Source organism: Microcaecilia unicolor, chromosome 3 (assembly GCF_901765095.1).
Source record: "Microcaecilia unicolor chromosome 3, aMicUni1.1, whole genome shotgun sequence".
NCBI lineage: Eukaryota > Metazoa > Chordata > Amphibia > Gymnophiona > Siphonopidae > Microcaecilia > Microcaecilia unicolor.
Window position 1 is genome coordinate 30,119,617 of NC_044033.1, and position 507,621 is coordinate 30,627,237.

At 43.2% G+C, this 507,621-nt stretch overlaps 2 protein-coding genes across 4 annotated transcripts; both read right to left on the bottom strand.

Moving 5' to 3' along the window:
- Nucleotides 1-172,819: 172,819 nt before the first annotated feature.
- Nucleotides 172,820-173,305, bottom strand: LOC115464228 (60S ribosomal protein L27a-like). The gene has a single exon (XM_030194618.1). The coding sequence runs from the start codon at nt 173,303-173,305 to the stop codon at nt 172,868-172,870; it is 438 nt and encodes a 145-aa protein (XP_030050478.1). The 3' UTR covers nt 172,820-172,867.
- Nucleotides 173,306-203,541: 30,236 nt separating this feature from the next.
- On the bottom strand, nt 203,542-487,368 carry SRBD1 (S1 RNA binding domain 1). 3 transcript variants are annotated; one of them, XM_030195808.1, is made up of 23 exons: nt 487,268-487,368; nt 485,948-486,037; nt 470,769-470,853; nt 466,157-466,349; nt 455,895-456,032; nt 450,841-451,218; nt 447,806-447,972; nt 441,656-441,773; nt 441,429-441,567; nt 435,718-435,814; nt 424,631-424,766; nt 410,866-410,969; nt 403,899-404,006; nt 402,627-402,784; nt 388,772-388,862; nt 385,261-385,368; nt 319,034-319,125; nt 311,881-311,963; nt 244,395-244,501; nt 237,097-237,273; nt 232,220-232,387; nt 209,189-209,373; nt 203,542-203,858 (listed from the first exon to the last, which is right to left on the bottom strand). In XM_030195808.1, the coding sequence occupies exons 3-23, from the start codon at nt 470,840-470,842 to the stop codon at nt 203,569-203,571; spliced, it is 3,111 nt and encodes a 1,036-aa protein (XP_030051668.1). In that variant the 5' UTR covers nt 470,843-470,853; nt 485,948-486,037; nt 487,268-487,368; the 3' UTR covers nt 203,542-203,568. The 3 variants fall into 3 exon arrangements, with proteins under 3 accessions (XP_030051668.1, XP_030051666.1, XP_030051667.1); XM_030195806.1 differs by having other exon boundaries at nt 232,220-232,390; XM_030195807.1 differs by lacking the exon at nt 485,948-486,037 and having other exon boundaries at nt 232,220-232,390.
- Nucleotides 487,369-507,621: the final 20,253 nt, after the last annotated feature.

Here is a 507,621-nt window from a genome sequence, read left to right on the forward strand (position 1 = left end):
CCCCTTCCCTAGTGTGAGCTATTGTGAGCTCCAGCTGGGCCCAGCTACTAGGCTAACAGGGGTAGGGTCCACCGTGGGGCTGAGCCAACAAGATCACTTGTATTTTCTCCACTGACTAACGTACGAGCGATCTTGGAGCTGGCATTATTTGCTGTGATCTGCTTTTTCAGATTGTGTGGTCCTACATATGGTTGTATTTTCATATTGAATTGTAGTATGTTGCATCCGCCTGAATCAGCCTTAATTGGGCGAAACGTGGACCACCTCAGGTTTTTATTTATCAATAAATAAAGGATCTTTTTATTTCAAATTGGACTCGTGATCCACTCATTTTTTGGACAGGTTTTCTGTGGTGGATCTGAAAAGCTTCTTTGATGTTGTGTGTTTGAAGTATATAAATAATTCTTCTCTAGCAGCATAACCAGAGGAAACACATATTCAACAAGGCATACCAATAAGAGCAGCAACTATAAATGTAACACATCGCAACCTTACCTAAAATCAACAATGTTCTCGACTTATATTTACTTGTTTAAATTTCGACTATGCTATTCTGTATGTAACACTAACTGTTATCTATTAATCTACTATCTACCAATAACGACACATTGTAAGCCACATTGAGCCTGCAAAGAGGTGGGAAAATGTGGGATACAAATGCAATAAATAAATAAATAAAATAAATCATGTAAAGGAGCACAACCACGTAAAAGTAAAAAGATAAAACAACACAATTTGAAAACAGCTTGAGCTTCCATTGGCAGCCAGTGTAATTTGCGGAGTAATGGTCTGGAGCTCTTGTATTTAGAGGTTTTATGTAGCAGCCGGGCAGCTGTATTTTGCAATATACCGAACGGCACTACCTGCAACCCACGGAAATGATGTTGCAATAGTCCAAGTGTGACATTATTTATTTATTACATTTGTATCCCACATTTTCCCACCTATTTGTAGGCTCAATGTGGCTTACATAGTACCGGAGAGGCGTTTGCAGACCGGTGTAAACAAATACAAAGTGATATTGTGGTAAGATAAAGCTCACGTGGCACAGCCACATTAGGGAATCGTACAACAGAAGAGTTGTGTTATGTCCGTTACGTACTTTAATTTTGTTGTGTTGCAGAGATCAGGCATTTATGTTGGATCAGTAGAGTATGCCTTTTATCAACATTTGAACTAGTAATCAAGAAGTATCTACCTCAAAACAAGCCCGAATGTACCTCAATTTCCATAAAAGTTTAACTATCCTAGATGTAATTAATTGAGTGGGGTTCAAAAGTTAAGTACTTGTCTAATGTCACTCCCACAATCTTCAGATAAGGTTCCAACCCATATATAGCTCCATCTAGCTCAGAGCTGTCACTATAATTTGCGTTATTAGGGTGAAAAGGCAAGTAAAAAAAAAAAATCAAAATCCAGCATCTTTTAAGGGTAGAGTCTCTTTTACTCTAGAAATAACTCTTCCCTTTTTCTGGTTAGAATTTTGTAAACCCAGTGGCGATCCTAGCCTGCATGACACCCGGGGCGGATCGCCGATACGCCCCCCCCCCCCGGGGGAAATGACACCTCCCCCCCCCCCCCCCGGTGAAATGACACCCCCTTCCCGGGTGCACGTCGCTGGGGGGGGGGGTGCCGCGGCACGCGCCTGTCAGCTGAGTTCGCTAACTTCGCTGCATCTCCCTCTGCCCCAGCCAGAACAGGAAGTAACCTCTTCCGGGGCAGAGGGAGCTGCAGCGAAGTTAGCGAACTCAGCTGACAGGCGTGCACCGCGGCACCCCCCAGCGGCATGCACCCGGGGCGGACCGCCCCCACCGCCCCCCCCCCCTTGGTACGCCACTGTGTAAACCTGACAAATAAAATTCAGAAACATTTTGTACTATGGCAAAAAAAAAAAAATACCAATGTTTTCAAAACAATTTTATGCAGCCGTGTTACTTTGTTTTCTTTTTCAAAGACTATTAACTTTTTAGTTGCAGTAGAAAAAATGCAAATGCGTCTAGCAAGTTGCAACCAGTAAACCAAAGATTAAAACAATAAAAAAATAATATATGAATGAATGAAAGAAGTCTGGTATGATATATTTTCAAGAAGATCAAAGGGTAGTGATTGGTTCTGATGCATTTGCTAAAGAAAGCGCCTCAAACACTCACTGAAGGAAGAAAACTTTTGAAAAAAACAAAACCAAGCTTGTATGCAAATGGCTATGACAAGGTCAGTTCTAAGGAATGCTAGATTGCCATTAGCAAAAGACAGTTTTATTAACGTTAGATTTAGAGGGGCTGATGTAATAATAATTGCTTTCTGTTCTTTAGTACTTCGGAATGATCAGAAATCCTTTGCCTATCCTTGTCTGGGAATTACTGGGCCAAGTTGGATGCTTATGTCCCAGATAAGGCTGCTCTACCTGGTCAACAGTTTTTTTTTCCTCTCCATAGTGTCCTTCCCCTTTTCTATCCTATTTGCATTGTAGCTCTACCCTGATTCCTTTTGTTTCATGCTAGTCATATAAGTTGGTTTTCCTCTCTTCTCCTCTCTTTCACTTTAGATTGTATGCTGCCTAGATGGCTTGCTCTGTTGGTTGAGATGGAAAGTTTCAATAAACATGAAACATAAGTGTTGCCATACTGGGACAGACCGAAGGTCAATCAAGCCCAGTATCCTATTTTCAACAGTGGCCAATCCAGGTCACAAGTACCTGGCAAGATCCCAAAAGAGTATAACAGACTTTATACTATTTGTCCCAGATACAAGCAGTGGATTTTCCCAAGTCTATCTCAATAATGGCTTATGGACTGTTCTTATAGGAAAGTATCCTAACCTTTTTAAAACTCTGCTAAGCTAACTGATTTTACCACGTTCTCTGGCAATGAATTCCAGAGTTCAATTTACATGTTGAGTGAAGAAATATTTTCACTGATTTGTTTTAAATGTACTACTTAGTAACTTCATTGCATGCCCCCCAGTCCTACATAAGTACATCAGTATTGCCATACAGGGACAGACCGAAGGTCATCAAGCCCAGTATCCTGTTTCTAAAAGTGGCCAATCCAGGTCACAAGTACCTGGCAAGATTCCAAAATAGTACAATACATTTTATGATGCTTATTCTAGAAATAAGCAGTGGATTTTCCTCAAGTCCATTTTAATAATGGTCTATGGACTTTTCCTTTAGGAAGCCATCCAAACCTTTTTAAAACCCCGCTAAGCTAACTGCTTTTACTACATTCTCTGGCAATGAATTCCAGAGTTTAATTACACGTTGAGTGAAGAAATATTTTCTCCAATTAGTTTTAAATTTACTACTTTGTAGCTTCATTGCATTCCTTCTAGCTCTAGTATTTTTGGAAAGAGTAAACAAGCGATTCACATCTACCTGTTGTATTCCATTCATTATTTTATAGACCTCTATCATATCTCCCCTCAGCCATCTTTTGTCCAAGCTAAAGAGCCATAGCAGCTTTAGCCTTTCTTCAAAGGGAAGTTGTCCCATCCCCTTTATCATTTTCGTCGCCCTTCTTTGTACCATTTCTAATTCCACCATATCTTTTTTTGAGATACGGTGACCAGAATTGAACACAATATTCAAGGTGCAGTCGCACCATGGAGCGATACAAAGGCATTATAACGTCTTCATTTTTGTTTTCCATTCCTTTCTTAATAATGCCTAACATTCTATTTGCTTTCTTAGCTGCCACAGCACACTGAGCAGAGGGTTTCAATGTATCATTAACGATGACACATAAATCCCTTTCCTGGTTGGTGACTCCTAATGTGGAACCTTGCATTACATAACTATAATCCGGGTTCCTCTTTCCCACATGCATCACTTTGCACTTGCTCACATTAAACGTCATCTGCCATTTAGATGCCCAGTCTCCCAGTCTTCTAACATAGTAACATACATAGTAGATGACGGCAGAAAAAGGCCTGCATGGTCCATCTAGTCTGCCCAAGATAAACTCATATCTTGAATTTGTACCTGTCTTTTTCAGGGCACAGACCGTATAAGTCTGCCCAGCAGTATTTCCCGCCTCCCAACCACCAGTCCCGTCTCCCATCACCGGCTCTGGTACAGACCGTATAAGTCTGCCCTCCCCTATCCTAGCTTCCCAACCACCAACCCCTCTTCCCCCCACCTGCTCCGCCACCCAAGGCCATCTAAGGTCCTCTTGTAATGTTTCACAGTCCTCTTGCGATTTAACAACTTTGTGTCATCCTCAGATTAATTACCTCACTAGTTGCTCCCAGATCTAGTATTTTTGGAAAGAGTAAACAAGTGATTCATGTCTACCTGTTCCACTCCACTCAGTATTTTACAGACCTCTATCGTATCTCCCCTCAGACGTCCCTTCTCCAAGCTGAAAAGCCCTAGCCACTTTAGCCTTTCCTCATAAGGTCATCGACCTATCCCCTTTATCATTTTAATTTCCCTTCTCTGTATCTTTTCTAATTCTACTATATCTTTTTTGAGCTGTGGTGACCTTAATTTCGCACAATATTCAAGGTGTAGTCATACCATAGAGTGATATAATGGCATTATAACATTCTAATGTTTGTTTTCCATTCCTTTCCTAATAATTCCTAATATACTATTTGCTTTCTTAGATGCTGCTGGACATTGAGCAGAGGTTTTCAATGTATCATCAACAATGACACCTAGATCCTTTTTCTGGGCAGTGACTTCTAATGTGGAACCCTGCATCACCTAGCTATAGTTTGTGCATGGATCTCGGGTCCACATCCAAATGCAGGTGCTCAAGTTTGGGCAACCTTTACAGGATCCAGGGGAAAGAGTGTAACATAGTAACATAGTAGATGACGGCAGAAAAAGACCTGCACGGTCCATCCAGTCTGCCCAACAAGATAAACTCATATGTGCTACTTTTTGTGTATACCTTACCTTGATTTGTATCTGTCATTTTCAGGGCACAGACAGTGTAAGTCTGCCCAGCACTATCCCCGCCTCCCAACCACCAGCCCCGCCTCCCACCACAGACTCTGGCACAGACCATATAAGTCTGCCCAGCACTGTCCCCGCCTCCCAACCACCAGTCCCGCCTCCCACCACCGGCTCTGGCACAGACCATATAAGTCTGCCCAGCACTATCCCCGCCTCCCAACCACCAGCCCCGCCTCCCACCACCGGCTCTGGCACAGACCGTATAAGTCTGCCCAGCACTATCCTCGCCTCCCAACCACCAGCCCCGCCTCCCACCACTGGCTCTGGCACAGACCATATAAGTCTGCCCAGCACTGTCCCCGCCTCCCAACCACCAGTCCCGCCTCCCACCACCAGCTCTGGCACAGACCATATAAGTCTGCCCAGCACTATCCTCGCCTCCCAACCACCAGCCCCGCCTCCCACCACTGGCTCTGGCACAGACCATATAAGTCTGCCCAGCACTGTCCCCGCCTCCCAACCACCAGTCCTGCCTCCCACCACCGGCTCTGGCACAGACCATATAAGTCTGCCCAGCACTATCCCCGCCTCCCAACCACGAGCCCCGCCTCCCACCACCGGCTCTGCCACCCAATCTCGGCTAAGCTCCTGAGGATCCATTCCATTCCTTCTGAATCCTCTTTGGTGTGCACAGACCAGACTACTGGATCTAAAGTGTACGTTGTTTTGAATAAGAGTTTGGAAATTCGAGTGGTTAAATCCAAAATCTTATCCATCACATCTGAGTATTACTCATGTTGGTCCAATAGGAGGTACCACAAACCAACCCATAAAACAGGTAACAGAACCAGAACAGAAAAGTGAGAGGTTACATATGGGTGTTAAGGGACCAAGAGAAGAGACTCACTGAGGGTCTTCAATTGCACAAGTCAGTAGAGGCTACAAACAGGTCAGAAAGGTAGGGCCACATGAGAAAAACACGGTCACTCAATGGTAGCTCCAGCCCCGCAAATAGTATTACCACAGCAGCATCTTCAACGCAGTGCCCTCAGTGAAAGCAGTGACCATATCTTATGCTTACCATATCCTTTTTCTTGCTGCTCTGCTCTCTCTCGGTTCTCAGCATTTCCTGGAGGTTTTTCATACTGGAAGTTGCAATACTTCTGCGCAATCATGTGTTAATAGAAACTTATCAGATGGGTATTTTTTTAAATAGTGACTGCATAGCGTCACTCTCTCCTCTGACTCTTCCTATTCAGTACTTCACACCTTCTAAAGCATCTCCTGTTCTAAAATCCCATCATCCTCCATCACTATCCCACAATGCAATTTGTTAGCTAAGTTGTTGAACTAGCATCTGAGCTTAAAAAAAAAAAAGTTAATCCTTGGCCAAAGGCAGCTTTAGCAAGCCTATGCTAGGTAGCACATGGAGAAAAATATATCAGAATATTTCCTGCATGCTCATTAAATCCTAATTTGTATCTGATATTCCTTCATTTACATCAAGGGTCTCAAAATATGGTCCCTCAAAGGCCACAGGCCAATCTCGTTTTCAGGATTTCACAATGAAAATGCAATCTATTTCCATGAAGTATTTCCATGTTAAGTAAATCACATCTCATACATATTAATTGTAGAAATTCTGAAACTCCCAATGGGTCGCAGTCCTTGAAGACTGGATTTGGTTACCCCTGATTTACATGCTCATACATGCTAGTTATAGCATATATGTGCTATTACCTTTAGCAACCAGAACTCATGTATATGTACATAGTTTAAGGCAGCAAAAACATGCTTATTTTATAAGGAGAAGTAGGTGTCTCCTTTTCTATATAAAATACTAAGGGGGTCTTTTACAAAGATGCATTAGCATTTTTAATGTGCACTAAATGCTAGAGATATCCATAGGAATATATGGGCATCTCTAGCATTTAGGGCTAGATTCTATATATGGTACCTAAAAAATCCACATGGAAAATATTTTTGCATAAGTATATTCTATAAATGATGCCTAGATTTAGGCTTGGTATGTATGTATGTATATATATATATATACATATATATATATATATATATATATATATATATATATATATTTTGTTGATATCCCAGTGCCTATTTTATTTATTTAGATTTTGCTCACACCTTTTTCAGTAGTAGCTTAAGGTGAGTTACATTCAGGTACACTGGATATTTCTGTGTTGCAGGAGGGTTCACAATCTAAGTTTGTACCTGAGGCAATGAAGGGTTAAGTGATTTGCACAAGATCACAAGGAGCAGCAGTGGGATTTGAACCGGCCACCTCTGGATCACAACCACTAGGCCACTCCTCCACTCCACACCTAAAACTCTACATGTCCATTTACACCAAAGAAAACATGGCGTGAAACCCAGCACATCGATTTAGGTGCAGAGGGCCATATTCTATAACTATGTATATAAATTTCAGAACACCCATGAAACGCCCACTTTCCTACCCATAAGCACACCAGGTAACAGACCAGTAAGATATGACTATATCGAGAAATCTTTTTCTATAACAAGGTCTGATTGTTTTTTCTGTTGTTTCTTTTTAGGGATATACCTTGAAAAAGCCCTGCTGGCGAAACGCATGTCGGTGTATAGCCCTACTTTTCCAGCTTCAAAAGAACTTATCTAAGCTGTTGTATAACCCTATTTTTCAGCTGATATGAATGCATAATAAGCCAACAAAATGAAGTGTATACCATCTCTTTATGGATATAGAAGTTTCTTATAAAAATTTATAACATTAAAAAATAAAATAAATATACAGTGACTTATGATAAGAAGGGGCTTAGTTTTAGACATTAAGAACATGTAAATGCTTATATTGCAGTCATTGTGGGGGGGGGGGGGGAGGAGGAAGTCATCATAAAGTATAGTAATAGTAGAACTTTTATTGCGCCTTGATTTACCTTGGGAGTCATCAACCTGCAGTATCTCAGTATCGCAGATTCCTGACTCCCTTTCTATATTCATAATGCAGCTTGTGAGCTGCCTCGCATGCAGCAGTATGCCATCGTCCTTGGAGCATTTGGCCACATGTTAAAAGAGCTGTGCATGGTACCCATGAGGTGCCTCTCCCAAGCTAAACCCATTCCAGATGCCCTGTCCCAAATATAGCATCCCCCAATACAAGCCCTCACATCTGAAACTGCCCCCCCCCCCCATCATGAATTATCCTCAAGCTCCCCCTGGAAGTTAACCCCCTCATCAGAAGACCGATAGGTCCTCATTCTCCTGAAGTCACCACCCCCAGGCCAACCTTAAAAAATTCCAGGTCCCTGGTGGGTTCAGGCAGGAGCGATCCCCAGTCACTCCAGTCTAGGGTGGAACTTATTTTTGAAGTTTGTAAAAATGACCTTCATACCCCATAACTTTGTTTGTCTATATGAAGAAACATTTAAGGCAAACCATCAGTTAAATTGGTGAGCAACGTTAATGTTCTGAAGGCATCGAATAGTAATAATCCTTGGCGGAAAATAGAAACTGGGGCGATATGATACAGATGTTTAAATATTTGAAAGGCATAAATTCACAGACATTGTCCAGAGATGGGAAGGAGGTAGAACTGGAGGACATAAATTGAATTTTTAAATTTATAGACCACAATCCCAGTCCAAACTGCGAAATGTAGCATGCAGTTAAATTGTGCTGCCCAGCAAAAGAGGAACAATAGCATAAAAATGGCTAGGAATCTGGTATTCTACATAAAAAGCACAGACATTTGGTACATGATATACAAAATTACATTTCACTATTCAGATTTATTTATTTATTTATTTGATCAACATCCTTACCACTAATGAACAAGCATAACCACTTCAATCTCTATGTCGAATATGGTCTCTCCATAGTCGATGACCTAAAGAATGATACAACCCAATTTCGTACTCAGGAACGTTCATGTATTACTATAATTTATTCTTCCAATTTCTTACTCAGGAACTTTCATGTATTACCATAATTTATTCTTCCTTAACATATATATGCACATGATATATATCTATACCATGATCTGTTCATGTATGTTATGTTACATGTATGTTACCATGTATGTATGCAACTTAACACATTACCATTTGTAATTATGTTACCCGGAAATGGCAACCACCATTACGGCAAATGTAAGCCACATTGAGCCTGCAAATGTGGGATACAAATGCTACAAATAAATAAATTAATTAATAAAATAAATAAATGTATTTATTTGTAGCATTTGTATCCCACATTTTCCCACCTATTTGCAGGCTCAATGTGGCTTACATTATGCCGTGATGGCGATCGCCATTTCCGGGTACAGAATTTCAAATGGTAATACATTTAGTTGTGTACATACATAGTAAAGCCCTCCAAAGGGCTTACATCTGTGTTACTATTTTTTATTACCCAGGTACAGTTGGGTGGGCAGTAGTGTATCAATAGAATTGCTCAAGATGGACTAGGAATGAGGTCTAGAGTAATGTCAAATATCGGTTGCAATTGCACAGAGTCGCTGCTTTCTCACCCAGCAGCCCCTCTTTTTTTTGGTATTACAGATGGCTCCAGGTCATTGAAGACAGGTTGAACTAGCTTGGCTTTTTTTTTTTTCACTCATATCTTATTTCATGTAGAAACTGGTAGACCTTTTTTCTTCTTCTTCTTCTTCCTTGAGGGAAATCAAGACAGGATGTAAGAAATAAAACCCTAGGACTATTTTATGTCCTTTATGGCCGAAAGACATCTGTTCACACTGTTTTATAGTAAACAGCAAGTTAAAGATCTTCATATGTATACAGAAAACAGCCTGTTTCTACAGGTGCTGGGTCATGTAGTGTTTAGTGTATCGCACTAGCATCTCGAAAAACTTCAAATCTATTTTGCAGTTTGGTTACAAGTGAAATCAGATTAGTGGTCTCAAAGTAACACCCACAGTTAGACCAGACGTTTAGATTCTGCTTCGGAAAGGGAAACAATTACATTGCATGTTGAGTAGAGATAAGTACATAAGTACATAAGTACATAAGTAGTGCCATACTGGGAAAGACCAAAGGTCCATCTAGCCCAGCATCCTGTCACCGACAGTGGCCAATCCAGGTCAAGGGCACCTGGCACGCTCCCCAAACGTAAAAACATTCCAGACAAGTTATACCTAAAAATGCGGAATTTTTCCAAGTCCATTTAATAGCGGTCTATGGACTTGTCCTTTAGGAATCTATCTAACCCCTTTTTAAACTCCGTCAAGCTAACCGCCCGTACCACGTTCTCCGGCAACGAATTCCAGAGTCTAATTACACGTTGGGTGAAGAAAAATTTTCTCCGATTCGTTTTAAATTTACCACACTGTAGCTTCAACTCATGCCCTCTAGTCCTAGTATTTTTGGATAGCGTGAACAGTCGCTTCACATCCACCCGATCCATTCCACTCATTATTTTATACACTTCTATCATATCTCCCCTCAGCCGTCTCTTCTCCAAGCTGAAAAGCCCTAGCCTTCTCAGCCTCTCTTCATAGGAAAGTCGTCCCATCCCCACTATCATTTTCGTCGCCCTTCGCTGTACCTTTTCCAATTCTACTATATCTTTTTTGAGATACGGAGACCAGTACTGAACACAATACTCCAGGTGCGGTCGCACCATGGAGCGATACAACGGCATTATAACATCCGCACACCTGGACTCCATACCCTTCCTAATAACACCCAACATTCTATTCGCTTTCCTAGCCGCAGCAGCACACTGAGCAGAAGGTTTCAGCGTATCATCGACGACGACACCCAGATCCCTTTCTTGATCCGTAACTCCTAACGCGGAACCTTGCAAGACGTAGCTATAATTCGGGTTCCTCTTACCCACATGCATCACTTTGCACTTGTCAACATTGAACTTCATCTGCCACTTGCACGCCCATTCTCCCAGTCTCGCAAGGTCCTCCTGTAATCGTTCACATTCCTCCTGCGACTTGACGACCCTGAATAATTTTGTGTCATCGGCGAATTTAATTACCTCACTAGTTATTCCCATCTCTAGGTCATTTATAAATACATTAAAAAGCAACGGACCCAGCACAGACCCCTGCGGGACCCCACTAACTACCCTCCTCCACTGAGAATACTGGCCACGCAATCCTACTCTCTGCTTCCTATCTTTCAACCAGTTCTTAATCCATAATAATACCCTACCTCCGATTCCATGACTCTGCAATTTCTTCAGGAGTCTTTCGTGCGGCACTTTGTCAAACGCCTTCTGAAAATCCAGATATACAATATCAACCGGCTCCCCATTGTCCACATGTTTGCTTACCCCCTCAAAAAAATGCATTAGATTGGTGAGGCAAGACTTCCCTTCACTAAATCCGTGCTGACTTTGTCTCATCAGTCCATGTTTTTGTATATGCTCTGCAATTTTATTCTTAATAATAGCCTCCACCATCTTGCCCGGCACCGACGTCAGACTCACCGGTCTATAATTTCCCGGATCTCCTCTGGAACCCTTCTTAAAAATCGGAGTAACATTGGCTACCCTCCAGTCTTCCGGTACTACACTCGATTTTAGGGACAGATTGCATATTTCTAACAGTAGCTCCGCAAGTTCATTTTTTAGTTCTATTAATACTCTGGGATGAATACCATCAGGTCCCGGTGATTTACTACTCTTCAGCTTGCTGAACTGACCCATTACATCCTCCAAGGTTACAGAGAATTTGTTTAGTTTCTCCGACTCCCCCGCTTCAAATATTCTTTCCGGCACCGGTGTCCCCCCCAAATCCTCCTCAGTGAAGACCGAAGCAAAGAATTCATTTAATTTCTCCGCTACGGCTTTGTCCTCCTTGATCGCCCCTTTAACACCATTTTCGTCCAGCAGCCCAACCGACTCTTTGGCCGGTTTCCTGCTTTTAATGTATCTAAAAAAATTTTTACTATGTATTTTTGCTTCCAACGCTAATTTCTTCTCAAAGTCCTTTTTTGCCCTCCTTATCTCCGCTTTGCATTTGGCTTGGCATTCCTTATGATCTATCCTGTTACTTTCAGTTGGTTCTCTTCTCCACTTTCTGAAGGATTGTTTTTTGGCTCTAATGATTTCCTTTATCTTACTGTTTAGCCACGCCGGCTGACGTTTAGTCTTTTTTCCCTTTTTTCTAATACGTGGAATATATTTGTCCTGAACCTCCAGGATGGTGTTTTTAAACAGCATCCACGCCTGATGCAAGTTTTTTACTCTGCGAGCTGCTCCTTTCAGTCTTTTTTTCACCATTTTTCTCATTTTGTCGTAATCACCTTTTCTATAGTTAAACGCTAGCGTACTTGATTTCCTAGTTTCACTTCCTTCAATGCCAATATCAAAACCGATCATATTATGATCACTGTTATCAAGCGGCCCTCGTATCATTACCCCCTGCACTAGATCATGAGCACCACTAAGGACTAAGTCTAGTATTCTTCCTTCTCTTGTCGGCTCCTGAACTAGCTGTTCCATGAAGCTGTTCTTGATTTCATCAAGAAATCTTATGTCCCTTGCGTGTACAGATGTTACATTAACCCAGTCTATATGCGGGTAATTGAAATCCCCCATTATTATTGTGTTGCCCAGTTTGTTTGCGTCCCTGATTTCCTTTAACATTTCCGCATCCGTCTGTTCGTCCTGGCCAGGCGGACGGTAGTACACTCCTATCACTATCCTTTTCCCCTTTGCACATGGAATTTCAATCCACAGTGATTCCAAGGAGTGTTTTGTTTCCTGCAGAATTTTCAATCTATTTGATTCAAGGCTCTCGTTAATATACAATGCTACCCCTCCACCAATCCGATTCACCCTATCACTACGATATAATTTGTACCCCGGTATGACAGTGTCCCACTGGTTATCCTCCTTCCACCAGGTCTCAAAGATGCCTATTATATCTAATTTTTCATTTAGTGCAATATATTCCAACTCCCCCATCTTATTTCTTAGGCTCCTGGCATTTGCATATAGACATTTCAAACTATGTTTGTTGTTCCTAAGTACATCATGCTTAGTACTTGACAGTATTAATTGGCAATCTTTTGTCTGATTTTTATTGTTATTTAAAGATACCCGATCTACTACAATCTCTTTTGCAACCTCACTATCAGGATACTCTATCTTCCCTGTTATGGTGATATCTTTGAAAGATACCTTATCCCGAACCATGCTCTTTTGAGCGACTGTCGGCCTTCCCCCCATTTCTAGTTTAAAAGCTGCTCTATCTCCTTCTTAAACGCCGATGCCAGCAGCCTGGTCCCACTCTGGTTAAGATGGAGCCCATCCTTTCGGAATAGGCTCCCCCTTCCCCAGAATGTTGCCCAGTTCCTATTATTAGTTTTTAAATATAACATCCATCCAAATGCAGTACAGAATATAGTATAACTTCCATTCCATTAGAAGAACCATATGATAACAAACGTATAACTAGAGTACTGTCAAAGCTCAAAAATTCGAAGTAAGTATACAACAGGTATACAAAAATGGAAGTTGTATTAAGAGCTGGTTAAAGAATAGGAAGCAGAGAGTAGGGTTAAATGGCCATTATTCTCGATGGAGAAGGGTGGTTAGTGGGGTCCCTCAGGGGTCTGTGCTGGGACCGCTGCTTTTTAACATATTTATAAATGACCTCGAGATGGGAGTAACTAGTGAAGTAATTAAATTCGCAGATGACACAAAATTATCCAGGGTCGTCTCGTCCCGGGAGGAGTGTGAAAAATTACAAGAAGACCTCGTGAGACTGGGGGATTGGGCGTCCAAATGGCAGATGAAGTTCAACGTTGACAAGTGCAAAGTGATGCATGTGGGAAGGAGGAACCCGAATTACAGCTATGTAATGCAAGGTTCCGCGTTAGGAGTTATGGACCGAGCAAGGGATCTGGGAGTCATCGTGGATAGGACGTTGAAATCTTCAGCTCAATGTGCTGCGGTGGTTAAGAAGGCGAACAGAATGTTGAGTATTATTAGAAAAGGGATGGAAACCAAGCATGAGGATGTTATAATGCCGTTATATCGCTCCATGGTGCGACCGCACCTGGAGTATTGTGTTCAGTTCTGGTCGCTCATCTCAAAAAAGATATAAAGGGAGAAGGTGCAGAGAAGGGCGACAAAAATGATAAAAGGGATGGGACAACTACCCTATGAGGAGAGGTTAAGACGGCTAGGACTCTTTAGCCTGGAGAGAAGGCGGCTGAGAGGTGATATGATAGATGTTTACAAAATAATGAGCGGGATAGAACGGACAGATGTGAAGCGTTTGTTTACGCTTTCTAACAATAATAGAACCAGGGGACACAAGATGAAATTAGAATGTGGTAAGTTTAAAACAAATCGGAGAAAGTTTTTCTTTACTCAGCACGTAGTTAGACTCTGGAACTCATTGCCGGAGAAGGCAGTGACGGCAGTTGGCCTTGCTGAGTTTAAAGGGGGTCTGGACAGATTTCTGAAGGAAAAGTCCATTGATCATTATTAAATTTGGGGTTTTTTGCCAGGTTCTTGGGGCCTGGATTGGCCGCTGTCGGAGACAGAGTGCTGGGCTTGATGGACCTTTGGTCTTTTCCCAGCGTGGCAGTGCTTATGTGCTTATGTGCCAAATGATAACTTAAAAGGAAAGACTAGGGACAGAGGGGAAAATTAAGAAAGGGAAAGAAAGGGGAAAAAGGGGAATCATAATATTGTGCTCAGATGGCTAACTAGTAGAAGTTGATTCCAAATATTGCTGCAATGTTAACCAAACTTTATGATGAGACATCTGGAAATGACCAATCTTGGCTGTACAATATTTATGAATTTGTAAAACGTTATTCCACCAAAAATGCATATTAAGTTGTGAATTATTCTTCCAGTTGGATAATATATATTTGAGAGTTATTGCTATCAATGTGTCAAAAAGTTTAGAATTATACCCATCCAAGGAGTGATCCAACATTATTGACCCAAATATTATCTTTGAAGGAGTTAGAATTTCAGTGAGATTAAATAGAGAGGAGAGAATTTGCCATAGTTTGGACAAAAATCGGTTAGTATCACAGCATTCAAAGAGTAAATGGAGAAGAGTCCCTTGATGTTCCTTACATGACCAACATAAATTAGCTTTCACAAACCTGTGACCTTCATTTTTTGAGGAGTCCATAAGACTCTATTATGCAGAAAATAGAGAGATTGAAGGAAGGTTGATGAAGCAATGGGTTTGCTTGTTTTAGCCAAAAAAGTATGCAGCAGATAAAAAAGAAACATTTGTTTTGAGGTATAAGAGGGGTGGGGAAGAGGTGGCTGACATTATCCAAAAGAATTGGGACATTATTCAATCTCATGATGTCTTCAAAGATTTAGGATTACAGATAGCTTTCTCCAGGGACCGTAATCTTAAAGAGATACTGTGTCCAGCTGACGTCATTAGGAGATTGCCTCAAGAAAATGGTGAACACAAACAATGTGGGGCATGCTCCTATTGTGCCATGATGGTGGCATGTGTGGAATTTTCTAATCCGGTGGATGGGAAGATATACAAACTTAGACAATTGACGGACTGCAAGTCTGACCACATGATATATGTTCTACGATGTCTGTGCGGAAAACTCTATGTGGGAAAGACTGATAGAAGATTAAATGTACGTTTAAGTGAGCAAAAGTCTTGCATCTCCAATTTGAAATTGAGAGCTCCGTTGGTGTCTCTCTGTAAGGAATTCCAACATAAGTTTGATTCGCTAAAATGTTGGGTGATTGACAGTGTCAAGGATCATATATGTGGCGGAGATCGGAGTAAGAAGTTACTACAAGTGGAACAGCGTTGGATTTATCGCTTACACTCATTGGAACCTAATGGCCTCAATTCTTCGATGCAGTGGGCTGCCTTTTTATGATTCAACTATGCTTGGGACATATTAACGTAAAAACTGTTTTTGATGGACGTCCATGTCATGGATTTGTGGGAGCACCTTTGCCGACCATGACATGTTTTAAGTAGACAAATAGGACGTGACTGCACCAATGTGCAAGCTCTTTGTTACAATGAAGCATGGTTAGATTAGATGACTTACATGCCGATAACTCTGACAATGGGGAACAATATGTATAGGTGTGGTGAACGACCAGCATGTCCGCATTCAGTGTATGAAAGCATGACACAACTAATTTCGATTGGAAGACCAATATGTCAGTAGCTCTGTGATTGAGAATGACGTGGCCGGTTTCTGATTGGATAACTGAGCTCTTTGATTGAAGGACTTCATATGTCTGGATAACTTCAGTCTTTGTTTGGACGATATTTCATTTTTTTCTGACTGGACGACTCTTCATTTTTTCTGATTGTTAATATTATTTGACTCAATTCCCTCTTTAACATATAACACAACCCCCCTCCAATTTGATCATCTCTTTCATTGCAATACAATTTGTACCCTGTCCCATTGATTATCCTCTTTCCACCAAGTCTCTGAGATGCCTATTATATCTACCTCATCATTTAGTGCTATATATTCTAACTCTTCCATCTTATTTTTTAGGCTTCTAGCATTTGTATATAGGCACTTCAAATTGCAGCTTTTCCTTTGATCTACAAGCTGCTTAGACGTTGAAGGGGATAATGTGCATCCTTTAGCCTGCTCTCTCATTGATAAGGAAACCTTCTGGCAACAAATCTATGACAACAACTGGTCAATAGATCCAAAATCAAACCACTTCCTCACAGAATGGGACCACAGATGCAAACTTATTCTGGATGAAATCGCCCCACTACACTCCAAAACTCTACACACAAAGAAAAAACCCTCACCATGGTTCAACGAGGACCTAAAGAAACTAAAGAAACAAACCAGGAAACTAGAAAAAACTTGGAGCAAATCAAAAGACGATCTTACCTTGAATGCGTGGAAACAAACACAAAAGAAATACAAGAATGACATTAAACGAGCCAAAAGAACATACTACACAAAACAAATCACAGCCACCGGAACAGACATAAAAAAACAATACCAAATTATAAAGAATCTTCTCGACACGAATCCAGTAACAACTTCACCCTCAAATTGTCCATCCGCCGACCAGCTGGCCAAATATTTCAACGACAAAATCATTAATCTATGTAACACAATTCCCCAAGATGACACCAACATCGATATTTTCCTTGATGAACTCAACCCCGACTCAGAAGAGATCCCGGCAGACCGCCCCTGGACAAACTTCATCCCCCTCAGCAATGAAGAAATTGCCACAACACTATCCAAACTCTCCAAGTCTCACTGCCACCTGGACCCATGCCCCAGCACGTTTCATTATGGACCTCACCACCCACCTAAATTTCCTAGTTCAACAAGGCTCCTTCCCCTCCGAACATGGCAATATTCTACTCATACCAATACCAAAAAAAACCCAAGAAACCAGCAAAAGACATTACTAACTACCGACCTGTGGCCTCCATCCCTCTTCTAACCAAACTAATGGAAAATAGAGTGACCTTCCAACTCAACGAATTCATACAAAACTTCTCCATACTACATTAGTCATAATCGGGTTTTCGACCTGCACATAGCACAGAAACAGTACTACTCACCCTGATATCCAAGTTCAAGCAGGAAATTTCAATGAGCAACAACATACTTCTTCTGCAGTTCAGCCTATCCAGCGCATTTGACATGGTAAACCACGATATTCTTACAAAACTACTGGACAAACTAGGGCTCGGCGGAAACATCATTAAATGGATAAAAAGTTTCATCACCACCAGATCATATCAAGTCAAATCAACCACATCAGTATCGTCTGCGTGGTCATCAAAATGTGAAGTTCCCCAAGGATCGCCTCTATCCCCGATCCTTTTCAATCTTATGATGATTCCTTTGGCTAAATCCCTATCCAAGTCTGGTCTAAACCCCTTCATCTACAGAGATGATGTCACCATATTCATCCCTTTCTAATCCAACCTTGCAGAAATCTCTGATAAAATAATCACTGGCATGAACAGCTTAGCCTCCTGGGCTAACGCTTTCAAGATGAAAATGAATAAAGAAAAAAACTCAATGTTTAATCCTCTCATTACAACACTCCACTCTACTCCCAACCACCCTAATCACCCCCAACGTTACAATCCCAAAATCCGACAATCTAAAAATTCTAGGAGTAACGTTAGACAACCACCTAACTCTAGAAACTCATGCAAAAGCCATGACGAAGAAGATGTTCAACATGATGTGGGTACTGAAAAGAGTGAAACCATTCCTTCCCCTAAAAACTTTCCGTAATCTGGTACAATCCACAGTACTCACCCACGCTGGCTATTGCAACAGCATCTTCATTGGTTGCAAAGCCCAAATCCTGAAAAACTCCAAACCGCCCAAAACACGGCAGCCAGACTCATTTTTGGTAAATCACAATTCAAAAGCGCAACACCACTCAGTGAAAGACTCCATTGACTCCCTATCAAAATAAACTTCAAAGTCCACACACTGATCCACAAGATCCTCCACGGAGAATCTCCAAGTTACATGACCAATCTGATCAACCTCCCAGCCAGGAACGGGTCCAAATCTTCTCGAACATATCTCAATCTTCACCTTCCCAATTGCAAAGGTCTCAAATACAAAACCTTCTACACAGCCAACTTCTCAGTTATAGGCAGCCAACTCTGGAACGCCATACCAAGATCCATCTGAACAACCAGCGAACACCTACCCTTCCGAAAGCTGTTGAAAACTTACCTCTTCAAACAGGCCTATCCAAACGACCCAACTTAATTTACGAACCTAATCCACGCCACTAACTTTAACCATACCCCAATCCTCCCCCCACATCTTTTCCTCTTGTCCTACTCTATTCAACTGTGTTATCTCTGTGATACTTTGTAATCCATACATTGTAAGCCGCACTGAACCTGCTATCGAGCGGGAAAGAGCGGGGTATAAATGCTACAAATAAATAAATAAATTAGGCACACCTGGCTTACTTTCAGCTTTGTTGAAACCTCTCTTTTTTTTTTTTTTATTTATAATTTTAATTACAATAATCAAGGATCCCCTTGTTCAGAAATACAGGTGGGAATAATATACACAGTGCTTTTTTTGTGCCGGTACGCAACGGTACGGCGTACCGGCACCTTTTTTTTTTTGCTCCCCCCGCCCCGTGACGGACGCAGTGCCAGCCCCCATTTCCGGCCGCTGCTGCTTCTCCTGTTGAGCAGCAGCGGCCGCTACACAAAGAAAAAGATTAAACAAAAACTTCAAACCTGGCTGAAACGCAGCACCCTGGCACTGTAGACAGCCATTAGGCATTGGCTGTTGCCCCGCAGCCGCTCCTCCTCTTGCCTTACGTCACTGCGCTCCTCCGGGGTCTTCCTCCAGGGGCAGTGACGTAGAGGCAAGAGGAGGAGCGGCTGCGGGGCAACAGCCAATGCCTAATGGCTGTCTACAGTGCCAGGGTGCTGCGTTTCAGCCAGGTTTGAAGTTTTTTTTTAATCTTTTTCTTTGTGTAGCGGCCGCTGGGGGCTGGTGCCGCGGGAAACGTGGCAGGGAGAGGGAAACCAACAGAGGGAAGGATTGGGTAGAGAGGGGAAAACAGATGGAAGGATGGGGAGAGAGAGGGAAAAACAGATGGAAGGATGGGGAGAGAGAGAAAGAGGGAAAACAACAGAGGGAAGCATTGGGGAGAAAGAGAAAGAGGGAAAACAACAGAGGGAAGCATTGGGGAGAAAGAGGGAAGGATTGGGGAGAGAGAGAGAGAGAGAGAGGGAAAACAACAGAGGGAAGGATTGGGGGAGAGAGAGAAAGAGAGAGGGAAAACAACAGAGGGAAGGATTGGGGGAGAGAGAGAAAGAGAGAGAGGGAAAACAACAGAGGGAAGGATTGGGGAGAGAGAGGGAAAACAGATGGAAGGATGGGGAGAGAGGGAAAAACAGATGGAAGGATTGGGGAGAGAGGAGAAAAACAGAGGGAAAAACAGATGGAAGGATGGGGAGAGAGAGGGAAAAACAGATGGAAGGATTGGGGAGAGAGGAGAAAAACAGATGGAAGGATTGGGGAGAGAGAGAAAGAGGGAAAACAACAAAGGGAAGGACTGGGGAGAGAGAGAAAGAGGGAAAACAACAGAGGGAAGGATTGGGGAGTGAGAGAAAGAGGGAAAAACAGATGGAAGGATTGGGGAGAAAGAGAAAGAGGGAAAACAACAGAGGGAAGCATTGGGGAGAAAGAGAAAGAGGGAAAACAACAGAGGGAAGCATTGGGGAGAAAGAGGGAAGGATTGGGGAGAGAGAGAGAGGGAAAACAACAGAGGGAAGGATTGGGGGAGAGAGAGAAAGAGAGAGAGGGAAAACAACAGAGGGAAGGATTGGGGAGAGAGAGGGAAAACAGATGGAAGGATGGGGAGAGAGAGGGAAAAACAGATGGAAGGATTGGGGAGAGAGGAGAAAAACAGAGGGAAAAACAGATGGAAGGATGGGGAGAGAGAGGGAAAAACAGATGGAAGGATTGGGGAGAGAGGAGAAAAACAGATGGAAGGATTGGGGAGAGAGAGAAAGAGGGAAAACAACAAAGGGAAGGACTGGGGAGAGAGAGAAAGAGGGAAAACAACAGAGGGAAGGATTGGGGAGTGAGAGAAAGAGGGAAAAACAGATGGAAGGATTGGGGAGAGGGGAAAAACAGATGGAAGGATGGGGAGAGAGAGGGAAAAACACAGATGGAAGGATTGGGGAGAGAGGGAAAAACAGATGGAAGGATGAGGAAAGAGAGGGAAAACAGATGGAAGGATGGGGAGAGAGAGGGAAAACGGAAGGATAGGGAGAAAGAGGGAAGACGCTGGATGGAAGAATGCAGAAAGAAAGAAAGAGGGAAGACGCTGGATGGAAGAATGCAGAAAGAAATAGGGGAGACACTGGAAGGATGGGGAGAGAAAGCAGAGCTGCTGGATGGAAAAGGGGAATAGAGAAAGACTGGAGAATAAGAGGAAGGGGCATGGGGAGAACAAGGGTGAGGAAAAGATGAAAAGCCACAGGTAGATGAAGGAAATTAAAGAATGGATAGTAAGAATGAATTAAATCTGGACAGAGAGAGAGCCTGAAAAATATTGAAGAAAGCAAAGAAAAAGGAGACAAAAATGACAAATGGCACAGAAGAGTTAAGCGAAAACAAAGGAAAGGAGAATCACAGACTGGGACCAATATGGAAAGAAAAACAGTCACCAGACAACAAAGGTAGAAAAAAAATCATTTTATTTTCATTTTAGTGTTTTTAATATGGCCAATTTGAGAATTTACATTGGCTGTCTTATTTTGCACTGGGTATACTACTACTACTACTTAGCAAATCACGTTATTTTTTTCTCCTATAGTACTGTAATATTTTCAATGATGTCTGTTTATATGCGCCATGGCTGGTATAGGGGGTGTGGTTAATGTGGGTGTGGCTAACATAGGGGTGGAGCCATATGTGGTGACCCCGCCCATAATGAGTACCGGCACCTTTTTTTCTACAAAAAAAGCACTGAATATACATAACTCCAAACATACATTATCATACAATTAAGTAACTATGCAATAAACAAAAGAGATAAATCTCTAAATTTAGAGTATAATTATATTCATATTATATTATATAACCTTTCTTAGACCTCAATTATAAATGTAAATGGGGGGGAAAAAAGAATCAGAGAAGTGTATATTAATAAACATAAATTAAAGGTATAGGCTGCACTTATTCCAAGTTATACATTATTTAGCTGTTTCGATTCCACAAACGTTTTAAGTTGTTCCGGTGAAAAGAAAATGTATTTAGTTTGACCTAAATTAACTACACATTTACAGGGATAAGCGAGAAAAAAGGAAGCACCTAAATCTATAGTCTTTTGTTTTAAAGCAAGAAACATCTTCCTTTTTTGTTGAGTTGATTTAGTGACGTCAGGGTATATCCATACTTTGGAGCCACAAAATTGAGCTTTAGAATTCCGGAAGTATAGTCTTAAAATAGTATTATAGTCTTGCTCAAACACCATAGAAACAATCACAGTAGCTCTATTCATTATAACATCTGAAGATTGTTCCAATATATCTGAGATATTTTGTAAGTCAGCAATATCCTTTTCAGGTCCTTGTACTTCTCCTCTAGATTTAGGAATGAAATATATCTTATTTACCGGTGGGGTTGCCTCTTGAGGAATATTCAAAATTTCTAACAGGTATCTATGAAAGGTATCTATTAGAGTTACCCCAGCGATAATAGGAAAATTCAAAAAACGGAGATTAAGGCGCCTGTTGAAATTCTCTATTTGTTCTATTTTCCTTCTTATGTCCATAGAATCTTTGCTAGCCAAATTTTTAAAGGCGTTTAGTGTTTCCACTTCCTTTTGCAAAGATTGTACTTGTGTAGTTAATTCACCTTTAACAGAGTCTACAGTTTTTGTCAGCTCTTCAAATTTAACATTTAGATTGAGCACATCACCTGACGTCTTCTGTAAAGTGGTAGTAATCTGGTCCAACATCACCTTCAACGTTTGTAGAGTCACCTCCGAGTTCACTGTTGTGGAAGACAAACCTTCCTCAGCTCCACGTATCGCCGTTTGCTTGCCTGGGTCCTCACCGGGCGCCCCAACCGACACATCATCAGAGTCGTCGGGGTTTCCCACCAGGGCCGCTCTCGACGCCGGACACGGAGGTATCTGCACTACTGATGGTGGAGACAGGGAGACTTCCTCTCCCAGCGGGGAGTTCGCTTCTCCGAAAACTCCCGCTATGGAATCCTCTCCCCGTTGAAACTTGGAAGCACTGGGGAAAAAGCGCTCTAACGACGGTTGAGCGGGAGAAGAGGCTGAGGTAGGTGGAGGCACTACTCTCAGCAATCCCTTGCGTTTAGTATGAGGCATTTTCCAGACAGGAAAAAAAGGAGAAAAATTACAGCTCAAATTCGCCGAACGCTTTAACAAACAACCAGTGCGGCAGCCATCTTGTTTTTTCCCCGCCGCGGGAGGTTGAAACCTCTCTACTGGGATTCCCTAAATGTCCTGATTCAATAGTATCCTTCAAGGATACTCCACACCAACCCATGTGCTCCTGGGCAACTGTCGGCTCCCCCCCCCCCCCCCCCCCCCCATTCTAGTTCAAAAAGCTGCTCTATCTCCTTTTTAAAAGTTGGCACCAGCAGCCTGGTTCCATCTCGGTTAAGGTAGAGCCCGTCCTTTCAGAACAGACCATTGAGTCCTTAATTATCCACATATGTATTATCCCCCTTCAAAAAAACAGATTGCTAAAGCAAGACTTCCCTCTGCTAAATCCATGTTGGCTCTGGCCCAGTAAGCCATGTTTATCCATAAGTTACATGGAAATACTTTTAAAACAAATAGGCCAAAATATTTTTTAACTCAATGAATAGTTAAGCTCAGTAACTTGTTGCCGGAGGATGTGGTAACAGTAATTAGCATATCTGGGGTTTTAAAAGGTTTGGATAAGTTCCTGGAGGAAAAGTCCATCGTCTGCTATTGAGACAGACACGGGGAAGCCACAGTTTGCCCTGGGATTGGTAGTATGGAAAGCTGCTATTATTTGAGATTCTGTCAGGTACTTGCGACCTGGATTAGCCACTGTTGGAAGCAGAATGCTGGACCATTGGTATATGACCCACTGTACAAATCTACGGTAAGGCGGACAGAACATTTCTGATGAAATAAAGCCAAAAAGGTTAAGGCTCTGCCGCTTGGAGAAGAGAAAATTGAGAAGTGGTTTTTAAAAAAAATCATGAGTTGTGTGCAGCAGGTTAATAGGGAACCGTTATTTACCCTTTCAAATAGTAAGACTAGAGGACACTCCATAAAACTAACTAGTAACAGATGTAAAAACAAATGTAAAAAGGCATTTAGCAGTCGTTTCCTTACACATCGGCTCTCGGCCTACATTCTTTCCAATAGCGTTCGTTAGCAATTCTCTCTCCCTACCACAATTTACCTTGAATCTACACACCACTGTGCATTCAGCTTCCTGGCACCCTCTCTCTGGAATACCAATGCCACTGAACCCGAGGTCAGGCTGTTCTTTTCCTTCTTCCAAATCAATCCTAAAACCATGTCTCTCAGAGAAGGCCTGCAGCTTGCAATAGCAAATTCTTTCTCTCTGCTCTGTCTACCACAGTTGTTACCAATGTTAGGGATGTGCATGGCCAAAAAATGTATGGCTCATTTTCATATTTTTTTTCTGAATGTTTCCCAATTTGGAGGTGTTTTATTTACAGCTCATTTAACACGTTCATTTTTAATATGCACGTTTTGGGCTAGATTCTGTATATGGTGCCTGAAACATCTCCACAGAAAAAAATATGCCCAGGTGTATTCTCTAAAGAACGTCTACAATTTATAGAATAGGCTTAAATTTCCATGCAGTATATAGAATACACTGAGTGCATCTCCACATGACCAAATTTGGTCACGTCCATTTAGGCCATGTTTTACTTGATGTAATTCCCAACACCTAAATTAGGTGCAGAACGAGTGTATTTAATAATAATGCACATAGATTTATGAGACTTATTAGTATCTAAGCGTACCATGTTACAGAATACACTTAGCAGGTTGTGTACGTAAATCTCAATTTATGCCAATTAGTGCTGATAATTGCTTGCTAACATCAAATTAACAGGGCTGATTAGTTAACCAATTAAGTTATGCGCATTGTTATAGAATACACTTCGAATTCCGTACTGAAATTAAGGCTTCATATATAGAATCCTGGAAAGTATGCATATTAAAACTGTCTGAAGTGCACAAATCGATTGTATGTTTATTAATTCATAGGTTTTTTCATAGATAATTGAATTTGCACACACTAAAATGCTGAATGAATGCTAACAAATCATATCCCTAATAAATATAACTTGTCCCCATTTGCCTTCTTGTTCATTCAAACCTCTTAATATTGTAAGTCGCTTTGTTGCTGTATTTGAACAGTGATCTATTAAATGAAATAAATTCAACTAAACTAAACCTAAGCTGTGCAATTGGTCGCTGGTGCCATAGGAGCCAACTTTACAAAATGATTGGGGGTGCCAATTATCCCTCATTGGACATAGTGAAAGAGTTTGCTCAATATCGAGGGTGCTCAAGCACCCAGCGCACCTACAGAACTGGCACCTATGGATGGTAGGTGTGGTTAGCGCGAACAGTATACTTGGGTTTATCAAACAATCGGACAAGTCTATCAATTATTATTAGCCAGGCAAGTATGGGGATTGTCACTTATTACTTCTTCCCATTAACACCAAAATCCAAGCATATTCCATAATAATGTGAGTAACTTAATTGGCTTAACAAGCCATAAGTACATAAGTAAATAAGTACATAAGTAATGCCACACTGGGAAAAGACCAAAGGTCCATCGAGCCCAGCATCCTGTCCACGACAGCGGCCAATCCAGGCCAAGGGCACCTGGCAAGCTTCCCAAACGTACAAACATTCTATACAATCAAGCCATTGTGACATCACTAATGAGGTTGGCTCTTATTGGTGGAATGAGCCACTATGACATCACAATAGGTTAAATCACTGCTCTACGTAATAAAAGTGAGCCAAGTAGAGGACATAAGTAATGCCACACTGGGAAAAGACCAAAGGTCCATCGAGCCCAGCATCCTGTCCACAACAGCGGCCAATCCAGGCCAAGGGCACCTGGCAAGCTTCCCAAACGTACAAACATTCTATACATGTTATTCCTGGAATTGTGGATTTTTCCCAAGTCCATTTAGTAGTGGTTTATGGACTTGTCCTTTAGGAAACCATCTAGCCCCTTTTTAAACTCTGCTAAGCTAACTGCCTTCACCACTTTCTCTAGCAACAGCACTTAACAAGCAATAATGAGCACTAATTGGCAATAATTAGAATTTATGTGCAAAAATCGCTAAGCGTATTCTATAACACAGAGTGCCTAAATTCTAATGTGTGCAGGCAAAAAGAGGCGTGTTTATGGGCGGGATTTACACCACATTTTTGTTGGTGTAAATGGAGGCACGCAGTATTAGGTACTGGGATATTATCGAAGCATATTCTATGTACCACGCCTAAATCTAGGCGCCACTTATAGAATACGCTTAGGTGGAAATATTTTCCATGCAGATTTTTCAGGCACCATATATAGAATCTGGCTCTAAATTCCTAAATTGACCACTGTTGGAGAGGATGCTAGGCTCGATGGACCATTGATGTGACTCCGCATAGCACTTATTATATTCTTACGTTATGTGCTTCAGCACTGAGATGGTAATTTTATAACAGGTTCGCAGGGTAGGTAGGTGCCTTAAGCCTGTTTTATGAAGACACGTGGAGAGGCATTTTCAATAATGACATCTAATTCTGACTTTGAATGTTTTGCTCAAAATGTCTAGAATCCGAATAGTGAATATAGCAATTATCGAAACAGCAAAACATCTATCTTTTTTTTTCAAAAATAGCCACCTACTAGATGTTTTTGTGCTCTGCGCATTTATCTTTTTGGTCCATTTCCAAAAAAAAAAAAATCAGTCCAAATGAAAAATGCATAAAATCAAGCCATTGTGTAGAAGAAGGCAGCATTCTTTGCACACTGGCCAACACTGACATCCCAGCAGAGCAGAGGGGCATCCTAGCCATAAGGGCTATTGTAGTGGTGTATAATTGGATACAGCAGCTGCTCTGGAACATAGAAAACATAGCTAATACCCTAATTGATTTCCTTTGTTACTCCCTTCTTAAAGATAGTGGTCTAATGGAGCTTTTCTCCTTTAATCTGTTCAGAACTCTGCTGCACGTCTCATATTCCGCCTAGACCGATATGCTCATATCACCCCTCTCCCCAAGACACTTCACTGGCTTCCGATCAGGTACCGCATACAGTTCAAGCTTCTCCTTCTTACCTACAAATGCACTCAGTCTGCAGCCCCTCATTACCTCTCTACCCTCATCTCCCCTTACGTTCCCGCCCGTAACCTCCGCTCACAGGACAAATCCCTCCTCTCAGTACCCTTCTCCACCACCGCCAACTCCAGGCTCCGCCCTTTCTGCCTTGCCTCACCCTATGCTTGGAATAAACTTCCTGAGCCCTTGCACCAAGCAAGCTTCCTACCCATCTTCAAATCCTTGCTTAAAGCCCACCTCTTCAATGTTGCCTTCGGCACCTAACCTTTATACCTATTCAGGAAATCTAGACTGCCCCTAATTGACTGCCCCTATTTGACTGACTGTACATTTGTCCTTTAGATTGTAAGCTCCTTGAGCAGGGACTGTCCTTCTATGTTAAACTGTACAGCGCTGCGTAACCCTGGTAGCGCTTTAGAAATGTTAAGTAGTAGTAGTAGTATGGTTATCTATATTGATTTTCTTTGTTTATTTGCTCTTTGAATAGCTTATGTGTTTTTTCTACTTGTGATTTTTGAAATTTCAATAAATATAAAGATGATGGGACCTGTCATTGCTGTGCGTTCTTTGGACTGAAGTTGCTTTCTTGGACAAATTCTTTTTCTCTAGGTTGGGGCCTTCAGGACTGCAGGCCTTTTTACAAACACACTCTTGATCCACTGTTGTGTCTCCAAAGTTGTCTGTTTCAGTGGCGTAGCGGGGGCGGCTGCCACCCGGGGCGGATCGCCGCTGCACCCCCCTCCCGGGTGCAGACCAACACGGCACCCCCCCCCCCCGGCATAGCGCCACCCCGACACGGTCCCCACCTGCCTACGAGCTCCATCCATCTGCAGCGCCCTTGAGGAAATAGGAAGTTACGTCAGAGGGCGGGACACAGTGAGTGAGGGAAGGGATGACGAAGCGATTTCTTCTTTACAACAACGCTGCAGATGGATGGAGCTCGTAGGCAGGTGGGGACTGTGTCAGGGGGGAGGCGCTGCGCCGGGGGGGGGGTGGACGGATGCACCCCCCACCCGTTGACACCCGGGGCGGATCGCCCCCACCGCCCCGCCCTTGCTATGCCACTGGTCTGTTTGCTTGCTACTGCCACAGAGAGCTGGACCAACAGCTCACCATGAGTATGGCTAATTTCAAACCATCTTGGAGTGATTGAAGGATCCAGTAGGGAGGGTACACTTGGCAGCTTAAGGGAATTTCCTTGAAACAACCTGGTAGGTGAAACAAGTCGGATGTATTTCCCTGACCTACTGAAAAAGATGTTAGAAATCTTCATGATAAGATGAGTACTCTTTGTTGTTTTATATAAAGGGGGAAAATCAAGTAAAAGTTATATTTGCTATGAAAAATTCTAGTGGAGATAAGAAATAGGAGTGGAGGAGTGGCCTAGTGGTTAGAGTGGTGGACTTTGATCCTGGGGAACTGGGTTCGATTCCCACTGCAGGCACAGGCAGCTCCTTGTGACTCTGAGCAAGTCACTTAACCCTCCATTGCCCCAGGTACAAATAAGTACCTAAGCCACATTGAGCCTGCCATGAGTGGGAAAGCACGGGGTACAAATAATAAAAAAAATAATGAACAATTAAGGAATATAGGGGACCTGTGATGAGGTGGATGTGTAAAGCTTAAGGGCCATGAAGTATTGAGCCTTTGAGTGACACCACTGAGGAGAGAGAGAAGAATTGATTATATAGAGAGTAATTTCAAACCATTACATACAGGCACTGGTAGTATATATTTTGCTTTGCCATTACCTAGGGCAGTGATTTCCAATAGCTGCCCCTCCCCCCCCCCTCCATTTGCTGCAAGTTTTCCACGCATATAATTTAAATATGCTTATTGTCTATTTATTTATATTCCACCTTTTGTTAAGGTCAAGTACCTAGTAACATTCACAATAAGGCATCAATTCATCACTTCAACACAACACACAAACACAAATATTGCGTAAAATATTTTCCAAATCAACGTCTAGAAGGCTTAAAACAAATTCACATCTGCTATTTAGCTTGAATCTGTGATGAAGTGTTGTGTGATGAAATGTCATGTTATGAACTGGCTCGGTAATGAATGAAGTATCTCAGTGATGAAGTGTCAGGTGGTAAAGTGTCTCAGTGATGAAGTGTCAGGTGATGAAATGTCACCAAACTTCCCCCTTATTCTATCTAAAAACCTTCAGATGCCAATTCATGCACTGATGCTTAACCAAGTAGACTATTACAATTCCCTTTATCAATGTATCCAAACATAGCATTTTTATATAATGATAACTACAGGGCTTTTTTTGAGGGGGTACTTGGGGGGCACTGAGTACCAGCACCTTTTCCATTGTCTGCTAAAATTGACCCATGGTCCCCAAGTTTTAATGAAAGAGCTCAGGCTCTACACACCAATTCTGCCTTGACATAGATTCTGTGACTGGTTGCAGGGGGTCTGGCTATAGTGGGGTGGATCCCTCAGTGATCACCCCACCCCTGAAGGGTGGCCTGGCATTTGAGTACCAGCACCTTTTTTGCTAGAAAGAATGCACTGGATAACTATATGCTCATATTATCCCCTACTTAGAGATCAACATGAGCTGCCTATATTCTGATGCTCATTCATTCATCAAGCCATTCACCAATCAACACTAGCCTTTACTATAAATCTGTGGTTCCCAAACCTGGTCCTGGAGGCACCCCAGCCAGTCAGGTTTTCAGGATATCCGCAATGAATATTCATGAGAGAGATCTGCATGCAGTGCCTCCACTACATGCAAAGCTCTCTCATGAATATTCATTATGGATATCTTGAAAACCTGACCAGTTGGGTTGCCTCCAGGACCAGGTTCGGGAACCACTGCTATAAACCTTCTTACCCTTTACATATCAATATGAACACTCAGATACTTGAAGAACCACTTACCAGCTGTCCCACCTTCCTCTAGACCCAGACTGGCATCAGTCTTGCATTCTGTCTTCTTTTGTCTGGTTCCTTTCCTTTGGAAAACTATCCCTTCTCTTACCTACATTTTAAAATGGGCATCAAAAACTGGCTTTTGGCTTGGCATTTGGGGAGGAAGTATAACTGGAGGACTTCCAACCATATCATACTGAGCGGAGAGCAGGCAATGATGGCCTCCAAACCTGTCACCTGCTGTCTCACCTGTACTCATGCCCATTACTTCCCAGTCTGTGCATATCCTTTTACCACATTAAGGACTGAATTCTGTATATGGCCAATAAAAATTAGCACTAAGCACTAATTCATTACATTCAGGTACACTGGGTATTTTGTTGTCCCTGGAAGGCTCACAATCTAATTTTGTACCTGAGGCAATGGAGGGTTAAGTGATTTGCCCAAGATCTATTCTATTCTATTCTATTCAAGGTATTTGTATCCCACTAATATCAATACAGAATCTAAGCGGGTTACACAAGTTTAAAACTCACATTGAGGATCATGAAGGCCCTGCAGAGTTACTCATTCAGGGGCACTTTTACTAAGCCGCATAAGCATCTACGCGCGCTAAAACGGAGTTACTGCCCAGCTACTACGTAGCTCTTGCAGTACTTTCATTTTTGGCATACATCCGATACGCGCATCTGAAAAATATTGTTTATTTTCGGGCGCATGTAACGGATGCGCGCCAAGTGGCATTTGACACGTGTAGGTCATTACCACCTGGATTCTTTATCGCTAGATCAATGGCTGGCGGTAAGGTCTCAGACCCAAAATGGACGCGAGGCAATTTTGATTTTGACGCACATCCATTTTTGGCAAAAAAAGGCCTTTTTTACAGGCGCGCTAAAAAATTGATCGGCGCACGCACAAAACCCACGCCTACACTACCGCAAGCCATTTTTAAGCGCAGCTTAGTAAAAGGACCTCTAAGTGACTTGCCCAAGATCTATTCTATTCTACTCAAGGTATTTATAACCCTATTAATATCAATACAGAATCTAAGCAGGTTACACAAGTTTAAAACTCACATTGAGGATCATGAAGGCCCTGCAGAGTTACCCATTCAGATACTTACTAAAAAGATAAGTTTTCAGTCCTTTATAAAATAGTTAAGTAACTAGAAAGTACACAAACTTGTACAAGTATAGAATTCCACAATTTACTAGCTTGAACAGAAAAAGAGCATAATCGAAGGAAAACGTCTATCTCCATGGGCGTTTATCTCCGAGACTGGGTCCGTGAAGGGGCGGACCGAACCGTATTTTCGAAAAAAATAGACGTCCATGTTTTGTTCGACAATTTGTGAGCTGGGCGTTTTTGTTTTTCAGTGATAATGGAAAATGAAAGCGCCCAGCTCAAAAACGAATAAATCCAAGGCATTTGTTCGTGGGAGGGGCCAGGATTCGTAGTGCACTAGTCCCCCTCACATGCCAGGACACCAACCGGGCACCCTAGGGGGCACTTTTACAAAAACAAAAAAAAAGGTAAAAGAGCTCCCAGTTGCATAGCACCCTTCCCTTGTGTGTTGAGCCCCCCCCAAATCCCCCTCAAAACCCACTGCCCACAAGTCTACACCATTATTATAGCCCTAAGGGGTGAAGGGGGGCACCTACATGTGGGTACAGTGGGTTTGGGGGGGTTGGATGACTAAGCATTAAGCAGCACAATTGTAACAGGTAGGGGGGGTGGGCCTGGGTCCACCTGCCTGAAGTCCACTGCACCCCCTAACAACTGCTCCAGGGACCTGCATACTGCTGCCAGGGAGGTGGGTATGACATTTGAGGGTGAAAATAAAAAGTTGTGAAACATCATTTTTTGTGGTGGGAGGGGGTTAGTGACCACTGGGGGAGTCAGGGGAGGTCATCCCCGATCCCCTCTGGGGGTAATCTGGTCATTTAGGGTACTTTTTGGGGCCTTATTCGTGAAAAAACAGGGTCCAGGAAAAGTGCCCTAAATTCTAGCTACAAACGCATACTTTTTTTCCATTATCGGCGAAAGGCACCCATCTCTGTTCGGGTGATAACCATGCCCCAGTCCCACCTTCACCATGCCTCCGACACGCCCCCGTCAACTTTGTACGCTTCCGCGATGGAGTGCAGTTGAAAACGTCCAAGTTCGGCTTTCGATTATACTGCGTTATTCGTTTTTGTGAGATAAACGTCCATCTCCCGATTTAGGTCGGAACATGGGCGTTTTTCTCGTTCGATTATAAGCAGGATAGTAACATAGTAGATGACGGCAGAAAAAGACCTGCATGGTCCATCCAGTCTGCCCAACTATAACACTGTCAGGGGAATTTTCGAAAGAGAAGGGTGCCCATCTTCCGACACAAATCGGGAGATGGGCATCCTTCTCTCAGGGTCGCCCAAATCGGCATAATCGAAAGACGATTTTGGGCACCCTCAACTGCTTTCCGTCGCAGGGACGACCAAAGTTCACGGGGGCGTGTCAGCACCGTACGAAAGGCAGGACTGGGGCGTGATTAAGAGATGGGCGTCCTCAGCCGATATTGGAAAAAAGAAGGGCATCCCTGACGAGCATTTGGCTGACTTTACTTGGTTCATTTTTTTCACAACCAAGCCTCAGAAAGGTGTCTGAACTGACCAGATGACCACCAGAGGGAATCGGGGATGGCCTCCCCTTACTCCCCCAGTGGTCACCAACCCTTTCCCACCCCTCAAAAAAAATTTTAAAACATTTTTTGCCAGCCTCTATGCCAGCCTCAAATGTCATACCCAGCTCCATGACAGCAATATGCAGGTCCCTGGAGCAGTTTTTAGTGGGTGCAGTGCACTTCAGGCAGGCGGACCCAGGCCCATCCCCCCCCCCCTACCTGTTACACTTGTGCTGATAAAAGTGAGCCTTTCAAAACCCACCAGAAACCCACTGTACCCACATGTAGGTGCCACCCTTTACCCCTTAGGGCTATGGTAGTGGTGTACAGTTGTGGGGAGTGGGTTTTGGGGGGGTTGGGGGGCTCAGCACACAAGGTAAGGGAGCTATGTACCTGGGAGCAATTTCTGAAGTCCAATGCAGTGCCCCCTAGGGTGCCCAGTTGGTGTCCTGGCATGTGAGGGGGACCAGTGCACTACGAATGCTGGCTCCTCCCACAACCAAAGGGCTTGGATTTGGTCACTTTTGAGATGGGCATCCTCAGTTTCCATTATGGCCGAAAACCGGGGACGACCATCTCTAAGGTGGGCCTAAATGTTCAGATTTGGGCGTCCACGACCGTATTATCGAAACGAAAGATGGACGCCCATCTTGTTTCAGTAATACAAGTTTCCCTGCCCCTTCGCCGGGGCGTCCTTAGAGATGGGTGTCCCCATTCAAAAATGCCCCTCTGTGTGTAAAGTTTAAGAACAACCACAACCTGCCCATGTTCCTCGCATGGCCATGACCACTTTTGAGATCCACATGGTAGAATTTACATGGACTACTTTACAGAATATGCTTAGCAAGCAGTGCGTGTAAATTCTAATTAGTGCCAATAATTCATAAATGACCAGACATCAAAACCTTATCTAAACAAGTTAATATTGAACTCTTTTTATTTGTTTACTTTATTACCTACAGACTTGAAAGCAATCAACGAAGCAACTATCTTTCGAAAATCTCTGAAGACATTCTTCTTCAACAAGGCCTACAATGAGAACCCATAACCTCACTAAGTCACTTCACTCTCTCCTTCTTCTCTCCTCCCTTCCTAATCGCTACACATTACTAACTGTATCTGATATCCTGATATGACAATATTATCAAACCTATGTAAGCCACATTGAGCCTGCAAATAGGTGGGGGAATGTGGGATACAAATGCAATAAATATTAACATTTTTACTGTTGAATCTTCTACATTTACCCTTGATCTTTAATGCCTGAATTGAACTGTATATCTACTCCTTTAACTTGTACTTTAAATGTAATAATATTTTGTATTTCTCATTCCGGAATGGTGATCGTCATTACAGCATAATGTAAGTAACATAGTAACATAGTAGATGACGGCAGAAAAAGACCTGCACGGTTCATCCAGTCTGCCCAAGACAAACTCGTATGTGTATACCTTACCTTGATTTGTACCTGCCTTTTTCAGGGCACAGACCCTACAAGTCTGCCCAGCAGTATTTCCCGCCTCCCAACCACCAGTCCCGCCTCCCATCACTGGCTCTGGTACAGACCGTATAAGTCTGCCCTCCCCTATCCTCGCCTCCCAACCACCACCCCCTCTTCCCCCCAACTGCTCCGCCACCCAATTTCAGCTAAGCTTCTGAGGATCCATTCCTTCTGCACAGGATTCCTCTATGCATATCCCACGCATGTTTGAACTCCGTTACCATTTTCATCTCCACCACCTCCCGCGGGAGGGCATTCCAAGCGTCCACCACCCTCTCTGTGAAAAAATACTTCCTGACATCTTTCCTGAGTCTGCCCCCCTTCAATCTCATTTCATGTCCTCTCGTTCTACCGCCTTCCCATCTCCGGAAAAGATTCGTTTGCGGATTAATACCTTTCAAATATTTGAACGTCTGTATCATATCACCCCTGTTCCTCCTTTCCTCCAGGGTGTGCATGTTCAGGTCACAAGCCTCTCTTCATACGTCTTGGAACGCAAATCCCATACCATCCTCATAAGCCACATTGAGCCTGCAAATGGGTGGGAAAATGTGGGATACAAATGCTACAAATAAATAAATAATTGCTTGCTAACATCCAATTATCGGTTTTGATTGGCTTGTTAACCAATTGAGTTGCGCGTGCAAATCAGAATACACCCAGATTTGTACATATAACTTTAGTCGCACTATATAGAATTTGCAGGCATATGTTAAGTGGCTCTGACGTTTCGGAACAGTTACGCAGTTAACTCCCAAACTTCACTGCATATCTCTTCAGATTATCAGCTTTGCTATATTGTGTATCTTGACTCAGCAATCAAAGGCTGTCTTTTATAACTTTGTATCTAATTCTCAAAAAATTAATACAAATAGTTAAATGATGAGATAGATTGTGACAGTTTAATTAAAGTCAGCTGACTGTTCGGAGAGGAAAAAAAGCTCTGTTCCATAGCTCATCTAATAAAGTATGCATACCTACCTCTTTTGGCCACTGCTTCCTTCACGCACAACTTTTATGTCTGACTCCAAATGTGGCTAGAAAGTTCAAGTATGAGGTCTGAGCTTTTTCTACCAAGAGTTCCTTGAAACTCACCCATGAATATCAAATGAAGCTGAGAGACATAGTATGGGGTGCAGAGGAGATGTTTTTGACACAATAGGGTCAGAGAAGTTTAAGACACCTTCTTTGCTGGCAATTTTGGCAGAAATAAATAAAACAACAATGTGGGAACTGCAAACCTTTCTGACATTCAGCACAATTTAAAAGCAGCAAATTTTAAAATCATGACTTGATGTCAGCTATATGATTTGGGTAGCGTTTGCACAGAATCGGTCTTTTTCTCTGTACTTTTTGAGCAAGTCTTTGAAAGATAAATAACTGTAATATGTCTTCTTGAGCATTGGGTTCTAGTAGCTGTGTTTGTCCTAAAGAAAAAGCAAAGATACTTACCTGTAGCAGATATTCTTTTAGGATGAAAAAAGACTGTCAACGAGCAAGTTTCTTTGAAAAAGGTCTTCTTAAAGACCCACCTCATAGATCAACACATTACGTGTTTTTCAACGTCTGCATCAGCTGTTCTCCGGTGACTGAGCTACAGACCCACTATACGGGTCACCTCACCGCGTACTTTTAAATGTGTTTATCAGATGTTCGCCTATCAACCGAGACTCCTGATGCAGGCCTAACGGCCGAAACACAACGGTTGTGTTGAGTCTTTTTTCATTAACAAACAAGTGTTTTTAACATCTATTTATCCAGGATTTGGTTTACCTTGGTCAAACATCCCACTTTCTCCTATACCTGTATTCTCCCATGGGGCGTTCGAGTTCTCCGCTCGTTTGTGGATTTGTTGGAAGGAGAGGTTCTCCCAGCACTGATGTTTTTTGGAGACCAAATCCCTCAGTGTCCTGGAGCTCTAGCACCATGCGTGGAGGGGAATCAATGCCAATGCTTCCTGGTCTTCACCCAGTGCCTGTCATCTGTGCTCCTCCGTGCTGACGAGGATGATGTTGAATCCTCAAATCACCTCAGGGTTGGGTTCAATGCTGACTGGTCCTAGGGGCCCTGCACACTACACAGTGGTCAGTGTTGAGGCAGGTGGAGACCCACTCAATGCACAACCGAAGTATGGCATGCAGTCAGTGACGATCCTAGGTTGGCTGCCACCTGGGGCGGATCGCCGATGCGCACACCCCCCCCCCCCCCCGGCACATTCCTAGCTGCTGGGAGCAGCCGTGCAGCTCGGCTCCACTGGCTCCCTGCTCCCTCTGCCCCGGAACAGGAAGTAACCTGTTCTGGGGCAGAGGGACCAAGGAACCAGGAAAACCGACAGGCGTGCGGCTGCTCTCTGCACTCCTCCAGTGGCGTGCACCCGGGGCGGACCGCCCCCACCACCCCACCCTTGGTACGCAGGCATTTTTTGTGTGGCCAGTCTAGTAAAACTGCTGACCCCTTGACATCCCAATGGCTTGTTTTTGTGCATTTTTCCCTTGGATATTTTTTGTTTGAAAATGGCTCTTAAAAAAAGATGCCCTGAGCACATACCCCTGGTTCTATATAGCGTGACTGAAATTGTGCATGCAATTTAATTACTTAACAAGCCAATCAATGCCAATAATTGCCACTTAACAAGGAATTATTGACACTAATTGGCATTAATTAGAATTTACGCATACAACTTACTAGGCATATTCTGAAATTTCTAATGTATGCTGCCACAAAGGGAGCATGGCCATGGGTGTAGAATGGGCGGACCATGGATGTTTCAAAAATCTACGCGCAGGATTATAGAATACACCTGCTCCACGCCTAACTTATTTCACCAAATTTTACTTGGCATAAATGGATGCGCCTAGAGTTAGGCGCAGGCATGGCCGCTAGGTGTATAAACCCACTAGGCAAATTCTATAAGCTGTGCCTAAATTTAGGCACGGTTTACAGAATATGCCTAGGCAGAAATATTTTTGGCACTGATTTTTCAGCCGCCATATATAGAATCTAGTCCAAAATGTCTAAAATAGGGTGATTTTAGATCCAAAATGATTTTCTGGTTCAAAAATGACAATGTTTGGCACTGAAGTTTTGGACGTTTTTTTGGAAAATGTCCAACTTATTGAAAATGTCTCCCTAAGTCACATTGCACTAAGTGAATTCCTTCAAAAAGGCGGTAAATAAATCCTAATAAATAAATAACATAGTAACATAGTAGATGACGGCAGAAAAAGACCTGCATGGTCCATCCAGTCTGCCCAAATAATGAAATGAGACCTGTGCTAAAAGTGCGTAAGTTAGTAGTAAAATAACAAACCAATTTAATGTATTTTAATCAATGAATGTTAAGCCGATTTTAACATGTTAAAATATAATTATTAATTAAAACAGATGTGTCAAATAAAACACGTCCAGAAAACAGGAAGAAAGTTTGAAAATGACCCAACAAGGAACCAACCTTTTTTTAGTCACATCCCTACCAACTGTCATACCCAGCACGGATAGCTGCTATCATGTATACAGATAATCTGAATTGGCTTCGGAATCCTAAATTAAGGATGCATTTGATGGAACTATAGGAGGAATTTCAAATGTAATCATCATTTATTTTTGTTACATTTGTACCCCACACTTTCCCACTCATGGCAGGCTCAATGCAGCTTACATATTATGTACAGGTACTTAGTTGTACCTGGGGCTACGGAGGGTTAAGTGACTTGCCCAGAGTCACAAGGAACTCCCTGTGCCTGAAGTGGGACTTGAACGCAGTTCCCCAGGACCAAAGTCCACCACGCTAATTTGAGTACAGTCAAAATAAATTCTGTAAAAAGAAAAATAAACAGTTGCACAGACAAAGTACGCCCTAGGGGGCTAATGCAATTATCTTTGGGGGGGGGGGTGTTATCTGAATATATATAATATTTCTGTTCCTATAATTACAATCTGATTTCCAGATCATTTATAAATATGTTAAATAGCACTGGTCCCAGTACAGTTCCCTGCGGCACTCCACTATTCACCCTCCTCCATTAAGAAAAATGGTCATTTAACCTGACCCTCTGTTTTCTGTCCAAAAACCAGTTCCTACTCCACAGGACGTTGCCTCCTATCCCACGACTTTTTAACTTTCTCTCATGAGGAACTTTATCAAAAGCTTTCTGAAAATCTAGATACACTACATCAACCAGCTCACCTTTATCCACATGTTTATTCACGCTTTCAAAGAAATAAAGCAAATTGGTGAGGCAAAACTTCCCTTAGCTACAAAAAAGTATTTGAGAGTCAGTTATTCTGCTGGTTAAAATAAATAATTAGGAATTCCTCTTTCTTGTTACGATTTTAATCTCCTTCTGAAGGTCTCATTAGCATTGAAAGCATTTGAAATCTTTTCTTATGTCACTGTTCCTATTACTGTGTATCTGAAGTAAATTGTGGTGCAGCTTCCCTGACCCTCATCATCGCCCAGGGCAGCTATCCCATGGACAAACAGTAGTACAAGCATGAGCTTTGGGAAATAAATGATTTCACTGTGGTTAAGGATGCTCATCTCTTATTTAAAAGATGTGAAATTCTCTGCGAAAGAACTTGTTCTAGGGCAAAATAAGAAAAAAAAAGACCAAAGTAGGGGGTCCTTTACTAAGGTGCGCTGAAAAATGGGTTATGGTAGTGTAGGCACGGGTTTCGGGCGCACGCCAATCCATTTTTCAGCACGCCTGTAAAAAAGGCCTTTTTTAAAATTTTTGCCAAAAATGGACGTGCTGCAAAACCATGTCCATTTTGGGTCTGCGACCTTACCGCCAGCCATTGACCTAGTGGTAATGACCTACGTGCATCAAATACCACTCGGCACACGTCCCATAACCGAGTCTGAAAATAAAAATTATTTTTCGTCCGCGCGTATCAGACGCGCACCAGAAATGAAATTACCGCAAGAGCCACGTGGTAGTCGGGCAGTAACTCCATTTTGGTGTGCGTTGGGCGCGCGTAGACGCTTACGCGATTTAGTAAATAATGGTAAGAGAACCAAGCAGCCAAGCTGTTGTTTTGAGAACTTTAGTTAACGTTTCTGCTTTCCACTTTCCCTGGCAGGTGAGGCTGAAATTGTTGAAAACCGGTCTATAACCAAAAAGTGAACTATCTTCAATCATACTGAATTGCACTTGACAGTAATTTCAAGTGAAATGTTGAGAAAGTTGAATAAGGCCTAGAGGTATGATGACAAACATGACTGCAATGTAATATGCACTTATGATTGCAAAGGATATGGTTTTAATTAAAAATAACAAAAACGTAAACATGAAATATCTTGTTTACTTTACCGAGTGTACTTTATGCATTGACCCTTTTCCTTAATAACATGAACATTTGCTCAGATTGTACTTATAGGAACAGAAATATTATATATATTCAGATAACGAAAAAAAAAAAACAAAGATAATTGCATTAGCCCCCTAGGGCATACTTTGTCTCTGCCACTGTTTATTTTTCTTTTCACAGAATTTATTTTGGCTGTACTCAAATTGATGATGATTACATTTGAAATTCCTCCTATAGTTCCATCAAATGCATCCTTAATTTAGGATTCCGAAGCCAATTCAGATTATCTGTATACATGATAGCAGCTATCCGTGCTGGCTACGACAGTTGGTAGGGATGTGACTAAAAAAAGGGTGGTTCCTTGTTGGGTCATTTTCAAACTTTCTTCCTGTTTTCTGGACACCCTTGCACCGTCTGTTTCCCGTCCCACAAGGCGCACTAATCCCCAGCCCTGGCTTAACCCTTGCACCCGTTACCTTCGCTCCTGCTCCCGATCGGCTGAACGCCTATGGAGGAAATCTCGCACCCATACTGACTTCATTCACTACAAATTCATGCTATCCTCCTTCCAGTCCTCCCTATTCCTTGCCAAACAGGACTACTACACTCACTTGACTAACTCCCTCAGCTCTAACCCTCGTCGTCTCTTCGCCACCCTCAACTCCCTCCTCAAAGTGCCCTCCGCTCCCACCCCCCCCCCCCTCACTCTCTCCTCAATCACTAGCTGACTACTTCCGCGACAAGGTCCAGAAGATCAACCTCGAATTCACCACTAAACCTTCTCCTCCTCTTCTTCCTATCACCCACTCCCTCAACCAATCAACCCAGGCCTCCTTCTCCTCCTTTCCTGATATCACTGATACCCAGGAAATCTAGACTGCACAACTTGACATTTCGTTCTTTAGATTGTAAGCTCCTTTGAGCAGGGACCGTCCTTCTTTGTTTATGTTGTACAGCGCTGCGTAACCCTAGTAGCGCTCTAGAAATGTTAAGTAGTAGTAGTATTTGACACATCTGTTTTAATTAAAAAAATATATTTTAACATGTTAAAATCGGCTTAACATTCATTGATTAAAATGCATTAAATTGATTTGTTATTTTACTACTAACTTATGCAATTTTAGCACAGGTCTCATTTCATTATTTATTTATTTATTAGGATTTATTTACCGCCTTTTTTGAAGGAATTCACTTAATGCGATGTGACTTAGAGAGGCATTTTCAATAAGTCATCCTAATCCAATTTTGGACATTTTCCAAAATAATGTCCAAAAATTCAGTGCCAAACATTGTCATTTTTGAACCAGAAAATCATTTTGGATCTACAATCACCCTATTTTAGACATTTTGGACTAGATTCTATATATGGCGGCTGAAAAATCAGTGCCAAAAATATTTCTGCCTAGGCATATTCTGTAAACCGTGCCTAAATTTAGGCACAGTTTATAGAATTTGCCTAGTGGGTTTATACACCTAGCGGCCATGCCTGCACCTAACTCTAGGCGCATCCATTTATGCCAAGTAAAATTTGGTGAAATACCAATGCCTTAGTTAGGCGTGGAGCAGGTGTATTCTATAATCCTGCGCGTAGATTTTTGAAACATCCATGGTCCACCCATTCTACACCCATGGCCATGCTCCCTTTGTGGCAGCATGCATTAGAATTTTCAGAATATGCCTAGTAAGTTGTATGCGTAAATTCTAATTAATGCCAATTAGTGTCAATAATTCCTTGCTAAGTGGCAAATATTGGCATTGATTGGCTTGTTAAGTAATTAAATTGCATGCACAATTTCAGTCACGCTATACAGACCCAGGGGTATATGCTCAGGGCATCTTTTTTTAAGAGCCATTTTCAAACAAAAAACATCCAAGGGAAAAATGCACAAAAACAAGCCATTGGGATGTCAAGGGGTCAGCAGTTTTTCTAGACTGGCCACACAAAAAATGCCTGCAGAGCAGTGGGGCAGATTAGGGGGCACTGTAGTGAACTTCACATATAAGGTCCCAGGTACATAAGGAATTTAAGCCAGATGAAAAAAAACATTAATAAGTCGATATTCTAAGGATTTAGGGGATCCCTTTTATAAAAGTGCGCCAAAACACGGCCTGTGGTAGAGTGGGTGCATGTATTGGATGCGTGCTAGACCATTTCTCCACTGCTTCTGGAGAAAAAGGGAGAATTTTGGGCCGGTAAATGGATGTGTGGCAAAAATAAAACCAGCCCGTGTCTATGGCCTGAGCTCTTAATGCCACCCATTGACTTAGTGGTAAGGGTTCATGCATTACCTGTGCTTTAACCATCCAGCACATACCAACTGCTGACTACCACTGGGAACGCCCCCATGGTAGAAAATAAAAATGTATTTTCTACTGCGGGTTTTTGTCATGCACCAAACTCAGAATTACCATCAGGCTCACGTGCTAGCTGGGCAGTAATGCTGATCTGACACACGCCGCATGCGCATAGGACCTTATGCGCTTTTGTAAAAGGGCCCCTTAGCCAGGTAGGACAGGCTCCCTTTACATGCTAACCCACCACCAGTTAAGTGTGATATATAGCACTTAAATGGATATGTTTTAGCCAGTTCTGCAAACCTGGAATTGCTTAGACATGGGCCGGCATTGAATTTTCGGGTTTAGTGCCAGCAACAGGTATCAAAACACTGAATATTGGGCCCAAAATTAATAATAAGGGAAACAATCCTGCTTATTTTCGAAAGAGAAGGGCGCCCATCTTCCGACACAAGTCGGGATATGGGCGTCCTTCTCCTAAGGTCACCCAAATCGGCATAATCGAAAGCTGATTTTGGGATGACCAAAGTGCAAGGGGGCGTGTCGGCAGTATACCGAAGGCGGGACAGGGGCATGGTTAACAGTTGGGCGTCCTCGGCCAATAATGGAAAAAAGAAGGGCGTCCCTCAAGAGCATTTGGATGACTTTACTTGGTCCATTTTTTTTCACGACCAAGCATCAAAAAGTTTCCCGAACTGACCAGATGACCACCGGAGGGAATCAGGGATGACCTCCCCTTACTCCCCCAGTGGTCACCAACCCCCTTCCACCCAAAAAAATAAAACACATTTTTTCCAGCCTCTATGCCAACCTTCAGCTCCATCATAGCAGTATGCAGGTCCCTGGAGCAGTTTTAGTGGGTGCAGTGCACTTCAAACAGGTGGACCCAGGCCCATCCCCCCCTACCTGTTACACTTGTGGTGGTAAATGGGAGCCCTCCAAAACCCACCTGAAGCCCACTGTACCCACATGTAGGTGCCCCCCTTCATCCCTAAGGGCTATGGTAATGGTGTACAGTTGTGGGTAGTGGGTTTTTTTTTTGGGGGGGGGGTTCAGCACACAAGGTAAGGGAGCTATGTACCTGGGAGCAATTTCTGAAGTCCACTGCAGTGCCCCCTAGGGTGGCCGGTTGGTGTCCTGGCATGTCAGGGGGACCAGTGCACTACAAATGCTGGCTCCTCCCACGACCAAATGCTAAGAAATGGACTTATGGGTGAATTCCATATATCGCACCGAGAAAAACTGCGCTGAAAAAAGTGCTAGTCTGTAAGCTATGCTTCAAGGTAGGCGCAGTTTAAAGAATAGCGCCAATGCCTGGGAATCGCGCCTAACCTTAGGCATTGCCATTTTCACCAGCTGAAACATGATGCAAAATGTATGTGCCATTCTACAACAATGCACGTAAACGTTAGGAATGTCCTTATTCCACTCACGACCCTCCTATATCTGTGCCCCCGTTTTGAACTCACTCATAAAATGTAAGTGCGGACCCCATGCCAACATTTATGCGATTAAATGTCAATGAAGTCCAATTAGTGACAACAATTGCTTGTTAAAAAGTCAATGGCGCTGATTAGCTCATTATTCAATTAAATTGCACACACAACTTTTAGCCACTTTTTTTAGAATTAAGGGTCTAGCGTATTTTAATGCAGGACTCTACCGTACACTAAGACTACTTCTACTGAATCCATAAAACAGATCTTTTTTTTGTTGTTGTTTTGCAGGTCTGATACTAATTTTTTCATTTGCGCCTGGGACTAGCAAAAAAATTAATAAGCGAGTGCTTGCTGCTTCCTATTAATTTATTTATTTAAACATTTGTATCCCACATTTCCCCACCTATTTGCAGGCTCAATGTGGCTTACATAGATCCGTAAATGGTGAATACCAGTTCCGGAGAACAGAAATACTTAGTTAAGGTAGAGGATACAGAGTGAATTTGGTTACAGGAAGGAAAGTTTGTCTTATAATAAGAATTGAAAGGTATTAGGTTAACTTCGTTCGTGAAAGATTAACTTGAACAATTAGGAATATTAAAACTACAAATCAAGATACTTTAGGAAGCACTAAGGGCCTTATTCTATAAAGGTTATGCTCCTAAATTTATGCTCCTAAAGTTACACTCTTAAATTCACGCTCCTAAATCCTTTATATAAAAGAACAGCGCTTAGGGCATAAACCGTGCCTAACTTTAGGTGCCAGCAATTATGCTAAAACCAGGTATAAATGCCCGTTCCTAAATTGGGCGTGGTTCAGCTGACTACTATATTTATGCTCCGAAACACCGCTAGCCACGCCCCTCAAAATGTATACGTGTTAGGATTTATGTGAGATCATTATAGAATACGATCTGCGTGTAAATCTAATTAAGGCCAATTAACACCAGTAATTGGTTGTTAGCAGGCAACTATTGGTGCTGATTAGCTTCTGTAGTCACTGTTTCTAGAATCCAAAGGTAAATGCATCACATCCTATTTTATACCTATGATCCACATGGCACTTAGGGGTCCTTTTACTAATCCGCATAAGTGTCTACGCATGCCCAACGTGCGCCAAAATGGAGTAATTTCATTTTTAGCGTGCGTCTGATAAGCTCATCCAAAAAATAATTTTTATTTTCGGACGCGCGTACTGGGCTCACACCAAGTGGCATTTGACACACGTAGGTCATTACTGCCTGGTTACTGTGTGAGACTTTACCACTAGGTCAATGGCTGGCGGTAAGGTCTCAGACCCAAAATGGATGCGCAGCCATTTTCATTTTGCCGCACATCCATTTTCAGCAAAAACAAAAAGGCCTTTTTTACAGGTGCACTGAAAAATGATTCTGCGCGCGCCCAAAACACGTGCCTACACTACCACAGGCCATTTTTCAGTGCACCTTAGTAAAAGGACCCTCCGCGCATGCTAATGTCCATTTATTTAGATTTTGCTCACAACTTTTTCAGTAGTAGCTCAAGGTGAGTTCTATTCAGGTACACTGGATATTTCTCTGTCCCAGGAGGGCTCACAATCTAAGCTTGTACCTGAGGAAATAGAGGATTAAGTGACTTGCCCAAGATCACAAGGAGCAGCAGTGGGATTTGAACTGGCCACCTCTGGATTGTAAGACCAGTGCTCTAACCACTAGGCCACTAGTCCACTTCACTGAAGACTTCTGCCCAGTGTGTGATGGTTTGGAAAAGAATGCAGAATAACACCAAGAACATTATAGTGCCTCTGTATCGCTCCATGGTGCAACTTCACCTTGACTATTGTGTACAATTCTGGTCGCTGTATCTCAAAAAAGATATAGCAGAATTAGAAAAGGTTCAAAGAAGAGCAACCAAAATGATAAAGGGGATGAAACTCCTCTCCTACGAAGAAAGGCTAAAGAGGTTAGGGCTCTTTAGCATGGAAAAGCGATGGCTGAGGGGGGAGAAGACTGAGGTCTGCAAAATCCTAAGTGGTGTAGAACGGATTAAAGTGAATTGATTTTTAATTTTTTCCAAAAATACAAAGACCAGTGGACACTCAGGGGGTCTTTCGCTAAGCTGTTGTAGCATTTTTAGCTCACACTAGAAATCAGCTGGCAGTAAACACTTTATATTCCATTATATGCCCATTGTATTCCTATGGACGTCTCAGTGTCTACTGCCAGCTGATTTCCACCGCACGCTAAAAATGCTACCGTGGCTTAGTAAAAGAGCCCCTCAATGAAATTACATGGAAATACTTTTAAAGGAAATAGGAGGAAATATTTTTTTTTCACTCAAAGAATAATTAAGCTCAGGAACTCATTGCTGGAAGATGTAGTAACAGCAGTTAGCATATCTGGGTTTAAAAAAGGGTTGGGCAAGTTCCTGGAGGAAAAGTCCACACGAGAAAAACTACACTGGCTCCCACTCAAGGAATGAATCACGTTCAAAATATGCACCCTAGTTCATAAAATCATTCACGGAGACGCACCAGCCTACATGTCAGATCTGATAGACTTACCACACAGGAATGCTAAAAAATCATCCCGTACACTCCTTAATCTTCACTTCCCAAACTGTAAAGGCCTTAAATACAAACTAACGCATGCATCAACCTTTTCCTACCTGAGCACACAATTCTGGAATGCGCTGCCGCGAAACCTAAAAACGACCTATGAACAAGCCAACTTCCAAAGTCTACTGAAGACTCATCTCTTCAACAAGGCATACAATAATGATCAATAAATATGAACTCCTGCACACAGATCCAGAAATGCCCTACAATATTTGCTTGCCAAACCACTAATATTTCTTATTATGATAGCTTGCTAATACACTACCATGTTTTATCATTATCATGTTACCCAAAATCTTTCTGCATTCTCACTATTCATGATGTATTGTAAGCCACATTGAGCCTGCAAAGAGGTGGGAAAATGTGGGATACAAATGCAACAAATAATAATAATAATAGATATGGGGAGGCTACTACTTGCCCCAAGATTGATAGCATGGAATGTTGCTACTCTTTGGGGTTCTGGAATCTTGTTGTTCTTTAGGATTCCAGAATCTTACTATTCTTTGGGGTTCTAAATGGAATGTTGCTTATTTGAGATTCTACATGGAATGTTGCTACTAATTGGGTTTCTGCCAGGTACTTGTGACCTGGATTGGCCACTGTTGGAAACAGGATACTGGGTTAGATGGAACATTGGTCTGACCCAGTATGGCTACTCATGTTTATTTTGTAGAATAGCAGCATACATTTGTATATGTCAGTACATATGTTTATCTTTCCCATTTTAGAAATAAAAACATGCCTTTTCCCAGTGCTGTCACAGAGACTGGTATCCTTGCCGTTAGCTTTTTTTTTTGGGTAGGGGGACAAATACCACTGGGAAATTAGAGGGGTAACTCCCTGTAATCACTCCAGAGAATGCTGCTCAATAGGAGCAGTATGCCAGAACATAAATGTGCTTAGTAGCAGGTGTAACTCCTGATGTCGACCTTTTAGAAGACAGATCTTTAGCCTCCTTCTGAAATGGAGAATAAATGTCTATTGATTTACCATTCCCTTGTCCTGCCCAAAAACACACCCAGACAATGCCCTCTTACCACTGGCACACACTTGGGTTTAAGATTTGCATATCTCAAACTCAAATAGCCCTTCTAAAATGACCGCCAAAACAAACATCAATAATTGAAATTCATAATAATGATTATAATAAGCAATCAATAGATAAATAACAAAGAATAAAAGTTATAATAAATATTAAATAATAAATAATGGGGATCAAAGTCCAAAAATGTAAAACAATTGGTGAAAGTATGAAAACCAACATAGGGGCAATCAAGGGGAAGGGAAGTAGTACGAGAGATAAGAACAAAAACCAACGAAGTAAATAAAAGCTACGTGGTCAGATGTCCACAGTGTATAACGTTAAACCCCAGATTCTATATAGCGCGACCGAAATTGCACGCGCAAATCCAGTCGTATTCAGGATTTATACATGCAATTTAATTACATAACAAGCCAATCAGCACTAATAATTGCCACTTAACAAGCAATTATTGATACTAATTGGCATTAATTCAAATTTACACATACAACTTGCTAGGCGTATTCTGTAAAGTGGTGCGTATAAAATCTAATGTGCGCTGTCCATAAGGGGCGTGGCTATGGGAATGGAATAGGACTGTGGGCATTCCGAAAATCTATATGCATGGTTATAGAACACACCTGCTCTGTTGCACCAGTATTTACAGGATTCTATACACATGCCAGGAGAATTCTATAAACTGCCCCACATGTTAATTTCCCAATTTGCACTGAAGCCCCTTCCAAAATCTATTTTCTAGGTGGGAAGCTCTTCTGTGCTAATAGGTTAGCATATGGCAATGAAGCCACGCTAACCAATTAGCACTGGGTACTCCTACTCTATGACCCCAAGCACAGGGGAACCTTTTACTAAGCTGTGTAAGCATCTACGCGCGTCCAACGCACACCAAAATGTAGCTACTGCCCAGCTACCATGTGGCTCTTGCGGTAATTTCATTTTTGGTGTGTGTTCGATATATGCATCTGAAATTATTTTCAGAAGCGTGTGTCGGATGCGCGCCAAGTGGCATTTGATGCCCATAGTTCATTATCACCTGATTACTGCGTGAGATTTTACTGCTAGGTCAATGGCCGGCAGTAAGGTCTCAGACCCAAAATGGAGGCGTGACAATTTTGATTTTTGCCGCACGCCCCTTCTCAGCAAAAAGTTTAAAAAAGGTCGTTTTTACAGGCACACTGAAAAATGGATTGGCGCACGCCCAAAACCTGCGCCTACACAACCAGAAGCCATTTTTCAGTGCACCTTAGTAAAAGGACCCCTAAGTATTTTTTAGTGCATAGGAAGTGTGCACAGATGGCAAAACTACCATGGGATGCTAATGCTAGAGATACTCATATATTCCTATGGGTGTCTCCAGCATTAGCTCACGCTAATTTTTAGCGTGCACTAAAAACGCTAGCACACCTTAGTAAACAAGACCCATAATAACTGTAACCTCAGATGCATCTGTCGTGGACAGGATGCTGGGCTCGATGGACCCTTGGTCTTTTCCCAGTGTGGCATTACTTAGTACTTACTTATATACTTATTCTATAAGCTGGGCTTAAATTTAGGCAGGGTTTACAGAATAGTTCTTACAACCAGAAATCGTTCATAACTAGGTGTGGCCATTTGCACCAACTGAAACATGGTACAAATGTATACGCCTATATTAGTCGCATATCCCTGTTATTGTATAGCAATGCGTGTTCATTTTAGGAATGCCCACGTTCAGTCCATGACCCTCCCATTTTCACACCCCCTTTTTCAAATCGCATGTAAAATTTAGGTGCAGCAGATCCTGTGCCTAAATTTATATGCATAAGGTTCAAAAAAATTTTATTAGTGCTAATAATTGTTTGTTAAAAAGCCAGTTATTGGTGCTAGTTAGTTTGTTATGGGTCCTTTTACTAGGGTGCGCTGAAAAATGGCCTGCGCTGGTGTATTGGTCGTGCGCAGGTCCATTTTTCAGCACACCTGCAAAAAAGGCACTTTTTTTTTTTACTGAAAATGAACGTGCGGTAAAATGAAAATTGGTGTGCGTTCATTTTGGGCCTCAGACCTTACCGTCACCCATTGACTTACCAGTAAGGTCTCACACATTAACCGGGTGGTAATCATCAGTGCGCATACACTGGCAATTGCTGCCCAGTTAGCGCCACGCGGTAGAAAATAGAAATTATTTTCTGCCGTGCGTTTTGGACATGCGTCAAAATTAGAATGACCGCCTGGGGCACGCAGTAGCTGGTCGGTAGTTCTAATTTGATGTGTGTTGTACATGCGTCGGCGCCTACGCACCTTAGTAAAAGGGCACCTTACTTTTTTTATTATTATTTGTTACATTTCTATCCCACATTTTCCCACCTAATTGCAGGCTCAATGTGGCTTACACGCTACCGTAAAGGCGATCGCCAGTTCCGGTATGAACAAATACAAAGTGATGCAGTGGTAGAATAAAGATCATGTGTTACATACTGTAAAGTGGATCCTCTTTTCTCCGTGGTTGCAGCTCCTCCAAAAACCCCCAAAAAAACAGACTCCCCAAAAAAAAAACCAATGAAGCTTTTTATTACATAGGAGGGGCTTCCCTCCTTCCCTCAGTTGTGGCACCAAAACACAAAACAAAGCGCAGTTATCGTTCGCCTTTCTCAAGCCGGTTAGTTTCCCAGTCCAGGCTTCCACAGCTGCTTCCTCTCCCTCCCTCCTGGGGGAGAGTAGCAGCAAATAATAAAAAAAAGAAAAATACCCTGTTCAGTGTAGCGGGGTTTTCCCCAAAACACAGTTCACTTTTAGCCAAGCTTTACCCCCACTGCTCAGTTTAGCCAGGCTTTCCAAAAAACCACAGTTCAATTCTAGCCAAGCTTTCAAAAACACACTCAGTTTAGCCAGGCTTTCAAAACACAGTTCAGTTTAGCCAGGCTTTCAAAACACTCTTCAGTTTAGCCAGGCTTTCAAAACACAGTTCAGTTCTAGCCAAGCTTTCAAAAACACAGCTCAGTTTAGCCAGGCTTTCAAAACACTCTTCAGTTTAGCCAGGCTTTCAAAAACACAGTTCAGTTCTAGCCAAGCTTTCAACACACAGCGGCTCTGCGCGGGCTCAAAGCCTAGGGTCCCACCCTCTTGGTCAGTCATACTCCTACCTGACCTCCTCCCGCTTGACCCGGCTTGGCCCCGCTACTTCCTTGGCTTTCGCTGAGCCAGAGCAGAAAAGTCCATCGGCTCTTCCAGGGTGTTCTCCGGTTCAGTCAACTCCATAGGGCAAGGCTCACTCTCTGCCTCTCTCTCCTCAGGAGCCCAATCCATATTCTCTTCACCCCGCCCTTCTCCCAGCTGCTCACCCTTTCTTTCATTAAAGTTCTTTGGTGTCTCTTCTTTCTCCACCCCTCTGTTCCACCACCTCTTCCACCAGGTTGAAGAATCAGCCTTATTCCTTCCCCTGCGGCCCTCCTCTGGTGACTCATGGGAATGCACATAGTTTCTCTTATCCCCAAGTTCCCTTTGGGCATGCTGGGAGTTGTAGTTCCTTATTTCTGGTTCTTTCTTGGGGGATGCCTGCCTGTAACGGGGGTATTCTTGCTTAGCCCAGGGTTTCCCTGAGGCATGCGGGGAGTTGTAGTTTCTTGCTCTCCTCTTTTCTTTCTGTTCCCCCGAGCTGCCTATATACTCTTTACAATACACATTAGGGAATCGTAGAGAAGAAGGGTTCATTTGTGTCCAGTACGAGCTTTGGTTTAGTTGTGTTGCAGTTGTTCAAGCATTTAAGTTGGGTCGGTGGGGTATGCCTTTTTAGAACAGGTTGGTTTTTAGTCAATTCCGGAAGTTTAGGTGGTTATGCGTTGTTTTCACGGTCTTCGGTAGTGCGTTCCATCGTTGTGTGCTTATATAGGAGAAGCTGGCTGCATAAATTGATTTGTATTTGAGTCCTTTGCAGCTTGGGTAGTGGAGATTTAGGTATGTTCGTGTTGATCCTGTTGTGTTTCTGGGTGGTAGGTCTATGAGGTCTGTCATGTATCCCGGGGCTTCGCCGTAGATAATTTTATGAACCATAGTGCAGATTTTGAACGTGATTCGTTCTTTGATTGGGAGCCAGTGTAGTTGTTCTCGGAGGGGTCTGGCGCTTTCGAATCGCATTTTTCCAAATACAAGCCTAGCTGCCGTGTTTTGGGCAGTTTGAAGTTTCGTTATGATTTGTTCTTTGCATCCCACATAGATTCCATTGCAGTAGTCTACATGGCTTAGTACCATAGTTTGTATCAGGTTGCGAAATGTTTCCCTCGGGAAGTAAGTTTTCACGCGTTTGAGTTTCCACATTGAGTGGAACATTTTCTTTGTTGTAGATTTCGCTTGGTTCTCTAGCGTGAGGTTTCGGTCGATTGTAACACCGAGAATTTTCAAGCTTGTGCATGCAATTTTTGGTGACTTGACAGAATTAGGGGATAAATGAATATCTTGGTGATTTTTGCTGGTTAATACAAAATAAAAGCAGATCTCAGAATATTATTGTTCAGATTGACAAGCATGTGAGCGCATAAATGAAAAAAAAAAACTAAACAGCTACAGAAAGGAGAACAGGAAGTGGCCAGCGCAGGGCTTGTGGCCCCACAGAGCTTTTCTTTCACAGAGGCACACGGACAGACTATTCCCCGATGACAGCTTTCTGCACTTCCCAATCCTGCACAGGATTTCCTTCTGTCTGAGCGTGTAAGAATCGCTCCGGTAAACACTATGCATATGCCTTCCAGCTGTTGCACTCATTCCACCACCAAAACCCAACGACAAGAAAAGTACTGTTTATTCTCCAAAATCTTTTCATCTCTGGCTGGTGCATTTTCTATGCATGTGCTGAGCAGCGGAAACAGAATATCCTGCAATTTGCTCTTTATTGAACTTTCATCAACATCTTCAAATTTGTACCTGTCAAATCCTTAATCACTTTAGTGCAGTTTTGCCACTGTGAAATTCGGGCAATGAGAACTGAAATCGAACAGAAATGTTCTGTTTTTGAAGACATTCATACTGTCTACTTAATTATCAAGCTGTAACTAATGGCAGTGTCCATCTGTACAAAATGTTTAAAAGTCTATTTATTTTGGCACATTTCAGCAGCTGCAAGTTCACTGTCTCCTCTTTTACACTTTTCGGTTTCTATTATTAAACAGTCTCACATTCTGTCTTAAACAACTGCGCGGATTTCTCAACCTGCGATAAGCAAAATCAGATTTGGGACCGAGCTTAAGACATATCCTATTTCTTACCATAACAATGACATATTTCAAGGCGAAAGTATCCTGTCCTTTCTGCAATTTTCACAGACTATTGTATTTTTTTTAACCACAGCATGGGTTTTCTGAAACATACAAAGAATGTGAGGGGAAAAAAAGGTAGGTGATATTAAAAGAATAGTGTCGCTCAGGAAGTGTTTTGCAAAAATTTTAAGAAACACAGGGGTCCTTATGCATGCCCAATGCCAAATTGGAGTTACCACCCGGTTATTGCGTGGCCCTTGCGGTAATTTTAATTTTGGTACACTTCTGCTACGTGCGTCCGAAAAATATTATTTTCTGTTGCTCAGTAGGTATGTGCGTCAAGTGGCATTTGACGCGCATAGACCATTACCGCCCGGTTACCACGTGAGACCTTACCGCTAGGTCAATGGCTTGTGGTAAGGTCTCAGACCCAAAATGGAAGCGCGGCAATTTTCATTTTGACGGACGTCCATTTTCGGCAAAAATTTTAAATAAGGCATTTTTTGTAGGTGCGTTGAAAAATAATTCTGTGCTCACCCAAACACGGGTCTGCACTAGCACAAGCCATTTTTCAGTGAAGAATAGTAAAAATCACTGTCTTTTGACATTTCTTCTTGATTTGACTGTGAATTAATCACGAGTACATGACATAGAGGGGCATAATCGAACGAAAACGTCTATCTCCATGGGCGTTTATCTCCGAGAACGGGTCCGTGAAGGGGTGGACCGAACCGTATTTTCGCAAAAAATAGACGTTCATGTTTTATTCGACAATTTGTGAGCTGGGCGTTTTTGTTTTTCAGCGATAATGGAAAATGAAAGCGCCCAGCTCAAAAACAAATAAATCCAAGGCATTTGTTCGTGGAAGGGGCCAGGATTTGTAGTGCACTGGTCCCCCTCACATGCCAGGACACCAACCGGGCACCCTAGGGGGCACTTTTACAAAAACAAAAAAAAAAGGTAAAAGAGCTCCCAGGTGCATAGCACCCTTCCCTTGTGTGTTGAGCCCCCCAAATCCCCCTCAAAACCCACCGCCCACAAGTCTACACCATTACTATAGCCCTAAGGGGTGAAGGGGGGCACCTACATGTGGGTACAGTGGGTTTGAGGGGTTGGACGACTAAGCATTAAGCAGCACAATTGTAACAGGTAGGGGGGGATGGGCCTGGGTCCACCTGCCTGAAGTCCACTGCACCCCCTAACAACTGCTCCAGGGACCTGCATACTGCTGCCAGGGAGGTGGGTATGACATTTGAGGGTGAAAATAAAAAGTTGTGAAACATCATTTTTTGTGGTGGGAGGGGGTTAGTGACCACTGGGGGAGTCAGGGGAGGTCATCCCCGATTCCCTCTGGGGGTAATCTGGTCATTTAGGGCACTTTTTGGGGCCTTATTCGTGAAAAAACAGGGTCCAGGAAAAGTGCCCTAAATTCTAGCTACAAACGCATACTTTTTTTCCATTATCGGCGAAAGGCGCCCATCTCACCTCGGCCGATAACCACGCCCCAGTTCCACCTTCGCCACGCCTCCGACACGCCCCCGACAACTTTGTACGCTTCCGCGATGGAGTGCAGTCGAAAACGTCCAAAATCGCCTTTCCATTATACCGATTTATTCGTTTTTGTGAGATAAACGTCTATCTCCCGATTTGGGTCAAAATCTAGGCATTTTTCTCTTTCAATTATAAGGTGGATAGGGGCCCTTACGCACACCCAATGCCAAATTGGAGTTACCGCCCGGTTATCGTGTGGCCCTTGCGGTAATTTTAATTTTGGTACACTTCTGCTACATGCGTCCGAAAAATATTATTTTCTGTTGCTCGGTAGGTATGTGCGTCAAGTGACATTTGACGCGCATAGACCATTACCGCCCAGTTACCACGTGAGACCTTACCGCTAGGTCAATGACTTGTGGTAAGGTCTGAGACCCAAAATGGAAGCGCGGCAATTTTCATTTTGTCGTACGTCCATTTTCGGCAAAAAGTTTTAAAAAGGCTTTTTTTTTTGTAGGTGCACTGAAAAATAATTCTGCGCACACCCAAAACACGCATCTACACTACTGCAGGCCATTTTTCAATGCACCTTAGTACGTCATGCAAGGTTCCACGTTAGGAGTTACGGACCAAGAAAGGGATCTGGGTGTCGTCGTCGATAACACACTGAAACCTTCTGCTCAGTGTGCTGCTGCGGCTAAGAAAGCGAATAGAATGTTGGGTATTATTAGGAAAGGTATGGAAAACAGGTGTGAGGATGTTATAATGCCGTTGTATCGCTCCATGGTGCGACCGCACCTTGAGTATTGTGTTCAATTCTGGTCGCCGCATCTCAAGAAAGATATAGTAGAATTGGAAAAGGTGCAGTGAAGGGCGACTAAAATGATAGCGGGGATGGGACGACTTCCCTATGAAGAAAGACTAAGGAGGCTAGGGCTATACAGCTTGGAGAAGAGACGGCTGAGGGGAGACATGATAGAGGTATATAAAATAATGAGTGGAGTGGAACAGGTGGATGTGAAGCTTCTGTTCACGCTTTCCAAAAATACTAGGACTAGGGGGCATGCGATGAAACTACAGTGTAGTAAATTTAAAACAAATCGGAGAAAATTTTTCTTCACCCAACGTGTAATTAAACTCTGGAATTCGTTGCCGGAGAAAGTGGTGAAGGCGGTTAGCTTAGCAGAGTTTAAAAAGGGGTTGGACGGTTTCCTAAAGGACAAGTCCATAAACCGCTACTAAATGGACTTGGAAAAATCCAAAATTCCAGGAATAACATGTATAGAATGTTTGTACGTTTGGGAAGCTTGCCAGGTGCCCTTGGCCTGGATTGGCCGCTGTCGTGGACAGGATGCTGGGCTCGATGGACCCTTGGTCTTTTCCCAGTATGGCATTACTTATGTACTTATGTACTTATGACCCCATATTTTTAAGGTGATGAATAGTAAAAATCACTGTCTTTTGACATTTCTTCTTGATTTGACCTTGAATTAATCATGAGTACATGACATAGGAACATATCGCCATTCCTTAGGGGTCCTTTTACCAAGCTGCGGTAAAAAGCAGTAGCAGCAGAGGCCATTTTTCCCATGTGCCAGAGACCTTCTTACCTCAGTGGGTAAAAAGTCCCTAAAAAATGGCCATGTGGTAAGATTACTCTTACCGTGTGACCATGTGGTGGGGATCACTTACTGCCACCTATTGAGATCAGTGGCGTAGCCACAGGTGGGCCTGGGTGGGCCAAGGCTCACCCACTTAGGGCTCAGACCCACCCAACAGTAGCACATGTTTAGCGGTAGCTGGTAGGGATCCCAAGCTCTGCCAGCAGAAGACTCCCCCCTGATGGTAATGAAAACGCTACTCTCCATGATACCGGCACCTACACATGCTCAATTTTCAGGGCATGCCTGCTGCAGACTGCCAAGGTGGAAAGAAGCGTTTTCCCACCAGCTGAGATTTTTTTCTGGCTGTAGTGGGGGAGGGGGGGAGAACATTTGGTGCCCACCCACTTTTTGCTTAGGCCCACCCAAAATCTGTTGTCTGGCTACGCCCCTGATTGAGATAGCAGTAAGGGCTCCTGTGGTAGCGCATGGCACATGACCGATTACTGCTAGGTTTGCACCACAGTAAAATTTACAAAAAGTTTTTAATTGTGCTAGAAATGGCATGCAAAGCCACGCTGGGCCAGCAGCAACCCTTTAGTAAAAGAGCCCTTTAATGTTTTCCTTATTTAGAGGAGAATTCATCAAGCAGCATTAGGGACTTAAGTCATGTTATTTGGCCCTTAAAATGACTTAAATGGCCCTAACGCTGCTTGTCAAAAACTACCACAGTCATATTTAAGTCACTGTGGGTTAGGCAGTAATGAGACCCAAAACGTGCAAATATGGGGGGGGGGGGGGGGGGGAGGGAGGGAGAGATAGTTGGATAGGGGGCACGCAATGAAGCTACACAGTAGTTCTTCTCGACGTGGAAACTTTTAAACTGATAAAACATTTTTTTCCAAGAGAAGTATTTTGTCAGCTAATACAGTCAATTGTATTATGTCACCTGGATTACTGCAATGGACTCTACGCAGGATGTAAAGAACAACTTATTAAGAAACTTCAGACCGCCCAAAACACAGCGGCCAGATTAATCTTTGGCAAATCCAAATTTGAAAGTGCTAAACCCCTTCAAGAGAAACTGCATTGGCTTCCTGTCAAGGACCATATCACCTTTAAAGTCTGTTCACTAGTGGAGGAGTGGCCTAGTGGTTAGAGTGGTGGACTTTGGCCCTTGGGAAGTGGGTTCAATTCCCACTGCAGGCAGAGGCAGCTCCTTGTGACTCTGGGCAAGTCACTTAACCCTCCATTGCCCCAGGTACAAATAAGTACCTGTATATAATATGTAAGCCACATTGAACCTGCCATGAGTGGGAAAGCGCAGGGTACAAATAAAATAAAATTCTTTATGGTGAAGTCCCAGGCTATATGACTAAATGAATCACCCTTCCACCCAGGAACACATTAAGATTCTCCCGTTCTTACCTAAAGCTTCATTACCCAAGCTGCAATGGTCTCAAATACAAATCCACATATACCTCATCCTTCTCCTTTATTAGCTCAAAACTATGGAATGCTCTGCCAAAAGCAGGAAATCTCTAAAGACCATCTTATTTGGAAAAGCCTACCCTATGGACTCAGCTTGTGTCTCCACTTCCGGAAACACATCAATTTAATGTCAGTTCTGGGCACATTCACCCTTCCCTCCTTTTCCCCCTGTTTTCCCTATTCCTTTTTTTCTTTCCCTATCCTCTTCACTATTTTTTATGTAGGTTTTATCTTGTATTAGTTTAATTTACCGGATCAGCGCTTGCCTTTGCGCTACGGTGTATGCCACATTGAGCCTGGTGCAGTTGGGAAAATGTGGGGTATAAATGTGATAATAAATAAATAAATAAATTTCAAACAAATCAGAGGAACTTTTTCTTCACTCAATGTGTAATTAAACTCTGGAATTCGTTGCCAGAGAATGTGGTAAAAGCAGTTAGCTTAGCTTGATTTAAAAAAGTTTGGATAGCTTCCTAAAGGAAACATCCATAGACCATTATTAAAATAGACTTGGGGAAAATCCACTGCTTTTTTCTAGAATATCCAGCATAAAATGTATTGAACTTTTTGGGGATCTTGCCAGGTATTTGTGACCTGGATTGGCCACTGTTGGAAACAGGATGCTGGGCTTGATGGACCTTTTGTCTGTACCAATATGGCAACACTTATGTACTTGGGATTCTGAATGGAATCTTGCTACTCTTTGGGGTTCTACATGGAATGTTGCTACACTTTGAAATTCTGCATGGAATCTTGGTATTCTTTAGAATTCTAGAATCTTGCTACTCTTTGGGGTTCTACATGGAATGTTGCTATTCTTTGTTTTTCTGCCAGATACTTGTGCCCTGGATTGGCCACTGTTGGATGCTGGGCTTGATGGACCTTCGGTCGGTCCCAGTATGGCAATACTTATGTATTTATGTTCTTATGTATCACAAGGTGACAAAGCAGTGGAAGTTTTTAGTTTCTAATGTGATAGGGAACCCAGATCTTTGTAGGCACAGGAGTCAAGGAACACACAAAAGAAAAGGGGATGAACAATAGGACAGAGAACGATTAAGTACATAAGTATTGGGAAAAACCAAAGGTCCATCGGTTCAAAACTCTGCGGCCCGTCTCGTCTTCCGCCAGAGTCGCTTTACTCATACTACCCCTCTCCTCAAGTCGCTTCACTGGCTCCCTATCCGTTTTCGCATCCTGTTCAAACTTCTTCTACTAACCTATAAATGTACTCACTCTGCTGCTCCCCAGTATCTCTCCACACTCGTCCTTCCCTACACCCCTTCCCGTGCACTCCGCTCCATGGACAAATCCTTCTTATCTGTTTCCTTCTCCACTACTGCCAACTCCAGACTTCACGCCTTCTGTCTCGCTGCACCCTACGCCTGGAATAAACTTCCTGAGCCCCTACGTCTTGCCCCATCCTTGGCCACCTTTAAATCTAGACTGAAAGCCCACCTCTTTAACATTGCTTTTGACTCGTAACCACTTGTAACCACTCGCCTCCACCTACCCTCCTCTCCTCCTTCCTGTACACAATAATTGATTTGATTTGCTTACTTTATTTTTTGTCTATTAGATTGTAAGCTCTTTGAGCAGGGACTGTCTTTCTTCTATGTTTGTGCAGTGCTGCGTACGCCTTGTAGCACTATAGAAATGCTAAATAGTAGTAGTAGTAGTAGTCCATCGAGCCCAGCAGACATTTGAATTAGACTGCACTGTTTCAGTCAGGCACAACTACGTGGAACAGGGTATTTTGTTATGCTGTTTCTGATGTAAGTGGTATTCCTTGCTGTCTCAGAAAGTTTTAGAAACCTGGTTATTTAAGAAGAGTTATGGACTAAATCTGTACTGAGTGCCAAGATCTCCGTGTTGTAGAGCTATGACTGGATCTTTAGAGTTTAATATTGAATATTTGTTTTATGATATTTTACAATGTAAACTATGTTTGACCCTTGCTATGTTAAGTGGTATATAGAGTCAATAAATCAAATCAAATATAATTGTAAAATGGCAAATGTAACCGTGGCATTAATAGCATTTACGTTTTGTGATTTAACAATCACATTGTTACTCTGGAAAATATAATACTGCATTCAGGGGTCCTTTTCCAAAGGCACAGTAGGGCGACCGCGCAGTTAGCGTATGCCAAATTGGCCCTATCGCTGGGCTAGTGCGGGAACCTGGCGGTAGTTCTGAAGTTGGCACACGCAGTTTCCCACAGTAGAAAATACATTTCTATTTTCTATCGTGACGGGTCGTTCCCAGTGGTAATCGACCGGGGGCGTAGCCAGACACCCAACTTTGGGTGGGCCTGGGACCAAGGTGGGTGGGCAGAAGAATTCTGCCATGTCCCACAAGTGATTTGGTCTCTCCCTCTCCCACCTGCATGCCATATGGTCTCTCAAACATCCCCCCTCCCTCATATACCTTCTAAATAGCAGATTTTCAGCTAATACACATTGCTCATGTTAGCCCCACAGCCTTCCCTCTAATGCAACTTCCTGCACCCACATGTAGGTGCCCCCCTTCATCCCTAAGGGCTATGGTAATGGTGTACAATTGTGGGGAGTGGGTTTTGGGGGGATTTGGGGGGCTCAGCACACAAGGTAAGGGAGGTATGCATCTGGGAGCAATTTTTGAAGTCCACTGCAGTGCCCCCTAGGGTGCCTGGTTGGTGTCCTGGCATGTGAGGGGGACCAGTGCACTGCAAATGCTGGCTCCTCCCACGACCAAATGGCTTGGATTTGGCCGGGTTTGAGATGGCCGGCTTCGGTTTCCATTATGGGCAAAAACCGAGGCCGGCCATCTCAAACCCGGCCATCTCTGACATTTGGGCGGCCCCAACCATATTATTGAAAAAAAATATGGCCGGCCATCTTTTTCGAAAATACAGTTGGCTCCGCCCATTTACGGAGCCGGCCCTGGAGATGGCCGGTCCCGTTCGAAAATGCCCCTCTAAGCTACACTGCAGGCACGCTAGTGTTTTAAGCACATGCAAAAAATTAGCGCACGCTAATGCTAGAGACACCCATATATTCCTATGGGTATCTCTAGCATTAGCGCGTACCAATTATTAGCCTGTGCGTAGATACGTATGTGCATAAGTTAGAAATATCATCAGATAAGAAACAATTCCTGATAAACTTAGGAAATCTGGTGTTGCAAAGGAATTATTTCTGCTTTGAGCAGTTACATTATTTACAGTTAAAAGGGGTAGCCATGGGGACTACAGTGGCACCTACCATCACTTGCCTTTACATGGCAGAGTATGAAAATAGGTATGTGTACTCTTCAACACACAACCAACATATACGCATCTAGCGTTGTTTCATTGATGACATACTCATGATACGGGGGGTAGTAGAACTGAGCTAGACATCTTCTTGTCATATTTAAACAGGTGTGATCCGAACATTCAGTTCACATCTCATATTGATAATAAAAGCATAGATCTTCTGGATGTGCATATAGAATTAGATCGGGGAAGCTTCCAAACATCACTTTATAAAAGGAAGAGCTAACAGAGTGGAAGTGTAGCCTAGTGGTTAGTGCAGTGGACTTTGATCCTGGGGAACTGAGCTCAATTCCCACTACAGCTCCTTGTGAATCTGGACAAGTCACTTAACCCTCCATTGCCCCTGGTACAAAAATAAGTACCTGAATATATGTAAACCGCTTTGGATGTAGTTGCAAAAACCTCAGAAAGGCGGTATATCAAGTCCCACTTCCCTTTCCCTATTTGAGATTCTACATGGAATGTTGCTGTTGCTATTATTTGAGATTCTGGAATGTTGCTACTATTTGAAGTTTCTACATGGAACATTGCTACTATTGGAGATTCTAGATAGAATGTTGCTACTACTGAGATTCTGTTGCTACTATTTGAGATTCTACATGGAATGTTGCTATTCCACTAGCAACATTCTATGTAGAAGCCTGCCCTTGCAGATCAGCAATGCAGCCGTGCAGGCTTCTGTTTCTGTGAGTCTGACGTCCTGCACATACATTGAGGACGTCAGACTCACAGAAACAGAAGCCTTCGCGGCCGTGTTGCTGATCTATAAGGGCAGGCTTCTACATGGAATGCTGTTAGTGGAGGAGCAGCCTAGTGGTTAGTGCAGCAAACTCTGATTCTGTGGATCTGAGTTCAATTCCCACTGCAGCTCCTTGTGACTCTGGGCAAGTCACTTAACCCTCCATTGCCCCTGGTACAAAATAAGTACCTGAATATATGTAAACCGCTTTGAATGTAGTTGCAAAAACCTCAGATAGGCAGTATATCAAGTCCCATTTCCCCTTTATAAATGTAAAGAAGATTTTTAAAAAAGGAGTAGTGTGTGTGTGGGGGGGGGGGGGGGAGATAGGTATGTAAGTGCATCACTAAGGGGGCCTTTTATTAAAGGGTTGCCGTATAGCAACCTGAAACTACAGCCGGCCCAACGCGGGTGCCGGCGGTAGTTCTACCCCCAGAAAATGCCATTTCCAGCGCTAGCAGAAATATTAAAGAATATTTACGCAGGGAGTTACCCAGAGAAAGTAAAGGGAGAGTTCCGCCTGTATACCTTGGTTTTCATTACAGACTTACCCTGGGTGAATGAAAGAAGTAGAGCTTCTACTTGGAGTCAGAGAGAGAACTTCAGATACCTGGACCTTCTAAAGTACCTGTCTGACAGAGATTCAGTAGGAGCTCAGCCATGTTGGTTTCCAGTTCTTCTACTGAAGACAGTCTATCAAGATTTGCAGCTACCAATATGGGAAAAAAAAACCCAAGGTATGTCCTTCTCCAGAAAGTGATAGGTTAAGTGCAAAAATCCCTAGTTTCTGCAGCTTTCCAGTGATTACCTTAGTGGACTGTATTAATTTTAAAAAATTTTGTATGGATTCTAAGAGATATAAATATATTTGCCACCAAAAAAAAATCATTAGTATTGAGCACCCCAGTAAACTGTTTTGGAGCAAACCCATCCTGAGTGAATGCAGGGAGAAGGCGGTTCTTGGTTGCCAGCAGATTTCAACAAGACCTGGGAGTATGAGTTGTTTGATTATCATTACATTTGACCTTTCCTCAATGTTTGATTTAGTTGATCATGATTTTTTATTGTTTAGATTGAGAGAGTTGGGTTTGAATGGAGCTGTGCTTTCTTAGTTTAAAGGCTTTTTGGCTGTACGTAGTGTTTTAATATGAGGGTTCAGAGACCTCAAATCTGACTCCATCTCTAAATAGCACTAGTACTGAGGTAATCAAGAAATTGTGACGTTCTAAAAGGAATTGCCACCAAGAGAGACGTTAGGTCTAAGGAAAAGATACCAGCCTTATGACAAACTGGATTTAGATTACAAGTTATACAATGCAGCGAAAGATAGCCTGATACAGCAAAAGCATTTATACTTACAGCCTCTGATCATAAAGTGAAGTCCACAGAACATCATTTGGGATGAGGAGTTTACTTGCCAAGGTACAAGTCAAATCAGTGGTTGACAACAGGCACGTACAATCAATTAGTTATAGGAATATAATAATCCAGCTGCAAACAGGTGTTAATTAGTTCCTAATCTTTTATAATTTCTCTTACCAATTAAAGGTTTTATAAGGGAAAGCAATTAGGTAATTTGTCAATTCTGCTGGTCACATTGGTTTCCCTTGGAGAGAGAGAGTGCCAACCCTTCTCTCTAACTTAAACCAGGAAATACCCTGATTTTTATAGGTGCCCTCGGGATATGGATAATATGACAATAGATATACCTGATTGGATCTATGCTAATGTCATGGTTACCACTGATTGGCTCATGCTAATGAGTAGCTTTTAGCTTGCTAACATGGTTTTGTCTTTAGCTCGCTAGACCACAAATCTTAAGCAAGACCCTGCATCCAGCTACACCTTTCCTTTCTCACACCATGGCTGACCACAATCCTGCTCACAGGAAAGTCTCCCTCCCCTCTTGGACAGCTAGTTCCCTATTTTCTTTGCACCTGGCATGACTCACTCATTTCTCAACTTGTTTTTCTAACTTACATTAGAGAAAATTCCACTTTGTAACAGATACGGCTTCCATCTTGTGCTGAAATCCTCCATTTTGTTTCCATATCTATTGACCTAACTTTTCCTAATTTATATGGTAAAAAAGCAAAATTGTTTTTCCTGGAGTTGGATACCAGGTGGTGGAGTACCCCAGAGGTCAGCATTATCTCCAACCTTGGTTAATGGGATGCTTCAACCTTTGGGGCAAGAACTTGAGCGGTTGAAAATACCTTTTTATATTTATGCAGACGACATTACTCTATTATTACCGATTGTTAACGATTGGGCTTCTGCATTGAATAGTCTGGAAAACTGTTTCAGACTTATTGATTGTTGGATTATCAATAATCATTTGAAACCAAATCGGGAAAAACAAAATTTCTTTGTTTAAGACCTGGGTGCCTAACCAGCTTATTTTCAAAGGAGATCGCCGGCCATCTTCCGACACAAATCGGGAGATGGCCGGCGATCTCTTGAAGTCGGCCAAATCGGTATAATCGAAAGCCGATTTTGGCCGGCTTGAACTGCTTTTCGTCATGGACCCTCCAAGGGCGGCCCGGCGCCGCAGTCCCCTCCACCTGCCCCCCTCTGTCCACCACCGGGTCGGGCCCCCCTGCATTAAAATCATAGCGCCTCACCTTGACCTCGCTCCATGTGAAAGAAGCGCAGCAGTGGCAGTCTGCAGATCGCCTCCCTTCGGGCCTTCCCTCCCTGTGTCCCGCCCTCTGAAGATCGCCTCCCTTTGGGCCTTTCCTCCCTGTGTCCCGGCCTCGAGGGAAGGCCCGAAGGGAAGCGATCTGCAGACTGCCGCTGCTGTGCTTCTTTCACACGGAGCGAGGTCAAGGTGAGGCGTTATGATTTTAATGCAGGGGGGCCCGACCCGGTGGTGGATGGAGGGGGCAGGTGGAGGGGGGGCAGAGCCGGTGGGGGTGGGGCCCTGGGGGCGGCCTTGCCCCAGGCCCAGCCCAGTCTCTCGTTGGCCCTGGTGGACCACTGATGCATTGTTATAATTTCCAGTTTGATTTTTTCTTTACTTACTAAGCAGATGTTTTCGTAAAAAGTTTAATTTTTGTGTACATTTAGAAATTTATAAATCAAAATTTTAAAAATCAGTTTCAAGATTTTACTCTTAATTTACTCATTTTTGCATGATCTAGTCTTGCCACGGCTTCATAACAACTGCAAGAACATGTCCCAAGTTGAATTTTTCAAGCATCACAGTAGGTACTGCTTAGGTTACCAGAAGGTTTGAAACTGAAATCAACTAGGTTGGGAATTTTTTTCTTTTGCTGGTCCATATTAATGAAAACCTTCATCTTACATTGAAACAACTGATGGATACTGGGGCTTTCTGGAAACATCGCTAAGGCTATTTATTAAAACGTGTATATGATCTGTCATTTTTTTTAATTATTGCTTTATTGCAAATTTCTATTGATTTTTTTATGTTGTAAACTGCTTTAGATACATTTTTTTGGAGAGGCAGCCTATTAATATGGAAAATAAAGTTCTTTTGTGCTATATTTACAAAAAAAAAATGGAATGCATTGATAAATTTGAGCTGATTGAAACCTTAATTATAGAGAAGATGTTAGAAGTACTTATACAAACAAGGGTGGATAAGCCACGCAACTCAATGGCATGTACCCCTCACTAAAATCTTCAAAAATGTGCTGACTGAGCCCCTCACAGTTCTGGCCAACTTGTTTTTGAAGACAAATTAGATTCTAAGGGACTGGAGGAGAGGGAATATAATCCTGCTACATAAAAGTGAGGCCAGGTAGGAGGTAAGCTGCTACAGATCCATTAGTCACTTTCAGCGGTGGGCAAAACAATGGAAACATTATTAAAGAAAAAGAAAGTGCAACACCTTGAAATAGATAGTTTCACACAGGAAATGTCCTGTCAGACAAAACTGATATCATTCCTTTATAGCAAAAACTGCCTATCTAGCCTTCAGTAGGGCCTTTGACACAATTTCATGTTTAAAACCGGTAAACAAGCTGGATGGCATGGGAGAAGGCAGAACGTTGTAAACTGAGCCAGGAACTAGTTAGATAGCAAGGCACAGACCCCCAGATTCTGTAGAGGTTGCCAAAAATTGCATGCACAAATTTAGGCGCGGTTCCGATTTGCACGTGCAAGTTAATTGAATAACAAGCCATTTATTCAATTATACACTACCCAAATTGCAAAGGACTGAAATACAAAACAACTTACGCAGCCGGCTTCTCCTACGTAAGTGCACAACTATGGAATGGGCTCCCAAAAGCTGTGAAAACAATCCACGACTACTTGAACTTCAGGAAATCACTAAAAACCAACCTCTTCAAAAAGGCCTACCCCAACGACCCCACGTAACCCTCTTCACCTACCAACACAGCATGACTATGATCGAACAGGACAACATGCAATCTTCATCCATTCCGACCCTCCACTTATACTTCGTACGATCACTATACAACTTTGTATTCGTTAACCACCGACTGGGCAAACGCCTTTGACAGTACTATGTAAGCTACATTGAGCCTGCAAATAGGTGGGAAAATGTGGGGTACAAATGCAACAAATAAATAAATAAATTGGTGCCAATAATTGGCTTTTAACAAGGAATTATTGGAACTAATTAGATTTAATTGGGTGTTACATGCATAAAGGGCCGCTTTTATAAAGTGGCGGTAAGCCCAACACGGGCTTACCGCTTTCTAAAAAGAAACTACCACCGGGCAGTGTACCCAATTGCCACCAGGTTAGCGTGGGAGCCCTTACCACCACCTCAATGGGTGATAGTAAGGGCCCCCCCCCCCAAAAAAAAAGGCAGAGTGGCAAGTGCTTCACTTGCCGCATGGTCATTTCTTTAAAAAAAAGAAAGATTTCCCTTTTACCTGCTGTGGTAAAAGGGGGCCTCAGCGTGCGTCAAAATCACACACCAATGCCAGCACAGGCCCCCTTTTGCTTGGTAAAAGGGGCCCAAAGTTAGGTGTGGGATCCGTGCCTATTCTTGACGCATGGCCCAAAAAAAGGGGGCACAGAAAGGGAAAGGTCATGGGCGTTTCAGATCAGAACGCGGGTGGCTTTGAGTGACACACATGACTACAAACAACAGTGCTCCATGCGCAAATTTAGGGACTGACATTTGCACCACGTTTTCATTGGTGGAAATGGTTGCGCTTATATTTGTGAGCGACCATAATACTTAAGTGTTATTCTGTAAACCGTGCCAAACTTTAGACACGGCTTATAGAATAATGCTTAAGCATTTTTTTTCGGTGATGATTTTGTTTAGGTACCATTTAATGAATTTACTCCAGAGTGTGGTGAAGGCAAAATGACCATTGTGCAGGGCTGGCCTAACAATTAGGCAACGCTAGGCAATCACTTAGGACAGCAGCTTCTGGGGAGAGAAGCAAAACAATAAACTATACAAACATATATAGAATTGTCAGATGATCGTGATTGTAGAATTTAATTATCAACAACTTGTACAGAGAGCCAATAGGCTAGGGTCTGAAAATTAATCAATTGAGCAAAAGGCTGAGGGTTTGCCTAGGGTGCCTAATATCAGCAGTGGCCAATCCAGGTGACACGTACCTGGCAGAAACCCAAATAGTAGCAACATTCCATGCTACCAATCCCAGGGCAAGCAGCGGATTCCCCTTGTCTGTCACAATAGCAGACTATGGACTTTTCCCTCCAGGAACTTGTCCAACCTTTTTTAAGGTTACTACATCCTCCGGCAAAGAGTTCCACAGCTTAACTATTCATCGAGTGAAAAAATATTTCCTCCTATTTGTTTTTAAAGTATTTCCATGTAACTTCATTGAGCGTCCCCTAGTCTTTATACTTTTTGAAACAGTAAATAATCAATTCACTTCTACTCGTTCTACACCACTCAGGATTTTGTAGACCTCAATCATATCTCCCCTCAGCTGTCTCTTTTCCAAGCTGAACCTCCCTAATCTCTTTAGCCTTTCCTCATATGAGAGGAGTTCCATCCCCTTTATCATTATGGTCACTCTTCTTTGAACCTTTTCTATTTCTGCTGTATCTTTTTTGAGATTTAGCAACCAGAATTGAATGCAATACTCAAGGTGAGGTTGCACCATGGAGCAACACAGAGGCATTATAGTATTCTCAGTCTTATTTACCATCCCTTTCCTAATAATTCCTAGCATCCCATTTGCTTTTTGGCCACTTCCACACGCTGGGCAGAAGATTTCAGCATATTGTCTACAACAACCTTAGATCTTTTCTTGGGTGTTGACCACCAATGTGGTCCCTAACTTCAGGTAACTATGATTCGGATTATTCGTCCCAATGTGCATAACTTTGCATTTGTCCACATTACATTTCATCTGCCATTTGGATGCCCAGTCTTCCAATTTTCTAAGGTCCTCCTGCAATTTTTCACAATCCGCATGTGTTTTGACAACCTTGAATAGTTTTGTGTCATCTGCAAATTTAATCACCTCACTCATCATTCCAATTTCCATATCATTTAGAAATATGTTAAATTTTACCAGTCCCAGTACAGATCCCTGTGGCACTCCACCCTCCTCCACTGAGAGAAATGACCATTTAACCCTACCCTCTGTTTTCTGTCCAATAACCAATTCCTAATCCACACCAGAACCTTGCCTCCTACTACTACTATTTAGCATTTCTATAGCGCTACAAGGCATACGCAGCGCTGCACAAACATAGAAGAAAGACAGTCCCTGCTCAAAGAGCTTACAATCTAATAGACAAAAAATAAAGTAAGCAAATCAAATCAATTAATGTGAACGGGAAGGAAGAGAGGAGAGTAGGTGGAGGCGAGTGGTTACAAGTGGTTACGAGTCAAAAGCAATGTTAAAGAGGTGGGTTTTCAGTCCAGATTTAAAGGTGGCCAAGGATGGGGCAATTAATTTTTAATTTTCTCTCATGAGGAACTTTGTCAAAAGCTTTCTGAAAATCTAGATACAGTACATCAACCAGCTCACCTTTAACACAAATGAAGCACATTGGTGAGACTACCCTTGGCTGAAACCATGCTGACTTTATCTCATTAAACCATGTTTATTTATGTTTTCCATAATTTTATTCTTTATAATAGTTTCCACTATTTTATCCAGCACTGATGTCAGGCTTACCCCAGTCTGTAATTTCTCGGATCACCCCTGGAAACCTTTTTAAAAATTGGCGTCACATTGGCCACCCTCGAATCTTCAGGTACTATGGACGACTGTAACAACAAGTTACGGAGTACTAACAGCAGATCAGCAATTTCATGTTTGAGTTCTTTCAGTACCCTAGGATGCATGCCATCCAGTCCAGGTGATTTACTACTCTTTAATTTGTCAATTTGGCTCAGTACATCTTCCAGGTTCACTGAGGTTTCCTTCAGTTCCTCCGCTTCATCACCCTTGAAAACCATTTCTGTACAGGTAGATCTCTTAAAATCTTCCTCTGCAAAGACTGAAGCAAAGAATTCATTCAGTTTCTCCGCTATGGCCCTGTCCTCCCTGAGCGCCCCTTTTGCTCCTTCGTGATCTAACGGTTCCATGGAGTCCCTCGCAGGCTTTCTACTTCTGATGTTCCTGAAAAAGTTGTTACTGTGAGTTTTTGCCTCTGTGGCAAGTTTCTCTTCATATTGTCTTTTAGCCTTCTTTATCAATGCTTTGCATCTAGCTTGACAGTGTTTATGTTGTTACTTAATTTTCATTTGGGTCCTTTTTCCATTCTTTGAAGGACATTCTTTTGGCTCTAATAGCCTCTTTCACTTCACCTTTTAATCATGCTGGCTGTCGTTTTCTCTTCTTTCCACCTTTGTAAATATGTGGAATGCATCTGGTCTGGGCTTCCAAGATGGTATTTTTAATCAACATCCATGCCTGATTTAATGTTCTAACCTTTGCAGCCATCTTTTTAGCTTCTTTTTAATCATTTTCCTCATTTTATCATAGTCACCCTTTTGAAAATTACATGCTGCTACAGTAGATTTCCTTTGTGGTTTTATTCTAGATAGTAGCTCAAACTTGATCATTTTATGATCACTCTTTCCCAGCTGGCCCAACACCGTTACCTCTCGTACTATGCCCTGCACTCCACCAAGAACTAGATCTAAAATGGCTTCCTCTCTTGTCAGTTCCTAGACCAGTTGCTCCAAGAAGCAGTCATTTATTACATCTAGTAATTTTATCTCCCTGGCACACCCTGAAGTACCATTTATCCAGTCAATATTGAGGTAATTGAAATCACCCATTATTATACTGTTGCCCAGTTTGCCAGCTTTCCTAATTTCTATAAATTTTTCTTCATCTGTCTGTTTGTTCTGTCCTGGCAGATGGTAGTACAAGCCTACAAGAATACTCCTTCCCTTCACACATGGAATTTCTATCCATAATGATTCCACGCTGCTATTTGTTTCATATAGAATATTTATTTTGTTTGGCTCAATTCCCTCTTTAACACATAGTGCAACCCCCTCCCCCCCAATTTGATCTCCTCCATCATTGCAAAATAATTAGTATCCTGTTAACACAATGTCCCATTGATTGTCCTCCTTCCACAAAGTCTCTGTAATGCCTATTTTGCAATAATTTGCCTTTCAGCATGTGCTAACCCCATGCTATTAAATTTTTTAAAACATTTTTGGGAGGGGACACATCATGGGTGAGGAATGAGCATGGATGTGTTATCCAGATAGTTGATTTGCATTAGTGCATACTGATTCGATAACACTGGAGGAGTAGCCTAATAATTAGTGCAGTGGGCTTTGATCCTGGGTTCAATTAGTGCAGTGGGCAACCTGGGTTCAATTCCCACCAGGGGCGTAGTCAGACTTCGGCGGAAGGGGGGTCCAGAGCCCGAGATGAGGGGCACATTTTAGCCTCCTCCCCCCCCCCCCCCCCCGCCATTGCCGACCCCCCCCCCCCTACTGCCACCGCCACCACCACCACCAATAACAACTTTGACTCCCCCTGCCAACAACCCTCTCAACCCTCCCTCCCGCTGCCAACCCTCCCCCGGCGCCTACCTTTGCTGGTGGGGGACCCCAACCCCCGCCAGCCGAGGTCCTCTTCTTCCGGCGCAAGGCTTCGTTCTGTTTCTGAGTCTGACATCCTGCACATACAACATGCAGGATGTCAGCCTCCGAAACTGAACAAAGCTTTGTGCTGGAAGAAGTGGACCTCGGCTGGCGGGGGTTGGGGTCCCCCACTAGCAAAGTTAGGCGACAGCGGGTTGGCGGCGGGAGGAGGGGTCGAGAGGGTCATCATCAGGGGGGTCCAGGGCCAAATCTACTGGGGCCCAGGCCCCCGTGGGCCCACGTATCTACGCCACTGATTCCCACTGCAACCCCTTGTGACCTTGTCACCTAACCCTCCATTGCACCAACTACAAAAACTTAAATTGTGAGCTCTCTAGGGACAGAGAAAGTATCTGTATATAAAGCTAGATTCTATAAATGTTGCAAAAAAAAAAAAAACCCACTTGAGGTATTCTATCAACTGTGCCTAAAGTTCAATGTGGTTTAGTGTGGTCGAGTCTAAAATGTAACAATGTATTTGATCTCTTAATGTAAGTTGCGCTGAACTCAGTCTAGGAATGCTTGCGACTAATAAGAAATAAAGGGGCTATTTTACTAAGCCGCATAGGCGCCTACGCACGCCCAACGCATGTCAATTCAGAGTTACCACCTGACTACCATGTGGCACGTGCGGTAATTTCATTTTTTACGCACATCTGCTACGCGCACCAGAAAATATATTTTATTTCCCAATGCGCAGCAAAAATCAGGCAGCAACTCCAACTTGACCTGCATAGGCGATTACCGCACGGTTAACACGAGAGACCTTACCGCTAAGTCAATGGCTGGAGGTAAGGTCTCAGACCCAAAATGGGCGTGCACCAATTTTTATTTTGCCACATGTCCATTTTCGGATGTGCTGAAAAATGGGTCTGCGCGCATCCATAACATGCGCATACACTACTGTAGCCCACTTTTCAGCGCACCTTAGTAAAAGGACCCAAAAGAAAAGTAAACACTTAAGCAGACAGGTCGTATATAAATTTAGGTGCCACCAATTGCACCAACAATTTAGTGCAAATGCCCGCACCTAAATTTAGGCACGGAGAACCAGCATTCTACAATTACGAGCATAATTCAAAACCAAGCCCCTGATCCACCCCAAAATGCCCATGACCTTCCCATTTGTGCACCCCCTTTTTTGGGCCACACGTACATTTTAGGCACAGATCCCATGCCTAACTTTACACATACAGGTATAGGACTAGATTTCATATGACATGCCTAAAACTTTGGCGCTGAAATGAAATTCGCCTAAGCATGTTCTATAAAGTATGCCTTAATTTATGTGTCCTTTATAGAATAAGGGGAATGGGAATTGATATACTGCCTTTCTGAGGTTTTTGCAACTACATTCAAAGTGGTTTACATATATACAGGTACTTATTTTGTACCAGGGGCAATGGAGGGTTAAGTGCCCAGGATCAAAGTCCACTGCACTAACCACTAGGCTACTCCTCCACTAGCAACATTCCATGTAGAAGCCTGCCCTTGCAGATCAGCAATGCGCTGTGCAGGCTTCTGTTTCTGTGAGTCTGACGTCCTGCACGTGGCTGCGTTGCTGATCTGCAAGGGCAGGCTTCTACATGGAATGTTGCTAGTGGAATAGCAACATTAACATTCCATGTAGAATCTCAAATAGTAGCAACAGAATCTCCAATAGTAGCAACATTCCATCTAGAATCTCCAATAGTAGCAACATTCCATGCAGAATCTCAAATAGGGAAAGGGAAATGGGACTTGATATACTGCCTTTCTGAGGTTTTTGCAACACTCCACTAGTGTTTTTAGCTCAGACTAAAAATCAGCATATAGCGCCAGCTGATTTTTAGCATGAGCTAAATGCGCTAGCGCACCTTAGTAAAAGACCCTCTTAATTTCCACACAGTATATAGAATACACTGAGTGGCCAAGACAGAGCCTAACTCTAGGCATGGTCATTTACACCAAGTAAAACTTGCTGTGAATACCGACGCCTAAGTTAGGTGCAGAGCAGGGGGTATTCTATAACCCTGCAAGTACTTTCTGGGAACATCACCGACCCACCCATTCCACGCCAATAGTCATGCCCCCTTTTCAGCAGCACGCATTATAATTTACATGCACTGCTTTGCGGAATACGCTTAGCAGGTTGTGCGCATAAATTCTAATCATTGCCAATTAGGGCTAATTGCTTGTTAACATCCAATTATCAGTGCTGATTAGCTTGCTAACTAAGTTATGCACATTGTTATGGAATACACTTTGATTTCTCTGCAGAATTCTCAGCACAATATTTTTATTTATTTATTGCATTTGTATCCCACATTTTCCCACCTATTTGCAGGCTCAATGTGGCTTACATAGTATCCGTGATGACGATCGCCAGGTCCAGTGTAGCAGATACAGAGTGACAATGTAGAAGGCTCGTGTAGGATAAACACATCAGGGAATAAGGAGGAAGGGTTGAGTTGTGATCAATTCGACTCTTAGTTTCATTGTGTTATAGAATCAAGGGGATAATCCCCAATTAAATCTAATTAGTTTCAATAACTGCTTGTTAAAAAGCCAATTAATGGCACTAATTGGCTTCCTATTCTATTAAATTGTGCGTGCAAATTGGGGCCGCACCTAAATTTGTGTGCAAACCATTGGCGACCATTATGGAATCATGGGGTAATGCGCTGTATACGTCTAGTAGCGCTAAAGATATGATTATTAGTAGTAGCTAATTCAGGAGCATTTAATGCCTCCTAATTAGAAGGCACAAAGTGTTCCTGCATTAATGTTTTGCAAGTCCTGTGCTCTAATGTAAAAAATGGTGCAAGATCTGCGAAAAAATATATAATTAAAATAGCCTCAATATTGCCACATTAAAAATGGTCTTAGCACACAGGAAAGTCCCGTGTTAGCACATGCTAAGCCCAGATTTTGCCATGGCTTAGTAAAAGGGCCCCATAGATAGATAGATAGATAGATAGATAGATAGATAGATAGATAGATAGATAGATAGATAGATAGATAGATAGATAGATAGATAGATAGATAGATAGATATGAGGTACTATTGACTATTTATTGCTCCCCATTACCTCTCCACTCTCATCTCTCCCTACATTCATTCCTCCCTGTGAACTCCGCTCACTGGACAAATCTCTCTTGTCGTCCCCCTTCTCCTCCACTGCTAACTCCAGACTTCGTTCCTTTCCCCTCGCGGCACCTTATGCCTGGAATAGACTTCCTGAGCCTGTTCGTCTAGCTCCATCTCTACCTGTTTTCAAATCTATGCTGAAAACCCACCTTTTCACCACTGCTTTTGGCTCCTAACCACTACTCAATTGCCCTCCCCTTGTTCCTTCTCACCCTGTACTTCCCTCGCCCTTAATTGTCTGGTCTGTCTGTGTTATTTTTAGATTGTAAGCTCTATTGAGTAGGGACTGTCTCTCTATGTCAGGTGTTCAGCGCTGCGTGCATCTGGTAGCGCTATACAAATGTTAATAATAATAGATAGATAGATAGATAGATAGATAGATAGATAGATAGATAGATAGATATGAGTTACTATTTACTATTTATTTATGCATTATTTATTTTATTTTATTTATTTATTCATACTTGTATCCCACAATTATCCAAAGACGAGTTTCGGATCAATGTGGCTTACATTTATTAGTTGTTCGAGATTACATTGATTCAGTTACATTTACAAGGTTGTATGATGCTGTGTTTTACAGTGGTTGGCAAGATAACTATTAGTGCGTATGGAATAGTCATTGGGGGCCTCTTTTACTGAGCGGCGGTAAGTCCAAAGCGGGCTTACCGCTCGCTAAACAGGAAGTACCGCCGGGCTATGGTACTTCCCACCCCTAGCATGTCGTCATTTCCGGCGCTACAAAAAATATATTTATTTTTGCAGCAATTGAGTGTACCTGGCAGTAAATGGGTAGTGCCGCGCGTGCTGCCCAGTTACCGCCAGGTTAGTGCGGGAGACCTTACCACTACCTCAGTGACAGTAAGGGCTCCCCACGAAACGGCCACGCGGCAAGTGCTTTGTTTACCACACGGCCATTTCCTGCAGGAAAGAGAGACTTCCCTTTTACCTTCTGCGGTAAAAGAGAACCTCAGCGTGCATGAAAAACATGCGCCGATGCCAGCGCAGTCCCTCTTTTGCCGCAGCTTGGGAAAGGGGGCCCTGGGTTTCTTGAGAAGACATGTCTTAGCTCATTTCTTAAATGAAAAGCATTAGCTAGAGGTTGTGTTGTGTATTGTTGTTCCAAAATAATTAAACTTGGTGTAAATACCGACGCCTAAGTTAGGTGCAGAGCAGGGGTTATTCTATAACCCTGCAAGTACTTTTCGGGAACACCACCGACCCACCCATTCCACGCCAAAAGTCATGCCCCCTTTTCAGCAGCATGCATTATAATTTACCTGCACTGCTTTGCGGAATACGCTTAGCGGGTTGTGCGCATAAATTCTGATCATTGCCAATTAGGGCTAATTGCTTGTTAACATCCAATTATCAGTGCTGATTAGCTTGCTAACTAAGTTATGCAAGTTGTTATGGAATACACTTTGATTTCTGTGTAGAATTCTCAGCACAATATTTCTATTTATTTTATTGCATTTGTATCCCACATTTTCCCACCTATTTGCAGGCTCAATGTGGCTTACATAGTACTGTGATGGCGATCGCCAGGTCCAGTGTAGCAGATACAGAGTGACAATGTAGAAGGTTCGTGTAGGATAAACACATCAGGGAATAAGGAGGAAGGGTTGAGTTGTGATGAATTCAACTCTTGAGAAGACATGTCTTAGCTCATTTCTTAAATGAAAAGCATTATCTAGAGGTTGTGTTGTGTATTGCTGTTCCAAAATAATGAGTGCATATTTTACTGATAGAATTTCCTGAAGAGGTAGGTCTTCAGGTCTTTTCTGAACTGGAGGTAGTTCGTGACGCTTCTTATGACTATGGAAATTGAGTTCCACCATTTTGAGCCCAGGTAGCTAAATCCCACCGTGTAGGTGAACTTGTATCGTACATTTTTGCAGTTGGGCAGGTGAAGCAGCAGGTAACCTCTGGTTCCTGGGTTTGCATTTCTTGGTGATAGTTTGATCATGTCTAGCATGTATTCGTCTGTGAACTATTGTTCACTTTGAAGGAAACAACAGTCCTTTTTAAAATGTATTATGCTCAGCACCCAGTTGCCTGCAGAAAGAGTTAGAAAACTCTGTCACAAACCGGTGACATGTGTGTACAATTGAAATCACATTGCATAGTAAATAATATATAGTAATATAGTAACATAGTAGATGACGGCAGAAAAAGACCTGCACGGTCCACCCAGTCTGCCCAACAAGATAAACTCACGTGTCATTTATTGTGTATACCTTACCTTGATTTGTACCTGTCTTTTTCAGGGCACAGACCGTATAAGTCTGCCCAGCACTATCCCCACCTCCCAACCACCAGCCCTGCCTCCACCGCCGGCTAAGCTTCTGGGGATCCCTTCCTTCTGAATAGGATTCCTTTATGCTTATCCCACGCGTGTTTGAATTCCGTTACCGTTTTCATTTCCACCACCTCCCGCGGGAGAGCATTCCAAGCATCCACCACTCTCTCCGTGAAAAAATACTTCCTGACATTTTTCTTGAGTCTGCCCCCCTTCAATCTCACTTCATGTCCTCTCGTTCTACCGCCTTCCCCTCTCCGGAAAAGGTTTGTTTGCGGATTCATACCTTTCAAATATTTGAACGTCTGTATCATATCACCCCTGTTTCTCCTTTCCTCCAGGGTATACATGTTCAGGTCAACAAGTCTCTTCTTACACGTCTTGTAACGCAAATCCCTTACCATTCTTGTAGCTTTTCTTTGCACCCCTTCCATTTTTTTCACATCCTTCACAAGATACGGCCTCCAAAACTGAACACAATACTCCAGGTGGGGTCTCACCAATGTCTTATACAGGGGTATTAAAACCTCTTTTCTTCTGCTGGTCACACCTCTCTCTATACAGCCTAGCAATCTTCTAGCTACGGCCACCGCCTTGTCACACTGTTTCGTCGCCTTCAGGTCCTCAGATACTATCACCCCAAGATCCTTCTCCCCGTCCGTACCTATCAGACTCTTCCCGCCTAACACATACATCTCCCGTGGATTTCTACTCCCTAAATGCATCACTTTGCATTTCTTTGCATTGAATTTTAATTGCTAAACGTTAGACCATTCTTCTAACTTTTGTTATAAAAATAGTTTTAGAACCTTACTTGTTTATCTATAAAGTTTATATTTGCTCTGTATGTAACAGATAGATCGATTGCACATCATAAACATGAGATAGCCTCTCTTCCCCATACTCACAATCTAGTTTACTTGAAAGTTACAATCCATCCATTGTATATCTATCACTACACATCTCCAAATAAAGTTTGTACTATTGGTGTGCCATAGACAACAAAATAAGGAAGGAAATTGCTGTGTGATACATTATTCATGAGGCTGCAGGAACGTTGATGAGGACTGATGATAAAAGTACGAATGGTCCTAGACTCCTGGTTGGATAGCTTCTTATCATGTTAATCTAGACCATTCCCTTCCTGTCTGAATGAGCTGCTAGCTTAGCTCTCATCACTTTCAACCTAGTATCAGTCGGGCATGACAGATAGGAGGAGGTCACAATCTGTTGCTACAGTGCAGCAAGACGGAGCATGAGAAAGCGAAAGAAAAGATAGAGAAAAAATTACACACATCTCTATGTATACCTGTGATTTAGTTTGTTTAATGGTGTATGGTATATTACATCTGATGACTTTTGTGTAAACTGTCTTTATTATGAACTAAACATCCCTTAGAATTTATTTATATCTATTCAGCTATTGACATACTGACCGTCTGCCTTTCTCTCTCTGTGTCAGGTCACATCAGGGCCGATCTTAGGCAGGGGTGACAGGGGCAGTCGCACAGGGCCCATGCCCCAGGGGCCCCATGATGCTCCCTCCCGCTCCCCACCATTGCTGCGATCTGACTCCTTGCCTCCCCTCCGCCGAGCCGCAGGGTGCCCTCCCAGCACATACCCGAAGACACCCTGGTGGTCTAGTGGAATCTTTGGGGCTAGGTGGGATTTGGGGGGGGGGGGGGGCACCGAACTGGTCTGCACAGGGTCCCACAATTGCTAAGAAGACCAGCCCTGAGTCACAGTCAGGATATCCGCTCACCTTAATATATACTTAAACTCAAGACAAAATCTGTTCTGCTAGGAGCACAATCTAGTTTTGCCCATAACCCAGATTTTACAGTGTTTAAAAAGTGTCACACATGACTGTGGTAGAAGCAGACATGGTTAACAGAGGATAAAAGATATTTTATTGGAGAATCAAATATAAAATCAAGACCGGCACAGCTGTGTTTCACCCTAGCAAGGGCTGCTTCAGGGGCAAATCAATACAATTTTAAATTAAACCATAAAAACATATAATCATACATAATTGCCATACAATCATATTAAATCATAATAAATTAAAACTTAAACACAACATATGTGAATAATAAATAATGGTTAAAATAAATAACTTAGAAGACAGTAACTCTAAAACATACAAATTGATTTAGTACAATAAAAAACTTCAAAACCTGTGTGGGGACCAAAGCAAGGTTCATTACATACCCTTGTGGTGTGAATCATTCATTCTACCATAATAAATTAAAACTTAAACATAACATAACAGAGTGGAGGAGTGGCCTAGTGGTTACGGTGGTGGACTTTGGTCCTGAGGAACCGAGTTCGATTCCCACTTCATTCACAGGCAGCTCCTTGTGACTCTGGGCAAGTCACTTAACCCTCCATTGCCCCATGTAAGCCGCATTGAGCCTGCCATGAGTGGGAAAGCGCGGGGTACAAATGTAACAAAAATAAAATAGATACTATTGGAGATTCTACATGGAATGTTGCTACTATTGGAGATCCTACATGGAATGTTGGTATTCCACTAGCAACATTCCATGTAGAAGGCTGCACAGGCTTCTGTTTCTGTTTCACAGAAGCAGAAGCCTGCACGTCCACATTGGTGATCTGCAAGGGCCAACTTCTACATGGAATGTTGCATGGAGGAGTGGCCTAGTGGTTAGGGTGGTGGACTTTGGTCCTGAGGAACTGAGTTCACTTCAGGCACAGGCAGCTCCTTGTGACTCTGGGCAAGTCACTTAACCCTCCATTGCCCCATATAAGCCGCATTGAGCCTGCCATGAGTGAGAAAGCCTGGGGTACAAATGAAAACAAAATAAAAATACCAAGGCAATACTATAATAGTTCAAAAGGAGAACATTTGTAAGTTTGTTACTGAGAGTCAATCACATCCATAGATTCGTTTAAAAACATTAAGAACTCCACAAGAAATTACTGCAGGTGATTGGAAACACCCAGGTCTCCAAACTCCAGGGGTCACTGGCAGCAAAATGCTGTCTGTAAGTGTGGTATCTTTTTTAAAGCGGTGCTAGGTCACATGACTCACACAATGCTTTCCAGCAAAAAGGACCAGGCATAAACCAGAGTTTGTAAATATGGATACTTCTAATAAGGTATCAGCTTGATCTCACCTCTTAATCAAAGAGATGATTTTCTAAATAATTGTTAATTTTTTGGAGGATTCTCAGAGTATAAACTCACCCAGAATGAGACCCGGTAAATAAAATTTACAATCTCTACAGGTGGTTGAGCATCTCAATCACTGAATCTCTCCGTGGTTTTTTTTATAAATGCTAAGTTTTTCTGAATTTTTTTTGAAAAACCCACTTAACTGCTGTTATCACAGCACTACACAGTGAATCACTCAAACAACGTGTCTTAAAATTTAGAATTATATATATCAAACTGATACCTTAATTTTATTTCCCGGGTCTCATTCTGGGTGAGTTTATACTCTGAGAATCCTCCAAAAAATTAACAATTATTTAGAAAATCATCTCTTTGATTAAGAGGTGAGATCAAGCTGATACCTTATTAGAAGTATCCATATTTACAAACTCTGGTTTATGCCTGGTGGTTTATGTATAGTTACTAGAGTAAATTTGGGATCATTTTTTTGTATAATTTGGTCTTCCAGCAAAAAGGAACAGCTGAATATTAACTTTCCATCCATTTCCAGCTTTCTATATAACTGAAATGAAGTGGTAAAATGGAATAAAAGTGAATAAAATAAATGATATGATTTTAAAAACAATTTTAAAAACACCATGCATTCGACTTATGCATTCCACTGACATCTGAGAAGTTCTGAGGGAAAGAGGACATTTCTCTGGTAAGTGAACACTATTTTGCTTTGTGCTTTGGGAACTTGGGGTTTAAAGCAGGAATTGTAGGTTAGAGATAGGCAAAATCAAACATATAAACGGCGAGTGACCGTACTCACTCGCAAATGCGCAGTAGAGACTTCCCTGTCTGTCCCTCCCCCGCGTCAATACGTGATGACAGGAGGGGCGGGACAGAGAGGGAAACTGCGCCGCTGAGGTTGCTACCCCCCCCCCCACTCGGAGTCGCTACCGCCGCCACCCCTCCACCCGGCCCGGGCCCTTTCTTCCCTTCTGAACTTACACATCCATTCGCCGAACGCAGCAACGCACATCAGCTGAGCTGCCCCTTCCTTCTCTGCCTGTGTCCCGCCCTTGCTGACGTTACGTCACAGGAGGGCGGGGCCACAGGCAGAGAAGGAAGGGCCCACGGCAGCTCAGCTGATGTGCCTTGCTGCGTTCGGCAAATGGATGTGTAAGTTCAGAAGCGAAGAGAGGGCCCGGGCCGGGTGGAGGGGTGGCAGCAGCGGCGGCGACTCCGAGGGGGGGGGAGCGGTGGTGACCTTGCAGGGGGGGGGGAAGGAAAACTCCAATACCAGCCCGTTTTTACGGGCTCAACGGCTAGTAAAAATATAAAAAGCAAAATTTATCAACTAATCTCCATAGTCTTTTCCACTTAGTTTTAAAATCTTTGCACCACAGCATTAACAGACACTAGCAGGTACTGCAGGACCTAGTTTAGTATTAAGGAGGGGAATAAAGAGAGAGAGAGAGAGAGCGAGAGAGAGAGAGAGAGAAAAGCAAGCATTATTAACTAGTTGCCATAGAGGGGCATAATCGAATGGGACGCCCAAGTTTTCCTGAGGGCGTCCCCGCAGGACGGCGCTGTGAAGGGGCGGGGAAACCGCTATTATTGAAACAACATGAGCGTCCATCTTTCGTTTCGATAATACGGTCGGGGGCGCTCAAATCTCAACATTTAGGTCAACCTTACAGATGGTCGACCTTAGAGATGGTCATCTCCGGTTTTCAGACATAATGGAAACCGAGGACGCCCATCTCAGAAACGACCAAATCCAAGCCATTTGGTCGTGGGAGGAGCCAGTATTCGTAGTGCACTGGTCCCCCTCACATGCCAGGACACCAACCGGGCACCCTAGGGGGCACTGCAGTGGACTTCACAAATTGCTCCCAGGTGCATAGCTCCCTTACCTTCGGTGCTGAGCCCCCCTCCCCAAAACCCACTCCCCACAACTGTACACCACTACCATAGCCCTAAGGGGTGAAGGGGGCACCTACATGTGGGTGCAGTGGGTTTCGAGTGGGTATTGAAGAGCTCACATTTACCAGCACAAGTGTAACAGGTAGGGGGGATGGGCCTGGGTCAAAAATAAGCCTGATAGGAAATCAAATACATTAGCGTTTAACTTTAAAAAAGGAGACTATGATAAAATGAGAAGAACGGTGAAAAAAAAACTTAGAGGAGCGGCTGCGAGGGTCAAAAATTTACATCAGGCGAGGATGCTGTTCAAAAACACCATCCTGGAAGCCCAGACCAAATATATTCTGCTTATTAAAAAAGGAGGATGGAAGACCAAACAACAGCCGGCATGGTTAAAAAGTGAGGTGAAGGAAGCTATTAGAGCTAAAAGAAAATCCTTGAGAAAATGGAAGAAGGAACCAACTGAAAATAATAAGAAACAGCATAAGGAATGTCAAGTCAAATGCAAAGCGCTGATAAGGAAAGCTAAGAGGGACTTCGAAAAAAAGATTGCATTGGAGGCCAAAACACAGTAAAAAAAATTTAGGTACATTAAAAGCAGGAAGCCGGCAAAAAGATCAATTGGACCGCTAGATGACCGAGGAGCAAAAGGGGCGATCAGGGAAGACAAAACCGTAGCGGAGAGATTAAATTAATTCTTTGCTTCGGTCTTCACCAAGGAAGATTTGGGTGGGATACTGGTGCCAGAAATGGTATTCAAAGCTGATGAGTCGGAGAAACTTAATGAATTCTCTGTAAACCTAGAGGATGTAATGGGGCAGTTCTACAAACTTGAAGAGTAGCAAATCTGGACCGGATGGTAATCATCCCAGAGTACTGATAGAACTAAAAAATGAACTTAGTGTTCACTCTGGTGGATCCTCTTCTACTCCTATCCCTCTGCCTGTCGGCGTACCTCAGGGTTCTGTTCTTGGTCCCCTCCTCTTTTCTATCTACACTTCTTCCCTTGGTTCATTAATTTCATCCCATGGCTTTTCCTACCATCTCTATGCTGATGACTCCCAAATCTACCTTTCTACCCCTGATATCTCACCTTGCATCCAAACCAAAGTTTCAGCGTGCTTGTCTGACATTGCTGTCTGGATGTCTCAACGCCACCTGAAATTAAATATGACCAAAACCGAGCTTCTCATTTTCCCCCCCCCCAACATCCGTAAAATCCGCCCCTTTCTTTCCGAGCACCCTACCAAAACTCTCATCCACACCCTTGTCACCTCTCGTTTAGACTACTGCAATCTGCTTCTTGCTGGCCTCCCACTTAGTCACCTCTTCCCTCTCCAGTCGGTTCAAAACTCTGCTGCCCGTCTTGTCTTCCGCCAGGGTCGCTTTACTCATACTACCCCTCTCCTCAAGTTGCTTCACTGGCTCCCTATCCGTTTTCGCATCCTGTTCAAACTTCTTCTACTAACCTATAAATGTACTCACTCTGCTGCTCCCCAGTATCTCTCCACACTCGTCCTTCCCTACACCCCTTCCCGTGCACTCCGCTCCATGGATAAATCCTTCTTATCTATTCCCTTCTCCACTACTGCCAACTCCAGACTTCGCACCTTCTGTCTCGCTGCACCCTACGCCTGGAATAAACTTCCTGAGCCCCTACGTCTTGCCCCATCCTTGGCCATCTTTAATTCTAGACTGAAAGCCCACCTCTTTAACATTGCTTTTGACTTGTAACCACTCGCCTCCACCTACCCTCCTCTCTTCCTTCCCGTACACATTAATTGATTTATTTTGCTTACTTTATTTTTTGTCTATTAGATTGTAAGCTCTTTGAGCAGGGACTGTCTTTCTTCTATGTTTGTGCAGCGCTGCGTACGCCTTGTAGCGCTATAGAAATGCTAAATAGTAGTAGTAGTAGTAGTAGTAGTAATAAGTACATAAGTATTGCCATACTGGGACAGACCGAAGGTCCATCAAGCCCAGCATCCTGTTTCCAACAGTGGCCAATCCAGGTCATAAATACCTGGCAAGATCCTGAAAAAGTTCAATACATTTTATGCTGCTTATCCTAGAAATAAGCAGTGGATTTTCCCCAAGTCCATTTTAATAATGGTCTATGGACTTTTCCTTTAGGAAGCCATCCAAACATTTTTTAAACCCTGCTAAGCTAACCACCTTTACCACATTCTCTGGCAACGAATTCCAGAGTTTAATTACACGTTGAGTGAAGAAATTTTTTCTCTGATTCATTTAAAACTTTCTACTTTGTAGCGTCATTGAATGCCCCCTAGTCCTAGTATTTTTGGAAAGAGTAAACAGATGCTTCACATCTACCCTTTCCACTCCACTCATAGACCTCTATCATATCTCCCCTCAGCCATCTTTTCTCCAAGCTGAACAGCATAAATTGTTGCGTTCACTTTTGTAGTAGTTCTTTTTTGTAGCATTACCGCATAGCCATTAATAAAAAAAAAAATAATATACTAGGCCATTATGGCTATAGAAAAAAATGGTGTTACTGCAGTAGTTTCCCAAAACTGATCCTGGAGGCAGTGCATGTAAATCTCTCTCATGAATATTCATTGTAGATATACTGAAAACCAGGGGCGTAGCTACGGGTGGGCCTGGACGGGTCCAGGCCCAGCCACTTTTGCTCCAGGCCCACCCAGCCTCTTCTGCCCGCTCTCCCTGTCCGCTTGGTCTGCTGACTTTTACTGCCCTGAAGCGCCGTTCTCCCTCCAGCACCGGCGTTTCCCATAGCCAGCCATCTGCCAGCGAGCGTCGTCAGAGCCTCTTCTCAGGCGCGTCCCGCCTACTCTGCAACTTCCTGCGTCCCACCTTTGCGGAAAACAGAAAGTTGCAGAGTAGGCGGGACGCGCCTGAGAAGAGGCTCCGACGACGCTCGCTGGCAGAAGGCTGGCTCTGGGAATCGCCGGTGCTGGAGGGAGAACGGCGCTTCAGGTCAGTAAAAATGACCAGAACTGACCATGTGCAGGGGGCTGTCTCGGGGGGGGGGGGGGGGTAGCAGGTGGAGAGGAAATGTGGCGGTGGGCAGGGGGTGGTAGCGGGTGGGGAGGAAATGCGAGGCCTGTGCCCACCCAGTCCACCTCCAGGCCCATCTAAAAATTGAACTCTGGCTACACTACTGCTGAAAACCTGACTGGCTGGGATGCCTCCAGGACCTGGTTTGGGATCCACTGCCTTAGTGTCTGGGAAAACCCATGTAAGAGCGTTCTAAGGACACGTTTTCCTCAGCTTTGTAAATGGACCTCTTGATGAATACTATAATTGCAGGGCAACATCTTAAAAAAGCAGCACTGCAATTAGAAGCAAGATCTGAAAAGTGACCTGTTTTAGCATGCTTTTTAGTCAATAGGGCCTGTGGACAGTATTTATTAAAAGAGAGAGAGAGAGAGAAAGAGATTCTAGCCCCAGAATGAAAGAGTTAAGAGCTTTACAAAGCATTACACTTCAGACATATTACGTGACATTGAAGGTGTCAAGGAAAGTTCAGTGTAGCTGTCAAGAAATCCTGCCAAAAATCAAGCTACAACACATTTAATAATATAATGTGTGTGTACAGGACAAGCATGTCTAACAGATCAGATTTTAGACACCAGATAATGTTTGGGGAAGCTAGGAATCTGTTTTTGAAAACACAGCACAGCCCTAAAGAAGTTAAAGAATTCAGACACACTAACAGAGCAGATCACATTACTGACGTCTAAGACTCTTAGAGGAAAAAAAAGCGCTACTATTTTATGTGAAGGAGACTTAAGATTATCTGTTAATGTAGCTTCATTCCCTCTACAACTAAGGGCCCTTATACTAAGCGTCAGTTTTGAACTACCACCTGGCTACCATGTGGCCCGGGTGGTAATTTCATTTTTGACGCGCATCCGCTAAGTGCATTTTATTTTCTGGCGTGCAGCGCTAACCGGGCGGTAATCGGCATTATACGCGCTCTGACAATTACTGCCCGGTTAATGCGTGAGACCTTACCGCTAGGTCAATGGGTGGCAGTAAGGTCTAAGGCCCACAATGGACGCGCACCAATTTTCATTTTTTCGCACGTCCATTTTCAGCCCCCCAAAAAAGTGCCCTTTTTTGCAGGCGCGCTGAAAAATGGACCTGCGCGCACCCAATACGCGCGTCTACACCAGCGCAGGCCATTTTTCAGCGTGCCTAAGTAAAAGGACCCCCTAAATGTTTGCATAATATGATGTGTGCTGCACTGTCTGTAGTGTAGACCAAACAAGTAACCATCTAACTGTGCGATCCTCGGCTATTCACGCTTTCCAAAAATACTAGGACTAGGGGGCATGCGATGAAGCTACAATGTAGTACATTTAAAACGAATCGGAAGAAATTTTTCTTCATTCAACGTGTAATTAAACTCTGGAATTCGTTGCCAGAGAATGTGGTAAAGGCAGTTAGCTTAGCAGAGTTTAAAAAAGGTTTGGACGGCTTCCTAAAGGAAAAGTCCATAGACCGTTATTAAATGAACTTGGGGAAAATCCACTATTTCTGGGATAAGCAGTATAAATGTTTTGTACATTTTTGGGATCTTGCCAGGTATTTGTGACCTGGATTGGCCACTGTTGGAAACAGGATGCTGGGCTTGATGGACCTTTGGTCTGTCCCAGTTTGGGAATATTTATGTACCCATATATCAGGGATGTGCATTCATTAGCTTGCATTCAGGGCCCTGTTTACAAAGGCGCGCTAGTGATTTTATCATGCACTAAAAATTACCATGCACTAACCATATAGGAATATTATGGGCATCTACACAGTTAGTGTGTGTTAATTTTTAGCGTATTACAAGGAACTTAGGGGCCCTTTTACTAAGCCGCGTAGGTGCCTACGTGTGCCCAATGTGGGTCAGTTCGGAGTTACTGCCCAGCTACTGTGTGGCCCTTGCAGTAATTTCATTTTTGACACACGTCCGCTACGTTCACCGGGAAATCATTTTTATTTTCTGGCGCGCGGTAGGAATTGGGCAGTAATCGTCATTCTACGTGCGTAGACGATTTCCGCAATGTTAACGCTTAAGACCTTACCACTAAGTCAATGGCTGGCGGTAAGTCTGAGACCCAAAATGGGCGCGCGCCAGTTTTTATTTTGCCGCACGTCCGTTTTCGGCAAAAATGTTAAAAAGGCCTTTTTTTACAGGCGCTCTGAAGAATGGATCTGCATGCACCCAGAACATGCACCTACACTAGCGCAGCCCATTTTTCAGCGCATCTTATTAAAAGGGCCCCTGATACACTTACAGTTCTTCAGCCATGCAATGCTAATTCTTGCTACCTTTGAGGAATTGGGAGACCAGTAGGATATTCAGATAAACACTGGTGTTTTGGTTCAGGAACTATAGAAGTTTATTTATTTATTTATTTATTTATTTTATTGCATTTGTATCCCACATTTTCCCACCTATTTGCGGGTTCAGTGTGGCTTACAATACATTGTGAATGATGGAAATACATTGTGTTACAGTACAATTATGGGCTACATTATGAGGGACCACAGAAGGCAAAAGTAGAGACTAATAGACGATTCACCACTGGAGACGTGAGTCCAACAGTCTTTATTATATCAGAGATAACGACCCGACACAGGCCGTGTTTCGACGCTAAAAAGCGTCTGCATCAGGGGTCAATAAATACACTACAAATCAAAACATATAACATATAAATAATGCCAATAAAAACATATATGCACATCCATATAGAGATATGAAAATTCAATAGACACTGATTTTCTGATCAGAGGTCAATATGCTCAAATATGCTTAATAACCATTAAAACAGCATACATATATTCAAAAGATTTAAAAAGTTTTTGGCTTCTGCTAATATAAATCAAAAAATATGAAAATATAAATATTATGTGTATTCCAGGTATATATATAATTTTGGACTTATATGCCAGCTAAAATATGATGTATAAATGGTTGTTAGAAAATATGAAATAGGGTAATTAATATTAAATGCATGTGCACTTTTATATATTAGTATCATGCAATGACAATATACTAAAAACAAAACCTCATGCTTACCCAAGTAATGAATGCAAAACGAAGAGTCCTACTTTACATTATGAGGGGTTATGGGAAGACAAAGTCAAGTCAAAACAACATTTGGAGCGTAGAAACTATGGAATGTTACAATGGGGAAAAGATAGGGTGATAGAACAATAGCACGAAAACCTTAAGGTATAGCAATTTTATATGTGGGTGGAGTATTCGGGGTAAGAGAATTTAGAAGAAAGTGTATGGATGCATTTCTGTTAGTGTGTATGGACTTCATGTGTTTTGATCCTTGCAATAAATTTTCTCAAAGAGATAAGTCTTCAATCGTTTGCGGAAGTCGGTTAGTTCGTAGATCGTTTTCAGGTTGCGTGGTAGTGTGTTCCAGAGTTGCGTGCTCATTTAAGAGAAGGTTGATGCGTACAGTACTTTGTATTTTATTCCTTTGCACTTAGGGAAGTGGAGATTGAGGAAAGTTCGGGATGATCTTTTAGCGTTTCTGGGTGGTAGGTCTATTAAATCAGACATATATGCAGGGGCTTCACCGTGGATGTTCTCTTCTCCCAGCTGGTTTTTGGGCTAACAGACTCTGCAATATTTTCAGTTGGTAGCTAAAAAGATGCCTGGTGTTGTGGCACAGATGAGACACAGGTACTCGCTTCTCCTTCGTTCTCTACTATCAGCCCAGAGATAATGAGGTGTATCCCTGATTTCCAGTCTCGCACCATAGCAAAAAAAAAACAAAAAAACAGCATGTCAGAGGTCTGTGTGACACTTCTGAGTTCTGTCTGTAAAAAGAAACAGCTTAATTGTGTTGATTGGATTAGTACAGGGGTAGGCAACTCCGGTTCTCGAGAGCCGCAGGCAGGTCAGGTTTTCAGGATATCCACAATGAATATGCAGGAGATAGATTTGCATACCATGGAGGCAGTGTATGCAAATCAAGTTCATGCATATTCATTGTGGATATCCTGAAAAACCTGACCTGCCTGCGGCTCTCGAGGACCGGAGTTGCCTACCCCTGGGGTACAACACTGCTGTAATATTTCTTCTGTGTCTAAAAGGCTGGAGACATCTTGCTAGAGGGCTTTCCCTATCACATAGGTCAGAGTTCCGGAGGCAGAAGCCAAAGGCCAAAATTCAAAGTTATGAGCTCCCTTATATATGTTCCTAACTTTCCCTCCAAGACTAATTCTCCTCCTATCTTTCCAATTTTCAGCAATTAGGGCTTGGACACTCCCATTTCCTCTGGTTATTGACATAGTCTTGAAGATCACTGAAGTGTACCTTTCTGCATGGCAGATCATCGTCTCTTTTGCACGTTTCATTGGAGGAACTGTGCAAAATCCCACAGATTCCTTCCTACACATGAAAAATGAAAGTTAAGAATGGTTGAAGTCCTTCTTCTCCCCTGGATCCTTTGTGCAGCAGACACTACTGCCCTACCAGTGCAGTAATCCAAAATGGTGTTGGCTTATCCACTCACATCTCCCATATGTTCTGTTTTCAAGGGCACCAAATTTAGGAGTCCTTGTGTGCCTGGGTCTAATGATGCCTGATAAGGAAGAAGCCTTATTTGTGCAGTGTAGTGCATTCCTCATCAGAAATCTAGGGAGAAAAGAAGGAATGTACAGGGGAAGAATGTACATTGGATAATAAGGTATTTGTCAACCCAGATCTAATGAAGACGTATGAGACCTACTGGCAGACATTATACATGCAGTGCTCTGCAAAATATTTCATGCCATACAATGTCTGAAAAATCAAACCTGTTGGGCCAGGTTCCAGGGAAAATCTAGGGCACTGCTTTTCAACCCTGTCCTTGAGGCACACACATCCAGTCAGGTTTTCAGGATATCCGCAATGATTAGCGGATTAAACTCAAAGAAGCAAAGAGGGAAATACAGCTAGTGAAAGCACGAGCGGAAGAAAAAATGGCTACAGATGTAAAGAGAGGTGACAAGACCTTTTTCAGATATATTGGAGAAAGGAGAAGAGATAGGAATGGAATTGCGAGACTGAAAGATAATGAGAATGACTATGTGGAGAGTGATGAAGATAAAGCGAACATGCTAAACAATTATTTCTCTTCGGTGTTCACGGAGGAAAATCCTGGAGAAGGACCGCGGTCGGCTGCCGAGGGAACGTCTGAGAATGGAGTGGATACTTCGCCGTTTACGGAAGAAAGAGTTTATAAACAGCTTGAGAATCTGAAGGTGGACAAAGCTATGGGGCCGGATGAAATACATCCCAGGATACTGAGGGAGCTCAGGCAGGTCCTGGCGGGACCTCTTAAAGATTTATTTAATAGATCTTTAGAGACGGGAGAGATTCCACGGGATTGGAGACGAGCGGATGTGGTCCCTCTTCACAAAAGTGAAGACACGGAAGAAGTGGGAAACTACAGACCGGTGGTTGGGAGGTGGGGATAGTGCTGGGCAGACTTATACGGTCTGTGCCAGAGCTGGTGGTGGGAGGTGGGACTAGTGGTTGGGAGGCGTAGATAGTGCTGGGCAGACTTATACGATCTGTGCCAGAGCTGGTGGTGGGAAGCGTCGCTGGTGGTTGGGAGGCGGGGATAGTGCTGGGCAGACTTATGCGGTCTGTGCCCTGAAGAGGACAGGTACAAATAAAAAGTAGCACATATGAATTTATCTTGTTGGGCAGACTGGATGGACCGTGCAGGTCTTTTTCTGCCGTCATCTACTATGTTACTATCCAGCTTATAATCGAAAGCAATCGGCGGCTATTTCCCGACACAAATCGGGATATGGCCGGCGATTTCGCAAAAGCGGCAAAAAGCATATAATCGAAAGCTACATTTGTGATAGCTTCGCCGCTTTCCCTTCGCCTCGCCGGCGAAAGTTCAAACGGGCATGTTGGCGGCGAAGCAAAGGCGGGACATGGGCAGGCTTGGGCGTGGCTACCAGATGGCCGGCTTTCGCGGATAATGGAAAAATAAAACCCGGCGATAAGCAGTATTTCACCGGGTTTACTTGGTCCTTTTATTTTCACGACCAAGCCTCAAAAAGGTGCCGCAACTGACCAGATGACCACCAGAGGGAATGGGGGATGACCTCCCTTACTCCCCCAGTGGTCGCCAACCCCCTCCCACACTAAAATTATTAAAATACAAACCTTTTTTGCCAGCCTGTATGCCAGCCTCAAATGTCATACCCAGCACCCAGACAGCAGTATGCAGGTCCCTGGAACAGTTGTTGTTGGTTGCAGTGGACTGCAGAAAGGCAGAGCCAGGCCCATCCCCCCCCCCTACCTGTTCCACTTGTGGTGGGTAATGTTGAGCCCTCCCAACCCCCCCAAAACCCACTGTACCCACATGTAGGTGCCCCCCTTCAGCCCTTAGGGCTAGGGTAATGGTGCACACTTGTGGGCAGTGGGTTTTGGGGGGGATTTGGGGGACTCAGCACACAAAAGAAGGGTGCTATGCACCTGGAAGCTAATTTGGTTGTTTATAAAAGATGTTTGAAGTGCCCCCTAGGGTGCCTGGTTGGTGTCCTGGCATGTGAGGGGGACCATTGCACTACAAATGCTGGCTCCTCCCATGGCCAAATGCCTTGGATTTCGCTGGGTTTGAGATCGCCGGCAGTTTTTTCCATTATCGTGGAAAAACAAAACTGGCGATCTCAAACCCGGCGAAATCCAAGGCATTTCGCCGACCCACACCGTATTATCGAAAAAAAAGATGGCCGGCCATCTTTTTTGAAAATACGGTTCCGGCCAGCTGTTGCACCGCCGCCAAAATAGATCGCCGGTGACCTATTTTGCCGGCGACGTTCGATTATTCCCCTCCACGTTACTATGTAAGTCTCATGTCGGTGATAGGAAAAATAATGGAGTCGCTGCTGAAAGAAAGGATAGTTAACTTTCTAGAAGCCGACAGGTTACAGGACCCGAGGCAACATGGCTTTACCAAAGGAAATTCCTGCCAAATGAATTTTATTGACTTCTTTGAATGGGTGGCCAAAGAACTGGATGAAGGACGTGTGCTAGATGAACTTAGACTTCAGCAAAGCCTTTGATATGGTCCCCCACAGAAGACTCATGAATAAGCTGAAAGGGTTGAACTTAGGAGCGAAAGTGGTGAACTGGATAAGAAACTGGTTGACTGACAGCTGGCAGAGGGTGGTGGTAAATGGAATCCGCTCAGAAGAAAGAAAGGTGAACAGTGGAGTTCCTCAGGGGTCGGTGCTGGGGCCTATTCTGTTTAATATATTTGTGGGAGATATTGCTGAAGGGTTGGAAGGAAAGGTGTGCCTTTTTGCGGATGACATGAAAATAGCCAATAGAGTGGATACCCTGGAGGGAGTAGAAACGATGAGAAGGGATCTCCGAACCTTAGAAGAATGGTCAAGGGTCTGGCAGTTAAAATTTAATTACACTGCCACAGGGGAATTTTTACTTTACCCGGAGTACAAATATACTCAATATATAACGCTTTAAAGCACTCCTTGCAAACATATATTCTATTTAACAATTTTTTATTTTATTTTTTATGTGTACTCATACCCAATAATAAACAGTTTATTGCAGAACTCCTTTCATGCGTCCAGCACACGTTCACAATCATTCAAGTTTCCACCTTGCTCCCTTTCAATCATATCATTCAATAGTAAACCAACGTTGTTGTCTGTCAACTGTTACAAATATATTACCTGTCCAGGATCTTAAATGGTCTCATCTGAGACAATTAAACGCATAAAAAGCCTCGCAAGACTCTTTGCATAGTCTCTCAAAGATACAACGTTGACCATATCCTCTGTGCGACAGTGTCCCAAAAGAAGCTGCTACGGCTGCCGAAATGAAGGGAAGTTGGGTGAAAGTACTATAACTTCCTTTCCCCAATAAAATGGCTGTTCATCACCAAACAACGCTGCTTCAGACGGAATGAAGGCTACTGGAATAACCATTCAAGTTCATTCACCATCTCTTCCTTAGCGCTTACTGGTCCTCAATGCGAGACTGCATTTCGATACAACCTTCTTTAGGAGAACCAATCATACACTCTGTGAATAAACATATAACAACTTCTAATGTATTTTACCAAATAAACTTATTATTATCGTTGTTAATCCCTCTTTACATTACTCTGATAATGCCATCTCAAACCCGGCCATCATTGACATTTGGCCGGCCCCAACCATATTATCGAACAAAAGATGGCAGGCCATCTTTTTCGATAATACGGTTCGGGACTGCTTTTTGCGGCGCCGGCCAAATAGATGGCCGGCCATCTATTTGGCCGGCGCCGTTCGATTATGCCCCTCCACGTTACTATGAGGTAGATTTGCATACTAAGGGGCAGTGTGGGCAAATCTGTCACATGCACAATAATTGTGGATTTCCTGAACACCCAAGAGGCTGGGTGAGTCCTGAGGGCTGGCTTGAGAACCACTGTACTAGGGTAGTGAAATAGTTGGTTTGAACAAAAGTGAAAGAAAGTATGAGTTGTAATTTATTAGCTGTACATATTTATTTATTTTTATTTATTTATTTATTTGCATTTGTATCCCACATTTTCCCACCTATTTGCGGGCTCAGTGTGGCTTACAATACATTGTGAATGATGGAATTGCAATTGGTTGCAGTACAATTCTGAGTTACATTGTGAAAAGTTATCGAAAACAAAGTAAATACAGGGTATCATTTGGGGATGGAACAGCGGAGTATGTGGGAGTACAGTTGGTTGCAGTGCGCTTATAGGTTACATTAGGAAGAATTGTAAAAGACAGAGTAATTCGGGATATCATTCGGGAATAGAACAGCGGAATAAAACAGTGGCAAGTTGAAAGGGGGACAAAACAGTATCGGGGGACATGAAGGTCTAATAATTTTATCTGTGGGTGGGGTTTTAGGATTGGTTGGAGTGCGGGAGAGGAGACTTCAAGAGAGAGTGTGTAGGTGCGTATTTATTAAATTGTATGGGTTTCATGTGTTTTGATCCTTGCCGTAGATTTTCTCCAAGAGATAAGTCTTCAGTGATTTGCGGAAGTCGGTCAGTAAAGAAGAGTGGCATTCACCTAATCTGAATGAGAAGAACCTGATTCTTCTAACATGGTTTATTGTTCTGGAGCATAAAAGAAAATCTTCTCAGAAGTTTCAAGAGTTAGATTGCAGCACAAGAAACAGAAATTACAGGAAAGATGATTCTCTCCAAAGTAGAATTCAAGCATCAAATTACATTTTTCTTACTTAAAATTCACCAGAGGCCCCCATATGGTAATTAACACCCCGACACGTTCCATGAAATTCTTCCCTTCCTCAGGGGAATCCAGCAAGAAGCTAATGAAAGACCTCAGAGTGTTAACTACCAGCCTAGAGCCACTGATGCCTGTTAACCGAGACAAATAAATTCTGATCTTTCACTTTTGCATTAAAGAGTTCCTGTCTCCTGATCTCTGTAGGTTGTTGAAGTGTATACCTCATGAAAATGCATGCGTGCTTCCTGCTGTACATTGCCCCATTATCACTTCTAGCAAGCTGGGAGGAGTTTGGGGGGGGGGGGGCAGGGTTGCAAGCATTGATTAATTAGGCCTATCCCAAATTATGAAGTAAGACATCATAGGACTCCAACCAGCTGCAAGCCACTACAGGATTTTGTGTAAATGCTGTGCTGATTATATTATCCCTGGCAACTTTTGCTAGATTGATTGGTTGATTGGTTGGTTGGTTGGTTGGTTGGTTGATTTGACTGACTGATTGATTGATTGATTGATTAGGATTTATTTACTGCCTTTTTGATGGAATTCATTCAAGGTGGTGTACAGTAAGAATAAATCAAACATAAGCAATAGACAATTACAGCAGAAAAATATTCAAATAACAATACAAAGTATGACATACCTACAATGTCAACACAATACATAATAGAACATTTTAATAGACAGCATAGAGTGTAAGCAGAGATGGAACATATCAAACATATAAACGGCGAGTGACCGAACTCACTCGCAAATGCGCAGTAAAGACCCTCTCTGTCCCGCCCCCGCGTCAATATGTGATGACGGGGGCGGGACAGAGAGGGTCTCTACTGCGCAAGGGGAGGGACGAAACCGCCGTCGCTACCGCTTCCCCCCCCCCAGGTGGTCGCCGCCACCACTCCCCCCACCCGGAGTAGCCGCCGCCACCCGGGCAGGCTCTCGCTCCGCTATAGAAACAGCGTCAACGCAGCACACAGCTCAGCCGAGCTGCCGTCGGACTTCCTTCCCTGCCTGTGTCCCGCCCTCACCCACGAGGGCGGGACACAGGCAGAGGAGAAGGACGGCAGCTCATCTGAGCTGTGTGCTGCGTTCCCGCGCTGTTTCAATAGCGAAGCGAGGGCCCGGCCTGGGTGGAGGGGTGCCGGCGACTCCGGGGGGGGGCCGTAGGGGTGACCTCGGAGGGGCAGCAGCGAGCTCGGCGGCGGGGGGGGCTTGCAGCAGCGAGGAGAAGGGGCCTTTCAACCCCCCCCCCCCCCCCCGTCCTATACGAGCCAGTTTTTACGGGCTCAACGGCTAGTAGATAGATAAGATAGAGTAACAGGAGTTAGAGAATAAGGGGAATAACTTAAAGAAAATTGCACATTAAGTCTAAAAGGTGCTTGAATATTAGCTAGGTTAGGAGTCACTCCTTGTGTGTGTGCTACTCTAACATGTGCTAACATGAATTAATGCATTATTTATCACAGGACTCGTTTTATACAATGGGACCTATTTACTAATAACATCCATTAACAACATTAGCGCACCCTGATAGGGTAGCACATTTTAGTGTCTCGACACAAGGGATTTGAAAACTGCTATTAACAATTTCTATAGTGCTACAGAAGCACACAGTGCTACGTCTGTAGTATAGAAATGTGCTCAGTTCGGAATCTCTGAACCAGGGGCGTAGCTAGGTGGGGCCACGGGCGGCATGGTGCCCTGCAGGTTTAGCCCTGGCCCCCCTGCTTTCGCCCCCCCCCCCCCACCGCCGACCCTCCCCCGCCACCGCCGCCCCTCCCCTGTCCCATTCGACCCCCCCCCTCCCGCCGCCAACCCTCGCCCGCCACCATCGTCAGGTCCTTGCCAGCCGAAGTCAGGACGTCAGGACTCGCAGAAACAGAATCCAGATCAGCGACCGCACCAGACTCGGAGACCGGAGCTGAAGGGGACTTTGGCTGGCGGGGGTTGGGGACCCCCGCCAGCAAATGTACCTGGCGGTGGTGGGGTAGGGTTGGCGGCGGCGGGAGGGGGGGTCGAAAGGGACAGGGGAGGGGCGGCGGCGCCAGGGGAGGGGTCAAAAGTAGCAGGGGCGGTGGCGCCGGGGGGGCTAAAATGTGCCTCATCACCTCAGGCTCTGGACCTCCCTGCACGCCGAAGTCTGGCTATGCCCCTGCTCTGAACTGTTTGTAGTACCTTCCTTCTCACTTTAGATGCTGTCTGCAGTGGTAGCTCATTATCTGCAGGCAGCAGTCTGGACTGCAAGGTTAAAAGAAGATATTCACATGCATCAATATTTAAGATATTCACATGCATCAATATTTTTCTGTACAAAGTGAGAGGTGGTTTTTCTTTTTTACCTGGACAAATAAAAGGAACATAATATATTTTGGAGCCTGCAGCCAGAAGATGTTTACAGGTGAAAAGCTATTCAGCGGAACATACACTATAATACTGCATTTCATTTCAGTCCATCTTGGAAGGTGCATTTTGAAAACAGCACCACATCCAGGGATATGTAGAAATAAAAGGTGGCAAACACACTGGACTAAATTAACATTTCTGGAGCTTATTTTTTGAAGGTAAATTTCCTTCTATGTACCAATGTAAAAATGAGATATACATGTCACGATGGTGACTGTTTCCTTGTCTGTGCTCACCTCGCCCTCTGGTGGCCAGAACCAGTGGCTGCGATGGACTGTCTCATGTTCCAGATTTCAGCCTACTCCGGTCCGGATCTTCCGGGCTGCCAGACTTGCTTTTCTTGTTTGTGCCTGAACAGCACCCGTAGCTGCCTTGTGATTCCTGCAGCTGAACTTCAGCAGCTGATGGGCTTTATTAATCACCTGGAAACTTCTGTGTTTGCCTTTGCATCATCTAAGGTCCCTGGTTTGTTGGTGCTTTGTTGCACTTCTGCCTAGTCTGGTTTCTTGTCCGGTTCTAGTTAGTCTGTGTGTAGTTTAGCTTAGGTTTATTGCTTATTTCCTAGTCTTGTTTCTGGTCTGTATTCCTGGTCTAGTCTCTTTTCTGTCTCTGTTCTTGCTTAGTAGCTGCTCTGCAGCTTTCAGTCCTCGCTCTTGTCTGTCAGTGTTTTTCAGTTGCTGCTTGGCAGCTTTCAGTTCCTGTCCTTCAGCTTGTCCATTTCCTGCCTAGTGTAGTATTGTCTGTCTGTAAGGCCTAGGCCAGTTTCCTGCCTTGCTGTCCATGTATATTCCTTTCCCCTTTGACCCTCAGTCCCTGTTCAGCCCTGTTGGTATCCAGTTCCTGCCCTGTCCGGTAAGTCCTGCCAGCCGCCTGCACCCAGGGGCTCAACTCCTGAGGAATGGCGGTCAAGTGCAGGTGAAGTATAGCTGTTTCTGTCAGAGTTCTGTCTTGTCCCTGGTGTGGGGTGGTTTTGTCTGCCACTGCCGCTCCTCGGCAGTGGTCCAAGGGCTCACGAATCTAGTTTCTGCCTTGAAAACCTAACAGTACAGAAGAGAATGACACAATGACAAAGTTTGTCTCCATCCCCCACCACACAAATTCAAACTCCACCCCGTGCCTGCAACAGTACAAAATCTCATTTGTACACAAAGTGAGCAATTGTCTTTTATCGAAAATGATGGAACTAGTGCAGTGAAGTTTGAGTTTGCGGAGCTTCTAGGGATGAGGTGGAGATGGGGACAAGCTTTGTCCCCATGTCATTCTCTAATATAAAGGAAGGAGAACAGAAAGATCTTCAACAAGCCAAAGGTGAGCAGCACAAGGCAGAAGAGGGCAGAAGGGAGAGGGAATGATTTTGGATTTAACTTGTGCCCTTCTTTATTTGTAGCTCAAGGGAAGTTACGTACAGGTAGAGTGGCTATTTCCTGTCCCCTTCAATATAAAGGGCTCTTATACTAAGCCATGACAATATCTGGATTTAGTGCGTAATAACACAGGACTTTCATAAGAACATAAGAATAGCCATATGGGGTCAGACCAATGGTCCACCTAGCCTAGTATTCTGTTCTAGCAGTGGCAAATCTGAGTTACAAGCAGTGGCATAGCCATGGGGGGCCTTGGGGACCTGGGCCCCCCAATTTGATTTTGGGCCACCAAAGTCTGCTGGTTTGGCTGGCGGGGGTCCTCAGGCCCCACCAGCAGAAGCTTTCCTGCAGCGACATTCGCTGTTGCGCTGTCTTCCCTGCTTCCCCCTCCTTCGCATGCGTGCTTGGTTTTCATGAAATTGAGAATGCCTGAGCTTCGTACATGCTGAATTTCACTAAAACCGAGCATGAGCGCAGGGGCGGGAAAGCAGGGCAGACAGCGCGGCAGCGAATATCGCCACAGGGAGGCTTCCGCTGGCAAGGTTTGGGGACCCCCACCAGCCCAGGTATGTGAGGTTTCAGCAGGGGTGGAGAGGAGGGGCAAAATGTGCCCCAACCCACTTTGGGCTCAGCCTCTCCCCCACAAAAAAATAATCAAGGTCTGGCTACGCCTCTGGCAGAAACCCAGTTAGTCACAAAAATATATAGGGAACAACTGTCAATCCTCAATAGGAAATGAGACAGCAAAGGGAGTAAACAAAACTGAACAACAATGGTGAGAAACAAAAAAAAAAGTTATATTACCAAAAAGCCCAAAATAGATTAACAAGGGAAAAACCAGAGAGGAGGTATCATAAAGCAAATCAAATAGGCCATGTGATCTCCTATAGCACTAACTATTCCAGATCTACAGCATATCATACGTATTAAACATTTGCCCCCTATACTGGGTTAGATATTAACATAGTAACATAGTAAATGACGGCAGAAAAAGACCTGCACGGTCCATCCAGTCTGCCCAACAAGACAAACTCATCTGTGCTACTTTTTGTGTATACCCTACTTTGATTTGTACCTGTCCTCTTCAGGGCACAGACCATATAAGTCTGTCCAGCACTATCCCCGCCTCCCAACCACCAGCCCCGCCTCCCACCACCGGCTCTGGCACAGACCATATAAGTCTGCCCAGCACTATCCCCGCCTCCCGCCACCGGCTCTGCCACCCAATCTCGGCTAAGCTCCTTAGGATCCATTCCTTCTGAACAGGATTCCTTTATGATTCTTTTCATTGTTAAATTAATTGTTTGATTTTTAATTTTAATCACTTGTATATATAAATCGGGCAATAAAATAAAAAAAACAGCAACCCCAATACTTAACCAATACTGCAATGGCACAGCGCCGAAGCAGAGCTTCTGACGCCCACTATGAAGAGAGCATGGCGTTTTGGTTGAGATGAACCTGCTTCCGGGGAATTTTAAACTGGTCACTGAGCAAATTGCAAACCGCTACGCTTAGGCGGCAGAGGCAAAAAGATGGCAACAAGTTCCAGAGCTTAACTATTCTTTGAGTGAATAAATATTTCCTCCTATTTGTTTTAAAAGTACAGTGCAATCCGCTTAAGTGCAAGGGTCTGGGACCAAAGAAATGCATGCAGTTAACCGAAGCGTGCACTTAACCGTTGTGACCCAAAGAAGCTTGACATCTGATAAACATATGTACAGTACTGTTTATTATACGTACAGTATACAGTCTCCGTTAACTGACGTTAGGCTTACTTGAAGTAATCAGTGATAGTCCTCTGTACACTATTGTGTCTGTGAGTTCCATAGACTACGTCTGCCAGACGGTAAAAACTGTCATAGCACTGACATCCAGTGGCCTCCAGATAGGCCCGCACAGTGTTGAGACTCACCAGCACTCTTGCAAAAGTGACAGGAGGAGGTTGTTGAATTTCGTCAGCATGTGCCTCGCTGCTCATTTCATCATCTGTTTCATCATCAGCCATTGCCTGCATGTAGACGCATATCTCAACATCAGTGCTGTCTTCAGCTCTTTGTAGATCGTAATCAGCAGTGATGAAACTCCTCTTCAGTAACACTGGCATTGAAAATGTCACGAGGTGCAAACTCGTTCAAGATGGTAGGAAGAACTGAAACAACCCAATTTTCAGCACCAAAGTCATCAGCATCTTGTTTTTTACCATGCTGTTTCCTGAATTTTATGTTGTTCTTCTCCTTCCATCTTTCCAATCATCCAACAGTGGCTTTGAATTCAGTTAGTCCAAGACTTTCAGCTAGCTGGTTAGCTTTCTCCATAAGCAGTGGACCACTGACAGGAAATTGTCTGCTCCTGACTTGAGAAAACCACCGAAGAAGAGCATCTTCTACATCCTCAGCTTTTCCCGCCCGTTTACGTTTCCTGTGTGGATTTGTATTGTTTTGCCAGTCTTCCAGAAGCTGATCTTCAAGATACCTGAAATTTGACTGGGCTTGACACTATATTCTTTAGCAATAGATACTTGATTTTGTTTGTTTTCTAATTTTTTAAAAACTTCTATTTGTTCAGCCAGTGTTAAAGTCTTACAGTTGTGCGATGACAACGATGACTCCAGTGTACACTCTAACAACTTTCTTTTGCTTATTCTGCCTATGGCAGTTAACCAATGAGATTTCAAATTTATTGTCCCTTTGTCACATGCCAATCGGCTTCCATATTCCGTGTGTGTACTTATGCGGAGTCTTCCCTGCAGAGGAGCGGTCTTGAACCATGCATATAAGCGAATCTTGCATTTATCAGTGGTGCGCTAAACCGAAGTTTGTCCCCATAGAAATTGATGGCGCCAAAAATGGGACCGAAGTACGGTATGCAGTTAAACAGAGCATGCACTTATCCGACGTGCACTTAAATGGAGTGCACTGGATTTCCATGTAATTTCATTGTCTCTTGGTCTTTGTACTTTTTGAAAGAGTGCCAAATTGATTCACTTTTACCCATTCTACACCACTCACAATTTTGTAGACCTCAATCATATCCTCCCTCAGCCGTCTCTTTTCCAAGCTGAAGAGACCTAACCTCTTCAGTCTCTCCTTATACAGGAGGAGTTCCATTCCCTTTATCATTTTGGTTGCTATTCTTTGAACCTTTTGTAATTCCGCTATATCTTTTTAGAGATACGGCGACCAAATTGAATGTAATAGTCAAGGTGAGGTTGCACCACGGAGCATTATAATATCCTTGGCCTTATTTTACAAACTTTTCCTAATAATTTCTAGCATCATGTTCACTTTTTTAGCTGCTGCCACACACTGAGTAGAAGATTTCAGCGTATTGACTACAATGACACCCAGATCTTTTTCTTGGGTGCTGACTCCCAAGACGGACCCTAGCATCAGGTAACTGTGATTTGAACTGTTCTTCCCCATGTGCATCACTTTGCATTTGTCCATATTAAATTTCACCTGCCATTTGGATGTCCAGTCTTCCAATTTCCTAAGGTCTTCCTGCAATTTTTCACAATCCGCATGTGTTTTTTTAACAACTTTGAATAGTTTTGTCATCTGCAAATTTAATCACCTCACTCTTCATTCCAATTTCCAGATCATTTATAAATATGTTAAATAGCACTAGTCCAGATCCCTGTGGCATTCCACTGTTCACCCTCCATTGAGAAAAATGGTCATTTAATCCTACCCTCTGTTTTCTGTCCAATAATCAATTCCTAATCCACAAAAGAACATTGCCTCCTATCCCACGACTCTTCAATTTTCTCAGGAGTCTCTCATGAGGAACTTTATCAAAAGCTTTCTGAAAATCTAGATACACTACATCAACCAGCTCACCTTTATCCACATGTTTATTCACGCTTTCAAAGAAATAAAGCAAATTGGTGAGGCTAGACTTCGCTTAGCTGAAACCACGCTGACTCTGTCCCATTAAGCCATATTTATCTATGTGCTTTTTTATTCTTTCTAATAGTTTCCACTATTTTTTTTACCTGACACTGACGTCAGGCTCACCAGTCTGTAATTTCTTGGATCACCCTTGGAACCCTTTTTTAAAAAATCAGCATTACATTGGCCACCCTCCAATCTTCAGGTAATACAGACAATTTTAATAACAAGTTACAGATTACTAACAACAGATCAGCAATTTCATGTTTGAGTTCTTTCAGTACCCTTGGATGCATGCCATCTGGTACAGGTGACTTACTACTCTTTAATTTGTTGATTTGGCTCAGTACGTCTTCCAGGCTCACCGAGATTTCTTTCAGTTCCTCAGCATCATCACCCTTGAAAACCATTTCCAGTACAAGAAGTTTTTACTTCTTCTGTAAAGACCGAAGCAAATAATTCATTTACTTTCTCTGCTATGGCCTTGTCCTCCCTGAGTGCCCCTTTTGTTCTTTTATGATCTAACAGTCCCACAGATTCCCTCTCAGGCTCTCTGCTTCTAATATACCTGAAAAAATGGTTACTGTGAGTTTTTGCCTCTTCATATTCTCTTTTAGCCTTCTTTATCAATGCTTTACATTTAACTTGCCAGTGCTTATGTTGCTTCTTATTTTGTTAATTTGGGTCATTTCTTTTGGCTCTAATAGTCTCTTTCATTTCACCTTTTAACCATGCTGGCTATCATTTACTTTTCTTTCCACCTTTGTAAATAAGTGGAATGCATCTGGTCTGGGCTTCCAAGATGGTATTTTTACTGCAGGGAGCTAAGGGAGAGGTGATAGACTGGAGGGGGTGCTGAGTGAGAGGTGCTGGGCTGGAGAAAGAGGCTGCGGTAGAGGTACTGGACTGCAGGGGAGGCTGAGGGAGAGGTGGACTGCTATGTGCTGTGTGCTATTTATTTTTAGTCTTCATTTGTTATGTGCATAGAAAGGTAACTTGGTTCATTGGGGCCTATTTATTAAAAGAAAAACAACAACAACAACAAAACGAAAGTACTTCAAGTGAAGAACTTGCCCATTGCAATCAAACAGATTTCTTGTTTGAAACTGGTCACTTTGGGCAGCTTTTGAGAAAAACTTTCTTTTCTCCTGTTTTTATAAATAGGCCCCAAGTCTCATTGTTTATTTGTCCTTAGTTTGTAAGAACAATACACCACCTGTCAAAGGTTCAAACAGTTTATATGAGAGTGAAATATAGCAGATCATGCCAACAGTGTCTTGTTCTGTATACCAGTTGCAGTGATCTGTATTTGTTATGTAGGTTACCACATTAGTTAACTCTTTAACAATAAAATGTCCATTTCAAAATCTCTGCTGCTCAGAGCCTTGGGGTACTCAGTTGAAATTTGTTCAACTCAGGGCAGTGGTTCTCAAATGGTTGTGTTGCAAGCCTCCGGGAGGTGTGTCACGTAGGGCAGAACAGCAACTGTGGTGGCATACAGTCACTATCAGTTTTCTTTTTAAAATTTTCTCTCTTAACTCTTCCCTCGACCCCTATGAATGCCTCTGTCTCGCAGCTCCCCCATGACTCTAGTACTTACTACTACTACTACTACTTAGCATTTCTATAGCGCTGCCAGGGTTACGCAGCGCTGTACAAGTTTAGACAAGGGGAAGGACAGTCCCTGCTCAAGAGAGCTTACAATCTAAAGGTAATAAGCTATGTAGTCAGTGTATATATCCTCAGTCCTAACCCCCTCCTTCGAACCTTATTGCTTCTAATGCCATTAGCATGCAGGACTAGCAAAAAAAAAAAATGCAGCAGCATTTACTGCCTTCTATTTAGGAGGCACAAATTGCTCCTGCGTTATCAAGTTACCATGCACTAATCAGAACCTTAAATCTTATCCCAGTTGTGCATGTCATGGTAACATCAAGACTGGATTACTGCAATGCACTAAACAATGGTCTGACTACAAAGGGCCTGCAGCAGCTCCAGTTGATTTGCTCCCCTGCCCCCCCCCCCCCCCCAGCCACCCAGCGATTATCCTCGCTCCCCTGATTACCTCCGTCGAAGTGGCCGCGTCATTGAAAGCCCTGCCCGTCTCTAGCTTTCCCTTCGAGTTCGTTCCCTCAGAGTCCCGCCTTCTGACGTCATTTCCTCTTTCTGCAAGGACGGGACTTTGAGGGAACGAACTCGGAGGGAAGGCTAGAGATGGGCAGGGCTTTCAATAACGCAGCTGCTTCGACGGAGGTAATCAGGGGAGCGAGGAGAATCGCTGGGTATGGGTGGCTGGAGGGGGGCAGGGGAGCGAGGAGAATCGCTGGGTATGGGTGGCTGGAGGGGGGCAGGGGAGCGAGGAGAATCGCTGGGTATGGGTGGCTGGAGGGGGCAGGGGAGAGAGGAGAATCGCTGGGTGGCTGGAGGGGGGGCAAGGGAGAGAGGAGAATCGCTGGGTGGCTGGAGGGGGGCAGGGGAGCGAGGAGAATCGCTGGGCGGCACAGGCAAATGAAGGCAGTGGTGGCAGGTAAATGGGGTAATCATGGCTACGGCACACACACACGTATACACTCTCTCTCTCTCTCTCTCTCTCTCTCTCTGTCTGAACTCACTCTCACACTCTCTGTCTCTTTCAGACAGGCGCACACACACAGACCTTCTCTCTCTCTCTCTCTCTCACACACATACACACACACATACACACACACAAAATATTACAACAATAAGGGACATGGGAAATCACATAAGTGTGCTATAGACATCAACTCACATTACGTTCAACAACTTTTATATTACATTTCAGAAATAAAAAATCTTGCCTGTTTTAATGGGCTTAACGACTTGTTGCTCATGTTTGATTACCGCCCAGTTAACGTCATGCCCTAGAAAATAAAAATTATTTTCTGCCGCGCATTTTGGACATGCGTAGAAATTAGAATTACTGCCAGGGGCACACGGTAGCTGGGTGGTAGTTATAATTTGACGCGCATTGTACGCGCTTAGGCGCCTATGCATCTTAAGGGCCCCTAAGTGCTGTTTAAAATGTTGATTATGTGCATTGCTAAAAAATATGTTTGTATTTCGGTGTGAAATGCTGTGTGCAATATATAGAATCTGGCGGTAGCATATTAGTGCTTACCACAGTTTAGTACAAGGGCCCCTAAGTTTGTATCTGAGATAACGAGGGCTAATTGACTTGCCAAAGATCACAAGGAGTGAAGATGGAGCAAGGACACCATTGTTTATTGAAATGTCTTGAACAGAAAGCCTCAGTAAGCTCCACAGCTCTGAGGGCTGTTATTAGAGGGTGCAAACTAGTGGTGTAGTTACCTGGGGGCCTGGGTCCCCTCAAATTTCCTCTGGGTCCCTGGTTTTGCTGGCGGGGGTCCCCAACCCCTGCCAGCTGAAGCCCTGTCCAGCGCTGGTCTCCGGTGCCACCGCGTTGCCTGCCCTGCTCTTTCTTCCCTCTCACGTCCTGCACGCTCCTTTTAGTGAAATTGAGAGTTTCACTAAAAGGAACATACAGAATTTTCCTAGGAGGATTTCAGCGACTCTTACATTGTATTACATTTTCTATATCAAAACAGTGTTGAATAGTACATACTGGTATGTTATGCACTGTACCGTTATTTGGCATGAAATTCTGTGCGGGCCATAGTTTTTATTTTTTGACAGCCGTAATTGGCTTTTGGACTGCTTAAATAGGACCTGTGGCAGAAAGCTACATAATTGAGTTAGCACAGGAAAAGGTATCTTAGGCAATTTTAAATGACATGAACGGTGAGGTTAGTTAGTCTCCTGTAGAGAGCCAGTGGGATCACCCACAACTACTCCCTTGAGTCTGGTCAAAAGCTTGAAGAGAAAAAAGAAATAGGAATCTATCTCATACATTACCCAGCTTTTACCTTGAAGTCCATTTGCTGATTTTGTAAACACAGGCTGTTTCCATATTGCCCTGACACTGACAGTAGGACCCTAATCCTGCCAGGAAGGAAGGATCGGATTTCAGGCAGCTTCAGGACTCTGCTGCAGTCTATCCACACCTGAAGGGTTTTGGCAAGAAGTTACTGACAGAAAGAAACATTGCAAACAGGGGCCCCGGGGTGAATCAGATGACTGATGCTGCAATTAACTGCTTGGGTGCCAAAGCTTTCTGTTCCAGTAGTTTCAGGATGAATCACACACACAAATATCTTGATGGGCAGATGTCCTTCATCGTGGTGATCACAAAGAGAATTCTGTGATTTTCATCTTCCAATTTATTTTAATTCAAATGACTATATCGGACGATATTTCTAGTGCTGGTAGGAGTGTGTTGTTATACAGAATCTCAGCAAATAAAATTGCATTATATGAAAAGTGATAGTGAAAATTATAAACTGATGCACTAATAATAATAATAATAATAGTAATATACAGGCAGGTATTTGAATTTTGTTAAATTACACATAGAAACAAATTTATTAGGCTCAGTACAGCTATATATTTATTTATTTATTGCATTTGTATCCCACATTCCCCCACCTATTTGCAGGCTCAATGTGGCTTACATAGATTTGTTGACATTATCGTAACAATATATCAGATACAGTTAGTAATGTGTGACGATCAAGGACGAGAAGAGGGAGAAGGAAGGTAGTGATAAGGATAGTTGTATAAGGTGACCTTTCATAATTGAGTGGGTTGGTGAGGTGCCTTAGACTGATTATAGGTGTTCATTGTAGGCCTTGTTGAAGAAGAATGTTTTCAGAGATTTTCGAAAACTAGTTGTTTCGTGGATTGCTTTCAGGTCTGCAGGTAATGCATTCCATAATTGCGTACTCTTGTACGAGACGGTAGTGGCATGCATCAGTTTGTACTTCAGTCCTTTGCAGCTGGGGTAGTGCAGGTTGAGAAATTTGCGAGATGATCTTGTGGCGTTTCTGGGAGGTAGGTCCATGAGGTTTAACATGTATATTGGAGCGTCTGCGTGAATGATTTTGTGTACAATCGTGCAGATCTTGAACGCAATGCGTTCCTTAATTGGGAGCCAGTGAAGTTTCTCTCTTATTGGTTTTGCACTTTCATATTTAGTTTTTCCAAATATGAGTCTGGCAGCAGTATTCTGGGCAGTTTGGAGTTTTTTGATTGTCTGTTCTTTGCATCCAACGTACAGTGCATTGCAATAGTCGAGGTGACTTATTACCATTGACTGTACCTCTACTGATATCTCATTCCAAGTTACAATGTATCCTGTTTGAAAAAAAAAAAATTCACAGTTATTCCAAAACAATCCCCCCCACACCAAAACAATTAGAAAAAATAACCAAGATCATTATGAAAGCTCTTTTCAACACTAATGGAGAAATTACTGCTTTGACTCATTAATAAAGAAGGGCAATGAACACAGGCCATGTTGCCAGAAAGATTTTTTGGTAAAGCTATGAGAAACTTACAAAGAAAGCAAAAGTTGTTATATCCTGAACACATTTTTCTGATATTGTATTGTTATTTTTGTAAGCAGGAGGCTTGATCATCCTGATTTGGCAATGATCAGACATCATTATCTTCCCACTGCAGTCAGGAGACAGGATGTTAAGCCTCCATACTGTACACATTCTCAGCCCCAGCCAAAGCCTAACAGTGGACCTGACCTCATCAAGGGGCAGAGTTCTTGGTGGGTCATGCACTCCACAGACATGCTTTGGAGTCAGCCTCACTGAATGGCAGTGACATGGGCCAATGAGAACTGGAGGCAATGTTGGGCTCCACACTGGCTGATGCCAACCCATGTAAACCTTCAACCCCACCACCAAAAAGTGGGAGAGTGGCCTAGTGATTAGAGCACTGACATCCTGAAGTGGTGGGTTCAAATCCCATTGCTGCGCCTTGTGATCTTGGGCAAGTCACTTAACCCTCCATTGCCTGAAATTAGATGGTGACCTGTCACAATGTAATGTACTGTGACCTACTACTGAAAAAAAATCACTCCTGACTATGCCACTTTCCTCACCTCAAAGCTCTGACTGTGTACTTGGACCTTACTGGAAAAAGTAGAGAAGTGAGCCAACAAGGTTACAGCAGTAACTAAGCAATGTCATTGAGGGTAGTGTTTAAGTCTTGTCGCTAAGATCACTGTCAAACAGAGTCACGGTTAATGAGCAGCAAAACTCTGACAGCACTCCTGTGGTGATTATTATTTATTCGTTGCATTTGTATCCCATATTTTCCCACAGGTGGTGGAGATGAAAACGGTAACGGAATTCAAACATGCGTGGGATATGCATAAAGGAATCCTGTGCAGTAGGAATGGATCCTCAGAAGCTTAGCCAAAATTGGGTGGCGGAGCAGGTGGGGGAAGAGAGGTTGGTGGTTGGGAGGCGAGGATAGTGCTGGGCAGACTTATACGGTCTGTGCCAGAGCCAGTGATGGGAGGCGGGACTGGTGGTTGGGAGGCGGGAAGTACTGCTGGGCAGACTTGTACGGTCTGTGCCCTGAAAAAGGCAGGTACAAATCAAGGTAAGGTATACACATATGAGTTTATCTTGTTGGGCAGACTGGATGGACCATGCAGGTCTTTTTCTGCCGTCATCTACTATGTTACTATGTTACTATGTTCCCACCTATTTGCAGGCTCAATGTGGCTTACAATTTTCCGTCATGGCATTCGCCATTCCAGAGTAAAAAATACAATTGGTATTACATAAAGAACACGGATAACATAATAAAATTAAGCAATCAGGTATAGAGAGAAAACATTCAGAGTATCAGGTAAGTGGTGATGCGTTGCCGTTCCTATTATGGATCATTGTGGTATGCCTTGTTGAAGAGATAAGTCTTCAGTGATTTACGAAAGTTGATTAGATCATAAACTGTTTTCAGGTCAAATGGCAATGCATTCCACAACTGCGTGCTCACGTAGGAAAAGCTGGACGCATGTATTAATCTGTATTTTAGTCCTTTACAGCTGGGGAAGTGAAGATTCAGGAATGTGCGTGCTGATCTTTTAGCATTCCTGGGTGGCAAGTCAATAAGGTCTGACATGCAGGCCGGAGCATCTCCGTGAATGATTTTATGAACCAGAGTGCAGACCTTGAACGTAATACATTCTTTAAGTGTAACTTTTCTCTTAGGGGTTTGGCACTTTCGTATTTTGTTGCATTGACTAGGCTTTTTACTTTCGACACTTGCAGAACGCTGTAAAGCCATACAATTACAATTCACAGGGACTCCTGAAGGAGGCTTTTGCGGCCAAAACACGATTCATGTCGAGTCCGTTGTACTTTGAATAAAGCTTCTGATGTGAACTTTTTTAGTCCATTGGACGTTATTGTTCTGCATCATCCGTGTCACCCCCGCTGTGTTTGCTCATCTGGGTTTATCCGTGTGGAGAACTCATGTTCTTCTGTGGTTGTCGTTCCCAAGAATAACTATAGCATCTATTCCACCTACCATGATGGAAACATCATTACATTACATTACACTGTTTCTTATATTCTGCATCTACCGATAGAAGTTCAGTGCAGATCACAACAAAGAGCAGATAGGCAGCTCCCATGAATTAACATCTATTCAAGCTAATATAATAAAACTAGTAAAACAGGCCCGTTTCTGACACAAATGAAACGGGCGCTAGCAAGGTTTTCCTGGGAGTGTGTATGTTTGAGATAGTATGTGTGAGATTGACTGTGTGTGAGAGAGAGAGAGAGAGTGAATGTGTGAGTGTGTGTGTGTGTGTGTGACAGAGAGAGAGTGAGACTGCTGGGTGCGAGTGTGTCTCCTCTGTCCCCCCTTCAGCCACCCAGCGATTCCCCTCTCTCCCCTGCTCCCTCTCCAGCCACCCAGCGAGTCTCCTCTGTCCCCTGCTCCCCTCCAGCCACCCAGCGAGTCCTCTCTGTCCCCTGCTCCCCCTCCAGCCACCCAGCGAGTCTCCTCAGTCCCCTGCCCCCCTCCAGCCACCCAGTGAGTCTCCTCTCTCCCCCTCCAGCCACCCAGCGATTCTACTTTTTCACTTGCGCCCCTCCAGCCACCCACCGATGCTCTTCTCTCCCCTGCCCCCTCTCCAGCCACTCAGCGAGTCTCCTCTGTCCCCTGCCCCCCTCCAGCCACCCAGCGAGTCCTCTCTCTCCCCTGCCCCCCTCCAGCCACCCAGCGATTGTCCTATCTCCCCTGCCCCCCTCCAGCCACCCAGCGATTCTCCTCTCTCCCCTGCCCCCCTTCCAGCCACCCAGCGTTTCTCCTATCTCCCCTGCCCCCCCTCCAGCCACTCCTCCACTTTAATCAGCATATATTAAATTCCCCCCATGTGCTACAGAAAAGCACCGAGCACATCCTAAATAATAAAACGCACCTCCAACGTTCTGAAACCGTAGTTCCGGAACGTTGCAGGAATGCTTCAAGGCTTGAAGGCTTCACTTTCTCGGCTTCAGAACGTTGGAGGTGCGTTTTATTATATAGGACAATAAATCACAACTAGCACTAATCTGTCAAACTTTCTGTAGTGCTAGCAAAAAAACTGACACATTGACATATGGTGTTTGGGGGGGGGGTGAGGCTGTCTTGGCAGGTGGTGTCATGGACTAGGGCAGGGATGGGTGGATATGCTTGAGTAGGGGATGTAAGAATGCGGCAGGTTGTTGGGCATTAATGTGTATGAGTAGGTTCAGATTGAATGAGTGAAGGTGAGCAGACATGTCTGTGCATAGGGGATGTGAGTGGATGGAGGTGTATGTGATAGGGGTGTGTGGATGGAAGTTTGTGAGATTGGTGGGGGTAGTGATGTAGAAGTATATGGAAGTATGTGTGTGAGTTCGAAATGTGAGTAAGTAGGTAGGTGGGTGCCCGTGGCGAGTGATTGGGTGATGTCTGCCTGCCGTCTGAGTGGGTGAATGAAGGGATATCTGTGTGTGGTATAGCAGTGAATATGTGTGGGATATGTATAGAGGCCGACCAAAACAGCTTTCCGCTGAAACTGAAACTCTACCCAAAACTCATCACCTGGTTTTTCAGCTGAAACCGAAACCGAAAAGTGAAGTTTGGTTGTGTGAATGTGGACCAGTGAGGGCCATTGGGGTTTGTCAGAGCTTGCAGGCTTCATCCCTCTGCTAAACCCACAGTATCCAAGTCAGAATACAATAATGTAAATAATGAAAGATTGTATTTTACCTTTGAGCAAAATAGCTTCCACACACATGGGGGGGGCTGGTCGTTTTCAGCCAAAACAGAGAACATGGCCAAAAATTTAAATATCCGTTTGGCCAAAACCAGGCAGGAAATGGATTTTGGGGTGGTTTCAGTGCCGCAACTGAAACTGAAATTTGGTCGGCCTCTAGATAAGTATGAAAAATGTGTATGGGGGGGGGGGTGAGTGACTGAATGGGGGTATATGTATGGTGAATGTGTCTGCCTGGTTTGTGAGTAGGGTAGGAGGGAATGGGTGGGAACTATCAAGTATGGTAAATCTGAGGGTGAGAAGTTGTGAGTAGGTAGTGGTACATGTCGGATATGCTTGCGTTTGTGTAGAACCATCCTTGCACACTCTACACCCAAACCTACTTGCCTCCCTCTTCCACTACAGTACTCAGCCACGCTTCCCTTCTTGCTCACTAACTTCCAACCGGTTCCCAGCAACTGCAATAATCAGACTGCTAGCTGGCCTGAGTTTCTGCTGAGTGTCTTGGGGGGGGTGAATATTGTCTTAACATCCAAAGGTGGGGGAGTGGGGGGCAAATCCCACTGCTGCTCCTTGTGATTGTGGCTAAGTCACTTAACAGAATTAGATTGTGAGCCCTCCTGGGACAGAGAAATACCCAGTGTACCTGAATGTAACTCACCTTATGAGCAAAATATAATAATAAAAATTCACTCCCAACTATGCCACTTTTCTCATCTCAGAGCTTTGGACCTTACTGGAAAAGGTAGAGAAGTGATCCAACAAGGTTACAGCTGTAACCCTGCTGCACCCTGTCTACCATTTCTGTGTTCCATCAGTGCTATTGTCTTGTCTTCCAGCAGAACCCAGGCTCCTGACCAGCAGCAATAGCAATCTACCTCCAGCGCTGTGATTTATATCGCTCATAGGTCCTGGCCACCTGACTAGCCATGTCACTTTGTGCCACTGACTGATTTCACATATTTGCAGTCTTGCCACTCATATGCACAGGGTAGCATGGCTCCAACAGACATCACCCAAATGCAAACAGTGTCACACGTAGATACAAGTATAGATATTACATATACATCCAACATACATCATGAAGGAACTTAAAGCAAACCATAGCATGAGATGATAAGCTGTACTCCAGGGTATAGAGGACTCCAAATCATGCCCTCTGTTAAAAGAATCAGCCACCTGACTGCTCATTAGCGGTGAGTAATGAGAAATAGCTTGAGGCAGAAGCACAGAAGCACAGATGTCCTGAAATAGTCGCCCAGGCTATGGTGTAATGAGATCATAATGTGTAATAATGCACTAACCCCTTCCCAGGACTCCAATAAAGAGGTTCACAGGCTTGGGGCTTAACGGGGCTGAAGAACTTGCTTAATTTGTGTCTTCAATATTCATGGTAAATGTTTTATTAAGTGTAAACAAAAGAACTCCAGACACATAAAAATACATATTTATTCCTCTCAGATGCCAACATTCCAGTTATAAGGAAGAACTTTCATCAGAGCCCCCACTGAGGTTTATCAGCATTAACATCAGATCACCTTAAAAGACGATGTGAATCAATTAATCGAATATGTTAAAGAGAACTATGCACTTGGAGAGTTTGCTTTTATTATTTTTGTTTTACAGAAAATAGCAGCAGATAAAGATCATATGGAAGAATGGTTAGAGCACCAGTCTTGCCATCCAGAGTTGGCTGGTTCAAATCCCGCTGCTGGCTGTTCCTTGTGATCTTTGGGTAACTCACAACACTCAATTACCTCACGTACAAACTTTGATTGTGAGCCCTCCAGGGACAGGGAAATACCCAGTGTACCTGAATGTAACTCACTGAGCTATCACTGAAAAAGGTGTGAGCAAAACATAATTAAATATGGCCCCATCCATATCATCAGTTATTCCTTCCTCCCTCTAAGAAACCCCACATGCCTCTCCCATGCTTTCTTGAATTCAGATACAGTCCTTGTCCCCACCACTTCCACTGGGAGGCAGTGGCGTACCAAGGAGGGGGGCAGTGGGGGCGGTCCACCCCGGGTGCACGCCGCTGGGGGGGGTGCCGCGCCCTGGTCAGCGTTGTTCATTTCCATGCTCCCTCTGCCCCGGAACAGGAAGTAGCCTGTTCCGGGGCAGAGGGAGCATGGAAACGAACAACGCTGACAGGCGTGCGGCACCCCCCCCCCCCAGCGGCGTGCACCCGGGGGAGGTTCTTTCGCTAGGGTGGGGGTGTCCTTTCGCCGGGGGGGGTCACGCTGCACTGGGGGGGAGGGGCGCTGCACCCAGGGGGCGGGGCGCATCGGCGATCCACCCCGGGTGTCAACCCCTCTAGGAACACCACATCCACCCACCACCCGTTCTGTAAAGACGCATTTCCTTAGATTACTTCTGAGTCTATCTCCTTTTAACGTCATCTCATGCTCTCTCATTCCAGAGCTTCCTTTCAGTTGAAAGAGACCTGCCTCCTGTGCATTCATGCCGCAGAGATATTTAAATGTCTCAATCATATCTACTCTCTCTCATCTTTATGATTGATATGTGCCAATAATTTATTATTCTGCATGGATTGTTATGTAATGTGCGTTCAGGACACATATTTGCAAATATTACTAAGATCTAAATTTCTAGCACAGAATGATTAGCATATTGAGAGCTCTTAAGAAAATTATGATATCATGGTAAAATCTGTCTATAGCAGCCCCCCTCCCCCATGCTGTCTTAGCTACATATATTGTGCCAGATTCAGTAAATGGTACCTGTGGTGTAGCCAAGGGTGGTCCAGGACTCAACTACTTTGGGCTCAGGCCCACCCAAAATTTCTTCTCCCTTAAACTGGCTGGCGGGGATTCCCAAGCCCGGCAGCCGAAGACCTCCTCCCTTACATTTTAGGTGGCCGCCAGCACTGTCAGCTTTCACACATGCACGAAACTGAACATATGTGGAGGATGGTACCTGCCAGCAGCTGCAGCTCGGGGACAGTGTCAACAGTCGCCAGAGATAAGTTTATTCAGCAGGAAGGAGGCCTTCAGCTGACGGGGCTTGGGGATTCCCACCAGCACAGCACAGGCTGCTTCAACTCTCGGCGGCCATTTTGAAACGCCGAGAGCCGGACTCACCAGGACAGGAGGATGCAGGGCAGCTAGCAGCTCCGGGCAGGAAAGAGGGGGCTCTTTCCTGCCCCGAAGAGGTACCTCTAGACCACCAGGGATTGGGATAGCAGAGTAAGGGGAGGGGAGGGGGAGGAGAGATGACAGGGGGGAGGGGAGGGCGTGAAAGGGGCAGGACAGGGGACGAGAAAGGGGCAGCGCCCCCCAGCGAAACAACACCCCCGTGCATCTTTACCTGCTGGGGGGGTGGCGGCGCGCGTCTGTCAGCAACGCTCGTTCCTTGCTCCCTCTGCCCCGTTACAGGAAATAACCCGTTCCGGGGCCAGAGGGAGCAGAGAACGAGAGTTGCCGACAGACGCGCGGCACCCCCCCAGCGGCGTGCACCCGGGGCGGACCGCCCCCCCTTAGTACGCCACTGGATACGGCAAAGGTCTTGGTAAACAGATGAGTCTTAAGGAGTGTTTTAAACCTAAATTAAATTGACTTAAGTTGCTGAAGGGAGGAACGCAATTTGACATGCTGGGGGTAATTTGTTCCAAAGCTCCGGGGCCCTGAACTGAAAAGATAGAATGGCGGATAGTGACCGTGAGCAAGGGCTCTGAAAGAGGGAACAATGAGAGGCCTGGGTGGCAGTAGGGGGGTCAGGAGACTGGACAGAAACAGGGGATCTTCCGAGTTGCGAATCTTAAAAACCAAAAGTAGTATTTTGAAGATAATAATGATGCGGCAGTGGTAACCAGTGCGCTGATTGTAGAAGTGGAATGATGTGATTATATTTCCTGTGTTCGGTAAGATGTTTTATAGCCGTGTTTTGTAGAAGTTGTAAACGATGAACATCTACATAAGTACATAAGTATTGCCACACTGGGACAGACCAAAGGTCCATCAAGCCCAGCATCCTGTTTCCAACAGTGGCCAATCCAGGTCACAAATACCTGGCAAGATCCCGAAAAAGTTCAATACATTTTATGCTGCTTATCCCAGAAATAAGCAGTGGATTTTCCCCAAGTCAATTTAATAATGGTCTATGGACTTTTCCTTTAGGAAGCCGTTCAGACCCTTTTTAAACTCCACTAAGCTAACCTCCTTTACCGCATTCTCTGGCAACGAATTCCAGAGTTTAATTACACTTTGAGTGAAGAAAAATGTTCTCCAATTCATATTAAATTTACTACTTTGTAGCTTCATCGAATGCCCCCTAGTCCTAGTATTTTTGGAAAGAGTAAACAAATGATTCACGTCTACCCGTTCCACTCCACTCATTATTTTATAGACCTCTTTAATGTCTCCCCTCAGCCGTCTTTTCTCCAAGCTGAAGAGCCCCAGACACTTCAGCCTTTCCTCGTAGGGAAGTCATCCCATCCCCTTTATCATTTCTGTCACCCTTCTCTGTACCTTTTCTAATTCCACTGTATCGGTTTTGCGATGCGGTGACCAGAATTGAACCCAATATTCCAGGTGCGGTCACACCACAGACCGATACAAAGGCATTATAACATCCTCACTTTTGTTTTCCATTCCTTTCCTAATAATAACTAACATTCTATTTGCTTTCTTAGCCGCCACTGCGCACTGAGCAGAGGGTTTCAATGTACCATGAACAACGACGCCGAGATCCCTTTCTTGGTCAGTGACTCCTAACGTTGAACCTTGCATTACGTATCTATAGTTCGGGTTCCTCTTTCCCACATTCATCACTTTGCACTTGCTCACATTAAATGTCATCTGCCATTTAAACGCCCAGTCTCCCAGTCTCGTAAGATCCTCTTGTAATTTTTCACAATCCTCTCGCGATGGAACAACTTTGAATAATTTTGTGTCGTTAGCAAATTTAATTACCTCACTAGTTAGTCCCATCTCTAGATCATTTATAAATATGTTAAAAAGCAGCACAGACCCCCGGGGAACCCCACTATCTACCCTTCTTCATTGAGAATACTGACCATTTAACCCTACTCTCTAGGGCTTTCTATCTTTTAACCAGTTTTTAATCCACAATAGAACACTACCTCCTATCCCGTGACTCCAATTTCCTCTGGAGTCTTTCATGAGGTACTTTGTCAAACGCCTTTTGAAAGTCCAAGTTGCTCGCTTTAACATCCTCCTTTAATCTCCAACTATGCTCCACCTCCCCCACTCATCAAAATGGTCACTGTCTTGATCTCATCTTCTCCTCCAACTTTTCACCCTCTAGTTTCCTTGCCTCTGATCTTCCCTCCTCTGATCACCATCTTATAACTTTCACACTTAAATCTCCTCCCTCCCAGTCCCATCCTATCTTATCTAATTTATCTAGGAATCTTCACGATATTGACCCTTCATCTCTATCCTCCCATGTTTCAAACCTCCTCTCTACTGTGGCACCATCCACGTCTGTCAACGAGGCTGTTTCTTCTTACAACAATACTCTATCCTCTGCCTTAGACACTCTTGCACCTTTGATGACCCGCCCTGTAAGGCGTACAAAACCCCAACCTTGGCTGACTTCTAATATCCGCTACCTACGTTCCTGTACCCACTCCGCCGAACGCCTCTGGCGGAAATCTCGGGCCCTTGCTGATTTCTTACATTTTAAGTTCATGCTGACCTCCTTCCAATCTGCTCTTTTACGTGCCAAACAGGATTATTATATCCAACTGGCCAACTCTCTTGGCTCTAATCCTCGACTTCTCTTCACCACATTGAACTCTCTCCTCAAGGTGCCCCCTCCCCCAACTCCCCCTTCATTATCTCCTCAGACCCTTGCTGAATTCTTTCACAACAAGGTTCAAAAGATAAACCTTGCTTTCTCTACCTCACCAGCTCTCCCTCCACTAGTCCGTTCCCCTCTCTCTCCTTCCCCTCATTCCCTTCCCTCCTTTCCTGAAGTTACTATTGAGGAAACTACACTTCTCCTTTCTTCCTCAAAATGTACCACCTGTTCCTCTGATCCCATTCCCACCCACCTTCTTAATGCCATCTCTCCTACTCTTATTCCTTTTATCTGTCACATTCTCAACCTCTCACTTTCCACTGCGACTGTCCCTGCTGCCTTTAAACATGCTGTGGTCACACCTGTCCTTAAGAAGCCTTCACTCGACCCTACTTGTCCCTCTAATTACCGACCCATCTCCCTCCTTCCTTTTCTCTCCAAATTATTTGAGCGTGCTGTTCACCGCCGCTGCCTTGATTTTCTCTCCTCACATCTTATTCTTGACCCACTACAATCTGGTTTTCGCCCTCTCCACTCAACCGAAACTGTGCTTACTAAAGTCTCCAATGACCTATTACTGGCTAAATCCAGACGTCAATATTCCATCCTCATTCTTCTTGATCTTTCCGCTGCTTTTGACACTGTCGATCACAGCATACTTCTCGATACCCTGTCCTCACTTGGATTCCAGGGCTCTGTCCTTTCCTGGTTCTCTTCCTACCTCTCCCTCCGCACCTTTAGTGTTCACTCTGGTGGCTCCTCTTCTACTTATATCCGTCTGCCTGTCGGCGTACCTCAGGGTTCTATTCTTGGTCCCCTCCTCTTTTCTATCTACACTTCTTCCCTTGTCTCATTAATCTCATCCCATGGCTTTTCCTACCATCTCTATGCTGATGACTCCCAAATCTACCTTTCTACCCCTGATATCTCACCTTGCATCCAAACCAAAGTTTCAGCGTGCTTGTCTGACATTGCTGTCTGGATGTCTCAACGCCACCTGAAATTAAATATGACCAAAACCGAGCTTCTCATTTTCCCCCCCAAACCACCTCCCCGCTCCCCCCCGTTTTCTATTTCTGTTGATGGCTCTCTCATTCTCCCTGTCTCCTCAGCTCGAAACCTTGGGGTCATCTTTGACTCTTCTCTCTCCTTCTCTGCTCATATCCAGCAGATTGCCAAGACCTGTCGTTTCTTTCTTTACAACATCCGTAAAATCCGCCCCTTTCTTTCCGAGCATTCTACCAAAACCCTCATCCACACCCTTGTCACCTCTCGTTTAGACTACTGCAATCTGCTTCTTGCTGGCCTCCCACTTAGTCACCTCTCCCCTCTCCAGTCGGTTCAAAACTCTGCTGCCCATCTCGTCTTCCGCCAGGGTCACTTTACTCATACTACCCCTCTCCTCAAGACCCTTCACTGGCTCCCTATCCATTTTCGCATCCTGTTCAAACTTCTTCTACTAACCTATAAATGTACTCACTCTGCTGCTCCCCAGTATCTCTCCACACTCATCTTTCCCTACACCCCTTCCCGTGCACTCCGCTCCATGGATAAATCCTTCTTATCTGTTCCCTTCTCCACTACTGCCAACTCCAGACTTTGCGCCTTCTGTCTCGCTGCACCCTACGCCTGGAATAAACTTCCTGAGCCCCTATGTCTTGCCCCATCCTTGGCCACCTTTAAATCTAGACTGAAAGCCCACCTCTTTAACATTGCTTTTGACTCGTAACCACTTGTAACCACTCGCCTCCACCTACCCTCCTCTCTTCCTTCCCGTTCACATTAATTGATTTGATTTGCTTACTTTATTTTTTTTTTTTGTCTATTAGATTGTAAGCTCTTTGAGCAGGGACTGTCTTTCTTCTATGTTTGTGCAGCGCTGCGTATGCCTTGTAGCGCTATAGAAATGCTAAATAGTAGTAGTAGTAATACACAATATCAAGTGGCTCGCCTTTATCCACGTTTGTTCACCCCTTCCAGTAGCATAACCAGAGTTCAATTTTTAGATGGGCCTAGAGGTGGACTGGGTGGGCACGAGCCTCACATTTCCTCTCCACCCGCTACCCTCCTCCCCCCCCCCCCCCCCCCCACTGAACTGTTTCAAACCCAAGGAATTTGGCAGTGTTATTCCAGATGCCAACAGCCCCCTGCACATGGTCAGTTCTGGTCATTTTACTGCCCTGAAGCTTCTGCCAGCGTGTGTCGTCAGGGCCTCTCCTCAGGCGCGCATACCACCTTTGCGGAAAACAGGAAGTTGCAGAGTAGGCGGGACACGCCTGAGAAGAGGCCCCAACGACGCACGCCGGCAGAAGGCTGGCTATGGGAATCACCGGTGCTGGCTGGCTATGGGAATCACCGGTGCTGGAGGGAGAACGGTGCTTCAGGGCAGTAAAAGTGAGCAGACCAAGCAGACAGAGAGAGCGGGCAGAAGAGGCAGGAAAAGATTGGAGCCTCTCTTGGGAGAGCTACATCACTGGTTGGGTTGGGGCTAGTTAGGGTGGGCGGGCCTGGAGCAAACGTGGCTGGGCCTGGGCCTGTCCAGGCCCGCCCGTGGCTACGCTCCTGACCCCGTCAAAGAAATGCAATAGATTGGTGAGGCATGATTTCCCTTCACTAAATCCACGTTGGCTTTGCCTTTATAAAGGACATTACAGTAATACAAGTGACTTATAATGAGTGAATGGATGAGAGTGGCAATAGCAGGAGGATGAAGTAGTTTCTTTACAGAGCGAATTACTACTACTACAACTACTACTACTACTACTACTAACTAGCATTTCTAAAGCGCTACTAGGGTTACGCAGCGCTGTACAATTTAAACATAGAAGGATGGTCCCTGCTCAAAGAGCTTACAATCTAAAAGACAAGAGAACAATCTAAAGACAAGTGAACAGTTAATCTGATAGGGTGGATAGATTGGGGCATTCTATATTTCTCAAGTGGTTAGGCGCCGAAGGCAGCATTGAAGAGGTGAGTTTTAAGCAGAGATTTGAAGATGGGTAGGGAGGGGGCATGGCGTATGGGTAAAGGAAGATTGTTCCAGGCATAGGGTGAGGCAAGGCAGAATGAGCGGAGCCTGGAGTTGGCAGTGGTGGAGAAGGGTACTGAGAGAAGGGCTTTGTCCTGTGAGCGGAGGTTACGGGCGGGAACATAGGGGGAGATGAGGGTGGAGAGGTAGTGAGGAGCCACAGACTGAGTGCACTTGTAGGTAAGGAGGAGGAGCTTGAATTGTATGCGATATCTGATCGGAAGCCAATGAAGTGATTTGAGGAGAGGGGTGATATGAGTATATCGGTTTTGGCGGAATATAAGACGTGCCGCAGCGTTCTGAACTGATTGAGGGGGGGATAGATGGCTGAGTGGGAGGCCGGTGAGGAGTAAGTTGCATTAATCAAGGCGAGAGGTAATGAGAGCGTGGACGAGAGTTCTGGTGGTGTGCTCAGAGAGGAAAGGGCGAATTTTGCTGATGTTGAAGAGGAAGAAGCGACAGGTCTTGGCAGTCTGTTGGATATGCGCAGAGAAGGAGAGGGAGGAGTCGAAGATGACTCCGAGGTTGCGGGCAGATGGGATGGGGAGGATGAGGGTGTTATCAACAGAGATAGAGAGTGGAGGAAGAGGAGAAGTGGGTTTAGGAGGAAAGACGAGGATTATAGTCACCTCGTCATCATTTCCGCTGTAAAAAATAGAAAAGATACTTACCGTCACCACTGGCTTGTTAACTGATATCACAGACTACAACGTCACTTGAAAGATATCCACACTGTTCTGGCTCCCTGTGCAGTCCTTACAATAACATAGTAAATATTTCAGGGCAAGTTTGGTTATCGATTAGGTAATGCAATTTTGCACAAAATCAATCTTAACAAAGTTTCTTTTGCAGCCTACAAGAAAAAAATGTGTTTTACATTTCTCCAAAATAAATCTGAGGTTTCTACTGTATATATAATGGGATCAATTTTCAGTGCCAGAGGGGCCAGTGTGGTTTTTTTAAATGCTGGCTACAGTGTTTAAAAAAATACAAACATTAAGCATTGCTATACAGGTAGTCAGCAGTGCTGAATGCTCATTGCTGACAGTTATTTATTATTATCATTATTAGCATTTGTATAGCGCTATCAGACGCACACAGCGCTGAACACCTGACACGGAGAGACAGTTCCTGCTCAATAGAGCTTACAATCTAAAAATACAGACAGACAAGACAATTAAGGGCTGAGGGAAGCACTGGGTGAGAAAGGAACAAGGGAGGGCAATTGAGTAGTGGCTAGGAGCCAAAAGCAGTGGTGAAAAGGTGGGCTTTCAGGTGGGTCGTCTCGATTACTGCAACAGCATCTACGGAGGGTGCACATCCACGCTGCTAAAGAAATTGCAAACTGCCCAGAACACAGCAGCCCGACTCATCTTCGGTAAATCGAGATTTGAAAGTTCGAGCCCACTACGTGAGGGGTTGCACTGGCTTCCTGTGAAGGACCATATCGTTTTCAAGATATGTGCATTGGTGCACAAAATCATCTATGGAGACGCTCCTGCTTACATGGACACTCTCATTAACTTGCCACCCAGGAACTCCCGCAAGTCAGCTCGCTCGTATCTCAATCTCCACTACCCAGCTTTCAGTGGCCTAAAGTATAAGACTGTCTATGCTTCCTCTTTTTCTTACCTAAGCACTCAATTCTGTAACGGACTGCCCCAAGAGGTCAAATTCACCCCAGATCACCCGACCTTTAAGAAGCGGCTCAAGACCTTCCTTTTCGGTAGAGCATATGCCGTGAGCCCTCCTGGTGTTACATCCTTCTGAACCACGGCAGCCTTATCGACAACTTGTCACCTTCCCCTCTCTCCCTCTCCCTCCTGCTGTTCCTCTTTCCCTTCTCTGACACTAATTACTGTATTTTGTATTAATGTTGTTTACTAGACTATTGTAAGCCACATTGAGCCTGCCCATGGGTGGGAATAATGTGGGATATAAATGCCATAAATGCCATAAATAAATATATATATATATATATATATATATATATTTGAAAACAGGTAGAGATGGAGCTAGACGTACAGGCTCAGAAAGGATATTGAGCCACCATATGAACTGCCTATGCAGTTTACTTTGAGGCTTGTCCAGAACAGGCCAATGTAAACGCACAGGTTATCTGTGCAGTGGCTGAATATTGTTGCTATATTGATAGTTTATGGCTCGCGCTCTCACTCCGCCTTAACTCCACCCCAGCTCTATAGTGATCATGGCAAAGTAGTTAGACAGATATTGAAGGACCTAGCGAAGCTGGAGCAATGGACTGATATTTGGCAACTAAGGTCTAATGCTAAAAAATGCAGGGTCATGCACTTGGGTCACAAGAATCTGAGGGAACGGTACAGTATAAGGGGTGAAGTGCTTCAGTGTATGAAGGAAGAGTGGGGCTTGGGGGTAATTGTGTCTGATGACCTTAAAGCATCCAAACAGGTAGAAAAAGCGATGGTCAAAGCCAGAGGGATGCTTAGGTCCATAAAAAGAGGGATGATCAGCAGGAAAAAGGAGGTGATAGTGCCATTGTATAAGTCTCTGGTGAGGCCTCATTTGGAGTACTGTGTGAAGTTCTGGAGACCGCACCTACGGAAAGATATAAACAGGATAGAGTCAGTCCAGAGCAGTGGCGTTCCTAGCCTCGACGACACCCGGGGCGGATCGCCGATGTGCCCCCCCCCCCGGGTGCAGCGTGCCCCCCCCGGCGAAGCGCCCCCCCCCCCCGGGTGTATGCCGCTAGGGGGGGTGCCACGGCGCGCGCCTGTCGGCTGCGAGTTCGAATCGCTACGCTAAATTTTCTCGTTCGCTGCAGCTCCCTCCCTCTGCCCCGGAACAGGAAGTAACCTGTTCCAGGGCAGAGGGAGGGAGCTGCAGCGAACGAGAGAATTTAGCGTAGCGATTCGAACTCGCAGCCGATAGGCGCGCGCCGCGGCACCCCCCAGTGGTGTGCACCCACCCCCACCCCCCCTTGGTACGCCACTGGTCCAGAGGGTGGCTACAAAATTAGTAAGCGGTCTTGAACACAAAAAATATAGGGACAGACTTATGAACCTCAACAGGGACAGGGTGGGAACTGTGAAAACTGTGAATGTAGACCAGCTGGAGACAGGTAAAGATGAAGAGGTGGGTGTAGAGGGACTAACAGGAAAGAGAGGTGGGACAGTGCCAATGGGAGTGGGGAGCAGAGAATAACACAAAAACAGAACTTTCGATTGTCATGCATGGGCAAGTGAGGATAGAGGCAGAAGTGATGGGTCATAAGATGGGAGGGAAGTGGAGGATGCAGAGAAGTGTCGGACCATACTGAAGCATGCTTCAGGGCAATTAGCTGCTGTATTCATTTGGATGATCAAAGTAAGAACATTCAGCCAGGTGGACCGCTTTAAGAAACTCATGGTTACGAGTCTGGAAAAACAGGAGAGATGAAGAGGAGCGGGTCTTGTGCCATTGCCATTCAGCATGGCAAACAAATTGAGGAGGCAAAAGCAATGGGAGAGCCAAGAGGAGTGCGAATGATGCATGTGGTGAGATGAGAGGGGAGGGCACTAGATCAAGTGTGTGGGCAAGGGTGGATTAAGAGAAGCCACCTGGATGGCAAATGGGGCATCCTGAGAAGAAAGCGTGTGGTTGGCAAGAGTAGTAGCCAGGGGTAGGATGGCAGAGGTAGGAATGAAACGTGAAGGGACGTAAGAAGAGGCAGAGGTCAAGTCAGGAGCAGGGAAGCTGAATGATATAAGAACATGATCGGTCCAGGGCAGGGAAGGAGAGGTCATGAACATAGGAGAGAGAGTAGGGAAAATCACATACTGAGTGTGACCTGAACTGGAGGTCAAGGAAAGGAAAGCGTCAGACACAGGAGGGCATGGAAGATAAAAATTGCTGAGAAGTAGTAGCAGAGAGAAAAGGGCCGAGCATTCAGCTACAAATGCTGAGAGTTCCTTGAGGGACGTGGTGGAGGGAGGGGTGATAGGGAAGAGCCAGGTGAAATTGAAAGGAGGCAAATGAGAAACACAAACTAATAGCATCCGAAATAGCTAGAGATTTGAAGGAACAGGGAGTGACTATGAAAGCCAATGAGTAAATACAAGCCACACCACCTCCACATCTCGAAGGGTGGGGGTGTACAAAGAGAGGAAGCCGGGGGCAGATTCCAGGAGCATTGCCACGTTACCGGGCCAAAGCCAGATTTCAGTCACGCAAAGTATATCCAAACGGTATTGTGTTATAAGGTCAGAAATGAGATGGCCCTTATGGCAGAGAGATCGAGCATTGAGAAGGCCTAATAAATGTTAACCACTTTGGTTGTACTACAGGAAGGAGGTATATCAAATCTATGACCCTTTACCCTTGAAGATGTGGCCATTAGACCTGCTCAAGAACGAGTGTAAATTTTGTGCTTACAATACATGTGTAATCCGGGACTCTGCCCCAGTGGCGTAGCCAAGGGTGGGCTTGGATGGGCCCAGGCCCACCCACTTTGGGCTCAGGCCCACCTAGTACCAGCATAGCTATAATGTGGCTGGCAGGGATCCCCAAGCCCCACAAGCCGAAAACTCCCAACAACCGTCCCTCCTGCATACCTTGTAAATAGCAGATCTTCGCCTGCAGTGAGCAGTGACTGATGCATACTGCTCGCACCGGCCCCATAGCCTTCGCTCTGATGTATTCTTGCCTAGGCGGAAACAGGAAGTTGCATCAGAGGGAAGGGTATGGAGCCAACATCAGCAGTGTGTATTAGTTGCTGCCCGTTGCCGGTGAAAATCTGCTATTTGAAAGATGTGCAGGAGAGGGAGGATATTTGAGAGACCATATGGCATGCAGGTGAGAGGAGAGACCACATCATCTGTGAGATGAGGCGGGGTTCTTCTGCCCACCCATCTTGGGCCCAGGCCCACCCAAAATTGGGTGTCTGGCTACGCCCCTGCTCTGCCCATTGTCCACCCAAGCTCCGTTCCTGAGCATGTCCATTAAACAAGCATGTACCGGCTTGCACCGCACTTACATTTACGAGTGACCTAATTATTTAAGAGCCCACTTACATGTGTAAATCAGTGTTTTTTTACACATGAGCATGGTTTTCAAAACTACCCTCAGGCACTTCTTCAAGGAGCCAAGGCTCATAATCAGAAGCTGCACCACTTCCCCCCTTCCCCCAACTACTTCTCCCCCACCTTGAAGCCCCCCAGATGATGTTCCCCTTCCTTCCAAGTATGTCTCTCCACCTCAAGACCCTTCCCCCCCTTCGAAAGATATTGTCCCACCCAAAGTCGCCCTAATATCTCCCCCCCTCCTGCCAATGACCTCCTTAGTACATTCAAAGCATCCCCACCCTCCCCTGGGTCATCAGGACCTATCTTTCTTAATCCCTGGTATCTGGTGTGTTCAGGGCAGAAGCAATCTTCAGTTGCTCCTGGAGGAGTAGCCTAATGGTTACTGCAGCGGCCGGAGCACCAGTGAAACTGCAGCTTCCTGTCTATCTGGACGCGTCACTTAACCTTACATTGCCCCATGTACAAAACAATAAGTATCTGTATCTTATATGTAAATTGCTTTGATTGTAACCACAGAAAGGTGGTAAATCAAACACCATCCCCTTTCCCTTTCCAGTGCCGGGTTCAAAATGGTGCCAGCAAACCCTAGTAGCAGTATTTGCCATTTTGAACCTGGTGCTGGAAGAGGCAAAAGCAAAGAAAGACCCTACCTTTTACCCGCTGCAGTAAAAGAGGGCCTTGACGTGCATCAGAAACATGCACCAATGCCAGCGCAGGTCCCCTTTTGCCACACCTTCATAAATGGGTTTCTGCCAGGTACTTGGGACCTGGCTTGGTCACTGTATTGGAAACAGGATACTGGGCTAGATGGACCATCGGTCTGACCCAGTATGGCTACTCTAATGTTCAGGATGCACATCCAGCACAAAAGAGCATAAATGTTTACTGAAAGCAAAGATCTCAACAAGAAGATGGTATCTTGAGGCATCAGGAAGCAAGACAAAGGGCCCCTTTTACTAAGCTGTGTAAGTGTCTACGCGCCCAATGCACGCCAAAATGAACCTACCACCCAACTAACTTGTGCCTTTTGCGGTAATTTCATTTTTGGCGTGCATCCGCTACGGTGTCTGAAAAATATTTTTTATTTTTGGACACGCCTAGCGGACGCACGCTAAGTGGCATCTGAAGCACATAGGTCATTACCGCGCAGATTCTTTACCGCTAGGTCTATGGCTGGTGGTAAGGTCAGACACCCAAAATGGAAGCCCAGCAATTTTGATTTTGCCGCACGTCCAAAAGGCATTTTTGGTTCGTACGCTGAAAAATATTTCTGCATGCACCCAAAACCCGCACCTATACTACCGCAAGCCACTTTTTTTACCGCAGCTTAGTAAAAGGACCCCAAAAACAGGAACCAAAACAAACTGAACAAGTAAATAGGACAGAAGCAGTAGGAAACAAACTCCGAGGTGGGGCAGAAATACCCAAGTCTGCCCTTCACTGGCACCTGCTGGACCAATCAGGAAACAGGAGCAAAGATTTATCAGAAATGCAAGACACAGTTTAGGAATGAGCTGGCTACAGCTGGTCCATCAGAAAACAGAATCGCTCCATCTGAAAGACAGATGCTCTCCAACCCAAGGGTCACCGCTTCAATACTGGGAGGAAAAAACAAAAACTTAACCATCCTAAGGGTCACTGGCTCACGTCCGGTAACTATTTCCTCCATTACTGAAGGGAGTGGGCAATTTAAAGACTGGAAAAAAAACTGACAATTTAGGGGTTTTTTTCTGTTATTTCGGGTTAGAAACAACATGGTTACATTCCCTTTGTTGTTTTCAAACGATTGCACATTCCTAACGATACTAATGGCATTTAGCGGATTTATGAGAAGCAATGGAAATTGAATGATTTAAATACAGGAGTGCAATTTCAGGTGAGTGATTTTGAGCAACATAATACATTTAACTTCTTACTAAGGTGGAACCTTAAGTCAGTCAGGAAAATCGACTAGCTAAGTGTGGGCAATTGTTTTAAGGGACCAGTTCACTCCATCAACACTTAATGCAATCAAAGTTTGTTCTGTTTTGTATTCATACAGAAAATGCTTATGTAGGCTTACAAAGGGCAATTCTAGAACTGAGCATCTGCATTTACACACCTCTTGCCAGTGGCGATCCTAGGTCGGCTGCCACTCGGGGCTGATCGCCGTTGCGCACCCCCCCCCCCCCCCCGGGTGCAGCGGTGTCCGTCCCCCCAGGGGGCAGCACGACACACACCCCGGCACATCAAGCCCCCCCCCCCCCCCCCGGGTGCATTTTTGGTTGCTGGAGGGTGCAGAGAGCAGCCGCGCGCCTGTCGGCTCCACTGGCTCCCTCTGCCCCGGAACAGGAAGTGTAACCTGTTCCGGGGCAGAGGGAGCAGGAAACCAGCGGAGCCGACAGGCACGCGGCTGCTCTCTGCACCCTCCAGCAGCGTGCACCCGGGGCGGACCGCCCCCACCGCCCCGCCCTTGCTACGCCGCTGCCTCTTGCACACATAAATTTACATGAACTGAGGTTGCAGAGGGGTTGACTTTAAGAGTAATGTCAGAAAGCATTTTTTCACGGAAAGGATGGTGGATGCCTGGAATGCCCTACCGCAGGAGGTGCTAGAGACAAAATGGTAAGAAAATTAAAAAATGCATGGGTTAAACACAAAGGTTTCCTATATGGAAAGAGAATGGAAACAAAACAAAACTTAGCAGTGCTTAGACAGTAACTCTAATAAGGCCAGCGCCGGGCAAACTTTCAAAGTCTGTGACCTTAAAATGGCAAGAATATATGTGCTATATTGCAACACACGCTAGGAGTTTATCTCATTGAGCAGACTGGATGGACCATGCACATCTTTATCTTCCGTCATCTACTATGATACTTCCACAGGTAAGTATACACTTATACACATAAGTGATAGCAGGGCACTTAAGCACATGAGTAGCATAGCCCATAAATACAAGGAGACATTAAGGAGGTTTGATTAACAGGAGACAGCCCATTATCTGGCCTGAAACCAATAGGTGGAGCTTATCGCCCTATCAATTACATTGCTTTGAGTGTACCAAGATGGAGGTGGCTGCATTGGGGAGATTAAAACTGAACCGGCTTCAGCCTTGTGACATTACACCGTCTCCTCCTGTTAATCAAACCTCCTTGGGGGGCATACACATGGGCGGAGTTCCCACCTACATGCGTAACTTACAGAATGCTATAAGTTATGTACACTGGTACTTACGGATGGGAAATCCACCTAGGTGGATGAAGAACAAAATCCCACAGAACAAATAAATTGAGAAAGGAAGTGGGAAGTGGACCAATGACTCTAGAGAAGGGGACAGCTGGATCAAGTACGGGAGACTTTATTATACACTCAACACAGATCTGTGCGTGCCCCAGGCACTAATTCCATTTTTTACGCGTGTCTACTACGTGTGGCATAAAATATTTTTTATTTTCTACCGTGTAGTGTTAACCGGGCGGTAATCGGCCGTGTATGAATGCTGACGATTACCACCCGGTTAACAAGTGAGACCTTACCGCTAATCAGTGTTTGGCGGTAAGGTCTCAGGCCCAAAACGGGCACGCGCCAATTTTAATTTTGCTGCACGTCCATTTTCAACCCCCAAAAAATGCCCTTTTTACAAGTGCGCTGAAAAATGGACCTGCGCACGTCCAAAATACACACCTACGGTAGCGCAGCTTAGTAAAAAGACCCCTTAGAGATGGGTACAGTTCTCTGCAGTGTGTACCACCACTCTCCATACAGGATGCGTGCCAGGCAGCCACACAGGATTATGAAATGACCCCCCCCCCCGCCCCCCCCCCAATGAGAATAAGATTTATCTGTGGATGAATTTAGTGTTGATGAAAGCTAGAAATTAAGGATGCACCTGCTGCCAGGCACAGACCAGGCCTCAGCAGGGCATCACACTCCAAACAGCTCAGCCAACACTTCTTAAAGAAACATTTCCACATCCTCCAGCATTTATACTTTTGTCCTGTGTCTTTTCACACCTTTAAGGAAAAAGGGAAAGTGTGGGCAACATTAAATAAATGTTGTTGTAACCGTTGCCTTCAAGCGGCGCATGTATCTTTCAGTGAACTAAAATGAATTTTCTTTCTACCGTCTTATGACTTGACCTTCGAACCCCTTTCTGGAAATACTAGTGACAGGTCATCACTTATAACAGCTATTTTTGCATTAAGAGGCTGACTCATCACTGCAGTATATCAACAGTGCTCTTTCAAGCATTCATTAACCAGATTCTTTCAGATGAAAAACTTGCAAATACTGCTCTAAGACAGCTTCTATTTTTAAAGTATACTTTTTTTTTATTTTTGTTACATTTGTACCCCGCGCTTTCCCACTCATGGCAGGCTCAATGCGGCTTACATGGGGCAATGGAGGGTTAAGTGACTTGCCCAGAGTCACAAGGAGCTGCCTGTGCCTGAAGTGGGAATCGAACTCAGTTCCTCAGGACCAAAGTCTACCACCCTAACCACTAGGCCACTCCTCCACTGTTGCTATTATTTGAGATTCTACATGGAATGTTACTATTCCAAGATTCCATGTAAAAGTCGGCCCTTGCAGATCACCCATGTGGCCGGGCAGGCTTCTGCTTCTGTGAGTCTGACGTCCTGCACATACGTGCAGGACGTCAGACTCACAGAAACAGAAGCCTGCGCAGCCTTCTACATGGAATGTTGCTAGTGGAATAGCAACATTCCATGTTGAATCTCCAATAGTAGCAACATTCCATGTAGAATCTCCAATAGTATCTATTTTATTTTTGTTACATTTGTACCCTGTGCTTTCCCACTCATGGCAGGCTCAATGCGGCTTACATGGGGCAATGGAGGGTTAAGTGACTTGCCCAGAGTCACAAGGAGCTGCCTGTGCCTGAAGTGGGAATTGAACTCAGTTCCTCAGGACCAAAGTCCACCACCCTAACCACTAGGCCACTCCTCTGCTATATGGGCATCTTTGTACATTTCAGAGCCCTTTTACCAGGGGCATAGCCAGACTTAGATGAGAGGGGGGGGGGCAGATCTCAAAGTGAGGGGTGGGCACATTTTGGCCCACCTCCCCTCCGCCGCTTCCACACACCCCTGCCGCCGCTGCACGAAGGTACCTTGGCTGGCAGGGGTCCTCAACCCCCGCCAGCTGAAATGTTGTGGGCGTAAATTCTAATTAATTCCAATTGGTGTCAATAATTGCTTGTTAAGTGGCAATTATCAATGCTGATTGGTTTGATAAGATAATTAAGTTCTGTATGCTAATCAGAATATGGCCTGATTTGCATGTGCAACTCATCTGGGGGTATATGCAGGTACTTTCGTTTTTCCTCGTTGGCTCACAATCTAAGAGGTCCTTTTACTAAGGTATGCCGAAAAATGGCCTGCTGTTGTAGGTGCATGTATTGGATGTGCGCAGGTCCATTTTTCAGTGCTCCTGCAAAAAAGGCCCCTTTTTTTGGCTGAAAACGGACGCGCGGCAAAATAAAAATTGGCGGGCATCCATTTTGGGCCCGAGACCTTACCGCCACCCATTGACTTAGCGGTAAGGTCTCATGCGGTAATCGTCGGCACACGTACACTGCCGATTACCACCCAGTTAGGGCCACATGGTAGAAAATAAAAAATATTTTCGGACATGCGCAAAAAATGCGTAAAAAATGGAATAACCGCCCGGGCCATGCCGTAGCTCCAAACTGATGCATATTGGCCGCACGTAGGCCCCTGTCTGCTTTAGTAAAAAGGCCCCTAAGTGACTTTCCCAGAGAAACAAGGAGCTGCAGTGGGAATCGAACCCAGTTTGTGGTGCTGGCTGTGCAGAGAAGAGAGCAAAGCAGTGAGGGCAAAACGCACTCTTGCCACTGTGAAGGCTGAGCCAATGAGACAGGCTTTGGCACCACTGAGCTTTGGCGCTCTGAGCGGTGACTATCCTAGGTCAGCTAACACCCTGGGCGGATCGCCGATGAGCACCGCCCCCCCCCCCCCGGGGTGCAGCACGACACCCCCCCCCCCCCTCAGCGCATCAAACCCCCCCCCCCCCCCCCCCCCCCCCCGGGTGCATTTTAACTGCTGGGAGCAGCCGCGCGGCTCTCGGCTCCGCTGGCTCCCTGCTCCCTCTGCCCCGGAACAGGAAGTAACCTGTTCCGCGGCAGAGGAAGCAGGGAACCAGTGGAGCCGACAGGCGCGCGGCTGCTCTCTGCACCCCTCCAGCAGCGTGCACCCGGGACGGACCACCCCCACCACCCCTCCCTTGGTACGCCGCTGGCTCTGAGTCAGTGCCTCACTTTGCTCATGCCTTAAGCCTGCCCTGAACACAGCAATATCCCGGAGCAACCAGACTGACTTGGTTTGCAAATTGATATATATCATAGCTGAGTTCTACTTATTGTTATTATTATATATTATTTATTGCATTTGTATCCCACATTTTCCCACCTATTTGCAGGCTCAGTGTGGCTTACAGAGACCTGTTATAGCATTCCAGGGTAAAAGATACAATTGGTGTTACAAGAGATCAAGGATAACAAAAAGAACTAATCAAACAGTTATAGAAAGAAGCTTTTCAGGGAAGGGTGGAGTGGTGAAGTGTTATAATTAAGCTATGGATTCTCGAGGTAGGCTTTGTTGAAAAGATATGTTTTCAGAGATTTGCGAAAGTTGGTTATTTCGTTCGTTGTTTTCAAGCTAGTTGGCAGTGCATTCCACAGCTGCGTGCTCGTGTAGGAAAAGCTTAAGCAAACACTGTGGGATTGCATTGATTGCTATAACATGCATTATAAATGAATATGTGATAAGAAAGGCTACTTAGTACATTAATAACACAGCTTTTTAATAAATGTCCTGAAACCACTTAGAGAGCAAAAAGCCTAACCCATAATGGATATAAAGTTCATGTTTTATTTCTGCCGGAAGGCTTTGTAAACAAATTTGACTGTCTATCATGTGAATGTTTTCTATCACCCAGGAATATGAAGTTTATATTCTGGAGTTATTTCGCCTACTTCTGCTGTTCTGTTTACATCTGATGAAGGTTACCACATACATCCAGGTCTGTTGAAAGACGTCTCGGGTCATGGCACATTGTGTTAATGAAAGACCTGTCCCCTTAAAGCAATCCAGCTGATGTAGTCACACCATCACCAGCGCCGACTTTTGCAGTTTTGAAAAAAAAAAACCCAAACCCAATATAGTTCTACACCTCTATTTAAAAATCATGAGGCAAATTTTGTGAATGCTTTTCTTAATTCTTCCTAGCCTCAACAGTAAATTCTTTACTAGCGTGCTGTAAATGGGTCCTTTCATTACAATTTGTCTTGCACTTATGAGACCATTCTCCTGGGACCAGCACCTCGGCAATATTGACAGAGCCCGCGTAGTCTAACGATCTCAAGATCTCAGTAGAGTATAAGGTCCTAGTAAGGCCTCTCTAACTCTTCTCTAGCGATCTAATATAGTAACATAGTAAATGACAGCAGATAAAGACCTGTACAGTCCATCCAGTCTGCCCGACAAGATAAACTCATTTTACATGGTATGCGATACTTTATTTGTATACCCGAGTTTGATTTGTCCTTGCCTTTCTCAGGGCACAGACCGTAGAAGTCTGTCCAGCACTGTTCTTGTACTAAAAGTTCTGATGCTAACGTCGAAGCCCCTTCAAATTTACACTCCAGCCCATCCATATCTATTCAGTTAAGATCAGGGCGTAGACCATGGAAGTCTGCCCAGCACTGGTTTTGCTTCCCAGTTACCAGCGTTGCCACCCAATCTCTGCTAAGATTCCATAGATCCATTCCTTCTAAACAGGATTCCTTTGTGTTTATCCCACACATGTTTGAATTCCATTACCATTTTCAACTCCCGCAGGAGGGCATTCCACATATCCACCACCCTCTCCGTGAAAAAATATTTCCTGACAGTAGTCCTGGGTCTGCCCCCCTTCAACCTCAATTCATGTAACTCTAGTTCTACCACTTTCCCATCTCTGGAAAAGGTTTGTTTGCGGATTAAGACCTTTGAAATATTGGAATGTCTGTATCATGTCACCCCTGTTTCTCCTTTCCTCCAAGGTATACATGTTCGGGTCAGCAAGTCTCTCCTCGTACGGTTTGCCACTCAAATCCCACATCATTTTTGTAGCTTTTCTTTGCACCGCTTCCAGTCGAATGTGTTCAACAAGAGTGGACCATAGGCTCCCCCAAATTGGGGGCTTTGCTATAGGCTCGAATGTTGTCCACATAAATTTAGGGGTAGATATTCAAAGCGATTTAACCAGCCAGAAACAGCTCCTGGCTGGTTAAATCACTTGTGGGGGGGGGGATATTTAATAAAATATTTTTATACTGATCTGGTAAAATCACTTGTTCAGGGCTAGCCAGTCATATTCAGTGACACTTAAGTGGCTACTGCCGCTGAAAATGTCTGGTTAGCGCCCAACTCAAAACCGGCTCTTTTGGCAACTATTCGGCACTTAACCAGCCAAGGTAATCACATAAATAGAACTGCGTCAAAGTCAGTCCTATCTTTATGCAGTTCACTATGGAACGCATTACCAAGCGCCGTGAAAATAATGCATGACCCATCAAACTTCCGGAAATGATTAAAAACGAACTTGTTCAAAAAGGCATACACTAATGATCCAACTTAAATGCCTGAACTAAGGAGGCTAGGGCTTTTCAGCTTGGAGAAGAGACGGCTGAGGGGAGACATGATAGAGGTATATAAAATAATGAGTGGAGTGGAACAGGTGGATGTGAAGCGTCTGTTCACGCTTTCCAAAAATACTAGGACTAGGGGGCATGCGATGAAACTACAGTGTAGTAAATTTAAAACAAATCTGAGAAAAGTTTTCTTCACCCAATGCGTAATTAAACTCTGGAATTTGTTGCCGGAGAACGTGGTGAAGGCGGTTAGCTTAGCAGAGTTTAAAAGGGGGTTAGACGGTTTCCTAAAGAGCAAATCCATAAACCGCTACTAAATGGACTTGGGAAAAATCCACAATTCCAGGAATAACATGTGTAGAGTGTTTGTACATTTGGGAAGCTTGTCAGGTGCCCTTGGCCTGGATTGGCCGCTGTCGTGGACAGGATGCTGGGCTCGATGGACCCTTGGTCTTTTCCCAGTGTGGCATTACTTATGTACTTATGAACCCTGCAACACAACGAAACTAATGCTCAAACTGGACATAACTTAACTCTTCCTCCTTGATTCCCTAATGTGTCTGTCACACATGATCTTTTACACAATTTATCACTCTGTAATTGTCATACCGGAATTGGCGATCGCCGTCACGGTACTATGTAAGCCACATTGAGCCTGCATATAGGTGGGAAAATGTGGGATACAAATGCAACAAATAAATAAATAAATATTGCTAATTAAGTACTGAATATTGCACTTAACTGGCTATGTTTTTACCGGATCTGTTAACACAGAAATTCAATGCCAGATCCCAGACATGGCCCAGCATTGAATTTCCGTGGATAACCACAGCAGCAGTCAGCAAAATGCTGATCGCAGCCAGCTGAATGTTGGAGTGGAGGAGGTGCCTAATGGTTAGTGTAGTGGGCCTTGATCCTGGTGGCCTGGGTTCAATTCCCACTGCAGCGGGCGTAGCCAGATAGCCAATTTTGGGTGGGCCTGAGCCCAAGGTGGGTAGGCATGGAATTTCCCCTCCCCCAGCCCCTCCATTTTGCTCTTCTTTCCACCCCTCCCTGCCCACAAACCCCAAATATTAAATACTTGAGCTGGTGGGGTCCCTAAACTCTGCCAGCTGAAGATTTCCTCCTACAACTCGAGTAGACAGCAACCAAATGGCAGCCGGCAGCACTTGCAGTGAAAACTGAGCATGTGCAGAAGGGCCGGTCTTAGCGTCAGCTCAAGGCAAGTGCTGCTGGCTGACATTTGGTAGAGCGCTGGCTGCCCAAGGACAGAAAATCTTCAGCTGGCAAGGTTTGGGAATACCCACTAGCCATAGCAAGAGTGTCACAATTTTGGGTGGGCCCAAGTCCAAAGTAGGTGGGCCCTGGCCCACCTGAGGCTATGCCACTGCAGCTCCTTACCTGGCTGATGTGCACCCTGCGTGGTAATTCCATTTTTGATGCACACCCAAAACACGTGGTAGAAAATATTTTCTATTTTCTACCACGCGGAGCTTACCCGGCGAGAATTGGCAGCTTACGCATGCTGGCCGCTTACCGCCCAGTTAGCATGTGAGACCTTACCGCTAAGTCAATGGGAAGCAGTAAGTTCTCAGCCCGAAAATGGACGCGGGCTGATTTTAATTTTGCTGCACATCCATTTTCAGCCACAAAAAATGCCTTTTTTCCAGGCGCGCTGAAAAATTGACCTGCACGCGTACAAAACACCCATTTTTCAGAGCACCTTACTAAAAGGACCCCTTAACCCTCCATTGCCCCAGGTTCGAAAACTTAGACTGTGAGCCATCTAGGAACAGAGAAAGTACCTGTATATAATGTGTGCAGTGCTGCGTACATCTAGTAATGATTAGTAGTAGTAGAATATCAGGCCCTTAACTTTTAAGCTGGTTACTACTACTACTTATCATTTCTATAGCGCTACTAGACATACGCAGCGCTGTACACTTGAACATGAAGAGACAGTCCCTGCTCGACAGAGCTTACAATCTAATTAGGACGACAGACAAACAGGACAAATAAGGGACAAGGACAAAGAGTAGCAAGATTCCGGAATCCCAAAGAGTAGCAAGATTCTGTGCAGAATCCCAAAGAGCAGCAAGGTTCCAGAATCCCAAAGAGTAGCAAGATTCTGGAATCCCAAACACTACTACTACTGATCATTTCTATAGCGCTACTAGACATACACAGCGCTGTACACTTGAACATGAAGAGACAGTCCCTGCTCGACAGAGCTTACAATCTAATTAGGACAGACAAACAGGACAAACAAGAGATAAGGGAATATTAAAGTGAGGATGATAAAATAAGGGTTCTGAACAAAGTGAATAAGGGTTAGGAGTTAAAAGCAGCATCAAAAAGGTGGGCTTTTAGCTTAGATTTGAAGACGGCCAGAGATGGAGCTTGACGTAGCAGCTCAGGAAGTCTATTCCAGGCATAAGGTGCATCAGGATAAAAGGAACGGAGTCTAGAGTTAGCGGTGGAGGAGAAGAGTGCAGATAAGAGAGATTTACCCAGTGAACGGAGTTCCCGGGGAGGAATGTAGGGAGAGATGAGAGTGGAGAGGTACTGAGGAGCTGTAGAGTGAATGCACATAAGTCAATAAGAGGAGTTTGAACTGTATGCAGAAACGGATAGGAAGCCAGTGAAGTGACTTGAGGAGAGGGCTAATATGAGCATAACGACACTGTCAAAAACATTTTTAGATTTTAACCTTAGATTTAGAGAACTTAGGAGTTGAATTGCACGGCACCTCCAAAAATATTAAGGGGCCCTTTTACTAAGCCGCGTGGGCTCCTAAGCACCTAAGCACAGCCAACACGCTTCAATTTGGAATTACCGCCCAGCTACCATGCTAACCGGGTGGTAAAAGGCATTCTATACTTGTAGACTATTACTGCCCGTTAAAGCATGAGACCTTACCGCTAAATCAATGGGTGGTGGTATGGTCTCAGGCCCAAAATGGATGCACTCCAATTTTCATTTTGCCGCACGTCTATTTTCGAGCAAAATTTAAAAAAAAAAGCATTTTTTACAGGTGCAAGCCATTTTTTTAGCACACCTTAGTAAAAGGACCCTTTAGTTTGCTATACCCCACTGCACAACCTAAAATCAACTCAAGAAACTTTTGTTATTCACCCCTTGCCTGCAAAAGATAGGGTTGGTCAGAAGTGAGAATTTTTTTAAAGAATGATGCTACAATGTTGGAATATTCTTCCTGGGAATGTTAGATGGAAGCAGGACTAGTTGCTTAGACTGGAGCAATGGTTAGAGCGGTGAGCTGAATACCAGCCAGTGGCGTACCAAGGGGGGGGGCGGTGGGGGCGGTCCGCCCCGGGTGCACGCCGCTGGGGGGGTGCCGTGGCGCGCGCCTGCTCTGAGTTCGCTGACTTTGCGCGTTCGCTGCAGCTCCCTCTGCCCTGGAACAGGTTACTTCCTGTTCCGGGTCAGAGGGAGCTGCAGCGAACGCGTGAAGTCAGGGAACTCTGAGCAGGCGCGTGCTGCGGCACCCCCCCCCCAGCGGCGTGCACCCGGGGGGGTCCGCGCTGCATCAGGGGGGTGCTGCACCCGGGGGGTACTTGTAAGCCACATGGAGCCTGCAAATAGGTGGGAAAATGTGGGGTACAAATGCAACAAATAATAATAATATGGAAATGCATGTAAAACAGTTCGTTACTATGTTAAAACCAATTCACAACCTGTAGTGTGGCATTATACAGAAACATGATCTCTAGCAGTAGTACCATGAGGCCACCACTAATATCCTGTTATGAGAAATGAATGAATTTATTTTATTTTTAAAGATTTCTGAACACTATCACAACAATAAAAAGAAGTAAATAATAAAGGAAAAAGAGAAACGAATTAAATTCAGTTCCAGCTCATGGGTTTGCTGTGGTTTGTCGTGTCATTTTAATTGACAATGAGGGGCATTTTTAATATGACATCTATATCCGACCTTGGATGTTTGGCTGAAAACGTCCAAAAAGCAAGTAGTGAAAAGGACCATTTTCAAACCAGAAACAAAACATCTATCTTTTTTTCTTTGAAAATGACCGTTTCCTAGACATTTTTCTGCTTAATATATCTACTTTTTTGGACCATTTAAAAAAAAAAAAAAGTTCAAGTGAAAAACGCTCAAAATCAAGCCATTGGGACGTAGGAGGAGCCAGCTTTCCTAGTAGACTAGCCACACAGGCATCCCAGCAGAGCAGTGGGGCACCCTAGGGGGCACAGGCAGCGAACGTGGTTGCGCCGGATACCGACATTGAAGAAAGCTTCAGCTGGCGAGGGCCCGGACGAAATTTGCAGGGGCCCAGGCCCCCGTGGCACCCCATAGCTATGCCCCTGGTGTGCTCTAACAAGCGTCTTCCCCACGTGCTAAAGCCATTTTTACTACAGCTGGGAAACGGATGATTTTCTGTTTTTTGCATTAATGGTCATGTGCTAATTTTTCCATTCAAGTGACGCCATTAAAAATAATTAGGGTGCTTGCTGTTTCACCTTTCAAAATAATTCCTATATCTTTACTGACCCTAAGCAATTATTAGAAGTTGTGGTTTCTAAACAGGAAATGAAGCTTCAGACATAAACCCCACAGTTTCAGATGCATTGTTATGCTGGCTGAGGATTGTTCCTGATTGGTGTCTATTCTGTGAATTATTCTTTTTCGTTTATTTTAAATTCTTAATATCTTGGCTCTGTTATTGCGGACTAAAGATTATAACGTTTTTATGAGATATGATGATATATATTTTTCCTTTTTTTGTTGTTTTCCTTTATTTCCTTAGTTGCACTGTTGTAATGTGATTATGATATTTTGAAAATTGATACAGAACAAGAGGTCAAGTAGACATGAAAACATACTGGCAACATACACACACACACACATATATATATATATATATATATATATATATATATATATATATATATATATATATATATATAAATGAATGGACAGCACAAACAGACGCCATACACTACCTCATGCAATGGGATAAAAGATGCAAATGCATACTAGATGAAATAGCACCCTTAAGAAGAAGATCTTCACGTAAGCATAACTCGATACCATGGTTCAACGATGAACTGAAAAAGCTAAAAACACAATCCAGAAAACTCGAACGAGCAAGGAAAAAAACAAAAGATGAACACACACTCAACACATGGAAACAATCACAAAGAAAGTACAAATACGCTATAAGACAGACCAAAAGATCATACTGTAAAACTAAAATAGGGACAGATTACAAAGACACGAAGAAATTATTATACCAACTCGTGAACGAACTCCTAGACACCAACCTGGTCACTACATCGAATACAGACATCCCATCTGCAGATGAACTTGCTAAGTATGTCAATGAAAAAAATTGTAAACCTACGCAACACGCTACCTCAGCTCAACACTGACATCGAAAACTTCCTTAACGAGTTGGACCCAACCACTGGAGAATACCCAGCTGACCGACTCAAATACAAATCAACTTACGCATCCAGTTTCTCCTGCATAAGCACGCAACTGTGGAACGCATTACCAAAAGCCTTGAAAACTATATACGACCACCCAAATTTCCGGAAAAAAACTAAAAACTAACCTGTTTAAAAAGGCATACCCTACCGATCCAACGTAAATGCCTGATCTCTGCAACACAACAAAACTAAAGTACGTAATAGACATAACACAACTCTTCCATTGTACGATTCCCAAATGTGGCTGTGCCACATGAACTTTATCTTACCACAATATCACTTTGCATTTGTTTACACCGGAGTCTGCAAACACCTCTCCGGTACTATGTAAGCCACATTGAGCCTACAAATAGGTGGGAAAATGTGGAGTACAAATAGTAAACATAGTAGATGACGGCAGAAAAAGACCTGCACGGTCCATCCAGTCTGCCCAAGAAGATAAATTCATATGTGCTACTTTTTTATTTGTACTGTCCTCTTCAGTGCACAGACCGTATAAGTCTGGCCAGCCCTATCCCCGCCTCCCAACCACCAACCCCGCCTCCCACCACCAGCTCTGGCACAGACCCTATATGTCTGCCCAGCACTATCCCCGCCTCCCAACTACCAGTCCCGCCTCCCACCACCAGCTCTGGCACAGACCGTATAAGTCTGCCCAGCACAATCCCTGCCTCCCACCACCGGCTCTGGCACAGACCATATAAGTCTGCCCAGCACTATCCCCACTGCCCAACCACCAGCCCCGGCACAGACTGTATAAGTCTGCCCAGCACTAGTCCCACCTCCCAACCACCAGCCCCAGCACAGACCGTATAAGTCAGCCCAGCAACAAATAAATAAAATAAATGTCTTTGTCATATCTCCCCTATCCCTCCTCTCCTCCAGTGTATACATCTTTGAAATCTGGACTACCCCCCTAAAAATATAAAAAGAAACAAGAGCTAAACAACAAGTCAGAAACTACAGATTACTTTTATCCTGGTAGTATACCTGAGCTTCTTTCTTCCCTTGATGTGTTGTGTTTTTGTGTTGCAGTCTTTCACAGCTTCATTAATGTCTTTAATGCTGAGCCATGGGAAGCACCTGCCTGCAATGCTTGCCAGATTTTTGCAGCTCCTCTCCATTGCTTCATACTTCTATCATTTATAATTAAATATAAAAAGACTTCTGGCAGCTGCCTCATGAACAGCGGAGCAGATAATAGCTTTTGTGTACTCTGAGTACATCAGCCATGTCCTTATGTTCCAGGTGTATCGGGTGCAATTCACCTTTCTGGATCCATTTTTTGAAGCTTTGAAATTGAGTTGTTCCCCCCTCCCCCTGCCAGAGTACATTTTGGGTGCCTATTTATTCTTGCTAATAATGAGGGAGGGGGCGGGTTATCCTAATGAGTGGCAAAGCCATGATCCTAGTTAAGGAGGTCACTCTCCTGTTGAAGAAACAGTGAAGACAGTGCTGGGCAGACTTCTATGGTTTTTGCCCCCAAAATTGTCAGGGAGAGACAGAGATGTGGAGGTTTGTTTTCGAAGTGCATAGACTTACAAAGTTACATAGGTTACTATCAGGCTCGTTCTCAAAAAAGAAAAATGTCTAAAAAGTGGCATAAGTCTGTATTCGGATGCTTTTCTCACCAAAACGTCCAAATCAGCATTTTCGAAACCTATTTTTAGACGTTTTTCTCTGAAGTCCGCCAGAAGTGCATCCAAATCTCAAGGGGGAGTGCCAGGGGCGTATTCAGGGTGGGGCGTTCCTAACACTTAGACATTTTTCATCCATAATGGAACAAGACTCCAAAGTTCCATAGAAACCTATGGAACTTTGGAAGGCTAAGTGCTTTGAAAATATGCCTCAAAGCCATCCAGGACTAAGACGTTTTGAGCTAGACCTGTTTTTATTACGAATAAGGCACAAAAAGGTGCCCTAAATAACCAGATGACCACTGGAGGGAATCAGGAATGACCTCCCCTTATTCCCCCAGTTGCCATTAACCCCCTCCCACCCCCCAAAAATGTGATGAAAAACATTACTTACCAGCCTCTATGCCAGCCTCAGATGTTATACCCAGGTCCATTAGAACAGCATTCATGTCCCTGGAGTAGTCTAGTGTTGGGTTCAGTGCACTGCAGACAGGTGGTCCCAGGCTCCTACCTCCCCCTACCTGTTACACTTGTGGAGGAAACTGTGAGCCCTCCAAAACTCACCAGAAACCTACTGTACCCACATATAGGTGCCCTCTTCACCAGTAAGGGCTATGGTAGTGGTGTACAGTTGGGGGTAGTGGGTTTTGGGTGGGTTTTGGGGGACTCAGAACACAAGGTAAGGGAGCAGTGGTGAGATGTGTACCTGGGAGCATTTTATGAAGTCCACTGCAGTGCCCCCCTAGGGTGCCCTATTGCTGTCCTGGGATGTCAGGGGGACCAGTCTACTAAAAATGCTGGCTCCTGCTACATCCCAATGGCTTGATTTTGTACGTTTTGCACTTGGACTTTTTTTTTTTTTTTTTTTTTTCGAAAATGGACCAAAAATCAAAATGTCCAAATCACAAAACATTGTTCAGGACAGTATTTTCGAAAACAACAGATAGATGTTTTTCTTTTTCGAAAAGGACCTTCTTTCCTGTTTGGATTTTGGACGTATACCAGCGTTTAACCATGACCAAGTAGAACCTGTACAGAGTGTCAGAGCTGTGAAAACAATCCATGACCAACTGAACTTCAGGAAAACACTAAAAACCAACCTCTTCAAAAAGGCCTACCCCAGCGACCCTACGTAAACCTCTTCAACCAGAAACACGGCACTGGACAATACACAATCTTCATCCCTCTGGCCCTCCACATTTACCTCATTCGATTACTATACAACCTTGTATTTGTTATCAACCGACTGGGCAAACGCCTTTGACGGTACTATGTAAGCCACATTGAGCCGGCAAATAGGTGGGAAAATGTGGGGTACAAATGCAACAAATAAATAAAATCGCTGTTTCCACTCATGCTTCTTTCTCATCTCCTCTCTCCCCGTTCCTTCTGCTTTTCCGCACACACAGACAGGCCCATGTTACGTACACCTCCACACTGTGTTATTCAATCCCAGCAAGAAATTCTATGGAGACGCCAAACTAAATACTTGAGATTTCCCCAGATCAGCTTCACATCTCTTTTATTTATTGCATTTTGATGTAATTGTGTTATAGTATATTATGTTTAAATCGACAGCATGTTTCGTATTTGTCTTAAATCACCTTAGGGAAAAGGAGAACACCCCGCTACCCGCCGCTAATCCCCAAATGTGTCTGCTCTTTCCCATACTTTCTGGAGAAAGATTGAAATCTGCTTATCATTAGGCAGACTGTCAACACGATGGCAGTGACTTAAAAAAATGAACTCTTGACTTTGGAAACCATCCTCTGCAGAAACTGATTGTGGAATGTGATTTTATGACAGGGCATCTTGGAAGAAAAAGAACATAAATGCATATGCTTTTTCATAAAGGGGAAATGGGACTTGATATACTGCCTTTCTGAGGTTTTTGCAACTGCTTTCGAAGCGGTTTTCATATATTCAGGTACTTATTTTGTACCAGAGGCAATGGAGGGTTAAGTGACTTGCCCAAAGTCACAAGGAGCTGCAGTGGGAATTGAAATCAGTTCCCCCAGGATCAAAGTCCACTGCACTAACCACTAGGCTACTCCTCCACTAGCAACATTCCATGTAGAAGACTGCCCTTGCAGATCAGCAATGCGGCCGTGCAGGCTTCTGTTTCTGTGAGTCTGACGTCCTGCACATAGATTCCATGTAGAATTTCAAATAGTAGCAACAGAATCTCAATAGTAGCAACATTCCATCTAGAATCTCCAATAATAGCAACATTCCATGTAGAATTTCAATTAGGAAAAGGGAAATGGGACTTGATATATTGTCTTTCTGAGGTTTTTGCAACTACATTCAAAGCGGTTTACATATATAAAGGCACTTATTTTGTACCTGGGGCCAGTGGCGTACCAAGGGGGGGGCGGTGGGGGCGGTTCGCCCTGGGTGCACGCCGCTGGGGGGGGGGGGTGCCACGCGCCTGTCGGCTCTTCGTTTTCATGCTCCCTTTGCCCAGGAACAGGTTACTTCCTGTTCCGGGGCAGAGGAAGCATGAAAATGAAGAGCCAGCAGGCATGCAGCACCCCCCCCCCCAGCGGCGTGCACCCGGGGGAGGGGGGTTCTTTCGCCGGGGGGTTGGGGGTTCTTTCGGCGGGGGGGGGGCGTCACGCTGTTCTGGTGGGGCGCTGCACCCGGGGGGTGGGGCGCATCGGCGATCCGCCCCAGGTGTCAGCCCTCCTAGGAATGCCACTGCCTGGGGCAATGGAGGGTTAAGTGACTTGCCCAGAGTCACAAGGAGCTGCAGTGGGAATTGAACTCAGTTCCCCAGGATCAAAGTCCACTGCAGTAACCACTAGGCTACTCCTCCACTCCAAAAGACAAAATAATAATTATTTTTTTTTAAACTCCATGCAATGCCCATGATCCCCCCCCCCCCCATTCTATAAAAGTCACCAAAATTGTGCATTCAAACTTCGGTGTCCCCCCGATTTGTACGTGCAATTTAATAGAATAAGCAATTATTGGCACTAATAGGATTTAATTGGCACTTAGCCGTGTAAAGTTAGGTGCAGGATCTTTTCCTGTACAAAGCTGAAATCTTTTCACCTCTGGTATGAAGCAAGTGTCAGACCAGTCGAGGAAAACCTTGCAAGTGGTAAGTTATGGATGTTTTTGAAGGCATGAGGATTTTTAGATTTACCAATCAGCAATAACTCCGAAGAGTTAGAAGGTAAAGTTTGCCTATTTGCGGATGATACTAAGATCTGTAACAGAGTGGACACCCCGGAGGGAGTGGAAAACATGAAAAAGGACCTACGGAAGCTAGAAGAATGGTCTACGGTTTGGCAATTAAAATTCAATGCGAAGAAATGCAAAGTGATGCACTTAGGGAGTAGAAATCCACGGGAGACGTATGTGTTAGGCGGGGAGAGTCTGATAGGTACGGATGGGGAGAGGGATCTTGGGGTGATAGTATCTGAGGATTTGAAGGCGACGAAACAGTGTGACAATGCGGTGGCCCTAGCTAGAAGGTTGTTAGGCTGTATAGAGAGAGGTGTGACCAGCCGAAGAAAGGGGGTGTTGATGCCCCTGTACAAGTCGTTGGTGAGGCCCCACCTGGAGTATTGTGTTCAGTTTTGGAGGCCGTATCATGTAAAAAGAATTGAAGCGGTGCAAAGAAAAGCTATGAGAATGGTATGGGATTTGCGTTACAAGACGTATGAGGAGAGACTTGCGGACCTGAACATGTACACTCTGGAGGAAAGAAGAAACAGGGGTGATATGATACAGACGTTCAAATATTTGAAAGGTATTAATCTGCAAACGAACCTTTTCCGGAGATGCGAAGGCAGTAGAACGAGAGGACATGAAATGAGATTGAAGGGGGGCAGACTCAAGAAAAATGTCAGGAAGTATTTTTTCATGGAGAGAGTAGTGGATGCTTGGAATGCCCTCCCGCGGGAGGTGGTGGAAATGAAAACGGTAACGGAATTCAAACATGCGTGGGATAAACATAAAGGAATCCTGCTCAGAAGGAATGGATCCTAAGGAGCTTAGACAAGATTGGGTGGCAAAGCCGGTGGCGGGAGACGGAGATGGTGCTGGGCAGACTTATACGGTCTGTGCCAGAGCCGATGGTGGGAGGTGGGACTGATGGTTTGGAGGCGGGGATAGTGCTGGGCAGACTTATACGGTCTGTGCCAGAACCGGTGGTGGGAGGCGGGGCTGGTGGTTGGGAGGCGGGGATAGTGCTGGGCAGACTTATACGGTCTGTGCCCGGAAAAGGACAGGTACAAATCAAGGTAAGGTATACACAAAAAGTAGCACATGTGAGTTTACCTTGTTGGGCAGGCTGGATGGATCGCGCAGGTCTTTTTTCTGCCGTCATCTACTATGTTACTATGTTACTATGTAACTTACAACTAGTGGAGGAGTGATCTGCAAGGGCCGACTTCTACATGGAATGTTGCTAGTGGAATAGCAACATTCCATGTAGAATCTCAAATAGTAGCAACAGTGGAGGAGTGGCCTAGTGGTTTGGGTGGTGGACTTTGGTCCTGGGGAACTGAGGAACTGAGTTCCATTCCCACTTCAGGCACAGGCAGCTCCTTGTGACTCTGGACAAGTCACTTAACCCTCCATTGCCCCATGTAAGCCGCATTGAGCCTGCCATGAGTGGGAAAGCGCAGGGTACAAATGTAACAAAAAAACAAACAAACCAATGTGACAGGTTCTTTGGATAACTTGAAACCAGGAGCAGATTGCTCCTTACAATTTCCAATTCAGACCCATCTGCATTATAATATTCAGGGTTATAGTTCTTGATAAGGTCATTAAATTGTAAGTTGCAAGAAAGTTATCTACAAGTCTATTCATCTGTTCCTACCAAAGCACTAAGAAATGGAATTCATTACCTAAACACCTTAGATTCCTAGTAGACATTGGGGTTCATTTTTGAAAATGTAACAAAAATAAAATAGATACTATTGGACATTCTAGATGGAATGTTGCTACTATTGGAGATTCTACATGGAATGTTGCTATTCCACTAGCAACATTCCATGTAGAAGGCTGCGCAGGCTTCTGTTTCTGTGAATCTGACATCCTGCACGTACGTGCAGGACGTCAGACTCACAGAAGCAGAAGCCTGCGCGGCCACATTGGTGATCTGTAAGGGCCGACTTCTACATGGAATGTTGGAATAGCAACATTCCATGTAGAATCTCAAATAGTAGCAACAGTGGAGGAGTGGCCTAGAGGTTTGGGTGGTGGACTTTGGTCCTGAGGAACTGAGTTTGATTCCCACTTCAGGCACAGGCAGCTCCTTGTGACTCTGGGCAAGTCACTTAACCCTTCATTGCCCCATGTAAGCCGCATTGAGCCTGCCATGAGTGGGAAAGTGCAGGGTACAAATGTAACAAAAAAAACAAACAAACCAATGTGACAGGTTCTTTGGATAACTTGAAACCAGGAGCAGATTGCTCCTTACAATTTCCAATTCAGACCCATCTGCATTATAATATTCAGGGTTATAGTTCTTGATAAGGTCATTAAATTGTAAGTTGCAAGAAAGTATTTTCGAAAAACTATTTTTCAGACATTTTTCTATGCTGTTCATCTGCCGTGCATCCAAATCTCAAGGGGGCATGTTGGGGCGTGTTAAGGGTGGGATTTGGGCATTCCTAACACTTGGTTTTTCAGACGTAATGGAACAAAAGAAAACTGTTCAGGACTAAATCTAAGATGCTTTGCGCTAGACCTGTGTTTAGAATGAAAAAGGCACAAAAAGGTGCCCTAAATGACCAGATGACCCCTTACTACCCCAGTGGTCACTCACCCCCTCCCACTCACAAAAATGTGATTAAAAACATTACTTACCAGCCTCTATGCAAGCCTCAGATGTTATACTCAGGTCCTTCAGAGCAACGTACAGGTCCCTAGAGTAGTCTAGTGATGGGTGCAGTGCACTCTAGACAGCTGGACCCAAGCCCATACCTCCCCCCTACCTGTTACATTTGTGGTGGAAACTGTGAGCTCTCTCAAACTCACCCAAACCCTACTATACCCACATATAGGTTCCCATTTCACTCATAAGGACTACGGTAGTAGTGTCCAGTTGGGGGCAGTGGGTTATGGGGTGCTCAGCAGACAAGATAAGGGAGCAAAGGTGAGATGTGTACCTGGGAGCATTTATTTGAAGTCCACTGCAGCGCCCCCTAGGGTGCCCCATTGCTCTCCTGGGATGTCTGGGGGACCAGTCTTCAGACATGATCTAACAGAAATCAACAACGAAATTAAGCTCGGTTTAAATACCATGGACTCATGGGCAAACGCTTTTCAATTGAAACTGAATACTGAAGAAACACATTGCCTCATCCTCTCATCTCAACTTAATACTTACAAACCCTCAACCTTAATCACCCCAGAACACACCCTCCCTATCTCAGACAGCCTGAAAATACTCGGCGTTACAATCGACCGCAGCCTCACATTCGAGAGCCAAGTGAATTCCACAATAAAGAAAATGTTCCACTCATTGTGGAAACTTAAGCGTGTAAAACCTTTCTTCCCGAGGGAAATATTTTGCAACCTAATACAATCAATGGTACTAAGCCACGCAGACTACTGCAATGGAATCTATGCTGGATGCAAAGGACAACTCACCAAGAAACTCCAGACCGCTCAAAACTCAGAAGCCAGGCTCATATTTGGCAAATCGCGGTTCGACAGTGCCAAACCCCTCCGAGAAAAGCTGCACTGGCTCCCAATCAAAGAACGGATCAAATCCTGGGCAAAAGACATCCAAAGACGTTTTCAAATAATTCACGGCAGCCCTTTCTTGCTCTCATAAAGAGTTTCAAGGTGCACACCATTTTTAGGCACCTTTTCTAATATTTAACCATCTCTCTGACCTCATGTGCAACTTTCTTTAAAACAGTCACCTTACTTTCTAACTTTTCTTACTCTCTTACCTATTTTTGCTTTACCCTTCACTGTCAATTAAAATATTCTATTATATATTGTGTTGACATTGCAAGTAGTATACTATGCCATACCTTGTATTGTTATTTGAATATTTTCACTGCTGTAATTGCCTATTGCTCATGTTTGATCTATTCTTACTGTACACCGCCTTGAGTGAATTCCTTCAAAAAGGCGATAAATATATCCTAATAAATAAATAATGGTCATGAAGATTTTTACAGTGAAAATTCCCCGAGTGTGGGCTCACTGTTTGTGTTAGCATACTCTAGAAAGATAATGCGTTAACATGTATCCACACTGGCCAGTTCAGTTTATAGTACTTCTGATATTATTTAGCCTGGTATCTACACACAAGTGGTGCCAGCTGCAGATACCCAGGAATACCAGCCAGGGCCGTGCCGATGCGGTAAGCGAGGTAAGCGCCGCAGGAGGGCGCCCACCTCTGGAGGGCGCCGCCGCGGTGCTTACCCTCGCCCCGCGCCGCCGAGGCCTTTAAATCTTTTGGTCGCAGCAGCGTCAGTGAAAGCGCTGCCGAGTGCCAACGTCTCCCTTCCCTTGCACTCGTTGGTTCCCTCAGTGTCCCGCCTTCTTCTGACGTCAGAAGAAGGCGGACACTGAGGGAACCAAGAGCGCAAAGGGAAGGGAGACGTCGGCAGCGCTCTGCTTTCACTGACGCTGCTGCGACCGGAAGTAAAAGATTTAAAGGCCCCAGGGTGCGGAGGGAAGGGCAGAGAGGCATGGATGGGAGGGCAGAGAGGCATCGATGGGAGGGCAGGGCCCAGGGAGAGGACAAATTGCTGGAAGGGGAGGGGAGGGGAGAGAGGATTGCTGGCTATGGATGGAGGAGGGAAGGGCAGAGAGGGACAAGGATGGACATGGGGGCCCAGGGAGAGGACAAATTGCTGGAAATGGAGGGGAGGGGAGGGGAGAGAGGAGGCAAGGATTGCTGGCTATGGATGGAGGAGGGAAAGGCAGAGAGGGACAAGGATGGACATGGGGGCCCAGGGAGAGGACAAATTGCTGGAAATGGAGGGGAGGGGAGAGAGGAGGATTGCTGGCTATGGATGGAGGAGGGAAGGGCAGAGAGGGACAAGAATGGACATGGATGGGAGGGCAGGACCCAGGGAGAGAGGAAAAATTGCTTGAAATGGATATAGAGCAAGAAATGAAGAAGAAAGGAGAAAAGTAAAGAAATAAATGGAAAGGAAGCCCTGGAAATGGAGTTAAGAGGACAGATAGCAGCAGAATCAGATACTGGGCCAGCATGATCGGAAAAAGAAAGTCACCAGACAACAAAGGTAGAAATAATTATTTTATTTTCATTTTAGCGTTTGGAATATGTCCACTTTGAGAATTTACATCTGCTATCTTATTTTGCAATGTATAGCAATTTGTTTCTAAGAATATTGCTGACAATTCCTTTCAGTGTGGCAAGTGGTGAGCGATCATTTTCATGGGGGGGGGGGGGCGTGATCATTTTCACGGGGGGGGGGGGGGCGCCAACTGATAGTCTGCAGGGGGGCGCCAGAGACCCTAGGCACGGCCCTGATACCAGCAGCTGAGGATATGACTGTAAACACTTTCTTGAACTGATTTCCCACATTCCCATAGGTTTGCTTACACTGGCCTAAAATCAGTTCAGGAACAGGGAACCCAGCTTCCCAAGTGTGAATTAGACTCCAAAGTTTCAAGTGTTTGCGTGCAGGACAAGTAGAGGTTAATTTTATAATAGGGCATCCAGTTTAAGAGGGCAAGTGGATACCTAATTAAATTCTGTTTATTAAGGACACATGGAGGGGCATAATTGAACGGGGGCGCCCATCTATAAGGGCGCCCATCTCTAGGGTCGGCCCCAGAAAGAAACGTCCCCGACCGTATAATCGAAACAAGATGGGCGGCCATCTTTCGTTTCAATAATACAGTCGGGGACGGCCAAATCTCAACATTTGGGCCGGCCTTAGAGATGGCCGACATTGGTTTTTGGCGATAATGGAAACTAATGGCAGCCATCTCAAAACTGGCCAAATCCAAGCCATTTGGTCATGGGAGGAGCCAGCATTTGTAGTGCACTGGTCCCCCTCACATGCCAGGACACCAACCGGGCACCCTAGGGGGCACTGCAGTGGACTTCACAAATTGCTCCCAGGTGCATAGCTCCCTTACCTTGTGTGCTGAGCCCCCCAAAACCCACTCCCCACAACTGTACAACACTACCTTAGCCCTTATGGGTGAAGGGGGGCACCTACATGTGGGTACAGTGGGTTTTGGGGGGGGGTTGGAGGGCTCAACATTTACCACAACAAGTGTAAGAGGTAAGGGGGGGATGGGCTTGGGTCTGCCTGCCTGAAGTGCACCGCACCCACTAAAAACTGCTCCAGGGACCTGCATACTGCTGTCATGGAGCTGGGTATGACATTTGAGGCTGGCAAAAAAATGTTTTTTAATTTTTTGGGGGGTGGGAGGGGGTTGGTGACCACTGGGGGAGTAAGGGGAGGTGATCCCCCATTCCCTCCGGTGGTCATCTGGTCAGTTCGGGCACCTTTTCAAGGCTTGGTCGCGAACCAAAAGGGACCAAGTAAAGTCGGCCAAATGCTCATCAGGGCCGCCCTTCTTTTTTCCATTATTGGCCGAGGACAGCCATCTCTTAACCACGCCCTTGTCCCGCCTTTGGTACACTACCGACACGCCCCCTTGAACTTTGGCCGGCCCTACAACGGAAAGCAGTTGAAGCCAGCCAAAATTGGCTTTCGATTATACCGATTTGGCTGGCCTTAGAAGGCCAGCCATCTCCCAATTTGTGTCGGAAGATGGCCGCCCTTCTCCTTCGAAAATGAGCTGGATAGGTGCTTGTGCGTCTTTATAAAAGTAAATAGTACGAAACGCTCTCATTCAATTCTATTAGGTAGGGAGCTTTTGTGGAAACAGGAGTATATTGTAATACACAGGCAATGTCTCTATTTGGATGTTTAAGAGGTTTCTCCTCCAATAACACATCCCAGTGATTATAAAGAGCGCGTTTATATGCATTTTTTATGTGGCTAATAGTCGGCGTCTTATTTAATTAGGAGTTTTGTGCACATTATACTTTGCGATCAAGACTGGTGAAGTTATTAAAAACATTTCCCCCTGAAGCAGGATTGAAACAAGGGATCCCCCTGTCGGGGCATTAAGGATGAGTGGCCACTCGTGAGGATTACAGTTTTGAAGTCAATGTTCGCCTGGATTCCATTTGAGCTGTTTGGCTCTAGGGTTTAAAGCTAAGTGGCTCTTGGTTTTTTTCCTCTTTCGTGTGGTGCACCCATTTTGTATATATATATAAAAAAAAATTATCTATATAGTTTTCCCAGTTCTTTGTACATTCTATGGGTAGGGATCTTTACCACTGTAGAATACCCTCCGTTTTTTTGCCACAGTGTCTTTTCCAGTGACGGTCCTTGCTCTGCTACCACCCGGGGCGGATCGCTGCTGCACACACACCCCCCCCCCCCCGATGCAGTGGCGTCCCCCCAGGTGCAGCACGACACCCCCCCCCCCCCCGCGCATCAACACCCCCCTCCAGCATATCACCCAAACCCCCTCCCCCCGGGGTGCATTCTTACCTACTAGGGAGCAGCCGTGTGGTTGTCGGCTCCGCTGGTCCCCGTGCTCCCTCTGCCCCGGAACAGGAAGTAACCTGTTCCAGGGCAGAGGGAGCAGGGAACCAGTGGAGCTGACAGCTGTGCGGCTGCTTTCTGCACCCCTCCAGTGGTGTGCACCCGGGGCGGACCTCTCCTACCGCCCTGCCCTCGGTACGCCATTGGTCTTTTCTCCTGTTAGGAGCTTTTCACACTGAGGTTGGTTTCGGAGGTTGGTAGTCAATAGAAATCAAACAAAATAAAACATGGAAAAGAAAATAAGATGATACCTTTTTTATTGGACATAACTTAATACATTTCTTGATTAGCTTTCGAAGGTTGCCCTTCTTCCTCAGATCGGAAATAAGCAAATGTGCTAGCTGACAGTGTATATAAGTGAAAACATTCAAGCATTACTATGACAGTAAAATAGATACCATTGGAGATTCTACATGGAATGTTGCTACTATTGGAGATTCTACATGGAATGTTGCTATTCCACTAGCAACATTCCATGTAGAAGGCTGCGCAGGCTTCTGTTTCTGTGAGTCTGACGTCCTGCACGTATGTGCAGGACGTCAGACTCACAGAAGCAGAAGCCTGCGCGGCCACATTGGTGATCTACAAGGGCCGACTTCTACATGGAATGTTGCTAGTGGAATAGCAACATTCCATGTAGAATCTATAGAAATCAAACCAAATAAAACATGGAAAAGAAAATAAGATGATACCTTTTTTATTGGACATAACTTAATACATTTCTTGATTAGCTTTCGAAGGTTGCCCTTCTTCCTCAGATCGGAAATAAACAAATGTGGTAGATGACAGTTTATATAAGTGAAACATCCAAGCATTTCATTGATAGTCTAACAGGGTGGGGGTGGGTAGGAGGTATATTTCCGATCTGAGGAAGAAGGGCAACCTTCAAAATCTAATCAAGAAATGTATTAAGTTATGTCCAATAAAAAAGGTATCATCTTATTTTCTTTTCCATGTTTTATTTTGTTTGATATCTATTGATTACCTTTAAAAGTGGACTAACACGGCTACCACACCTCTCATAACAAAGTGGAAAACGCTTTATAAAGAATGTTATATGTTAATAATGTGAAGGGGAAGGAGGGGTGCATTGATTGGAGTTTATGAAAGGTTTTATGATTGTTATCTTGTTTTGGAATTTTATGGCTGTATGGTCAAAAGTTGAGGTCTATAAAAGTGTGCATTAAATTAAGTATGAGGTTTAGATTTATTCCTCTATCACTTTTAAGAAATATACATCAAAGCATTATACAATATTAAATAAAATTATAATTATAATAATAAACACGGGAAAACTCCATTATTGAAAGGAAAGAAAACATAAAATCTTAAGTCTAAGATCATGCATTATAACGAGTTACAAAAACTATATTAAAAAATACAAGCATTCATCATGTAACTGCTGTAAGCCTACATACGAGGTCATCTGGCTACAACATTTTAAAAAGATAAGGTGAAAAAGTAAGTTTTGGCTTTGGCTCCCCAAGTGAGCTGAAAAAGAAGACTTCTGAAAAATTGTCTGTGAAAGAAACGTACAAAGGTGCTTTCTTTTAAATCACATTTAAGCCATTTGCCTGTCATTCTTCGGTTTCAAATGCTCTGGGCTGAGGGACAGGAAGAAGCCTCAGGTGCAGAGGCAAGGGGAAACAGATTTAGATGGTGCTAAGTTTACTTTATATAACCTGTCAGTCTCACACTGTTTTATCCCATCAGCAAGTTCAGTTGTTGACTGGGCAGCCTGTGTGACCAATGCCACTGGATTTGAGTTTCCTCAGGCGGCTGAGGTTGCAGGGCTGTAGGATTGAATGTCTTTGTTTTTTGTTCTTATAACTATGGAAAATCCTTTACAAGCATGCTTCCTTCAAACATCCAGCATCCAGCAAATCTAACCTGAAGCGTGACTGGTGACCTGAATGCTGCCTTCTAACTATGGCAATGCTCCAGTGGCTGATGTTTTTCAAGCCCGACCGTGTTATTAATTTCACATGTCTAATTTCTCCATGTGTGCTGATACACAACAGTACGTCTGTAAACTTGCTACAGATTTGGCTAACTCCACAATTTAGCTTTACATTGGCAATTATTAATTAGGATACGCAGGGCTCAGTTTGATTTTGGCTAATTCCAAATCTGTTTCTGATCCTGTTATATCAACATGACATCATTTTAAATTTTGCAATCCGCCACCAGGTTTTCCTCTTTAGAATGGAGGCTTCCTACATTCTGTGTAAAAATGTTAACATTTTTCTGTGTACGCTCACTGAAAAATTCAACCCCAATCTCCCTTCTTTTCATATAAGCATTCAAGCAGTGACATGTAAGACTCAAAACATTTAAGCTTTGCACAAGGAGGGATCAATATACTTGGTCGTGTTGGGCAGCCCAAAACCTTTTGTGCTTTTTTTGTCTAGATGTGTTTTATTCTGAATTATAGCTACGTCATGCAAGGTTCCACGTTAGGAGCCACCAACCAACAAAGGGATCTAGGTGTCGTCGTTGATGATACATTGAAATCTTCTGCTCAGTGTGCTGCTGTGCCTAAGAAAGCAAATAAAATGTTAGGTATTACTAGGAAAGGAATGGAAAACAAAAATGAGGACGTTATAATGCCTTTGTATCGCTCCATGGTGCGACGGTACCTCAAATATTGTGTTCAATTCTGGTAGCCGCATCTCAAAAAGATTATAGTGGAATTAGAAAAGGTGGAGAGAAGGGCGACGAAAATGATAAAGGGGGTGGGACGACTTCCCTATGAGGAAAGGCTAAAGTGGCTAAGGCTCTTCAGCTTGGAGAAAAGGCGGCTGAGGGGAGATATGATAGAGGTCTATAAAATAATGAGTGGAGTGGAACAGTAGACGTGAAGAGTCTGTTTACGCTTTCCAAAAATAGTAGGACTAGGGGGCATGCGGTGAAGCTACAAAGTAGTAAATTTAATACGAATCATAGAAAATATTTCTTCACTCAACGTGTAATTAAACTCTGGAATTCATTGCCAGAGAATGTGGTAAAGGCAGTTAGCTTTGCAGAGTTTAAAAAAGGTTTGGGCGGCTTCCTAAAGGAAAGTCCATAGACCATTATTAAATTGGACTTGGGGAAAATCCACTATTTCTGGGATAAGCAGTATAAAATGTTTTGTACTTTTTGGGGATCTTGCCAGGTATTTGTGACCTGGATTGGCCACTGTTGGAAACAGGATGCTGGGCTTGATGGACCTTTGGTCTGTCCCAGTATGGCAATACTTATGTACTTATAGGGGTAATTCTCTATAGCTCACCTAAAGTTGGGTGCCGGGATGATGCCCACTAAGCACAAATTCTAGATCGGCAATTGCACACACAGTTGTCATTATAGAATTCTAGTGCCACAGTTACACACCTGACTTTAGATGTGAGCAATTACACTAGCTAAATGGCTAGTGCAAATGCCTGCATCTAATTGTAGGTAGTTAGGCACATAACTGTAAGAATTCTCTAAGATGTGTTCGCCGGTGCCAGGAACGCCCATGACACAACCATACCCCTACCAAGTTTATGTCCACTTGTAGTTGTGCACTATGGACCCCTTTTGCTAAAAAGGAAGTACTGCCGGGCTACCGCAGCACCCTGGCGGGAGTTCCCACCCCCAGGCTCCAACATATCTGGTACTATTTTTGCTTTCATTGCCGGTGTCACATGAGTATGGGACGCCATTTTGTAAGGTATTGTGATTTGCCAATAGTTACTTGGCCCCCTGAGGAAGCTTACATTGTAGAGTGAAACGGAGAGCCCCGTTGGGCAAGATTGAAAGCTAAGTAACATCAGTATTTTTGATCTTTTGATTTTTTTGTTTATAATGATTGAGTATCACGATTCAGAAGTGGGTTTAAGGATATAGTTTACCCTTTACCCCATATATATCTTCATTGCATACAAGTGGAGTTTTTGTGACCAGTGATAAAAACGGAGTCCAAGTAATGCTGGCGTTTGAGTGCACTGAGCACAGTATCGCCGTGCAGTGACTACTGAGGTCTATTTTTCTCCACTTTAAATTGAAAAAAGAATGGATACCACACTCTATATTAATTGAGTTAGCGTGTTTATGATTACGTTAGTTTAGTTCAGCTCATTATTAACGACATAGTTCAGTCTTTTTTGCTGAAATTTCGTCCAGCACTATCTGTAACTATTTTTGTAGTGCCAGTATGTACCCAATGGTAATTGGGCAGTGCCACCTCTATAGGGTGGTGGTAAGGGCTCCACCCTTGAAATGGCCATGTGGCCATTTTGTGTTGTGCGCTATGAGATTTGGGCACCTGGTGTTATAGAATAGTGCATAGCTAGATACGTGCTGTGATAGGTATAAGTAGTGCCCTGGGGGGGGGGGGGCTCTGGCGTCCTGTTTTCTGGTTAAAGTGGAAATACACAGAAGAAATGGTGTTTCCCCTTTAGGGCTTGGCAGATACAGGACTATCAGGATGAGAGAGGAACATTTCCCTTTTAAGAATAGCAAGGAGAGGGAACCAAAGCCAAGCTATAGGATATGGGAACAGTGTCCTAGAAGGGTGGGGGGCATGCAAGCCTGTGAGCCCAACAGGAAACACTGCCCATGTTTGGAGAGACTGGAGGAGTAGGCCCCTGTCCTAATTGGGAGGGGGAGGAGACAAATGCACCGATAGGTGGAGAATTAAGTAGGAGGGAGGGGTTTAGAAACTAAAAGAGTGGAGGAGTGGCCTAGCGGTTAGGGTGGTGGACTTTGGTTCTGAGGAACTGAGTTTGATTCCCACCTCAGGCACAGGCAGCTCCTTGTGACTCTGGGCAAGTCACTTAACCCTCCATTGCCCCATGTATGCCGCATTGAGCCTGCCATGAGTGGGAAAGCGCAGGGTACAAATGTAACAAAAATAAAATAGATACTATTGGAGATTCTACATGGAATGTTGTTACTATTGGACATTCTACATGGAATGTTGCTACTATTGGCGATTCTACATGGAATGTTGCTATTCCACTAGCAACATTCCATGTAGAAGGCTGCGCAGGCTTCTGTTTCTGGGGCCCCAGGCCCGGTCCAGTCTCTCGGCGGCCCTGAGTGTCAGACTCCTGAAGCAGACGGTTGTTCCGTCGAAATACCACTTGTGTGGTGCTGAATAAAGTTGCTTTTATTGACCACTGGCTGTGAAGATTTCTTGGTCCACCCCTACTTCTTGGATTTCTGCTTGGATGCACAAAGGGACATGCCTTTAGTGGTCAACCCACATACAGGTCTGACCTTTGTAGGGTAACACTATGTCTTGAAGATGATGGCCCAAGAAAGGAGACAGGGTCATAGATTACTAGTGACAAGAACTCAAAAGCCAACGTTCTCAGCAGGGCCTTCAGCAAATCAGGTATATGACATGAAGTACCAGCTCTTTCTAGCAATGTTCCCTCTAAGGAATGGCCTTGTGAATGCAAATTTTTTTTGTGTGAGCAACATGTTAAAAAAAAAAACAATACTTTTTGAGCACCTGTATTAGTAATGCATTTCTGCATATAGCACAAAAAAAACAACACCTATATGAACGGAGCATTACATGAGTATTTATCAAAGTCTTTTATCCTCCTGGACCATGATCAGATTATAATAACCCCAAAGTTAAAGGATGTGGGACTATGGAGCCAGATGTTAGGAATTAAAATTATATAGCACACCAAGCAAATTCCCAAATCACCTTCCCACCCCCTTGCAATTGAGATCAGCACAATCCAGAAACCAGGATACTTTACATTTATAGAACAAATTGAATTATTGTTTGATGCACAATGAAAGAGGACTAAACTCTACAGATATTCTGCTAACCTTGATTTGTGTTTTTATTACATATCTAAAAGATAGTGCTGACTGTGAATTGGTAAAAGATGAAACGGGATGCCTTCCTGTCACTATCGGGCTCATTTTTGAAAGAGAAGGGCGCCCATCTTCCGACACAAATCGGGAGATGGGCGTCCTTCTCGCAAGGCCGCCCAAATCGGCATAATGGAAAGCCGATTTTTTGACACCCTCGACGGCTTTCCATCGCGGGGATGACCAAAGTTCATGGGGGCGTGTCGGCAAGGTAGCGAAGGCGGGACTGGGGCGTGATTAGGAGATGGGCGTCCTCAGTCGATAATGGAAAAAAGAAGGGCGGCCCTGACGAGCACTTGGCCGACTTTACTTGCGACCAAGCCATGAAAAGATGCCCGAACTGAGCAGATGCCTGAACTGAGCAGATCGGGGATGACCTCCCCTTACTCCTCCAGTGGTCACTAACCCCCTCCCACCATAAACAGGTTAAAAATACTTTTTTGCCAGCCTCTATGCCAGCCTCAAATGCCATACTCAGGCCCATCTCAGCAGTGTACAGGTCCATGGAGCAGTTGTAGTGGGTGCAGTGTACTTCAGGCAGGCAGACCTGGGGGGGGGGGGGTTGGGGGGCTCAGCACCCAAGGTAAGGGAGCTATGCACCTGGGAGCAATATGTGAAGTCCACTGCAGTGCCCCCTAGGGTGCCCGGTTGGTGTCCTGGCAGGTGAGGGGGACCAGTGCACTACAAATGCTGGCTCCTTCCACAACCAAATGGCTTGGATTTGGCCGTTTTTGAGATGGACGTCTTTGGTTTCCATTATCGGTGAAAACCAGGGCCGGCCATCTCTAAGGTCGGCCATTTCTAAGGTCCACCTAAATGTCAAGATTTGGGCGTACCCGACCGTATTATCGAAATAAAAGGTGGACGCCCATCTTGTTTCGATAATATGGGTTTCCCCGCCCCTTCGTGGTGCTGTCCTTAGAGATGGGTGCCCCCGTTCGATTATGCCCCTCTAAATGATGTATTAGGGACCTGTTTACTAAAGGCTCCTTTTACTAAGTGGCGGTAAGCTCAACGCGGACTTACTGCTTACTTTACGGGAAGTACTGCCGGTACTTCCCACCCCTAGCGTCATTTTTGGCATGGTAATCAGGCAGTGCCGAGGCTACCTGGTTACCGCCTGGTTAACGCGGTGGCGGTAAGGGCTCCCCCCACCCCCCCTGAAATGGCCCTGCAGGAAGGCGTCACTTCTCTTTTACCATCTGCAGTAAAAAGGGGCCTTGGAATGTGTGTAAAACACACGCCAACACCAGCGCCAGCCCCCTTTTGCCGCAGCTTGGTAAAAGGGGCCCTAAATTTTCTCCTATTTTGTCTATGGGGATAAAAGTTTAGTAAATAAGGCCCTACGTTTATGAGGTGCATATGAGAGGAGATCTATTTGAGAAGTCTGCAAAGCAGAGGCTTGAACTCTCAGTACTCAGCCGCTTGCAGAGTTAAACATCAGTTTATCGTTATTAAAAGAGACTGTTTATTTATTTATTTTGATTTTGCTCACACCTTTTTCAGTAGTAGCTCAAGGTGAGTTGAAGGAACTAGGTCAGCTCTTTACTCTTGTCTGAATGAGGATTGAAAAGATCATGTTGGCAGGAGCACAGATGCAGGGATCGTGCAGCTGAGCATAATTAAAGATAAAAACGTTTTCACGTTTATGAATGTCTACACCTGCCATGCCTTTGCCTGTATTTTAGACAGTGCTGCCTCTGCGTTTTTATATTGTCTTCACGCCCCAACCCGCAAGTGCAGGTGTCCCTCGTGGTTCTAGCACTTCCTTAATACAAGTTCCGCAGGCATGCGCTTATGCCGGAAGCTGACTTTCAAGATGTGTCAGGGGAGGGGAAGACAGGCAGGACAAAAGTGCCACATGCAACATCAAATAGAGAAAACCAAATTCCTCTTACCTACAGGTTTGCTTCTTTCTATGGGGCTCTTGAAGATGGTGTCCCTGGCTAGGGTTACCATATTTTGTCCTCTAAAAAAGAGGACACGTGTCACGCCCCCTGCCCCGCCCCTGCCCCGCCCACACCACATCCCTTTCACATCATCGCCCCGCCCTTTCTCGCTCTCACCCCGCCCCCTGTCACATATTTCCCTCCCCCTGGGTCACATATTCCCCTCCCCTGGGTCACATATTCTCCCCCCCCCCCCCCCGTCACCTTCCCTCCCCTCCCCTTACTTACTATCTACTGCCCTGGTGGTCTAGTGACCTCTTTGGGGCAGGAAAGAGTTCCCCCTCTTTCCTGCTGGAGCGTTGCCCTTGCCCTGCATCCTGTTGCTGTGATGGTCTCGGGATTCAAATTGGCCACCGAGAGTTGAAATCCGGACAAACGGGTGAACTGGCAAAACCCGCCCGGACGCCCAGACATGTCCTCAAAAAGAGGACATGTCCAGGTAAATCCGGACGTATGGTAACCCTATCCCTGGCTAGTAGGCAGAGTGGAGGCTAAAATCAGCAAAGTCCAAATGACCAACATTCTGAGTAGGCCTCTCAGCTACATCAGGTTAATGTCATGACATCTCAGCTCTCAACTGCAAGATGAAAGTGCTGTTATGTAAGAGCTCATAATTCTTATTAGGATAGAATTTGATGGAGTGCATTAAGTGTACCTTTTACTTAGGCATGTCAAATAATGGCCTGCACTGCTGTAGGCGCGTGTATTGGATGCGCGCAGGTCCTTTTTTCAGCGAGCCTGAAAAAGAGACTTTGGGGGGGGGGGGCTGAAAATGGACATGCGGCAAAATAAAAATTGGTGTGCGTCCATTTTGTACCTGAGACCTTACCGCCATCTGTTGACTTAGCAGTAAGGTTTCAAGTGTTAACCGGGCAGTAATCGTCAGTGAGTGTACACTGTCAATTACCGCCAGGTTTAACGTCACGTGGTAGAAAATAGAAATTATTTTCTGCAGCACGATTTGGCCGTGTGACAAAATTTGAATTACCGCCCGGGGCACATGGTAGCCGGGTGGTAAGTTCTAATTTGACGCGCGTTGTACACGCCTTAATTAAAGGGCCCCTAAATTTGCCTTAGCCACATTGCCAAGGTAAATGTACCATACCTTTGAAAACGTAGGCTACCTACTAGTATGCTGACCATTCAACATTCTAGTCATTAAATTGGCAGGGGAGGCAGTATCCATAGTTTTGTTTACTATGAAACCTGACACAACTATCCCACCCACTGAAGTCCAGGACTCACCTAACCCATGGAAGTGTGGCAACCTGTCCAGAACCACCTCCTTCCAGGACTAGAAATGCAACAAAGGGAAAAGAACAATCCACCTGGCTTTGCTTCTTCCCTGGTGTTTGCATGAATTATGGCTGTGCCGCAGGTGTATGCAAGCCACCGTTTAAACGCCAGTCTCCTCCTCCTTCTGATGCTCTTCCAGTCAGGCAAAGGGAAGATTAGGTGGGAAGGCCACGGGATCATGGACTTCATGGAGCAGAGTGGCCTAATGGTTAGTGCAGCGAGCTGAAAACCAAGGGAACTGGCTTTGATTCCCACTGTAACTCTTTGTGACCCTGGGCAAGTCACTTAACCCAAAAGAAAAACTGCACCACAAACCTCTTGAATTACTTCAAACAAAATACGGTGGGTATGAACTTCCAGTTCAAGTATCCAAACATTCCTCTGAACAGCACATGGGGTTTTGAGGTGTATGTTGGCAATTGTCTCCCTTGGCAAAGCCAGTGGGCGAAATGGGTCCCCTTTGGGAGTTAAAAGCTAAGTTGCTTTTTGATGTCTTCAAAAAAAGTTCTTTGAAGTTTATTTGTGACACTTGCGTCTGCCTAATACCCCGTTTCAAAACTCATTATAGTGCACATTGCAGTTAAGTGAAGAAATTTATAAAAAATGAAACATTGCAGGAGGTTTTTTGGCCAATGATGAAGCGACTGCTCACTGAATACTAGAATTATTTCTGTGCATTGTCACTGAGTACTTTGAGCTTTTGAGGTCTTTTCCTTCCTACTATTTTTGATATCGGCTCTGGAGTAAGTACACACAGGAAATCCAATACTTTAGCATTTAACTTTCAAAAAGGAGACTATGATAAAATGAGAAAAATGGTGAAAAAAAAACTTAGAGGAGCAGCTGCAAAGGTCAAAAATTTACATCAGGCATGGATGCTGTTCAAAAATACCATTCTGGAAGCCCATATATTCAAAAAGGAGGAAGGAAGGAAGGAAGGAAGGCCCAACGACAACCAGCATGGTTAAAAAGTGAGGTGAAGGAAGCTATTAGAGATAAAAGAACATCCTTCAAAAAACAGAAGAAGGATCCGACTGAAAATAATAAGAACTAGCATAAAGAATGGCAAGTCAATTGGAAAGCGCTGTTGTGTTGGAGGCAAAAACACATAGATTTCAGCGCCAATTGTTTTTAGGCGCCATATATAGAATGACCTCCCATATATAGAATCTCCTCCAGAATATCTTATTTTATAACACTGCGCGTAAATTTTAGGAACGACCATGATCCGCCCATGCTCCTCCCATGGCCATTCCCACTTTTGAGATCCACACAGTAGAATTTACGTGGAATGCTTTATAGAATACGCTGAGTGGTCCTTTTACTAAGCCGCGTAAGCGCCTACGTGCGCCCAACGTGTGCCAATTCTGAGTTACCGCATGGCCGGGGCGGTAATTTCATTTTTGACGCGTGTCCGATATGAGCATTAGAAAAATATTTTTATTTTCTGGCGCATGGGTGGTAATCAGCATTTAGGCGCGCATTGACTGTTACCACCCGGTTAATGTGTGAGATCTTACTGCTAAGTCAATGGCTGGCGGTAAGGTCTCTGACCCAAAATGGATGCATGCCAATTTTCGTTTTGCCGCACGTCCATTTTCGTCCCCCCCCCCCCCAAAAAAAGGCATTTTTACAGGTGTACTGAAAAATAATCCTGCGTACGGCCAAAACACACGCCTACACTACCGCGGGCCATTTTTCAGCACACCTTAGTAAAAGGACCTCTTAGTGAGTAATGCACATTGCCGATAATTGCTTGTTAACATCCAATTATCGACGTTGATTGGCTTGACCAATTGAGTTGCACGTGCAATCAGAATGGGCCCAGGTTTGCACACTCAACTCTAGTCGCACTATACAGAATTTGCAGGATTGCATGCCAAGCTTGACGTGTTTGCTAGATAGATCCTTTAATAGAATTAAGAATTCATGCTTTAACACTCCCATAGTATCCAACACAATGTAAATAAACAAAAATATTCAAAGACAAATAGGTTTAAATAACTCTAGGTGCATCCATAAACAAGGGCAGCCAGTCGAACGAGTATATTTAAGAAATATCCTTTTAAAACTCTTACTTTTCTCCTACAAAGACTTACAATGAGAAAAAGAGTTGTAATCACAGAGTGAAAATGAATTTATTGCTTCATCACTAGTGGACTCGGTTCAGCAAAATGTTTATGTGAAAAATTTTCAACAGTAATTCACTTGTTATGCTCATGTGTAATTCACTTGTTATGCTCATGTTCTATTCAAATACAGGCATATATCATAATTGGCTCATTCATTTGTAATGTCTACTATGTGTATGCGATTTGACCTTCAAAATTAAAAGGATTAGCCACTGTTAACCTTTCTGCCAGCTAGGCATGTCAGTTTATAAATCTACGGCAGAATCATTTCAATTTGTTTTCAGTAACTCACAGGTCATTGTAAGCTGCTCTGCATCAGTGAAGAGCATTATTTTTGGCATTCCAACTTTTGAAATCAATACGTTCTCACCATCTGTGTGTGCCTTTCTGTCATGCAAAATGTGCTCCAAATTGAACCAATATGCATAAGAAATTGATGGCGGCACTGCATAAATACAGAATCGGTAAACCCTCTAAATCCAATAGGGCCGATATTCAGCCAGCGGGAGGCAGCCTGCATAAGTGCCGCAGTCAGCTTTAACCCTGGATATTCAATGCTGAGCCACTTCTGGTGATCAAACTGAAGCAGAGGTTGGCTTTTAATTTATTTTATTGCATTTTATTTTTCTTTATGTTTTTGTTTTGTTTCTCATTTGTTGCTATTTATCATTACTCATAACTTGGGTCATATTTTTTTATATTTTATATTTTGGTTTTTTTTATGTTTTTATTATTATTATTACATGCAGTATGTACTTTTTGCTATATACATATTGTTGATGTATGATACACATGAGTATGTTTTTTAGAGCATTATTGTGACCCCTGAGGCAGGCGTTTGATTGTGCCGAAACACTGACCATGCCGGGTCCCTATGTCCAAGCAGCAAATAAAGGGGGTCTTTTATTAAAGCTTAGCTCAAGTTATATGCAGCAGGGTCCATAGGAATAAAATGGGCCCTGCTGCAGATAACTCGAGCTAAGCTTTAGTGAAAAACCCCCAAAGCGTCTTATAAGCATTACTTCCTGTGTTGGAGTGTCTATTGGCCAACCTCTACTTCAGTTTGATCGCACTGTCTACGTAGAGGTCCTTCCTGTTTGCTCGGCCCATCTCTGTTGACCAGCGTTGAATATCCGTTTTGTTTTTGGTTGCCGGAAGTTAAGCAGTTAAGCCGATAATCAGTGCTAATCAGTTAAGTTCCTAACAGTTAAAGGTAGGACCGCTATTTATGTCGTCCTATTCATCCGCTTAACCCAGCGCTGAATATCGGTGCTAACTGGCTATATCACACAATATAGCCGCTTAGCCACTATCCTTGGATTCTATATACCACGACCGAATTTATGTGCACAAATCTGGTCATATTCTGGATTTGTGTGTGCAATTTAATTACTTAACAAGCCAATCAGTGTCTGTTTACACTTTCCAAAAATACTAGGAAGCTGCAGTGTGGTAAATTTAAAACGAATCGGAGGAAAGTTTTCTTCACTCAACGCGTAGTTAAACTCTGGAATTCGCTGCCGGAAAAGGTGGTTAAGGCAGTTAACTTAGCGGACTTCAAGAAAGGGTTGGACGGCTTCCTGGAGGAAAAAGCCATAGAATGTTATTGAATGGACGAGGGAATTATACATTATTTCTAGGATGGGTGGGACAAATTGCTTGTTCTTTTGGCCGCTGTCGGTGACAGGGTGCTGGGCTCAATGGACGCTTGGTCTGTCCCAGCATGGCGATGATTATGTACTTATGTAATAATTGCCACTTAACAAGCAATTATTGATACTAATTGGCATTAATTAGAATTTACACGCACAGCTTGCTAGGTGTATTCTGTAAAGAGGTGCGGGTAAATTCTGATGCGTGCTGCCAAAAAGGTGGCGTGCAATGGGCAGACTGTGGACTTTCTGAAAATCTAAGCACAGTGTTACAGTATACACCTGCACCGTGTCTAACTTAGGCAACCGATATTTACTCCAAGGTTTACTTGGCGTAAATGGACGCATCTAGAGTTAGGTGCAGGCACGGCCACTAGGCGCATTCTATAAATTGGCTAGGTTTACTCTATAACCCACATCTAAATCTAGGCACAGTTTACCAGGGGCGTAGCAAGACCTCAACGGGAGGGGCAGAGCCGTCTCCCCACCACCGCCGCTGCCACCACTGCATGATGGTACCTTGGCTGGCAGGGGTCCCCAACTCCCATCAGCTGAAGCATTTGTCCGGCGCTGGTCTCGCATTGCCTGGTCTTTTCTGTTCTCAGTCGCGCCGTGCACGCTCATTTTAATGAAACTGAGACCAGCCCGGGACAAACACAACCCCCCCACCAGCCAAACCAGGGGTCCCAGAGCCAATTTGGGGGGGTCAAGGCCCCCGTGCCCCCCCCCCCCCCCATAGCTACACCACTGTAGTTTACAAAATACTTCTAGATGGAAATATTTTTGGCATTGATTTTTCAGACGCCATATATAGAATCTTGTCCTATGTGCTAATTGTGAATATTCAATGGAGACAACCGGCTATCTCACACTAAATATTAGTGGTTAGCTGTTCCTGGATGGTTAAATAGCACTGAATATCGGGGGGAACATGTTTAGCTTTGGTGTAGAAAACAATGTAAACACCTTCTTATAGAACATTGCAAACATGACAGAGCGTTTAATACTTGAAACATGTTCAGTTATCCTGCCCATCACGTTTAATCATCAATGAGGTGTTCACCCTTCCGATAAGTTTTTTTTTTTTTTTTAACTCTTTCAGGTATACAAAATAATGACAGGGTTGATATTCAAAGTGATTAAATCTGCCAGAAACGGCTCTTGGCTGGTTACATTTCTTGCTCAGAAGCGGATGTACCCGGGTACATCGGACCTTTGTTGGCGGTGTCATTCACAAAGGGATACTTTTTTGCATATATGGTGGACATATCCCAGGGTGGTGTCTTTTTGGCAGGAGGTTATGAAGGCCTTAGTAAAAGCGATGGGATCATCTTTGGTGTGCAGTCCTGTGGTGTGCCTTTTGGGTTTATATAATAAGGAGAGAGATTCTTGTGAGGAGCGGAAATGTTTGCGTTGGAGGTTGTCAGCAGCCAAATGCCTCATAGCAAATCATTGGAAGAGGGCAGACCCTCCAACATTGGGGTACTGGAAATGTAAATTGGGCCAGTTAATATGTATGGAGAGATTAACGGCTTAACGTAGGGAGGGGACACTGAGACATAAGGGGGGTTGGGCTCGACTACAGCAGCAAGTGGCAAGTATGTAGGTTTGCGGAGTGCTATAGGAGGGGGCAGGGTGGGGGTGGGGAGAGTGGGAGTGAGTGTCCTAAAGCGCTAGGGGGTGTTGATTAATTGAGCTGAGGTTTGAGATGGTTAGAGGAATGGGGAAGGGGATGTTGTACGTTAGGAGTACATGGTAGGATTGAGTAGGGGGAACTGTTCATGGGACTAATTTGATCTTATGAGTTTTGTAGTAGTTGACATTAGGTATGAGTTAGTTCCAGGTGTAGTAGCTCAGGATGTAGGAGCTCCTGTGTGAGCAAATGTGAGCAAGTTGTGCTTTTTGAGAAATTGAATGTTGTGGAGTTATTTTCATAAATAAAGAAAAAACAATTCTTGCTCAGGATTATCTGCCGATATGCAGTGGTGCTGAATTGTTTATTACCGCTGAATATCACCACAGACTGCTAAACCCGACACCAGCCGTTTTGTGGGTGGTCTTTGGGCAAAGTCAGCATTTCCGCATTTAAGTGCCAATAGCCAGCAGTTCAACAGGACCACATAAAAGTCACCTATCTGAAAGCGAATAGAATGTTGGGTATTATTAGGAAAGGTATGGAAAACAGGTGTGAGGATGTTATAATGCCATTATATCGCTCCATGGTGCGACCGCACCTTGAGCATTGTGTTCAATTCTGGTCGCCGCATCTCAACAAAGATATAATGAAATTGGAAAAGGTGCAGCGAAGGGTGACTAAAATGATAGCGGGGATGGGACGACTTCCCTATGAAGAAAGACTAAGGAGGCTAGGGCTTTTCAGCTTGGAGAAGAGACGGCTGAGGGGAGACATGAAAGAGGTATATAAAATAATGAGTGGAGTGCAACAGGTGGATGTGAAGCGTCTGTTCACGCTTTCCAAAAATACTAGGACTAGGGGGCATGCGATTAAACTACAGTGTCGTAAATTTAAAACAAATTAGAGAAAATCTTTCTTCACCCAACGCATAATTAAACTCTGGAATTCATTGCCGGAGAACGTGGTGAAGGCGGTTAGCTTGGCAGAGTTTAAAAGGGGTTAGACGATTTCCTAAAGGACAAGTCCATAAACCGCTACTAAATGTACTTGGGAAAAATCCACAATTCCAGGAATAACATGTATAGAATGTTTGTACGTTTGGGAAGCTTGCCAGGTGCCCTTGGCCTGGATTGGCCGCTGTCGTGGACAGGATGCTGGGCTCGATGGACCTTTGGTCTTTTCCCAGTGTGGCATTACTTATGTAGTTATGTACTTATATGCAGTGTCACTTTGCCCAATTAAACCATATTGGTCTATGTGTTCGTTGGGATCTTTTTACTAAGCTGCAGCATAAAGTGCCCTCAGCACACCCTTGTGCGAGTCTTTCCCATGTGTTAAGGCCACTTTTACCACAGCCCTAAAATGGCCAATTTTCTATTTTTTTGTATTAATGGCTGTGTGCTAATGATCCCATTAGTGCGCAGCTATTTTTAAAAGTGACCATGTGAGCACTTACCACCAGCCAAAGAAAAAGCACAACTGTGACAAACGAGAATCCTTAAAGACCCGACATGGGCCATGTTTCGGCATAACAACGCCTGCCTCAGGGGTCCAGAAAAACCGACAGTGTTCACCGCGGCGGTTTTATATGACACGCTAGCAACTTTCTTGGATATGCCCTCTTTGAAAGGAATGATACAGCCTTTTATTTGAATCAGATCGTGGAATTCTGTAGAATTTTTTTCCACCCGTTTTGTCTGTACCTTCGAGAGCATTGTAATTCTGGACCCCTGAGGCAGGAGTTGTTACACCGAAACACGGCCCGTGTTTTTTTTTTTGTTTGTTGTTATATTGGGTCTTTAAGAATAAAGGACTCTCATTTGTCACAGTCTTGAAAGCCCAGTTGTGCATTTTACTTTGGCTACTTAGATTTGCGTACTTTGGAACCAGGGGCATAGCCAGACCTCGCTGGGAGGGGAGGCCAGAGCCCGAGGTGGGGGGGGCACTGCTTAGATGCCCCCCTGCTGACACCCCCTCCCCCCCCGAGCCACCGCCGCCACATTGGATCCCCCTGCCGACGACCCCCTTGAACCCCCCTCCCGCCACCAACCCTCCCCCGACGTCGCCGCCCGCCCCGCCGCCGCATCAGATACCTTGTTTGCTGGCGGGGGTCCCCGAACCCCGCCAGCCAAAGAGAGTCTTCTTCTGAAGTTCTTCAGCGCCGGAGTAGCGCCTTTGTTCTACGAAGTTCCTGGTATGAGCTGTTTCTAACGCCTTACGTCCTGCACGGGACTACGTGCACGGTGCAGGATGTAAGGCATCAGAAACAGCTGATCACACCAGGAACTTCGTTGAACGAAGGCACTACTCTGGCGCTGAAGAAGACTGTCTTCGGCTGGCGGGGTTCAGGGACCCCCACCAGCAAATAAGGTATCTGATGCGGCGGTGAGGTGGGCGGCGACGTCGGGGGAGGGTTGGTGGCGGGAGGGGGGTTCAAGGGGATCTTTGGCAGGGGGGCCAGGGCAAAATCTACAGAGGCCCAGGCCCCCTCAGGCCCCACGTAGCTACGCCACTGTTTGGAACCCTCTCATTTGTCACTTGGAGAACTTACCACCACCCATTTTCTAGGAGATACAAGCTCCTGCAGTATCCCTGTGCTAACTAGTTAGCACGAAATGATGCAGATGCGCTAACTGCTTAGCACAGGAACACCCACTCTCTGCCCATGACACATCCCCTCAAAAAAAATTGAAATGTTTCTTTTAGCATGCAGTTAGCATATGCACTTTTCGGTGTTACTGTAGGATATCTGAGCCCATCCCTGGGCACTCCAATTTTAGCTGCGTTAGGCGTGCGTTAGTGCATAACACAGCTTAGTAAAAGGGCTCCTTTAATATTTATAAAATAGTTTCTACAATTTTGCATGACATTGACATCAGGCTTACCAGTCTATAATTTCCTGGATCACCCCTAGAGCCCCTTTTAATAATTGATGTTACATTGACCACATTCCAATCTCCAGGCACCAAGGATCATTTTAATGACAGGTTACAGATCACTAATAGTAGATCAGATATTTCATGTTTGAGTTCTTTCAGTACCCTGGGGTGTATACCATCTGGTCCTGTTGATCTACTGCTCTGCAACTTGTTGATTTGGCTTCTTACGTCTTCTAGGTTCACTGAGATTTCTTTTGGTTCCTCCGTATTGTCACCCTTAAATACCATTTCTGGCACAGTTAGATCGCTTGCGTCCTCCTCAATAAACACTGAAGCGAAGAATTCATTTAGAAGGGCATTTTTTATATAACGTCTAAATCCGATTTTGAACGTTTTGCGAAAAACATCCAAAAATCCAGCAGTGAACATGGCCATTTTCAAACCAGAAGAACGTCCAACTTTGTGTTTCGAAAATGGCCATTTGCTAGATGTTTTTGTGCTCAGTGCATCTATCTTTTAAGACCATTTTCAGAGGAAAAAGTCCAAGGGAAAAACTCAAAAAAACAAGCCATTGGGATGTATGCGGGGGCCAGCATTCTTAGTAGACTGGCCACACAGACATCCCAACAGAGCAGTGGAGCACTCTAGGAGGCACTGCAGTGGACTTCACATGAAAGGTCCCAGGTACACATCTCACCGTCACCCCCTTACATTGTTTGATGAGCCCTCCAAAACCCACCAAAAACCTACTGTACTCAACTGTACACCACTACAATAGCCCTTATGCCTGCATGTATCACCTATATTTATTTATTGGGATTTATTAACCACCTTTATGAAGAGATTCACCCAAGGTCGTGTCCAGCAGGTGCAGTTTAACTTTAAACTTACAATTTTGTTAACCATAACAATAGCAAAATGACCAAATATAAATATAATAACTGAGGTAAACTTGAAAACAGCAAATTGAAACCTAATAATAGGACCAGGGCTTTTTTTTGAGGGGGTACTTGGGGGTACTGAGTACCAGCATGTTTTCCATAGTCTGCTAAAATTGACCCATGGACCCCAAGTTTTAATGAAAGAGCTCAGGCTCTACACACCAATTCTGCCTTGCCATAGATTCTGTGACTGGTTGCAGGGGGCCTGGCTATTGTGGGGTGGGTCCCTCAGTGATCACCCCACCCCTGAAGGGTGGCCTAGCATTTGAATATTGGCACCTTTTTTGCTAGAAACAATGCACTGAATAGGACTACCATGAAACAGTATCAAGAATATACAGATAAACAGCACTGAAATTCAAATAACAGAGATATAATATGATGTCAGCATAATACTAATGAAACATCTAATAAGTACACATTAGAACAGTTGCAAACAGCAACATTCCAGTGCTGCGTTGTCTTCTTACAATGTAAGTTTTCCAGCATATTATGCTTTGCTAAAGAGCCACACCATTGGTCTCTGAGCACTCCGCGGAGTATTTTCTATTATTCTAGAGTTCTGTAGGTAGGTACAATAGATTTTGGTGGGTTTGGGGTGGTGTCACGGTTGTGCCCCTGTTTCATGCTCTCATTCATCTCGCCACCTGTGGCTGCGATGGACTGTCTGGTTGCTGTTTCCCATGTTCCAGAAGTCATGCCGGTCCGGTCCGGATCTTCCAGCCTTCCAGACTGGCTTGGGATTTTTGGAACTCAGCAGCACCCTTACCCGGTGAACTCCCTTGTATGTGGCCTTTATTAAGCACCTGGGAACTTTCAGACTTTGCCTTGGCAACAGAGGTCTTTAATTGTTTTCTTGTCCTTGTTGGTCTGTTGCGGTTCCTGCCCTGAATGCTTGCTTTGCCTGTCTTTGACCCTGCTTGTGTTCCTGGATTATTCTACTGTCTGCTGCCTGCCCAAGACTCTGCGTGTTTCCTAGTTTATTCTACTGTCTGCTGCATACCCAAGACTCTGCGTGTTTCCCAGTTTGTTCTACTGCTTGCTGCCTGCCCAAGTCCCTGCTTGATCCCTGGTTTACTTTTGATTGCCACCAGCCTACGGACTCTGTGTGGTTCCTGGTTTCCCTGCTGCTTTGCTGCCTGCTGGTAAGACTCTGCTTAATTCATGGACTATTCTCCTGCTGCTGCTTAGTGCTTCTGTTCTAGTCCACCTGCTCCAGTCCAGCCTGCACCTGTCTGTCTGTGGTCTGCCTTGTCTCCTGTTTGGGTGATTTGCCTGCCACTGCTGCTCCTCGGCAGTAGCCCAAGGGCTCACTTTTCCTCACCAACGTGACAGGTGGCTCACACTTTCTACCACAAGTGTACCAGTTAGAGTGGGATATGGGCCTGGGTCCTTTTCTCTACAGTGCAGTGCACTGACAACTAGGCAAGTCCAGTGACCTGCTTGCTTCTCTATTAGAACTGGCCATAACATCTAAAGCTGTCATAGAGGCTGGAATGCACTATTTCACATCTTTGGGGGGGGGGGGAGGGGGTGGAAGGGGGTCCTTGACCACTGGGGGAGTAAGGTGGGGTCATGCCTTAATCCCTACAGTGGTCATTTAGGACACCTTTTTGTGACTTAGGTATGACTGGAACAGGTCTAGCCCAAAATGTCTAACTTTTAGCCCTGGACGTTTTTCTTCCATAATGGAACAAAACAAAAACGGTTTTTGGAACGTCCAAATCTTGCCCCCAACATGACCTCAACATGCCTCCTTGTGACTTAGACACTCTATAGAGAAAAATGTCTCAAATTTGAGTTTTTCTCTTTTGAAAATGAGCCTCTTAGTCTCTCTGCTATGGCCTTATCTTCCCCGGGTGCCCCTTTTATCCCTTTTGTGTTGTTGTCCCCCCCCCCCCCCCCCCTTTGTTTTTCTTTGCTTAATGTGGTTAATTTCTTGTTGCTTGAATTGTTCAAAAAACTATCATCGGTCTATCTGGGCACAATCATCCCAAGTAGAAAGTAAGTATACAATTTTAATAGCTTCCATATACTATGGGCACCCTTCATGACATGTCAGAATATCCCATATTTTCCATCATCTTAAGTTACTAACCTTATCCTGGGTTGCTAGTACATTCCTCAGACTGAGGGTCCTAGACAACTGGAAAATCTTACCATAAGCACTCTTGAGTTAATTTACCTGGTAGTGCTATAAACCCTAGAAGCCCTGACTTTGAAAGCTGGTTGAATGGGGGACCTCTTTACCTATCCTGAGTGATTATCACAGGTCTTTTAAAATGTTAGTGGCACAATATACTATGTTGATGGGCCAGAGCTATGCAAGCAATTTTGGTTTTGGAAGAGCACTCAAAAAAAACATTTCAGGGTTTCAGACGGTCTTAAATATTAAAATGAAAAAGCTAGAATCCTGGAGTTGTTTGTGAATTGAATGCCAGCTGAACTTTATTGGCAGTCTGTAATTTCAAAAACATTTCTGCTGTAATGCTCAGACAGGTAGGCTATTCTGAAATCTAAATGCCAAGTTGATTTTTAAACATTTTGCTGCCTATTTTGGAAATACTATTCATGTTTTAGTTGTCCAGAAACTGGTAATTAATTAGACATCCAATCCTTCTTGAATGTCCAAATTCTGATAAATGGCAAAGGGGCAATGTTTGGGCAGGACCAGGGTTTGACTAGGATAGGACATAATTATTGATGTCCATTTCCCATTGCAGAAGGGAACGGCCTGTCTATGATTCTGGATATTAACATTCAGAGTTAGACCTGCTCCTGGGGATATACAGGGTGCCAAAAAGCATTATGAGCATTATTCAGTCCCCCAGACCCCTAACCCCATACCCTCCCCCAGTACCCAGCAGCAAAGGCATACCCTCAAAAAGGCCCACACCTGAGCCTATGTGACAGCCTCCCCTAGACCCCCCCCCCCCCCCACACACACACACGATACCACTAAAGGTTTCAGTGGCCATTTTGGAGATGTGGTAACCACAAGGTGAGAGTGACTGGTCATTGCTCCACTAGACACCAGGGACACACAGTAAGCCCAGAGATTGGGTTGGGGAGGTGGGGGGGTGGAAGCGCTTGTGGCCTAAGAGCCATTATGGTGGGCCTCATGCCAGGAAGGGTTTGAATCTTGGGGATGCTGTAACATGTTGGGCTTATGCCCACCTATGGGGGCCTCCAAGGGGGGGCAGGGAAGTTGTGTGATGTCAGGGGTTTAGGCTTTCATCCTAGGTGTGTTGTGTTGTGTGATGTTAGAGGTCTAGGGTTTCATGTCAGGGGATTCAACATTTGGGGGCCTCAGATTTCATATGGGGGTTTGGGAATGCTGAAATTAGGGGGGGATGTGATCACGGAGGGAGACCACCAATGCTGTTATCGTAGAACATCAATCTTAGAAAGCTGGTCCCATGTGTATGCGTGGGAGGGGGGGGGTGGATACATTTTTTCCCCTATGTTCCCTCTGGAAGTGGGAGGGCTTGAACATGCAGCCCTGCTGCTCGTTTACAAGAGTCTTTACAGTGGGCAGATCCTCTTGTAAATAGTATGGGAATTCCATAGGTCCTGAGTTTGACATTTGAATTCCCCCACTTCATGTCCTTTCTAAAATGCCGCTCCACGTTATATTTAAACATATTTTTCCCACAGTACAAATTAAACTGTTCGTCATTTTTTTTCCTGTGCCATTTTCCTGGTAGCACATAAAATCCTGCTGACAGACTCTGTTGCAGTTGTGAGTTTAGTCATTTAATCGCATGAATTTTTGTAAAAGGATTCCAATATGGAAAATGTGAAAAGTATTTTTCAAACAGATGTTTTAAAGTTGAACCAGTGGCTGAGCAGCTGGATTGTGTTATAAATACCCCAAAAAAACTATTCTCTGTCAATCAATTATGCCATGGAATCAAGTAAAGCTAACTAGTTCACCCTTCATTTATTCTCTATTCTTGAATTATTGAAAGGAAAGTCTATTAACTTTGGGTTATTTATTTATTATAAACCAAGAAACAAACTTTACAAGTTGTGGGCTCAATAGTCAATGGATTTATGCTCCTAACTTTGGGATCCTTTCACTAAGCTCTGGTAAAAAAAAAGTGGCCTTTTTTTTTCTTTCTTCTGTTACTCAGTCATAATCTGTTATTTGTAAAACTCAGTTTTGGTAATTGTACTTGTTTTTCTGTCTTGAAAATGCTCATTTTATATTTGAAAATTTTTAATAAAAATAATAATTTATTTTTTAATGGCCTTAGGTGCCCTTTTACTAAGCCGCGTAAGCGTCTACTTGCGCCCAACTCGTGAAAAAATGGAGTTACTGTATGTCTAAAGAGAATCCACGTCCGTGGAGAACTCAATAGATCCCACGGGGCAGCAAACAGAAGTAAAAGGAGTGGGAAACGTGAAATGGCAACATAAAGTGGAGGAGTGGCCTAGTGGTTAGGGTGGTGGACTTTGGTCCTGAGGAGCTGAGTTCGATTCCCACTTCAGGCACAGGCAGCTCCTTGTGACTCTGGGCAAGTCACTTAACCCTCCATTGCCCCATGTAAGCTGCATTGAGCCTACCATGAGTGGGAAAGCGCGGGGTACAAATGTAACAAAACAAAGTTGGTCTTAAAAAGACCGACCGTTGTGTTAAAACGTGAGGCACTTGAGTAAGCACAGACGCAATAGTGTTGCCATTTCAAGCCTTCTGTTTTTCAACCTAAATGCAAGATTAGACCATTAATCTTTCCTTAAGACATAAGACTCCTGATGCAGGCCATCAGGCCGAAACACAGCGTTGTGTCGAGTCATTCCTAAGGAAATATTGATAAACTGTGTTGATTTTATCATTAGTTATTTGTTTGGTTCCAGTTATTTGGGCAAGCCTGGTTCACTTTTCCCACTCCTTTTACTTCTGGTTACTGTATGTCTACCACATGGCCCTTGCGGTAATTTCATTTTTGGCGTGCATCCGCTACGTGCGCCCAAAAAAAGTTTTTATTTTCTGGTGAGCGTCAGCCATGTTCACCAAGTGGCATTTGGCGCGCATAGGTCATTACCGCCCGGTTACAGTGTGAGACTTTACCGCTAGGTCAATGGCTGGTGATAGGGTCTCAGACCCAAAATGGACATGCGGCAATTTTCATTTTGCCACACGTCCATTTTCGGCAAAAATTTTAAAAATGCATTTTTTTTGCAGGTGCACTGAAAAATGATTCTGCGCGTGCCCGAAACACGCATCTACACTACCGCAGGCCAGTTTTCAGCGCACCTTAGTAAAACAACCCCTTAGTCCACCCTTACATGGGGTTTTCATGCGCACCAAGGACATTTTTTTTATACAGAAGGAAAAAAATGTCTTTAATTGCACTCAAGAGAATACAATTTATGCCATCAGTACATATGCTCCACCAACACCTTTTATCTTCTCCTCCGCTCTCCTGCTGAAAAATTTGACTTTTACAATCACAGGCTGCTTAGGCAGTTCGCCCTTACCCAGAACTTTATAATAACCCAAGTGTACAGCATCAACGATGGGGGCTGGTCCATTTTTAGCTGCATTGAGGCTTGTCTGCTCACTGACAAGTGTCCACAGTTTATCCAGGTTGATAGTTGGACAGAAGTATTGGTTCTTCTTCAGATGCAAATGCCTCATACCAACGTTTCCAAAGTAACCTGGGTGATATTTGTCAAAGTTTATTCTGTGATGATGCAAACCACCTGCATTTCCACGCCCTCCTGGATGCTTTCTGTGTTTGCTGATCTGGCCATGGCCATGACTAACGTGCCCACGGAGCTTCCTGGTCTTCCTCAGCAGGGGCATAGCCAGACCGACGGGAGGGGAATCCAGAGCCCAAGGTGAGGGGGCACATTTTAGCCCCCTCCGGCGCCGACGACCCCCCCCCCCCCGCCCGCCGCCGCAGCAGCAACCCTCTCGACCCACCCCCTCCCACCGCATACCTTTGTTGGCGGGGGACCCCAACCCCTGCCAGCTGAAGTCCTCTTCTCGGACGCGCGGCATTGCTGACCCCCCTACCGCCGCCGCCACAACCCTCTCGACCCCCCTTCCCACCGCCAAACCTCTCCCGCCGCGTACCTTTGCTGGTGGGGGACCCCAACCCCCCGCCAGCTGAAGTCTTCTTGGCCGTGCGGCGTTGCTTGCTGAATGATCTGATCAAGTTTCTGTGCGTGCGTCTGACGGCCTGTACGGTCCATCCAGTCTGCCCAAAAGATAAATTCATATGTGCTACTTTATATGTATACCTGAATTTGATTTGTATCTGCCATTTTCAGGGCACAGACCATAGAAGTCTGCCCAGCACTAGTCCCCGCTTCCCACCCACTAGCCCCGCCTCCCCCCACAGGCTCTGCCACCCAATCTCCGCTAAGCTTCTGAGGATCCATTCCTTCTGAGCAGGATTCCTTTATGTTTATTCCACTCATTTTTGAATTCCATTACCGTTTTCATCTTCACCACCTCCCGCAGGAGGGCATTCCAAGCATCCACCACTCTCTCTGTGAAAAAAATACTTCCTGACATTTTTCTTGAGTTTGCCCCCCTTCAATCTCATTTCATGTCCTCTAGTTCTACTGCCTTCTCATCTCCGGAACAGGTTCGTTTGCAGATTAATACCTTTCAAATATTTGAACGTCTGTATCATATCACCCCTGTTTCTCCTCTCCTCCAGGCTATACATGTTCAGGTCAGCAAGTCTCTCCTCATATGTCTTGTAACGCAGATCCCATACCTTTTTTGTAGCTTTTCTTTGCACCGCTTCTATTCTTTTTACATCCTTAGCCAGATACAGCCTCCAAAACTGAACACAATACTCCAGGTGGGGCCTCAGATCCTCAGATACTATCGCCCCAAGATCCCTCTCCCCATCCGTACATATCAGACTCTCACTGCCTAACACATACGTCTCCCGTGAATTTCTACTCCCGAAGTGCATCACTTTGCATTTCTTCGCATTGAATTTTAATTGCCAAACCTTAGACCATTCTTCTAGCTTCGCAGATCCTTTTTCATGTTTTCCACTCCCTCCCGGGTGTCCACTCTGTTACAAATCTTAGTATCGTCCGCAAAAAGGCAAACTTTACCATCTAACCCTTCGGCAATGTCACTCACAAATATATTGAACAGAATCGACCCCAGCACCGATCCCTGAGGCACTCCACTGCTCACCTTTCCCTCATCCGAGCGAATTCCATTTACCACCACCCTCTGGCGTCTGTCTGTCAACCAGTTTCTAATCCAGTTCACCACTTCAGGTCCTACATTCAGCCTGTCTAGTTTATTCAAGAGCCTCCTGTGGGGAACCGTGTCAAAGGCTTTGCTGAAATCTAAGTAGATTATGTCTACAGCACATCCATGATTCAGTTCTCCGGTCACCCAGTCAAAGAATTCAATGAGATTCGTTTGGCACAATTTACCTTTGGTAAAAACCATGTTGTCTCGGATCGTGCAACTTATTGGCTTCCAGGAAATTCACTATCCTTTCCTTCAGCATCGCTTCCATTACTTTTCCAATAACCGAAGTGAGGCTTACCGGCCTATAGTTTCCAGCGTCTTCCCTATCACCGCTTTTGTGAAGAAGGACCACATCCGCCATTCTCCACTCCCATGGAACCTCTCCCTTCTCTAAGGATTTATTAAACAAATCTTTAAGAGGACCCGTCAGAACCTCTCTGAGCTCCCTCAATATCCTGGGATGGATCCCATCCGGTCCCATGGCTTTGTCCACCTTTAGATTTTTAAGTTGGTCATACACACTCTCTTCCGTGAATGGTGCTATATCCACTCCATTCTCATATATACTTTTATCAGTCAATCGCAGTCCTTCTCCAGGATTTTCTTCTGTGAAAACAGAACAAATGTATCTGTTTAGCAAATTTGCTTTTTCTTCATTATTTTCTACATAGCGGTTCGCAGCATCTTTCAGTCTCACAATTCCCTTTTTATTTATTTATTTATTTGTAGCATTTATACCCTGCTCTTTCCTGCTCAATAGCAGGTTCAGTGCGGCTTACAAAGTATGGGTACAAAAGTATCATGGAAATAACACCGTTGTATAGAGTGGAACAAGAGGAAGAGAGTTGGGGGGAAGAATTGGGCATGGGTAATATTAGTGGTATGGGTTGTTCATAAATTAAGTTGGGTGTTTGAATAGGCTTGTTTGAAGAGGTAAGGTTTCAGCAGCTTCCAGAAGGGTAGGTGTTCATTGGTTGTTCGGATGGATCTTGGTATGGCGTTCCAGAGTTGGCTGCCTATAACGGAGAAATTGGATGCGTAGTAGGTTTTGTATTTAAGACCTTTGCAATTGGGAAGGTGTAGATTGAGATATGTTCGAGAAGATTTGGATCCGTTTCTGGCTGGAAGGTCAATCAAATTGGTCATGTAGCTTGGAGATTCTCCGTGGAGGATCTTGTGGATCAATGTGTGGGCTTTGAAGTTTATTTGTTCTTTGATAGGGAGCCAGTGAAGTTTTTTACGGAGTGTTGTGTTGCGCATTCAAATTGTGATTTACCAAAAATGAGTCTAGCTGCTGTGTTTTGGGTGGTTTGGAGTTTTTTCAGAACTTGGGTTTTACAACCAATGAAGATGCTATTGCAGTAGTCAGCGTGGGTGAGTACTGTGGATTGTACCAGATTGTGGAAAGTTTTTTGGGGAAGGAATGGTTTTACTGTTTTCAGTACCCACATCATATTGAACATCTTCTTTGTAATGGCTTTTGCATGAGTTTCTAGAGTAAGGTGGCTGTCTAATATTACTCCTAGGATTTTTAGATTGTCGGATATTGGGATTGTGACGTCGGGGGTGATTAGGGTGGTTGGGAGTAGAGTGGAATGTTGTGATGAGAGGATTAAGCATTGAGTTTTTTCTTTATTCATTTTCATCTTGAAAGCGTTAGCCCAGGCGGCTAGGATGTTCATGCCAGTGATTATTTTATCGTTGATTTCTTCGAGGTTGGATTGGAAAGGAATGAATATGGTGACGTCATCTGCATAGATGAAGGGGTTTAGGCCAGATTTGGATAGGGATTTAGCCAAAGGAATCATCATAAGGTTGAAAAGGATCGGAGAAAGAGGCAATCCTTGGGGAACTCCACATTTTGAAGATCCTCCTCCTTTCACTAATATACCTGAAAAACATTTTGTCAACCCTCCTTACCTTTCTAGCCATTTGTTCTTCCGCTTGCACTTTCCCCTAAAAATAAGAAATAACATCACTGGTACAAAATAAGTGCCTGAATATATGTAAACCACTTTGAATATAGTTGCAAAAACCTTCGAAAGGCGATATATCAAGTCCCATTTCCCCCATTTCCCCTTAAAGGTACTGTGAGGGCTTACCTACTTCATTCACCCCTGTCATGTACCCCTAAACTTAACTCCATTTTCTTTACCCTCTGCCGAGTATAGCACCAGCTCTGCTACTACTTTCAGGGACAACCCCTCTGCAAAGATGGCAACGGCGTTCATTTATTCTTATTTAAACCATTGGATGTTATTTCTTATTTTTAGGGGAATGTCCTTAAGACAGCCCTTGGGTGGGCGAAACATGCGTGTCGGACGCTTCTAACCCCCTGAGCCAGATACAATCAATAAAAGATGAGTATTTTGATTTACATTTCAGTTTAAAGCAAAGTGATGGTTATTGCTAAAAATACGTACATTTGAAGAGTAGGTAATCGGGAGAGCCAATGAAGAGGTGGGTACTAGACACATCGCTTCTCGCAGGTATTAGCAATGAGCACCGCTGAGGTTCCTAAAAGTTAATTGAAAGAATAAAAGCGTAAAGTGGAAGCGCTGGAAAAGGCTGTGGTGAAACTGAAGTGTTAGATCTGGAGCTGTTTTGAAATAGTTGGACATTGATACGCAGGCTCCTGAAAATATCATTTACTTAGGATTTGGCCAAGGTAGTGGATCAGAGCAGAGCACATTTTCAAAAACACCTACAGTAAGGTAGCTATCCTGCTTATAATCGAAAGAGAAAAACGCCTATATTGCGACCCAAATCAGGAGATGGGCGTCTTTCTCCCATGGGTGCCCAAATCGGTATAATCGAAAGCCGATTTTGGGCGTTTCCAACTGCAATCCGTCGCAGAAACGGGTAAAGTTGATGGGGGCGTGTCAGAGGCATGGTGACGGCGGAACTGGGGCATGGTTATCGGCCGAGGAGAGATGGGAGTCTTTAGCTGATAATCGAAAAAAAAAAAAAAAGGCGTTTTTACCACGATTTTGGGTCACTTTTTTTGGACCCTTTTTTTCACGAACAAGTCCCAAAAAAGTGCCCCAACTGCCCAGATGACCACTGGAGGGAATTGGGGATGACCTCCCCGGACTCCCCAAGTGGTCACTAACCCCCTCCCACCAAAAAAACCCCACTTTAAAAACTTTTTTTCCAGCCTGTGCCAGCCTCTAATGCCGTACCCACCTCCATGACAGCAGAATGTGTTTGATCCTGTCACAGCCTTTCCCTGGTTCTGATGTGGCTCTCGGGTGAGTGTGACACCTTTTCTGTTATGCGCACTGCAGAGTCACATCAGCAATGCATTGTGGTGGGTGTAGGGTATTGGGCTCTGTGATTCCACTTGCTTGTGGCAAATGCTCACGATGTTGGTAGTTGGTAGGCTCTACTCCCATGGTGCTTTCTCCCCTGCTTACTGGGTCAGAGTGTGCCCTGTTATGTTGCCGGTAGTCCATGAGGTAGTGGCCATTTTTGTAAGCCAGTTTTAGCTCCCTTTCACGTGTTAGCTACGTTACAGAACTTAGTTCTTACCTTGAATGTGACTGAAAGAGGGCATTGTACAGCATTCTGCCAGCTCTGACCTACTGCTCATCTCAGTACCAGGGAGACTCTTTGCTAAAAAAAAAACAAATGCCCAGCTGAAAAACGTCCATTTTTTTTGAAAATATGGTCTGTCCCGCCCCTTCACATACCCGTTCTCGGAGATAGACGCCCATGGAGATGGGCGTTCGTGTTCGATTATGCCCCTCCACGTTTCCAGTATGCCCTATCTTCCTTCTGTGCCAAACAGAATGCATATACAGTGAATGCATTAAGGCATTTCAAGGAAAACATATAACTATCTCCCTAAACAATACCCACAAAAGCTCAATTCTAGTTGAGAATTCAGTCTCTGCCTCAAAGGTGAGGAGGAAGCTTCAAAATTCTGAAATCTAGTTGTTGGTTTTTTTTTTTTTAAATCACATATATATTTTGCATAATTCTATTAAAATATTCACTCTCCTTCCACTGTTAGGTACATATGCCTCCCTGTAGCCCATCTCCATTGTGCTTTAGGAGATTCAGCTTTTTACATTTATTTCTGATTATTAACGAGCAGTACTAGTAAAATAGGCACCCAATGGAAAACCCTGCTCATTCAGCTCTTATGCAACCTTTTACCCTCCAAAGAAAAGTTAAATTATCTCACTGCCAGGTCTGGTTCACTCCAGGGAAGCAGGTCATGAATCTATTCCACAAAGCTCTCTCTTCCTCTTCTCTCACCTGACTTCCCGCTGCCCCAGGACACACTTCTTTCATTTATCTTTCAGACTTCAACAAACCACTACAACTATCAGGAATCAATTCCTTAAATCACTCTTTAATTATTTAGAAGGAAGTGAACCATTTCTCACCATTAAAGCAACTAACCCTGCCCCAAGGAAGAGCATTAAATCATTGTTTAATCCTTATTACTGCCCCGGGCATCTCTTGCTACTGTGGCGGAGCTGAAACTTCATTTAAATATTTATCACTTACATCACTTAAGGGCTGTCAGTTTTAATAACATTTCATCAATAGGACCCACATATTATTCACAGTTTCATAAAAATAACAAGACCTGACTTAGTATTTCAATCATAGATATGGGTTAATTCTTCCGACTGCACTGGGGATTTCATTTGATTAACATTTGTGTATGAAAAGGCTAGTTTCTTGGTGGATAGATATTGGATTAGTTTCCTGAGCAGGATAATACTGTTTGAAATGTGTTTAATAAAAGCGAAAAAATTAAAACAGACTGATGATTTATTTTACAAAATTTGTGAAACAAAAGACTTCAAAAACAGTACAGTTAATAATTGCATTTATTGTATGAAGCCCTTTCACTAAGCCACGTTAAGCGTCTATGCGCGCCCAGGAGGGGGGGGGTCCAGAGCCCGAGGTGAGGGGGCACATTTTAGCCCCCCCCCCCCGGCGCAGCCGACCCACCACCCTGTCATTGCCAACCCCCCCCCAGCCACACCCACCACCAACAACTTTGACCCCTCCCCTGCCGACGACCCTCTCAACCCTCCCCCACCGCCACCTACCTTTGCTGGCGGAGGACCCCTACCCCGCCAGCCGAGGTTCTCTTCTTCCGGTGGAAGGCTTCGTTCTGTTTCTGTGAGTCTGATGTCCTACACGTTGTATGTGCAGGACGTCAGACTCACGTTGTATGTGCAGAAGCTTTGCGCCGGAAGAAGAGGCGACGATGGCGGCAGCGGGGGAAGGGGGGTCGAGAGGGTCATCGGCAAGGGGGTCAGGGCAAAATCTACAGAGGCTCAGGCCCCCGTAGCCCCATGTAGCTACGCCACTGTTGCGCACAATAACGCTTAGCGAGCGATAAAAATGCTAACACGCCTCTAGTGCAGCTTAGTAAACAGGGCCCTAAGGGGTCCTTTTATTAAGGTGCACTGAAAAATGGCCTGCAGTAGTGTAGGTGTGGGTTTCGGGCGTGCGCGGATCCATTTTTCAGCACACCTGAAAAAAAATGCCTTTTAACATTTTTGCCGAAAATGGACATGTGACAAAATAAGAATTGCTGTGCATCCATTTTGGGTCTGAGACCTTACCATCAGCCATTGACTTAGCAGTAAGGTCTCTCGCATTAAACGTGCTGTAATCACCTACATGCATCAAGTCTGGAATAGTCTTCCCGAGCCTGTACGTCTAGCCCCGTCTTTAGCTGTTTTCAAGTCCAAACTCAAAACCTACCTCTTTACCACTGCTTTTGACTCCTAACTCACTTACCCTGTCCTTTATCCTCACCACTTTATTCCCTTACCCTTAATTGTTCTGTCTGTTTACCCATCTTAGCTAGATTGTAAGCTCTTTGAGCAGGGACTGTCTTTTCATGTACTGTGTACAGCGCTGCGTATGCCTTGTAGCGCTATTGAAGTGATAAGTAGTAGTAGTAGTAATGTAGAAGCCTGCCCTTGCAGATCAGCAACGCGGCCGCGCAGGCTTCTGTTTCTGTGAGTCTGACGTCAGACTCACAGAAACAGAAGCCTGCGCGGCTGTGTTGCTGATCTGCAAGGGCAGGCTTCTAGATGGAATGCCGCTAGTGGAGGAGTAGCCTAGTGGTTAGTGCAGTGGAACGTGGGATGTTGTTACTATTTGAGATTCTGGAATGTTGCTATTACTTGAGATTCTACATGGAATGTTGCTACTATTGGAGATGCTGTTGCTACTATTTGAGATTCTACACGGAATGTTGCTATTCCACTAGCAACATTCCATATTCAGATTGTGAGCTCTTAGAGTAGGGACTGTCCTCTATGTATGGTGCACAGCGCTGCATATGCCTTGTGGCGCTATAGAAATGATAAGTAGATAGATAGATAGAAGTTGGAATTACCGCCCGATTTTCACCATGTGCCAGAAAATAAAATATACTTTCGGGCATGCGTAAAAAATGAAATTACCGCACGGGCCCCACAGTGAAGAGTTTTTGGTGAATCTTCAGCTTGAACATTAGTACATCATGATTTTGCATGGACAGAGACTGGTTTTTTTCTTACCACTTATGGATTTGACAGACAATGACTTTTTTTCTTGAGGTATTTGAAGAATCTGGACCAGCCAGCGAGGAGTTTTGTGTTTCGTGAGGGTGTGACGCATTTTTTCTGTAACAAGTGTATTCAAACAAGTGCACTCACAGCAAATGATTTATCATCAGCAAAAAAGAGGTGTTTTTTTTTTAAAATATGGTTATAGGTGCTGTTGGTGCTATGATTTTCATCTAAAAACTACCAAGTTCCGGGTTTGGGGTGATGGGGATGCATTGAGCACCATTGCAACACATTGTATTGTTTTGAAATTAGTTTTTTTTTTTTAATAACTGTATTGAAACTAATAGGATAGCTGGCATTAATCAACAAAATATAGTAATAGGTATAAAGACAGAAAAAGCCCTTTAATTTCATTTTTAGATACATAATACTAGGCTGGATATATCTTAGATGTGCATTTCATTTTCACTATATTATGCATTCATTCTAAGGTTAATACAATTAAAGAAATCCCAGCAGAGACGACAATTTAAATCTGAATGGATGAGTGACAGAACTGGAAATGTGATTATGCACAGTCTGTTTTCTTCATAAAATCTTTGTACAATATTTATCCTTAAAGCTTACATAATTCCTTCTGTGCTTACAAAGACTTCATACATAACAATTCTCTCAGAACAGGATCAGTTATATAAATGTCTATTATACAGTAGTTTCTGTACACTGGTACTGCATAATAATCCAGAAAAGGAGAAAAGTTTTCGTTAAAGTAAAAACACCACCATTTTCCCTAGTAAGGCATATCAAACATATAAACGGCGAGTGACCGTACTTACTCGCAAATGCGCAGTAGAGACTTCCCTGTCTGTCCCGCCCCCGCGTCAATACGTGATGATGGGAGGGGGCGGGACAGAGAGGGAAACTGCGTGAAGGGGAGGGAACCGCTGAGGTCACCACCACTACCCCCCCCCTGAGGTCATTGCCGCTGCCGCCACCCCTCCACCCGCCCGTCTCTTTGCTATTCAACTTACATCTCCGGAGCAGGCAGATCAGCTGAGTTGCCATTGGCCTTCCTTCCCTGCCTGTGTCCCGCCCTCGCCGACGTTACGTCACACGAGGGCGGGACACAGGCAGAGAAGGAAGGCCGATGGGAGCTCAGCTGATCTGTGCCTGCTGCACAGTTGAATAGCGAAGAGACGGGCCGGGTGGAGGGGCGGTGACCCACCAGCCCGTTTTAACGGGCTCAACGGCTAGTCAAACATATAAATGAGACGTGACCAACTCACCTGCAAATGCGCAGTAGAGTCCGAACGTTGAAAGAGCAACTAGAGGCGGGGCGACTCCGCCCTGAACACCCGTCGCGTTCCACTCCCCCTCCCTCTGACCTTTGTACCTTATCGAGAACAACAATATCCGTTTGTACATAGGGTCTATATTTCTTCTGAAAGGGCATGTCTAATGGACACCGCACAAACTGATTGCTGTTTGAAATCTGGGACAATGGCTGCGAATCTTGGTCACATGTTTTTACGCCATGTCCATTTATCCAGCAAGTCTGGAGAGCTGTGAATGCCAGAATTCAGCAGACTCTTGGTTTTCCTCTCTCCCTGCAGCTTTTTTCTTTGATGATTATTCTGCCTCCACTTATAAGCCAAATAAGATAGTGCGTACTCTTTCCCACTATTTGTTCTTATTGGCGAAACAGACTATTTTGTTACAAGGGAGAAACGTTTATGCCTTCTGATATTACACAACAGCAAAACCTGACATATGCTGCCATGGATATGGCATCTTAGAAAACTGGTTGGACTCATCCTGCCGATTGCAGAACCTTTCAAAAATACAGGAAGCCATTTGGCTGGCAATGCCTCATTGTGCTCAAAGTTGGATTTTGAACTGTTGATTATTTGCCCTTCTTACTAGATCACATTATTTATCTTCATTCCACACTTGGATAAGAATTAACCAAGGGGCCCTTTTACTAAGGCATGTAGGTGACTGTCCAGCTTATTTTTGAAAGAGAAAGACGCCCATATTTCGACCCAAATCGGGAGATGGGCGCCTTTCTCTCATGGGCGCCCAAATCGGTATAATTGAAAGCCGATTTTGGGCGCCTCCAACTGCAGTCTGTCGTGGGAACGAACAAAGTTGACGGGGCGTGTCAGAGGCATGGTGAAGGCGGGACTGGGGCGTGTTTATCGGCCGAGGAGAGATGGGCGCGCTCGGCCGATAATGGAAAAAAGAAGGGCGGCAGTAGCGAGAATTTGGGCCGCTTTTTTTGGACCCTATTTTTTCACGAACAAGTCCCCAAAAAGTGCCCCAACTGCCCAGACGACCACCGGAGGGAATCGGGAATGACCTTCTCTGACTCCCCCAGTGGTCACTAACCCCCTCCCACCAAAAAAAAAAGAACTTTAAAAACATTTTTTTTGCCAGCCTGTATGCCAGCCTCAAATGTCATACCCAACTCCATGACAGCAGTATGCAAGTCCCTGGAGCAGTTGTTAGTGGGTGCAGTGGACTTCAGGCAGGTGGACCCAGGCCCATCCCCCGCTACCTTTTATACTTGTGCTGTTAAATGGGAGCCCTCCAAACCACCCCCAAAACCCACTGTACCCACATCTAGGTGCCCCGCTTCACCCATAAGTGCTATGGTAATGGTGTAGACTTGTGGGCAGTGGGTTTGGGGGGGCTCAGCACCCAAGGTAAGGGTAATTTTTTTTTTTTTTTTACTTTTTACAAGCGCCCCCTAGGGTGCCCGGTTGGTGTCCTGGCATGTGAGGGGGACCAGTGCACTACGAATCCTGGCCCCTCCCACAACCAAATGCCTTGGAGTTGTTTGTTTTTGAGCTGGGCGGCTTCGGTTTCCATTATCGCTGAAAACTGATACCGCCCAGCTCAAATCCGCCCAAATCCGATGCAGTTGCCTGGCACCAACCGTATTATCGAAACAAAAGATGGACGCCCATCTTTTTTTGAAAATACGGTCTGTCCCGCCCCTTCATGGACCCATCCTCAGAGATAGTCGCTCATGGAGATGGGCGTCCACGTTCAATTATGCCCCTCCACATGTGTCCAACATGCATAAATTTGGAACTACTGCCCGGCTACCATGTGCCCCGGGCGGTAATTCCATTTTTTACAAGCGTCCAATGCAGGCGGCAGGAAATATTTTTTTATTTTCTATCGTGTGGTGCTAACCAGAAGGTAATTGGCAGTGTATGTGCGCTACAATTACCGTCCAGTTAACGCATGAGACCTTACCGTTAAGTCAATGGGTGGCAGTAAGGTCTCACGCCCAAAATGGATGCATGTCAATTTTTATTTTGCCGCACATCCATTTTCGGCAAAAAAAAAAAAGAGAGGCCTTTTTGGCAGGTGCGCTGAAAAATGGACCTACGCACGTCCAATACATGCGTTTACACCAGTGCAGGCCATTTTCCAGCGCACCTTAGTAAAAGGACACCCAGGTCTGGATTTTGATCTTGGTTTATGGGTTGGGGGAGGGGCAGGGAGGGGTAGGGAAGACTGGTAGAGGGGGAGGAGGGAGCGGGATTGTAAACAAAAATAATCCTGTACAGTGATTGTAAAGTATGCGTGATCATCTTGTATTTCTGGTCTATATTTTTTCATTTTTTGTGCTGCACTTGGTGGCTTCAATAAATAAATATTTACAAAATTGTGATTTGCGTACTCAGAAACTTATGTACTGCCCCTGAATTCATCAAAATTCATGCAACCTTATTTTTATCATTGCACGTATTTCCACTCAGTTCATCATAACATAATGCAATGCAGAACTCTTAATTGACAATTAAAAGTACTTATCTTGACAAAATAACTTCTTAAATTCTTTACAAGTCCACTGCATCTGATCTCCAAAATAGTAATGGTTGCTTTATTTGCTCCAAAAAGAACATTGGCATGATAGAAAAAAGTATATAAAATAAGGTACACATAATATGAAACAAAATGTTTTTATACCAGTCTAGAAATAAACCACATATATACTTTTATTATATAAAACATAAAAATACAAGCAATCCCAATCACACACACTCACCACCAAGTCTGTCATGTAGCGGTCTGGATGCTGAAAAAGCATTTGACCATGTAGACTAGTCCTTTTTGTTTAAAGTATTAAATTGGTATGGCTTTGACTCAAAAATCATAGATATGGTGAAGGTTCTCTATACATTACCCACTACTAGAATACAAATAAATAATATCACATCAGAACCATTTCACCCAATAGAGGAACCAGAAAAAGGCTGTCCCCTCTCTCCACTCCTTTTTAATTTAGCAGTAGAGACACTATTACATGCCATCAGATCTTTCCCTTCTGCTCAGGTCTCACAATGGGTTCTGTTACTGCCAAAAAATCAGCCTATGCTGACAATATCTTGTTACATACTACTCCCTCCTCCATACCTGCCATACTAGAATTATTAACCAATACTCTATACTCAGGTTATAAACTCAATGCTTCCAAATCAGAAATATTACCTCTTAATTGTCCTGAAGCTCAATCTGATATTAGTGAATTTGGTTTTCAATGGTCTCCTTCATCTATAAAATATTTAGGAATACTATTCGGTCCCACAATGGAAGATACAGTATGTTTAAGCTCTGAGATGTTAATAAAAATAATTAAGGATTTGACTAACAAATGGTCTCCACTAAGATTATCATGGTGGGGACGATTGGACACAATAAAAATGAAGATTACCCCAAAGCTTAATTATGCACTTAGCATGATTCTGGTTTTACTCAAGCTCTGTACTGAGAAACTCATTGAAAGAACTTTATCCTCTTCCTTATGGGCTAATAAAAGAAAGAATCAACTATAATATATATGTGCTCGAACGCAGATCGACTAATAATACAAAAACAAAAATTACAGATCTGCAGTCAAAAAAGATTAGACCCTTGCCGCACTTAATAGCAGTGGAAAAAGCCTCAAAGTCCCTTTAAATCTTGAATTGATTCAAAAAGATATAACGGGTCAAATTACCTCTTTCATCATCACTGGCATAAAAAAACCACTGCTTGTGCAAATATTCATTTATGATTAACCGTGATTATGTTATGGTAAACACCTAATTCCACACTTATCTTTAGGGTGGATGCTTGCAGCTTAACTGCGCTGTACTCGTTGCTCTCAATCAATTCAAGATTTAAAGGGACTTTGAGGCTTTTTCCACTGCTATTAAGTGCGGCAAGGGTCTAATCTTTTTTGACTGCAGATCTGTAATTTTTGTTTTTCTAATAAAAGAAAGTCCTACTAATAATCAATATTGGAGCTATAGGCAGTCAAATCAATCAACAATCATATAAATATAGACTCCTACATAGAAATAAATAGCGTCAAATATATGTTTAATTTATAGGGGAAAAGCCTCAATCCCGGCGTAAGCTCCTTGTGTTGTGAAACAACGTAAGGGAGCACCGCCCCATCATCACTGGCTGAAAAAACCCCTATTTAAGTAACCCACTTCTATTCTCCAATTTTAAAGAAATCTCAAATTAATGGTTACTTAGCTCATAGCTTACGCCGGGATTGAGGCTTTTCCCCTATAAATTAAACATATATTTGACGCTATTTATTTCTATGTAGGAGTCTATATTTATATGATTGCTAATAAAAGAAAGCTCCGTGTACGCATGGAGGTGTTAACTTCCCCAGTTTTTTGGCCCATCACTATGCTTTTACCCTTCATCAGTCAGCTACTTGGATTACTTCCTCGAACTACTCTGCTGCTCCTTTATGGTGGATATTCGCAAAATGATCAGACAATCCTCTTTCTTCGTTACCTTTCTCCAAAGTAGATAAAAACCAAACTAACTGTATTCTCCAGTCCACTCAGCATATTTTTTTCAGAAATAGACCAATATGTTACACTTCCTTGGACACACACAAATCATACACCTATATGGAATAACCAAATGTTTCAGATTAATGGTAAAACCATCTACTGGCCATTGTGGCATAAATCGGGCATTGTGACTATTCATCAGTTGATAGAAAATTCTATGATGATACCACCTTCCACCTCATCACGTTTTCCACTGGATGCAACTTAAACATTGCATATCCTCTAAGTTAAATATCTCAACATGATCATCTGATGAACCAAATGGTTGGGCTTTGTGTTACAGTTCTCAAGCTAACGTTAAACTCACCTCCACTTGGTATAAACTTCTACAAGATTGGAAATACACCTCACTTCTTAATACCAAAGAAGCATGGTCAAATGACATTAAACAACAAATTTCCTTAGATCAGTGGAAGAAAATCTGGTCTACTGTACTGAAATCCACAATATCTGCTGCAATCACACAGTCTATATACTTTTTCCTGCACAGAGCTTTTTTGACACCCACTAAACTAGCTCTACTAAGCAAATTTGAGACTATGGAATGCTGGTCTAGCTACCTTGTAGTAGGCACTTTCAAACATCTATTTGATTGTGTGCAACTGAAACACTATTGGAATAATATTTGGAAAACCATATGTCAAATACTTCATATTTCTGATACTCTAAACTACAAAATTCTCCTGCAAGGGGAACAGGACCTCTCTGTCTCTCTAAAGGAAGAACACTCCAAACTAAATACGAAACATGTTGCTATTAAGCTAATTCTACAACACTGGAAAGATTTTTCTAAATTGGAATTTATCCAGTGGTGGAACTCCATATGCCTCATTATGAAATATGAACGAACCACAGCAGAGAAAACCAGATCGCTACGTACTTATAAGACTTGGGCTCCTTTACAGGATTATATAGACTCAACCTAAGGTGTAAAATTCTTAGACACTTATGTTATCATTTGACTGGTACTACATGGGCAATGTGTATCTGCCTTGTTTGTATTTTAGTGACAATCCTCACACATGATTATAGTAACTGTGGTTACAGTTGCTGTACTACTTTGATCATTGTTGATTGGGTCTTGATTTTATTTCTTACTTTTACTTTTCTTCCCCTATATTACAGGCTAATTTCCATGCACGTTTTCCCTTTTTGCACTTTTGGTACTTTCGTAAATGTATGTGTTTTCTTTTCTTTTTCTTGTAACCTTGCAAAAATCAATAAAAAATGTATGGACAAAAACAATTGCATTCAACATTTTTCTGGAGACTCGGGCCACGTCAATGCACTTGAACAGAAATGTATAACTACTGAGCAAAAGATGAATCATTTGGAAACTAAACTGGAAGAGAGCAAAAGTGCTCTTATAAAAGATAAAAGATAATAAGCTGTTGCATTGCAAAATAGATAATATTATAAGGCGTAAAACATTAACATTTATAAGTTTCCTGAAGGTTCCAGCTGAGTCACCTCTTACAACATTTAAGAAATATGAGTGAGATTCTTAAAATTCCAGAGAATTCTTATCCACCGGTAGAATATATTTTGTTCCACCTTTTGTTTGAAAAGAAGTTAATTTGCCTTCAGAAGGTGCCACTGATGTTTCTTTTGATCTTTTGAATCTGACCCAAAGTGATTGAAGGCGATGTGATAGTTACCTAAGCCTGCAACTGTAACTGTGACATTTGTGATAGACCCGGACTGAGATTGGGTCTTAAGACTCTTCTTCTGCCATCATGATTTACTTTTCCTAGGCTGTAAAGTAAGAGCTTTTCCTGATGTGGCTAAGGCGGACACAGAAGCATCACCACCAATTCCTGGCTTTGAGGCCACAAATTCAGCAATTGGGAGCCCTATTTTGGTTAAACTATCCTTGCAAGTGTGTTATTAAATTGAATTCTGTAAAATGCATTTTCTTTCATACTGACCACTTGAAGTCATGCTTTAGATTCCAAGTCACCCTCAATTATGACCCATCCTACTTAAGTATTGTTAACATCTACTCCTTGAATTTATATTTGTTGAAACAATTATCTCTTTCTTTTCCCTATAAAACATGTTTCTTGGTATTTAGCCTTGCTCCCTATTATTGTGGATTATAACGACAGATCTAAATTATAAATGTTTTTATTTTTGTATTATTTGATTACTATTGCCTAGATCTGTCTTGTTTCTGTTATAAAAGTTACAAGACATCCTAACAAATATATAAGATTTGAATATAATGACTGACTCGGTGCTGCCACTTTGATCCACTCATCCAGCCTGGGAAGGCCGCAGCACTTGAGTGGCTACTTGCCTGATGCAATTTTGAAGCCACCATGATGGAAACCTCAGCAGAATGCATCTTACACTGCTCCCCCAGTGCATTTGCTGCCAAACTCAAACCAAAAACTGCTCCTTTTGTGCCACTACCTTTTTTACTTGCCAGAATCACAGCGAAAGCAAGATTACAAGATATCCCACTGAATATGTAAGATTTGAATACGACACCCATATAGCACAGAATACTTTAAATACATGCTGAAAACCCACCTTTTCACCACTGCTTTTGGCTCCTAGCGTCTGCTCAATTGCCCTCCCCTTGTTCCTTCTCACCCAGTACTTCCCTCACCCTTAATTGTCCTGTCTGTATTTTTAGATTGTAAGCTCTATTGAGCAGGGATTGTCTGTCAGGTGTTCAGCGCTGCGTGCGTCTGGTAGCGCTATACAAATGCTAATAATAATAATAATAATACTTCATCATTACTGTCATTATCATCTGAATTAGAAGTAGTGCTAATTCATCCCCTTGCATCTTCATTATCATTGTCATGCTGTCCAGTTACAGAGAAGGTTTTCACAAAGTTAAAATCATTGTCTGTTCTTATTCTTACAATTTTTCGTCTGATGGCAGTGTTTGAATATCTTCAAGAACATCAAATGTGTGCAAACCCTTCAATCTTCTTCAGGGTGTGCAAACCCTTTAATCTTTGCAATTAACATATGGTAACTGCAAATTGTTAACACACTTTAGTAAAGGTGCCACTCCAAGCGCTACATAAAATACTGTACTTCACAAGATTTTCTGTGCATCTTTCTTAAAAGTGAACCCCTTAAAACAGAACAATACAAGTACTTACAATGGACACATGTAGGATAATTCTGTAATAGGGCACCTATTTCAAGCCTATTCTATACTGGTAAGTGCCTACTTTTCTTTATATAATACTAGTGAATGAGCCAAAAATGTGCTTAAATATAAGGTGCAAGCACTTATAGCAGCCTCATAGACTAGGTGTGTGCTAGAACTTGCATAAATTACTTCCATGCATATTTGTGTACTGTGCCCAAACTCTGCCCTTGCTTGTGCAAATCATCAAATCATACTGCGTACTTTTCCCGATAGGACTCTATAAAAGGCCATTCTCGTGCCTTCTTGCTGCCTACAACCAAGTGGCTCTTTATAGAAATTACCCCTATAGGGCTAGATTCTATATACAGTGCCAAAAATGCGCTATTCTATAAGCCACTGTGGAACTGGAAAAGTTAGAGTTAACATTTTGTTAGGAAAAATGTAAGAAATTGTCTTACATGAGTTACTGACAAACGCTAATTTAGCAGATTCCACTTTAAATTGTGAAAAGAAGACCAGTATGTACAAATAGAAGTCATTGTTTACTACAGACCTCTTCATCTATCCTGACAAAGAAAGGCCTTTAGGTAAAAGAGGTTAAAGAAGGTCTGACACTGACCAGTATTTATTATACATGTCTTTTTTTGGAAAAGTAAATCATACTCTATGTTTAACTAAAGAAAACAAGTTAGAAATGTTAGTTTATTATTAAATCTAGTTGAGAAATACTATGTAATAAGCTTTTTCCATTATACTATGCCCTTATACTTTACACTTTTAGCATATTTGCTTAGATTCAGTTCAGCATTCTAAAAAGATGGCTTGCTGATGCTATGGAATTCTGTCTAGACCATCTAAACTTCAGGAAATCACTAAAAACCTACCTGTTCAAAAGGGCATACCCTATTGACCCAACATAGATGCCAACACTCTGCAACACAGCAAACCCAACGATCGTATTGGACACTATTTAACCATCCCTCTCTTTGACCCCATTGTGCCGGAAACAAACGGACCTTATTCGACCACAATATCACCTTGTATTTGTTTCTCTACCGGCCTTGGCAAACGCCTTATGGTACTATAGCCACATTGAGCCTGCAAATAGGTGGGAAAATGTGGGATACAAAAGTAACAAACAAACTTCAGGAGAACTTGGAAAAAGAGAGATTCTTCTCCCAGTCTTCCCTTCTTTTTAACAAGATATATTATGCAGTTCTAATAAAAGACCTGTTTTACTGATCTCTCATAGTACAATATTTTATTTCTCAAAATTTACATACTTTCCACACCACACTTAAAATTAGCTGCAGTTTGTAGAACATTTCTACCTAACTTTAGGCGCAGCCATTTGCACCAGCAGAAATATGGCACAAATGTAGACGCCTGTATTAGGCACTTGCCCCCATTATTCTATAACAATGTGTGTTAATTTTAGGAATGCTCTATTACGACTATGACTCTCCCATTTCCACACCCCTTTTTTCAGATCACAGGTGCATAAGTATATAAGTATTGCCACACTGGGAAAAGACCAAGGGTCCATCGAGCCCAGCATCCTGTCCACGACAGCGGCCAATCCAGGCCAAGGGCATCTGGCAAGCTTCCCAAACGTACAAACATTCTATACATGTTATTCCTGGAATTGTGGATTTTTCCCAAGTCCATTTTGTAGCGGTTTATGGACTTGTCCTTTAGGAAACCGTCCAACCCCTTTTTAAACTCTGCCAAGCTAACCGCCTTCACTACTTTCTCTGGCAATGAATTCCAGAGTTTAATTATACACTGGGTGAAGAAACATTTTCTCCGATTTGTTTTAAATTTACTACACTGTAGTTTCATCGCATGCCCCCCCCGTCGTCCCAGTATTTTTGGAAAGCGTGAACAGACACTTCACATCCACCTGTTCCACTCCACTCATTATTTTATATACCTCTATCATGTCTCCCCTCAGCCGTCTCTTCTCCAAGCTGAATAGCCCTAGCCTCCTTAATCTTTCTTCATAGGGAAGTCGTCCCATCCCTTCTATCATTTTAGTCGCCCTTCTCTGCACCTTTTCCAATTCTACTATATCTTTCTTGAGATGCGGCGACCAGAATTGAACACAATACTCAAGGTGCGGTCGCACCATGGAGCGATACAACGGCATTATAACAATCTCACACCTGTTTTCCATACCTTTCCTAATAATACCCAACATTCTATTCGCCTTCCTAGCCGCAGCAGCACACTGAGCAGAAGGTTTCAGTGTATTATCGACGACGACACTCAGATCCCTTTCTTGGTCCGTAACTCCTAACGTGGAACCTTGCATGAATGCCAATTAAATCTAAATAGCCAATTATTGGTGCTAATTAGTTCATTATTCAATTATGTATGCAAATTGAGCACACACCCAAATTTGGCGCACAATTTTTGGTGACGTTTAAAGAATTAGGGGGATAGAGTTGTGAAAAAAATAGAAGACAGAGTTAACAGGTTAGGTGATAGATACAGGAGAAGAGGCTCTGGGTGTTGGTTTCTCTTAGGGGCAATTTCTCCAAATGGGTTAGTTTTGTGCTCAAATACTATGATAGTACTGAACCATATTCCTAATCCGGAGTATGACTTACTCTATACTCATTTGACATAGTATTTGAATCGTGCCAAAGAGAAATTTTCCTCTGGTGCTCATAAGATGTAATGTATAGACAACCTATCCAGGTCAGCTTGGAAATTCTTTTTAATCAAGCCTTAGTTTCCATATGGGAAAGAACATATGCATCGACCCAAAATGGGTATCATATTGCTCGAGATTTGATAGGCTATTTTGGTCTTTATATGTCATCAGTTACTATGTTATGATGTAAAGTAGCTGGGATGCTACCCTGGCAGTTGGTGCTAAAACCACAAAAAATATAACAAGAATCATATATTGGCACTGATCTTGTGATGACACCCATTCTTAACATTTTACTCAGTTTTTATAACAAGCAAAATGTGACTTGGTATATGTGAAACTTCAGCCCTTTATTTGTGAATGTTTATTGTGTCATGCTTCTGGGAGGTTGTGCAACATTACTCAAATTACAGTCAACCGTGTGATAGGTATTGGCATCCTGCCTGTATTTTTGATTGAGAAATATGATTTATTCACTTAGTAAAATCATTTGCTGCTGAAAGGGATTCTCACTGGAACACATGTAGTGGATACAGTTCAGAGAATCATAACTTCACACAGTGAGAGCAGAGGAGAAGAGATGGCATCTACCCTCCCTTTCTGTAAGAGGATGAATATACCCAAGGTGGCTGACCTGAATCAGGAATGACCATACTGGGTCAGATCAATGATCCATCTAGCCTAGCATCCCATTTCCAACATTGGCCAATCCAGGTGATAAATAACTGGCAGAAACCGAAATAGTAGCAAGATTCTATGCCACAATCCAAGGGCAAGCCGTGACTTCCCCATATCTGTCTCAACAGCAAACTATGGCCTTTTCTTCCAGGAACTTGTCCAGACCTTTTTTTAAGCCAAGATACGCTAACCGCTGTTACCACATCCTCTAGCAACAAATTCCAGAGCTTAACTATTCATTGAGTATTTCCATGTAACTTCCTTAAGTGTCCCCTAGTCTTTGTACTTTTTGAAACAGTAAAAAATCTATTCACTTCTACTCATTCTACACCACTCAGGATTTTATAGACCTTAATCATATCTCCCCTCAGCCATCTCTTTTCCAAGTTGAAAACGTCTAACCTCTTCAGCCTTTCCTCGTACGAGAGGATTTCCATCCCCTTTATCATTTTGGTCACTCTTCTATGAACCTTTTCTAATTCCGCTATATCTTTTTTGAGACATGTTGATCAGATCTACATGCAATACTCAAAGTGAGGTTGAACCACCAGTTCCTAGCATCCTGTTTGCTTTTTTGGCTGCCGCACATTGGACAGAAACTTTACACCTAGATCTTTTTCTTGGGTGCTGACACCAAAGGTGGACCCTAGCATCAGGTAACTATGATTTGGGTTATTCTTCCCAATGTGCATCACTCTGCATTTGTCCATATTAAATGTCATCTTCCATTTGGATGCCCAGTCTTCCAGTTTCCTAAGGTTTAATGTTTAATTGGTAAATTATATATCACTTTTCCTAAGAAGGTGAAAGCGGTCTTGCTGTAACAGTCTGCATGTGTTTTAACAACCTTGAATAGTTTTGTGTCATCTGCAAATTTAATCACCTCACTCCAATTTCCAGATCATTTATAGATATGTTAAATAGCACCAGTCCCAGTATAGATCCCTGTGGCACTCCACTATTCACCCTCCTCCACTGAGAAAAATGGCCATTTAACCCTACCCGCTGTTTCCTGTCCAATAACCAATTCCTAATCCCTAATGCTTGGGAGAGATGGTACTATATCCTTATGCAGTCTTTAATCAACTGAATCACCTTCCATTAACACAGGTTTAAACTGAGCCTCAAAAAAAACCAAATTATCAAAATAAGTGTAAACTTGTCGACAGCATCCAAAAGATTATATTTCCACTGAAATATGCAAATACAATTAAAGTCCAACACTCAAATTGTAAATGGATCTTTTTAAAACAAAGCATAATATTTTAAAATTTTGATGAGAACTTGTTTTGTATATATATATAAAAAAAGTTTGCCTTTATTATCATACATTACACTGTAAACTTTATAGCCTGTAAGTGGATGTGGCACCTTCAACTAAAGAAACTAATTACAAGCCACTTTCAATATTTCTTCTTTTTTTAATTTGTTACCCTATGAGAGACATAATTGAGCTGGAGGGGAAATTTTTCACTCATGCCATGAATTTGCTATATAAATACAAACAAGAAAGAAAGCTAATACAGTAAGGGAATATGGGATTAATTTTAAAATTGTCTGATTAGTGGATTGTTGCCCATCAATAATTGCCTTAGATTTTTCCCAGGGCTCTCTCTTTATTGGAGTCTGGCATCTGCATCTGCCTACAGAGTCCGTCAATCAGTTCTTGCAGCTGGGAGAGTCTGTAGAGACTTCACAATTGTAAACCTGCTGGGGCGGATTGTTAGACAAAGCAATATATGCCAGACATTACAGTCTCTCTTCTGCTCATAACATTTTACTTAGTGCACTTTCTTGCCCAGATTTTTCTTTCAGGTATTTTACAGCTTTTTTTTTTTTTTTTTAAATTGAGCGCTGCTGCCAGACCACTTTTGCAGAAAGAAAAATAAATGTCTGTAATGTTATTGCCGACATACATCACGAGCTTCAACTCCATGACCTGTCTGCGTAAATGAAAATGCATCACACTTTATTTTGTGCTAGATATCTTTCCATGCAAATCATGACATGGTAAGAAATATTTTAAGCAATCATTCTCACAGGTATTTTTTGACTTTCTTTATTAAAAGTTGATTACATGCCTTACTTATCAAACACTGGTGAGCTACAATTAAAAAATAAAACATACATTACTATTGTGCTCATCCTAATATACACACACGCACATATAATCCTGTGATTTATGAACAGTTAAGTTTTTGTTTCTGTTCAAATTGTAGTATACAAAATATGAATCATAAATAAAACTTTACTCCTGTTAATTGGCTCATTTAGGGTGCTTATTACTGCACTGAATGCTAGTGGAGGAAATCAGATGAGGCCACTTTGTGATGTACTAACAGCATTATGTCAATACTGAAGAACTGAAGTGGCACCACAGATATCTTAAACCAGATGAAATGCAAGAAAGTGAACGTATAAGGCAGTAAAGCTGCCATTTGTATTGTTAGTTGAATATTTTGACTGCTGTAATTGCCTAGTGCTCATGCTTGATCTATTCTTCCTGTACACTGCCTTGAGTGAATTCCTTCAAAAAGGCGGTAAATACATCCTAATAAATAAATAAATAAAGTCAATTCATTGAAGGACCGGCAAAGTGAGAGCAGCAGTTAAGGCTGTTTTCCTCCTCCTTCTTTTACCCACCATTCCTATGGAAAGTATGTGTGCGTGTGTTGGGGGGAGGGGTCTGGAATTTCAAAGGATAGGGGAGAAAGAGGGGAAGCGAAGGAACCTAGAAGCGATGGGCAGAGTATCTGATATTGGTGTTCTCCCCTTCTGCCTACACTGGATTACCTGAAGTCCACATCTGAGTCACAACAGGTCCCAGGCATTTTAAATCGGCCAGCCTGTAAATGCAGTGATTTTAACACGTCTGTGATCTGCATATCATTAGTGAAGAGAAAACACATTAAACTCATAGATGTCTCAACAGGGTGGCAAGTACCACCCCCAAAAAGTAGCTTATTATCCCAGTTTCAACCTTTGGATAGGGCCTGGGATAAACCAAACCCTGCCTGATTCCAAGGCACACAGTATTGGTCGTCTTGCTGATCCTTTCCCCACCACACAGCCCCAGACTGCACTAAATGAATGTCATCTCCTGCTGCTGCCGGGCCTATTTTGCATTATGAGCAGAGGGATTCCACAGCTCTTAATGTAAAACTGGCCCCGTAGCAGCTGTAGATGATAAATGCTTATTCTGCTGAACTGGGAGGTGCATGATAGGGAGAGAGATGAATGGTAGAAAGCTCCATTCTGCCTAGAATGGAAGAAAGGCAAGAGAAGGAAAAAATGGGCGGGAACAAAGAGAGGACGGCATGTGAAAGGGACAGGTTGAGGTGTAGGAACTAGCATCTAGACAGAGGAAGGAAATGAGAGGGATGGAAGAGTTTCTAGAGAGTGGGAGAGAGGGCTAAAAGGAGTAAACAGTATCTGGAAGAGTGTGACAGAAGAGAAAAGTGTTGTGTCCTCGAGGCAGAACCGGAATTCGTGAGCCCTTGGGCCACTGTCGAGGAGCGGCAGCGGCAGGCAAGACCTCCCTGGAACTGGATACACAGAAGAGCAGGACTGGAACTCTGGACTGGAGTAGTACTGAGGCAGGCAACTAGAACAGGCAGAACAGGAACAGCTTCACCTGCACTTGGCCACCGTTCCTCCGGAGTTGAGCTCCAGAGTGCGGGTGGCCGGCAGGACTTGAAGATCCAGAGGACCCACCCTGGGTCTGGGATACACGAGGGAGGCTGGGCATGGAACTAGACTAGGACTGAAAGCTGCACGCAGCCACTAAGCCAGAAACACAAGACAGACTAAGGAGACAAGATGTACACAAAGGCTAGGCAGAACGGGGTTCAGGATATACACCCTAGCTAGGCAGAGACAGGATTCAGGATATACACTCAGGATATACACCCTAGCTAGGCAGAGACAGGATTCAGATATACACGCTAGCAAGGCAGAAGCAGGACTCAGGAAATGCAAGCAAGCTTGGCAGAAACAGGACTCAGGGTAAACAAGCAAGCTTGACAGAAACAGGACTCAGGGTATACAAGCAAGCTTGGCAGAAACAGGACTTGGGATATACACATAAGCTGAGCAGAAGCAGGGGTCAGGACCTACATACAAGCTTAGCTGAAGCGGGGTTCAGGATATGCAGACAAGCTTGGCAAAAGCACACAGAGTATTAGGGTTCAGACTATAGTCAGAGACAGGCAGCAGGCAGAGAATATCCGGGTTCAGGCAATAGTCAGAGACAGGCAGCAAGCAGAGAAGAATAAACCAGGAGCTAACTGAGTCTTTGGGCAGGCAGCAAACGGAGGAATTAACCAGGGATAACAGGGTCAGGGCTGAAGCTTCAGACTCCAAACACAGAGAGAAAATGGCGGAAGCTTCAGACTCCAAACACAGAGCAAGGCAACAGAAGGACCAACAGTCCACAGACACAGAGCAGAAGGGCAGAGCCCACACAGAAGGACTAGCAGTCCACAGACACAAATAGCAGATGGGCAAGAGCCCCAGAGAAAGGCTAAGTAGCAGCGCAGCAGTGCACTCACTAACCTGACGACCTTTTGGCATAACACACACACTATGCAAAGGCCCTGAATGCCAGCACAGCACTTCCTTATGAAGGCTCTCACTGATGATGTCACCTACAGCAGGACAGAAGCAGGAAACACACTGCCACCAAAGAGAGGCTTGGAACACATAGGAAGTGAACACACAGGAAGGACAAGCAGGAGCCATCTTGGAAGCTGGAACAGAACCAGCGGGAGCCATCTTAGATGCTGGCTCCTCAGAGAGGCATAGCCCTCACAGGTGAGGTCTAGTGAACCAATCAGCACACAGAGACAGAGACAAGACTAACACAGAAACAGACAGAAGCCAGCATAGGTGCTGACCCCCAGAAATAAGGTAAGTCTGAGGGTGGTCACAACCACAGACGTGACAAAAAGAATAAAGAGAGTGGAGAGAGAAGGTAAACATGTTTCTGGAGGGAAGGAGTGAACAAGGGCATGTCTGCAAGGAGTGGATGCAAATATGAGAGTCTGCAGAAATGGAAGGAGGGAATGAAAAGTGGAGAAGAGAATTATGAAGGATCTGTAGTGGCTAGCATGTAGGGATAAGCATTATGAAAATTTTTGTTTGTAACTTTTTTTTCATTCTAAATGAATGTAACTAATAGTGCTTCAGACAGCGAAAAAAAGCACCTGCCTTGGGGGTCAAATCAATATCCTTTGTATTAATAAAAGAAATCCAAAATAGAGTGTATTGGGTCTATTGAGGGGAGATATGATAGAGGTCTATAAAATAATGAGTGGAGTTGAACGCTGTTCACGCTTTCCAAAAATACTAGGACTAGGGAGCATGCGATGAAGCTACAATGTAGTAAATTTAAAACTAATCAGAGAAACTTTTTCTTCACTCAATGTGTAATTAAGGTCTGGAATTCGTTGCAAAGAATGTGGTAAAGGCAGTTAGCTTAGCGGACTTTAAAAAAGGTTTGGACGGCTTCCTAAAGGAAAAGTCCATAGACCGTTATTAAATGGACTTGGGGGAAACTCCACTATTTCTGGGATAAGCAGTATAAAATGTTTTGTACATTTTGGGGATCTTGCTGGGTATCTGTGATCTGGATTGGCTACTGTTGGAAACAGGATGCTGGACTCGATGGACCTTTGGTCTTTTTCCCAGTAAGGCAATACTTATGTACTTATGTAATTATAGCACCTCTATTGGTATAAATGTAATTTTTGACAGAGATGAAAAGTATAAAGAAATATTTCACATTCAAATTGCATAACTTGCATCTAAATTTCCCAGGTATAATTTATTAAAACCTGAACAAAAATCAGATAAAAAGAAATATATTAACCAAAAAGAATTTCATATTTGACTGGATATGTACTTTCATTTAGCGCCTATCACCCATTGCTCTAGGACTCTTTGGTCCTATGACTACACAGTAGTTTCCTAAATTTTCTCAACATCAGCAATTTCCCATTGTAATCTTGGATTCAAGGTTTGCACAGTTCTTATCAGCAACTACTGGTGTAAAGATGATTCAACAGGTAACACCAATTACTGTATCAGCTATCACCTTTGCATTTGGGAGGTCTGTTACTAAGGCCTGCTAGCGTTTTTAGCGCACGCTAAAAATAGGCGCGCACTAAATGCTAGAGATGCCCATAGGAATACATTGGTGTCTCTCGCATTTAGCGCGTCTATTTGTAGCACGTGCTAAAAACGCTAGCATGCCTTAGTAAAAGGCCCACTTGAATAGTAAACGTTGTCATTTAAATAAATGTCCAAAGTGAAAATAATAACATTTCCTGGGAATCTATAAACAGAAATCAGTGAAAGCAAATTATCTGCTGATCAGTTTTTACAAAAAAAACATTATCCAACAATTAATATTTCTCATTTACGCTTTAAATTATTCTAGTTTCCAAACCTACAAATACGAAACATATCTTGCAAAAAAATCATTTAATTTTGCCTTGCATGAGGAGAAATGGTCTCCACTTGTACCTTACTTTCAAAATGTACCACGCTGTGCCTAATATCATTAGCCACTGTTCTTTAGATGTATGTGGCATTTGCATGCAATGTTTTTTTTTTCTTTTTCCTTTTCTCTTTCCTTCTTATTAGCCTTATACAACCGTTTATGGTTCCTGTTGCATAGTTGTTGCTTATCGCTTGTACTGTATTGAAATCCAATAAAAATATTGAAACACATAAATTATTCTAATTTCTTACAGGTTGATGATATTCAGCAGGACTTACCCAGGTAGAAGCAGGTCCTACTCAGATTATCAGCTGTACTATCCTGAAAATGCTGCGGAAATTCTTTGACTGTCCGGGCACTATCTGGGGACTGCCAGGTGGGTCAGAGATGTAGAAGCAATATTCAGTCCACTAACCAGGTAAACTACCCAGCTAAAGTTAGGACAGCAAAAAGGTCTGAATAGTGCTAATTCCTGGACATTTGCTGGCAGTCAGGCTCTACCTGAATAGTCAGCGTCACCCAGCATCCGACTATACAAGCCCCAGGGCAGTTGGTGTTTAAATACAACGCTGGCAACTGCAGCTGAATATTGGGAGAGGAGGGGGGGGGGGTATACATTTCTTAGTAAACCTAACTTTTGGGACTCCTTTTCCTCATATTGCATACAGAATTTTACAGTAAGTTGAATATTGCTAACTCACAAATGGTTTTCATTAAAAAAAAACAAACTTAAATAAACATAAGACAATGGTTCTTTTATTATGCCTCTAATTATTAAGGGCTCCTTATGGCATCAGAGGTAAGGGCTCCCATGCTAACCTGGCAGTAACTGGGCAGCATGCAGGGTAAGCCCTTAGCCCTGAAAAAAATACAATTATTTTTTTTGAGTACCAGAAATGGCATGCAGCACACACTGGCATTCCCACCAGGCTCCTGCAGGAGGGCTGATTTTCAACGGATTAACAACTGTTGAGCTCTGCCCTACCTCCGCCTTCGCTGTTCTGCCTGCTGGAGTACCTGGTGACCGGTTCCTAGCCCTGATGGGTCAATCTTATCTTCTGTGACTCGGCGAGTCAACACCTAAGAGAGAAACTACACTGGCTCCCGCTCAAGGAACGAATTGAGTTCAAGATCTGCACGACCGTATACAAAATCATTCACGCAGAGGCCCCAATCTACATGCTGAACCTAATAGACTTACCACCCAGAAATGCCAGAAGATCAGCACGTAAGTTCCTCAACTTGAACTTCCCCAGCTGTAAAGGAACCAAATACAAACAGGCATACGCTACTACCTTTGCGTACAAAAGCACACAGCTATGGAACGCACTACCCAAGACCCTGAAAACCACAGACAACTTAACCAACTTTCGCAAATCCTTGAAGACATTTCTCTTCAACAAAGCCTACAAAAATAATCCTCGATGAATCAAACTACAAATCTTTGAAGACATCTCTCTTCAACATAGCACACAAAAACAATCCTTGATGAATCAAACTACAAATCTTTGAAGATATTTCTCTTCAACATAGCCTACAAAAACAATCCTTGATGAATCAAACTACAAAACTTTGAAGACATTTCTCTTCAACAAAGCCTACAAAAATAATCCTCGATGAATCAAACTACAAATCTTTGAAGACATCTCTCTTCAACATAGCCTACAAAAACAATCCTTGATGAATCATACTACTCCGTACATCACCCAAACGCTCTAAAACACTTCGACACGACCTTACCCATTACCTTCTAACTAATTCCTCTTTTACTACAATTCACTACCAACTGTACCCAACTCTATGTAACGATCATACCAATTTCACATCCTGTAAGCCACATTGAGCCTGCAAAAAGGTGGGATAATGTGGGGTACAAATGCAATAAATAAATAAATAAGATCTGATTTTGCCCTCTTTCCTCTCTTCCCTCTCTGTTCTTTTCCCTCCCTGCTGCTCATCTGCTTAATTTTTGTATTTATTCTCCCTTCCCTCTTGCCATCAACTGTCATTGTAATTCTCTTCTTACTTCATTGTGAGCCGCTTTGGGGCTGCGTTCCGTGGCAAAAGGCGGGGTATAAATGATCTAAAAATAAATAAATAAAAATAAATAAATTGCTCCAGTAGCCCTACTGCAGCAAAGTAAAAAGGGCCCTTAAATCTTTTCTACAATCTGTGCCTATGGGTAAGAAAAGCTTAGGCACAAATTCTATATTTGGTGCCTACAAAATCAGTGTTGAAAAAACTGATTTTCACGCATTTAGCGTGATTCTATAAGGGGTATGTTCATAGCAGGCCTAAATGCAGACTCCTACATTTCGGCACAATTCAATACTTACGTGTGTAAATTTTGGGAGCGTCCCCGGAACACCTCAAAATCACCCCTAAACACATCCCCCGTATAGTTACACACGATAGAAGTTAGGCACAGATCCAATGTGTGTGCCTAACTTCTAATTAAGCCCAATTAGAACTGATAATTGGTTACCACCCAATTATCAGCACTGATTACGCGTATAACTTAATTAAATAATGAGTCAAACTGGGCACCCATCCAATTTAACATTCATAACTTTAGGCATCGTATACATTATTAGGGGGTTAGTAAATAAAGTCCTACGAGATCTTCCATGGAATTTTCACATCCTCTCTATGAATAGTATATTTTGTCCCAATGGTAATTCATGCTAAGGCAAGGAGTCAGGAATGAATTCCTATCTATCAATTTACCACTTGAAGAATTTACCATAGCACATCTCCAGTTAATAGGGAAACTATTTGATAAGTTTAAAATATAAGATTGAGGTAAAAAAACAAGTGCAATTTTTTTGGCACAATACTCCAGTTGTATTTAATGTAAATTTATATTACTTATTGAACAAATGTTCATCTATATAAGCTATTTTACACAAACAGTTCATTTCTAAGCTGCTCTCAATTCATGTATCAGAATACACTTTCTTCTTCATTCCTCTCTACATTTTGCAAAACATTTCAAAAACTTTGATTATACAAAATTTAGGGACCCTTTTACTAAAGTGCACTAACAAATTTAGCATGTGCTAATGATTAGCATAAGCTAAATGATAAGACACCCATAGGAATATAATGGGCGTCTTATCATTTAGCGCACGCTACTCATCAGTGAGCGCTAAATCCATTAGTGACCCTTAGTAAAAGGACTCCTTAATGTTGTAAACATTAAAACACTAAATGAAGATCACATTTCCCCTATATTTGTTATACTGCCCGTCTTAAAAGAAAGTCTAATCGGTTTACATAATACTATGTAGGGAGACAAACAACAACAAAATATACACAAAGAGGAATAAAAAAAATGATTGACAAATGAAGAAGAAAAACATAATAAACCAGTTTTGAAATAAACTGTAGAAAAGAGAAACAAGAGAAAGGGGGAAAACATAAAAATCCAGGTCCTAGCACAAAACTATATGCAGTAAAAAGTTTGAAAGAATTATAAAACACGAATGAGTTCCAATGAAATTCGTGATTGTCGAATATCGACATTGAGCACTTTAACTTCTACCCTTTCTCCAGGGCCCAGTCCAAGACTTCTTCGTTTCTTATCTTTGGAAAGCTTTGCTTCTGTTATGTAGCGCATTGGAATTAGCCCTGCTTTGCCCACGCCAATGTCAACAAAAACTCCAAACAGGGTGGCATTTTCTACTTTTCCAGTAAGAATGGTCCCCACTTGTAAATCTTCAAGACATACTATTGTTCTCTTAAAATCAGGTTTGTCAAATTCTGTAACAGAAAAAGGAGATTTCAAATAAATGGCTCTGTTCTTTTACACGGTATATTTGATCTTACATCACAAAGAATTTTATGCACAAAACAAATGTGAAATAAGAATGCATTTAACCATTAGCTGTGAATCAACTTTGGGTTTCCTTTAGAAATTCATCTATAAACATCCGTTCACTGCCCTGGAACATACTGCATATTATACAGTTGTGTGGAAAAATGTAGGTACGCCTGACAAAACTAGAGAATGGCATGGGAATGGGGACCTGCAGTAAATTTGCAGTAGCAGGAAAACATTTGACACATTTACCATGGGTGCGGGAGCAAAACATTTTACCGCCCTGCAGGAACGATAAAAAAAACTTTGCTCCCGCAGTTAAAAACAAACATGGTTACCGCTCCCTCAGGTCTGCCATCTGTGTCTTCCTCCCTTCCCCTGCAGTTGCTCTACCTTATGCAGCCGACAGCGATCTTCATGGGCCTGCTCTGGGGCTTTCCCATTGCCAGATCTTGCCTTCTGATACAACTTCCTGTTTAGCGGTAGGAGGGGGAAAGAAGACAAAGTGCAGGAAGAGAGGCACTGGACTTATGGGAGGGGGGCTGGTGGGATGCTGAACCAAGGGGATGAAGGAAGTGAAATACTGAATACACAGCGATGGAGGAAGACACATTAGTGTGGGGGAGGAAGAGAGGGGAGAAGCTGGACAAAGGGAAGTACACAGAAAGAGAGGAGAGATGATGGGCATGGAGGAGAGAATAGGGACAGGAACACAAAGGGGAGATGCTGCATGTGGATGGTATATGGATACAGAAGGGCAATGCCAGACATGGGAGGGGTTATATGGACAGAGAGTGAAGGTGTTAGATATGGGGGAGAATAAGAACACAGATGACAGATGTTGGATGGGAAGGGGGCTTATGGACACAGAGGAGTGATGATGGACAAAGGTGGAGGGGATGATGAATGTGGTGAGATGGACAAAGGGGAGATGCTGGACAGGGAAGTATAGGGGACACAGAGAAGGGAAAGCTGAACATGGGGAAAGATAGGTACACAGAGATGGAAGATGGATAGTGAGAGTGCAGAAAGAAGAAATGTCAAATGGGAAGGAGACCCTGTTGAGTGAGCTAAGAGAAGACAGAGTGAAACAGAAACAGAGCCTGGGACCAACATGATTTGAAAAATAAAATAACCAGACAACAAAAAGGTAGAAAAAAAATTTGGGGTCCCTTTTACTAAAAAAAAAAAAAGGGGGAGCCTGGGCTGGCATTGGTGTGTGTTTTTCATGCATGCTGAGGCCCCTTTTTACTGCAGCGGATAAAAGGGAACTCACTCTTTCCTGCAGAAAATGGCTGTGCAGCAAGTAAAGCACTTGCCGAGCAGCCATTTGGGGGGGGGGGGGGGAAGCCCTTATTGCCCCTCCTTCGAGCGCTGGATATGACGGCATGCTGGGGGTGGGAACTACCGCTGGCCTGCTGCGGTAGCCTAGCGGTATTTCCTTTCTAGCAAGCAGTAAGCATGCATTGGGCTTACTGCCGCTTTGTAAAAGGGGCCCTAAGTGGGATAATACCAATAGAATTAAAAGGTGGTGCAAATAGTATTTGGACGTCATCTTAGTAACAGTAGGGACTACACAGGATTGAATGGAAGCAATAAACGGGAAAATGAAGTGGTTAAAAAAAGATAGGCACCAGAATAGATTCTTGAGGAACTCCAGAGGTATAAAAAGATACATCACTGACTCCCATAGCAGTACGTGAAGAAAATTTGTTGGCATATTCATAAGAATCCATAGATGAGTGTAGTGAAATTAAAGGGACCCTTTCTGAACCAGTTCTAAGAGACTGATGTACTTACTAGCAAATGAGGAAAAATAGATATGAACCATATTTAAAAGCAGGAAAAAATGTATGAATAGATTTCTATTCTACTTCTTTCAAAACAAATACAAGCACAAATATAGCCCATTCACACATTTGGGCCCTTTTACTAAAAGGGCATTAAGTCTTTACTGAGGAATTCTATAAATGGCGCCTACAGTTAGGCGCTAATTCCACACCCAACTTTCGATGCAGAAACGTATTCTAATGGATGCAGGCGCCGAAACAGGGCTGAAGCAGCAGATCGGTACAGAAATACACTTATGCGATCAGTACCTGTATATACTATGTAAACTGCTTTGAACGTAGTTGCAAAAACCACGGAAAGGTGGTAGATCAAGTCCCATTTCCTTTTCCCTCTTTCATTACGAAAGTTGATCGTATTAATCCAACAATTCTCAATATTTAGAAAATGCATATTATATCCCTCTTTTCTCAATTGCCTCCAGTGTTAGTTTTATAGTTCATGAAAATCAGAATTCAAAAAAAAAATTCCACATTCTTTAGTTAGAAGGTGGAACTGATGATTGAAGGTAGAAGGGGAGAACATATTTGTTTCACGAAGTCTTCATTGATTAAGGATTTTAATATAGTTATAGACTGGCTTTTGTTGTATATTTGGTATTTTCTGTTTTGTTGTTTTATCTTGTGTATCTTGTTGTATGCGTTGTGCTGATTTTGTGAGTGTTTGTTGCAACCTGCTTAGATTGACTGGATAGGTGGGATATAAGTTTGATAAATAAACAAACACAAATTCTAGCAAAGAGCTATATTCACTAAAAGCTACTACCATGTTACTGCACACTAACACATATTAATATGCATTATTTACTGCACGTTCCGTTTTTTTTGCAGTGGGACCTTTTACTAAAAATTTATTTATTTATTACATTTGTACCCCGCACTTTCCCACTCAAAGCGGGTTCAATGCAGCTTACATAGTAATAGGGTTACATAATGTTGTTAGAGAGAATATAAGTTAAGTATATTAGAATGCTGAAAGAGAGGGGGGATGCGGTACGGGATAGGGATAAGGAAATTGATGGGAGATATAATCTTGGTCATTGTCGTTGTTTCTTAGATATGTGTTGGTAGATGGGTTCATAGGGTTAGTTTGGGTAGGGTTGTTTGAACAGATGGGTTTTTAGCGATTTCCGGAAGGGAAGATATTCACTGATTGAACGGATGGGTCTGGGGAGGGCATTCCACAGTTGGCTGCCTAAGAAGGAGAAGTTGGATCCATAATATGTTTTGTACTTGATTCCTTTGCAATTGGGGTAACGTAGGTTGAGGTAAGGTTGGGAAGTTTCAGTCATGTTTCTGGTAGGGAGGTCAAACAGATTAAGCATATAGCCCGGGGATTCACTGTGGATAATCTTGTGGATTAACGTTTGGACCTTGAAGTTGATACGTTCTCGGATAGGGAGCCAGTGACGTTTTTTTATGAAGAGGTGTTGCACATTCAAATTGTGGTTTGCCAAATATGAGTCTTGCTGCTGTATTTTGGGCAGTCTGAAGTTTTTTCAGGATATGGGTCTTGCAGCCTAAAAAGATACTACTATAGTAGTCGGCATGGGTAAGTACCGTGGATTGTACCAAGTTCCAGAAAGTTTTTAAGGGGAGATATGGTCTTACGCGTCTCAGTAAGGCGGGGGAGGCGGGGATAGGGCTGGGGATAGGGCTGGGCAGACTTATACGGTCTGTGCCAGAGCCGGTGGTGGGAAGCGGGACTGGTGGTTGGGAGGCGGGGATAGTGCTGGACAGACTTGTACGGTCTGTGCCAGAGCCGGTGGTTGGGAAGCAGGGCTGGTGGTGGGGAGGTGAGGATAGTGCTGGGCAGACTTATACGGTCTGTGCCTGTGCCAGAGCCGGTGGTTGGGAGGTGGGGCTGGTGATTAGGAGGCGGGGATAGTGCGGGGCAGACTTATACGGTCTGTGCCCTGAAGAGCACAGGTACAAATCAAAGTAGGGTATACACAAAAAGCAGCAAATATGAGTTATCTTGTTGGGCAGACTGGATGGACCGTGCAGGTCTTTTTCTGCCGTCATCTACTATGTTACTATCATGTTGAACATAATGTACATTAATGGCATTAGTGCATGCTAAGATGATAGTGCAATTCAGTAAATCTAGAGTAAGGGCCCTGTTTTCTAAGCAGTGTTATAGGCGTGTTAACGTTTTTAACGCTCGTTAACTATGTACGTGCCTACAACATCCCTAAAGGTGCCTGCATGGTTAGAATGTACACTAAGTGTAGGCACGCTAAAAACACTAATGCACCTTAGTAAACAGGGCCCTAAGTATTTAGGCAGGTACTGTATTTGGCTTCCAAAGGGGTAGCCATGTTAATCTGGTGTAACAGTAATGACAGAAGCTGAGGACAACCTATAAACAGCAATTTATTGAGACATGAGCATTTAAAGTTAAGAAGAGTTGATGTGTGTGTGTGTAAGGAGGAGGGGAGGGGGAGCATTAGATGAAGGTTACAGAATACAGAAAAAGTTTTGAGAAATATGCAATGAAAACAACAGTATAATTGAGTAACTGAGCTGATAACTGTGGACTCTTGTCTTCGAAAGTTCATACTACAATCAACTGGTTAGTCTACAATTCAGATCTTATGCACCTTAACATAAACAAGTGACACCTTGAAATGCTAAAATGAAGTGTAATATGCCCTAGGAAAGCTTCCTAACACACATAATTTTTTCAAATTATTTTTTAAGAAAGTAGGAGCCCCTTTTCCCAAGCTGTGGCAAAAGGGGGCCTACGCTGGCCTCGGTGCGTGTTTTTGACTCGCGCCGAGGCCCCCTTTTACTGCAGTAGATAAAAGGTAGGTCTTTCCTGTTTTATCTTGTGTACCTTGTTGTATGTGTTGTGCTGATTTTGTGAGTGTTTGTTGCAACCTGCTTAGATTGACTGGATAGGCGGCATATAAGTTTGATAAATAAATTAACAAACACATTTTGGGGAGGAGCCTTTACCGCCACTCACTGAGGTGGCAGTAAAGGCTCCCTCACCAACTGGGCAGCACACAGAACTACCCGATTACTGCCGGATATGATGGCGCACTGGGGGTGGGAACTACCGCCGTGGATGCTGCTTTTTAAAAGGGACCCTAATTTTTTTTATATAAAAAGAGGGAGGAAAAGATTTCATGATAGGGGTTTCACAATGGCTTCTTCTGGAGACCTTGCCATACTTGCACTACTGACATGTAAACTGGCTCTGTTCTTTAGAATTAACGCACACAACTTTCTCAGCATATTCTATTAACGCGGTGCGCATAAAGTCTACAAGGTGCAGTCACCCTCTGTCTTTTTTGTATCTTGTCTGTTTCTATCACATATATTTGATCTGAAAGTTACTAAAGCAGATTATTAAAAATGAGCCAGTTCAGGGACGGGACACTGTCGTGCTATCAGTAAGGCCAAAAAAATATTTTTACCTGTTCGAATATCAAAGCCTTCAGGTTGACATAGACCATCAACGATTATCTGCAATGTCTGTACTGTTGTTTTCAGGTCTTGAGCAATTTTGTCTATTCCTTCTGCATGAATAATTCTATTTACACTGTTCTGCATTTCAGGCTTTCCTATGTCGTTTGGACTCCCAACAATAAGCGTCAAAAACCTATTTATAGAAAAGTAATTAGACATTAACAATCACATTTTCTAATTTTAAAATTACACAGATAGGTTTTCCATTTCATAGATATAAGACAGAAATTCAGAGGAAAAATCATTTCACAGAACTGCAGAAAACGTGAAATTCACAATAAAAGTTTTGGGAAAAATGACAGATTTTTTAAAAAAATTTTATTTTGCAAAATTATAATTTAATTTACAAGTAGATACTTGATAAGCAAAACAGACATATATTTTCTGTATTTTAACAGCTGTTAAGGAAAAAGGATAATAAAGAAAAACATTATTAATCTTCTTTAGACCACAAAAATAAGGGAGGACTTAACATATTATTCAGGAGAAAAACTTAGGAATAGGTTCATAAGTGGATATTGCTTTGCACATTTTTACTCAGACTAATTTCTTAGATTCTACAAAACTTCTTAGTTGTTTTGGGTTGAAAAAGATGTATTTAAGACATAGATATTTTATTACACATTTACAAGGATAGTTAAGATAAAATGAAGCACCTAATACAAAAACATCCTTCCTAATAGCAAGAAAAGCTCTTCTTCTATCCTGAGGTTGTCTGGTTACATCCATATACATCAGTGGCGTAGCCACAGGTGGGCTTGGGTGGGCCAGGGCCCACCCATTTATGGCTCAGGCCCACCCAACAGTAGCACATGTTTAGTGGTAACTGGTGGCAATCCCAAGCTCCGCCAGCTGAAGATTTTCCCCTTATGGTAACGAAAACGCTACTCTCCACGACACCTGCGCATGCTCAGTTTTCAGTGCATGCCTGCTGCCAAGGTGGAAAGAAACGTTTTCCCACCAGCTGAGAATTTTTTTTTTTTTTTTGGGGGGGGGGGGGGGGGGGGGGGAGAACACTTGGTGCCCACCCAATTCTTGCCTAAGCCCACCCAAAATCTGTTGTCTGGCTACGCCCCTGATATACATCCAAATCTTTTCACCATAGAATAAAGATTGAGAATTTCTAAAGAATAAGCGTTTAACCGCTTCTAAATCTTGTTCAAATACGAAGGAAACAATTAGAGTCATACGCTCAGAAATTTCCGGCACAGAAAGTTCTAACACATCAGTCACATTCAGATTTTCTGGCTCTTTTCTTTGTATTTGAGTATCCACATCCATTGTTTTCTCTTTTTAAGTGTTTTAATCAACGCTGAGAAAATATCTAGCCACTTGAAGAATATCATTCAATGTCACTTTCACTTATGGTTTTGAGTTTTAAATATTTACAATAGCTGATAAGTTAATAAAAGGAACAACAACAAAACCACATCAGGAATCAGAATTAACAGTTTACATTCACAAAACACACAATAGTAGAGTTTGCCTATGTAACATAGTAACATAGTAGATGACGGCAGAAAAAGACCTGCATGGTCCATCCAGTCTGCCCAAGACAAACTCATATGTGTATACCTTACCTTGAATTTGTACCTGTCCTTTTCAGGGCACAGACCATATAAGTCTGCCCAGCAGTATTTCCCGCCTCCCATCACCGGCTCTGGTACAGACCGTATAAGTCTGCCCTCCCCTATCCTCGCCTCCCAACCACCACCCCCTCTTCCCCCCCAACTGCTCCGCCACCCAATTTCAGCTAAGCTTCTGAGGATCCATTCCTTCTGCACAGGATTCCTCTATGCATATCCCACGCATGTTTGAACTCCGTTACCGTTCTCATCTCCACCACCTCCCGCGGGAGGGCATTCCAAGCGTCCACCACCCTCTCCGTGAAAAAATACTTCCTGACATCTTTCCTGAGTCTGCCCCCCCTTCAATCTCATTTCACATCCTCTCGTTCTACCGCCTTCCCATCTCCGGAAAAGATTCGTTTGCGGATTAATACCTTTCAAATATTTGAAGGTCTGTATCATATCACCCCTGTTCCTCCTTTCCTCCAGGGTGTATGTGTGCATAATCTGAAAATGATTTGCTAAATACATCCCACCAAATGAGCAGAGGTAGTCAGAAAGGACAGTCAGGAGATTTCACCACAGTCTTATTTTTGTTTTTTCTTTGCTAAATATATCCACCAACAAAAAAGCAGACTTTTTACAGCTGGGATCTGCGTTGTTAAAAACACACAGAAATGTTGCTGTCAAGTATCCTTAATACCAACAGAATGACAGTAGGCATACAAAACAGTTTTCATAAGTGTCTGCATGATGATAACTGCATGAAAAATCAATTTATAGATGTTAAATGGGACAATGTGGTCTGCTAATAGAACCACCGTACGCTATTTTATAATTATTTTATAAGCATTTAGGTGGACATTTCCTAAATTGGATAGCTCTGGAGAACAACTATTTAAGGAGCCCTATTACTAAAACATGTAGGTGCCTATCCTGCTTATAATCGAACGAGAAAAACGCCCAAGTTCCGACCTAAATCGGGAGATGGACGTTTATCTCACAAAAACGAATAACACGGTATAACCGAAAGCCAAACTTGGACGTTTTCAACTGCACTTCATCGCGGAAGCGTACAAAGTTGATGGGGGCGTGGTGAAGGCGGGACTGGGACATGGTTATCACCCAAACAGAGATGGGCGCCTTTCGCCGATAATGGAAAAAAAGTATGTGTTTGTAGCTAGAATTTAGGGCACTTTTCCTGGACCCTGTTTTTTCACGAGTAAGGCCCCCAAAAGTGCCCTAAATGACCAGATTACCACCAGAGGGAATCGGGGATGACCTCCCCTGACTCCCCCAGTGGTCACTAACCCCCTCCCACCACAAAAAATTATGTTTCACAACTTTTTATTTTCACCCTCAAATGTCATACCCACCTCCCTGGAAGCAGTATGCAGGTCCCTGGAGCAGTTGTTAGGGGGTGCAGTGGACTTCAGGCAGGTGGACCCAGGCCCATCCCCCCCTACCTGTTACAATTGTGCTGCTTAATGCTTAGTCGTCCAACCCCCCCAAACCCACTGTACCCACATGTAGGTGCCCCCCCTTCACCCCTTAGGGCTATAGTAATGGTGTAGACTTGTAGGCGGTGGGTTTTGAGGGGGATTTGGGGGGCTCAACACACAAGGGAAGGGTGCTATGCACCTGGGAGCTCTTTGACCTTTTTTTTTGTTTTTGTAAAAGTGCCCCCTAGGGTGCCCGGTTGGTGTCCTGGCATGTGAGGGGGACCAGTGCACTACGACTCCTGGCCCCTCCCACGAACAAATGCCTTGGATTTATTCGATTTTGAGCCGGGGGCTTTCATTTTCCATTATTGCTGAAAAGCAAAAACGCCCAGCTCACAAATTGTCGAATAAAACATGGACGTCTATTTTTTTTCGAAAATACAGTTCGGTCCGCCCCTTCACGGACCCGTTCTCGGAGATAAACGCCCATGGAGATAGACGTTTTCGTTCGATTATGCCCCTCCATGTGTGTCAAATTAGAACTACCGCCCAGCTACTGCGTGCCCCGGGCAGTAATTTTAATTTTGACGCGTGTCCAAAACACGTGGCAGAAATTAATTTCTATTTTCTACCACGTGGCACTAACCAGGTGGTAATTGGCAGTGTATGCGTGCTGATGATTACCGCGTGAGACCTTACTGCTAAGTGAATGGGTGGCGGTAAGGTCTCGGGTCCAAAATGGATGCGTGCTGATTTAAATTTTGCTGCACATCCATTTTCGGCAAAAAAAGGGCCTTTTTTGCAGGCGTACAGAAAAATGGACCTATGTGCGTCAAATACACGCGTCTACACCAGCACAGGCCGTTTTTCAGTGCACCTCAGTAAAAGGGCCCCTAATTTCTTCTTGAGTTTAAGAAATGTTGTGATATCATTTATTAGAGCTATAAACAGATGTGATGCATAACTGCATATTAATTTTCAAGGTTTCACATCAATCTACGAGGCCTTTAAAACTAATATACAACAATATATAATTCATAATTTTTTTGTTGTAGGTCCTTTAAAACAGAGAAAGAATGAGGAAGAAAACAAAAACCGCCATCCTAGGAGAATTCAAGTTTAAAGGGCTAGCAGTTAGGATACATTCTTAGCTGTGTAAATTGGAGTTAACTGTGCAGATTAGATGGGCCAACTGGTCCTTTATAGTTCAACACTTATGTTAAAAAAACATCACAACTTTCCATACGTAATGATGGTGTATTTTATAGAAATCTATATAATGGTATGTTGCTTAAAATTCATTACACCTTATATTCCACTGGACACTCTTACATGTAATATATTGAAATATATTCAAATATAACAAGGGCACTAAAAATAACGAATGCCTCAGTTATCAGTTCTATTCTCATGTGGAAAAAGAGGATTGAATATTTCTGCCATCCACAAGACATCTTCCCAGCAAATGTAATGCAAAAACAAATGGTATGTATTATACAATATTCTAGAAAAAAAAACTCTTAATTGCCAGCTCACTTAATAGTCGTTATCTTTAGCATATTTACTGCAACAGGGTATGATTGAACTCCACCTTCACCTAATTTACAGTGATAGGTTTTAACGGGTGATCACTGTTTGAACTTCTGTAGCTTTTTTATTTTTTCACATAAAAGTATGGGGTCTAGACTGTTGTATTACAAATTGTTTGCTCTAACCGAATTAATTAAAATCTCATTTTTTGTTTCTGGTGTCTTTAATCACTTTTTCTCAGAGATGGTCGATTATAGCTTTTAATATAACCCTAAACTATACTACAATAAGGCATATTTTCAAAGCACTTTGGGAGGCTAAGTTCCATATGTTTCTATGGAACTTTGGGAGGCTAAGTGCTTTGAAAATAAGCCTCATAGTAACATAGTAGATGACGGCAGAAAAAGACCTGCACGGTCCATCCAGTCTGCCCAACAAGACAAACATATGTGTAAACCTTACCTTGATTTGTACCTGCCTTATTCAGGGCACAGACCGTACAAGTCTGTGCAGCAGTACTTCCCACCTCCCAACCACCAGTCCCGCCTCCCATCACCGGCTCTGGCACAGACCGTATAAGTCTGCCCTCCACTATCCTCGCCTCCCAATCACCAACCCCTCTTCCACCCACCTGCTCCGCCACCCAATTTCGGCTAAGCTTCTGAGGATCCATTCCTTCTGCACAGGATTCCTTTATGCATATCCCACGCATGTTTGAATTCCGTTACCGTTTTCATCTCCACCACCTCCCGCGGGAGGGCATTCCAAGCATCCACCGCCCTCTCTGTGAAAAAATACTTCTGACATCTTTCCTGAGGCTGCCCCCCTTCAACCTCATTTCATGTCCTCTCGTTCTATCGCCTTCCCATCTTCCCATACTAGAAGCCAGTATTGGCATTAAGGGGCCATTTGTGGCCTGTGCTATTTTCAGCATGTGGGTTTCCCATGCACTGAGGCCACTTTTAGTGTGGCAGTAAAATGGCTGCAATTTCTATTTTCTCCTTAATGACCAGACACTAATTTCCATTAGCGCATGAGCCCTTATCGCCACTTATTTACTAGGTGGTAGTTGCTCCTGCGCTAATTGGGCAGCATGCAGTGATTTACCAGCGCTACCCAATTAGCGTACGGAACACCTGCTCTCCACCTCCAAACATGCCCCCTGCACTAAAAATATAACGCTGGATTGGCGTGCTCCAATCCTAGAACTATTGCGGGATGCCTGAGCACGTCCTGCAGTAGTGCCTTTTTAGCGCATGGTAAGCATGAGTTAGAGGTTACCACCGCATTGTTAAAAGGCCACTATGTGATCTCCAATAGTAACATGTAATATATTTTCCCATCCAAACTAACTCTGAGTTGGTTGAGTTTTTTTATTTTATTTGTTACATTTGTATCCCACATTTTCCTACACATTTGCAGGCTCAATGTGGCTTACATAATACCATGAAGGCATTCGCCAAGTCCGGTATGGGAATAGGACAAAATGTTATAGTGGGATAGGGAAGATAAGATTCAATCAAGTTGGATTTGAGGTAAATGGTTTGTCAATGTTCAATACGATCTTTGATAGTGAAATGTTGCAGGGTTGAGTCACCTAAGTTGGATCATTCAGATATGCATTTCCGAATAGGTGAGTCTTTAATAATTTTCTGAATTTTAGGTGACCATAAGTTGTTTTCACCACTTGTGGCAGTGCGTTCCACAGGCGCGTGCTTATGTAAGAGAAGTTGGACGCATGGGTTGTCTTGTATTTTTGTCCTTTGCAATTAGGGTAGTGGAGATTCAGATAAGACCGTGAGATAAGGCTTGACCATCCAAGCTTTTACAGCCTCAAACAATAGTTTACTTTGGACATATACAAACTGAAAAGCAAAGGTGACAACACAGATCTCTGTGGTACCCACAGATCATTGGATAAGGTTGGGAGATAAAGTCCTCTACTACTAACCATTGAGATAGAAACATAGAACACGATGGCAGAAAAACACCATATGACATATCCAGTATGCTCATACAAACCAACACCCACTGACCTAGCGGTAAGGTCTCACGCACTACCTGCGCGGTAAGAATGCAGCACGCCAACTGTTGTTTACCGCCGGGTAAGCGGCCCGCGGTAGAAAAATATTTTCTACTGTGGGATTTGGTGCGTGCCAATTTCGGAATTACCACTCAGCTCACGCGCTAGCAAGGCGGTAGTGCCAATTTGGCACGTGCTGTACGCGCGTAGGCCCTCCAGCGCTTTTGTAAACGGGCCCCTTAACAAAGCTGCAAGGACTGTTTCTGCACTATGGGATTTTCTAAACTCCTGTTGTTTACAACCCAACCTACCCTCTTTCAAGTGATGAAAGAAATTTTTTGAGAGAAAGGGCAAATTTGAGACTATACTACTACTACTACTTAACATTTCTGAAGCGCTACTAGGGTTACGCAGCGCTGTACAAGAGTTTCAACTATAATTTACTAGATAAATAAAAATAATTATAACTTATTTATATGCCATTCATCCCATGAGTTCTGAAAGGTTTACAGAAAATTTAAAAATTAAGCAAAAAAGAAAAAAACAAAACAATTACAGAATTCAAATTTTTTTTTGAGTATTAACAATACTAACTCAGTTACAAATGTATGATGCTCCCAATGACAGGGCCGTGCCGATGCGGTAAGCGGGGTAAGCGGCGCAGGGGGGCGCCCACCTCTGGAGGGCGCCGCCGCGGTGCTTACTCTCGCCCCGCGAGGCCTTTAAATCTTTTTACCTGGTCGCAGCAGCGTCAGTGAAAGCGCTGCCGACGTCTCCCTTCCCTTGCACTCATTGGTTCTCTCAGTGTCCCGCCTTCTTCTGACGTCAGAAGAAGGCGGACACTGAGGGAACCAAGAGCGCGAAGGGAAGGTAAACGTCGGCAGCGCTCCGCTTTCACTGATGCTGCATAGGCGCCCCGTATAAGAGGCTTGGGGAGGCTAAGCCTCCCCAGCTGTGACCTTTCCCGCCCATGCTGCATTGCCCCCCCCCCCCCCCACCAAACGTAGCCACTTTCCGGGAAAGTCTTTCCCTCCAGGCCCGAGGCCCGCTCATCCAGACCTGCCAAGTCCGGATTCTCCCGCACTCACGAGTCTGGGCCGGCAAAGTGGGAAGAAAGTCTCCTCTTCAGCGCGAGTCGCGCGATAAAACAAAAAAAAAGAAGCAAGAGCGGGGCCGTGGCAGCCTTCAAGCATGGGCTGTCTGCGCTGCAGCCGCTCCTCTCTCTGCCCCTGGAGGAGCAGGAAGGAAGTTAACATCGACTTCCTGCTCTGCTCCGGGGACAGAGAGGAGCGGCTGCAGTGCCGATAGCCCATGCTGAAAGCTGCTACGGTACAGCCCCGCGCTTGTTCCAGCAGCCAACTGTTGCTCCTGGGGGCTCCAAAGCGGTTGAAGCTGCGTGTGGTGTCGGTCCTCCCAGCTGATTCCTGCACTTTGGGTGCGTGTAACGCGTGCTACCTTTTTTTTTTTTTGTCTGGACTCGGGGCGCTGCTGCTGCTGAAGAGGAGAAGCAGCAGCAGTGGCCAACAAATTAATACCGGGTGGAAGGGGGAGCGAGAGGCACTAGGCAGGTATAATGGAGAGAGTGGGAAGATGGGGAGAGAAGGAGGGGACATGGAGAAGGGCTGGAGTCCTGGAGAAAGGGAGAAGCTGCTTAAAATGAGGAGAAAATGGGAGGGGGGGGGGGGGTGAAAGAGGGAAGACACTGGAAGGGAGAGAGAAACTAACAGGAGGAGAAACATTGAAGGATGGGGAGAGAGAGGGGGGCATGATGAATGGAAAAGGGTAGAGAGAGAGACACTGGATGGAAAAGGGGATAGAGAGAGAGACACTGGATGGAAGGATTGGGAGAGAGGGGGTAGATGTTGGATGGCAGGATCGGGAGAGGGGGTAGACGAATGGAAGGACATGGAGAGAAAGAGGGAAGAGGAAGACAGAAGGATGGGGAGATAAAGAGGGAAAACGGATGGAAGGATGAGGAGAGGGGGGATAGACGGGACGGGAGAGAAGAGAAATCACTGGACTGGACATGTAGGGGAGGGCAGGGGAGAGAGGAGAATTGCTAGATATGGAAGGATGGAGGGGTCAGGGGAGAGAGGAGATTTGCTAGATGGATGGATGGAAGAACCGGGGAGAAAGGAGATTTGCTAGATATGGATGGAGGACAGGGGAGGGAGGAGAGTTGCTGGACACGGATGGATGGATGAATGGAGGGGAGGGGAGGGGAGTGAGGAGAAATGCTGAATATGGATGGAGGGGAAACTGCTGAATTTAAGGACTGGATTGAAACGCTTTGAGGGCAGATGCAACTGGAGGAAGGATAGGGACAGGGTGCCACAGATGGTAGACAGAACGCATAAGGACACAGGAGGATGGTGGACATGGTGAGTGAAAGAATATCAAATGGAAAGAAGACACCATAAAACAGACGACACTGGGACCAAAGCGAATAGAAAAACTAAATGCTCAGAAAACAAAGGTAGAAAAAAGTATTTTATTCAGAATGTATTAATTGGAATATGTCAGCTTTTGGAAATGTGCATCTGTGATATTTTGCACGTATGTTTCAATTTCTCTAGTATTGCTGCATGCCAAGTCTGACTTCTTGAGGTAATTTTCCAATTCATAATTTTGCCTTCATATCTTTTGATTTCTAGTTCCTTTTGTCATATCTGTTGTCATGTGTTTTTCATGTGTGATCAAGGTGCAGTATTCTGCTAGCGTGTATTATTTGCAGCCCTTTTGGTTTTGGTTTTTTCACTAGGTGGTGTATTGGTGTTTTAGAGCCTGGTGTAATTACAGTGCTGCTTTTCCACGCATAAGATTGTAGCTCGTCCTGTCCTTGGAATTAGTGCTGTTATGATTTGGTAAGTTTCTGAGTGTGTTTTTGCACAAGTTTGTGTATAGTGTTTTGCAGTGGAAAGATTGTGTATTGGCCGTACTAAGGTGACATCAACACTTTAAATTCATTTTAGTTTGTCATAACATCAGACATAGTTTTATAATATTTTGGAGGATCTGATGTTGAATTGTTAAAGGTATTAATTGTGACTATTTTACTTTTATTTATTTTTCCTGTGTGTTGTCGGACAGTTATGGATGTAAGCCCCGCCCCCTGGTACCACCCATAACCCCGCCCCCTTTAGCCTCCCCAAACAGTTGGGCCACCGACCGCCTATGCTGATGCTGCTGCGACCTCTTCGTTGCCGTCGCGTCGTCCCACCCCCCACTTCACGCGATTTGCGAACCGCGCTGCCGCTTAGCACTGCTTTAAAAAAAATTTACACGTCAGCAGGAACAGGCTGCTTCAGCCAATCCCAGGAGCCTTCCTTCAGCCCTCAGGGGCGGAACACCCTGAAGGAAGGCCCCTGGGATTGGCTGAAGCAGCCTGTTCCTGCTGACGTGTAATTTTTTTTTTTTTAAGCAGTGCTAAGAAGCGGTTCGCGAATCGCATGAAGGGAGAAGACAATTTGCTGGAAATGGAAGGGAGGGGAGAGAGAGGAGGATTGCTGGCTATGGATGGAGGAGGGAAGGGCAGAGAGGGACAAGGATGGACATGGGGGCCCAGGGAGAGGACAATTTGCTGGAAATGGAGGGGAGAGAGGAGGATTGCTGGCTATGGATGGAGGAGGGAAGGGCAGAGAGGGACAAGAATGGACATGGATGGGAGGGCAGGACCCAGGGAGAGAGGAGAAATGGATATAGAGCAAGAAATGAAGAAGAAAGGAGAAAAGTAAAGAAATAAATGGAAAGGAAGCCCTGGAAATGGAGTTAAGAGGACAGATAGCAGCAGACTCAGATACTGGCCAGCATGATCGGAAAAAGAAAGTCACCAGACAACAAAGGTAGAAAAAAATCATTTTATTTTCATTTTAGCGTTTGGAATAGGTCTACTTTGAGAATTTACATCTGCTATCTTATTTTGCAATGTATAGCAATTTGTTTCTAAGAATATTGCTGACAATTCCTGTCAGTGTAGCAAGTGGTGAGCGATCATTTTCACCGGGGGGGGGGGGGGGGGGCGTGATCATTTTCACCGGGGGGGGGGGGGGGGCGCCAACTGATAGTCTGCAGGGGGGCGCCAGAGACCCTAGGCACGGCCCTGCCCAACGACAACAAATATTTCAACTTATTTCTAAAAGACCCCCTGTGTCTCACAGTAGGGGCTTTCCCAACCCAGATGACGAGAGAGCTACTGTTATAGTGTTGATGGATGGACAATGGCACATTAGAACACCACAAGTGACAAGCAACAGCTGTCTATATTTTGACTGACATGGCAGATGCAGCATGACAATCCCTGTGAAACAAGCTTCCTGATTCAATGTTCTAAATGACAGAGCTCGTGTTCGCTAAGCAGACCCTAAATGAACTATCATTCACACATGTACATTCACAAGTCACAAATGAAAATGTGGAGACAATGACCACAGCATATCACTTGGACTAGTTACTTTCAAAAAGAGTGGTATTTACTCTGAATCAACAACAGTATGTAGATTATACTGAAGCAACAAGGTATTGACATTTAAATTGCTTAATTACCAACTATGTTTTATGGCCATATTTCAATACACATTTTAGAATTACTCTGAATTATTATGAACATTCAGCAGGTATCATACGTTTATCAAAAAAACTTTTTAACATTAATTTTCAAAAACAAAGAAAGGTCATAATGTGAGAACTATAATACAGAGATTATAATAAAAAAAATGTAAAAAATAAAGAACAATTGGAGTTCGGATAATTGGTGTCCTACTGTACTTTAAACATCCTCTACAATGAGTGAACAAGAGATACATTATATATAGCAAATCATTGTAACTTGCAGTATTTTCAGAAACATGTTGAGTAATACCTTGTGACTCTGGGCAAGTCACTTAACCATCCATTGCCCCATGTAAGCCGCATTGAGCCTGCCATGAGTGGGAAAGCGCAGGGTACAAATGTAACAAAAATAAAATAGATACTATTGGAGATTCTACATGGAATGTTGCTACTATTGGACATTCTACATGGAATGTTGCTATTCCACTAGCAACATTCCATGTAGAAGGCTGCGCAGGCTTCTGTTTCTGTGAGTCTCACGTCCTGCACGTACGTGCAGGACGTCAGACTCACAGAAGCAGAAGCCTGCGCGGCTACATTGGTGATCTGCAAGGGTCGACTTCTACATGGAATGTTGGAATAGCAACATTCCATGTAGAATCTCAAATTGTAGCAACAGTGGAGGAGTGGCCTAGTGGTTAGGGCAGTGGACTTTGGTCCTGGGGAACTGAGGAACTGAGTTCAATTCCCACTTCAGGCACAGGCAACTCCTTGTGACTCTGGGCAAATCACTAAACCCTCCATTGCCCCATGTAAGCCGCATTGAGCCTGCCATGAGTGGGAAAGCGCAGGGTACAAATCTAACAAAAATAAAATAGATACTATTGGACATTCTACATGGAATGTTGCTACTATTGGACATTCTACATGGAATGTTGCTATTCCACTAGCAACATTCCATGTAGAAGGCTGCGCAGGCTTCTGTTTCTGTGAGTCTCACGTCCTGCACGTACGTGCAGGACATCAGACTCACAGAAGCAGAAGCCTGCGCGGCCACATTGGTGATCTACAAGGGCCGACTTCTACATGGAATGTTGCTAGTGGAATAGCACAAATAGTAGCAACAGTGGAGGAGTGACCTAGTGGTTAGGGTGGTGGACTTTGGTCCTGGGGAACTGAGGAACTGAGTTCGATTCCCACTTCAGGCACAGGCAGCTCCTTGTGACTCTGGGCAAATCACTTAACCCTCCATTGCCCCATGTAAGCCACATTGAGCCTGCCATGAGTGGGAAAGCGCGGGGTACAAATGTAACAAAAAAAAAAATAAATAAAAGTAAATAAATACCTTTAGCAGCGGAGAAAAATGTACACTCTATTTTTCTAAACTCTAAAATGAATGATTATTTTAGTTTGATGTTAACCCTTTGACGTATAAACATAATTATGCTCAAACTTAAAAGGTAGGTCCAACAGCTTTTTTCTCTGACAATCTAAATTGTTTTTCCCCTCCCCCCCTGGTATTTCTTGAATTGCCTTCCTGAGTTTTGGTCATCTTTTAAATAACGTACAATTACTTCAGGTTCATGTTCTGCAGCCCAGCAAGGCATTCGAGTGGTTTTGAGGCCCTTTTACTAAGACTTAGTATGTACTATTAGCACACACTAAATGCTGCACACCCCATTTTATACCTATGGGCCACATGGCATTTAGCGCATACTCTCAGTCTAGGTAAACATATGCATACTGAGGCTCTATGCATAAAAATTTAGCCACACATTTTCTTTAAAGCCTATTTCAGTGGAAACAGCTATATTCATGGAAACAGCTTTGACAATTACCATCCCTAACTCTGATACAATAAAGCATGTTATATTTTTAGCTTTGGAAGGTCATGTTAGAAGCCTTGTGTGGCATACCCACATGCAAACAGTGGTATTTAAGAGGATCCAAGATGGCGATAAGGAAGGACGTATGAGCAGCAGCTCCTGACTCTCTATAATTAACCGCGAGTGAGAATTTCCTTTACAAACTATGGGGAAGAGAAAGGGTAAAACCAATATACCTGGCTCCACAGGCTTGGTTAAAGCCCTTTCCACCCGACAGACGACGCTGGAGGAGTCGGGACTATTGCCACAGAGAATCCAAATCGGTGCTTCGAGGGGCCCGACGGAGATCTCGGACCTCAGCGTAGAGGGAGTGACTTTTAGTCCCCCTCCAACCGCAACACCCCCGAGACCCGGAGGGGATATGTTGGCTATGGAGAGGCAACCCGCGGGAGCTTCCGGAAGTGTAGCCCCTGCGGTTAGTAGTGGAGACCCCATAGCGACCTCGTCTCCGTTGGAAACATCCTCGCTAACGGGACTGATGCCGCGAGCCTCACTGCCCGAGCGATTTCAGAACGAGCCCTCCGTTTGTATCGGTGAGATTGTAAAACCAGCAATTGTGACAATGGACTCCATTTGGGAGGCGATTCGGGGTCTGAACAGCACGTTACTGCAAGTTGCTGAAAGTCTTCGAGGAGATGTGAGGAAACTTTCTCAGGCCCACTCTGAACTTTCGGGTAAGATTTCTGAACAGACGACTAGGATTGATGTCCTTGAAACCCAGGTAACATCCACTAAAAATTCTATGTTGGCTGTTATTAAAGACAATACTATACAAAGGAAGAAAATTGACTATATAGAGAACCAACTGAGGAGGAACAATCTTCGTTTTTTGAACTTTCCCAAGTCTCCTTTGACTCCAGCCAAAGAAATGTTAAAAAGATATTTTATTGAAGTTCTGGGGTTACCCTCAGAAGCTTTTCCCCCTCTGACTAGGGTAATATATATTTCGGGTGCTGGAGTTTCTAATCTACAACCTCCCCAGACTGATTTAGATTTAACACAATTTTTGGAGAATTCAGTGGAGGTTATCACGGAAAGGACAACGCTGCTAGTGTCTTTTGCATTAGAATTGGACCGAAACAATATATTTAGACTTTTTTTTCGTCATATCTCTACACCTTTTCTTGGTTCAAAAATTCAAGTTTTTCCTGATTTTTCTCGAGAGACACAAAAAAGAAGAAAAGAATTTTTATTATTGAAAGCAAGGGTCCTCCAATTAGGTGGGACCTTTATACTTAAATTTCCTTGTAAATGTTATGTCTCTTTAGAATCCACAAATTATATTTTTTTTGAACCAGGGAAATTATTGGAACTTATAGTTAGTAAAGAGTGATGTGCTGTTAGCCTTGAATTGTACGCATTATCGGCTGCCCCGTTTTGGATTCTTGCCCTTCCCTTTGCAATAGAATGTGATAACAAACTGTTTTAGTTTTGTTAATTTAAGTACCTTGTTCTTGGATCACATTATGTGGACTAATATAATTGACATTTTGCCTGAATTTTTATTTCCAATAGAATGTATGTTTCTTTAATCTCATCTTATGTTTTGTTTTACATAAATGTAAGGAAAATTTAATAAATAAATAAATAAATAAATAAAAAACAGTGGTATTTACATTTGTGGATTGCATACAGGTGGACTAGTGGTTTAAAAATGTTATTTACATGTGGATAGAAACAGGAAGGAATAAAATTAAAGGGGGTGTGTTAAAAAAATTATATATGTATTTACCATTTTCCGATGGGACTTCATGTATAGTTCCAAAAGCTTTCCCACCAGTATTTGTACCTCCTGTGATGTACACAAAAAGTTTTGCAAAGTGTACAGTTTGGCCAGAGCTTGAAACAAGTGATTGAAGGCATAATATTTCTTAAGCTCCTGGTAGAGTTTTGTCTTCAAAACATACATTTGGGGGCTTTGCTGCTTAACAGCCCAGAACACAGCAGCCAGGCTCATCTTCGGAAAACCTAAATACGAAAGGGCAAAACCACTACGAGAGAAACTACATTGGCTTCCACTCAAGGACCGCGTTACTTTTAAAATTTGCACATTAGTCCATAAGATCATTTACGGTGAAGCCCCAGCGTACATGTCTGATTTAATAGACCTACCACCCAGAAACGCCAAAAGATCATCCCGAACTCACCTCAACCTTCACTACCCAACTTGCAAGGGCTTGAAGTACAACACGATACACGCGTCAACCTTTTCCTACAAGAGCACGAAGTCTTGGAATACATTACCGCGCAACCTAAGAATGATTAACGAACAAGCCTCCTTCCGTAAACTACTGAAGACTCACCTGTTTGAACAAACTTACGGAAAGAGCCAAAACACATAGAGACCACACTCACTGTTCACCAATGCAACACACATCCACTTCTGATCCATCATCCCTTTATCCAGTCAATCATACATTTATTCACGGAACTATGTACACTATATGTCTAGGTGTTTAATAATGCCCTTTTTCCCATTGTCTCCTTCTAATGTTTCTATGTTGATGTCCCATTGTTATACTCCCAATGATATTCGAAGGTCTCGCACAACTCTGTTCAATGTAATCCATAACCTGGTCGTAACAAATGTATTTCTATTATTCAAGTCTTATTGTAAGCCACACTGAGCCCGCAAATAGGTGGGAAAATGTGGGATACAAATGCAATAAATAAAAAAAAATAAAAAAATAATAGGCTGTACTTACACATTTAAGTGTCCAGAATATGGCTCTTTTATGTACAATTGCTGGCTCTTATGCTTGGAAGTAGCGAAAATCAGTTTTTCCCAATATAAGCACTGGCAGTTATACATGGAAGCTGCCAAATGATGCTACTTTGCTCTTGCATATGTAAGTCCTTGAAGCTGCTGCTCCTGCTGTATGTGCCAGCAAGCATACATGTAAATTGCTGGCATCCTTATATGTACTACTACTACTTATCACTTCTATAGGCATATGCAGCGCTGTACACCATACATGAAAAGACAGTCCCTGCTCAAACAGCTCACAATCTAAATATGGAATGTTGCTAGTGGAATAGCAGCATTCCATGTAGAATCTTAAATAGTAGCAACAGAATCTCCCATAGTAGCAACATTCCATGTAGAATCTCAAGTAATAGCAACATTCCAGAATCTCAAATAGTAACAACATCCCATGTTCCACTGCACTAACCACTAGGCTACTCCTCCACTAGCAACATTCCATGTAGAAGCCTGCCCTTGCAGATCAGCAATGCGGCCGCTCAGGTTTCTGTTTCTGTGAGTCTGATGTCCTGCACGTATGTGCAGGACGTCAGACTCACAGAAACAGAAGCCTGCGCGGCCGCGTTGCTGATCTGCAAGGGCAGGCTTCTACATTACTACTACTACTTATCACTTCTATAGCGCTACAAGGCATACGCAGCGCTGTACACCATACACGAAAAGACAGTCCCTCCCTGCTCAAGGAGCTCACAATCTAAATAAGACAGGCAAACAGACAGAACAATTAAGAGGCAAGGGAATTAAAGAGGTGGGGTACAGGGCAAGTGAGTAAAGGTTAGGAGTCAAAAGCAGTGTCAAATAGGTGGGCTTTTAGCCTGGACTTGAAAACGGCCAAAGACGGGGCTAGACGTACAGGCTAGGGAAGTCCATTCCAGGTGTGAGGTGCAGCGAGATAAAAGGAACGGAGTCTGGAATTAGCAGTAGAGGAGAAGGGGACAGACAAGAGAGATTTATCTACAGAGCGGAGTATCCGAGGAGGGGGGGGGGGAGGGAGAGACAAGAGTGGAGAGGTACTGGGGAGCGGCAGAGTGAATGCACTTATAGGTCAGTAAGAGAAGTTTGAATTGAATGCGAAAATGGATAGGGAGCCCGTGAAGTAATTTACAAGTGTACAGTGTAATTTACAAGAGGCTTTGTGTTCATTAGATCCTTTTGTAAAATACTAGAGGGCACTGTGAACATCCCAATTCCTACCTTAACATCCGATGCAAATTTGCTTTATAATTTAATTTGCATGCCATCAAACATATTGCAAAAACAAGAATATACCAAACAGAAAATGAAAAGGAAGTACATGAACTCTTTAATCTGCTAGCTGCAATGCAAATAAACTCAAATACAGCTTAAGTAATGAAAATGTACTGCAAATTACTTGACATAATAAATAGGTAACATCTAGTTTATGATGGGAGATTGTGTTTTCTCAAGCGGACAGGCAGAGTCCAATTTCAGTCATGGACTGATGATAGAATTGATCACCTCTTAAGCTTGCTTTTACCAGCTGTCTTAGCAAACATTAGCATTACATATACTCTGCTAGTTACTTTTAAGGGTACAAAATGACCTCCGTGGAAATAAAGTTTGTTCCCAACTTATCAAATCTTAAGACGTACTACAGTAAAACTGCCATGGGATTCATACACTTGGGAATCGAACACGAACATGGTAAGCAGGAACAGACAGAACAAAATAAATGATTTAAGCTGTTTTAAGCAAATATATTCCTCAAGTTAAAAAGCTTGAAAGAACAAATGTCAGCCAGAATGGTTAAACAGTGCTGTGAACAAGTGTACTGAAAGAAAAAAAGGCATACTTTCAAAAATGGAAAAAAAAGAAGACCATAAGCACTTGCAAATTCAATATAAAATATTAATAAGACAAACCAAGAAAGAAGTTGAGGAAAGGTTTGCCAAAGAGGCAATCTAATAATAAAAAAGTGCATCAAAAAAAAGAAGAAACCTGTCAGAGTCAGTTGGGCTATTAAATGAAAAAGCGATAAAACAAAGTACTTACCTGTAGCAGGTGTTCCCTGAAGGCAGCAAGACAGAACTCCTCACATATGGATGACATTATTGATAGACCTCAGCCCATGAGATACATTCCAGGGCTCTCAGATGCTCAAGAGCTTTCCACACCAGTGTAGCATACAAGTGTGATGGTTCCTGGACTGGTACCATCGCACATGGCCACCTCAAGTTTGCACAAAACTAAATAGCTGATAGGATCAAACTCCTTGGTGAGGCATATAGGTTTTTTTTATCGCTGGTATCTTACTCCAGTAAGATTGCATCATATTTTTGCAGGTACTTCGCCAAACTGTTGGAGGGGCTGTGCAGAGCTGGGCTAGGGTTACCATATGGCTCCAGAAAAAGGAGGACGGATTGAGCCAGCCGGGTTTTACTTCCATTGCTTTCCATTGAAAGCAATGGAAGTAAAACCCGGCTGGCTCAATCCGTCCTCCTTTTTCTGGAGCCATATGGTAACCCTAAGCTGGGCACGAAGGGACATATCTGGTGGACCTGTACTAAGGCTCAGGTCTAGTGGAAAGCAGTACAGTTCTGGGTACATGTGTGGCTTGCTCATCCAGTACAACTGCGTTCAGTTGTCTTTTTACTGGGCCAAAAACCTGCAGGTCTAACTCGTATGCAGTCCTTATTGGTTAGGCAGGCTCTTCATGCTGCCCGACTCAATTTAGCAAAGCGCTGGAAGCAACGTACTGTGCCCTCTTTGGTTCAATGGGTTACCACAGTCTGGTATACTCGTGAAATGGAACGTTTAACTGCAGTAAAGAAAAACACTTTGCACAAATGGGAGGAGTTGTGGGCTCCTTTTTTGCAGGCTTATTCTGTGTAAGATGGTGGGGAGTTTGTGTTTATTTATATGCTTATTTCTGTCATTTAGGAGGGGAGATGGGATGATATTGGATTTTCTGTAGGGGGGAGATGGGGGGGGGGGGGCAATACCAGAAATCATCTGGTGGAAAGGAGATCCAGGGAGATTAGAGAAGCTCCTGCTATACTGAAAGTAGTACAGACTGCAATGCTCCCCCGATGAAATGGAGAACTATTAACACCCAGTCGACTTATGTAAAAGTAACGCCAGGCGTAAGCAAGTTCTTTCCCCTGGAAATAACAACTTAACAGGTAAAAACCTCCTGTGTCCCAGCAGCACCCAGGGACAGCTTCCTAGGTTGGAACAGCCAGAAATAGGGCTGAAGCGAACCCGGAGATTCCAAGAAAAATCTTCAGTGACATGGGAGAACTTCAGAATGAAATGCTGCTTTAGATGACCAAAAGCCATTGGTCCGTAAAAATGTTGGCCAACTCCTCAAGGAACCTGGAAAGGTGTCCTGCCATTATGAGATCCATGGAGCGAACTGAGCTCTATCACTGGGAGATGTAGAAGCTCCTGGAAGATCTGGAGTTGGAAGCCTTCCTGACAGGGAGAACAGCGGAGTCCCAGGAGATGGGAGAACCCTGAACATTGAATGTGTCAAGCCTGAAGCACGAGGCCGCCTGACACAAAAGAGAGGGAATTTAAAGGCAGCGAGAGGCTTGGCCTTATCCAACCTCTGATTCTGAGTCTTGCATTCTCCAGGTCCGGCATCAACTGGTCTGGATCCGCTCAGAACAAAAAAAACTAACCCAGTAGGGAGCGTGCCAAACTTGACATGGGCGAAGCCCGAGCTATCTGCTTGGAGAGAGTGTCAAAAAGATGGCGAGGCTGGGTCCTACAACCAGCTGACAGGTCTGTGTATAGGAGCGAACCAGCGTGGCTAAGAGCTAGAGCCGGAAAGAGTAGCAAAAGACATGGGATGCACCATAGAGCACTAAGGAAGACAAGCTGCAGTGGAACATGAACCAGCAGTGGGTCATAAACCAGTAACCACTGGATCTCGAAGCCCACTCCTAGCCAGTTGTATGACCAAAAGCTTTTCTGCAACCCTGAAGGTCTGTAAGAAATGCTAGGTGTATACAAGGTACTCTTGTGCAAGAGAAGCCACATGGCAAAACAGTGCCAGGGTACTATACCAGCAAGCCCATCTGATTGGAGAAAACCAATAAAAAGAATGTAAGCACAGAAGTGGACTACTAGCTGTCCTAGCTGTTAGAAAAAAAATCTGTCTCCACTGCTTGCCCTGAGAAAGGTAGGAGGCCATGTTGCTGCCAACTGGAACCTGGAATGGTCACTATAGGAGACTGGGCCACACAGGCCAAAAACGAACCCGGGATGAAATGTTGAGCTCTTAAAATTCTACAGGATGCCCCCTTCCTGGTAAAAATGAGTTGAGTACCACAGCTGCCAAGAGGCAGCTTAACCAGCCAAGAACCTGAGTCCAGCAGCAGAAGACCAGCCACTCTCAAGAACTATTCCGCTGAACACAGCAGAACCTTAAACATGGAGCCAATCCCCCCAATGAGACCCTGGAACCAAGTACAGACATGACCACTAAGATCAAACTGCAGAAAGCAGACGCTTATATTGGACCACATTCTTCCAACATTGGTTACTCGCATTCATATCAACACATACTCACAGGTTGTTGACCCCTGAGGCAGGCTTACATGCAGAAACACAGCTGTGTCAGGTAGCAAATGTGTTGAACTTGTAACAAAGGTCCTTGAACTTCTAGAAATCTTCGTCTTTTTCCTCACTTTTTGGTTGTTTTCCACAAGTCCGTGAGATTTTTGATTTTCTCCTTCCTTTGTGTTTTCAGATTATATTCACTCAGTCCCAATCACCTGCCCCAGGTCACGGCTCCATCTCTATGCCAACAGGGACACCCCCCCCAGTCAACCATGATGTGCTAAAAAACTTAACACAAGATGCCAGACTCACATTTGGAACAATAATAGAATTTTTAACAGCTAAGAAGCCAGTCAATTGGCCTGTCTGGCAGTATAGGCAAATTTGGCTTGTATGGCAGCAGGTGCAGGATGGGAGATACAAGTCCTTTCAAACCTTAAGGATGAAGTTTGGACTTCCAGAGAATCAGTTCTATCCCTGGATGCAGTTGTAAAATACACTGCATCATTCAAAGTTGGATCTCGGGAATCTAGCTGACCGATGGTGGCTACCCACCTTGTTTGACAAGTTCATGTTATCAAAGGGAGTATTATCGGCTATTTATAAATGTTGTCAGACTCAGACCAAAAATGTTTGTGTGAGTACTCGGAAAGTTTGGGAATTTGAGGTGCAGGGTGTGTTGATGGATCAGCAGTGGCATGTATTTTTATTTGGTTGCATGGTCTACGATCAACAATATCTGAATCCATAACTCAGATGCTTTCTTTTTTCTATACCATCAGTCTTTATGGAGTCCTGTTAAATCTAAGAAATGTAGACGTACTGAAGATGATCTTTGTTGTTCTTGTAAATGAACAACTGGAATTTGTTTCATCTTATTTATGAGCGCCCTAATCTGCAGGCTTTTTGGGAGGATTGCAACTTGAAGCTGATATTACTTTATCACTTAAGTTGGTCACATGGAAGTCTTTGCTTCTACCTAATAGTATGTGTAAGGCTACACGGTGTCTTTTTGATTTTATGATTGTTATAGCTATTTAACTGATTGTAAACCATTGTGAGATTAACGTACATTTGTGGTGGAATTGGGTTAATATGTTCAGAGGATATGAGAGAGTACTTGAGCACAGGTATACAATTACGTGCTGCTAAGAAATGTAGATGGGAACTGTTAGATAGTTATATGTTTAATGAGAGAAGGGTTTGTTGTAAGTTGGTGAAATGTGGACTTTTGAGGTTATGTATGTAACTTAAGACAAGATACCAGCCTGACTCACACACATCATCTCTTTATCAGAAGGCTCCCTCCAATTCTGTTCACGTGTTGTTTGCCCATACCCAAACTACATACATAATGTTGGGCCTACAAGTAAACAATAAAATTCCTTATTTGGTATACACCTCCCCAAAAAGATTTTGCTCGTCCTACTTCATCATCTATCATATCCTTCACCAACTTGACTGCTGAATAGCAGACCTAAGCTAAATGGATAGTGCTGGCATGGTAACCACACAGTGTATATGTTTAGTGCCTGATACCTAAAAATTTTTTAATTTAAGCTCCACTGTTGGCACTTAAATTAACATGATGACTCCACAAGCTCAAAATCAGGTTCTTTGTATTTTACACAGATTGTATTTAGTGAAGAGCCACAGGTTTGGTAATTTCTGAGCAAGTCAATAAACACACAAATTAAAACTTGAAGACAGTATTTTGTTTTTCAAAAAACATTTAGAACCACTCAATAATCAATTAAAGGGCAATTCTGCAAGCTGTATATGCGTAGGTGATGGATTACTAGTACCTATAAGCATCATTGGTACTAATAATTGGCATCTACTTGGGTAAGTGCTAGGCACTATTCTATAAAATACACAGTAAATTTGCTTAGCACATGACTGCAGGGGGACGTACACATGAGTGGAATATGGGAGGGCAATGGGCGTGTCACCATACATGTCCAACTAAGAATGCTATCAGTAGTGCACATTGCATGATGCACCTAGGCGTGCCAACTTATACCAGCCACTGACCTGCTGTAGGTGGGCATACTGAAGGTTTGACGCAACAAGTAGCCTTTATGCTAGTATTATACAGTAGAAGTCCAGAAATCTGGAAAACCCGAGAATCCAGACCCTTCAAATCTTCTTGCTGACCGCCTGAGAATCTGGACTCATCCCTCCCTCCCACACAGTACAGCTTCTCCCTCTCTAACCTGAAGTCCTGAAGTCTTCGCAGTCCAGCGGCAGAATAAACCGGGCCGTTTCCTTCTGACCTGTACCACCCCTTCAAAAGACAGGAAATTGCATCAAAAGGGACGCTGGATTGTGAAGACTTCAGGACTTCGGGATAGAGAAAGAGTGAAAAGGCAGGGCTGGGAGTGGGGGGAAAGAAGCCAGAAAAACCTGCCTGAGAACCCAGAAAATCAAAAAGTCTGGACTGGCTCAATCTCCGAGCAGTCTGGATTTTTGGACTTCTACCATATAACAGCTTAGATGCACCGAAGTGCCATTCTAGAATTGGCACTAAGCATGCCCCATTGTGGTACCTATATCAAGGCCCCAAGTTACAGAATTTCCCCATTAGAGTTTTAACAGGCACAAAATATACATGAAACTTTGATTGTTTTCTATATTAAAAACTAAGTATGAAATCTATTTGTATTCTAACCACCTTGACTGAAGTCTTACCTTTTTGCAATATCATATGACTCCGGGTGGATACAGGTTTGGTCCAAAGGGTTTGGTTGTTGTTTAACATTTGCTGCTGATTTATCCTTTTTCTTGACCTCAACACCTGCTTTAGTTGTAATACCCGTCCTCTGTGCCTGACCTTCTGCTTTCAGTTCACATTGCTGACTGCTGTCAAAAAAATGAAATATATACAGTTCTTGGTAGATGAATGATCCTAACGTGTGTGCCCACACACATAGAAAGTGATCAGTACTGCAAGCTGCTCAATCCAGAAAAAATGTCCGTTAAACAAAGATATATTAGTTGGCTGACTTCGTCTCATAAGAGGATGAGATAATGCCATACACGATTTTCAGAAATTGTATTTAAGTGCAAAGAAACAGCCTGAAAGCTGACCAAAAATAAAACTATTTAAAAGGAACCCAATTAAGTAGCTTGGCAAAAATGGTACCTTTGTAACAATAACACATAATTTAAGATACAAACTACCAAATAAGGTGTCGTCCTCAAGGATAAGGCTGAAATAAGAGACCGTATCAAACCAGAAAACATCCGACTTTACATATTAAAGCTATTATATTTACTGAAATGCCTCATTGTTTTTAATCAAACTTCATTTAGACATAATGAAAACCACTATAGGAATGTTACAAAAAAATAAGGGCATATTTCTCAAACCATACTTACTCTGGGGGTAATTCTATAAAGAAGGTGCCAAAAAAACACACATAAATGGCCAGAATACCGGCATATACGTGTGTATGAGGGCACATAAGTGTATAAATGCCAATATTCTTGCTATGCACTATTCTATAAAATGGTACCTAAATGAAAGGAGTGGCCTAGTGGTTAGAGTGGTGGACTTTGGTCCTGGGGAATTGGGTTCGATTCCCACTGCAGGCACAGGCAGATCCTTGTGACTCTGGGCAAGTCACTTAACCCTTCATTGCCCCAGGTACAAATAAGTACCTGTATATAATATGTAAGCCGCATTGAGCCTGCCATGAGTGGGAAAGCTGGGGTACAAGAGAGAAGGAATCAAAAGCGCACTGGACAGAGCACAGCAGAAAGAAGCCCATTGGTGCAGGAACAGTTTTTATTAAAGGACCTGACACAGGCAGTGTTTCAGCAAAGTGCCTGCATAAAGGGTCAGTGGGTTCATTGTTCCACTATGAGAGAATAACTTCAAACTCAATCAGGTAGAAATAATCATCCAGCATATATACTACGTCATGTCTGGAGATTTTACCTGGTACATGTCAAATCAACGAGCACATATATTGGTACCGCTGGCTTGCTCTGTTCACTCGTTGATTTGACACATGCCAAGTAAAATCTCCAGACGTGTCGTTGTACATATGCTGGGTGATTTTATTTCTATATGATTAAGCTGAACAAATTCTCTTGTGGTGGAACAATGACCTTGCTGACCCCTGACGCAGGTACTTCACTGAAACACTGCCCGTGTCGGGTCCTTTAATAAAAACAGTTCCGACACCAATTCTTGGGGCCCCTTATGCTTCTTTGTGCTGTGCTACCTAAATGCAATGGTGTGTAATTTGAAGGTGGGCGTACATATGAACGGAGTCTGGGCAGAGGATGAGCGAAAACCAAAAGATAACTGAACAAAAAAAAGTCCCACGGGACAAGAAATCATACACAAGGAAGTGGGAACAGAGGAAGGCTAGACAACCTCAGGAACAATATAATTAAAATTTATTACTTAAGGTGGGTGTAATTTTATGGGTAAATATACACGTGTACCGTAATTCATTGTCTACTGTATAGTTATTGTTGTGCAACCATCACCCCCTTCCCTTGTTTTACCTTTTTACTTTTAAAATATGATTGTTGTTTGTTTTAGCATAACTTTTATGTTCAGTTTTACATAGTAACATAGTAGATGACGGCAGAAAAAGACCTGCACGGTCCATCCAGTCTGCCCAAGATAAACTCATGTGTATACCTTACCTTGATTTGTACCTGTCTTTCTCAGGGCACAGACCGTATAAGTCTGCCCAGCAGTTTTTCCTGCCTCCCAACCACCTGTCCTGCCTTCCATCACCGGCTCTGGCACAGACCGTATAAAAAAGTCTGCCCTCCCCTATCCTCGCCTCCCAACCACCAACCCCTCTTCCCCCACCTGCTCTGCCACCCAATTGTAGCTAAGCTTCTGAGGATCCATTCCTTCTGCATAGGATGCCTTTATGCACATCCCACGCATGTTTGAATTCCGTTACTGTTTTCATCGCCACCACCTCCCGCGGGTGGGCATTCCAAGCATCCACCACCCTCTCCGTGAAAAAATACTTCCTGACATCTTTTCTGAGTCTGCCCCCCTTCAATCTCATTTCATGTCCTCTCGTTCTACCGCCTTCCCATCTTCGGAAAAGATTTGTTTGCGGATTAATACCTTTCAAATATTTGAACGTCTGTATCATATTGCCCCTGTTCCTCCTTTCCTCCAGGGTATACATGTTCAGGTCAGCAAAGTACTGTAAACTGATTTGATATGGCTTTTCAAAGGCGGTATATCAAATAAATACAAATACATTAAAAAATGCTAGTATTCTGTCCATTAATATGCACAAGGGGTGCATAAATGTGGGTGCCCAGTTACAGAATTGCTCTCTATGTGTACTGGGATAATTATGTAAAAAGAGCAAGCTAAGAGGTGAGGGGTAGAGATTATAAGTGAAAATTTTGCTTGGACCCTTAAAATATTACTGAAACAAAATGGTATTGAGTTATGGGGCTAATTTTCAAAACAAAAAAAAAAAAATCCAAAAAAATGTTGTAAGGTGGCAGAAGGAAGCTTTTGAGAGAAAAATGTCCAAGTTGCGATTTTCAATACCCCAATTTTCAACTTTTTTGCTTCTCAGTTTGTCCAAATTTTAACAGGGCACGTTTTGGGTGGGACCTGGGCGGCACCAAAAGGTAGACTTTTTCTGCAATAATGGAACAAAATGAAAATATCTAGGGCCAAAATTAAGATGTTTCTGGCTAGACCTTTTTCATTCGCGACTAAGTGGCCAAAAGGTGCCTTAAATGACCAAATTACCACTAGAGGGATTAAGACATAGCCCCCCTTACTCTTCCAGTGGTCACTGACCCCTTCCCAGCCCCTTAAGATGGGACAGTGACAGTATATTCCAGGCTTTATGACAGCTTCAGATATGATGGCCATTCCTATTAGAGCAGCAAGCAGATCCCAGGAGTAGCCTAGAGGTCAGTGCAGTGGACTGTAGAGAAGGGGACCCAGGCCCATACCCCACCCTAACTGGTACACTTGTGGTGGAACGTGCAAGTCCTCCAAAAAACACTAAGTACCTACTATACCTACATATAAGTGACACCTGCAAGCTTGAGAGCTATTGCAGTGGTGTACAGTGAGGTATAGTAGGTATTTTTCTGCTCCTGGAGGCCTCACCATGTTCTTCGCCTACCTCGTCTTCATCGCTCCACTTCCTTTCTCTCATACCTCTTTTATCCCATTTATCCTTGTTCATTTGTCCTACCACATACCTCCTTTGTTGATTCAGATACTACAGATTGCATTCTCTTGTTACTATGTAAGCCGCATTGAGCCTGCGATGAGCGGGAAAGAGCGGGATATAAATATAATAAATAAATAAATAAATAAATATAAGGGGGTTATGGTGAAACGTGTACCTGGAAACTTTTATGTGAAGTCCACTGCAGTGCCCCCCTTGGCTGCCCCACTGCTCTGCTGAGATGTCTGATGGCCCTCAGATATCCCCAATGGCTGGTTTTGGGGTGTTTTTCTCTTGCACGTTTTATTTTCCAAAATGGTCCCAAAAGAAAAATGCACTGAGCACAAAACGTTTAGAAAAAGGCAATTGTTGAACCAAAAAGACAGACATTTTTTTAAGCAAAACATCCAAAATTGGACTTAGACGTTTTATTGAAAATGCCCCTCTACATGTTTCAATTTTGCAGCCAGAGATCCCTGCTGAGAAACCGAACTACCAGAGCTCAGCCCTATTACCAAGGTTCTTTTTTCTAAAGCTATTGTATAATACAGGCTGAAATTTGGGCAGGATTTTTTTAATAGCCACAGAATAATTACAGGAATAAAAGATAGCTATTTTATTTATTTATTGCATTTGTATCCCACATTTTCCCACCTCTTTGCAGGCTCAATGTGGCTTACAATATATCGTGAATAGTGGAAATACATAAGAAATAGACATGTAGTATTACAGAAGGATCTTGGGTTACATGGTGATATTAAAACAACATAGTAGTATAACAAGCAGAAATCATAAGACAATTCTGGGTAAATGTGGAAGAGTTCACATTTGTTGGTCTTTGTGGTATACCTTGTTAAAGAGATGGGTTTTCAGTAGTTTGCGGAAGTTAGTTAGCTCATAGATCGTTTTTAAGTTGCGCAGCAGCGCATTCCAGAATTGTGTGCTTAGGTAGGAAAAGGTTGACGCATGGGTTAGTTTATACTTTAGACCTTTGCAGTTGGGGTAGTGAAGATTAAGGAATGTGCGGGATGATTTTCTAGCAGTCCTGGGTGGCAAGTCTATCAGGTCTGACATGTAGGCTGGGGCGTCTCCGTGAATGATTTTATGAACTAGGGAACGTATTTTGAACGTGATGCGTTCTTTCAGTGGGAGCCAGTGTAGCTTTTCTCGAAGGGGTGTAGCACTTTCATATTTTCTATAAAGTAACAAAAATCTAACTAGAAAGACTGCTAAGTAAGGTTTTTTTTTCTTTTTTAATTATTATTTTAAAGAGCAAGGTTAGCCAAAAAGAGAAAACAAGCTTTTCTAGTATTACATGAGAGAACTGCATGACATTGCATAAGAGTTCCATGAGTTTATTTTGCATATTTATATAAATACCTGCAAAAGTTTCTTATGTATTCCTGGTTAAATCTGATGAAGCCAGCACACTGCTGAAAGGTTTTTGGGCCCAGTCCTTTGACACTCTTTAGCTGGTTTCTGTTTATAAACGGCCCATTCTTCTCTCGCCACTCAATAATATTTTTTGCTCTAGTTGCATTCAGTCCAGCAATGTGTCTTAGGAATAAAAGATAATTTGTTGGAAATCAAGAAAAATACACAACATATATTAGATACAGTAGTGTATACAAATAAATGTTTGAATTAAGCACAAGCCTGAAACGTATGTACAGTAAAACTGTGCTGCATCTCATTTATACCACAAAATCACCAATATCTAATTCAATAAATATTATCCAAAACTTCTTCTTACTTGTTATGAAATTGTGGGAAAGGATCTTTAAACCTGGGATATAGTCCATTAAGTAATTTGATCTTACTGATATGCAACCAAAACTATGTTGATTGGTCCATTTAAGCAAACAATGATTGAATACATTCTTTGAATTTTAACAGGTTTTTTTTTTATTTAACTAAGGCATCTTTAAAAACAATAATAATCCAAAGCAGCATATAACTTCACATTATTTATCACACTGAAGCATGCCACATTGTACGTATTCTCTATAGAAGCATCTCCCGTCGTTCACAACAGTACAGCACACCATATCAGCATGCAAGTTACAGGGCTAGAATTCAGATTTTTGTGAAAATTCAAACATTTGATGATATTCAATTTTATTGAAGCTGCCTGAGAAATAAAAGCAATTAAAGCTGCAGAGTCAAAACACTCTGTGTAGGACTTCTATGAATATTCCTGAGAATCAAAGACCCACATAGGTGTGGTTCTATCTTGCTTTCACCCTTTGCATTAGTCTATCGGCTTTCTCTTTTCAAGATCACTGATAAAAAGAGACTTAGACTTGTCTAAAGTCCAAACAGACAAAGAGGCGTATTTTCAAAGCACTTAGAGTTTACAAAGTTTCATAGTAACCTATGGAACTCTAAGTTTAACTGTTTTGAAAATAAGCCCCACAGTAAAATAAAGGGGTCTTTTACTAAAGCGTGCTCACGTTTTTAGCGCGCACTAAAATTGGGTGCCCGCTAAACATTAGAGATGCCCACTTTTAGCATGCACCCAATTTTAGCACGCGCTAAAAACGTAAGTGTGCCTTAGTAAAAGGGGGTCTCAATAAGCAGGACAAACAAAGCATAACTAAGTTGCAGCAAGGAAGTAAATGCTTCCTTGCTTTCACAGTTAAAGTACTGCATACTTGCAATAATAGGAGGTTGCTCACTTGTAACTCAGAAGACAGCAATTCACCATTCACACCTATAGGTGATACCATCTTGATGTTATAAAAACAGATGTGATATCCAGAGCTTTCTTATTCTTAGAAATCTCTATGAGCAACCGCAGTAGTTCCAACATTCTTGCCAGAGTTGGATTCTAATCTTCATAAAGTCTCAGAAAAATGAGCTGGCCAAACCTGTTGTGACATCTGATATGAATATTCAATGGGCAATAGGAGGTCAACGTGTGAACTGAGCTCCGTGTTACAATTTTGCAAATCTTTTCAATAGAGATTGGCTTTGGGATTTATGTTGAAAGATGGACGTAGTTCTCTTTCGAAAATGAGCCTGTAAGGAAATCTACCATAGCAGCATTTAATTTTTGAAAGGGCAACTAAGATAAAATGAAGAAAATGGTTAAAAAGAAGCTAAAAGGATCAGCCGCAAAGGTTAGGACTTTAAATCAGGCATGGACGTTGTTTAAAAATACCATTTTGGAAGTCTAAACCAGATGTATCCCACGTATTAACAAAGGTGGAAAGAATAAAAAATGACAGCCTGCATGGTTAAAAGATGAAGTGAAAGAGGCTATTAGAGCCAAAAGAACATCCTTCAAAGAATGGAAAAAAAGGATCAGAATGAAGAAAATAAGAAGCAACATAAGCACTGGCAAGCTAGATGCAAAGCATTGATAAAGAATTCTACAACAGAATACGAAGAAAAGCTTGCCGCAGAGACAAAAACTCATAGTAACACCTTTTCAGGTACATCAGAAGCAGAAAGCCTGTGAAGGAATCCATGAGACCGTTGGATCATGAAGGAGTAAAAGAGGCACTCAGGAAGGATAAGGTCATAGCAGAGAAACTGAATGAATTCTTTGCTTTGAACTTTACAGAGAACGATGTAAGAGATGTACCTATACCAGAATGGTTTTCAAAGGTGACGGATGCAGAGGAACTGAAAGAAATCTAAGTGAATCTGGAAGACGTATTGAGTCAAATCAACAAGTTAAAGAGCGATAAATCACCTGGACCAGATGGTATACACTCAGGGTACTGAAAGAACTCAAACATAAAATTGCTAATCAAAACAAATAGGAAGAAATATTTTTTCACTCAAAGAATAGCTAAGCTCTGGAATTCATTGCTGGTAACAGGTCTTAGCGTATCTGGGTTTAAAAAAGTTATGAACAAGTTCCTGGAGGAAAAGTCTACAGTCTGCTATTGAGATAGACATGGGGGAAGTCACTGCCTGTCCTGGGATTGGTAGCATAGTATGTTGCTACTATTTGGGTTTCTGCCATGTACTTGTGACCTGAATTGGCCGCTGCTGAAAGCAGGATATTGGGTTAGATGGACCATTGGTCTAACCCAGTATGCCTATTTTTATGTTCTTACTGATGCTGTTCTGTCCCTTTCCCACTGCCTTGGGGTCTTACATCCAATTCTGGTGCCAGTTGATCCCCTCCTGGTGTTCTGTGGTCTATTAGCCAATGTCACTACTGCTTTGCCCTCCTCCCTCTGCCTTGAGGTCTTCCAGCCATTGTGGGTACCATTTTACCTCTCTTCCATTGCCTTGGTGCACTCTGCCAGTGTTGGTTTTGTTTTCCCCCTCTCCCAGTACCTTGAGGCCTTTATTTCACCGTTTATACTGCTTTACAATGGCTTGGAGCTTTCATTCCACTGTTAATCCCCTCTGCCTTTCTTCTGGTGCTGTTGTGCCTGTTACAGATGCCTCTCTGCCAGTGGCGTAGCCAGACTGCCAATTTTGGGTGGGCCTGAACCCAAAGTGGGTGGGCATAAAATTTTCTCTCTAACCCCCCCCCCCCCCCCCCCCCCAGCAAAATGTAGTCACACTCAGATGCATTTGTCACACAGGGTAAAGTGCTGCTTTTCAGTGCATCAGATTTCAGACAATTTATTTAATAGCCTAATCCTTTTCAGTGAGCTTTCAGAAGCCAAAACCACCTGCCTCAGGTCAGTATAATGCTGTTACGGTATCCTCTCCTGACCTAAGGAAGGAAGTATTGGTCTCTGAAACTTTATTAACACCATATTACTTTATCCTAAATTAAAAATAACATTATTTTCTTTACCTTTGTTGTATGGCCATTTACTTTTTCTCATTGTGTTGCTCCCAGTCTCTAGATTCTGCTTTCCTTCGTTTTCGCTTAACTCTTCTGCCAGGGTTTCCTGGCCATTTGTCATTTTTCTCTCCTTTTTCTTTGCTTTCTTCAATATTTTTCTGCCTCTCTCTGTGTCCAGATTTAATTCATTCTTACTATCCATTCTTTAATTTCCTTCATCTACTTATGGCTTTTCATCTTTTTCTCACCCTTGTTCTCCCCATGCCCCTTCCTCTTATTCTCCAATCTTTCACTACTCCCCCTTTCCATGCAGCAGCTCTCCTCTTTCTCTCCCCATCCTTCCAGTGTCTCCCCTCTCTCTCCCCATCCTTCCAATAGTCTCCCCTCTTTCTTTCTGCATCCTTCCATCCAGTGTCACCTCTTTCTCCCTACCCTTCCATCCAGCGTCTTCCCTCTTTCTCTCCCCATCCTTCCACCCATCTACCCTCTCTCCTGATCCTTCCATCTAATGTCTCTCTCCCTCCTTCTAACCAGTGTCTATCTCTCTACCCTTTTCTGTTTAGTGTCCCTTCTTTCTCCACATCCTGCCAATCTCTCCCCTTTTTCTCTGCATCCTTTCATCCATCTCCCCTCTTTCTCTGCCATCCTCCCATCTGTTTTCCCTCTTTCTCTCCCCATCCTTCCGTTTTCCCTCTTTCTCTGCCATCCTCCCATCTGTATTCCCTCTTTCTCTCCCCATCCTTCTGTTTTCCCTCTTTCTCTGCCATCCTCCCATCTGTTTTCCCTCTTTCTCTCCCCATCGTTCCATTTTCCCTCTTTCTCCCCATCCTGCCATCCATTTTCCCTCTCCCACATTCAGGCCCACCAGCCCCAGCTCCCATTGCCGGCCACTGCTGCTTTTCCTGATGAGCAGCAGGGCCGGCGCTACAAAAAGAAGAAGCGCTCAGCTGACTGAGCTGAGCACCAACGCTAACCCGACGAGAAAAAATGTTTTTTTTAAAAAACGCGGCACTGCACGCAGCCTCGAAGTATTGGCTGCTGGCTCTGCAAGCTCCTTCCGTCTCTTACGTCACTGCCCCTGCTTCGCTACAGGGGCAGTGATGTAAGAGACGGGAGGAGCCTGCAGAGCCAGCAGCCAATGCTTCGAGGCTGCCTGCGGTGCCGCATTTTTTAAAAAACATTTTTTTCTCGTCCTTAGCGACGCGTTGGCGCTCAGCTCAGTCAGCTCAGCTGAGCGCTTCTTCTTTTTGTAGCGCCGGCCCTGCTGCTCATCAGGAAAACCAGCAGTGGCCGGCAATGGGAGCTGGCGCTGGCGCTGGGCGGGCCTGGACTGAAATTGGGTGGGCCCAGGCCCACCCGTAGCTACGCCCCTGTTCTCTGCAAGATTTGAGCACATTTCTTTGAAAATGGATGGAACTCTGTTCTCCCATCCCCCCTCCACTCTTCCAAATTGCTTGCCCTGCTTACTTTATGGAAACAAAATCATTTGCTGTCTGAAAATGAAATGAATCAAATATCTTTCCTGTGCACAAACCTAGTATGTATCTTATGTGCTGATGAACTGTTTGTTTCTTCCCAATTTCTTCTAGTAGAAATGTTTAATCAGTTGAATTATTTCCAACACTTGATACTTTTACAAGCTGCTTATACACACAAGATTTTTTATAAGGATATTACACACCTTTAATTCTCTATGAACTTGATTCGTGCTTTGTAAATCTATCTGGTTCTGATTTACATGAAAATGGCAACACCAAAGAACCATTTTATATATATAGTAAATATAGTAAACATAGTAGATGACGGCAGAAAAAGACCTGCATGGTCCATCCAGTCTGCCCAAGAAGATAAATTCATATGTGCAGATTCCAAGATGGCGCTTTACATACACGCACCTGTGTGAGCTCCTGGAGGACGCTGTGAATTGTAGCCTTTTGTGGCTTCCTCGTTCCGTCGTTCGCGATGGGAAAACGGAGGGGGAAGGTGAGGGAGCTTCCCTCGGTTCCTGGACCTTCGCCGGCTCTGAGGCAAACAACTCTACAGTTCCCCAGGACGCCGCCGGGACCTCTATGTACTTCGACTCCCTCTGCCACTGTCGACGTGACGGCGTCGATAGGGAGCGGAGACGGGGTTTCCCTAAGCCCCGAGAACCGCAGGGAACCTCCACAACCAGGAAGTGAACTACTCGCCGAAGTCCAGACAGTCCAGAAGTGGTGAATTCGGAGCTGCCAGAGGGGAGGACAGAGGCGTTTTTGAGTGGGACCTCGGACTTCACGTTATCAGCCGATTTGGCTTCAAAGGTATTACCTCAAGCTATTGTTAATAGACTTTCCCGAACCGAGACCCCACCACACTCCCTTATGCCAACAGCTGGAATAAGTAAGCCCTCTATTGTGACACTTGAGTCACTGTGGGACATGGTATATAACACTCACTCCTCCATGCAAAGTATGTTAAAAGAAAACTCTCAAGATATAAAAATTCTTTCAGAAGCAGTCCTGACTCAGGCACAGGTGACAGCACAACAGTCCTCCAAGATTGAAAAATTAGACACTAAGATTCAAGAAATGGGGTCTTTGGAATCCGTTTTGGTTAAGGACAATAATTTCTTACACAAACGTTTGGAATTCCTTGAAAATCAGTCTCGGAGACTTAACCTCCGGTTTCTTAATTTCCCCAAGTCTCCTTTAATTTCCTCAATAGAGATGGTGAAAAAATATATGATTGACATTCTGGGAATGGACAAAGACTCATTACCTCCCATAACTCGAGCCCATTATATCTGGAATGTTAAGGGGACAATGGGAGATCCCCCTAGACGAGAAATGGGTGAAGAAATGAATCTTACTTCCTTCCTGGAAAGTTCACTGGATGTGATTACCTATAGGACTACAATGTTAGTCACTTTTGTGCTGGAGCCGGACCGGAATGCTGTATTAAGACTTTCCCTGAGACATTTAGATGATCTGTTTATGGGCTCCAAGATTAGGATTTTTCCTGATCTTTCCAGGCCGACACAAGTGAGACGTAGGGCCTTTTTGGAACTACGTCCCAGAGTTGAAGCCTTGAAAGCCAACTTCGTTTTGCGTTTTCCTTGTATATGTACTGTTATGCTTGAGGGTAAACAATTTCAATTCGTAGATCCTAAACAGCTTAAAGATTTTTTGGATGCTAGAGTAGAAGTGACTGTTACATGCCCTCCTACATTGCAGGCTGGAGTTTGAATCTAGAGGTAGCAATTATATAATATTCAATGTATTCCTTTTTTTATTTTTCCTTTTCTTGGAATCCACTTTTCCCCATTTTTCCTTACTTGTGGACAAAAAAAAAAAAAAGTGTTAATTGCTTCTTTATGTTACTTTTTGTAAGGATTTTACCTTATTTTCTAATGTGAGATGTATTATCACATTATTGTGTGAATCTTTAAAAGATTAATAAAGGTTAAAAAAAAAAAAAAAATTCATATGTGCTACTTTTTTATTTGTACTGTCCTCTTCAGGGCACAGACCGTATAAGTCTGGCCAGCCCTATCCCTGCCTCCCAACCACCAGCTCTGGCACAGACCCTATAAGTCTGCCCAGCACTAGTCCCGCCTCCCAACCACCAGCCCCAGCACAGGCCATATAAGTCTGCCCAGCACTAGCCCCGCCTATTTTGTGTACAGGATGCTTCTATTATAAACACGCACATCCATAATGTTCTTCTCTTTTCACAATGTTTGCTTTATTGAAAGTAAAATATATCACTTGAGTAATATAAAAAAAATAACATTTTATATCAAGAACATCGTAAAAAAAAAAATAGGATAATTTTTATCAGGTAGGTAAAGCCACTGGCTCCAGCTCAACCAACGAGACTAAAGAGAAACTGTGTGTCCCAGACACATGTAATTACTGACAGAGGAAAGTATTTGGCTCACCTTAGTAAAGTTTCTGAGCAGATGTTAATATCTACTCCCACAAAGCTGACACACTCTTCAACCACACTGTCGAGAGTTCCTTTCAGTAATGCCTGTGGCGCATCATGCTGAAATATGAAATAGACTAGGTTACTTAGTTTATGCATCAAATCAGCTTAACTGCAGCAATATTGTTCAAAAAAAAAAAAAAAAACATTGTTATTACCATTTCTAGACATATGGCATTAAGAATATCCAAATTTAAAACGTAAAGGGCCCAATTTACTAAGCTGTGTTATGAAGGCACACATGCAAAAGAGAAAGAAAATGTACAAACCATCAAAAAAATTTTACAAAGAAGCTAACTTTGTTCATAAAATATCAGTGAAACTGGGCCATCAAATCTGTGACCTACACATACATATAACCAAAGAAATTTGTTAGTTATAGGCAATTCTCCACAATCATCATCAGTCCACCACCGCCAACTCCAGACTCCGCCCTTTCTGCCTTGCCTCACCCAATGCCTGGAATAAACTTCCTGCGCCCGTATGCCAAGCCCCCTCCTTACCCATCTTCAAATCTTTACTCAAAGCCCACCTCTTCAATGTTGCTTTCAGCACCTAACCTTTATACCTATTCAGGAAATCTAGACTGCCCAATTTGACTCCCCCTATTTGTCTGTCTGTACATTTGTCCTTTAGAGCAGGGACCGTCTTTCTATGTTAAACTGTAAAGCACTGCGTAACCCTAGTAGCGCTTTAGAAATGTTAAGTAGTAGTAGTAGTAGTCCAGCCAGTGAAAATTCAATAAAATCGAGCAACCCACAATGCATACATAGCTTATTTTATTTTATTTTTGTTACATTTGTACCCCGCGCTTTCCCACTCATGGCAGGCTCAATGCGGCTTACATGGGGCAATGGAGGGTTAGGTGATTTGCCCAGAGTCACAAGGAGCTGCCTGTGCCTGAGGTGGGAATTGAACTCAGTTCCTCAGTTCCCCAGGACCAAAGTCCACCACCCTAACCACTAGGCCACTCCTCCACATATCAACCTAAAAAAAGGGAAAAAAAACATCAAATTGACTTACGAAAATTGAAGATTAAATGCAAAAATTCAATCCTCAACATTCAGCTTTGGATTTTTGCATTTATACTTCACTCTGTAGGTTTACTATCAAATTATTACTCTGAGCCATAGAACATACAAGGGTCCACATGGCTAAATGTTGACACCCACTTTTGAAAAAACAATATTTAATAACTGTGATGATTTGCTAAAGTCCATTACCTGCAAAGGAGAATAAGGAGATCCCAGGAGGAAAGTAAGAAGTGAGGTGCTGGACAGCCAAGCATATTAGAAGAATGAACTAGAACAGCCAAAGAGTACCAGAAGAAAGGTGGCAGAACAGCTAAGGACCGTTAGAAGAAAGATGTCAAAGCAATTGGAAGCGGTAATGGGTGAGATACTCATAGAAGGTGGAGAGTGGAGGAGTGGCCTAGTGGTTAGGGTGGTGGACTTTGGTCCTGGGGAACTGAGGAACTGAGTTCGATTCCCGGCACAGGCAGCTCCTTGTGACTCTGGGCAAGTCACTTAACCCTCCATTGCCCCATGCAAGCCGCATTCAGCCTGCCATGAGTGGGAAAGCGCGGGGTACAAATGTAACAAAAATAAAATAGATACTATTGGAGATTCTACATGGAATGTTGCTACTATTGGACATTCTACATGGAATGTTGCTGTTCCACTAGCAACATTCCATGTAGAAGCCTGCGCGGTCACACTGGTGATCTGCAAGGGCCGACTTCTACATGGAATGTTGCTAGTGGAATAGCAACATAGAATCTCAAATAGTAGCAACAGTGGAGGAGTGGCCTAGTGGTTAGGGTGGTGGACTTTGGTCCTGAGGAACTGAGTTCGATTCCCAGCATAGGCAGCTCCTTGTGACTCTGGGCAAGTCACTTAACCCTCCATTGCCTGCCGCATTGAGCCTGCCATGAGTGGGAAAGCGCGGGGTACAAATGTAACCAAAAAAGTGCAACAAAGAAGGATGAGAACAACGTAAGACAGGACAGAGGACAGAAGTAAGATGAAAGGCAGGGCAAAGTGTGAAAGTTGGTGCAGCAACAAGGAAGGAACTTTTTGCAGATTTTGGTGTCATCCACAAAGAGGCAAACCTTACTAGACAGCCCTTCAGCAATATTGCTTACAAAAAAGTTTAAACGAACCAGCCCAAGAACCAAACCTTGTGGCACACCACAGGTAACATCTCTTTCCTCAGAGTCAGCATCGTTTACCACTATTCTGTCGCCTTCCACTCAAGCAGCTCCTAATCAGTTTAGGGCCCAAACCAACGACACTCAGTTTAACTATCAGTCATCTATGTGGATCTGTGTCACAGGCTATGCTAAGTTCTAAGTACACCACATCTAGAGCTCTCCCTCATCATCCAAAGAAATAAATCAGATTTTGCCTAACAAGAACTGCCTTTAGTGAAACCACGCTGCCTCGGGTTCTGTAATCTATTGGATTCCAGAAACATCACTATTCTCTGTTTTAAAAGATTTTCCATTAATTTACTTATCACAGATGCCAGACTTAGTTCCCAACCTCCTCCTTACTTCAGCTTTTATGGAGAGGAACCAATTGTGCCCTTCTCCAGTCCTCTGGGACCCCGACTGACTCTACAGAAGCATTGAAAATGCCAGCCAGCGGAGCCACCAGAATTCCACGACTGACTCTACAGAAGCATTGAAAATGCCAGCCAGCGGAGCCACCAGAGTTCCCTAAGTCCCTTCAGTACCCTCGGATGCATGCCACTTGGACCCATTGCTTTGTCCACCTTTAGTTTAGCTAGTTCCTCACAAACAGAATCCTCTGAAAATCATTCACACTTGAGACTGGTTTATTTGGCCCCTCCAACCAAAGAGATATTCCACTGGTTCTGAATTTTGTTAAATATGCTTACACTTGCCCTCTTGGTGAGCACATCAAGTAAATCCCCATTTCATATCTACACACAAAGGATATACCATAAATAAGAGGGACTAAAAGAGAGTGGTATTTAATTTGAAGACACTGATGGTGCCGACTTAGATTCTAAGGAGACCACCAGTATAAAGGAGAGTGAGGAGTACGGTACCCACCTGGGAACCAACATAGAGGAAAATCCAAAGAAAGAGCATTGGTTTGATTGAATAAAAGGGCTGTAAATATTTATTTTTGGAGGGTCACTTAATAAAGGTATATATATATATATATATATATATATATACATATGGTCTGTTCTTTCTTAAACCTGGTAATGCAGGTTAATGCAATCCAATAAATATACTTAATTCCTTTTATTCTTGCAATTGCGAATATTATTATCTTAATAGATAATTGGTGGAGAAATTATAAATATTAGTGAGTGCTCTAGCTATCCCCAAGTATAAATTATTCCTTGCTACATTTTAATGATTAAATTAATGTAAGATAATGTGTACTTTTTCAGATACCAATTTTAACAATTTGAAATTCTGGATCTGCTTTTACTATGCTTAAATCTGATTGTGAAGGCACTTAAACATAGTAAACATAGTAGATGACGGCAGAAAAAGACCTGCACGGTCCATCCAGTCTGCCCAAGAAGATAAATTCATATGTGCTACGTTTTTATTTGTACTGTCCTCTTCAGTGCACAGACCGTATAAGTCTGGCCAGCCCTATCCCCGCCTCCCAACCACCAACCCCGCTTCCCATCCACCAGCTCTGGCACAGACCCTATAAGTCTGCCCAGCACTATCCCCGCCTCCCAACTACCAGTCCCGCCTCCCACCACCAGCTCTGGCATAGACCGTAAAAGTCTGCCCAGCACTATCCCCGCCGCCCAACCACCAGCCCTGGCACAGACCGTATAAGTCTGCCCAGCACTAGTCCTGCCTCCCAACCACCAGCCCCAGCACAGACCGTATAAGTCTGCCCAGCACTAGCCCCGCCTCCCAACCACCAGCTCTGCCACCCATTCTAGGCTAAGCTCCTGAGGATCCCTTCCCTTGTACCAAGAGGAAGAAATTACTCTTCAGACCATTAAACTCACAATTCAAAGTTACTTACAGAGCATCAGAGAGTCCTACATAAAAGTTAGGCGCCGGATTCTTCCCAGTCAAATAAATCATAGTAAGTATCTCACCTGCGCCCCAGGAAAAAGATGAAATCTACAACCATTTGATTTAGTATCTTCCTGATCTGGAAATAAGATCAGGAATTTCAGCTTCCTAAGAATGACCTCATACATTCCTCAGGGTTGGTATAGTCTTGTCACAAAACATTCATCGCAATGTCTTTGTTCTAATTGCCTCTGAGGGAAGATTTAGTCATCATTCAACAAATACTAGTAAAATTACCAGTGTCAACATTTAAGAGTCTTTTCTGCATAACAAAGTACATTTCCTTTCTTCACCATGCTGCACTTAGTAGCATCTGAAACAAAATTGTGATTCCTACTTTATTTGTAGTTATGCAAACGATGAAGTAAGAAAATAGTTAGCTACAAGCCTCAATGCCAATAAATGATGCTGCTAATATAAATTTCAGTTACCAAGGCCCCGACCAAATGCGGACGCTAGAGGACATTAGCACCAAACTAGCACCCTCATTTGCTAGTGCTGAATGCTTGGAGGGCTCTTGTGAAGTGAACAAAGACCGCACCAAAGGATAGCTCAGGTAGCATGCTAACCACATTTAAATAAGGTCATTATTGAGTCACCCGATGCTCAAAGAAGAGCGCCCTGAACAAGGGCGCTCCTACTGCTGGGAGCTGGTGTTAGGTAACCTGGAAATCATGATTTATTTATTTACTAGTAAAAAAAGGCCTGTTTCTGACACCAATGAAACGGGCGCTAGCAAGGTTTTCAGCAGAGTGTGTATGTTTGAGAGAGTGTGAGAGAGAGAGAGACAGAGTGAATGTGCGAGTGTGGGTGTGTGTGACATGGTTTTAGGCTGTCTGTGTGAGAGTGTGTGTGTGAGAAAGAATGAGAGTGTGCGGCAGGGCCCCCCCCCCCCCCCCCCCCTCCGTCAAGGTGTTTTGGAAAAGAAGCAGGAGATCCCAAGGGGTCACGTTGTGACGCGAGGGCAGGGCAGACACTCATGGAGAAAAAGCGATCTACACCATGACACATTTAGAATGTTGGGAAACTTGAGGCTTCATTAGAATGTTAGAGGTGCATTTTATATAGAGAGATTTGTAACATTTGTATCCCACATTTTCCCACCTATTTGCAGGCTCAACGTGGCTTACATAGTACCGTTACGGTGTTCGCCTGTTCCGGTATGAAACAAATACAAGATGTGGGCAAGTACAAGGTTTGCTTATGGTATGATATATAAAGCCATCCATGAAAGTGTACACTTCAGTCCTGCAGTTTCTTCCTGTTTCAGCATGGACCTTCCTCTCGCTTGTCTTGTGCCCTGATGTAGACTGCACACAGCTCCCAGTGTACAAGAAGCAAGCACAAATGCCTGTGTCTTACTTCAAATACATATATTATCAAAATCAAATGCCCCTAATAAAGTTACTACTACTACTACTATTTAACATTTCTAAAGCACTACTAGGGTTACCTTTATTTCAATATTTTATATTTACCCAACCACCCCTATTCTATACATTACAGTCTCAGGAACTCAATCTCTCAAACCTTTCACTGCGCCATTCAGCTTCCACACTTGTTCCTTATTAATTGAACATGGTTCATCCTAACTTATTTAACATGCTAACCCGCTCACACAATACACAATACTGGTATGGTCAATTTAACCACCTAGAGCAAAACACCATCCAGGAGCTATACTCCCAGACTTCAAATACAGCCATGGAAGGGGGGGGGGGGGGGGAAGGGGGAGAGTGGTTCTGCAGAAAACGATACTGCTAATGTAGAAGCACGTATAGCTGTACTAATAACTGGCAACCGGGGCACCCCTTCCTCCTCCTCTCCAGCTTTCTGGGCATGTGCTGAAGAGCTGTGCTTAATGCACAACTTTTGAGTGCATGCACCAGGTACCATCCTGCCTCTAACTCCCGAACAACTCCCTAATGCTCAATGCTATGATGAGAGCGCCTATAATTGCATCTCATTAGCATTGAGCATTAGGGAGCTGTTGTTCTGCACTGATCCGGCTGTATTTCTCTGGTGCAGTTCAGTACAGCACCAGAGTTTTGAGCGTCTATCCCCAAGACCATTTTGAAAGGATATTGATTTTATTTAACATGCCTGCTCTCCAGACTGGTTTCTTTGAGTGGGAAAGCACTTAGACTTACAAAGTTCCTTAGTAACCTATGGAACTTTGTAAGTCTAAGGGCCATGTTTACTAAGCCGCGTTACTGTTTTTAGAGCCCACGCTAACCATGTAGGCGCCCTATAGGGATATTGTAGGCACATACACAGTTAACACGCATATATGGTTAACACGTGTTAAAAATGTTAGCGCGCCTTAGTAAACAGGGCCCTAAGTGCTTTGAAAATGAGCCCCACAGTAACATATGTAACTTTGTAAGTCTATGTGCATTGAAAATGCGCCTCTTTATGTCTAATTTCCACAATTACTTCTCTTGAACTACAGTTTCAAAAATTACCTTAACCTTTAAAACATAATGAAAGGGGTAGCAGTTGGTACTTTCTATTATTCAAACTGAGTCCAATATTACAAATTAAACTCTGAACCCCAACACAGGTGGATTCTTTCTAAATGGTCTGGAAAAAGTTCAAATAGGTTTTTACCTTTGCTTAATTCTTAAGGAGGTTCTTCCTGAGATGTACAATATAATATATTTTCAATCTTTAATGTTAAAAGGAATTGAACGAGAATGTATATTATGAGCCGTAACATCCCAAATCTTACAGTGAAAAATAACTTGCATCAATGTAGAATTTTATTTTATTATTATTTTATTATTTATTTTGAAATGATTGTGGTCTTCCAACCAATCCAACTGGAAAAGACAAAATAAAGGACGGCTACCCAAGTCTATGAGAAAACAAAATTCTATATAAATATAAGGACTACTTTCAGAGCCATCCTCATATGTCTCATCTCTGGAAGGATTTCTCACATACCAGGGCTGGATTTCAAGTATTATTCTCCCCTTTGCGGCCTTTCCTTCTGGCAGTTGTTGTATTACGTATTCCACTTTCTCTCTACTGTACTCAGAACTGATCAGAATCTCATAAAACTTTTTGAATTCCTCCTTCCCATCATCCCCTTCTAAAAATGTCACCCCTCTTGTACTGTTTCTTAAGTTGTCAAAACTTGTAGTTTTCCTGCCTTATTCCCTATGTTCCATAAAGGCTCTCTTGGTCAGTCTTAAAAGGTATTCAATTCTCCTCCAATTTCCAGCCAATCCAATTGTTGTTTTTGCCTTCTCTAACTGCTGGTATACCTAGGTGGTTTATAGTTTTGTAGCTGTTACGCGAACATATCGGCATGTCAGGCAACTTTATCCTAATTGCATACACTAGGGCTAAGACTCCAGAACGGTTTAATATCAAAAGTTTCAACTTAGTCAGCAAGGATATCAGGGAGGGTTATCATGATGTTTGCAGACGCTGCCAATGGTGTTCCCAAACCACTAAGGGTGCTCTATGGGTAGATCCTCAGACCAACTATAAAGTGACAGCGAGATCTATAGTGGAGGAGTGGCCTAGTGGTTAGGGTGGTGGACTTTGGTCCTGGGGAACTGAGGAACTGAGTTCGATTCCCACTTCAGGCACAGGCAGTTCCTTGTGACTCTGGGCAAGTCACTTAACCCTCCATTGCTCCAGGTACAAAATAAGTACCTGTATATGTAAGCCGCATTGAGCCTGCCATGAGTGGGAAAGCGCGGGGTACAAATGTAACAAAAATAAAATAGATAGTATTGGAGATTCTACATGGAATGTTGCTACTATTGGACATTCTACATGGAATGTTGCTACTATTGGACATTCTACATGGAATGTTGCTACTATTGGAGATTCTGCATGGAATGTTGCTATTCCACTAGCAACATTCCATGTAGAAGCCTGCACGGCCACATTGGAGATCTGCAAGGGCCGACTTCTACATGGAATGTTGCTAGTGGAATAGCAACATTCCATGTAGAATCTCAAATAGTAGCAACAGTGGAGGAGTGGCCTAGTGGTTAGTGTGGTGGACTTTGGTCCTGAGGAACTGAGTTCAATTCCCACTTCAGGCACAGGCAGCTCCTTGTGACTCTGGGCAAGTCACTTAACCCTCCATTGCCCCAGGTACAAAATAAGTACCTGTATATGTAAGTCGCATTGAGCCTGCCATGAGTGGGAAAGCGCGGGGTACAAATGTAACAAAAATAAAATTGTAATACTGCTAATGTAATATATATAATTCTATGTCCTTGTGACTTGGTTTATGTAGGGCACAGTGGCCATTCTGTTAAACTGTGCCTAAACGAACACAAGTCACATATTTCTACATTGAACTTTCAGGCTCCTTTGGTACACCATTGGACAGATAGGGGACATGCTATGGCAGACAATAGGTGGAGGATAATTGATCAAATTGATGCTGTAGGGTGGGAGGGTGGTAACGGAGAGAGAGCTTTAAATATGAAAGAACAGTGGTGGATTTACACTTTAAAAAACGGTCACAGCCCTCAAGGGCTGAATGCAGAGATTGAATGGGCATCATTAGTCTAGGAAGCTAGTGACTGAAGGAAATAAGTCAACTGAGCTATTTATTTAGGTTTAAAAATCACTGCCGCCATCTTGATCCAGGAGAGAGCTGGAGTTTTGAGGCAGTTCAGCATTTGTAAGTAATGAATTTATGAGGGTTTTGACTTATTTACTGAGAATGAAAGTTTGATATATTATAGCACTATTATAATGGGTTTTTGTGCTTGCAGGGGGGTTCTTGATAAAGCTTACTGGCGAAACACGCGACATGTTGAAGTAGCTTCCCTCGGCCAATCTGGATATTTTTAAGATAAGCTTATGGGTTTTTTGCCCTGTGAAAACCTTTAATGATATTTATAAGAGAATGAAAAATATTAATAGAGAGTACAACAATTATGTTATTTGAAGGACCAATGACGAAGTGAATGTGCCAAGCTTGAGCTATGGGACATTTGAGTTCTGAGTGGCACGGGTGAGATCTTAAGATGAGAAATAGTAGTCTATGTTAATAGTTCTTAGGACGTTATTAATGTCTGCAGTTTGATCTCTGAGATTCCTGTGAATTAAATACTGAGCCGAATATACAGTGATTGAAGAACTGTATTTTCTTGTATACACATAAATTTTTCAGATTTGACTGATGGTATTTCTCAGTGTGGGGTTTGCATTTGTGCATTTTTTTTAAATAGGTACATAAACTTAACCGGAAAATGTGTGTGCGCCTCAGAGCAGGTGTAAAATATGTGTCTGCATGCCCAATAGAATAATTTTAAAAGGGAAATTATATGCACATTTTCTCTTTGTAAAAGTAACATAGTAACATAGTAGATGACGGCAGAAAAAGACCTGCACGGTCCATCCAGTATGCCCAAGAAGATAAATTCATATGTGCTACTTTTTTATTTGTACTGTCCTCGTCAGTGCACAGACCGTATAAGTCTGGCCAGCCCTATCCCCGCCTCCCAACCACCAACCCCGCCTCCCACCACCAGCTCTGGCACAGACCCTATAAGTCTGCCCAGCACTATCCCTGCCTCCCACCACCGGCTCTGGCACAGACCGTATAAGTCTGCCCAGCACTATTCCTGCCTCCCACCACCAGCTCTGGCACAGACCGTATAAGTCTGCCCAGCACTATCCCCGCCTCCCAACCACCAGCTCTGGCACAGACCCTATAAGTCTGCCCAGCACTATCCCTGCCTCCCACCACTGGCTCTGGCACAGACCATATAAGTCTGCCCAGCACTATCCCCACCGCCCAATCATCAGCCCCGGCACAGACCATATAAGTCTGCCCAGCACTAGTCCCGCCTCCCACCACCGGCTCTGGCACAGACCGTATAAGTCTGCCCAGCACTATCCCTGCCTCCCACCACCGGCTCTGGCACAGACCGTATAAGTCTGCCCAGCACTATCCCCGCCGCCCAACCACCAGCCCCGGCACAGACTGTATATGTCTGCCCAGCACTAGCCCCGCCACCCAACCACCAGCTCTGCCACCCATTCTAGGCTAAGCTCCTGAGGATCCCTTCCTTCTGCACAGGATTCCTTTATGTTTATCCCACGCATGTTTGAATTCCGTTACCGTTTTCATCTCCACCACCTCCCGCGGGAGGGCATTCCAAGCATCCACCACCCTCTCCGTGAAAAAATACTTCCTAACATTCTTCTTGAGTCTGCCCCCCTTCAATCTCATTTCATGCCCTCTCGTTCTACCGCCTTCCCATCTCCGGAAAAGGTTTGTTTGCGGATTAATACCTTTCAAATATTTGAACGTCTGTATCATATCACCCCTGTTCTTCCTTTCCTCCAGGGTATACATGTTCAGGTCCGCAAGTCTCTCCTCATACGTCTTGTAACGCAAATCCCATACCATCCTCATAGCTTTTCTTTGCACCGCTTCAATTCTTTTTACATCCTTAGCAAGATACGGCTTCCAAAACTGAACACAATACTCCAGGTGGGGCCTCACCAACGACTTGTACAGGGGCATCAACACCTCTTTTCTTCTGCTGGTCACACCTCTCTCTATACAGCCTAGTAACCTTCTAGCTACGGCCACCGCCTTGTCACACTGTTTCATCGCCTTCAGATCCTCAGATACTATCACCCCAAGATCCCTCTCCCCATCCGTACCTAGCAGACTCTCACCGCCTAACACATACGCCTCTCTTGGATTTCTACTCCCTAAGTGCATCACTTTGCATTTCTTCGCATTGAATTTTAATTGCCAAACCAGCACACATTAGGTGGCCTGTTAGAAAATTATCCTTCCTGTATCTACAGAAGAAAAGCTTAGTATGATGGAGGAGTAGCCTAGTGGTTAGTGCAGTGGACTTTGATCCTGAGGAACTGAGTTCAATTCCCACTACAGCTCCTTGTGACTCTGGGCAAGTCACTTAACCCTCCATTGCCCCTGGTACAAAATAAATACCTGAATATACTGTATGTAAACTGCTTTGAATGTAGTTGCAAAATACCACACAAAGGCGGTATATCAAGTCCCCTTTCCCGTCAAGTTGTGGAATTAAGAGATACAAGCCATTTGCAACAGGGAACAGCAAAGCTATTACAGTACTCTAAAGGGGAGTCTGCACTTCTGTTTGGCCACTGGCCTAAAAAAGGAATATTTTATTATTAAAAAAAAATTTTTTTTTTACTTGCTGTTTCCTGATATTGTCTGGCATCTGCAAGGAGTTTTCTGTGTAAAATTTAGGCTGGAAACTTTACACCAGAATATCTTTATATTTAAAATTTATACATTGCTACTACCAACAATAGCTGATTATTCACAGCAGTTTACAATAATGTCCATATTAAAAACACAATATAAAATCAATTTTAGACTTTTAAAACATGAACAATCATCCCTTAATAATTAGCAGACTACAGCAATAGTCATTGACATATATTCTCCAGTCATTTGAAAATGATATTGTAAGCCCATCTAAATCAATGTTCTTGAATACCCTTGCTTAAACCAGGAGTAGCCAAAAGTTGTGATTTTTTAAAATCTTATCTTTATTTACAATTTAATACTGAATAAAAAAGTATTTTAATGGAAAATAATGCAGTCTTATCTCCAGAAATACTATCACACAAACAGTACAAAAGTACTATAATGGTTAACACTGAGAACAAAGTACTGCAGACAACCTGGAAATGTTTGAAATTTCAAACTGTAGTTTTTAATCTCCTGGACACCTTGGAAAATCCCCTTAATTACATTATGAGAACAAAAGTTTAGGTCTCTGATGTTTGATAAAAGAGCACAACTTAAGGCATTTTCCTTTGAAGATTTTGTGGGTTTAAGAACTTTAGTTATGGTATAAGCTCAAATGACTCATTTTTTGATTTTTTTTTAAATCTACATTATATTATTAATTGCAACATATTGCTGAAATTTTGCCATAGGGAAGATAGTCTGATATGGAAAAAAAATCAAATGCATTATTGATCTTTCACATCTGAACACGTTTTTATGATAAATGCTCATCAATAATCTATGTGCCTGCTGCATGAATGACTATTAAAAAAATATAAACATGTTTTTACATTTTTCAACAACCAAATGGGCATAAAAAAAAACACCTATCATTGGCAGAAAAAGCTATCATAAAATGACAGGCAGACATGGACCCTGCTGTATCATCTCACTGTGCCCACCAGGAACCAATCTAAAATCACACTGCTGACTTTTGCCACCTCGCTGTCCCTGAGGCCTGGGCAAGCTGCCCCACTACTGTCCACCAGATCCAAACTGCCTTCATCTCTTACTAGCCGTTAAGCCCGTAAAAACGGGTGAGATTTCCAGCTACCCTCCTCGCCACCGCTCCCTCCCCTCTCCGTGCCGGGCCCCCTGCACTGACCTGACAGCGCCTCTCACCTCCGTGTGAAAGCGCTGCAGGCAGCAGCACATCGCTGCTGCTGCCTGCAGCGCTTTCACACGGAGGTGAGAGGCGCTGTCAGGTCAGTGCAGGGGGCCCGATGCGGAGGAGGGTGGAGGTTGGTGCGCGCAATGTTCGTTTCCAGGCGGCAGCATCTGACAGTGACTCCGACTCCGTTTCCCTCTCTGTTCCGCCCTCTGACGTCATCACGTCTTGACGCGAGGGCAGGACAGAGAGGGAAGTCTCTACTGCGCATTTGCAGGTGAGTCGGTCACTTGCTGTTTATATGTTTGACTGCCACTCACTGTTGCACAGTGGAAGTGTAACAATCACTTCTGCTGACAAACTAGCCCATCAAAATGCAACTGTCTTGTACATATGGGATTTGATGGCAGTACAGATTTTCAAAATATTTTATACAGTTAGTGCAAATTATATACAGGAGGATGTTGTAAAACTAAACAGGAAGGAGCCCTTTTAATAAGCTGCGCTAAAAAGTGGCTTGCGCTATTTTTAGCACATGGGTTTCCTGTGCGCTGAGGCCACTTTTACTGTAGCTGTAAAATGGATGTAATTATTTTGCATTAATTGCCATGCGCTAATTTCCCAATTAGCACATGAGCCCTTAGCGCCACCTATACTGGAGGCGGTAGGAGCTTCTGCACTAATTGTGCGCTAATTGGTCATCACGCATCAATGCCCATGCACTAACCAATTAGCACAGGACACACCTACTATCCACCTCCAAACACGCACCCACGCTAAAAAAGTAAAATCTAATTTTCAGCGCATGGGAAGCGCGCCAATTGCAAAACTACCACGGAACACCTGAGTGCGTCCCATGTGCCTTTTTAACTTTCAGTAAGCACGCGCTACTGCTTACCACAGCTTAGTAAAAGGACCTCTAAATATTCTCATGAAAAAACTATTATCTGATGGGTTCAGCAAACACTAGTAAGCCCCCTCTGGGGGTAGTGTCAAACACAGTCCTCGGCTGCAGGGTTGCTACACCCCAAACACAACCTTTCAGTTATATTTTACTTGTCAGGTCTGTCTCCAGCCAGACCTTCAGCAGGGTTGCCAGGTGGAAAATTTTTTTCTCGCCCAATCCAGCCCAAAAAACAGCCCAAAACCCGCCCAAACACAAACCCCGCCCCTGACACCCCCACCCCCGCGTCATCACCCCCGCCCCCGCCGTCATCAACCCCGCCCCCACCGTCACCGGCCCTGCCTCCCCCGTCACCGGCCCCGCCTCCCCCGTCACCGGCCCCGCCTCCCCGTCATCGGCCCCGCCTCCGACGTCATCGGCCCGCCCAAAACGTCACTAACCCCGCCCAAAAACATCACTAACCCCGCCCCCCACGGCCGAAAAAAAGGCAAAAAGCCGCCCAAAAAACCGCCCAAACGACCCAAAAGCAGCCCAAAAAACCGCAACCCGCCACGGGCAAAAATTTCCCACGGCGGGTCGCGGAAAACCGCCCAATTGGGCGGTAAAACCGCCCACCTGGCAACACTGACCTTCAGCAAACTTGCAAAGTTCAACTAGTTAGCAGTAAGGGCTTACCTCGGCCTGGTCACAGCACTGTGATGTCTTCACTTAAGGCATAAACCGGAGCCCCTCCTTTTTCTCCTCTGGGCTCTTTCTAACCTCTGCCTTGCCGTTCCCTTTTAAATTCCTCAGTCTCAATTCCACTCCACCCGGCTCACTTCCTCCCATGGCGGGACCTGTGCTTTTAAGGTGGCCCTGGTTAGTTATAGAAGGATCTTTCTTAAGGTGGCCCTGGATATCGGAGGGACTTTCCCTAAAGGAGAGGGGCAGTGTTCTGTAGAACCCGTCACATACCCTATCCGGTTGAGTGCCTGCCAAATTGGGGTCCACCTCCCAGCACAAAAAGTCTGCATTTACATGTTCTCAGCCCACCCGGTGTTGAGCCCCATACTTGAAGGCTGAGGAACCAGCGCCATACACGTGCATTGGAATCTTTATGGAGGGCCATCCACTGCAGGGGTTGATGACCAGTGACCAACAGGAATTCGTGGCGCAGTAGATAATTTTGGAACGTTTTCAGGGCTCACTTGACTGCAACAGCCTCCTTCTCACTCGGGAACAGCTTTCGGTTAACATATGGACTGGGTGCTCTTCACCATCCACTTCCTGGGCAAATATGGTCCCGATTCTTCTGATGCATCCATCTGGACAAGAAAGAGCTGGTTGAAATCAGGGCTAACCAGCACTGGGCTCTGAGCAAATAGCCTTCTTTAGAGTTTGGAAGGCCAGATCCAACTCATCGGTCCATTGTACCTTCTCAGGAGCCTTCTTCTGCAGGAGGCTGGTCAGCAGTTCTGCTTCTCCACAAACCCAGGGATAAACCGGCGGTAATACCCCACGATCCTGAGGAAGGCTCAAATTTGCTTCTTTATTTGCGGAACAGGCACCTGTGTGATTACCTCTACCTTCAGGATCTGGGGTCTCACTTGTCCTCTCCTGAGTGAGTACCCCAGATACTGAACTTCATGTCCTCCCAGGGAGCAAATTTTTGGGGTTTGCCATTAACCCAGCAGTCCGTAGGCTATCCAGTTCAAGGCCCTGAGGTCTAGGATGGGACATGTCCCCTGTTTTCTGGGCACAAGGAAGTACCTGGAATAGAATCCCTTCCTTCTTCCTCTGGTGGAATGGGTTTGACTGCATGGGCCTTTAGAAGAGTGGAGAGTTCCTCTGCAAGTACCTGCTTGTGATGAGAGCTGAAGTGAGATGGTGGGCAATTTGGTGGTGATTTGACGCCAATGCAGGACATAATCATGACTGACTATTTGAAGAACCCACCAGTCGGAGGTTACAAAGGACTACCTTTCCTGGAAAAAATTCAGCCTCCCCCCAACCAGCAGGTCACCTGAGATGGTCACTGTTACTGCAGCTATGCTCTGCTGGAGCCAGTCAAAAGTTCGTCCCCGGTTTTGACTGAGGAGCTGGCTGGGCCTTGGGTGCACGCTGTCGATGAGAATGAGCTCACTGGGGTTCAGTCTGCTGAGGCTGGTGAGAAGGAGCATACTTATGTATCTGAGAGTAGTAGGGACTTGCCGAAAAACCTCCTAGATGAGGAGGAAGGTGCAGAAGATATCCAGCGGGAGAGAAATTAATGGTGTCAGTGTGTATCTTGATGATATATAACTCTTCTAAAATCATCTTGTATATGAGTACAGGTTAAAATTCTTGCCTTAATGACTGAGAAACAACCCCCTACAGGAAATAAGTGAGTTTTACAATGTATAAGAGATATGGCAAGTGTCACACAAAAAGCACCACTCAAATATATTTCTGTGTCTATTATTATTTTGATACAAGCTTCCACTTTCAAAAACTTATACTTAAATTTCATAGCGCGCAATTCCAAAAGGGGCACAGCCATGAGAGGCTCAGGGACTTTCCCAGAAATGAGGCACGATGTTACAGAAGACTTGCACATGTGTGCCTAACTGCAATCAGTTTGGCGTGAGCATTTATAGCAGCCTTTGACAGGCATAAAAGCTCGTGCCCAAAGTTAGGCACAAAATATGCACTAAACTAGTATTATGTAAAGGTTGTTCCGCACAGAGTGCCCTTTACAGAATATTGGGTCAGCACGGATCATTTTGGCACCTATCTTTGGGTGCTGTTTACAGAACCTAGCTCAACGTGCCTAATATAATCAAATGTATATTGTACATACGCTACTGTGTGATGTACAGCGCTGCGTATGCCTTGTAGCATTATAGAAGTGATAAGTAGTAGTAGTAGTATTTGCCCCTGTTTACTAAGCCACAAAGCAATGCCGACACAGCTGTGAATGGGCTGTGTCGGCATTAGCGCGCGGCTTTGCATACAGGGGGTTAGAGTGTTAATTCTGAAACTGAACTGGGTAGACAGTTGAAAAGCAGTGATCTGGTTTAAAAGTTACTCTTTCCCTTTTTTAAATAGTAGCACTATCCTTTTGGCATAGGCTTCATCATCCCCCAAATATTGCCCATTTCCTAACGGATCAAAAGTCCTCTTCCCCATACCCCTCAGCCTCAGTTGACTAAGTAGATAGCAGCACTTTTAGTGAGCTACCAGACTGGCCTGAGTAGGATTTATGTATCTAAGAATGTGGTATCCTAAAAGCCTCACTATAAAGATTAGCCTGATGGGACATTAGTAGTGTGCATGATCCAAGTTCTGAAGCACATTTTAGAAATCTGCATTCTGGACTGAGGGTGCAAGAGAGAAAGGAGGCTGGTACTGAGTCTTCAGGACAATGCAGTCTATAACCAATTACTACTACTACTACTTAGCATTTCTATAGCGCTGCCAGGGTTACGCAGCGCTGTACAAGTTTAAACATGGGGAAGGACAGTCCCTGCTCAAGAGAGCTTACAATCTAAAGGTAAAAACTATGTAGTCAGTGTAGGTATCAGGAATGGGAAGGTGGTTAGGCGTCAAAAGCAAGGGAGAAGAGATGGGCCTTGAGTAAGGACTTGAAAATGGGCAGGGAGGGCGCATGGGCTCAGGAAGTCTGTTCCAGGCATAAGGTGATGCGAGGCAGAAGGGGCGGAATCTGGAGTTAGCGGTGGTGGAGAAGGGTACAGAAAGGAGTGATTTGTCCTGAGAGCGGAGGTTACGGGTGGGAACATACGGGGAGAGGAGGGTAGAGAGGTAATGGGGGGCTGCAAATTGAGTGCACTTGAAGGTCAATAGGAGAAGCTTGAACTGTATACGGAAGCGGATAGGGAGCCAGTGAAGCGACTTGAGGAGAGGAGTGATATGAGAGAATCGGTTCACGCGGTAGATAAGACGTGCAGCGGAGTTTTGGACAAATTTAAGGAGGGATAGGTGGCTAATTATTAGCAAGAGTTGGCTTAAACTTGAATGAAGAGAAAGGGCCTACATATTGTAAATATTTTTGAGGATGGTTTGTAAAAGTTGAAAAGTAAATAAAAAGAGTAAATGAAAAAAAAGATAAGAAGTCACTTTTTTGCCTTAGATAATGGGGCTGTCTTAAACTAGTCACTAATGTTTGATTCTGATAACTTAGGGCCTTTCTACTAAAATGTGCTAATTTGGGGGCTTAACGTGCTACAATGCAGAATTCTAATGCACTACAAGCCCAAATCTAATGCTGCATCAAGAAGGGGCATTCCCAATATTTTTTTTTACTACAGGTCGAGTATTAATATACAGATTAATATGCACTACTTGCTCCAGGTTAACGCGGAAGCACCATTCTATATATGGTGTCTAAAAAAATTGGTGCTGAAATCAGTGCCAACTATTGTATAACTGGTAGCTAGATTTAGGCGTCAATTATAGAATACGCTTAGTTGACATTTCAGTGCCTAAATCTATGCGCATCCTTTTACACCAACGAAAATGTGGTGTAAATCCCAGTGTGTAGATTTATTATTATTTGTTGCATTTGTATCCCACATTTTCCCACCTCTTTGCAGGCTCAATGTGGCTTACAATACATCATGAGTAACAGAAATACATGAAGGCACACAGGGCCGTATTCTATAACTAGGAGCGCAAATTTCAGAATGCCCATGAAACACCCATTTCCCCCGCCCATAACCACGTCAGACTCACAGAAACAGAAACCTGTGCGGCCGCGTTGCTGATCTGCAAGGGCAGGCTTCTACGTGGAATGTTGCTAGTGGAATAGCAACATTAACATTCCATGTAGAATCTCAAATAGGAGCAACAGAATCTCAATAGTAGCAACATTCCATCTAGAATCTCCAATAGTAGCAACATTCCATGCAGAATGTCAAATAGGGAAAAGGAACTGGGACTCGATATACCGCCTTTCTGAGGTTTTTGCAACTACATTCAAAGTGGTTTACATATATTCAGGTACTTATTTTGTACCAGGGACAATGGAGGGTTAAGTGACTTGCCCAGAGTCACAAGGAACTGCAGTGGGAATGGAACCCAGTTCCCCAGGATCAAAGTCTGCTGCACTAACCACTAGGCTACTCCTCCACTGCTTGTTATCAGCACTCATTAGCTTGTTAAGTTAGGCACACTATAAAGAATCTGGGGATTAGCACTTCCTATTTAGGATGTGGTAAATAGTCCCCTGTTAAAACTGTGCTAGCCAGTTTGCGTATGGTAAGTGAAACGTGCTAGCTGTCTAACATTTCCATGCCCACACTTGGCGTATGCCATTCCCTTAATGTGGATGCGTAGTAGCCTGTTTCCGCATGTTAACCTCACATGAACCCCCAGATTCTATATATGATGCCCAAAGTTGGGCTCCGATCCAAGATATACATGCAACTTAATTGACTGGCTGGTTTAGAAACTGGATGAGGAGTTCACAGAGGGTAAAGGTAAATGGATTTCACTCCAAAGAAAGGGGCATCACCAATGGTATGCACAGGATGCTTTCCTTAGTCCAGTTATTTTCATCATTTCCATAAGAGATATTGAAGAAGTACTTTCAGAAGCATTACTTTCTTCAATAGTACAACAGGGCAGACTCCCTGGAAAGTGTGGAAAACACAAGGTGAGGTCTAGTGAAGCTTGAAAAAAGGTCTACAGTTTGACAGCTAAGATTTAATACTGAAAAAATGCAGGCTCATGTATTTGAGCTGCAGAAACCCAAGGAAAAGTAGTACAGTATGGGGGGGGGGGGGGGGGGGGCGGTGAAATTCTATGCACAAAAACAGAACAAGATGATCTCAAGGTGGTCAAACAGATGTATGAGTAAAACCAGAAGGACACTTGGGTACATAGGGAGTGGAAGCGATACTGCATCTGTACAAGTCTTTGGCCAGATCTCATGTAGCATCCTGTATATACTTCTAGAGTCTTCACCTTCAAAAGGAAAGAAACTGGATGGCATCAGTCCAGAAGGTGGCTACTAAAATTGTCAAGAGTCTTCACTGTATAGCATATGGGACATACTTAAAGATCTAAATATCCCAGAGGAGAGATGATTTCAATACCTTCAAGATGTAAATGCATAGGAGGCAGTCTTCTTTAAGCGATGATGAGGTTCGGAATAATGAATCATAAAATAAGGATGAAAAAGGGTAGCTTCTAGAGTAATCTAAGGGAGTATTTCCTTAAAGAAAGGAGAGTAGATACTTGATACAGGCTCCCAGTGAATATAGTGCAGACAAGGACATTATTTAAATTCAAGAAGGCATGAGACAAGTATAGACGATCTCTGAGTGAGATGAAAGAGTTGTAGAGATGAACAGTGTGTGGATGGGAAATAGGATGGGTCATACGGTGATTCAGCCATCCTTCTGTACTGTTTCTGAGATAGTTTGTGTGCAAAGAGCTTCAGGTAGGAACCAGGATCAGCCCTTCCTCAAGTTTGGATTTGTAACAAAGGGCACTATAAAAAGTTTCTTGTAGTTTATAGCTGAGTTTATTTGGTATTTAATATACTGCCTTTCACAATGGATACCAAAATGGTTCACAACAAGAGTAAATGAAAAGTACAATCATCAAAAAAGGAAATAAAAATTGAATATTAAACGGTTACAAGTAACAAAACTACACGGAAACACTTAACTGACAGAAACGTATCCAATGAATAGAAGAAAAGAAAATATACAGAAGAGTACAATAAAGCCACCAAGTATTATTACACAGCAACTAAAGTGTACAAAAGTGTTTTTTTCATTTGTGCGTATGAAGGAAAATGCATAGTACCTGAGCCCCTTGGATAAAGAATAGAGTCTGAAACAGCCACAGTTTGTGCTTAAACCTTTGTTCTGCCCAGGCTCCACCCTTTCTGCCTCGCCTCACCCCATGCTTGGAATAAACTCCCTGAGCCTATACGCCAGGCCCCCTCCCTGCCCATCTTCAAATCCTTGCTCAAAGCCCACCTCTTCAATGTCGCCTTCGGCACCTAACCACTACACCTCTATTCAGGAAACCTTGACTGCCCCAATTTGACATTTCGTCCTTTAGATTGTAAGCTCCTTCGAGCAGGGACTGTCCTTCTTTGTTAAACTGTACAGCGCTGCGTAACCCTAGTAGCGCTCTAGAAATGTTAAGTAGTAGTAGTACTTCTGTTAGGGTCATATCCAGAGCCTTGGAAAGTCACATGTATTTTCCAGTCCCTGGGTTGAATAATAATTGCACAGTATGTAACCATTTTATACCAGATCCTAAATAAATCCTTACTACCAGGCTGCCAACTCTAGCTTACTGTTTTAATTCATGTGCATATTTTAACAAACAATGGTTCTACTTGTTTGTTTTAATGCTACCACGTTCATAGGAGCCAACTTTTCAAAATTATTGGGGGTGCTAAGCCCAATGGAAATGACCCTTCCCTGGACACATACAAGGAATGTTCTCAATATTGGGGGTGCTCAAGCACCCACAGCACCCACAGAGTCGGCTCCAATGACCACGTTTATTTGTTGTGTGCTCTGCTGGATGTCGAATCTCAAAATATGCCAGTTTACTATCCTGGTAGATCCTAAAGATGTTGTGCAATTATCAGCCATTATGGTCTTACTGTGACAAGTGAAAGAAAGAAACTAATCTATTTACCTGTCGTATGTGTTAATGTGCATTGTTAGCAATTAGAACTGCAGTGCATAACATACATAGCACACATTAAAGCAAAGGCTCCATTGTTTGCTACTTTCTAAAGCTGTGGTCATGGATATTGTATAGAGGATAATAAATAAGATAAGCTGGGTTTTTTTCATGCATTCCTGTGCACTACATAGGTCTGCATTTTCACGGTAAGGATATTTTTGTATGCATCGATTCCTAGTAGCCAATGATTTTATCATTATAACTTGAATCATTCATTACCACTGTAAAAGACTTTTTCCATTACCTTATTAGCAATTTTGTATTGTGGATTTCGATCCAGGGTGTGAAAATGACCATCTCCAGTTACAGGAATGAAAAGAGATCCTGTTCAAACACCTATTGTGTTTCCATTTTCCGTGGAAAAAAAAATGGTTTTCAAACATGCAGCTGGTTATTGCTAAAGTAATATTCACTTGGTCCACTTTGATTGACATTTTGAAATGGCAGCTTTTCATGAAAAGCTGTTAAGTTATAGAACTCAGTTATGGTACTAAGACAGACTGACTTTGTTCTACTGTTGGGGTCTGTCCAACTTAAACACAATCCTGCCATCTGAATTTAATATTACTTCTCAATCCAGATAAAAAGCTTTTTTTTTTTTTTTTTTTGCATTTCAGCTTCTGATGTGTTTTTAAATCGTTACCAACCAGAAATTCATCCTTAGAGAACTTTCTTGCTATGCAGTCACTTTAACTGTATTTTGTGGCTTTATCACTATTATATCTATTTAGATAGATGTGTACACGCCATATTGTATTTTCTTACTGTTAAATATTGTTGACAGTCAGTAGGTAAAAAATGTAATCAAAATATTGTAATATACTAAGGGCCCCTTTTACCAAGCTGCGGCAAAAGGGGGCCTGCGCTGGCGTCAGTGCATGTTTTTCACGTGCACCAAGGCCTCTTAACGCAGGAAATGGCCGTGCGGCAAGTAAAACACTTGCTGCACGGCCATTTGAGGGGGTGCCCTTACCTACACCCACTGAGATGGCAGTAAAGTCTCCCGTGCTAACCCAGTGGTAACCGGGCAGCTCGCAGAACTGCTCAGTTACTGCTGGGTACATTCCGGATATGACGGCGCGCTAGGGGTGGGAAGTACCGCCGGGTTGCTGCGGTTACCCGGCGGTACTTCCTGTTTAGCGAGCAGTAAGCCCGCGTTGGGCTTACTGCCACTTAGTAAAATGGGCTCTAAGACAGCTATTTTTCTCAAATAGAGCAGCAGAATCTGTTTTCCTGAAAACATGAAGTTAAGGTGTTTCTGCAGTATTTCCTGTTTCTGTTTTGAATTGTATTTGTACCAATGTTTCATTTCTTGTCTTTATGTTAAGGGATAATACAATATGCTTTGCAAATTCCCTACTTTGTTATTCTAAGCATACAAGGTACCCGGTATAGGTTTCTTATGAAGATAAGCACCTCGTAGTTAAATCCTTAATGGTGTTTATATGTTTTATTTGTAACTTGCTATACCTGTCCTTCACAGTGCATCAAAATATCATATATGTAATCCTGTTAGCAATTTAAGTGAAATCGGAAATACTCGTAAAATTTAACATTTATTTTGGAAATAGAGTTATTTTTAATAATCTAATTACACAATTCTCATGCATATTTTAATTTAACATTTTAGGAATATAGGAAGCAATTATAGAATAGTTATGCATCATTTACATGTAGACGTATGCAGGCACATAATAGTCACAATTTTCAAATGGATGCTACTTATATCGATCTATCTATATAAAATGCCATTCCATGCAGAGATTTCAAAGAGGTGTGTTCTGGGAATGGATTGGGCAGTCCTTTAAACTACACGTTTCCCTATTTGAGAAGGGCAATACACACATATCCATGGCACTTCCACCTGCTTCAAGACACACAGATATAAGCTAACTTGTCATTTAGACCTGGACTTTGGAAGAGAGCTTAATGTTCATTTTACTACCTACTACACAAATCATAATCATAGTAACATAGTAGATGATGGCAGAAAAAGACCTGCACGGTCCATCCAGTCTGTCCAACAAGACAAACTCATATGTGCTAGTTTTTGTGTATATCTTACCTTGATTTGTAACTGTCATTTTCAGGGCACAGACCGTACAAGTCTGCCCAGCACTATCCCCGCCTCCCAACCACCAGCCCCACCTCCCAACCACCGGCTCTGGCACAGACCGTATAAGTCTGGCCAGCACTATCCCCGCCTCCCACCACCGGCTCTGGCACAGACCGTATAAGTCTGGCCAGCACTATCCCCGCCTCCCACCACCAGATCAAAGGGAGGGTGAATCAGGAAATATGAACAATATCAAATATACAGAAGATCCTTCACCTATGAAATCACAAGCATCACAGTGAATCAAATGAATCAAAGCAAACAGCCAACGATGGCCAACGTTTCGCTGGAGCTGCTTCAGGGCTCGTGGACTGCGTTAAGCCCATAGTGGTGTCAGTCGCTTAGAATGGAGCACTAATTAATACAGTCCACACGCCCTGAAGCAGCTCCAGCGAAACGTTGGCCATCGTTGGTCGTGGGCATTGATTAATTTGATCTCTGGCACTAAGAGAAGAGAGCTACATCTAGACTAGAAAGTTAAGTTGAAATAATTTGTTTATTTTATGCTGATCAAGAAGAATGAATAGCTCTAAGGACAGTTTCTAATAGCTCAATGAGGCTTTTTCCTCCTATTTATATTTAGTTTAAGAGATTTCTCTATATTTTCACTATGATCCTTGTGATTTAATAGGTGGAGGATCTTCTATATATTTGATACGGGACATTTTACTACCTAGACAATATCTAGTAAATTCTATGTATGGTGATCAAAATTGCGTGCGCAAATTGGACGTACATCTAAATTTGTGCAGACAATTTAATTGAACAAGCCAATTAGTGCCAATAATTGGCCACTAATTATTGTTGCTGACAATTTGAATTTAAAAACGCATCTTTGTAGTCGGCATTCTATAAAGATGCACATGCAAATTTTTACGTGCAGATCCAAAAAATGGGTGCGGCCAAGGGAGAGGGCATGGGATGATCAAGAGCATTCCCAGAAATTATGCACAGTGTTATAGAATATGGCAGATTTACTTGCGTCTAATTTAAGTGCAAGAATTTACCCCAGGTTTCGGTTGGCGTAAATCCTAGTGCTAAGCGTTATAATTGGCTCCCAACTAGGAGTGCTGTTTATAGACTAGCACTTAGGGGGAGATTCTATATATGGCACCTAAAAAAAGCCTGCGTGGAAAACTTTATGGAAGTGAGGACTTTATGGAAGTGAGGAGTACATTATACGCGAGGCTGGATTCATAATATAAAGTTGGACAATTCTTCAGCCGAGATAAGTACTCTTACCAAGCTTTGGGAAATGTGTTATTTATGTCTCCTTTACAAGTGTTTGTAGAGTACATGGTTAAGCCAGTGTGAATATTGTTTTGTGGAGTTTTTTTTTGAAGACACATGGCTGATACGGTTCCCTCATTATACAAAAGGCGTGTCCTTTGACAACGAGGTGTTTCCGAGGGATCTGATGTCTTTTTTTCTCCACATTTTTTGTTATTATTTTTTCACTTTGGGTTTGTAAATACCCCAGACCTGATGGCCTCTGAGTTAAAAAAAAATTTCATGTATATGTTTCTTGTCATTTCATGTAGTTTTATGTAAAAGGTCATTTCTATTTAACTCCTTTTTTGTAGAGTGCAATGGGTAAATTTGAAATGGCTTGTTTACTCTCTTCAAAAGTACATGAACATAGGGCTATTCAAAGAAGTTGAAGTACATTAAGAACTGAAGAAAATATTTCTTCGCAGAATGTATAATTAAGACCTGGATTTCACTGACAAAAAATGTGCTAAAAGTGGTTAAATAGATTTGGCCAAGTTTCTGGAAGAAAAGTCCAAAAACCATTATTAAAATGGAATTGAGGAAAATCTGTTGCTCTCTCATGCTCAATGATTGAACAATATAAGGATCTTCAATTGGACTAATTAGAGCTATTCAGGAAATGACAAATTTTAATTTTGGATCAACAAAATAAAGAGAAAAAAAATTATATAATTGATATGGAGGTTTTTTTGAGCTGATAACTGAATACAGCTGAGCAGAGAACGCCGTAACATGCAGCTCCTATGAATGCCGTTGAGGTTTCAGCAACAACTGATGCTCTTTTCCTTCCGTTAATAGACAAAAATGCGTTTTGTTCAATAAAGATTCCCTGAACAGACAAGTGCGTTTGGAGTGATCACTATTTATTGATTTTGAGTGGAAACTTTTTTACAGTGATCGTATTCTTCATTTGATATTGGACAGGGGCTCATGCTGGCATTAGCGTGAGGCAATTTTAAAAATTATCACGAGAAAATTTACCACGTGTTTAGGTGGTGGACATGATTAAGAGCTCCCACATTAAGCGACTGCACGGTAATGTAGATACTCAGGAATACCCACCTCTCCGTCCCCGATAAGCTCCCTCAAAACAAAAAAAAGAAAAAATAATAATTACTGCACAGATACCACAACTAATGTGGAATGCTTCAGCCGGTGGTGGGAGGCAGGACTGGTGGTTGGGAGGCGGGGATAGTGCTGGGCAGACTTATACGGTCTGTGTCAGAACCCGTGGTGGGAGGCGGGGCTAGTGGTTGGGAGACGGGGATAGTGCTGGGCAGACTTATACGGTCTGTGCCCTGAAAAGGACAGGTACAAATCAAGGTAAGGTATACACAAAAAGTAGCACATATGAGTTTATCTTGTTGGGCAGACTGGATGGACCATGCAGGTCTTTTTCTGCCGTCATCTACTATGTCCCCAGTTAGGCTATTTACACTTACTTTTCCTCAGATTTGAAAAGAATTTAAATTTATATGTACAAAGTACAAAAGTACAATTTTATTTTAGTAAATATTTTATATATATATATATTTTTTTTTTAATTCAAATAGCAATGATATAATTTAAATAATCACATTTTTCTCTTGGACAGCTTGTGTTTCTCTAGTTTTGACACAGTTCCCTTTATTAAAGAAATTTACCCTCTGCATCAGTGCTGCAGTGTCGGTCAGAAGCAAGTTATAAACGATAGACAGGTAAGACATTTTGGTGATTGTATTAGAAGCGCTATTTGCTTTTTAGACATTTGTTCTGCATCCCAATTTTACAAAGCTGGATATACATGTCTGGAATGAAAAACATACATTGGACAAAGGGGCATGGTCTGAGTTTGTTTTAGGCGGAATTTGGCCGGAACATAAAAATAAACACGTATTCCACATTTCAGAAGGGACATGCACATTTGTGTCCAAAAAGAATGACATCAGGATTCACACCTGCCACCTGAGACATTTAGATTTAAGAAAGGTCCTCATTTTGTGCAGTGCTCCACTGGAGGGATTAGGGAGGTCACCACCGTAATCCCCCAGTGGCTGCTGTCCTCCCTGAATGTTAAACTGGCAAGAGATATTGAAGTCTTTGAGAAAGCTTAGCTACAATAAACATTTATGTTTCTAAAATGGCTAACATAAACATTTATGTTCTACCACATAAATGTGTATGTTGGCATTTCACAATATAAATGTTGATATTTTAGACGTAACTGGTATATAAACGTCCATTTCTCCATGTAGCATTCTATAACCTTAATTCTCCATACAAGAAATGTTAACTTCTGCTTCCTTTCCTATGTCAACAGATCCTACTCTAAAATACTAGCGGAATTTGACACATCCCAACCTGGATATCTTGATTCCAGTTTATACGTCCTTTCTAAAATGCCGCTCTTTATTAAATATTCTTATTTTTTTAAACTACATTCAGCAAGAATAGGTACTTTTCACCATAAGTAATCCCTAGGCATGTGCAAGTAAGTTTACTGTTTTGTTTTTCTTGGGCATTATAGTTTTGTTTTATAGTGTTGAAAATCTCTTTTAAACCTTACAGTTATTTTCAGAAATTCTAACGGCACTGCACAACTAGTACACTAGTATTGCCTTCAGAGGAGTGTTAAGATTTCAGATAATATTACTAGTAGAATGAGCTACATACAAGGTTTAACTCAGAACGTCTAAAGCTATTACACACAGCATTCATCTGCATTCTCTGTTTATTGGAATGAAATATGTAGTCACTTGAAGTCTGCAATATGTATACTGTGTTTTTAATAACTGCAGATTTTACAAGCACATTATTCTTTCCATTAGGATTAAAACCTCACCAAATAGCAATTTGTGAAAGAATTCTAGCAGGGCCTTGAGCCCAGAACTCTGACCTCTGATGAGAAGCTTGGCAGCAGCAAACTCTGGGTCTAGGCAAAAACATCTGGTTTGAGTTAGACTTCCTGAAAAATAGCCCCTGTACTGGGGAAACTGGTATTCACTCAACTTTGTCTATAGGCTTTGACTGGCTTTAGTTTTAACTCTAAAGGTTCTCCTCCCCCACCACCAGAATGCATGTCAATCATTATAGACTACTTGGTGGCCTCTTCAGAGCAAAGCACTCATGTTACCAAACCTCATCTATATTTGCTCATGATTTCTTGTGCGTTTTTTTCATGGAAGTGTAGTCTGTGGTTTGTATCCTTATTTCTGAATGCATGCCAATTCTTCATTATCAAATCCAAAACTGCATTTAGGTTGGTTTAAAAATACACTACTGCTTGAGGAAAAATATATACAACATATTTTTATCACATGTATATATTTCACCATTTGTTTTTACACGAGAAAATTAAAGAAATTAAAATTAGCCTCATTGAAAGATTATAGGGTTGTTTTCTTTTTTTTTTTACTAAAATGCATTAAGTTTTGGGCTTAACGAACTGTAACGCTGAATTTCGACAAGTGACAGGCCCTAAACTAATGCTGCATCAAGAAGGGATGTTCTCACAATTTTATACTGCACAACGTGCGTTAAAATTTCGAATAATGCATACTACCTGCTCCAAGTTAATGCAGGAGCATTTACGATATCCTATTTAGGGGGGCTAAGTTACTCTGTGTTACATAAGTACATAAGTATTGCCATACTGGGAAAGAGCAAAGGTCCATCGAGCCCAGCATCCAGTTTCCAACAGTGGCCAATCCAGGTCACAAATACCTGGCAAGATCCCAAAAATATACAAAACATTTTATACTGCTTATCCCAGAAGTAGTGGATTTTCCCCAAGTTCATTTAATAATGGTCTATGGACTTTTCCTTTAGGAAGCCGTCCAAACCTTTTTTAAACTCCGCTAAGCTACCCGCCTTTACCACATTCTCTGGCAACAAATTCCAGAGTTTAATTACACGCTGAGTGAAGAAAACGTTTTCTCAAGACGAGGAACACGGGGAGGAATACCAGAGGAAACTGAAAGAAGCCAAGAGAGAGGTACGTCTGGCGAAAGCACAAGCGGAAGAACAAATGGCTAGAAAGGTAAGGAGGGGTGACAAAAATTTCTTCAGGTATATTAGTGAAAGGAGAATGACTAAAAAGGGAATTGTGAGACTAAAATATACTGCAAACCGCTATGTAGATAATGATGAAGAAAAGGCAAATTTGCTAAATAGATACTTTTGTTCTGTTTTTACTGAAGAAAATCCGGGAGAAGGACCACGATGTACTGGCAAAAGTTCATTTGAGAATGGAGTGGATATAGCACCGTTCACGGAAGAGAGTGTGTATCAACAGCTAGAAAAACTAAAGGTGGACAAAGCCATGGGACCAGATGGGATCCACCCCAGGATATTGAGGGAGCTCAGACAGGTTCTGGCGGGTCCTCTTAAAGATTTGTTTAATAAATCCTTAGAAATGGGAGAGGTTCCGAGGGATTGGAGAACGGTGGAGGTGGTCCCTCTTCACAAAAGTGGTGATAGGGAAGAAGCTGGAAACTACAGGCCGGTAAGCCTCACTTCGATTATTGGAAAAGTAATGGAAACGATGCTGAAGGAAAGGATAGTGAATTTCCTGGAAGAAAATGAGTTGCAAGATCCGAGACAACATGGTTTTACCAAAGGGAAATCATGCCAAACGAATCTCATTGAATTCTTTGATTGGGTGACCGGAGAATTGAACCGTGGACGTGCTATAGACGTAATCTACTTAGATTTCAGCAAGGCTTTTGACACGGTTCCCCACAGGAGGCTCAAATAAACTGAATGGGCTGAAGATAGGACCCAAAGTGGTGAACTGGATTAGGAAATGGTTGACGGACAGGCGCCAGAGGGTGGTGGTGAATGGAGTTCGCTCGGAGGAGGGAAAGGTGAGTAGTGGAGTGCCTCAGGGATCGGTGCTGGGGCCGATTCTGTTCAATATATTTGTAAGTGACATTGCCGAAGGGTTAGAAGGTAAAGTTTGCGTATTTGCGGATGATACTAAGATTTGTAACACAGTGGACACCCCGGAGGGAGTGGAAAAAATGAAAAAGGATCTGAAAAAGCTAGAAGAATGGTCTAAGGTTTGGCAATTAAAATTCAATGCGAAGAAATGCAAAGTGATGCACTTAGGGAGTAGAAATCCAAGAGAGGCATATGTGTTAGGCGGTGAGAGTCTGCTAGGTACGGATGGGGAGAGGGATCTTGGGGTCATAGTATCTGAGGATCTGAAGGCGATGAAACAGTGTGACAAGGCGGTGGCCGTAGCTAGAAGGTTACTAGGCTGTATAGAGAGAGGTGTGACCAGCAGAAGAAAAGAGGTGTTGATGCCCCTGTACAAGTCGTTGGTGAGGCCCCACCAGGAGTATTGTGTTCAGTTTTGGAGGCTGTATCTTGCTAAGGATGTAAAAAGAATTGAAGCGGTGCAAAGAACAGCTACAAGAATGGTATGGGATTTGCGTTACAAGACGTATGAGGAGAGACTTGCGGACCTGAACATGTATACCCTGGAGGAAAGAAGAAACAGGGGTGATATGATACAGACGTTCAAATATTTGAAAGGTATTAATCCGCAAACAAACCTTTTCCGGAGATGGGAAGGCGGTAGAACGAGAGGGCATGAAATGAGATTGAAGGGGGTAGACTCAAGAAGAATGTCAGGAAGTATTTTTTCACGGAGAGGGTGGTGGATGCTTGGAATGCCCTCCCGCGGGAGGTGGTGCAGATGAAAACGGTAACGGAATTCAAACATGCGTGGGATAAACATAAAGGAATCCTGTGCAGAAGGAAGGGGACCTCAGGAGCTTAGCCTAGAATGGGTGGCAGAGCTGGTGGTTGGGAGGCAGGGCTAGTGCTGGGCAGACTTATACGGTCTGTGCTAGGGCTGGTGGTTGGGAGGCGGGACTAGTGCTGGGCAGACTTATACGTTCTGTGCCGGGGCTGGTGGTTGGGCGGCGGGGATAGTGCTGGGCAGACTTATACGGTTTGTGCCAGAGCCGGTGGTGGGAGGCAGGGATAGTGCTGAGCAGACTTATACGGTTTGTGCCAGAGCTGGTGGTGGGAGGCGGGACTGGTAGTTGGGAGGCGGGGATAGTGCTGGGCAGACTTATACAGTCTGTGTACTGAAGAGGACAGTACAAATAAAAAAGTAGCACATATGAATTTATCTTCTTGGGCAGACTGGATGGACCGTGCAGGTCTTTTTCTGCCGTCATCATCTACTATGTTTTAAATTTACTACATTGTAGCTTCATCGCATGCCCACTAGTCCTAGTATTTTTGGAAAGCGTGAACAGACGCTTCACATCTACCTGTTCAACTCCACTCATTATTTTATAGACCTCTATCGTATCTCCCTTCAGCCACCTTTACTCCAAGCTGAAGAGCCCCAGCCGCTTTAGCCTTTCCTCATAGGGAAATCTTCCCATCCCCTTTATCATTTTTGTCGCACTTCTCTGCACCTGTTCTAATTCCATAATATCTTTTTTGAGATGCGGCGATCAGAATTGAACACAATATTCGAGATGCGGTCGCACCATGGAGCATGCGTGTCAGTCAGTTAGTGCGTGTTAAGTATGGGCTAATTGGCTAACACTTCCATGCCCACTCTGCACCCATGCCAAGCCTCCTGAATATTGGAGACTTGTACGGTCTGTGTCCCATATATGGCAATCCAGTTTAGGACTGGATGGAGAAGGCTTTGACAGCAGCTCCATTAATTGGAACATGAGGATAGTGCCGGGCCAACTTATACGGTATGTGCCCTGCAAATGACAAGATGGATTCGGATAGGTTGGAGTGGGCTTTGACGGCAACTCCAGTAATTAGAACCGAAGAACAGTGCCGGGCAGCCTTCTACCGTCTATGTCCCAGAAATGCCAAAGAAATACAATGATGACATATTTTACATCACATTTGCTGTTGGTTTAATCACTAATTGATAATGAGGAAGACTGTTGGATGCACTGTTCAGGTCTTTATCTGCCATCATTTACTATGCTACTACGTTAGTGAATGAAAATTTCAGAAAAATTAAGCAATGCAATTAAGCAATGAACAGTTTATCATGCGGAAATAGATAAACTACTGCACAGCTCTTTAACGTGGTCATGCGGTAGCCTGTTTCCACACATTGACCCCGAGTTAAAGGTTTAACGCCCTTTAGCAAAAGGGCCCCATAGTTATTGTAAGAACATAGTAACAATTACTATTACTACTACTACTACTATTTAGCATTTCTATAGCGCTACAAGGCATACGCAGCGCTGCACAAACATAGAAGAAAGACAGTCCCTGCTCAAAGAGCTTACAATCTAATAGACAAAAAATAAAGTAAGCAAATCAAATCAATTAATGTGTAAGGGAAGGAAGAGAGGAGGGTAGGTGGAGGCGAGTGGTTACAAGTGGTTACGAGTCAAAAGCAATGTTAAAGAGGTGGGATTTCAGTCTAGATTTAAAGGTGGCCAAGGATGGGGCAAGACGTAGGGGCTCAGGAAGTTTATTCCAGGCATAGGGTGCAGCGAGACAGAAGGCGCGAAGTCTGGAGTTGGCAGTAGTGGAGACGGGAACAGATAAGAAGGATTTATCCATGGAGCGGAGTGCACGGGAAGGGGTGTTGGGAAGGACGAATGTGGAGAAATACTGGGGAGCAGCAGAGTGAGTACATTTATAGGTTAGTAGAAGAAGTTTGAACAGGATACGAAAACGGATAGGGAGCCAGTGAAGCGACTTGAGGAGAGGGGTAGTATGAGTAAAGCGACCCTGGCGGAAGATGAGACGGGCAGCAGAGTTTTGAACCGATTGGAGAGGGGAGAGGTGACTAAGTGGGAGGCCAGCAAGAAGCAGATTGCAGTAGTCTAAACGAGAGGTGATAAGGGTGTGGATGAGGGTTTTGGTAGAGTGCTCGGAAAGAAAGGGGCAGATTTTACGGATGTTGTAAAGAAAGAAACGACAGGTCTTGGCAATCTGCTGGATATGAGCAGAGAAGGAGAGAGAAGAGGCAAAGATGACCCCAAGGTTTCGAGCTGAGGCGACAGGGAGAATGAGAGACCCATCAACAGAAATATAGACCTTTTTAGGTGTTCAATTTTTATTGTAAATTGAGTAAATAGCAAACCAAATAATAACAAACCCTATAGCCATGTGATGATGATTTTAAACAGCCGCAATGAAATGACTAGACATGCTTATGCAGACGCACCATAGCTATTTCCCATAGGGCCCTGCACCAAGTCAGCCAGATTATTTTTAACTACAACCACCATATCCAGATATCTTATTTGTGAAATAAACAAACTGTATTCCACCACAAATGAAAGTCAGTCAGAGTGTTATTTTTCCAATTAGCTAAGAAAAGCTTAAGGCCTACAGCGGGTCCTTTTGGATAAGTCCGATTTGAGCACCACGGACTTCCAAATTAGAATCCACTAAAAAAGTATTTCTTGTGTGTCTAAAATTGAGCGAATGCAATTCTATATCTGGGCCCAAAAACCTTTTAAATTTGGGTAGTACCTCGGAACACAAGACATTGTACCCCCGTTCACTTCTATGCAACCAACAGATGCTATGGGAGTATTTGGCAACTAATACTGGCATATTTGTACAAGGAAGAACAATGCTGAGTCAACAAGTTAGACAAAAATATCCAGATACTTGACTTTATCCAGATACTAGGACTTTTTCCCACTAGGTCTTGGTTAGGTTCCCTTGATCGAATAGAAAAAAACAAGAGAAAATTCTTCAGACACACAAGCAACACAGCAGTGGAAAACAGACCCAACTTGGTTAACTTGGTCAGAGTTCTGGAATGTGAAGCAGCTTTATGACACACAGTGTAAGGAGTTTTTCATTTGAACTGCATTGAATTTGGTGACCCCTGACAAAGGCAAAGCCGAATCTTGGCAAGTTGGGTCCTTTTTCAAATAAAAATCATTTTGCTTAACTCTCGACTGCCATTCATTCCCTGGATCACCTCCACTGCTGTGTTGCTTAGGTTCCCCTGACCATCTGCTTCCCATAGTCTATCTACAGCAGCATACTTTCTCCATTTGGATTTAGAAAAGTTGGGAAGCTGTATTAGGAGGAGATGCATAACAAACATTGAATTTCTCCATTACCCAGTCGTCTGAAAGACTGTCCAAGTCCACACAAGACTTCTTTATGCAGTAGCAAAATTGGAGCCATTGATAATATTGGGTCTTGGGTAGGCTGATTTCTGAATGTAGATCACCAAAATGCCTTAATTTATTGGTTGACACTGGTTGCCCCAGAGACCAATGTTTCTTGATTGCCATATTTTCCAATTTATATTAATGTGTATTTTAAAACTTAATGGAAGACTATTGACAGGAGGAATATCTGATTGGAGTAGGGATTCAAGATTCTGGAAAGCCTGTTGCACGACAGCAATTGAAGTAAATTTCAATCTAGATGAGGAGACAGATATGATAATGTAAGCTGAGACTACCATGGTAAATGAATAAAGCTATTTGCGAGCCATCTATCCAAGCAGAATTATTCAAATGGCCCAGGACCACCAGGCTTCAAAGCTGTGTCCTGATGCTCCCAAGCTGGAGCCTAACAGGACCAGTGCCATTCCCCCACCCCCTGATCAAGCCGTGCCACCCCTAACCTCCCCCCAAAGGGCCCCGCACCATCTTAGTAGATTTACAGACCCTGTACCTGGTGGTTCAGTCACTCCTGCCCTGCTGGTGCGGTCTCTAAAATGGTACACCTAGCAGTAGTCTCACATTACTACCATCAGGGGTGCCATTTTAGAGACAGTGTAGGCAGGGCAGGAGTGACTGGTGATCACTCCTGCTTGAAGGCCACTGGACCACCAGGTACACAGCTGGGAGGACCTTTGAGAGATATGTGATGAAGGTGGGGAGGCTTGATCAGGGGTAGGGGGATGTGATCGTGGAGTGGGGGGCTTGATCAGAGGGTAGGGAAATGGCACTGGTTCCTTTAGGATCCAGCCTGGGAGCATCGAGCTGCGACTTTGAGGTCCAACGCTCCTGGCATGATATTAATAATCTCAACTTCTGTCTGGGGTTATCTTACTATCATTTTATGACTATAATGTGCACACTGCAAGTCACGTTCCAGTTTTTAACATAGTAATAAGCTGCTTTACAAACATATGCATATTTTGCATCTCATTACTATATAACCCACAGAGGGGCATAATCGAAAGTGACGCCCAAGTTTTGTTGAGGACATCCTCGCAAAATATCCCGATGGAGGGGCGGGGAAACCCGTATTATCGAAACAAGATGGGTGTCCATCTTTCGTTTCGATAATAAGGTCGGGGACGCCCAAATCTTGAAATTTAGGTTGTCCTTAGAGATGGTCGTCCTTAGACTTGGTCGTTTCTGATTTTCGGCAATAATGGAAACCAAGGATGCTCATCTCAGAAACGACCAAATGCAAGCCCTTTGGCCATGGGAGGAGCCAGCATTTGTAGTGCACTGGTCCCCCTGACATAGTAACATAGTAGATGACGGCAGAAAAAGAACTGCACAGTCCATCTAGTCTGCCCATGCCAGGACACCAACCGGGCACCCTAGGGGGCCTGCAGTGGACTTCATAAAATGCTCCCAGAAACATAGCTCCCCTACTTTGTGTGCTGAGCCCCCCAAACCCACCCTAAAACCACTACCCACAACTGTACACCACTACCATAGCCCTTACAGGTGAAGGGGGGCACCTAGATGTGGGTACAGTGGGTTTCTGGTAGGTTTTGGAGGGCTCACCATTTCCTCCACAAACATAACAGGTAGGGAGGGGGATGGGCCTGGGTCTGCCTGCCTGAAGTGCATTGCACCCACTAAAACTGTTCCAGGGACCTGCATACTGCTGTGATGGAGCTCAGTATGACATCTGAGGCTGGCAGGGCATATTTTTAAAAATGTTTTTTGAGGGTGGGAGGGGGTTAGTGACCACTGGGGGAGTAAGGGGAGGTTATCCCTGATTCTCTCTGGTGGTCATCTGGTCATTTCGGCCACCTTTTTGTGCCTTGGTCTTAAGAAAAACAGGACCAGGTAAAGTTGTCCAAGTGCTTGTCAGGGACGCCCTTTTTTTCTCATTATGAGTCGAGGACGTCCATGTGTTAGGCACGCCCAAGTCCCACCTTCGCTATGCCTCCGATACGCCTTCAATATGCCCCCTTGAACTTTGGCAGTCCCTGCAACGGAAAGCAGTTGTGGACATTCAAAATCGGCTTTCGATTATACTGATTTGGACGACCCTGTGAGAAGGACGCCCATCTTCCGATTTGTGTCGAAAGATAGGAGTCCTCTTTCGAAAATGAGCCTGACAGTGACCTAATTTCACTGAGGTAGGGCAAGATGGCTGCCTAGAGTCCTTTAAGTCATGCTAAAGGGGAAATAATATTTTCAGGCCCTTACGCAGCTTGATAACTTTCCCCCCTTAGAGCCTTGTTTTTCCACAAAATTTTGGAGAATATCTTTTCTAATTTCTGGTACACATTATTAGGGTAATAATCATCTTTATTGCTTCCAGCCTCTCCCACCAGGAGACATATATAGGGAACCATTTGGCAGTAAGGTCCTTCATAAGCTCAATGCACATATAGATGTTCTTTCCATAGTGTCCTCCGAGATATGAATGAACCATATTCCCAAGTATTTAAAAGAAGCTGCCTGTCACTGAAAAGCAAACCGATTCAAATCCTCTCTGTAAACAAAAAGAGCAATTCTATAACTGGACGTGTGTAAATGTATAGAAGAAAAGCACTTTTGGAGGTAAGTGTGGAGGAGTGGCCTAGCGGTTAGAGCACCGGTCTTGCAATCCAGAGGTGGCCGGTTCAAATCCTAGTATGGCTGGTGTAATTGAGGCTGGGTAAATATTAGGCACACTGATATCAGGTTACACTAGTATTCTATAATGGAATCTGGGTGCCCACACTGGTTTGGGTGTCTAAATGAGGCACCCAGTTTATAGAAAGGCCCCCATTGTGGTTTAGGGTGAGAACTACAAATTTTGCAGTTTTCTTGATACTTTATACAAGTAGTCATCAATTGTTTGAGCAGTTTGGAGCCAATTACTCATGAAGAGATTTCCCCTGGAAGAAGGCACAGTCCATAGAAATGTTAGTGATGGGAATTTGTGACACATGATGTTTGTAATTTGTGCCATTTGAAGATTTTTACAGTGGTTTCAGATAGTTGTGAATAAGCATTACATGAAGATTTTTGCACCTGGTTGGAAAGCTGTGAATAACCTGTAGATTGAGAATTCCGAGGTATAGCATGATCTTGATTAGAGCTGTACCGAACAGCCATTCAGCAGAATACGAATAATGAAAAATATTATTCAGCTGAATACAAATAATGGGCATTGAGCCTGAACATAACAAATAATAAAAGGAGCAATGTGAAATCACGGATCAGGGATTATTTCCATAGGATTTAGCAAAGTTGAGTCCAAGATTATTCATAATCAAATTTAAATCACTATTCAGCTGAATACAAATAATGTATTTGAGGCAATATTCACGGCTGAATTGAATATGAATATTTAGCACAGCCCTAATTTTGATGTTACTCATGGCAGACCCTTGCAGTAGCCTTTGACACTGTCATTGACAATCTTCTGCAATGATGACTTGGGTTGTTCTGGTAGAGGCGATAAAACTGAGGGGGAGGATTCATCTGCCACTGTGACCATAACTGGTTTTAACTCCGCAGTTTCAGTAGTGAAAGTGTCCAGCATAAAAGGACAGTACTGAATAGGAGATGATAGCCCAGAATCCTGCACATGAATGGGCAAAGAAGATGACATCTAATCTGGTTCTGCACTGGAAATAACATTGTACAGAAGGGTCCAGTGTGCTGTGCTTGATGGTGCCAGAGTTATGTCTAAGGAATCTCAGCTGAGATCTATACAACATGGGAGACTTATGGCATTGACTCTTTACATTTGGACACTCTAAGCCACTGCATGAAGAAATAAGGCAACATAAGCAGAGGAGGACCTACTGGAATGTACTGACTCAGTTGATCTTTGTACCAAAGAAGATTTGTACTTTGCTTTCTCTGCAACACACCTATTTTCTGCTTCGCGATGAGCTCAGGGATGATTAAGTCTATTTCCTTGGGCTGAGGGATATATGCCCATGGAGCCTGCATTCCTCCTGCATATGTTCTCATTTCAAACACTGAGATATCTGGCATGGCTGTTGAAGTTATCACTCTTTTTTTCACTGGTTGGACAGTTGGAACCTAGGCTTTGTCTGTAATATGGCCTGCAGTTTTCACAGTGAAATTAAAAAAAAAATGTAATTACACTTTTAAATATGTAACAAAGAAAAAGAAAGAAATGAAATAAAAACTAATATTCAACGACTAACCACTCTGTTTTCTAAGCCGCGCTAGTGGCTGTTGCGTGGCAATGCCGACAAAGCCCATTCAAAGTGAGTTTTGTCGTGTCCATTCAGAAGAGCAGAAAAAAACAAAACTGACGGGGCTAAGGAGACTATTGCCACATTCAGAACTTTATACTAGTTCTGATCCCTGGGAGAGATGTTCTGTCCAGATGATATCCCTTTGTGTGCCTCATTCAGTCTTGCTTGTTGATAAAGAACAAAGGTACCTGCAAAGAAAGAAGTCACCTAACAACAATAGTTGCAGGGTTTTAACTACACCGGAAGGAAATAATTCAGGTACTGATTATAGCAGAAAAAGATAGTTCAGTAAGACTCTGAGAAGAAGAGTATAGCAGACTAAGTAGGAGATGATAAGAAAGCAGACAGCAGTTTTATTTTTTTTGTTACATTTGTACCCCGCGCTTTCCCACTCATGGCAGGCTCAGTGTGGCTTGCATGGGGCAATGTAGAAGTCGACCCACCAATGTGGCCGCGCAGGCTTCTGCTTCTGTGAGTCTGACGTCCTGCACGTACGTGCAGGACGTCAGACTCACAGAAACAGAAGCCTGCGCAGCCTTCTACATGGAATGTTGCTAGTGGAATAGCAACATTCCATGTAGAATGTCCAATAGTAGCAACATTCCATGTAGAATCTTCAATAGTATCTTTTTATTGTTACATTTGCACCCCGCGCTTTCCCACTCATGGCAGGCTCAATGCGGCTTACATGGGGCAATGGAGGGTTAAGTGACTTGCCCAGAGTCACAAGGAGCTGTTTGTGCCTGAAGTGGGAATCGAACTCAGTTCCTCAGTTCCCCAGGACCAAAGTCCATCACCCTAACCACTAGGCCACTCCTAGGAGGAGATATATTTTAGAAATGTGTTGAATATGATTAGAGAAAGAAAAGTGAGACTCCCAAGAAGACTCTATGTTTGTCAGCTAATGAAACCGAGACAATGATGGTACTAGCAACAGAGACAGAAAGAGAGGGAAACCGGTTTAGGAAGAAAATTTTCTTCCTAAACCAAGTTCCATTATGGCCATGATTATATTTATTTCAGATTGCCATACAGCCTTTCATTATAAAATGTCAAGGAGGTTTACATAGAAACTAAATTAAAGAAAGAAAAGACTCCAAGAATCGTGACAGGAAAGCAGAATCAGCCATAGAAGAAGAAAAAAAGAAAGAGGAAATAAAATTAGGATACAGGCATGCTTGCACGGAGCCAGCCAAACATCACCGCAATCCTACACACTAGGGAATGCCAGAGAGATGAAGTGGGTTTTGAGGTTCTCACAAAACTTCTTACGAGAGATCTCTGCTAACAAGTGGAGAACCACAGGATTCCACAAGGAAGAGGATACGATGGAGAAAGACAAGCCATTGATCATTCAATGAACACAGTAGGCAAGGCAGCGTATGATAGATGAGCATAGAGGATAGGTAATAAGAAATACTACAGTGAAAAATGTTGTAAGCCAAAAATAATATTTTAAATTGAACTCAGCAGAAGATCAGCAGTTAGTGACACTGCAATAGTAAAGGAGTGACATGGTTATGTTTGTGAGCCCAGCAAAGAATTTGCTGGGAAGTTCTTGACTGTTTGGAGGCATTTCAGCTCAGTGGTGGTAGCCTCCTCATAATCTACTTCGCAGTAGTCCATGCAACAGGTTAATGCTGTGAATTATAGAACACTAGTAAAAAAGGCCCGTTTCCGTAACAAATGAAACGGGCGCTAGCATGTGGTTTGGGGTTTTATTTTTTTGTTTGTTTTTCCTGTTTGATATTAAGGGATATAAGTGTTTTCAAAAAAGAGCTTTACTATAAAAACATGTTTGTCGGGTTTAGGTAAAAATCCTTACCAGTCACATAGTTTCAAACAACCTTTGGAGAGTGTGTGTTGAGATGGTCTGTGTGAGAGAGAGTGAATGTGCGTTTGTCTGTGTGTCACACAGAGAGACAGAGACTGGTTGCCAGCATGTGTGAGAATGAGAGTATGTGGCAGGGTGCCCCCTCCCTCCCAGTTCCCTGGTCTTTATGTCAGTTGCAGGGATTTCCCCCTCCCCAGGCTTGCAAAGTGTCATGGAGCAGAGTGTGGCTTTGAGGGTGTTTATGGCTGCAGAGATGATATAGAGTATGCATGTATTTTTGTTTACATTCTGTGGTTTTTTGGGGGGAGGGGTGTTTCTGTTAGTTAATGTATGTGTTTGTGGTGCATTGTCTGTGCATGTGTGACAGAGCATGTGTGACAGAGTTAGTTTGTGTATGTGTGCAGGTTGTTGGTGGGGTTTTTTTTTTTTACTTTTGTTTTTGGGGAGGGGGTTGGGGGATGTGCTGTGCTTGCAAGCTGTTTCTTTGTCTGTGGGGTTTGTGTAGGTAGATCTTTGTTTTGGTGAAATGTAAGGGTGTTTGTAGGGGGGGTCAGTGTTTGCAGAGTGCTGGATAGATGTTTCTCTTTTTTTTAAGCTTCTTTGGTGTTGTGCTGAGGCAGCAGTGTTTGTTTAAGTGGGCGGAAGGGAGGTTATTTTTGCGATCGTTTTTTTTTGGCCTTTTAGGGCTCCTGTAGGTTTTCCTTTGAAAAGAAAAGCAGTGTGAAGCGGAGCTGGAGGCATTCTCAGTGGGATGGCTTCACCACCACGAACTTACGAACCCTTATCGTTCTGCTGTGACTTCATTACCTTTGTCCTCAGAACGTTCAGGGTGCGTTTTATTATAGTAGATTGGGCAGCAGCATCCAAATCAAGAGTGTAAAAGAATCAATGAGGTTTGATGGAGAACTGAGAAAAACAAGGCTTATGTTAGGGTGACAAGGCCTACCAGTAATCCAAAATGCAGCAGTCTTGGAAGGATTCAATGCAAGTCAATGTTGATGTACCCAGGTGACTATCTTGTCAAGATATTCCTGCAGTGGCATCAAGTCAGGGTAAGACAGATCAGCAGATGCAAAGATTAAGATGTCATTGGTGTAAAAATAAAAGCTGATGCCTAAATCCTGAATAATGGTAGCAAAGGAGCTGAGAAAAACAAATGAAGAGCAAGAATGCAAAGTACAGGGCCCTGCAATACCCTGTGGGACAGCAATTAGTAAGCAGAAACATAGGAATCAATATGAACGGAGAATGAAAGATTGCACACAAAGTATTCCAACCAATGGAGGACAACAATCATCAAACCAATGGCAGTGAGTTGTGCAATAATAATAATAAATCAACTAAGTCACAGTGGCTGACAGGTCAAGAGAAACCCTTCACTGGTTTAGTTTGGCGGTTGAGACAGATAGTCTAGTTCCGATGTTGGTGTGATGGGAATACCATTAAGACTGAACCTACTGTGAAAATAATAACCATTGCGTTTTGATGGTACATTGAACAGCTCTTGAAGATGCCTATGGCGAAACACAAGCTTTGTGTACAGCTGTATTGAAGGAACACCTTTGAAAGTGATTGAAAATCTCTACCTCTAGGAAGAGGATCTATGGGTCACTATATGGAAAAGAAGACTATTTTTGTCGGTATTGTAGCAATGGACATTTGATTGCTATTGTCCCAAGAACTGGATTACAACAGGATCATCACGGTGATACAGGGTTTTCAGCTTGATGGATAATTGAGAATATTTCAAATATTTTTATGCAGGAAAGGGTACAGTATTCTCTGGACAGTAGCAGTTAAGAGTGAATATATTGATATTAGTGGCCATGGAAGAAATTAAGCATGTATAAATGAGCTTGTAATGAACAACTATAGAGCCACAATAAGCTAACTGTATGACTAATTAATCCAGAGAGCTTTTAATGATATTTGTTAGATTTAATATGGAAGGTTTTGTAGTAAAATTTTGCACATGTTTATAATAAAATGCAAAAACCTATTCTTAGTAGTACATGAAGATTAAAAGCTGGCCATGAGTGTAGAGATACACTAGAAGATAAATCTGTACTATCTGGGGCTGCTGAGGATGAAGACAGGGCTGCTGCAGGGGGAGATGAGTTGGCTGGAGATACTAAGGGTCACACATTTATCACATTTATATCACACATTATGTATATTTAATCTAAGCAGGTCACAGTAAAACATCCATTAAATTAAAGGAATAAACACACAAAGCAATTAAAACTAATGCATACAATTATCATTCAAAATCAATCACAACCGTTCAGACAACACACAGCATACCAGCCCTCTTAAATCTGGTGGCCACAGATATCATCATCAGTGAAAAGCCTGGTAAAATAAATAAGTCTGTAGAGCTGTTTCCTAAAAGAAGATTCGGAGATTAATTGCCTCAGGGACCCTTTTACTAAAGGGTTGCCACGTAGCAACCCGGAACTACCGCCAGCCCAACACGGGAGCCGGCGGTAGTTCCACCCCTAGCGTGTGCCATTTCTGGCACTAGTGGAAATATTGAAAAAAAAATATTTCTGCAGGGATTTACCCAGCGGGAATCAGGCAGCGTCATGCGCTGCCCAGTTACTGCCAGGTTAGCGTGGGTGGCAGTAAGTGCTCTCCCATAAAATGGCCATGCATAAAGTGCAAATGTACCGCACGGCCATTTCATTTTTGGTTATTTTCTCCCGCTGCGATAAAAGGGGTCATGGTGCGTGGCAAAAACGGCCACTGCTGCTAGCGCAGGACCCGTTTTACCGCAGTTTAGTAAAAGGCCCCCTTAGATTGGTCCAAGTAGTTGGACCAACAACAAAAAACATGCGTTAATGGTTCTCCTCCAGATGAACCTGGTGAAAAGAAGGAACCTCCAAACAAACACTTTGCTTGCAATCTTAATGTTCTAGAAGGACACTAAACCTTTAAAGAAGCAGAAATATTCAAAGGCGCATCACCATTATGCAGTGTTTTAAGTACTAACAATAGTATGTTGAATTGAATTCATCAAATAGGTAACCAGTGAAGTTTAATAAATTGAGGGGTAATACGATGTCTTAGCCATTCCTCCAAGCATATGTGCAGCAGAATTTGGAACCACTTGTAAAGCCTGCAATGAAGTTTGAGGCAAACCACAAAAAAGGACAGTTGTTCATAGATAAAAGATTTTTTAATCTCGTCACGTGGGCAAAGTTTTCAGATACTGAGCAAGTGTCTGCAGAAGGAGCAAGCAGAGATGATTTCTTGCCAAGGAAGGATAGATCTGACAAGACTGAAAAAGGTTATGGGGATGATTTGCGGCATTACTAACTAAGGGGTCCTTCACCTAAGGCGTGCTAATGGATTCAGCAAGCAGTAATGATGAGCTTGTGCTAAATGATAAGATGCCCATTATATTCCTATGGGCATCTTATCTGTTAGCGCACCTTAGCAAAAGAACCCCTTAGTTAATAAAATAGAACCTTTTAGCTTGTGTCAATCGGGATTGGTAACCATAGTGACGTTTCCTTCAAGTTGCCAACAAGATTGCAAATTTGTGCCTACTGCTCTCCTTGCTAGTCATTTAAGAAGTGAAAACCCTTGGATGACAAGGCTTTGTATGGGAAGTACAAACTCTGTTAGAAGTCATGGGGATATTTTGTGATCAATGCCATTTGTAAAACAGTATTCCACTGGATACCTTATTCAGAGAATGAAAGAGAATCAAATGCAAGGAGAAGAAAGGAGTCAACGGATGTCAGGTAGGTAGGGTTGATGTAACTGAATGTCCTGACAGAGTAGGAAATGGTAGTTGTGGGAGTATCAATTGAAGGGACAGTCAAAGAGAGAGTGATAAGGTAATGGTCAGACCATGATATTGCTGGGTGGAAAGGTTACCTATGGGAAAAGGTGAGTTGCCTCTAGCCAAGATGACATCTAATGAATGCCCATCTTCGTGAGTCCGAGGGCTAATTTTCATTTATTATTTATTAAATATTAGGATATATTTACAGCCTTTTTGAAGGCATTCAATCAAGGTGGTGTACAATAAGAATAAATCAAACATGAGCAATAGACTATTACAGCAGTAAAAATATTCAAATAACAGTACAAAGTATGGCATAGTATACTACTTACAATGTCAATGCAATATGTAAGAGAACATTTTAATTGACAGTGTAGGGTATAAGCAAAGATAGAACATACAGATAGGTAAGAGAGCTATCCATATAAATAATTCTATTTGGAATAATCCAGCTATCCCTATAAATAAAAAAAAAGTAGTTAACTAGAAACAATGGCAGGATAAAAATACATAGTGGTTGATTCAAATTTTTAAAAATGGTCACCTTAAAAAGTTCAATGAACTACAATATTGTTTTATTTTTTGTTTTTTGCTTCCAGGTCAACAATACTTTACTTGGATTCAACTCCAGCATTCAATTATGCATGCTATGTCACTTGGGAAGACCTAACAGATTAACAGATGAATGGAGCTTTGAGCTGATATCTACCAATAAATAATTAGTGTTTGGACTTGCTTGTTCACATACTTATTAATTACAATTAAGAAAAACACAAAAAAATGTTTTAGTCTTTTGAGACACACATTTGACTGGACCAATGATTGAGTGCTGGAATTAACTTATCCATATATTATTATTTTATTTCCAAATTTATTTAAAATTTGATATACCACCCAGAAGATTTTCTAAGTGGTTTACAATATCTAATTACAAGAGAATTTGAAAAGAACGCCAATATAAAGAGAACAAAAAGGGATAAGCTGATAGTGTGCAAGCTTCTGGCAAAGACCATCCTGAGTCCAGTCCAGAGTCGAGGGACAACTGGGACCAAAAAGAAAAGTATCTGTCTGTAATTAAGTATCGAAGGCATCTTGAATAGAAATATTTTCATTTCTTCTTGAATACTTGCAATAAAGCGCTCTTTGCGAAAAAGCAGAGGAATCTTTATTCCAGAGGCAGGGCCCATAACACTAAATATCCAAGACCAGATAGTATCTAGGCCAATGATACACAAGGATGGAATGACTAGGCAGTTAACCGCTTGAGGAAATATAAGGAATCAGAAGTTGTGATAAGGTGGTGTAACCGTGTAATGGACTTTATGGACTAAGAACAAGATCTAAAAGGTTATTCTGTGATTGATAGGTAGCCAATGTTCTTCTTGTAATAAAGGGGTAATGGGATCATATTTTTCAGATTTAGTTATCAACTGTACGGCCATATTTTACACTATATGTAGTCTGATATCTGACATATGTAGGCCAATATATAGTACATTACAATAATTAAGCTAGCTGATTACAAAGGAGTGGACTAAAACACAAAGGGCTGATATGGAAAATAAGCTTCTTACTGAGTAGATCATCCTTAGGGGCCCTTTTACCAAGCCGCGTAAGCACCTACGCGCGCCCAACACATGCCAATTCCAAGTTATGGCCCTTGCGGTAATTTCATTTTTGGAGTGCGTCCACTATGCGCGCCCAAAAAATACTTTTTATTTTCTGGCACAAGTCAGCTACATGCACCAAGTGGCATTTGGCGCGCATAGACCATTACCACCCGGTTACAGCGTGAGTCTTTACTGCTAGGTCAATGGCTGGCGGTAAGGTCAGACCCAAAATGGACGCGCGGCAATTTTCATTCTGCCGCATGTCCATTTTCGTCAAAAATGTAAAAAAGGCCTTTATGATTCTGCGTGCGCCCAAAACCTGTGCCTACACTACCGCAGGCCATTCTCAGCGCACCTTAGTAAAAGGACTCCTTAGTATATAAAAGCTCCATTCTATTGGACTGGGGATATGGGAACAAAGATCTAGATTTTGATCAAGAATGACCCCCAGGTCTTTCACGGTAGGTTCAAAGTATTGCTATACTGCTACCTCCTATCATAAGGGAAGCAGATACAAAACGCAACAGGAAACCAGTGATGGGTAAATAGAAGCTGAGTTACATGATCAAATGCACATACCCGAAAGAGTAGACATGTTCTGTTTTGTTTAAAGATGTTTGATGTCAATTGATCTGATCCCTGAGTTGGCAAAGTTACAGCAATCTAGATGGCATATCACAATAGTCGAGATCAAAGTATGTTGTGTAGAATTGTCAAAAAGAGTGGAACTGATGTAAGAAATGGAAAGTGGATACAGCAAGGACTAACACCATGCTCTCTCTTCTTTTTGAGCTTCTGCTGAGACCTTATTTTTTTTTTACTAACTTTTGCTTCCAAATTTGGTGGTTCTTGAAAGGTCACTTACAGCAGGCCAATTCTAAAAAATGTCATCTCGATCCATTACTCCCTAATAATTATCGACTAGTCTCTAATCTTCCCTTTCTAAGCTTTTAGAATCTGTTGTATTTGATCAATTGCAAGCCCATATAGAATCAGTTAATGGTCTGCACACACGACAATCAGGGTTCTGGGCAGGTTACAGTATGGAAACAGTCCTTACTGCATTATAAAGTGAACTTCATAGTAAGCTGGACTCGGGTCACATTGCATTTGTAGTATCATTTGATTTGTCGGCTGCGTTTGATCTGGAGGACCATCATTTATTGCTCCAGTGTTTAGCATCTATTGGCATTTCTGGGACAGTCCTCTTCTTTCCTGTGGTGGTCCCCAGGGGCTCTGTTCTTTCTCCTCTTCTCATTAATCTTAAGTCCCTTGGCCTTACTAATTCACACCCTCAGTATTAATTCTTACTTTTATGCAGACAATATCCTTCTTGTACATTACACTAATTCTGAATCCATTGATTTACAACCAATGCAGACTTGACTGCAGGAAGTAGCAATCTGACTTCAAGATCAACGGTGGCTTGCTGAACTTCATCCCTACCCCTTGCTGTTAGTCCTACTGTTTTTGACAGGCCAGTTCCTCCTGTCAACTCTTAAATATTTGGAAGCTGTCCTTGATTCACCGCTTTCTTTTTCTCCATAGATCTCGAATGTACTAAGAACAGGTTTCTATTTTTTGCACAAACTGAGAGCAATTCATAACTTCATTGATGCTGATTCCTTACATTTACTGTTGTATGCATATATTAATTCACATTATGACTGTTGTAATATTGTATAAGTAGGTATCAGAAAATCCAATCTGAAACGCTTGCAAACACTCCAAAACACTGCAATCGAGAGCCTTTCTCGTACAAAACGCCATGATAATGTAACATCCTTGCTTATGCAACTATACTGGCTGCCAGTAGAATTCAGGATCAATTTTAAAATTTTGACCTTAACACAGAAGGGGCCCTGTTTACTAAGCTGCGTTGTAGGCATGCAAACGTTTTAGCACACGCTAATGCTAAAGACATCCATAGGAATATAATGGGTGTCTCTATCATTATGTCTCGTTCTGAGGACTGTGAGCCCTTGGGTCCTGCTGGAGGCAGATGAACCACTGGCCTCCAAAGGGCACCCGGACAACCCTTAACTTCACCCGCGGCGACCACCGTTCACCCGGAGTTGAGCCCCCAGCTGCAGGCAGCCAACGGGACTTCAGGAACCACAGGGGTTGGCGGACTGGCCTGAAGAAAGAGGCAGGAGCAAGCAGAGATGAACAGGCAGTAGTCAGGGCTGGCAGCAAACACGGATAGTCAGGAACAAGCAGTAAAATCCAGAACCAGGAATACAGACAACAGATCCACACGCACTGCAACTTCCCTGGAACAGAGTAGTAGCCGAAGCACAGAAGGACTGAAGGCTGGGCTTTAAATAGAGAAGCAATCAGAGCCAACCATACTCAGCTGTATCCAACATGGCTGCCCCCATAGGAGATCCTCCCAAGACCAAATATGGAGTTCCTTCCTATTCTCGTTACTACAAGATGGCTGCCCCCTCCTGAGCTAGCCAAGATGGCTGCTGTCCTTGCTCCAAGTCGGATGACGGCTGCTGGACTAGGAAAACCGAACCAACCTTTCCTAAGCCTGATCCTCCTCTCTTTCTGAGGAGCCCGTGGCCGGTCTCAGTCGGGGGGGGGGGGGGGGGGAGCGCCGAACAGGTGAGGAACGTGACACGTTAGCGCACGCTAAAAAGTTAGCGCGTCTACACAGCGGCTTAGTTAACAGGGCCCAAGGTTCTTTATGATGGTAAAGCAGATTTAGCATCACATTTAGCGTCATACCAGCACATACCCTTCATTATCTTAATAACAACAGACTGGTTCTGCCCCATCCTGCTAAAGCTAGATGGGAATCAACTAGGACTATAGCACATACTATTTTTTGGCCCCTGCACTCCGGAATTTTCTGCCAAACCATCTTAGGCTTGAAAAGCCTTATACTACATTTCACTCTTTATTAGATACATTTGTTTCAATTAGCATTTTAAAATTACTAAGAACATTGATCAAGATTTTTTTCCTAGTCGAGGGGGCCTGGCTTTGGAGTATAGTGGGTTCAATCAGTGTGAATGGCTCTCTCCTCTATTCTAACAGCATTTTATGAAGTTCTACTTTTAATTTCTTTTAAATATAATTTTATTGTTATCCACTTTGACTTGATTGACAGAAGTGGAGTGGAGGAGTAGCCTAGCCTAGTGGTTAGAGCACTCTCCATTGCTTCAGGCACAAAATTAGATTGTGAGCCCTCCAGGGACATGGACATACCCAGTGTACCTGAATGTAACTCACCTTGAGCTACTACTGAAAAAGGTGTGAGCAAAATCTAAATAAATAAGAACGGGTATATCAAATTGAATAAATGATAAATGCTTAGTATGTCAGCACAAGGCCCCACAGTTACCCATATGAGAAAAGCATTCAACATGTTGTATATATCATTCAATGCAGCAAATGTGAAGAAGGGTGCTATACTGGGGAGATGGGATAGATGAGTGGAGGAGTGGCCCAGTGGTTAGGGTGGTGGACTTTGGTCCTGGGGAACTGAGGAACTGAGTTCGATTCCCGGCACAGGCAGCTCCTTGTGACTCTGGGCAAGTCACTTAACCCTCCATTGCCACATGTAAGCCGCATTGAGCCTGCCATGAGTGGGAAAGCGCGGGGTACAAATGTAACAAAAATAATTAAAAAAAAAATGTTAAAGACAATTCATGTAGGCACCACATCAAACAACACAAGACATATAAATGTGATACCTCTGTAGGAGAGCACTTTTCAGAACCCAAGCACTGAATCAATGACCTTATAATCAGAATACTAAGAGGAACCAAGGAAGGGGGTGGGTGGGAGAGATAAACCAATGTAGGGGGAGGTACAGACAAAGGTTACTAAGTCCAATAGCAGCATGCCATATGATACAGGGCATCAATACTGCATAGCTGAGGCTACAACAGGCAGGTGATAAGTTATAGAATTGGCCTGAGAATAAGGATATACATCGTTTAAAATTATTTTGTTAAAATTGGATTCTTTATTATTCCATTTTTGGTGTGATTTATGTAAAGTTAGGAGAGAGATAATTGAAGGGTGTTGGGTTGATCCCAGGTGCTTATGTTAAAACAGACAGATACTGTTGACTAATTACCAGTGGACATATTCTGCTTTTTCAATAACAGACAGGAAGATATATATATTTTAATATCCTGCAGCAGTTCACAAGCTCAGACATTTGTACAGTTTAAATATAATTTTAGAATTGTCATCTGAATGACAGAAATAAAGAAAACATTAATTTTAAATAATCCTGAATTATATGCAGTTGAGTAAAGTCGAATTTGTTTTGATTTAAGGTCTTCCAAAGTTGAGAGCAACACGCTGAAGAAAAATATTAAACTATCTATAACCCTGTGTCAACATATGATGCTACTGGGAATGGTAACGGAATTAATTTTCCAAGGAAAATTAATTACTTATGACTTACAGTTGTAAAAGCAAACAACGTAACTCTGGATTAGGGCACATTTAATTTCAGTTTAGGGTAGCTATTGAATTTATTTCATATAATTCATTATATGTAATGGAAAACAGAAGAAAGCTGAAATTTTATACAATGAGTGACATAGAAAAAAGTGTATATTTATGTAGCTGATCCAAACACAAAAGTCACAGATATTAATCATCTAACATGATTTTAGTTTCTACACTTTTTGAAACTCTCTATAAGTACTATTACTAAGATACCATCTAAATTTCACCCAACTGCAACACAAAACAGACACCTAGCATGATCTGTATGATGTGATCACAAGGATAACAAGTACAGTATAGCACTTCATTACAAAAGTGCTGAGTCAGCCATTTTGCAGTTGGAAAAAAGGATTAAGCAAATTGCTATTCTTAAGGTTAACAAAAATATTTGCTATTCAAAGCCGTGTAGGAGGCTGAATAGGATGAAAATGGATATTTAAGGCAGCATTTAACCAATCAAAGATGGGCAAAAGCTTTTCTGACCACAAAGAAATTCTGTGGCTCCACAGTAAGAACTGAATCCTGTATAACACCCAAGTTCCAAATCTGCTGAGTCACAGCCAATGAGACAGCATTGACCACTGGAATATTGTAAAATTGCAACAAGATGGAGTTTATTATCCCTAGAAGCTCTCTGTTTTCTTTCTGGGTTTAGTTTTAATCTATGTGCACCTGTCCATTGACTGACTACCAGTAAACCATTACCCAGGCACAAACTGAAAAGACAAATCTGACCGCAGTGCTCCACGCCATGACAACATCATAACTGAACTACTGTAATGACCTGTAGATCGGTCAAAACAAAAATAGTTTGCAGCAGCTCCAACTAATTCAGAATGCTGCAGCATGACTGTTAGTCCTCTTACTAGGATTAAATTTGCCATCTCCAAGTTTACATCGTTCTTTTTATTTATGCTTATATTTGCTCATTTTACTATTATTATACTATTAACAAAACTATAATTTTTATGTTGAGCTGTACCTGCTGAACAATTGTTTGGGTAAATCTCTCTTTGCAAAGTAGGTTAGTAAATCCCAATAAACAAATACATATATTTTCAAGATCTTTTAAAATAATATCTACAACGCCAGTTTTGATAACGGATGATCTCTTCTAAAGGCTTAAAAAATATTACAAAGAATTGGAGATTGAGGTGAACAATGAAGGTAAAATTATGTATAATCATACCTGATAATTTTCTTTCCATTAATCATAGCTGATCAATCCATAGACTGGTGGGTTGTGTCCATCTACCAGCAGGTGGAGATAGAGAGCAAACTTTTGCCTCCCTATATGTGGTCATGTGCTGCCGGAAACTCCTCAGTATGTCGATATCAAAGCTCCATCCGCAGGACTCAGCACTTAGAGAATTACACCCACAAAGGGACACTCTGCCCAGCTCACCACCGCCGAAACGGGGGAGGGGAATTAACCCAGCTCATCCCCACACAAGTGGGGGAGGGGAATCCGTCCAGCTCATCCCCGCGGAGCGGGGGAGGGACACCACACCCGCCGATGCGGGGGGATCTGGCTTATCCTGCAACCGCAACCGCGGGAGGAGCTGACTGACCCTAACACCGCCGAAGCGGGAGGGGTACAAAGCTGCCCTACAGCCGCACGAAGCGGGAGGGAGTGCCGGCAGAATTTTAAGTCTCAATCCAGCCCCGTAAAACGGAGGGGAGAGGAATGCAGCAGCTCACTGTAACACAAACTCGTCTTAACTCTTGAAGAATCCAAGTGAAAAAAAACTTGAACACGAAGTCTTCCTGAAGTAACTGAAGACTAAACTTGAACCTGAAATGCAACCAGAATAAAAACAGTACAGATATCTGGGAGGGGCTATGGATTGATCAGCTATGATTAATGGAAAGAAAATTATCAGGTATGATTATACATAATTTTACCTTCCATATCATCAAGCTGATCAATCCATAGACTGGTGGGATGTACCGAAGCAGTACTCACCCAGGGCGGGACATTGAAATCCCTGACCTTAATACTGAAGCTCCAAACCGGGCCTCCGCCCGTGCAGCCACAGTCAAACGGTAATGCTTGGAGAATGTATGAGCCGAAGCCCAAGTTGCCGCCTTGCATATCTCTTCCAAGGAGACGGATCCGGCCTCTGCCATCGAAGCCGCCTGAGCTCTCGTGGAGTGAGCCTTCAGCTGGAGAGGCGGCACCTTCCCCGCGGTCACATAAGCAGCTGCAATGGCTTCCTTGACCCATCTTGCCACTGTAGGCTTAGCAGCCTGCAGACCCCTACGAGGACCTGCAAACAGGACAAACAGATGATCCGATTTCCGGAAATCATTGGTCACTTCCAAGTATCTGATGATGACTCGTCTCACATCCAGATATTTAAGAGCAGAGTACTCCTCTGGGTAGTCCTCCCTACGAAAGGAAGGGAGACAGAGCTGCTGATTCACATGGAAGCGAGAAACAATCTTGGGCAGAAAGGAAGGCACTGTGCGAATAGTCACTCCTGCCTCAGTGAACTGCAGAAAAGGCTCTCGACATGAGAGCGCCTGGAGCTCGGAAACTCTTCTGGCTGAAGTGATAGCCACCAAAAAGACTGCTTTCAACGTCAGGTCTTTCAGAGATGCCCTCGACAAGGGTTCAAACGGCGGCTTCTGCAATGCTCTTAGCACCAGGTTGAGATTCCACGCAGGCACCACTGAGTGCAGAGGAGGGCGCAGGTGATTAACTCCCTTGAGAAAGCGCACCACATCTGGCTGCGAAGCCAGGGAAGCACCCTTCAGGCGGCCCCTGAAGCAAGCCAGAGCCGCTACCTGGACTTTAAGGTAACTGAGCGACAGGCCTTTCTCCAGACCTTCTTGCAGGAACGCCAACACTGAAGAAATTGAAGCAGTGAAGGGAGAAAGTGAGCCTGCTTCACACCACGCTGCAAAGATACGCCAAACCCTGGCGTAAGCAGTAGAAGTAGAGCGCTTCCTCGCTCTCAGCATAGTGGCGATGACCTTGTCTGAGAAGCCCTTCTTCCTCAGACGCTGCCGCTCAATAGCCAGGCCGTAAGACCAAAGGGGGAGGGATCCTCCATCACCACGGGACCCTGATGTAACAGGCCGTGCTCCACTGGCAGCCGCAGAGGATCGTCGACTGAGAGCCTGATCAAGTCCGCATACCAGGGACGTCTGGGCCAATCCGGACCCACCAGGATTACCCTGCCGGGATGCTTTGCCACCCGGTCTAGCACCCTGCCCAACATGGGCCAGGGCGGGAACACATAGAGGAGCTCTTGTGTCGGCCACTGTTGGAGAAGAGCATCTACTCCCAGGGATCGAGGGTCCCGTCCTCTGCTGAAAAAGCGCGGCACTTGGCAATTGGCCGATGACGCCATCAGATCTAGGCTCGGCTGGCCCCAGCGCTTCGTGATGTCCAAGAACGCCTGAGCAGATAGCTGCCACTCTCCGGGCTCCAAGGTATGGCGACTGAGAAAGTCCGCCTTGACATTCATGACTCCGGCAATGTGGGCCGCTGAAAGCTGCTCCAGGTTCGCTTCCGCCCACTGGCAAAGATTCATAGCCTCCTTGGCTAGAGGGGCGCTCTTGGTACCTCCCTGGCGGTTGACATAGGCCACAGCCGTGGCATTGTCCGACAGGACCCGTACAGGCTTCAACACCAGTACCGGGATGAACTCCAAAAGCGCCAACCGAATGGCTCTGAGTTCCAGGAGGTTGATAGACCACTTTGCCTCTGCAGGAGACCAGAGCCCCTGCGCTGTCCTTCCCAAGCAGTGGGCTCCCCAGCCCGACAACGAGGCGTCCGTCGTGACGACAATCCACTCTGGGGTCACCAGAGGCATTCCCGCAGACAACTTGTCTGTCTGCATCCACCAGCTCAGCGCCTTGCGCACTGCTGGATCCAAGGGAAGGCGCACAGCATAATCCTCCGACATCGGAGTCCAGCGCTGCAGCAGGGAGTGTTGTAGTGGTCTCATATGAGCCCTGGCCCAGGGCACTACTTCCATCGTGGCCGTCATAGAGCCCAACAGCTGCACATAGTCCCAAGCCCGAAGAGGAGAGGCTACTAGGAACTGGTCCACCTGAGCCTGAAGTTTGACAATCCGATTGTCTGGCAGGAACACTCTGCCCACTTGGGTGTCGAATCGAACTCCCAGATACTCCAGGGACTGAGTCGGGCGCAGCTGGCTCTTCTCCCAGTTGATGATCCATCCCAGGGAGCTCAAAAGAGCAACTACCCGGTCCACAGCTTTGCCGCACTCTGCATAAGAGGGGGCTCGGATTAACCAGTCGTCCAGATAAGGATGGACTTGGACTCCTTCCTTTCGCAGGAAGGCCGCTATGACCACCATTACTTTGGAAAAGGTCCGCGGAGCAGTAGCCAACCCGAACGGGAGGGCTCTGAACTGGAAGTGTCGGCCCAGGACTGCAAAACGCAGAAAGCGTTGATGAGGAGGCCAGATGGGAATATGCAAGTATGCTTCCTTGATGTCCAAGGATGCCAGGTACTCCCCTGCCTTCACTGCCGCTATAACAGAGCGGAGAGTCTCCATGCGAAAGTGCCGCACTTTCAAGGCCCGATTGACCCCTTTGAGGTCGAGGATAGGCCAGACAGAACCTCCTTTCTTTGGTACCACAAAGTAAATGGAGTAACGCCCCTTGCCAAGCTGATTTTCTGGCACCGGGACGACCGCACCCAGGCGGATCAGATTGTCCAAAGTCTGCTGCACTGCCACAGCTTTGACCGGAGACTTGCAGGGAGAGAGTACAAACCCGTCTCTTAAGGGTCGGCAGAACTCTAGCTTGTAGCCGTCTCTGATGACTTCCAGCACCCAAGCGTCTGAAGTTATTGTGGTCCACTCGCCCAGAAACGAGGACAGCCGTCCTCCAATCTGCACTGGGGCGTGGACCAAGACCCCGTCATTGGGTACGAGACCCTGGGGGAGGACCGGAGGGAGCACCTCCGGGACGGCGGTCTCTGCGAAAGGAATGCTGCTTGGGGGAGAAATTCCTCTTAAGGAAGAGGGGGCAGAAGAACCCGACCTGCCCGGGCGGTACCGACGGGCTTCCTGAAACCGTCCTCTGGAGGTACCGGGACGAGCACTAGCCCGAGCCCTGACCTCTGGTAACTTCTTGCCCTTAGACGTGCCGAGATCGGTCACGATTTTGTCCAGCTCGACCCCAAAGAGCAGCTTGCCTTTAAAAGGCAATCTAGCCAGGCGGGATTTAGAGGCATGGTCAGCAGACCAATGTTTCAGCCAAAGCCACCGCCGCGCAGAGACTGTCTGAGCCATGCCTTTAGCTGAGGCTCTCAAGACATCATACAGCAAGTCTGCCAAATAGGCTAAGCCCGATTCCAGGGCCGGCCAATCAGCCCTCAAGGAATGATCCGAGGGGGAAGCCCGCTGCACCATAGTCAGGCACGCCCTGGCCACATAGGAGCCGCAAACTGAGGCCTGCAAACTTAAAGCAGCCGCCTCAAAGGACGACCTTAAGGCCGCCTCCAATCTTCTGTCTTGGGCGTCCTTTAGGGCCGTGCCACCTTCCACCGGCAATGCCGTTTTCTTAGTCACCGCAGTGATTAAAGAATCCACGGTAGGCCACAGATAGGCCTCACGTTCACTCACAGCCAAAGGATAGAGGCGGGACATAGCCCTAGCCACTTTAAGGCTCGCTTCCGGGACATCCCATTGAGCCGAAATTAAGGTGTGCATGGCATCATGCACGTGGAAGGTTCTAGGCGGGCGCTTCGTCCCCAGCATAATGGCAGAGCCAACAGGGGCTGAGGGAGAGACGTCCTCCGGAGAGGAAATCTTCAAAGTGTCCATGGCCTGTAACAACAGGTTGGGCAAATCCTCTGGGCGAAAAAGCCGCGCTGCAGAGGGGTCATCCGCTCCATCCGAGCGGGGATCCGTCTCCTCCAAGGAATCCGCAAAGGACCGTTGGGAGACCTCAGACACGCTGCCCTCATCTACATCGGAGGAGACAAATTCCTCCAAGGCCTGGGAATCAACCCGAGGGCGTTTACCTCTGGGAACCTCAACCTCTTTACCAGACGAGGGAGCAGGGGCAGCGTTGTGCATGAGGAAGGCCTGATGCAGCAGCAAAACAAACTCGGGGGAGAAACCCCCTAGACTGTGCACTTCCGCAGCCTGGGCAACAGCCCTAGGCGCACCCTCAACCGGCACTCGCAATAGCGGGGGAGAGACATGCTGCGCATCCAAAATGGCGTCCGGTGCGAAACTCCGCGAAGGAGCCGCGCGGGAAGAACGGCTCTTAACTTTAGCTGCTTCTGTGCCGTCGCCCAAATTAAGGGCGTTCATGGCATTAATGTCTCCAACCTCAAGGGCGGCCCAAGAAGAAGCCGTCCGAGCCGCGTGGCCGGCCAAGATGGCGGAGGCGAGGAGCGGGGGATGGGCGTTTATGGCGGGAAAAACCGCCACGCCGGAGGAAGGACCGGGACATTCATCGGTCACGAAACTGTCACCCAACAAGGGCGAATCAGGCTTTAAGACCCCCGCATCCCCTCTAGAAGCGCTCAAGCGACCCGGGGAGCGACCCTTTGCGCCCTCGCCCTCCGACGCCATATGCCACGAGGAGAAGAATCGGGGAACCCCCTGCCCGCTATAAAAAGGTAAAAATTACCTGCTGTCCGCTCCGAGTTGTAACGACCTGGTGTCCCAGTGAGTAGCTGCAATAGACGCTTAAATAAACGTCGAAATAAACGCCTTTAAGGACGTTCAAAATTTTTTTTTTTTTTTTTTTGTAAACGGAGCCAGCGGGAGGGGGGAGAAAAGGAGGGACCTGGCACCACCAGGTTTGCACTTGCTCAAAAGAGCCCTCAACCCCAGGCACTCAACAAAACCTAAAAATTAGGCTTGGAGGCCTAGCCAGAGCTGCTGCTGTGTGTGACCACCACCTGCTGAGATAGAGAACATACTGAGGAGTTTCCGGCAGCACATGACCACATATAGGGAGGCAAAAGTTTGCTCTCTATCTCCACCTGCTGGTAGATGGACACAACCCACCAGTCTATGGATTGATCAGCTTGATGATATGGAAGTATTCCTTTAGGAACTGCTTCAAACCACATAGCTTATAAGCTTTTTCTTTTCCCTATATATTATTCCTATCCTCTACCGGAAAGAAAAAAATCATTACGACCACAGTCAATATGATTTAAGAGCAAGAAACTTCAAATGCCCACCCAGACTTCTATTTTCACAATTCTTCTTTTACATTCTCTAAAACATTTGCCTCGCCTCAACAATGTAGGAATTAAGGGCCCCTTTTAACAAGCTGCGGCAAAAGGGGGTCGGCGCTGTCATCGGTGCATGTTTTACAAGCACGCCAAGGCATCCTTTTACCGCAGCTGGTAAAAGGGAAGTCTCGCTTTCCTACAGGAAATGGCTGGGCGGCAAGTAAAGCACTTGCCGTGCAGCCATTTCGGGGGGGGGGGGGGGGGGGGCCTTACCGCCACCCACTGAGGTGGCGGTAAGGGCTCCCACGTTAACCCGGCAGTGCACGGCTCTGCCGAAATAAATGTTTGTAGCGCCAGAAATGACAGTGTGCTAGAGGTGGGAAGTACCACCATGCTGCTGCGGTATCCGGCAGTACTTCCTGTATAGCGAGCAGTAAGCCTGTGTTGGACTTACTGCCGCTTAGTAAAAGGAGATCTAATTGACCAAACTCCAGGTCTCATTTACACACACATACATATACTAAACAAACAAAAAAAAAAGGTGCCAATGCATTAGCAAGCTGTTGAATATAGGATACTACTGAAATGGAAGACGTCCATACATACAATATACAATCTTCATTCCATACGTCCTTCACGGTGCCTGACACACACCTACCTCATTTGATCACAATACAACCTTGTATTTGTTATCAACCGACTGGCGAACGCCTTTACGGTACTACGTACGCCACATTGAGCCTGCAAATAGGTGGGAAAATGTGGGGCACAAATGTAACAAATAAGTATATAAATAAATATATGTAAACCAAAACAACAGAGCCACCAGACCTTCTCCGAGATCCTTGACTACCCTCGGATGTATCCCATCAGACCCCATTGCTTTGTCTATTTTTAGTTTAGCTAGCTAATCACACACACAGTCTTCTGAGAATCGGTCCTAGTCTACCATACATCCATCCCCATTAGCATTTGCTTTCTGCGGTCCTACTCCCGGCCTTTCATCCGTGAACACAGAACAGAAATAATTGTTTAGAAGTTCCGCTTTATCCTTATCAGGTTCTACATACTCTTCACCCTTGAGACTCACATTGCTATTTTGGAACTTCCTCCTATCACTTACATATCTAAAAAATGTTATATCCCTCATCTTTGCTTTCCTGACAGCTTTTCCAGCTACTCTTAGCTTTTCCCAAGTATTTTTGTCTGTCTTCCTTTTTCTGAGTCATCTTGTAATTTATGAAGGCTAATCTTTTTTCCATTACCTTTACAGCTACTACGCTTGAGAACCAAAGCGGCCTTATTTTTATTTATTTTTCTAACATAAAGGTTTATTGTTCCCAGTGTGTATCACTTGGCATTTGTCTACATTAAATTTCATCTGCCATTCGGATACTCAGTCTTCCAGTTTTCTAAGGTCTTCTTGAATTTTTGACAGTCCACATGTGTTTTGAGAACTTTAGTTTTGTGTCATCTGCAAATGTAATCACCTCATTTGTTGTTCCAATTTACAGATCATTTATAAATATGTTAAATAGCACCGGTCCCAGTACAGATCCCCATGGCACTCCACTATTCACCCTCCTCCATTGAGAAAAATGGCCACTTAACCCTAGCCTCTGTTTTCTTTCCAATAACCAATTCCTAATCCACAGAAATAGCAAATCAAAAGAAAAAAAGCAGATCAAAAAAGACAAAAAAATAGAACAGGAAGGTAACAGAAGAAGTTACCCCATCCCCTCTATCATTTTCATTGCCTTTCTATGTGCCTTTTCTAATTCCACTATATCTTTTTTGAGATGCAGTGACCAAAACTGCACACAATATTTAAGGTGCAGTCGCACAGTGGAGCGATACAAAGACATTATAATATTCTCAGTTTCAATCTCCATTCCTTTCTTAATAATTCCTTGCATTCTGTTTGCTTTCTTAGCCAGTCCAGCACACTGAGCAAAGGGTTTCAATGCACTTTTAACAACAATACCCAAATCCTTTTCCTGGGCAGTGATTCCTAATGTGGAACCTTGATTCACAGAGCTATAATTTGGGTTCCTCTTCCCTACATGCATCAATTTGCACTTGCTCGTACTAAATATCATCTGACATTTGGATGCCTAATCTCCCACCCTCGCAGTCTCATAGTAAACCGCTTTGATTGTAACCTTAGAAAGGCAGTTTACCAAACCCCATTCCTTTTCCACTATATGGTTCCACCCTGACTGGCATCTCCCCTTCCTATCCACACCCTTGTAGCCCAGAATCTTCTCTCTCTTCTCTGCCCATATTTGTAGCCAGGGTCGTGCCAACACAGTAAGCGCGGTAAGCACCGCAGGGGGGCGCCTGCCTTCAAGGGCGCCACACCGTCAAGTTGTATTTAAAAAAAAAACCTTACTCCTCCGCTCCATCCCCGATTCCCCAGCGCTTTAAATTTACCTCGCTCCGCCTCCAACATCTGCGCAGCATCAGTGAAAGCGCTGCCTGTCTGATGTCTCTCCACCAGCCTTCCCTTCACTCGTTCATTCCTTCTGTGTCCTGCCCTCAAGGAAATGACGTCAGAAGAAGGCGGGACACAAAGGGAACGAACGAGCAAAGGGAAGGCTGATGGAGAGACGTCCGACAGGCAGCGCTTTCACTGACGCTGCGCAGATGTCGGAGCCGGAGGCGGAGAGAGGTAAATTTAAAGCAAGGGGGGGGCGGGGGTGGCGCGCGCGCCAACTGATGGTCTGCAGAGGGGCGCTAACTGATGGTCTGCAGGGGGGCGCCAGAGACCCTAGGCACGGCCCTGTTTGTAGCCCAAAATCTTCCTGTCCTCCCTCCTTCTCTCCTGTAGTCCATTCATCACCCTGTCCCTTCTCTCTCCTTCACCTCTACAGATCAGCACCACCTGCCCCTCTTTTCTCCTCCACCCACGTGGTTCAGAAATTCTGCCACCTCTCTTCCTCCTCCACGCCTATGGTCCTAGCATTTCCTTGTCCCCTCTCCTTTCCCCTCCACCCTTTCCTCGTATGGTGTACCAACTCAATGCCTCCTCTCTCTTCCCTTCTACCCTAATGGTCCAGCAGCTCTGTATCCCCTCTCCCCCTCCACTCATCCCTATATTCGGGCAAATCTCTATCCCCTCTCCCTTCCCCTCCACCCTTGTAGTCCAGCAGCTTGTCTCCTCTCCCTTTCCCTCCACCCTTATTTATTTATTTATTTGTAGCATTTGTATCCCACATTTTCCCACCAATTTGCAGGCTCAATGTGGCTTACATTTGCCGTAATGGCGGTTGCCATTTCCGGGTAACAGAATTACAAATGGTATTGCGTTAAGGTGCAGCCATTCCCTGTCCCCTCTCATACCTCTATGGTCCAGTAGCTCCGTGTCAGCAGCTCTGTGTCCCCTCTCCCTTCCCTTCCACCATTATGGTCCAGCAGCTCCATGTCTCCTCTCCATTCCTTTCCACCCCTATGGTAGAGCAACTACCTGTTCCCTCTTCTTTCTCATTCACCCTTATAGTCCAGCAGCTCCCTGTCCCCTCTCTCTTCCCCTCCACTCCTATGGTTCAGCAACTCTCTGTCCTCTCTACTCCTATAGTCCAGCAGTTCCCTGTCCCTTTTCTCCCTCCTCCACCTCTATGGTCCAGCAGCTCCCTGTTATAGCATAGATATGTGAGTACTTGGAACAAACACTTATTTAATGCATTTTACTTTCAGACTAAAAGACAATAAAGGGGGTGTCAATTTTCTACAGCCACTGTCCAAGCTGTAATACTCCTTTGCCTGATGTCTTGCTTGAAGAAAAATGAAGAATTTTAAAAATAATTTTCAAGTGAGCTATCTTAAGAGTGGAAAAACTTCCTAAAGATGAGTAATGTTTCTTGACTGGAATTATTCCATTGAAAATAGAAACTCATATAAAGGGTCTACAGATTTCAAGAAATTTTTTTAACATAGCAGGACAATCAGAACCAGGATCAGAATTTGGAACTGCTCCTAGCCACTGTCCTCTATATCTGTTTATATTTTGTTAAAATTGCTGGCCTCCATCACCTCTGCTACTAGGCCATTCTAGGCACTACCACCTTCCTCTTTGGATCTCACAAGTCCCATATTTAATCCATCAACCAGGCTTCCCCCCTGTGTTTTATCATGAAGTTTAGTAGTAATTCAGTCAGAACTGTTTGGCAAATATCTAACCACGCCACAACTGCTGATATTAGGAGTGTAATTGCCACTGCTTCAAGTAGTTTAGTCCAGCCTCCTCTGAATTTTGATGCAGCCATATTGCCAATATTAAAGTTTTAACCATGGCCACTCTGTATGGGTTTCCTAGCCTTCTTGCAAATCTGATACAGTCATATTGCCACTTCCTGCACATTCCCCTCTTTGTTCCTCTGAAGTTTAATATCAGCAAGCAAATACTTCACTTCCTTTCCTTGCTTCTTCTGTTATCCCATATGCCCTTATCACTGCACTCTATCGATTCCAAACATATTTAAATTCTGTTATGGTGTAGTTATTGCTACTGTCTCTGGTGGTATGCTATTCCAAGTGTATACCATCCTCTCAGAAAAGATGTATTTTTGAAACCAAGAGGTGTTTTATTATCCATATTTTTTTTTTGTTACATTTGTACCCCGCGCTTTCCCACTCATGGCAGGCTCAATGCGGCTTACATGGGGTAATGAAGGGTTAAGTGACTTGCCCAGAGTCACAAGGAGCTGCCTGTGCCTGAAGTGGGAATCGAACTCAGTTCCTCAGTTCCCCAGGACCAAAGTCCACCACCCTAACCACTAGGCAACTCCTCCCCTGTTGCTACTATTTGAGATTCTACATAGAATGTTGCTATTCCAACATTCCATGTAGAAGTCGGCCCTTGCAGATCACCAATGTGGCCGCGCAGGCTTCTACATGAAATGTTGCTAGTGGAATAGCAACATTCCATGTAGAATCTCCAATAATAGCAACATTCCATGTAGAATATCCAATAGTAGCAACATTCCATGTAGAATCTCCAATAGTATCTATTTTATTTTGGTTACATTTGTACCCTGTGCTTTCCCACTCATGGCAGGGGCAATGGAGGGTTAAGTGACTTGCCCAGAGTCACAAGGAGCTGCCTGTGCCTGAAGTGGGAATCAAACTCAGTTCCTCAGGACCAAAGTCCACCACCCTAACCACTAGGCCACTCCTCCTGCACTTCAACACTGTATCTCTTGGGTCATACAGCTAGAAAGGTAAATGTTATACACCTCCTCATCCTTCATGCTGGGCTATAACTCATACCACCTATGTGTCCCATGGGAACTCTCCGGCCCCACCCACTGCCCCCTCCCCTGATCAACTGCTGAGTCATTGCCCTTCTGAGACTGGGCCACGAACTCACAAATCCTGAGGGACTATTATTTGTTTCTGTTCTGTTTCTGTTGCCTAAGGGGATTGTCTCTAATGCATTCTTCCAAGGTGCTTCCTCCTCCTGCTGATTGCCTGCCCCATTACCTTTGCCACCTCTGCTAGCTTGTCTCACAACATATTGAATGATGCTGTTGTAATGTTTTTGATTTGTATGAACTTGCCTTTGTGCTGTCAAAAATAGATTAAAAACACGCTGTGTGTTTTTAATCTATTTTTTTTTCTTTAAATGTAGGAATTCACCTCCTCAACAGTAATATTTATTTATCATAATCTTGCACGTGAGTTTTCAACACTGCATTATATTCTATCTTTCATAGATGATAGTTAACATTGAAGTCTGTTTACACTAGGTAAGTGAGAACTTGGGATTTAACTGTATGGTTTGCAAACTTTATGGTATGTTTCCTTTGGAAGCTCAGGCACTTCAGGTTCAGCAAACTGGAACAGAGTTATTTATGTTCAAATAAAGGTCTTCTATTAGCAAGTTAAATCTCTCTGACTTTAATAAATTAGAAATAGTTTTTGATAAATTAGTTCTACTCCATACATACTGTGGTAGATATCAAGCACTGCAGGTTTTCTTTTAAACCTAGGATTTCTACTCACTGTTTCTTACATAAACACCCTTTGACCTGAATGGGTTTGAACACACAAGACCTCATGGTGAGCTGCATCTGATCCCATCTTGCTGGGAGTAAAAATGAAGCTGGAAAAGGAATATCAGGCCCATGGCATAACTTGATTTTGTGGGTTTTTTTTTTAAATTAAAGATATAATAAGTTAAGGGTATTTTGTCTTCTTATGGAGTCAGTATGTTTTAAACAGTAATATTTTTCTGGAATGCTTCATAGCCACATACATGTAATAAAATTCCCAAACTGACCAGATGACCACCGGAGGGAATCGGGGATGACCTCCCCTTACTCCCCCAGTGGTCACTAACCCCCTCCCACCCTCAAAATAATTCTTTAAAAATATTTTTTGCCAGCCTCAAATGTCATACTCAGGTCCATCGCAGCAGTATGCAGGTCCCTGGAGCAGTTTTAGTGGGTGCAGTGCACTTCAGGCAGGCGGACCCAAGCCCACCCCCCCCCCCCCACCTGTTACACTTGTGAAGGTAAATGTGAGCCCTCCAAAACCCACTAGAAACCCACTGTACCCACATCTAGGTGCCCCCCTTAACCCATAAGGGCTATGGTAGTGGTATATAATTGTGGGTAGTGGGTTTTGGGGGGGGGGTTGGGGGACTCAGCACACACAGTAAGAGAGCTATGAACCTTGGAGCAATTTATGAAGTCCACTGCAGTGCCCCGACATGTCAGGGGGACCAGTGCACTACGAATGCTGGCTCCTTCCACGACCAAAGGGCTTGGATTTGGTCATTTCTAAGATGGGCGTCCTTGGTTTCTATTATCGCCAAAAATCAGAAATGACCAAGTCTAAGGACAACCATCTCTAAGGTCAACCTAAATTTCCAGATTTCGCCGTCCACGACCGTATAATCAAAACGAAAGATGGACGTCCATCTTGTTTCGATAATATGGGTTTCCCGCCCCTTCACGGGGATGTCCTACGAGGGCGTCCCTTTCGATTATGCCTCTCTTTGTAGGCCCTGCAAGGAGAAATGTAAAGGCGCAACAGAAATCTGTATTGCAGTTCCCCCAGGGATACATTCTCAGTTAAATTGCACGTGGCAATAAGACAGGTCTTCGTCAATTGATTCACCTGGAATTCGATGCCAGAGAATGTGGTAAAAGCAGTTAGCTTATTGGGGTTTAAAAAAAAAGGTCTGGATAGCTTCCAGTCCATAAGCCATTATTAAAATGGACTTGGGGAAAATCCACTGCTTATTTCTAGGATAAGCAGCATAAAATGTATTCTACTGTTCTGGGATCCTGCCAGGTACTTGCGACCTGGATTGGCTAGTGTTGGAAACAGGATACTGGGCTGTCCCAGTATGGCAACACTTATGTACTTATATATGTATCAGATACCCACCTTTGAGCCAGGAGTGCATAATCAATATGAGGAAAGGGGGAGTAGGAGGAGTAGGCTCTTGAACAACACTAGTAGGCGACGTAGATTAGGAACAATCTCTTTATTTAAATATACACTCGACTCAACACAGCCGTGTTTCGGCGCTACAGACGCCTTCTTCAGAAGTGCAATTGAATATGCTGAGCTTTTTTCCTGCATCGGCAGTGGATTACAATTGTAGCAGAAGCCTTGCTTTCATTCTCTTTGAGCTTAATATTCGTATATTTATATATCACAAGACTCCTGAAGAAGGCGTCTGTAGCGCCGAAACACGGCTGTGTTGAGTCGAGTGTATATTTAAATAAAGAGATTGTTCCTAATCTACGTCGCCTACTAGTGTTGTTCAAGAGCCTACTCCTCCTACTCCCCCTTTCCTCAGATTCTACTTTTCGTAGGAATTTGTGTACCTCCACCCTTGTGGTGGTTTGGCTTGCGTGCATAATCAATATCCAGGAGCTTGCCACGCAAATAGTTGCGGTAATATCGTAAAGGGATCAAGAGTTGGGCATCTAAGCCAAGCATAGTATTGTAAGAGTCCCAGCTGTCTTCATTCAAAGAGGCTATAGGTAAGGTCCTAATAGAGTGGTAAAGTTCAGCATAAGCCAAAGAGTCCTGAAAGGATGGATTCTGCTGAAGTCAGCTCCTCTATGGGTTTGAGATGACCTGTAGTGTGCCTTGCCAGCTAACCATTTCTGAAAAATTGGGGAAGTTCCTCCTAAGGGAAAGGCTGTATTTACCTACTATAGGTAATAAAGGTAATACCTCCCTAGAGAAACGATGGAACTTACAGAGTCAACGCCATGCTTTTCTAAGTGGTGTAAGGATAGGTGCAAAGTTAGGTGGGACTCGCACCTTATCAGTGCATGGGCGCATAGAGCCAGTAGCTAAAGTTGTGTGGCTGCAGCAACTGAATCTCTGGGCTTGTGCAAGAAAAATACCGAGTCCCTCTGTACCAATAAGTCAGGTGACAGTTTAATGTTCAAAAGACCCAATCCACCCTGTTTTCGTGGTAATATGAGCTGGGCAGTAGGAGTGCTGGCATGTTTGCCCTGCCACAAATAAAGAGAAAAGGCCCTTGACAAAAACTGCTCATCCTTATAACTTAAAAAGATGGGGAGGGTCTGCAATACATAAACCCATTTTGGTAGTAAAATCATATTGTATAGCACAAACCTGTCTAGCAAGGAATGTGGTAAGGACCTCCAGCTATACAGGGTTTGATAGGTAATAACCCCTCAGGGACCCCATGTTAAGTGATATAGTTTTGACAAGTCTGAACACACATAAAACCCCAGATATTTAAGATGACCCGACGCCCACTGGAGAGGGAAGGCGCCCACACAGCCCTCCTGAAGTGTAGATGTTATAGGCAATGCCATGAATTTTTGAAAATTCTGACAAAAACCAGAAAAATAAACTAAACTCATCCAGAATACTGAGTAAATGGGGCAGGGAGGATTGAGGGTCGGTAAGTGTAAGAAAAAGGTCATCTGCAAAGGCCAGCACTTTAATGCACTGGTCCAGCAACACAAAGCCCGAGACCTCAGGACAAGCTGGATAGTTCGCAACAGGGGTTCTAAATTTAATAACGAGGAAAGGGGACAACCCTGGCGCACTCCCTTACATACTTTAAAAGAAGACGTTCTACCATCATTCACCAACAGCACAGCTATAGGATTCTGGACATTTTAAGCAAAAACGTCCAAAGTCGGACTTAGACGTCATATCAAAGCCCCTCTAAGAGGCATATTTTCAAAGCACTTAGCCTTCCAAAGTTCCATAGGTTTCTATGGAACTTTGGAAGGCTAAGTGCTTTGAAAATATGCCTTAAGTGTCCTAGCTAACCAATGAACTCTAGTGTAATAATTTTACAAGCCAGCAGAATATATGTAGGCACAAAGTTAACAACATTCATTACAAACATGCATTACTTGAAATAACTTAGTTCATACTTCCTTCAGTACACAAAAAGTTACATTCTGTTCTGTAGCTACAAAGCAAACTTGAGTTGTGTGTGTGACATGGATGTTGAGAATGTTTTGAAATAACTGTGCAGTAGTGCTATAAGTTCTTTGTATGAAGGAGTCCTACTTGTCAATGTAAAAGGAATTATGCCAGTACTTTGTCCTTTAATATCTCTACGGCTATGTGGATATGCTCTGGGCATTTCCGTAGAATTTGCATGTGCCTGAAATGCATGTAAGTAAGAGGGAGGAGTGGAGTATAGCTGTGAATCCACACAAAACATGGTTTAAAAAAAGGATAAAAGAGGGTAAAGTGTATTACATAAGTAAATGTAGATTGGGCCAAATCAGACTCTTAAATGTAGATGTGATGAAGGGACAAGTGGCACTTAACCTTTTAAAGGTAAGTTTTGCAGAAGGAATTCTAGCCAATGTTTAAATTGACGAATGTTGTAACAACCCTCCCCCCCCCCCCCCCCCCCCGACAAAAAAAAAACTATTGGAGCCGAATGCTTGTGAAATGCTGCAGAAAATCCTTATGACAACCTCTAGAAGCACTAACCCCCCCTTTTTACAAAGCCACGCCAGCAGCTGCCGTATGGCTACTGCAGCTTTGTAAAGGGGGGAGGGGGTAAAATATGGTTGGTTCTGTAGACTTTTAGAACTAAATAAAATATACATAGGTATTAGATGAATACATACCTGTTGGTGTGCTTGCAGGTGGCACGGAGGTGCTAAATGATGCATCCATAGCGGCCTTTAAACTTAATGCTCTCAAAATAGGTGCCATTTATTTTTTCAGTATTAAAACCCCAGAGGCCAAAAAGATATTGCTTAAACAATCTATTTAAAAAATTCTCAGGAGGTTTAATCACTAGTCTATATGCTTCTTTTCTCACAAAACATATTTATTAAAATAAATGTTCTTAATGTACAACCGCACACCAAAACATTACAGCAACAAGGAAATCAGTTCAGGATTTCTAGATGGAGGTTCAGTATCTCCTATTAGATTACACGAAGAGCTAAATAGTACTGCTGAAATGATGTAAAAACGACAAGGCTCTGAAGATCAGATTACCATTTGTGACGTCACGTTTTTAACAGAATATAAATCTGACTGCAACACTGTTAAAGCTACAGCACCTATAAAATTAGAATTTTAAAAACAAACCCATGTTTGCTCATTTCACCAGAAACATTTAAACTTACAATTTATCTAGTACTCTAATATGAAAGAATGTGTTAGTGTTGGTTTATGTACTGCTGGATTACTTAGATTAAGTCATTTGCATGACCTTACCTGATACATTCCAACTCCAATGTGTTTAGGCTCAATTTTCACAAGCTCGGCTAATGGATCCTGTACGCGTCTTGCTATGGAAACTGAAAAACAGAATCAGAAAACAACTGTGGTTTTATGTGAAAAGCAGTACCATATAATTACTAGTACTAGCATTTTCTCCATTACAAGAACTTAATATCTTTTTCAACTGAAAAGAAAAGCATTTCAAAACCCATTAATGTAAAAAAAAAAAAAAAAAAGATACAAAACCAAGATATTTCAAGTTGTCTTATGCTGATAAATAAATGATGCTGTTTTCCTTCTTTCCATTAATATGTACGATTACATCTATAAACACGTCTAGTATAAATTTCATTTGTTGTAAGCAGCCTTTAAAAAATAAATTCAGGAATATCATTTAATTGTACATGCACTTCAATCTTTTCTCCTCTCTTACTCCTCCTAGGGTCAAATGCAATCGAAGCTCCTGAAGTCAACTGGAGAGTAGAAAGGTAGAGTCTCCTGTGAAACTTGACCTCCCAGAGCCCTCTTCTATCAGCAGTGATCATCAGTTATTGCATCTCTTCAGGAGTTTTAAAAAAAGCTGAATTTATAATCAGGACTGTGGAGTCGGAAACAATTTTGGGTGGAGTCAGAACTGGTAAAATGTACTGATTCCGACTCCAGCTTCAAAATAAAAACGTACGTTATAATGCACAGGATGAGGCAAAAAAAAGGATCCCCCTAGAGTTTGTTGTTGTTTTCTTAGCAACCACTTGGAATTTCAACGTGAAATGTTACAGCTTTATTTATTGTTACGATCTACGTTTATGTGCCAAGTGGAATGAGATTATCTTTAAACACGGCAAAATTACAGACTTTTTAGCGTGACCACTCAATGATTTTCACATGTTCAAAAATGTTTGAACTGTAAACCTATTATTTGAAAAAAAAAAAAAAACACCAGGGTACCAGCTTACTGAGACGTAGACTTTTGTCTGCGGAGCAATGTTGGAGGCCTGTATATTTGAATGAATGCTGACATGTTGTCCCTATAACGCTCCACCCAAGGCAGCAACTCAAGGAAGCGATGCAGATGATCTAGGACAGCCTGCCACAGGGACCGATGAACAAGGCTGTTGTTAAGAACTTCTCAAAGTAACTGAAGGCCTGTGTCAAAGCTGGGGGTGGACACTCTGAGCATCCATAGTGATTGTGAAATTCTGACACATTGTTAATTGCATCGGTTGAATGACATTTTACTGTATTTTAGCTTTAACATTTTACATAGTAACGGTAAAATGTCAGTAACATCAACATAGCTTAAGATATTTAAATGTTGTTTAATAGTAATATGTAATTATGATGACTAAATAAGTTCATAAAATTTCTCAATGAAATTCAAAGCAGTTGCTGAGAAAAGGCAAAACACTCTAGGGTTGGTTTGTTTGCTTTTTGCCCCACCCTATATAGTAGATTTAGCATTTTCTACTTATATATACTTTTTTGTCCTGGATCTAAAATACAGGTAAATATAAGTTATACTTACTTGTACGTTAGATCCAGAACAAAAAATTTAAAGCCTAATATCAGGAGGAGTCAGAGTTGCAACCGAAGATTTTGTAGGCGGAGCTAGCTGGAGTATAGTGCTTTCTGTATGCACTATAAGAATGGGATGGGCAAATTGTGCAATGTTAGATGTTATCTGGATTTTCTAAAACCCCATTCCAGAAGTTATACAAACCCAAGTTCTATCGCTCCTAAGTTCAAGGAGGAAAAGTCCATTGGTAGCATGGAATGGTGCTACTAATTGGGTTCCTGCCAGGTACTTGTGACCTGGAATGGTCACTACTGGAAACAGGATGCTGGGCTAGATGGATCACTGGTCTGACCCAGTATGGCTATTGTTATGTTCTTATAATGACTAGCAAGGAACCAGGCTAATCATTAAAATTAAAGGCTATTTATGTACAAGCAAGTAAAACAACCAAAAGTGCAAAAATTAACAACTAGCTTCTACAAATTATATACAAATGCAAGGTAACTCAGGAAGAAGTATTAAAGACAGACATTCTTACCAGAAAAATAATCAGAATCAATGCATACAAAACCCTGGACTAGGCTCTGAAATCAGGTCTCCTATTATTACCCTTTAGCAATAATAGAGCTGGCCTACAACCTGAACGTAGAGGAGGATAGCAGATGATGTCAGTGCAGGGCACCAGATGAACAGCTGGATTCAGAATAGCTCTGTCAGGTCCCAGCAGTGCAGCAGCAGAGAAGACGGCCGGTAGAAACTTGAAATGATGATGATTCAGGTGTAATGGAAAATAAAATCAGCTAGTTCCTTGATTTCCAGAGCTTCTTCTTTATATAGTTCTGGTGGAAGCCTTATTTTTGAAGATAAGCAAGCTCCTCTCTATGATTTGAACATTTGGACCTCAGAAACCACATTTTATGTCACTGAAGATGCAGTTCTTGGAATTCAGGAAAGACTCTGAACCCAGGCACCGGAGTGGTGGGGTCTAGCTGGTCTCCATACAAGAAGTTCAGGGCACAGTGACTGTGCAGTAATGGTATCAACTAATTAGTCCAGTTGCAGCTGATAAGTAAATTCAAGCTAAACCTCACTCTGCATTGGGCTCTGTTCTTGCAGGATGTTGTCAAGCCAAGCTCTGTATTACAGCTATATAAGCAAGGTGCCTAGACCCCTTACAGCTTAGTGTACCGACTCCACAGCCCTGTTTGTAAATTGGTTTGAAGTCACCAGCCCCAATAGAAGAATCAAAGAAGCCAGAGTTCAAATCCCAATGATCTCCTTGTGATCTTGTGCAGAAAATGACAGTAAAATGACCACAGCCAAAATCTGGAATTATTTTACCATGCTAGGAGCATTTGGACTCAAAGCTGCAGCTCAATGCTTCCGGCTGAGCTTATAGGGGCCATAGTACAGATTCCAACCCCCCCCCCCCCTACCCCCCGATGAAGTCCCAAGCCCCACCTGATCAAAGCACTCATCTGCACGATCAAATCCTCATCCTGGATCCAGTCCGCAGCTCCTGATCCAGAAACCCACCCCAATGAACCCCCAACCTCCAAAAGTCCCCCCCTCCACCCACCTGCAAACCTATGTACCGTGGAGCGGCATAATCAAACGGCGCCGGCGAAATCGATCGCCGGCGATCTATTTTGGCGGCGCCGCAACAGCTGGCCGGAACCGTATTATCGAAAAAGATGGCCGGCCAACTTTTGTTTCAATAATACGGTTGGGGTCAGCCAAATGCCACAGATTGCCGGGTTTGAGATGGCCGACTTTGTTTTTCAGCGATAATGGAAACTGGAACCGGCCATCTCAAACCCGGCCAAATCCAAGGCATTTGGCTGTGGGAGGGGCCAGCATTCGTAGTGCACTGGTACTTCTGGATGTTTAGATCTTGCTGATCAGTTATGTTATGACTTTCTTGTTCAGGAGTGCTGTATTTTGTGATACTGTTTTGAGAAATGTTCAAGAAAGACTTCATACAAATGAAAAAAGTCCCTGCCGTGCATTTTCCCTTGATGGCCGTCCCTGACGTGCACTTCCCTTAATAGCCGTCTTTCTCTCCGAAAGTGCACTTCTCTTAATGGCCGTCTTTATCCCTGAACAGGGAAATCAAAAGTTTTTGCACACTACTTTTTTTGTAGTAACAGTGGGATTTGAACCAGCCACCTCTGCATTACAAGACCAGTGATGTAACCACTTGGCCACAGCTCCACTTACTTGGGTGTCCCTCCCTTTTGATTATACCCCTCCAGGTCTCTCTCAGCCACTCACAGACAGCTCAAAAAGGAGGGACAATCAAGTAAATGGAGCTGTGGCCAAGTGGCTACATCATGGCTCTTGTAATGCAGAGGTGGCTGGTTCAAATCCCACTGTTACTACTAAAAAACCTGTGAGTAAAAACTGTTTTGATTTCCATGTTTGGGGAGAAAGCCGGCCATTAAGAGAAGTGCACTTTCGGAGAGAAAGACGGCTATTAAGGGAAGTGCACGTCAGGGACAGCCATCAAGGGAAAATGAACTGCAGGGACTTTTTTTAATTTGTATGAAGTCTTTCTTGAACATTTCTCAAAACAGTATCACAAAATAGAGCACTCCAGAACAAGTAAGTCATAACATAACTGATCAGCAAGATCCTTTTTTTTTTTTTACGAGCTGGCCGACTAGCTTCCCCTCCTAGGAAGGAAATGTTTTAAAGTTGTTTTTTTTTGGGTGGGAGGGGGTTGGTGACCACTGGAGGAGTATGGGGAGGTCATCCCCGATTCCTTCCGGTGGTCATCTGGTCAGTTTGGGCATCTATTTGAGACTTGGTCATGAAAATAAATAGACCAAGTAAAACCTTCCAAATGCTCATCATCGCCGGTTTTCTTTTTTCCATTATCAGCTGAAGCCGGCCATCTCGTAAGCACGCCCACATCCCGCCTTCACTACCTTGCCGACACGCCCCCTTGAAGTTTAGCCACCTCCGCGACGGAATGCCGGCGAGTGTGTCCAAAAATCGGCTTTCGATTATACCGATTTGGCCGGTTTTAGGAGATGGCCGGCCATCTCCCGATTTGTGTCGGAAGATGGCCGGCTATCACTTTCGAAAATAAGCTGGATGGTGGTCTAGTGGTCTCTGGGCACAAGCAAATCCCAGTGACAAAATGGCACTAGAAGGGCAGGAGTGACTGTGGATTGCTCCTGCTCAGGGACCACTGAACCACCAGGACACACAGGTACAAGCCCTGGGGGCAGGGGAGGCGAGACCTTTAGAGGTTGGGGGCTTGGATTGGGGGGAAAGAGGAAGAAGCAAGGCAGGACACAAGCAGCATTATTCTTTTATGCCAGGATTCAACAACTTGTGATAAATCAAGATGCAGTAAATGCTTGCCTTTTACCACACCTTGTTCACTTCCCCCCTAAATGTTGTTTATGGTTGATGAATTGGGATTTGCCCGAGTCCTTGAAGCTAGCCAAAGTGAGACCATTGTTGAAGAACGATAAATTGAATCCATCTTTGCCAGATAGTTATAGGCCTATTTCTTCTCTTCCATTTCAAAAGTGGAATGGTGAGTTTGCTCTTTTGCTTTGACTGACTGGCAAAGAGCATAACATTTCTTCAATGATAAATAGAAATTCTCTGATTAATGGATTGTACGTGCTCAACCAGAGACTGAAAGAGACAGTTGGGGTGCAGCTGAGAAATGTTCTAATGCAGAACTGTGGTCCTTAACAGTGTCCACAGTCTCTCTTACTTTCCAGTAGATGGAGTACCTGCTAGTCTCATATCAGTATCTTCATTGAGGCTGGGCACCACTCAAGATGCCTGGTGGGAACAGCAGAACTTGAAATTCTGGAAAACATACATCATACACCAAGCATATAAGGCTGTTCCATACATATCTATTTCGGCTAGAACTGCAGCCAATCCAGACTGTAAGTAGGGTACATAGGCTGGACAAGAAATATTGCACCCTTTGGAAAATGGTATAGGTATACTGAACCATATAATGAAGAACGGTAGTCTGATTAATTTCCATAAAATTTGGGACATCTACCACACTTGGCGATCTCCAGATGTGAATGGACCTGCTCGTTCTTTTTGATCCCTTCTTTCCGTTTCAGGACCTTTGGTTGGACTTGTTTTGGCTTTCTTATACTGTAACTTGCTGGACTACCTTTTAGAATTTATGCTCTGGTTTTTTGGGAGGGAGGTGGGGGGTTGTTCTTTGGGGATTTTCAACAGAGGTAGATTTTCGACTAGGCTACAATTGTTTAGCTTTGATCACTCAGATAATGTTACATATTTCTATATTTTGTTTATTAAACAAGTATTCAATACAATAAATCACAAGTATATAACATTCTGCAATCACTGCTACGTTTGCTCTTCTGACTTATAAATTAGTGACTCAGCCATAAATTGAGTCTTAAAAGTCAGTCTACTATTCTCATCTAACTTTTAAATATATAACCTGGGACTTTTTTTCTTTTTAAACTAAAATGTGGTAAAAGTTTGCACATACTATACATTAAAAACAAAAATTAACATGCAGGAAGTGCAAAGCCTGTGTACTGTCTGGGACATTCCCAGCATGTTTCCATACAGTCACGACACAGAAAACTTGTTTACCATGCATCAAGTGTATTCATAATACGAATACACTCAGGGCCAGATTCTGTAAATGGCGTCTAAAATATAGACGCATCGAAAAAATAAGTATTTAGCTCTATTCTGTAAACTGCGCCTAAAGTTAGGTACAATTTACAGAATAGCATATAGGGCTGGGGAACGCACCTACATTTAGGCATGGCCATTTATGCTATTGAAAACCTGGTATAAATACCCGCACCTAAATGTAGATATATTCGCCCGATTAATATAACAACACACATAAATTTGAGGAATGCATCTGACATGCCCACACTCCTCCCATGGCCATACTCCCTTTTTCAGCTACATGTATTCAAATTTGTGCAGGCCTTTTTTTAGAATATGCCTAAAAAGATGCACGTGTAAATTCCAATTATTGCTGATAATTGGTTATCGGCCAATTATCACTGATTGGCTCGTTACCAAATTAAGGTGCATGCATAAATTGGCCGCATGTCCAATTTAACGTGCGCAACTTGCTGCGTGTTATATAGAATCTATATTCCTATAGGGAATCTATATTCCTTTGGGGAAAATCCACTATTTCTGGGATAAGCAGTATAAAATGTTTTGTACATTTTGGGGATCTTGCCGGGTATTTGTGATCTGGATTGGCCACTGTTGGAAACAGGATGCTGGGCTCGATGGACCTTTGGTCTTTCCCAGTATGGCAATACTTATGTACTTATGTGTCTCTAGCGTTTAGCATGTGTTAATTTTTAGCGTGTGCTAAAAACACTAGCGCACCTTGGTAAAAGAACCCCTCACTGCTTAGTGCCCTTTAGTAAAAGGCCCATAATTGTTTTGCGTTGAACAAGACAAAAACTTTGTATTTTATTACAGAATATATTATCAGTGTAAGCAAGCCAAACCTGCTTTCAACATCCAAATGCAGATTTCCATAAACAGTGCATCATTATTGCTACTTATCTTCCAGTGCTACACATATTAAGCTCACTGATTATGTAAAATGAGAGCTGTAAGAAAAAGTCATACCTGCACTTCTCAGATTTGGGTCTAAATCTGGCATCTCCTTGGCAGCCTCTGGACTTACACTATAAATAGAAGCTCCCGCTTCATTGGCAATGCTACAAAACAAAAATTGCCAGTTATAACAGATTTAGAGAATTATGTAAAATACACTTTCATATTTATTAGGAACATCCAACATGCAATCCATCTGAACTTGATATGCAGGCCACAAAAGTTTTTGTTTTCAACCAATTAACCAGCACACATGATTTTGAAGAACTGCAAAGTTATTTGGATACGAGGTCATAATTTCAGAACAGATTAAAAGATTTTGATACATATGACCCATGCTATAACAGCGTAAAATACTCATGAAGTCTTCACACATACAAATTTTTCGTCACGTAGCCTACTGTTGAAAAACTTGAACTCCTCATATATCATACACACACACGGAAGAGACAATAAGATGGATTTTTGTGGTTTTGATGCTATTCTTAAATTCACCTTATTAGACTCATCCCAAATATATATCTATATTTAGGGGGAAGTTATCAAGCTGTGCTAGGGCAATAACCTGTATTATTTGGTGCTTGATGCGACTTAAAGGGCACTAGCACAGGTTGTCTTGTTCTAATGTAGTGATATCTAAATCACTGTGGGCTGCACAGTAATGAGATGCAAAACATGCAAATACATGTAAAGTAGCTCATTATTATGTAAATGCTATAAGGCAACTTGAAGTGAGCTTGTGCAACTTGTGTTACAGCCCTAAACTGACAGCAAACTAACTCCAGCCAAAAGTTATTCATTTACCACGGTAGTCAGCAATCAGCAGGACTGCTATTCTGCAGTATGACAACTCCCATGATAATCAAGGTGTGATAAAAGCTTGATAACTTATCCCTTATAGTAAAAAATATGGGAAGCACAATGGAAATCAAGTACTTTTAACGACATTTAAAATGCAGGTAACCAAACATTACACATAAAATATTCCTAATAGCAAAGTTAAATAATGCATTAAACAATAAGGACCCTGTTTACTTAGGTGAATTAGCATTTTTAACGCACCTACAATTAGCGCACGCGCTGACCGTGTAGACATCTCTAGGGATATTGTAGGCGTGTACACAGCTAATGTGTGTACATGGTTAACGCACCTATAACGCGGCTTAGTAAACAGGGCCCTAAGAGCACTAATAAGCTCTTGGGCAGCAGCGTAACAACCACTGAAATTTAAGAGGTCACTACTGAACTGGCGGTGATGAGCAGTTTTTAAGCCGCTGACCACCGTGAGCAGAACTGAGCCGTACCTGGCTTCCAGTATTGAACATCAGGACATCTCCGGTCACCAGGAAGTTAACTGGGCACTGCCTTCTTAAAGTTAGGACAGCCTTTTTGCTTACTTGGCCAGTTAGCTGGATAAACCCCTCTGAATATTGAACCCTAAATATTTGATGAATAATGACTGGGAACACTGGTGGAATATTTTGTAAGTTTGATAAACAAATATACAAAATATTATGACAATTTTTAATTTTAATACGTTCTGCTTTTTTCTGGACAAAGTCCTCTTCACATGGAGTACAACAAATAATATAACATAAACAATAAAAAAAAATAGAAGGGACTTTTACTAACATATATAGTAACAAAAAATAAATAGTCCAGACGATTTGCTGCTCTTCAGTTTGTCAAACAGACCCATAACATCTTCTAGGTTTACAGAGATTTGTTTCTCTACCCCTCTCTCCACCTGGGATTCTTTCAAATCAATCTCACTATTCACTCTTTTGAAAGCCATGAAAGACATGAACCCCCCTCTTTCTCTGCCACCGACCCATGGCCAGCCCATCTCTTCAAATAGCTTGCACCCCATGTTCTCTCACTATTTCTCCCTATCTTTCAGTCTAGTCTCACTTTGGGTGTCTTCCCCCAACCTTGGAAACCCACCCTGATTGTACCATTGCTGAAAAATCCTACTCTTGATCCAGTTGATCCAGTCTAACTTCCCTTTTCTCTCCAAGGTCCTTGAAAGAATAGTTCTCTCTGAACTCTCGGCATTCGCCAAAGTCACTCTTCTTTATCCCTTTCAGGCTGGCTTCTGAAAGAACCATAGCACCAAGACCATCCTTATCTGCTTTCCACAACACCATCAGAACCTCTTTGGACCGACACCACTCTGTGGTGGTGGTCTGGTCTCCCTTGACTTGTCTTCAGCATTTCACCTTGTCAATCACAATCTATTACTCACCTGTCTCCACTCATTGGTATCTTGGGCACTGTTCCCTCTAAGCTTAGCGGGAGTCCTCCAACTACATTGCTGCCAGTGAGGATTGGTGTTTCAATATTGTGTTTTCAATGGCTGGAGTCCTGTAGAGCTTGACTGTCCCTCATTATTGAAAATGTGATAGTGAAACAGCACCATCCACTGGCAAGACTGTAGATCGAGGACTCCCATTCAGCTTAGGGGGAACAGTGATGTTGGGTATAGTCCTTAGTTGGTGCATGAGCTTCCTCTCTTGAGCACACCTGCCAACTATCACACCAACAGTCTCATTCCACCACATTCCAATTACTTTCTGGCATGCCCCAAGACTCCATCTTTACTTCAATTCGCTTCAACATTTTTCTTGCACCTCTCCTAATAGTAATACAGTACAAAAACTGTATTCCATTCTGACACACTGATAATATCCAATCCCTATGCACCAGTCCCTTATCCCCCCTAGTATCACCCTCTCCTTTATAAAGACTCCCTCAAAATCCTTGGTGTTGTTTTTGTCAACTGACTTACCTCTAAACCACAAACTGACATCTTCCTTCAGTCTTCTTTCTTTGCACTCCATCAAATCTGCTCAGTTAGATCCCTTCTCTCCACTCAGGCTATTCACACTCTCCTCCTCAGTTTAGTAATCACCCATCTTGACTACTGTAATTCTCTTTATACTGGCATTCCTTTATACTCTGAAGCATCTACAGCTCGTTCAATCTACTGCGGTTCATCCATTACACAACTCCAGACCATCTGATCATGTCAACCCCTTCTCCAGGTGGAGCACTGGCTGCCAATGTCCACCTGCGCTAAATTCAAACTCCTCATGTTAGTTTTCAAGGATTGTCTCCCGTCTGTTCCAGACTATATCAACCACTTGCTCACTACGTATACACTTCCTTCCCCCGCACACTCCATTCTACTAACTGGCCAGCTTACACTTCCTCCGCATTCTGTCATCCACCTTGACATCACTCATGCCTCCGTCCTCAGTTATGCAGGTCCCAAGCTCTGGAATTCTCTCCCCCTCCCCCCCATCACGTCTACCTCAAATCATCCTACCCCAGGTTCAAAACTGCCATCAAAACTCACCTGTTTATGCTTATTTTCTCATCTACTCATCATACAGGCTCCCAGCACATAATATAACCCTTTTCTTTTTTTTTTTTAATTAATTTTTATTGTCACCAATGCGATACATAGGCACATCTACAATGTTGCAGGTAGTATCAAAAGCAATTCCATACAGTAGATAGCCTGAACAGCATCCAATAGTAAACAAAGATTTAACAACTTAGGTTTTGTAATGCCATAAACGTGTCGGCTTTTTAAAATACCCCCTATCCATTCATCGCAAACATCCCATTCCCTCACATTCATTCTCACACCAGTCGCTTCAGAAACACACCCTGCCTCCTTCCCTCCCATCCCATCCCCGCCACCTTCCCTCTTTACCCTAACTGCTGTAAACAATCTGTCCACACCTTCGAATATTGCTTGTTTATGGATTTTAGAGATTTGGCATAGATCCGGCTTTCATATTTGCCGACTTCCTGCATCCTGGTCTTCCAGGCTTCAATTGGTACACTCTCAGCGGAGGTCCAAAATTGCAAAATAGTCTTTTTGACTAGCAATAATGTCATATATATGAATCTCCTGTATGGTTGCAATATGCCCTGTGTCTTCTCCATTCACTCTTATATAGATTTTTTGTAAACTGCATCATAATCTTTTAGGCCTTTGCAGTATTGCTACTACTATAAATCATTTCTATAGCGCTACCAGTCGTACGCAGCTATCAAACATATAAACGGCGAGTGACCGATTCACTCGCAAATGCGCAGTAGAGACTTCCCTCTCTGTCCCGCCCCCGCGTCAATACGTGATGACGAGGGCGGGACAGAGAGGGAAACTGCGCCGCCGAAGTTGATACCGCACCCGCCCACCCGAGGTCACCGCTACCGTTACCCCCCCCCCCCCCCCCCCACACACACACACACACACACCCGGCCCGGGCCCTCTCTCCGCTACTAAACTTACACATCCATTCGCCGGAACGCAGCATGCACATCAGCTGAGCTGCCATCGGCCTTCCTTCCCTGCCTGTGTCCCGCCCTCGATGACGTTACGTCACAGGAGGGCGGGACACAGGCAGAGAAGGAAGGGCCGAAGGCAGCTCAGCTGATGTGCATGCTGCGTTCCGGCGAATGGATGTGTAAGTTTAGTAGCGGAGAGAGAGAGGGCCCGGGCCGGGTGGAGGGATGGCGGCGACTCCGGGGGGGGGGGGGGGGGGGGGAACGGTAGCAGTGGCGACCTCGCGGGGAGGGAGGGAGGGGGAAGGAAGGAAGGAAGGAAAACCCCAATACCAGCCCGTTTTTACGGGCTCAACTGCTAGTTTATAAATAAAAAATAAAACTTTACACACATAAGGCAAGCAATTTTAGAAAAGCTAATTTCCTATAAAAAGATAAGAAATGTTTTAAAATAGAAAGATTTATAATCAGTTTCTCTTTAGTACATTGTTTTCTTTATCAGTCGGAAAAGAGTAACTTCCTGTAACATACAAAAATACTCAGACAACTTTTTAAATTGCTATGTATAAATTTTGAATAGAATTAAAACAAAATCAATGGAATCTCCCATGTTATACATAAGGTTATAACTTGCCTACCAACTAAACAGCTGCCAGGAAAAATTAGACATTATGGTAACATTTTGCTTTTTTCAATGATTATTCTGAGTCTTACATGGAGTGGTAACAGTTTAAATGTAACACTAGCACCACTTAGTGGTGTATTGCAATTTTGCTGATAAGAAGGAATTAAAACATTTCAACTAAAGCTCTTTTAAAATGTTACAAATTTTTAAAAAACAACACAATTAGGTAGTACCAATCAATAAAACTAGAAGTATATTTTCTACTAAACGGTTTACAAATTCACTGACATATAACTACATCCTCTTTGATACAACTACACATATACACTTTGAACGTACCAAGCAACATTCCAAAACTTTATCCATTTTATAACACAAAAAAACCCAAAAAGATTAAAATAATATTCATAATTCCTCACCACCACATATTTAAATATTTATTTGTATTCATTTAATCTCTCTCTCTCTCTACAATAGAGTTTATATGCATTCTTACAATTGTGATTGAGACAAGCAAGCTCACAATTCTTTCTGAGCTTCAAAGTTTACCTATCATTATCCAAACAATAGGAGTAGACAAATCACAAAGATACAACAAAGGCATTTAAGAACATAAGAAAAGCCATGCTGAGCCAGAATGCAGTCTAGTGGGCCCAGTAGCCCATCTCCAATAGTACCCAGTCTAAATCACGAGTAACTAGCAGATCCCTAAAAGTAAGTCTATTTCTCATAGCTCATTACAAGGAACGAGCAATGTCTCTCTTACCTGGCTAATAATATTTTTATATAGTATTTTTCTCCATGACTTTCCCCAAACTTCTTTTGAATCCTGCTATGTTAGTTGCCTCGACAACATCTTCTGGTAACAGATTCTACAGCTTAAATATGTCCTGCATGAAAAAAAACTTTCTATGCTTTGTTTTCAATCCATAGGCCATTTGTTTCTTAGAGTGTCCTCTTGTTTTTATGTTGCTTGAATGGTTAAACAATTGTTCCCTATTTAACTGTTCTACCACAATCATGGTTATATCCCCTCTCATTCTTCTCTTTTCCAAGTTGAAAAGCTCTCCCCAGAGAGCTGTTAAATCTCCTTCAACATTTTTGTCCCCCTTCTCAAAAACATTTCTAATTCCACTCTACCTTTTTTGAGATGGATCGAACAGAACAGCTCTCAAGGTGTGGTTGCATCATGGATCAATAGAAAGGCATAAAATAGCCAAACTTTTGTTCTCTATTTCTTTCTGAATAATTCCTAAAATTATAATCCCATTTTGGGCAGCTGTGGTGCATTGGGCAGAAAATTTCAATGTATTATCCACAATAACTCAACGATCTTTTTCTTGGGTAACGACTCCTAACTCAGAACCTAGAATTTTGTACCTGTAGTAAGGATTATTTTACCCTATGTGCATCACTTTGTACTTGTCCACATTAGAATTTCATCTACCATTTAGATGTCCAATCTCTTAGTCTCACAAGATCCTACTGTAAATTCTTGCAATCCTCTGCTGTTTTAACAGCTTTGAATAATTTTGTGTCATCTATAAATTTCATCACCTTAATCGTCACTCCTATTGCCAAATCATTTATGAATCTGTTAAACATTACAGGTCCCAGCACTCCACTGGTAAACCTTTCCATGTGGACAAACCATCATTTAGTCTTTTCTTTCCTGTCTTTTTGCCAGTCTACAATCCAAAAGGGCATAGCCTCCTGTCCTGTGACTCTAATTTCCTAAGGAGTCTCTCATGCTGGAATTTATCAAACATCTTCTGAAGCTTCATATACACTATATCAACCAGATCATCGCTGTTTACATCTGCATCTTACATGGAATGAACCAAGCACAGAAAAGTTCTTGTTTTAGTAATATTCTAAAAACTAATAGTGGTTTCAAAAGCTTCTTAAGATCATCTTTGAAAAGTTATGATGGTCCAATAAAAGGTAACACAACCTGAAATATCTTATGGCTTGTTTTAGTTGATATACTGCCTTTCCTTCAAACAGTAACAAGGCGGTGAACAGTAAATTCAATTGAAACATGAAAAAGAACTCCACTTCTTTAATAGGAAAGGATGCAGAAACAATTGCTAGGAAAGATGCGGAAGGGAGGATATGGGGGGGGGGGGGGGGGCAATAGAAGGCAAAACAAAGGGATGATGAGGGGAAGGATTATGAATTCTAATAAACCTTCAGGTAAATACCGTCTTATTTTACTGTAAATTGTGCAGGCATACAGGACCGCCACTATCAGTATACAAACTAGGTTATCTGTTTAGGGCAGCACAATTCTGGGTTGGCACCAGCGCGGCACAACAGTAGCACTAAAAAAACAATCAGTGCAGCAACAGCCTTTTGAGCACCTGTGCATGCCCATAGCCTGCTGCGTCCCTCTCCCTAATTTGCATCAGAGAGAGTGGGATTCAGAAAGCCTTGAGTGTGAATATTTTATTTATTTATTTGTTGCATTTGTATCCCCATTTTCCCACTTCTTTGCAGGCTCAATGTGGCGTTAACCGATTCCGGTGTGAACAATACAAGTTGCGAGTAATATCAAGGTGATATTATGGTAGAGTGAATATGTGCTCAAAGACTGAGTATTAATTCTTCTTTGGTGTTGTGATCTCTGGTGAAGGCAAGATGGTGATGACAGCAGCAGCAGTGAGAAGAGGAGGCCTGGGAGGGGGAGGGAAAGAAGGGGGAGATGAGGTAGGGGTGGAAAGGAGAGATGCAAGACACAGTGGATAGGGAAGAGAAGGGGAGATGCAGGATACAGCGCCTAAGAAAGAGATAGTAAGATGTGGAGAAGCTGGACTATAGGAAAACTGGGGAAGAGAAAGGGACAGGCTAGGCACAGAACATGGGGGAAGGGAGAGGGCGAGGTGTTGGACATGAAATGGAGGAAGGGAAGAGAGGTGGAGATACTGGACATGGGAGGAAAAGCAAGGAGAAATGGTGGACATTGATTGTGGTGGGGAGATAGAAAGACGAGGAGCTAGAAAGAGGCTGGGGAAGACGAGGGAGAGTTGGGGAATGGGAGGATGGGGGTGAGGGAAATGTAAAGCTGCAGCAGATGCAGTAAAAAAAAAGAAAGAGATGAAGGACTGAATGGTGAGGAGGAATAAAATCTGAGGAGAGAAACAGAAAATAAATGGAAGAAAGCAAAAGATCAAAGTCAGAGATGGAAGGTAGGGAAGGAACAGAATTTCTCAGTCTTCTCCCAAGGGAGAGTATCTTAAAACTCCATAGCACTGAACACAATGTTTCACAAGTACATGACTAAGAAGTATTGATAATAAGAAGCTATGTGAGAAGTGAGTATAGCTTTCTGAAAAACTTTCTCCCAATAGATTCCAATGTCTGAAGATGGCACCAAAAAATGAGTTTTGCCTTTGGCTCCTTTGAGATTAGATTCAACTGCTATGGAATGGTCAGGAAGTTGCTGCTGCTTATGCAGTCTGGGAGCCATTTGGAACCTATACATAGACTCAAACTTGCTAAAGAATGCTACAGAGAAGGGGGTCTCCCACATTCGCATCTACACATCCTTTAGTTTTCTGTGAACGGACACTGTCACAGCTTCCTCGTGCAGATGAGGATTGGAGATGTCCAATATTTTTGCCTGAGTTTTTCCTCCATCTCTAAATGGCATGTCCTCAGCCATTTCCCTCACAAAATCAATGAATGAGAAGTCCTCCAGTCTCGGCCTGCCTCTCAGATATCGCCGCCTGGATGTCCAACCGTCATCTGAAACTGAACATGGCAAAGACTGAGCTCCTTGTCTTCCCACCCAAACCCTCCTCTCCTCTTCCCCCACTCTCTGTCTCTGTTGACAACGCCCTCATCCTCCCCGTCTTGTCAGCCCGCAATCTCGGAGTCATTTTCGACTCCTCCCTCTCCTTCTCTGCCCATATCCAGCAGACAGCTAAGACCTGTCACTTCTTCCTCTATAATATTAGCAAAATCCGCCCATTCCTCTCTGAACAGACCACCTGAACCCTCGTCCACTCACTCGTTACCTCTCGTCTTGACTATTGCAACCTTCTCCTTGCTGGTCTCCCGCTTAGCCACTTATCCCCCCTTCAATCTGTCCAAAATTCCGCTGCACGTCTTATCTACCGCGTGAACCGATACTCTCATATCACCCCTCTCCTCAAGTCGCTTCACTGGCTCCCGATTCGCTACCGTATTCAGTTCAAGCTTCTCCTAATGACCTTCAAATGCTCTCAATCTGCAGCCCCCCATTACCTCTCTACCCTCCTCTCCCCCTATGTCCCCACCCGTAACCTCCGCTCTCAGGACAAATCACTCCTATCTGTACCCTTCTCCACTACTGCTAACTCCAGACTCCGTCCCTTCTGCCTCGCATCACCTTATGCCTGGAACAGACTCCCCGAGCCCATACGCCATGCGCCCTCCCTGCCCATCTTTAAGTCCTTACTCAAAACCCATCTCTTCTCCCTTGCTTTCGGCACCTAACCACCTTCCCCATTCATGATACACTGACTACACTGACTACATAGTTTGTTACCTTTAGATTGTAAGCTCTCTTGAGCAGGGACTGTCCTTCCCCATGTTTTAACTTGTACAGCGCTGCGTAACCCTAGTAGCGCTATAGAAATGCTAAGTAGTAGTAGTAGTAGTAGTAATTTTCTTCTCTGAGGAGGGGGAGAGGTCTGATAAAAAGCCAGTTGAACCATCTTTTAAAAATACATCTGTCTCATAATCAAAGCTCCAGGAGTGCTCAGAGTCAGACTCTGAACAAAGGAGAAGTCTGGGTCCCTGAATTTTGCAGCTTACTGACTTTGGTGTTAGGCCTTGAAAGCGAGTATCAAGACACTGAGGATCTCTCATGCCTTGGTGAAGCTTCCGCCTCCAATGCACTGGAGATGGAACCAGAGGCCCTTTCAGGTTTCAGTATCAATACCCCCCCCCCCCCTTCTTCAGGCACGTCATGCATCTTGAGGGCTAACTGGATGTCTTTACATACTAATAAGCATGTTACCTATTTTTAAAAAATATTTTTAGGAGGTGGCATGTCATGTGCAGAAAATGAGCTCTCCCAAATTATTCAGTTAGCACTTTATGAATAGGAGGCAGTAAATGCTCCCTTGTTAATTCTCTGTAGGTACCGTGCACTTACGGGAACACTAGCACATGAATTGGAATGAACGCAAAAGGAAAAGCCCTGAAAAATGCTGCATTCAGTCTGGATTTAATGCGCCAGAAAATCTCATGTTAACCTGTGTTAAGCCCAGATTTTTCCACAGCTTAGTAAAATGATCCCAATATGTATTTACCAATTTCTAAAACTGAATCCTACTCAAGTATATGTGCTAAGGTTATATCGTACAACAAGAGAGCAAAGTTACTCATCTGCTGCAGGTGTTCTCCCAGGACAACAGGCCAAGTATTCTCATGTGTGGGTGACATCATCCAATGGAGCCCAATGCGGACGTAGCCTAGTGTGTATTAGCTAAAGAAACTTCAAGCAGCATCCAGCCACACATGCACGAGTGCGGGTCCATCAGTCAAATGATATAGCTGAAGAAGAAAACTCCTAAGGCATGTGAGAGGGTATGTGAGAATTCTGGGCCTGTTGTCCTCAAAGAACACCTGCTACAGGTGAGTAACTTTGCTTTCTCGTAGGACAAGCAGGCCAGTTGTATTCTCACATGTGGGCATGCCTAGCTACTAGGCTCACCAAAAACAACAATGCGAGAACAATAGGGATTCAAAATGTTGAGGCCTTGAAGTCAATTAACCTGAAATTATATACAAACTGGTTGTGAAGGAGTAGCTTGCAATAAAACAAAACTGGGCCTATGAGGATGAGTTTGATTCTAGACACCAAACAAATCCTGCAGGACTGCCTAACCAAAGTAGCTGTCACGTCGAGTATTCTGCTCAAGGCAGTAGAGTGATGTGAATGTGTGGACTGAAGACCACGTTGCAGCCTTGTATATCTCCTCAATGGAGGCTGACCTCAAGTAGGTTATGGATGTAGCCATGACGCCGACATGATGAGCCGTGACATGACCCCCAAGAGTTAGCCTATAAATGAAGGATATGCAATTTGCTAGCCAATTGGAAATTGTGTATTTGCCGATGACAACCCCTATCCTATTTGGATCAAAAGAAACAAAAAGCTGGGTGGACTGTCTATGGGCTTTAGTCCTCTCCACATAGAAGATTAAGGCTTGCTTGCAGTCTAAGGTATGCAGTGCGCTTTAATCAGCATGGGCATGAGGTTTGGGGAAGAAAGTTGCCAGAATGATTGACTGATTAAGATGCAACTCTGCCACCACTCTGTTGTGATGAAATTTTGTATAAGGTGGATTCTGAAAGCTGAAGTGACTACCACTAAAAACACAACTTTCCAGGTTAGATACTTCAGATGATAGGAGTCCAGTGTTTCAAAAGGAGTTTCATCAATTGGGTGAGAACAACATTGACATCCCATGACACAGGAAGTTTGAACGGGGGCTTTGTCAACAGCAAACCTCTCGTGAATCAAAAAACAAGAGGCTGAACAGAGATGGGCTTACCCTATATCAGAAGATAAGCACTGATTGCACTGAGGTGTACCCTTACAGAGTTGGTTTTCAGATTCAGAGAGGTGCAGGAGGTATTTGAGCAGATTTTGTGTACAAGTAAGAGGATCTAGGGCCTTGCCCTCATACCAGAGATCGAACCTCTTCCATTTAAAAGAATAACATCTCTTAGTGGAATCTTTCCTAGAAGTGAGCAACATGTTGGAGCCACCCTCAGGCAAATTCAAAGACTGAAATTCTATGCTTTCAACATCCAGGCTGTGAGAGCCAGGGTCTGGAGGATGGGTTGCAGAAGGGACCCTTTGTTCTACGTGATGAAGGTCACCAGCCTTTATGGTTCTTAGTAGGACAACTCCAGAAGTGGTGGGAACCAGATCTGCCTCGGCCAGTTCAGGGTGTTCAGGATCATGGCTCCCCAATTTTGTTTGAGTTTCAGTAAAGTCTTCTCTACGAGAGGTTTGGGAGGATACTTATACAGAAGACCACCACCACCAATGTAGGAGAAAGGCATCTGATGCTAGTCTGCCATGTGACCAGAGCCTGGAACAGAACTGAGGGACTTTATTTATTTATTTAAAACATTTATAACCCTCACAATACGTAGAACGCTTGGCGGTTTACAGTAAGTACAGATGAGTGAGATGAGTGGCAAAAAGTTCCACCAAGGGGGTGCCCAACTCTTAGAAGGTCTTGCAAGCTATGCCCATATGTTGAGAGACCACTCGTGAGGTTGCATCACTCTGCTCAGTCTGTCCACCAAGCTGTTTTCCTTGCCACTCAGGATGTGGCCCATAGGGCCATCCCATGAAGGACAGCCCACCTCCTCCTATCATTTGGAGAAAGTTAAAATAAGACTCTCTTCGTGGATGGTTGGGACGTCTTTTTTCCCAACGCAGAGCATGACCATGCTGTATGGTGTGTAGCACCCAAAGTCAGAGGTTATCAGAGGCCACCTCTGTTGAAAGAGGATGAGTCTCCCTCTGACTGGTAGGTTACTTGGCATGGACAACTGTATGGTGGCAATCCTCTCTAGGAAGGAGTAAAAAAAACTAGGCTGTTGTTTAGACTGAGAGGATGTAATATGTAAAAAAAAAAACAACAACTAAAGACTGTACTATGACCAAAACACATAAATACTAAAAAAAAAAATAAAAAAAAAAAAGACTACATTAAAATATAACTACATATTTCAAAAATAACAACAAATATGTGCTGAATAACGCCATCATAGCCAACACTAAGAGGAGAAGAAATCTCAGTAAAGCAGAGACTGCCTATAAGAAAGGCTTTGATAGTCTCCCATATTCCTGAATAATAAATTGACTGGAAATGTACAAAATAAACCCTGAATTGATCGAATACATTAAGTTCACAATGAAAATATGGCAAACCATACTCCTTCTGAAGTATAAAGATGGACAGTTGTTCTTTCCTAGCGCAGATCCTGTAAAACTCTGTCACTTTTGTTTTGTACAGTGCTTCATTTAATGAGTATTGCTATTAACTAGTATGGCTATGGGTTTAGTCTTAATCCTAACAATGGTAACAATCCAAAGGTTTGTAGATGACTTGGAGCTCTGCAGTTCCAGAGCCCAACAATTAGAGGAACAACTCCATGTAGTGAAAAGCTTCTCAGATCACTTTTGTCCTGGACAAATGTGCTAAGTCAGCTTTCTTAAAGGAAAATTGAGTATAACTGTCAACATCTCCTTTGACCGATGATGTTAAGATAAGGGAACTTGAACAGGAAGTTATATATATATATCTAAGAGTAGAAGAAGGAGCAACAATCAAGGATAATTCACTGGGAGAAAAAAGTTTTACTATTACAGGAGACTAGATTGATACTGAAAAGTGCATTGGCATCACAGAATAAGATAGACGTCACTAAATCAGGTGGTACTTCCCATACAGCTTTAGAACTGTAGACTGGCATCTTAAAGATCTTGAAAAATGGATATACAAACAACTCCTCCATACACGCAAGCTCGTTTATAAGAAAGTGTACAACAAGACTGTACAATCACAAGCCAAAGGAAGAATGGGCCTTATAATAACGCACGTAACCTAATTGACAAGCCAATCAGTGTTGATAACAGCTCAGCAAGCAATAATGAACACTAATTAGCAATAATTAGAATTTATGTGCACAACTCGCTAAGTTTATTCTGTAAAGCAGCGTGCCTAAATTCTAACGCGCGCAGGCAAAATGAGGTATGGTAATGGGCGGGGAAATGGGCGTTTTGTGGGTGGGTTTTGAAATTTAGGCATACAATAAGGCCCTCTGCATCTAAATCTACACGCCGAGATGTATGCCACGTTTTTGTTGGTGTAAATGGAGGTGCGTAGTTTTTGGCGATAGGAAATCAGCTAAGCCTTTTCTGTATACCACACCTAAATCTTGGCACCTCTTATAGAATACACTTAAGTAGAAATGTTTTCCGCGCAGATTTTTTAGGCACCATATATAAAATCTGTCCCTTTGTGTGTACAACTAATTGTAGATTGGATCTTAGCCCATCGACTAAAGTTGAATAGGAAATAAACAAAATTCTTGTGGTTAGGCCTGTTTGATTCATTCAAGCGTCCTCAGCATTTGTGCACTGGAGCAAATATTTTTACTTTGGAATATTGCTTCATGATCTTGAAGGTGGAGGTGGATAGTCTTTTGACCTTTACTCCCCAAGTCAAGTCTTTAATACAGAAATCATTTCATATGTTGAAAAAGTGAAACACTACTTGACTGACTGTACATTTGTCCATTAGATTGTAAGCTCTTTGAGCAGGGACTGTCCTTCTATGTTAAATTGTACAGCGCTGCATAACCCTAGTAGCGCTTTAGAAATGTTAAATAGTAGTAGTAGTAGTAGTTATAGAAATAGATTATACCTATAGTACTACTTTTATAGGTCTCCAGGCTTACTTAACAGCATCATCAGACCCAAATACACAAAAGCATTTGAAATATAAAAGTAAGCATCCAAACTATCTTCTTCATTAAACTTGGACAAGCGTTCCAATGAGTAAAAGGAAGGAATGAAAATACACCAATATACATATGGAAAGAAGCAAAAGAATCTGCAAAAGAAAAGAAGAGGGGGGAAAAAAGACAACTCTTCAAAGAATTAGATCAGCAAACAAGTGGCAAATGCATAACTACAGAGATAAAAAAATAAAGTATTATTCTATGAATCATTTGTTGAGTGATTCACAGTTGTAGCCCAGGAAAACAAGATGACCAGCAGTAGGAAGTGAAGGGTCATAGAACTGGAAGGACCAACCACCTAGTACTGGAGGCCCACAGTGGCCCCCCTGTGGCAAATACTGACTATTCACATTTTACAAGTATAATTCCAGCAGCTGGAAGACCTGACAATTTCAGGGTACCTAGGTTCCCTAAAATAGGTATGAATGGGGTTTGGTAATTTTGCAAATAAACCTGTGGTCCTTTAATTCTACCTATAACTCAATTATTGGGTAGATGGATTCAGATCTGGGAAGAAACCAGCAGCAACAGCGGGCACAGCTCCTTATCTTACATTTTTAAAACTTCAAAAACATTTGGGGGGTGAGGGGGGGCTAATTTTGTGAAACATTTCACAGAAATCCTATGTCCTATTGTTTTGGCCTGTCCACTATATTCCACCCTTTAATTTCAATTCAGAGTGCTGGCCTGTTCTTCTATTTTGATCAAATTTAAGCCATTTGGTATCTATGCTATGGGCTTCTACCACCCATATTAAGATAATATAATATTATTGTTAGTTTGTGAACTAATATATTCTGCTATCATATACTGTAAAATGGGTAGCCTAATACAGCAGAGGTATAAGAACCAGGGGAACCAAGTTCGATTCCCACTGCAGCTCCTTGTGACTCTGGGCAAATCACTTAACTCTCCGTTGCCCCAGGTACAAAATAAGTACCTGTATATAATATGTTAACTGTGTTAATCTGCTCATGAGCCCTTGTGCCTAGGCTTAGGAAGAACCTTGGCCAAGGCCTAGGGTAGGCCAAACAGGTGCTAAGTAATACCATGGCCAAAAGGCCCCACACACTCAGGACAATCAACAAGCACCACCAGAAAAGGGAGATAGACCACACAGGCAGGCCTCACGGCCGATACGGAACCCACTTGTACAGAGTCCAAGCATATGGGCCAAACAGCTGAACTGGAACCGAGTCATACACTAGGAAAGGGAAAAGAACAATGAGAGGTCCCCGAAGGGACTGGAGCTCATGCAACGCACACAGCGCTAGCTAGTGACACAAGGGAAGGGAGAGAGACAAACACTGGCAGATACAGACTACGACCAGAGGGAGAGAATGCAAACAAAGGCTACACAGAAACATAGGTAGCAGAGGGCAAAGCCCACAGGGAAAAAGGGAAAGCCGGGGACAGAATGGGACACTGTAGACATGGACTCTATAAAGAGCGAAGCTCCACAGGAATGGCTAAACAGGGAAACTTAAACAAGCAAACAGGAACAATTACAACGGACAGAGAGGCTACCAACAGAGGCAGGACTTACAGAAGGCAGATACCAAGCTCTGCACAAAAAGGGTTGATACTTAGGAAAGGGGAACTAAACAAACAAATCAGGGACGAGCTCACCACGGACAAAACAACACAAGAGCCAGGCAGAGAACAGACCCAGGTGCAGTGTAGTGAAGCAATCAAGCACATGCTGGTAACAACCAGCACATACAGAAACCATGAGCAACGAGAAGAGCAAACAAACTCCAAAGAATACACACTGTAACACAAACACAGACTGAGTGAGGGAAACAGGAATCAACGCTAGAGCATAATAGATCTGATTTCTGACGTCTACTGCTTCAGACGTCAGCTCAATCCCTGACAGGCCAATCAGAAGCGAGTCCCAGTCATTCCCCTGCCTGTCTCAGCAGAATCATAACAAACTGCTTTGATTGTAATCACAGAAAAGCAGTACATCAAATCCCACCCCCCTTTCCCTATTATGAATTTCTACCTTTCTAAGTATACAGTGCTAATATCTATTATGTTCTCTTTATTGTCAGCAGCTCACACATGATATTTTCCCTTGGACATCAAATTATGCCAAGTATATACCTTTACACGGAATATTTATTTTACTACTTGGAAATCTGGTAACTTAAGTATGGGTCGTTTGCATTCCTTCTTTGTGCTTCAGTAAGTTAAACAGTTCTCTTACTGCATGGTGATGTTTGGGGGCTTTTTACCTGTTGCAGTAAAAAGGGCCCTGATGCCCAGGAAAAACAGCCTCCACCGCTAGCGCAGGGCCCTTTTTCCCCACAGCTTGGTAAAAGGACCCCTTAATGCGAAGAAGCCGATGGGAATTGGATTTGCTAATTGGTAGTGCTGCTTTGTAAAAGGGGCCCACAATGTGGTACTTTTTTTGGCTTTTTATTTATATTTGCAGCTTATGCCCCAATATGAACATTAGCAAGTGGTTCCTGCAAAAAAAGTAATGTAAGAGAACTTACTTTATAAATGATTTAGAGATGGGAGTAACTAGCGAAGTAATTAAATTTGCTGATGACACAAAGTTATTCAAAGTCGTTAACTCGCGACAGAATTGTGAAAAATTACAGAAGGACCTAACGAGACTGGGAGACTGGGCGGCTAAATGGCAGATGACGTTTAATGTGAGCAAGTGCAAGGTGATGCATGTGGGAAAAAAGAACCCGAATTATAGCTACGTCATGCAAGGTTCCACTTTAGGAGTTACGGACCAAGAAAGGGATCTGGGTGTCGTCGTCGATAATACACTGAAACCTTCTGCTCAGTGTGCTGCTGCGGCTCGGAAAGCGAATAGAATGTTGGGTATTATTAGGAAGGTATGGAAAACAGGTGTGAGGATGTTATAATGCCGTTATATCGCTCCATGGTGCGACTGCACCTTGAGTATTGTGTCCAGTTCTGGTCGCTGCATCTCAAGAAAGATATAGCGGAATTGGAAAAGGTGCAGCGAAGGGCAACTAAAATGTTAGTGGGGATGGGACGACTTCCCTATGAAGAAAGACTAAGGAGGCTAGGGCTTTTCAGCTTGGAGAAGAGACGGCTGAGGGGAGACATGATAGAGGTATATAAAATAATGAGTGGAGTGGAACAGGTGGATGTGAAGCGTCTGTTCACGCTTTCCAAAAATACTAGGACTAGGGGGCATGCGATGAAACTACAGTGTAGTAAATTTAAAACAAATCGGAGAAAATTTTTCTTCACCCAACGCGTAATTAAACTCTGGGATTCGTTGCCGGAAAACGTGGTGAAGGCTGTTAGCTTGGCAGAGTTTAAAAAGGGGTTAGACGGCTTCCTAAAAGACAGGTCTATAAACCGCTACTAAATGGACTTGGGAAAAATCCACAAATCCAGGAACAACATGTATAGAATGTTTGTACGTTTGGGAAGCTTGCCAGGTGCCCTTGGCCTGGATTGGCGGCTGTCGTGGACAGGGTGCTGGGCTCGATGGACCCTTGGTCTTTTCCCAGTGTGGCATTACTTATGTACTTCCTCCTATTTACGAGGCACTAAGTGCTCCCACGTTAACTCTGTTAATTAACTAACCCAGTTACTACATGCCTGCTGGATAATGCAGGAATGCCAACTCTCTGCCCATGACATGGTCCCTCCAACAAATATTTCTAAGAATCAATCATGCACGGTTTATAGTGCACTAACAGGTAAAACAGTGCAAAATGACACCGGCTGCACATACTATAGCAGGACATGTTTATCCACTATTACCCTAGCTAAGATAATATTGAAGCAACTTTCTTTAAACTAGTCCCTTATTTTCTTACTCCTGTTACTCTATCTATTTATATGTTCCACCTTTGTTTTGTGTTGATATTGTAATGTAGCATACTATGCCATACTTTGTATTGTTTGAATATTTTTACTGCTGTAATTGTCTATTGCTTATATTTGGCCTATTCTAGCTGTACACCACCTTGAGTGAATTCCTTCAAAAAGGTGGTAAATAAATCCTAATAAATAAATAAATCCAAAATGTATTTATGAGCAGTAACTGCAAAACATTAAAGCATTTTGTAAAATAGTGAACTAAGTTTCTTGCCCTCCACTCGTGTATAGAAATAACACTTCCTTAACATGTTAATGACGGCATTTTAAATTTGTATGCCCATTCATGAATATCTTCCACCACAGTGCAACTGCAAAAACATGCAAACACAAATCAAACAGGATGACTGGGCAAACCGGTTGAGCTTAAAGCTATAAACAAATATCAGCTAATAACAATGAGACAAAAGAAATATCTTAATGCCTTCACATTTATAAACACAAATAGGACAAAGGACCTTTATTTTCAAAAGCTATTTTCCACTACACCACCCCTTACTATGTACCTTTAAAAAAAAAAAAATCATTAACACTCTCTAGTTTAGCACAGGACAAATCAGATGGCGACAGAACTGATTAAGCTCCTTCTTAAACAAAACAGCATTGTCTTTTGTGTTACATCTACTCTCTCCAACCACCATCCAGCTTATAATCGAAAGTAATCGCCGGCTATTTGCTGACACAAATCGGGATATGGCTGGCGATTTCGCAAAAGCGGCGAAAAGCGTATAATCGAAAGCTACATTTGTGATAGCTTCGCCGCTTTCCCTTCGCCTCGCCGGTGAAAGTTCAAAGGGGCGTGTTGGCGGCGAAGCGAAGGCGGGACATGGGCAGGCTTGGGCGTGGCTACCAGATGGTCGGCTTTCGCGGATAATGGAAAAATAAAACCCGGCGATAAGCAGTATTTTGCCGGGTTTACTAGGTCCTTTTATTTTCACGACCAAGCCTCAAAAAGGTGCCCCAACTGACCAGATGATCACCGGAGGGAATGGGGGATGACCTCCCCTTACTCCCCCAGTGGTTGCAGTGGACTGCAGAAAGGCAGAGCCAGGCCCATCCCCCCCCTACCTGTTCCACTTGTGGTGGGTAATGTTGAGCCCTCCCAAACTCCCCAAAACCCACTGTACCCACATGTAGGTGCCCCCTTCAGCCCGTAGGGCTAGGGTAATGGTGCACACTTGTGAGCAGTGGGTTTGAGGGGGGGGGGGGATTTGGGGGACTCAGCACACAAGGGAAGGGTGCTATGCACCTGGAAGCTAATTTGGTTGTTTATAAAAGATGTTTGAAGTGCCCCCTAGGGTGCCCGGTTGGTGTCCTGGCATGTGAGGGGGTCCATTGCACTACAAATGCTGGCTCCTCCCACGGCCAAATGCCTTGGATTTCGCTGGGTTTGAGATCGCTGGCAGTTTTTTCCATATCGCGGAAAAACAAAAGTGGCGATCTCAAACCCGGCGAAATCCAAGGCATTTCGCCGGGCCACACCGTATTATCGAAAAAAAAGATGGCCGGCCATCTTTTTTGAAAATATGGTTCTGGCCAGCTGTTGCGCTGCCGCCAAAATAGATCGCCGGCGACGTACGATTATTCCCCTCCATAGTATCATTGGCTGGACTGCTTAATTTCAGTTATGGTACTTATTTTGATTCCACCTTCATTTATCAATGTTGAACATCATGAACCTACGGAGGCATGATATTTTGTGTCGGTTCATTAACATGGATGGCCCTGATGTATCACAAATCTCCTCCCATCCATATCAAACTGTTTACTGAAACAAAACACAGCAGCCAAATTGTTCTGTGCAAAAATAAGGATCACAGTTTTATTTTCTAACACAGCAATCTATCACCCAGCAATTGAAACATACAGTTGATTTTCTATTATATATATGCTGTCTAATAGCCCACTACACATGCCAAGGGCCATCTCTGCTCAAAAAGGCATACCCTAACCATCCAACTTAAACACCTGAACCCTGCAACGTAACAAAACCAAAGCTCGAACTGGACATAATTTAACCTCCTCCTCATGATTCCCCAATGTGTCTGTCACACATGAACTTTTACTCTACTACTATATCACCTTGTATTTGTTCTACCGAAACTGGTGATCGCCATTAAGGTACTATGTAAGCCACATTGAGCTTGCAAATAGGTGAGAAAATGTGGGATACAAATGTAACAAATAATAATAATAATTAACTCAACTCTTTCCTCTGTTTCATCATCTGGAATTCTCACTTTACCATAGGCTATGAAACCCCGCTCATAACCAAGGTGGTATCTAGGGTTCCCTTACAGTATATGCCCCTGCTAGCTGGGTGGGACCAGCCACACTGCAACCCAAGCCCACTGCTTCCTTTCTTTAGGCATGCCTGGTAGACAGCAGGTTTGGCCTGGCTCTTTCCAGAGATGAAAACGGTAACGGAATTCAAACATGCGTGGGATATGCATAAAGGAATCCTGTGCAGTAGGAATGGATCCTCAGAAGCTTAGCCGAAATTGGGTGGCAGAGCAGGTGGGGGAAGAGGGGTTGGTCGTTGGGAGGCGAGGATAGTGGAGGGCAGACTTATATGGTCTGTGCCAGAGCCGGTGATGGGAGGCGGGACTGGTGGTTGGGAGGCAGGAAATACTGCTGGGCAGACTTGTACGGTCTGTGCCCTGAAAAAGGCAGGTACAAATCAAGGTAAGGTATACACATATGAGTTTATCTTGTTGGGCAGACTGGATGGACCATGCAGGTCTTTTTCTGCCGTCATCTATTATGTTACTATGTTACTATGTTACTATGTAACCCTGTAAGTTCCCCTTTAACTAAGGTACTCTCTCCTCTTCCTCTCTCAAAATTATGACATAACTGCCCATGTAATAAGATCTACACTGGTAAGCCCTTTAAGATAATAAAATCAAGGATTATGAAATACCTATCAGCCATTGAGCCGTTGCTCAAAACAGAAGCTCTGCTGGGGTTACACTGGCAAACAGAGAAGCACTCTTCAGATGATGTCAGGTATTTTGTGATTAAACAAATGTGTACCTCTGTGCAAGGACTGGGGGGGGGGGGGGGGGGGGGGGGGGGGGGGGGGGAGAAAACAGCTTCTTACAAGACAGAACAGGAATATTGATGGTATTCCCTAATGCCAAATGGACTAAATAGTAAGACTGAATGTTTACTAAGGAGGAAGTGTTTACATCGGATATAAATCAGAGCATGTATATTTGTGAAAGGTTCTCTCCTTGATTCTTTGTTAAGTATTAAGAAATATTTTTCTGCTTAAGTAAGTAGTTTTTATTTATGACATTTGTATCACACAATTATCCTAAACAAGTTTGGGTTCAATGTGGCTCACATTAAAAGTAGAACATCTGATAACAAATCCAAGTTACGTTACATTATAAAGACAGAAACCGATCCTCATGAAGCTATGTGGTAGGGTGAAACCTGTGGCCTGGTTGGATTTTGGATCTGCAATCTGCGATGGTGGAAATCCTTCCATGGTGAACTGGACAATACTTTGAAGGGATACATTCCCATGTGGACTTGTATTATTTATGCTCCGTGAGAGGTCTGTATGCATTTTTTCAGATCAACTTATCTTCCCTTTTTTTGATTCAGGTTTTGTCATATTGTAGCAAACAAGGCATCTTTGAGTTAAAAGTTTATTTCAAGCATTTCTTTAAGGACTCTTTAACCTTTATTAGTTGATTGAAGATTAAATATTTTTTAATTTTGGATTTAGCTATTTACTCCTTTTTTAAATTATTTTTCGAAAATATTTTTTCCAGGGGTTTGATCTGATATTTGACATTTATAAACCACCATTCTAGGTTAACTGGGTGAAAACAAGATGCTCTCCCAGCACCAAACCTATTCCTGTGCTCTTCAATACCTCCCAATCTGTATGCTTGAATTTTCCTACTGCAGGGTCAGACAATACAACCCCCCTAGTCTAGCAGGTAGGAGGGGAATCCAGCAAGGCACACCACCAGGGCCCCGATGCTCAGAAGCAAATGCGGGCACCACAGGCCATTAGCGCTGGACTAGCACCTGCATTTACCAGCGCACAATACTCAGCAGCCTTTACTGAAGGAAACAATGAACTCGCCCATGTCTAGCGCATATAGCATGCTAATGTAGTCAGAATGATGTAAATGAGGTAATTTCCTATTTCCCCTCCCTCCTCCGATGCTCAGAGAAGAGTGAACAGGATGAGGGCGCCCTTACCGCTAGAAACACTACGCCAGTTCAGGGCTGGCGTTAGGCTGATCTTCAGAGAGCAAAGCACTTCATACCGGTAATAAACTGCCCTTTCCACTGGTTACACGCTCTTTGTAAGGCTTATCTAGGCATTTCTAGTTCCTGCTTTTTTTTCTTCTTCTTTTTGTATAACTTTATTGCATGTTGTCCATTCTTCACTGCCCATCAGCCGGAAAAGCTGGCAAGCTGCTAAAGATAAAGGATCGGGCAATAAATCCAGAAACTTTGAGGAGTATCAAATATTTGAAAAATTCCCAGTTGTGCAGCAACTGGACAAAAAAGATTTGCTCCTTTTCACTTAGTAGTTGCCAACAGAGAGGCCAGTTTTAAATAATACAAATCTCTTCCCTTTGTAATCAGTACAGAAACCATCTCTTATTATTATTATTACTATTTTTTTTTTTAATTACAGTGTTGGGGGTAACACCATATTTTCAAAACAAGATCTATGCAGATCTCGTAAATCCCAATCCGCCTACCTTCACTTTCCCACGTTCCCCCCCCCCCCCCTTTACTTCACAATCAGGTTCTGGCGACTGGCGAGAAAGAGCTCTTCTGCGCATGCCCGGTGAGAGAGAAGTCTTGTGCGCATGTCCCAAGCACAATCCTCCTCCTTAAATTCCCAATGCTCATCGCTAACGGTGCACCTATATTTACATCCTATTAGTGTTGAGTATTACAAAGTGTGTTTTGTCACACTGTCCCGGTGCTGTTCCGTACAGCGCCAGTTATCAGCATTGGGGCACAGGTGATTGCCAGCTGCTGTACACCCTGGACTTCCTGTCTTTTATGTTTAACTCATTTTTATTAATGCAAACGGGCAATACAGATCTGTACGTCAACTTTCTCTGTGAAAATTTCCATTAACATAACAATCAATGAACCATAATCTTTTCCTTTATCTCCCCCCATCCCCCCCCCACACCTCCCCATCCCTTCCTTTTCTAATTATTCTCATCGCAATATTTCTGTACTTCAGCATTGTTCAGTCGTTTAATGGTTATCTGTTCAAAAGGTGACTTCATGCCACCGAGGTTAAAGTATTTAAGAATGGGCTCCAGCATTGCAACCAGCTCTCTCCTGTTGTTGAAGTAAAAATTTTAATACCTATCCGTTCCATCCGCATCAGGGTAATCATACGCAATCTCCATCCCTGTAGTGTAGGGTATCTGTTTGTAATCCATTTGGCCAGTATACATTGCTTGGCTATTACGACCGTTTTCTTCAAGAAGGTCATCAGTCCTTTCACGTTACGCCTTGGGACCAAATAAAAGTCAAACAACAGGCGGGCATCTAGTTTCCAGCGTACCCTCCACAACACCAATACTTGGTGCACAATGGCCCTCCAAAATTCTTGTATTCCTTTACAATGCCATAGCATGTGGCCCAGTGTCGCTCCATCCGTCCTGCACTTTGGACATGACCCCCATGGGGATATTCCCATGTGAAACGCCCTCCTGGGTGCGACATACATCCTCAGCACAATTTTATATTGTAGTTCTCAAGTGTGTTGTATAGACTGAGAATCTCCAGATGGAGAGGATATGACCTTTAAGCTAATCTACAGTCACCTCTAGGGATAAGTCCTTCCCCCAACACTCTGCCAACCGTTTGTATTGAACCTCAGGGGCCATGTCCTTTATGTGGCGATGATGATATGTTAGGGGAACCTTCCCTTGTGCTCCCAATGAATAGGCAGAGGATAACTCCTCTTGAACATCCTCTGTTAAGTCCGTCCATTGTAGTGATCGGATGTAATGTTGTAGCTGTGTATAATGGAAAAAATCCTTGGAGGGATAGAATATTCTGTTTTCAAGTCTTGAAACAGTCTGAGTTTACCATCTAATGTCAATACCTGCAGGAGATATATAACTTTCTGTCTTTTATAACTGTTCAATTTTTTTTGCTCCTTGATTAAGGAACGCAGGGACATTCGTTTCCTACTACACTGAGTGACTCTCACTGAGAATTTTGCTTCCAACTTGTAAAGAAGAAGCTTGGTGATAATTTTTAACAGACCACTATTGACCCCTGACGCAGGCACTGTGCGCCGAAACACGGCCCGTGTCGGGTCTATTTTGGAATATTGTTTTGACTAATCAAAGGAACTGTGTCCCGTTTCTGAAGACTCTTGGTGCCTTTTGTTGCATTTTGGACCAATAATTTAGAAACAGCATCATCAGTATTCTAGAACATTTTGTCACAATCAGCACAACTTTTCATCTTACATCAGGCTTTGACAAATTTTAATTAAATCTAGGAATCAGCAGAGGAGACCTTTCTTGTTTTTCCTTCCCCACCCCTTCCACAGGTGTTCCCAGTAAAGTTTGGGGTGGGGGGGGGGGGAGTTTGAATCCCCTCCCAAATTAGCAGCAGCTCTTTTGAAAAATGACTTACTAAGGCTCTTGTCCTATTTTGTGTCTGTGGGCAAAGAAACTTTAGTAAATCAGTTCAGTAAGGTGCCTCTGCAAATCACTGACAGAAGTTTCCCATCTCCCAGCATGCTGTCAGCTGTGTGACAGCACCTCCTTAATACAGGAAGCAAAACAGCAATTTTCTCTGTTTCACATTATCACTATATCCAGCAGTTTCTCTTTCTCATAACCCCCCCCCCACACACACACAACCCAGTTTTTCTCTCTTACTTATATCCCCCCCCCAGTCTTCACCCAGTCTTTCTCGCTTTAATACACCCCCCCAGGCTTTATCCAGTCTCACTCTCTCATACCCCCCTCCCTAGGCTTCATCCAAGTCTTTCTCTCTCTCTCTCCTACACCCCTCCCCCCCAGGCGTCACCCAGGCTTTCTCTTCCCCCCCCCCCCCCCCCCCCGTCTTTCTCTCTCATAACCCCACCCCCTGGTTCACCCAATGTTTCTCTCTCTTATACCCTTCTCCAGCTGTCATCCCGTATTTCTCTCTCTCTCTCTCTCTCATACCCTTCTCCCTAACCTTCACCCAGTCTGTCTTCTCTCTGACACTGCCACCTATTCCTCTAACTTGCAGACTGAACTGACAGAGGAAACAACATGCTTCCTATTTCTCTGCTGCAATTCGTCTCTCTGTAACCTTGAGCTGCATGGTATAGGAAGTTCGGGCTGATTGTGGTTTCAAGTCCCACAAAAACCTGAAACAGTGAGACTTCCTGAACTTCCTGCAATGTGTCTCCAGCTTACAGAGAGCTGAATTGCGTCACGGTGCAAAAGTGGGAAATGCACCGTTTGAGGCAGCTCTACAAATAAAATTCAGGGGCATGAAATCCCGGGTACCAACATGCAAATTCTAGGTGCCACGGTGACCTGGTACCTGGGGCTTGTTGAGCCTTTCCTTCTATTGAGCACTCACTAATGTAACAGGATATGACTAACCAGTCAAATAAAATTTTATTTTAATCTACATTTAACTGCATACAGTACCATCAAAGTCCCGCAAATTAATTCTGCCCTTCAAGTTGACAATTTTGTCACTAACAAACATTCTGTTTATAATTAGAGTAAATAATGTAGAACTCAAAGCTCTGCCACCCGATCTCAGGAGCTTAGTCGAGATCGGGTGACAGAGTCGGTGGTGGGAGGCAGGGCTGGTGGTTGGGAGGTGGGGATAGTGCTGGGCAGACTTATACAGTCTGTGCCAGAGCCGGTGGTTGGGAGGCGGGGATAGTGCTGGGCAGACTTATACGGTCTGTGCCCTGAAGAGCATAGGTACAAATCAAAGTAGGGTATACACAAAAAGTAGCACATATGAGTTATCTTGTTGGGCAGACTGGATGGACCGTGCATGTCTTTTTCTGCCGTCATCTACTATGTTACTATGTTACATACCAGATATTCAATGAGAATAACTCTGACAGTAAATCAGCTAAATATGAGAAGACATATTTAATCAATTTCACATCAAAATTACTATATGTGACTTTCTTAAAAGCAGAGATAAACGTATGGAACTGAACATAAGCGATGTACCTAAAAAATTTATCAATGATTATTTAAAGGTACTTTGTAACCTTTATTTTTGAACTGTATCTCTAACTAGGAGCTACAAAGAACCAGCATTACAAAAGTCTTGGATTTGTGTAACTTATAAAATGCTAGACTTAAGTTACATTATTTTTTTACCTCTAATTTACTTGACTTGTAACACACAAAACAAAAATACAGCAATATAAGTGCAAATAAACATGATGCACTTAATTTTGTAATTGACACCTATAGGTGACTACAGAAAAATCTTAATGAATTATGCTTAGGCTTCCCCAGGAAAAAAAAAAAAAGAATATTTTGAAAGTAGCCATTAAATAATATTTGAAGGGTATGTCCAGATCAAGAGACATGAACGTTATTTAAATGGTACCTCTGTTACTTTCTAAAGAAAACTGAAACTTCATTTACTTTAAGAAATGTATCCATATTCACCCTTTAGGTGTTGACTCTAACACTAAACAATGCAGTTTCATGTTTTGAGGGCCTGAGGCACAAAAGCTTACTGTGCTTGCAACATTTGGAGCCAGTCTAAAGCAAACGTTATTAAGCATCTAATGCACAAAGTGGAGGAGTGGCCTAGTGGTTAGGGTGGTGGACTCTGGTCCTGGGGAACTGAGGAACTGAGTTCGATTCCCACGTCAGGCACAGGCAGCTCCTTCTGACTCTGGGCAAGTCACTTAACCCTCCATTGCCCCATGTAAGCCGCATTGAGCCTGCCAGGAGTGGGAAAGTGTGGGGTACAAATGTAACAAAAATAAAATAGATACTATTGGAGGTTCTACATGGAATGTTGCTACTATTGGAGATTCTACATGGAATGTTGCTACTATTGGACATTCTACATGGAATGTTGCTATTCCACTAGCAACATTCCATGTAGAAGGCTGCGCAGGCTTCTGTTTCTGTGAGTCTGACGTCCTGCACGTACGTGCAGGACGTCAGACTCACAAAAGCAGAAGCCTGCGCGGCCACATTTGTGATCTGCAAGGGCCGACTTCTACATGGAATGTTGCTAGTGGAAAGCAACATTCCATGTAGAATCTCAAATAGTAGCAACAGTGGAGGAGTGGCCTAGTGGTTAGGGTGGTGGACTCTGGTCCTGGGGAACTGAGGAACTGAGTTTGATTCCCACTTCAGGCACAGGCAGCTCCTTGTGACTCTGGGCAAGTCACTTAACCCTCCATTGCCCCATGTAAGCCGCATTGAGCCTGCCATGAGTGGGAAAGCGCAGGGTACAAATGTAACAAAAATAAAATAGATACTATTGGAGATTCCACATGGAATGCTGCTACTATTGGACATTCTACATGGAATGTTGCTATTCCACTAGTAACATTCCATGTAGAAGGCTGCGCAGGCTTCTGTTTCTGTGAGTCTGACGTCCTGCACCTACGTGCAGGATGTCAGACTCACAGAAGCAGAAGCCTGCGCGGCCACATTGGTGATCTGCAAGGGTCGACTTCTACATGGAATGTTGCTAGTGGAATAGCAACATTCCATGTAGAATCTCAAATAGTAGCAACAGTGGAGGAGTGGCCTAGTGGTTAGAGCGGTGGACTTTGGTCCTGAGGAACTGAGTTTGATTCTCACTGCAGGCACAGGCAGCTCCTTGTGACTCTGGGCAAGTCACTTAACCCTCTATTGCCCCAGGTACAAAAAAGTATCTGTATATGTAAGCCGCATTGAGCCTGCCATGAGTGGGAAAGCGCGGGGTACAAATGTAACAAACAAACAAAGGGGTTCTATGTGGCTTTAACCATTTGCCATAACTGATAGTAATAATCATATGCAAATGCATTACAATGAGCTCATTAGTATCAAAATGAGCATTCCGTGTGATGCACCTTTAATGAGAAAAATTTTTCAGCAGCTCTGGAGGTGTCGTGTGAGCGCGACTTCTGGGAGGAGCACTCTGCTTGCATTTTTCAATAGCAAAACATACCCGAGAACAGTTTAGAGAGGTGGACAAAGAAGCACACAGCCAATTGGTTGGGGAAAGACCCTATGATGTCAGCTGGGGGGGAGGGGAGCAAAGAAAAAAGCAGACAGCCAATCAGCTGGCGGAAAGCCCCTATGATGTCAGTTGGGGGTTTTCAGCAAGAAGGAGATTCCCAAGTGAAATCATCGGGCAGCCTGAGGAAACGGCAAGTAAGCTGCAGGATGAAGGTGGAGCCAGCATCACAACACTGAAGGGGAAAGGAGGCAGGGGGACAATGGATTCAGAAAGTACTGTAGGGGAAAGGAGAGAGTACAGCAGCAGGATTCCTGGGCATTTGCAGAACATGGACAGTTACTGAGACTGTTCCTCGTATGTGCTAATCACTTTCCTTACAAGGCTTCTTGGTGAATTTACGTGACTCTCATTCACACGCAGTTTTCTTTGAGCATCACTCACTATTTCAAAAGCGGTAACTTCTAATGTGGATTTTAAACACACACATTTTTTAACAGGGACTTTTGAGCATCGGCCCCTGAGTCTTATCAACTAACATATGTTAAATATTGCCTATTTTCTGGATCTATTATCAAGAAAAACTCGAGGGCAGAAGCCTATGCGTCACAATCAAGAAAATCCATTATCCGAAAAGAGCTGGCTTCATTTGTGTCATTCCCCCAGATTCTATATAGCATGACATAAGTTGCACGGGCAAATCTGGTCATATTCTGGATTTGCACGCGCAACTTAATTAGTTAACAAGACAATCAGCATTGATAACTGCCAATTAACAAGTGATTGACACTAATTGGCTTTAATTAGAATTTACACGCACAACTGTCTAAGCAATGTGACATTCTTAAATTCTAAGCTGCATAGTTGAAAACGAGGAATGGGTGGGTCGTGGGCGTTTCTAAAATCTATGCGAGCTGTTACAGAATACACCTGGTCCACAACTAATTTATGTGTCGGCATTTACACCAAGTTTTAATAGGCGTAACTGCCTGCGACTACATTTATTCACGCGGACGGGCGTTCGGCGTATTCTATAAACTGCATAGAAATTTGGTGTATTCTAAAAAGTATGCCTAAACTTAGGCATGACACACAGAATGTAGCCCATTATCCATAAAAGCTTCCAGTACCTAAAAAGCCCATTATCCAGACAAAAACATTATCTAAATATCCATTTTCTAGCGCACTCCACCCCAACATTCCAGATAAAGGGTGCTCAACTGTAGTAGAACTAAAGTTTATTACTATTATCCATGTTATAGAAAAGCCTTTTGGGAACAGACATGAGCCAAATTTATTGTCTTTGTCCAATTCCTAGTTGACATATATCCTCCATAAATTTTGCTGACCTTTGCATCAGTTTAATAAAATGGGCAAAGAACTAAACCAGTGTATAAAAGAAATTCTCTTCTCTGTTATAAAAGGTCCCCAGAATAAAATTTGGTAATACTGGCAGGGCACTGTGAGTTTAACTAATACTGTTCCAGCAGTTTGCAGTACATTCTCTCCAATAAATCTAACGAAGTCAAACATAATGAAAGCAAAATCTTTTCTCACACTTCAGTTCATTTATTTTCTATGCTCTGTTTTTTATTCAAAGTAAGGTATCAGCTTTCACAAATGAAGTGCACTGCACCCACTAAAAACTGCTCCAGGGACCTGCATACTGCTGTCAGGGAGCTGGGAATCACATTTGAGGCTGCAATAGAGGCTGGCAAAAAAATGTTTTTTATTTATTTGTTTTGGGTGGGAGGGAGTTGGTGACCAGTGGGGGAGTAAGGGGGAGGTCATCCCCGATTCCCTCCAGTGGTCATCCGGTCAGTTGGGCCACCTTTTCGATGCTTGGTCAACAAAAAGGGACCAAGTCGGCCAAATGCTCGTCAGGGCCGGCTTTCTTTTTTCCATTATCGGGCGAAGCCAGCCATCTCTTCACGCCCCCATCCCGCCTTCTGTACCCTGCCGACACGCTCCCTTGAAGTTTGGCCAGCTCCGCGACGGACTGCAGTTGAGGCCAGCCAAAATCGGCTTTCGATTATGCCGATTTCACCGGCCTTGAGAGATGGCCGGCCATCTCTCGATTTGTGTCAGAAGATGGCCGGCGACCTCCTTCGAAAATAAGCTGGCTAGCCTCCCAAGTCGCACTTTATTAACGTCCAAATTGAACTATGTGCATTTGATTTCTAAATTAACAGCAATGAAAAGGAATAAACTTGTCTTTTCATCGTATTTGGGATTGTTATGCAAATAGGTTGGACTCCACATTGAAGACATTGGTTTTAATTTCCTTGTATAGTCTGCTTTATATGCTGGGGTTAGGGGAGGGAGTTATGGGGTAGGGGGGCTGGGGAGGGCTTATTCTGTTTTCCCTTCTAGCTACATATTGAAGAATCTTGATATGTCATCAACAGGGATTATGTTGTATTCTATGCTGTGTTATAATCACTGCAGTTGCTGTAATTGAAAACTTTAAATAAATAAATAAAAAGAGAATATCAATAAGGCCTAAAAGATACTTATGGAAGGTGTGTGTTATTTATTGCCATGCTTCATACCACTCATAGATAGCTGTACTTTCTGTTTATCAGGGAAGGAGTTTAATCCCTTTTTTTTCTCTCTCTCTCTGTTTGTTGTTTGTCTTGCTCCGTGCCAGAGTTGGAGTTTAATCCCACTATTCTCCTCTCTCTTTATTTGCTTTATTCATACCATCAGATGAAAGGTGTTATTTTGTAATTCATAGGAATGAAGTTTAATCCCTATTTTACTCTCTTTCTCTTCTCTAGTTGTTGTTGATTTTTGCAGACGTCCTTTGCGATAGTGGAGGTCTTTGTTTATAGATTTAGTAGCATATGGGGTCCGGGAGGGCCTCACGTGACCCTGGTTCTCAACGGCAGGACTCTTATTTGGGGAAGTGGGGGGGGGGGGTGTTGGTAAGATGTGGGCGGTAGGAAGAGGGAGGAGGGTAGAGTAGGAGGTAGGGGTTGGTTTTAGTTTCTGGGTTTCTTTTCCCTTCCTTTTTATTTTTGGGAGTTAGAATGACACAGAAATCCCCCAAACCCAACAGAACCGCTAATTCAGAGATTTTGTTTCTGTTTTTGGGTTTGTTTTTTTTCTTTCTGGTTTTGGTGGGCGTGGTTTCTTAAGTTTTATCTTTCTGGTTTTGGGAGGGGGGGGGGGGGGGTTTGGGTCCTTACTCAGGAAACAGTTTATGGAGGAGGAGAACAAGCCTTGTTTTTTTGTTATCTCATTAGTTTTGCCTTGGGATGGGGATGGCAGTGGGCTGGGAGGTCATACCCACCATTTGGAGTCTCAGAATCTTTTACTTTTTTCTCACATGTATAAGGAATATGGTTAAATGAGTCCCCTTAAACTTTCCTCTTGGAACGTGGGAGGGGTGATTTTCCCCATCAAGTGGCAAAAGATTTTACAGTTTATTAATAGACACAAAATTGTCATTGCAATGTTACAGGAAACTCATCTTTCCTCAGTGGAGCACCAGAAGTTTCAGAAGTGGTCGGTGGGCTCTCCTGTGGAGTCCCTTGCTACTCATAGGAAAGCTGGGGTTCTTATATTGCTTAGGAAGTTTCTTTGGAGGAATGGAGGAGTATCCTAGTGGTTAGTGCAGTGGACTTTGATCTTGGGGAACTGGATCCCACTGCAGTTCCTTGTGACTCTGGGCAAGTCACTTAACTCTCCATTGCCCCAGGCACAAATAAGTACCTGTATATACTATGTAAACCACTTTGAATGTAGTTGCAAAAACCACAGAAAGGCGGTATATCAAATCCCATTCCCTTTCCCAACATTCAAATTCATTCAGTTACTTGGAGCCCAGAGGGTCGATTTGGTCAAAGTATCAGTAAACAATCACCCAATGATATTATGTAATGTATATGAATCCAAGACATATGATAAGCACTTTTTCACTAGTTTGATAAATGTTTTATTGCCTTATGGTATTAATGATGTTATTGCAGGGGGTGATTTTAACTTGGTTTATGACCCAGCCTTGGATCAATCTCTTCCGAGGTGAGACCTGTTCTGCAATACAACAGATCTGGTCGATTCTTGGCACTTGTTTCATGAGGAAGACAGGGACTACACCTCTCTCTCTTGGGTTCACTCTACACAGTCAAGAATCAATTATAGCTTGGTTACCAGGTCCTCGTTTAAACATTTAGCTGTATCTGAGATTGGCCCATAAGGTATTTCTGACCATCAGATGGTTTGGGTCTCTTTAGACCTTAAACCTTTAGGCAGTAAAGAGTTTCATTGGGAATTTTCCATTGAGTTTTATTGGGCCTCATCATTCCGCTCCTTTATTTTGGAGAAATGGAACAATTATAAATTGCATAATGCCACCCATATGACCCAGCCGCTCCTCTTCTGGGCCATGGCTAAAGCTGTGCTCAGAGGGGAAATCATAGCTTATGCTGCCCGTTGCAAAAAAAAAAAAAAAATGAGAGACAAAGAAATCCTACAACTTGAGAAGCAGGTGATCAAAGATAAAATTGCCCTAGGTACTCAGAAGTCCACAGCTGCCAAATCTGCTCTTTTTTTTTTTTTTTGTTACATTTGTACCCTGCGCTTTCCCACTCATGGCAGGCTCTATGCGGCGGGCAATGGAGGGTTAAGTGACTTGCCCAGAGTCACAAGGAGCTGCCTGTGCCTGAAGTGGGAATCAAACTCAGTTCCCCAGGACCAGAGTCCACCACCCTAACCACTAGGCCACTCCTCCACTGTTGCTACTATTTGAGATTCTACATTGTTGCTATTCCAACATTCCATGTAGAAGTGGGCCCTTGCAGATCACCAATGTGGCCGCGCAGGCTTCTGCTTCTGTGAGTCTGCAGGATGTCAGACTCACAGAAACAGAAGCCTGCGCAGCCTTCTACATGGAATGTTGCTAGTGGAATAGCAACATTCCATGTAGAATGTCCAATAGTAGCAACATTCCATGTAGAATCTCCAATAGTATCTATTTTATTTTTGTTACATTTGTACCCTACGCTTTCCCACTCATGGCAGGCTCAATGCGGCTTACATGGGGCAATGGAGGGTTAAGTGACTTGCCCAGAGTCACAAAGGTGCTGCCTGTGCCTGAAGTGGGAATCGAACTCAGTTCCTCAGTTCCCCAGGACCAAAGTCCACCACCCTAACCACTAGGCCACTCCTCCACTTGGCCTCTCAGGTGGCTCTTAATACTTTATTATATCAAAGGGCTGTTCAATCTTTAACCTATTATAAATATCAACTTTATTTACATGGTAGTAAATGTGGTAAATTACTCTCTCATTTAATTAAGACTAGACGGGGGTTCTGTAAGAATCCTGCAGCTGGCTGATGCCACAGGAAGGAACTTCTTCCGATTTGGAAATTAATAATATTTTAAAATGTTTTTACAAACATTTGTATGCTTTGCCAGTTGAGGACACCTTGGACAGTGTTTTATACCCTGATAATATTAAGGCTTAAACAAATTTCTTCTTCCTAGGCAGCGCTACTAAACACTCCCTTTACAGAGGATGAGCTGGCTCTGGCTCTTTGGGACAGTGCGCTTAATAAGGCATCTGGCCCAGAAGGATTCAGGGATGAGTTTTACAAGATTATGCAAGAACATATTGGGCCTTCGCTATTCTTATAGACCAATAACCCTTTTTTAAATTTGAGGCAATGTTTTATTTGCAAAGATCCTGGTGACCCAACTGGCTAAACTCCTTCCTTTCTTAGTGGAGAGCTCTCAGGTAGGGTTTGTCCAGGGCAGAACAGCTACCAAAAACATTTGAATATTTTGGCATTGGATCCTCTTATTAGGGATATTTTGGCAGATTCAGATATTACTGGTATAGGATTTAAAACTTTTAAATTTAAAAATCTCTGCATTTGATTACCTAATAGTACATCTTTCCAACCCCCAATGGTCACTTGCGGCATTCATGGAAGTCTTTGAGGAATATGGCAATTTTGGTAAACTTGCAGAAATCCATGTCATTGGCCTCCTCGGAACAGGTTCAGTGTAGTTGGTGAGATCAGTTCTCCTTGCGCTCGAAGCAACACATTTAGATATTTGGGAATTTGATTAACGATGAAACTCTCGGAGTTATATCATCTTAATATTTCACGTCTGTTGGATTCCACAGTGGAAACCTTATCGGATTGGCAAGGATTGTCAAGCGGGTTGCATGGCTGGATTCATCTTTTTAAGATGGCAGAGTTCCACAGATGGCTACATACTCTTCAGATGCTTCCTATTAAGTTATTAAAGAGGGATGTTCAGAGTCTTCATCAACACCTTTCCCGCTTTTGTTGGGGTGGCAAGAAACCAAAGGTTCCCTTACACATGTTGATGGGTCATTGGTGAGTTGGTGGTTTAGGGTTACCTGATCTCTATAAGTATAATCAAACTTGTCTGACATGACATTTAGGAGATTGTATTTTGGGAATGGAGGATTATACCCCTATTTGGATGGAGTCGGTGCAGTTTTCTCCTTGGCATTATCATTTCTTCTTCCAGGTTTCTGGGAAGATGCTCCCCTCTAATGTGCGGGGTAGCATCTTGTTGATCCCCTTGAGGAAATTATGACTGAACCTAAGTACTGGGGGGTCTCTCCACATGTTTCAGACCTCCTGCCTATTCGGGGGAATGCGGGGAACTTTTGGAGGTGGGAGAGATTGGGGATCATGTGTTTGGAGTACATGCTGTGTCCAAGTGAGGCTTTGCAAACGTTACAGGCTTTGGGGGTGGGGGAGGGTTTCAACTGGCAGATGCTTTTGCTTATCACCTATTGTGACATTATGTTTCTACTTTGGATAGAGCAGCATTAGCCGCCCACCACAGCTTTAAACTCCATTCTCTCCTGGAGTTAAAGGATAGGGTCCACTTATCAATGTCAGTTTTATATAAAACGATTTCCCCTCAGAAGAGAATATAAAACTTTTCCATTAAACGGGGGGAGAATTTGCACAGATCACCTGCTTCTTTGGATTTTCGTAAATTGATTGCTTAAATTTCAAATCTGACAATACAGGCAGGCTTACGGGAATGTCAGTTTTGAGTGAACTATCGGGCATATATTACACAAATCCAATTGTTTAAAATGAGGGGTGTTTGTAAGAAATGTTCCCAGCAGCCTAATTCTTTTTTTCATGCTTTTTGGGAATGCTCTGTGGTTTGTCATTTTTGGTCATAGGTTGCTCATTTCTTAGAACACCTTTTAGGTTTAGCCTTTCTATTTTCCGCTGCAGGTTTTTTGCTGGACAACTGTGAAGTATTTCCATTGCGGGGGGGGGGGGGGGGGGGTGTCACCATTTGCTTATTCATAAGTCAGCCTTATTGAGTAAAAAAATATATCCTGAAAGTTTGGACTGCCTCTGAGTTGCCTTCCTTTTGGGACTGTCGTTTAAACGAAAGAAGCAACTTTTGTCCATTTGGGATCCTTATATTTCCTTACTACCATCTAGGGCTCCGAGTTTCATTTTATATATGTTATAATTCTTGGGTCTGGCCACTTCCGTTCCCTTGTTGTGTGTTTCTTTTGGGGGGGGGGGGGAAGGGGGGAGTGGAGTGCTGAGGGGGGGGGGGGGGGATTTGCTGCATATGTCAAGGTGTAAATGTGTGGGAGAGGGATTAGAAGAACCAAAGCCCTTCTTTACTATATATATTGTTGCAATATGGCTTGCCTCACTTTGAGTTGATCTGTCATATTTTCTTTACGGTTACAGTCATTATTTGTAAAATCAATAAACAATTTAAACATTAAAAAAATAGGGAAGCGTGGTGGGAGGTAGAATGTTGATGGGAAAAGGGAGTAAAAATGAGAATAACTCTCAAGAGAAAATAAGAATGTTTGTAGGCAAAATTGAGAAAAAGATGGATACAGAAAGCAAAGAAGAAATATTGATGTACAGGAAATGAAAGAGAAAATTCAGGAAAAAAGGATTGATTTGGAAATAGAAAGGAAATGGAAAGACAATCAGAAATAGGAAACACAATAAAAGTCATGAATTAAGAAGTAAAATGAAAAAAATAAAATAGGTAAAGAGGGGATGAACAGGGTGGAGAAAAAGAACTCCACGAATGGAAAGGTAAAAAAAAAAAAAAAAAAACAACACACAACCTATTTACATTTATAAAAACAGAGAAAATGACAGCAGATAAATACCATATGGTCTATCCTGTCCGCCTATCCATATCCAATGTACTGCAAAATATAAATATATAACTAAATATCATCTACTATCCCTTCCTCTCCTTATCGTCCCTTGAATTTAAAACTTACTATACAATTCTGAGTCATTATTAAATTATTAAGCAGCAGCGACCATCATACTTTAAAATTCTAGTTTAAAGTATTCCCTAATATTAGAAATAAAGCTGGAATGCATTGCTACTGTACTGCCCTCCTTGGAAATTCCTGTTTCAACCAGCAGATTATGTATCCTCAACCAATGGCAGGCTATACAAGAAAACTGGTATATAATTCTCTCTTTCTCCCCCCTCCCCCCGAGTTAATTTATACAAAATAGCGTGCTTTAACTTCTTTAATCTTTGTAGTTTATGAAACCTTTACTCAATCAACAAAAAAATGTTGTACTACATCAATTTTTGCTACCACATATTTTCTACTTACAGCGTAAATCTAATTAAAATCAATTCTGCTCAGAGGCATCTGTTTCTAAGTCTTGTTTAAATTAATCAAGATAATGTTACTAACATGGATGACTCCGTAAGACTTTAAAACATCCTGTATTCTGCACTGCCAGCTGTTTTGTTGACCACCACACTGACACTATTATGCGGTTAAAAATAATCTTTCTAGCCAGAAATCACTGTATATTAGTTTCTGAACTGCCTGTCACAGTATATACCTGAGCAGCATAAAATACAGAGGCGAATGCTTATACGTTTGTATCATTTACAAAGAGACAAATACACAAATTTTAGAAAATACAATTTAAAAAAAAAATATCACTTTCTTTTAAACTGATCAAAACCCACAACGGATTTAAAACTGCCCTACATGTCTTTCAACACTACAAGAATCAGCTTGTAAAAAGATGCCAACCAGCTGAAACATTTTACAGCCAGTGTTAAAAACCAGGTGATCTAGATCAACCATTTTATTTTAAAAGGTGCTTTGATGTTGGCTATCTTTCATGTACCTCTTTCATGGCACATTAATAAAGAAAACTGAGCTCAAGTAAATCAAGTTCCAAGGTCACATCTAGATTTACACTGCCGTGGTACCTGATGAAATGCAGATTAATACTGCATGAATAGTGAATAAAACTCCACAGTTAACCAAGCAGATTTTACAAGTGGTTCTAAAATTGACTCTGCAACTAAACCCGAGACTTTGTAATCCCCCTTAGCCTTGAAGCCTAATTATCATAATCTGATCCCAAAATGTTAAGACTATTTTCAAAGTGCCCTGAAGTGGAAAAGTAAAAGGACTCAAGCTGGGTGTAACATTAGAAACACAAGAGCAGGACTAGAAAATCATGTTTTGCAAAATCTAGAGAACTGGAAATCTTCCACAGTAAAAAAAAAAAAAAAACATTCAAAAATTATTTACTGTAATGGCTAAATTATAAAATTCCTCAGCTGAATGAACCATTTATAAGCTTTTTTTTCCAATATGAAAGCGTGATCTTGCTATAGCGACCACAAAAATAATTACAGATACCCAAAAAATAAAATGAACTGAAACCAAAGAGAAGATAAACTGAGCAAAAGAACTCCAACAGCATCATTTCATTATATAACTACTAGTGTCAGTATTAAGACAGGCTGGAGTCCAGGGCAACATTGCATCTAATTTTTTCCAGGACATGTGTAGGTGTGCTTGAATGTTGGACATATCATTTTTTTTACACGTGAGCTATGAGATTGGAAAGTTTTAGTCTCTCCACCCCACTCCCTCCCCCCAGGCCCCGAGGCTCGGAAGCAAACGCGGGCGCTAGAGGTCATTAACGCCGGACTCGCACCCTTATTAACTACTGCAGAATGCTCAGAAGGCTCTAGCGCAGGAAACAAGCGTAGCAAGGATTATCTCAAATAGCATGCTAATGTAGTCAAACAGATGTTAATGAGACCATTTCCTATTCTCTCCCAATTAGCAGCACACAAAACAAAGCCGCCTTACTGCTGCTGCTGCAAAACAAAATACGCTGAGGGAGCACTTTTAAGGTCAAAGCATCCTGCTGAGCTTGCCCAACTAAGTGATCTGACACGCTGGGCAATTAAATGGGCTATATTTGGATAAAGTTCTTATTCCAAAGTCCCACATTCAGGTTATTTCTCAGCAGAGATAAAAAGAGCCCAGGGCCCCTTGTTCACATAAAACATTGCTACTTGATTACCCTTTTGAATCAGTACAGAGGAACTGTGAAGACAATTAAGGAATACTCATAGGACACAGAAGATTGCTCTGAGTTCCAAATGGTTGAGGTGGAGAATTAGAACATGAGAATTGCCATACTGGATCAAACCAAAGATCCATCTAGCTCTGTATCCTATTTCCATCAGTGGCCAATCCAGGTCACAGGTACATGGCATAATCATAAAAAGTAGCAAGATTTCATCCTATATATCCCCAGGGATAAGCAGTGGCTTTGACCAGGTTTACCTTAATGGTCAACTTTTTTTCCGGGAATTTGTCCATACCTTCTTTAACTGCTTTTACCACATCCTCTGCCAATGAGTACTGGAGTTTAACCATGTGTTCAGTGAACAAGTATTTCCTCCTATTTGTTTTAACTATGTTACTATGGGGGCTCATTTTCAAAGCATTTAGACTTACAAAGTTCTATAGGTTACTATCGGGCTCATTTTCGAAAGAGAAGGACGTCCATCTTTCGACATAAAATGGAAGATGGACGTCCTTCTCACAGAGACGTCCAAATCGGTATAATCAAAAACCGATTTTGGATGTCTCCTACTGCAGTTCGTTGCAAGGACGTCCAAATTTCAAGGGGGCGTACTGGAGGCATAGCGAAGGCGGGACTTGGATGTGCCTAACACTTGAACATCTTTAACCCATAATCGAAAAAAAACAAGCATGTCCCTGATGAACACTTGGACATTTTCACCCGGACGTGTTTTTATTACAAATAAGGCTCAGCACACAAGGTAAGGGAGCTTTGTTCCTGGAAGCAATTTATGAAGTCCACTGCAGTGCCCCCTAGGGTGCCCGCTTGATGTCCTGGCATGTCAAGGGGACCAGTGCACTACAAATGCTGGCTCCTCCCACGTCCAAATGGCTTGCATTAGGACGTTTCTGACACGGACATCTTTGATTTCAAAAATCGCCGAAAGTCCATGTCTAGGGACGTCCAAATTTAAGGACTTGGACGTCTCTGACAGTATTTTTGAAACGAAAGATGGACGTCCATCTTTTTTTCAAAAATACAGTTTCCCCACCCCTGGATTTGGACGTTTTGCAAAGACGTCCAAATTGCAACTAGGACGTTTCTTTCGAAAATGCCCCTCCACGTAACTTTGCAATTCTAAGTGTTTTGAAAATATGCCTCTATATAACTTCATGGGAAGATACGACAAAGAGCAACACTACAACATGTGTGTGGAAGTATAACACAATGGCAGCAAAGGCAGCAGGAATTATTAACAGCCATTGGCACATTGTGCAAACATTACCGGTATTCAAAGACGTCAGAGTAAGGATGGTATATAGTAGGGGTAGAAATTTAAAGGAGATATTAGCCCCTGTTAAACTGTCTCACTCGCTTCATTTTACTTTATAAGGAGCTTTGAAGTTTAGTAATTTTTCTCTTTTTTGATGGTTTTTCAAGCTTTGCATTGGCTTTATTAGTAAGTTCTTTAACTATATTCTTAGCCAAGCAATTAAAAAAAATCTCTAAACAATTATTTTAAACAAGTCACGCTCGTTAATACAGAAATTGTCAGGTACCAATATTTGCCCATATGCTTCACTAGAACTGAAATGGTCCATGATTTTGGAAAACAGTGATCTATGAGACCATGCTGACAGGAATTTCTTTTTTAGGTTAAAGGATGTTTTTAATTCCTGAAAGACACACCAAGGGTGGACAGCAACCATAAAATATAATCTGTTAGTTTGGTCAAACCTCCTCAATTAACCTCTTCCAAAAACCAAGATTCACTGTATTTTAAATGCTGTTCCAATTCCAGTATCTTATGCTCCCCTCCATTGATCAACAAATCCATACAAGAATCATATTTGCTCGACCTCACAACTGATCTTGCAATAGCCCCACTTACGTAGTATATGATGTTAGTATCAACTGGTGAGGGGTAAACAACCTGATTAAGTTCTTTTGCTATGCTACCGCTAACGTGTCATCTGATGATGTTCCCAAATGCTCTTCATCAATGACAGTCAACATCAGTGAATGAAATACCAGAAAACTTAAGTGATAAAACCTGAATTTTCCGGTTGCAGTCAAGGCTTTAGCATCTGACTGAAGTTGACTCAGAAGAATATAACTGAAGCCGCAATGACTGCAAAGATAGGAAGTGCATTCACAGACAAACATGTGTGCCTAAGGGCTAGAAATGTCTCTTGACTCAGTCCAGGTTTCTTGCACTCTTCCCAGCACTGAAGAAAGCTAGCAAATTCTCAAATTCTTTATTCAGAAACTCCAGCTTCCAATCAAGAGAAGATGTATCAGGATCCATCATGCAGTCACTTATGTTTTCCTTTTGTTCGAGTTTTTACATTCAACACATTCCAAAGTTTTATTATCAGTGAAATAAAGTCCACTGTTTCTCGCCATGGTTTGCCTTCATTTGTGGCATAATAGGGCAAAGTATCACATGTTGATTCACTAAAGACTGTGACTGTTAATTTAACAGAAATCTTTTAAATATTCTTGGGATGTATTATAGAAGGAGTCAGTCTGTAAGTTTTCTTCAGTTACACTGTTTCCTCAAATCGATACAAATCAACAATAGTCTACAAAAGTAAGTACTACTACTACTTATCATTTCTATAGCGCTACAAGGCATAGTCTTCCATTGGCAGGCAAATGAAAATTTTGAGTCCTTGAAAGCTGTTATACAGATTCTTTAGGTCATGCACTGAATCAAATATGAAATAAATTGGTTGGCCAGTTACTGGGTTGATGATGTGAGATTTCAAAGTCCTACTGCACAAGAAGTCGACAAAATGTTTTCAGTTCGTGGATGCATTATCAACCACGATTGCAACCATATTAAATGGTACATTGTGCAACAAATCCATAACTTCTGTATAGCAGTTGAATAGTTTCTCAGCCGTTAATGTGGCCATGGGATACATACCAACGATGCTTTTGAGAACTATTTGATGAAGGCAAATCCTCAACAAAGGGAGGTCTTTAGAAAGACCGTTGTGAAGGTGAGCGTGCTTCGTTGTCTCCTCTGACACAACGCTTGTATAGAATGCTGCAATAAGCTTATTGCAGCATTCTATACAAGCGTTGTGTCAGAGGAGACAACGAAGCACGCTCACCTTCACAACGGTCTTTCTAAAGACCTCCCTTTGTTGAGGATTTGCCTTCATCAAATAGTTCTCAAAAGCATTCGGCATTAAGACTCCTGATGCAGGCCTAACGGCCGAAACACGACGTTGAGTCGAGTCTTTATACCTCAATAAACATCTTTATTATTATATATCCTTTCAGTCTTTGGAATCCTTGGTCGTCCTCCCACTTTTATTTTATTTCTTGTTGTTGTCCGTGGGGCGTCTAGAGTTCTCCGCCTTCTGGCGGATATTTTTTCTCTATACATACCAACAATGTCACTGTAATTCCCAGCAACTGATTTCACCATAAAACTGAGTAACGTAAATGCTACAGATCCATCAGAAGTTAATCCAATTACTACACACCATTGTACTCAACTCTTTTCACCACACTTTATTTTTATATTAATAGTATTTATATCCAACAATTATCCAAAATTAATTGGTTCAATGCGGCTACCAAAATTTTAAAGTATTAACATTTTCATTGGTGTTGTTTATATTGTGTCAGGGAGTTTGGTGTGTTCCGGATTAGAGAGGCTGGCAATTCTTGGTTGCACTATGAAGAATTGTTCTCGGGGAAGAAATTCTTGAACAGGAAGGCCTTGAGATGTTTCCGAAATTCTAGATAGTTTGTCATATGTCTTAGGTTGTTTGGGAGTTCCATCACTTGGTGCTAATGTATGAGATCCTTGAGTGAACTGACTTGTAAACTAGTTTCTGACAGTTTGGAAGGAGGAGAGTTAGGTAATTTTGTGCCTTTAGATCAGAGGTTTTTGGTGGTAGTGTGATTAGGTTGCACATGTATACAAGAACAGTGCCAAGTAGGATTCGGTATGTCAAGCTGCATAGCTTGAACATTATTCATGCTTTGATGGGAAGCCAATGTAATGCTTGCAGTAGTGGACTAGCAGTTTAGAAGAGGGGGTATCTGAAGATCAGCCTGGCTGCTGTACTTTGAGTCATCTGTAACTTTTTTAGTAGTCACTCCTTGCAGCCCGCATAGACTGTGTTGCAGTAGTCAGTATGTGTGATTACCATTGATTGAACTATTAAGCGGAATATGTTTCTCGGGAAGTATCCTCTGATTCTCCTCAGTTTCCACATTGTGAGAAACATTCTGGTTGTGACATTATCTACTTGTTTTTCAAAAGACAGTTTTTGGTCTAGTATCACCCCTAGAACCTTTAGGTGGTCAGAAATGGGGTGTGAAGTGCCCTCTATGGTGATGTTGGGGTATATGGTATTGTTATATGGTGATGTTACTACAAGAAGTTATGTCTTTTCTCGGTTAAAAGCTGAAGCCCAGGACTCCATAGTTTTTAGCTCTTCTTTACTCATGTTTGTAATTTGACTTGTCTTGGCCAAAGGGGATGTATATGGTTACATCATCGGCATAGATGTATGAGTGGAGTTCTTGTTTCGCCAGTAGTTTTGCTAGTGGGATCATCATTATGTTGAATAAGATGGGTGAGATAGGGGACCCTTGTGGGACTTCGCTAATGGATTTCCAGGTTTGTGAGATCATGTTACCCATTTTCACTTGGTAAGTCCTTGATGTCAGAAATCCCTCAAACCATCTGTGAACCACTTCACTAATCCCGATTTCGTCTAGTAGCCTTACAGGCATATTTTCAAAGCACTTTGGGAGGCTAAGTTCCATAGGTTTCTATGGAACTTTGGGAGGCTAAGTGCTTTGAAAATATGCCTGTTAGTAGTATGAGGTGGTCAACTATGTCGAAGGCTGAGGACATGTCTAACTATAGTAGTAAGATCTTTTTGCCCAGGCTTATTTGTCTCCTGAGATTGGCGATTAGGGTTAAGATGGTCTCCATGCTGTACTGTGGCCTGAAGCCAGATTGTGAGTCAAGGAGTATGGAAAATTTGCACAGATATTCTATTAGCTGTTTGGCAACTACTCCTTCCATGACTTTGGCCATGAGAGAGATTGATGCTAATAGTCTATAGTTTTTAACATCTTCTGAGCCATGAGATTGACAACCTAAGATACATTTTAATTCTGCCATCAACTATCAGATCATTGTACTGTCATGCTGATGAGGAAAGAAAGGTGGAGAGGCTGCACTGTGTGTTGGGGGATGTGTGGAAGGAAGAAGGGAGGCACTCTGTACTGCAGGGGGAGGGGGTGCCACCATGGTGTGTGCAACTGCACAAGGTACAGATATAGCTTGCTATGGCTAGGAAACTATGGCCCTGATTATGATATAGCCATTACAACGAGAGGGCCCAAAGCAAACTAGTCAGCCTAATAAGGTACTGATAGCAGGCCTATGCTAGTTAACCTTTCTTTCCAGAGCTCCCTATAGAATTCCTTGGTCCCAGTACAGATCCTTGTGGTATGCCACTATTCACCCTTTTCAACTTAGAAAACTGACCATTTAACCTTACTCTGTTTGCTATCTTTTAACCAGTTCCTAATCCACAACACAACACTGCCTCCTATCCCATGGCTTTTTAACTTCTTCAGGAGTCTCTCATGAGGGACTCTGTCAAAAGCTTTCTGAAAATCTAGAAACACTCTATCAGCTACTTCATCTTAATTCACATGTTTATTGATTTTATCTAAGTGATAGCTTGTATTGCTCCACATCTGATTGTCCCTTTCTTATATACAGTATATTTATAAATATTGCTAGTTGCAGATGTTTTTCAATTTGTATTTATCTTTGACTTCAGAGTCTTGCTTGATTGGAAGTGCCATGATACAAAAGACACACCCACTGCTAGAAGAAGTTGAAGAGGTAGATACACTATTGTAGAAAGAGGTTGTGAGCATTGATTCCACTAGAATTTGAGATCCCATTAAGGTCATCGCATCTTCAAGTGAGCTAAGGGAATGAAGGTAAGCCCTGGCTATGACCTTGAGTGCTGACTGTATATAATGAACATGGGTCATGAGCATTTGGATTCTGTCCTCTGGAAGAAATGTTTTGGTCTGGGTAGTGTCTAAGACAACTCCTATAAAAGAAATGATGTTGGTTTGACAAAGTGTAGCATTCTGAAGGTTGATAAGGAACCCCAGAAACTCTGAAGAAAGGAGTGAGAATGATCAGGCAGCTGAAAAGGTGCCAAAGATGATTTATCAGCTACTATAACCAATACCAGTAACTTAAGAATAAGACATTGTACAGATGACTGCACAATGGTAGGGACATTCTATGCTAAAGAAATATCGGATGGCTCCACAGAAGAGGAACTGATACTGTGCTGATGCTTTTGAACACAGAGGGAGTCCAATCATCTTTCATCAGAAGGAGAATATGTGATGGTCTGCTTGCGCTTAATTAGATCTTTGGCAGAAGCCGATGTAAGAAACTGCTGCTGAGGCAGCTGTAGGTGCTCATGAAGCAACTGCATTGTAGACATGGATATCTCCAGGGGCCCTGCCCTTTGGGTGACTGAACTCTTAGGGCCATCAGGATAAAGGTTTCTCCATGAAAAATTTGCAATTGGTCTGCACAGAAGTAGATGGTTTCTGTGCAGAGGAAGCCTTTTTGTGAGATTTTTCCCAACAGCAACTTCTTTTTGGCACCCAAATGCCCTCTGAGGCACATCTCTTCATGTCCTTGGTGATATCTGAGCACAATGTTTACAGACAAAACCCCAACTTAGGCAACATCACAACAAGAAAAGAATGAAAAACAACATCAGAGAACAAATTACATGGGAAAACCTTGTTTCGCATCTGCTTGGCAGAGTAGAAAAAAACAAAACTGAGGGATCGGGGAAGACCACTATAAGCAAAATGCAAAGGGTAGAGATGGATTTGGCCGGTGTCTAAAACATCATCTGAAGAAATGCCTGAGGATGCCTAGTTCCGGAATCCAAACAAGAAACACAGAGAAGGTAATTCTATAACTATGTGCCTAGAAATAGGCACTCAGAGGGCACCTATTTTACAAAACATACTAGCAATACAGCAAAAATATACACCTATAATTTAAGTGCAAGCACTTATATCAGCCATAGAAACACACAGGTAACTTACAACATTCTATAAGTTACACATGCAAATGACAGTCCTGGCCAGACTCTGCCTATGAGTACACCTACCTATAAAATATGTGCAACGTAAGAGATGCACATATTTACAGAATAGGGCTTAAGTGGAATTTTGGCATTGTGTGCATGTGCATACATGCACGTATATGCCATTATTCTAATGATTCTTGTGTGTACATGCTAGCATGTACTTTATTAACCGCCAGTCATGCGCAGCAAAATAGATAGAAAGTTTACAACCTGGCATTCACCACATTAGCCATAAACACTGCATCAGTAATTAAAGCAAAACTGTGCTTGTAGTTTTGTTTTGATTGTTGCCCAATGAAAAATTACAAGCCGAGATTTTCAACTACTTTCTCTGCGTGTACTATTTGAACACAAAGGGGGTAATTCTGTAAGGAGCCACCTAGTTTTATGGAAAAAGAATGTGCATAAATGCCTGCATTCTAGTCATGTACGTGCATATGTGAACACATACATGCATAAATGAGTAGATTCCAGCTAAGCAGTATTAAGTACGTGCATAGATGCAGTGGCACATATTTATTTCGTTTTCTTTATTGGGATTTATTAATCACCCTTATGAAGAGATTCAACCAAGGCAGTGTACAGTAGGTACAGTTTAACATCAAACTTACAATTCTGTTAACAGCATAACAATAGTGAAATATACAAGTATAAACATACATACAATAAAAGAGAAAATGTGAAAACAGTAAACTGAAACCTAATAAGACTACCATGAAACAGAATCAAAAATATACACATTTAACAGCGCTGAAATTCAAATAAGAGAGATGTAATACGATGCAAGCATAATAGTGATGGAATACTTTGCCAGTGGGCATGTACATCAGAGGAGTTTGGACGAAGCTCACATCTACTTGTGTAGATTATAGAATACTATAATTTATACAAGTTCACGCATACATCTGGGCATGGGCACCTACATCAATTATAGGGCCGGTATACAGGGTCATGCCTGCACTTACGCATGTACTCGGCCGTTATGCTAGTATTCTGTAATGAAAAGTAGGCGCATACTTTTCTTTATAGAACAGGCTTCAAGTAGGAATTTAGGCACCCTTTTGTAGAATTACTCTTCAAATGTTCAAAGTTTTGAATCAAAACTAAACGTGGTGTTCAGTCTTAATGCTGATTCACTAATCTTTGTTCACAGATAATCTAGTATGTTATCTCGTGTCTCCTATCATATTATTTTCTCTTCCTCGCTTACTTAGATCTTCCCAAGCAGCACTACTGATACCTCCTCCTCAGTCTCACTTGCAATAGAGATACAGCATTTCCCTATGTAGATCCATTCCTATGGAACACTCTTGCCCTTTGAATTCCATACCTTAGCATCCAAGGCAAAGTTCAAAAAAGCACTGAAAACGTGGTTTTTCAACCTCCTGGGAGACTCTTCGCCATTGTTCTTTATGTCTTTCTTTGCTTCTCTCCCTCTTTGCTTTCCCCTTCTCCTTCCTCTAATCCCTTTCTTCTACCTTTGACTTCACCTACATATTTATATATGTCTTTAATGGAAGAAGTAACTAACTTGTTATTCTCCCTCACAGACACAAGGATTGACTCGGGCTGCACATACTGCAGCGGGACATGTTTATCCACTCCTAGCCTAACTGAGATAGTATTTAACCATCTCTCTGACCTCATGTGCAACTTTCTTCAAATCAGTCACCTTACTTTCAAATTCTTCCTACTTTCTTACTTATCTATATGTTACAACTTTGCCTTACCCTTCACTACCAATTATAATGTTCTATTACGTATTGTGTTGTCATTGTACATAAGTACATAAGTAGTGCCATACTGGGAAAGACCAAAGGTCCATCTAGCCCAGCATCCTGTCACCGACAGTGGCCAATGCAGGTCAAGGGCACCTGGCACGCTCCCTAAACGTAAAAACATTCCAGACAAGTTATACCTAAAAATGCGGAATTTTTCCAAGTCCATTTAATAGCGGTCTATGGACTTGTCCTTTAGGAATCTATCTAACCCCTTTTTAAACTCCGTCAAGCTAACCGCCCGTACCACGTTCTCCGGCAACGAATTCCAGAGTCTAATTACACGTTGGGTGAAGAAAAATTTTCTCCGATTCGTTTTAAATTTACCACACTGTAGCTTCAACTCATGCCCTCTAGTCCTAGTATTTTTGGATAGCGTGAACAGTCGCTTCACATCCACCCGATCCATTCCACTCATTATTTTATACACTTCTATCATATCTCCCCTCAGTCGTCTCTTCTCCAAGCTGAAAAGCCCTAGCCTTCTCAGCCTCTCTTCATAGGAAAGTCGTCCCATCCCCACTATCATTTTCGTCGCCCTTCGCTGTACCTTTTCCAATTCTACTATATCTTTTTTGAGATACGGAGACCAGTACTGAACACAATACTCCAGTTGCGGTCGCACCATGGAGCGATACAACGGCATTATAACATCCGCACACCTGGACTCCATTGCAAGTAGTATACCATGCCATATTTTGTATTGCTACTTGAATATTTTTACTGCTGTAATTGCCTATTGCTCATGTTTGATCTATTCATACTGTACACCACTTTGAGTGAATTCCTTCAAAAAGCGGTAAATAAATCCTAATAAAATAAATAAATATTTAGGATTGTAAATTGCTGAAACAAGCTTTTTGCAGCTTCAGCAGTACAACAAGAATGTATAATAAATAAATAAATAAATAAAATATACGAGACTATCTGAAATAATACAAGATATTTGTTTTTCTACTTCTTACACAGTAAGGACTGAATTCTATAAATGTACCAAAAAATCTGCGCCGACTTAGGGGTCCTTTCACTAAGCTGTGCCAATGGATTTAGCATGCAGTAATGAATTAGCGTGCGTTAAATGCTAAGAAGCCCATAGGTATACAACAGGCTGTGCAGCATTTAGCATGTGCTAAATTTGTTAGCACAGCTTAGTAAAAGGACCCCTTCGCATTTTACATGTTATATATTTCATGTTAACAAAATAGAAGCTGTCTCTTTGACCAAAAAGTCTCTCTTTGGTACTCTGGCTAGGATTTCACTCCTTTAATGAATGACAAGGCGTGTTCCCCTATTAACAAAATTGAATATCTTTTTGAATTAATTTTCTCATGCCATCATATGAATATTCTATTGCATTTTTACGCTATGGCATTTACATTTTTGCTTTACCGCTTGCAGTGGGATAAGACTTTGAAAAAAAAGAGGCATTTGAGGAAGTCAGTGCACACTTGTCCACTAATTTAGGGGTCCTTTTACTAAGCTGTGGCAAAAAGTGGCCTGCGGTAGTGTGGGCGTGAGCTTTTGGTACACGCCGGGCCAATTTTCACAGCGTCTAGGAAAAAGGGCTTTTTTTTTAATGGACTGGGAAAACAGCCTACGGTAAAATTGAAACCAATGCACCCCTATTTACAGCCTGAGCTCTTAACGCCACCCACTGATCTAGCGGTAAGGGCTCACTGGCTACACGCGTGATGACAGGTTGACGCGCATCAACTGCCAATTAATGCTGAGAACGCCGCGTGCGGTAGGAAACAAAAAACAACAACCGTTTGTCCCAGCGGTATGGGCATGCACCAAATCTGAAATTACTGCCAGGGAGCACGCTAGCCTGGTGGTAGTCTCGTTTTGACGCACGTGGAACACACATAGAGTCTATTGTGCCTTTGTAAAAGGACCCCTTAATTACTTGTTTCTTTATCTTACTCTAGTTATCCTGAAACACAGTTAAGTCTTTAATCCAAGCTATGCTTTTCCAGATTTGGCTTATTTCTCAGGTTAAAACTCTAAGCAACATGTACCATCTTTCTCTACAGCCCCTTCTTTATGATTATTCAGTGGCCGATGAAGAAGTGTGGTGAAAATGGTTTTATATTAAAAATCTCTACTATAATAAAAAGCACCTCCAACATTCTGAAGCTGACTCCGTGGCTTCACTGAAGTGAAGGGTTCGTAAGGTTCGTCAGATTCGTCAGTCTGTCACCATCTCTCTCGGCCCGCCCTCGCGTCAAAACGTCATGACGTTTTGGGCGGCGGACCTGTCAGAGGCGCGAGGGCGGGTCCGAGAGAGATAGTGACAGACTGACGAACCTGACGAACCCTTCACTTCAGTGAAGCCACGGAGTCAGCTTCACAACGTTGCAGGTGCGTTTTACTACACAACTCCCTAATTTTGCAGTTAAACATCACAGGGTGGCTGGGGGGGGGGGGGAGAGGGGGGGCAACGACCCTGGAACTGGGAGGGAGGGAGAGAGGGGGGGCCCAACAACCCTGGAACTGGAAGGGTGGGTGGGTGGAAGGGGGGCGGACCCTGGAACTTGGAGGAGGGGCAGGCGGACCCAGGAACTGGGAGGGAGGGAGGGAGGTGGGGGGGAGACCCTGAAACTGGGAGGGAGGGGGGCAAAACCCTGGAACGGGGGGGCCCCTGGCACACTCTCTCATTCTCACACACACACTCTCGCACCCAGTCTCACTCTCTCTGTCGCACACACTCACACATTCACTCTTTCTCTATCACACACTCACTCTCACACACACTCTGTAAAACACACACACTCCGAGGAAAAGCTTGCTAGCGCCCATTTCATTTGTGTCAGAAATGGGCCTTTTTTCCTAGTATATATATATATATATTTTTTTTTGACAGCCTTTTCCTTGTGCTGTCTTCTGTCTTTTCTGCCAAAAGCAAAAAAAAAAAAAAAAGATCAAATTTCTTCTCTACTGAGGGTTAAGAAGATACCAAAGCAAAAATAACCTTCATGAAACAGCATTCAGTGCTACACCCCACCATTCACACTCCCATCCCAAGGTAAGTTTTTCACTGTAATCTTTCAGTCCAATCAATATCGTATGCACACTATACGCCACTTGTTTCACAGGGTCTACTTTCAGCTACACAGATGTCACTCATCATTCACCAAGCAGTGACAGCAGGCCATAAAAGAATAGCGTATGTGCTCTGAAAGTGGAATGCACTATGTTTAATAAAAAAAAAAAAAATGACTTGCTTAACAAAAGCCCCACGAATCCCTGAAACCTATCACTTGTTATATTAATGTCAGGCACACCGTAGTTTCAATTAAATTTTGGGTTCAGTTAAAGCAAATACACTTGTCTAAACAGAACATCTGTTTTGGTTATAACACACTGTATCTTTGGCATGAGCTCACAATAAAGCTAACAAAAACAATCAGGAACCTTTATTGGACATGGCAAGAAAAGCAGATTTGTAACAAAAAACCCCCAAGACCAGATATGCCTCTGGGCTCTAGTCCAGTCCTAATCTAAGTCAATAAACACAGATCTGCAATGACAAAGTATATAAAAAGTCCTGTAGTTATTCAAGTTGGACTTCAGTATATAAAAGTGCATTGGTTATAAGCTAGTAAATAATATCTATTTTAAATCAAAAACTGTCAAATCGAGTCCAGACATTAATTTAAAATATCTATCTATATCTATCTCTCTCTCTATATATACATAAACACACACACATATATGTAGATATACAGATACATTTAGATATGAGTGGAGGAGTGGCCTAGGGGTTAGGGTGGTGGACTTTGGTCCTGGGGAACTGAGGAACTGAGTTTGATTCCCACTTCAGGCACAGGCAGCTCCTTGTGACTCTGGGCAAGTCACTTAACCCTCCATTGCCCCATGTAAGCTGCATTGAGCCTGCCATGAGTGGAAAAGCGCGGGGTACAAATGTAACAAAATATATACAGTGGGGGAAATAAGTATTTGATCCCTTGCTGATTTTGTAAGTTTGCCCACTGACAAAGACATGAGCAGCCCATAATTGAAGGGTAGGTTATTGGTAACAGTGAGAGATAGCACATCACAAATTAAATCCGGAAAATCACATTGTGGAAAGTATATGAATTTATTTGCATTCTGCAGAGGGAAATAAGTATTTGATCCCCCACCAACCAGTAAGAGATCTGGCCCCTACAGACCAGGTAGATGCTCCAAATCAACTCGTTACCTGCATGACAGACAGCTGTCGGCAATGGTCACCTGTATGAAAGACACCTGTCCACAGACTCAGTGAATCAGTCAGACTCTAACCTCTACAAAATGGCCAAGAGCAAGGAGCTGTCTAAGGATGTCAGGGACAAGATCATACACCTGCACAAGGCTGGAATGGGCTACAAAACCATCAGTAAGACGCTGGGCGAGAAGGAGACAACTGTTGGTGCCATAGTAAGAAAATGGAAGAAGTACAAAATGACTGTCAATCGACAAAGATCTGGGGCTCCACGCAAAATCTCACCTCGTGGGGTATCCTTGATCATGAGGAAGGTTAGAAATCAGCCTACAACTACAAGGGGGGAACTTGTCAATGATCTCAAGGCAGCTGGGACCACTGTCACCACGAAAACCATTGGTAACACATTACGACATAACGGATTGCAATCCTGCAGTGCCCGCAAGGTCCCCCTGCTCCGGAAGGCACATGTGACGGCCCGTCTGAAGTTTGCCAGTGAACACCTGGATGATGCCGAGAGTGATTGGGAGAAGGTGCTGTGGTCAGATGAGACAAAAATTGAGCTCTTTGGCATGAACTCAACTCGCCATGTTTGGAGGAAGAGAAATGCTGCCTATGACCCAAAGAACACCGTCCCCACTGTCAAGCATGGAGGTGGAAATGTTATGTTTTGGGGGTGTTTCTCTGCTAAGGGCACAGGACTACTTCACCGCATCAATGGGAGAATGGATGGGGCCATGTACCGTACAATTCTGAGTGACAACCTCCTTCCCTCCGCCAGGGCCTTAAAAATGGGTCGTGGCTGGGTCTTCCAGCACGACAATGACCCAAAACATACAGCCAAGGCAACAAAGGAGTGGCTCAGGAAGAAGCACATTAGGGTCATGGAGTGGCCTAGCCAGTCACCAGACCTTAATCCCATTGAAAACTTATGGAGGGAGCTGAAGCTGCGAGTTGCCAAGCGACAGCCCAGAACTCTTAATGATCTAGAGATGATCTGCAAAGAGGAGTGGACCAAAATTCCTCCTGAGATGTGTGCAAACCTCATCATCAACTACAGAAGACGTCTGACCGCTGTGCTTGCCAACAAGGGTTTTGCCACCAAGTATTAGGTCTTGTTTGCCAGAGGGATCAAATACTTATTTCCCTCTGCAGAATGCAAATAAATTCATATACTTTCCACAATGTGATTTTCCGGATTTAATTTGTGATGTGCTATCTCTCACTGTTACCAATAACCTACCCTTCAATTATGGGCTGCTCATGTCTTTGTCAGTGGGCACACTTACAAAATCAGCAAGGGATCAAATACTTATTTCCCCCACTGTATATATATATAGATGTTTTCCAAATGACTCATTTCCTATTACTGACTCCCCAGCTACTAAAAATTTTATTTTAATGAAGTAGGGTAGCAGAATTCTACCTATTGTATTGGTCTGGGAGAAAATGGGATTATTTACAGTTTGTAATGCCCAATAGAATAATACAAAGATGACATACATGCGTTTTTGAGACTTCAGAGGACCCTTCTTCAGATATGAAGGTTCACATATATCATCATCTTTGGATGAAGAAGCAGGCAATATTAATTTGGGTTATAGAATTTTGCAATATGCAGTCACCGTGTGATAAAGATAACACTCTTTATGAACGCTACAAATCTTATATCAATAAAGTTTTAGATGGTCTGCAAAAAATGGGAGGAAAAAGCCTCAGAAATTCTGCAGGTGTAAATCAATTCACCACCTGTCTGCGCCAATCATCTGCTCAACCTCCACATATATGTTGTTATTATTATTTTTTTTTTTTAATATAAAAAAATAGTAAGGGGATCTTTTACTAAAGATGAGCTCAAGTTATCTGCAGCAGGGCCCATAGGAATAAAATGGGCCCTGCTGCAGATAACTCAAGCTAATCTTTAGTAAAAGACCCCCTAAATGACAGCTTTTTCAGCTCTGCTTGACACACCTCGACGTTGGCCACCATTTTGCAGTGCCAAAACCACTGCTTCAGGGGGTAAAAGCTTCAAACAGACAGTGCTATCTCATTTAATTTTGACATGCTGAGCATTATCGTTCAATTTTGACATACACTTTTGAAGCTTTTACCCCCTGAAGAAGCGGTTTTGGCACCACAAAATGGTGGCCAACATCGGGATGCATAAAGAAGAGCAGAAAAAAAAAGCTAAGTTATTTACTATTTTTTATATAAAAGAAGACAATGAATAATAAATAAAAAACATATATGTGGATGCTTTTTGAGCCAATGATTGGAGTAGACAGGTGCTGAATTGAATTACAACTGCATAATTTCTGAGGCATTTCCTCACATTTTTTCAGACTGTCTAAAACTTTATTGATATAAAAGTTGAAGAGCTCATAAGGAGTGTTATCTTTATCACATAGTGACTGCATATCGTATTTTTAAGATACTGTGCATATATTTAGTGAAGCTTGGGGGTTTGGTTGTATGGTTATAATTATTTCACTCCTCCTTGAGGTTTTTGTGGCCTTCTTGTTTAAGACCCAGCAGTTTCCTTCTGCTCATATATATTGTACTTCTATCTCAGTCAGAACCAAAGACATCAGTCTTCATTTGAACTGCCTAGGGATTCTTTCACCTATTTTATATCCTTTCCTCAAAACATACCTAGTCTGGTCATTGCAGTGATGATCTTTGACTGGGGGCCAGGTACTCTTTCTGGCCATCAGGTGTCCCCAATAAGTATTGACAACTCAGGCTTATGCACTAGGGGCTGTGAATACTTCCTCTGCGGAATATCTAGCCCTAGATGACCTGGGGGTGGCAGGCCCAACAGGAGAATCAAATTAGATAGATTCTGCATGGAACTATAAAGACACTGAGCATCTTGTGACCTTAGGCAGGGAAATACCTATTGCACCTGAATATAACTCACCTTAAGCTATTACAGAAAAGGGGTGAGCTAACTCCAATCTAAATATAATTTTATAGACAAAAGCATGGCTAGTAGAGCTTTTTAATATAAAGTGAAGTTACTTACCAGTAGCAGACGTTCTCCGAGGACACCAGGATATATGTTAGAGCATCATCATCAACCATCTTTGGTCATACAAAAAAAAAAAAAACACCACTTACAACAGTGGCCAACTGAAAAGCCAAGAACACTGCAGAGATGATGATGGTGTTGGTAGACTTTAGCCTGTGTGCTATTGAGCATTTACGGAGGTCTTTTTTCTCCCCGCTCCCCCCGTTTTCTATTTCTGTTGATGGCTCTCTCATTCTCCATGTCTTCTCAGCTCGAAACCTTGGGGTCATCTTTGACTCTCCTTCTCTGCTCATATCCAGCAGATTGCCAAGACCTGTCGTTTCTTTCCTTACAACATCCGTAAAATCCGCCCCTTTCTTTCCGAACACTCTACCAAAACCCTCATCCACACCCTTGTCACCTCTCGTTTAGACTACTGCAATCTGCTTCTTGCTGGCCTCCCACTTAGTCACCTCTCCCCTCTCCAGTCGGTTCAAAACTCTGCTGCCCGTCTCGTCTTCCTCCAGGGTCGCTTTACTCATACTACCCCTCTCCTCAAGATCCTTCACTGGCTCCCTACCCGTTTTCGCATCCTGTTCAAACTTCTTCTACTAACCTATAAATGTACTCACTCTGCTGCTCCCCAGTATCTCTCCACACTCGTCCTTCCCTACACCCCTTCCCGTGCACTCCGCTCCATGGATAAATCCTTCTTATCTGTTCCCTTCTCCACTACTGCCAACTCCAGACTTCGCGCCTTCTGTCTCGCTGCACCCTACGCCTGGAATAAACTTCCTGAGCCCCTACGTCTTGCCCCATCCTTGGCCACCTTTACATCTAGACTGAAAGCCCACCTCTTTAACATTGCTTTTGACTCGTAACCACTTGTAACCACTCGCCTCCACCTACCCTCCTCTCTTCCTTCCCATTCACATTAATTGATTGATTTGCTTACTTTATTTATTTTTTGTCTATTAGATTGTAAGCTCTTTGAGCAGGGACTATCTTTCTTCTATGTTTGTGCAGCGCTGCGTACGCCTTGTAGCGCTATAGAAATGCTAAATAGTAGTAGTAGTAGTAGTAGTATGTGTCCTTTTACTGGATTGTACAGAAGTTGCACTGACTCACAATCATTAAGTAGTTTGATTTTCAATACTGAAGTTTCTAGCTTGTGTATAATTAAGTCCTAGGACATAATAGCCATACTGGGTCCGGCAAATGGCCCATCTAGCCCAGTATCCTGCTTCCAACACTGGCCAATTCAGAAGCAGTGGCTTTCCTCGTGTCTATATCAATAGCAGACTATGGACTTTTCCTCCAGGAACCTGCCCAAACCTTTTTTAAACCCAGATAAACTAACCGCTGATACCACATCATCTGGCAACAAGTTCCAGAGCTTAACTATTTGTTGAGTGAAAAAATATTTCCTCTTATTCGTTTTAAAAGTGGTACCATGTAACTTCCTTGAGTATCCTCTAGTCTTTGCACTTTTTGAAAGAGTAAAAAATTGACTTACGTTTACCTATTTAACACCACTCAGTATTTTATAGACCGCTATCATATCGCTCCCTCAGCCATCTCTATCCAAGATTAAGAGCCCTAACCTCTTAAGCCTTTCCTCATGTGAGAGGGGTTCCATACTCTTAATCATTTTGGTCACCCTTCTTTGATGCTTTTCTAATACTGCTAAATCTTTAAGATACAGTGACCATAACTGCACACAATACTCAAGATGGGATCGAACCGTGGAGCGATACAGAGGCATTATATGTCTTATTTTCTATCACTTTCCTAATAGTTCCTAGCATTCTGTTTTCTTTTTGGCAGCAGTGACTCACTGGACAGAAGATTTCAGTGTCTTGTCCATGACGACACCTTAATCTTTTTCTTGGGTGCTGACTCCTAGGGTGGAACCTTGCATCAAATAACTACGATTTTGATTATTCTTCCCAATGTGCATCACTTTGCACTTGTCCACATTAAATCTCATCTGCCGTTTGGATGCCCAGTCTTCCAATTTCCTACGGTCTTCCTGCAATTTTTCTCAATCCGCATTTTGTATGAATAACTTTGAACAGTTTTTTTTTCATCTGCAAATTTAATCACTTCACTCATCATTCCCATTTCTAGATCCTTAATAAATATGTTAAAATAGCACCAGTCCCAGTGCAGATCCCTGTGGCACTCCACCATTCACCCTCCTCTACTGAGAGGATTACTCATTTAACTCTACCCTCTGTTTTCTATTCATCAGCCAATTCCCAACCCACAACACAAAATTGCCTCCTATCCCACGGGTTTTTAATTTTCTCAGTAGTCTCTCACAAGGAACTCTGTCAAATGCTTTCTGAAAATCTAGATGCACTACATCAACCGGCTCACCGTTATCCACATGTTTATTCATGCCTTCAAAGAAATGAAGAAAATTGGAGAGGCAAGAATTCCTTGGCTGAATACATATTGACTATGTCCCATTACACCATGTTCTTACATATGGGTGAAGTCATCCACAGAGCCAGGCATGGATGCTGCCTACCATTCTCATATCTTCTAGAAGTCATAAGTACATAAGTATTGCCATACTGGGAATGACCAAAGGTCCATCAAGCCCAGCATCCTGTTTCCAATAGTGGCCAATCCAGGTCACAAATACCTGGCAAAATCCCCCCAAAAATACAAAACATTTTATGCTGCTTATCCCAGAAATAGTGGATTTTCCCCAAGTCCATTTAATAATGGTCTATGGAATTTTCCTTTAGGAAGCCGTACAAACCTTTTTAAAACTCTGCAAAGCTAACCGCCTTTAACACATTTTCTGGCAACGAATTCCAGAGTTGAATTACTCCTTGAATTAAGAAAACTTTTCTCCGATTCGTTTTAAATTTACTACTTTGTAGTTTCATCGCATGCCCCCTAGTTCTAGTATTTTTGGAAAGCGTAAACAAACGCTTCACATCTACCCGTTCAACTCCACTCATTATTTTATAGACCTCTATCACATCTCCCCCTCAGCTGTCTTTTCACCAAGCTGAAGAGCCCCAGCCGCTTTAATCTTTCCTCATTTTCGTCGCCCTTCTCTGCACCTTTACTAATTCCACTATATCTTTTTGGAGATGCTGCAACCAGAACTGAACACAATATTCGAGGTGCGGTCGTACCATGGAGCGATACAAAGGCATTATAATGTCCTCATTTTTGTTTTCCATTCCTTTCCTAATAATACCTAACATTCTATTTGCTTTCTTAGCCGCCACAGCATACTGAGCAGAAGGTTTCAACGTATCATCAGTGACGACACCTAGATCCCTGACAGGCCTGACCACACATGTGCATGTGCCTTCATGTCTGCCCAACTTGTATTTATTTATTTATTATTACATTTGCACCCCCGCGCTTTCCCACTCAAACCAAGTTCAATACGGCTTACATAGTAATAGGGATTACAGGTTATTGATACTCTACTTGGGTAGAGATGTGCAAGTGTTGGGTAAATGGGTTCATAGGATTAGTTTGGGTCATTTGGGTAGGCTAGCTTGGACAGATGGGTTTTTAATGATTTCCTGAAGGGTAGATAGTTCCTGATTGATCGGATAGGTCTGGGGAGGGCATTCCAGAGTTGGCTGCTTAAGAAGGAGAAGTTGGATCCATAGTAGGTTTTGTACTTGAGTCCTTTGCAATTGGGGTAATGTAGATTGAGGTAAGTTCACGAGGTTTCAGACATGTTTCTGGTGGGAAGGTCAATCAGATTGATCATATAGTCCGGAGATTCACCGTTGATAATCTTGTGGATTAATGTGTGGACCTTGAAGTTGACTCGTTCTCGGATAGGGAGCCAGTGAAGTTTTTGTCGAAGAGGTGTTGCGCATTCAAATCGTGGTTTGCCAAAAATGAGTCTTGCTGCTGTATTTTGGGCAGTCTGAATTTTTTTCAGGATATGGGTCTTGCAGCCTAGGAAGATACTATTACAGTAGTCGGCGTGGGTAAGTACCGTGGATTGCACCAGGTTCCAGAATGTTTTCAGGGGGAAATATGGTTTTACGTGTTTCAGTATCCACATCATATTGAACATTTTTTTTGTAGTGGATTTTGCATGATTTTCGAGCGAGAGGTGTTTGTCTAATGTCACTCTGAGGATTTTCAGGTTATCAGATATGGGGATTGTGATGTCAGAGGTGTTAAGATTAGTTGGGAGGAGAGATGAGTGTTCAGATGAGAGGATTAGGCATTGTGTTTTCTCTTTGTTCATTTTCATCATGAAGGCGTTGGCCCAAGAGGTTAAGATGTTCATGCCCAAGGATATTTTGTCGGATATTTCTGTTAGATTAGATTTGAAGGGAATGAATATGGTGACATCATCGGCGTAAATGAAAGGGTTGAGACCATGCTTGAATAAAGCTTTGGCTAGGGGGATCATCATAAGGTTGAAGAGGATCGGGGATAAAGGCGATCCTTGAGGTACACCACAATTTGGTGACCAGGGAGATGAGATAGTTGACGTTGATTTAACTTGGTAAGATCTTGAGGTGATGAAGCCTTTTATCCAGTTAATGATATTTCCGCCGATCCCAAGTTTATCCAGTAGTTTGGTTAGAATATTGTGATTTACCATGTCAAATCCACTAGATAGATCTAATTGTAGAAGTAGGATGTTGTTTCCGAATGAGATTTCCTGTTTGAATTTGGATATTAGAGTGAGTAGGACGGTTTCTGTACTGTGGGTTGGACGGAAACCTGATTGTGATTCATGAAGAATGGAGAATTTTTGTATATAGTCGTTGATTTGAGAGGTCACTCTGTTTTCCATCAGTTTAATTAGCAAGGGGATGGAGGCGACAGGGCGGTAGTTGGTGACATCACTCGCTGGTTTCTTGGGGTTTTTAGGTATTGGAGTAAGTAGTATGTTGCCATGTTCAGTAGGGAATGAGTCTTGTTGTAGCAGGAAGTTTAGGTGGGAGGTGAGATCTGTGATAAAGTGTTCTGGGGCATCTTTCATTAGGTACACCATAGAAACTTCTTTAGTGATGAGGAGGGTGAAATTTGTCCATGAGCGATCGGCTGGAATCTCGTCCATGTAGGGGTCCAGTTCGTCTAGAAAGGTATCGATATTTGTACAGTCCTGGGGAATCGTGTTGCAAAGATTAGTAATTTTGTCATTGAAGTATTTAGCCAGTTGGTTAGCAGATGGGTAGTTTAAGGGTGAGGATGTGATTGGGTTGGTGTTAAGAAGATTTTTTATGAGTTGATATTGTTTTTTTATGTCTGTGCCCCTGGTTGTGATTGTTTGTGTGTAGTATGATCTTTTGGCTCGTTTAATGGCATTTTTGTAATTCCTGTGTGACTTCTTCCATGCATTGTAGGTGAGGTTATTTTTTGATTTACTCCATGTTTTTTCTAATTTCCTGGTTTGTGACTTTAGGTTTTTTAGTACGTCGTTGAACCATGGTGACGGGTTGCACCTACGTAGAGTTTTAGTGTGTAGTGGGGCTATTTCGTCCAGTATCCCATTCTGTAAGGAAGTAATTTGAGTTTGGTTGTGTAGACCAATTGTTGTTGTAAATCTGTTGCCAGAACTTTTCCTTGTCAATCCATCCTCTAGTGATAATTTTTACAGGGTCTTGTGTTTTAGGCTGGCCTTTTTTTCACCAGTGTAGGGATAGTGTCAATTTAAGATGATCCGACCAGGGGGTGGCAGACCAGTTGATAGCGGATATGTAAATGTTTTGGTCTGTAGAGAACTTGTAAGAGATGATGTCGAGCGAGTGACCTTTGCTGTGGGTAGGTGGTATAGGAGGGAGGTCAAGGTTGCAAAGGTGGAGATCTTTACATTCGTGGGTGTGTGCAGAGTTGGAATCCTCTAAATGTAGGTTTAAGTCCCCAATTAAAAGTACATTGGGATTGTTGATGCATACGTTTGATATGAAGTCCATGAAGGTGAATTGGTTGTTGTTCCAGTTAGTGGGAGGTCTATAAAGTTAGATACAGGTTAGATGGTCACAGAGTATAGGGCTGTGAAGTCTGATTGAGGCTATTTCAAGTTGTGGTGTAATGGTTTCAGAAATGGGTTCAGTGGAGAAGCTTGATCTGTAGATGAGCGCTATGCCTCCGCCTCTTTTTTTCTTTTCTGACCCAGTGTGAAATTTTATAGCTAGGGGGGCATAGATCAAGTATGATGGGGTCTTTTGGGTCACGCATTTGGGACCTGCATTTGGATAAAAAGCATAGATAGTCTAACTCCAAGGGGAGGTGGGAGGGTAAGTGAGAAATATACCTTGTGTCCTTGGAGAACACCTGCAACAGGTGAGTGCTTTCTTCAAGAACAAGCAGAGCACTCAGTTCTCACATGTGGTAATCCTTAGCTACCATGCTCACCAAAAACAACAAATAACAGTCAACAGGGACTTGCACAAACATGGCCAATCTGAACCAATAAACATTCCTGTTGTGAAGATGCAGCCTGAAACAGAAATTAATGAGCCTAAAAGGGTGGAGTTGGATTCTAGATTCCAAATTCTGCAGAACTGTCTGACCAAACCGTCTGCCGTGTTCAAGGCTGTAGTGAAATGTGAATGTGTGGACTGATCACAGCCTTACAAATCTCCACAATGGAGGCTGATTTCAAGTGGGCTATTGACACCACCACGGCTCTGACATTGTGAGCAATGACATCACCCTCTAGAATCAGTCCAGCCTGGGCATAAGTAAAGGAGATACAATCTGCTAATCAACTGGATAAAGTGTGTTTACAAATGGCTGCACCCATCATGCTTGGGCCAAAAGAAACAAAAAGCTGAGTGGACTTTCTATGGAATTTAGTCCGCTCCATGTAGAAGGCTAAGGCTCACTTTGCAGTCTAAGGTGTGCAGTGCACTTTCGCTAGGATGGGTATGAAGTTTCAGGAAAAATGTTGGAAGAACAACTGACTGATTAAGATGAAACGCTGACTCTACCTTAGGAAACAGGGGAAAGGGAAACGTGATGGGACTTGATATACTACTTTTCTGTGGTTACAATCAAAGCGGTTTACATATTACATACAGGTACTTATTTTGTACCTAGGGCAATGGAGAGTTAAGTGACTTGACCAGAGTCACAAGGAAGTGCAGTGGGAATCAAACCCAATTCCCCTGGTTCTCAGGCCACTGCACTAACAACTAGGCTACTCCTCCACTCTTAACATGTGTGCAGAGAACTACTCTGTTGTGGTGAAATTGTGTAAGGTGGATCAGCTACTAGGGCCTGAAGCTCACCGACTCTAGTTGAATTGACCGCCACAAAAAACGAGACCTTCCAGGTCAGGTACTTCAGATGACATGAATCAAATAGTTCAAAAGGAGCTTTCGTCAGCTGGATAAGGATGACATTGAGTTCCAATGACACTGTTGGAGGTTTGATGGGGGGCTTTGTCAGAAGCAAACCTCACACAAAACGAACAAATAGTGGTTGCACACAGATGGACTTACCCTCTACATGGTGACGGTAAGCGCTAATGGCACTGAGATGACCCCTTACAGACTTGTTTCTGAGACATATTTAAAGAGATGTGAAAGGTATTCAAGTAGCTTTTGTGTAGAGCAATAAAAAGGATCTAGGGCTTGCCCTCACACCAGACGGCAAATCTCTTCCATTTAAAAGCATAACAGTTCTTAATAATGCAATCTTTCCTGGAAGCCAGCAGGACTTTGGAAACATTCTCGGGCAGTTGAAGGAACACAATTTCTATGCTCTCAACATCCAAGCTATGAGGGCCAGGAACTGCAGTTTGGGATGCAGAAGAGATCCCTCGTTCTGTGTTCTTCAGAGGAAAACTCCAGAAGAAAAGGGAACCAAACCTAAATCAGCCAATAAGGACTGATGAGGATCATGGTGCACCAGGCCTGAGTTTCAGCACAGTCTCCCAACCAGAGAGATGGGAGGATAAGTGTACAGAAGCCCCCACCCCCCACCACCAAATCCAGAAGAAAGGGATCCAAAGCTACTCTGTCATGTGAACTGAGTCTGGAACATTACTGAGGGGCTTTGCTGTAGAGATCAGTGGCAAAAAGATCCACTGTGGGGGTGCCCCACTCTCGAAAGACCTTTCGGGCAACATCCATGTGAAGGCACAATATGTGCGGTTGCATCATCCTGCTCAGCCTGTCTATCAGGTATGTGGCTCTGAGCACCATGCATTTTCCTGCTGCCTAACACAAGGGGTAGGATCCTATGCCCCCGCCTGCTTGCTGACAAAGTACACGGCAACTTGTTTGTCCATTTGGATTAGAATAATTTGGTCCAACAGCCAATCTCCAAAAGCATTTAAAGCATTCCAGATTGCCAATAGCTCTAGGAGATTGATATGAAGCTGGGTTTCTTGAGCGAACCAGTGATCCTGGGTGTGAAGCCCATCTACACAAACTCCTCATCTCAGGTCAGATGTATTCGTGGTCAAAATCTTCTGGGGAGGAGAAATTTGGAATGAAAGTACCAGAGTCAAACTGCTCCAAATTGTCCACCAAAGAAGCTGGGAAAGGGGGATTGAGTTGCTGAGCAGGCTTGTGCATGTGAAAACACAAACTGTACTTGGTAAGAGATGATGTGAAAACACCTTAACACCAAAACTGTCTGTTAAGAGATAGTGCTGCTGGAGGTTTGGTGGGATTTGGAACAGAAGTTTGCAACTGTCATGTGGGAAATGAATCTGCACTATGTAAAGAAAGGAGGACTGTTAATACTAAGATAAAATATAATGACTGAAAGAGATGTTTCAAGTCAGAATAATCTGGTGTCAAGAGAGTTGAAACAATAAAAACCTTTGATTGTTTTCTAATGACATGGAGTGTGCGAGAGTTTCTATGAGCAACCAAGAGAGAGAGAGAAAGAGAGAGAAGGAGAGTTTACAGGCTGACTCAACTCATGGGAGACGAAGGAAGCCAAGCAGGGACAGCCTCGGCCCCATCTGGAAGGGTGACCTGGTTACAACATTCCACATTTAGAGCCCTGTTTACTAAGCCACGTTGTAGGCACGTGTTAACCATGTACGTGCCTACAATTGTCTTATAGGCGCCTACACGGTTAGCTAACACGCCTTAGTAAACAGGGCCCTTAGATTGTGGCTTCCTGAAAGCACCATTGACATGTGTAAACGCTGCTAATTACAAATGGAGATGTTTTAAATATAGCCCCCAATACTTTAACCCTTAAAACAACACAGTGCCATCTTGTGGTCCTTACAATAGAGAACATGCTCCAAAATAGTAGGCTTTATCTTATGGCTATGGCATATCTCAACCAGTAAGTATTAATCTTGGAGGAAACTTTAAAACCAGAAATGTAAAAATTTAAGAAAAAGTACTTGTAAGGGATGCTTAAATTTATTATACCAGGTCACAAATTGATTTCATTTGTTTATATCACTATTTTTCTAAAAATGCCCAACGTCGTTCAGTACATCTAGTCAATAAATAAAACATAAATAGTTAATCCCCACTATAATAAAGGCAAAATATTTATATATACACAACACACACTAGCTGAGTTAACTGCTGCTACCCGAAAAATCCAGAATTTGTAAAATAGATTAGACTTTTATTGGAAATACGGATCTAGTGTACCTGAATGTACACTGCTTCAATAGCCTTCAGGCTTGCAGGTGTCTTATACGCTGCCTAGGAAAGTGGACACGATTAAACTTCCGCTCAATGAAAGTTACCCTTCCCCATCTGTAATTAGGCTTGTACCTGCAGCTCCATAGTTTAAAGTTTATTGAGAACTTACTATACCGCTCTCAACTGGAAAGCAGCGCAGAGCTAAACATAGAGGAAGAAAGGAACGCCAATATTGAAAAAGGATAGTAAAAGCACACAAATCAAAAAAGAAAGGAGAAAAATCCATTAAAACATAAAAAAGGGGAAGAGAAAGCAGAAGTTCCAGTGGACCAGTGTTAAACATGCAGTTACCACTCCCCTCCCCATGCTCTTGCCTTTTTTTTGTACGTAAATTTTAATTGATTGTGAATACTCTTTACTTTTATTCCAGTGCTTATCAATCTTTTGTGGCCGTGACCCCATGATCCCAGTCAAAATTGTGTGACATCCAGGAGAACCATAATAATGCTATGGAGAGACCACCCAGGTCACGACCCCCATTTAGGGTCCCAACCCACAGTATGGGAAGCTCTGTTTTATTTCATCCTCTATATAGGTACTTTCTGTGTATAACCCATGCCTTTTTGAATTCCACTACCATTTTCCCTCTTATCACCACCTCTCCATGGAAAAAGCATTCCTTAATATTGCTTTTCATTTTCTTCCTTGCAGATTTATTTCATACCCTCTAGTTCTATAGCCTCAACGTTTTTGGAAAAGGTTTGTATATCCTTCAAATATTTAAATGTCTGTATCGTATCTCCTTTCTTCCTCTTCTCCGAAGTGATGTGTCTTTATAATAAATGCCTAAATTGCCTTAATGTATAGAAATGACCCTCTATAAGAGCAGCATGTAACGTCTAGTAGGTATCACTCTGGTGCAACAGCCAAGTACTCTCTTTCTTATACACTGTGGATACGGCCACTGTGGCATGCCCAGATCCAATAAACCTGAGAATAAGGAACCAGATCCTTCAATGAACTGAAGTGTTCTTGCATGGTAGCACTGGGTCACAGGGATAGCCCTAGTACCACAACTGGCTAATGATAAGATTGCTAGATAGTTTAGTTTGTCTACTATAGAAATGATTAGTAGTATTAGGAGTAGACATAAGTCTGAATGATAAAGTGGTACCTTAATGATTTAACAGCCAAGCGACTGTGAAAAAAAAACTGGTAGCACTAAAAATAGCAACCAATTTTTGTACTGTACTCAAATATACTATTAATGCTTACACTGGTCTTATTTATTCTACTACACATACAGCTGCAAATAACTTTCTTCTACATAAATATTGTACCCAGTTTTTTTGGATGTGGATTTATCATTTTATCTCAACAATTATGTATTTCCCTGAATGAAAATTATTTAGGAACACTCTGAAAACATAAGCACGTGCTAAAATTTTAATTCTAATGGCTTCTACTTTTTAAATTGCTTTGTAATCCACTGTCAACAAAAAAATGTATACTTTGCAAGCACGCAGAATACAAACAAATGGAATAAACTAAACAACTAGCAAAAGTAATCTCACCAGTATACTACATCCAATGGTGCAAAATATTTCTTCTGAATCAGGTCAGCAAAGTAACGCTCTGTTTCCCTGCAGGCAGTTCCATTTCCAATAGCAACAGTGAAACAGCTTTGAACCGAAAAAAAAAAAGAGAAAATATTTTCTGTGAACAAAAATGTATATGTAAAATGAAAAACTAATATTTATAGCACATATGTTTCAGCCAAAATGTTAGAAATAAACTACAAAAATTTACTGCACAATTCTCTGTAACTGCATCACAACTTCTACTGAGCTACAGGACTGTATGTCATAAATAATGTCTGAGCAGGCGCTTCTGTGAATTGAACTAATCATTTGGCTATATAACATTCTAGCCTTTCATAACAGTTTGGGAGAGGGAAATGTAAAACCTATTGTGCTTTAGAAAGCCCCCTGTCCACAAGGTGAGAGCAAAATCATACCTGTTTGTTTTTAACTGCTGTCCCTTTCTATGTTATGGGGAGAAGGGGAAGTCTCCGCTCATAGGAGTCTTTTTACAAAGCTGCAATAAAAAGTGATCTTAGCATGCCCCTACGCGGGTTTTTCCCGTGCGCTAAGACCACTTTCTACCACTGCAGGAAAATGGCCAGTTTTCCATTTTGTGAATGACCATGTGCTAACGTTGCCATTAGTGTGCGGCCATTTCCAAAAACTAGAATATGAGCCCTTATCATCACTTGTTTTATAGGTGGTAAGAGCTCACATGCTAGTCCTGCACTAATCAGCGAAAAGCAATGTATTTTGATGATTTACTTTTAAATAGTATGGGCTCCTTTTACTAAGCTGCTGTAGAAACTAGCGTGTAATTAGTGCAGCTTAAAAGATCTTACTGTGGGACGCACTGAGGCTTCTTGTGGCAAACCATGTGCACATTTGGAATTTACCCACGCCTACCGCGCTGTCATTTCTGGCGCTACAAAACTTTATTTATTTTTGTAGTACAGGACTGTACCCAGCGGTAAGGGCTCCCCCTGAAATGGCTGCACGGCAAGTGCTTTACTTGCTGCCTGGCCATTTTCTGCAGGAAAGCGAGACCTTCCCTATTACCAGCTGCGGTAAAAGGGGGCCTCAGCGCACATGTTAAACACGCGCTGATGCAAGCACCGGCCTTCTTCCCCATAGATTTAAAACTTGAACTTTCTGCCATAGCTTTCGGCATTAACAGATAGCCTCTAGAAGGCACAGCAGAGCCTAGTTCAGTATTCATTCCCACACACCCTCCCCATCACATCTTTTCATTTACAGTCTTAACTTACAGTCAATTATTTTAATTAGGACAACAAGAAGAGAGTTTTCATTACTGAGTTTTAATTACATTTAATTACTTTCTGAGAAGCAAACATTAAATAAATCACACAGTATACCATAAAATCCTAAGGCTCTTTATATTAATCTACCATCCCTAGTACCTTAAGACGTTTCATTTAAATAGCTCATTAATACTAAGTTGAAGACAGAAGTCCAGCAGCGAAAGGGGTGCTAACCAGTCTTTTCCATTGAGTGTCACATGTATAATTATCTCCCAGTTAGCAAGAGCTTATATGTGCGCGCTCAATGCAAAGACCTCCTAGCTCTCAGAAACAAATCCATTCTCTTGAGGCTAGAGTAGCAGACTTACAGGTGTTGAGGGAGACAGAGAGGTTAATAGAGGCCTACAGGGACTTTGCAGAGAAGTCTCACCTCCAGTCTGACAGCCCCTGTACTGCCTTGAAGGAGGGAGAGCAACACCCTGGTGAAGTAGGAAGTAATGCTGTAGCCAGGACCTGCCCAACAGGGGATGCAATATCTTTTTGCACCGAGGATTTGTCTACAGGAGCTTCTGCCCAGGAGGGAAGGGTTAGGACAGCTGTTGTAGTTGGTGATCCAATCATTAGGCATATAGATAACTACATGGCTGGTGGATGTGTGGATCATCTGGTCACTTGCCTGCCTGGTGTGACAGTGGAGGACCTCACGCATCACCTAGATAGGATTTTAGGTAGTGCTGGGGAGGAGCTGGTTGTCCTGGTACAGGTAGATGCCAATTACATAAGAAAATGTGGGAGGGAGATTCCGGAAGCCAAATTTAGGCTCTTAGGTAGAAAGCTGAAATCCAGATCCTCCAGGGTAGCATTTTCAGAAATGCTCCCCATTCCACTCACATGACACAAATGGCAGGCAGAGCTCTGGTTTGAATACATGGTTGAGACAATGGTGTAGGAGATGAGGGATTTAGATTTGGTAGGAACTGGGCAACATTCTGGGAAGGAAAGCGGAAACCTGTTCCAAAAGGATGGACGCCATCTTAACCGGGATGGAACCAGGCTGTTGGTGCTAACATTTAAAAAGGAGATAGAGCAGTTTTTAAACTAGAGGGGTGGGGGAGCCAACAGTCACCCAGGTGTGCATGGTTTCATGTGGAGTATCCTTGAAGGATAATATTGAAACATTAGGGAATCCTGATAGAGAGGTTTCAATAATGGTGAAACAACACCATGAGTGTTTAATGGGACAACAGAGTAAATGATGCAAATAATCCCTGTCAAGGCATTGAAACGGGGCAGAAACAGCAGATCCATGCAGAGAATAGCACCTCTAAGTGTTTCCTCGTGAATTTGCAAGGGGGTGTAGCCATAGGAGGGGCATGGATGGGCCAGGGGTGTTTCCTTAAAATGCACAGTGTTATAGAATTCGGGAGATCCGTGCCCAACTTCTGCACCAGGATTTACACCTGGTTTCAACTGGTGTAATTTCTCACGCCCAAAGTTGAGCGTGAATCCCAATGCTACTCGCTATTCTATAAAGGATGCTGATCCTGAAACGGCCGTTATAGAATATCATTCAGTGCACATTTTTTCGGCACTGAAAATTCTGGGTGCCATTTACAGAATTTCCCCGTGTATGTGTATTTATAGCACACAAATCAACCAATAAAACTATGAAAAATTGAAGCTTTTATTTTTAACACAAGAAGAAAACATTGATGTGCCAAACCTTTCTACCTAAATCAAGCCCTTAGTGATTAGTGTTCAAAGGCCAGCAGTACCATCAAACAAGTTTTTGTTTTGCTTTCTTTTTCAGATAATTTGATTTCCAATTAAAATAAATTCATTGATATCTCGTTCTCTTCTTTTACAGAACTACTGAGAAAACAACTGAATTTTAAGTACTGGCATCAGAGAGGAATAAAAACTGTTGATGAAGTGCCAAGAGAAGATTTTTAGAAACAGTGGTTACCATAATAAAAGGTAGGCAGCTTGCATTACAAACAAAGCAAAAAGGCATATATAGACAAAATAGGTGTAGAATTTAAAAAAACAAAACAAAAAACGAAGAACCCACTCAAAACAAATGAAATTGGAAGAATCTGGCATGCATTAGTGCTGTAATTAGGAATACAGGCCAACAGTATTAACCAATGAAAGAGGAAAACAGGTCTTAAAATCTGTAAGAAATTCTACACTTGTTATTTTGTGTTATAATTCATATCCAAAAAGCTGCCTTATCATACTTGTAGTTCAGTAAAAGCCTTCTTATCTTCTCAGCTTCCCGGAATCCTTGCCCAGTATGCAAATAGACCGTTTCAACATGAAGTATCTGATCTAAAACAGTCAAATCAAAAACAAAGTCATTAGTAAAAGGGAACTGAAAAGCAGTAAAAATATCAAAATTGCCCAAGTAAAAGTCACAGGTGCAAGGAGACTATTTAAGTAAAAGTTTCCAAGGACACAATCAAAGGGAAGCTAATTATGCAGATTAACCAGCAGAGAGATAGGGTCTCCATCTGAGTTTGAAAAGCTTACCAATAAACACAAATGGGACTTTTCAAAACTGAACAATTCATCATAGCACTTCCCAACCAATCAGAGCAGTTCTCCTACAATTAATCATCTTGTTAATGGAATTTTTAGTAACATACTGTGGGGTATACAATATTTTTATAGCTGCTGGCTTTTCTCTGGAGCTGGTTTATGAATTTTGAGTTAATACTTATGTATAAACTAGTAAAAAAGCCCCGTTTCTGATGCAAATGAAACGGGGGCTAGCAATGTTTTCTTCTGTGTGCATGTGGAAGTGTGTGTGTCCCTGCCCTCTGGCCTCTCTCCCCTCCCCCCTCTGAGTCCTTCACTGTTACAGAGCCAGCGATTTGATTTCGTGCTCTGCTGTTTTCCTTCACTGACTGTGTTACAGAGAGGGCGGGGCAGACACTCATAGGGAAACCGGATATCTCGCCCCCTTCACACTTCCGGCTGGAGGCTTCATAGAACGTTGGTGTTGCCTTTTATATAGTGAGATTAACTTTGATTATGATTATTTGCTCCAAGATATTTTCAGTTTTTATAAACAGATATTAGGCAGATTTTATTTTGGTTATACAAAAAAGTTTATAATAGGCATATTCTGGCACGAACTATGTTTTATTCTTCTTATCGCTGTATAGAACTGACAATAAACAACCCTGTGAATTTTGTACAGGGTGGCTTATTTTTGTTTGCCGACACCTGTGTTCCTTTATCATATATTATCTGTACCCTTCTCCTCCACTGCAAACTCCATCCAGACTCTGTTCTAGCTGCACCATATGCCTGGAATAGATTTCCTGAGTTAGTATGTCAAGCTCCATCTCTGGCCAAATCTAGGCTAAAATCCCACCTTTTTGAGACTGCTTTTAACTCCTATTCGCCTGTTCAGTACTCATGTCTGTTTTGTAATTCCCACCTCAAGTAATTCCCTTATCCCTTATTTGCCCTGTTTGTCTGTCTTGATTAAATTGTAAGCTTTGTCAAGCAGGGACTGTCTCTTACATGTTCAGTGTACAGATCTGCGTACTTTTAGTTGTGCTATAGAAATGATAAGTAGTAGTAGTAATATATTACTTAGCTAGTATTTTACAGCAGCTTTTGGATAGATTTTATATATATTTATGTTTGAAAACATTCAAAAATCAAAGGTACTTACCTGTAGCAGATATTCTCCGAGGTCAGCAGGCTTTATATTCTCACAAGTGGGTGATGCTGAACCGCTTTGCCCGGTCCGGAATTTACAAAAGTCTAATGAGAGCCGAGACATGCTCCACCGCGCATGCACAAGTGTCTTCCCATCTGCCGTGCGAACGCAGTCTCCTCAGTTTTATACTACAGCAAAAATAAAGTAAAAATAACAAAGGAGACAACTCCAAGGGGAGGTGGGAGGGATTATGAGACTATAAAGCCTGTTGCCCTCACAGAATACCTGCTACCTTTGCTTTCTCCGAGGACAAGCAGGCTTATAAATTCTCACAAGTGGGGAATCCCTAGCATTCAGGCTCACTAAAAACAATAAACATGGGACAATTGGGCCTCGCAACAGCGAGGACATAACACAGATTAACCTGAAACTATATACAATCTGAGTGAGAGTGCAGCCTGCAACAGAATAAAAAGGGCCTAAGGGGATATAGTTGGATTCTAGAGCCCAAACAGATTCTAAAACACTGTCTGCCCGAACTAATTGTCGTGTCGGGTATCCTGCTCAAGGCAGTAGTATGATGTGAATGTGTGGACTGAAGACCACGTCGGTCTTGCAAATTTCTTCAGTGGAGACTGACCTCAAGTGGGCTACCGACGCAGCCATGGCTTTGACATTATGAGCCGTGACATGACTCTCTAGGACCAGCCCAGCCTGCAAATAAGTGAGGAAATGCAATCTGCCAGCCCAATCCTGTTGGGATCAAAAGAAAGAAAAAGCCAGGCAGACATCTGTGGGGCCTTGTCCGCTCCATATAGTAGGCCAACGCTCTATTGCAATCCAAGGTGTGTAAGGTGCTTTCACCAGGATGGGCATGAGGTTGGGAAAAGAATGTCGGTAAGACAATTGACTGGTTCAGATGGAATTCAAGACACCACTTTCAGCAGGAACTTAGGGTGTGTGCGGAGGACTACTCTGTTGTGATGAAACTTAGTATAATGTGCACCCAATACTAAGGCCTGAAGCTCAGAGACCCTACGAACTGAAGTAACAGTCACCAAGAAAATTACCTTCCAGGTCAAGTACTTCAGATGACAGGAATTCAGTAGCTTGAAAGCAGCTTTCATCAGATGGGTGAGAACGATGTTGAGATCCCATGACACTGGTGAAGGTCTGACAGGGGGCTTTGACAAAAGCAAACCTTTCATGAAGCAAACAACTAGAGGCTGTCCAGAAATTGGCTTACCTTTTACACGCCGATAAGCACTAATTGTACTAAGGTGAACCCTTACGGATTTGGTCTTGAGACCAGACTCTGATAGGTGTCGAAGGTATTCAAGAAAGGTCTGTGTAGGGCAAGCAAAGGGATTTAGGGCCTTGCTCTCACACCAGACGGCAAACCTACTCCATTTGAAAGAATAGCACCTCTTGGTGGAATCTTTCCTGGAAGCCAGTAAAACCCAGGAGACACCCTATGAAAAACAAAAGGAAGAAAATTCTAGGCTCTGAAAGCCAGGGACTGGAGGTTGGGATGTAGAAGGGACCCATCGTTCTGCGTAATGAAGGTCAGAAAACAATCCAATCTCTACGGTTCTTTGGAGGATAACTCCAGAAGTAGAGGGAACCAAATCTGCAGCAACCAGTACAGTGCGATCAGGATCATGTTGCCGCAGTCTTGCTTGAGTTTCAACAAAGTCTTTCCTACTAGAGGTACGAGAGGATATGCATACAGAAGACCTGTCCCCCAACTGGGAAGGAAGGCATCTGACACTAGTCTGTCATGGGCCTGAAGCCTGGAACAGAACTGAGGGACCTTCTGGTTGAGCTGAGTGGCAAAAAAATCCAATGAGGGGGTGCCCCACGCTCAGAAGATCTTGTGGGTTTATTAAAATTTGATATACCACCCTAGAGAAATTGTTCTTGCAGGGCAGTTTACAATAATACATAAAAACAGAATTAAAATATGGAAAGTTGAGGTGGAAGAGAAAAATAGAGGAGGGGAAGAGGAATTCCATAAACTTATAGGAAAGATAAGAGACCATTAACGGAGGAAAGATAGGCTATAGCTGGTCAGGTAACCAAACCTCTAGTAATAAGCATCAAAGGTCACCCTGTGTGCTTTATACACTCTTTCCCCTTGACCACTAGATGAGCAGGTCTGTCCCTAGTGGAAGAGTCCATAACTCCTAAATCTTACACTGTGTTTTGCATATATTAGCAAAACAACCACAAAATGTGGAAAAAACACAAAAGGTCCCACAGGGTGGAAAGAATCAAACAAGGAGTGGTACCTGGATCAGGCACTTCAAGAACAGATTCAGGATGCCGGAATGGAATTATGGATGTTTATTTAAGCATGATATCGACATTTCACATGCTACTTAACAATTATTACTTTTACCAACTGTCTTTCTAAAGACCAGCTCATGCTCTATGCGCAAGAAGCATCATCAGCGATAAATGTGATTATCAGATATACGTATCAAGACTCCTGAGGCAGGCACGCATGTGACAAAACACGGTTCCATGTTGAGTCACCTAAAATAAACATCCATAATTCCATTCCAGCATCATGAATCTGTTCTTGAAGAGCCTGATCCAGTTCCCACTCCTTGTTTGATTTTGCATATATTAGCCAACAAAATGCTGAAAGAGAGCATAGCATTCTGAAAATTTTTTCACAAGAGAATCCACAGAAATAATTTCAGAGCTATTTCTTGAGCCCAGGTGCCATCTGAACTCTATGCATAGAGTCTGCCTTCTTATTGAACGGATGCAAGAAAGAAAGTGAGGGGGGTCTCCTGCATTCTCATCACCACATCCCTAACAATTTGTGAATGGGCACACTCTCACTTTCCATGGGGGGGGGGGGGGGGGGGGGAGGGAATGAATTGAAAAATATCCAACATTTCTGCATTGGGTTGCTTCTCTATCATTAACTTAAATGGAATGGCATCAGTAATTTCCCTAATAAATTCAGTGAAGGAAGGGTGGATATTCTCCTTTCAAATGGCAAAGAGACTGATGATAAACCCACAGAGCACTCTCCTTGAAAGAGCTCTGTAGGCTCATATTCAGAGCCCCAGGAATACTGTATTCAGATCAAGAAATGAATTCCAATGGAGAAATCTGGATCTTTTGCTGGCTAGATGTTAATCTTTCAGTGGGGGCAAGCTCTAGTGAAGGAGGTTATTAGATCCAAATGAAGAAAACAGGAAGCAGCATAAGCACTGGAAAGTTTGATGCAAGGCATTGATAAAGAAGGCTAAAAGAGAATTTGAAAATAAGTTTGCTGTAGAGGCAAAAACTCATAGCAAAATCTTTTTCAGGTACATTAGACGCAGAAAGTCTGTGAGGAAGACAATGGGACCATTATATCATCAAGGAGTAAAACAAGCACTCAGGAAGGATAAGGCCATAGCAGAGGGATTAAATGCTTTGCTTCAGTTTTTACTGACAAAGATGTAAGGTACCAGAAATGGTATTAAAGGGCAGTGCTTTTTTTGTGCCGGTACGCACCGGTACGGCGTACCGGCACCTTTTTTTGTAGGTCCCCTCCCCGACCCAGTCCCCACCTGCCTACCAGCTCCGTGCCGAAGACCCTCTTCTCCTGCCAACCGGCACTGTAACCCAGCCTTTAAAAAAATCTACGAAGCGGTGCCTCGCGTCTGCCTGTAAAAGAAGAAAAATCGCCTCGTCGGCCGGCCTTCCCTCACTATGTTCCGCCCTTGTGGAAATAGGAAGTTACGTCAGAGGGCGGGACACAGTGAGGGAAGGCTGGCCGACGAGGTGATTTTTCTTCTTTTACAAGCAGACACGAGGCACCGCTCCGCCGCTTCGTAGATTTTTTTAAAGGCTGGGTCACAGTGCCGGGTGGCAGGAGAAGAGGATCGTCGGTACGGAGCTGGTAGGCAGGTGGGGACTGGGTCAGGAGGCTCAGATGGGTATGGGTGGCTGGAGGGAGGGGGAGCAGGGAAACGAGGAGAGTCGCTGGACATGGGTGGAGGGCAGGGGGGACAGGAGGGTTGCTGGACATGGGTGCAAGGCAGGGGGAAGAGAGAATCGCTGGACATGGGTGGATGGCAGGGGGGACGGGGGGATCGCTGGACATGGGTGGATGGCAGGGGGGACAGGGGGAGTTGCTGGACATGGGTGGATGGCAGGGGAGGGCAGGAGGGACAGGAGGGTCGCTGGACATGGGTGGATGGCAGGGGGAACAGAGAATCACTGGACATGGGTGGATGGCAGGGGGGACAGGGGGGTTGCTGGACATGGATGGATGGCAGGGGGAACAGAGAATCGCTGGACATGGGTGGATGGTGGGGGGGGTCGCTGGACATGGGTGGATAGCAGGGGGGACGGGGGGACAGGAGGGTCGCTGGACATGGGTGGATGGCAGGGGGAAGACAATCACTGGGCATGGGTGGATGGCAGGGGGAAGACAGAATCGCTGGACATAGGTGGATGGCAGGGGGGTTGCTGGACATGGGTGAATGGTAGGGGAGGGCAGGGGGGACAGGAGGGTCGCTGGACATGGGTGGATGGCGGGGGGACGGGGGGGTCGCTGGACATGGGTGGATGGAGGGCAGGGGAGAGGAGGGCTGCTAGACATGGGTGGATGGAGTAGAGGGAAGGGAGAGAGAAGAAACGCTGGACATGGATGGAGGGGAGGGAAGAGTGAGGAAGGAGATGAGATGAGGGAAAAGGAAGAGAGGAGAAAAACTGCACATGGATGTAGAAAATAGGCAGAAGCTGGATCCACTGGACAGTCAAGTCTCCAGAGGACCCAGCTTTTACTTACGGATGTAGGGCAAGAAATGAAGAAGAAAAGAGGAAAGTAAAGAAATAAATGGAAAGGAAGCCCTGGAAACGGAGTTAAGAGGACAGATAGCAGCAGAATCAGATACTGAGCCAGCATGATCAGAAAAACAAAGTCACCAGACAACAAAGGTAAAAAAAATTCGTTTTATTTTCATTTTAGTGTCTGGAATATGTCCAATTTGAGAATTTACATCTGCTGTCTTATTCTGCACTGGGTATACTGGAGCTGTAACAGCTTACAGAAATTATTTATAATGAAAAAAAAAAATCACGTTATTTTTTTCTCCTATACTAGTATAATATTTTCAATGATGTCTGCTTATATGCGCTATGGCTGGTATAAGGGATGGGGCAAACGTGGGTGTGGCTATAATGGGGGTGGAGTCATATGTGGTGACTCCGCCCACAATGAGTACCGGCACCTTTTTTTCTACAAAAAAAAGCACTGTTTAAGGGTAACAATATAGAAGAACTAAAAGAAATCTTGGTGAACCTGGAAGATGTAATAAGCCAAATGGACAAGTTAAACAGCAGCAAATCTCTTCAGTTGTTTGTGTGTATTTCGCAAGTTTGCATTTACAGAGGTGGCTGTACACATATTTTGATCATCATCTCACCGTTATTATGTAGCCATTAATTGCCAGCTGCCTAGATTACTGTGACTGTTCATATATGGGAATTTTGGGGAAACAACTCAACTGACTGAAGTGCATATAGAATAAGGTAAATATAATCGTATTTCTTCAATTTTGTATCAGGATTAAATTCAAGGCTTTATCTATGGTGTTTTGAGATGTGCACTATAAAATGCCACAAAATTTGGCAACTCTACTGAGCCCTTACGAGCACAGAGGTCACTCCGTTCCTTGCAGCAATTATTACTGCCATCTATGTGCAACTGTGTGAGATCTAAGATCAGACAAAGGGTGCCTTCCTTCTTTGGGAGTAATATGCCTTGTCCCTGTTCAACCTGGGGAACTGGAACAAAGCTCGGGGCGCCAGCAAGGAATCTATGGTGGCTAGAACGACAGCCTTGGCTTTTTTCAACAAGGAGACTGCAAGAAGAGACAGAAGGGGAAGGAGAACTCCTACTTTGTAGCATTCTGTAAGAATATCCAGAATGAATTGGTCTGACATGATTTTGGCCCACTCCTTCCGAAACTCCTGAAGATGTCCTCCAGTAGGCCACCACCTTCAGGCCTTCCTGCATGTATGAACTCGGCTGACCCTGGAAGGGCCCTTCCCTAGACACAGCACTCCCAGAAGCAGAATCCAAAAATATGCTTAAAAACCATGCTTAGAGGCCAACACATTTCCTCTTCCAGGCACAGTCCTTGGTTACAGCACATATCACCCTTTGTTCCTTCCCCCCGCCGGCCACAGTTTCTGAATAGTTTAAATTATTCACTGCTTCCCCAGCATGGCCTAATTCCTGGACACAGTTTTAAATCACTCACTGTTTCACCAGCGTGGCAGTATCCTGAATACAGTTCAAGTCACTCACTGTTTCCCCAGCATGGCACCACTTCTGGACATAGTTTAAATTACTCACTGCTTCCTAGCATGGCATGACTTCTGGACACAGTTTAAATCACTCACTGCTTCCAAAGAATGGCATGACTTCTGGACACAGTTTAAATCACTCATTGCTTCCCCAGCATGGCATGACTTCTGGACACGGTTCAAATCACTCACTACTTCCCAGCATGGCATGATTTCTGGACACAGTTTAAATCACTCACTGCCTCCCCAGCATGGCATGACTTCTGGACATAGTTCAAATCACTCACTGCTTCCCCAGCATGGCCAAGTTCCTGGACACAGTTCAAGTCACTACCTGTTTCTCCAGCCGGGTCTGACTTCTGGCCACAGCTGAAACCATTCACTGTTTTACAGCACTGCACCTCTCTCCCCCTTGAGTGGAACAGCTGCTCAACTTTTCCTCCAAGCTTTCCCCTGCCTTGAAGAAGGTTTGTTATGAAGCCTTTCAACTTCTTCCCTTGCACCTGAGCTAGAACAGCAATCCCCTTGGGCTCACTTCCCCAGTCATCTTGGGCTTGGATCTCCTCTCCGACCTCTTTCTCCACCTCCCATTCCATGGGCTCCTTTCCCTTTATGGTCCCCAGCTGGTTCTCCCTCTCCTGATTATTCCTCCTCAGCCAATCCCCCTCCTCTCCCTCGGGATCCTGGGAGTTGTAGTTCCCTTGCTGCTCCCTTTGCTTGCCCCTAGGGCTTTGCAGGGGTTCTTGGGAACTGTAGTCCTCCTCCCTTCTCCGGCTCTTGGGAAACATGCCTCCGTGGGGGCGTGGCTTCCCAGCCCCTAGGATCCTGGGACTTGTAGTTGGAATCCCGGGTATGAAACCTACCCATCTTGCTCCTCTCCCGCATCCCTTCTTCCTTGACCCTCAGGGGTTCCTCACACATTGCAGGAAGAGAAGAGTGGACCAGTCTCATATCATTGCTAAGCTCGGGAAGCACTGAATGCTCTAGCTGATTGAGAAGAGGACTTCTTGTCTGCATGAAAGGAAGATTGATGTGCCTGAAAGTGGGACTTCTAACCATATTACTGACGATCAGGGCAGTACAGTCTGCTGTCTCAAAATCGAGATCAAGAGCCCACTGAAGATGGACGACCAGAGGCTTTTGGCTTGTCTTCCAGCAAACACATAGTTTCCACAGTTCTTTCACCAGGTTACTGAGATCTTCTCAAATATCACATCACCCGAAAGGGCAGATTAACTAGATTTGACTTTGACGCTGCATCCACAGCCCAATGTTGCAACCAGAGTTGTTGACGTGTCATGACAGCCAAAGACATACTGCGGGCATAAATAGAATCCACCAAGTGGGCCAACCCCACTTCCAGCTGGGCGTTATGGCACCCATCTTGTGTTACAGACTGGTGATGCCACTTCAGGCACGCTCTTGCCACGAATGAGCTGCACACTATCTCATGAAGGCCAAAAGATGCCACTTCAAAAGCTTGTTTCAGGAAGCCTTCTAGATCCCTATCCTGTAGGTCTTTTAGGGCAATGCCCCCTTCCACCAGCAAGGTGGTGGTCTTAGTCACCGCCACAACAAGGGAGCCCATCTTGGGAAGCTGCAATTTATCTTTTTCCTCCAGAACCAATGGGTAGAGGTGAGTCATGGCTCTTCCCACTTTTAGTCCCATGTCCGGTAAGATCTATTCTGCTGTAATCAGGTCCTGAATGACTGGATGCATCGGGGAAAGCCTGAAAACGACCTCTAATCCCCTTCATGTTCAACAAAAATGGAAATCCTGACATCGAAGCAGAAGGTTCCTCAATGGAAAGCACCACCAGTGCCTCAGAAATAAGAGTACTGAGCTCCTCTGTATGAAACAACCTCAGTACTTTCAGATCATCCCCTCCTCAGGCAGGAACTTTCCCTTCTCTTACAGCTCCTTCAATGATGGCTCCTCTGAATGAGGCCACATCAGATAAGGCGGAAGAAGCAGAGATAGCCTTATCAGACTTATCTGCCCACTCCTGGAGGTCTAAACAAGATCTCTTAGGAGCCAGAGGGGTGAGAAACTGAAGCACCTTGCAGCAACTCCAATTGTCCATGCTTCAGTAAATAGGCCTGGTGTAAGAGCAATATAAACTCCAGAGAAAACAAAAATCCCAATGCAGCTGAATACTCTGTCAGGCTCTGAGGCTGTAAAATGGGGACTGTGCTCTGTGCGTGATCAGACAGAGGCTGTTCCTCACTGTCAGTCGGTTTTCGACAAAATGGCGCCCATTCCCGAGCTCTACTGCATCAACCTGCACAACGGCCCTGCAGAAGAACCTGAAGTCCCTGGCATATTCGGATGCTGTGTCAAATCCGAAGACATCCTGAAGCCGACCATTTCCTCCGCGTCCCATAGGATTCCTGGCTTGCATTCACTACAACACCCTAACACCGGTCAGTGGGTTCTACAGTGGGAACACTGCTTAACTGCCTTCGCAGGAATCACCACCCCGACTGTCACAAGCATAGCATAATGCAGTCCCAAGAGATGGGTCAGGATCCCTCCCCTACACCCAGTAGAACTTGCAGCCTTCCAAGCAGTTCTGAGTCAAACTTTAGTCAGATCTACCACTGCTGGGTTCCCCACAAGCTCACAGACTCCAGAAGTCTTATCCCAGATGAGACAGAATCAGGATTGATACTCTGTCCCATGCTCTTCAGTAAACCTCTCTCCTTCTCCTCTTTTTTTTTTTTTTTTAATGTTGTTGTGCTAGCAAAGGAAAGCTCCACAGGAAATAGGGCAGAGGTGAAGGGAGGGAAGAAGTAAGTTCGCAGGGCACCACAGACAGCGATCTAAAGACACTCCAGATATGACTCTGCAGACTCAAGCCACCTGCAAAGCTCAACTGGGGTGCAGCTGAATAACTGGACCAGGAGCAAAGAATTCAGAATCAAAGGCTGAAAAGTGTGTTCCATCCAACTTCTGGAGACAGAAGATACTGAGGAGCTGGACTGGATGCCAGGAGAGATATGTCTCAGCTCGGTTTCAGTTCTCTATCTCCACCTGCTGGTAGAAGACGACAACTATCCCACAGGTTCTGGAATAGTGGAAAGCTACATAATGGGAATTTGAGATTCTGGAAAAGGATTACAATCTGGTTATTTTTTTTCTATAAGGTTCTATTCTAGTAGCAGAATGATTAATAGTTATCTGAATAGGGTACAGTGGAGGTGAACTGATATTGTACTGCAGTTTTAATTTTAATACACCATACCTTGAACGATTTCGTAAAGTATATAATCAAACGAAATACAATAAGGAATTTCCCCAGGAATAAGTGGTGCACAAATATTCTTGCACAAATTTAAATCAGCTGTAAAGGTAAAAACATGTGTATATTTGAGTATTTTTCTAAAATATGTGCACACATTGCCACTGTACCGCTGCTCCACCCTAACTATGCTCCCAGGAATGTCAATGCACAGATCACATCAAATAGCCACACTTTCAATATGTCTATTTTTTATACGTATGCCCATGTGTAATTTTAACATGAATACAAAAGACTTTACATGCAGAAAATGCTTTTTTTTTTTAAATCACCTTCAAGTTGGTACCAAGACTAATAATAATAATCATATGTCTCGAGAAGTGTTTTTTTAAATGGCAACCAGCTAGTACAGCTTTCTTGCCTATGATCTGCAGGGATTCAATTTAACAAAGATTTAAGATACCTCTACTATGTTTTAGTAAAGAGCACTCAAGGTAGACCATCCTCTCTTGGCTATAAAAGCATTCTCATATGTCGATTAAATTTTACCAGGCAGTACTAAAAGAATACAGGATAAACATACAACGCTTTGCAGATATAATACATAGTAGACGACGGCAGAAAAAGACCTGCATGGTCCATCCAGTCTGCCCAACAAGATAAACTCATATGGGTATACCTTACCTTGATTTGTACATGCCTTTTTCAGGGCACAGACCGTATAAGTCTGCCCAGCAGTATTTCCCGCCTCCCAACCACCAGTCCCGCCTCCCATCACCAGCTCTGGCACAGACCATATAAGTCTGCCCTCCACTATCCTCACCTCCCCACCACCAACCTCTCTTCCCCCACCTGCTCCGCCACCCAATTTTGGCTAAGCTTCTGAGGATCCATTCCTACTGCACAGGATTCCTTTATGCATATCCCACGCATGTTTGAATTCCGTTACCGTTTTCATCTCCACCACCTCCCGCGGGAGGGCATTCCAAGCATCCACCACCCTCTCCATGAAAAAATACTTCCTGACATCCTTTTTGAGTCTGCCCCCCTTCAATCTCATTTCATGTCCTCTCGTTCTACCGCCTTCCCATCTGGAACTATTAATACAACCGGAATATTTTAGCTAATATTTATACAGTTTATCCCTGAATATCCCTCAGTAGTATTTTGGAAATGTATTTACTTATTGCTTTGAAAATTAAGCATAAATTAAAGGGAAAAAAATATATATATACAGTGGGGGAAATAAGTATTTGATCCCTTGCTGATTTTGTAAGTGTGCCCACTGACAAAGACATGAGCAGCCCATAATTGAAGGGTAGGTTATTGGTAACAGTGAGAGATAGCACATCACAAATTAAATCCGGAAAATCACATTGTGGAAAGTATATGAATTTATTTGCATTCTGCAGAGGGAAATAAGTATTTGATCCCCCACCAACCAGTACGAGATCTGGCCCCTACAGACCAGGTAGATGCTCCAAATCAACTCGTTACCTGCATGACAGACAGCTGTCGGCAATGGTCACCTGTATGAAAGACACCTGTCCACAGACTCAGTGAATCAGTCAGACTCTAACCTCTACAAAATGGCCAAGAGCAAGGAGCTGTCTAAGGATGTCAGGGACAAGATCATACACCTGCACAAGGCTGGAATGGGCTACAAAAGCATCAGTAAGACGCTGGGCGAGAAGGAGACAACTGTTGGTGCCATAGTAAGAAAATGGAAGAAGTACAAAATGACTGTCAATCGACAAAGATCTGGGGCTCCACGCAAAATCTCACCTCGTGGGGTATCCTTGATCATGAGGAAGGTTAGAAATCAGCCTACAACTACAAGGGGGGAACTTGTCAATGATCTCAAGGCAGCTGGGACCACTGTCACCACGAAAACCATTGGTAACACATTACGACATAACGGATTGCAATCCTGCAGTGCCCCTGCTCCGGAAGGCACATGTGACGGCCCGTCTGAAGTTTGCCAGTGAACTCCTGGATGATGCCGAGAGTGATTGGGAGAAGGTGCTGTGGTCAGATGAGACAAAAATTGAGCTCTTTGGCATGAACTCAACTCGCCGTGTTTGGAGGAAGAGAAATGCTGCCTATGACCCAAAGAACACCGTCCCCACTGTCAAGCATGGAGGTGGAAATGTTATGTTTTGGGGGTGTTTCTCTGCTAAGGGCACAGGACTACTTCACCGCATCAATGGGAGAATGGATGGGGCCATGTACCGTACAATTCTGAGTGACAACCTCCTTCCCTCCGCCAGGGCCTTAAAAATGGGTCGTGGCTGGGTCTTCCAGCACGACAATGACCCAAAACATACAGCCAAGGCAGCAAAGGAGTGGCTCAGGAAGAAGCACATTAGGGTCATGGAGTGGCCTAGCCAGTCACCAGACCTTAATCCCATTGAAAACTTATGGAGGGAGCTGAAGCTGCGAGTTGCCAAGCGACAGCCCAGAACTCTTAATGATTTAGAGATGATCTGCAAAGAGGAGTGGACCAAAATTCCTCCTGACATGTGTGCAAACCTCATCATCAACTACAGAAGACGTCTGACCGCTGTGCTTGCCAACAAGGGTTTTGCCACCAAGTATTAGGTCTTGTTTGCCAGAGGGATCAAATACTTATTTCCCTCTGCAGAATGCAAATAAATTCATATACTTTCCACAATGTGATTTTCCGGATTTAATTTGTGATGTGCTATCTCTCACTGTTACCAATAACCTACCCTTCAATTATGGGCTGCTCATGTCTTTGTCAGTGGGCACACTTACAAAATCAGCAAGGGATCAAATACTTATTTCCCCCACTGTATGTACTTGTGTGTATATACATATAGTTTAACTTACTGGTAGGTGAAATGATTGCAAGTTTGCAGCCATGTTTATAGCCAGGATCAACCCCCATTAATGTGCGTCCTCGAACAGGGTTCATGAGAAGCAGCTGGCGAAGATTTCTCCCGAACATCATTACAGATTCCTTCTCTGCATCAGATGTTAATTTTGACCTTCAGCATTAAAAAAAAAAATGTACAGTGATAAATAAAATACTAATTTGTTTTACTTTCTATAAAGACCTTTAGTCTATTTTACCATACTTGCTTTAATGTTTTGACAGCCTGATGTACGGTATGGAGAAAGGCCAACTGGATTTAGATTTGCTTAACCACCTTTTCAAACCTGAGCTTAAGGTGTTTCATTTCAAGTACAAATAGGCATTTTCCTGCCCCACAGGCGTTACAATCTGTACCTGAAGCAATGGAAGGTCACAAGAAACAGGTGGTAAAAGCTGGAACTTGACCATTGGTTAGCCGAAAATTGTAACCATTACGCTACTCCTTCATTCTAATATACCAGCGAAGGAGTGGCCTAGTGGTTAGGGTGGTGGACTTTGGTCCTGGGGAACTGAGGAACTGAGTTCGATTCCCGGCACAGGCTGCTCCTTGTGAATCTGGGCAAGTCAGTTAACCCTCCATTGCCCGCCGCATAGAGCCTGCCATGAGTGGAAAAGCGCGGGGTACAAATGTAACAAAAAAACAAAACAAAACATAAGAACATAAGTATTGCTGTACTGGGACAAACCGAAGGTCCATCAAGCCCAGCATCCTGTCTTCAACACTGGCCAATCCAGGTTACAAGTACCTGATAAGATCCCAAAACAGTACAATACATTTTATGCTGCTTATCCTAGAAATAAGCAGTGTATTTTCCCCAAGTCCATCTTAATAATTGCTTTTGGACTTTTCTTTTAGGAAGCTATCCAAACCTTTTTGAAACCCCTCTAAACTAACTGCTTTTACCACATTCTCTAGCAAAGAATTCCACAGTTTAATTACACATTGAGTGAAGAAATATTTTCTCCGATTCGTTTTAGAATTACTGCTTTGTAGCTTCATTACATGCCCCCTAGTACTTGTATTTTTGGAAAGAGTAAACAATAGCCAACATACTTTACTGAAATTTTCAGCTGGAAAAGCTATTTAGATTCTCAACTCTAACATCACTATTTGCAATCCCGTATAAAGCTTGTTAATAACATATGTATAAAGTAAAAAAAAAAACTGCATCTGTATTATTTGTTATTGCTGTAACGCAACAAGAAGAAAATAAGCATTGTTTTACCTGAACTCTCTACAGAGAAGTGGGAAAATAAGACGCTTATATGAATCTTCAACAGAATTGCGTAGAACGTTCATTAACTCTGGTCTCGCAAAGCGCTGTGGTCGCCATCTATGCAAAAATAAAATCATCCAGATTATGTACTTGTTTTTTTGTTTTTTGTTTTTACAGGATAATCATTCTACTTCTATCCTTATTATCATACCGTGTTTCCCCGAAAATAAGACACTGTCTTATATTAATTTTTGCCCCCAAAAATGCGCTAGGTCTTATTTTCAGGGGCTGTCTTATTTTTCGGGGAAACATCGGGGTTGGATCGGGGTTGGCCCGCCCACCCTCCGTCGCTCCCGGAACTAACCTTAAATGCCTCCTTTCACCTTCGCAGCAAGCAGCAGCAGGGCAGGCCACTCCTTCCTTCCGTGTCCCGCCCTCGCCTGACGTAACGTCCGCAAGGGCGGGGCACGGAAGGAGAGGTCTGCCCTGCTGCTGCTTGCTGCGAAGGTGAAAGGAGGCGTTTAAGGTTAGTTCCGGGAGCGACGGAGGGTGGTTGGAGGGGGGGCCCGGCGACCAAGGGTGGGAAGGGGGCGGCCCGGGGGCGGCCTTGTCCGGCTCTCGGCGGCCCTGCTTTCAAACAAAAATTTGCTAGGTCTTACTTTCGGGGGAGGCCTTATATCTACCAATTCAGGAAAACCTCTACTAGGTCTTATTTTCGGGGGATGTCTTACTTTCGGGGAAACAGGGTAGTAAACAGAAATATAACAAAAATGAAGGCAGATAAAGACTACATGGCCTATCCAGTCTGTCCATCCATACCATCTACTATTCCCTCCTCTCCCTTACAGATCCTATGTACTTGTTCCAAGCTTTCTTGAATTCAGATACAGTTTTCATCGCCACAATCTCCACCACAAGAATGTTCCATGAATTCACCACTCTTTCCGTGAAGAAGTATTTTGTAGCTTCCATTGCTTTCAAGACTTGAAGTGCAAATGGCCCACCATCTCCAATGATCACTTATAGCATCATTTCTGCATACAATGGCCAGGGTGGCCTTATTAGCATATTACAAATTATTTCCTAAACATAACAATATAATTTGCCTTTTGTCACAATAGAAGGCTCAGAACAATACTGGAATAAGACTAAGAAATCAATATAATAAGCACACAGATTGTTTAATCTGGTTTTAGAAGCATTTTTCAATACGGATTTCACTCCTATGTTTTACAGAATGACAGTGGAACTAACTAACAGAGCGACAACCCAAGAGGATTACTTGACAACCTTTACTGAACTAGCAAATGCAAACACTTGACATGGCCATGTTTTGAAAAGTCTTCATTGAGGGGTACAAAAACTGCAAATCATATTAATACAGCCATTAAAATATATACACATTAAAACCAAATGCACAGCAGCAAAAATATTTTTGTAACACAAAGTGATGTCTTACCAAAAGTAGAAATAAACCGTACACTATCAAAAAAAATAAAAAATGAAGAGGTCGATATTCAAAGCAATTTAAATGGAGAGGAGAGGCTCCTCTCCAGTGAAATCATTCCTGGCTGGCTATCTGCTGATAGTCAACATCACATAGAGGCATATTTTCAAAGCCCTTAGCCTTCCAAAGTTCCATAGGTTTCTATGGAACTTTGGAAGCTAAGTGCTTTGAAAATGAGCCCCATAACCAGGTAGTGCCGCTAACTGACCATCCTAAATCCAAGCTGAGAGAGGTGTTACAGGGGCAGAGTCTAAGTGGAGCCAGCACTTATGTGGACACCAATGATATTCAGTGCCTGTATCCAGCTAGCTAATGGGGCAGTTGGATTGCAGAAAAAGCAGACCTATCTTTGTTTGGCGGCTAGTGCCTTGATAGCTTCTGGGTACAACCTGAATGATTCTCTGCTCCTCCTACCCTACCAATTCCGATCCCCCTCCCTCCCTCCACACTTCACTCCGAAGAGAACTAGACCCCCAAACAAGTTCCCCTACCCTCACCACCCCCGTAGGCTCCCCCCTCAGTTACTCACAGCAGAGGCAGTTGTCTCCTACACTGACCTTTATCACCTGTCTGCCAGCTAAGAAACATATGAGAGAGGAAGAACCAACCACCTGGCTTCAATAGCTCCTTGATACGCTGTCCTCACTTGGATTTCAGGGTGTTCTTTCCTGGTTTTCTTCTTATCTCTCCCAGCGTACCTTTAGTGTATACTCTAGTGGATCCTCTTCTACTTCTATCCCACTGTCAGTTGGTGTACCTCAGGGATCTGTCCTGGGACCTCTTCTCTTCTCCATCTATACTTCTTCCCTTGGTACTCTGATCTCATCCCATGGTTTTCAGTATCATCTTTACGCTGATGACTCCCAGATCTACCTCTCCACACCAGAAATCTCAGCCGAAATCCAGGCCAAAGTATCAGCCTGCCTGTCTGACATTGCTGCCTGGATGTCTCAGCGCCATCTGAATCTAAACATGACCAAGACTGAGCTTCTTATCTTTCCCCCTAAACCAACCTCTCCTCCTCCCCCATTCTCTATTTCTGTGGATAACACTCTCATCCTTCCTGTCTCATCAGCTCGTAACCTTGGGGTCATCTTCGACTCCTCCCTCTCCTTCTCTGCACATATTCAACAGACTGCTAAAACCTGTCTAAAACCTGTCGTTTCTTTCTCTATAATATCAGCAAAATTCGCCCTTTCCTTTCTGAGCACACTACCAGAACCCTCATCCACGCTCTTATCACCTCTCGCTTAGACTATTGCAACTTGCTTCTCACAGGTCTCCCACTTAGCCATCTCTCTCCTCTTCAATCTGTTCAAAATTCTGCTGCACAACTAATATTCCGTCAGGGTCGTTACGCTCATATTAGCCCTCTCCTCAAGTCACTCCACTGGCTTCCTATCCATTTCCGCATACAGTTCAAACTCCTCTTATTGACCTATAAGTGCATTCACTCTGCAGCTCATCAGTACCTCTCCACTCTCATCTCTCCCTACATTCCTCCCCGGGAACTCCGTTCACTGGGTAAATCTCTCTTATCTGCACCCTTCTCCTCCACTGCTATCTCCAGACTCCGTTCCTTTTATCTTGCTGCACCATATGCCTAGAATAGACTTCCTGAGCCGCTATGTCAAGCTCCATCTCTGACCGTCTTCAAATCTAAGCTAAAAGCCCACCTTTTTGATGCTGCTTTTAACTCCTAACCCTTGTTCACTTGTTCAGAACCCTTATTTTATCATCCTCACTTTAATATTCCCTTATCTCTTGTTTGTCCTGTTTGTCTGTCCTAATTAGATTGTAAGCTCTGTCGAGCAGGGACTATCTCTTCATGTTCAAGTGTACAGCGCTGTGTATGTCTAGTAGCGCTATAGAAATGATCAGTAGTAGTGGTGTTTGGGATTCCGGAACCTTGCTGCTCTTTGTCCTTATCCCTTATTTGTCCTGTTTGTCTGTCCTGATTACATTGTAAGCTCTGTCGAGCAGGGACTGTCTCTTCATGTTCAAGTGTACAGCGCTGCATACGTCTAGTAGCGCTATAGAAATGATAAGTAGCAAGCCTTACGACACCTCTGCTCTCTCCCTATTAGTTTTCCATATGAGGGCTTCCCCCCACCCCCTCCATCTTAAGCAGGGAGCACCTCAACTCTCTCTCTGTTAGCTTTCTCCTGGGGCTTTTCTCTCCCTTCTTCTCTAGCTCTGTGCCAGAACAGCAACAATTTTATGTTCCTTACTCTAGCAGGTTGCACTGTTGCTTACTCCCAACTGTGCCAGGTGCTGATTGACTCATTTGTCTAAGGCTTTGCCCAGCTCCCCGGAGCTGAAAGTCTCAATGCTTTATGGAGAATGTAGTTCACCCCAAACTTAAAGAACCATTCCTATCACGTCCTAGACTCAAAGGTAAGTAATATTTTACTATGCTTGATCCTTCCTTACTGACCTGACAAGCAGTGCCTGCTTGCTTGTCACAGTACCACAAAGTAGATGAAATAATACTTCTTCCTATGTCCAGGCTTGGAACAGACTTCAGGACAGAAAAACAGGATATGAACCTCTGCAGAATCAACAAGCCAAAAGGTGGTCCAAGGAAAGAGGAGCAAGCAACCCCTTTCCAGGCAGTTGCTGAAACTTGGCCAAGTCGGGTCCTTCGTCAATAAACTTGATTTAGCAATATATTTTTTTGAGTATTTATATACCGCTTAGACCTTATTCCGGTTTACAGTCTCACTTTTTACCGGTACTGAGTCTGTCCTTATTGGGCTCACAGTCTAGGTAGTACATTGTACTACTGTTGTACCTGAGGCAACAGAGGGTTAAGTGGAGCTGCAGAGAGGATTGAACCTGGTTCCCCCAGATCTCAACCCACTGCCGACCATTAGGCAGCAGTGGGAATCAAACCCAGTTCCCCAGGTCCACAACCCACTACACTCCTCCAGAAATCAGTAAGCTCGACTCAGGAGACCGACCTTGGGATGTTGGTATAAGAGGATATGAAGGTGAAGAAACAATGTGACATGGTGACGGCCATGGCCAGAAGGATGCTAGGCTGCATAGAGAGGGGTATAAAACCAGCAAAAGAAAGGAGGAGTTGATGCCCCTCTACAAGTCATTGGTGAGGTCCCACTTGGAGTATTGTGTTCAGTTTTGGAGGCTGTATCTTGCGAAAGAAGTAAAAAGGCTGGAAGCGGTGCAAAGAAAGACTACAAAAATGGTATGGGATTTGGTTTGCAAACCGTACAAGGCGAGACTTGCCGACCTGAACATGTATACCTTGGACAAAAGGAGAAACAGGGGTGAAATGATAAGGACGTTCAAATATTTGAAAGGTATTAATCTGCAAATTAACCTTTTCCAGAGATGGGAAGTTGGTAGAACTAGAGGACATGAATTGAGGTTGAAGTGGGTCAGACTCAGGAGTAATGTCAGGAAGTATTTTTTCACAGAAAGAGTGGTAGATACATGGAATGACCTCCCACGGGAAGTGGTGGAGATGAAAACGGTAATGGAATTCAAACATGGGTGGGATAAACACAAAGGAATCCTGTTTAGAAGGAATGGATCTACGGGATCTTAGCAGAGTTTGGGTGGCAACGCTGGTAGTTGGAGAGTAAAACCAGTGCTGGGCGGACTTCTACGGTCTACACCCTGATCGTTGCTGAATAGATATGGATGGGCTGGAGTGTAAATTTTAAGGGGCTTCGATGTTGGCTTCAGAACTTTTAGTACAGGAACAGTGCTAGGCAGACTTTTATGGTCTGTGCCCTGAAAAAGGCAGGGACAAATCAAACTCGGTTATACATATAAAAGCATCACATACCGTGTAAAATGAGTTTATATTGTTGGGCAGACTGGATGGACTGTTCAAGTCCTTATCTGCCGTCATTTACTATGTTACTATATGTTACTTTGCACCTGTTTTTACATAAGTACATAAGTATTGCCAAACTGAGAAAGACCAAAGGTCCATCAAGCCCAGCATCCTGTTTCCAACAGTGGCCAATCCAGGTCACAAATACCTGGCAAGATCCCAAAAACGTTCAATATATTCTATACTCCTTATCCCAGAAATAGTGGATTTTCCCCAAGTCCATTTAATAATGGTCTATGGACTTTTCCTTTAGGAAGCCGTCCAAACCTTTTTTAAACTCCGCTAAGCTAACCGCTTTTACCACATTCTCTGGCAACGAATTCCAGAGTTTAATTACACGTTGAGTGAAGAAACATTTTCTCCGATTCGTTTTAAATTTACTACATTGTAGCTTCATCGCATGCCCCCTAGTCCTAGTATTTTTGAAAGCGTAAACAGACACTTCACATCTACCCGTTGCACTCCACTCATTATTTTATAGACCTCTATCATATCTCCCCTCAGCCGCCTTTTCTCCAAGCTGAAGAGCCCTAGCCGCTTTAGCCTTTCATCATAGGGAAGTCGTCCCATCCCCTTTATCATTTTCGTCACCCTTCTCTGCACCTTTTCTAATTCCACTTTATCTTTTTGAGATACGGCGACCAGAATTGAACACAATATTCAAGGTGTGATACAAAGGCATTATAACATCCTCATTTTTGTTTTCCATTCCATTCTAACTGGACCAGCTATTGTAATATGGACTTGACCACTCATACCTTGAAGGGTGATCTGCAGGGGGACATCATAAAGACATCTCAAACTGGCTCTACAAATTCCAAAGCGTATCCCTTATGGCTTACTTCTAGGATCCACTAGTCTGAAGTGATAAGGACCCACTCCTGGTGCAACAGGGCAAGGCACACCTCCACCTAAACTTACCCAGAGAGCAGAACAAGACCAGCTGGCCCACTTAAATTGCCTAATTATTCCTCCCTATACTACTCTAGGTAAGGATATGTGGCTTTCAACACTACAAGCTTAACAATAATAATAACTACCTGTAGAACATACAATGTCTTTCAAAAACATTAAATCCCTTGTACAGATTTTCACATTCTGCTGTCTAAAAAATACTATTTATAATGCATTAAATAGGAGTTTATCTCACGTATCTACACAATATAATCTATACCATCAATGTGAAATTCTGTGTGAAAGAACAGTCCTGTTGATTAACTTTATCCTTTGGTGATGGAACAGATATATTTTAGATGCTTTGTTCTTTATTCCTATTTCTTGGCTCTCTATTATTTTGAGGGCAATTTATATATAAGTGCCAGTTAAACATTTCTTTTGTTACCATATGGAATTCATGGGAATTTTGCTTAATTTCTGTGGACTTGTGAATTCTTAAATATGCCTTTTCTATGAGCACATTTAATAAAGAGGTAAAAATGTAAGACAAGTAATTCTTAGAACTATAAATCCACTTGTCAACATTTTATACAAATAATATATAAAGATATATGAAAAAAACTACAAAATTCTGTAAATAAGACAATTAAGATGCATTTCAGTGTTTTGTTCTACAGAAAAATATTTCTTTACAAAAATATACAGACCTTTGATTAACACACCACCTACAAAAGTCATCCTTCAGCCTGTCAGGAATGTTAACCTTCATTGTCAGGACTTTCTGATTTTCCCCTCGGTTAATGGCCAGTATCTGAGTAAAACACATAGCAAAGACAAATGAGACACAAAATTCTTAAAGACTAAACTTTCAGTATCAACTCAGCCTCTGTAAGAGCACACAAACGGGTTTCTGTGACAAAACCATGCTAGCTATAATCAGTTCATTAAAACAATTAATGAACTAATTATAAAATTAATAGCAAACAACTCCATGTACTAAATAAAATGACACTGAAATTCTTCTGGAAGTATTACACAGATAATCTCTCTCATATATCTTTACAGTCCTTCCTAGTATCACATTTTAAACTACTGAACACAGTTTAAACCTGTTTTTTATTCAATTATTCATTCTAAAACTCCCTTTCCTGGAAAAAACAGACCATGTTGTTCCAAAAAGATCAATTTGAACTGAACACACACATACACATATACATATTATAGAGATCGATAGACAGATAGATAAATAAAAAGTTAATAGACAGTGATATGATTATTTTGCATAACTAAACCATACTTCAATAGCATCAATATGAAAAATTATTCCCATATTCTTCACTCAGCTAGAGTAAGAACTGTCTCTGCTGTTCCTTTAATGACCGATAAGTTAGCATCTTATTTTTCTGACAAAATATATACTTTACTGTCATTATGCCTGTCAACTACAGTCACTAATCTGGTTCCTCCTGATAACTCACAGCACTCTGGAAGTACACTGTGCAGCACTCTCTCAATATTCTGTCTTCCCTCCCCGTCTGCAGTAGCTCAGACACTAAAATCACTACAAACAACTTTTGCACCCCATGACCCACTTTCATTTCAATTTATAACATGCACTAATTTCCTTCCTTCACTTCATGATCTCCACCAGTATAAAGCAAGGTGAGGTACCCTAGTTCTGGAAATCAACCTATATTCACCGAAAACTCAAGGATCTTAGCCTAGGAGATTCTCTTAGATCCAACTTTTGTCAAATTACTAACCTTCCTATTGTCTAGGAACTTACTAAACGCATAATGCTAAGTCATCCAGGTGATGATCTTGTAAGAACCAATGTTCTACATCCTAAGACTGGATTTCGAAGATTTCACAGCTTGTTGGCATTACCACACTCATCCTTTCTGAGAACGTGGTGAAGGCAGTTAGCTTAGCAGACTTTAAAAAGGGGTTAGACGGTTTCATAAAGGACAATTCCATAAACCACTACTAAATGGGAAAAATCCACAATTCCAGGAATAACATGTATAGAATGTTTGTACGTTTGGGAAGCTTGCCAAGTGCCCTTGGCCTGGATTGGCCGCTGTCATGGACAGGATGCTTGGCTCGATGGACCCTTGATCTTTTCCCAGTGTGGCATACTTCTTTCACTAGACCTTTACGCAGCTTTTCTCCTTGTGGACCATGACCTTCTCTTACACAAACTGTCTGATATTGGGCTTGCAAACATATCCAATAAATAATCTAGAACACTAGATATCCTCAAATTCCAGTGTTTTATACATTACCAAAAGTTCACAAAAAAACCTTTGGATCATCCACCAGGATGGCCAATAGTTTCCAGTAGGGGATCCCTTTTGGAACCTTTGTCCATGTACGTTGACATATTTTTGCGCCCGTTTGTGGAACAAGCCAGATAAAAGATTCAACAGATTTCACGTGTCACCTGAATCAGGTTGATCAGTCATTCAGGGACTGTTTGTTGGTCACACTGGAGGTGGTAAGCCTATATACAGTGAACCCACAGGAAGCAGCAATGGATGTGTTAACTATTACATTGGATCAGAGACTAGATTAGACGGTTCCAAATTCATTTATCATTTCTTTAACATCTATGACCATGAAAGAAAACTTTTTCAGTTTGATAGACAATTGTTTCAACAGAAATCTGGAGTAGCAATGGGGGCTAACTTGTTTGTGGCATACTTCCTATGGAAGTGATCAGAAGCTTTTGTTTTGTACAACATCTGAATCAATGTCATTCTGCTTTGAAGCTTACTATACATTATGACAAGATGGTAATTCCATATTTGGATGTCTTAGTAAGGAAAGATGATTGTGGTTTTGAAACAACCATCTTTAGAACAAGCAACGACAGAAATACATTTCTAGATTATAGTAGCTGTCACCCCAAGAAATTAAGAGATAGACTTCCTTTCTCTCAATTTCTGAGATAGCGTCGTATAAGTTCTAGAGATCAAGACTTCCATGAAGAAAGGGGATATCCTAAGCAAATTATTAAAACAGCCTACAGAAGAGCTAAATTTAACCATCGTCAATTTTTACTGACACCAAGGAACAGGGAGAGTGATGACGAAGATACTCTGATGTGTTTTGAAATTCACAGCCACAATCTTGAGTGGTGGCAGCTATTAGAAAACACTGGCATATTGTGCAAACTATGCCACTGTTTTCTGAGGCCACTGTACGGTTTGCTTATAGCAGAGGCAAAAATCTTTAAAATATTCCTAAGCCCTTCTATGTAGAGAACAGACAAGGAGAAGAGTGTCTTTCTAGCTGAAGTAGAAGGATACAACATCTGTGGATCATGCCAGATGTGTAATATTATGATGGTTTCATCTGTCCTCATAGATCCATAATCTGGAACAAGAATTAATCTTAATTCCATGACATCATGTTCGACAGATTTTGTGGTTTATTGTATTCAATGTCCTGGTAAAAAATTATATATTGGTGAAACCTCCAGAAAGCTGTCAGTCCCTCTAGCTGAACATAAGAGTACCATCAACACTAGGAAGATTTTGTCTCCATTAGCAATGCACTGTGACATAAAACAACACACATTTGAATCTCTTTGGTGTATTTTATTACAGAGGGCGGAACCGTTATGCAAAGGAGGAGACAAAAGACGCGTCTTACTACAATTTGTAGAGAAATGGATTTTCAAATTAAAGACATTGGAACCCAGGGGACTGAATGTGAAGATAGAATGGTGCTACTTTTATTAGAAGATTTTCCTGACTCAGCTGATAACATAGGTTAGAAAACTTCTTGTGATAGGCTGACATGAACATGTAGTGTCTGACGTCAGTCTATTTAAATAGACACCATTTTAAAAGATTGTGGAGAGCCGAGTTAGACAGCCACAAAGTGGAGTTTGGTAGGTGAGTGAGTTGTTTGAAGGAGCACTAGCTATGTTCTGATCCCTTCTTTCTATAATTTTAACAGCTTGTGTTTCGTGGACCCTGACGCAGTTGTTGAAACTTTGGCCATTGTCAGCCATGGAATAGTTGTGGAAGGAGTCTGTACATCTTTCAAGCGAAGTGCCAGTTTTTTGGATTATGATTAATTAAAGTTTTGGGGAGGTTTCTTAGCCAATGATGACAAAGAGAACTCCTGTAACCTACAGACTTTTTTGCCAAAATGGAATCTGTTGAGGCTTTTCTTCCCTATTTTTAAGAAAATCAGTAAAAGTTATAAAAATTAAGTACTCACCATAAGAGGATTATAATTGAGTTGTTTCGTGACATATAACGTATCCTCTTGTGTTCCCTATTTTTTTTGTAGTGGATGCAAGGACTTACAACAACTGAAACCAAGTGCAAATCCTGGTGTGCAAGTTGGGTGTGCATTCATGATATTTTATAATACTATAAGCAATTTTCCAGAATGCCCTGACCCACCCTTACACCTCCCATGAGACAGCCCACATAAGAATAGCCATACTGGGGCAGACCAATGGTCCATCTAGCCCAGTATCCTTCTTCCAACATTGGCCAATCCAGGCCACAAGAAACCCAACCAGTAGCAACATTCCATGCTACAAATTCCAGGGCAGGCAGCAACCCCCCCACCCATGTCATCTCAATAACAGACTATGAACTTTTCCTTCAGGAAGTTCTACAAACCTTTTTTAAACCCAGATACACTAAACGCTGTTAACACATCCACCGGCAAAGAATTCCAGACCTTAACTATTCTTTGAGTGAAAAAATAGTTCCTTCCATTTGTTTTAAAAGTATTTCCGTGCAATTTCATTGTATGTCCCTTGGTCTTCGTACTTTTTGAAAGAGTAAATCGATTCATTTCTACCCATTCTACACCAATCAGGATTTTATAGACCGCAATCATATCCCCCCTCAGCCATCTCTTTTCCAAGCTACTTGTTGGGAGACATTCCGGGAACTGCCATTGCCAGCTGCTAGCTTGGCTCTATTTTTTATTTGTTACATTTGTATCCCACATTTTCCCACCTATTTGCAGGCTCAATGTGGCTTACATAGTACCGTATAGGCGATTGCCAATATCGGTATGAACAAATACAGAGTGATGTTGTAATATAAGACGGTTCATGTGTTAGACACATTAGGGAATCTTAAGGGGGAAGAATTAAGTTCCAGTACGAGCTTTGGTTTTATTGTATTGAATGGTTAAGACATTTAAGTTGGATCGTTAGGGTATGTCTTTCTGAACAGGTAAGTTTTCAGTAATCTCCGGAATTTTGGGTGGTTGTTTGTTGTCTTCACGGCGTTTGGTAGTGCATTCCATAGTTGTGTGCTTATATAGGAAAAGCTGGATGAGTAGGTTGATTTGTATTTGACTCCTTTGCAGCTTGGGTGGTGGAGATTTAAGTATGTTCGAGTTGATCTTGAAGCGTTCCTCTTTGGTAGGTCAATGAGATCGATCATGTATCCTGGGACATCTCCGTAGATGATTTTATGGACCATGGTGCAGATTTTGAATGTAATACATTCTTTGATTGGCAGCCAGTGTAGTTTTTCAAGTAGGGGTGTGGCGCTTTCGAATCTCGTTTTTCCATATATAAGCCTGGCTGCTGTATTTTGCGCAGTTTGGAGTTTCTTTAGGATTTGTTCTTTGCATCCTGCGTAGATTCCATTGCAGTAGTCTAGATGACTTAGTACCATGGTTTGTACCAGGTTGCGAAATACTCGTTTGAGTTTCCACATTGAGTGGAACATTTTCTTTGTTGTGGCTTTCGCTTGGTTCTCCAGTGTGAGATTGCGGTCAATAATAACTCCGAGAATTTTTAGGCTGTCGGAGATAGGGAGGTTGTGATCTGGGGTGATTATGTTGGTAGGTTTGTTCATGTTGTATTGGGATGAGACTGTGTTTTTTCTGTGTTAAGTTTTAGTTGGAATGCATTCGCCCATGAATTCATGTTTAGGCTGAGTTTGATTTCATTGATGATTTCTGCTAGATCATGTTTATAAGGGATATATATTGTGACGTCGTCTGCGTAAATGAAGGGGTTGAGGCCTTGGTTGGATAAGGACTTGGCTAGTGGGGTCATCATTAGGTTAAAGAGGAGCGGCGATAGTGGTGATGCTTGGGGTAATCCATAGTCTGCTTTCCATGGTGATGATATGTTCAAATTTGATTTCACTTGATATGATCTATTGGTTAGGAAACCTTTGTCCAGCTGAGTACACTTCCGCCAATCCCGAAGTATTCTAGGATGCTTAGTAGTATATTGTGGTTAACCATGTCCAACGCACTAGACATGTCGAATTGTAGGAGAAGTATATTGTTGCCTAATGCAATTTCTTGTTTGAATTTGGCTATGAGAGTAATTAGTACTGTTTCGGTACTGTGGTTGGCGCGAAATCCTGATTGTGATTCGTGTAGTATTGAGAATTTGCCTATGTAATCAGTAAGTTGTTTGGTTACCATGCTTTCCATCAGTTTGACTACCAATGGGATAGATGCTACTGGGTAGTAGTTAGGGATATCATTTGTTTTTTTCTTGGTATCTTTTGGTATCGGGGTGAGGAGGATGTTACCGTTATCCTTAGGGAAGAGACCATGTTGAAGCAAGTAGTTTATGTGGGATTTGAGGTCTGCTATGAAGCGGTGGGGGGCAGATTTTATTGGGTAGCTGGGGCAGCTATCCAGTTTACAGTTAGTCTTGGAGAACCTGTTAGTCACTTGATTGACTGTTTCAGTGGTTAGGAGAGCGAATCCCTGTCCTATCACACTGTAAGGTTCTTTTATTTTCTACACGTATGATAAATTTAATGATGATGTAAACTGCTCAGAAAGGTCACTAATGGGCACTAGATCAAATTATAATAAACTTTAAACTTCACATCTGTAAGAAATAACAGTCAGAAATTTCCTATAAATTGGTTTAAGCTTCTGATAATTCAGCAGCCATCATTCAACACTGGCTCATTTTTTATCACATACTAATATCAGGAAAGTGTATTAAGCATAGGAATGATGTTTTCTGACTGTTATTTCTTACAGATGTGAAGTTTAAAGTTAGGTATGGGTTTTTTGTTTTTACCATGATGTCTGACAGTGCTGTTCATCAAGGATGTATAAACATTTCCTATAAATTGGTTTAAGCTTCTGATAAGTTTATACATCCTTGATGAACAGCACTGTCAGACATCATGGTAAAAACAAAAACAAAAAACCCATACCTAACATCAAAGGAGGTGATAAAAATTGCAACATCACACCTGTGAATGCCCACAAAGAGATATAACATCTGTGATTTAGAGATCTTGGGATCAGCATGGGTATCGGATCACTTGGAAGGCCATAAATCACCTCTGAACTCAAGCTAAGAGCCAATATGGTAAAACCAAGTTACTTATAACTTGGCAGGTGTTTTTTTAGGGACAGGAGAATACAATTCTTCACAGCAAGGGTGATGTCACCAATTGAGCCTGTGTGGGAAAGCTTCTCCAGCTTAGCAAGTACTAGAAGCTTTAGTCACTTCACCATGGATGCGTGCCTCCTCCTACCTCCTGCTGTCATGAGGAATCACCTCAGTCTACTTACTCAAGGGCCAATAATCAAAGGCAATCGCGGGTGCTAGAGGCTATTAGCACCAGAATAGCTCCCACGTTTGCCTGCGCCCTAGGATCACAGCCGGCGAACGCGTGTAACAATGAGCTTGCCAGGTCTGAGCGCAAGTAGCATGCAAACGCATGCTAAATAGAGGAATTAATATTACTCCCTAATGTTCAGAGAGCAGTGTGCCAAACAAGGGCGCTGCTCCTGCAGCAAACCCTACACCAGCTTGAAGCTGGCGTTAGGAATTGCCAGGTAAACCCTACACCAGCTTGAAGCTGGCGACAGGCCATTGGGGAGGAATGGGAAGACTCTGTTCAGCATGCATTGGCATGCTTGCAAGCCCCACATCTCCCAAACACAATAGCCTGGAGGTCAGGTAGACCTCCAGACCCCCTACCCCCCACAACCCCCCCCCCCCCCCACTAAATTAAAAAGAAAACAACCTGGTGGTCCCTACAAGCCACCCACCCACCCACGGCTGGACTGGTGATCTAGTGTCCCCCAACCCCTCCCCCCAGTACCTTCAAACAGGAGGAGATAATAGCCTTCCTTCCCTCCTCCCACCTCAAAATATACTGTTTCCAACAGTGGCCAATGCAGATCACAGATCACTAGTCCCTGAAGAAAGAAGAGTGAAACCCGCGGCGTCGGGCGTCTTCAGGGGAAGGCATAGGACTGAATTGAATTATATTGATGCAGCCGGGGCACTATTCCAATACACGATTCAGATAAGTGATTGGTTATACTTTATAACAGTTCCTGCATGGTTGTTAAGCTGAGATTATCAGTTAGATGTTTTATGATTGATTGGGCACACACACACAAAAAAAAGCTATTTTAAAGAAATTAAAAATATAGGAATGTGTTGCACCAACCTAATGGCACTTGAATTGGGATAAAATAAAACAAAACAAGGAACAACCCGATGAATGAGGTGCTGTACCACAAAAAAACCACAGTGATTTATCTGTGAGTTATTATAGTGGGAATATCTGAGGGTGCTCCTTAATAAGTACATAAAAAATCAAAAATATCCACTAAAGAGATCACTTGGTGGCAAAAATTATCATGGCTTGTAAAAGAGATAGTGTGTACTTATTGACCAGAGACTAACGGATACTTATTTGGATTCTATTGGATCACAAGTACCTGGCAGAAATCCAAATAGTAGCAATATTCCAAGATACTAATCCCAAGGCTAGCAGTGGCTTCCCCATGTCTGTCTAAATAGCAGATTATGGACTTTTCTTCTAGAACTTGTCCAAACGTTTCCCCCATCCTCCAGCAAAGAATTCCAGAGCTTAACTATTCGTTAAGTGAAAAAAATAGTTTTAAAAGTATTTCCATGTAACTTCAATGAGTGTCCCCCCCAGTGTTGTAGAGCACAATTTTCTCTTTCAGATGATACTGTTCACAAGCTGATTCAGGCAGACTCTTTTTTAATAATTGGCTCTGAACTTTGGTACATTTTACCATTTGCGCTGACAGTGCCAACTTTGAAGAGATCCTGCAGGGCGGTTATAGATGCTGGTTAGCTGCAAATCTGCCAGTATTATGTCCAGCACAAGCATAATGCTTGTTCAAAATGTCAAGTCCGTATCTTTGTTTGCACGGAAGTTGTTGCAGTCTGAATATTGGTCCAAATATGTTCCGATGAGTCGCGACCAATTTTGATGCACACTTTGAGTCAACTTGTTTGACTGGATTTTGCAACCATAATGTTTAAATTTAATTCATCGGAATTAGCATCAAAAACTAAACAGGATTTGAATTTTTTAGCCATTCTTATAAATGTGTTTGGATTTTATTAGACCCCAAAAATGGCATTTTGGTAAATGTTGCACACTCATGGACTGACAACCTTTCAGAAAAGGGGGTCTAGATCCGCAACTATTGCAGTTAGAGACCTCAAATTTTGGGAAACTTCGTTTAACACCTGACTCGCGCAACAGATAAAATTTGAACAAAATTGGAGAACATGATGGTGGGAACTTTTTTTTAATTTTAGACCTCTTGGCATGGAATGACCCACATGCCAACTAATCTTATTTTCCTCAGTAGAATTTTTTCTCCATAATCTTTCCTTTTGCCTACATTTCCGTTACAAAATGAGTAATCCTTGATCAAACCATTTATCAGATCTTCTATCTTCCTTTTAATAGTTACATGGGCAATATCGTCTAATAGATCACAACTAAACTCATTCCAATCAGAGATAATGTTCATAAAGGAATCAGTTGGCTGCAATATATTCTCATCTACGTTTTGCCAAAATAAAGATATATTAATTTTACCCTCTGGTATATTTATCATATTTGGCCTTTCCCTTCTTTAATAACCTTTCTTTCCAAGATAATGTAAAATCAATTAGAAAGTGATCAGACCACAGAACTTGCTCACTTGAGTTAGTTCTTACCATACAATTATTAACCAAATTAGTAGATAATGCTATTAAATCAAGTTGGTGTCTCTTCTTGTGAGTTTGCTGCAACTTGGGTCATACAAAATCTGAATGATCCAAAAATTCTTTAAAATCTTGTAGATTAGGATCGCAATCTTCATTTAGATGTAAATTTAAATCTCCAAGTAATAAAGCATCACTCTGCACTCGCTGTTTAGCAACAAACTCATAGAGAAGATCCCTAGAATTCAACCATTTCCCAGATATACAATAAAATAAAATGCAATTAAGAGTGCCTTCAAACGAGTCATTGCTGATCTCACACGAGAATACCTCTAAATTCAGGGAACTAATAAAATCTAACATCTAAACTTTAAAAAGAGACCTATACAGCATTGCAAAGCCTATTCTCCCTAGGTAAATATATGGTTTTATAACCAACAGTTCCAAAGTTCTCCAGACACTATTTCAGCAAAAGTCACCTGTAACAACAAAGAGATAAAAAATTAACTTAAATCTCGTATTCCTCACTGTAAATATCAAATTTTAATATGTGAAAGTGAAAATGAAAAAGGAGAAAAAATACCTCAGATGTAGGGTTACCATACGTCCGGTTTTAACCGGACATGTCCTCTTTTTGAGGACACGCCGGGCAATCAGTCGAGTTTTGCCAGCCTGCCTGTTTGTGTGGATTTGTGGGAAAACGGGCAGGCTGACGGGCGGCCAGGCCTAGGGGTGTCCTATCCTCCCCTCCCCTTACTATACTACCCTGGTGGTCTAGTGACCTCTTCGGGACAGGAAAGAGCCCCCTCTTTCCTGCCCGGAGCAGCTGCAGACTGTCTCTTGCTGCCTCCGGCCCCGGTTCAAAATGGTTGCCGAGAGTTCAAGCAGCAGCCTCGCGAGAGTACTGCAGAAGTCTTGCGAGGTCACTCTCAGCAGCCATTTTGAATCAGCACTGGTACGGAAGGCAGCAAGACAGTCTGCAGCTGCTTCGAGCAGGAAAGAGGGGGTTCTTTCCTGCCCCAGAGAGGATACTAGACCACCAGGGCAGTACAGTAAGGTAAGGTAAGGGGAGGGGAGGACAGGACACCCTCAGGAGATGTGACAGGGGGTGGGGTGTGGGGGTGGCATGTGTCCTCTTTTTGGGGGGAACAAATATGGTAACTCTACTCAGATGTCTCGGCTCGGCAGCAAGTATAATCTCTTAGCGCCAGCACATCACAGACTCCAATCTTATCATTGGTCAAAAAACCTCCACATTTTCAATTATATTAATATGATTAAAATTAATATAATTGAAACTTTGGAGGTTTTTTTGACCAATGATAAGATTGGAGTCTGTGATGTGCTGGCACTAAGAGATTATACTTGCTGCCGAGCTAAGACATCTGAGATCTTTTTCCTCCTTTTTCATTTTCACTTATATTCAAATTTGATAATCACAGTGAGGAATATGAGATTTAAGTTAACATTTCAGCTGTTTACTTTGTTTATAACAAACAGGACATAAGTTCCTTAATCTAGGGTCCTTCTTAAAATGAATCCATGTCACAGTCAAAAATAACACTCCTACCTGATTATCCGACAATAGATCCCTAACAGCATCTATCTTATTCGCCACTAATCTAATATTCACATAGGCGCACGGGATAGGCGTGAAGGATTCTGAATACTCAAAAAACCGAGGAATTTGCTGCAACTGCCTATTCTGAACCCTTTCAAAATTGCTCTAGGAACTTTACTCTTACTTCTATCCATAATTCTCTAATTTCATGCTGCACCTTATCCTTACAATTAACTAAATTATTCCTATTGATAAAGGATCCTAAAGAAAATTTTACACAAGAATAAGATGTAGCAACAGCAATCGCCTGCCATACCGGTAAATCAGCAGTCTGTAATAGTCCATCCCATCCCCATACTAAATAAACCCCCAACAGATACATTAATAACCACCTCATGGTCAACATTTTGATAAACATTAGCCGATCAAAACTTAACAATTAAAATACAATCAGCTAACAACTGTAACTTAAATAGCTAAGTTACAGTTGTTAGCTGATGGTATTTTAATTGTTAAGTTTGATTGGCTAATGCTTATCCCATGCATTTTTGAATTCCGTTACCATTTCCATCTCCACCACCATCCGCGGGAGGACATTCCAGGTATCTACCACCCTCTCGGTGAAAAAATACTTCCTGACATTACTCCCGAGTCGGCTCCCTTTCATGTCATGTTCATTGTCCGTCTGAATCATGAACTGGAGATACTGTCTGAAATGTGAATGGATCTGAATATGTGAGTAAGCATAGGTCAGATAGAGAATGCATAGCCAGGCTCCCTTCTTCAAGCAGAGGAAAAAGGAAGAAAGTGTGCTCATTTTGAACTTTTCCTTATACAGGAAAAGGTTGATGTATCTGAGGTCCAGAATATGGCATAAGCCTCCCATTTTCTTGGGAACCAACGAGTATCTGGGATAAAAGTCTTAGTTCCTTTCCTGAAGAAGAAAAGGCTTTACTGCACTGGATTGTAATAAGAGACTGACTTCTTCCCAGAGCAAGCTTGTATGTGGTTGAGCTGTCTTAATGTTAAGAATCCAGAAATCCATGGTGATCTTCTCAATGTGCAATAAAAAATTGCACCCAACTGCTGACAGGCAGAGAAGGGTGTATATTTTGGAAGGACACTGGCTACGATTATAGAAGACAGTCAAAAGGAAGGCAGCTGTCTTTGTTGGACAGATGTTGCTGCAGATGTTGCCTGCTGGGGCTTAGAAAGAGCATCACTCCACATTTGCTGAGGCTGTCTCATAAAGGGAGGAAATGCTCTTCTAAGATACATAATCCAGCTTATTTTCGAAAGAGAAGGCTGGCCATCTTCCAACACAAATCGGGAGATGGCCGGCCATCTCTCAAGGCCGGCAAAATTGGCATAATCGAAAGCCGATTTTGGCAGGCCTCTACTGCAGTCCGTCGTTGAGCCGGCCAAACTTCAAGGGGGCCTGTCGGAAGGGTAGCGAACACGGGACAGGGGCGTGCCTAAGAGATGGCCAGCTTCGCCCGATAATGGAAAAAAGAAGGGCGTCCCTGGCGAGAATTTGGTCCACTTTATTTGGTCCCTTTTTTTTCAGGTCCAAAAAAGTGCCCGAACTGACCAGATGACCACCGGAGGGAATCGGGGATCACCTCACCTGACTCCCCCAGTGGTCACTAACCCCCTCCCACCCTCAAAAAAACAACTTTAAAAAGTTTTTTTGCCAGCCTCTATGCCAGCCTCAAATGTCATACTCAGGTCCATCGCAGGAGTATACAGGTCCCTGGAGCAGTTTTAGTGGGTGCAGTGGACTTCAAGCAGGTGGACCCAGGCCCATCCCCCCCCCCCCTATCTGTTACACTTGTGGTAGAAAATGGGAGCCCTCCAAAACCCACCCGAAATCCACTGTACCCACATGTAAGTGCCCCCCTTCACCCCTTAGGACTATGGTAGTGGTGTACAGTTGTGGGGAGTGGGTTTTGGGGGGATCTGGGGGGGCTCTGCACCCAAGGTAAGGAAGCTATGCACCTGGGAGCTATTTTAAATTTTTTTTTTTTTTTAATTGTTAGAAGTGCCCCATAGGGTGCCCGGTTGATGTCCTGGCATATCAGGGGGACCAGTGCACTACAAATGCTGGCTCCTCCCATGACCAAATGCCTTGGATTTGGCCGGGTTTGAGATGGCCGGCTTGTTTCCATTATTGGCCAAAACCGAGGCCGGCCATCTCAAACCCAGCCATCTCTGACATTTGGCTGGCCCCAACCGTATTATCGAAAGATGGCCAGCCATCTCGTTCGAAAATACGGTCGGTCCCGCCCCTTCGCCCTTAGAGATGGGCGTCCCCGGTCAAAAATGCCCCTCAATGTACCCTTTAAGATGCTTTAGGAAACTGAAACAATGGAAAAAAGATGCTATAAAATTGTATAAGCAGACCCACCTACAGGCTTTGACACTATTTTAACCCACTATTACTAAAACTTAAATCTGGTTTAAAATCTCCCCAATTATTTTAGCTTCAAGACCTCAGAAGGCCTGCAACCTAATCAAATAAATCTGAGGAATCAAGACAGTGATAAAGAAACTTTTAAAAAGAACATTCCACAAAAGCTGAAAGCTTTAGAATTTTCCCTTTTTTTCACTGCCCATAAAGGGCCCTGTTTACTAAGCAGCGTTACAGGCACATTAACATTTTTAACGTACGTTAACCATGTATGTGCCTACAATATTCCTATAGGTGCCTAAATGGTTAGTGCGCAAGTTAAGTGTAGGTGCGCTAAAAACACTAACACACCTTAGTAAACAGGGCCCAAAATGTTTAATGATTTCTTCCCACGTATAAATTATACCAATATTGTGCAAAGACATTAACTGGTCAGTAACAGTCTTTGCAGTGGTAGGTAACGTAGCACAAAAGATAAACTGTCACTTATCAAGTTTTTGTCTTTCTATAACAGTCTTCAGTCTCTGCAATTACCTGATGATGTTGAATTCTATTGATATTGCAACTAAAGTTGTGATATAGGTGGAATTTGTCAACGTCTTTCACATTCCCTTCTTTAGACGTTGCTTTGGCCAAACTCGACTGGATAGAAATATAATTATATTTGCAACTAAAACAGTAAAAAGAAAAATCTAAGATTAGCAATACTTTCACATAGTATTTCTCTCTTTATTTACCACCTTGTTGAAGAAATTCACCCAAGGCAGTGTACAGGAACAATAAGCTGGATATAAGACAACAGGCAATTACAGCAGCAAACAGATTCACATAACAATACACATATTGCAGCTCCTTGTGATCTTGGGCAAGTCAGTCAACCCACCCTCACTTCGGGCACAAACATAGGGGCCCTTTTACTAAAACTCAGCGTGCATTTTATACCTATAGGCTTTCTTAGCATTCAGCGAATGCTGGGCTTTAGTAAAAGGGCCCCTTAGATTGTGAGCTCTCCAAAGACAGAAAAATACACACAGTACCTTACTGAACACCGCTTCAATAGCTTTCAGACAGCATATAAGAAACTTGGAGGTATATTTTCAAAGTACTTAGACTTACAAAGTTACGTGGAGGGGCATTTTCGATATGACGTCTAAGTCCGACTTTGGACGTGTTGCAAAAAAAAGTCCAATATCTGAATAGGAAAGAAGGTCATTTTCAAAAAAGAAAAACGTCTATCTTTTGTTTTTAAAAATACTGTTTTGAACAAGGTTTTGTGATTGGTCCATTTAAAAAAAAGAAACATCCAAGTGCAAAACGCACAAAATCAAGCCACTGGGATGTAGGAGGAGCCAGCATTTTTAGTAGACTGGTCCCCCTGACATCCCAGGACAGCAATAGGGCACCCTAGGGGGTATTGCAGTGGACTTCATAAAATGCTTCCAGGAACACATCTCACCGTTGCTTCCTTACCTTGTGTGCTGAGCCCCCCAAAACGCACTACCCGCAACTGTACACCACTACCATAGGCCTTACAGGTGAAGGGAGCACCAATATGTGGGTACATTGGGTTTCTGGTGAGTTTTGAAGGGCTCACAGTTTCCTCTACAAGTGTAACAGGTAGGGGGAGGTAGGAGCCTGGGACCACCTGTCTGCAGTGCACTGAACCCAACACTAGACTACTCCAGGGACATGAATGCTGTTCTAATGGACCTGAGTATAACATCTGAGGCTGGCATACAGGCTGGCAAGTAATGTTCTTCATCACATTTTTTTGGGGGGTGGGAGGAGGTTAGTGACCACTGGTGGAAATAAGGGGAGGTCATCCCTGATTCCCTCCAGTGGTCATCTGGTTATTTAGGGCACCTTTTTGTGCATTATTCGTTATAAAAACAGGTCAAGCTCAAAACGTTTTAGTTTTAGTCCTGGATGGTTTTGTTTTGTTCCATTATGGCTGAAAAACATCTAAGTCTTAGGACGCCCAAGTCCCAGCCTGAACACACCCCTGACACGCTCCCTCGCGATTTAGATGCATTTCTGACGGACTTCATAGAAAAACGTCTAGAAATAGGTTTCAAAAATACTGATTTGGAAGTTTTTTGTGAGAAAAACGTCCAAATGCTGCTTTATGCCACTTTTTAGACATTTTTCTGTTTTGAAAATGAGCCCAATAATAACCTATGGAACTTTGTAAGACTAACTAATTTGAAAATGAGCCACAGAATAAATTAAATGCCAATGTATACTATTTACAAGGTCAACACAATAACACATTAAAACATCTTAATAGTCAACACTGGGTGTCATGGAAAATACAGGCAGAGTAATATGAGTTAGAAAATGAGGGTATCTAACTTAAGGAAATATTGCTTGTGGAGTCAAAAATGGTACATGAAAATGATCTCAGCTAGAGTAAGAGTGAATGAGCAAGTCCTGCTACAGTATGTGCAGCCAGTGATAGTCCACGTGTGTGACCAGCTAGTTAGTTACTTCTTCCATTAAAGGCTTGGCAGAAGAGTCAAGATTTCACCTGCTCCCTGAAGTACAGGTAGTCTGGTGTTGAGCAAAGTCTTTCTGGGTGTGCATTCCTGAGTGTGGGGGTTACTCCGGAGGCAGCTTGTAGGTGAGTGTCACATTGAATGATTTCTTTTGGAGAGAGTTAGGGATAATCCTTGGGAGGGTATTGGCAACATTGGAGATGCCCAGAGGGAGATCCTATTCTTCAAGTACTCTGGTCCATTTAAGGGCCTTGAATATCAGACATAGAGAGGCATTTTCGAAAGGACATTCAAGTCAGAACTGGGATGTCCTGCTCATAACATCCAAGAAAAATGTCTATCTCGCAGCCATTTTCAAACAGAAAATAGTGTCTCATGTTCGAAAATATGTGAGAACATCCATAATGAACTACAGGGCCGTGCTGACACGAGGTAAGCAATGCAGGGGGGCGCCGACCTCTAGAGGGCGCCACTCACTTGCAAAATCTTTTACCTGAAGTTGTGATTCTCCTCTCTCCCCTGCCCTTCCCGCATCAGGAAGTGAAGGTAGCCCAGCAGTGCTGCTAAAGCTGCTTCAAAGAGTACAACCAGCAGCTATTTATGGCTTTGGTGTGTGAACAACTTTCATTCAGGGTGAGCTGGAACAACATTCAAATTAAAGAGAACAGGTTTGGAGGCAGGTGTGCAAGTGAGACTGGGGAGAAATAAAAAATAAATAGTGTCATTGTTATGTGTAAGTGGTTCAAAGTTTTTGTTTTTTGAGCATGTACACTGAGAGGAGGGCATGACTGCAATGATGTGTACATAATTATCATAGCTACAGCTAAAATCCATTTAATTGGCTGAGGAAGTTTAGCTGACGTATAGTGTAGAATAGCTGGTAAGTAAAAATCTGATTGCTTTTTTTGTGTGTTTGTTTTTATATAAAACATTCTGCTTGGATAAGGAGAGTTTGTGATATTTGAAAATACATTTTGCTTTAATGAAATTGCTAAACTTTAGAGTCAGAGACTTATCAATGAGGGATACATACAGTGGAAAGGAAGCCCTGGAAACAGAGTTAAGAGGACAGATACCAGCAACAGAATCAGATACTGGGCTAGCATGATCAGAAAAAGAAAGTCACCAGCCAACAAAGGTAGAAAAAAATCGTTTTATTTTCATTTTAGTGTTTGGAATATGTCCACTTTGAGAATTTACATCTGCTATCTTATTTTGCAATGTATAGCAGTCTCCAAGAGACTGGGCTCCCAGTGAGCCAGGGAGGTCAGACTGTGTAAATGAGATGAAGAGACCCCCCCCCCCCCCCACTGTAACAAAGACAGGAACATGCATAATCAAAGCTTAGGTCTCTGCAGTTACAAGGGCTGGCCATTCCTAATTATGCTAATAGTTTTTAATAGGCTAAGTCCCACTGAAAAGCCTCTTTATAAAGGCAGTGCTTTCTCTGGAGAGCAGTGTTAAGAAACAGCAGGAATTGTGTTTATTTTTTTAAACTGCTTTCCTGTGTAAGCTAATTTACAGTTTTCTAGTATATGCTTGACATTGAAGGGTGTGGTAGACCCTTTTGTCAGGTCTGGCTGGGCCTGTAGTTTTCAGTCTAAAGGAAAGACAGGTAGCAATGGAGAAACATCTAATGAAGAAGTGAGACGGGGGGGGGGGGGGGGGGGGGGGCACCAAGTGATAGTCTGCAGGGGGGCACCAGAGACCCTTGGCACGGCCCTGATGAACTATGAACTACTATGTTACTATGTAAAGAAAGTGGCAGTGTTCATTCAGCACAATCAAAAAAGAGAAAAGTTGCTAGGATTGGACAGAAGCAACTTGTTTAGGTTGTCCTCTTTCTCTTTCGTGAGTTCTAGAATAAGACGGATGCTGCTTTAGAAAAAGGGAGGTAAGTTCTCTTCCTGAAGGTAAAGACCCTTCTATATTATAATGTAGTATGAGAAAGACGCCACAAGGTGGAACAATAGTCCTTGATAGTATCCACTACACAAACACCAGGAAGATCGTGAAGAACATTCTTATTAACTCAAATAGATCAACAAATTCTTTATCAAATTCCTTAAAGAATGGAAGGAAAAAAGCCTCAAGTTCTTAACTAAAAAAATGTTCTCGGCATAAAAACCTTCCACTACCGTATTCTTTTTATTTATTAAATAACTAATTCTTTAAAACAGTCCAACTTTAATCCAAAAACTATCAAAAGACACAAAGCACTTATCTTTTTTGACTCAGAATTTCAAAACCCTTGTATCCAGGCTTCTTCACTCCTGTTTGCTTTACAACATCCATATCCAACGGTGGCTACTCTAAACAGAAATCTCCTGTGACTATTAACTGTGCTCTACACTGATGCTATGGTAAACTGTAAAATAGTACCTTTAAATGCTAGCCTATCAAACTGTTAAGAGACTTTAAATACTAAAAAATATTCTCTTAACTATTTTTGCTAAATAAGCAGATGAACTTAAAATAAAGACACTGAAATTACTTCTCCAACACCAAGTCTACCTTTCCCAAGTTTAAAAAGTAATTTCTGAGCAGGTAGAATACTCACCAGTAAAGTTCTCTTCCTCTCTGGAGGTCCTCCTACATAGAGAACGACAAGGGAATGGGGACCTGCAGTAAGCACAGGGATGGGGACAGAGCCTGCTGGGACAGGGTGGGGACAGGGATCGTGCCCGCAGGGACAAACTTTGTCCCCGTGTCATTCTCTACTTTGAAGGCTGTTAATGAATTGTATAGTTATTTATGTTTGAGTGATGCAGATGACGATGTCCACAACTCGCAAAATTTGCGCGGGGAATCCTGTGCATTCCTGCTACCAGCACATCCTCTAAGAAGACATTTTCTATCGCAGGAAGAACTGTGGAAGTCAGGAGAGCTAGACTGAATCCTGAGATTGTTGATGACTTATTATTTATCCACAGATTAAAAAATTGTAACAGTGCTTCGTAGGGCATATTTCTCACCTGCTAGGGCATACAGAACAGGTTGTGTTTAGTGGATTAGGATTCCTTGAGGTAGCACAAGTCAGCTATTGTTGGGGTTGGAAGAGTAGAGAGTGGGGGGAGTGGATATTATAGTTGCTCATTGTTGTCATTGTTTTTCTACTTGTGATTTATAAACAACATTTGCATATAATGTTGTTCCTTTTCATACTTTAATAAAAAGATTTTAAAATAAAACAATAACTATTCAAGACTTCTGCAGATGAGGCAGGGGCGTAGCCACGCCCACCCGATTTCGGGTCAGGCCCGCCCAGCAGCAAAGTTCCTGACGGCGATTTCAGTCGCAGGCTCCGCTCGCAGTCGCGATTCCCACACGCTGCCTGCCAGTGCCGGCTGCCGCTCAATCTCCTTGCGCTACTAAGCGCTAACCCGGAAGTCTCTCCTCTGCCAGTCACAAATACCTGGCAGAAATCCAAATAGCAGCAACATTCCATGCTACCAATCCCAGGGCAAGCGGTGGCTTCCCCTTGTCTGTCACAATAGCAGACTATGGACTTTTCCTACAGAAACTTGTCCAAACCTTTTTTTAAATCCAGATGCGGTAACCGCTGCTACCACATCCTCCGGCAAAGAGTTCCAGATCCTAACTATTTGTTGAGTGAAAAAGTATTTTCTCCCATTTGTTTTAAAAGTATTTCCTTATAACTTCCTCGAGTGTCCCCTAGTCTTTGTACTTTTGGAACGAGTAAAAAAATCGATTTACTTCTACTCGTTGTACACCACTCTGGATTTTGTAGACCTCAATCATATCTCCCCTCATCCGTCTCTTTTCCAGGCTGAAGAGCCCTAACCTCTTTAGCCTTTCCTCATATGAGAGGAGTTCCATCAAGTATGGCCCTACCTTGCATTGCTTGTATTGATAGAATTTATTTTCTTTTAAATGGCTAAGCTGTCGTTTAAAGTGATGCTGAACTCTAAACAGAGATTATTAGCTGTGTTCTACACTGATGCTATGGTAAACTCTAAAATAATACCTTTAAATGCTAGCCTACAAAACTGTAGCATAGATTTTAAATGTTAAAATCTGTTCCCTTAACTGCTTTTGCTAAATAAGCAGAGTAACTTAGAGTTAGATAAGTAAGCTCAGTCCCCCTGACGTTCAGCGCTATTTAACCGGTCAGCATTAAAATGGACGTGGTAACATCCACTGCTTATTTCTGAGATAAGCAGCATAAAATGTATTGTACTGTTTTGGGATCTTGTCAGGTACTTGTGACCTGGATTGGTCACTGTTGGAAACAGCATATTGGGCTTAATGGACCTTTGGTCTGTCCCAGTATGGCAACACTTATGTACTTATGAGCAATAGCCGCTGATCGCTTAAATAGCATTTAACTGGCTAACTGCAAATATTCAGCAGATAACTGGTTATCTCCATTAAATATCTGCGGTTAATGCATAGTGGCTAACCGGCTATATCGCGCGATATAGCCAGTTAGTGCTAATATTCAGCGCCAGGTTTAGCAGTTAAATAGGATCACATAAATAGCAGTCCTAACTTTAACCACTAGATATTTAACCAGTTTGCGATGAATATCAGCTTAACTGGTTAAGTTCCGGCAGCCAAAAATGAACCTGGAAATTCAATGTCAACAGCCTAATATGGTGCAGTATTGAATTTCTGGGTTCAGCGCTAATAGCGGACTTTAATCGCGCTGCTCGCCGCTGGCTAAATATCAGCCCCAGTGGAGGAGTAGCCTAGTGGTTAGTGCAGTGGACTTTGATCCTGGGGAACTGAGCTCGATTCCCACTGCAGCTCCTTGTGACTCTGGGCAAGTCACTTAACCCTCCATTGCCCCTGGTACAAAATAAGTACCTGAATATATGTGAACCGCTTTGGATGTAGTTGCAAAAACCTCAGAAAGGCGGTATATCAAGTCCAATTTCCCTTTCCCCCTTTCCCTTATGACATCACAATATCAGAAGTGAGCCAAGTACCGGGCAATCAAGCCATTGTGACATCACTGATGAGGTTGGCTCTTATTGGTGGAATGAGTGAAGGAGTAGCCTAGTGGTTAGTGCAGTGGACTTTGATCCTGGGGCACTGAGTTCGATTCCCACTGCAGCTCCTTGTGACTCCATTGCCCCTGGTACAAAATAAGTACCTGAATATATGTAAACCGCTTTGAATGTAGTTGCAAAAACCTCAGAAAGGCAGTATATCAAGCCCAATTTCCCTTTAAGTCTACCTTTCCCACGTTTAAACGCAATTTCTCAACAGATAGAATACTCACTAGTAAAGTTCTCTTTCTCTTTGGAAGTCCTCTCACAGCATCTCTCCTGGACTCTGTGCCACCCATAATCCTCAAAGACAATCATCCCTTCAGCATCTTCTGCTGCTGTCAGGAACTCTGATTGCATTCTGAACAGTATGGGACACCGTAGTATTGCTTGGTTCAAATTGCAACACACCGGCTCCAAAGGAAGAAATGCAGTCTGAGGCACTATTGCTGTCCTCCTCCTTTTTCCAGCTCTTATCAATGTTGAAGATGGGCGAGAGGAGGTATCTAAGAAGACAGTGGCTTGGAGGGATGTGGGGTAGGTTTGGAAAGAGGGAGAGAGGCTCCTGGTTCCTATGAATCTACGGGTTGCCCAATAACTCTACAGCAAGGGATGAATGTTGTGGCTTTTATCATAACACCATGAGAAACCAAGAGCCCTAATTATAGTAAGGGAAAAAAAAGAAAAATCATGAGCTTGGGGTCAGCAAAACCCACTGTATAAAGACATGGGCTTTGGGGTAGGAAACGTATATGAAGACAAAAAGAGGGGGATAGATGAAGAAAGAAAAGAAATATAAGAAATGAAGGAGCAAGGGGGAAAAGAAGGGAAAAGAAAGCATAAGATCCAAGTGAAGCTGGACATAGATGATACAGTTTTCATATATACTTACTAGTAAAAAAGGCCCGTTTCTGGAACGAATGAAACGGGCGCTAGCAAGGTTTTCCTGGGAGTGTGTATGTTTGAGAGAGAGAGCCAGAGTGAATGTGCGGGTGTGTGACAGAGTGAGACTGTCTGTGTGAAAGTGTGTGTGTGTGAGAATCAGAGTGTGTGACGGGGCCCCCTCCCCTGTTCCTAATGCCCCTCACCCCGTTCCCTCCCCTCCTTTTCCTCCTCCTTCCCACACTTTGGGTTCCTTAAGGCTTTCAAAAGTCTATGTACCCCCGTGGCCCTAACGCCCAGTATCCGGATACCCCACCGCTTTCCTCCTCACCCCTCCCCCAAGATGTAATACTTTCATGTCCTTCATTTTTTTTAAAAAGTGTCCTATCTACCCTGTGTACAAATGCCCGGCTCAGATTGTGTTCCTCTCGTAAATTTTCATTTCTTTCATTCATTCAGAACTTGCCCCCACCCCGCCCCCCCCCCCCCCCCCCCCCCACCTGAACACTTTCGTTTCCTTCAGTCTTTTAAAACTCTCCTATCTACGCTGTGTCCTAATGGCCAGCATTCAGATTGTGTTCCTTTCCCAAATGTTCATGTCTTTCAGTCTTTCAGAACTCCCCCCCTCCCCCCATTTAACACTTTCGGTTCCTTCAGTCTTTTAAAACTCTCCTATCAACCCTGTGTCCTAATGGCCAGCACTCAGATTGTTTTGCTTTGCCAAATTGTCTATCACTGAGGTCAGTGCGTGCCTGCCTAGCAGACCACTTCCGGCAGGCACGGTCCCAAGCACATCCTGTTGGAGGTGAGAATTATTATATAGGATATAACTTCAAGTCCATGAGTACCTTTGAATCAGGTCTCAAAGGGAAAAAAAATGCACATACTTTCCCTTTGAAAACTTCCTTAGAACCTGCTTTATCTGTGAGTATGCACAACACAGGGTCTCTACTGCCTTAACACCATCCTGTAAATGCTTATGAACAATGTGGCTTACCCCAGGTACATGCCTTATGAAAATTGCCCTGCCCATCCATGCTGAGGGCAGTTAAAGCTTGAAGGCTGATTTTTAATCTATTTTCCTTTCCTGTTACAACAGCACCAACCTTTGGCTCTCCCTTCACTTGCTCACACCATAGGACTGTCTGTACAAATCCCATGCTTTACTAAATTCAGAACTTTCTATAAAGGAAAAAGAAGGGGAAATTTCAAGCCTACTACTTTAATTTGCTATGAACAAATATAGAACAGTATTAGAAACCTGCATTAATGTGAAATTATTCACTTGTAGCAGATGTACTCCTAGAGTAACAAGTCACACATTAGCACAGGAGGGTGACATTATGATGATGACCCCAGTGTGGAATCTGCTCAGCTTTATAATTTTTCTAGAAACTTATGGCAGCCTCAACCATGCACGCATGCCTTCACATCTGCTTCAACCGCGCAGGACTAGCAGTTGATTACTATAGCTTAGAGAATACAACTCCTAAAGGAAGATGGGAAGGTATGTGGTACTGTGTGTCCTCCTGTCCTTGTGGAATACCTGCTACAGGGTCGCTTTACTCATACTACCCCTCTCCTCAAGACCCTTCACTGGCTCCCTATCCGTTTTCGCATCCTGTTCAAACTTCTTCTACTAACCTATAAATGTACTCACTCTGCTGCTCCCCAGTATCTCTCCACACTCGTCCTTCCCTACACCCCTTCCCGTGCACTCCGCTCCATGGATAAATCCTTCTTATCTGTTCCCTTCTCCACTACTGCCAACTCCAGACTTCGCGCCTTCTGTCTCGCTGCACCCTACGCCTGGAATAAACTTCCTGAGCCCCTACGTCTTGCCCCATCCTTGGCCACCTTTAAATCTAGACTGAAAGCCCACCTCTTCAACATTGCTTTAGACTCGTAACCACTTGTAACCACTCGCCTCCACCTACCCTCCTCTCTTCCTTCCCGTTCACATTAATTGATTTGATTTGCTTACTTTATTTATTTTTTGTCTATTAGATTGTAAGCTCTTTGAGCAGGGACTGTCTTTCTTCTATGTTTGTGCAGCGCTGTGTACGCCTTGTAGTGCTATAGAAATGCTAAATAGTAGTAGTAGTAGTAGACTCGTAACCACTTGTAACCACTCGCCTGCACCTACCCTCCTCTCCTCTTTCCTCTACACATTAATTGATTTGCTTACTTTATTTCTTGTCTATTAGATTGTAAGCTCTTTGAGCAGGGACTGTCTTTCTTCTATGTTTGTGCAGCGCTGCGTATGCCTTGTAGCGCTATAGAAATGCTAAATAGTAGTAGTAGTAGTACAGGTGAGTAACTTTGCTTTCTCCGAGAACAAGCAGGACATAGATGGGAATCCTTAGCAACCAGGCTCATCAACAACAACAAACAGCCAATGGGGACTTGTATTAGGCAAGGCCATTCAGGAACCAATTAAAGTGAACTGAACATAAAAACCTGTTGTGTAGGTGCAACCAGGAACAGAATAAAACAGGCCTAGGAGGGGCAGCATAGTCAAATATCTCGACCTCCAACTTAAATGGGACAGACTTGGCCATTTCTTTCAAAAAAAGGGACAAAGGAGGGCTCCTCTGGGATACTCTTCCTCCTTTGCTGAGGAGGGGAGGGTCTGAAGGTAAATGAAGGGAACGCTCCTCCGAGAGGTCCTCCAGTTCTACTTCAGACACCCGTGTGGTCCACATCAGACTCAGCAAAATACCCCTCGCAAGATGGCCGAGTCTTCCCCACCTCAGACCACTGGACTCCTGCCAGACTGGGCGGAAGTGTCGAGAGACAGGCCTGTAATCCGAGGGGTCTTCCTCTCCCATTGGGCCAGAGAGGAGCACTTGTTTGGGATAATGTGGGATATAAATGTCACAAATAAACTAAAATAAATAAAATTGCTTTGGTTTGTAAACCACCCTTCAATGGAAAAAAACACCAATGTGGTATATCAAACACTGTATAAATAAATAAATAGCCAGATATTAAGAGTCTGCCTAAAAACAAAATATCTCAGCAGCTTATTTTGTTTTGCTATTCTCCCATTGTGTGTTCTAAGAAGTTAAAAATAAGCAAATGTTGATTCCTAAACACATGAAGTGATAAGTGAAACGGCATAAAGGAAACTAAGCAGATATTAGTCAGACTTTATGAAATCTTGGATGAGGAAAAAGTAAGCAGAACAATCTGAACCTGCATATTTCTGCAGAAATAGAGTACTTACAGGTTTCTGATATGTTCCAATGTTTCTTTATCTTTAGCAATCATATCTGCTAAGATGTGCTGCACACCAGTTTGTATGTCAGCTACAGTTGATAATCCTTCGAAAAGAGAAAAGCATTTTGTAAATAAAATGCACTTTTTTTTATATTAAATTGTAACAATGTCTAAATGTCCCTACATACATACATTGAGCCTGCAACTAGTGGGAAAATGTGGGGTATAAATATGTTAAATAAATAAATAAAAGTAAAGATTGCAAAACTCTGCAAAGAAATTACAGAAGGTCCTGGACATAGGCAATATATACAAGCTTTTGGTTTTTAGGATTTGGATTTTCTAGATTTCCATATCCAAGCTCAAGATTTACAATCAAGGTTGTATACCTGACCTAAGGCCACAAAGAAGGTCAGTGGGAAAAACAAGATTTCAGCCCTGGATTTCCTGGTTCTCATTCACTGCACTAACCATCCATTGCAGAAATCCTAACAACTTGTGGGGCCCTTTTACTAATGCTTAGCGTGCTGTAAAGGAATTAGCATGATGAAGAGGGCATTTTCTTGTGCTGGGCATGTCCAAAGATTACAGTATTCTGGGCCCAGATGCAAAAGGAACTTCAAACCATATTAAGGGGTGACATCACTATGAGCACAAAATTATACATATTGGAATATTGAAAAGCAAGGGCTTCCTGTAAAAATCAAAAACTGATAACAGCAGGCCTCTCTGCAGCTCAGTGCAAAATAACATACAGATGGAAGCAGGAGGATTCTCCAAAGCTTAGAGCAATGAAGGAGGTGGTTAGATGTGGTTTTAAAAAATGGAGAAGTAAACAGCAATCCGCCTTACTAAGTATGAAAAATTTGAAAAGGAATGGATGGTCCTGTTTGAATACATGAAGATGATATGAGAGAGGTGGCGGATAGGGGGTAGTTTAAAGGAAAGAGATGAAGGTGATATGATCAGTGAAGCAATAGTTTTACTGGCTGTTTGTAAAAGTTAAAAATGGGAAAAAAATAAAGCTAAAGTCTCTACTTTTGGAAACTATTCAGATTCTTCCAGACTTGATGGTAAAACATGTACACTCGCTCATATACCCAAAATGGTAGACAACCATTGAGGAAGAAAACAAAAGCTAACTTGGATAAGGAGTGACATCCTACCATAGAAAGGTTTCAGCAGTCTGAGTGGAGGAGTGGCCTAGTGGTTAGGGTGGTGGACTCTGGTCCTGGGGAACTGAGGAACTGAGTTCAATTTCCACTTCAGGCACAGGCAGCTCCTTGTGACTCTGGGCAGGTCACTTAACCCTCCATTGCCCCATGTAAGCCGCATTGAGCCTGCCATGAGTGGGAAAGCGCGGGGTACAAATGTAACAAAAATAAAATAGATACTATTGGAGATTCTACATGGAATGTTGCTACTATTGAGATTCTACATGGAATGTTGCTATTCCACTAGCAACATTCCATGTAGAAGGCTGCGCAGGCTTCTGTTTCTGTGAGTCTGACGCGTACGTGCAGGACGCCTGACTCACAGAAGCAGAAGTCTGCGTGGCCACATTGGTGATCTGCAAGGGCCGACTTCTACATGGAATGTTGGAATAGCAACATTCCATGTAGAATCTCAAATAGCAGCAACAGTGGAGGAGTGGCCTAGTGGTTAGGGTGGTGGACTTTGGTCCTAGGGAACTGAGTTCGATTCCCACTGCAGGCACAGGCAGCTCCTTGTGACTCTGGGCAAGTCACTTAACCCTCCATTGCCCCAGGTACAAATAAGTACCTGTATATAATATGTAAGCTACATTGAGCCTGCCATGATTGGGAAAGTGCGGGGTACAAATGTAACAAAACAAAAAAAAAAAAATATATATATATATATATATATATACTAGTAAAAAAGGCCCGTTTCTGACACAAATGAAACGGGCGCTAGCAAGGTTTTCCTTGGAGTGTGTATGTTTGGGAGAGTGTATGTGAGAGTGAGTGTTTGAGAGTCAGAGTGAAAGTGTGAGTGTGTGAGAGAGAGAGTGACTCTGGGTGTGAGTGTGTTTGTGAGAGAGTGTGTGTGAGAATGAGAGTGTGTGCAAGTGTGTATGTGAGACACAGTGTGAGAGAGAGTGTGTGTGTGTGGGCAAGAGACAGAGTGTGTGTGAGACACAGATTCTCTGTGAGAGTGAGTGTATGACACCAAGCGAGTGTGTGAGTGACTGTGTGGCACATAGAGAGTGAATGTGATACTGTGTGAGACAGAGTGTGTGAGAGTGAGAGTCAGAAAGACATTGTATATGAGAGAGACAGTGTGAGCCGTGCCCTCCCAATCCATGGCCATCTGTCCCCTGCCCCCTCCATTCATCCTTTTCCAGCAATTCCCCTCTGTCCCTGAGCCCTGCCCTCCCAATCCATGGCCATCCATGTTTGTCTGTCACCTGCCCCCTCCATTCATCCCTATCCAGTATTTCCCCTCTCTGCCTGAGGCCTGCCCTGCAATCCATATCCATCCATGCCCATCTGTCCCCGCCATTCAACCCTATGCAGCAATTCCCCTCTCCCTGAGTCCTGCCATTCCAATCCATGCCCATCCATGCTCCTCTGTCACCTGGCCCCTCCATTTTTCCCTATCCAGCATTTCCCCTCTCTGCCTGAGGCCTGCTCTGCAATCCATATCCATCCATGCCCATCTGTCCCCTCCATTCATCCCTATCCAGCAATTCCCCTCTCCCTGAGTCCTGCCCTTCCAATCCATGCCCATCCATGCTCATCTGTCACCTGGCCCCTCCATTTTTCCCTATCCAGCATTTTCCCTCTCTGCCTGAGGCCTGCTCTGCAATCCATATCCATCCATGCCCATCTGTCCCCTCCATTCATCCCTATCCAGCAATTCCCCTCTCCCTGAGTCCTGCCCTTCCAATCCATGCCCATCCATGCTCATCTGTCACCTGGCCCCTCCATTTTTCCCTATCCAGCATTTCCCCTCTCTGCCTGAGGCCTGCTCTGCAATCCATATCCATCCATGCCCATCTGTCCCCTCCATTCATCCCTATACAGCAATTCCCCTCTCCCTGAGTCCTGCCCTTCCAATCCATGCCCATCCATGCTCCTCTGTCACCTGGCCCCTCCATTTTTCCCTATCCAGCATTTCCCCTCTCTGCCTGAGGCCTGCTCTGCAATCCATATCCATCCATGCCCATCTGTCCCCTCCATTCATCCCTATCCAGCAATTCCCCTCTCCCTGAGTCCTGCCCTTCCAATCCATGCCCATCCATGCTCATCTGTCACCTGGCCCCTCCATTTTTCCCTATCCAGCAATTTCCCTCTCTCCCTGAGTCCTGCCCTCCCAATCCATGCCCATCCATGCTCCTCTGTCCCCTGCCCCCTCCATTCATCCATTTCCAGTAATTCCCCTCTCTCCCTGTGCCCTGCCCTCCTAATCCATACCCATCCATGCTCCTCTGTCCCCTGCCGCCTCCATTCATCCTTTTCCAGCAAGTCCCCTCTCGCCCTTCCATGACCCCCCCCCTCGCATCCATGCTACTCTCTCTCCCATGTCCCAGCCTGGCCCACCCTCTTCTCCCCCCCCCCCCCCCCCTTCGCATCCATGCATCCCTTTTTTTTTTTTTATTCTTTTTAACTTTACCTCCGTGGCGGTTCGTGCAGCGAAGCGTCAGGGAAGGAGGCGGCGCTCCCGACGTCTAGCTTTCCCTTCGCTGTGTTCCGCCTTGTTTTGAAGGCGGAACACAGCGAAGGGAAGGCTAGACGTCGGGAGCGCCGCCTCCTTCCCTGACGCTTCGCTTCCGTATTTGTTTGTTTAGGCGCGAGGGCGGGGCAGAGACGGCTGGATGGCTTCACACCACGAACGCCACGAACTCCACGAACCCCACGAACCCCACGAACCAGGGACTCAGGGAGTGACGTCAGATGGCTTCAGAACGTTGTCCTCATTAGAACGTTCACGGTGCGTTTTATTATATTAGATATATATACATATACATACTCGCAGCATTGATAGAACTACTGGACAGACTGGATAGGTCTTTTTCTGCTACCTTACAATCTGTAATACTAATGTAGGGAAAATAGACAAACGAGGCGACTCATATTTATCTGCCTATAGAACTAACCGCACAACTGTGTTTTTGTTACGCTTAGAAATATCAACCAGATGCAAACAGAGGTGTCCTACTGCAGAAAGAACAAATCACCATAAAAGAGCAGTTAGTCCACAAACAATACAGTCCAGAACGCAAATTAGAATGTATTAAATTTCAAACGTCAAAGATCCAACATGTCTCGGCCAAGCACCAACATCTGTGGTGCAAGATAGAGATGCTGGTGTGTTTCCTTTAATACTTTTGTTTATATGGAAGATTTAACACACCATGGAGTTAAGATAACACCTTGAAGAAGGCGGTTAACCGAAACATGTTGGGTCTTTGAAATTTGAAATGTAATAAATTCCAATTTTTATTCTGTACATTCACTGCTCTTTTTTCGTGATTTGTGGACTGCTTGACATATTATATATCAGAGAAAACCAAAACCCCACTACGACCTCCCTAAGCCTCCATCCCTGTGTTGCTTCCTTCCGTGTCTCTTTCTCTGTTAACCCTCCCTAGCATAGGTCTCCTCTTCCTGACCTGATAACCATAGAAGACCGAGCGTAACCAAAACAAAACCGGCTTGGCAAATGGTTAGAATGGCCCCTTTTGTTTCGGTTTTTAAACATGGTTAGCTACGATTAACAAGAACAAAGTAATGCAGTTTTCCATGGCTTCATGTCATAATTATTCTGTCTCCAACAAATATTGCCATATATAGCGCCCCAAAGATGCACAGTGGAAGCCTATTCTATATCTGCATCTTGGCATATATCTATATATCTGCAGTTACACCAGCAACAGACTTGGCATAGCTGTGGGCATGTAAAAATGTCAGGGTTATGGTTACTTACAGTTTTCTGTTAGTTACATGCATAATTAGGAGCCCTCCCTGCCTATCCATACACCCATTAACACACTATGTAAATCATATGTGTCTTTACAGACTAGCGTTTAGGTGCCCTGCTGGAACGTTTGTGGGTTAAGTGTACACTTACACATGTAGTACTAATATTCTGTACCTTTACGAGTGCAAGGCTGCCCTTCACGTGCCTTACTCTCACAAAAATACAAATGGGAAATTCTACAGGCCGGTGCCTAGAAGTAGGCACACTTAGGTGTATCAAAGGCATCATTAGTTGACAGGCAAATATGTGCACCAGGTGCAGGTAACGCCTAACTGCAAGAGGGGCCTACACATGGGCAGGTCTCCCGGTTAAACTAACGATTTCTAGGATATTATAAACCGCCCACTTCACTTGGCACATTAGGGTGTGCCAGCTTACACCTGCCATTGCCATGGCATAAGAGGGCACGCCTAAACACGGGCACGCCAATGCAGACATATGGTAGCATTATATTTCAAAATCTTAGCACCAAGATGCAGTTATAGAAATGGAGCTAGGCGCATGGCTATGGGGCACCTAAACTGACGTGCCAATTTATAGAATTGCCCCGACAGCCTGAAAAGAACGTTGCATAAAGAAGATTTGGATCAATAACATTTTCCAAGCATCTGAGAATCCTTTGGTACAAGGGGTTTATTTTCAGTGTACTATGGTTTGGTGCTACTCTTATGAACAAATTACACAATGTTCTCTGTGCTAAGATTTTGCACTCACCTTCAACATTAGGTTTCACGTAAGACAACAGATTGAGTTCTACTGGGTTTTCAAGGAGAGCAAATGCTGCAGACTCAAGTCCCAGCTGCCTGGCTCTTTGAGCTTTGGTGCCTTTGCTTCCAGTTTTAAAAGGAGCATACTAAAATAAAGAAAGTACCATGAAATACATTTACTACTTACATTAGTAAGACAAAACTATGTTTGAAACTGTATGTATAAATACTTACTACATGATCTATCTCCTCCAAAGTCCTACAGTTCAACAGGGCTGTATGTAAAGATGGAGATAATTTTCCTTCCTTATTTAGCTTCTGTGATATGGTGTGAGCTTTCTTTGCAACAGCACTGGAAAAAATGGATTGAAGATTTACTACTAGTACTACACAAGTATCTATACGAATGAAAACCGACAATCTAATGATCATTGACTCCTTCTAAATAACGATGCCCATTCCTCTCCCGTGAATTTTTGCATCTATATTTTTGGCTGCAAGGACTTTATCATCTCTATTTCTCCCTGGTGGTAAATTCCAACTGCTGTGAGTTTATGGTTGACCTTGTAGTGACAGCTGCAGCTACCAAGAACTAGATAGTGGAGTGGTAATAGCATCTCCCTTCCAATGCCACCAAGATCGTTGAGTGGTAGCTAATAGCTTCTCCCTTCCAGTGCTGCTGAAATACTGGAATGGTAGCTAATAGTTTCTCCCATCCAATGCTGCAGAGATAGCAGAGTGGTAGCTAATAGCTTCTCCCTTCCAATACTACCAAGAAAGTGGAGTGGTAACTAACAGTATCTCCCTTCCAATGCTGATGAAACACCACCAATGTTCCAAGTCAAAGTTGACAATACGAGCATGCAAAATGGAGGCTTTAGAAAATTTCTGAGCAACGTGGTAGTAGAACTGGTACCATAAAGCCCTATGCTTAAGTCAAGCCTGGTCAAAAGTTTCCAAAATCTAGGAGCCTGACCAAAAACTTAGTGCCAGAGACTGATCTTGCTTCTCCTTCCCCACCCTTCCAATGCTGTGCCCAGTGAAGTTGGGGGGGCGGGGGGGGGGGGTGTAAGGAAGGGGGTGGAATCCCAGATCAGTGCTGGTAGAACTGGTACCATAAAGCCCTATGCTTAAGTAAGGCCTGGTCAAATTTTCTCTAAATCTAGGAGCCAGCCCCAAAACTTAGCAATGGAGACTGCTCTTGTTTCTCCTTCCCCACCCTTCCAACACTGTCCCCAGTTAAGTTGGGGGGGGGGGGATAAAAAAAGAGGGTGGAATCCCCTCCCAGATCATCAATAGTTCTTACAGAAACCAATTTACTAAGGCTCTTTTCCTTTTGTCTTGCTGCACCAAATGCTTGGAATAGACTTCCTGAGTAAGTTCATCAAGCTCCATCTCTGACCATATTCAAATCTCCGCTAAAAGTTCACCTTTTGGAGGCTGCTTTTAACTCCTAACTCCTATTCACTTGTTCAGTACCCATGTCTGTTTTAATCATTCCCACCATAAATAAGTCCCTAATTCCTTATTTGTCTTGTCTGTCTTGATTAGATTATGTCTCATACATGTTTAGTGTACAGCGCTTCGTACGTCTTATAGCGCTGGAATCCATGGGATCATTAGATCATGAAGGAGCTAAAGGCGCACTAAGGGAGAACAAGGCCATAGTGAAGAAAATGAATTAATTATTTGTTTTAGTCTTTATGGAAGAAGATGTAAGAGATGTACCTGCACCAGAAATGGTTTTCAAGGGTGATAATGTGGAGGAACTGTGAACCTGAAAGATGTACTAAGCCAAATCAACAAATTAAAGAGTAGTAAATCGCCTGGACTGGATGGTATGCATCCAATGGTACTAAAAGAATTCAAACATGAAATTTCTGATCCGCTGTTAGCAATCTGTAACCTGTCGTTAAAGTCGTCTGTAGTACCTGAAAATTGGAGAGTGGCCAATGTGACGCTAATTTTTAAAAAACGGTTCCAGGTTGATCCAGAAATTACTGACCAGTAAGCCTGACTTCAGAGTCAGGTAAAATAGTGGAAACTATTATAAAGAATAAAATTACGGAACACATAAACAAACATGGTTTAATGGGACAGTCAGCATGGTTTCAGACAAGGGAACTCCTGTCTCATCGATTTGCTTCATTTTTTTTGAAGGTGTGAATAAACATGTCGATAAAGGTAAGCCAGTTGATGTAGTGTATCTACATTTTCAGAAAGCTTTTGACAAAAGTTCCTCATGAGAAACTCCTGAGAAAATTAAAGAGTCATGGGTTAGGAGGCAATGTTCTGTTTATTGGACAGAAAACAGAAGGTAGGGTTAAATGGCCATTTACCTCAAAGTAGGAGGGTAAATAATAGAGTGCCACAGGGATCTATACTGGGACTGGTGCTATGCAAACATATTTATAAATGATCTGGAAATTGGAATAATGAGTGAGGTGATTAAATTTGCAGATGATACAAAAGTATTCAAGGTTGTTAAAACACATATGGACTGTGAAAAACTGCAGGAAAGACCTTAGGAAATTGGAAGACTGGGCATCCAAATGGCAAATGAAATTTAATGTGGACAAATGCAAAGTGATGCACATTGGAAAGAATAATCCGAATCATAGTTACCTAATGGTAGGGTCTACTTTAGGAGTCAGCATTCAAGAAAAAGACCTAGGTGTCATTGTAGACAATACGCTGAAATGTTCTGCCCAGTGTGTGATACTGGCCAAAAAAGCAAACAGGATACTAGGAATTATTAGGACAGATGCAAAATAAGACCAAAATATTATAATGCCTCTGTATCGCTCCATGGTGTGACCTCACCTTCAGTATTGTGTTCAACTCTGGTAGCCATATCTCAAAAAAGATATAGTGGAATTAGAAAAGGTTCAAAGAAGAGAGACCAAAATGATAACACGGCATGGAATTGCTCCCATATGAGGAAAAGCTAAAGAGGTTAGGGCTCTTCAGCTTGGAAAAGAGACAGCTGAGGGAGGATATGTTTGAAGTCTACAAAATCCCGAGTGGAGTGGAACGGGTCAGTATTTCTCTCATTCAAAAAGTATAAAGACCGGGGGATGTTCAATGAAACTGCATGGGAATACTTTTAAAACAAACAGAAGGGAATATATTTTCACTGAAAGAATAGTTAAGCTCTGGAACTTGTTGCCGGAGGATGTAGTAACAGCATGTAGTGTATCTGGTTTAAAAAAAAAGGTTTGGACAAGTTACTGAAGGAAAAGTCCATAGCCTGTTATTGAGATGGGTATGGGAGAAGCAACTGCTTGCCCTGGGATTGGTAGCGTGGAATGGTGCTACTAATTGTGTTTCTGCCAGGTACTTGTGACCTGGATTAGCCACTGCTGGAAGCAGAATACTGGGCTGATGGACCATTGATCTGACCCAATATGGCTGTTCTTAAGTTCTTATTTGTTGCATTTGTATCCCACATTTTCCCACCTATTTGCAGGCTCAATGTGGCTTACATAGTACCGTGAGGCGATCGCCATTCTGGTATGACAGATACAGAGTGATATTATGGTATAGTAAAGTTCATGTGTAGCAGACACATTAGGGAATCAAAAGGAGGAAGAGTTAAGTTATGTCCATTTCGAGTATTAGTTTCGTTGTGTTGCAGGATTCAGGCATTTAAGTTGGATCGTTAGGGTATGCCTTTTTGAACAAGTTAGTTTTTAGTGATTTCCGGAAGTTTGGTAGGCCATACGTTGTTTTCACTGCATTTGGTAATGAGTTCCACAGTTGCGTGCTTATAGAGGAGAAGCTGGATGCATAGGTTGATTTGTATTTGAGTCCTTTGCAGCTTGGGTGGTGAAGGTTTAGGTATGAGCGTGTTGATCTTGTTGTGTTTCTGGTTGGTAGGTCTATGAGGTTAATCATGTATCCCGGGGCTTCGCCGTAGATAATTTTATGAACCACAGTGCAGATTTTGAACACAATTAATTCTTTGATTGGGAGCCAGTGCAGTTTTTCTCGTAGGGGTTTGGCGCTTTCAAATCTCGTTTTTCCAAATATAAGCCTGGCTGCGGTGTTTTGAGCAGTTTGGAGTTTCTTTATGATTATTTCTTTGCATCCCACATAGATTCCATTACAGTAGTCTAGGTGGCTTAGTACCATTGATTGTACCAAGTTGCGAAATATTTCCTTTGGGAAGAAAGGTTTTACTCGTTTGAGTTTCCACATTGAGTGGAACATTTTCTGTGTTATAGATTTCACTTGGCTTTCTAGCGTGAGGTTTCGGTTGACTCCGAGAATTTTCAGGCTGTCTGAAATAGGAAGGGTGTAGTCTGGGGTGTTTATGTTAGTGGGTTTGTTCATGTTGTATTGGGATGAGAGGATGAGACCGTGTGTTTTTTCTGCGTTGAGTTTTAGTTGAAATGAATTCGCCCGTGAGTTTATGATGTTCAAGCTGAGTTTGATTTCATTGGTGATTTCTGTTAGATCATGTTTGTAAGGGGTGTATATCGTGACATCGTCCGCGTAACTGTAAAGGTTAAGGCCTTGGTTGGATAAGGATTTGGCTAGTGGGGTCATCATTAGGTTGAAAAGGATCGGTGATAGTGGTGATCCTTGGGGTACTCCACAGTCGGTTTTCCATGGTGATGATATGTTCGAATTTGATTTCACTTGATATGTTCTGGTGGTGAGGAAACCCTTGATCCAACTTAGTACATTTCCACCGATTCCGAAGTATTCTAGGATGTTTAGTAGTATTTTGTGGTTAACCATGTCGAACGCACTAGACATGTCGAATTGTAGGAGAAGTATGTTTTTGCCGGTTGCAATTTCTTGTTCGAATTTGGTTAGGAGAGTGATTAGTACTGTTTCAGTGCTGTGGTTGGAGCAAAATCCTGATTGTGATTCGTGTAATATTGAGAATCTGTTTATGTAGTCGGTAAGCTGTTTGGTTACCATGCTTTCCATCAGTTTGACTACCAGTGGGATAGATGCTACTGGGCGGTAGTTGGTGATTTCATTTGCTTTTTTCTTTGTATCTTTTGGTATTGGGGTGAGTAGGATGTAGCCATTTTCCTTAGGGAAGTGTTCATGTTAAAGAATGTAGTTTAGGTGAGATGGGAGGTCTGTTATGAAGCATAGCGGAGCGGATTTTATTAGGTAGCTGGGGCAGGTGTCCAATTTTACAGTGAGTCTTGGCGCATTTGTTGATCGCTGGGTGACTGTTTTAGTGTTGAGGAGACCAAAGTTTGTCCAGATTCGGTCCACTGGGTATTCACCGGGGATTGGGTCCAGACAGTCGATGAATTTATCAATTTCGGTGTTGTTCTGAGGTAAGGTGTTGCGTAGGTTTACAATTTTTTCCTTGAAGTATTTAGCAAGTTTGTCTGCAGATGGTGTCTAGTAATTTGTTCACGAGCTGATATAGTTTCTTCGTGTCTTTGTAGTCTGGTTCTATTTTGGTTTTGTAGTATGATCTTTTGGTTTGTCTTATTGCAAATTTGTATTTTGTTTTAGTTTGTTTCCGTGCGTTGAGTGTGTATACATCTTTTATTTTTTTCCACGTTCGTTCGAGTTTCCTAGTTTGTGTTTTTAGTTTTTTCAGTTCTTTGTTGTACCATGGTATCGGGTTATGCCTACGTGACATTGTTACATTTATGGACTAATTTTATGTTGCCTTTTTCTCCTACATGTGAATGGAACAGGACCCCTGACCTAATAGCTTTAATAAATTCTCTTTTCCTTTACCTGGAACTGCTGTGTGGCTCTGTCTTACCTGGACTCCGGGCCCACTCTCGTTTTATACAGCCTTGTGGTAATGTGAACTTTGACACCCTTAAAAAAAACAAAACTCTACCCTTCTGTGTATTGTGCAAGATCCCATGATACATACCACAAACAGTAATATTCACCTTTTATTACTTCAAATTACTGTAAACATTTCCATTGGAGAAGTTATTTCTCCATATTGTATTCTGATTATGAAGTACTTCAGATTTATCAGTTTAACAATAATATTTTCACATTTTTAAACTATCTTTGTTGTATCATTGCTCACCATTATAAAACCCTAACACAGCTATACTTGAATAAAGGACGATGATATATTCATACAACCCTGAATTAGGAGCCCACAATCAATCAACAGATTAATTACACACAAATGGGAAAAAAAATTACAAATAAAACTCATGCTGTATTTGAGAAGCTCATACCAAGAGGGAAAATAAAAAAACTATCAAAGGTTAGTGCAAAGTAAAATATCATCAATCATTACTGCAGCTACAAGCAAACAGCTAGTAGATGTCCCCAAGCAAAAATCCACAAAGAAAAATGGCAAAAAGACCAGCCAGTCCATAACACAGTCACACAAAGAAATGCAGTCTGTAGGAGACTGATGAAATTTCTCACCGTAGTTCCTCTAAAGTATGATGCACCTCTCGCAAAGCATCAGCATCCAAATTATTGATGAGTTCCTTACGATATCGGGCAATAAATGGAATTGTATTGTCGTCTTGAAAGAGCTGAATTAGATTTGAACAGACCCAAAGTTCGACATTTGTTCTCTCTGACAAAACCTGTAAAAGAAAACAAAATACCTGTTTGTACCATGTGTATAATGCATTAATTTAAACTCCAAATTTTTAGCATTCAAGGGCACAAACTGTTAAAATATACTCATACAAGGCTTGAAAAATTCCTCCAGGACTTATCTGTCAGGGATGAAATGCACTCACTTCACTGTATTCCCAACTCCCCAACACCTCCAACAATTTGAGGGATTTTTCTGGAGAGCAGAAGTACATGTCGGGTGCATTTCATTTCTTTCCTGGCGAGTGCACACCTCTTATCTCACTACCAAGCAGTTCCCACATCCCACAAACCTTTATTATTATTATTATTTTTTTTTATTTGTACCCCACGCTTTCCCACTCATGGCAGGCTCAATGCGGCTTAGGTACTTATTTGTACCTGGGGCAATGGAGGGTTAAGTGACTTGCCCAGAGCCACAAGGAGCTGCCTGTGCCTGAAGTGGGAATCGAACCCAGTTCCCCAGGACCAAAGTCCACCACTCTAACCACTAAGCCACTCCTCCCCTCTCCTCCTTTCCCACTCCAACAAACCCCTCATTCTCCTTCACTGTCAGCCCTAACCATCATTTTCCTCTATTTCCCTCTCTCACCTATTCCCTGCTCCCTCCTTCTACTGTCTTCATTCTCTACCTTTTCTCCTCCAACTCTCTCAATCTCTTTTTTTCTCACCACCACACCCCACCTACCTATCCCACCCCTAGTCTTCTCTGCTTTCTCCTCTCTCCCAAGGTCCCAATCAGGCTGAACACAAAATCTCCTCCTGAGATGACACCTTGACAGAAAACAGATCTTTCAAACCATGTCAATATAAGCTGGTGAACTCCCAAATAAGCAATTTGCACAAGGGGTGAGGTTATCAACGTGGGCACCTACTGAGACATTATTTTATCACTAACTCTGCTATTTTAGCACAGGTTCCATTTTATGCAATTTTACTAACAACTTGGGTTAACAGTAAAATAACATTTCTTAACAGCAGTCCACAATGAAAATTTCCCCCTTAATTAAAGAAAAAGTCTCTAGAAATCAAAATCGCTGCCATATATAATAAAAGTGAGCCAAGTGTAGGATAATCAAGCCATTGTGATATCACTGATGAGGTTGGCTCTTAAGCATTGTTAGAATGAGGCATTATGACATCACAATGTCAGCTCTGGTTACCAGAGGCTGAAACTCTTTCACACTAAGAGTTGAGGTTATCAACATGGGCTATTGTTAAGACCTGTTATTTTATCGCTAACTCGGCTATTTTAGCACAAGTCTTTTATTTATTTGACATGTGTTGTTTTGATGTTTGTTTTGACCTATGTATTTTTTATGTTACATGCTTAATTGTACTCCGCTTAGGTTTTTTTAGGCGGAATATAAATCAAATACATAAATAAATAAATTATATGCAATGAGACCCGATTACTAATAATTGAGGTTAACAATAAAATAACGTGTTAAAGGTAATCCACTACTACTAGTACTAATCATTTCTATAGCGCTACTAGACGTATGCAGCGCTGTACACTTGAACATGAAGAGACAGTCCCTGCTCGACAAAGCTTACAATCTAATTAGGACAGACAAACAGGACAGACAAGAGATAAGGGAATATTAAAGTGAGGATGACAAAATAAGGGTTCTGAACAAGTGAATAAGGGTTAGGAGTTAAAAGCAGCATCAAAAACGTGGGCTTTTAGCTTAGATTTGAAGGCGGCCAGAGATGGAGCTTGACGTACTGACTGAGGAAGTCTATTCCAGGCATATGGTGCAGCAAGATAAAAGGAACGGAGGCTGGAGTTAGCAGTTGAGGAGAAGGGTGCAGATGAGAGATTTACCCAGTGAACAGAGTTCCCTGGGAGGAATGTAGGGAGAGATGAGAGCGGAGAGGTACTGAGAAGCTGCAGAGTGAATGCACTTATAAGAGGAGTTTGAACTGTATGCGAAAACGGATAGGAAGCCAGTGAAGTGACTTGAGGAGAGGACTAATATGAGCATAACGACACTGGCGGAATATTAGTCGTGCAGCAGAATTTTGAACAGATTGAAGAGGAGAGAGGTGGCTAAGTGGAAGACCTGTAAGAAGCAAGTTGCAATAGTATAAGCGAGAGGTGATAAGAGTGTGCATGAGGGTTCTGGTAGTGTGCTCAGAAAGGAAAGGGTGAATTTTGGTGATATTATAGAGAAAGAAACGACAGGTTTTAGCAGTCTGTGCAGAGAAGGAGAGGGAGGAGTCGAAGATGACCCCCAAGGTTACGAGCTGATGAGACAGGAAAGGATGAGAGTGTTATCCACAGAAATAGAGAATGGGGGAGGAGGAGAGGTTGGTTTAGGGGGAAAGATAAGGACCTGCAGTGGGAATCAAACCCAGTTCCCCAGGATCAAAGTCCACTGCACTAACCACAGACCTGGAAGCAGAAAGCAGGAAGAAGCTTGCTGGCGCTGCCCCCCCCCCCCCCTTGGAGGCTGGGCTTGGGGAATTTTGCCTCCCCCCTCTCGGAAGCCCTGGAGATCTTTACAACATAGGGGCTAATGTCCTGCTACCCAACCTTTGTAAGAAGACAATCATTTTGCAACCATTGGCAAAGCAGCAGGTCTAAAACACCCACTAGAAAAACTACAAAAAAAACAAAAACTAAGAAATACGAGCTCAGTCCAGATCCAGAAACCTGGACCACTAATATGTAAATAAAAGTCAACTACAGTACATTTAATAGTACTATAAAAATTATACATAGTAGAAAGTATGGTTTTCCAAAATATCTACCGCCATAAAATGGAGCTACCAGATCAGCATCCTTGTTTCTGCTTTAACAAACGTAAGCTTATTTCTTGTATGTTAATATAACCATGCATAGCTCCTACCTGTGCCAAGTCCCAGTTCATCTGACATTCCCCAAGAATTGTGTTGCTTTTCACGTTACGCTTTACTGGCTTCCCTTGAGGACACGATTTAGATTTCATCTTTTTTAGGGGTGGCTCACCAAAGGTAAAATCATCCTCAAGCTCTTCATCCTTCACATCCATTTCTTCTTGTTGGGTACTTGTAGAAGGCAATTCATCACTGTTCAGGCTTTTCCTTTCTTTCTTCACTTGAACAGCTTTCTGTTTTCTTTGCCTCGGAGTTGTTGGCTTTTTAATAGGTTTCTTTTTTAAGCCACTTTCCTGCTTGATTTTCACATCTTTCAATTCACCCGGAATGTCTTGCATGCCTTCTTTGTCAGAAATAACTATAGAAAGTCGCTACAAAATAATCAAAATTAGAGATGTTAATCATCAGAACAAGACTGTACTACTTATGACCTGCGACGTTAAGTCTTGAGTTTCTATTTATTGAAAACTTTAGGGCGGGGAAAAGTAAATCATCTAGCTGTCTCTGAAAGTTAAGTACTAATTTTCACCACCTGAACATATGAACATCCAGCCAACGCATCCTTGTCCCACTGTTCCAGACAGTATACTGACAACAGAATTGTGTAAATACATCAAAGCATAGCATGATGGCTAAATGATTGTCCCATTTATTAGAAACAAAGCAATGAACAGAGGAGGCAGATACAAATGGAAAAGACAGGCTCCCATCACCCTAAGCAAAGACATGGAAAGATGAGGCGACGGTGATAGTCCTTCCATAGACAGAAAGGTGAATTCCACATCACTACATACATAAAGGAACACATCTAGAGGGTAAGTTTATAAACCTTTTTCATGTGTAGAAAACGACTTATAAAATTAGGTCATGCCTAAAAGAATGCATGGTACAACTAAGAGTGGATTTCAAGAGAGCCATCTTTGAGGGAGGAGTTTGTGCAGAACATGGATGTAGTCATGTTTTACATGCTAAATATACCTGCTCCTAGGGAGGTTCCCCTGGAAAGCTATATCCATTGAGTATGCATATTCACCCACGGTTCACTATAGAATGTCACCTTGTGTGAGGGAGCAAGTCAGACAGTGGGTCACCGAATCAGTCAATGCAACAGTCAGCCAGGAAGTCAGTGATTCAATCAATCAGTGAGCAAGACATGGAGTCACTGAGTCAGTCAATAACTGAGTAAGTAACTTAGTTTCTCAGTTAGCGAGTTAGTGAGTCAGACAGTGAGTCAATGAGCAAGTCAGAAAGTCAGTCATAAAAGAAAAATGACACCCTCCCGCCCTCTTTCTGTCCCAATAAAAAATGATTTAATCGGCCTATGGCACCCCCTGCCCCCGGTCAGCAAATCAGTCAGAGAGAGAGAGAGTCAGTGAGTCAATGGGTGAGTGAGACTCAGTCAGTCAATCAGAGAGTAGTTAAGTCCATTAGTAAATCAGTCACTCAGCGAGTCAGTCAATTAATTACAGTAAGTCAGCGAGTCTGTGAATGAATTAGTGAGCCATTCAGGTATCTCCCCAATGCTCAACACTAATGGTATGCAAAAGGTATGCATGCTGTGAGACTAAAAGTAAAGGGGAGGCATGTGCCTGGCGCATACACAGAAGAGTTTTGCAGTAAGCACAACAGCTCTTGTGCGCATGCCCAGGCAAACCAGGAAGTGATGCACACATCAGCACCGCTCTTATGCGCCTTTAAATATGAGCTTTTCAAGTTTTGAAAGGCTTATATTTAAGTGCACAAAAACAGGCACCAACGTGAGTTTTCACTTTCGGGTGTGCTCAGACCTGCACACATTTGTTTTTCACTCCCAACTTGCATGGGCTTCCTTCCTCTTTTGAAGTAAATCAAAACAGACACAGATTTTAAGCTGAAAATAAATTAGAAATCTACTCTTCAGACGTCCCGCCAGTTCTGAGTGGTAAGAGCAGGATTTGTTTGTGCGCTGTTCTCTCCCAGCGCTGTTCTGAGCATTGGGAGGGAATAGCAAAAGACCTCATTTGAATCCATTTGCGCATTTAAATACAATTTGCGCAAATCTTTGGCATGGCTATTGCTTCCTGCCCTGCAGCCCGCTGAACATTTTCTGCCGATTAACACTGGTGCTACTCCATTGCTAATCGGCTCTAGCACCGGCGTTAGGTTCTGAGCATCAGCCTATAAATGAGTCAGCGTATGAGTGTTGAGTCAGTCAGTAAATCAGTGAGTGAGTCAATAAGTCAGTCACACAGTGAGTCAGTGTATCAGTCAGTCAGTAAATAAGTCAGTCAGTAAGTCATTCCATCCAGGAGTCATTCAGTCAATGAGTTAGTGAGCCACTCACGGAGTCAGTCAGATACTACTACTACTAACTTCTATAGCGCTACTAGATGTATGCAGCGCTGTACACATTCAGCAGTAGATTCTATATACGGTACCTGAAAAATCCATACAGGAAAAATTACGACTAGGCGCATTCTCTGAATTATGCCTAAATTTTATAGAATAGGCTTAAATTTCTGTGTGATATATAGAATACACTGACCGCCTCTCCACAAGACCAAATTCAGTCGCGACCATTTATGTCAAGTAAAACCTGGTGTAAATGCCAGCGACTAAATTACGCATGGAGGTATATTCTGTAACCATGCGTGTACTTTTTCGGAGCACCCATGACACACCCATTTCCCTGTGCATAGCCATTCCCCTTTTTGTATGTGCACGTTAGAATTTAGGCGCAATGAGTAACAGAATACATTTAGTGCACGCAAGTTCTAATTATTGCTAATTAATGCTTATAATTGCTTGTTAAGCACTGGCACTGTTATCAACGCTGATTAGCTTGTTAAGCCAATTAAGTTATGCACATTGTTATAGAATACACTTGGATTTCAGCACAGAATGTTGGGCGCGCTATATAGAATCCCAGGGAAAATGCAGGTACTTTCTCTGTCCCCAGTGGGCTCACAATCTAAGTTTTTTTGTACCTGGGGCAATGGACGATTAAGTGACTTGCCCCGGATCACAAGGAGCTGCAGTGGGAATAGAACCCAAGAACTCAGTCCACTGCACTAACCATTAGGCTACTCGTCCACAGATAGTGAGCCAGTGAATCCAGTGAGTCAAGTAAATCAATGATTCAGGTAGTGAATCAGCCAGCCAAGTCAGCCTGAGACAGTGAGTTAGTCTGTGAATGAGCTAGTGAGGCAGTCAGTCAACCACTGAATGAGTCAATAAGTGAATACGTGACTCAGTCAGTGAGTGGATGAGTCACTGAGTCAGTCAGGCAATCAATCACTGAGTTAAGTGAGTCAGGGAGAGAGAATGAGTTAGGAGTGAGTCACTGAGTCAGTCAGGCATTGAGAGAGTGAATCGGTCAGTCAGTCAATTAGTCACTAAGTCAGTGAGTGAGTCAGTGAATCAGTCAGTCAGTCAGGAAAGAAAAATTGTCCAAGCCATGACACCCTCCCACCCTCCACCTGTCCCAATAAAAAATGAATTTTCAAGCCTATGGCACCCCACTGCCCCCAGAGTCAGTCAATCAGGAATGAAGAAAAAACAAACAAACGAAAAAAAAAAAAACAAAAAACTCTTGGAGCCATGCCTCCCTTCCTCCTGTCCCAATAAAAAATTATTTTTCAAGCCTATGGTACTCTCCTACCCCTAGGATTTATATTGTTTATAAACTGACCTTATAGCCCCTTCTCTCCCGCCTACCCACCCAAAAAAAATATATAATAATGTACATAGCTGTTGGTGAAAAGGACCACCCTTCCTCTCCCCAAACAGAAAAGAAATCCAACCATCCCATCCCCTACACAGAAAAACAAGTGGGGTGCCAAATCTTCCCCTCCCCCAAACTTCCTAAGGAGCAGGCTAGCAGTCTAGTGGTTAAAGCAGCAGGCTGAGAACCAAGGAAGCCAAGGTTCAAAACCTGCTTCTCTGACTGATGCTCCTGGTTATCTTAAACAACTCTCTTTACCCTCCATTACTTCAGGTAGAAATTTAGGGGGCAGTTAACTAAAATGTGGTAGGTTTTTGCACTTCTCAGGTTAGCAGCCAAAACTAACATGTACTAAGTGACATACAGTACATTAATTGTTGGATGTGTGGATTCAGCATTTACCCTGATGTTTTCACACAAACAACTTCCCTATCATGAGTTACTGTCAAGCGTGATTAGCTCTGGCATTGGCACAATGAAGGTTTCCAGACTGCACCAGCCCTTATACCGGTGATATCAATGGAAGCAATCAGTTTTTCTACCTCCATCTGCTATTCATCTGAACTGGTCTGAAAGATGAAAAGGATTCTAATTTGTTGGCGGGTATGCCCTTATATGGTTGGATGACCTCTTAGCAGTAGCAGCATGAAATTACCACTAAGGGTTAATAAATACCATTTTGGTGCCAGAACCTGGTGAGGCAGGCGCAGAGGGGCACTGTTCCTGACCTGTCCCACTAGCCCACCAGAGATGACCCTCAGCTAAGTCCCCAACGATTCTCAGGTAGTTGGGGTGGATGGGGAGAAGGATAGCTTGATGTCAGGGGAGGGGCTTTCAAAGGAGGGAGGGGCTAAATGTAAATTTGAATTTCAGGTGTGAGGAGATTCAGGAGGATCAGATCTGCGGGATGGGGATCAATCTTATGGGAGAGGGGCAGATCTTGTGGGTGGAGCAGAACAAAGCATTGGCTGCCATAGAAGCTTCACTGCTTTTATTGAGGCAGCCGCACTACAGGACTGCTGACAGCACAGCTGCACTATAGGCAGCTCTGACAGTGTGTGGGTCATTACTGCGTGCTATGTCACAGCAGGTCACTCTTCTGCTCCACCCCGACACACCCACACAATGCCCATTCCTACATTAAACAGCTAGCGTGGGCTTTTTTTTTCCTGCGCTGGCTGGTTTTAACTCACCTACTATAATGTAAACTTATGCTCCCTGCTTAACACAGCTTAGTAAAAGGGCCCCTAAATATTTTATTATATTGTGTAACATTTAATTGCTAAGTATTTTGGGATTATAAGAATCAGTATGGTGTTTAAGCATTGACAGAAGTTTTATTACCTCCTGTTTGATCATTTGTTCTGTGCTTGGTTTGGCCATGGTGTCTTCATAGGTGCAGGCATTTTCAGAAGCAGGATATTCTGAATATGGGAACTCTTCATTATTATTTGGCATTAAATTATCAGTTTTCGGAACTGCCTATTACAAAAACAGTAAGCAATGTTAAAATATACCATTTGAAATTAATTTTAAGTGAGCACACAAGAATGCTATTCCAAGGACACAACAGAAAAATGACGATTATTTCAACTCCGAACTCATTACCTAATATTTTTACCAGTGAATTTAGCAGTAATGTCGCATGCCAGATGAGCAGCACCAAAAACTGAACTCCTACATTTATTTGTGAAGCCGCATTCAAATGTTCCCCATACTTCACAACCAATGTACTACAATAGCATCCTGAAATTTAAGATGTTAATTCATTTTTCGATATCTTAGATAGTTTATATGGTGTCCACATAGCTCTATGTAATATATAAAATGACGATTGTGTAAGAGCTGATGATTTTGACGATTTATATAGAGATGACCAAATTTCTTCCCATTGATCTTCTGATAGTTGAGAGTTGATTTCTCTATTCCAAATGTTAATTTTTCATCAACATATGACATTCCAAAATTTCAGTTTTTACCAACTATAGTTTTCCGGCATGAACATAACCCATACCCTGTCATATCAGTCAGAGATCTAAAAACATCAGTAAACAAGACAGGGTACATAGGTGGGTAAACTGGGTTTCTGCCAAGAGTGTCAAACCAGGAGGGTACTAGTAGAAGGAGGTAAGGGGGTGAGCTGTGCCCCATCCAGGCCCTTTCAATATTCTCCAACCTCCCCCGGGTGTAGCCATGTGCTCAATGATTTGGCCAACACCTATCCAACATGCCTCCAACAGAGGGCTGGGCCATGGGATCCATAAGATCAGCCAGAGGAGGGAGATGCCAATTGTTCTCTGGTGACGACCCTTATGATACAAGATCCACATCCATATTTGTCTTAATGCACAAAAATATTTCAAAAGAAAAAAAAATATTACCCTTTAAATACTTTTAAATCAAACTGAAAGATTTTGGTCAAGGGCGGTTGCCATTTTTCGTAGTGTTTCAACAGCTCTCTGATGCCTCTACCATGCACTTGATAAAATGCTGAATATGCAAGAGACATTCACTCAGGGGCCCTTTTAGTAAAGGGTTGCCATGCGGCAAGCCACAACTACTGCTGGCACAGTGCAGGTGCCGGCAGTAGTTCCACCCCCAGAACGCGCCATTTCTGGCGAAAGCAGAAAATATTGAAAAATATTTCCGCAGGGGGTTACCCAGCAGTAATCAGGCAGCGCCGCGCACTGCCCGGTTACTGCCTGATTAGCACGGGAGCCCTTACCGCCCCACCTCAATGGGTAGTGGTTAAGTGCTCCCCCCCCCCCTCCCCCAAAATGGTTGCATGGTAAGTGCGAAGTTTCCAAACAGCCATTTCATTTTTGGCTATTTTCACCAGCTGCAGTAAAAGTGGTCCTGGTGAGCAGCAAAATGGCCGCCACCACTAGCTCAGGGCCCCTTGTACCACAGCTCAGTAAAAAGGCCCCTCAATCTGTCTACTAATACTTCTGGAACTGATTTATGCCAAAGACTCTGGTACCTTACCTGTTTGACATAGTAACTACGGTGAAATTAGGCCTTACCTGCTAATTTTCTTTCCTCTAGACCCTCCAGACCGGTCAAGACGCTTGGGTTATGCATGCCTACCAGCAGAGGGAGACTGAGAACACTAACTTCAAACTGAGTACATATAACCTGTGCTAGCCCTCTATCTCCAGTATACACTTAGCAAAGCAGAGAAAACAAATCCCTGGAATAGTAACTCTGAAAACTAATAGAACCCCTGTACCTGGAAAACTAATAGTCAAACACCAACAGTGTGCTTAAACAGATGAAACGCCCAGGCGTCCCACTCTGCAGAATATTAGAGTCAAAGAAAGTTCTCCGACCATACTGAATATAAAATGAACAGACATAGCAGAACACGGCTCAAAATACTTCTGATAATTGACACGGCTGAAAAATACTTCTGATAAGAAACAGGGCGGGCTCTTGACCGGTCTGGAGGGTCTAGAGGAAAGAAAATTAGCAGGTAAGGCCTAATTTCACCTTCCTCAGCAACCCTCCAGACCGGTCAAGACGCTTGGGAAGTACCAAAGCAGTAGACACATTAAGGGTGGGACCCACGAAAAGCAGAAGACAACACAGCCGCTCCAAACCGAGCATCCTCTTTTGCCTGCACATCAATTCTATAATGCTTTACAAAAGAATGAATGGACGACCACGCCGCCGCCTTGCAAATGTCCTGCGGAGGAATAAAACTGCTTTCCGCCCAAGAAGCGGCTACCCCCCGAGTAGAGTGTGCCTTCAATACCGAGGGAACTGTCCGACGCCTCAACAAATACGCCGAGGCAATAGTCTCCTTCAACCATCTAGCCAGAGTAGCCTTGGAAGCCGCTTCCCCCTTTCTGGGACCTCCAAACAAAATGAACAACCGATCCGACGCTCGGAAATCCTGCGTTCTGCTCAAATACGACCGCAAGATGCGTCGAACATCCAACTTAGCCAAACGACGTTGAGAGAGATCACCCGACCTATCCCCCAACACTGGTAACGAGATCACCTGATTCACATGAAAGGAGGATACCACCTTAGGGACAAATGAAGGAACTGTCCGCAAAGTCACTTTCTCCTTAGCCAAGGAGAGAAAAGGCTCTCTACAAGACAAAGCCTGTAGCTCCGAAATTCTACGCGCCGAAGTAATGGCCACCAGAAACACTGTCTTTAAAGTAAGATCTTTACACGAGATGGAAGCCAACGGTTCAAACGGAGGGCCTACCAGAGCCTCCAAGACCAAATTCAAATCCCAAGGCGGCACCGTCGGCCGACGAGGCGGATGAAGCAACTTGACAGCTTTCAAGAACCGCCCCACGTCCGGCGAAGCCGCCAAGGAAATTCCCTGAATCTTTCCACGGAAACAAGACAACGCTGAAACCTGCACTTTCAGGGAAGAGAGCGAGAGCCCCCTGTCAAGACCATCCTGCAGGAACTCCAAAACTTCCGCGATCGACACGCGTAGAGGGACATAATCCCGCTCTTGACACCAGTTCTCAAAAATGCGCCACACCCGCACATAAGCCAAAGAAGTAGACCTCTTACGAGAACGCAACATGGTATCAATTACCCTGGCTGAAAAACCTTTCTTCCTTAATCTGAGCCTCTCAAGAGCCAGGCCGTAAGCGAGAATGGAGCCGGGTCGGCCATCTCGATCGGCCCCTGAACCAATCTCACCCTGGGCCCCAACGGCATCGGAGCCTGCACTAATAACCGAACTAGGTCTCCGTACCACGGACGTCGAGGCCAATTGGGCGCAATCAGAACCACTAGACCTGCATGGCGCCCGATCCGCTGCACCACGCGGCCCACCAGCGGCCATGGCGGAAATACATAGAGCAACTGTTGAGTCGGCCACGGGAGCACTAACGCGTCGATGCCCTCGGCCCGAGAATCTCTTCGACGACTGAAGAAGCGAGGAACCTGAGCGTTGTCGGCCGATGCCATGAGATCCAGCCCCGGCCGACCCCATTCCAACACCAGTCGATTGAACACTGAGGGATGGAGGGACCACTCCCCGGGGTCTAACGTGTGTCTGCTTAGAAAATCCGCGCTCACGTTGTCCACCCCTGCCACGTGGCCCGCCGAGAGACCCTGAAGATGAGCTTCTGCCCAGAACATTAACTCCGCCGCCTCCACAGCTAACGCTTGGCTCTTCGTTCCCCCCTGCCGATTTACATATGCGACGGCCGTGGCATTGTCGGAAAGCACCCTGACTGCCTTGCCTACTAACAGGGTGTGAAAGGACCGAAGAGCCAAACGAATTGCTCGAGTCTCCAGGCGATTGATGGACCAAGATGCTTCCTCCAACGTCCAACGTCCTTGAGCTACCTGACCCAGGCAATGCGCTCCCCAGCCCGAGAGACTCGCATCCGTGGTCAGCACCGTCCAACTGGGAGTGTCCAGCGGCATGCCCTTCGCTAGATTCGGAGCGTGGAGCCACCAGCGAAGGCTGCGAAGGGCAACCCTCGGCAGAGGGAAACTCTCCTCCAGGTCCTGAGACTGAGGAGACCAACGAGTCAACAAAGCTCTCTGTAATTCTCTCATATGGGCCCTGGCCCAAGGGACCACCTCTATTGTTGCTGCCATCAGACCCAACACCTGCAGATACGCCCGAGCCGAAGGCGCTCTCTGCGCTCGGAGCCGCCGGATCTGCCCCTGTAGCTTGGAGATGCGAGAAGCTGTCAAGAACACCCGGCCCTTCTTCGTGTCGAAGCGAACTCCCAGATACTCCAGAGACTGGGAAGGCACCAGGTGACACTTTGCCAGATTGACCACCCAACCGAGCGACTGTAAGAAGGTCACCACACGACCGGTAGCCTCCTCGCTCTCTGACCTTGATTTGGCCCGAATCAACCAGTCGTCCAGATACGGATGAACCAAAATGCCCTGCAAGCGCAGCGCCGCCGCCACCACCACCATCACCTTGGAGAAGGTGCGAGGCGCAGTCGCCAGGCCGAAAGGCAGCGCACAAAACTGAAAATGCCTCCCTAAGACCACAAAGCGAAGAAAACGCTGGTGCGCCTCTAGAATGGGAATGTGTAAGTAAGCCTCTGTCAGATCTAGAGACGTCAGAAACTCTCCTTCTTGCACCGCTACAATAACTGAGCGTAACGTCTCCATCCGAAAGGAGGGAACCTTTAGGGCCGCATTGACCTTCTTGAGGTCTAAAATGGGCCGGAAGGCCCCCTCTTCCTTCTTGGGCACCACGAAGTAAATGGAGTAACAGCCCGTACCTCTAACCTGGGAACAGGCACCACCGCCCCTAACCCGATTAGACGCGACAGAGTGGCCCGTACTGCTCTTGCCTTGCATCTTGAATGACAGGGAGACACGAGAAAGAAGTCGGAGAGGGGACTGTCGAATTCTAGGGCGTACCCGTCTCGCACTATCTGCAGTACCCACTGGTCTGACGTGATCTGGACCCACCTCTGGTAAAACAAGCGTAAGCGAGCCCCCACGCGAACCAAAGGCTGGGTCCCCAAACCATCATTGAGACACACGGGACGTACCGGACGCTCCCGAAGAGGAGCCTCGCCCCCCGCGACGGCCACCTCGAAAGGACTGGGTTCTCTGGAAAAACCGACCCCTAGTCCCCCCAGAGGACCTACCGGGCCGATACCGCCGAGCCTCCTGAAAGCGCCCCCGCCCTGCTGCCCCCTTAGACACCTTGGGGCGAAGCTCAGGAAGCCGAGGGGCCTTAGCATCACCAAGACCCTTCACCAACTTATCCAATTCCTCCCCGAAAAGCAAAGAGCCTCTAAAAGGGAGGGAACAAAGTTTTGTCTTGGAGGCGGCATCGGCCACCCAGCCCCGTAACCACAGGGCCCGCCGAGCCGCCACCGCAAAGGTCATGTTCTTAGCCGAGGCCCTCAACAAATCGTACAGCGCATCCGCTAAGGACGACGACCCCATCTCCAACTTGGCCAGATCTTGAACAAGAGAAGCCCTATCAGCCTGCGGACTATCCAGGAGCCTCTCAGCCCAGCGAAAACAAGCCCGAGCCACTAGACCTCCACAAACAGACGCTTGCAGCGCCAAGGCCGACAGATCAAAACTGCGCTTTAGGAAGGTCTCCAATTTCCTATCCTGAGGGTCCCGCAACGCGGCCCCCCCATCCACTGGAATAGCAGTAGCCTTAGTCACTGCCGTAACCACGGCATCCACAGTCGGGGGCCTGAGGGAGTCTCTGTCCTCCTGAGGAAGAGGATAGAGCTTAGTCATAGCTCGAGCCACCTTACACTGAGCCTCCGGCGAATGCCACTCCTGCGTGATCATATCCCTCAAGTCCGCATTCATAGGGAAAGAGCGAGAGACCCGCCTGATCCCCTTGACCAAAGGATCCACCTGCTTCCCATCCCCAATGGGAGCTGCCGCCAGATCAAACCTTAAAGTGGCAGACACCTGCTCAATGAGGTCCGCTAATTCATCCCTGTGAAAAATCCTAACCACCGAGGGGTCTTCCCCAGGCAAGGACAGGTCCCCATCCTGCCCTGCCACCGACCCCTCCTCCTCTTCCAGGGGGCTAAAATCACCCTCAGAATCCGGAGGAGAAAAGACCTCTACATCTTCAGAGCACTCCATACGTGGTCTTTTAGCGGTAGCCCCCCCCACCTTAGGACTAAGGGACTCCGCACCCGATGGGCCCGCTTTCCAAGCCTGAAACAAACTCCAAACAAACTCAGGAGGGAACCCCATGCTGCCTGAGGCCTCCCCCCCCGCGGGACTCGAAATCGGGAGTGGCTGCGGCCCCACGACCGTCTCAGCGCCCAAAAGACCCGAATCCAAGATGGCGGCGGTTCCCGCCAAAATCGGGACCGCCGCTGAAGCGCCAACCTGAGCCGCACAACTCTCCTGCGATCCCGCCGAAGGAGCCTCCGCAGCTAACACCGGTGGCGCGAGGGATGGGGCCTTGGGCTCTCCACAAAACCGGCAGGAACCGCCAGCCGCGTCAACACCCCGACGCGCGCACAGCCGGCAACGAAGGAGCTTCCCCGACATACTCGCGTCTAAACAAAAAACAGCTGATTGCAACCGGCGAAGTTAAAAGAAAGAAAACCAACACTCACCGGCGCTGAATACTGACTCAGCTCTCCCAGACCGGCTGAACAACTCCGGAGACCCCGGAGTGCAGCTCCTGCAGTCCTCTACACGAGGAGTTTTTTTTTTTTTTGTTTTTTTTTAAACTTTATTTGAGCCCTGCTGCTAGAATCTGAATGGCACTCAAGGCTGCAGGATTAACACTGCAGCCGAGGCACAACTCTGGCCAAAACGGGAGAGCCAGTCGGGGGGAGGGACCCGGCCACCCGGGTGTGACACCCCAGAGGGGACAATGGCAGGCCCCACCGGACCTACCAACCCCTTGCACACTACAGCGTTCCAGGCACAGGGAAGAACTATATCACCAACTTATCCCCAGAAATCAGGAAAAATTAACTAGTCTCACAAGATCCTACCAGACCGGACAAGCTGCACAGGCTGCATGTCTACCCTCTGCTGAGACTGAGAAAATACTGGAGATAGAGGGCTAGCACAGGTTATATGTACTCAGTTTGAAGTTAGTGTTCTCAGTCTCCCTCTGCTGGTAGGCATGCATAACCCAAGCGTCTTGACCGGTCTGGAGGGTTGCTGAGGAAGCTATATTTTTTATTTTTTGTTACATTTGTACCCTGCGCTTTCCCACTCATTGCAGGCTCAATGCGGCTTACATGGGGCAATAGAGGTTAAGTGACTTGCCCAGAGTCCCACTAGCAACATTCCATGTAGAAGTCGGCCCTTGCAGATCACCAGTGTGGCCGCGCAGGCTTCTACATGGAATGTTGCTAGTGGAACAGCAACATTCCATGCAATAGTAGCAACATTCCATGTAGAATCTCCAATAGTATCTATTCTATTTTTGTTACATTTGTACCCTGCGCTTTCCCACTCATGGCAGGCTCAATGTGGCTTACATGGGGCAATGGAGGGTTAAGTGACTTGCCCAGAGTCACAAGGCGCTGCCTGTGCCGGGAATCGAACTCAGTTCCTCAGTTCCCCAGGACCAAAGTCCACCACCTGAACCACTAGGCCACTCCTCCACTCCATATAATCTTCCTGTGGGTCAAAATGGAGATGCTTTCCTTCAACTAGGATAACCTATTTGTTGGGAACCATACTAAAAATGGTGTCTCTATATTAAAGGTATTTTACTGAAAAATAGTCACAACAATATAGACTGAAATATGCAAGCAGGTACAGTTGATAATTCTTTCAGTCTCCACCCAGCAACTGTTTTGAGTTAAAAGGAACACACGGACAGTTGTGATCTATTCCCATGACTCTGATCACCTCTGTTTAGTTTCTTAGGTATTTGATATACTGACTTTCAAACAAAAATCAAAGCAGTTTACAATTTCAAAAATAAACAGGAAAAGAACTCCATAACCCAAAGGACGGATAAAGGGAGAGATGAAAAGAGGAAATAAAGGCACAGTGAGAGAAGAGAGAATGAGAGGAATACTGTATTAGAAAAATCAACTTAGAAGCACAGTGCTGCCACTGACCTGTCCGGCCTTATCAGTTCCAGGGAAGGCCACAGAAAAGAACAAGCTTCCACTCACCACTCTGCCTTTTTCTACACCGCCCCTTCCCTCCTCATAGATCTTTCTGCTGAACAGTCTTACCTGAAATTTACGTCTCCCTTATATGATAGGAAAGTCCTGCCCAGCACATCCCAGGATGGAAGGAAGAAGGAGTACTACTGCCTTCTATGCTGTTCGAGAAGTCCACTGACCTCCGGCCCTTGAGCCCTCTCTGTCCGGGGGAGGGTGAGTTGGGTTTGCTTCTGGGTGGATGCGGGGCGGGCTTGACCTCCAGGGGTCTTGGGCCTTGTGTCAGGAGGGAGAGGGGGGTGGCAGAAGGTCCTCAGTCCGGGGTAGGATGGGAAGGCCTGCTAGCGTGCTCCGTAAACCCTAACGCCAGCTTGTACCTGGCATAGGATTTGCTGCGGGAGCAGTGACCTTGTTTGGCGTGCTGCCTGCTGAGCATTGGAGAAGACTAGGTAATGCCTTGTTTAGCATGCATTTGCATGCTCATTACATTCAGAGCTGGCAAGCACGTTGTTACATGCGCTCACTGGCTCTGATCATCGAGAGGGAGCGAACACGGGCTCTAGTACGACGCTACTGCCCTCTAGTGCCCAAGTCTGCTTTTGATCAACTGCCTGTGAGTTAAAAGTCACCACCCAAAAAAAAAAAAAGATCCGATTGTGGATAATTCGTTCAAATTTTTATACCAGTGCATTGCGGCTACTTAAAAGAAAATAGAATGCTCGAGATTATCTGAAAAGACAGGGAGAAGAAAACTGAGAATCTCATTATACTTCGGAATAGGTCCATGGTTCTGAGGGTAGTTCTGCTTACTCCATGTCAAAATAGATCTAGTGCAACTAGAAAAGGTTCAGAGAAGGGCAACAAAAATGATAAAGGGATGGAATACCTATGTTATGAAGAGATGCTAAACAGGCTAAAACTATTCAGCTTGGAATACAGATGACAGAGGGGACAGAAGTTTATAAATGGGATGGAACAGATAAATGATTCATGTCTACCCGTTCCACCAGTGCCGTAGCGAGGGTACCTGACACCCGGGGTGGGTCGCCGCTGCGCACCCCCCCCCCCCCCCGGGTGCAGCATGACGCCCCCCCCCCCCCCCCCGAGCAAATAATTACCTTCAAAGGCGGCAGGGACGGGCGGGAGGGCCGATCCGCTCCCAGTGCGTGTCGCTGGGAGCTGCGTCAGCTCCGCTGGTTCCCTGCGCTCTCTGCCCCGGAACAGGAAGTAACCTATTCCGGGACAGAGAGCGCAGGGAACCAGCGGATCTGACACCCCCCCACCCCCCCCAGCGGTATGCACCCGGGGCGGACCGCCCCACCGCCCCCCCCCCCCCTTCCTACGCCACTGTGTTCCACTCATTATTTTATAGACCTTTATCGTATCTCCCCTCAGCCATCTTTTCTCCAAGCTGAAGAGCCCTAGATGCTTCAGCCTTTCCTTATGGGGAAGTTGTCCCATCCCCTTTATCATCTTTGTCACTCTTCTTAGTACCCAAGAAATCATGTAACTTCAGGCTTCTAGAAAGTTGCTTGTCTATTACCATCTCAGAGAGACAGTAAATGAAGTGTTTTGAGTGCTGGTGAGTGAAACATAAAGGAGCTTCTACTCATGAAAACTAATATACGTGAGGTATGTTTTTCATCTGTGGGGTCTATCATTTCCTCAGTCATAAAATAGTTCTTTTGGTTTATTTACTCTATTCTGAAACACAAACTGCATCAAAAGATCTAAATCTTCTTAAGTATGAAAAAGGGCAAAATGAAGATCCAGCTGTGTATGTTCAGTTCAAACTAACTCCAGTGCTTTAAAACGGTTCTGATAACATGGAAAAAAAAAGTGGTCAAAGAAAGAGGCCTACAGTAACATCTAAAACATTTCTTCAACTGGCAAACACAGCCACAAAATAGAAGCCGGCAATAAGAGTCAGAAACAGGACAAAAATAGCCTTTCTTCGCAGTAAAGTGGAGACCTGCATGATTTCTGCATGCAGGCTCCCATGGGTTCACCCATCATAATTACCTTCCTTGCTCTTGCACCTGTTGCCACTTTCCTTTTCGTAGTGGTTTCTTTTGCTGGTTTTTCTTTTTTAGGTTTTGCTGGTTTTTCTTTTTTAGGTTTGGGTGCAGATGAAGCAGGCATTCTCTTGTTATTTGCAACTTTTCTTTCTGGTTCCCATTCATCATCCTCACAATTATCAGTTTCTGATTCAGATCTACATATGTATTTATTTTTTTAAAAATTAAACATGATTAAAATAGGTTAATATAACGATGGAGGTTAAACAGTACAAATACTACATTTCATATAGTAACATAGTAGATGACGGCAGAAAAAGACCTGCACAGTCCATCCAGTCTGCCCAAGAAGATAAATTCATATGTGCTACTTTTTTATTTGTACTATGCTCTTCAGTGCACAGACCGTATAAGTCTGGCCAGCACTATCCTCGCCTCCCATCTACCAGTCCCGCCTCCCACCACCAGCTCTGGCACAGACCGTATAAGTCTGCCCAGCACTATCCCCGCCGCCCAACCACCAGCCCCGGCATAGACCGTATAAGTCTGCCCAACACTATCCCCGCCTCCCAACCACCAACCCCGCCTCCCAACCACCAGCTCCGGCACAGACCCTATAAGTCTGCCCAGCACTATCCCCGCCTCCCAACTACCAGTCCCACCTCCCACCACCAGCTCTGGCACAGACCGTATAAGTCTGCCCAGCACTATCCCTGCCTCCCACCACCGGCTCTGGCACAGACCGTTCTCAAGCTAATTAATTTTCTAATGGCTGACTAAAGTATTGTTACTGAAGATATTTCTTTACAAGTGGAGTTAGGCTAGAAGTAAAACATACAATTTCTGAAATAAGTGAAAAAGCAGTGGTTGATGTGGAATTCCTTTCAGGGACATTTGATTCTTCAAAGCTTGTGATAGACTGCACAGAGAATAACTTCTGCTGCTGAATAAAGGACTTTCAGAGGAAAGAAACACAATAATGTTTATAGTTATGGTTTATATATAATTCACCTTTCCCAAGCTGGAGTACAAAATCACATACACAATCTACATCAAATCTAAAATCAAATAATGCCAACACATCAAGCTAAATACATAGAAATAAGGGACCCTTTTATAGAGCTGTGGCAAAACCTGGGCTTAGCGCATCCTAACATGGGACTTTCCCGTGTGATAAGCCCAGATTTACTGTGACCTATTTTTATACCAGCTGATATTCAGTCATAGTAACATGGTAACATAGTAGATGACGGCAGAAAAAGACCTGCATGGTCCATCCAGTCTGCCCAACAAGATAAACTCACATGTGCTACTTTTTGTGTATACCTTACCTTGATTTGTATCTGTCTTTTTCAGGGCACAGACCGTGTAAGTCTGCCCAGCACTATCCCCGCCTCCCAACCACCAGCCCCGCCTCCCACCACCGGCTCTGGTACTGACTGTATAAGTCTGCCCAGCACTGTCCCCGCCTCCCGCCACCGGCTGTGCCACCCAATCTCAGCTAAGCTCCTTAGGATCTATTCCTTCTGAACAGGATTCAGTCGGTAGTGGTCAGCATTTTTATGTCCGCTGCAGGCTGTATTCCTGGATATTCATTTCTGGCCACTGGCACTTAATATCCAGTTTTAGGCTGGCTGCTATAACTTAGATGGTTAAGTGCAATATTCAGCTCTTGACCGTATAAGCTAAACCGCTTAAAGCAGAGATTTTCACGGCACACTTACTACTACTACTACTTAGCATTTCTATAGCGCTGCCAGGGTTACGCAGCGCTGTACAAGTTTCACATGGGGAAGGACAGTCCCTGCTCAGGAGAGCTTACAATCTAAAGGTTACAAACTATGTAGTCAGTGTAGGTAACATGAATGGGGAAGGTGGTTAGGCGCCAAAGGCAAGAGAGAAGAGATGGGCTTTGAGTAAGGACTTGAAGATGGGCAGGGAGGGCGCATGGCGTATGGGCTCGGGAAGTCTGTTCCAGGCATAAGGTGATGCGAGGCAGAAGGGGCGGAGTCTGGAGTTAGCGGTGGTAGAGAAGGGTACAGATAGGAGTGATCTGTCCTGAGAGTGAAGGTTACGAGTGGGAACATACGGGGAGAGGAGGGTAGAGAGGTAGTGGGGGGCTGCAGATTGAGTGCACTTGAAGGTCAATAGGAGAAGCTTGAACTGTATACGGTAGCGGATTGGGAGCCAGTGAAGCGACTTGAGGAGAGGGGTGATGTGAGAGTATCGGTTCACGCGGTAGATAAGACGTGCGGTGGAATTTTGGACAGATTGAAGGGGGGATAGATGGCTGAGCGGGAGGCCAGCGAGAAGAAGGTTGCAGTAGTCAAGGCAAGAGGTAACGAGCGAGTGGACGAGGGTTCGGGTGGTCTGCTCAGAGAGGAAAGGGCGGATTTTGCTAATATTATAGAGGAAGAAGCGACAGGTCTTAACTGTCTGCTGGATATGGGCAGAAAAGGAAAGGGAGGAGTCGAAGATGACTCCGAGATTGCGGGCTGAAGAGACAGGGAGGATGAGGGCGTTGTCCACAGAGACGGAAAGTGGGGGAAGAGGAGAAGAGGGTTTGGGTGGAAAAACAAGGAGCTCAGTCTTTGCCATGTTCAGTTTCAGATGCCGGTTGGACATCCAGGCAGCGATGTCCGAGATGCAGGCCGAAACTTTGGCCTGGGTTTCGACTGTGATGTCGGGAGTGGAGAGATAAAGCTGGGTGTCATCAGCATAGAGGTGGTACTAGAAACCATGTGATGAGATCAGCGAGCCCAGGGAAGAGGTGTAGATCGAGAAAAGAAGTGGTCCAAGGACAGATCCTTGAGGAACCCCAACAGAGAGCGGGATGGGGGTGGAAGAAGTGCCTAAAATTTTCAAGGCACATCCCCACACACGGTCAGGATATTACCTTCTTTCCCTCCCCTCCCCCACCTGCACACCCCACCTGCACCCCCCCCCCCCCCCACACACACACACACACACATAAGTCCTGTATTTTACCTTCTCTTGGCTTGTTAACTAATTAAGTTGTGCGCACAAATCCAGAATACAACTAGATTTGCGCATGCAACTCAAGTTGCGCTATATAGAATCCGGGGGTAATTGTGCAGATCTAATTAAAACAGAAGTTTAAATAGTGAGAAAAGTCAGAGAAGTTATTAGCCCCAGAACTACAGTGGATGTCAGCAGGTAAGAACCATTTATCCCACTCAGTTTGCCCAGGTTCCCTCCTTAAATATAAATAAAAGATTTGTTATTCCTTCATATTGATTCACCTTGCCTCTTCTTTGATGTAGCTATACTACTATTTTTTCAGCGATTTCAGAGATAAGAGACTGATCGTTTGACGTTATGTCAATACTCTTTTGGCATCTCTGATAGAGCTGTTTTTCTAAATTAATCAAGGTGATCTCCTATGTATGAAATTTTAGTTCATCCCAGCACATATCCAATATTATCAATTAAACTTGTGAATAAAGGATTGTTGTATAGCCCCTGAAGCAGCCCTGTCGGACGAAACACGGCCTGTGTCGGGCTATTTATGTATATATAACTTCAGGTTTTAATAATAAATTACTGTTTTATTTTTGCAATCTGCTTCGTTTGTTTTCCATCTTGGAGCTTGCAGACCGTTTGCCCTTGTGTTTTCTTGGGCTATACTACTATTGTTCAAGTTGGCTTCTGTCTCCCCTCTTTGGCCCTCTATCGGTATGATTAACATACAGGTTTCAATTTACTGTTTTCAAGTTTATCTCATTTATTGTATTTATGTTTATTCTTGGTTATTTTACTATTGTTATGCTGCTAACAAAATTGTAAGTTTTATGTTAAACTGTTCATAAAGGTGGTTAATAAATCCCAATAAATAAATACACCTAGAGGCATATTTTAGAAACCTATGGAACTTTGGAAGGCTAAGTGCTTTGAAAATATGCCTCATAGGCTTCTACAATCCGTCTCCCCACTGCACCATTTCTCCCTGTTATTATCTTACGCCTTCTAATCACTGCACTCTGTCCCCAGCCCAAGCGTCTTTAAATTCTGTCACTGTTTTTGTTTATAGCACCTTTGCTACAGGTTTTCACAGGCATCCACCATTCTTTAAATAAATCATATTTCCTCTGAGCCTTCCTCCGTCCCTTCTATTTCATAACATGTCCTCTTGCCCTTCGTTATTTTCCATATAGAAACTGTCTAGTACCAAAAATTGTAATAATTTTCTAAGATAGACGTTTATATAAGAACATAAGAGTAGCCATACTGGGTCAGAACAATGGTCCATCTAGCCCAGTATCCTGTTTTCCAAACAGTGGCCAAGCCGGGTCACAAGCAGCTCCTCTAGAATTCCATTGGAAAAATATAATAACAAAAACATATGTCTCATTCAATCTGCTGCTTCACCTCCTCTTCTTCACCAATCCCCCTCCATCTTATCCTTATTTTGGTCCCCCCTCCCCCCCTACCGATTAACACGACCTCTTCATCACTGTTTCAGCGGATCCCTCTCTTGCTCACACAACTGTTAAAAAGTTGTTTGCAAAGAATACGCTTGCAAGCTACAAGAAATCAGTAATTTTTCAGTCCGACCACACTTTGGCGCGGGTTCCATCTAAGAAAATAGCACTTACGTGTTAAAGAAGGACGACAGCTCATCTTCTGTCACTTTTGGTTTCTGTTTCGCTTTTCTGGGTAACCCGGACATCTAGGAGAAATCTGGAAAATATGTAAAGAAAATCCAAACACATTTCTTCATTTAAACAATGTAAACAACTAAGCAGCTTATTCTGTATATGTATGGCATGCCTAGGTCAAAGATTCTTGGAGAGTTACATTGTAACCAGTGTTTTTGGTTCAACCATCTCTCTGACCTCATGTGCAACTTTCTTTTAATCAATCACTACTATGTTACTATGTATGTATGTTACCTTACTTTCTAACTCTTCCTACTTTCTTACCCTTCTATATGTTACAACTTTGCTTTACCCTTCACTACCAATTACAATGTTCTATTACGTATTGTGTTGACATTGCTAGTATACCGTGCCATACTTTGTATTGTTTTCAAATATTTTTACTGCTGTAATTGTCTATTGCTCATGTTTGATCTATTCTTACTGTACACCGCCTTGAGCGAATTCCTTCAAAAAGGCAGTAAATACTACTACTACTTAACATTTCTAAAGCGCTACTAGGGTTACGCAGCGCTGTACAATTTAACATGGAAGGACAGTCCCTGCTCAAGGAGCTTACAATCTAGAAGACAGGTGTTCAATCTAAAGACAATCTGAACAATCTAAAGACAAGTGTACAGTCAAAAGACAAGTGTAGAGTCCGTCTGATAGGGCATACTATATTTCACGAAAGGTTAGGTGCCGAAAGCAGCCTTGAAGAGGTGAGTTTTAAGCAGAGATTTGAAGATGGGTAGGGAGGGGGCTTGGCGTAGGGGTTGAGGAAGATTGCCTTGCCTCACCCTATGCTTGGAACAGAATGAGCGGAGCCTGGAGTTGGCAGTGGTGGAGAAGGGAACTGAAAGGAGGGATTTGTCCTGTGAGCGGAGGTTACGGGCGGGAACATAGGGGGAGATGAGGGTAGAGAGGTAAATAAATCCTAATAATAAACGTTGGCCCATGATATATGAATATTACTGTAACATTTAACACAATAGCCTATATAGTCTGTTAATCTTTCTGTTTTAGTTGAGAAGGGAGGAGAAGATTGAAAAAGAAACAAAGCTTTGTTTGTTTCTTTCATCACTCCAAATTATTACTTCCCTTAGGGCCTCTTTTATCAAGCTGGGCTAGCGGTAACCGTGCAGCAGTGCCGATGGAGCCCATTCAAAGTGAATGGGCTTTGTCAGCATTGACACGTTGGAATCGCTACTGCAGCTTGATAAAAGAGGACCTTAATATTTATTAATGCCCTAAAATTGTTGTAATGCCAATCAGAATTCTATTGTAAAGGGCAATCTCTTTGTGGTATATTTTTAAAAAAGCAGTTTTTACTATGGTTTTCCTACCATTGTTACACTAAATACCTCATTAAGCTACAATTTGGCAACTCATATTTATACCATCAGACATTTGAAATGCTGAAAACAGCAAAGATCTGAAAGATGTGCTGGATAAAGGGATAAGCAGAGAGAGAGATCAAATGTATTTGCTATTGTACGTACACATAACAGATATTGTAGGACTACTAACCTTGCAAAGGGATTTATTATATAAGGCAAAATAGTGACTTAAGTGACTTGTACAAGACAATTAACATGCATATCAATTATCAATTAATGAAAAGCTTGGAATATAAAACCAAAACATGAAAGCATTTCTTCACAGAAACAGCGGTAAATGTATTTATTTTGGTTCACTTGTATCCCACATTTTCCCAACTTATGCGGGCTCAATATGGCTAACAAAGTTATTAGAAAATTACATAATACAACAGGATTACATAATAAAACAGAACCAGGACACCGTACCAGTGATTTCACAGTGAGAATACTGAAAGGTAACTTTAAAACAATACAGGAACGTAAAACCTTTGAAAGAATGATTGAATATTTTGACACCCAACGGACAGGACTTAACAAGGATAGGAAAGCGAATAGAATGTTGGGTGTTATTAGGAAGGGTATGGAGTCCAGGTGTGCGGATGTTATAATGCCGTTGTATCGCTCCATGGTGCGACCGCACCTGGAGTATTGTGTTCAGTACTGGTCTCCGTATCTCAAAAAAGATATAGTAGAATTGGAAAAGGTACAGCGAAGGGCGACGAAAATGATAGTGGGGATGGGACGACTTTCCTATGAAGAGAGGCTGAGAAGGCTAGGGCTTTTCAGCTTGGAGAAGAGACGGCTGAGGGGAGATATGATAGAAGTGTATAAAATAATGAGTGGAATGGATCGGGTGGATGTGAAGCGACTGTTCACGCTATCCAAAAATACTAGGACTAGAGGGCATGAGTTGAAGCTACAGTGTGGTAAATTTAAAACGAATCGGAGAAAATTTTTCTTCACCCAACGTGTAATTAGACTCTGGAATTCGTTGCCGGAGAACGTGGTACGGGCGGTTAGCTTGACGGAGTTTAAAAAGGGGTTAGATAGATTCCTAAAGGACAAGTCCATAGACCGCTATTAAATGGACTTGGAAAAATTCCGCATTTTTAGGTATAACTTGTCTGGAATGTTTTTACGTTTGGGGAGCGTGCCAGGTGCCCTTGACCTGGATTGGCCACTGTCGGTGACAGGATGCTGGGCTAGATGGACCTTTGGTCTTTCCCAGTATGGCACTACTTATGTACTTATGTACTTATGTAGGATCTGGGTTTTCTAGCCCACTATAAACCATAAGTTGTATTTCACTGCTTATCATCCTCCCCTCCCCTCCCCACAAACATCCTGCTAGACTATGGAATGCTTTGAAGTCCCCATGCACATCTCCTACCCACCCTGCTAGACCATCTATGAGGGACTGTTATATACACTGTCAGCTAACACATTTGCTTATTTCTGATCTGATGAAGAAGGGCAACCTTCGAAAGCTAATCAAGAAACGTATTAAGTTATGTCCAATAAAAAAGGTATCACCTTATTTTCTTTTCCATGTTTAAATTTTGTTTGATTTCTATTGATTACAACAGGATAAAATTTACAGAAGCAGCAGAAATAAGAGAATACGGATGGGAATACAGGAGCAACAAAAGGGAAGAAGACAGAAGGAAAAAGCGGGAAAACAAACAAAACAGATAATGAAGGGGTTTAAACAGCATTGTGGACTTTGGGGTAGGTTTTACTGAACAAATAAGTTTTTAATAATTTTTTAGATAATGTTAGATGTTCCGGTGTCTCTTTCAGGAGTCTCGGCAAAGCATTCCACGCTCGCGGGCTGAAATGAGGAATGTGTCGGAGGTTCTGTGAACTGATGGGCCATCCTCAGAATTCAAAAATAGATTCATTTGCCCATTTCCAAATGCCGAGATAGCTTCACAATAGTGAGGGGCAAAGGCAGTATAAGAATGCAAGAAAGCAAGGGGCAAAGAAGGGTCCCTTGCACTGGAATGGGAAAGGGAAATAGGCAGATTAGAAGGGCCAGCTCAGAGGTGGCCAACTGGTATCTCGCAACCTGCACGCTGCTCTTGAATGCTACTGCTCCTGGGCAATATCCAAGTAAAATTAGGGATCCTTTTACAAAGGCGCGCTGAAAAATGGCTTGTGGTAGTGTAGGCTCGGGTTTTGGGCGCACGCCAATCCATTTTTCAGCGCACCTGTGAAAGGCCTTTTTTTTATTTTGCTGAGAATAGATGTGCGGCAAAATCAAAATTGCCGCACGTCCATTTTGGGTCCGAGACCGTACCGCCAGCCATTGACCTAGCAGTAAAGAATCCAGGCGGTAATGACCTACGCGCGTCAAATGCCACTTGACACGCATCTGAAAATAACAAATATTTTTCGGACACATGACAAAAATGAAATTACCGAAAGAGCCATGAGGTATTCAGGTGGTAACTCCATTTTGGCGCGTGTAAATGCTTACGCAACTTAGTAAAAGGACCACTTAATTTTTCTCCTGTAAACTAAATAATCCCAATAAATATTGCAGGTTTTTAATCCCAATGTGCAGGCTCCCAATAAATATTGCAGTTTATTTAATGGAATCTCTAATTGCAAATTAGACCAGTTGAAGATTAAAGCTACTCTATATCTAGGCCTGGCAATAGAAAATAAACCTTGCAGAGCCAAAATCTGGAAACTTCAATGAGAGTTAACAAAGTGATAGAGGGAAAGTCATTTCAAACGGTCTCTGGTCACGATATTGACCCTTCATCTCTATCCTCCCATGTTTCAAACCTCCTCTCTACTGTGGCACCATCCACGTCTGCCAACGAGGCTGTTTCTTCTTACAACAATACTCTATCCTCTGCCTTAGACACTCTTGCACCTTTCATGACCCGCCCTATAAGGCGTACAAAACCCCAACCTTGGCTGACTTCTAATATCCGCTACCTACGTTCCTGTACCCGCTCCGCCGAACGCCTCTGGCGGAAATCTCGGGTCCTTGCTGATTTCTTACACTTTAAGTTCATGCTGACCTCCTTCCATTCTGCTCTTTTACGCGCCAAACAGGATTATTATATCCAACTGACCAACTCTCTTGGCTCTAACCCTCGACTTCTCTTCACCACATTGAACTCTCTCCTCAAGGTGCCCCCTCCCCCAACTCTCCCTTCATTATCTCCTCAAACCCTTGCTGAATTCTTTCAGAACAAGGTTCAAAAGATAAACCTTGAATTCTCTACCTCGCCGCCTCTCACTCCACTAGTCCGTTCTCCTCTCTCTCCTTCCCCACATTCCTTTTCCTCCTTTCCTGAAGTTACAATAGATGAAACTACACTTCTCCTTTCTTCCTCAAAATGTACCACCTGTTCCTCTGATCCCATTCCCACCCACCTTCTTAATGCCATCTCACCTGCTCTTATTCCTTTTATCTGTCACATTCTCAACCTCTCACTTTCCACTGCGACTGTCCCTGCTGCCTTTAAACATGCTGTGGTCACACCTCTCCTTAAGAAGCTTTCACCTGACCCTACTTGTCCCTCTAATTACCGACCCATCTCCCTCCTCCCTTTTCTCTCCAAATTACTTGAGCGTGCTGTTCATCGCCGCTGCCTTGATTTTTTCTCCTCACATGCTATTCTTGACCCACTACAATCTGGTTTTCACCCTCTCCACTCAACCGAAACTGCGCTTACTAAAGTCTCCAATGACCTATTACTGGCTAAATCCAGAGGTCAATATTCCATCCTCATTCTTCTTGATCTTTCCGCTGCTTTTGACACTGTTGATCACAGCATACTCCTCGATATCCTGTCCTCACTTGGATTCCAGGGCTCTGTCCTTTCCTGGTTCTCTTCCTACCTCTCCCTCCGCACCTTCAGTGTTCACTCTGGTGGATGCTCTTCTACTTCTATCCCTCTGCCTCAGGGTTCTGTTCTTGGTCCCCTCTTCTTTTCTATCTACACTTCTTCCCTTGGTTCATTAATCTCATCCCATGGCTTTTCCTACCATCTCTATGCTGATGACTCCCAAATCTACCTTTCTACCCCTGATATCTCACCTTGCATCCAAAACAAAGTTTCAGCGTGCTTGTCTGACATTGCTGTCTGGATGTCTCAACGCCACCTGAAATTAAACATGACCAAAACAGAGCTTCTCATTTTTCCCCCCAAACTCAGCTCCCCACCGCCCCACCCCCCGTTTTCTATTTCTTTTGATGGCTCTCTCATTCTCCCTGTCTCCTCAGCTCAAAACCTTGGAGTCATCTTTGACTCTTCTCTCTCCTTCTATGCTCATATCCAGCAGATCGCCAAGACCTGTCGTTTCTTTCATTACAACATCCATAAAATCCGCCCCTTTCTTTCCGAGCACTCTACCAAAACCCTCGTCCACACCCTTGTCACCTCTCGTTTAGACTACTGCAATCTGCTTCTTGCTAGCCTCCCACTTAGTCACCTCTCCCCTCTCCAATCGGTTCAAAACTCTGCTGCCCATCTCGTCTTCCGCCAGGGTCGCTTTACTCATACTACCCCTCTCCTCAAGTTGCTTCACTGGCTCCCTATCCGTTTGCACATCCTGTTCAAACTTCTTCTACTAACCTATAAATGTACTCACGCTGCTGCTCCCCAGTATCTCTCCACACTCGTCCTTCCCTACACCCCTTCCCGTGCACTCCGCTCCATGGATAAATCCTTCTTATCTGTTCCCTTCTCCACTACTGCCAACTCCAGACTTCGCGCCTTCTGTCTCGCTGCACCCTACGCCTGGAATAAACTTCCTGAGCCCCTACGTCTTGCCCCATCCTTGGCCACCTTTAAATCTAGCCTGAAAGCCCACCTCTTTAACATTGCTTTTGACTCGTAACCACTTGTAACCACTCGCCTCCACCTACCCTCCTCTCCTCCTTCCTGTACACATTAATTGATTTGATTACTTTATTTTTTGTCTATTAGATTGTAAGCTCTTTGAGTAGGGACTGTCTTTCTTCTATGTTTGTGCAGCGCTGCGTACGCCTTGTAGCGCTATAGAAATGCTAAATAGTAGTAGTAGTAGTCTATCAAAACTAGGGGGCTAGGCAGAGGAAGAGATGAGAAAAGTGGGGTTTATTTTTGTTTTATTTTTTTCTAGGATAGACGACAGAGCAGTACAGCACAATTTAGATACAATTTGACTAAGCAATTAAAGTCCAGAGAACAGATAGGTAGCTAAATCTATAGCCAGACAGTTGAAATTATATGAATAAAAATCAGACATGTATTTACTGTGTTGCTGATTTCCTTGAATGAGAGAATCAGTACTCTGTGTTTTGGAAGTACAATTAAAATATTCTCTAAGAGGGGCAAGCACTGAGACCATGTGAATCAAAGTCCAAATTTCATTAGAAATTTAACTTTTTCTCCTTTAAACCAATATCCAAATAAATTTATTTTTTCTCCTTTAAACCAAATAATCCCAATAAATACTGTAGTTTTTTAATCCCAATGTGCAGGCTCCCAAGTGTAGATGTGCAACTGAAGCTGCCATGGCTCTGGGCTGGTTTGGCTTCCTTAGATCATTTAGTTGCAACTCTGCTAGGTCATAGCAATGAGAACTGCAGTTGGCTAGTAGTCAGCTTAATAAAAGTTATTTGGTCACTGCAATGCCTAACTTGCTAGGAACACAGGAGATGAAATTTATGTAAGTTGCCAATATAGCTGTGTTGTTTTTCATATAGTAAGCTAGTGGTTCTTAGCGAGCAAAAGGCCTTAGAAAGAAAGTGGAAAGGAGATGTGATGGGCTTTAATATACCACCTTTCTGTGGTTACATGACTCTCTTACTCAGTACCCTCACTTATTGCCCTATCCTTTATCCTCACATTTTTATTCCCCTACCCTTAATTGTTCTGTCTGTCTCATGTCTTATCTAGATTGTAAGCTCTTGGAGCAGGGACTGTCTTTTTTTCTGTATGGTGTGCAGCGCTGCGTATGCCTTGTAGCGCCATAGAAATTATAAGTAGTAGTAGTTACAAACAAAGCAGTTTACAAATTATATACAGGTACTTATTTTGTACCTGGGGCAATGGAGGATTAAGTGATTTGCCCAGAGTCACAAGGAGCTGCAGTGAGAATTGAACCTAAAGCGGGCAGTGCTGCTATCGTCTCTGACCAGCCCCAGAAAAAGTGGGCAGGTCAGTGGCGGTATAGGGAAGAGCTGGTGGTTATGCAGGTGTCAGTAATATTCAGTGCTGGGGTCCCTTAGCTATCAGCCGGGACCCATATAAAACTGTTTTTTAAATTTTACTCCCCTGAAGCCCCCCCCCCCCCCCCCCCCCCCCGATGCTGTCCACTGCCTTCCGCTAGAGGTGTAATTAGATTATCTAGTAAATCAGCAGTGCATCTGGTGTTGGAACTTTTACATTATATTACAACATCAATCCCCTTAATGGTAAAATTGCAGAATGTTGTTACAGATAAGGTGCATAAAATGTCGTAGTAATCATGTTAACCGAATATCAGAATATTATTACAATGGATGTATATGGATGACATATAAGATTAACATTGGATGAATAGATAAAACATAGCATGAGTGAGGTCAAGGGCAGTATATAATGATCAGTAATTAGGATGTAATTAAAATAAACAAATTAGGACAGGTCCATAATGATTGCTTCTGGTGTAGTTTAGTTTTGCTTCTTTGCTGTCCAGGGCCCAACTGTTAAAAGAACAGTTGGGCTTTCATATAGCCACACAGTTTAAAGGCCAGTCAAGATCAAGATGGCAGAGAAGGATGTGGCCCAATGGCCAGATGTACACCTCATCCTTTTGGTTCTGGCAGGGAGGGAGGCTGAGCTACCAAGCCATTGCCTGTGCAGAATTCTGTCTAAATTTTGATCTGTTCAGTTGTGCAGAATTGCCCCAGGAGTAACATCAACTGTTTCAGAATCTTCTCCAAACTCATTCTGTGACTCAAGCCTGTGACCCTCAGGTTCACACTGATCTGCCATCTGAAACACCTATCATTCTCAGCATCCACCTTTGCTCTAGACACTGCTCCACTAAGAGGCTCATTTTCAAAGCGCTTAGACATACAAACTACCATAATAACTAATGGTACTTTGAGGCATATTTTCAAAGCACTTTGGGAGGCTAAGTTCCATAGGTTTCTATGGAACTTTGGGAGGCTAAGTGCTTTGAAAATGAGCCTCTTTGTGTGTCTAAGTGCTTTCAAAATGAGCCCTTAAATGAGTTCAGATTCAAGTTTCATTTTTGATGTACTGCTGATCAAGGATTCACCTCAACACACTTCCACAATGAAAACACTTCATTTTTTGTGACAGAAAATACAATATCCACATTCTGAATTCTATATTTCAAAAACACATTCAAAATCTTAACACTATATAAACTTATAAAGTTCACCTTCTAAAATACATTGTATGATTACATGTTTCACCTCTTCTGCTTTGAAGACCACAGGAATCATTTTATTAGGGCATGTTAGCTTCCCATACCTGCTAAAGCGCAGTACTGCGGGGCATGTAGAAGCATCCTGCGATAGTTTCCTGCTCAGCAAGCGCTAATCCCACACTGGAAAACATTTTTTTTTTATTTCCCAACACGGGAGGCGTGCCTGCACCAATCAGGTAACGCAGGCACATTACCGCGATAGCGCGGGACCCCTTACCGCCTCCTAAACAGGTAGCGGTAAGGGCTCCAGCAGTAATAGCCATGCGCTAATGGGGAAATTAGCACGTGGCCAATACAAACAAGTACAGCAACACAACCAAAGTGCCCACAGTGCGCGGAAAACCCACACACTAACAGTAGCACCGGCCACTTTTTAGCACCGCTTGGTAAAAGGACCCCCCCCCATGTCTCTTGCAAATTGCTCATGACACATTTAATAACTGTACCTTTAAGGAATTGACAGAGACATAACAGAAACAAAAGTATCATCTCTACCATCATCCTCAGAAAGGATCTGATTTGCTAACGCTTGCCTAGTTACAAAAGCAACAAGCTTTGTTCATTCAAGGAGGACATTTTATATTCTTACGACCAATAACTTTGCCTATAGCCAGCATATTGTCTTCCACAGAAACACTTTCTGGAGGCAACAATCTTACCCGGTCTCCAAAGTAAAACTTCACCATTTTTTACAAGCTACCCCAGTCTCCAAACAACTAAAGAAAACTTCAGTTTTCACCACACCAAACACACCCCAGCCTTACTCTAACACACTGAGATTCAGGGAAAATCTAAAAGTAATGCATATTGAAGGAAATCATAGGCCCATATTTTCCGCTATCATAAATTGTACAGTCAGTTTGGGTAAAATAAAAAGGAACGTGGGGTAGTGTACTAGCAAGTATTCACTGATGGCCAATGCAAGCGTAAAGGAGGGGGTCTATGCAGAAATGAAATGAGAAGGTGACGAATAAGTTATTTAAATAATAAGGATGTGCCTTATATAAAAAATACCTGGCACATAATATAGCCCTATCATACAGGTACAAACTGGTTTTGGACAGAATTTGTTTTCCTCAAAAGTGTGAAAAGATGTGAGAGGTCAGGTATTGACCTCCTCAAGCTACTCCTTGACCGACTTTTGCAAACTATGCATGTCTGGCCTGAATGGTGGTAGAGGACATCACTCATTGGTGACAGGCAGTTATCAAGATTTTTTTTTTTTTTATTACATTTGTACCCCGCGCTTTCCCACTCATGGCAGGCTCAATGCGGCTTACATGGGGCAATGGATGGGTTAAGTGACTTGCCCAGAGTCACAAGGAGCTGCCTGTGCCTGAAGTGGGAATCGAACTCAGTTCCTCAGTTCCCCAGGACCAAAGTCCACCACCCTAACCACTAGGCCACTCCTCCACTGTTGCTACTATTGGAGATTCTACATGGAATGTTGCTATTCCAACATTCCATGTAGAAGTCGGCCCTTGCAGATCACCAATGTGGTCGCGCAGGCTTCTGCTTCTGTGAGTCTGACGTCCGACTCACAGAAACAGAAGCCTGCGCAGCCTTCTACATGGAATGTTGCTAGTGGAATAGCAACATTCCATGTAGAATCTCCAATAGTATCTATTTTATTTTTGTTACATTTGTACCCTGCACTTTCCCACTCATGGCAGGCTCAATGCAGCTTACATGGGGCAATGGAGGGTTAAGTGACTTGCCCAGAGTCACAAGGAGCTGCCTGTGCCGGGAATTGAACTCAGTTCCTCAGGACCAATGTCCACCACCCTAACCATTAGGCCACTCCTCACCTCATAAGCCAATGTTATGTTAAAAATATAAGAACAGTCATACTGTGTCAGACCAACGGTCCATCTAGCCCAGTATCCTTTTTCCAACAGTGGCCAATCTAGGTCACAAGTACCTGGCAGAAACCCAAACAGTAGAAACGTTCCATGCTGCAAACCCCAGGGCAAGCACTGGCATCCTCATGTCTGTCTCAATAGCAGACTATGGACTTTTTCTCCAGGAACTTGTCCAAACTTTTTTTGAACCCAGATACACTAACTGCTGTTACCACATCCTCCGGCAACGAGTTCCAAAGCTTAACTATTCGCCGAGTGAAAAAAAAAAATTTCCTCCTATTTGTTTAAAAAGTATTTCCATGTAACTTCCTTGAGTATCCCCTGCTCTTTGTACTTTTTGAAAGAGTAAAAATCGTTTCACTTCTACAAAATCCTGAGTGGTGTAAGGACGCGTAGACCTCAATCATATCTCCTCTCAGCCACCTCTTTTCCAAGCTGAACAGCCCTAACCTCTTTAGCCTTTCTTCATATGAGAGGGGTGCCATCCCCTTTACCATTTTGGTCGCTCTTCTTTGACTCTTTTCCAATTCCGTTATATCTTTTTTGAGATATGGCGACCAGAACTGAATGTAGTCACACCATGGAGCGATGCAGAGGCATTACAGTATTCTTGGTTTTATTTACCATCCTCTTCCTAATAATTCCTAGCATTCTGTTTGCTTTTTTGGCCGTCGCCAGTATTAGGTATATGCACAAACAAGTCATGTATATATTATCCTGGGTTCTATGGAAATCACAATATTATAAGAGATAAAACAAAGCTTGCAGTTCAGACAATCTTGATTTCTGAATCCCTCTCAGTGCTGATACAACGAACACTTTCTTATAATGCTATGAGAACTGGTCATTTACATAGTAACATATATAACATAGTACATGACGGCAGAAAAAGACCTGCACGGTCCATCCAGTCTGCCCAACAAGGTAACTCATATGTGCTACTTTTTGTGTATACCTTACCTTGATTTGTACCTGTGTTCTTCAGGGCACAGACCATATAAGTCTGCCCAGCACTATCCCCACCTCCCAACCACCAGCCCCACCTCCCGATCTTGTCTAAGCTCATGGGAGCATCCATTCCTTCTGCACAGGATTCCTGTATGCTTATCCCACGCATATTTGAATTCCGTTACCGTTTTCATTTCCACAACCTCCCGCGGGAGAGCATTCCAAGCATCCACTACTCTCTCCGTGAAAAAATATTTCCTAACATTTTTCTTGAGTCTGCCCCCCTTCAATCTCATTTCATGTCCTCTCGTTCTACCACCTTCCCATCTCGGGAAAAGGTTCATTTGCGGATTCATACCTTTCAAATATTTGAAATTATTTACCAGTGTTGGTGAATGGGAATCTGAAGACTTTGAACTGGACTGTTTTGAGTTGCTCAGCCATACTGATTACCGTTTAGTGTCAGGTAAAACATTTGTTCTTACTGTATGTGGTGCTGCGTGTGGCTGGGTTTTCTTTCTGATCCCTTCAGTGCCTATTGATCTCTCACTTTTATCTTCTTGCTAGTACAAAGCCAATATAGCATTATAGAAATTTTGAAGGTGGTTTATTTAACTTAATAATTTGGCCAAATACTTCTGCTTACACTTTTGTTACTTTCATCTAACAACTGGGAATTCTTCTCCTCTAATCTCAGTGCATCACTCTCAAAGATGGTTTGGGGGCTATCCTTATTTCCAGTTTGAAGGATCCTCGAGCCCCCCTCTGGGTGATGCCCTGTTTCCTTGTTGAGGGGCTCCCAGGTCTGTCCCATCAATATTAACAATTGTTAAACACAGAAATAGATGCAGATTTAGGCCATCTAAAATCAGTCTTGGTTGTAGACTAAAAAAAAATCAGCCAGTAATAGGGTTCCAGGCTGCTATAGCCTTAGGACTTGCAATCACTGCATGGATATAGGAGGGAAAGTGGAAGACCTATGCTGGCTAACCTACATGCCTCTTCCTACCATTCCACTTTCTAGTTACCACCAGTACAGGAACAGAAATTCAGGTTAATAAAAAAAATACGTAGTAACATAGTAGATGACGAAAGATAAAGACCTGTACGGTCCATCCAGTCTGCCCAACAAGATAAACTCATATGTGATACTTTATATGTATACCTGACCTTGATATATCCTTGCTGCTTTCGGGGCATAGACTGTAGAAGTCTGCCCAGTACTTACCCCGCCTCCCAACCACCAGTGCTGTCACCCATTTTCTGCTAAGCTTCTGAGGATCTATTCCTTCATGTTTATCCCACACGTTTTTGAATTCCGTTACCATTTTCATTTCCACCACCTCCTGCGGCAGGGCTTTCCAAGTATCCACCACTCTCTCTGTGAAAAAATACTTTCTGACATTTTTCTTGAGTCTGCCCCCCCCCCTTCTCCCCCTGCCCCCTCATTTCATGTCCTCTAGTTCTACCGCCTTCCCAGCTCCAAAAAAGGTTTGTTTGCGGATTAATACCTTTCAAATATTTGAACGTCTGTATCATATCACCCCTGTTTCTTCTTTCTTCCAAGGTATACAAGTTCAGGTCAGCAAGTCTCTCCTTATATGTCTTGTAACACAAATCCCATACAAGTTTTGTAGCTTTTCTTTGCACCGCCTCAATTCTTTTTACATCCTTAGCAAGATACGACCTCCAAAACTGAACACAATACTCCAAGTGGGGCCTCACCAACGACTTGTACAGGGGCATCAACACCTCCTTTCTTCTGCTGGTCACACCTCTATCTATACAGCCTAGCATCCTTCTGGCTACGGCCACCGCCCTGTTACACTGTTTCGTCGCCTTCAGATCCTCAGATACTATGACCCCAAGATCCCTCTCCCTGCCTGTACATATCAGAGTCTCACCGCCTAACACATACGTCTCCCGTGGATTTCTACTCCCTAAGTGAATCACTTTGCATTTCTTTGCATGAATTTTAATTGCCAAACATTAGACCATTCTTCTAACTTCTGCAGATCCTTTTTCATGTTTTTCACTCCCTCCGGGGTGTCCACTCTATTACAAATCTTGGTATCATCCGCAAAAAGGCAAACTTTACCTTCTAACCCTTCGGCAATGCTGCTCACAAATGATAGTTTTTATATGACTAAAAGCATTTTTATGAAAGTCTGTCTTGTCACCCTCTTATCACCCTGCATATCTCCCTGTCCCTCCCTCTCACTTAACCCACACCACCCTCACTCTGTTAGACTGTCACTGAACTGCTTTGATGTTTCACTTACATATACTTATATATTCGTTTTTCTCACGTAAACGTGAGTTTTTTACGTCTGGTCTGTTTTTCTCCTGTTCTTCTCCCACTAGGACCTGTGATAGTAATTGACTCCTTATAAGAGTGGGGTGGAGATTTATATTTGCAGATTGATATTTGCAGTAATTCTCCCAGTAGGAGATTTGAGGTTCCTTGGTAATTAAGAGAAGATAGGAATTTGGTTTCCAGGTTCCTTGCACAAGGTGAGACTCACACATATGATATTTTCAAACATTTTTGGATTTTAGTATTGTTATACGAGTTTGAAAAGTTCCTGATTTAATTTAGAGGGTTCACTTATATATACTGTCATCTATCAACATTTGCTTATTTCTGATCTGATGAAGAAGGGCTACTTTCGAAAGCTAATCAAAAAAATGTATTAAGTTAGTTTTATTTTATTCTAATTCTATTGATTACCTATGAAAGTCTAGATTCCACTCCTCAGCTAAAAATAGAATGAGTAAGTGAGAGCATAAGATAACACTGCCAGGATACACAAGTGAATCATAGACTGACCTTATTTCTGCATAATCAAGTGGACTAACATTGCTACTACACTACTACTTGAATAAGTATAAGAGAACCTAAGCAGACAAAAAATAGAATTTAACTACAAACTACAAAAATGTAGAATGTGAGGCAACATTCATGATCTCCCAGTTTTTCTGGTTTACATATTTATATCCATCTTAGGCAAGTTCATAGCACCAAATAACTTCAGAGTCAACTCCAAACCTCCAAGATTTTACAGCAGAGTGGAGAGTGAGGACAGCCACCACTATTTTGGTGGACACTGCCAGAAAGAAAGCAACACTCCAAATTCTTGAGACAGCAGAGGCTCTCCAAGAGGTGCCTGAGCATGCAATGGAGAATGGGGGGGGGGGGGGGGGGGGGGAGGGGACGGAAGATGGAGGGAATTAAAATAGGCAGGATTTAAAAGGAAAAAAGGGATAAATTAATCTGACAAATAGGTCCTACGTAAATGTTTCAGTCCTGAAACTTGCACTGACCTCCATATTTGAAATCAGAAAAGGATTTCACCTTGCCTTCTTCTAAATACTCCATATAAATGATTTCTGCAGTTTTATTTCAACAAAGAGTAGTACAACTAAATATGGTTTGACTGACCATTTTACATATAACAGACACACAATTATTTACACAAAACAAAACACCACTTACTTCTATAATCTCAAGGTTTGGTTCAAAAGGATTCAGTCTTGTAAGGAAATCCAATGAAATTCCAGAAGTTAGGATTTGCTACTCCAAGCGCTAAGGTAAGTAAGACCATGATAGAAATGTCACTGAACTATTCAAGAGACTTTTTTTTTTTTTTTTGCTTTAACATGGTCCTCTCCTGCTCCCTCGTGAATCCTGAGCTTTAGTTCAGTTTTTAGTAGCTGCAAATCTAATCTGAGATTTCACATACCGTCTTTCTGACCCATCAAAAAGCCACCTAAGGCAATTTATAACAGTACAAACACATTAAAACATTTAAATTGTATAACTCATACACATGTAACAAAAACAATGGATACACACTCAAAAGCACTTATGCGGGCAAATCAATATATAGCTGAAATTTATCTGTTTGAGGGGTTTGGGCCTAAATTTATATGAAGAACAGTAATGTTTAGTATCTGGATAAGCTGACCACATAAATGCCTACAGTGCCATAAGCCTATCTCTGAAACCACCACTGTTTTCTCCTTTCTGAATATATCTGTAAGATATATTCAGAAAGGAGCCAGACAACAGGTGTCACTTGAATGATGCTAGGACTCCCTCCAGAGGGCTAAGAAGGCTGCCTCTACATACTTAAAACCATGAGTATTCAATCCCTTATATATCCATCCACATTGTCTGGGATTCTCTTATTTCTTGAACATTTGCCAATTGCATGTGCGCTCTTGACAAGGATACACCGACCACCTTAGGTAAGAATGTTTTCTTAGCATCTTCTTAGCCAAATAAAAGCATACACTCCTTTTTAAAAGGCAAACTAGACCTTCTAGATTATGTCACTGCTCTTTCGTTTGTTTTTCATTTTCACTCGGTGCAGTGGTTGCCAAACCTGATACTGGAGGAGGCACCCCAGCCAGTCAGGTATTGGGATATCCACAATGAATATTCATGGCAGAGATTTTGCATGCAATGGAGGTCGTGCATACAAATATTTTTCATGACTATTCATTGCGCACATTCCCAGAAACCTGAGTGGCTGGGGTGCCTCCAGGACCAGATTTGGGAACCACCGACTTGGTGTGTTGCTGTATTAAGGCAGAGAGAATCAGGACACTGCAAGATGTCCTTCTATGAAAAGTGACAAAAGGGTTGTTTGGCCATAACTAAAGATTTTTCAGTTACACTGTTGACATTGTTCTTTTATGCCGGTTGGCTCGGGTACTGTCATTGCTAGTGTTAAATAAAGCGCCACTGCCACCCCCATTTCCCGCCATCTCTCCCCTCTCTCAACCCCTACCACCTCCTCCTCCCATCTACCTTAAACCTCCTCTTTAATTCCGGAGATTGACGACAGCTGTTGTGATTCACACACGCTGCTCGCGACCGGAGCGTTTCCTGTCACGTGGCTCGAAACGCCGGAAATAGGAAGTCACGTCAGAGGGATGGAAGCAGCTGCCCAGTGATGGCAACTGGCAAGGAGGAGGAGGTCTATTAAACTTACCTTGAGTGGTGGGTAGGGTGGGGGCGTGTAAAAATCACACGCCAGCGACCTCTAAAATTGAAGACAAGTTTTTTTTTTTTAAACATAGACCGAGGGTGAGGGGAACAGAAGAGACCAAAGGGGGAGGGGGGGGAGAGGCAGGGGCAAGCTCCCAAATTTAAATGTATGTGAAGACTAAGAGGAGGGCAAGAGGTTAAAAAAAAACGGATACAGCGGGATCCTCGGGACCTTCCCGGATTCCATCAAAAAACTTTTAAAACGTCATTTTTTTTTTAGGCATTTTACATGTATCCTCCGAATTTTTTTTTGTTTTCTCTGTTTATGGTATTGAACGCTGCAGATTACTGATTATTCTCCCTGACCCTCCTATTTGCGCTGAATGTCGTCCAAGTTAAAAGGGGCGAGACCCCCCCCTCCCCCCCGTACTGGTGTAAATTTGACTGGTTCCAGACAGAGGGCGGTATCGTGACGTCACAGGGGGCGTGACCAGTGGGAGTCCCCGTACTGACCAGAATTTGACTGGTTCTTCTCCAGAGGAGGACGGTAACGTTACGTCACAGGGGGGCGTGGTACATTTGACTGGTTCCTCTCCAGAGGACGGTATCGCAACGTCACAGGGGGCGTGACCAGTGGGAGTCCCCGTACTGACCAAAATTTGACTGGTTCTTCTCCAGAGGAGGACGGTAACGTCACGTCACAGGGGGCGTGGTAAATTTGACTGGTTCCTCTCCAAAGAAGGGTCGAGCCCCCGTGCTGCCGTATCAATAAAGGGACTGAACGGGAATATTGGTTTCCTCCTCCTCAGTTTTCTCCTCCCTTTACAAGCAGGAACTTGTATCTAAATGACTAATTTGTACAGCTTTGTAAAGAAATGCTGTAAATAGAATCTGTAACTTTTACTTGTGCATTTGGGCAACTTCATCTAAACAGTCTTATAGTTTTATTACACCATGTATATATGCAGTACAGAGAAAAGAAGAGTTCAGAATTATTCCTCTTCCTGTTTTGCAAGATCGCTTGAAATTCTTTCCATTCCTGTAACTTTCTGCATTTCTTTGGTAGCACATACCATAGCACAGAGGTTTCTTGAATCAAGAATTGTATAGTAATTCTGGATCTTGAAAGCCCACAGAAGTCTCCCCTTATAGTTATATCCCATCAGCAATTTCTTGCTTCAGTGTTGGAGAAGTTAAGGATGGCTTGCCTTGATTTTGAATACTTTTGACTCAAGGTCTTTCACGAACTGCATACATGGCTGAAAGGAACTTAGCTGATTGATTTTCTGTTCTATGTAGTTTTGGTGAAAGATACAGACCAAAAATGACAGATATGAAATGGAAGAATGACATGGGAGAGCTGTGTAGTGTGAGTCATATGTTTGATAGATCTCCAAGGACAGTATTGTGTATCTGCAGTCAGGGCCGGTCTTAGGCAGAGGCGACCAAGGCGGCCGCATAGGGCCCCGCGCCTAAGGGGGCCCCACATGGTGCGCCTCAACTCTGCCTCACTCGTGCCTCCGCTCCGACCTCCGCCACTGCTCGCCTTAGTTGCCTGAGATGATCCCCATTCCCGCGGCTCAGCCGCTCCGCTCCTGCCACCACCGGTGCGGCGCCCACCCCCGGCTTGGGCCTGCTGAGCCCACCGCCAGCTCCTGAGTCCCCGGACCCCGGCGACTAACTGAGAGATGCCAGCAAGCCAGCCCAGGCAGCGACGGCCCCGCCCCCGACAGCAACGACAGACAGTTGCAGTGCGACGGCTCACCTCCAGTCTCCAGCTTCCTGCTCAATGTCCCGCCTTCTGATGTATTTCCTGTTTCCGGACGCGAGGGCGGGAGTCACTGAGCGGGAAAATCTGGAGCCTGGTCGGAGGTGATGAGGACGTGAGGTGAGCCATCGTTGCTGACGCCAACAGTTGTGCACTTACGCCAAATCAAAATCAGATTCCATGTAGGCAGGAGATCAGGAGAAGTGTCTCTCTCATCTAATGATGCTTGCCGACGGTGCAAGGGTTGGAAATGTCTGCCTGCCCGAGAGGAATTTGGCCCAACAACATTAGTTGCTGGAGAAGCTGAGCAAGTAAGATCTTCTGGCTTGGAAGAGGCTGTTTCTAACATATCTGGGTTATTTTCACATAAATCTGCAGATATTTCTCCTGATAAAAATTTGGATGGCAATAGCAGATTTAGCTAAAACACTGCTTCCAGTAATTAATGATATGACACCTTGAATTAATCATTTGGAAGCTAGACTGCAATCACAGGAAGAAAAGATTACTAAGCTAAAATCTGAGAATGGAAATCATGAAGTAGCAAAATCTGATATAAAGTAGGTACAATCAGTTCAAACTATTTTAGTAACTGATGTGGCTACTTGCCTCTCTGGTTTGATGGGTTACAGAGTAATAGGGGAATTTGAAAGTACTGGATCTTTTCTTAATATTTTTCCTTTATTCTCCTTTGTTATGAGAATTGGAACTACTAATTGTAGTGGACTTGAACTGAATAATTTCTGGGGAAGGGAGGTTTCATGATAGCATTGTGCTTATTATTTCAATCAGTTTTTTTGTACAAGTTTAGCTTCATTTGTCTTTATTTGAAATTTCATAAATAAAAACATTTTCTAAAAATGGAATAATCTTATCAATGGGGTGGAGCTAGGGTGGGGCGGGGCTAGGATGGGGCCCCACCAAATTGGTCTGCATAGGGCCCCGCACTTGCTAAGACCGGCCCTGTCTGCAGTGTTGCACTGGGTACTATACATGAGTTGTGGTCTCATTGTAAGCCACATTGAGCCTGCAAATAGGTGGGAAAATGTGGGATACAAATGCAATAAATAAATAAATAATGCTTTCTCTTTATTTACATATGAGCAACACTTCTAATAATTTTGCTTCCCCCTTCACCAACATCAGGTTTGCTTAGCTTTCTTCCCCCAATAAAGTACTTTTGTGTGGTTACGTGGGATACAGTGTGTGTTGGGTCTGGGATGGAGTGTGTGTGGTGGGGGGGGGGGGGGGGGCAGGAGCACATCAGTAAATTCCTTTGCTGTGGTTTACCATGGCAGGATTTTGTGTTTTCTGCATTGTGACCTTTAGGTGGACTTTTGCTTGTTTTGTTGCAGTATTTGACATTTAAAAAGAATCATTAATATATATATATATGTGTGTGTGTGTGTGTGCGTGCGTGCGTGTTTAAAATTCCTGTTTCCTCAATAATTATGGAGTGCTGGATATAGGGCTGCAAGGACAGACTCAGCTGACTGGGTTTAATTCTGTATGCAGATGGGATAAGAGAAAAAGCCAATGCAGACTCTGTCCTGCTCTGTGGTTGGTGAGAGCTGCAGAGTGCTGCTATGGTAAAATCCTTAGTATCCTCTCCTCCTGCCCTCCCTCCTTTCTCCCTGATACACACATATCTCTGCCGTGCTACACCAGACACCAGAAGCAGTCCTGAATCTATGGGCCAGGTCTGCCACCTTGTGCAGAACTAGAGGACAAAATAATATAGGCAGCCAAAAAAAATTTAATGGTTCACACATACAGTCTGTTTGAAAGAGAATGAAGGAGGTCTTAAAAAACGCACACACACGTACTGGCACCGCTAATGTAATGACAGTGTTGAAAATTTCATGCTGTTAGTATTATACTAACTTCTTTCTGACCATGCTTAATAAGAGCAATAAATTTAGCTTAAAATATGAAATGGAATTTTGAAACCAGGGGTGAGAAACTTTCTCAGTTTTGCTCCAGCACATAAAGATCTTCTTGGTTTTGCTCTGTTGCATTTCTTATTGCAAACACTGGAATGAGCTGCTGCTAACACTTCCCTACTGCTAGGCTGATGACTAGGACCTCCACATGTAGCTAACTACAGCCCCACGGTCACAAACTATTTCACAGAAAATAATTCAGCAACTCTGGCTTTTACTGTTTTCTGTGTTTTTTTTCTGGGCTCATTAGGTGTCACAACAGAATTAAATCAATCTATACAAAACACATCAGGCAAGTCTAGAACCAGGCATCAAAGTTAGGGGCCTAGACCGACGCAGCACACTGAGCACAAATTCTCTCATGGCATCTGGGTGCCCAGATTTCTTTATTGAAGTGATTCCCAAACCTGGCCCCGAAGACAGATTTTCAGGATATCCACAATGATTATTCATTCTTATTCTACTGTGAGATCAATTAATTCTATTCCAGACACCACTTTTTATTGACTACCACAAATGTGACTGCTGACAATTCTGACAATTAAATCACTTTATTCATATACTGCATGAATTTTTCTTTATTTCTTTTCTTTCTTATGTTAATGGCTGATGTACTTATAATAACCTATTTTCATTCATTCATTTCATTCATTCCTGTTTCTTTTACACTTTTTTAAAACTACAATCTCTTTTTAACAAATCACCTGGATAATGACAGCAATAATAATCCTTACACACTAAATATAAACATCACTACTTAGCTTTCCTCTTGCAAGTCTACATGTAATCCAATGTCCTCTGTCTGTTGTATTAATTATATCAATTGCTAAGAAGCGCTGCTAAGTCTCTACTGCCTGCGCTCTTAAATAAATCCAATGTTCATCCTGCGGATCTGTAAAGAATCTGCCGTGATCCACTATTCCTTCAGTCTGTCTTTTCCAAGTGACTGCAATATGTCCAATTCCTCTCCCACTGGTGTTGCTGTGGAGGGTCTAAGTTGTAATCAGCACCTTTCAGTATGAGGGCTTTCAACCCTTTCAGTATGTTTGAATTCCGTTACTGTTTTCATCACCACCTCTCGCGGGAGAGCATTCCACATATCCACCACCCTCTCCGTGAAAAACTCCTTCCTGACTTTAGTGTCAAACCTGTGATTTCTTTTACCAAGTAGAGCGCTGCCGAGCCTGGTACTCGGACCAAGTTCTGCTTGGCGGCCAGCCAACCCCGGGTTTCACCTGTGCTGACCGCCATTCCACAGAGGTTGAGCCCCTAGATGCAGGCGGCCTGCAGGGCTTACGAGTTGGAGCAGGAAGCGGGGTGATGAATGTGATGGCCAGACAGGCAGCAGGCAAGAGAGTGATCCAGGTACAGGCAGAGTCAGTAGGCAGGCAGCAGTTATGAGAGTAATCCAGGTACAGACAAAGTCAGTAGGCAGGCAGCAGACACAAGAGTAATCCAGGTACAGGCAAGGTCAGTAGGCAGGCAGCAGATACAAGAGTATTCCAGGTACAGGCAAGGTCAGTAGGCAGGAAGCAGACACAAGAGTAATCCAGGTACAGGCAAGGTCAGTAGGCAGGCAGCAAACACACGAGTAATCCAGGTAAAGGCAGAGTCAGTAGGCAGGCAGCAGACACGAGAGTAATCCAGGTACAGGCAGAGTCAGCAACGAAGAACAAAGTAGAGAAGAAGCACACTACTGAGCAAGTAACACCTACCAAAGTAGAAGCCGAAGCAAGGAGCCTAGGGAGAGCTCAGCTGATAAAGTGCTGGCATCTGACATCAGCAGGGAGAAGGGGCACAGCCATAGGACAACAGCAGGGGAAGGAGGAACTGGAAGACCAATAGGAGAGAAGCAAGGGAAGCCAGGTAGAGGAAGAGCAGACCCAGGTAGGTGGAAGCAAAGCAATCAAGGAGCCTGCAGCCAGAGAAGAACTACACACATATGGCTCAGGGCTGTGCCAGTCAAGTGTGCGTGTCGACGGGACCCTGCACAGCCCGAGGACGCCACTTGCATTGAGGTAGGGGAAATGACAAGTAGTCATGAGTCTGCCCCCCTTCAACCTCAATTCATGTCCTCAAGTTCTACCGCCTTCCCGTCTCCAAAAAAGGTTCATTTACAGTTTAATACCGTTCAAATATTTGAACGTCTATCATGTCACCCCTGTTTCTCCTTGTCCTCTAAGGTATACACATTCAGGTCAGCAAGTCTCTCCTTGTACGGTTTGCAACGCAAATCCCATACCATTTTCGTAGCTTTTCTTTGCACCACTTCCAGTCTTTCTACGTCTTTAGCAAGATACGGCCTCCAAAACTGAACACAATACTCCAAGTGGGGCCCCAGAGACACGCACAAATGTGGGTACCATATAAAGAATGTTCTCATTAGCGCATGGTACCTGCAAAAAGCTAGTGTAGGAGCACTTAGTGCCTTCTATTTAGGAGGTGCTGAGTGCTCCTGCATTAACTCTGTGTTAACCAATTAGCACATGCTCATCATAATGTGCTAGCTGGTTAGTATTTCCATGCCTATCCCCCGCCCATGCCACACCCACAGTGAAAAGTCTGTTAAAAAATAATGTTCAGTTTAGTGCATAAAAACAGGGAAAATATCGCAAAACACTTTAATGTGTTTATGTGGTAGCCTGTTCTCATGCACTAACTGCACACTAAGGGCTTATCATTTTTTAGTAACAGGGCCCCTAAGAAAATAGTTAATACCAACAAAGCTTTGATCATGAAAATCAGGGGCTAAGATTTAAAAGCATACTCAGAGAAGAAAATTTTTAGACGTGATTTGAATAAGGCCAGAGAGAGAGAGAGATCATGATCTACCAACTCTGGAAGTATAGGCGCCAACTTTTCAAAATGATGCCAAACACAATGCAAATTAACCCTCCCTAGACACAAGGAAGGATCTTCCTCAATATTGGGGGTGCTCAGCACCTACTGGCTGCTACACCTGGAATTCTGTTCCAAATGTATAATGTATTAAGGTGGAAGATATGGGGTCAGTAGTTGGTAGTGGAGGAGAAGGATGAAGATAACTTTTCAGTGAGTGGAGCTGATAAGGAGAGGTGTAGCGGTAAATAAGTGAGGACATGTAGTGAGAAGATGCGGAAGAATGCATTTCTACGTCAGTAAGAGAAGTTTTAACTGTATATGGATAGAGAGAAAGCTGGTCCCTCTTGTGGCTAATCCTGCATCTGAAGCAGGAGCATATTATGTTGGCATTGAAATAGGCAGAAGATTAGTCACAAAGGACATATGACATGCACAACAAAATTAAGGAAGTATATAGCAAAAAAACATGATAATAGCCATCTAAGCCTTAAAAAGATAGATCTCTTTTAAACCAGGGTAAACACCATACAAAAATTATGGGATTAATTCACTCGCTGTATTTTGAACCTTCACTTGGAGAATAGTGGTAGATATTTGTAATTGTTTTAAAAAACAATTGAAAATATACCTCTTTAGTTTGTCCATCCCAGCCACTTGTGGCACCAAGAAGGCCAAGGACCAGTTGTGGTAACGTAAACGAGGGTGGGCCCAGGTGAAACAGAGCCACTCAGTGGTTGCAGGTGACAGAAAATACAGTTTATTGTAAGTATCAGGTTGGGGGTCTTGTTCCATACACAGGCAGGGGAGAAAAAAACAAACACAAAAATGTTCTTTAAATTTTGACTCGTAACCACTTGTAACCACTCGCCTCCACCTACCCTCCTCTCTTCCTTCCCGTTCACATTAATTGATTTGATTTGCTTACTTCATTTATTTTTTTGTCTATTAGATTGTAAGCTCTTTGAGCAGGGACTGTCTTTCTTCTATGTTTGTGCAGCGCTGCGTACGCCTTGTAGCGCTATAGAAATGCTAAATAGTAGTAGTAGTAGTAATAACAAGGTTCTCCACTGGCTTTCTCCTTCAGGACCATGATGTACATTACTGTTTCTAAGCATGTCAGCACCCTTTATTTGTTATTTTATTTGTTACATTTGTATCCCACATTTTCCCACCTATTTGTAGGCTCAGTGTGACCTACATAGTACCGGAGAGGCCTTTGCAGGCTCCGGTGTGAACAAATACAGGGTGATGTGGTAAGATCAAGTTCATGTGGCACAACCACATTAGGGAATCGGAGAACGGAAGAGTTGTGTTATGTCCATTACTTGCTTTAGTTTGGTTGTGTTGCAGAGGTCAGGCATTTAAGTTGGATCGGTAGGGTATGCCTTTTTAAACAGGTTGGTTTTTAGTGATTTCCGGAAGTTTAGGTGGTCGTACGTCGTTTTCGAGGCTTTTGGTAATGCGTTCCACAGTTGTGGAAAAACTTGTCTGTAGCCTGATTCTCCAGTTAACAATATAGTCACTGGCAGTTATTTGGGTCCAAATCCAAAGTGGCAAGGTTCCCAGTTGAAGTTGGCCTACCTGATTGTAGTAGTTGCAGTTCACATGTAGGTGATGGAGGCAAATGCAGTTGAAGGAAAACAAACACAGCGGGGGGTGACGCAAGAGATGATGCAGGAAAAAAACGTCCAATAGACTGCAAGACTTCTGATGTGAACTCTTGCAGTCCATTGGATGTTTTTTTTCCTGCATCATCTCTTGTGTCACCCCCTCTGTGTTTGTTTTCCTGTGACTTTGCTGCGGAGGATCTTGGTTCTCCTGTGCTAGGCAAATGCAGTTGGGCATCGCTGCTCCCCTCTGGGCCTCTTGAACTTAGCTGTGCCCTGTGTTTTTATACTACCTGGATCATGCCCTCCAGGCTCCAGCCCTCCATTGTACTTCCCCTTGGGTGGGACTATGGGTTTTAACATGACTCTGACACTGTGAGGGAGTATCCTTACGGGAAGTATCAGCGTCCTATAGACTCCCTCACGTCACTAGTATTTAGAGGCCTTTTCAAATGTATTAGAAAATGGGCTTAGCTCATTTTAACTTGAGACTTTCCTTCCTGCTAAGGTCATTTTTAACGTTGCAGTAAAATAGGGCGCTTCCATTTTCTATTTTTGCAGGTCTCATGCTAATTTGTCCATAAGCATGCAAGACCTTCAAAAAATTAACATGGGAACATTTACCACCTCCTATTTAAGAGGCTCTAAGTGCTGCCACTTTAACCCACAATAACCAGTTGGCATGCGCTAATCTTAGCAAGCTAGCTGGTTAATGCTTCCACACCCATTCTCCATCCGTGGTACGCCCCTTGTTAAAAATATTTGTAAAAAACACGTAACGTGTGTGTTATAGTACATGCAAACAGGCAAATTAAGCTTTTTCTCATGCATTAAGCTTGCATTAGGGCTTTGTGTACTTTGGTAAAAGGGCCCCTTAATTTGTTGAATTAGAGATTGGTAAAACATTTGCTAATTTTATAATATACTAAAATGTAATTTTACTACTGGACCATGTTTGTAAACTGCTCAGATTGGTCTGTATATCAGGTAGCATAAATAAATAAATTCCATTTTGGACTTGCTTACTTTACCCCAATGCCACTGGAGTAGAAGGGAGACCCTCAACCCCAGTACTTTTATTAGGAAAATTACCACTGATCGACACCTAACATTCGAGAACCACGCGAAAAACACAACCAAGATGATGTTCCACTCAATGTGGAAATTATAAAGAGTAAGACCTTTCTTCCCAAGGAATGTTTTCCGTAACCTGGTACAATTTATGGTGCTCAGTCATTTAGACTACTGCAACGCACTCTACGCCGGCTGTAAAGAGCAAATCATCAAGAAACTTCAGACAGCCCAGAACACTGCAGTTAGACTCATATTCGGTAAAACGAAATATGAAAGCACTAAACCCTTATGAGAAAAACTACACTGGCTCCCACTTAAAGAATGCATCACGTTCAAAATATGCTTCCCAGTCCACAAAATCATTCACGGAGATGCACCAGCCTACATGTCAGACCTGATAGACTTACCACCCAGGAATGCCAAGGGATCATCCCGCACATTCCTTAATCTGCACTTCCCCAACTGCAAAGGTCTAAAATACAAACTAATGCACGCGTCAAACTTTACCTACTTGAGCACACAGCTATGGAAAGCATTGCCGCGCAACTTAAAAACGATCCATGAACTAACGAACTTCCGCAAACTACTGAAAACCCATCTCTTTAACAAGGCATACCACAAAGATCAACCAATGTGAACATACACAACTCATCCACATATATTCAACACTTTCTTACAATATCTGCTTTGTACTATTATCATGTTCTATCATTAGCATGTTGCCCAAGATCCTTACGTAACACTAAATGTCTACGTGCTAATATATTTCCACATTGAGTATTGTAAGCCACATTGAGCCTGCAAAGAGGTGGGATAATGTGGGATACAAATGCAATAAATAAATACATAAATAATGGATGGGAAGGAGGTGGATTAGTGAGAGGGTACCTAGGTGATTTAATTTGATTGGAAGTTGGAAATATATCTGACTGAGATATCTAGTCTTGCTGAAACCGCTTTGAATACGAGGTCAATGCGGTATAAAAGTCTCAGAATAGAATGATGCCAATAAATAAGTGGGTGTTTGAGCACCATGTTGAAGAACTAATGATACTTTTAAAATATATTGTAGTAAGGACACAGTGAACTTTTTTTTTGCCTTGATACAGTTTGCATTTCTATTTTTGAAAGGCTCATATTTAAGCATAAGACAAGCATCAATGTGTGCTTTCACTTTTTTTATTTGGATTTTGCTCACACCTTTTCAGTAGTAGCTCAAGGCGAGGTGCATTCAGGCACACTGGGTATTTCTCTGTGGAGGGCTCACAGCTAAGGGCCCTGTTTGCTAAGCTGTGCTATAGGCATGCTAGCGTTTTTAGCGTGTGCTAAAAATTAACGCACGCTAATGCTGGAGACACCCATATATTCCTATGGGTGTGTCTAGCAGCATTAATGTGTGCTAGAAATGCAAACAGGGCCCTTCTCAGGTACAAACGAAGTGACTTGCTCAAGATCACAAGCAGCAGTGAGATTTGAACTGGCCACCTCTGGATGTCAAGACCGGTGCTCTAACCACTAGGCTGCCACTCCTTCACTCAGTAAACAAAGATTCAAACATTTTTGTTCTCACTACAGGGCTTAAAATTTACACAGGCTTCCTTCCCCTTGCAAAAGAGGACAACCTGCTCTTTAATGTGCCAAATTTACAAGAAATCTTCGTCTGAAAAACCTTCAGCACCAACCCTTAACCATTTGCTTCTGCACATTGCAGTACTTGTGTTTGAGCATTGGGGAAGCAATACTGCTAGCCTCATTTACATTAATTTAAATACTGTTTCACTACAATTTGCAGCCATCTTTGGCGGGCACGTTAATACTCCAGCTAGAGCCAGAGCACTCTGAACATCTTGTGCACGTTAACCTGCGAGCTAGTCTGGCGCTAACTGCTTTTAACGCTAGCGGTTAGGCTTTGAGCATTGGCTTCTAATGTACTTGTGCTTTTCCTGGAATGTTGCACTGAGATCGGAGGAATCAGATTTGGTCGGGAGGTCTGCTTCCTGTTTGCTTTGAGCCCCTCCTTACCTCTCTACCCTTATCTCCCCTTATGTTCCTACACGTAACCTCCGCTCTCAAGACAAATCCCTCCTTTCAGTACCCTTCTCCACCACCGCCAACTCCAGGCTCCGCCCTTTCTGCCTCGCCTCACCCCATGCTTGGAATAAACTCCCTGAGCCCATACGCCAGGCCCCCTCCCTGCCCATCTTCAAATCATTGCTCAAAGCCCACCTCTTCAATGTGGCCTTCGGCACCTAACCACTACACCTCTACTCAGGAAATCTGGACTGCCCCAACTTGACATTTCGTCCTTTAGATTGTAAGCTCCTTTGAGCAGGGACCGTCCTTCTTTGTTAATTTGTACAGCGCTGTGTAACCCTAGTAGCGCTCTAGAAATGTTAAGTAGTAGTAGTACTTGTGCTTTCCATGGAATGTTGCACTGAGATCGGAAGAATCAGATTTGGTCAGGAGGTCTGCTTCCTGTTTGCTTTGAGCCCTAGGGTGAAAGCTTTGATGATTGTACTTTGATTTTAGTATTGTCTATGTGTCTGGATTCTCTTTTTCTATTTTTAAATTTTTGTTTTTATGTAAACCACCAATACTGTAGATTGGAGGGTATAGCAAATTTTAATAACCATGATAGATGCACAGCCCTACATAATATGCAAATGGATGTGTGAGGTTTATTTTTGGGCATTGCATGAATGGAGTGACTCAACTGTATTTTTTTAAAAGCCTCACTTAGCTCATCGCCTTTGGTTACCATGACAACTATAAACTTGTCTTGTTGCCTTGACAATTACAATGCTGAAACTGGTTTATTCCCTGTTGATGAGAATTCTGTTAAATTTTCCTTGGCGTTTGTAAAGAGATGACATGAGGATGGATGAATGTCAAACTGTGATTTTGTAATTGCAGGTAACGCTTTGGTGTACTTTAATTTAGTTGGCAGCTGGGAGTGATGGAAGCGGCTGAGGTTGCAGGATTTGTCTGGCCTATTTTTCTAAATGTTTGAAGTTTTGTTGGCTGTGCTTTGATTGAGTTGGGCTGTATTGAATAATAGGATTAATATTGAACATAAGGCATTCTGGTTTGGTTCAAGAAGGCATTAGTGGGTTTTCACCTCACAAAAAACAGTGAATATTGTGAAACTTGAAAAATATCACAAAGACACTAATATAGTTTTTGGTGTGAAAATAAGGAGGAAAAGACCTCATCAAACTGGAGCCGTCATTCTCTGGCTACCATGAACCGTGGAAACAAACGTCCATTACCGCTGTCGGTTGAAAAGTATTCACTGGTCCGAGAAACCTCCTTAAAACAAATCAGTATCCATATTTGATAGTGTCCCAAAAATCATGACACTTATTACTATATCCTATATAATAAAACTCATCCTCAACGTTCTGAGGACACTGACGTCACTGAAGCCATGCCACTGACATCACTTCCTTCATGAAGGGTTCGTCGTGGTGGTGAAGCCACCGAAAGCACCAAGTCTCTGGGCCCCGCCCTCGCGTCAAACGTGATGACGTCGAGGGCGGAGCAATGCCGTCACACATCGAGGGCGGAGCAATGGCGTCAGTGGCTTCAGAACGACGAAGGGGTGGGTAGATAGGTAGGTAGGTAGGGAGGGGGGGTTGGGGAGGAAAACCTTGCTAGCGCCCGTTTCATTTGCTCCAGAAACGGGCCTTTTTTACTAGTGTATATATAAAGTTTAAAAAAACCACACACTTATCTTAATGTTGTATGTCAAAGAAGATTGTCTTAGCTGCTAAGGCTTTCGTACAGTACTGCATAACTTGAAGCACTGGCGAAAAGGGTCCTCATTGGGACTGAAACTGTCCTCCAAACAGTGCAGCACTGCTTGAAAATCTTTTCAAGTTGCACAATATTCACTGTTTTTGTTGCAAGGTAAAAATCCACCAATGCCTTCTTGCAACTCCTCAGAGTTACCTGTCTGATGATCAGGACATGAACAGCTTTCCCCGACTAGATGTAACTCTAGGTCTTCACTCCCCACTCAGGAGTCCCCAAAACAGTCCAGGATGGTTGGTGGTCCAGCTGCTTCTCTGTCCAGGGAAGAACTGGTTCTAACTGGTGCAGATACAATGTTGCCTCAAAGTTGTTCAGGCTATCCACAGCTAGGAACCTCACTTGCCCCGGGTCCACACAGTAAACAATAGACAAAGATTGTATTCAGACAAGCAGTGTCGTTGATGGCACAGCACACCTTCTACAAAACAGCAAGGCAGGGAATTTTGCAGAAACTGTAACAGTATAGTTTAGAGCATAGGTTAGACTCAGACCCACAACGAGGACTCAGAAAACACTTACACAGCACCCATAATAATTTACTATAATAAAACTCACCCTCAACGTTCTGAAGACAATGTTCTGAAGTCACTCAGTCACTCCCTGAAGGGTTCATGGATTCATGGTGGTGAAGCCACAACACTGACCATGTCTTTCTGCACCGCCCTCGCATGACGGACCAATCAGAAAAAACACCCTCAACATTCTGAAACACAAAGGACCATCACAACACCGTTCCCAGGCAACACTAGGCAACGTAAGACAGACCAATCAGAGGAAACTACGTGACAATAAGGGAGGAGCATTCCCCAGCAGAATGGCTCATTATCTGTGCAGCACGGAGAGCACAGAACCACCGCTGGAAAAAACAAAACAAAAAAAGACACACATCAACAACCTGCACACACACCGCACCCTCACACACTCACACACACACACACAAAATAACTCTGTGACACATACACACACACACAAAAAAAGCCACATGCTAGCGCCCGTTTCATTGGTTTCGGAAACGGGCCTTTTTTACTAGTTATCTATAAATCTGAAACGGGGTCGTGATCACTAGCCTCTCAGAAGCCAAGCAGCAAAGATATATACGCAAGATTCCTAAAACGGCAGCATTTGGGGGAGCGGTAGGCAAGCAGCATCTCCCCTCCCCTCTCCCAATCCCATGTTCACCATTTTCCATCTCTGCCCTGCTACCGCTGCCCTACTTTCTCTCCAGCCCAAGTCACAAGTAGATGTAGCACTAACCGGAGTCCTTTAAACACAGGCCCACACTCAAGCACTGCTACATTGCTTGAGGGCAGGCCTGTGTTTAAAGACCCTGTGCTGGCACTGCACTGCATCTATCTGCGACTTGGGCTGGGGAAACAGGTAGAACAACACAGCAGCAGTAGGACAGAGGGAGGGGGTTATGATGGACATAGGACGGGAAGAGGAGATGCTGAATGGAATGGAGAAGAGGGGAGGGGCAGGAAGGGAAATGGAATGCTGGCCAATTGGAGGACAGGAGGGAGGAGAAATAGGAGGTTAGCCACCATCCTGGGAGAAGGGGAAGAGGAGATGTTAAACTATGGGGGGTGGGGAGGGATTATGAAGGGAAGGGGAGAAACTGGACTACAGGGCAACAAGGCTTTGAACTGCTCCAGGGTAGAGGGCACACAGCTGAAGTTTTACCCATGGCATCAGGTACCCCTGGGCTGGCTCTGTGGCTCTACCAAATTCTAAGATGCCAACAAGGTACCTCAGCCAGCTGAGATAATCCACAGCAAATAGAAAGAGTGGCATGTGATTCTATAAACCAGAACCATATAAGGGTTTTTAGGGAGCACAGTCAGCTCTTTCAGCCCCTCAACAGCGAGTCCAGAAGAAGCTGTGAATGCAGAGAACATTCCAGCAGAGGTGCAGCACTGTGGAAAACTCGAATTTAAACAAAAGAGAGGACAGAATGACACACATTGAGAATAGTTAAGTATACCTACAATGTGCCAAAAACATGTGCTGCAAGATGATTCTAAAGCCACTGACAGCCACAGGTTGAATTCAGCCCAGACACCGACAAAAAGCCTAAGACCACAGAGACTCAGATATTCAATGACAGGCTATATCTGGCTACTAGAACTGAATATCCAGGTCATCTGCACACCTGGAAGTTAAGGTGGGTGTTGGCTGATATCCAGTGTTGGTACCCACATACCTAACAGGGTAAAGATAGGTCAGCTTTGTGTGGAGTCCACTGTCCTATCCACTCTGTTAGGTAGACAGGTCCTGGCATCGAATATGGCTGGTGTTCACATATGTTCTGGCTCTGCTCTAGACTGCTCTGATATTAATTGGAGAGTGCCACAGTGGTCAGAAAGGATATTCAGCAGCACTGCCTGGGCTCAGTGCTGCTGAATACCCCTCCCATCTGGATCCTTGGGGTTTAAGTAGGCAAGAGCCTCTACTGTCTGCTAAATACATTGGAGCTGGCTCTGTGGGTGCTTCAGCACCCTCAATATTGAGAAAATTCCTTGAATGTGTTTAGGTTGGGGTTATTTCCATAGGACTTAGCCCCCCCCCCCCCCCCAAAAAAAAATAATAATTTTGAAAAGTTGTCTCCTATGTACCCCATAGTTATTTTATGGGGGGTTTTTTCAAATAAAATAAACTTTGATTTAAATAAAAAAAAAAAGACATATATCTGGAGTGGGTTCTGTGGAGAAATTGGACTTGGTGAAGCCAATAATGTCATAAAGGACATACTATAGGAACTGCAGCAGAATGTGAATAACTGTCTTCTTCAGATGTTTAAAATTTTTCACTATGTGAGTTAAAGAATTTATATTAATACTTATCTAACAAAGTGGAAGTCCAAGATATAAAAAGAGACTTTGATTACGGAAATGGCTTCTCTATGAAAATTAGATAATTTGGTAATGAAGAATAGTTATTTTTCTTGTAAAAACTGGAATTTCTGGAGAACCAATTAAGGGAAAATAACTTGAGAATGATAAATTTACCTATAATATCCTATATATTAGCTACTGAATTTTTGAAGAAATATTTCTCTGATACTTTGCTAATACTTTCTGATAGCCACCTTTTGGTGACTAAAATTATATTTCCTTTAAAATCTTCTTTCAGAGAAAAGAGATGTGTTTAACTGACATTTTGGAAAATTCAGAAGTTATAGATAGAGTTATATTATTAGTGACTTTCGTCTTTGATTAGATAGGAACAACGTTTTGAAATTGTATTTCCGATATATGGTTGATAGTTTTTTGGGTTCAAAGATGAATATATTTCCTGACACATCAAGGGAATCGCAGACTGGGAGGTGTGAAGTCTTGGCTTTTAAGCCAGGAATCATTGCCCTGGGTGGGACCTTCCTAGCGCGATTCCCTTGTAAGTGTTTTATTTCCTTATTACTTATTTGTTTGAACCTAAGAAATTATAAGAGTTTGTGGAAACAGATGAAGAATCCTCTGCAGCAACTTCCTTCAGTTACCACTGTACCGGCTGCAATAACCGATTAACCTTCCTCCCTCAGAAAATGTGAAGTGTAAGATTAACCTTTTTGAGTTTTTCTTATTGTCTTTAAGATTGTTTTCCTGATCTTGGATCTTCCAATTGTGGACAATTATGTAAATATATATTGTTGAGAGAAATTGTTTTCCTTTTTATATTAATTTCTGTATTTCCTTACATTTATGTGATAAATGTGAATGTAATTAAGTAAAATGATAAATAAAATAAAATTAAAAAAAAAAGACATTATGGGCCTGATATTTAAAAAAAAAAAACCCAAAACCTAATTAAATAAATAAATAAAATAAAATTAAGCTGGACTCCTAAGTTAGGTTCCTAAATTTGTGACATATCGTCAGCCAAACTAAGGAGCCTAAGGGGCTCCTTTACTAAAGCTTAGCACGTGCTACTGGAATTAGTACACACTAAATGCTAAGAAGTCATTTTCATACCTATGGGCTTCTTAGCATGCTAATTCTGTTTGGGTGCACTAAGCTTTTGTAAGAGAACCTCTAAGTTTTCAACTGAAAATTCAAGTTAGGAGCTTAAAAGTTAAATATCGCGCCCACAGTTTTCATTTACTGTTACAGGAACATGTTTTATAGTTGTTAAAAGACACAAGTAAAGACCATCATTGATTTGAGGAGAAACAGTAATTTGGTTGTGACTTCTCTCGTTTCTGGGGCCTAGAGTGTCTTTAAACTTCAGTTTCACTTCTCCGTTTTTTTTTTTTTGAGGTCGTCTTCCTTGCTCTTTTTGTCATCATCAGGTGGTGAAAGCAATTGGGCTTGCCTTATGCGTGTGACAGGTCTGGATCACCCTATGCTTCACTGCAGCTGAAACAGAAAAAAGAATGAATTGGGTCTGATATTCAAAAAAATCTGAGCATGTTTCCAGCTGAAAATTCACCATAACTTAGGAGCTTAGAAGTTATGCTCACAAATTTAGGTCCTGCTATTCATTTACAATAAATATTGGGAAAAAATTTTTACATTTTCACAACAAAGTACATTTTATACACCTGAATATTCCTTGTACTCCCTGTTATTCTAATAAATGTACATATTCAAGTTATTTTAATGATTTTAATAAAAAAATATACAAAAAGTCACTATAACACATGTAACATTTATAGCCCCACAGTGCTCCCAGCCTATAGCCTATAAACGGGCCCGGTATGCTCAGAGAGATTGGTTGTTTGTTCCGAAACAAAAGGCGATGCTTAAACCGATTGCATGTGTTCTTCCCTTTTCTCATAGGGCTCCGTCTATTGGTCATATAATTCATAAATTCTGGCATATTCTAAGTGTCCACCCAGTCTTTAAAGAACACCCAAAAATGGCATATAGCCGTAAATCTAATTTAGGAGAGCTTTTGAAACGACCCAGTGAGAAGAGAGATGGGGGGCATCATTCCCCATGTAATAATTGTGTATATTGTAAACATGCGATTATTACGAATGTTATAAAAATCCCGGGATCTCATAGATTCTTCTATCTTCGATCTTTGACCAATTGTAATAGTGAACGTGTTGTTTATTGCATAATATGTCCGTGCAATAAATATTACATTGGCCATACCAGGAGGAAATTAAAGAATAGACTAGCTGAACATATAAGCAATGTCAGGAATTTAAGGGATGATGCCCCCTTGGTCACACACTGGATGCAATATCAACACACAATAGAAGATATTAAATGTGTGGTGTTGACACAGGTCCCTTTATTTGATCGGGGAGGTAATGTAAGCGAGGTTCTATTTAATATTGAACAACGCTTTATTTTTCAATGGAAAACTGTGGCGCCTTTAGGGTTAAACCTTGAGGTGGAATGGATCTGAGTTCCTCACGTATTTAAGAGGCGTGGCTTGGGGGTATATATATTAGGTATACCGGTACTAATGGACAAATGAGTGATGTCATTTCCTGTCCGCTCAGTGTTGGAAAATAGCCCGCTGGGTAAGTTGCCAAGTAAATTGATATTATCATTGATGGATTTAAGATGAGAAATATATATTTAAGCGGTGTTGTATGTTAAGGGAGTTAAGTTATGTAGGTTATTGTATGTGTTTGTTTAGGTTTGTGATTGCGGTTCTCCTGAAGAAGCCTAGAGCGAAATGCGGTCTCGCATTGAGAACCGACAGTGAGAATATGTTGGATTAAGAATGCGTTGCAGTTGCCCGCAGCAGCTGGATCCCTGCATTACCAACGGTCTCAAAACATTGAAGATCACATTTTTGGATGTCCTATCTGCCTATATTTTTTCTTGGATAAACAATATTTAAAGCTCCTTGATTCCGAGGAGGATTATTGACAGTTGAAGCCGGTTGGCGCAGGACTATTGTTATATCTAGCAGTACACTGATTACCACGTGGACTACCTTTTAAATATTAAGGGTAGTCATTTACACCTGTGGGTAGTTGACATTTGGAACAAGTAAATGAAAATGTTTTTGAAAAAATAACATCGATTTATGAGTAGCTGGGTATGATTTGTAGTTGTTGAGAAGTGATGTATATATGACCGGTAGTGGGGAAGATTCTCCAGCAAGGCTGGGAGCACTGTGGGGCTATAAATGTTACATGTGTTATAGTGACTTTTTGTATATTTTTTTATTAAAATCATTAAAATAACTTGAATATGTACATTTATTAGAATAACAGGGAGTACAAGGAATATTCGGGCCTGCTATTCATTTGCCTAGATTTATGAGCCTAATGCTGAAAATCAGCACTAAGCTGCATTAGGTGCTAACACATGCCTAACGCAGTAGCATGCCTGGGGGGCCTGGCCCCCTGTAGATTTGGCCCTGGTCCCCCTGCCGACGACCCGCCCGACCCCCGTCCCGCCGCCAACCCGCCGTTGCCTACCTTTGCTGGCGGGGGACCCCAACCCCCGCCAGCCGAGGTCCTCCTCGCAAAAGGCTTCCTTCTGTTTCTGACGTCCTGCACGTTGTACATGCAGGACGTCAGACTCACAGAATGAAGCCTTGCAGAAATGTATTAGCCTTCATGCATTATGGTTTATTGGCTTATTGTGACTTCTTGAATCACTCTCAGGTGATTAAATCAATTATTGGTTCAGAAAACCCCCACAAAAATCTTTAATTTTTCACAAAATCTGTTTTCACTCAATGTCTTTATTTTTTTAAAGTTCTTTATGGTTTTTTATAAAATACTCCAAAAAAATTCCCTTATATGGTGTGTAGCCCCACCCAGCGCATCCCAGGATACACTGGCCAGGGCTGGGTACCGCCATTTTGCAGTGTCGAAGGAAGAGGAGGGATGCAGGTTATTCCCTTCTCCGACCCACAAGGTAGGGGGGCAGATTGATCACTGGACCACCAGGGACCGTTTGCTGGTGGGTTGGAGGGGCTGGAGACCCACCGGATCAATAGCCCTCCCTGAACCTGGGGGGGGGGGGATCATCGGGGGGAACCGGCATTCCAGTGGACCTCCAGCCTCCCTGTTGCGGGGGGGGGGGGGTTGGTCACTCACTGGGTCACCAGGGACTGGGTGCACATGTTGAGGGGAGTTGGGGGGGCTGGAGACCCACCGGATCAATAGCCCTCCCTGAACCTAGGGGGGGGATCGTCGGGGGGGGGGGGACCGGTGGT

What these genes read in the sequence shown, in the direction of transcription:
- LOC115464228 (XM_030194618.1), bottom strand. Translation starts at nt 173,305, where the DNA reads ATGCCCCTGCTGAGGAAGACCAGGAAGCTCCGTGGGCACGTTAGTCAT.
- SRBD1 (XM_030195807.1), bottom strand. Translation starts at nt 470,842, where the DNA reads ATGTCCGGGTTACCCAGAAAAGCGAAACAGAAACCAAAAGTGACAGAA. An exon ending in TGGAGGAGATAGATCATGTA is followed by an intron (nt 441,568 to 441,655) that starts GTAAGTATTTAT and finishes TCTTTATTTTAG; the next exon opens with TATGCTCCTTTTAAAACTGG. An exon ending in AGGTGGTGTGTTAATCAAAG is followed by an intron (nt 404,007 to 410,865) that starts GTCTGTATATTT and finishes ATTTTTGCATAG; the next exon opens with ATGGCGACCACAGCGCTTTG.